At 38.8% G+C, this 556,696-nt stretch overlaps 9 protein-coding genes, 1 long non-coding RNA gene and 1 pseudogene across 13 annotated transcripts; 7 read left to right on the forward strand and 4 right to left on the reverse strand.

Annotated features, from left to right (window-relative positions):
* Positions 1-20,730: 20,730 nt before the first annotated feature.
* Positions 20,731-316,721, reverse strand: LOC117983160 (solute carrier family 22 member 3-like). Of its 2 annotated transcripts, XM_069499292.1 has the most exons (8): positions 316,705-316,721; positions 27,692-28,048; positions 25,619-25,721; positions 25,060-25,160; positions 24,744-24,895; positions 23,037-23,645; positions 22,103-22,284; positions 20,731-20,938 (listed from the first exon to the last, which is right to left on the reverse strand). In XM_069499292.1, exons 2-8 carry the CDS (start codon positions 27,865-27,867, stop codon positions 20,741-20,743), a joined length of 1,521 nt encoding a protein of 506 aa, XP_069355393.1. In that variant the 5' UTR covers positions 27,868-28,048; positions 316,705-316,721; the 3' UTR covers positions 20,731-20,740. The 2 variants fall into 2 exon arrangements, with proteins under 2 accessions (XP_069355393.1, XP_069355394.1); XM_069499293.1 differs by lacking the exons at positions 27,692-28,048; positions 316,705-316,721 and having other exon boundaries at positions 25,060-25,291; positions 25,619-25,715.
* LOC117983031 (organic cation transporter protein-like) lies at positions 42,837-53,576 on the forward strand. The gene is made up of 7 exons (XM_034969483.2): positions 42,837-43,407; positions 44,941-45,043; positions 45,357-45,457; positions 49,355-49,506; positions 50,925-51,533; positions 52,264-52,445; positions 53,213-53,576. Exons 1-7 carry the CDS (start codon positions 43,232-43,234, stop codon positions 53,408-53,410), a joined length of 1,521 nt encoding a protein of 506 aa, XP_034825374.1. The 5' UTR covers positions 42,837-43,231; the 3' UTR covers positions 53,411-53,576.
* LOC117983161 (solute carrier family 22 member 1-like) lies at positions 59,964-65,596 on the forward strand. The gene is made up of 7 exons (XM_034969640.2): positions 59,964-60,292; positions 61,620-61,719; positions 62,391-62,491; positions 62,738-62,889; positions 63,323-63,931; positions 64,689-64,870; positions 65,395-65,596. The coding sequence occupies exons 1-7, from the start codon at positions 60,117-60,119 to the stop codon at positions 65,587-65,589; spliced, it is 1,515 nt and encodes a 504-aa protein (XP_034825531.1). The 5' UTR covers positions 59,964-60,116; the 3' UTR covers positions 65,590-65,596.
* Positions 67,160-72,955, forward strand: LOC117983162 (organic cation transporter protein-like). Its single transcript, XM_034969641.2, has 7 exons — positions 67,160-67,335; positions 68,426-68,525; positions 68,903-69,003; positions 69,527-69,678; positions 69,760-70,368; positions 71,423-71,604; positions 72,758-72,955. The coding sequence occupies exons 1-7, from the start codon at positions 67,160-67,162 to the stop codon at positions 72,947-72,949; spliced, it is 1,512 nt and encodes a 503-aa protein (XP_034825532.1). The 3' UTR covers positions 72,950-72,955.
* On the forward strand, positions 109,764-118,535 carry LOC117983013 (organic cation transporter protein-like; annotated as a pseudogene).
* LOC138402478 (uncharacterized) lies at positions 139,108-143,761 on the forward strand. The gene is made up of 2 exons (XR_011236846.1): positions 139,108-139,255; positions 140,708-143,761. It is a non-coding gene; the product is annotated as an uncharacterized lncRNA (long non-coding RNA).
* LOC117982890 (forkhead box protein E1-like) lies at positions 169,200-182,668 on the forward strand. Its single transcript, XM_034969325.2, has 6 exons — positions 169,200-169,355; positions 169,893-170,056; positions 179,161-179,383; positions 181,218-181,293; positions 182,087-182,470; positions 182,536-182,668. The coding sequence occupies exons 1-5, from the start codon at positions 169,215-169,217 to the stop codon at positions 182,149-182,151; spliced, it is 669 nt and encodes a 222-aa protein (XP_034825216.2). The 5' UTR covers positions 169,200-169,214; the 3' UTR covers positions 182,152-182,470; positions 182,536-182,668.
* Positions 220,098-224,116, forward strand: LOC117983056 (organic cation transporter protein-like). The gene is made up of 4 exons (XM_034969512.2): positions 220,098-220,478; positions 221,301-221,425; positions 222,465-222,747; positions 223,378-224,116. The coding sequence occupies exons 1-4, from the start codon at positions 220,102-220,104 to the stop codon at positions 224,114-224,116; spliced, it is 1,524 nt and encodes a 507-aa protein (XP_034825403.1). The 5' UTR covers positions 220,098-220,101.
* LOC117982958 (protein O-mannosyl-transferase TMTC1-like) lies at positions 260,573-441,090 on the reverse strand. The gene is made up of 15 exons (XM_034969400.2): positions 440,883-441,090; positions 384,300-384,662; positions 287,819-287,996; positions 287,307-287,380; positions 283,873-284,010; positions 278,250-278,426; positions 275,819-276,008; positions 273,118-273,239; positions 271,972-272,136; positions 271,688-271,801; positions 268,060-268,200; positions 266,588-266,787; positions 266,246-266,411; positions 263,656-263,779; positions 260,573-262,892 (listed from the first exon to the last, which is right to left on the reverse strand). Exons 2-15 carry the CDS (start codon positions 384,635-384,637, stop codon positions 262,530-262,532), a joined length of 2,490 nt encoding a protein of 829 aa, XP_034825291.2. The 5' UTR covers positions 384,638-384,662; positions 440,883-441,090; the 3' UTR covers positions 260,573-262,529.
* LOC117983163 (protein unc-13 homolog C-like) lies at positions 342,426-347,335 on the reverse strand. The gene has a single exon (XM_069499325.1). The coding sequence runs from the start codon at positions 347,161-347,163 to the stop codon at positions 346,426-346,428; it is 738 nt and encodes a 245-aa protein (XP_069355426.1). The 5' UTR covers positions 347,164-347,335; the 3' UTR covers positions 342,426-346,425.
* A 103,748-nt stretch (positions 441,091-544,838) lies between the features above and the next one.
* LOC117983095 (insulin-related peptide 2-like) lies at positions 544,839-551,433 on the reverse strand. Of its 3 annotated transcripts, XM_069499037.1 has the most exons (4): positions 547,641-547,713; positions 546,518-546,612; positions 545,768-545,969; positions 544,839-545,183 (listed from the first exon to the last, which is right to left on the reverse strand). In XM_069499037.1, the coding sequence occupies exons 3-4, from the start codon at positions 545,967-545,969 to the stop codon at positions 545,011-545,013; spliced, it is 375 nt and encodes a 124-aa protein (XP_069355138.1). In that variant the 5' UTR covers positions 546,518-546,612; positions 547,641-547,713; the 3' UTR covers positions 544,839-545,010. The 3 variants fall into 3 exon arrangements, with proteins under 3 accessions (XP_069355138.1, XP_034825450.1, XP_069355139.1); XM_034969559.2 differs by lacking the exons at positions 546,518-546,612; positions 547,641-547,713 and adding an exon at positions 551,407-551,433; XM_069499038.1 differs by lacking the exons at positions 546,518-546,612; positions 547,641-547,713 and adding an exon at positions 546,185-546,243.
* Between the last annotated feature and the right edge of the window lie 5,263 nt (positions 551,434-556,696).

A 556,696-nucleotide genomic window follows, 5' to 3' on the forward strand; every position in this document is an offset into this window, starting at 1 on the left:
CCACGCTGGCCAAGTACGGACTTCACACACCTTTGAGAACATTATGGACAACTTTCAGGCATGCAGGTTTCCTCACAATGTTTTCCTTTACCGTTAAAGCAAGTGATATTTAATTGCTTAAAACGCACATAACTTCGAAAAGTTGGAGGTATGTGCCCGGCATCGAACCCCCGACCTCCCGAATAGGAGACCGCGCAACGTCTTAAGAACTACCTAGGCTATCACCGCGTGATATTCAAATCAAAGTCAAAGTCAAATAATTTATTCAAAACAGGTAATAAATTACACTTTATGTTGGTCGGTTGTTGGATTTGATTGATTTGATTGATTGCCATCCCGGAGAACTGTTCCGGGATGGCAATAGGAAAGAAAGAAAGAAAAAAAAAAACTTTTATTTTTGGAAACTGTGGTACTTTTTATGCTTTTTGTGTAATAGGCTACTTTTTGTCCCAGAAAATCAAAGAGTTCCTACTGGATTTTTGAAATTTCCATGTTTATCAAATTGTAGCCAAGGGCTCCCAAACTATCCTTATCAGTCTATATTAATATATTTACATATTTTGCGTCTCACTTCTGGTCCCTAAAGTTTTGCCGCAAATTCGATTATTGCAAAGATATCAGCTCCCACCAATAACAATTTTACTGATATTTTGTTTCTCCAGTTTCTTATTTCGTTTTCTTTGTATTCAATTCGTTTTTTGTTTATTCCTTTTTTATTAACTTTTCATTTAGGTGAACACCTATATTTTATTAGCGAAAGTCGCTTGCTTTTCTTTATTGAGTTCATAGAGAGCTAGGTTCTTTTGTAAATAAGCAATTGCCTCTTGATTAGCCATTTTCGTGTTATTTCTACCGTTTAGGTATTCTCACGTTTTTCTTCACCGTTAAATCAAGTGTTATTAGATACAATCAAAAGGGCTCTTGCCACCATAGATATTCCTGTGCTCATTGAGCCGGTAGGGATTAGTCGGGATGATGGCAAGAGACCTGATGGATTGTCGCTGGTTCCCTGTGAACGGGGATGGGTGCCAATGTGGGACGCAACTTGCGTTGACACATTGGCCCCGTGTCATATCAGGGAGACAGTATCACGACCGGGAGCCGCAGCAGAAATGGCTGAAAACGGCAAGCGGCGCAAGTAGGTATGCCTCTCTTATCGAGAGTTACATTTTTGTTCCGTGGAGACCTTGGGGCCATAGAGTCTTATAGCCTCATCTGGTGATAGTAGGGCTGGCTCATTTTGGTTGTCCAGCGCGGAAATGCAGCCAGTATTCTTAATTAGATAAGGCTAGCTTTAAGTATTATTGTTACATAAAACACCCGGGGTAGAGCCACGGGCCCCTCGAATATGAGGCCGTATTCTTAACCACTGTGCTATCTTTTTTATGCACAGTTAACGTTAACTTGAAACTAGGGTTTAAATAAAATTGGTACTCGTGAAAACCCCGTGAAGCTTCAGGCTGTTTATTCATTCATGATTTGCTCAGAAAATAAAATGTAAAACAGCAATCAAGACTATAAGTGTCTTGATTGCTGTTTTACATTTTATTTTCTGTAAAGTATTAAAATACTTCCGTTAAAAAAGATCTTGGCTAAGCTTTTTAGTAAGACGTAGAATCTTGAGTACTGGACTGTACGATTCGTTTCAAAGGCAAATCGGATCCAACGTTGGCAGGGGCTCAAACGAGCCCATGTGATTGAGGAGGGCCCGATTCATTTATAGGCGAAGAGCTACTAGTGAATGAATCAAAGCTTTTTATAAGATCTAGTAAAACATGGAATTTTACACAAACTCAACGACTTCAAAAATACTTGTAAAAGTTTATTAAAAAATAAAATTAAAAAATTAAAAAATATTCTGTAAATACCCATATTGCCCCTGCCGGGAATTGAACCTAGGGCCTCCTACTTATAAGACCACAGCATTCACCACTGCACCAAGGAACACGATATAAAGCTCATATTTCCATGCTTTACTGCAACTCGAGTTGGATTGGAGTGGGCGTCGAGTCTGTGTAATGTGCGTGTCTGAGACTACCTTTATAGTTTCGACAAAGCCTGGCAAGGGCTGGCATAGTTTATATGCCAGGCTTTTGATTTACAGTTTAAGAAATAATGACCGCCAAAGTTTGACATCAGTTTCGCGTAGTTTTGAAGTATCTATTGGTATTTTTGTCCTACGAATAAGTAGTTGATCAATACCCATATTATACGTGTTCTGACTTCTGATACACACTTGGCCAGCTTTTAGTTCAAGCTGTTGGTTATCTCTTAGCCTATTAGCTGGGCTCTCAAGTGTTGTCGTGTTGTGTCCTGGGACGATCCTTGGCACTTGGTAGCAGGCGGCGACGTCTACACGGAATATTATAGGTACTTACCATTGGTATTGGTAGCGCGTCCACAACTTTACTTCGCTTTGGAGTAGGTACCTATTGGGATTTTTGTCCTACGAATAGTTGATACGTAATAAATAATGGCCAATAGGGAATGAGATGTTCTTTAGATGTTCATCATCATCATCATGAGCCATCGCCAGCTCACTACAGAGAACGGGTGACTTCTCTAACAGTGATAAGGGTTTTGAGCATAGTCTACCACGCAGGCCAAGCTGATTCGAGCCGTGCGAGCGGGAGCGCGCACGATCGATGCTAGCCGTCCCGTTCGCTCACAGCCGCTTGCTTAGGGTGACCATGTTTTTACGGGACAACGACTCAATACAAAAAGCTTATAACTTCGTAAGTTTTCATTAAATATTTTTGAAATTTTGTATATTTATTCTTTATGTAAAAATACTCGATACGTTTTCGTTCGATTCGGTTTTTGCGTATACTAAAACTAACGATGTAGATAGGCCCTATCTCTGATGAAGTCTATTTCCCTTGAAGCCTTTAAAACCATCGGCCCAACAAAGCAAATAGCGACTAAATAATAAACAGGATCGATAAAGGGCAAACACGGATTGTTTGCATTCCATCCTCGCTTGTATTTACATGCTGGAGTGTCCCCTACAAAGCTTAGATAGCCTTTGTGGTTACATCCGACTTCTAATCGGAGGTCGGCGGTTCGATCCCGGGCTCGCATCATTAACTTTTCCGAGTTATGTGCGTTTTAATTAAATATCGCTTTAACGGTGAAGGAAAACATCGTGAGGAAACCTGCATGCCTGAGAGTTCTCAGGCTTCAGTAGTAGACAAGTCGAGATGGCAATCGAGGTGGGAAAGGCGCGCACACCTGCACAGCCCCCGCACTAGCCCGTTGCGGGCGAGCGCGGTGACTTGCAGGTGTGCAGGGCGTCCTCCCACCTCACACCTCGATTGCCATCTCGACCTGTCGAGAACCATATGTATTCTTTTATTTTTAAAGCATGTTTTAAGCACAGTCTCTTTTATTAACAATGCAATATTACATTGAAATGCCGTATGAGCATGGAGCATCTCTAGCCAATTAGCATGGTTTTCATTTGTGACTATATTCAGGTCACTCGCCTGCAAAGCCCTCCCTAGGCCGGTCTTCAATAGGCTACATTTCTTTGAGATGGCCCGCATATTCTCTCGGTCGCTGTTGTGTGGCATGTATAGTGCGCGACAGGTTGAGATGACAATCGGGGTATAAGGCGGGTTGACGCCTCACACCTCCGCACGTCATCCGCGCTATCCCGCACCAGGCTAGCTGGTGGGACTGTGCCAATGTGCGGGGTGTCCCCACCCCAATTGCCATCTTGACCTGTCGCTTACTATTGACGTCATTACATTAATTAGGTTCCACGACCACGAGGCATTTTGTTCTCATTTTGTGGAATATGTAACTTTTATATTAACATTATATTAGTCATACAACTAAAGTTTTCATTTTATACTATGATAGCTTATGCTCGTGACTTCGTCCGCGTGGACTACACAAATTTCAAACCCCTGTTTCACCCTCTTAGGGGTTGAAATTTCAAAAATCCTTTCTTAGCCGATACCTAGTCATAATAGCTATCTGCATGTCGAATTTCAGCCCGATCTGTCCAGTAGTTTGAGCTGTGTGTTGATAGATCAGTCAGTCTGTCAGAGTTCTTTTTTATATAATATTTAGATTCATTCATGTTATGAGTGGAGTGTCGTGCGGCGCCGCACAGCACGCGCAACGGATTTGGGACCAGAGAGACGGGGCGGGGAGGAGTTGTGCGTTGCAATTGTGGCACCCAATACTCAAATCCACAGCGGTGCGGCGCCGCAACGCACAGGAAACGCACCCTGTCGCCTCAGTCTGAGAGGTGTTTATTCGTAATGAGCTCCTAACAAACGTAGTGCGTAGTTTGGCTGCGTAGTTTCATTTTGGAATAAGTACTAACTAATTAAATTCAATGAATTTTTGTAGATAATGTTCTAGGGACAACCCTCCACCTCCCATGGCCCCACCAACCTCTCGGTTATATGGGCCGAATCGCGGGAGGGCGCCCGTTCGGTACTTGCCCTTGGCATTTTCCCGGGGCGCCTTCTTCACTCCCTACAAATTATTTTGTCTCTTCCTTGTCCCTTATGCTCACTCTCCCCCCTTGGGGGCTAGACGTCACTAATACAGCTGTGATCTCCGCTGCTGCTCCTCCGTGGTGCCGACCTGGCACCTGTACGCTCCGAGCTGCTTCGCCTCTTATGCCAATGGTGCGCGAATTCCCGTAGCCGGTTGTAGTTCCCCGCCGATGAGACGAGGTCCGTGTAGAAGACCGGCCCCGCTTCCCCGCGTACGATCCCATCCAACATCGTCACTCGCAAGTCCTCATAGAGGGGACACTCCCACAGCACATGGTGCCTATCCTCGTCGCCAAAGCCGCACTCGCACGCCGGGCTCTCGCACAACGTCATCGTATGCAGGCGCGCCCGGAAACAGCCTAGGGACATCATCATCATCAACCGATAGACGTCCACAGCTGGACATAGGTCTCTTGTAGGGACTTCCACACGCCACGGTTTTGCGCCGCCGCGCCGCCCTCCAGCGACTTCCTGCGACTGCGATGTCGTCCGTTTACCTACCTAGTGGGGGGGTCTTTGCGAGGTCGCCATCCAGTACCTTGAGACCCCAACGTCTATCGGGACATCATAGGGAGGGAGTAATAATCACTAAGTAGGACAACGTTTTTAGGGATCCGACCCCTAACCATTACAATCATAGTGATATCGACTCGAAATACGTTTTTCAATTTTAAACAGCCATAATACTTAACTCTCATTATGGTTCCGTATGAAATAAGTACGCTACGTGGAATTATTAATGCAAATCCTCCAATGATACCTACGGTGTGCGCAGTATTGTAGGTCAAAAGCCAATAGAAAATTTTGAGAAGGTGCTTTATAAAAGCTTAAAGTTAGTATAGTCACAGTATACAGAAAGACCCAGTATTCCGACGCCTTTGATGTCGTGGTGAATGACTCTTCAACATAAGGTCCTAACTAAGTACACTGCACTTACCGCACCATTGCTCTATCTAGACATAGCGTCGTCGAATCTCTTTATGCAAATAGGTATCATGTTATCATTATTTTGTGGTATAGTGGACCTTCTGCGTCACTTAAAAAATGGCCTTTGATCCGTGGCGTTCCATAGTTTTTGAATTTTATGTTTTAAGTATTTTTGGTCACCTGAACCTTGATTATAAGTATATTTCATGTCTGCCATAAAAAAGTTTAATTAAAATCATGTAGGTACTCGTAGGTTTTATTTTATTTTATTTATCGTTGACTAACATAAAAATTGTTACTTTCAAATATACACATAATTGACCTCTATTATTATTGACATGATTTAGAATTGTAGTAATTTGTTAATATTAATTTTAATAATAATAATCATTGTATCTGACTCGTAATTTGCGTAATTAACTAATATTAATTTATACTTTATGATTTAATGACAACTTTATGAAGGGAAAAAAGAATAAAATTATACTTAAAATATGAATTATTATTATTATTATTGGATTGCTAATTTGATTGCTAATGGACTAAGGGAAACGAAATGTAAGATTGTTTAAATTTTTTATTTTATTATTTGCAACGTATTAGAATAAAGGCTTTTTTATTTATTTATTTATTTATTTAGGTACTCGTACTTAAAAAACAATTTATAAATTACTAAAAAAAAAAATCATTTTCATTTTCAATCACACCTGCCTCCAAAACTCACGCATTGAAAAATGTGAGCTCGCCCGACACTTCTTAAACTTTTTTCTTCGACTTGTCTTGAAATTGATTTGAAATCACGTCTATCAAAAATAAATATAGGAATTGGTAAATGCTGTGAAATCACGCAGCGCATCATAGTTTTGAATTTAGATCACAGTCGAAACGCCTGCCACTGTTTTTATATTCACTAAGTATACACAATATTTAAAGGGTATGTATATTTTATCTCTACTTATCTTACTTTTTAATTTAATTTAAATTCCTAAAATCCCATAACTTGCCAATCTACCTTGGGCCGGCTGGTGGATTTTATTTACAGTTTTATAGTAAAAAATCTAGAAAAACACCTTACAAGATTTCATCTTTTTTCAAGCACCTCTTTAAAATTCCCTAAGAGCTCTCGGTCCGTTGGAAATTGTCGTCACCAAAAATATCGGTCCAACTCATATATCGGTCCAACTCATATATCGGTCCAACTCATTTCCATTAATATTCCAATGAATGGAAATATTGTTCCGGCCACTTCACCAGTCCACTGATATTTAAACTGAAAGGAACATCCGAAGAGCGCTGAAGTGATATCCATATATTTAAATACTTAATTACCCTTTTAAAATAAATGTGAGTAAGTATACTTGGCAATTCTTTATTAATTAAAAAGCGTCGTCATCATCATCATCATCATCATCATGATCGTGATCAATCCATCGCCGGCTCACTAGAGAGCACGGGTTTCCTCTCATAGTGAGAAGGGTTTTGGCCATAGTCCACGCCACTGGCCAAGTGCGGATTGGCAGACTTCACAAATCAAAACAAATGGCTTATTCAAAATAAGTAATAAATTACACTTTTTGGCAGTCGGTTGTTGCATTTGTAACATGATATTATAGTGGTGATAATTTTTAAACCAGGGTTCCAAACGCGCTCGTCTCACACCTATTATTTACTAGCTGATACCCGCGAGATCGTCCGCGTGGAATTAGGTTTTTATAAATTCCGTGGGAACTCTTTGATTATCCAGGATAAAAAGTAGCCGATGTCACTCTCCAGGTCTTTGTCACGATTGAAGGACAAACCAACAAACCAATACTCCAACAAACCAACAAACAAACACACTTTCACATTTATAATAATATGGGTAGGCTAGGTACTGTTTGTTTCAACGAAAAGTGAGCGGCGGATTCTTGATCAATTTTTCTGATTTCTTCTGATTCCTGCAGAAAACTTTATTGACAAGTAAAGTGTATGTAAATATAGCCTTTCACAATAAACACAGTGAGATTTTTGTCACGTTCGATTCGCGCTCGAGTCTCTGCCAAAATGGAAGCGGATCCGCTGCGATCACTTTGGCTTGTCTGAAATTGCTTTGCATTTTACAATACCTGCAGTGACGTGCATGCCATAGAGGCATAAACGCACTGCTTACCCTAGTTGAAACAGCTCAGTGCTCGGTTATCATTATGTCATGCCTGAAAGTAGTTACCCACCTAACAAATGCTTACCCTGATTTCTAAGCCTGTGTAAAACGGCAAGCGGCGCAAGTATGCCTCTCTTATAGAGAGTTACATTTTTGTGCCGTTTGCCGTGGAGACCCTGGGGCCATGGAGTCTTAGTGCTAAAAATTTTTTACGAGACATTTCACCGCGATTAATAGCCTCAACTGGTGACAGAAGGGCTGGCTCATTTTTTGCGCAGCGGATCAGCCTGGCTGTCCAGCGCGGAAATGCAGCCAGTATTCTTGGCACCATTCCACGCGGTCATGATTTATATAGTAATTAGATAAGGCTAGCTTTAAGTTTTATTGTATTAAAAAAAAAAAAAAAAAGCCTGTGTACGCCGCTGAATACCTGTACCTTATATTGCGACTAGCTTATACTCGCGACTTCGTCCGCGTGGACTACACATATTTCAAACCCCTATTTCATCCCCTTAGGGGTTGAATTTTCAAAAATCCTTTCTTAGCGAATGCCTACGTCATAATAGCTATCGGTATGGGTTTAAAATTTAGCATGCAGGTGGCTATTATGACGTAGGCATCCAATAGGAAAGGATATTTGAAAATTCAACCCCTAAGGGGATGAAATAGGGGTTTGAAATTTGTGTATTCCACGCGGACGAAGTCGCGAGCATAAGCTAGTTTCTGATAAAAATGATCATTGATTTGGTCTCGTTACGTAATCGCAAATGGAATGCAATTTCCCCCACGTAATAAATACGAATGCAACGCGATCCGCCACGCGTCCGCTAAAGATTCAATATTTGGAGAGCAGCTCGGTCGCGCAACAGACGTGAGCTGCATGCTTGTCGCCTGTGGCCAGCTAGCGCACACCATGTATAGAGGTGGTATTTTAACAGCTAATGTATCGTGCCATTTACTTATCGGATTAACGAATCAGACTATAATCGTTGGAATAAATCAGTAGATATAAAATGGAAGGGCTAAGTATTTAAAAAAGATCAATCTCACTTGGTGGTAAGTGATGATGCATGGAAGCGAGCTAACCTGGAAGGAGTATGGCAGTTTTTATTAAACCCTTACACACCTTACACCTTATACACCTTTGGTTTCTACACGGCATCGGACAGGAACGCCAAATCGCTTGGTGGCACAGCTTTGTCGGTAGGGTGGTGACTAGCCACGGCCGATGCCTCCCATGAGACCAGACTAGAAATTTAGAAATTACCCCTGCCGGGATCAAACTCGGGACCTCCCATTAATAAGACCACAGCGCTTACCACTGCGCCAGGGAGGTCGTCAAAAGCTTTTCACAGCCCGTATTTCAGAGTTTTTGATGGGTACAGAGAGATAGCTTGCATCCTAGGGAAGCACATAGGCACATAGGCACATAGGCTACATTTTGTCCTGGAAACCCAAAGAATTACCACGCCATTTTTAAAACACTTAAATCCACGCGAACAAAGTATCGGGTATCATCTAATTGGTACTGAAATAGTTTGCATCCTGAAGTCGGACATGGGTTCAGTAGTGACCCAGCGATGGGTTGATGTTGTTGATGATGATGATCGTATGATCTCGTACCTAATAATATTGTCCGTGATACCCAACAGGATACAGCAGTGCTTGGTATCAGCACACGAGTAGATATATAGACCAGAGGGGAAGCTTCATACTAGCGGCTGGCTGTAGGTTCACTCACTCTAGCGCGGCTCACGCACACCACGACGTGTCACGGACGCTCCGTTTGCCGCCAAACTGGGCGCACGGAGCGTCCGTGGTACGTCGTGGTGTGCGTGAGCTAGTGTGAAGCTTCCCCTCTGGTCTATAATATCTACTCGTGTGGTATCAGTGTATTAATCTCGGCTCAGCTGGCACGTAGCGTGGAGATGAGTTATTTGCTTCCTCACGTACAGCCAGCCTGCCGCTGCCGCTCCCCCGGGCACCCCGGGCACCCCGGGCACCCCGGGCCTCCAGCTAATAACTCTGTCTTTGTGTCTCCAATTTGGGAACGAGATGTTACTATCTTTATTTTTTCATGCCGAATAACTTATCAAGAAACAGCAGTCCAAGCAAAATTAGTGCGACAGTAAATTCTCGGCCTTTCGATATTGAATACAATATTATATAATACTAGTTGCCCCGGCGAACTTCGTACCGCCTAACAGTCGATTCTTTTTCAGGATTTTTTTAATTTTTTCACTCCGTTAGAACCATCCTCGTACCTACTTCAAGGAATATTCTGAAAAAAGAATTATCAAAATCGGTTCAGCTGTTCTCGAGATTTGCGATCAGCAACACATTCAGCGATTCATCTTTATTAAATATATAAAAGGAAAGGGTGACTGACTGACTGACTGACTGACTGACTGACTGATCTATCAACGCACGGCTCAAACTACTGGACGGGTCGGGCTGAAATTGGCATGCAGATTGCTATTATGACGTAGGCATCCGCTAAGAAAGGATTTTTAAAAATTCAATCCCTAAGGGGGTGAAATAGGGTTTCAAAATTTGTGTAGTCCACGCGGACGAAGTCGCGAGCATAAACTAGCTTATGCTCGCGACTTCGCAACTTATTACACAAATTTCAAACCCCTATTTCACCCCCTTAGAGGTTGAATTTTCAAATATCCTTTCTTAGCGGATGCCTACGTCATAATAGCTATCTGCATGCCAAATTTCCCTTTGAGCCTTTATAGTTAGAGATACAAAAATAAAGTAGTAATTTCTTAAGTATGTAATTTGATCGAGTTAATACATAAATTGATTTTCTTTAGAGCGATCGGTCTTGTAAAAAACGGGTCGTTCTCTATGGTACCCGCTCCGTGTTGTATACATACATATATTATGCATTTTTAACGAGAGAGCCTTCTTTGTCGTTAGAATAATGAATACGCAATCGATATGAGGTACTCGTAAATTGCATTTGAAATTTTAATCGAAATTAAAAAAAAAAACCTTACTTAATTACGAGATGATATGCTGCTGGGACGTTACGGCGAAGAACTTTATATGTACGTAGTATCCCTATTAATCTGTGTTTATATGCGACAACAGCCCCGAAAGGGAAACTTAGAATGTAGGTTCTTTCTAAGAAAAGATTTTATGACAATTCACACTTATCGGGGGTAAAATGGTGGTTGGCAGGTTATATGACAGTCTTACCTTGAAACTTTTACCCATTTAAAAATAGACCAACGCGCCAAAAGAAGTTTACTTCAAAAAAAAAAAAAAACTTTGGGTTCTTGTTCAATGCATAAAACATTGGTTTGCAAACGGCTTTTTTCGTGCAGTAAACTGTAATTGGTAATTATTTAAGACGAAAATTCAGCGGCCTTTTTTAATATCCCGTAGTAAATATAGAAATCCTAAAAAGCTAAAAAGAGATGGGTAGGTAAGAAGCTCACCGTTTAAATGGGCAATGAAAACATCAATTTCATTTCAAAGTTGCACTACAAATCGATCCACTGAATCACTCGGCGCTCTCACAGGCTTCAACAGACTCACTGTTTGCGTTGGGTGTCAAGAGTCGTTCACACTTGGAACTTTGCTCATAAACTCGCACACTTGGGGTACGCCTCCAGCCAATACACTTTTGTGGCTTATTTATGTAAGAAAGTTAGAGATCATGTGGTAGATATATGCGTCATGCCGTTAAATAAACCTTGAATCTGTGACATTGAGTAATTTATCGGTAAATTTGGCTGAGGTGAGATGGTAAAGGGTATCTGTGCTGCCACACATTGGTTCCCCTGTCACCTATTTACATTCTGTGCTGTCAATAAAAAAACACACAACAGTATATCCATATATTATCGTCAAAAGGAATTTTTACGTACAGTAAACTATAATTGGTAATTATTTATGAAGATAATTCAGCTGTTTTCCTTTTTTAATGTCTCGTGGTAAAGAGTTAAATGGAGAGAGAGGTAGATAAGAAGCTCACCGTTTAAATGGGCAAGGAAAACATCAATTTCATTTCAAAGTTGCACTACAAATCGATTCACTGAATCACTCGGCGCTCTCACAGGCTTCAACAGACTTTGCGTTGGGTGTCAAGAGTCGTTCACACTTGGAACTTTGCTCATAAATTCGCACACTTGGGGCACACTTATAGCCAATATACTTTTGAACGTACTGGTTGGATCAATGGTTCATTTATATAAGAAAGTTAGAGAATATAGTGGTTAGAGTACGGTAGGTATTTAAAAAAATTGCCATATTAGTCAAGGCCCATATTGCCATATTGCCCTTTCCTGTCCAACTAAGCGTCAAGTAGGTACGAAATAGTGCAACCAGGTGGGATTTGAAACGCCGACCTTTCGGAATACAATCCGGACTCCGGTCCTTTACCGTTGAGCTATTGAGACTCTCTATAATCTACGTCTCGTCAAATAAATCTGCTTCATTTCGTAATAATTTATGGATTTATTATATGGATATATTATATATTATTATTTATTGCGATAAGGGTATATAAAATCTTTAAAAATCCTACATTTTGTAAAAGTTCACGATATATTGCAAACATCTAACGGAAGGTCAACGAACGTTGCGTAAGTAGGCCAATCGGTGTCAATACCGCGTCGTAGGCGGGGCATTGGCCCGAGTTTTGCGCGCTATACATTGCGGGTATGAAAGATTAAACAGATTTTCATTGCATATTATGATTTGTTTTCCTGCTAAATTAAGTGAGAAAACCTAGGCTAGGATGTTAAACGTCTAAGTTTGATGCATTTCGAAATTTTTAGCTTTGCTTACATCAAGTGCTATTACCATAAATTATCATACCGAACAGAAGTTACTAACTTAATTAATAAGTTACTTACTGTTGAAAAATCAACTCGATTAAAAGAGCAAATATTTAAATCGGTCATACACTCCTACCCAATATAAAAACGTAATGTCGGATAATGGATCCTTCCATTAGCAATTATTTTCATTTCTCATTACTAAAGATTTGAGTCGTCCGCCGATTAATAACACTCACAAATCCGCAAATTGGATTGTCGATTTGGCGTCGCGTCGAGCTGAGCGTTTGTCCATGGACCACCCCACGACGGCACGACACGTTTTCACGCCCCGTACGCTAACCGCCGTACTCAGAGTCGCTAATCGTTTATTAAGATTGAGTTAAAACGAGACAAATTTATGTGAGAGATATAGCTCTGTCTCGTTTTAACGAAACTTAAGTTACGATTAAGCGACTCTGAGTACGGCTGTTAGTATTAGATTTTACTTCTCACCAACGTTGATAGTATTTGAGAGTCGATACACTTTTGCGTTAAAGTAAAGTGGCCCTTAACTACCTTGTTGTAATGCTCAAGTTTGTACATATATTTACAGCGAGCGCTCCAAGCGTAAACATTGCAAAATTAAAGTCAATGGTACTGAATTTTTGACTTTAAATCAAGAATCATTAGGTCCATTTTACTTTGGCGTTATTTTGTTTCGACTCTCGAATGCTAACAAAATTGGTGAGAAGTAAAATTTCATACTGGGCACACTGAGCTGCTTTGCTTCATGTGCACTGATTCCCGTAGCCGGTTGTGGTGTGGTGGTCTGTAGGAACACGACTCATCACTCAATGATCCCCTTATTGAAGATGCATGGGCCTCACTCAGATGAACTCACAGGAAAGGTCTTATTAGTGGGAGGTTCCGGGGTCGATTCCCGGCAGGGGTTTGGAATTTTATAATTACTAAATTTCTGGTCTGGTCTGATGGGAGGCCGTGGCTAGTTACCACCATACCGGCAAAGCCGTGCCGCCAGTCGATTTAGCGTTCCAGTACGATGCCGTGTAGAAACCAAAGGGGTATGGGTATAATAAAAAAAAAGGCCAAACCCTTTCCAGGTTAGCTGCATCCATTTTAGATTGCATCACCACTTACCACCAGGGTGAGATTGCACTCAAGGGCTAACTTGTATAGGTATTTGAATTTAAAAAAAAAAGAAGCTAGCAGACATGTTGTTGTGAGTCGTTCGCGCATTAAGTCGTGTCGTGCGTTGGTCTGTGGGAACGCGCCCTAATGATCCCCTAATTGAGGGATCATTGCGCCTCGCGGAGGCAATTATTGCTGCCTCGTTTCACATGCACGCCGCACGCTCTAATGCGAGACATGGACTACGTAATATCATTCTAATTAGACGCGTTTCACTAACCATTGTTTTTATACTGATTAAAAAATACGCGGCAGGAAATACTGTACATTGTCCTTTAGAAAGAGATAGTGATTTTGCAGCGCGGCTGCAGCTGGCCCCTAAAAGCTATGCCGTCTTTGTCCATTATCTACCCTATAGAAAGCCCACAGATAATTCAACCTCAAGAGTACGTATATACAAGGTTTTGAAACATGAAAACAAATTTGTAAAATGTTGGCGGGGGACAGGGAAAAGTTAGAGCAGGATCCAGGACCGAACATCCGCCCTCTTGAATAGGAGACGGCTCTAATGTAGTATGTAATAATAAAAATAAAATTAAGCTAGGGTGCGAAATAATTATGTGTATATGGAGGTAATTATGCAATGTACAGCACGCAAAAGGTAAGTCTCATATTTCCGCAGCGGGGAACTTTGCAGCTATAAAATGCGCCTAAGCATAACGTACGGTAACATCGGGGCATAGTTCCCGTACACATCGTTTCATGGAACTTTTTAGTTCCTGATTATTTATCTCTGTTTGAGGGAAGTGGAAAACAATATAAGTTGCTTTATTTTTTAAATTCTGGCTATTTCTGTTGATATCACTTCACTACCCATATTATCCATACTCCATACTAATATTATAAATGCGAAAGTGTGTATGTCTGTCTGCTAGCCTTGCACGGCCCAACCATTCAACCGATTTTGACGAAATTTGGTACAGAGATAGCTTGCATTTCGGGGAAGGACATAGGCTACTTTTATCCCGGAAAATCAAAGAGTTCCCACAAGATTTTCAAAAACCTAAATCCACGCGAACCACTACTCTATCACTGCTCTAGTGTGGTAGCAATAAAAATAAAATGAAGCGAGGGTCTGAAATAATTATGCTTGGAGGTAATTATGCAATGTTCAGCGCGCAAAAGGTAAGTCTCATATTTCCGCAGCGGGAAACTTCGCAGCTATAAAATGCGCCCTAAGCATAACATACGGTACATCGGGGCATAGTTCCCGTACACATCGTTCCGTGGAACTTTTTAGTTCGTGATTATTTATCTCTGTTTGAGGGAAATGGAAAACAATACAACAATACTTAACAGGTTTTTTGTGGTGCACATTAAAGCTGCTTTACCTTACCGGGCTCCGTACCTCAAAAGAAAAAAAATCCTTACAGGATCACTTTGTTGTCTGTCTGTCCATCAGAAGAAAACCTATAGGGTACTTCCTGTTGGCGTAGAATCATGAAATTTGGCAGGAGGTATAATCTTATAGCACAAGTAAAGGAAAAATCCGAAAACCGTGAATTTGTGGTTATGTCACAAAAAAAAACTGAATCACATAATAATAGATAGCGCAGTCCACCATTAACTTTGCAGTAATCTACATAAAATGTCACACAAAGTTTTTTAAATATTTTTGCTGGCCATTTCTGTTGACATCGCTTCACTACCCATATTATAGTTGCAAGAGTGTGTTTGTTTGTTGATTATTAGTTTGTTGGCTTATCCTTTAATCACGTTAAGACATATCATACTCATACCCCGATTCCCATCTTGCCCTGTCGCGTACTTTACCTAGGTACCTCGCCTCATTAGAATTGCACTAAAAACGAGACAACGAGCTACGTAAGACTAAGTATAAAAAATGTCTAAAGACAGTAACACGGAAGAGCTTGATTGCACCCGCGGGTGAAAGAGGGTTGGCTCGTTGTTAGCACAAACAATCAGCTTAGCATTAGCAATTCGACGAGGAAACGTGCCTGCATTCTTGGTGCCGCCCCGCGCGTCCGGGATTTGTGTGCTAATTATCTCATTACACGCTTTGATTTGATGTTGTAATAGAAATTTGTGTCATTAATGAAAAAATCGTAAGTAAATCTGGATGCCTGAAAGTTCGCCATAATGTTCTCAAATGTAAGTGAAGTCTGCCAATCCGCACTTGGCCAGCGTGGGGAACTATCTAAGCTATGCATGGCCCTTCTTAATTCTCATTCTAACTGGAGAATCGTGCTCAGAAACAGCCGGCAACTGGTTAAGATGTTGTTTTTGTTGTTGGACAGCTCAAATCATAATATCATTATTGTATAACCGAATAACGTTCCAGGAGTAATATTTCCGGGAACGCAAGCGTATTTTACATACTACAGTCGCATTACAAACAGAAATTGAATATTTCACGTGATCGTGTCCCGGGCCGGGTCCCGGGAATGCAATTCAATTAATGGATCCTTAGTTTCACCGTATTCCATTGTCGGCCGTCTAATTGCATTTACACTTCCTGATTAGTATTTACGTAGCTCCGACACTCGACGCGTCGCTGAGAAATACTGAATTAAAGAGACTATTAAATATTTTATACTTCCTTACTCTACTTTTGTACACAACGTGGAGTGATACAAGTAGGTACCTACTTATCAGTAGGTATCTACTAGTGATACTAGCAGTTATAGTGCTAGGTTATTGTACAGAATCCTGAAAGAAGCAGAAATTTTCTGACGTTCCTTACGCTTTTCTTCTTCTTCAAGGGAATACCACGTCTGTCATTTTTTCCAACTATAATAATAATAATAACTATGTGACCGGTTCATTGCCACTTCAGCTTCGCAACCCGTTTAGCTATGTGGGTTATTCTGGTTCTCCTAAGGATATCCTTATTTCTAATTTGATCACGTTGTGGAACTCCAACCATAGCTCTCTCCATCGCCCACTGAGTGACTCTGAGCTTTCTTATGAGGCTCATAGTAAGCGACCATGCCTTGGATTCATAATTATGTCATCACTGAGAGCGATCACGCACTCATCCGATTAGATTCCGTGAAAACACGTTCCGAAGTAGTCGTAGAACTCTTGTATGGTAGCTTACGCATTACATCCGATTTCTGTCATCCGTGATAATATCGATAAGTGCGTAAGCAATATCCGAGTTCGGTCCGAGTTTTTTTACATCCGTATTTTCACGGACTCGGATCGGATGAGTGCGTAACCACTCTATGTATACTTCATATTTTTCTTAACTGATTTTGGCGCTCGCGCTGGAAGAAAAACAGCTAAACGAAAGGCAGATTTTCTCGTATTGAAATTGCCTTTTCTTCTATTTGGAGTAATCTAAGAAAACTAAATAAGCCATGTCTATTCAGACTCAATCCGCCTCGCGGGGCACATCGGAAGGGCAAAAAGGCCGAGGCACGAAATGGGCCGTGGTCAAAAACCGACCGATTCAATTCCCGATACAAAACGTTTTATTCGACCGCCGAAATAAGACGGCTAGTTGTTAAGCGGCGCAATTTTGTGGATGGCGCGGGATCGAAAGAAGGTTTTTGTCTATACTGCCCTTACCATGGTCTCATTTTTATAGTCGACTTGAAAAGCATTCAGCTGCGCGATTGCGAGAAATGACAGATACAATGTCACGATCGCAATCATCTCTGATTGGTTAACGCTCGCTCACTATTGGCTACAATGCATTGTTGCAACAAGAATCGCACAAATTCAGCCAATCAGAACAATTGAGATTGTAATAATGCAGGTTTTAGACAATCGCCCTACTTAGTGATGGCGATTATTAAAATGCAATCGATAAAGCATAATGAGAAACCATAATAATTTAATTGGTTACATTGGTTTTGGTTGATTTACATTGGTGATTTAATAGAAATTGTTAATTTCATTGGTATGCTGGGCAAAAACATGAAATGAAGGGACCTCTATAACTAAACAAGATCACAAACACCCTTGAAGAATGATCGCTGTGACACGCAAAAGTTGGAATTTTTTATGATGTTCGAGTTTTAATAATTAGCCAAAAAATAGGCGAGATCGTAGTTCAATTGAGTAGTTCATTGGCACTCTGTATAAAGAAAAAAATATGTTCGAGTTTGTTGCGAGAACGGATAGTAAAGATTTTGGTAAGTTTACAGGAAATAGGGACCCGCTGGGGGCTCGATACTGCCGCAAAAAACATTTGACCTGATTGGCTCGCTAGGCTTAAACTACACTAGGAGCTTAGCTAGAATATTGGCATTTCTTTGGAGAAGGCAATGATTAGGACATTATTATAACTAGCTTATGCTCGCGACTTCATCCACGTGGACGACACAAATTTCAAACCCCTATTTCACGCCCTTAGGGGTAAAATTTTCAAAAATCCTTTCTTAACGGATGTCTACGTCATAATAGCTATCTGCATGCCAAATTTCAGCCCGATCCGTCCAGTAGTTTGAGCTGTGCGTTGATAGATCAGTCAGTCACCTTTTCCTTTTATATATATAGATTTAAGATGAAAATGAAAATACCTACCAGATTACTCATCATGATGATCAATCCTTCGCCGGTCCAATACTGAGCAACGGTCACCTCTCAGAATGAGAAGGGCAGACTTCACATACTTTTGAGAACTTTATGGAAAACTCTCAGGTATGCAGGTTTCTTCACCGTTGAAACAAGTGATATTTAATTTCTTAAAACGCACATAATTCCAAAAAGTTAGTACCTATTCAACGAGGTAGGTACCTATTTATATACCCAAAACTTTTTTCAACTCTCGCTTTTCATATTCAGGGGATATACCTAGTCTGAACTTTTTTATTTTGGCTGTGATACACAGACAGATAGATGGATTAGACGGAACTATGTTATATTGAGAATACGTGACAGCTATTTTGGGTTCTATGATTTATTACGGAACCCTAAAAAGCTGTCACATATTCTCAATATTGCCACGAGTTTTCGTTCATCCCTTAATGCCGGTAACAAATCTGCAGATTGGATTGGCGATCTGACTCGCGTCGAGCCTAATGATCCCCTAATTGGAGGATCATCGCACCCCGAGTGCGGGGCAATTATTTCTGCTTCATTTCAAATGCATGGCATGCTCTGATATTATCACGATAATTATCTTTCTTCTTCTTCTAATATTATAACTACAAATCAACCTGAGTTTTTAATAGACCAGAGAGTAACAGAAATCTTTTTATCCCGAGAAATCAAAGGGTTTCCACAGGATTTGTAAAAACCTAAATCCATGGGATGAAGTCATGAGTATCATTAAGTTGTAATATACTAGCTGATGCCCTCGACTTCGTACGCGTGGAGTTTTCAAAAATCTCGTGGGAATTCTTTAACTTTCCGGGATAAAAAGTAGCCTATGTCACTCTCCAGGTTTTTAACTATACCCATGCCGAAAATGACGTCGATCTGTTGCTCTATTGCGATGTGATTGATGGACATACCAAGAAACCAACAAACAAACACTTTCTAATTTATTATAAATGCGAAAGTGTTAGTGGGTAGTGATTTTAAAATCCGTACCTACTGTTCCTAATAACAGAGTAGATTGGGTTGTTGATTTGGCGTCGCGTCGAGCCTAATGATCCCCTAATCGAGGGATCATCGCGCCCCGACTGTGCCCCGAGTGCGGGGCAATTATTGCTGCTTCATTTCACATGCATGCCGCATTCTAATGAGCATGAGTGTAAATGAACAGAGTGGAGTTATGTACTTAATAGCATTAATTACCTACTTGCTTTGCTAGTAATGTTTGTAGTATACATAATAATTCAATAGTAGGAAACTTTTGGAACGTTTTAAAAGATGATGAAAATTTCTTTGGTTACTACCACAGGTTACTACCACAGGTTACTACCACAGGTTACTACCACAGAGAATTCTAGGTGGTGATCTCCGGTCACTACGAAAGATCTATTTCTTCTTTTGAGCACCTGAGCATCGTATTCTTCAGCAGCTTCGGCTTCCATTGCGCCGCTTCAAAGCTTTATTTATTTTCTAGCTTATGCTCGCGACTTCGTCCGCGTGGACTACACAAATTTCAAACCACTATTTCACCCACTTAGGGGTTGAATTTTCAAAAATCCTTTTTTAGCGGATGCCTACGTCATAATAGCTATCTGCATGCAATGAGTTTAGTAAAAAATCCCGTGAGAACTCTTTGATTTCCCGGGACAAAAGTGGTCTATGGTCGTCTCTAGGATGCAAGCTATATTTATACCAAGTAGGTACTATATCTTTAAATCTAGATAAATATAAAAGGAAAAGGTGACTGACTGACTGATCTATCAACGCACAGCTCAAACTACTGGACGGATCGGGCCGTTTGGCATGCAGATATCTATTATGACGTAGGCATCCGCTAAGAAAGGATTTTTAAAATTCAACTCCTAAGGAGGTGAAATAGGGGTTTGAAATTTGTGTAGTCCACGCGGACGAAGTCGCGAGCATAAGCTAGTTCATAACATTACCTTGGTATTAGGTATACGGATAACGGATCAGAGAGTTGCCCCACTCGCTGTCTCCGTTGTCGGTCCTAATTGAATTCGGCTTAGTTTCAATCTTTGGTCCCAACGTGATGTGAATGGGACATAGAATACTGGTGACGAGACCTCACCGGAACGAAATGGAATAGGACCTACCTACGGATTTTGGATATAATCAGACGTTATTATTGTATCCATGGTAACATGGCTAATAATTTATCTTCGGGGATATTGTTGGCTATGGCTAATAGCCTGGCTGGGGAGGTGGGAGTTTCCCTCTGACTAGGACACAGTGGAAGAAGGATGGGACGCGGGCGACGTGCGCGGGATCGCGTTGTCGTCCGTTGGGTACGCATCGTTGGTGCGCCTCGGACGTAGGGTGAGGGACCTCGTGAGTGGGTCCCCGGTAGAGGATCTGCCTCGGAGGACGTCGTTGGCTGGTTCGCAGTTGATTGCTTCGGTGTTCCCGTGACCCAGTCGCCAGGCGACGCGCAGGCGTGTCGCTGGGTTTTAGTGGGTATTCCGGTCACCTCTCGGCCGGCGAATCCCACATACCTTCCCTGGCTGGCTAGTTGGCTAGCTTGCGGACTGGCTGGCTGGCTTCCGGGGGATGCGTTAACGCATTTCCCAGCGATAAAAAAAAGGTTTTATTACAATCAACTTTAAATTAATGACTATTTTAAGTCTAAGTCAGCATAATATATTTATTCACATTTGAGTATCAAATCCCTCATTGTAAGCCCCGACTGCCTTGGAGCGTACCCTCGGTTTCCCCAGCGCCTCGGCCTGAAGCACTGTGTCGGGCAACGCGTCGTCGGCTATGTCCGGCACGAGGAACGTGGACAGACCCGCCACCAGCGCGGCCAGACCAAACACGAACGAGGGCAGACCCGGCCAGTACACCGTCTGAAAGTTTCCATTACGAAACATATCAGTAAGTACCTACGAATAAAAAAATCAGTTAAATGCGATTCGGACTCCCACATCCGTGCCATCATACAAGAAATAACAGTTTTTTATTTTATGAAATTTTTATGGTGGCCATTTTGAAATGTGTATTATATTTTGTTATTATAGCGGCAATATAAATAGACATTCTGTGAAAATTTCAACTCTCTCTCCCTACTATGGTTCACGAGATGTACAGCCCGCTGACAGACAGACGGACGGACAGAACGGACTGACCAACGGACAGCGGAGGCTTAGAAATAGGGTCCCCTAGATATTCATGAATAGAGTACTAAAATATTTTTTGAAAATGACAAAGTTTGCTTATTCAAAATTAATTTTTACTAGCTTATGCTCGCGACTTCGTCCGCGTGGACTACACAAATTTCAAACCCCTATTTCACCCCCTTAGGGGTTGAATTTTCAAAATTCCTTTCTTAGCGGATGCCTACGTCATAATAGCTATCTGCATGCCAAATTTCAGCCCGATCCGTCCAGTATTTTGAGCTGTGCGTTGATAGATCAGTCAGTCAGTCAGTCAGTCAGTCAGTCAGTCAGTCAGTCACCTTTTCCTTTTATATATATAGATTTACTAAAGAAGATAAAAAAACATTTTTTGATATTCAAAAAAAGAAGCGCAAAACCTAACTTTTGTGAAACAATGTCAATAGCACACAAAATATTTAGGGTGAAAGTATTTTCATATCAGTTTTTGTGAACAGCGGTACGCGGGTACCGGAGATAAAAGGTCATAAAGCGTGCATCGAATTCCATCCATTTCCAGCTAAAGGTAGAGTCATGCTACACCGTGCTCGAGCCGAGCTCTAGGGCCTAAACGAACGCGATCAAAGGTCTGTTGAAAAGTTTTATAGATAGATACTGGTAGTACCTAATATTGGCCCGAATCACGCATTCTAAGAGTTCAAAACACCACAACACAATAAAGAGACGCCCAAATAATAAAGATGTTGATTCCAAACGTGCTTTATTGAGACTGCTCTTATTCTATGGTGCGTAACATTATTTACACATTACGCACACTTTTCCATTGGTCGTCCTCTCCTCTTCTTCCCTTCCACATGCATATTTAATCATGCAATCAAGCAATAATACAAAAATTACCAGTAATGGTGTCTGTGGTGCGACGATGGATCCGATGCGGCCGAGTGAGGAGCACAGCGCGTGCATCGAGTTCCTGGTGGACGTCGGGAACAGCTCCAAGGTGTACAGGTACGTGATGGCAAAATAGAACGAGCACATCAGCTTCCCAGCCATATACACCGTCAAAGAGACCCATGGTAGATCTGAAATCAGGAAAATTTAAAGAAAACTCCCAAGGTGCTAGAATGATGACCACTCATTAAAGAGCGTAGCATTGGAAGAGCTCCCTAGTCCTTCCCCCCTAGTAAGGACTAGGGGGACATCATCATCATCATCATCGTCATCAACTGATAGTTGTCCACTGCTATATATAGGTCTCTTGTAGGGACTTCCACACGCCACGGTCTTGCGCCGCCTCAATCCAGCGGCTCCTTGCAACTCGTCTGATGTCGTCCGTCCACCTAGTGGGGGGGTCTTTCAACACTGCGTCTTCCTGTGCGAGGAGGTCCATTCAAGCACCTTGGGACCTCAACGTCTTAACTAGACTGACAGATGACATCAAACGAGTCGCAGGGAGCCGCAGGATTCAGGCAGCGCAAGACCCATGTGGGAGTTCCTACAGGGACCTATGTCTAGCTGTGGACGTCTATCGGTTGATTGATGATGATGATAGAAAACTAGTTTTCTCCACGGCATAGTCCAAAAACCTAGGTAGGTATATCTACCTGATTTTAGAATGTTTAATGCTTTGACTTTAAAATACTAATCCTGCTGATGTGCATAGCTAGATCGTATACTAATTTGCTGTGCTTAACATCTTCCTCATGAAATTTAGTCAAGGATAGTGAAAACCAACACCAAAAATCTAGTAAGACACGAGTTAGACGAACTTGATAGGTACTTACTATTTAACGAAGAGTTAAGTTATATGTTAATAATAATGAAAATAACTTACTCGATGGTAGAAAAGGTTGTGACATACATAAAACAGCGCCAGCAAAAAATGAAAGCATCAAAGGTGCTTTCCTCTTAAAATGAATCATTATGTAAGTAGTCACTATGGTTCCTGGTAAGTCAACCAGTATCGTCAACGCAAAGTTCACATACTTGTTCCCTTGTAAGGACACCGAATTGATCATCAGCCCATAGTTCACGAAGGTAGACGTAGTCCACCAGATCAAGCATACAACGAATCGCTTCCTCAGACTTTTTGACTTGAAAGTATCTTTCAATAACACCGAAAACTTCACATTTTCTCTCACTTCACATGTCAAGTTGTCTAAAGAGTTCTTGTCAATAGTTATCTTGTTCTTCTTTGCTGCATTCTGAAGTATTTTTACAGCTTCATCTTTCCTTCCCTTAGTAAGCAACCACCTTGGACTTTCATCTAGCAGATACTTGTAAAAGAAGAATAAGAGTGCTGGTGGGTAAATGGTTCTGAGGAACCATCTCCAATTTGGTGTCAGCCAAGCTATAAAAGCCGTAGTTATTCCTCCGAAGGTAAAGCCGAAACTGCATATCATGTAGTATACTAGCTTATTCTTTGTTGATACTATTTCTAATGCTGGAACAGACGAGAAATTTTGTAATTAGCAGATAATGCAATATAGTGAAATGACTCCTGACTAAATTATAGCAAAATTGGCAGGAGACATACACATTACACAGGCTTATTGGCAGACAATGGCCTTCGTAGGAGATAATATCTAAAAAAAGGAAAAGATGACTGACTGACGGACAAACACACAGATCAAACCACAGGACGGATCAAGCTGTTTGGCATACAGATAGCTATTATGACACAAGAATGTGTTATGGTTACACGGGATTTTAAGAACCTAATTCCACACGGATGAAGTCGCGGGTTAAAACAGTTAAGGATACCAATACAAGTGTATTCTCCATTCTCATAGATCAGAGAAAAATCAGAGGCAAAGCCAATGGCTTTACGTGGTCTCCGAGATACGGGGATATAACACCGCTAACTTCCAACTGGAACGCCTTTTGAGCAGCATTTTCCTCCTCTAATGGAGTTCCAATAGCAAGTGTCAATCAAAGGAGACCTAGTCGATCAACCACCATCTTGAGGAAATCCATTGAAGCAGACTTTAAAAGAATGGCGTTCTCGTGGAATCGTATCAAGGCAGTAGCCAAAGGCAGTGGGACATGGATAATAACTGCTGCAGCCCTAAGTTCCATGGAGGAATAAAAGGGAACTGCGAACTGCCAATTTCATTAATGATGGAGAAGAGATAGATAATACAGTGCGACAAGGCACTTTTGGCACTTGAATGATATTGACAGGGGCCCAGGGACAACCCTCCACCTTCCATGGCCCCACCAACCTCTCGGTTATATGGGCCGAATCGCGGAAAGGCGCCCGTTTTGTACTTGCTCTTGGCATTTTCCCGGGGCTCCTTCTTGGCTCCCTACTATCATGTCTCTACCTTGTCCCTTATGCTCACTCTCCCCCCCTTGGGGGCTAGACGTCAGTAGCACAGCTGAGATCCCTGATTGACAGGGGGAGTTGCTGTTGGAGAACAAAGGCTTAGAATAGAGCAAAGGGGACACTTGACGGCAACGTTAGTTCCGATTTTCGCCACGCGCCAAGATAGCCTTGTCGCACTGTAGATATATTTCGTAAAATAAGTAATGCACTCACTCCATACATACATCGGTGAGCAAATATCTCCTATGGCAGCTTCCAGGAACTCTATCGCGATGTAGAACCAGTACCATGTGGAGAAACTCTTCAATGTTCCAAGGACAGCTCCAGAGACTCCTGTTATTACGATTGCTGTTTTTCTTCCTAACCTAAAAAAGTAGAGTAGGGAAAATTAAGTCAGAGTTTCTTAACGCACTTTTAACGCATAAACCAATACGTTTGGCGAATTCTACTCACGGGCAAGCGTTCTTCTATACCTTTAAACAAAATAAATTAACTCACACAAATCATAATGTACTTGAGCGTGTCTTACCGATCGGACATGGGTCCCACAAGAAGCAAGCCGCACATGTATCCAAAATTGTTCACCGACCCCACTAGGGTTCTCTTCCAGTCATAGCAGGCCAACTCAAACTGCAAACAGTAGGTACTATGCTTTTCAACTAAGATGAACTCCGCCATATTTGAATTAAACTTCAATTTAAAATCGATTTTTTCAATTCTTCTATTTTTTGTAGGTACTTAATTCTTTATTTGTTGGTTTTCTTGAAAAATAATGACATTATAATTTTAAGACACAGATTTTTTTTCTTTTTGTATATATAAGTTTTACAGGTATGCGGACTGAGAGATTGATCAATGAATAAAAAAAATACGCCAGATATTAGAGGTCGGTAACAGGCATCGGGGCCGATTCTCTTGTACACAATCTCTAAACTAACCTAAATTAACAAGTCTAAATCTAGTGCCATCTTTTTTGCGCAAGCAACATTATGAAAGGGATAGCAATCGATTTAGACGTGACATTTTAGTTTAGTTTAGAGATTGTGTACAGCGGAATTAGCCACAATGAATATACAATAGTTCCTTACATACGCAACAAAACTGTTGGGCTCGTCATACACCCATTCGGAACAGTAATGCGTGGAGTTCAACGCGCTGCAGTATGACACCTCCTCCGTGTCGGTTTTGCATCTGAAACAACAGAAAACAAGTAATAGTTTGCATGGAATGTGGTCTTCTACTGAGAAAGGGTTTTCAGAAATTTCAATTGAGCGAATTTAAGAGGGGTCAATTTTAAAATAAGAAGAAATTAGGTATACCGCACTGTATCGGGAATCAGAATTTAGAATGATTCCAAAGGCCTGGATCACGCGTCACTTAGTAAGATAGTATATTTTGCTTACTTCCATAGCTTTATGTCTTATGGAATCTTAATATGGGGTAAAGCGGCAGATATTGGGAGAATTTTTGTATTACAAAAAAGGGCAATACGCGCAATTTATAACTTAAGACCACGCGATTCCGTTCGAGAGAAATTTAAAGAAATAGATATCCTTACTGTAGCCTCTCAATATATTTATAATAACATAATTTTTGTAAGACAAAATATTCTTAGTTACAAGAAAATTGGTGATCTACACAATAGGCTAACTAGAAACAAAGACAAGCTTGCAGCTCCTACCTTCCGCCTCAGGAAAGTCCAAAAGTCATTTGTGGGCATGGGTATTACCTTTTATAATAAAATCCCGCAAACTATTTTGGACTTACCTTTGCACAAGTTTAAAAAATCTATTAAAAATATGCTCCTGAAAAAAGCATATTACACAATTGAAGATTATCTAAATGATAAAAGAGCGTGGATTTGACCTGGAGCTCGTTCCAGCAACGCACAAGACTGCAAATACTATTTTATACATGGCATAATCTTGTACCTATATCAAATATTTGAAAAGAGCAACCGCCGAGTTTCTTGCTGGTTCTTCTCGGTAGTAAAGGCATTCCGAACCAGTGGTAGATGCATGCGACTATTCGTAAGTACTTGTAAAAGTTTATACGAATAAAAAAGATTTTTATTTATTTATATTTATTTACTTAAAGGTTAACCATTTCAATATTACAAGCTTGACCTCCATGAAGGCATAGAATTCTAAATAATACTAATTTCATCGTATGCAAAGATGTGTAGATAGTAAATTACTTAGGATTATGTTTTAGAAAACCGGTTACCATGATAAGGATAAGTTATTATTCTTATTGCCGACTCATGACGGTATTTTGCAATCACGGCTATAAAATAATGATTTGAGGTTTGTGTTGAGAGGTCGCAACAGAATTGTTAATCATCATTATCATCAACCCATCGCCGGCTCACTACTACGGGTCTCCTCTCAGAATGAGATAAATACATAAATAAAAATCATGATTTTTTTAAAAATTATTCTCTTTAATAATGAATTCTAGCCCCATAAACTACAGCTATACAAAAAAATCACTTCATCTTATTACTACAGTCCATGACCCTATTGTTAACAATTCCAAAAAAAATGAGTGGTATTTTGAGAGCGATCAAAACCCTGAAATTAGTGATAGAGAGTCTTTGTAGAGAACACAGTTAGAGACCATGGTCTCGATTTTGGAGAAAAGGAAAACAACATTTTCTAAACTGGGTTGAACGATAGTAGAACACCTTTGGACTCAAAGTCGTACATAAATTATATGAAACACAATGGAAATTATAAATTAGCCAGAAGATCATCTGCAATACTAAATAGTTCTTGAGTATCGATTTAATGGTAATAGCCGAGGAAATACAAAGTCCCTGGCGCAGTGGTGAGTGCTGTGGTCTTATTAGTGGCAGGACCCGGGTTCGATTCGAAATTTGGAATTCTACAATTTCTAAATTTTCTCTGGTCTGGTCTGGTGGTAGGTATCGGCCGTGGCTAGTTACCACCAAACCGGCAAAGCCGTGTTAAGTGATTTAGTGTTTCGGTACAATGGCGTGTAGAAACCAAAGGGGTATGGGTTTAATAAAAACTGCCATAGCTTTCCAGGTTAGCCCGCTTTCATCTTAGACTGCATCATCACTTACATGAGACTGCAGTCTAGGGCTAACTTGTATCTGAATAAAAAAAAGTAACTATAAATGTATTAAATGAAAATACCTGTAAGGCACTTCCTTTGCGGAAAATATGTAATTAGTGCTATACATAGTATTTGTAGCAAATGCAAGGAACGCCAGAACGATCTTCTCCGCATGGTATCGCTTGAAAATACCGTACTTATCCAATATCTCGTCCAAATCCACATTCTTATCACTTACAACTTCTGTAGCACTCATTTCTAGACGAATTTTATGATTCAAAACTTATTAAAAAAATAACACTTAATTTTCTCCATTTTGTTTACAATTTACACAACCTATACAACATTATTAAAAGTATGAACTGGCAAAAGTATTTAAATTAACATATTATTTTTAGTAATAATTTACATTAACACATTGTCCAAGGGCTGCAATACTTAAATATTTTTTATTTAACATTTTATCAGATATTTTTATTAAGTTTTTGAATACTGATGATACGTCTTAACTATAGGTATAATTCACTTTGAATGATCAAAACGGCAAACGACTAAACGAGTTTAACTCCTATCAGCTGAAGGTAACCAAGTTACAATGAGCGTGCAATGACACGTCAAGTCAGATTAAATAATAATACCTACTGGGCTAGTGTAGGTATAGTCTGCGACAGGTTGAGATGACAATCGGGGTATGAGGCAGAGGGACGCTCCGCACACCCGCACGTCACCCGCGCTCGCCCGCACCGGGGTTGTGCGGGAGTGCGGGGCGTTCCCTCCCCGATTGCCAATTCGACCTGTCAAGTCATGTACTTAGGTAAAAACTTTAGTAGAGAGTACTAGCTTAAGCCCGTGTCTTCGTCCACGTGGACTACACATTCGAAACCCTATTTTACCCCTGTAGGGGTTGAATTTTCAAATATCCTTCCCAAGCGAATGTCTACGTATACTATCTATCTGCATGAAAAAGGATTATGTCATTGGTCTTTAACATTTTCACTTTAATTTTCTGAAAATAACCAGGAGTTAGGGTCTTTCAGTCCTGAATTCAGCGGACTTTGCTTTAAGGTATGGTCAGACACAAAGCGTGGCGGTATTGACGCGCAGTAGCAACTGTACCTATTATGACCGGAAGTCACATAGGTAGTCACGCTAAAAGAGCGCGCACGCGTTTTCAATTTGCGATAATAGAGTCTACTGTGTGAACGTAACATAGTGTGGGCTAAAAAAATACCTTTGTATTTAATGAGCTTGACCTACATACCTATAGTTCGTGCGCGAGTTCCAAGCAATTGACCGCTAAGGGTCCTTGGTTTTATTTTGAAGTAGTTGTAACATTTTCATTAAAATTTGCTTCGAAATAACCACGTCTTGACTGGTGTCAGAAGCATTTTTAAGCGATTGAGTGATATTCTGAAGTAATATTTTTGAATCCTCCTTCTCTTTTGCAAAATAATTGTCTACTTTAATAATAATCTCACGGGCACTCCTACTCATATTTAACCCAAAAAGGAAACAACAACTAAAACAAATTAACAAAAAACTTAACAACAATAACAAACAAAAACGAAACAAAATGTGTGAATTTGCAATTATTCAAAACACGATACGCGTACTCTACCGACAGTTCTGTCAACGGCACTGGTTGCTCGACACTTCAGTCTAGTGCTGACATAACTAAAATGGCGGCCACGCGCATTAGCAATTTGAGGGACTTATACCAAATCATGACAAATATAAATAAATCATGACAATACCAGTGCGGGGATAAGCGACAACATTATACAGGAGCCTGACTGTAAAACTTCATACTCCTTGGACAACAACATCTATAAGCCGCGTTGTATTTGACCAAACCTCTAAAGTATCTTCGAGTCAAGGTAATGCAGTAGGAATGTCTTCACTAAAGCGAACTTTAGTTCAGACGAGATAGTTTCAGTGCAATCTGCGACACGAAATTGCACTGCAACGATCTTGTGTCGTATGTTTGTTGTATTTACACTTTGATACTTACAAGAGAAAATTTTCTTTTGTTAAATCGTTTTATTAAGTTTACTTTCGGCGTCTTATAACAATAACGCTAAGTTTTTGCTAGCGTTCTGGTTATACCCGGTATATCTATAAATATAAAATTCAAAGTCCTGACTGACTGACTGACTGACATATAATATATATCAACGAATGTTGAAATTTGGAGGGTGTCTTCTTTGTAAAGAGTAGGTATCCACTAAGAAAGGATTTTTTGAAATTCCACCCCTAAGTGGGTTAAATGGGGGATGAAAGTTCGTATGAAAGTCCGTCATTTTTGAAGTTATATCGATGAAAATTGGTATTTAAGCTTTCAGTGAAAACAAATTCTGCAGTATTTTAAATCACCTACAGCTTGAATTATAATAAACTAGTTGATGCCTGCGACTTCATCCACGTTGATTAAGGTTATCTATTAAGGTATATATAAAATTCAAAGTCCTGATTGACTGACTTATAAAATATCAACGCATAGCCTAAACCGCTAGTCCTAGAGACATGAAATTTTGAGGGTGTGTTCTTTGTAAAGAGTTGGTATCCACTAAGAAAGGATTTTTTGAAAATCCACCCCTGAGTGGGTTAAATGGGGGATGGAAGTTTGTATGAAAGTCCGTCATTTTTGAAGTTATATCGATGAAAATTGGTATTTAAGCTTTCAGTGAAAACAAATATACGTTTTTCAAGATTTTTGTAAATTCTACTACCAAGGGGATTAAATAGGGGATGAAAGTTTGTATGAAAGTCCGTCATTTTTCAAGTTATTTGCATGAAAATTGGTATTTGGGTTTTCGGCAACAAATGAAGAAATATGTATTTCAGGATTTTTGGAAATTCAACCCCCACCTCGATTTTCTAAATTCCACCCTTGCGAAGCCGGGGCGGGTCAGCTAGTCTTTGATAGGTGAACTTGCGACCTCTATCTTGCAAGTCCAGCTTTTCACTGCTGCGCCAGCGAGATCGTCAAGCCGTGATAGTCTCGATATGATCTAATAAAGGCCCTATATGTTCACCTTTACTTTTATTGCTTCTCTGGTCCTTGAACCGCTAGTCTAGGAGCTCGTCTTTCAAAACCAATTTGCATTTTACACCAAAAAAATGCATTTTTAGTATAGTCGCTAGGCGTCGTTCCTGGCAGAGATTTGAAATTTTATAATTTCTAAATTTCTAGTCTGGTTTGGTGGGAGGCTTCGGCCGTGGCTAGTTACCACCCTACCGGCAAAGCCGGCTCCAAGCGATTTAGCGTTCCGATACGATGTTGTGTAGAAACCAATAGGGCATAGTATTATAAAATACTTCTTTTTAGAATGATTTTTAAACCCCGCTAGTTCCTACGTTTCTATTTATGTCTTTAAAAATATTATTTGTAAAGTAATTTTTGACTCTGGGGCAATTTTGGGCCATCTCCTTTGGCCACTAGCTCTTAGCTTACCCGCCGATACCTGCCATAACGTTTTACGAGTAGAAACATAAAGTGAAACTCGAATGGAGAGTTATATCGCTTTCTTTTGTATATTTTAACGCGTCTATTCCGCTCAGATAGACATTTTACGGTTCATATTGCTGTTATGGGGTTTATATTTATGTATTCTGGGGCTCCAATTTGATTATAAACGCTTTATATATCCACTTATATATTATGTATAAAAAAAATGAATCGCCGCAATGACTTGTACGCACATAACTTCCGAACGACTGCACCAAATTGCAAAATTCTTTTTCTTTGTCTTTGTAATTATTGTCGGGACAAGGTTTGTAAAAATGACTTTTTTTTGGAAAATCCACGGGAAAAGACAGAAAAGTTTCCGCGGGACGAGGACAAAGTGGCGGGCAACAGCTAGTTTTTTTTAATATAAATTATACTTACTTTCTATCTTTTACAAACCTTTTTAATAAAAAAATATTTTAAAAACACTTAAAGAACGTTAAATTATTTTTAACTAGCTGATACCCGCGCCTTCTTCCGCGTGGATTTACATTTTTCAAAATCCCGCGGGAACTCTTTGATTTTCCGGGATAAACAGTAGCCTACGTGTTAATCCAGGGTATATTCTATCTCCGTTCCAAATTTCATCCAAATCCGTTCAGCCGTTTTTGCGTGATTGAGTGACAAACATCCAAACATCCACACTTTCACATTTATAATATTGGTAGGATTAGGATTAGGATGATAGCTGACCCGAATCCTATATTTTGTAAAAGTTCACGATATATTGCAATTATAAAACATCTGACTGACGCTAGAGGTTAACGAACGTTGCGTAAGTAGGCCAATCGGAGTCAATGCCGCGTCGTAGGCCCGACCCGACCAGACACGACCCGACCCGAATTGACCCGAGTTTCCGCGGGTTTGAAAAATACTAAATCACTAAAACTACAAAATGAGGCATATGATTATTGATATTGGATTGTGTATAAGTTTTTGCTAGTGCTATGTACCCGTAGTACAAGATTTTACGTCTCACCAAACCAAACCAAATTCGAGAGTCGAAATACTTCCGCGTTACAGTAAAATGGACCTAAACAGCCTTGAATTGAAGTCAAATATTCAATGCCACTGATTTTAATTTCGCAATGTTTCCGCTTGGAGCGCTGGCTGTAGAAGTGTAGACAAACTTGAGCTTTAAAACAAGGCACTTAAGATCCACTTGTACTACGGGTACTGGTTACACCCTGTAAAGGTACAGGATGTGTCGCATGTTTATTACAGGAAGAAGTAAAATTAAGTGTTGAGCGGCATCTGGTCTCCGAGCTCCAGGAACTTGGCACACTTGTTAGGAACAACCCCGAAGGGACGACGGACGTGAGGGCCAAATAACTCATCTCTTTGCTACGTGCCCTTACTTGGGACAAGATTAATAAACATATACCTATGTTTGACTATGTACACTTCATATTGCGAGGATATTATATTTTGTTATTTGTATGTACTTATTATAAGCTGTGATAGCCTAGTGGTTAGGACGTCCGCCTTCTAATCGGAGGTCGGGGGTTCGGGCACGCACCTCTAACTTTTCGGAGCTATATATATAGAAATAGATAGATAGAAATACTTTATTGCACACAAAAAATATTACATAACTATTACAAAAAAACTAAAACTAAAACATAATTGTATGCAAAGGCGGCCTTATTGCTCACAGCAATCTCTACCAGGCAACCTTTGGTGAAAGGAGAAACTAGGTGTGTTGGATAGTACTTACACGCAATACAGAAAAATGAAGTAGTATAATATTATATAATTAACTATTTCAGTAATACATACATAACTATCATACCTATACATAACTATTATAAATATCAATATATATACAATCCATAATAGAAATATATATATATATATATATATATATATAATTACATATATTATAAAAGACATACATATTATACCTATGATCGAATAAATTAACTATTATGGCATCGATAAGTATAGTTCTTTAAGACGATTTTTGAATATGGGCAAGGATTTCGAATCCCGGATATTTTTGGGCAGAGCATTCCACAGTTGTACAACATATACTGTAAAAGATTTCCCGTAGAATTTTGTGCAGTTACGTGGGGTTTGGAGTTTGTTATCTGTGGATGACCGCAACTTCCTGTCGCGATATATGACGGAGCTATGTGCGTCTTAAATAAATATCACTTGTTTTAACGGTGAAGGAAAATATCAGAGGTACAGTACGCGACAGGTCGAGATGACAATCGGGGAGGGAGTGCCCCGTACACCCGCAATAACCCGGTGCGGGCGAGCGCGGGAGACGTGCGGGTGTGCGGGGCGTCCCCTCGCCTCGTACCCCGATTGCCATCTCAACCTGTCACGGATTAGTATATTTTACTTTGATGATTGTTATACTTGAATAGGTCCGGCTAAAGGTAGAGCTGAAATCACGACCCATTTTGCATGCGCATGCAAAAACAAAAATTTGAATTTCAATATCTGGCGTGTTCGGCCGCCACACCGCCATCTGGCGGTTAGATACACGAAACGCGCATAAACTAGCGGGGAATAACATTATTTTATATACAGGAGTTTGTTTTTGTTGTTTTATATCCGAAAAAACATTCCGGGCTTACAACATATTTCAAAATGAAATAACATAGGGTATGGGAATTAATTGCATGGAATTTTTTTTGAACAAAAGGCATTTTTAAATAAAATATCTACTGGTAAGTATTTATAGTACACGGCAACTCGAGATGGCAATCGGGGTTTGAGGTGGGGGGACGCCCCGCACACCTGCTACAGCGCCCGCACTCGCCCGCACTGATTGGCTGTGCGGGGCGTTCCCACTCCGATTGCCATATTGACATGTCGCGAACTATAGGTGCTTAGGTTTGGTTAAGCTCCTTCTGCTCTAAAGTCTCTCTAAAATTAACGACTTTTCAAATGTCAGTCAATAACTTTGACTATTCAATCCCTTTGCAGCAAGGAATATACTATTTTTAAGGGTACTTAATAGCTCTCTATGCATACCTAAGAGGAAAAAGGAAAATAATGGTCTATAGCTCTTCATCATCATCATCATCGGCCTGTGGATGTCCACTGTTGGGGGTAGGCCTTCCCTAAAGAGCTCCACCACACCCAGTCCTCAGCCTTCCTCATCCAGCCACATCCCGCCAGCCTCTTTATACGCTTGCCACACTACGCTTGCTTTTATCTCTACATAGTATAAAATAAAGTCGCTTCCCGCTGTCTGTATGTATGAACGCGTAGATCTTTTAAACTACGCTACGGATTTTAATGCGGCTTTCACCAATAGATAGAGTGATTCAAGAGGAAGGTTTATAGGTTATAGTTTAATATTGGTTTGTGTTAATTTGTTGAAATATGACGATATTTATACAAAATGTCGTAAGAAATTAAGCTTCCACCGAAAATTAACAAAACGAGACGGAGGTGGCGGTGGTCGCATTTATAATATTAGTATGGAAGTGACACTACATAAGTATCTACATTGCCACCCATGCGAAGCCGGGGCGGGTCGCTAGTATATATTAAAATATAACTACATTTATAGCAATAATACCTACCTACTTATATATTTTTAAGTCACATGGGCAAACGATACTTTCTTCTCGGAAACTGGATAATTTATTTTCAACGCGGATGAAATCGCGGGAAATCGGTTAGTAAAATAATATAATTTAAAAACCAAGTTTGCGAGAATGCCAGCCTAACTCTGAACTATCAAAACATTCTTTATTATATTAGCACAAATATTTCAATAACGCCAAACAAGTTGGCAGCTTTATTAAATTCCTTTGAGCCGGCAAAAATGGTTCCCAAAACTTGAATCACCTCAATGTTTTAATTAAATAAAATTAATCCCTTTATGCCAAGTATGCCGGCGATTTATTGGGAAGCTCTAAAAAGTTGCTGTCGAATTAGTGCATACCTATTTCTGATTCACAGCGTTCCATTGAAATGATTTCGGCGTTTCTACTAGCGATGGCCGATTTTTCGAGAAGCATGAGAAAAAGTACTTACGTGAAAAGCATTTTCATTAATTACATTTTGCTACTTTACTTACAACTCAGAATACATGATAGTACAGCCCTAGTGAAGGTATATATTCAAAGTTAACGTTAATTTTGCGTAAATCGGCCAAAATTGTATGGAGATGCCATTTTTAGGGCACCGTACCTGAAGGGTGCCAACGGGACTCTTCGGTGTGGTGCAGTATGGTGCGGTACGCTGCGATACGGTGGGGTGCGGTGCGGTGCGCTACGATGCGGTGCGCTGCGGTGCGGTGCGGAGCGCTGCGGTGCGTTGCTGAGCGGTTCGGTGAGGTACGGTGAGGTGCGGTGCGGTGCTATGAGGTGCGGTGCCGTGAGTTGCGCTGCGGTGCGGCGAAGTGCGGTGTGGTGCGGTGGAGTGCGGTGCAGTGCGGTTCAGTGAGGTGCGCTGCGGTGTGCGCGTCACAGTGAGCCACAGCGCGTCACACGCGCGCGAGCGCGTCACAGTGGTGTGAAGCGCTGTGGCGGTGCGCTGTAGTGCGGTGCGATGTGGTGCGGTGCGGTGTAGTGGAGATGCAATTTTTAAGGTTTCGTACCCGAAGGGTGCCAATGGGACCCTTCGGTGCGGTGTGGTGAGCTCTAGTGCGGTGCGCTGTGGTGCGGTGCGGTGCGGTACGCTGCAAAGCGCTGCGATGTTGTTAGTTAAGTTGAGTTGAAAATCATTTTCCATGAGAAATCACCTGTAAAATAACTGTGAAAAAAACCCAATAATTTTAGGAAATAAAAATGATTTAAACGTTAGTAAGAATAATGCCCATCTCTAATTTATTGGGAAGCTGTAAGATGTTGTTGAATCTGACTTTTGCATATTTCTGATTCACAGCATTCCTCTGAAATGATTTCGGCGTTTCTGGACGACTTTAAGACAACGAATGCAAATTTTCTTTTATTATAATTTTCTCAACCGACTTCCAAAAAGGAGGTGCTTCTCATTTCGGTAATTTTAGGGTTCCGTTCCTCAAAAAGAAAAAAGGAACCCTTATAGGATCACTTCGTTGTTTGTCTGTCGTGTCTGTCTGTCGTGTCTATCAAGAAACCTATACGGTACTTCCTGTTGACCTAGAATCATGAAATATGGCACAGAATAATATAATAGCACAGAATAATATAATAGTACTATAACGTCTAATAGTACTTACACGTGAGGGAAAAAATCCTAAAACTGTGAATTTGTAAATTTGTGGCCATGCAGGCATACAATCCCTGAATTATTGTTAGCGAGGGACAACAGTTCGTCCTCCTATCACTACTACTTAAATGATCGTACTATTGGTCCAAAAGATCGTAAAAAAAGGGGTAGACAAAGAAAACGCTGGGTAGACGATATAAAGCAGGCAGCGGGATCACTATGGACAAGAGAAGCACAAAACAGACTATTATGGAAAAACCTGGAGGAGGCCTATGCGTCAGAAGACGCGCTGATCGGAAAGAACTAAAGTGCGAGATTTAAATTATGTAACTTTTAAATTTAAATTCAGTAATAAAGGCTTTATTTATTTATTTACTATTGGTCCATGAAGAATATTGGGATAGCTTTATTTACTTAAAAATACGGTTGAAATTGGCATAGGTACCCATTAAAACACGACTGGGCTGCGTTCTCTCTTATAGAATTTTTGGTGTTTCAAGATTTTTCATAAAACTACTAAAGTACACGAGACATACCCTCATGCAACTTAAAAAAGCTAACTAAGTATTACGTAGAAACTAGAACAGTAATTACGACATTATACTTATCTATATATATATATATATATATATAAGTATATAAAGGTGACTGACTGACTGAATGACTGACTGACCGACTGACTGATCTATCAACGCACAGCTCAAACTACTGGACGGATCGGGCTGAAATTTGGCATGCAGATAGCTATTATGACGTAGGCATCCGCTAAGAAAGGACTTTTGAAAATTCAACTCCTAAGGGGGTGAAATAGGGTTTTGAAATTTTGTAGTCCACGCGGACGAAGTCGCGAGCATAAGCTAGTTTCAAATAAGTAGAGCAGAGTCAGTCCAAGAATAAGATCTAGTTTTAATTAATTTTGTAATTTTTCCACGTAAAACTTTCTGGACTAACAAGTTGCTATTCAGTCTAACAAGACAATTAGTTCAAATTACGCAAAACTTAAAAAACAGTGTTACGAATGTTCCTTTCAACGGAATTAGTAAAACAGTTTCGGTCCAAGAATAAAGATAAGTAACACCCCGTTCACACACGACACATCCGATTTTTGCGGGGACTGTTTTTCAAATAAGCATAAGCATATTCGGCGCTTAGCCTGCCAAACGAACCGTGGCTTGGAGGTCAGAGCGTCGGGCGCGATCCCAGGAAACGCAGGTTCAAATTATGTCCTTTTGATATGTATTTAAAATTATTTGAAACTTCAACTATCTCCAACAATAATCTTTATTTTTTTACGTCTAATGTTAAAAGTTAACTATTACTATATTATAGTTAAAACTATCTTATGGGATACCGCGAGGCTTAGTTCGAGGCGAACCACTAGTTTATTTAGTATCCGGTTTTGCAGGTTCCAATAAAAAAAAGGTCCGACAAATCTTGCGCCGTGTGAACGGGTCATAAGCCAAACTTGCGAACACATTTCATGAGCGCGATAGTATAATTGAATCAAGGAGTCGCGCGAACTTTCGGAAGGTCTAGCCTGACGTAGCTTGCAAATTACATTTGTCGACTATCTACACTGCGTCAATTATGCTACATTGTGCCTTTGGCCTTTAACAAAGAGAATATTATTTAGACGGCGAGGAAGGTGACATACTGCGACAAACAAAGATCGGTTTTTAAACTAAAATCTTGGATGACTAAAATCAACCGAATATTTTGACTAACGCTATTCATAGATTTTTCAAATAAATAAAATAGTTTAAAAATAGTTAAGCATGACAGCAAATGTAGTTTCCCTACCGCTAAATAGATGGCATTAGTAAAAGTTTATCTCGCGCTATTCATTAAATTGAGAAAGTGGGTACCGCCTACTGAGAAAACTGAATCTGGAAGAGCGTTCCAAACGCGTTTATCTACGTGATGAAATCCATAGATAAGATGCTTTCAGTAATGAGGAGACAAGTAGATATCCAGTACAAATGTTAACAAACGTAACCTCGCAAGTGGAATTATGCAAAGAAGATGGCCGACAAATGTAATTTGCGAGCTACCCTCGCCGCCGAAAGTTCGCGCAAGTCCGTAATTGAATTACGGCCGTGCTTAGATGTGTTCAAAGTTTATCCCACTTATCTCGTTCTCAGCCTGAAAAAATTTAAATAAATGCCATACAACTTAACTTATAACGGAATTGTTTAAGCGAATCTATATCGGCGACGTTTGGATTGTATAACTTTATTTATTTATTTAGATACAAGTTAGCCCTTGACTGCAATCTCACCTGGTGGTAAAAATGAGGAGATCCGTAGGAGAACTAGAGTAACATAGCTCAACGAGTTGGGAAGCTAAAGTGGCATTGGGCAGGGCACATAGTTTGTACAACCGATAGACTTTGGGGTCCCAAGGTGCTGAAATGACGACCTCGCACCGGAAGACGCGGCGTTGGAAGAACCCCCACTAGGTAGACGGACGACATCAGACGAGTCGCAGGGAGCCGCTGGATTTGTGTGGAAGTCCCTACAAGAGACCTGGTCCAGCAGTGGACGTCTATTGGTTGATGATGATGATGAACGTGAAAAGTAATTCACATTATGTCTTACAATATTTTTGAATAGCAACGAAGCGAGGTCTTCAAACTGTAGGCAGGTATGTAATTATTATAAAAATAATTAGCCGTTTAATTCATTCAAGAGACGGTATTGTTTTATGACAGATATTTTCCGTAGAGTAGCAAAGCGTAAAATTTTAAGTTCCAGTCTCGAACACTAGCTGTTATTATAGTCTGAAAAATATTATATATAGTTTTTAAATTTTTAACAAATATGTATGTGAATAGTAATCAAGTGCACATACAGGGTGTAACCAGAACGCTAGCAAAAACTAAGCGTTATTGTTATACTACATAGACACAATCCAATACCAATAGTCATTTGTCTCATTTTGTAGATTTAGTATTTTTCAAACCCGCAATGTATAGCGTGCAAAACTCAGATCAACGCCCCAGCTACGACGTGGCAATGACTCCGAGTGACCTAATGAGGAAGTTTCAGGGACAGCTTCAATAACATTTTCATAGATGTCTCTTGAATATCTCGCATAGGTCGCCACGAAAGAGGAAAAATAATTCCTATAAATCTTTATGTTCTATGCTTTAATGTTTAGGTCGTGTCAATCAATGACATAGATGAAGAGTAAGACTAGCATGCACTGCAATTTTCCTTACGTTTCTTCGCCACAAAATCTGTGAACTACATAGACTGAGTGAACTATAATAGAAGTAATTAATTAATTTTGCATCCGATTTAAATTTAAAAATTTAAAGCATATATGATATAAATATAGGTATTATTTTTCGTCTTTAGTGGCGGTAATATATTCAGCGCCATCTATGAAATTTTTTTCGAACGTTGCCTGGAAACCTCCTCATTACGGAATGTGCATTGACCACTAGTGTCAGTCAGATGTTTTATTTGCATTATCGTGAACTTTTACAAAATATTTACGTCATCCTATTCCTATGTCATAATAGCTACCATACAAACAGTGGCGTGCAGGTCATAGAGGCATAAATGCACTGCTTACCCCAATTGTAATGGCTCAATGCATATTTTTCATTATGACCTGCCAGTAAATAGGTTCCTACCTAACTAAAGCCTACCCTGGCTTCAAACACTGTGCACGCCACTGCTTATACAAATGACTACTTCGGAACGTATTTTCACGGACTCGGATCGGATGATGCGCTAAGGAAGTTGACTTTATAATTATTGAGAGTTAAAGGAAGTAGCAGATTTGGAAATGAAGGAAACTAAAGTGCTGTCAAGGAAACTGACATGTCTGCCTCCATATCAACTTGATAGTCATCATCATTGACACGTCCTGGCAATAAATGACTTCCTGTTCCGGTAGTTTTTGGCTTCTGTGCCGCATTGTACATAATATTAATGTCTTTGACACACGTATAACAATCATCATCATCATCATCATCATGATCAACCCGTCGCCGGCTCACTGCAGAGCAGCGGTCTCCTCTCAGAATGAGAAGGGTTTTGGCCATAGTCTACGCTGGTCATGTGCGGATTGGTAGACTTCACACACCTTTAAGAAGATTATGGAGAAGTCTCAGGCATGCAGGTTTCCTCATGATGTTTCCTTAAAATGCTCATAACTCCGAAATGTTAGAGGTGCGTGCCCGGGATCGAACCCCCGACCTCCGATCAGAAGGCGAACGTCCTAACCACTAGCCTATCACAGCTTCATAGGTATAGTATGACATATAATATTACAATTATTGTAGCATATTTTTAATTGAATAGTACGTGGCAGAAAATAATATAAGTACATCGACCTTTAGAAGGAGATAGCGGATTTGTACAGCGTAATCACCTACTCGTGTGGCGTAATTGTCTCTGTCGTTGAGACTGACAAAACGTCATATAGGTATGAGTGACAGAGACAACGCTCTACACAGCCGAAATATCATTCTAAAGGCCGATGTACATTATTTTCTGCCGCGTATAAACTAAACTAAAGATAGAGGATAAAGACTCATCATTACCTATTATAAAGGCTCACTATCACTACTAAGCACACTCAGAATGAGAAGGGCTTAGATCATAGTCCGCCACGCTGGTCAATGTGAATTGGCAAATTTCACAACACACACACGAGAAATGGAGAACTCTCAGGCATGCAGGTTTCCTCACGATGTCTTCCTTCTCCGTTGAAACAAGTGATATTTTAATCGCTTAAAACGCACGTAACTCCGAAAAGTTAGAGGATCGAACCCCTCCTGAGTAGGTTTTATTTACATTACTTATGTCTAAATAATAAAAACCGGTCTGTGAGTTGCCTCCTTCTTTTAGGGTTCCGCGCATAATTATATTTCGGTCACAGATAAAAAATAAAAAAATATTCGTAATGTACTGTACAATGTTCTGGATGGACACCCCCACATGCTAGCGCAATAAAAAAAATTCGCTCTCTTTTTCATGTGTGGGACTGGGGGCCCCCTGCAATTAAGTAAGTTGAATTTCAAATTCAATATTTGCTTTAGGGTCAACGCCAAATACCAGGTTTATAGCTCACTAGATGATGCCGAACTTTGTTCGCGTGGATTTAGGTTTTTCTTTAATTCCGTGGGAACTCTTTGATATTCCGGGATTAGAAGTAGCCAAAGTCAAAGTCAAATGATTTATTCAGAATAGGTAATAAATTACTCTTTTTGATAGTCAGTTGTTGGATTTGTAAGATATAGTGGTGATAATTATTACGCAAACTTAAAACTAAAGCTACAAGGGTTCCAAACGCGCCCAAGTCTGAGAAGAGTCCACAACAAACTCAGCCAATGTCCTTCCCCGGGATGCAAGCTATCTCTGTACCAAATTTCATTGAAATCGGTTAAACCGATGGGCCGTGAAAATCTAGCAGACAGACTTTCGCATTTATAATATTAGTATGGATTTTGTCTACGGGCTAGAGACATGTGACACACGGACAATCGACAGACAGACAACAGATTGGCTCCTTTTAATCCTTTAGGTGCGGAACCCTAAAAACGAGCTTTTATTGAGTGTGAGTGGTCGGTGTGCCCACAACACCTGGTGAATGGTTGTCCTTGATTCATAATAGCTCATTGAATTCTAATCATAATTATAATAGATACTAATGATTGAGCAACATCTGACTAGAGCTAGACATAAAAATATATATTGGCATGCGATGTTGCCTAATTCATACTCATCAGTAGGTACCCATTTTATTATCCGACTCGGCAAAGCCAAAAGGAAGAGTTATGATTTTGGCAGTATCATCATCATCATGATCAACCCATCACCGGCTCACTACAGAGCGCGGGTCTCTCTCCTCTCAGATTGACGAGGGTTTTTGGCCATAGTCTACCATGCTGGCCATGTGCGGATTGGTAGACTTCACACACCTTTGAGAACATTATATGGAGAACTCTCAGGCATGCAGGCTTCCTCACGATGTTTTCTTTCACCGTTAAAGCAAATGATATTTAATTAATTAAAACGCACATAACTCCGGAAAGTTAGAGGTGCGTGCCCGGGATCGAACCCCCGACCTCCGATTAGAAGGCGGACGTCCTAACCACTAGGCTATCACAGCGTAGTTTAGCTTTGGCAGTATGTTCGTATATATTATCTATCTACGCACAGCTCAAACTACTGGACGGATCGGGCTGAAAATTGGCATGCAGATATAGCTATATGACGTAGGCATCCGCTAAGAAAGGATTTTTGAAATTTCAACCCCTAAGGGGGTGAAATAGGGGGTTGAAATTTGTGTAATCCACGTGGATGAAGTCGCGAGCATAAGCTAGTAAAATATAATTTTATATGTTAACATACCGTTTATATTAAAGCAATATAGAGCAATGAATAATATTAATATACTCCCAATTTTTTTTTAATTTAAATAAATTACACACCTAACTGAACAACATTATGTGGCTCTACAATCGACTAGTTTTTATATGAGTCCGTTTCATGCTTGAGCCGTCTCATTGTGGCTTGGTTACCTTCAACCAATATTGGAGCCGAATTCCTTTGTCGCTTTGAACATTCAAAGTGCATTATATATCTGGCTAAGACGTACCAATCAGTCAACGGAGACGAAAGAAATATTGATTAAAATAAAATTTAAATAAACGCTATTTCATAATTTGACATAATAAATAGTGTTAATTGGTAGTTTAGTACCTACACAATGTTTACTGTGTTAGTATAAATAAAAAGAAACAATATAATATTATTAATTATTTATTATTATTATATTATATAAATTATTAAATATTTGCCGTTAAAAATATTTAAATGGTGTGCTGTATAAATTATTGTAAATTACCTAAGTGATACCTAAATTAATTAATAATGTCAAAAATTTAACTAAGTGTTATTAGTGAACAGTTTTAAATTTATGATTCGTTATCAATATGAGTGCTGTAAAAGTTGTAAGTGATAAGAAAGTGGATTTGGACGAGGTATTGGATAAGTACGGTATTTTCAAGAGATACCATGTGGAAATGATCATTTTGGCGTTTCTTGCATTCGCTTCCAATGCATTATACTGTACTAATTACATATTTGCCGCAGAAGAAGTCTCTTACAGGTATTTTTATATGACACTAGCTTATAATCGCGAGTCGCGACTTCGTCCGCGTGGACTACACAAATTTCAAACCCCCTTTTCCCCCCTTCAAAAATCCTTTCTTAGCGGATGTTCAAACCCCTATTTCACCCTATTAGGGGTTGAGTTTACAAAAATATTTTCTTAGCGGATGCCTACGTCATAATAGCTGTCTGCATGCCAAATTTCAGCCAGAGCCGTCCAGTAGTTTGAGCTGTGCGTAGATAGATCAGTCAGTCACGCATTTTTTTTTATTTGTGTGGATTAACATACATAATTAACCGGTTTTAAACCATCAAAACTTTTTTTACGCGTATGATAATAAGGTGACCTTTCGAACGATTAAACATCTTTTAGTAACACGATAATATAAATAACCTCTGAAAATCCTTTTTGAATGCCAATTATTTAAAAAGATAGAGGCCTATAAGTCCCGCAAATTGCTATTGCGCTGGAACCATGTCTCATTAACATCGAAATGACGTCATTTTGACGTCATTTGACGTAGGTATATTTAAGTGAAAATTTACCTACCATCAGCTCAAAACTTCAGTCTAGTGCTGACGTCACTAAAATGGCGACCAGGCGCATTAGCAATTTGCAGGACTTATACCTATTCATGTATTTTTTAATCATATTGTTTCTGTTTTCCGATAGGTACGATACAATCAGTAAAATAAAAAGTAAAATTAAAGATTAATTGTCAGTCGAGTAGAAGACTAAATAGCTTAGTAATCAAAACTGCCAGCGCCTTTCAGATTTGCCCGCTTTCCATTATTAGACTGCATCATCACTTACCATCAAGTGCGTTGCAGTCAAGGTTCAACTTATACCTAAATGAAAAGTAGGTGTAAATAAAATCGTTAGAGATTACGAAAACTAGCAGATTTTTCTTGAAATCTTGAAATCTTTACCCCAACATTCCTTGGGTGGAATGTCTTTTACCGATAGACGTCCACTGCTGGCCATAGGTCTCTTGTAGGGACTTCCACACGCCACGGTTTTGCGCCCCCTGAATCCAGCGGCTCCCAGCGAATCGTCTGATGTCGTCCGTCCACCTAGTGGGGAGTCTTCCAACGCTGCGTCTTCTGATGCGAGGTCACCATTTCAGCACCTTAGGACCCCAACATCTATCGGTTTTATGAACTACTAGCTGATGCCCGTGACTTCGTCCGCGTGGAATTAGGTTTTTAAAAAATCCCGCGAGAACTCTTTCATTTTTTGGGATAAAAAGTAGCATATGTCACTCTCCAGGTCTTTATCTATACCTACCCATGCAAAAAATCACGTCAATACGTTGCACTGTTGCGACGTGATTAAAGGACAAATCAACAAACCGACAAACCAATAAACCAACAAACAAACACACTTTCGCATTATAATAAGGGTAGGTAAGGTACTGATGTGACCTGCGCATTGCCACTTCGGCTTTGCAGCCCGCAATACCTACTGTGACTACTACTACTAAAATGATTTGATTTGATTTGATATATTTTTCGTCTTCTGTTATTTCAGATGCAAAGACGACATGGAGGCCGTGTCATACTGCAGCGCGTCCAACTCCACGCATTACTGTTCCGAATGGATGTATGACGAGCCCAATAGTTTTGTTGCCTATGTGAGGAACTATTGATGTTTCATTGTCTATTGTAACGCCCATGCCAGGGTCATATAATTCATTGATCAATATGAGTCAGTTTGTTTAAAAGTGCCCTAGTCTAGAACAAATTCCAATAAAAGGTCCAGACCAAGTTTTGGCCATCTTAAATGCTGGATGACTTTTATTCAGTCCTAAATCTACCTTCAAGGCAAAAGTGAATAGACATCTTCTAAAGAAGCGCGCTCCAACTTTAGACATCATCATTGCTTTCCTTAGTTAGGGCTGTCGTCAAGCGCAAGCCTATCCTGCATTAAAAAAACCTTTTTTGCAGTTTGAGTTGGCGTGCCACGAATGGAAGAGAACCCTGGTCGGAACGGTGCACAGTTTTGGATACATGTGCGGCTTGTTGCTCGTGGGACCCATGTCGGACCGGTAAGACCCTAGCTATATAGTACGCGACAGGTCAAGACTCAAGATGGCAATCGGGATGGAGAAGCCCCGCGCAAGCAAACAGCCCCCGCGTTAGCCCCGTGCGGGTGATCCCATCCGGATCGCCTTCTCGACATTTTACGAGTTATTATTTACTAGCTTATGCTCGCGACTTCGTTCGCGTGGACTACAGAAATTTCAATCCCCTATTTCACCCCCTTAGGGGTTGAATTTACAAAAATCCTTTCTTAGCGGATGCCTACGTCATAATAGCTATCTGCATGCCACATTTCAGCCCGATACGTCCAGTAGTTTGAGCTGCGCGTTGATAGATCAGTCAGTCAGTCAGTCAGTCAGTCAGTCACCTTTTCTATTTATATATTTAGATTTATTTAGTTTTAAACAGATGCAAGATTGCTTGTCTGTGAATAAAATTCGCAAAAGATATCCCTACCCATAATTATTATAAATGCGAAAGTATGTTTGTTTGTTGGTTTGTTCTTCAATCACGTCGTAACGGAGCAACAAATTGACGTGATTTTTTGCATGGGTATAGTTGAAGTCCTGGAGAATGACGTAGACTTTTTATCCCGGAAAATTAAAAAATTCCTACGGGATTTTTAAAAAAGCTTTTTTAAGGTCGTCAGTCCAGCGGCTTGGAGGTCGTCCCACACTGCGCTTGCCGATATGCGTCAGACGCGGTGGCCTGCCTACTGCCACTCCCGCTGGCTAATTCGTTGAGCTATGTCAGTCACTTTGGTTCTCCGACGGATTTCCTCGTTACGGAGTTTGTGCCTCAGAGAGACACCCTACCTCGCCCGCTCCATAGCACGCTGAGCGACTTTGAACTAAATAATAAAGGAACTAAATTAATGAATATAACTACTTAATACTTACAAATATAACACTTGTATCTTAATCCGAAAACTATTATCACAAGAAATACATTTAAACATAACCTTCACAATAAAAAATAAATAACCTCAATTACAACGATTAAGAAGTGCCAACAATATAATATGTAATCTTACGCCCACCAAGGACTAATAATTATTATGGTAAACGAAATATTACTTTTGAAAGTGCTCAATCTAAATCTATATATATAAAAGGAAAAGGTGACTAACTGACTGACTGACTGAATGACTGACTGACTGATCTATCAACGCACAGCTCAATCTACTGGACGGATCGGGCTGAAATTTGGCATGCAGATAGCTATTATGACGTAGGCATCCGCTAAGAAAGGATTTTTGAAAATTCAACTCCTAAGAGGGTGAAATAGGGTTTTGAAATTTTGTAGTCCACGCGGACGAAGTCGCGAGCATAAGCTAGTATACCTATAAAAGGAAAAGGTGACTGACTGACTGACTGATCTATCAACGCACAGCTCAAACTACTGGACGGATCAGACTGTTTGGCATGCCGATAACTACTGTATTATGACCCAATTGAAATATGAAACAATTAGTCATCCTTTATCGTGATTTCACAGGCAAATTGTTCACGCAAAGTTTCAATTGTTGCACATACAATCATTTGCTACATTAATTTAACTAGGAATAAAATTATGATCATCATCAATAGCGCTGGCTGAGGTTTTCACGAAAAGTGAATTTTCGCACTTATTGTAAAGTGCAGCAGTGCATCGATTTAGTTGTCAAAATACAGAGTGTAACCAGAACGCTTGCAAAAACTTAGCGTTATTGTTATACTACATAAATACAATCCAATACAATAACCATTTGCCTCATTTTGTAGTTTTAGTGATTTAGTATTTTTCAAATCATCATCAATCATTGACTCCGAGTGGCCTACTTACGCATCGTTCGTTGACCTCTAGCGTCAGTCAAATGTTTTATTTGCAATATATCGTAAACTTATACCTACAGGCTACATAATTCTGCACAGTGCCAGTTGAGCCTCAATAGCTCAACCGGTATAGGAGTGGACTGAAAACCGAAAGGTCGACAGTTCAAACCCCGCCCGTTGCACTATTGTCGTACCTGCTCCTAGCACAAGCCTGACGCTTAATTGGAGAGGAAAGGGGAATATTTGACATTTAACATGGCTAATATTCTTTATTAAAAAAAAGAAAAAAAAAATTATAGGATTTCTTTATATATTTTTTCGCGTTTTTTTTTGTGGAAGGTATCATATCAGTAATCATCAGTACCACAGATCAGTACTATCACCTGTCTTCGTTTTTGCCAGCGTTCTAGTTACACCCTTTAGTATAAATATTAGGCAGTGGGCAGGCCATGTCTGTCGCAGACCCGCTGGCTGCTGGGGCAGACGCGTTCTGGATTGGAGACTGAGTACTTACCAGCAAGCGCAGTGTGAGACAACCTCCAACACGCTATACTGGCGACCTTAAGAAGGCAGCGGGAAGTGGGTGGATGAGAAAAGCGGAGGACCGTGTGTGGTGGCGTGCTCTTGGGAAGGTTTATGTCCAGCAGTGGACGCAAACAGGCTGGTTGATTGATTGAAATAATTATAAAATACTAGCTTCTGCTCCTGCTTCGCACGCGTGGGGGAGGGGGGGATTTTCTCATAGTCGTTTCTTAGCTGACACCTAACCTCAACAAAAAACCTACTTTACAAATTTCAAGTTAATAATATCAATAATCAAAACTGTCCCATACAAACTTTCATCCCCTATTTTACTACCCTTATGGGCCAATTTTCCAAAAATCCTGAAACACGTATTTCTTCATTTGTGACCGAAAACCCAAATACCAATTTCCATGCAAATAACTTGAAAAATGACGGACTTTCATACAAACTTCCATTCCCCATTTAACCCACTTAGTGGTGGAATTTCGAAAAATCCTTTCTTAGTGGATACCTACTCTTTAAAAATAATAGACCCTCCAAATTTCATGTCTTTAGGACCAGCGGTTTAGGCTGTGCGTTGATATATACTTCAGTCAGTCAGTCAGTCAGTCAGGACTTTGGATTTTATATATATTATAGAAGATGCCCAGTATGGATTATTCTAAAGAAAAATGTTAGACCATTAATATAAAACGTGATCTGTTCATAATATCAATCTTTATCTCCTACATTTTATTGATCCTTTATGTTCAAAACGTGTCTAACGTTGACTAAACAACGTTTGCAATATAAAGTAGGTACATACCCATGTTTTTTCTTCAGTTCAGATATCTAAAATCTCAATAGTTCAACCGGTAAAGGAGTGGACTGATGAAAACTAAAAGGTCGACGGTTCAAACCCCGCCCGTTGCACTAATGTCGTACCTACTCCTAGCACAAGCCTGACGCTTAGTTGAGAGGAAAGGGGAATATTAGTCATTTAACATGGCTTCTTTGTCTGTCTTTTTTAAAAAAAGTTCATGATAATCAGTGCCTATATACCTACTACAACTATAATGCTATTTAGTAGGAGGGTAGACCTGCTAATGGGCTTATTACACCATCCTAAATTAGGACGTCCTAGGTAGGATGTAGAAAAGTGTATTCGCATTTAGCAAATTAGGATCCTAGAAAGTATGCTAACTAGGAAATTCAAAGAAAAATAGGCATTTTCTTTGAATTCACGTCACCCATAGTCTTATCTATCTCGTGGGAACTCTTTGATTATCCGGGATAAAATTTGCCTATGTCCTTCCCCGGGATGCAAGCTATGTCTGTACCAAATTTCGTGAAAATCGGTTAAACGAATGGGCCTGGGATCTGGCCTGGCCTGGGGCTGGGATGATGAAAAGCTAACAGACAGACATACAGACAGAGACACTTTCGCATTTATAATATTAGCAATTTATAATTTATAATAACCGAGAGTTCCCTCACTCTAATTCACTCTGCTTTGATTGAATAAGGTTCCCCAACCTGCCTTAAGGGTTCCCTTCAATAATTTATTCGACTTTTTTTTTGTAGGCTGGGAAGAAAGACTGCGGTAGTCATAACAGGAGTGTTGGGAGCCGTCTTCGGAACACTGAGGAGTTTCTCCACGTGGTACTGGTTCTACATAGCAATGGAATTCTTGGAGGCTGCAATAGGAGATATTTGCTCGCCGATGTATGTATTGAGTGAGTGAACTAGTTATTTGTAAAATCTATCGAATTTCCACGGACACGTACGAAGTAACTTTTTTTTTTTTTTGTTTTTTTTTTGTTTTTTTTTTTGTTTTTTTTTTTTGTTTATACAGCAGGGGAAAATCCTCATGGACACCCGTAGGTAGAGCCGGACTCTTACCGGCTAAAAACCCCTGCTGTCTTCTTGTTGACAGTGTACCCGCCTTTCAGCCTACAACACAGCAACATTCTTGTCTTTTACACTTTTTCTCTTCTTTTCTCTTCTTCTTCCTTTTCCTTCATTATTTTTTCAGCAAAGTCTGTTATAGCTGTCCAGTTTTTCTCATTTTCTAGTATTTTTTCTATTAGATTTTCTACTGTTAAGTCTCCCATTACTGACAATCTCTCTTCTCTCTTTTTCCCAGTTTGCGCATGCAAATATTGTGTGCATCGCATCATCAACTTCGCTGCAGTAACTACGAAGTAACTTGCCTCCTCGTTTCTTATTCGAACCGCCAGGAAACGCTCTACCGGCATCAGATTTCCTCTCCTATTTATAACTAGAGGATGCCCGCGACTTCGTCCGCGTGGATTCACATTTTTCAAAATCCCGCGGGAACTCTTTGATTTTCCGGGATAAAAAGTAGCCTATGTCCTTCCCCGGGATGTAAGCTAACTCTGTACTAAATTTTATCAAAATCGGTTAAACTGTTGGGCCGTGAAAAGCTAGCAGACAGACAGACAGACAGACACACTTTCGCATATATAATATTAGTATGGATGGGTACCTTCAAGTCAAGACTGAATAGGCTTCTTCTAAGGCAAGCGCGCTCCATCTTAGGCTGGCGCAGTGGTAAGCGCTGTGGTCTTATTAGTTAGAGGTTCCGGGTTCAATTCCCGGTGGGGGTTTGGAATTTTGTAATTTCTAAATCTCCGGTCTGGTCTGGTGGGAGGTTTCGGCCGTGGCTAGTCACCACCCTACCGGCAAAGCCGTGCCGCCAAGCGATTTAGCTTTCCGGTACGATGCCGCGTAGAAACCAAAGGGGGGTTAATTCAAACTGCCATACCCGCAGGTTAGCCCGCTTCCATCTTAGACTGCATCATCACTTACCACCAGGTGAGATAGCAGTCAAGGGCTAACTTGTATCTGAATAAATAAATAAAAAGGCTGCATCATCACTTGCCAGCAGGTCTAAGGCTGAGATCTATAGAGCGCACTTTGACTTTGCTCAGACTTAAGTCACTGTTAAAACGAGACAGGGTTATACCGCTGGCACAAATCTGTCTCTTTTTAACTGAAACTTAAGTCTGAGCAAAAGCAAAGTGCGCTCTATAGGTTCCAACCTTATTGCAGCCAAGCACTAGTTAATTTTTATTTTAAAAAAACGCCATCATGCTTTGTGATTTTTTACAAATTTTCTCCTTTATTGCAGCTTTAGAAATAGTATCCGCAAGAAAGAAGTTGGTATACTTCATGATAAGCAGTTTCGGCTTTACCTTCGGAGGAGTTGCAGCAGCGTTTGTAGCTTTTTTGACACCTGATTGGAGATGGTTCCTCAGAGCCATTTACACACCAGCATTCTTATTCTTCTTTTACAAGTATCTGCTAGATGAGAGTCCAAGGTGGTTGCTGACTAAAGGAAGGAAAGATGAAGCTGTAAAAATACTTCAGAATGCAGCAAAGAAGAACAAGATAACTATTGACAAGAACTCTTTAGACAACTTGACATGTGAAGTGAGAGAAAATGTAAAGTTTTCAGCATTATTGAAAGATACTTTCAAGTCGAAGACGCTGAGAAAACGATTCTTTGTGTGCTTGATATGGTGGACGACGTCTACCTTCGTGAACTATGGGCTGATGATCAATTCGGTTTCCTTGCAAGGGAACAAGTATGTGAACTTTGCGTTGACGACGCTGGTGGACCTCCCAGCTACCGTGGCGACTACTTACATATTGATTCACTTTAAGAGGAAACTACCTTTGATGCTCTCGTTTTTCGCTGGCGCTATTTTATGCATGTCACAACCCTTCCTACCAACAAGTAAGTTCTTTTCATTAGTATAAGACGTACTAATTTCTCTAAGTAATATTATGTACCTTTGTTTGTGTATTCACTTATTTTATAGTAGGTGTTATACTCGATAGAGAAGAGATAACTTTTAAAAAACCGGCCAAGTGCGAGTCAGGCTCGCGCAATGAGGGTACTACAGTCGTATTTTTTCGACATTTTGCACGATAATTCAAAAACTATGATGCATAAAAAATAAATAAAAATCTGTTTTAGAATGTACAGGTGAAGACCTTTCATATGATACCCCACTTGATATAGTCACTCACTTTGAAAGTTGAAAATACTAATTATTAGTTCATGACCACAATTTAATTTTTTTTGTGTGATCTAACCCTAAATTCACGGTTTTCAGATTTTCCCCAAATGTCAGCTATAAGATCTACCTAACTGCCAAATTTCGTGATTCTAGGTCAACGGGAAGTACCCTGTAGGTTTCTTGACAGACAGACGGACAGACAGACAGACAGACAGACAACAAAGTGATCCTATAAGGGTTCCGTTTTTCCTTTTGAGGTACGGAACCCTAAAAACTGACTTACTTTAAACTTACACATTCTTCTCGGAAGAAATGGTACTCCGATCCCGTGGTAGATTCATTTTACGATTCAAAAGCACGTGTGAAAAATTATTTGAATTTATTAAAAATTTTATTTCATAGTCGAGAACCAAAACTAGTTTTCTTATTTTTTCCTGATTTCAGATTTGCCATGGCTCTCTTTGACGGTGTATATGGCGGGGAAGCTGATGAGCTCGTTCTATTTCGCCATCACGTACCTGTACACCTTGGAGCTGTTCCCGACGTACACCAGGAACTCGATGCACGCGCTGTGCTCCTCACTCGGCCGCGTCGGATCCATCGTCGCACCACAGACACCTTTACTGGTAATATTGACTTTATTATAGTTTTGCTCAGTTGATGAAAAAGCAAATAATTATTATTATAAGTCATCATCATCATCATCATCAACCGATAGACGTTCACTGCTAGTGCTGGACATAGGTCTCTTGTAGGGACTTCCACACGCCCCGGGTTTGCGCCGCCTGAATCCAGCGGCTCCCTGCGACTCGTCTGATGTCGTCCATCTACCTAGTGGGGGTCTTCTTCAAAGCTGAAGTGGCAATGGGCAGGGTACATAGTTTGAAAAACCGTTATAAGTTGGAGTCACAAGGTTCCGGAACGGCGATCTCACACCAGAACCTGAATTATATATGTACCTGTGTATATCTTTATCTATATATTATTATTAAGGCATTTCTGTGCCTATTAATATACATATTACTTATATTATAATTATTATCTTTATGTTCCCTAACAACTTACGTACACCTTAAACCCAGTTTCACTAGCCCTTAAATCCTCTTCAACCTAGTTGCCTGGTAGAGATCGCTTCACAGCGATGAGGCCGCTGATTGTATGTTCTTCTTTTACATGTTTCTTTTTGTGTCTTTTCTTTTTGGTGTACAATAAAGAATATTAAACTAAACTAAAACCGGAAAGTGTATTATTTTAAATTTCTGAACCTCCCACTAGGTGGACAGATGACATCAAACGCAATACCGTGGCGTGTGGAAATCCCTACAAGAGACCTATGTCCAGCATTGGATGTCTATCGGTTGGCATAGTGATGATTATTATTAATGACTTTCAGACGGTGTACTGGCCGGGTCTGCCCTCGTTCGTGTTTGGTCTGGCCGCGCTGGTGGCGGGTCTGTCCACGTTCCTCGTGCCCGACATAGCCGACGACGCGTTGCCCGACACCGTGCTTCAGGCCGAGGCGCTGGGGAAACCCAAGATACCTTCCAAGGCAGTCGGGACTTACAATGAGGGATTTGATAGTCAAATGTGAAAAAATGCTATAGACTAAGAAAATATTTTATTTACATAGGTAGTTTTTTTTAAGAATATTAGCCACTAGCTTATGCCCACAACTTAGTCCGCGTGGACTACTCAGATTTCAAACCCCCATTTTATGAATTTTCAAAAATAATAGCAAGCTGCATGCCAAATTTCAGCCCGATCCGTCCAGTAGTTTGAGTTGCGCGTTGATAGATCAGTCAGTCAGTCACCTTTTTGTTTTATATTATACTAGCTTATGCTCGCGACTTCGTCCGCGTGGACTACACAAAATTCAAACCCCTATTTTACCTCCTTAGGGGTTGAATTTTCAAAAATCCTTTCTTAGCGGATGTCTACGTCATAATAGCTATTTATTTAGCATGCCTTTCAGCCCGATCCGTCCAGTGGTTTGAGCTGTGCGTTGATAAATCAGTCAGTCACCTTTTCGTTTTATATAGTATTTAGATTTTAGCGTTTAAACTACCGTGAGTGATTTCCATTATAAATACGATCTGTCCCGGCTTACTCACGTGTGTAGTCGACGTTAGCCCGCGGCGTTGTGCGGCGGCGGATGGGTTCGAAACTAGTCGGGCTAACGTCGACTACACACGTGAGTAAGCCGAGACAGATCGTATTTATTTAGATTTTAATTAATATTCCCCTTCTCCCTCCAACTAAGCATCAAGCTTTTGCTAGGAGTAGGCTACGACAATAGTGCAACGGGCGGGGTTTAAACCACCAACCCTTTGGTTTTCAGTCCACTACTTGAGGCGTCTTATAGTTATAAGTTTTGATTGTGATAGGAGACGGATGTTGCTTAATTTGAGGCTACATTTTGGAAGATGAAAAAAAAAATTTGTTCCTTAATAAAGTTTAAGTGGCTACAAAATTATTATCCTTCCTTCCTAGACTTCCGTCCACTAAAAGAATGACCTAAGAAGGTACGATACGCTGAGTTTTCGCAACAGATTCAGGCTGATTGCATATGAAATAGTAGGTACCTATTTGCCATTCTAAAACTTAAGTAATAATTAAATCGAGAGCGTATTTTTCAAATCAGTATACACTTTTTGTTAAAATTACCTACCTAGTTACCTAGATTATTTTTCGTAGATGATTTTAGCGAATGCGTTGAACAGTATATTACAATAAACTTTATTGTTATTATTTATAGATAAATATAAAACAAGTTATGAATCAGTTGTGTTTTTCATTTATTTCTCATGAATTTATTTGAAATGAAAGCAACTCACAACGATCTCACTAGATGGCACCACAAGACATAATTCCAATCACTATGAAGCCTGAATCACGCTAACGAAAATTTAATACCAGAATACTATATAATTATTATACAAGTTCCAAGATGCAATGGTCGGAGCAAGTGGGTCCCAATCATGACACCCGCTCACAGGGAAATCTTGCTATTGTTACGGTCGAGCCTACAACACATCGCTCGACAGCAATTTTTCCAGGAATAGGAAGTACAGTACAGGTACGCGGCCGAAAGTAATGAACGTCGACCTTTAGAAGCAGATTTGTAGAGCGTAGTCTCTGTCGTTAAGACCGACAAAATTTCACATAGGTATGAGTGCCAGAGAGAACGCGCTACAAAGCCATTTCTGTACCTAATATTTCCTGCCGGCTATAGTGAATGTACAAACCGATAGACGTTGGGGTCCCAAGGTGCTGGAATGGCGACCTCGCGTCGGAAGACGCAGCGTTGGAAGACCACCCACTAGGTGGACGGACGACATCAGACGAGTCGCAGGGAGCCGCTGGATGGCGGCCGCGCAAGACCGTTGCGTGTGGAAGTCACTACAAGAAACCTATGTCCAGCAGTGGACGTTTATTGGTTGATGATGATGATGATGATGATGACAGTGATGTAAGTCCTTACCATAGAGATAGGTCCTTACACTATAATGCCCGAACACAAGTCGATATGTTGTTTGCCACAGTTGGCACATCTTCCCCACTCGCTGCGGATGTGTAATTGCGACATGGTTGCGCGCCAAACTCCATTCTTACCTCACGACACGGATACGACTAAAGGCTGTTTTACGCCAGAGCAACACAGTGGCAGGGAGGCAAGCTACTGGACTGCAAGTTATATTAATTGAAAATGTAGCAAGAGTCGTCGGCTATTTCGACAGCACGTTGTGTTAGAATATAAGTCTCTAGTGTTATTATAGTCTGTGAAGATGTCACATTTGACATCCTAGGTTTTTCTGTGTTCATTTGTCTACGCTTTTTGGTTATAAAATGGTAATAATATAAAGCCGTAATTTGAGAATAACGACAAGTGAGATAAAAGTAAGATGTGGTTTAATTTACTTAACGGTATCTTACATCATATTTTTTCAAAAAATGGAATGTGAGACGCGTGGGGGACTAACAGCTTAAAGTAAAGCCAAAATAACCGCGGACACAATGTAAACAAACAAACGAGAGGTCGTTCGTCTAATGAAGAGGTAAAACACTTTTGTCTTCTATATATAAAAAATAAATATAATCAATCGGCTCCTTGAACGCGAGCGCGTTCCGAAAATCCCTTACGTATAGTATAGTTATGCTTTTATTTACATCGTTTCCATGTCGCAAGGTCTGAACAAGATTTAGCTATCGTAAGCTATTTTCAATTTGGCCCCGTTTGCACCTGCGGGTCTGCTTGCAATATTAATCTGCGCCGCATCGCATCCACCGCACGGGGATTTGGGTTTAAATCCTTCCAAATTGTTACTACTACTACTAAAATAGGTTTTATACGAAAATTGAATAAGTAAAACGAGCATCACTACCCATATTATAAATTCAAAAGCGTGTTTGTTTGTTGCTTTGTCATTTAATTACGCCGCAACTGAGCAAAGACTTGAAGAGTGACATAATAGGCTCCTTTTATTATCATACTAGCTGACCCGCCCCGGCTTCGCTTGGATGGAATTTAGAAAATTGAGGTGAGGGTTGAATTTACAAAAATCCTGAAAATACACATTTGTTCATTTATTACCGAAAACCCAAATACCAATTTTCATTCAAATAACTTGAAAAATGACCAACTTTCATACAAACTTTCATCCCCTATTTAACCCCCTTAGTAGAAGAATTTCCAAAAATCGTGAAAGACTTATTTTTTTATTTTAACCGAAAGTTTAAATAAGAATTTCCATCGATGTAACTTCAAAAATGACGGACTTTCATACAAACTTCCATCCCCCATTTAACCCAATCAGGGGTGGAATTTCAAAAAAATTCTTTATTAGTAGATACCAACTCTTTACAAAGAACACACCCTCAAAATTTCATGTCTCTACGACCAGCGGTTTAGGCTATGCGTTGATATATAAGTCAGTCAGTCAGGACTTTGAATTTTATATATACCTTAATAGATAACCTTAATCAACGTGGATGAAGTCGCAGGCATCAACTAGTTTATTATAACTCAAGCTGTAGGTGATTTAAAATACTGCAGTATCTAAAAATATTGTGTGCACTTCAATTAGGTACTTTATACATTTACCGCTGCGACAGTAATTTACATTTTATTACCTTTCGTTGCATAAAAACAATTATCCTTATCGTTTAAATAAAGATTAAAGTTGTAAAGCTAAAGACTAGTTAGGTTCAATAAACACAAAAAAATACTATCTGCAGAATTTCAGATGATTAGTTAAGTTGCTAACAAAAATCTAAATACCAAATACTATATTTCCCGCAAATTGCTAATACGCGTGGCCGCCATTTTAGTGACGTAAGCACTAGACTGAAGTTTCGAGCTGATGGTATATTTTTATTTAGGCTGATGTCAAAATGACGTCATTTAGATGTTTATGTGACATGGTTCCAGCGCAATAGCAATTTGCGGGACTTATACCAAACAAAAATACCAAATAAAAAATACAATAATAATAGTCAAAAGAGACTGACACAGGTTAAACCAGCTGTACAATGAACCAAAAGCCTAATTTGCTATAATCCGCGGAAACAGGTTGAACCTGTATGGTGCAACATGCAGCATGCGAAATGCACCGCCCGCCCTCCCACTGCTAAACATGCAGGAAGAAGCAGCCACCAGGCAAGCAATACGCACCATCACCACGCAGCACCACACAAATCCCAAACACACTCGACGCACGTTTCGCCCCGAGACCCGCACCTCCGCAAAGTAGGTACCTACCTAACGCCTGCTTCTATACAACATTTAAACCAGCTGCTTGAGGGAGCAGTGGGCAGCTTAAGATTTTCGTAGAAAAAATGGCCGTTAGATATGAACACTTAGGTAAGTATAATCACGAAGAATGCAGCTACCACCATAAATTTAGATGATGGGATGGGATGGGATGGGATGCCCTCCAGCACATTGAAAACGGTAAAATAATAAGGAGGCGTCCATAAATTACGTGAGATGTTTAAGGGGGTGAGGGGGTCGAGTCAAATACTCAGCTAAGCAAGTCTCAGAAATGATAAACAAAATGACCAGGGGAAAATCACCTGGACACGACAGCCTCAGCATCGAACATCTGAAATACGCGGGCTTTCACTTACCAAGGGTGTTGTCGATGTTTTACTCGCTCTGTATTAGTCACACATATATCCCTTTGAGCATGATGAGAACTATAATAGTGGTCCCCATTGTTAAAAACAAGACGGGTGACATTTCTGACCGGTCTAATTATAGACCCATATCGCTTGCTACCATAGTTGCCAAGGTATTGGATAGTCTGATTGACAGAAAGCTCAGCGAGACGCTTCAATTTCATGACGCGCAGTTTGGATTTCGGCCTGGACTTTCTACGGAAACCGCGATATTAAGCCTGAAGCAGACTGTCCAATACTATACCAGTCGGAAAACGCCGGTGTACGCCTGTTTCCTTGATCTTTCCAAAGCTTTTGATTTAGTGTCATACGATGTGCTTTGGGAAAAGATGAAGCAAGCAGGCGTACAACCGGAGTTGCTTAGTATTATGCGATTTTGGTACGCAAACCAGTTAAACAGTGTTCGGTGGGGAAGGGAGCTCTCTGATCCGTACAGGTTGGAGTGCGGGGTGAGGCAGGGGGGGTTGACCTCGCCTAAGCTCTTCAACCTGTACGTGAACGAGCTGATCGTGGAACTCAGCAAAAAGCCAATCGGCTGCTGGATAGACAACGTCTGCGTAAATAATCTAAGCTATGCTGACGACATGGTGTTGTTGGGTCCCACGGCCGGCTCGATTAGAGAGCTGCTTCAATCCTGTGAGGAGTACGCTGCTAGACATGGGTTAGTATATAACGTGGCCAAAAGTGAATACCTGATCTTTAAGGCCCCCCGTAAGCAAGTGCAATACGAGCCTAGTATCGCGCTCAATGGTACTTTATTGAAACGTGTCACCAAGTTCAAATATCTAGGTCACTATGTTACGGAGGACCTTAAGGATCAGGCGGACATAGAACGAGAACGAAGAGCCTTAGCTGTAAGGTGTAATATGTTGGCCCGCAGGTTCGCCCGATGTAGTAAGGAAGCAAAAATTACGCTATTTAAAGCTTACTGTCAAACCTTCTACACGGGGGGCCTGTGGACTAACTACACTCAAAAGGCACTCGACACGCTGAGGGTGCAATACAACAATGGTTTCAGGATACTGTTGGGCTTGCCGCGGTTTTGTTCGGCGTCAGGCATGTTTGCAGAAGCACGAACGGATGATTTCTATGCCATAATAAGGAAAAGGACGTCATCCATCCTGGCAAGGCTGCGTTCGAGCTCCAACAGTATCCTGAATATGATGGCGGGAAAGCTGGATACGCCAATTCTCCAGCATTTCATTCAAGTTCTCGTCCGGTAAATACGCAGAGTATTGACCGGACGAGGGCTTGAAAGTGATCCCAAAGTCTAATTGTTTGCGCCCTATTATGATAGCTGTTGTAAAAATAAAATAATAATAAAATGTTTATACTAACATAGTTTTTTAAGCATTATATGTGTACTAACAAAATATGGGTCTTTGTTGCCTTATTAAATAAAGAATTAAATTAAATTAAATTAAATTAAATATCACGCAATTTTTGTTCAGATTGAAACAAAAAAAATATACTATTTTGGTCCATTTAATCCAGATTGTATTTATTTATTACACATACACATACACATAACTCCGAAAAGTTAGAGGTGCGTGCCCGGGATCAAACCCCCGACCTCCGATTAGAAGGCGGACGTCCTAACCACTAGGCTATCACATCTTCACATATAGGTAGGTATATCTTGATAAAAATGTAATGTAAATATGAAGAGCTAACAGATCAATAATACATTAATTCTAAATCTTATCTGTTTTATTGAAAACATGTTCCATTTTTATTGTATTTATTTAGTTCGAGTCTTCTTATGATTCAATCTAAACGTGCGAGATGAGTGCAATTCAACTTATAATCTGAGTTTCCAAGCTATCCTTTTAACCGGTTTATCTTGCAGATTAGATATTAACATACTGTTTAGGTTTGACTCAAGTGCAAACGTAAAGATACAAATATTTACTTGAGCTTTCTCCTCAAATTACCAAAAAATATTTTAAGACTGAACAACAAAATATTGTTTGAGTTGTTTCATTTCACAACTTGAGTTCATCAAACGTAGACAAAAACCGGATGAGTACTGCCAATTTCCTATTCAAGAGTTCCTATTGGAATAATTACTTATAAATATTATAAAAATTGAATGAATAAATGAAGAAATTCTTATTGAAATGGATGCTATGAATGTTGTAAGTGTGAAGAAAGTGGATTTGGACAGTGTTTTGGATCAGTTTAGCATTTTCAAACGATACCACATCAAATTGATAATTTTGATTTTTATATCATTGGTTTTTAATGGGATGTACTCTATGAACTATGTGTTTGTTGCAGAAGAAGTGTCTTACAGGTGCGTAACGTAAATCTTTTATATTATTTGTTTTTTTATTTAGGTAGGTATGTCATTTTTTCAAACTATCTGTGTCTGATTGGGGAGGGATAGGCTGCGGTCTTTCTCTATTTGTTTTATTTGTCTTTCTCTATGTGTTCTAGTTTATTAAATCTTTGGACTGCATTTCTTTCTCTTTATGCTTTTCTGACCGATTTTATTAATGCTTTTCAACATTGTAATGTTCATTAATGTATCCATCATCTAATTAATTAATGTTTTAAAATAAAATGCAGTAAGTATTATAAATAATATCTATCCCGGCTGTACTCACGTGTCTAGTCGACGTTAGCTCGACTAGTTTCGAACCCATCCGGGGTCCTTTTTCAAGGGAGTCAGTTCGCGCACGCGCCGCGGCTGTGACTCTAATTAATTAAGTATTATATTATGTTTTTTTAAGAAATGGTTAGTTTTAACTAAGATCAATGATGAGCTATGTATGTAGATGAGTCATCATCCAAACAAAAAAACGTGTTCTATGAACATTGACGTATTATAGTAGGTATGAAGCTGTCAAAATTAGTATGGAACTGGCCATCAATTTACCAGCAAAAGCGAGTTTGGTGTACAAACATTTTTGTTTGGAATAATCTGTCTAGAGCGTAGGTACTCGTAGTACAAGAAAATAACGGATAAAATATATTATTATTACCAAACCTAAAACCAAATGACTTACCTATGCCCGGTTTCTGAGCTCGTCAGTTATGTTCTCATTAGCTGTTAATTCAATAAAGTTATGTATAAGATAAACGTCGTTTAACTGTCCATGCGTTTCTGAACACAACAAAAACTATGAAACCGATAACCAGTTAATTATTGTGTCACTAGATGGATCTGTTACAGGAAACGAGTTTAAAATGCATATTATTACTTTATTTCGCCATCAACACTAGTTTTATTAATAATAGTATTTTTTCTATGCTAAATAAGTGGCTAAACACTGTTTTTGCAAAATAACGAACAACTTACTAATAAATTACTTTTAAATCTAAAAATACGCAAACCATGAACTACCTACAGACAGATGAAACGTCAAATAACTTATGGAATAGATAAACGGCGCACATTGGCCAGTTAAGTTTTATCTTGCATTGCGTTGTTCAGAAACGCACTGTCTCGAGTTATAGGGCTAATAGCGCTATTGAATAGATAAACCGTCGATAAAAGTACTCAGAAACCGGGCATTAGTTTGTCTAATCCGTGCTACAGATGATAATTTCACAACAAACAAAATATAATTCTGAAGTAAAAGATAGTGAGAAAATGATGACATTATGAATTTTTCCAGATGCAAAGTCGATGTTGAAGGTGATCTCTGTAGCCCAGCTAATTCTACACGCAAATGTTCAGAGTGGGATTATGATGATCCTGATAGTTTTGTTGCGTACGTAAGTAGATTCTCTTTTATATTCTATAACTGAATCTGACATGACGTATGTACTTACTAGCTTATGCTCACAACTTCGACTGCGTGGATTACACAAATCTCAAAACCCTATTCTACCCCCTTAGGGGTTGAATTTGCAAAAATCCTTTCTTAGCGGATGTCTACGTAATAATTGCTATCTGCATGCCATATTTCAGCCCGATCCGTCCAGTAGTTTGAGCTGTGCGTTGGTAGATCAGTCAATCAGTCACCTTTTCGTTTATATTTTCAGATTTGGTTATTGATTGCACTACGTAATTGCGTTTTTGAAAGCTTATTAAAGAACTTGTATTATGTATGGCTTTAGTGTAGTAACAGTTAAGAATCGCAATTTTATTGAAATAAATTAAAATAAAATTTCGAGAATTTTAGCGTTTAAACTACCGTGAGTGATTTCCATTTTAAATACTATCTGTCTCGGCTTACTCACGTGTGTAGTCGACGTTAGCCCGACTAGTTTCGAACCCATCCAGGGTGCAAAACCGCGGCGCGTGCACGGACGGACTCCCTTGAAAAAGGACCCCGGATGGGTTCGAAACTAGTCGGGCTAACGTCGACTACACACGTGAGTAAGCCGGGACAGATAGTATTTAAAATTTCGAGAATATTAGTTTTTAGCTATAATAATTACAGTTTCAACTAGCTTGCCAAGAATGGAAGAAGACACTTATTGGGACGGTGCACAATATTGGAAGTATGTGTGGATTGCTGCTTATTGGACCCTTGTCCGATTGGTGAGAAATATTTTTTTCTGATGGCTCTGAGGACTAACCTGAAAACCTTGATAAAAGTCCCGCAAATTGCTATTACGCTGGAAGCATGTCTCATTAACATCGAAATGACGTCATTTTGACGTCAGCCGAAATAAAAACATGTGCTGACGTCACTAAAATGGCGGCCACGCGCATTAGCAATTTGCGGGACTTATACCAGTTTTTTTACTTTATTTATAACTTGTTCTGATTTTAATTTTTCTTAAGGTTTGGAAGAAAACCTATTGCAGTGCTAACAGGTGTTTTAGGAGCAGTCTTTGGTACCTTCAGAAGTTTTTCTCCAGGGTACTGGTTCTACATAGCGATGGAATTTCTCGAAGGTGCAATAGGAGATAATTCTTCGCCATTATTCATATTGAGTGAGTGTTAAGTTTTACTAGCTTGAACGAGTTTTCAAGAAAGGAGAACGACAGATCCTGACCCACCAGTGTACACACAATATAAATTAATGATAATCATCCTAGTATTAAATAACCACTTAAAAATTAAAAATTATGATTTTAAACTTGTGGATTTTTTATTAGTTTCACAATTACTTATAGGTAAATTGCATAATAACCTAGAATTATTATGTGACTTAATCTTAGATTTAATGAAAAACCGCAAGTTTTAGAGGTGGTAAATCCTATATTTAATAAAATTATCAGTGATGAAACGGCAACAAAATGCTGCATAAAACATACGTGTAAACGACTTTCATATAATAAAATGGGTTACGGTTCTATAGAAATTCTGTCATTATCTTTGAAACAACGTCCATTTTATTAAACAATGTTTTTATTTTTGTTTCAGCATTAGAAGCAACATCAACAAGAAATAAGCTGTTAGTCTTTATGTTTAGCTGTATAGGTTTTGTCATTGGTGGAGTTGGTTTAGGGTTTTTGGCTTGGCTAACTCCTGACTGGAGATGGTTTTTACGAGCTCTTTATATACCCGGATTCATATTTCTTACATATCAGTGTTTCTTGAATGAAAGTCCAAGATGGCTCTTGACAAAAGGACGTAAAGAAAAAGCTATAACTATTCTCGATAATGCAGCAAAGAGCGATAAATTTAAAATTGATAAAAGTACTCTAGAAAACTTATCATATGAAGATGAAGGAAAGGTACCCCTTGCAGAATTGTTGAAAGAAACGTTGAAATCAAGAAAGTTAAGGAAAAGATTCTTCGTGTGTTGTATTTGGTGGACAACCTCCACTTTTGTGAACTACGGGTTAATGATTAACTCGGTTTCCTTACAAGGAAACAAATATGTGAACTATATGTTGGTTGCGTTGGTTGATTTACCAGGAACTTTAATTGTCACTTATATATTAATGCATTTTAAGAGAAAAGTACCATTGATGTTCTCATTTTTCGCTGGTGCCATTTTATGTATATCACAACCGTTTTTGCCTACAAGTGAGTATTTATTTGCATAATTAAATTAAAAATTTAAAAACCCCCGACACAAAAAACTCTGAAACGTTAAAAATAATATGTATTGGCCCTTTATAAGTTTAACTAGCTTATGCTCGCGACTTCATCCGCGTGGACTACACAAATTTCAAACCCCTATTTCACCCCCTTAGGAATGGAATTTTCAAAAATCCTTTCTTAGCGGATGCCTACGTCATAATAGCTATCTGCATGCGAAATTACAGCCCGATCCATCCAATAGTTTGAGCTGTCCGTTGATAGATCAGTCAGTCAGTCAGTCAGTCACCTTTTCCTTTTATAATATACTAGCGACTTCGTACGCGTGGATTTAGGTTTTTAAAAATCCTGTGTGAACTCTTCAATTTTCCGGGATGAAAAGTAGCCTATGTCCTTCCCCGGGATGCAAATTATCTCTGTACCAAATTTCGTCAAAATCGGTTGAATGGTTGAGCCGTGAAAAGCTAGCAGACAGGCAGACAGACAGACATACAGACAGACAGATAGACAGACAGACACACTTTCGCATTTATAATATTAGTATGGATTAGATATAGATATAAATAGTAAAATTATATCCAAGCGCTTGTGCCGTCCGGGGGGGACCGCTTATTTCTACAACAGATAACAAAGTACTTTATCATTTTTAGGGTTCCGTAACTCAAAAGGAAAAACGGAAACCTTGTAGGATCACTTTGTTGTCTGTCTGTCTGTTTTTTGTACATAAATTTTTATTTTTTAGATCTGCCATGGCTATCAGTGCTGTTTTACCTGGCGGGGAAACTTATGTGCTGGTTCTATTTCTACATCACCTACATTTACACTGCAGAGCTGTTCCCGACATACACCAGGAGCTCGATGCAGGCGTTGTGCTCGTCCATAGGTCGCGTGGGATCCGTGGTGGCGCCACAGACACCACTTCTGGTATGTATTTTTACACTAGATACGACTACACTACGCGACTACGTCCGCGTGGATTTAGGTTTTTCAAAATCCTGTGGGAACTCTTTGATTTTCCGGAATAAAAAGTAGCCTATGTCACTCTCCAAGTTATAACTATACACATGCAAAAAAACCACATCGGTCCGTTGCGACGTGATAAAAGGACAAACCAACCGACCAACAAACAAACACACTTTCGCATTTATAATAAGGGATTGTATCTTATGTTTTCGACTTAGAGATTGCAGTCAAGAGCTAACTTGTATCTGAATTAAACAAAAACCTTCGTCTGCGTGGACTACAAATATTTCTAACCCCTATTTTACCCCCTTAGGGGTTGAATTTTCAAAAATCATTTCTTAGCGGATGCCTTTCTGCATGAATACCTAATGTTTTTTTAGCGTATGGCTGCAATCAGACTGGTGGCAAATGATGATGCAGCCTAAGATGGAGCGCGCTTGCCTAGTAATACGGATATTGTAATTAATTATGAACGAATATTTCAGATGGTGTACTGGTCTGGTCTGCCTTCGTTCGTGTTCGGTCTGGCCGCGCTCGTGGGGGGTCTGTCCACGTTCTTCGTGCCCGACATACTATCTGACGACGTGCTGCCCGACACCGTGCACCAGGCCGAGGCGTTGGGGAAACCGAAGATACCCTCCCACGCAGTCGGGACCTGTAATGAGGGATTTGATACTTAAACTGCAAAAAAATTTATTTGTTTAAGTTAAGTTAATGAAATTACGTACCTATTGATTGTGATAAGCTTCGTACTGTATTTTGATGTTTTTAGTACTTAGGTATTGTTCATATAACATAAACAATATTGTGTAATGGTATCCCCAACACTTAAGTTATTAACACTGGCAGCGGCCATTTCCTTTTTCAATCACGTTTTGTGAGCAAGAAGGCATCTGTCAAAACTTCTCTGTAACCTAATTATTAAAATAGCTAATTTCAAATAGTTTTTGTGTTTATTTTGCAACAGGTAGGTATATTATTGTGTAGAAATACAATTTTCTAGTTTATTGCAATTAGTCGACATAACTTCTAACTTAACGTCGCACTTGGTCATCGTGGTAGACTATGGCCAAAACCCTTCTCACTCTGAGAGGAGACCCGTACTCTGTAGTGAGCCGGCGATGGGTTGATCATGATGATGATGAGGCGCCATAAAGAAAAGTTTATCCACACTTCAAAATTAACCACAGATATAAGAAGATACAGATATCCCTATCAGGTGAAAGAGGTCACGGTACGGTATTATACGGTATATATTTCAAGTATGATATAGACAGTTGATACAAAAAGGCTGGCATGAAGCTGCTTTAATATGAAGTTGGCCTAGGACTGGGTAGAGATGCACATTAGGGAATGCCTTTCTCAACAGTGGACGTTTATCGTATCAGCTGATAGTTAGCATCTAAACCGACTAGACATACCTATTACGTATTATCTCGACTAAACCAAGACTTACGCGATATCTACGTATACTATCTCGATAAATTATACAAACTTATTATGAAGAGCCAACAGGCCAACTATATATACCATTTTCGAGATCTTATCTGATTAAATAATAATATATAAGCATTATATTTAGCGTTATTCTTAATTTTTATATAGAGTCTGCTTATCATTCAACCTAGGCGAATGTTTTTACCAACTTTTCTTTTCGGTTACTCTTGCCAATTTGGTTTATTGAAAATGTGTACTCAAGGCGGACTTAAGTAGATAAAATTATTTGAATTACTCGAAATATACCTATAGCTATTGGTTATAATTTTAATTTATTCTACAAGTAGTAAAATTATAACACTTGATGTGTTTTTTCATTTTAATATTACGCCAGCATTTTGCTATAGGTAGGCTCTATACACTAACAAAACCAAGCAGTATCTGGAAAGAAAATTCGTTACGCATTTCAAATTATAAAAAAAATAATGGTTAAATATTTTTTTTTACTTATGCACCGAAATTTAATAAACTTAAATCCAAATTAAAAGTACTTAAAAAATATTAAAATAAAACATAAAAACTTTAATAAACCTTACTAACTTTAAATTAAACGTCGTCAAAAAGTCCGCCCCTGGTTGCCCCTGAGCCAAAGGTGCCTATTAAGCTGGCACCATTGCCACACTGAATGGCGATGGTCAACTTTTGGACCAGTTAGGCCCCGAGCGCGGATCGCAACCTCTTTCCCTTAGGCGACGGCTGATGTCGCGTACGAAACCCTTCGCTTCTTCAAATAAATAACTAATTTATATTGAAATGGATGCTACAAATATCGTTAATGCTAAGAAAATGGACTTGGACAATGTTTTGGACCAGTTCGGGCTTTTCCAACGATACCACGTTGAAAGGATACTTATGTTATCTGTGGGATTGTTCTTCAACGGAATGTACTCTATGAATTTTGTGTTTGCGACAGAAGAAGTGCCTTACAGGTAATTTTACTTTTTATTTTTATCTAGCTTTTGGTATCTGCAACTTGGTCCACATGAATTTAGGTTTTGAAAAATCCCGTCGGTAAACTATGATTTTCTAGGATAAATAGTATCTTATCTCCGGTTACACGTTACCAGCTATCTTTGGCGCTAGTCAAGAAAATTTCTGTATGTTTGAGCCACAAAAGGTCGTCACCTTTACACAGATAGACGAATTGGCGACGGATGGACTGACGGACAGATAGATAGCTAATTATTAATATTCTTATTTTTTTATAAAGGTCACTTAAATACCTAAACAAAATATTATGTCAGATTGTAATGCCTTTTAAAACTTATCATTTTTGATATTATCTCATATTGTTATCTAATCGACTTTCTAATGTACACGTAATATTATGCTGTGTGGTTGATACGCGAGATGATTAGGCCTTGACATAACCTTCCCATAGTATGCAAATTATTTTCATCACTGATTTTTAGGGTTCCGTACCTCAAAAAAAGGAAAAACGGAACCCTTATAGGATCACTTTGTTGTCTGTCTGTCAAGAAACCTACAGGGTACTTCCCGTTGACCTAGAATCATGAAATTTGGCAGGTAGGTAGATCTTATAGCTGACATTTGGGGAAAAATCTGAAAACCATGAATTTAGGGTTAGATCACAAAAAAAAATTAAATTGTGGTCATGAACTAATAATTAGCATTTTCAACTTTGGAAGTGAGTGACTATATCAAGTGGGGTATCATATGAAAGGTCTTTAACTGTACATTCTAAAACAGATTTTTATTTATTTTTATGTATCATAGTTTTTGAATTATCGTGCAAAATGTCGAAAAAATACGACTGTAGTACGGAACCCTCATTGCGCGAGCCTGACTCGCACTTGGCCGGTTTATTTTATTTTATTTTGGCGTCAACTTAGATAATATTACGGGCATTAAATTACTCCAGAATGGTAATCTACTATTTCCAGTGGCTAATTACTTTACAAATGCTAAGGGTTGGACATAAAAGACTATGCGGTGATCCGGCTACCGGAAGCATGTTTGACACTTCTATAAAAAAATTTACATGTTAAAATTTTTCAGATGCAAAGATGATTTTGAAGGTTATCATTGTAAACCGTCTAATTCTACACTCACGTGCTTGGAGTGGGTGTATGACAATTCGGATAGCTTTTTTGCATACGTAAGTGAATTCCTTTGTTTTTTTGAGTCGACTATACTTACACGGTTTTCATTAAACGACTTGGATTTGCACATGGCCAGTGCAGCTATGCGACTAATTTGAAACATTTTCATACAATGAATCATGTCAACCTATCACCAGCTACTGCTCAGTATGGATCTCCTCTCAATTAGTTTGGGCCGTAGTTTACCACGTCGATCAAGTGCAAATTGGCTGACTTCACACACCTTTGAAAACATTATGGATAACTCTCCAGCATGCAGGTTTCTTCATGATTTCCTTCCCCGTTAAAACAAATGTTCTATTTTTAACTTAATGCATTAAACTAAATATAGATACGTTAAGGAATATAATTGTTTTAAATCTATTTATTACAGTTTCAATTAGCATGTCAAGAATGGAAGAGAACGCTTGTAGGTACGATGCACAGTATTGGGTATATGTGTGGATTACTTCTTATAGGACCCATGTCTGATCGGTAAGAAATCCAATCATATTCAATCCAATCCATCAGCCTGTTTGCGTCCACTGCTGGATATAGGCCTTTCCAAGAGCGCGCCACCAAACACGGTCCTCCGCCTTCCTCATCCATCCGCTCCCTTCTTCAGGTCATCTTCCCGCACCTTCTTCAGGTCATCGGGCCGGCAAGCTGGGGTCATCCCACACTGCGCTTACCGGTACGCGGCCACGGTCTCCACTCCAGAACACGTCTGCCGTCGGTTCTGCGACAGACATGACCTGCCCATTGCCACTTCAGCTTGCTAATCCTTTGAGACATATCTCACTTTTGTTCTTCTGCGAATTTCCTCGTTCCGGATTTTATCCCTGAGAGTGATACCCAACATAGCTCACTCCATAGCGCGCTGAGCGACTTTTAGTTTGTGGACGAGACCAACTACGACGAGGTAAGAAATAAAATACTGTTTATTGTTAAAGTAACAAATCTTGATATTTATTATTTTTATATTACAGTTACTTCTGGTTTTTCGTAATATTTTCAGGTTTGGAAGAAAACCAATCGTGGTAATTACAGGTGTCTTAGGAGCAGTCTTTGGTATTTTGAGAAGTTTTTCTCCATGGTACTGGTTCTACATAGCGATGGAATTTCTTGAAGGTGCAATAGGAGATAATTGTTCGCCATTATTTGTATTGAGTAAGTATAAAATTTGCACTCCTACAATAACTATGCGTGTTATTTAAAATAACTTTTCACATAGTATTTAATTTGTTTTAGCATTAGAAATAACACCAACTAAAAAAAGGTTATTTGCCTTCATGTTTGGTAGCTTAGGTCTTTTCATAGGTGGAATTATTTTAGCTACTGCAGCTTGGTTAACTCCTGATTGGAGATGGTTTTTAAGAGCTATTTATATACCCGCATTCTCCTTTCTGACTTACAAGTATTTTCTGAATGAAAGTCCAAGATGGCTTCTGACAAAAGGAAGACGAGAAAAAGCTATAACTATTCTTAAAAATGCAGCAAATAAGAATAAATTGGATATTGATAAAAATTCTCTGGAAAACTTATCACACGAAGATGATAAAAAAGTTACTTATGCAGAAAGTCTGAAAGAAACGCTTAAGTCTAAAAAACTCAGAAGAAGATTCCTTGTATGTTTGATTTGGTGGACAACCTCTACTTTTGTTCACTTTGGGTTGTTGATTAACGCAGTGTCATTACAAGGAAATAAATATTTTAACTACATGTTGGTCGTGTTGGCCGATATACCAGGAACTTTCATTATTACTTACATATTAATTTATTTTAAGAGGAAGATACCTTTGATGCTCGCATTTTTCGCGGGTGCCGCTTTATGTATTTCGCAACCGTTTCTGCCTACAAGTAAGTATTTGCATAAAATAATAAAGTAATGTCTATGCGTTAGTAAGCCTTTATGTTATTGTGATTATTGGGTTCAGTTTCACAGATGGTTTTGCAGAAACCAATTTGATATTCATCATCATCAACCAATAGATGTCCACTGCTGGACATAGGTCTCTTTGTAGAAACTTCCACACGCCACGGTCTTGCGCCGCCTGGATCCAGCGGCTCCCAGCGACTCGTCTGATGTCGTCCGTCCACCTAGTGGGGGGCTTCCAACGCTGCGTCTTCCGGTGCGAGGTCGCCATTCTAGCACCTTGGGACCCCAACGTCTAGCGGTTGTACGAACTATGTGCCCTGCCCATTGCCACTTCAGCTTCGCAACCAGTTGAGCTATGTCGGTTACTCTAGTTCTCCTACGGATCTCCTCATTCCTGATTTGATCACGTAGAGAAACTCCAAGCATAGCTCTCTCCATCGCCCGCTGAGTGACTCTGAGCTTTCTTATGAGGCCCATAGTTAGCGACCATGTTTCGGATCCATATATTATGTCATCACTGGCAACACGCACTGTTCGAAGACTTTGGTCTTCAAGCACTGAGGAATTTTGGACAAGAAGACATCTCGAAGCTTCCTGAACGCTGCCCAACCGAGATTTGATATAAGATTAATTTATCATTTTGACATTGGCCCCGTATCATATTATCATTATAGGGAGACCTAGCCGATAGCTGAATCCGATCAGCGGCGCAAGTATGTCTCTCTTATCGAGACTCAGGCTTTTGGACAGACTTTTATCAGACTACTGGAGGCCCTAGAGCCATGGAGTCTAAGAGCAAATTTTTTTTACGAGACGTTTCACCAAAGTTAATTAATTGCCCCATTTTGATGACAGAAGAGCTGGCTCAGTTTTTGAGCCTGGCTGTTAATCACGGAACTGCATCCAATATTTTTGGTAATATTATTCCACATGAGAATGATTTGTATAGTAATTAGATCAAGCTAGCTTTAAGATTTATTGTAACATTTTCAATTTTCCTATAATTTTATCTAATACGTCAAAACGTTTTTTTAGATTTGCCATGGCTCTCTGTCTTCTTCTACATGGCCGGGAAACTAATGTGCTGGTTCTATTTCTACATCACTTATGTGTACACCGCAGAGTTGTTTCCGACATATACCAGGAACTCGATGCATGCGTTGTGCTCTTCTATTGGACGTGTGGGAGCCATAGTAGCCCCACAGACTCCTCTTCTGGTATTATAGTATTACCTTTATCAGCTAATCTACTTTCTTCTGTATAGTCGTATTCCTCATTACTGAGGTCATGAGTGCTTTCCAATGAATCACTTCAAGATCTCTTAGGGTGTTAATGCGATGATTTTCCAGATCCTTCCGCATTCAACTCCACTAAAAGAACAAGATTTCGACTCTTAGGTTTTACAATTATAATTAATCATTACCCTTGTTATAAACGTGAAAGTGTGTTTGTTTGTTGGTTTGTCGGTTTGTTGGTTTGTCCTTCAATCACGTCGCAACGGTGCTACGGATTGATGTGATTTGTATGGGTATAGATAAAGACCTGGAGAGTGACATAGGCTACTTTTTAACCCGGAAAATCAAAGAGTTCACACGGGATTTTTAAAAACCTAATTCCACGCGGACGAAGTCGCGGGCATCAGCTAGTGTTAGAGATAATAGTTACCGGGACCGACGCAGCGATGTCTTATTGTGCTTGTGAGACACGCAGGAAACAAAAACATTAATGGAAGAGATCGCTTTAGCGATAAGGCCGCCTTTGCATGCTACATCTATTAGAATAAGATCCTGTATTGTGTTTTTTAAATGTTTACTTTGTGTTGTGTGCAATAAAGTGTCAATAAATAAATAAAAAAAATAATTTTGGTCCTTCTCATTCTGAGGGGAGACGCATGCCATGTGAGAAGCTGGGTTGATCATGAATCATGATGAAGATGAAATTTGGATGTGTGTTTCCTGCCGGGTAATAGCTGTGACAGCCTATTGGTTAGGACGTCCACCTTCTAATCGGAGGTCGATGATACAATCCCGGGCACGCACCTCTAACTTTTCGGAGTTATGTGCGTTTTAAGTAATTAAATGTCACTTGCTTTAACGGTGAAGGAAAACATCGTGAGGAAACCTGCATGCCTGAGAGTTCTCTATGATGTTCTCAAAGGTATGTGAAGTCTACCAATCCGCACATGGCCAGCGTAGTAGACTATAGCCAAAAACCCTTCTCACTCTGAGAGGAGACCCGTGCTCTGTAGTGAGCCGACGGTGGGTTGATTATGATGACTGTAGGTAAATAAGCTAGCCAATACAACAAACAAGGCAGTGGATTATAAAATAAGAAACGCTTGTAACAAATTTTTCTGTACGAAAATTTCAGACGGTGTATTGGCCGGGTCTGCCCTCGTTCGTGTTTGGTCTGGCCGCGCTGGTGGCGGGTCTGTCCACGTTCCTCGTGCCCGACATAGCCGACGACGCGTTGCCCGACACCGTGCTTCAGGCCGAGGCGCTGGGGAAACCGATGGTACCCTCCGAGCCAGTCGGGGTCCATAACGAGGGAATTGATAATTAAATGCGAATAAAATTGATTTATCGCTTTCAAGAATATGTATTCTAATATGAATGTTTTTGTATGAAAGGTTACCTAACACCTAATAAGTAGGTACCTATCTTTTTTTTTTAAATACAGCAGGGGGAAAATCCTCATGGACACCCGTAGGTAGAGCCGGACTCTTACCGGCTAAAAACCCCTGCTGTCTTCTTGTTGACCGTGTACCCGCCTTTCAGCCTACAACACAGCAACATTCTTGTCTTTTACTCTTTTTCTCTCCTTTTCTCTTCTTCTTCCTTTTCCTTCATTATTATTTCAGCAAAGTCTGTTATAGCTGTCCAGTTTTCCTCGTTTTCTAGCATTTTTTTCTATTAGATTTTCTACTGTTAAGGGGACTCAGTTCGGTGCTTTCTTCATACAAACGTAGGAGGGAAATTACAACAATATTCGATATTGTACGCACAAAACTAAGAATTATATCAATTTATCTCGTCATTATCTAGGTTTATTGATATATAAAACATTGAAAAAAAATATTGATTTAAAAGTTACGAGGCTCAAAAGATTCCTATTTTAACACTAAGTTAATGACAACTTTGGGCGTAAATAAATAAGATTAGGGATATGAAAATTCTAAAACAATTATCATTAGACGTAGTTTTTTTATTTATTAGTTGAAATAACTTTACTTTGCAAACATAAATTCAGCAGTTTTTTCTCAAAAATACTTTTACTACTACTAAACCCTTTTCGCGCGCTTGATTTCGGTGAATAATCATCGCGCCTCTCAACTGTCTCATACAATGTCAAGTGAAAAGCAAACATGTTATCCACGTGCGCTGCCAATTTCGGTCGAGCGTCCTGCGTCACCTTAAGTCTCCCATTCTACTGACAATCTCTCTTCTCTCTTTTTCCCAGTTTGCACACGCAAATATTGTGTGCATCGCATCATCAACTTCGCTGCAGTAAAAACATCTAGCATCTTGTCTTTTACCAATGCGTACGAGGAAGTCCATGAATACCCCGTCCCCTGTTAGAAGCTGGAGCTGAAGGTACCTATCTAAAAATATATAAATTGTGTGAGGTCAATAATCTTTGTCGGCCCTAGCACAGACTACGGTCTATTTAGGCTGCAAATTGCAAACACCAGTCTCGGTTTTTATCTTATGCTTTTGTCTAAAAGTGTGGTGTAAAATGTTCACTTTAAAAAAAAAAGAGAAAAACGTTTTTTGCAGTCGCACATCTACTGGTGTCAGGTAAGGTAACTACTTACCTTACCAGAACTTGAAATACTACTATAGAGTGTAAATTCGTAAAGTTTATATTTTGTGAAATAAATTATTTGGTATTTGAATAATCCCATTGCTGCAACCTTAATAAATTCCGAGTTGGAATCTCCTCTTTCTGTAAATGTCACTTAAGCCGAGGTCGGTCCCACAAGAGACCCTCGGAGACCCGAGCAGGGGTGTGTTATTTGACCGTACGTTTAATTTAATTACGAAAAATAATCCAATTAGGAATTAGAATTGAACTACTAAATAACTTCCATTTTAATAAGCTCCCTCGCACTTTTTTTTTTTTTTTTTTTTTTTTTTCGGGGGAGGAAAAAATCCCTACGGACTTCTGCCTGCTGGCAGGGTGTGTCCGACTCGCACGGACTAAAATAACCTCCCCATGCCTACCAAGGTGAGCACGGAACTGCGTAAGCATTACTTCGTGCTGACCTCCTAAATTTCTATCTTCCTCTTTTCTTCTTTTTCCCTCTGCTCTCTTCTTATCATTATAGCCCTCAGCATTTTGCTATATCGTTGCCAGGCATCTTCGCTCGACAGCATCCGCTCCCTCGCACTGAAACTTTGGTTTACTTACTTTTTTATGTTACTAGCTTATGCAAAAGGTCTCACTTACCTACTCAACCCGCTGCAAAAGGTCTCACTTACCTACTCACTCGCAGTCTCACCTTAAGGCACGGAACCCAGAATACCTAAATGCCAATTTTCATATCTCTAACTTCAAAGACATAAGACTTTCATACAACCTTTTAATCCCCATTTCAGCCCCTTAGGGGGGGAATTTAGATAGATGCTTTCTTATCTGATACCTACCTCCTAGAAATAACCTATGTTTCAAAGTTCAAGTAAAAATAACAATAGTTAAAACTTTTCTATAAAAACTTTTCCTCCCCTATTTTACCACCCATAAAGGGGGAATTTCCCAAATTGACCTATAAAGATTTTCATTATTTAAAGATAATAACCTAAATGTCGATTTTCATGTCTCTAACTTCAAAAACATAGGACTTTCATACAACCTTCGACCCCCCCTTTCACACCCTTAGGGGGGAATATTTCAAAGCCGTTTCTTAGCTGACACCTACGTCTTTATAGTTCCTGAGATTTTGTGATTAGTCAGTCAGTCAGTCAGTGAGTGAGTGGTATTTCGCTTTTATATTTTATTTTATTTAGATTAAACAGCAGAAAAAATGCCGTAAAGGCGATACACACATCACGTGTTGCGGTGGTAGCTGATTGCCGCGACGTGGCGGGAATCAAAGTGTCTGATCATAACGCCTCGATGAACAACGTGAAATTTTCATCGTTCGTTCGTTCAAAATATTGCTTGGATATAATATTACTAGCCGACTCGCCCCGGTTTCATGATCAACCCATCGCCGGCTCGCTAAAACTTCACGCACCTTTGATAACATTATGGAGAACTCGCAGTCATGCAGGTTTCCTCGCGATGTTTCCCATAACTCCGAAAAGAATGACCAACCTCCCGAATAAAGGGATACACTTTTTTTCATATTAGAACAGGCAATACAAAATTTCAGCTAAATCAGTTCTTTCAATGCGGCGTGAAGGAGTAACAAACATCGGGACATGCAAACTTTCCCGTTTATATGAGGTAGCTTTTATACAGGATGTAACTAGAACGCTAGCAAAAACTTAACGTTACTGTTATAACTAAACACACAACTAAACACAATCCAATACCAATAACCATTTTTAGTTTTAGTGATTCAGTATTTTTCAAACCCTCAATGTATAGCGTGCAAAACTCGGGTCAATGCCCCACCTACGACGCGGCATTGATTCCGAGTGGCCTACTTACGTAACGTTCGTAGACCTCTAGCATCAGTCAGATGTTTTATTTGCAGCTAGCTTATGCTCGCGTCTTTCTCCGCGTGGACTACACAAATTTCAAACCCCTATTTCAGCCCCTTAAAAGTTGAATTTTTCAAAAATCCTTTCTTAGCGGATACTCACGTCATAATAGCTATCTGCATGTCAAATTTCAGCCCGATCCGTCCAGTAGGTTGAGCTGTGCGTTGATAGATCAGTCAGTCAGTCATACAGTCAGTCTTTTCCTTTTATATATTTAGATATTTTTAGATATTATCGTTAACTTATACAAAGTCATAGGATAAAAAAAATGCGTTTTTTGTGGTATATTTTTTAATATCAGTAGCTATCACTCAGTACTATCACTTGTCTTCGTTTATGCTAGCGTTCTGGTTACACCCTGTATAGAGACGAAACAACAGAAAAAATGCCATGTAGGCGATACAGACGTCACGTGTTGCGGAGGTAGCTGATTGCCGCGACGTGGCGGGAATCAAAGTGTCGGAGCTCTGATTATATTAACGCCTCAACGAACGATAATAATATGAACCATGTACAAAATATTGCTTCGACATAACCATGGCACCGCCTTGATGAAATTTCTTAAAATTCTTTCTTATTAAATACTAGCTGCCCCGGCGAAGTTCGTACCGCCTAACAGTCGGTGGCGTGCAACTCATAGAGGCATAAAAGCGCTGCTTACCCAAGAAATAGTTAACTCGGTTGAAATTGCTCAATGCTCATTATCTTTTGACTTGCTTACTTAGGTAACTACTGCTTACCTTGGCTTTAAACCCTATGCACGCCACTGCTAACAGTCCATTCTTTTTCAGGCAATTTAAAAAAAAAAATTCTCTCCGTAAGAACCATCCTCGTACCTTAAAAAAGAATAAAAAAGAATTAGCGAAATCGGTTCAGCTGTTTTCGAGATTTGTGATCAGCAACACATTTAGCGATTCATCTTCTAAATATATAAAAGGACAAGGTGACTGACTGACTGACTGACTGACTGACTGATCTATCAACGCACAGCTCAAATTACTGGACGGATCGGGCTGAAATTTTGCATGCAAATAGCTATTATGACGTAGGCATCCGCTAAGAAAGGATTTTTGAAAATTCAACCCCTAAGGGGGTGAAATAGGGATTTGAAATTTGTGTAGTCCACGCGGACGAAGTCGCGAGCATAAGCTAGTTTTTATATATAAAGATTATATTAGAAGTTTTCACGGGAAAATTTCATACGAAAATACAAATATCTAGCGCGTGAGTCGTATTGCAACGCATTGCGGAAAAGTTGCAGATTTATTGTGATCCACAGAAATTGCAGATTTTTCGAATGGTGACAGAACTAAGATAATCTAGTGAGCAAGTATTAAAATTTATAAGTTAAAACGTAGTTGAAAACAAATGAAGTTCGTGTTAAAATCGGTTCGGGTGGGGATATAGTGCTCCCTCCCATACGTGATGTGAATATCGTATGCGATATTGATCCCGATAATGATATTGCGTTGAGAAGTGGTTGAGAATACGACCTCTTATTACTTGAACTTTACCAAGAGGTTATGACAACGGTAGATTTTTTCTTGGAGGAAAACGAAAAGTCCTTTTTGGCAGGTAAGTTAAGCTAAGAAAATGTATCGAACGTATTAGAAAATTATGCATAGATGAAAGGGGGTGGCTCTTCCAATATCAATGGATGTATCCATAGAGCTATTGGTACGTTCTCAGACACATAGGTACTTGATAGAAAATAAACTACTGCACTCTTTCTGTTTCTTCCTGCGTTGTATTTCATTGCTGAAGACCGTCATCTTTTTCTATTAATCATTATAACTAGCTTATGCTCGCGACTTCGTTCGCGTAGACTACGCAAATTTTAAACCCCTATTTCACCCCCTTAGGGGATGAATTTTCAAAATCCTTTCTTAGCTGATGCCTACGTTATAATAGCTCTATCTGCATGCCAAACAGCCCGATCCGTCCAGTAGTTTGAGCTGTGCGTTGATAGATCAGTCAGTCAGTCAGTCACTTTTTCCTTTTAAATATTAATTAGATATTTAGATAACAGAAGTTTTCACGGGTAAATTTCACACGAAAATACAAATATCTAGCGCGTGAGTCGTATTGCAATGCATTGCGGATATTATGTCTAGTCGTTCATAAAAATTGTAGATTTTTCGAATGGCGACTGAACTAAGATAATCTAGTAAGTATTAAAATGTTTAAGTTAAAACGTAGTTGAAGTCAAATGAAGTTGGTGTTGAAATCGGTTCGGGAGGGGATATAGTGCTCCCTCGAGGAGTAATAACGCTAAGGAAGCGGCATCGGCACGGAATCACGGCTCTGATCTCTGCTCGATACGTGACGAGAATATCGTATGCGATATTGATCCCGGTAATGATACAGCGTTAAGAATACGACCCCTTGCTACTTGACTTGAACTTTGGAGGCAATCGGTAACAGTCGATATTTTTTTTCGGAGGAGGAAGAAATAAAGATTAGTTTTTGAAAAAATTCCATGGGAACTCTTCAATTTTCCTAAAAAAATTCTATGTCCTTTCCCTGGGATGTAAGCTAACTCTGTACCAAATTTCATCAAAATCGGTTAAACTGTTTAGCCGTGAAAAGCTAGCAGACAGAAATGCAGACAGATAGATAGACGCGCTTTCGCATTTATAATGTTAATTGTTAGTCACCGATAAAGGCTTAAAGCAAGTGATATTTAATTGCTTGAAAGGCAAAATATGAGTTTGCGAACTAAAAAACCAAAACGGCAAACCTCGAAATCAAAACTGAGGGTGGAGTTTGTGAGCGGGTGCGGTGCACCCGGGTGACGTCAGAGCGCAGATGTATCACGCTGTTTCCGGCTGGCCCTTCCGCCTCGGGTGTTCCTCGCCGTGTGTTCCAGCGAGATGGCGGGAAAATACGCTTTGGGTTAGTTTTGTTTTAATTGAAAAATATCAAATTAGAAAAACCTCGCGGGACATAACTGTCTCTCTCGCTCATGATATGGGTGTACGTGTTGCCGACCTAGTATGGTGTGTTTTTTTTTATTTTTATTAAGTATATAGGAAAACTTGACAGTCTTTGCGCTTGACCACAATCACACGTGATGGAAAGTGATGATGTCGCCAAAGATGGGTAACGTTTTGTTTAAATTAAAAAGGGGGAGCAAACTAGCAGGCGGTTGGTCAAACCAATCCAAGTTAACCTTGAGTGAAATTAACACATCCCCATTGATAGGGATTGTCAAAGGAGATTAGTAAGAAAGCAATGTTATCGTGTCAAAAAATCATCTGAAATCTCAATTGGAGACAGGAATTGGCACGTCTCTTAGCAAAGCGAGCGCTGGGAGGTGGTATAGTTAGCATATTACAAGAAATTGTAATAATTGCACGGAGTGGCCGCTTCTGGCCCCGACGTCAATTTGCATCGCTAACAAACGAGTCGGATCTCACTGTTTTTGTAAACACAATCTTGCAGACGCTGACTTAATTTTAATGTTCGTTAAAATTATACCTATTCATTATCCTAAAACAGTCGTTAAAAAGCAATCAACACAGTAAAAGATAGGTAGGTACCTAATTAATTTCTTGTCGGCGTCTTCAGTGGATACAGTAACAGCAGAGTGAATTAGAGTGAGTGAACTCTCGACTTGATCCTAAATCGACGATAATAATCCGTGCCCTTATAAATCCGTACCCTTATATAAATGCGAAAGTGTGTTTGTTTGTTGGTTTGTCCTTCAATCACGTCGCAACGGTGCAACGGATTGACGTGATTTTTTGCATGGGTATAGATACAGACCTGGAGAGTGACATAGGCTACTTCTTATCCCGGAAAATCAAAGAGTTTCCACGGGATTTTTAAAAACCTAATTCCACGCGGACGAAGTCGCGGGCATCACCTAGTGTCAAATATTAGGCTACTCGCTGATGCCTTCGTTCGCGTGGGTTTACGTTTTCGAAAATCTTTTTAATTTTTCGGGATAAATAATAGCCTATGTCACTCTGCAGGTCTTGGACTATACCCATGGAAAAAATCACGTCAATCCGTTGCACCGTTGCGACGTGATTGAAGGACAAACCAACAAACCAATAAACCAACAAACAAAACACGCACACTTTCGCATTTATAATAAAGGTACTGATAACAAGGGTACCTACTGATATAGGTAATAAGGGTACTGACGACTGGGAATCGACGATGATTTTCAAATATTAGGCTATGGGTGACGTGAAATCAAAGAAAAATAGAGCGTCAAATGTAGGAACATATTTTGACGCCTGCCAGTGACGTCAAAGCCTCGAGGTTTTGTTACAAGTTACCTAACTGTCGTAAACTGAGGCATGCCACAATATCGCACTATGGCGTAAATGAAGCTTAATTAATTAACCTACTCGTAGCTTACCTGCAGTATAAAGATCTTAGAAATTCCTACAAATGCTTTCCGTTGGAGTCGAGTTGAGTTGATAAAATCAAAGACCTGGAGCAAATTCTGATAAGCTGAGTGAGTTGAGGTTCTTTGAATTCTAATTACAGTGTGCTTAGTATGGGACGTTATATCTCACCCAACGATGATAGAATTCGAGATCGAAACAAAATAACGTCAAAGTAAAATGGATCTAAACTTCCTCAATTTAAAGTCAAAATTCAATATCACTGATTTTAAATTCGCAACGTATCCGCTTGTGTTTCAATTGTTGTTGTATGGACGAACTTGAGCTTTAAAACAAGGCGTTAGTCTAAATATATAAAAGGAAAAGGTGACTGACTGACTGACTGACTGACTGACTGACTGATCTATCAATGCACAGCTCAAACTACTGGACGGATCGTGCTGAAATTTGGCATGCAGATAGCTATTATGACTTAGGCATGCGCTAAGTAAGGATTTTTGAAAATTCAACTCTTGAGGGGGTGAAATAGGGGTTCGAAATTTTGTGTAGTCAACGCGGAGCATAAGCTATTTAAAGTATATTCTACTTTAACGCTGAAGTGCATGGAACTATGAATCAGCTGAGCTTATTAGTTTCGATGCTCGAATGCTATCACCGTTGATGAGATGTGAAAAATCTTATACTAAGCCTATTATTTTGTTTATTGCAATTAAGTCACTTTGTAAGTTAAAGAGACATTTAAACATTTCATATTATAATAGTTTCAAGTATTATAATATTATTTTACCTATTAAATTGGTAGCGCAAGAAACGTCCGATCTGATATTTCTGCGCTTTGATCAAATGAAATGAATAAAACGTATAATCAAGATGTTATTTCAAAATAATTTGGTTTTAGTATATAAAACGAAATGGAAACTGACTGACTGAAAGCCAAAGTAGCTATAGCTGAAACCATGTCATTTTTGCAGCTCCAAACCATGTCAGAGTTAAAATAGGTTCTATTTTTGAACTAAATTCCGCAATCAATTTTGGACTTGCCACTACACAAGTTTAAAAATCTATTAAAATTATACTCCTGAAAAAAGCATATTAGCTAAGTATACAATTGAAGATTATGTAAATGATAAAAGAGCGTGGAGTTGACCTGCAGCTCGCTCCAGCAATGCGCGGAACTGCATTTACTTTTACTCATGGCTTGATATTGTATATCAAATCTTTGAAAAGAGCAACAGCGGAGTTTCTTACTGGTTCTTCTCGTTAGGAAAGACATTCCGAATCAGTGGTGGCGCATTTGACGATTCAAAAGTACTTGTAAGAGTTTCAAATTTTTGATTTTAAAGCGTTCCACCAGCCTGCTGGCCAAGCGATAACCTCAGTAACAATGACATTTTGACGATCGCAATCACCTCTGATTTGCTGATACTCTCTCATTAGGTATTGGCTGTAATGCACAATTGCAGCAACAATTGCGTTTGTATACTAATGTTACAGTACCCGGCAGGAAATGTTGCACATCTAACTGACCACCCCCGACCGAAACGACCCTACCGATAAAAGGCGCCCTAAGCACGCCCTTAACGATCCCGACGATCAAATCATGACCGACAATACTGCCTATCTCGTACGGCTACACAATTCAACCTTATTACAGCGTCTTCGTCGGCGAAGACGAGGCCCCCAATTTCTAACGTCACCCGGACGTGGATTCACGCCACGGCCTCGGGGGCGTACGGACTAACCAATAGTCCAACAAATCCACCCATCCCAACGTCATCCAAACCTCACAGGAGGCGCCCTTAGGAGGACGTTGCCCCCCGAGCTCTCAAATTATTTCTTCGAAGCTTCGCGCTCGCTACCCCTCCCGGTGACACTTTAGTGGCCAGCAGAGCATACGCAGCATAGTCAATCCGAAATAACAAAACATCGAACTGTAGAAAGAGATAACGATTTCATAGAGGCCGGGTGCTGTATTCACATCTTTAATGCTAAGCGGGTTGATTCTGAGGTAAGTACAGATGATACTTAGTTCACAAGAAAAAGAGCTAACGTTCAATATTTTGGGCGGATTGAGTGTAAATATTTAGTGTGTGTAGTCACGTGCCGTGCGGCGGCAGGGCGGGCGGGCGGCACGTCGCGCGACGTCGCGCCAACTTTGCTGATTATCGTCGCGTGGTCGGAATAGCGAACTGTTGCTAATCATAACGCGCCTCTTCAGCTAGTTTGACGACATTGTCGCATAATAATAATACACGTCCTGGAGCGGCTCGGAAGACCCCACTAGGTGGACGGACGAGTGACGACATCAGGCGAGTCGCAAGGAACCACTGGATTCAGGCGGCGCAAGACCGTGGCGTGTGGAAGTCCCTAATAAATAAATAAATAAAAATCTGTTTTATAGAATGCACAGGTGAAGCCATTTCATATGAGACCCCACTTGATATAGTTATCATATTCCGAAATTTTAAAATTATTAGTTCATGACCACATTTTAATTATTTTTGTGTCACAAATCCACGGTTTTCAGATTCCCCTTGTCTCCTGATCCCCCCCGTCCTGACAGACAGACGGACAGACAACAAAGTGATCCTATAAGGGTTCCGTTTTTCCTTTTGAGGCACGGAACCCTAAAAATCAAGCCATATTTTCCATATCCGTGTCTCAGATAAGCCTGGAGTTTTCAGAACAGTTGTGGAACATTAAAAGCATACAAGTTTTATCCCTCGGCGTAAGATCGCTTAAACTTTTTGTCTATTAATGCAGCGAGCGTCGTCGACATAAACCTCGCTAAGTCGCCCCACTCCGAGCCCGAGGCCTGAGCCCTGCGCCCTGCGCCCTGCGCCCTGCGCCCTGGATGTAACTTTTCAAATTAACGTTAACTGTAGTCTCTCCGTCACTCGGTCCATACAACCGTATATTGGTTCTTTTTAAAGTCAAAGTCAAATGATTTATTCAAAATAGGTAATGAATTACTCTTTTTGATAGTCAGATGTTGGATTTGTAAGATATATTGATAATTATTACGCAAACTTAAAACTAAAGCTACGAGGGTTCCAAACACGCCCACGTCTGAGAAGAGCCCACAACAAACTCAGGGTTCCGTACCTCAAAAGGAAAAACGGAACCCTTATAGGATCACTTTGTTGTCTGTCTGTCTGTCGGTCTGTCAAGAAACCTACAGGATACCTACTTCCCGTTGACTTAGAGTCATGAAATTTGGCAGGTAGGTAGGTCTTAAATAGCCGACACAAGGGAATAAATTTAGATTAAAATTAGATCGTGAATTTGTTGTTACATCACATAAAAAAATTAAATTGTGGTCATGAGCTAATAGTTAGTATTTTCAAAGTAAGATAACTATATCAAGTGGTCTATCATAATATGAAAGGGCTTCACCTATGCATTCTTAAATAGATTTTTATTTATTTTTATACATCCCATTTATGTAGTACGGAACCCTCGTTGCTCAAGCCTGACGCGCACTTGGCCGGTTTTTTTATGGTTATTATGAAAAAAGAAACACCTGTCCGCTTGAGTGGGACCTTGTCGTAATAAAAATTAGTGTAGGATAAAAATCTGTTTTTAGACCAAATTACTCTAATCTACTTTTTTCATATAACCCGTGTACGAGACATACTTTTTTTGGGTTGAAAATAACAGCTTACGTTAGCAGATTTATGTTCGTACAGATAAAATCAGGGGTGGTGAAACCCTGCAATGACTAGCAGGGTTAGTATGAGATTTTACATCTCGCCAACGTTTGATAGAATTCGAACTTTGAAATTAACACCTATACATGTACTATACTTTATACCTTATCCACGGAAAGATATTAGTATAGGGCTCTCTCTGTTGCGTAATCAATAGGTACAGATGACAGAGACGAAAATAGGCTGCATCATCGCCTTCTGTAGTATATGTCACGCGCAAGCTATATCGTTCAAAGAAAATCAGTCATTTGCGAGTCAGACTCACACACAAAGGGGTACCATTCTAAAAGAAATAACACTTTTTTTAAATTTCATGGCAGCCATTTTGCATTTTTTATTATAATATGTTGTTATATCGGCAGTAGAAAACACACATTCTGTGAAAACTCTATTATTACGGTTCACAAGATACAGCCCTCTGAGAACCAAAGGGACGCAGAGCCGAGTCATAGTAATAGGGTCCGGTTTGGCACCATTCGGGTACAGAACCCTAAAAATGTGGGTAAAATGTTAAATGAGTTCTCTCGAATTCTATCTACGTTGGTGAGGTGTAAAATCTCATACTAACTTTAAAGCTGATATCATCAAGCTCCACGAACGAGGGGCTGAGTGCTGAGTTGGAATTTTATGTAGGATCGTGACCTTTACATTTTTGAATAAGTTGGACACCCCTTGAGTATTTTAGGGACTAGGGTACATGTAGATAAATTATAGCTGACTAGTCGATGCCCGCGACTTCGTACTCGTGGATTTAGGTTCTCGAAAATCCCGAAGTGAGTAACTCTTTGATTTTCCGGGATAAAAGAATTATGAGGAACTCTCAAGCATGCAGGTTCTCTCGCTATGTTATTAACAACTTTACCATTTAAAACAAGTGATATTTAACTGATTAAAACGGACATAACTCCGTATAAGTAGTTAGAAGTCCGTGCTGAGGATCGAACTCCAGAGTCCTCAAATAGAAAGACGAAGTTTAAGCCATAAGGCATCATAGGGGCGGTGATGGTGGTGGGCTGCTTTTTTTCTCATGATTTTTATGCAATCATGAGAAAAAGAGCAGCTTCAGTGATGAGCAGAATCCGAGGTAGTTCCAACGGTATTCTGAAAACCTGATCTGAAAAACTAGATAATCCATTTATGAGACACTGGGTTGGTTTGCACATGCACTCTCAGTGTCTCATGGGTGGTACATTCCTAGACAAATAAAATGGTTCATAACAGAGCCTACTTACTAAATATAGTCATTAACAATTAATTTTATTACTAACAAAATGGACGTTATAAAGATGAACTAAAACCCAACTACGATCGTCTTAAACTTGGATTACTGTCACTTGGTATATTTCAATATTATATATATATATATATATATATTTATTAACTCAGCATTTTCCTCTTTCATACTTTGACATCCAACTCGATAATAGCAAAAATAATTTTAAAGATCCCCACTTTTTTGAATGTAACTTCTGTGAGATTGACATTGTGGCTAATTCCGTTGTACACAATCTCTAAACTAAACTAAAATGACACGTCTAAGTATATTGCTATCCCTTTCATAATGTTGCTTGCGGAAAAGGATAGCACTAGATTTAGACTTGTTAATTTAGTTTAGTTTGGAGATTGTGTACAAGAGAATCGGCCCCATTGTACGTATAAAATGTAGCTTATGTCACCCGGATCATAACAACGAATCAATTGACTCCTCATTCATCAAAATCGGCCCAGTAGTTTAATAGATACAAACATATATTATATTACATAGACTGCCATAATCAATAACCCTTCCTTTTCGCTTTGCCGTAGTCGGGTAAAAATATGTTACTTACCCATTCAAAATGATATCGATGAGGTTAGATGAAGTCGGCCAAAGAGTCAGTTAAGGAGGAGTAGCGTCCCCCGCGCAGTAATAACGCTAAGAAGCGAGCGGCGGCGGGAGAGAATCACGCCGCGTGATCTCGACTGGCTACGTGACGCGAATGTCGCATGCGATATTGATCCCGATAATGTCGTGGCCTTTCAGAATGTGACCCTCGATATGTTTGGTGTACAGTCCGTAGGAAAAGTCAATTTCCGGTTTGCATAAATTTAACGCTTGGGAGGGACGCGTGGAGGGACGTGTGACAATGCATATCAATTGCGATTGTTAAGCAATGTTGACCCAAGTCGGTAACTGGATGGATGACGACACTCACTCACGAAAAAACTATAAAGCCTACAAACTTGAAATCTGGAAGGTAGATTTATTCTAGTAACCCCCCCCCCCCCCCCTTTCCTATTCTAGTTTCCTCTGACGGACACTGAGTCAGGCATTTTTTGTGTATAAAAAAGGGGGCAAAAGTAAGATAAAAAGGATCTTACGAAAATCCCCTCCTAAGGGGGTGAAAGGGGTGGTCGAAGATTGTAAGTCCTAGATGTTTTTGAAGTTAGAGACGTGAAAATCGACATTTAGGTTATTAGATTTTCATATTTATCAAACCAAAAAAATGTCATAGTTCACTACATTTTACTAGTTGAAAGTTGAAACAAGCAAGGCAAGAGATCGCGCAGTAATCCAATCAGTGGGAACTAATAATTGTCATTCTGCGGAGTTCAATCCTGGCTCAAACAATCTTCACAATTAGCCTAAGGACATATTTTATTGAAATCCGAGCTTATGCCTTCGACTTTGTCCGCGTGGACTACATAAATTTCAACCCCCTGTTTGCTGCTTTAGGGGTTGAATTTTCAAAAATCTTTTCTTAGCGGATGGCTACGTCTTAGTAGCCATCTATATTCTTTCAGCCCGACCAGTGCGTTAATAGATTAGTCAGTCAGTCACCTTTTCCTTTTGTATAATATTCAGATTTATCAGACAAAAAATGACATATACCTACTAGTTGAAAGTTGACACGTCAGCCAAAATAGTTGGGCAAGAGATCGCGCAGTAATCCAATCAGAAGTGGGAACTAATAATTGTTATTCTGCGGAGTTCAATCCTGGCTCAAACAATCTTCACAATTAGCCTAAGGACATATTTTATTGAAATACGAGCTTATGCTTTCGACTTTGTCCGCGTGGACTACATAAATTTCAACCCCTTGTTTGCCGCTTTAGGGGTTGAATTTTCAAAAATTTATTCTTAGCGGATGGCTATGTCATAATAGCCATCTACATTTTTCAGCCCGATCAGTGCGTTAATAGATCAGTCAGTCAGTCACCTTTTTTATATATTTAGATATATCATACATTTACCTACTAGTTGAAAGTGGACACGTCAGCTAAAATAGTTTGGCAAGAGATCGCGCAGTAATCCAATCAGAAGTGGGAACTAATAATTGTCATTCTGCGGAATTCAATCCTGGCTCAAACAATCTTCTCAATTAGCCTAATGACATTTATTGAAATACTTCACGGAGGCGGGCAAGTTCGGGAATAATATGAATGAGATTAAGCAATCAGGGAGTTCATCGATTTAATTAAATTCCCGAACTTTAATTATCAATCAAAATTCCCACTTGGTTATAATTATTATGTTACTACTTATGCCCGCGTGGACTTTGCAAATTCCCAACCCCTATTTACCCCCTAAGGGTTCAATTTTCAAAAATCTTTACTTAGTGGATGTCTACGTCCAGTAGTTTGAGCTGTACGTTGATAGAGAAGTTTGCGAATAATATGAATGAGATTAAACAATCAGGGATTTCATTGATATCGAAATCTGAGAATATGTGAGAAAATCTGTAATTGGCCATATTTCTGTAAATAGCATCTAAGTAATTATAATATTTCGCTGTTGATTTTCCTATAATAAATAAAATCAATGATCAACTCATCGCCGCCTCACTACAGAGCGGGGGGGGGGGGGGGGGGGGGCTCTTCTCAGAGTGAGAAGGGTTAGCAGACTTCACACACCTTTGAGAACATTAGACATGCAGGTTATGCAATTAAATTACTTAATACTTAAAACGCACATAACTCCGAAAAGTCAGATCTGCGTGCCCGCGCGGGATCGAACTCCCGACCTCCGGTTAGGAGGCGGACGTCTATCATAGATTATGGTTAGGTACCTAATCAGTCAAAATTTCCCCTTGGTTCCACTATAATATTATATTTTGTAACTAGCTTCGCGACTTCGTCCGCGTGGACTACACAAATTCCAAATTACGTACCAACTTGAAATTTTGAATTTGCAGAGAAAATTATCTAAAAACGTTTCATTATATTGAGAAAGCCGTGAACTTTTATAACAATTTAAGCTACAAATTAATATTAAAATATTAATATATTAATTTGTAGCTTAAATTGTTATAAAGTTCTTGAATATAACTAGGCACTGAAGTGAAATTAATTATTATTTTGTGCTCCAATAAACCGATTTCGTAGATTAAGTATTTTGATCCTAAAAGTAATTAGTAAAACTGAATAGGTACTTGAGTAAGAAATATTTTATAAGCCAACATAATAATTATTTAGATAAGTGTAGTACAATCTGCAGTACACCAAAAACATACCTATTCCATTCCATCCTATATCATTATAATAGTTCTGTTAACTACCTAACCAATCTGTATAAGTCAACTTGGGAAATTCCCCCCTTAAGGGTGGTAAAATAGGGGGGAAAAGTTTTTATAGAAAAGTTTAACTATTGTTATTTTTACTTGAAATTTGAAACGTAGGTTTTTTCAAGGGGGTAGGTATCAGATAAGAAAGGATCTTACTAAATTCTCCCCCTAAGGGGGTGAAATGGGGGTTGAAAAGTTATATGAAAATCCTATGTTTTTGAAGTTAGAGATATGAAAATTGGCATTTAGGTATTCTGGGTTTCCGTGCCTTAAGGTGAGACTGAGTGAGTAGGTAAGTGAAGTGACCTTTTGCAGCGGGAAAATTTCAGATCTCATGAGAAACCAGAAATTTTACGCGGACGAAGTCGCGGGCAACTGCTAGTATACTATATTAGGTATAGGCTTGACTTTGGAGTCACTCCAAAAAATAATTGATGACTGATGACTGATGGTCAGAAGACTCCTCGGTGCTGATGATGCAGCCTAAAATGGAGCGCGCCTACCTACAAGATGCCTATTCGCACACCTGTTTACTCTTTTTGTGAAGGTATCAATATTTTTGCATTATATTCTTCGTCATATAATAAGTAGGTATAGCTCGCGAGAGGTCGAGATGGCAATCGGGGTGTGAGGCGGGGGGACGCCCCGCACACCCACACGTCACCCACGCTATTCCGCACCAGGTTAGCGCGGGGGCTGTGCGGGTACGGGGCGTCTCCACCCCGATCGCTATCTTAACCTGTCGCGCACTATAGGTACACTAGGTACGTATCACCGTCCCGCTTCCGCCGCCTCTACCGCTCCGCTCACCGCTGCCACTGCCGCTCCGCCCACCGCTGCCGCTGTCATCGAGACCGCGGCCTGATTAACGCCGTGCATGAGGAATTTCCAGACAAAATAATAATAAAGGTGAGATTTCCAGTTACAGTCGACAGCATTTAATAGTTAATATTGATACACGAGGCTCCCCAGGCCCGTTCAGCCTTGATGACATTTATAGCAGAGTGCTGGCCCGGACGTAAATATGAATTATGAGCCCGCCATTTTAAATATAAAATATGGACGGCCGCGCAAAACTTATGCTAAGCTGGGCCTTAAAAACATTGCAGTATATTTTGTACTTCATGGTACCTACTGGAATTACGAAGTCTCCAACTAAATTCTCGATCGCGAAATCTAGATATCTAATCTGACTGACTGACTGACTGACTGATCTATCAACGCACAACTCAAACTACTGGGCTGATCAGACTGAAATTTGGCATACAGATAGCTATTATGACGTAGATATCCGCTAAGAAAGGATATTTGAAAGTTCAATCCCTAAAGGGTTTATCCCTGAAATTTGTGTAGTCCACGCGGATGAAGTCGCGGGAATAAGCTAAAATCTTTCTAAAGTTTTGAATGACAAGTTGAATGAAATATAAAGGCTTGGATGCCAAAGTTTTAGGGCAATCTATCTAATAACAATATTTTCTGAATTTTTCATGGTCAGATCACGTCAGACGTCATAATACAATTTCGTAATTAATGGTTAATATGATTAATTATGCGAAACCTCCAAGGATGAATTTTTGGTAAAGGGTTTTCATTAAATTCTCTACAAAGGGTAGGTTTATTTTAACATAGTTTATTTCTGGCTTTTAATGTAATTATTATAGAAATATAGTGCACGCGAAGTTCCGCCTGGATGAGCCGCCTGGATGGGCTTGAAGAAAAAATTGGGGAGATCCGCGGGATGATTACTAATGAATAAAAAATTTCAAACTCAAATAGGTTTGCCGAATTTAATTCTGTAAAGCCAGCCCAGGGTATTTTAATTACATTACGGGTCAGTGGTCTTAGGGCTTTTTATAATGCCCGTTTCACATCACTCCAGTCGCCAGATCAAGTAATTCTAGTTCAACGTTGGACTAAAATAGATATAGGGTAGGTGGTAGGAGTCATCAATAGGGTAATTCGTCATCAACCAGCGTTGTGGTTACATCGTGTAACCACAACCTTCAGCTGAGTTCGGGCCTTTTCGTTGGCACGACACATTGTAGACACTAGGTACCTATTTGTTAAATTAGATTTTAAGCAATGTTGTTTTTTGGTAAATATTTGTGTTTGTGTTTATCGTGTGTTGGATCAACCAATAAATGGATTTCTATTCTAATCTAATTTAACTAGGGTAAAAATAAAATATGAACAAAAAAAAATGAACCATGACCAAAGCCTCTGTCCAAAAAAGACAGCTGATTATATAGCGGAATTATTGTCTATACCTACGTGTCATTCTGTACAAAAAAATTGGGATTTTTTTGCAGTTTTGGCTTTCAACAGTGTCATTTTCACTAATTTTAGCAGCTTCATAAAACACGATTTTTGTTTAATATCACAGCCTTTCTGTAGGTATAGTCCTTGCATTTCACGAAGGCCACTGACTAATGCTTGTCGTATTTAAGTCGTATCGGTATACGGTACACTAAATGTGTGCGTTTGACAGTGCATGCTCGCGACTGATTGGTCCGACATGAACGCACACTTACGCAATGACCATGTAAACGACGTTTGCATAAGTAAAGTTCACTAGCCTTCGTAAATTGCAAGAACTGTACTAATTTACTGAACTAGATAGCTACTGGACTGATATAAAAGAGCTATAAGTGTTTTTTTCAAACATTGCTCTTATGTGTTTTTATTATAAAAGTGTTTATAAATTCATACCAAGAAAACTTGGACTCTATATCCTACAAGTTTAGAGAGAAGATTAGCGTAAAGTTGTATAAAAATAATTAATGGCACGGAGTTTAATGAGAGTGCAACTCTTATAGCACCTGCTAACCTTACTTCTTTTCATACGGAATGAGTTTTATTTTGTATGTTTTCTACTTTAGGGTTGCCGCGGTCTTATGGACCTACAGTTTTTCATGGGGCTAGGGTTAAACGATGAATAAGGGTTTAAAAAAGGGTTGTTTTAATTTCCTTGGTGGTTTAGCAACGCTCGTTAATTAATTGCATGTGGGTATATTTTGAGGGTTTCGTACCCATCTTCTATTCCGGGGGTCAAGGGTTCGATCTGAGGCACGCACCTCTAACTTTTGGGAGTTATGTGTGTTTTAAGGAATTAAATCTCTCTTGCTTTAACGGTGAAAGAAAACATCGTGAGGAAACCTGCTTGCCTAGAGTTTTCCATGGTGTTCTCAAATATGTGTGAAGTCTGCCAATCCGCACTTTACCAAGCGTGGTATACTATGGCCAAACCCTTTTCATTCTGAGACCCGTGCTCAGTAGAGGACCGGAGATGGGTTGATCATGACCGTACGGGCGAAGGCACGGGCAATATTTATGGTGTTTTGTATAGTGAGCGACATAAACACACCCTTACATTTTTAGGGAATGGTCACACCCACTAAACAATCACAATCATAGTGCGTCCTTTTCACTTCTACATAACGCTTTTATGTCTCACTAACTTTGATAGTATTCGAGTGTCGAAACACTTCCGCGTTAGAGTAAACTGGATCTTAACAGCCGTGTTTTAAAGCTCAAGTTTGTCTACACATCTACAACCAGCGCACCAAGCGGAAACGTTGCGAAATTAAAATCAGTGGCATTTCATTTTTGGCTTCAATTCAAGGCTCTTTAGGTCCATTTTACTTTAACGTTATTGTGTTTCGAATCTCGAATTCGAGCAACGTTGGTGAGACGTAAAATTTTATACTAAGCGTACTGGTGCAAGAAAGAGCGCCCTATATTAAGCTCGACTTCCTGAACAAGGTTAGGTAAAGTACGAAAATGCTTGTAAGTATGCTACTCGAACTCGCCTCATGAACTTCCAAGTTATTGTATTATGTAAAGTAGAATGAGAATACGAATATAAGGGTTATTTAAAGAAAACCGGCCAAGTGCAACTCAGACTTGCGCACCGAGGGTTCCGTACTACAGACGTATGTTTCGACATTTTGCACGATAAATTAAAAACTATTTTGCGTAAAAATAAAAAATAAATCTGTTTAAGAATCTACAGGTAACGCCCTTTCATTTGATACCTCATTTAGTATAGTAATCATACTTTGATAGTTGAAAGTACTTTATTTTTTCATGAACACATTTTAAATTTTTTTGTGATGTAATCACACGGTTTTCGGATTTTTCCCTTTACTTGTGCTTATAAGACCTACCTACCTGCCAAATTTCATGATTCTAGGTCAACGGGAACTACCCTTATAGGTTTTCTTGAACAACACGACATACAGACAGATAACAAAGTGATCCTATAAGGGCTGCTTTTTTCCTTTTGAGGTACGGAACCCTGAAGGAAGACTAGATAGAGAGTACAACAATAATATGCCAATTTTTATCCCACCGTTGCATCCGTGGAGGTGAGTGCGCTACATATATTTGCTCGCTGGAATATCAAAATACTGTTATAGAGAGAGAGCCAGCGCGTGCCAGGCCTTCGTTATTTTATAAAAGCCGAAAGTTTCTTTGCGTGTTGTCCACAACACAGGGAGGAACGATCAGCGACCATGGAATTTGGATCATAGTGGCTTTAGGAGATTACAGCTAATAAAGGTCTAAAATCTTACGTCAAAGTATATACTCATCGATATTAATGACAAGATATGGTCAAGCGAACAAAATTTTTTATGGTTTTGGAACCAAATAAATCAGCGCCACCTCTTAGATACTAATGAACGACCCGTTTGAAATCCAGACGTCACTGAGGTTGCATTGGTACTAAAGTACCACTGAGTCGGTGCCATTTTGTTTGTTCAATAGCCCTGTCCAGTGTCCATACGAAAAAGGAAAAGGATAATATATAAAAGGAAAAGGTGACTGACTGACTGACTGACTGACTGACTGATCTATCAACGCACAGCTCAAACTACTGGACGGATCGGGCTGAAATTTGGCATGCAGATAGTTGTTATGACGTAGGCGTCCGCTAAGAAAGGATTTTTCAAAATTCAACCCCTAAGGGAGTGAAATAGGGGTTTGAAATTTGTGTAGTCCACGCGGACGAAGTCGCGAGCATAAGCTAGTATTATATAAGTCCATGTATAGAGTCTAATTTTTTTCTTCGATAATATTAGAAATCATGTAATGCATTGCCAGACACTTAGTGTAGTGGCAACCCATGCCAGACGCCGTTAAAATTTAAAAGTTTAAGAATGTCTGGTAGAGGGTTGCCACTATATTAAGTGTCTGGCAATGCATGACGCGATTTATTATACTACTGCAAAGAAAATATAAAAAATTAGACTTTATAACATAACGTAGGATTTTGTACACCTTGTTTACCTGTTATCTCCCAAAGCCACCATGAACCAAACTTCATGGTCGCTGATTGTTCCTCCCTGTGTTGGAGATAATACGCAGATAAACTTTCAGCTTTTATAAAATAACGAAGGTCTAGCATGCGCTAGCTCTTAGTCCATTTTATAAAGAGCTTTTGTTCGTTTGTACATCAGTTTCATCTCAACTATCGTACAGTCGTAATAGTTTGTATATATTTTATTTTGTTTGTACGTGCAGCGCACAGGAACAAATTGAAATAAAAATATACAATAGTAAAAAAACAAAATTTAGTCAATATGTGGGCATACCGGTATCCCGAACATTTCAAGACTTTATCACTGGCTCAGAAAGTAAATCGTACTGAGAAGAGTCGACAAGGAACTTTGCAACTACTCTAAGGCAAATATTAGCAATTACAAAGGTTATCACTGGCTGTAACAGTAAAGTAAAACATCGTGAGGAAACCTGCATGCTTGAGAACAATTATTCTCCATAATGTTCTCAAAGGTATGTGAAGTCTGTCGTTCTACAAATATCCACTGTGACGTCATATGAATTGGATTGTATTTCACTAAGAAAACACCTTTGCTTACCAATCTGTGTGACGTCATGATGCACCAGTTGTTTAGATCAGTGTCAGTATTTTGCAACTAAGGTATTCCTAATACACTTCAAGCATTATAAAGATTTATACAACCTACAAGGGAGTGGTGTTTTAGTACAATTAAAACCATCCAAGTGCGAGTCAGGCTCGCGCAACGAGAGTTCCGTACTCCAGTCGTATTTTTTCGACATTCTGCATGATAATCCAAAAACTATGATGCATAAAAATAAATTAAAATCTGTTTTAGAATGCACACGATTGCATCTTTTATGTGATACCCCACTTGATATAGTTATCTTACTTCGAAAATTGAAAATACTAATTTTTAGATCATGACCACAATTTTTTTTTGTGCGATGTAACCACAAATTCACGGTTTTTAGATTTCTCCCCTTATGTCTGCTATAAGACCTACCTACCTGCCGAATTTCATGATTCTAGGACAACGGGAAGTACCCTGTAGGTTTCTTGACAGACCGACAGACAGACAGACAGACAACAACGTGATCGTATAAGGGTTCCGTTTTTCTTTTTGAGATACGAAACCCTAATAACAGACGGTTTCGGTCAACACAAACATTTACGTAGGACGGTTTTGCAAGCGTCGGATAATCCTTAAAATGCAAATTTGCACGGAACCAAATCAACACGACAGTATCTAGCTTAACGTTGCTTAAACGGACTTTTCTGGCTTCCGTTTCTATTTGTTCTACACTTGGAAAGAGTTTCTTTACACTCGTTGTAGTAATATTCTTTATTTTTGAAATCCGGCTGAAAATCAGCGCTGTATGCTCTTTTGTTATGAAATGAAACGAAATGAAATGAAATGAAACGAAATAATAAGTTTCAATAATTTTGTAAAGTGGTGATAATAAAAAGAATACCCGGCTGAGTTTGTTGTGGACTCTTCTCAGACCTGGGCGCGTTTGGAACCCTCGTAGCTTTAGTTTTAAGTTTGCGTAATAAATATCACCACTATATCTTACAAATCTAACACCATACCAGACCATCAATAAGAGTAATTTATTACCTATTTTGAATAAATCATTTGATTTTTGACTTTTGACTTTTGAAACGAAACGAAACGAAACGAAACGAAATGAAATGAAATGAATCGGATATCGATAGGCTGGGATCCTCGCCAGCCCAACCGATTGCATTAAATAATGTAGGAACTACATATTATGCGCTTATACCGTTGTAGTTATACATTTTTGGCTCTAAAAATCTCAGCTTCCTATTTGTTATAAGTGTTCGAGTATAAGTAGTAAGGAGACTTAAACTATAGCTATTTTTTTCCCACATATATTGATACTGCGAAGCTGAAGCAGCCGTGTTAATAAAACATGAGGCTGGGACCACGAGCGGCGGTGGTCACCTTAGAATAACGAATTTGAAACGTCGAGGCCACTGCAGTTGGTTTATTGAATTGCCCCAAAGTGACGTTTGCGAAATGTCACGAGCGGCGCTGACTGATCACCAATAAATGCAATTTTTACCTTTAGAGTTATACCTACTACGTTTTTCGTTAAAAGTCATCCAAGCTGTATATTTTCAGTATAGAGATTGATAAAATAAATTGAGATCGTTCGGAATTTTATTCTTACGGTACCTACTTACTGGTTATATTTTGTAAGATATATTAATATTAGGTATAAATGCGAAAGTGTGCTTGTCTGTCTGTCCACCTGTCTGTCTGTCTGCTAGCCTTTCACGGACCATTCTTTCAACCGATTTTTACGGGTACAGACATAACTTGCATCTGCACTTGCAACGCTGGAAGGACATAAGCAACTTTTTATCCCGGAAAATCAATGAGTTCCCACGGGATTTTGAAAAACCCAAATCCACGTGGACGAAGTCGCAGGCATCATCTAGTTTTCTATATAGGTAAAGTTACCAACTATATAGGTCGTATAGGTATACAACTATCATCAAGGTCGTCACCTGTAGGTACATTCTAAAACAGATTTTTATTTATTTTTATGCATCATAGTTTTGGAATTATCGTGCAAAATGTCGAAAAAATACGACAGTATTACGGAACCCTCGTTGCGCGAGCCTGACTCGCACTTGGCCGGTTTTTACTTTGTAGTGGTTTTGGAAGTCGGTTTTTTAATATGTTTTTTTAACCATATAGGTATTAGCTTTTATACCTACGTGTCTCACACCCGGCTTTCCGGTTAGACTCTCAACCGCGACGCGTGCGCGAACTGAGTCCCTGAGAAAAAGGACCCAGGAAGGGTTCAAAACTAGTCGGGCTAATGTTGTCGACTAAACTCGTGAGTAAAGCCGGATGTGAGACATGTATAATGGAAATCACTCACGATAGTTCAAACAATTTTTTTTTTAAAGAATATTAGCCATGTTAAATGACTAATATTCCCCTTTCCTCTCCAACTAAGCGTCAAGCTTGTGCTAGGAGTAGGTACGACAATAGTGCAACGGGTGAGGTTTGAACCGTCGACCTTTCGGTTTTCAGTCCACTCCTTTACCGGTTGAGCTATTGAGGCTTTTATATCCTATCTTCTCTCTATGTTAGTATAGTTACGTTAGTACTATTACTATATTCTTTGGTGTAGTAGTGAGTAGGTATAGTTAGTTTTTAGTTTTATTTTACGTCACGTACCTATCGCTCTACTAATAGTAACCGTCCAAGTGATTGCCATCAAAATAGAAGTAGCAATAAAGATCAATTTTACGCTCGCCCGCTCCGAGAGCGGAGTATTTTTCTGGGCTGCCTGCGACGGCCAAGCAATATCGTTTTAATTAACACTGGACAAACATTTGCTGGACTCTTGCGTCGTGATGAGCGAAACGAGATAAAACTATAAAGTACAGGACGCGGCAAAAAGTAATGTGCATTGACCTTTAGAAGAAGATTTGTAGAGCGTTGTCACTGTCATTGAGAGCAACGTCATAGGTATGACAGAGACAACGCTCTACAAAACCGAAATGTCCTTCTAAAGACCGATGTACATTACTTTCTGCCGCGTACTGTACCTACCTACTTTGTGGATAAAACCTATAGTGGTTCCACTGTGATGGTACGGTGATCGTCTCTGCTTCTTTCAATGATCGGCTATATAGAGAGGAAATTTAACAAAATAGCTAGGCTGAACTTAGGACACTGTTGGCATTTGGAATAACATGTTATCTCACGTGTGGCAAATTTAATCTGCCAGGCACATTGCGTTGGGCGGACACATGGACATCTTGACCTTCTACCAGGTTTCCGCGAGTTTGCTCAAGAAGCTTATTCCAATTAATTCTACTATTTTGAGTCATTTGACTTCTCAAAATGTCCCTTTGGGAGAGAGATCAGCTAGTTTAGAACGACCTGGTAGTGAGGAAAATCAGTTGGCATGTGTATTTAGCCAGATTGGGCCATCACTTTAAACCGACTGACGAGTCTTAAGGCAGGGGGAGTCCCTACGCTAGAAACTAGCCTTTATCCATTGTTATCGAGGCCTCGGCTGACTACCCTTTTCGCTACGAAGCGTTCAATTGCCTTGTATGGGAGCAAGGTTATTTTTATGAGCTCGGAAGCTAGCCTCAGTACCATGGCATTTGTATATATGTATATATTTGTTCAGTTATGTAATAGGTTGGCCAACCTATCGTTCGGGTAGTCCAGCCGGATAAGACATGGCATGTACGTGTTGCCCGTCCCGTCACCGCCGGGCGCCGCCAGAATCAACCGTGTGCCTTTAGTCTGGGGAACTATACGTCGGACGTATCAAATTAATTATTTCCAAAATAATGCCTCGTGTGTCACACAGTTCGTCAGCTACATTTTCCTTCCAATAGTTCCGAAGTTCGATGCAAAAAAAAAGAAAGGACACAAAAAAAGGTCTGTACCTGCTCTATTGTTCACCAACAGCCCCGTTACTCGGAAGATACTCGTTCCTTTCCAGCATACTGTTTATACGCCGTGGTGTCCTCAATGTTAAAACGCCTGCCATCTACTCGTAGTTCGATGGTTCGAACTCGTCAAATACCTTTAGCCTTTCGTAGCTTTAGGTATTCAAATTAATCAAATATCACTTGGTTCGTCGTAGAAAGAAAACATCGTGAGGTAAACCCGCAACCTGAGAGTTCTCTATGGAGCCCGCGCTCAGTAGTGAGCCGGCGAGGATTGCTCATGATGATGGTGATGGTATCGTGGTAGCTGATAGTTCAAAACACACCACATTATCCAACATATTTGTGTGATTTTGCTCAACAAGTCAATGTGTATTTTTGACAAGAGGCGTTCCATCTGACTGCGTTAGTCTGCCAACTTTATTCTATTTCTTATTTATTGCTAGGTAAGAGCTATTATTGTGAATTCGGTGTACTGCTGAAAAAAAACTAGCCTGAACTTTACTTAATAGTAAGAGTCGTGATATAGGTAATATGAGAGATTTAATATTGGAGTCCGACACATGGAACCATGTATCTACGGCATTTTTGAATACACACAGGTCGATCGTTTATTTGAGCTCCATTATTAAATGTCTAAAGAAAGTAAGATGTGACAAATAAAAGATGATATTTATACTCAAATGCTTTTATTTCTGGTAAATAAGTTGTTTATTTACTCTCACAGTTGAGTATTTTTAGAAAAAAAAGGAACTGGTATTGTGATTTAGACGGAATTTTAAATGTGTTTGTTACATTTAAAATCCGCCAAATGTGTAGCAGAGACAACTCATAGACAAGTGACCAATTATTGTCAATGTCGTACGTAGGTGTCACCTGTCATGTGTCAACGTCAATTGATAGACTTTGACTTGTAAGAGTTGGCCAGATCCGTGCACACTAAGCTCATTGTATTAATATTAATTACTAAGATAATCCAAGTGTAAATATTAAAATAAAGCCAGATAATTTAAAGAAACATTATTTTATTTAATACAACGTTACATGGCGCAGCCGTTTTCGAACAAAACATCAGATTAAAACGGATTACAAGTTTGGACTGAACAAAGACAATGGCTGACGGGGCAACGACTACGATGCAAGGCGACATGTGTGGTGTCGAATTTAAGATGCCGCGAGGAATAGATCTGGAAGATTTGGATACGTGCTGGCAGCAGTGGCAAAAATTCAAGGATTCGTTTAAGATATTTATGCTGGCGGCGGGTTTTGAGAAGTTGTCTGAACCAAGAAAAGCAGCATTATTATTAAATTGCATTGGATCTTCAGCCCTGGAACTATACCTCAACGTATTAAAAAAAGAAGATAAACCGAAATTAGAGGAAGTTATCAAGTTATTCGACGAATATTTCAAGCCGAAAAGTAATGAAGTAATGGCAAGTTACAATTTTAATAGAAGAGTACAACAAGACGGAGAAAATTTTGACACATTTTACTCAGACTTAAGAAAACTGGCAGACAGCTGTAACTTTGGTCAACAAAAGGACAGGATGTTACGGGACAGACTCGTCATCGGCGTGAAACAGACACGAGTGCAACAAAAATTATTAGAAATTAAGGACCTCACACTGGACAAGGCACTGGACATATGTCGATCAGCGGAGCTGTCCAGTCAGCAACTTATGGTGCTACACAGCTCGGAGGTGAAAGCGGTGGCAGCAGCAAGCACAACCCGGCCGCTGACTACCCCGGCGAGCAACAATAGCAAAGCTAAGTATAGTAGGCCCCATAATAATATTAATAATAAGAAAAATTGTCAAAATAATTATAAAAATAACTTGAATAAAAACAATTATCAGTGTAAAAAGTGTAATAAGGTGCATGGTCCTAGGCAGTGTCCAGCCTTTGGAAAAACTTGTTTAAAATGTGGAAAATTAAATCATTTTAGTGTAGGATGTATGTCTAAGAATCAAAAGCTGGATAATATTAATAACATTCATGATTTATGACTAGTATACTCAATAGATTTTACTAAAAATGAATGGAATACATTGTTGCAAGTTGAAAATAAGAGGGTCTGTTTTAAGTGTGACACGGGGGCCCAAATAAATGTTTTGAGTTTGCGGGACCTTAAAAAAATTGTCGATGATGAGACAAAAATAAAAATGTCTGAGACAAAAACCATAATAGAAGTCTTTGGTGGAGGAAAATTATTTCCTATAGGAAAGGTCACATTAAAAGTATATTCTAATAATAATATTAATAACAATGAGTGGTTCAACACTGAGTTTTTAATTATTAATGAACCGGTTAGACCGATCCTAGGGCTAGGCTCTTTGGTACAGCTTAGGCTCTTAAATACTAATAATAATATTAATACACTTACAAGTTGCACTAATACTAATATGAAAATGAGTAAAGACTCAATTGTTAATATGAATAACGAACTGTTTCAGGGAGTCGGGGAGTTTAAGAGCTCACTGCAGCTACGCATTCAACCTGGCGTGGAGCCTGTGGTGCGACCCCCACGGCGAGTGCCTAACGCACTGAAGGATCGCCTTGCGGACAAGTTGGAAGCTCTGGTGAAGCACAAAGTCATCGCGAAGGTCGATCACCCTAAAAGTTTTGTAAGCAACTTGGTTATTATAGAAAAGAAAGATGGTTCGCTTAGAATTTGTTTAGATCCTAAAGATCTTAATAAAGTATTAATAAGAGAACATCATTTGATTCCCACCATTGATGAAATTATAACTAAACTTTGTAATAAAAAGTATTTTTCAGTGCTAGATTTATCCGATGGTTTTTATAATATTAAACTTTCAGAAGATTCGAATGATTTATGTACATTTAATAGTCCATTTGGTTGTTATAAGTTCCTAAGATTGCCATTTGGTTTATCAGTAGCACCGGAAATTTTCCAAAAATATAGTGAAACAGCCTTTGGAGATATTCCAGGCGTGATAGTGTACTGTGACGATTTGTTAATATGTGGTGAAACTGAACAAGAGCATGATGCAATATTAAAAAAGGTTTTTGAACGGGCTAGAGAACATAATGTTCGCTTTAATAAGAATAAATTTCAATATAAATTAAAAGAGGTGAAGTATTTTGGCCATATTTTTTCTGAGAAAGGTATGCAAATAGACCCAGAGCGGGTAAGTGCAATTATTAATATGAAAAGTCCCAATAATAAAAAAGAGTTACAGATTTTCCTTGGCATGGTCAATTATTTAAGAAAATTTATACCTAACTTGGCTGATATTGCATCAACGCTTCAGTTATTATTAAAGAAAGATGTTGAGTGGTTATGGACGGAAGTTCATGAAAATGTTTATAATAATGTTAAAATTAAATTAAGCCAAGCACCCATTTTACAGAATTTTAACAGTAAATTGCCTATAACGATTCAGTGTGACGCATCAAAGAGTGGTCTCGGATGCTGTTTACTTCAAAATGGTAAACCAGTTTGCTTTGCTTCAAGAAGTTTAACACCTGCAGAATGTAATTTTTCCCAAATTGAAAAAGAATTGTTAAGTATAGTATGGGCAACTAAGAAATTTCATTATTATATCTATGGTCATAAGATTACCGTAGTTAATGATCATAAACCATTAGAAAGTTTATTAAAAAAGCATTTACATGAGGTACCGTCTCCTAGACTACAGAGATTAAAGTTAAAGTTGTTAAAATATAATTTTGAATTTAAATATTTACAAGGTAAACAAATGTACATAGCAGATTTGTTATCAAGGTCGTATCAGGAGTGTAATGATACAGACGATTCTTATATGTATGAAGTCATACACTGTATAGGGTTAGCACAGAAATTAGAATGCACAGAAGAACAAAAATTAGTATTAATCTCAGAAAGTTCTAAAGATGAAGAGTTATTAAAAATAATTGAATTTATACAGAATGGTTGGCCGGACAAAATTTCTCATATTCCAGATGTAATAAGAAGTTATCATAAATTAAGAGCTGAACTTAGTGTGGACGATAATTTAGTCTTCTATAATGATAGGTTAATAGTACCGAAGTGTTTAAGATTGAATGTCATTAAAACTTTACATGAAGGGCATGTAGGTATGTCAAAAATGAAGCAGACAGCTAGAAGGTTGTATTACTGGCCTTATATGGACTCTCACATTGAAGAGTATGTTAAGAAATGCTTTCCTTGTCAAACGCATCATAATAGTAATGTTAAAGAGCCGTTATTATCACATCAAGTTCCCAACCTTCCATTTTTAAAATTAGGTATAGATATCATGGACTTTAGAAGGAAAAGTTATTTAGTAGTATATGACTATTATTCTAAATGGTTAGAGATAAAATACATATCCAGTAAAACTGCTACAAGTGTAATAAATACATTAAAAGATATTTTTAGTACTCATGGAATACCTGCAGAAATAATATCTGACCATGTTCCATTTGATTCGAGGGAATGTAAAGAGTTTGCACATAATTGGGGATTTAAATTTACTTATACTAGTCCAAGATATGCCCAAGCGAATGGTATGGCTGAAAGAGGGGTACAAATTGCGAAGAAAATGCTAACAAAATGCCACGAAGATAGAACTGATGTAAGGCTAGCATTATTACAATATCGGGCTTCTCCCGTTTCTGGTACAAATTTTTCCCCCAGTCAGCTACTAATGAATAGAAATTTAAAAACTAAATTGATTGTTAGCTCACAATACCTAACACCTAAGTTAAATCAGAATGTAACTCAACAGTTTAATGATGTACAAACTAGAAATATAAAAAATTATAATAAGACAAGTCGATTTAAAAGTAAGTTTACTGTAGGGCAAAAAGTTTGGTTCAAAAAAGAGCCAAGTAAGAATATTTGGTCAGAAGGCGAAATTGTTAGATATAATGGATATAGAGCATATGTAATAATAGACAAAAATAATGTACAATATAGTAGAACCTCGTTTCATATTCGACCGGCGGCGTAGACTTTGTGTTTCAATCAGACAGGCTGTCCATCGCTGGTTGAATGGGTAGTTTAAGAGTCAATAATTGTAGTAAATTTAAGAAGTGTGGCACAATAATATTATAAAATTAATTAAGTAATAATTATGTAAATTGTAAAATTAAAAGGGGATGATATAGTTATGTAAAATTAAAAGGGGATGATATATGTAAGTAATTTTTCAAAATTGTAACTGGATGATTATGTAGATATTTTTTTTAAAAAATAAAAGGGGATGATGTAGCAGAGACAACTCATAGACAAGTGACCAATTATTGTCAATGTCGTACGTAGGTGTCACCTGTCATGTGTCAACGTCAATTGATAGACTTTGACTTGTAAGAGTTGGCCAGATCCGTGCACACTAAGCTCATTGTATTAATATTAATTACTAAGATAATCCAAGTGTAAATATTAAAATAAAGCCAGATAATTTAAAGAAACATTATTTTATTTAATACAACGTTACAAAATGTTCGCTTCTAGGCCAAACTAATTTACAAGGAAAAAAGCGAATCATTTAAAAAAAAAAAACCTTGTGGCCGCGCAGTTTGCTTACGATCTATTACACACATATGTCATAAAAATTAAAGAGAGTATCAATTTCTTAATTTTAGTTCTAAAACGAAATAAAGTTAAAGACACACTGTACACACGGTTATATACATATTCTAGCACAAGTACTTATTCTAAATACATCTGAACCTAGTTACACAACTTGTCCGGTTAAAACCACTTTCGGTATATTCTTTCTAATTTAAACCTACTCGCGAGGTTCACAATGCGCCCCCACTTCTCGCGACTATGCATACACAATGCGGTGATTAGGTATAATATGAAATTTTCACACGCTAAACCCGTGGTCCACTCCATCCAAGCCCAGGGTTGAGACCATTGTCTACGTCTAGCATGATATTAGTCTTCTAGATTATTTTCTAGATCTATTTCTTCTAGGTATACCGGTTAATCAATTTTATAAGCTTAAAAGTTGTGGAACTACTTTCAAAATTTACACTAAATACAATAATCTGGGTACTTCACCATTAAACCGCCGCTGGCTCGAACACACTGTCTCTATAACCTTATCTTATTTCTCAGGACAAATTTTAACAATACACTATACTATAATTTTAATCTACACTCCAATTTTGCGAAGGAAGCTCAAGATATCTCGAATGGACGAGATCGCGAGGTTCGCGCTGGGATTTGTACTTCCGGCCCGAGCCGAAATCCTGCCTTGACTGTCTCCCGTTCTTTTTCCAGTTCTGCTTAAAGGTCCCCGTGGTCGTGTGACGAGCACGCCCACAGTTCTCTGAAAACCAAAACACACCAGGGGAGTACGGTTCTCTGGTTGGTCTCCTCTTGCGCACAAAATTACCCTATTGGCCGAAAACAAAATTGCGTTCCAGGCCCCACCTCCAAAAATCTGTCCACATTAGTTCGCAGATACTTGTCGCCTGTTATTTGTCCCTAGACATATGGTTGCCATTTAGTATTAGTTTTTGCCGTGTTTAGCCAGAAATTTTAAAATAAATCACGCATTTCTTGACGGTTTTATTAACAAACGCACTCTCTAACTTTGATAATTTGTTTTTGCTGTATTTAAAATTTATGGTCGCCTTTTATTTTTTCTTTGTTTTAGATTTATTGCCTTAGTTTTGAGAACGCCATAGATTCGTGTATCACACGCTCATAAATTTGGTGCTATTATGAGTGACCATCTCACCACAGACCTTTAAATAAGGTAATAAAATGGTAGGTATATTATGTTTGTTTTCTACTGTTCATTAACACTGGAATTCATAGTCAAGATAGGGGCTTCTTTAGGGGACAAGCGGCGCAAGACTGTGGTGTGTGGAAGTCCCTACAAGAGACCTATGAGCAACAGTGTCTACAGTTGGGCTATTATGAACGTGCGAACGGGGCCATAAATCTTATTTATCAGAACTCTCGCTCGCACTTGCAGGCCTTATGGAACTGGAACATGATGCTCTGGTGTTGTGTGTAACAGTAAAAAGGATTTGTCTATAGTTAGTCGATAATAGGTTAAAAAAAACAAGAGGAAACAATACAAAATTAGCTACCAGGTACCTGCGTCTGAATGGCATCCCTTTATTGATAACGACATCTGCGGCATTCTCGCAGGCCTATGGTCGTAATGATTGACTCCGTTCGCACGTTCATAATGGTCCAACTATAGCAGTGGACGTCTGTCAGTTGATGATGACGATGAATCACGCAATAATAGCCTGTACTGTTTGGATACAGTGGTGTGGTTCATCTCAGCTCTAATAATGTCTAAGTTTCTAGTTTCAGATTTGATAGTGTGACACAGATACATTAAGAACATTGGATGTAGGTTTTAAAAGTCCTGTGGGAACTCTTCAATTTTCCGGGATAAAAGTAGCCTATGTCGCATTTATAATATTAGTATGGACTAGATGATGCCCGCAACTTCGTCCGCGTGGAAAATCTTGTGGGAACTCTTTAATTTTCCGGAAAAAATTAGTATATGTCCTTCTCCGGGATGCAAGCTATCTCTGTACCAAATTTCGTCAAAATCGGTTGAACGGTTGAGCCGTAAAAAGCTAGCAGACTGACAGACAGACAGACACACTTTCGCATTTATAATATTAGTATGGATATGGATGGATCACTAGCTGATTTAATAGATTTAGTTTTTTTAATCCCATGGGAATTCTTTGCTTTTCCGGGATAAAAAGTATCAGTCGTCAAGTAGTAGTCCTTCCCCGCGATGTAAGCTAACTCTGTATCAAATTTGATCAAAATCGGTTTAACTGTTGAACCGTGAAAAGCTGACAGGCAGACAGACTTATTTTCACATTTATTTGTTGAACGTCCAGTTGTTCGTTCGAGTTTTTAGATCATTCCGCATGTGTAGCTTAGTTGTGACAATAGAGATAAATAAGAGAAGGATTATTGTTTTGTGGAGTTTTTAGTTGTCTGTCTTGGGTGTCCGTGTGTATCAAATATTACTGAAGCGAGTGAGTAATTAGGTGAATCTAGACGTAGCCTCTATGGCTTTGATTAGTAGATTACTGAGTGCGGCTGTGTGCCCGCCCACCCAGTGGAGTGATGTGTGTTCTATTCGAGCTAGATTATTGCTTATAAGAGATAGTTGAGACTCGTCTACTCATCCAAGCTCATTTCAAAGGCCAAGTATACCACCCACATAGCCAAGGGTTTTCTGGAGCGATGCTAGAAATTCAAGGTAGAGACTACAGAGATATAAATAGAAGAACAATTAATTATTATTTGTTAATTTATTTATATATTTTTTTAGTTGTCTATCTTGGGTGTCCGTGTGTATCAAATATTACTGAAGCGAGTGAGTAATTAGGTGAATCTAGACATAGCCTCCGTGTAACAATGGCTTTGATTAGTAGATTACTAGGTGCGGTTGTGTGCACAGAACTGTCGCCTGCCTCAATGGAGTGATGTGTTCTATTCGAGCCTTCGAGCTAGATAGTGATGTTCCGGATATCCGTATCCGTATCCGTATCCGCGGGAGAAAATAGATCCGTATCCGTATCCGTTACTTTTTTGGCGGATCTTTTACGGATCTTTTACTTTATTAATTTTTAATACGTAGATTAAATTCTACTTGCAGGTGATTAAGTAGCAATAAAATACTATTAAAATTCAATCAAATTAATTTTTATTTCTAAAAATCAAATGTTTAACATTTTTATAATACTAGCTTATGCCCGCGACTTCGTCCGCGTGGACTAAACAAATTTTAAACCCCTATTTTACACCCTTAGGTTTGATTTTTAACTATGAGATTTTAACATAAGCTTAATAAAATATGGCATACTGCTAATTGCAAAAATATTAACTACAAAACTTCTTTATTGACACTTCAAAACTGACAGACTTTTATACAAACTTCAAACCCCTATTTTACCCCTTTAGGGGTTGAATTTTGAAAAATCCTTTCTTAGCGACGCCTACGTTACAATAGCTATCTGCATGCCGAATTTCAGCCTGATCCGTCCAGTAGTTTGAGCTGTGCGTTGATAGATCAGTCAGTCAGTCAGTCAGTCAGTCACCTTTTCCCTTTACATATATAGATTCCAAAGATTTATCGTAGTGACTCACCGTACTTACGAAAACGAAAATGCAAGACGCAAAGCGTCAAGTGGCGTCAACTATCGTTTCAAGGTCACGCGCACCGACATCGATTGAGTTAGTAAGTTAAGGTCCGTATCCGTATCGGTATCCGGATCCGGATCTTGGCGCCAATGATTCGTATCCGCGTATCTACATTTTCAATGATCCGGCACATCACTAGTCAGCTAGATTGGTGCAGGTTGAGACGGCATTGTCGCTTGCAATTTCAACCCTTGACACAAGCGTAGGGCGATACCGCATATCAAGTTTGTATTGTTTATCGTACTATCTAGTAATAGGGGTTTGGCTGAGATCTATGAATATTGAATAGTCACTAACTGTAGTTTACGGTAGTTTATGGAGCTAGAATTCATTTTTAGGGTTCCGTACCTCAAAAGGAAAAACGGAACCCTTATAGGATTACTTTGTTGTCTGTCTGTCTGTCTGTCCGTCTGTCTGTCCGTCTGTCTGTCTGTCAAGAAACCTACAGGGTACTTCCCGTTGACCTAGAATCATGAAATTTGGCAGGTAGGTAGGTCTTATACCTGACATTCGGGGAAAAATCTGAAAACCGTGAATTTGTGGTTACATCACACAAAAAAAATTAAATTGTGGTCATAAACTAATAATTAGTATTTTCAATTTTCGAAGTAAGATAACTATATCAAGTGAGGAAAATTGAAAATACTAATTATTAATTCATGACCACAATTTAATTTTTTTTGTGTGATGTAACCACAAATTCACGGTTTTCAAATTTTTCCCCGAATGTCAGGTAGGTATAAGACCTACCTACCAGCCAAATTTCATGATTCTAGGTCAACGGGAAGTACCCTGTAGGTTTCTTGACAGACCGACAGACAGACAGACAACAAAGTGATCCAATAAGGGTTCCGTTTTTCCTTTTGAGGTACGGAACCTTAAAAACACTTCATCTTATTACTACAGTCCTGTCTACACTACACTATTGTCTATATAAAAGGTTCCATAATCGGAGGATGCGAGTCATCATAGTGGTCACTTATCTTAATATTACCTAATGTCTCGAGTATTAACGGAAACAAACGATTTTAGTGTCAAGTGGTAACGTAGTGAATGCAAATTGACCGCTACATATTTCAGTACAAAACAGATGTTTTGGGAAAAACTATTGACAACCTCCCTGGTACAGTGGTAAGCGCTGTGGCCTTTTTAGTGGCAGGTCCCGGGTTCATTTCCCGACAGTTCCGCAACTTTTGATATAATGGCCCCGATTCTCTAGTCTCTCTCTAAACTAAATTTGGAGTGTCTGGATCCTTTTCTTTTTACTAATACTAAAAAAGGAACGGAACATGACTTTTACATTTAAAGACTCTAAATTGTAGTGCACAATACAAATTTAAACAGTAGGTTCGCGACTGCGTTCTAAAATCACGGGTTTTACCATCTAAAAATTAAATTTAGAAATGTCAAACTGCTTCTGTCTTTTTCATATTACAATAGTAAGAAGAGGGTGCGAATACTCTAAAATTAGGTTGTGCTTAGAATCGGTGCCAATTGTATTTAAAATTATTTAGAAATTTCCTTGAAGTGTAGGTAAAAATACCATCATAAAAATCACAACTTAAAAATGCGAAAGTGTGTTTGTTTGTTGGTATGTTGGTATATTGGTTTGTTGGTTTGTCCTTCGATCATGTCGCAACGGAACAACGGATCAGCGTGATTTTTTGCATGGGTATAGTCAAAGACCTGGAGAGTGACATAGGCCACTTTTTATCCCGGAAAGTCAAAGAGTTCCCACGGGATTTTCAAAAATGTGAATCCACGCGAACGAAGTCGCGTAGATCAGCTAGTTAAAAAATATAGGAAACTTAAGTCTGAGCAAAGTCAAAGCAAGGTACGCTCTATAAAGAATTCTTAGTGTTAGTTCTAACTCGTATAAGTCCCGCAAATTGCTATTGCGCTGGAACCATGTCTCATTAACATCGAAATGACGTCATTTTGACGAGACGAAACGACGTTTATCTAAGTAAAAATATACCATCAGCTCGAAACTTCAGTCTAGTGCTGACGTCACTAAAATGGCGGCATAAAAATTTGCGGGACTTAAAACAGATAAACACTTGAGGACTATCCTTGAAATATTTAAGTCATTATCACCCTACATTACCGGAGACACATAGATTATCTTGCAGAAGTAACAGTTCGCTTATATTGAACACTTGTTGTCGAGCTCTTTGACAAGACAACTTGAAAGTCACTGTTCAAAAATTACACCAAATGAATGTTGAAAATGTCTGTTGAGGGACGACCGTCGAAAGTTAAAGTTTTAAGTGATCTGTTGGTTATTTAATCAAATTGTTCCATGCTTTAAAAAATAGTGATTAAATAATTAATATTCATATTTTCACCCGTCTAAACTTTTAAGTGATCTTTTGGTTATTTAATCAAAGTGTTTCATGCTTGAAAAAAATAGTGATTAAGTAATAAATATTCATATTTTCACCCGTCTAAACTTTTAAGTGATCTTTTTGTTATTTAATCAAAGTGTTTCATGCTTGAAAAAAATAGTGATTAATTATTATTAACATTTTCATACACATTCACATACACTGTGAAGTGATTAAGAGTGGTTGACTTTCTTAACAAAAATTTTGATGTAATCCTTGTGAATGGAGTGGTTATCGAGTATAATTATATGTACCTACCTACTACTTCGCAATTACATTAATACTAGCTTATGCTCGCGACTTCGTCCGCGTGGACTACACAAATTTCAAACCCCTATTTCACCCCCTTAGTTTTTAAAAACCTAAATCCACGCGGACGAAGTCGCGGGCATTAGCTAGTCCCTACTATCTAAAAATGTAACGGAACAAGTTCTACTATGAGGATAAAGTAAAATATAGCCTTGTCATATTAAAATGGCTGTTACTTCAAATGAAAATAATATTCATTTGGACGATGTGCTGAAGACATTTGGTGCGTTCAGTCGATACAACCTTAAGGCTATTTTCCTAATTAGTTTTGTGATTTTCAACAATGGCATGCATTGTATTAACTACATTATCGTTGCTGAGGAGACGCCATACAGGTTTGGACTTTTTGGTTTTTTTTCTGGATTGGATTCTTAAAACTTTGGACTTTTTAAGGTTCCGTGCTTCAAAAGGAAAAAAGGAACCCTTATAGGATAACTTGGTTGTCTGTCTGTCCGTCGTGTCTATCAAGAAAACCTATAGAGTACTTCCCGTTGTCATAGAATCATGAAATTTGGTAGGTAGGTCGGTAGATCTTACAGCACAAGTAAAGGAATGAAACCGAAAACTGTGTGTGTGTTTTAGTCCCTCAGAACCGACCCAACATAGCCCGCTCCATAAGAGATCCGATCCGATCCGAATCCGAAAAAATACGGATGTAAAAAATATCTACGTCATATGTCATAGGTACCATACAAATAGTTCTATGACTACTTCAGAACGTATTTTTACGGACTCGGATCGAACGAGTGCGTAAGCACCCTAACTGACTGTACAGTATGACAAATAACTCAAAACTCAAACTCAAACTCAAACTATTTATTCAGAATAGGTAAAATTTTACGCTTCCTGATTGTCAAAATTTTAATTTGTAAGATGAATTATAGTGGTGATAATAAAACTAAAGCTACTTACGAGGGTTCCAAACGCGCCCAGGTCTGAGAAGATCCCTCTCTATTATCTCTATATATATTTTTTTTTAAATTTATTTAATGAAAATATTACAATAAAACTTAAAGCTAAATCTCTATATATAAAAAGGAATTGCTGAATGTGTTGCTAATCGCAAATCTCGAGAACAGCTGAACCAATTTTGATAATTCTTTTTTTATAATATTCCTTGAAGTATCTATTGATGATTCTTACGGAGAGAAAAAGTCTAAAAACAACACTTTTCTATACTCCCATACAAAAGATTCGTAATAAAACTTAAAAGTCAATTTGAACTTTAATACCATACCATAAAGTTTAAGTGTTAGTGGAGGGTTTCTGGGAAGGCAAAACAATTGAGTGACGCGTTAGGCGGTACGAAGTTCGCGTCAGCTAGTGACAAATAGTAAAATAACATTCGATTTACAGATGCAAAATAGACACTTGCGAGTCGCAAAGCAAAGTTTTCCCGCCGCCATGGTACAATTTCACAGTTCCCCAAGACTCCAGAGGCTGTACAGCTCGATGATTCGAGGATCGATACAGCTCAGTTAGCGAGGAGTGCTCAGAGCTCAGCTTCAATACCTCGCTTGTGGAAACTTGTGACGACTGGGTTTACGAGAGGGGTGACAGTTTTGTTGCTGAGGTGAGTGCTCCCTTTATATACAGTGAATTCATCACATTTTAATCGTCGATCGTCATCATATTTTAATGTACATAACGGGTACATACCCGTTATATACATGAAAATTTGTCGTTAAACCACGAAATAAGCTTAAAGTCATCGTCATCATCCTCAGCAACCAATAGACGTCCACTGCTGGCTATCACAGCTATACATATGCTACAAAGATTTTTTTAAAAGAATATTAGCAATGTTAAATGACTAATATTCCCCTTTCCTCTCCAACTAAGCGTCAGGCTTGTGCTAGGAGTAGGTACGACAATAGTGCAACGGGCGGGGTTTGAACCGTCGACCTTTCGGTTTTCAGTCCACTCCTTTACCGGTTGAGCTATTGAGGCTCTAGAGGATTAATGAATATAAATTGAATTTCCAGTTTAATTTGGCGTGTCAAGATTGGAAACGAACTTTTGTGGGAACGGTTCACAGCATTGGGATGATGAGTGGTCTCTTCTTCCAAGGACAACTGTCTGACAAGTACGTACGTGGGCAACCACCTTTATGTAGGTCACATCGACCATCAAACTGCTTTAGCGCTCTAAGATTAAAAATTTCGATAGTTTGTCGCCGGGATATAAGCGAGTGTGCAAGTGCGACGACGAGCGATTACTCGCGCCATTCGCCCGCGGTCGCTCAGTCCTGTGCAAACCTGCGCGCGCGTTACACGTGTTCAAGTGAGCGAGCATCGCTGAACGGATATCGCCGAGCGAGTTTATTTTTGAAAGCTCGCGCTCAGCGACAAAACTAGTAATCTCTTTCTTTCATTTACACTGAATGTATACCGTTATTGTGCGTTTCTTGAGAGAGAAAATCACCGATAGTTAGTCGTTTTCTCGCCGGTGGTTGGACTCTAATCTAAATCTAACTATATAAAAGGAAAAGGTGACTGACTGACTGACTGACTGACTGACTGACTGACTGATCTATCAACGCACAGCTCAAACTACTGGACGGATCGGGCTGAAATTTGGCATGCAGATAGCTATTATGACGTAGGCATCCGCTAAGAAAGGATTTTTGAAAATTCAACTCCTAAGGGGGTTAAATAGGGGTTTGAAATTTTTTAGTCCACGCGGACGAAGTCGCGAGCATAAGCTAGTATATTATAAAAAGAAAAGGTGACTGACTGACTGACTGACTGACTAATCGCACATAAACGCACAGCTCAAACCACTGGACGGATCGGGCTGACATTTGGCATGCAGATAGCTATTATGACGTAGGCATCCGAGATAAGAAAGAGTTTTTGAAAATTTAACCCCTAAGATGGTGAAATACGGGTTTGAAAGTTGTGTAGTCCACGCGGACGAAGTCGCGAGCATAAGCTAGTAAAGACTAAGATTATACTCCATATTTTTAGAATCGGTCGAAAAGCAGCGATTATAATAGCTGGCGTAGCGGCCTCGGTGTTCGGCGTAGGCAAGAGCTACGCCAATTCATATCCAGCCTTTGTAATACTAGAGTGGTTCGAAGCTACCTTCGGTGACAACTGTTTACCAGCTTTTATATTGGGTAAGACAACAGCTGGATTATTATAACTTTTTTTTGTTTGACCAATATTTGCATTTATAAATTCAAGAGAAATTGCTATTAATTTAATGTCTCTTTTAATTTAACAACAATTATAAAAGTTGTGATAGCCTAGTGGTTAGGACGTCCACCTTCTAACCGGAGGTCGGGGGTTCGATCCCGGGCACGCACCTCTAACTTTTCTGAGTTATGTGCGTTTCAATTAATTATATATCACTTAAAACATCGTGAGGAAACCTGCATGCCTGAGAGTTCTCTATAATGTTCTCAAAGATGTGTGAAGTCTACCAATCCGCACATGGCCAGCGTGGTAGACTATGGCCAAAACCCCTTCTCAGACAGTCAGACAGACAGACAGACACACCTTCGCATTTATAATATTATGTATTATTTGCATATATAATAATATTAGTATGGATATTTATTTATTAATTTCAGGAGTGGAACTGATGCATGGCGACTACAGACTTCATCAGCAAATGATTTTATGCGTCGTCGCCTCTTTGGGCGGTGTCTGGTTCGCCGTCGCAGCTTACTTGGTTCCCTACTGGAGACACTTCGTCCGCGTCATTTATGCACCATCCCTCCTTTTTATATTATACTACTTTATCTTAGACGAGAGCGTGCGATGGCTGCTGAGCAAAGGAAAAAGAGAAGACGCAACGAAGTTGTTATTAAAAATGGCTAAAGCAAACAAAGTTGCATTAGATGAAAAAGTGCTCGTCAATATAAAATGTGAAGAAAACGGGACCGAGAGTTCCGCCTTGAGGGAGACATTCCATTCCAAGATAGTCATTAAAAGATTTTTAATATGCTTAGTATGGTGGACTTCTTGCACGTTTATTGCCTTCGGTTTGGTTGTAAATGTTGGGTTTCTGGCTGGCAACAAGTATTTGAATATTGGAATCATGTCGTTGACTGATACACCGGCGAGTATAGCCATGGTATTCATTTTGAAGCGCTTTAAAAGGAAAAAGCCTTTATTTATATCCTTTTTATCGGCTGGGCTGTTGTGTCTTATTCAGCCGTTTGTACCCAAAGGTAAGCAAGATGGCGCGTATTGATAAAACAAAATCGGCAAGTGCGAGTCAGGCTCGTACAACGAGGGTTCCGTAATACAGTCGTATTTTTTCGACATTTTGCACGATAATTCAAAAACTATGATGCATGAAAATAAATAAATATCTGTTTTAGAATGCACATGTGAAGACCTTTCATATGATACCCCCACTTGATATAGTTATCTTTCTTCGAAAATTGAAAATACTAATTATTCGTTCATGACCACAATTAAATTTTTTTGTGTGATTTAAGCCTAAATTCACGGTTTTCAGATTTTTACTTTATGTCTGTTATAAGACCTACCTAGTACCTGTCTCCCAATTTTCATGATTCTAAGTCAACGGGAAGTAGGTACCATATAGGTTTCTTGACAGACCGACAGACAACAAAGTGATCCTATAAAATAAATAAATAAATAAATAAATAAAAGTTTATTCAGCTCACAAAACAAGAAAAGACAAAAACAAGCAAAACATACAAACCAAATGTTACAAATTAAAAAATTAAAACTAGGTAAGCTTAAAACTACGAGCTCGACAGTACTAAAAAGAAAAATGATGTCTTGTTTGAGCTGAAAAGGCTCCGTTCCGTTATAAGGGTTCCGTTTTTCCTTTTGAGGTACGGAACCCAAAAAAAGATAAATCTGTTTTTTTTTACAGAATACGTATGGCTGTCAACCGGAGTATACTTTCTTGGCAGATTCGTATCAACGTTCACCTTCGCCACAGTGTATATTTACACGTCTGAGCTATTTCCAACCTATTCCAGGAATTCTATGCACGCTTTATGCTCAGCTATTGGAAGGATCGGATCTATTTTAGCTCCGATGACGCCGTTATTGGTAATTATTTATTAATATTCGGAGTCCATATTATATACTTACATTAATTTCGATTTTGATCCAAGTCCATCATAACTATTTGATTCATTATCATCACGATCAACCACGGGTCTCCTCTCAGAGTGAGAAGGGTTTTGGCCATAGTCTACCACGTGCGTGCGTCTAGTTTTAACTTTGAGAACATTAACACAAAAACAAAACCTATATGACCGTCTCTAGAATGGAAGCCCACCAAATTTCCATAACATGTTTCCGTTTCTTTCATCTGATTGAGATGAAATTTGAAGAGTTATTGTTGAAACTTGCGGGAAGGTTTCTGCCTTAGTACCATCAACGTACAGGAGGTGGCGTACGAGTTGCATTGCAATATAATGTTACTAGCTGATGCCCGCGACTTCATACGCGTGGATTTAGGTTTTTAAAATACCGTGGGAACTCTTTGATTTTCCGGGCTAAAAAGTAGCCTATGTCACTTTCCAGATCTTACATTAAGTACGCATGCAAAAAATCACGTCGATCCGTTGCAACGTGATTGAAGGAGAAACCAACAAACCAACAAACAGACACACTTTCGCATTTATAATATGGGTAGTGATATCGGGCATGAGCTAAAAAAATATTATTTATATAAAGCTTAAAAAAGTTAAAATTCCTTTTTTATTGCAGACTCAGTATATGGAAAGTCTACCAACATTGCTATTCGGCACTATATCTATAGTAGCTGGTCTGACGACCATGCTGGTGCCAGATCTGGCCAGCGAACCACTGCCCGACAACGTGCGGCAAGCTGAGAACATCGGCACTTGTCACTTAAGGATTGTGACTGACAAACAAACTGAAGAGAGTAAAACATAGGGACTGGACTTTCAGAATGTTCTGGTGCGTCATGATACTTCTGCCACAAATGTTTTAATTTCAGATTAAATATATGGAAAGTCTACCAACATTGCTATTCGGTACAATATAGAGCCTCAATAGCTCAACGGTGAAGGCGCGGACTGAAATCCTAAAGGTCGGCAGTTCAAACCCCGCCCGTTGCACTATTGTCGTACCTACTGCTAGCACAAGCTTTACGCTTAGTTGGACGGGAAACGGGAATATTATCCATGATTAGAATGGCTAATATTCTTTAAAAAAAATATCTATAGTAGCTGGTCTAACGACCATGCTGGTGCCAGATCTGGCCAGCGAAACACTGCCCGACAACGCGCGGCAAGCTGAGAACATCGGCACTTGTCACTTAAGGATTGTGACTGACAAACAAACTGAAGAGAGTAAAACATAGGGACTGGACTTTCAGAATGTTCTAGTGGGTCATGATATTTCTGCCACAAATGTTATTCAAATGGGTTAATGTAAAGTATTTTTTCTAAGAACGTGTTATCATTACCCGTATTATTCACTACCCCTATTCACTACCCCTATTATAAATGCGAAAGTATGTTTGTTTGTTGGTTTAACGGGGCAACGGATCAAAGTGATTCTTTGCATGGGTATAGTTAAAGACCTGAGAGTGACATAGGCTACTTTTTATCTCGGAAAATCAAAGAGTTTCCACGGGATTTTTAAAAACATAATTCCACGCGGACGAAGTCGCGGGAATCTGATAGTACTTTTATAAGTAGGTATACTAGCTGCTGATGCCCGCGACTTCGTCCGCGTGGATTTACGTTTTTCAAAATCACGCGGGAACTCTTTGATTTTCCGAAATAAAAAGTAGCCTATGTGTTAATCCAGGATACAATCTATTTCCACTCCAAATTTCAGCTAAATCCATCCAGTAGTTTTTGCATGATTGAGTAACATACATTCAAATATCCAAACATGCACACTTTCACATTTATAATATTAGTAGGATTAGTATGGATATGGATTTTAAGATTTACTTATAATACTTTTATAAGTATAAATAAAAACTTATTATAAGATTTACTTCACTAATATTGAGTCTCTCTATTTATGGCTTCTTTTCCTACAAAATAAAGTCCTAAGAAGGCGAACTAATAAATCCATCGTCCCTGTCATTATCTTCAACGGTTCCTTTATTTAACAGCTTACTTTGATGAAAAGCAAGATGGCCGGCCGTTAATTTTAAACGACGATCTCTGTAAATAACTAATGAAACCCTTGAGATTACCGGCTGGGTGATATTTACTGATTAAAAGATTGAAAAGCTTCATTTTACTGATTACTGAAACGTACAATTTTCCAATAACGACCGTAATTAAGTAAGTTTATACTTTGACTGAGATTTTTACACCTTCTTTGTGTTATCTCCCAAAATCACCATAGTCCACCATGAACTTCATAGTCGCTGATCTTTCCTCCCGGAATTAGGGACAATACGCAGAGAGACTTTCAGCTTTCTATTCCGGCCTACATCGTTTGAAACCTAAACACAGAAACTTGATATTTTGCATATTATGTTCTCTTACAACGTAGACGCCCACTAAGAAATAATTTCCAATAATTTCACCCGAGCGAATCCGGGGCAAGTCCTAGTTAAGAAAATAAATCAAAAGAAAAACTTTATTGACTTGTCATTTTTCATGCCGCTAAGCAATCAATGGAGCTAATTTTTCGTCACTAATTAAGCAATTAGTCGGGAGTCGAAAAATAACGGCCCGTTCACACAGCGCGGCGTCAAATTTTGTCGGATCTACTTTTTATCGGATCCTGCAAAATCGGACAGTGTGTTCACACAGCAGTGTAGTTTTTTGGGACCCCACCTACGTTAGTCGCCCGTCCGACTCAACGGTTCTGGTTTTTTGCGGAATTCTTGAACCAAACTAGTGTGATCACTCCATATTATTGTATTGATATACTGTTAGCATTGAATCGGATTCTGCATTTTTACGATGTAATTGTACGATGGGACCGATTTGTAGTCGCCAAATTGGATAACTATAGGAGGATCAGTTTTTTTTTGCCGGAATCTGCAATGCGTATGCTTGTGTGAAATACTGTTGCCACCAAATCGGATCCTACCAAACACAGTTCCCGCAAATAATCGGATGTGAGTGTGAACGTACCGTAATATCGAATAGAAGTCGTTTGGTTCGGTTCTACTTAATGGCTCGTATAATTAACAGCACACAGCTCTTGACGTTTTCTATTAGCAGAAGTATTATTTTGGTACCTATCGGTCTTTTATAGGATACTTGGCTTATTCCCGCAACTTCATCCGCAAGGACTACAAATTTCAAACCCTTAGGGGTCGAATTTTCAAAAATCCTTTCTTAGCGGAAGTCTACGTCATAATAGCTACCTGCATGACAAATTTCAGCACCATCCGTCCAGTAGCTTGAGCTGTGAGTTGATAGATCAGTCAGTTTTTACTTTTATGTACAGGGTGTAACCAGAAAGATAGCAAAAACTTAGCGTTATTGTGATACTATCTAAACACAATCCAATACCAATAACCATTTGCCTCACTTCAGCGGGGAGGGGCAAACAACAGACGGAAACGTTTAAGTGCGGAAACCAGCCCAGAGCGAAGAAGAAGAAGAAGAACCATTTGCATCATTTTGTAGTTTTAGTGATTTAGTGTTTTTCAAACCCGCAATGTATAGCGTTCAAAACTGGGGTAAATGCCCCGCCTACGACTTACTACGGGATATTTGGAAACCTAAATGCACGCGGATGGAGTCGCGGGCATCAGGTATATCAGAATAATACCTAAGAGTACCTATATGATGTATCCTCAAATAATGTGACTTATGTATGGTTACCCTTATTAAACAAGAGTTCACCGAAGCTCTTAAACGGAATAGTTAGCGTAAACAAGGTTAACCGTTGCGCTAAATCATGTGTAGCCTGCAAAGTGCTTTGTCGTTGAAAATTACCGAACTACGATACGATAATAGTAGACTAAGGTGGCCAAAGAGCATTTAGTAAATTAATTCAATAACTTTCAAGCCCCGAATCGCTGTATAAAAAGCGTACAGTTGGATAAGACGCACAGCCATGTTGGCACCATGTTTTTTCTAATTTTATTGCACATCAAAAGTCTTCTACAAAAATGTTTCTACCTGGGTCCGTAATAGAATTTGAAACCATCCAACCGATAATTTTAAGCTTATGTTTTTGTTTAACGACGTCTGTGAGTTCCGTCGTGACCACGACCAGTGCAATTGGGTTGAAATTTGGACAAAATATAAAACCATAAAATTAATCGTGGCATAGTAGGTATCTACATTAAAATACATCAAACCGATGTGCCCCAAACCGGTTTCATTAGAAAGGCAATAATGAAAAGACGGTTTTAGAGTAGTCTTAAAAAATAGCATAATAGTACACGCTGTGTATCCGCTAGTAAACTATATTTCGTGATTTCGCTGTCTACCTCTGGACAGTCATAAAATCAATATTTCTATTTGAAAAAACAAACGTCTATTACATTTTTAGATTTTCACAGCTCATCCTTTTAACAGATTTTGAGGAATAGCTTGCTGCCAGATATAGGCTACTTTATATCCCAGAAAATTAAAATTCCCATGAAGTTTTAAATAAATCTGAATCCACGTGGAGGAAACCGCTGGCATGGTACTGATTCTGTGCACACCTAAATTTTATTATTATTATTATTAGTATTCGCATCCTCTTCTTACTAATGAATTTGGAAAAGGACAGATACAGTTATACAGTTTTAAATTTAATTTAGAGCTGTCAAACCTTGTGACTTTAGCTGCCAGTCGCGAGCCTATTGTTTAAATTTGTAGCGTGCACTAAAATTTAGAGTCTGTAAATGTTTCATGTTCCGTTCCTTTTTAGCAATAATAAAAAGAAAAAGATGCTTAATTCAGTTTAGAGAAACAAGAGAATCGGCGCCATTATCTAGTTATAATAAGATATTAATAATAGGTTTTTTGCCATTACCAAACTGTGTGATTGCTAAACTGTGACCCGAAGTCCTGACTCCAGGTGGTAGCGACGAAGTTCCTCCAACTGGCATTCATTACAGGGGATTTTGGGGCTTATTGTACGCGCAAATTAATAACAAAGTTCTCCTTTTTGTCACAGACTAGAGGGAAATAATAGACAGAACTTGGTTACGAAAAATGAAACACGTCTGGGAAAGGCAAACTGAAGTGCTCAGACAAGCCGCCAAGCGCTTACTAGCATGAACAATAATCATTGTAATCTTTGGTTTTTTCTGGAAAAATAAATAAATAAATAATAATTAAGTAAACAATGCTCTATGCATAACTCGCAAACCAATAGAAATCCATAAAAAACCTGTGAGATATACTCCAACGCTTTTGCATAAATTTTTGGCGGTTTGTCATGTCCCCTTACAGAACCTCCAGCTACACTAGCTAATAATAGTGCTTCTATAAACAACAAGAATTTGCATTGTTTATAGAAGCACTATTATTGTATGTATTAATAAGTAGACGGAATGACACACTTTTTAAACTTTCGTGGTTTTTTGTTGTGTCTAAATTGAATTTGTTAAACATTCTCTATGTTGGTAATTTAAAAAAAATCATGAATATTTTTGTTGCGGTTCGTTAACAAAAGTGATTTATTTCTTCTGTAGAAACCTTTTTTTTGTAGCTGGAAAATGCACTTGGCCGGTTTCTCTTTCTTTACATGGCATTGCAACGCATGCCGGGTACAGCTAGTAAGTAATAACATTGTAATGGTAATTGGTAAATTATTTTGACGCTACATCTTACAAATCCAACATCTGACTATCAAAAAGAGTAATTTATTACCTATTTTGAATAAATCATTTGACTTTGACTTTGACGATTCAAAAGCACTGTACATGTTTATTTGAATAAAAATTATATTATAGTATATTTTAACTAACTTATGCTTACTTCGTCCGCGTGGACTACACAAATTTCAAACCCCTATTTCACCCGCTGAGGGTTGAATTTTCAAAAATCCTTTCTTAGTGGATGCCTACGTCATGATAGCTATCTACATTAGATTAATTGTGTGTGTATGTGTGTATTTTAAACGTTTATTTACGAGAGCTCCGTCTACATTTTTGCTCTGTGCTTTGTGTTTGCATCTTATTAGGTCCAAAATTCAGATTTATGCGGCGGACTTATTACATGTAATTTACGGGTCTATTACTTTTATGACGTTTTGTGTAAATTGTTTGTTTCCGGGGGTATTTATTATTTACGCGTTTAATTGTGATTGATCTTGACAGTTTTCTGAATATACAGGGTGTAACCAAAACCAACAGTTAGCAAAAACGAAAACGGGTGATAGGACTGACAAGTACTGATATGATACCACAAAAAAGAACGCGAAAAAAATTATATAAAAATATTAGATTTTGTAAAAGTTCACGATATATTGCAAATAAAACCGCTGTCTAAAATTAGAGGTTGCGTTCTGGTTACAACCTGCATTTTGTAGAACAGTACATCATCACTATTATGATCAACACATAACCGGCACAGGTCTCCTCTCAGAGTGAGAAGGGTTTTGGCCATAGTCTACCACGCTGGTCATGTGTGGATTTGCAGAGTTTGACAGCTTTGAGAACATTTATTAAGAACTCTCAGGCATGATTTCCTCACGATGTTTTCCTTCACCGTTAAAGCAAGTGATATTAATTACTTAAAACGCACATACCTAACTCCGGAAAGTAAGAGGTGCGTGCCCGGGATGAAACCCCCGACCTCCGATTAGAAGGCGGACGTCCTAACCACTTACTAACTAGGCTATCAAAACGAGATGGACAAAATTTGCCCCAGACTGAACTACGCCTATCATGAACTTAATGCCACGACTGCAAAACAACATGCTACTTTTTTTTCTTAACTGAAAATAAAAAAATTTTACTATTAAATGGCAGATACATCTCTCTGTACATTTATTAAATGGCACATATATTATAATCTCTGTACATTCTGGGGCACGCCTCCATACAATTTTTGTCCATCTCCTTTCTTTAATGCTTTTTATCCTATTTATTTTCACAACAGAACACAGTTTAATTGCTATCAATTTTAGCAGAATAATAATATAAACAGATTACATCAATATAAGAGCCTACGGAAAGGTGGCAGTAAATAATTCCTTGTATTCATTAAGACAAATATCCTTCGGCGACAAAATCATTTCAGCGGCGAGACGAAATGAAGAGGAATTATTGCAAGCCGAGCTTTACTTATCAAATTAGATTACGGTGGTATTAATACAGGATAATATAAATATATAATCCATACTAAAATTATGAATGCGAAGTGTTTCTATCTGTTTGTTTAATCGATTTTGATGTTTGTTACAAAGATAGCTTGCATCCTGGACGCGGGCCGGGCATAGGCTACTTTTTATCCTGGAATATCAGAGTCCCAAAACTACTAAACTTTCGAAGAAAATACAGAAATTTTTCCTATAAATTTCGGAATAAAGATGTCTATAAAAATATTGTAATAGTTTATTCATATCACATAATAATTACTTGTAATATTCATACTTAAAATTAATAACTAAACATATCTTACTTCGTCCGCGTGGATTTACGTTTTTCAAAATCCCGCAGGAACTCTTTGATTTTCCGGGATAAAAAGTAGCCTATGGTAATCCAGGGTATCCAGGCTATCTTCATTGTCTGTCTGTCTGTCAAGAAACCTACAGGGTCCTTCCCGTTGACCTAGAATCATGAAATTTGGCAGGTAGGTAGATCTTATAGCTGACATTTGGGGAAAAATCTGAAAACCGTGAATTTAGGGTTAAATCACACAAAAAAAATTAAATTGTGGTCATGAACAGCTAATAATTAGTATTTTCTATTTTCGAAGTAAGTAACTATATCAAGTGGGGTATCATATAAAAGGTCTTCACCTGTACATTCTAAAACAGATTTTTATTTATTTTTATGCATCATAGTTTTTGAATTATCGTGCAAAATGTCGAAAAATACGACTGTAGTACGGAACCCTCATTGCGCGAGCCTGACTCGCTCTTGGCCGGTTTTTTAACAATTCTGATTTCTAGTTATGTTGGCAATTGGGATCTCAATTAGATTTTTTCTTTGTCCTAACATTGTTGAATAGGTTGATTGCTTTTTTTCAAATTGCGTAGCTCGAGTAATTTTTTATTTAAAAAAACCGGCCAAGTGTGAGTCAGCTCGCGCAACGAGGGCTCCGTACTACAATCGTATTTTTTCGACGTTATGCACGATAATTCAAAAAAAAATGATACTTTAAAATAAATAAAAATCTGTTTTAGAATGCACAGGTGAAGCCCTGTTATTATGATACCACACTTGATATCTTACTTCCAAAATTAAAAATACTTATTATTAGTTCATGACCACAATTTAGTTTTTTTATGTGATCTAATTACAAAAGAGATTGCCCATTTTCTTAGGAGCTTTGGGCCCCCCCTAATATAATTGTTATGTCACCATGGTTTTAATTTTATTGTGTAGACAAATAATTAACTCTTTATATTCTGCAAACGATTTCTATTTATTCACCCTGGTTATAAAGAAATCTTATTTTTTATATTGCTGATATTAAGGTTATATTTAATTAATACTTTTTCAAAATAAATGCATGTTTACGATTCTAACTGTAATTGTGGATATTTTCAATAATAGAGTGAAAAAAAGTCGTTATAAAACATAATCGTAAAAAAAAAACACATTAAAAAAAAAAAAAAGTTTTGACACGACGCCACAAAAGAGGGCCCGTTCACGGGCGATCTCCTTTCACGGTTTTCAGATTTTCCCCCTAATATTTGCTACAAGACCTACCTACCCGTCAAATTTCATGATTCTAGGTCAACGGGAAGTACCCTGTAGGTTTCTTGACAGACCGACAGACAGACAACAAAGTGATCCTATAAGGGTTACATTTTCCTTTTGAGGTACAGAACCCTAAAAATACATTATTCAAATCCTAGGTGCTAAGTTATTACATAATTCAAATTATACGCGGCTACAGCATGCAAATTTAGATAAGTCGTGCGTAAGACCTTAGAACTCAATTAGATTCTTTCTGTGTCCTCACATTGATGAATAGGTTGATTGCTTTTCTTTCAATTGCGTAGCTCGTACAGTAATTTTTTTATTTAAAAAAATCTATTATATTATAGACAAACAAACCGACGCTTTCACATCACTTCTCTCGCTAGAGTAATTATTTTAAAAGCATTTGCCGCATAACCTTACCATCAGTAACGCTTTGACGCTTTCAAAACTGACTCGAAAATTTAAACGAGGCACCAACTAAGCTCAGATTTAAAAATGGTTTCTTTCACGTTTCACCTTTTCATTCAAATAAAAATGCTCTGTGCATTAATGGTGAAACGTAAGTAGGTATAGTACGCGACAGGTCGAGATGGCAATCGGGGAGGGAACGCCCCGCACACCCGCAGCGCGGGTGACGTGCGGGTGTGCGGGGCGTCCCCCCCGCATCATACCTCGATTGCCATCTCAACCTGTCGCCGACAGACAGACAAACTTTCGCATTTATAATATTAGTATGGACTAGATGATGCCCGCGTGGATTTAGGTTTTTAAAAATCTTGTGGGAACTCTTGAATTTTCCGGAATAAAAAGTAGTATTATGTCCTTCTCCGGAATGCAAGCTATCTCTGTACCAAATTTCATCAAAGTCGGTTGAACGGTTGAGCCGTGAAAAACTAGCAGACAGACAGACACACTTTCACATTTACAATAGGAGTTTGGATATGGATTTTAAATTCTCGAAGTTAAAATTTCCGAATTGCTCCTGCCAAAAATCGAATCCGGGACTTGCCACTTATACCGCAGCACACACCACTGTGCCAGGGAGGTCAACAAACTAAGGTCATTAGAGTGATAGAAATACTTTTGGGAAGGATCTGCGTCTTATCGTCGCCTGTTATCTACTGCCACTCGTATCTTATAGTCGTCCACTAAAACTCTCTGAGTTTCGTTTATTACTATAGAGAGAGAGCCAGCAAGTGCCAGACCCTCGTTATTTTATAAAAGCTGAAAGTTTCTGTGCATATCGCCCCCAACACAGGGAGGAATGACAGCAACTGTGAAGTTTAGATGGTGGTGGTTAGGTAACAAAGGTGCAAAAAATCTAACGTCAAAGTATAAAGTATTTTTTTAATATATTTTCTTCGTAATGGACTATTTTAATTCGTATTTTTTTAATCCCCCTGCCAGACACCCTTAAACTTTAGAAAAGTCACCATGACCACAGAATAATATAATAGTACTAATGTACCATGACTAAAACTTCATAGTTGATGATCGTTCCTCCCTGCGTTGGGGACAATACGCAGATAAACTTTTAGCTTTTTATAAAATAAACGAAGATCTGGCACTCGCTGGCTCTTAGTCCTTTACGAACGTTCCCTACAAAAGACATTCTATTCAAAAAACTATTATGCATTAAAATAAATAAAAATCTGTTTTAGAATGTACAAGTACCCCCCACTTGGTATAGTTTGAACTTTGAAAATTGAAAATACTAATATTTACTAATACCTACTAAGAAGCTTAAAATAATAGGGGATGAAAGTTTGTATGAAAGTCCGTCATTTTTCAAGTTTTTTGCATTAAAATTAGTATGTGGGTTTTCAGTCACAAATGAAGAAATACGTTACAGGATTTTCGAAAATTCAACCCCCACCTCGATTTTCTAAATTCCACCCGAGCAAAGCCGGGGCGGGTCAGCTAGTTTTTACATAAATCAATCAATCAGCCTGTTTGCGTCCACTGCTGGACATAGGCCTTCCCAAGAGCACGCCACCACACACGATCCTCCGCCTTCCTCATCCACCCACTTCCCGCTATCTTCTTAAGGTCGCCAGTCCAGCGGGTTGGAGGTCGTCCCACACTGCGCTTACTGATACGCGGTCTCCACTCCAGAGCACGTCTGCCCCATCTGCCATCGGTTCTGCGGCAGACGTGGCCTGTCCACTGCCACTTCAGCTGGCTTATTCGTTGGGCTATGTCGGTCACTTTGGTTCTCCTACGGATTTCCTCGTTACGTATTTTGTCCCTCAGAGAGATACCTAACATAGCCCGCTCCATAGCACACTGAGCGACTTTGAACTTGTGGACAAGGCCAACTGTCAGTGTCCACGTTTCAGCGCCGTTTTTACATAAATAAATGAAACGTAAACAAAATATATTATCTTCATTATAATTTTTTCAGTCCGCTCGTTCCAGTGAAGTAATTATTTTAAAAGCATTCTCTTCATAACCTTTCACTACGCTTTGACGCTTTTAAAGCCGACTGAAGTAAATTTAAAAATGAATGCTGCGCCTGTCAGGCTTTAAAGGGTTTTATATCAACCAGATTAAAAGATTGTGGCAATGGGCAGGGCACATAGTTCGTACAACCGATAGACGTTGGGGTCCCAAGGTGCTGGAATGGCGACCTCGCACCGGAAGACGCAGCGTTGGAAGACCCCCCACTAGGTGGACGGACGACATCAGACGAGTAGCAGGGAGCCGCTGGATTCAGGCGGCGCAAGACCGTGGCGTGTGGAAGTCCCTACAAGAGACCTATGTCCAGCTGTGGACGTCTATCGGTTGATGATGATGATGAAAAGATTTTGTCTGGGCTGGTTATGTTTTGGAGTGGCATTTAAAAAAAAGAATATTAGCTACGTTAAATGACAAACATTTCCCTTTCATCTCCAACTAATCGTCAAGCTTGTGCTAGGAGTAGGTACGACAATAATGCAACGGGCGGGGTTTGAACCGTCGACCTTTCGGTTTTCAGTCCACTCCTTTACCCGTTGAGCTATTGAGGCTCTAACTAAATAGCTCCACTACACAATTAAATTATATAACAATATATAACATGCCCTTCCATACTCTTCACAAAGCCGTGTATATTTCTATGAGATGTGTGTTTAGGACGGCGGAGATGGAATGGTGATTTATTATTATAAGGCCTGATTCACACAAAACGTGACAAAGCCGCGCGGTGTGAGAAAAGTGCAGCAGCTCGAGCACAAAAAGTGTGACATAATATTTTTTCTAAAGAATATTAGCCAAGTTAATTGTTGACTAATATTCCCCTTTCCCCTCCAAATAAGCGTAAAGCTTGTGCTAGGAGTAGGTACGACAATAGTGCAACGGGTGGGATTTGAACCGGCGGTTTTCAGTCCACTCCTTTAACCGATGAGCTATCGAGGCTCTACACTAAACTCCCTTTGCGTGTTCAATCGACTTTATGACGGGAAGTGTTCTGATGAGTGGTTTGACCTTATTCCACCTTCCTTTTTCTACAATCGTACCTGGGTGCCTGGTGCACTTCGACCACCAATTGTGCTAGATCTTTTTTCGACGCACTGCTAACTGTAATAAATTACTCCCTTCAGCGGTTTTCCCACTAGATTCCAACATGGGGTTATTCAGGGGGATCAATAAAAGTGCTATTTTATTTACTTGAAAATGCACATAACTCCGAAAAGTTGGAGGTGCGTGCTCGGGATCGAACTCCCGTCCCCCGATTATTCCATGTGTATTCCATGTGACGAAGTCGAGCATTTTATATGCTGCTGACTGACTTATATCAACATTTGTATTAGGAGACGGACGTCCTAACTACTATCTATCCAAGCGATCATCGGCAGTGTTACCGTCTCTTTTCCGATGCGCGTTCTGTTTGTTGCAGCCTTTATTATTGTAACAGCGCGTACCCTTTCAGCTTTTATATTATTTTCCTTGGAGACCCCGACATGATACGTTCCCTTTTTTGGGTTTTTGTTCAGTTTAAGTGTTTTTTTTTGTTTCCATGTTTTACTTTTTACCCGAATACGTTTAGCTAAAAAGGATCAGGATTTTCGCCATCTGTGTATATCATCAATATACTTATAATAAAACTGTAACAGGTCAAATTCTGTACATACTTATAATAAAACTGTAACAGGTCAATTCTGTACATTGAAGATATTTTGAAAAATTTTTTTTGAGGGCACTCTATAATCGATACTGAACCCAAAACTGTAATTTTTTTCATTTTTGTCTGTCTGTCTGTCTGTCTGTCTGTCTGTCTGTCTGTATCACGGCCGTGCATCACGCTGAAACTACTGAATGGATTCCAATGAAACTTGGTACGATTTGAGGTCATACTATGAGGAAGAATATAGGATACTTTTTATCCCGAAATTCAGCATGGTTCCCGTAGGAGAGGTGACGGAAGTTAAAATGTATACTGAGTTGTAATTCATTAACGCGTAGTCCGATTTCATTCATTCTTTTTTTGTTAGAAAGGGGATATTTTAAAGATTGTAGGTACCAAGCAACGACAACAATCCCGAAAAATCAAAGAGTTCCCACGGGATTTTAAAAAACGTAAATCCACGCGGACGAAGTCGCAGGAATCAGCTATGATACAATATGTATGATGTTATAGTAAATACTATCTGTCCCGGCTTACTCACGTGTGTAGTCGACGTTAGCCCGACTAGTTTCGAACCCATCCGGGGTCCTTTTTCAAGGGGGTCAAAACCGCGGCGCGTGCGCGGACGGACTCCCTTGAAAAAGGACCCCGGATGGGTTCGAAACTAGTCGGGCTAACGTCGACTACACACGTGAGTAAGCCGGGACAGATAGTATTTATAATGGAAATCACTCACGGTAGTTTAAACGCTAAAATAGATGTTATAGTACTTGAAAGGTCGAGATGACAATCGGGGTATGAGGTGAGGGGACACCCGCACACCCGCACGTCACCCGCGCTATCCCCCACCGGGTTAGCGCGGGGGCTGTGCGGGTATGCGGGGCGTCCCCACCCCGATTGCCAACTCGATCTGTCGCGCACAATACCTACAATACAATCTATCGTGGAATCTATCAAAAGTCAAAGACGGCCTAAAATTGCCCCAGAGTCGTATGAAGTTTGTATAGTGAAACAGACCTACTTAACTATATAAATCCAATAAAATTACTTTAAAAGAATACACTAAATATATAAAAGGAAAAGGTGACTGATTGACTGACTGATCTATCAACGCACAGCCCAAACTACTGGACGGATCGGGTTGAAATTCGGCATGCAGATAGCTATTATGACGTATAGGCATCCGCTAAGCAAGGAGTTTTGAAAATTTAACCCCTAAGGGGTGAAATAGAGGTTTGAAATTTGTGTAGACCACGCGGACGAAGTCGCGAGCATAATTAGTTAATTTGTAAACGACAGTCACTAAATCCTACTATTTTTTGTGGTCAGGTCCAGTACAGCATCAGGATTCAGTAGTTGGAATCCAAATTTTTTATGTCGCAAAGTTTCTCTATGGATTAAAAAAAAATTACTCAGATCGGTTCAGAAATCACGGAGATTTCGGCGTATTTAGGTAGGAAAACACAACTCCTCCTTTTTTGAAAGTCGGTTATAAAAGTAGCCTATGTAACTCCCTGCTTAATCCTATACTTGCCTGTGAAAGTCCCGTCAAAATAGGTTCAGCCGTTCCGAAGATTAGCCCGTTCAAACAGACAGACAAATTTTTTAAAAACGTGTGATTCAGTTATAGTACAGTTCAAATTACCATCTGAGCTTAATTTGAGGTAGTTATTTCGAAATTATAGACACAGACAGACAGACACTTCAATTTTATTTATTAGTATAGAGTATAGAAGTATAGATAGGGCTACTTTTTTACTCTTTGGGTATGGAACCCTAATAATTAATTAAATATTTTGCTAATAAAGGTATGATTCCGAACCACGCTGCACGCAGCAGCCAGCCAGCTGTCACAGCCCTGTCGCGGAACTACTGGTCCCCATCGACCCCATCAGACGACGAGACACCCACCGGAATTGACACGGTCTCTGCACAAGACGGCACGCCTAGCGCCGTCGTGCAGAGACCTACCTCCTATCACGGACCTACAATATCCCACCACCACCCACCACCATCCACCCGCTGCGTGGCGAAATAATAACGGAAACACCTAACCACCAGGGCCCAAGCCAAGATGGCAGGCCCTAGCCGAGAAGGCTAAAGCAAAACACCTGGGCACAGAGATGCCCAGCGACCCGCCCGGGTAAGGAGGCAAAGCCTCAAGTTTGATTGAGAAGTGCTACTATTCAATTAAGGAGTATCTAAAACCTTATAAGTGACTTTTTTTAATTTTAAAGAGGCGGATAAAATGTTTATATTTAATAATTTCATCAGTCCGTGTTTGGTTTTCGTCGAAAACAACCGTGTCTTAATCGCAATACGCGCATCGCAGCGTAATCTGCTGACGCCGCGTCTCGGCCGCCGATGGTCGACCGCGTTCGACATAATGACCTAGTTTTGCGTTTTGTCGTGTCAGAATAAATTGTAAAATAATAAATCGCAGCTATACTACTATTATACTGCAACTATGGGTTCAGAAATAAAATTAATCACCGAAACAGAGCATATGCTTTTTAAAGCATTCTCTGAGAAAAAGGCGGAAAACGAGAAGCTTCAGCTCATAATTACATCTATGGAGAAGCAAATATTGGAGCTAAAAAATAAAATAAAATTTCTGTCGAAAGAAAATACAATGGATACTAGCCAGAATAATACCACCAAGGAAACTTCACCGCAACCAGCGGAATATCAAACGGATGAAGAAGAATTAGCCAGAGAGACAGAATGGATTAGAGCTAAAAGCAGGAAGAAAAGAAAATTGAACACCTCCCCCGAGCAGTCCACATCCACCAATCAGCATGATGATTCCTCGACCAGTCTTAGTAAGGAAAGGAAAAAGAAAATTCCACCACCCCCGCCAATAATAGTAGATGACGTAACAAATTATCAGTCATTCTATGACTTATTAACAGAAGGTCCTTCTGGAGATTCTTTTCGAATTAAAATGTTAAATGGCAACAATGTTAAAATAAATGCTAACAATGAAGATACATATCGGTCAATCACTAAAACATTGACTGCAGGGAAATTCCTGTGGCATTCTTTTGAAAACAAGCAAGATAGGCCCATTAAAGTCATGGCCAAAAAGCTGCATTTTACCTGTAAGCCAGAAAGAATAATCGAAGACCTTCAGAATAAAGGGTTTAAGGTTGAAAATGCCGTCAATAAGCTAAGGTGGAAAAACAAGGAACCACTAAACATGTTCCTGCTAAGTTTTACGAATGGGGAAGACATCGACAAAATTTATGGAATCACCTCGATTCTTGGATGCAAAGTGGAAATACATCCACTGAAATCATCGAAGCTCATACCACAGTGTAAAAAATGTCAAACGTATGGGCACACCCAGAAGTATTGCTCCAGAGAGCCAAGATGTGTCAAATGCACTGGAAAACATCTAAGTGTTGAATGCAAAAAACCAGCTGAGCAGAAACCTAAATGTGTACACTGTGGGGAAGCTCATCCAGCTAACTATAGAGGCTGCATAGTAGCCAAGGAAATGCAATCCATCAGGAACAGGAAATACAAAAAACCATCTTCTCAAAACACTCAAGCAACAAGTGGTATTACAAAACAAACTCCAGTTGCTAAAAATGTGCGACTTCCCGAAATTAACAAAGAAAATCCTAGTAAAAAGGTAACATATGCACAAGTAGCCTCAAACAAAATGTCCAACAGTAATAACACGAGCGATCCTACCTTAAATAAACTAGACGAGATCTTGAAATTTATGTCATCATTCGATGATCGCCTGCGAAAACTTGAAAATGGCACTAACAAAGCCCCTTTTAAAACCAAATAATGGAAAAAGAACTAAAACTATTGGCATGGAATTCTAATGGACTATTCCAACATCAACATGAGCTACAAGTAGTCCTAGATACTGAAAATATCGACATATGTTTGATCTCCGAAACACATTTCACAAAAGAATCCTACATCAAATTTAATGGATATAAAGTATATCACGCCCTACATCCTAATAATTCAGCCAGAGGAGGTAGTGCTGTTATAATAAAAGAGAGTATTTGTCACTACGAAGAAAGTAAATACGAAGAGTCTGAAATCCAAGCAGTGGCAGTAAATATTAAAACAGAACGATACCCAATTACAATTGTAGCCATATACTGCCCACCAAGGCATTCTCTAAAAAAATATGAATACGTGCGTTTCTTGAGACAATATGGACACAGATTTATAATTGGTGGAGATTTTAACGCCAAAAATATTTTCTGGGGCTCCAGACTAACAACAACAAAAGGTAAAGAATTGCTGAGTGCGATCAAAGACTTGGGATGCGACGCGATCAGTACAGGTATGCCGACCTATTGGCCTACTGATCCTCAAAAAACCCCAGATCTGATAGACTTCTTTATAACTAAGAACATCTCACCAAGGTACCTAAATATTGAAGGAAAATATGACATGAATTCGGACCATTCACCAATATTGTTAATATTGAATAAACATAACATTGCATTCAAAGAAACCAAGATAACTCTAGTGAATAACAATACAGACTGGGAAAGCTTTAAAATAGAGTTAGACAGTACTATAAACCTAAAGGTCCCCTTAAAATGCCAAGACCAGCTCAATATGGAAGTAGCTAAATTTATAACAGACATACAAAAATCAGCCTGGAATAATACGCCATCGATAAAAAAAAGGAGTAAGGGTACCACCTATCCTAAGGAAATTATACAGCTCATTAGAACAAAGAGAAAGCAGAGAAAAAAATGGCATGCCTCGAGATCGCCACAAGACAAAAGAATACTGAACAAACTCGCGAAAACAATCAAGAAAGCAATCAAAAGTCATAATGACACTAAGTTAAATGATTACCTACGAAGCTTGACCAATGACCGAGAAACTGACTATTCTCTTTGGAAAGTAACAGGTAATCTAAAAAGACCTATCACACATATACCACCTATTAAAGAATCAAACGGAAAATGGGCTATCAATAACATTCAAAAAGCTAATAGATTCGCTCAGCATCTGGAAGATATATTCCAACCAAATGAGGGCCATACAATTGATTTCAGTGAGAATGAAGAAAGACAAGATGACCTGCAAAATATCAGACTTGTGACACCAAAGGAAGTATCTGAAGAAATAAAGTTCAATTTAAGCAAAAAAAAATCTCCAGGATATGATCTCATTACCGGAGAAATTTTAAAAAACCTACCTCGGAAAGCTTTAGTGAAACTTACCAATCTCATAAATGCATCATTTAGACTAAGACATGTACCTGAGTTATGGAAAGTTGCTGAAGTTATTATGATCGCTAAACCGGGGAAACCACCCCATGAAACAACATCATACAGACCAATCTCTTTATTACCAGTTATTTCAAAATTATTTGAAAAACTGTTACTCAAAAGAATAAAACCTATACTAGAGGAGAGAAAATTAATACCAGATCACCAATTTGGATTCCGTGAAAAACACTCAACGATAGATCAAGTCCACAGAATTACTGACATAATAGAGAAATCATTAGAAAATAAAAAAGTGTGTTCTACAGTCTTTTTAGACGTAGCGCAAGCTTTCGATAAAGTGTGGCACGAAGGGCTTATCTATAAACTCAGAAATATGCTACCAAAGTCATTTGCAGATATTCTTGAATCATACATCTCAAATAGATGGTTTAGAGTTCGTCAAGAAGATGCGTATTCTGAACTCAAGGAAATTAAAGCTGGGGTACCACAAGGAAGTGTCTTAGGTCCGGTCCTGTACTTATTATACACCTGTGATATTCCAGCACTAGAAAATAACACTATTGCAACATTCGCTGATGATACTGCCATAATAGCAACTGGAGAAAGTCACGAAGAAGCAGTAGAAAAAGTTCAAGCTGCCATAAATAAAGTCAACGATTGGACTATAAAGTGGCGAATTAAGCTAAACGAGTCGAAATCTATGCATATAGATTTTACCAATAAGTTACCAAAATATCACCCAATTTATCTAAATCGGCAACTTATTCCCTACGTAAATACAGCGAAGTACTTGGGTATGACGCTTGACGCAAAGCTTCGGTGGAAAGCTCATGTTAAAAAGAAACGTGAGGAGTTAGAATTACGCTACAAAAAAATGTATTGGCTGCTTGGAAGGCATTCCACGCTCTCATTACATAATAAACTTATGCTATACAAGCAAGTTCTGATGCCTGTATGGACGTATGGTATACAACTCTGGGGGTGTACTAAACCGACCAATGTTCAAGTAATACAGAGATTCCAGAACAAAGTACTCAGGGAAATAACAAATGCACCCTGGTATGTAAGAAATCACGATCTCCACAGGGACCTTAAGATAGAGTTCGTAAACAAAATCATCCAAAAGTACGCAGAAGCCCACCAACATCGACTTCGCCATCATGTTAATTTGGAGGCTGTGAAGCTTCTAGATAACATGGATATCAAAAGGAGGCTCAAAAGAACCAAGCCGTTCGAATTAGTGTTAAAAAGTACATAAGTGCAGCGTTTGTGTAATAGTGCTTGTGGTACTTTATTTTTCTAGGTCACAAGAACATAGTGAACTGTAAGTACGTGTTAGAATAAACTAAGGACAGTTATTGGACTGTAAATTAGATTTAAAAATTAATTATAAGTAGAAGTTTAAGCTAGAATAATATTACTTATTAGCCCATAGGCTAGATGGTAGTAGTAATAAAGCTGCCATTTTATAATGGTGCTTTATGGTAGGAAAAAAAAAAAAAAATATTTAATAATTTATGATTGATATGACTGACTCATTGATATGGATATGACTATTGTGGTGTTATTCTAGGATTGTTATTTCTATTTTTTTAAACTGAAGAACATGTATTCTTCTTTTTTTTTTAATAATTATTATTGACATTGACATGGGTTTTTTATATTTGAATAAAATCATATTGTTAACATTAGGTACTTTCTAGATAGATACATTTAAATATAAACAAAGATAATATATTAAACTAGAAATAAGTTAAGTAGATTATTGATTGTTAATTTTCACACTTTATTATTCTATGATAATGTAGTTACTATAATAAGCTGCACACCAAATTATTGGTTGAATGTCAAGGGCTCAAAATAGATTTAAGACCAAATTGTACCACATTCTGGCAAATAAAAAACTATTTCTATTTCTATTTCTCAAGGCCCGTACCCCCGTCTGGTCGATCCGACTAAACGGAGATGACCCTGACTCTCTCTATAAGCTTATAATTATGATAGTACATTCCGAGCTACGAAGCAATGTTCCGCTACATTGCTGCCTAGCGTGATTCGGAATCATACAATATACATTATCAAAAGATACATAAACAAAACGTATCTTCTTTCAAAAATTAAATTGTTTATTTTAAACAAATAATTGGTGACCCCGAGGTTCTTCAGCTACGGCATACTTCCTTAGTAGGCTTTATCTGTTTGCGAATAATACGTTAAAAACGATATGTAAAGTACTACAACGCCATCTGTGAGTGATAACGAAAAAGTATTCACAATAATTAGTCGCGAGAAGATAGCCTCATGTGTTTGCAATAAAAACCGGTAAAGTGCGAGTCGGAATTGCACACAAAGGGTACTAAAAATAACACTTTTTAGGGTTCCGTACCTCAAAAGGAAAAACGGAACCCTTATAGGATCACTTTGTTGTCTGTTTGTCTGTCTGTCTGTCAAGAAACCTACAGGGCACTTCCCGTTGAACTAGAATCATGAAATTTGGCAGGTAGGTAGATCTTATAGCTGACATTTGGGGAAAAATCTGAAAACCGTGATTTAGGGTTAGATCACACAAAAAAAAAATGTGGTCATGAACTAATAATTAGTATTTTCAACTTTCGAAGTGAGTGACTATATCAAGTGGGGTATCATATGAAAGGTCTTCACCTGTACATTCTAAAACTGGGCACCCTGCCTCGTTGCGGTGGTTTAGATGATATATTCGATTTGTAATTTTTATGTTCTAGAATAAGTTTGGTATTTTTGTTTTTTATATAATAACTAGCTTATGCCCGCGACTTCGTCCGCGTGGACTACACAAATTTCAAACCCCTATTTCACCCCCTTAGGGGTCGAATTTTCAAAAATCCTTTCTTAGCGGATCCCTACGTCATAATAGCTATCTGCATGCCAAATTTCAGCCCGATCCGTCCAGTAGTTTGAGCTGTGCGTTGATAGATCAGTCAGTCAGTCAGTCAGTCAGTCAGTCAGTCAGTCAGTCAGTCAGTCACCCTTTCCTTTTATATATTTAGATATCAATAAAATAATTATATATTAAAAAAGATCATATATATAATATTATGTGTTTGTCTCCTTTTAGTTTAACGGTACCTACTAAAGAATCTAAATCTAAATCAGCCTGTGCTGTCCCACGTCTGGGCAAAGGCCTCCCTCCGATCCTTCCACAATTTTCTATTTTCTATTTCTACTAAAGAAGGTTTTACTAAAAACATAATGATCAACCCATCGCCGGCTCACTACAGCGCACGGGCTCCTCTCACACTGAGAACGGTTTTGCCCATAGTCTACCACGCTGGCCATGTGCGGATTGGTAGACTTCACACACCTTTGAGAACATTATGGAGAACTCTCAGGCATGCAGCAGGGCGATTGTCTAAAACCTGCATCAATCATTATTACAATCTCAATTGTTCTGATTGGCTGAATTTGTGCGATTCTTGTTGCAACAATGCATTGTAGCCAATAGTAAGCGAGCATTAACCAATCAGAGATGATTGCGATCGTGACATTGTAGCTGTCAAACAACCGCGGTAGGGCCACAGGTTTCCTCACGATGTTTTCCTTTACCATTAAAGCAAGTGATATTTAATTACTTAAAACATACATAACTCCGAAAAGTTAGAGGTGCGTGCCGGGGATCGAATTCCGACCTCCGATTAGAAGGCGGACGTCCTAACCACCAGGCTATCACAGCTTGCTTTACTAAAAACGTTTACGTATAATTCAAGTTACGTAAATAAGATAACCAAGTTGTCTAAATGTTTGGTAAGTAGGTACAAAACATCCTCGAAACAATTTACAAAGTACGCAAGAAAGCGCGTTTGGTGTTTGACCCTTGTCACTCCAGTGTCAATAAATATTGTTTCCCGGCTGTAAATATCAGCTCCTAAATACGTGCCCGATATGTTAACAGTTGGACTAGGTTAGCGGCATAGTTCGTTTTTTTAGGGTTCCGTACCTCAAAAGGAAAAAAATAATTAAAAAACCGACTTCCAAAACCACTACAAAGTCAAAAAAGCTTTTGTTTCTACACGTGTATATAATAAAGCCTCGATAGCTCAACGGTTAAAGGAGCGAACTGAAAACCGAAAGTCACCGGTTCAAATCCCACCCGTTACACTATTGTCGTACCTACTCCTAGCACAAGCTTTATAATTGGAGGGGTTCACTGTAAACTAAAATTACTATGAACAAAATACAACTAAATTCCAATATCTGCCACAACGTCAAGAAAGCTTATTTGCATAGCGACCTTATCGCTTGAAGCGATCCCTTCCAGAAATCTTATATGAGGTTTATGTTATTCAGAGTGAATTTACTGTGAATTTCATACTGTTTACAATGTTAATAATATTTGACTCGTCTGCAAGATCTCAGTGCCGCTAGACCTTCCTTATTTTCTGAGAAACAAAATGTCTGAGATAGAGTAGTGTTAGTGTGTACTAGTGATGTAACGAATATTCGCATTCCTACCTGTACCTACTATTAACGTAGGTACGCATATCTGCTAGTTTGTACCGTGGGTCAATTTATAGGTTTCAGCTACTAAAAATATCTATTTAAAAAATATTTACTCTTCCTAAAGTCGGACTGCTGATTTTCATGTATGTTTTACAGAATATCGTTAGTAATTAATATTCAATACTGCCACACTTCCTGTCAACACAAGTATAAATAACATGGTTTATCTTACTTATAGACTGAGTTGTAATTTTTAGATTATGATACACTGTGTATCGTGTATCATACATAGGAAATATACATAAAAATCTGCACTCAAACATTAAGAAAAGTAATTAATGTTTTTACGTGCACTACTCTATCTCACAAATTTTGTTTCTCAGATAATAAGGAACGTCTGGCGGCAGTTGGATATTGGACCATAAGCTAGGAATTTAATATTCACAATTAAATGCGTAGAGCTGTCATCATTTATCAAATGCACTTTGACCCGTGCCTCTGTTGGGTTTATACGACGGGCCCAAAGTGACGGTGACGATTTATGATCTTAATATTGGAGATTTAGTGACGTCATTGTATTTGACTGCGTATTATTACTGTGGTATATTTCAACTGCCTCATTCGTCTGGTGGTTAGTAGTTTCGACAGCGGATGACGTGGTCCTGGGTTCGATTTCCGGGTCGGGTGAAAAATAGTTAAGTAGGTGTATTGGCTTAAGTGCGGTAGGTACCAGGTATGTTATAAACAAAAATTCAAAGCCAACGTGAGCTGTAGTCTGTCATATAAAAGGAAAAGCTGACTGACTGACTGACTGACTGATCTAACAACGCACGAATTTTTGAAAATTCAACCCTAGTGGGGTGAAATAGGAGTTTTAAATTTGTGTAGTCAACGCGGGCGAAGTCGCGAGCATAAGCTAGTGCAAAATAAAACATTTCATGATTGTTTCTACTTGATCAAGTGCACTCTCCCAGCCGAGCTCTCAATAGATGCAAACTATCCCTAAATGTCGCAATAAAACATTATTGGAATGGTTTCATTCATGGGGACTGCGATTCAGTTATGTCGCCGCAAATGGTAAATAATTGCAATCGAATGCGAATAAATTGGAATTCAGTTAAATTGAACCTTTTAGGAATTATTTCCATTTGGGGTGAATCAATGGGATGCTCGTGATTGAATTAAAATTGGATTCTGTGATGTTTAGTAAATATAGTGCACAAATAGATGGTGTCGCTACGCTCGCACTTTTGGCTGGTCATTGAGTGCGAGCGGGTGTACCGTCGATTTGCTTACTGAATATTTGATTTTAATTTGAAATCCTAAAGCCTCAACAAGTGTATTTCACATTTGGCGACGAATACAAGCGCAGTAAGTAAATTTTATCACTCAAATTAGGTATGTACCGGCTTACAGAAATTGGTCAACAACAAAATATGAATTTCACAAACTGTTTTGGATAAGAAAAGAAATGGAGAAGTAGCTTAATAGAATTAGTACCTCAAATGCGGCCCGAAAATATCGGCCAAAAAGCTTATTTCTAATTATTTCATTTTGGACTTATTGTTTAGGTACAGCTATTAAGTTTTATATTAAAATAAATATTTTATTATTATTTGAGAATTCGAATATTTTAAATTTATTGTCAATGAAAATAGGTCTTATATATAAATATTTTGCAAACGTTATTAGACTTTATATATAAGTGTTAAGTTTATTATAAACTGAAGTCGTTGATATTATAAAACTTTTTCTACGTTTCGTAATAAGAAACATAGATGTGTATAATTATGTGTGCCGACACCCGAGCCACTTGAACGATTTGAACGATTCCGACTCGGTTGTGAGCCCTCGTCTATACCTACTATTATAAATCAATGCATTATCGAATAACACAAATTCCTACCTTTTGTGTTGATACATTACGGCATTTTATTTGGTGTCTGTCTAAATTTCGATAATAAGCAAATAGGATGAGTAAGGTAGGTGCTAAAAAGAAGTATTCAATTACGATTATAGTTTACGTATTGTTGACCAAATCTGTTCGCAAATTAATACCTATACCTATTATACTTACCTATCGAAATTTTCGATCAATCAGCCAAATGTACCAACGAAAATATTATCGTTAATTTACCTGTTTTAACCAAATACTTTTACCACTTCAATAACTTTGAAGTCATAACGAAATAAATGTGGTTAAAACGAAATACATACGTATGATTTTCGATCAATCAGCCAAATGTACCAACGAAAATATTATCGTTAATTTACTTGTTTTAACCAAGTACTTTTACCACTTCAATAACTTTGAAGTCATAACGAAATAAATGTGGTTAAAACGAAATACATATGTATGATTTTCGATCAATCAGCCAAATGTACCAACGAAAATATTATCGTTAATTTACCTGTTTTAACCAAGCACTGACCACTTCAATAACTTTGAAGTCATAACTATATAACTAAATGTAGTTAAAACGAAATACCTTCATGCGTATGAAGTGTCACAAAATCAAAATAAAACCTGTTAAGGCCAAGTAACTACCAAATGGAAGTGAAGTCAAATCGATTGCATTTTGCACTGTCTATCGTTATTAATGAAGTAATTCATCAGCCATCAACGAACTTTTCATGTGCCTACCTTAGCTATATAACAGAATCACATTCAAAGACAGTCTTGTGATTTTCTGTATTAATTGACCAACATTCTTAAACTAAAAGTTACAGTCAATTTAAATAAGGTATATGTATATTGTACATAGGTATATGCATATCTAAATAATTTAATTAGTAACGAGGTTCCTTCTCCCTTATTCACAGATCGTCCAACATGTCCCAATCACAAGTGACGACATTAGAACCATTTGATTGTGAAGGTGATCCCACTTCCATTAGCTCCCGTTGGGAAAGATGGAAACGTGCCTTTAGAAATATATTTCATAGCAGCAAGTACTAACGACCAAAACATAAAACGTGCAATGTTATTACATTCCGGAGGCATGCCACTACAAGACATATATTTCAATATACCCGGAGCTCATGTGACTGACCCTGATACGACTGACGTTTATGACATTGCGATTAAAAAATTGGACGAGTACTTTTCCCCTAAACAAAGCTATTTATTTGAAAGGCATATTTTTCGGTTGATGAAGCAGGAACCAGATGAAAAGTTTGAAAAATTTTTGGTTCGTCTAAGACGACAAAGTTCTAAATGCAATTTTGCAAATGAAAATGAAAGTCTTATTGACCAAATTACAGAAAAGTGTAGTTCGACTAAGTTGAGGAAGAATATTTTACTACTAGGTGATACAGCAACAATTGAAAAAATCATAACAGAGGCAAACACTTTAGAAACGGTCGAACGGCAGTTGAACGAGTTTCACGATAGACAGTGCACAAATGCAACAACTACCAGCCTTAATAAAATTGATATCAAAACAGCCAAGCGGTTTACTAGAACAGAGGCTGATATCTGTTGCCGATGTGGCAGCAAAAATCACAGTAGTGACAGCAGTTCCTGCCCTGCAATAAACGCTAATTGCGTGAAATGTGGTTTCAAAGGTCATTTTCAGAAACACTGTAGAACTAGGGCAAATAAAAGAAAAGGTTCTAACCTCACTGCAAACGACAAAATTAAAGCTAAAAAACCCAAAGTGGAAAACCCCAAAAATAAAGAGCCCCCAAAAAATAAAGAGTCTACATCTGTAGACTACATTTTCCACATGGACGACTTGATTCAGGCAGTAGATCCAATACTATAAATGATAAAACTTGGCAACTTATGAAACGGTCTGAAGTTCTAGTTTTCAATCAACAAAAGTCTTCAGACAAAACTTTTATGGCGTACGGTGCTAAACACCCACTAAAAGTATTAGGTTCATTTGATGCAGAAATAAAAGTAGGTTCTAAATCATTAACAACAAAATTTTATGTCATTGAAAATGATTCAAGAAACCTTTTAGGTAAAGAAACTGCCATTGCCCTTAACATACTAAAACTAGGTTTTGATGTAAATTTCGTTGAACAAAATCAATGTCCCAAATTCAAAGATGTCCAATTAGAGATAACTATTGACAAAACAGTTCCTCCAGTTTGTCAACCTTATAGACGAGTCCCAATTCCTTTGGAATCAAAGATAAACAAAAATAGAGGAACTAGTAAAAATGGACGTCATGGAAACTGTAAATAAACCATCTTCTTGGGTTTCTCCAATGGTACCGGTTCTAAAGCCTGACGATGATATTCGTATTTGTTTGGATATGCGTGCTGCTAACAAAGCCATCATTACAGAAAACCATCCACTGCCCACCATGGAACAGTTCATTCCCAAATTTGGCAAAGCAAAATTTTTCTCAAAATTAGATATTAAGAATGCTTTTCATCAGATTGAACTCACAGAAAATAGCAGAGAAATTACAACTTTTATGACAAGCAAAGGGCTTTACATATACAAACGATTAATGTTTGGAATATCGTGCGCACCTGAACATTTTCAAAAAATTATGGAGAGAATATTATTGCCATGCGAAGGAGTTGTAAACTTTATAGTTACATTGTTGTATGACATTGTTGTTTTTGGGCGAGATGAAAAAGAACATGATGCTAGGTTTCAACACGCATTAAAAGTACTCAGGGACAAAAGTTTTCTAGGATTATTCAAATTTGTTGGAAAATGGATCCCTAATTTGTCAACCCTAACGGAACCCATTCGGCAATTACTTTGCTGATGCGAGTCCTGTGGGTTTAGGAGCAGTACTCAAAGCCTTGCGCAAGAATCGAGCGCTGGGTCCCCCGTTTACAATCATATGATTATAAAGTCATATATAAACCTGGAAAATCTAATATAGCTGATCCACTATCCCGTCTATGTACGGGTACTAGTGCACAAAATAGCCCTATTGAAAATGAACATCATGTTAACCAGATTGTCCAATACGCGCGTCCAGTAGCATTATCCCTTAAATCGATTATTGAAGCATCTAATGATGATGATGATGAGTTCAAATTAGTGAAGAATGCTTTAATAAATAATGTGTGGGATACTTCAGTAAATAATTACAAGATGTTTCTCATAAAAGTCTGGTGGCCAAATATAGATAAAGATACTGAAAATACTGTAAAAATTGCAGAGGGTGTACTTTAGTCTCGGCACCCAATCCACCAGTACCCATGAAAAGACGAAAACTGATTGGAAAGATGATTTGCTAAAATATTTAATGGGGTATAACAGTACTCCTCATCCTTCCACAGGGAAATCCCCCTCAGAGTTGTTCCATGGAAGACAATTTAGAGACAAATTACCTTTTCTAACGGACCTTGAACATAATTATAATGATTCGGAAGTAAGAGATAGAGACAAAGAAAAAAAAAGAGAAAAACAAATTAATAGAAGATAGGAAAAGAAAGGCTGCAGATAGAGAATTGCTACAGATAGAGAATTGGAGATTGGGGAGAAATTGTATGTGAAGAATATGATTAAAGAAAATAAATTAGTTGTTCAATTTAATCCAATACCTCATACAGTAATAAGAGCTGACGGAAGCGACGTAAACGTAAAGAATGATGAAATTGGTCAAGAGTACAGGAGGAATATTGTTCACTTTAAGAAAGTAGAAGGTCACTGGAAAGTCATTGATCATGAAGAAACATCTGATAAAGAAGTTTAGGTTAATAAGTTGATTCAAGGATAAAATATTGTTTTGTTTGTTTCTAAATGCTAATCATATTGTAATTAAAATAATGAATTAATTTATAAAAAGGAAGAGATGTGATGTTTAGTAAATATAGTGCACAAATAGATGGTGTCGCTACGCTCGCACTTTTGGCTGGTCATTGAGTGCGAGCGGGTGTACCGTCGATTTGCTTACTGAATATTTGATTTTAATTTGAAATCCTAAAGCCTCAACAAGTGTATTTCACAGATTCCATTTGGAGTGTTTTGTTTTGTTGATCTGCAGCAGGTAGGGGCGGGTGGTTGCTTCTAAGGCTGCGGCCTCGGCGATAGCGGGGAGCGGGGCGGGAGCGGGGAGGTTTGAGGGTATGATCAATAAAATTCCACAAACAATTTAAGACTTGCCTTTACACAAAGCGGTGGTCTGCGGAGATTTGGGGTGACGAATTGCGACGCTTTTTCCCAGACGTATCCGGCAGGCTCGGGGCCACCTGGGTCGCGCCGGACTACGAGACCTCACAGATCCTCATCGGACACGGCTGTTTCCGGGCGCGCCTGCATAGGATGACGTTGTGCGAGAGCCCGGCGTGCGAGTGCGGCTTTGGCGACGAGGATAGGCACCATGTGCTGTGGGAGTGTCCCCTTTATGAGGACTTGCGAGTGACGATGTTGGATGGGATCGTACGCGGGGAAGCGGGGCCGGTCTTCTACACGGACCTCGTCTCATCGGCGGGGAACTACAACCGGCTACGGGAATTCGCGCACCATTGGCATAAGAGGCGAAGCAGCTCGGAGCGTACAGGTGCCACGGAGGAGCAGCAGCGGAGATCACAGCTGTATTAGTGACGTCTAGCCCCCAAGGGGGGAGAGTGAGCATAAGGGACAAGGAAGAGACAAAATAATTTGTAGGGAGTCAAGAAGGCGCCCCGGGAAAATGCCAAGAGCAAGTACCGAACGGGCGCCCTCCCGCGATTCGGCCCATATAACCGAGAGGTTGGTGGGGCCATGGGAGGTGGAGGGTTGCCTTTACACAAGTTTAAAAAATCTATTAAAAGTGTGCTCATAAAAAAAGCATAATATACAGTCGAAGACTATGTAAATGATAAGAAAGCTTGGATTTGACTCGCTCTAGCAATGCACGGGGCTGCAATTGCTTGTACAGTATGGTATAATAATATTGTAAATTGATCTCTTGAAAAGAGCAACCGCCGAGTTTCTTGCTGGTTCTTCTCGGTAGGAACGGCATTCCGAACCAGTGGTAAATTGAACTAGTTGACGATTCAGAAGCACTTGTAAAAGTTTACTTGAATAAAAATCTATTCTATTCTAGTCGTTCGGGTACCTATATCATAACACATAATGTTGGGAAAAGACAAATAGAGATTCTTTACTGTACTTCATCATCGTCATTATCAACCCATCGCTGGCTCACTACAGAGCACGGATCTCCTCTCAGAGTGAGGAGGATTTTGGCCATAGTCTACCACGCTGGCCATTTGCGGACTGGCAGACTTCACACACCTTTGAGAACATTATGGAGATATCTCAGGCATGCAGGTTTCCTCACGTTGTTTTCCTTCACCATTAAAGCAAGCGATATTTAATTAATTAAAACGCACATGACTGTGAACAGTTAGAGGTGCGTGCCGGGGATCGAACCCCCGACCTCCGATTAGAAGGCGAACGTCCTAACCACTAGGCTATCACAGCTTTTACTGGTTTTTAATAGTTTATTAATTCACGTACTTCGCTGTTCATCTCGGAACGAACTTGAGAGCTTCACTAAATTACCTGTCTGGATGCGTGTAAAACGCTTACTTAAAATTAATTTAAAATTTAGTTAATTAATTGTTAACTTAATACGTGTAAATCAACCATAAGAGTGGAGGCTCTAAAGGAAAGATGCATTGCATTCTATAGCCTCAGAGAGGGTCCTCCACAAAGTCAATAGACGGAGGACAGCGAGCGGCGAGGTATTCGATTAGAGCTGAGCGGCCATTACATACAGATACCACAGTTAATATCCAACTAGAGCCAAGATGATGCTCCATAATATAACTAATATCTAGTATGTCTTGTGAGGAAACCTGCGTGCCTGAGAGTTCTCCACAATGTTCTTAAAATTGTGTGATTGGGACTTACATCCTTGTCATTCTGAGAGTAGATCCGTGCTCGACATAATGATGATGATAATGATGACAGTTAAGTTTTTTTGGTACCCTGTTTGTCTGGTACCCTTTCACGGCCCAACCGTTTAACCGATTTTGACGAAATTTGGTACAGAGATAGCTTGCATCCCGGGGAAAGACATAGCCTACTTTTTATGCCGGAAAATCAAAGAGTTCTTATGGGATTTTTAAAAATCTAAATCCAAGCGGACAAAGTCGCGGGCCTCATCTAGTTTTTAATAAAAAAGTGAAAATTTTCAATAAAAATCTTTAAATTCACTGCAATTTAGTACATTGTCCAGGAACTTTCAGTAACAAATAGTGCAATACGTGAGTAGATAAATAGTTGTGCGTGAAACATGATTACTTTCAAACCCGCATTGTACAGCGTGCAAAACTCGGGTCAATGCTCCGTCTACGACGCGGCATTGACTTCGAGTGCCTTCCTTACGCAACGTTCGTTGACCTCTAGCGCCAGTAAGATGTTTGATTTGCAATATATCGTAAACATTTTTTCTACATATTTTTGTGGTATCATATTTTTATTTTATTTTATTTTTTATTTTTATTATAAAGGCACACAAAACAGGTTTCAGCTATAAATGGTCCAAATAAAAATAAAAAACAATAGATTAAAATCTAAGCGGTAACCCTAAATATGTGTACACAACAATTCTTAAATAAATATATGCACTAACTAACTGATAAGATACAATTTATAAAAACACAGAAAAAAGAAATACAAGAAAATTAACTATGAAAAATATACTTAAAGTGGAGAAGATGCAAAATGTTGATTAATATGTTTTTTAAATGTGTTCAAATTATTATTAAAAATGTCAATATTACGGTTAGCTGTGAAAAGATCATTATACAGGCGACACATACGGACAACGGGATTGTAAAAGGAAGTATTGTTCTTATATACACTAAGGGCAAAAGTTCTAGGGTTTCTAAATCGGACATTATAATTAATATTAATCAGTAATAGTCAGTACCCTGTCTAACCTGTCTTCATTTTTACCAGCGTTCTGGTTACAGCCTGTATAACTCTATCAAGCTTGTCCATGTGAGGAAACCTGCGTGCCTGCGAGTTCTCCATAATGTTCTTAAGCTTGTGTGTTTAGGATTAATACTTAAGTAGACAAGTAGTTGTGCGTGAAACATGATTACTTTACAAGGGTTGCCGCCGACGCGCTCCGGGAAGGTGCTGGACCCTTGTCACTCCGCCGCCAATCAATAGCACCCACCGCACCCACCGCTAATATTTACTTCAAATACTAAATATGCCTTACTAGTTCACCCATCCCCGCTCCTGGGTGGACTATGTCTGTATGTAACAAATTATACAGAATGTAACCAGAACGCTTGCAAAAACTTAGCGTTATTGTTATACTACCTAAACACAATCCAATACCAATACCCATTTGCCTCATTTTGTAGTTTTAGTGGTTTAGTATTTTTCAAACCCGCAATGTATAGCGCGCAAAACTCGGGTCAATGCCACGTCATAAGCGGGGCATTTGTTCGAGTGGTTTACTTACGCAACGCTCGTTGACTTCTAGCGTCAGTCAGATATTTTATTTGCAATATAATATTATCGTAAACTTTTACAAAATTATAGGATTCTTTAAATAATTTTTTCACGTTTTTTTGTGGTATCATATCAGCAATCGTAAGTACTATCACCTGTCTTCGTTTTTGCCAGCGTTCTGGTTACACCCTGTATAACTGTCCTGGTAAGGAAACCTGCGTGCCTGAGAGTTCTCCATAATGTTCTTAAAATTGTGTGTTTTGCGAATACTCTAAAATTTAGATGTGCTCAGAGTCAGTACCACTGGTAGTCTTATTTTTATTTTATTTTATTCAGATACAAGTTAGCCCTTGACTGCAATCTCACCTGATGGTAAGTGATGATGCAGTCTAAGATGATAGCGGGCAAACCTGGAAGGGATATGGCAGTTTTTTTATTAAACCCGTACCCCTTTGGTTTCTACACGGCATCGTACCGGAACGCTAAATCGTTTGACGGCACGGCTTTGCCGGTAGGGTGGTAACTAGCCACGGCCGAAGCCTCCCACCAGACCAGACCAGAAATTTAGAAATTATAAAATTCCAAACCCCTGCCAGGAATCGAACCCGGGACCTCCCACTAATAAGACCACAGCGCTCACCTCACGACTGCGCCAGGGAGGTCGTCAACGTCAGGTATTTACGCAAAATGTTCAAAATTTATAGCTTAAGTGCGCCATGACCAAGCCCATTCTCATTCTGAGGGAAGACCCGTGCTCAGTAGGTGTAGTGGGCCAGTAAGCTGATCATGATGACGATGATGACATTTCTGTTCCCCCATTTTGAGATATAGATACTTTTAAAAAATTATCTCGCGATCTCTTTTAAAATAAATGACAAGAAAACCTTTTAAAAGTTAAAATCCCTCTGCAGCGGGTTGGAATTCACTCTCGAGTCAGTGTAAGCGTCAAAGCGTAACAGCGAGAGGTTATGGAGAACGCTTTCATAAACTTGTTTGAAAGTAATTATTTCAGCGCGATGCGATATGTGAAAAGAACACTTAAGAATATTACGTTTTGAGAGCTCTGGTTTAAAATCTAAATAGAACCACAATAGCTCAACGGGTGAAGGAGTGGACTGAAAACCGAAAGGTCGCCGGTTCAAACCCCGCCCGTTGCACTATTGTCGTATCTACTCCTAGCACAACCTTAGTTGGAGACGAAAGGGGAATATTAGTCAATTGTCATGGCTAATATTCTTTAAAAAAAATACTTGATGAATTGAGGCTTGGTATCCATTTAAAGGTGGATTCAGAACATTTTTTTATTCTTTTACTAGCCGATGCCCGCAACTTCGTCCGTACGAACTCTTTCATGAACAAATAATTACTATTTTTAACTTTCAAAGTAAAATTATTCTACCAAATAGGGTATCATATGAAAGGGAATCTTTACCTGTACATTCTAAAACAGGTTTTAAATTATTTTTATGCTAAATAGTTTTAGATTTTTATCGTACGAAATGTCGAAAAAATAAGACTGTAATACGGAACCCTCGGCGCGCGAGTCAGATTCGCACTTGCCCGGTTTTTTGTACAGACTTTGACACGTCACCGCCTTGCGCCGCCCGCCTGAAATTCACAACTCACATGGGATATAAGAGACTGATAATATTACATACTTTTCCGGCAGTAGTGTAAAAAGTAGTTTTGACTGGCAGTCGTGTAAAAAGTAGTTTTGGCTGGCAGTCGTGTAAAAAGTAGTTTTGGCTGGCAATCGTGTAAAAAGTAGTTCTGGCTGGCAATGGTGTAAAAAGTAGTTTTGGCTGGCAGTCGTGTAAAAAGTAGTTTTGGCTGGCAGTCGTGTAAAAAGTACTTTTGGCTGGCAATCGTGTAAAAAGTAGTTTTGGCTGGCAATCGTGTAAAAAGTAGTTTTGGCTGGCAATCGTGTAAAAAGTAGTTCTGGCTGGCAATGGTGTAAAAAGTAGTTTTGGCTGGCAGTCGTGTAAAAAGTAGTTTTGGCTGGCAGTCGTGTAAAAAGTAGTTTTGGCTGGCAGTCGTGTAAAAAGTAGTTTTGGCTGGCAGTTGTGTAAAAAGTAGTTTTGGCTGGCAGTCGTGTTAAAAGTAGTTTTGGCTGGCAGTAGTGTAAAAAGTAGTTTTGAGAGTCGTGTAAAAAGTAATTTTGGTGTTAAAAGTAGTTTTGGCCCGACAAGAGTTACCGTAGATATACACGATGTAGAAATATTAAGTACAGTAGATATACATAGAATAGACAGACACACACTTAGCGAGCGTCCATTTGCATCTGCACTTACACTGCATTTAATTGAATCTCGCCGCATCAGGATTTCTAGTGCTCATACGGCGAACGGCGATACTATATCTGAGGGCTGCTCTATCGAATCTAATCGAATCACTCTCTTCAATCGAATCATTGAGAAATTTACTTACTCCTTTGATTTTATAGAGTTATGGAATACTTAGATGGTCAAAACATGTTGGTCAAATTCTAAACCTATCTATAAAACTAAGGTATCGAAACTTTGGGTAAGGTAAACTAAGGTATCTGTAGATATTAGTTGTAACAGTGCATATCAGCGGCTCGATTGTGGTAGAATGACTGTTTTAAGAAATTAAATATCACTTGCTTTCGGTGAAGGAAAACTGTGATCATGATGATGATGATGATTTGGCCTTTGCCTCGGATGGATGTTAAACTTTTGATCTGTCCTTTCTCTCTCGAGGTGTCAGATTGCTGTCCCATCAGACTATAAGGGCCTGCACAGATAAAGGACTGTTGCCTGCAGAGGACGAAAGTTGATGGACTATTAGTACGACAAAAAATCCTAGTAAAAGACGACGGACTTTTGTCCGTGAATAACAGTGCCTCTTCTGCGCAGGCTTTAAGAGTGAAGAGTAGAGAATGCTCCTGTGTTTATGCACACAGACACACTATACGGGATCTCTAGTAGTTAGCGAGCCTCCGTTGCCAGCCTTTCAGAAATTTGCACTTAAACATTGCATTTAAATTAATTAATTCGCATTTAAACTTGACGGTATATGGTGTTACAGTAAAATGGACCTAAACAGCCTTGAATTGAAGTCAAATATTCAATGCCACTGATTTTAATTTTACAATGTTTCCGTTTGGAGCGCTGGCTGTAGAAGTGTAGACAAACTTGAGCTTTAAAACACGGCATTTAAGATCCAGTTTACTGTAACGCGGAAGTATTTCGACTCTCGAATTTGGTTTGGTTTGGTGAGACGTAAAATCTTGTACTACGGGTACTGATCTGGCATCACATAGTGACCTCTAGCGGTGTATGGCTATTAGTTTACTACACGCCGCTTCAAGTCCCCTGAAAAATTAAAGGCAAACTTGACCGTGTATGGCCAGCGTAAGCTAAACAGATTCCTAGTTCCATAGCAGAACATTACATGCTAAATTGTACTCTTACAAAGGTACGATGTTTTCTGAGTTCCAAGAAAATGTTGAAGCAGGTAATATACAGAGGCTGAGTCAGGCTGAAAAGGGCTGACAGGGGCTGAGGGCCCGCATCATCCATCTTACAAAAAGGTGCTTAGTAATACATTTTCTTTGCACTCTCCAAAGTAGATTTCTGCTGCGTAGGGATAGGTTACCTCTTGATATTTATCGCACCTTATTTTAACCGACTGTGGTGTAGCTAGGGTAGTGTTGTAATTTTAAGTACAACCACTATGTATGGGAAGGCACTGGCCCCTAAGATACGGGAACTCCTAGTTTTTTTTTAAATTCAGATACAAGTTAGCCCTTGACTGCAATCTCACCTGATGGTAAGTGACGATGCAGTCTAAGGTGGGAGCGGGCTAACCTGGAAGGAGTATGGCAGTTTTTATTAAAACCATAGGTACACTTTTGGTTTCTACACGGCATCGTACCGGAACGCTAAATCGCTTGGCGGCACGGCTATGCCGGTAGGGTGGTAACTAGCCACGGCCGAGGCCTCCCACCAGACTAGACCAGAAATTTTGAAATTATAAAATTCCAAATCCCTGCCAGGAATCGAACCCGGGATCTCCCACTAATAAGACCACAGCACTTACCACTGCGCCAATGAGGCCATTTAAGACAAATGTAAAAATTCTGGTAATAAATAAATATTCATTCATATTCATTCATTATTCATTATTATTAAGTAGGTATATATTATACTTTTTTATCCATATCCATACTAATAAGAGCGAAAGTGTGTCTGTCTGTCTGTCTGCTAATATTTCACGGCCCATACGTTCAACCGATTTTAACGAAATTTGGTACAGCGATAGCTTGCTTCCCGGGGAAGGCTGTAACTAACCTGATGAGGTCCTAAGAACCTCTACCCAATTTTCCTTCGAATCTTTCCAAAGATTATGATATAAATTAATTCCCCTAAAGTGGCACGTGTATCGTATAGCAGTAAGACCGCTTGAAATGTTGTGTCCATAATAAACCAAGGTCTTTTAGAGCGTCAGAAATTATGAGTTCATCAGGCCCAACGACTTTGTGCGTTGACGGTTGTGGGGTTTGCGTATTCGAGTATAAATACTTATTAAGCATTTGGTCGGACAAGACGAATACCCGTCCCTGCTCAATTCAAAGTGGCTGTTCACTTATAGAAACGGTTTGAACATGGTAGGATCAAGAGACTGCTCTCACAAGACATATCACATTAATAGAGTCAAATACAATCTTTCGGAAAACCGAAGTTCGTAGGATACATTGAATAATATTGTAAGAGTGAGTTCTCTAACCTTGAGATGAGATCACGTTGTCAAGACGTGTAGTTCCAACCAACTATCCCTTCGGGATAGTTGCTTGGAAGGATGGCATCATTTACTTGGAGAATGAAAAGTAAATGATGGTACATAGCCCCACCGCGCCATGTACGGTGAGCTTCTGCCTTCCCTTAGTATCCTATGACACTAAGTACATAAAATACCAACGAACAGTACCCCCCCCCCCCCCCACAACGTCATCATTGGATAAACGGCGCAACGTATGCAAGCATACTTTAGAAAGAGGTGCGTGCCTCTTATGATCCCACGATGCAGCCATAGCTGATACAGCATTTTTAGAGTGGTGCTCTCCCACTACAGACCTGTTAATAGGTTTCAAGGAGAGTCAGACTCACTGCGGGAATATCCACAGGCCTTAACCCAACCTTCAATATTCATGTATTGGTATAATAATGTTGCAATTATATTGTGCGTGTATTCAGTAAACACCACAAGGTGGTTAAGTATTCCAACGCATGTCAGAGTACAAACAGAACAGCAGCATTACCTGCCCACTGTGATTGGTAGCTATTAAGGCATGCTAGAATCAACTCAGCAAAGGATTCACAAAGCCCGAGATACTAGGTTCTTCTTCATATAAGAATCACAAAGCATCAAAGGCACTGGGTCTCCTTCGCATAAGCGTCTTCCAACGCGCTCCAACGCATACCAGCAAATAATTCAAAAGTAAACACAGGATACCAGAACAAGACAAAACCAGAAATAGCCGTATGATCTGCCATCGCTAGCCAATCCTATTCTAGTTTCCAATGTAATTAAATCCTAAAGACGAGCCAGGCTCACTGCAGATTTAGTACATGGGCCTACAACTCAATTTAACATCCACTATACTTGAATGCAACCCCATTAACATACGTTCGCACTATGTGTGAACGCACGCCGATGTAATCACAAATTCAAACATAGCAAACTATTGTCAAGAATGAACAAGGCTCACCATGGCATCTACAGGCCTAATCCCTATCTAACATCTAACTGATAGTCAGACGCCAAACAGAGCCAGGCGCACTGCGATACAAACGCCGAAGCGAGGGAGACTATATCCACAGGCCTAATCCCATCTTCAGCATTTATGTACCTTGTAAGTGTTTGCAATCACCACGGAATGATAGAAGTCTTCAGAAGAATGTCAGATAGTTCACTAATAACACTGAAAGCCATCTCAAGCAAAGATTCACCAAACACATCCCGAGGGACGCGCGGTTTTCTCCGCCTAAGCAGCCAAATTGTCAGTTCAACCATAAATCGCTCTCAGACTTTAGAAAGTATCGCCCTATAATATAAGAAATGTATCCTTGTACTCAAAGTGGTCCCATTCTCAAATTAGTATTCTTTATTATAAACCTCATGTGTCGCCCCAGCACATAAGTTACAATAAGTAAATTATATTTTGTATCTCCACATCGCCGTTTGAATAGAGCACGCTATGAGCGCCACTACGCAACGACGAGCGCACACACTCACCGTCTCGACCGACGCGCGCGATGCCGCGCGCAACGCTAGTTCAGCAATGAACGCTCCGAGCGCTATTACGCTTTAACCAGCGCGGCGCGCACACAACGCCTCGACGCGGCCCCGCGCATCGCTGTCTGTCTTCGCTCCCAATAACCCGTGCGGCGTATATCCTCGATTCCCAATGTTTACCAACGTTATGCGTTATGAGTTAAAATTGAAACTCTTAAAAGTGAACCTTTATATTCTTATGTGAAATACTTTACTGCTGATATGTACTAACCTAATTTCGATAAATTTATAGCAAAAATTTTGTACTATTTTGCATATTAAAATTTTATAATATTTTAGTATGCCAGTTGAGTATCGTTACAAGGCTACCGGATTATTATAAGTAGATAAAAAGTTTAAAATAATTCAATTTTGTTTTCTCCAACTACCGTACGAATAAAGACAAAACAACGTATTGGTTTTCCATTACATGGTGTAATGACGTAGAAAAGGCGTCCCTTAGAAGCAATGCCGGCTTAGGGTCTATCCCTAACCTCAGCAACTTGCGGCCCTGATGTATACTAATACTATCCTTTCATGAGTTCCCGTAAGAATCACTACCCATATTATAAATCTTAATAGCTCAACCGGTATAGGAGTGGACTGAAAACCGAAAGGTCGACGGTTCAAACCCCGCCTGTTGCACTATTGTCGTACCTACTCCTAGCACAAGCTAGAGGAAAGGGGAATATTAGTCATTTAACATGGCTAATATTCTTTAAAAAAAAAAAAAATATGGCTTCCTGGTTTTTTGCTGTGTCTAAATTGGATTTTTTAATCATTCTCTATGTTGGTAATTAAAAAAAATGCGAAAGATGTGTTTGTTTGTTGGTTTATTGGTTTGTTGATTTATCCTTCAATCACGTCGCAACGGTGCAACGGATTGACGTGATTTTTGCATGGGTAAGATAAAGACCTGGAGAGTGACATGAGCTACTTTTTATCCCGTAAAATCAAAGATTTCCCACGGGGTTTTTAAAAAACCTAAGTCCACGCGGATAAAGTCGTCTTGTGAATGATAAAAATCTGTAGACTGTAGAATTGCAACTTGTACTTAATACTTAACACTTATAAAAATTAAATAGTGTACGTAAAGTGTCATCACTTGAAATAAAATGGATCTTTAAAAGTAGATCGTCAAGTATAATGTGTCGCTGGTACTATAGTAGGGACGCCACAGGTTGAGATGGCAATCGGAGTATGGGGCGGGGGGACACCCCGCATACCCGCACGTCACCCGCACTCGTCCGCACCGGATTAGCGAGGAAGCTGTGCGGGTGTGCGTTGCGCTCTTTCCCCGATTGCCATCTTGACCTGGCGCGTGCAATAGATGTATCTACCAGTCGCTTAGTCTATGAAAATACATAATATCGAAGATTTACTATCTATTTTTTTACATAAATCTATGCATAATAAAGAAAAAGATAAACTACCCTACTTGTAAAAATCTTTATATATAAAAGGAAAAGGTGACTGACTGACTGACTGACTGACTGAATGACTGACTGACTGACTGATCTATCAACGCACAGCTCAAACTACTGGACGGATCGGGCTGAAATTTGGCATGCAGATAGCTATTATGATGTAGGCATCCGCTAAGAAAGGATTTTTGAAAATTCAACTCCTAAGGGGGTGAAATAGGGTTTTGAAATTTTGTAGTCCACGCGGACGAAGTCGCGAGCATTAGCTAGTTTTAAATAATTTTATTATACTTTCCTCGTTGACGCCGATTCTGTTGTCTTTCTCTAAGCTAAATTTAGAATAGCTACATCCCCTTCCTTTTAATATTGCAAAAAAAGGATGGAACACGAATTTTACATTTAAGTGGGCTCAGTTCGATGCTTTCTTCATACAAACGTAGGAGGGTAATTACTCCATTATTTGATATTGTATGCTCAAAACTAAGTATTATATCGATTAATCTCGTCATTATCTAGGTTTATTGATATATGAAACACTGAAAAAAATATTGATTTTAAAGTTAATAGCCTCAAAAGATTCCTATTTTTACACTAAATTTATGACAACTTTGGGTGTAAATAAATAAGATTAGGGGTATGAAAATTCTAAAGAAATTTAACATTAGACATAGTTTATTTATTCATTAGTTGAAATAACTATACTTTGCAAACATAAACTCAGTAGTTTTTTCTCAAAAATACTTTTCCTAAACCCTTGATTTCAGTGAAAATCATCGTGCCTCTCACCTTTCTCATACAATGTCAAGTGAAAAGCAAACAGGTTCGGTCGAGTGTACTGCGTCACCTTAATAAAATATACCTACTCTAAAGTGCATCCTACAAATTTAAACAATAGGATCGGCAGCTAGAGTCACGAGAATTGACAGCTCTATATTAAATTTTTTTTTTTTTTTTTTTTTTTTTTTTTTTTTTCCGTTCGGGGAGGAGGAAAATCCTCATGGATGCCTCCGGCATGCCCGACTCCAACACAATGGCCTACGGACTAAAAACCTCCTCCCCCCCTCCGCTCTATCTTTCAGGTAAAACCTTTGCATTGCATCTGAAAGATGGCTGTCTTTACAGTTTAGGCTTTATCTTTTTTCTGCCTATCCCATTCATCCGAGATTCTTCTTTTAATAATAGCACGCAACATTTCAGTGCATGCATTCCACTGTGATTCGCTTGAGAGCATACGAGGGACCAGATTTGTAGGCGTTATTGATTCGCCTTCTCCCTGGGCTTCTTTTCTTTTGTGCTCGAACTCCACACACTGAAATATTGCGTGCTCTGGCGTGTCTTCTGCACCGCAATACGAGCATGAGTCACTGGGCGCTTTCCCAATAGCATGGAGGTAGGTATTAAACACACCATGGCCACAAAGTGCTTGAGTTATAAACTTATCCACTTCTCCGTGTTTCCTTCCTATCCAGAGCTTTACGTTGGGGATAAGTTTTCTCGTCCACTGTCCTTTTCCTCCCTTTTCCCACTCCGTCTGCCACTCTTCCATTGTACGGTTTCGCTCTTCTTCTGGTGTCCTTTGGTCTTCACTGTTGTACATTCTTGTACGTTCCCTCGCCAATCTTTCGATAGGTATCAGGCCAGCTATTACCAACACCGCGTCCAGCGATATAGTTCTGTACGCACCGCAGATTCGTATAGCCATCTGCCTTTGTACCTTGCACAGCATATGTTTGTATTTAGCGCAATTCAGTACTCTACCCCATACCGGGACTGCATATAGCATTACAGAGTGGGAAACTGAAGCTAATACTCTCCTTTTGCTAGCCCTGGGGCCTCCTTGTTTAGGCATTAAGTGGCTCAGTGCCATTGTAAGCCGATCTGCCTTCTCCGATACTTCCTCAGCATGCTTGCAGAAAGTTAGGCTTTTATCAAACCATACGCCAAGGTATTTTAATTTATCTTTAGGTTTTATCCTGACCCCTTCCAGCAAGAATGTAATGGGCTTAAATTGTCTGCGTCCACTCAGCATAATAGCTTCAGTTTTTTCTGGAGCTAAACGCAGCCGTTTTCGCGCCATCCATCCGCTTATATTTGCCAGTGCCTTGTTTGCCTTTGTCATGAGATCGTCCTCCTTGCGGGCAGCCACCACCAGCGCTAGGTCATCGGCAAAACCCACCAAGTGAACATCCTCCCCGAAGTCGGTTCGCAGTATGTCATCGTAGAGGATGTTCCATAGCGTTGGTCCGAGGATAGAGCCTTGTGGTACCCCGCTAGTCACTCGTATGTCCGTACTCTTACCTTCACTGTCGCGCACTATTATTTGTCTATCCTGTAAGTAGCTATTTATAATGTTGTATATGTAATTCGGAAAGCCTCTCTTGTTGATTTCTTCCAGTATTAACTCCCATGGGGCCGAATTAAAGGCATTCCGAACATCCAGTGCTACCAATGCGCAGAGTTTCTTTTTACGGCGAGTACCTTGCCTGGCCGCCTCAGCGATGGTTATCACTTTATCTATTGCACCGAGTGTAGACCTACCGCTTCTAAAGCCATACTGCGCCGCTGCTAAGTCGCCATGGTCTGGTAAGAGAGTTTCCATTCTGTTCAGTATGATTCTCTCTAACAGCTTCCCATAACAGTCGAGTAAACATAGCGGCCTATATCCCGTTGGGTCGTCCGCAGGTTTCTTTGCTTTGCGTAGCAATAGTAGTATTGCTACTTTCCAGATCTGTGGAAATTCCCCCGTTTGGAGAATCTCATTCACGACTTTTGTAATTTTATCGGGGATTGTGGAAACGGCCAATTTGACTATTTCAGGTGGTATACGGTCTGGTCCTGGCGCCTTTCTCAGCTTGATTCGATCACATGCCCGCTTTAGTTCGTCGCTAGTTACCAATGGTATTTCCTGGGTAGGATACTTGAAGCGTTCGAAGTGGTCATGTGATGGAAATAGTACATTGGCTATTTGGCCCATCTGTTCGATACCAATCTGTATTTGGGGCCCTTTTTTTAGTTTTTTCGTAACTATTTTATAGCCTAAGCCCCACACATCGTTATCTACAGCCTCACCCAGTTCCGTCCACTTATTACCTCTAGATTTTGTAATTAATAGCTGCAGATTAAGTTTTGCTAGTTTATATTCTTTTCTAGGTTCTTCGACGTCAATTTCTTGCTTCATTTTGTATTTCTTTGTCATTGCTCGTGTGTATGTTCTTCGGCGCTCAATACATTCCCTCCTTGCTTCAGCTATCTCCTCATTCCACCAGTATACTTGCTTCTTCCGGCCACGTTTTCTTCTGGGCATCGATTGATTGCATGCCTTAGTCGTGGCAGCTACCAAGTCTTTAGGAGTTTTGATTTGTTCACAACTGAGTGTTTTTTGAAATACTTCTTTGTTAATTTTATTCATATTCCACCCTGTTGCTGGTGGGAGGATCTTAATTTCTTCTTGCAGTACTTCAAATGAAATATATTTATGTCCACTCAGAGTTTCTTCCTCCATCACTTTCCAGTTAGCCATCTTTCCTGCCCAGTCAGAGCTAACAAGCGTCACGTCGGGTCTAGAAGACTTGTGTCCCCTTTCAAAGGTTGGTAAGTTCCCTGTATTTATGGTGACCAGATCCAGCTCAGCGAGGGTTTCCATTAGATACTTGCCTCTGTGGTTTGTAGTTTTGCTTCCCCACAGCTTTGAGGCAGCGTTGAAATCCCCAGCCACTAACATGTTTCCTTGTTGGTTTCTTATACTATCACTGAGTTCATCTATGTCTTGTTTATACTGGTCTATGCTGCAATTAGGTGAGAAATAGCAGCTGTATACCGTGAGGCCTGATAGCTTTAGTCCCAAATATCCATTTCCCTTTATTACCTTTTTGATTGTAATACCTTTGTTGTAGATAACTATAGCCGCGTCGCCCCTTTTGTCTCTCTCCCAGCCTGCTGCTGTGGATATCTTTTCGTTTGGCTCAGCGATTATGGCGAGGTCGATATTTAGATTTTTAGCTGTTGCTAGGAAGAGATCATGGGCAGCTCGCACTCTGTCTAAGTTTATTTGAAGGACTTTTAAATCCATTACGATGTTTTTAAATAAAGGTGCGAGCCTCTAATGGCATTCCTGAATTCCGGGCATCCTGTAGAAATGGCTTTATGGCCCGATTCTTCGCATATAGGGCAATACAGTCTGTTAGAGCAATTAGCTGCTTTATGGCCCTTTCTACCGCACTTCATGCATAGTTCAGATCTATCCGGCCCTTGGCATTTTGAGGCGATGTGCCCGATGCCCCAGCATTTGTAGCATTTCCCAATGTTGACTCTTTTCCTTATTCTACATCTTGTCCAACCTATATTCACCCACCCTAAGTTTGGTATTTTTTTAGCGTGAGTATTGTCTATAGATACTGTCGCGTTTTGGCTTCCATATTGGGTTGGTCTCAAGGATCGAACTTTCACAGGTACCTTAAGCTGAGTTTCTACGGCCTCTTTGACCTCCTCGCAGCCGCTTTCATCTTCTATCCCAGCTATATGGAATGTGGTTTCTCCACCCATGTTAACCTCAATTTTTTCGCCCTGGAATACATCTATAAGTTTCTCTTTAAAATTTTCTGCTTGATTTTTGTTTGCTAGGACCTTCATCATCATCTGTGATTCGCCTGCTTTCCCACCTACTTTTTTAACAGATTTTACTGTTATCCCTAGTTCTTTTATGTCTGTGGTGGTTACTCCAGTTTTTGCCTTTTTAAGCATATCCGCATAGGTACCTTCACCTCTTAGCGTAATAGTCTCCATAGTCCTTTTTTCTGTCTTGCTTTTTCCCATTTCCTTTGGGAGCTCATTTCCTTGTACTAGAATCTGAATTGTCTTGCAACTGCTGGCATATATCGATTCTATTATCTTTCTGACTTTGCATTTGTCAAATTCAGCTTCCATGACGAACGCGATATTTTTGTTCGTGGTTCGTTCTTCACTTAGTCTTTTTAACTCGACGAGTTGTTTATATAGTAGTTCCATGTCCTCCCGCCTCTCTAAAGTTGCAATGCAGGGCAGTACGTATATATATCTCTCTCCTTCTCCCACGCCACTCTTTGAGCTCTTATTGGTGCGAACCGTAAATTCTATCTTACCCGGTTCACCTTCGTCTAGCAGTTCTACTGCTTCGGGATACCCTCTTTTTAGTAACTTTCTCACTCCCTTTGGTTTTTCTTTTGTTCCTTCCTTCTGTGGTTCTGCTATCGCCGCAATGTCCCAGCTCCTGTCTAGCGATAACAGGTTAGCCTTCTGTAAATTGACGGCTTTATAAACTTCCTCTGGCCAGTCGTTTTCGATAATTTGTGCCAGTCCATTGAAGTCTAAGCCTTCGTCTAGCTTGTTCCGTATTTCGTCAACCGCGGTAAGCCGCGATATCTCTTCGTTTTCACCATTTGTCTGGGTTTTTCGGTCTCTAGTAGGCTTGGCTGTCTGGGTGCTCTGGTTTCTAGTAGACTTGACTGTCGTAGTGGTTGTCTCTAGCACTTCCCGATCTGCTTCTATGTTATCTTGATCTTTGTTCTCTTTTTCCGTCTGGGTGCTGGAGTCTTGGGTATTTTTACTAACTGTTCTCGCTCTTGTCTTTGGGTGGTTCTGGTTGGCATGATCACCCCAGTCCTTCATTTTGCGTTTTAGTCCGTCCATACGGTTCTTTAAGTGTTTCACTCCATTCTTAATTTCCACTTTAGTGTTTATGTTCTCTCCTACTAGTCTACATAGGTTGTTTGCTATCTGTGACAGTTCTGTGCATAGCGCTATCATGTCATCATACCTGTCGTCTTCGGTATCCTCTGTGTCTCTTTGTCGCTTGCCTCCTGTCGTTCCTACTTTCGTTTGGATACTCCTTAACTCCTCGATCTTGTGTATGACTGGAAGTGACCCACTTCTCTCTCGCCTAAAACGTGTTAAACCAGCTGGTTCAACAGCACTGATGTCTTTAACTGGTGATCTCTGTAACTTGCTTCTCCTAGCAAAGGGGTTTATGTCGACTTCCGTATCGAGTGATCTTTCGCTTGAAGTCATTTCGATTTCTCCAGTTTTTACTGTGCGTCTGCGGAAGTCATCTATCATGGTTTCTATACCGTCTTCAACTGCAGCATCTAGGTGACCGTAAACAGCTGCAGCAGTCGTATCCTGGTTGTATGAGGCTGCTGTTTATGATGTGGATATATGTGTGTGTGATTGTGTGCTTTCTGTTTGCATGTTTGGCGAACCTTTGCCCTCCCCAGAATACGAAGGGCGGCCTGAAGCTCTGATTATACTCGGTATCGAAGACATATTCAGAGCTTCAGTGAGGGATTCTCCAGTACCACTATCGGCGCTGGTACCCTCCTGGGGTAGTTTCTCTTTGGGATCCGCTTTTTCCATGGTTTACTCCTTCTCCAAACTCTCTTCTCCTCTACTCTAGTCCTTTTTTGGGGTTATTTAGACCCCAAGGCTCGCTGTAGCCTCATTCAGCCGGTTGCCCAGCTGAGTGTGTGGTTATCCCGCCACTGCTCGGTCGCCAGAGCCTCGTTCGTTGTCTAGCAGGGAGCACCACGGCAGCCCGGCGGTTGCCGCCGCCATTCGGCGCGTGCAGGTGAGGTTGACGTTTGGATCGGTTCAGATGTTAGTTACCGTTCCTCCCTTACTCCCCTCTATATTAAATTTAAAACTGTAAAACTGTCCGTCCTTCTCATATTACATTAGTAAAACAAAGATGCGAATACTCTAAAATTTAGTTAGTACCAATATCAACTAATTTTATAACTTTTAATTAAAGTAATAATTAATGAGTAGCCAACTAATTATCTTTTACGAAAAAATATCGCTAAAAACTAATTAATTTCAAAAAATGTCAACTGTGAATAAAGCTGAATTAATGGAGTTTTGTCATAAAATTAATTAATATACGCTCAGTTTTGAAGCTGGATATTACCGTTTTGGTCTTTTAAGTAATTAGTGAATAATTTTTAACACTCCATTTTAACTATAATGACATACTATTATATACAGATAATTAATTATGGTATCTAGCATCCGAAGTAAAAAAAAAACCGGCCAAGTGCGAGTCAGACTCGTGCACTGAGGGTTCCGTACTACAATCGTATCTATCGACATTTTACATGATAAATCAAAAACTATTACGCCTAAAAATAAATAAAAAATCTGTTTAAGAACGTGCAAGTAAATCCCTTTCATATTATGATACCCCCCTTGGTATAGTAATCTTACTCTGAAAGTTGAAAATAGCAATATTTGTTAATGAACACATTTTAATTTTTTTCTTGTGATATAACCACAAATTCATGGCTTTTAGATTTTTCCCCTCATGTCTGCTATAAGACCTACCTTCCTGCCAAATTTCATGATTCTAGGTCAACGGGAAGTACCCTATAGGTTTCTTGACAGACAGACAGACAGCCAGACAACAAAGTAATCCTATAAGGGTTCCGATTTTCCTTTTGAGGTACGGAACCCTAAAAAATCAACTGTAAAGCCGGAAACAAATTATCGGAAGCGGCTGACGGACGCAGCTGAACGCCGCGACTAATAGGTACCTATAGTTCTTACAATTGATGAAGAGGACTGAACTTTACTTGTGACTACGTCGTTTACATGGGCATTGCGTAAGTGTGCGTGCATGTCGGACCACGAGCAAGCTCTCGTAAACGAACACATTTAGTGTACCTTACTTATACCGATACGACTTAAACACAAGCACGAGCCACTTGTCTTTGTGAAATGCAAAATGTGCATTCTAGATAATATAATGTACACTGAACTGTGCAAAATATCGGACGTAAGTCGTGGACGTAACCTTAGGCCATTCTTGAACCCTCGAAACAAAATCCTCAATAATGTAGCCTACATTATTGAGGATTTAGGCTACATTATTAAACAAAATCCTCAATAATGTAGCCTACATTATTGAGGATTTTGTGTCCGGCCTTTCTACCCAAATGTCCGGCCAAACTGGCTAGTCTGTCCGGCTATTAGGTTTGGCGACCTGGCAACCCTAGCCGCGGCTTACGGATAGTACGTCCGATAGATTGTTTCCGCCTTAACACTGATCACTCTGAGGTTACGCAAAAGTCTGTTTCTACAATGACGTTGACGCGTATAGATAGTTCAATCCACGAAGACGCGCCCCACTATTTTTAGTGCGGGGAAATCACGGGTGCGGGGAGTGATCTCTACCGAAATTTATCTTCTCGTGCGTGTGCCCACATCGCAGATCGGTGCGTTACGACTTACGATAGAACTCACAGTCTCAGCACAGCATATTGTGCATTGTAACCGATTGAGACAAAGAGTGGGGCGCGTCTTCGTGGATTTAACTATCTATACCTACCAATACCTACTGAGTCTTCCCTAGCTATTCCTATGCACAATGACAAGTTCAGGCTCGTTGACACTTTACCTGTTCTGTGATAACTCTGTGATTCTTCTGCTTCTGCCCTGCTTTGATGCACAAACGTAGCGCCCACTTAGGGAGACATATCATTTATCCTGAGGATGTTACTTCAAATCCAGTTAAGGAGGTGCTGCTGTATTTGGCGGCCACAGGATTTGACAAGGAAGTGTGAAGTGGAGGCAAACACAATAGATCGGAGACGGTCGCAGTGATTCAGGGATATCAAGGACCTGTATAGCCCCAAAGAAGAAGAAGGAGAAGAAGAACTGTGATATAAACCTGATATATATATATATATATATATATATATATATATATATATATATATATATATATATATATATATATATATATATATAGAGAGAGAGAGATACCTAACCGAAAACTTTCAAAATGTACAGTCAAAAAATGAAATATCATATGCTCGAACATGGGTATTCTACATGACATCTTGTCACAGAATAGAAGCTCTTAAGATGAATAATAGGTACCAACATTCTCGCACTTCTTTCATCCGGGTTTCAGGACGGTTTTTGCAGCGTCAAACGCGGATGCTGTGAGATAAAGTATGACGCGACAAAAACTGGATTAATGAATGCAGATGACTGTTATATTATTAATTATCGTGGATGTTGACGTAGCAGACGCTTTTGTTTTACGAATTCTTAGCTGATTTCAAAAAGGAAGAGACTGTCATGTCTGCTTGAATATTTTTCGTATACCTACAGGTATATCCTCTATATCATATGTACAAAGCTATGCTTGGAGTTTCTCTACGTGATCAAATCAGAAATGAGGAAATCTGTTGGAGAACTAGAGTAACTGACATAGCTCAACGGGTTGCGAAGCTGAAATGACAGGACAGGGTGACAGGTGAGGATGAATTTTTGAATGACAAATTCTAAATAATGCTCCATGCATAATTAATATTTTTACATGATGACATATTATTTTATGACCCCATGTAAATAGTACCCATCCTTTAGTTACGCTCGGCTTGTCGGGGGCACGACCGTGCCGCCTATTACATGTACCATGAAAATGAAATGAAATGAAATGAAATGAAATGAAAATCTTTTTTATTCGTATAAACTTTTACAAGTGCTTACGAATAGTCGGATGCATCTACCACTGGTTCGGAATGCCTTTCCTGCCGAGAAGAACCAGCAAGAAACTCGGCGGTTGCTCTTTTCAAATATTTGATATAGGTACAAGATTATGTCATGTATAAAATAGTATTTGCAGTCTTGTGCGTTGCTGGAACGAGCTGCAGGTCAAATCCACGCTCTTTTATCATTTAGATAATCTTCAATTGAATGTTCATGTTCGATCAAAGTAAATGATTGTGATAATATGAAAAGCGGAAGATGTTGGGGTTCCACCCCTAGGTGCTGGAATGGCGACCTCGCAACATTGGAAAGCCGACAGACAAGCGACGGTAGAATCGTGCGATTGTCTCGCAACTATTTATCGCACTGCAGTAATTAAAGCGAACGAGGAGGAAAAAGATCTATTTCCATTATCCCAGAGGACAATATTGTGGAGATCACTTCGCTCGCTCCGCTTATCGTCCGGAAAGAGGTGATTCATATTCATAATGTCCGGGGCAATAATGAGCTTTCATTATTCAAGCTTCGCTCTCGACTAGGCGTTGTTTACACTGCCAGCAGTCTAATGTTCAGATTTCTGCGTTCACTTTTCAAACGAGTTGTAATTTTACCCTTAGGTTAGAGTTAGGCTTACAGCAAGGTTCTAAGGTCCTGTGTTAAGGGTCCTATACCAGAGTGAACTACTATTAAAACTAATCAACGAACCAGTGGTAAAGTCTTGACATCAGCACCCTTATTATAAATGTGAAAGTGTGTTTGTTTGTTGCTTGTTGGTTTGTTGGTTTGTCCTTCAATTACGTCGCAACGGTGCAACGGATTATCATGATTTTTGCATGTGTATAGATAAAGACCTGGAGAGTGACATAGGCTAATTTTTATCCCGGAAAATCAAAGATTTCCCACGGGATTTAAAAAAAACCTAACTCCACACGGACGAAGTCGCGGGCATCAGCTAGTAATTATTATAAGTGGCACATAATGCCCCATGTGAAATAAATAAATTCATTTCATTTCAAGTAAACCCCAATAATAATGAGTACGTCAATTCTATTGCGATTTTTAGAGTTTGTGTGTAAGTTTGTGGAATGTAATATATCCGGAAGCAATTATAAAAAAATTCTTTATATTTTGAACGGTAAATTATTCCAGATTGACACATTTCGTGACTGAGTATATGCTAAAAATTTGCCATCAGATACTCACTATATAAAAATGTGAACCGGCAGAACTCCGTACTGAAACTTTTAGACCAGAGGGTAGTGGAATCGTACCACGCCTAATCACTTTGTTGACCGTTGCGGTCAACTAATTTTATGTGTGTAGAGATCTAAACCCTAGCATATATATTATTGTTTAAACTCTGCATATACCTACCTCTGGCAGTAGTTAGTATCGATGCCTCAATAGTGGCCAACAGTCGGGGTTGCCTACGCAGAACTCTGATTTAGAACTCTGGACCGTTGGCTATGGGTTTAATGCCTAAGGCTGGCCATAGCAGTGTAGCTATGTATTGAGTAATAGACGCCAGTATTAATATTGTCACGCTGGCATTTCGAAAGTAATTTGTAATTTTGTGAAGGGAATTTTCCTTATGTAGCTACTTATTTACCTACTATAATATTATAAGGGATATTAAATGCTTCATTCATCTAATTTCTTGCTTGTTACAGGGGAACAGAATATATATATATATAGGTATATAGATCAACATAGATACTAGTACGTTAATTAATTTATAGAGAGATTAATATAGAAACTGGTCACAATAAAGTTACGTCTGCGTAAAGTACAGAAATTCCAGCAGTGGACATCTATCGGTTGATGATGATGATGATGATGATGATGGTGAGCTGGTGTATCCCTACTTAATATAAGGACAGTCAAATGTAGACTGTAAAACTTATTCGTGGGTAAAATGTCGCTTATCTGATATAAAATTGCTTAAGACGCACATATCTCTATATCTATATCATTTAGAGCCTCAATAGCTCAACCGGTATAGGAGTGGACTGAAAACCGAAAGTTCGACGGTTCAAACCCCGCCCGTTGCACTATTGTCGTACCTACTCCTAGCACAAGCCTGACGCTTAATTGGAGAGGAAAGGGGAATATTAGTCATTTAAAAAATGGCTAATATTCTTTAAAAAAAAAAAAAAATCTCAGAAAAATTAGAAGTACGTGCCCGGGATCGAATTCCTGACCTCTTGAATAGGACGCGGACTTACTCACTATGTTATTTACCTATCTTTATGAGCTGGTTTATCCCTACATATTTCACTTACGATAGTCAAACGTAGACTGTAAAACTTAGGGTAAAAACGTCGCTTATCTCGAGTGACGTATAAACAAGACAACCTGTGGACGCGCGAGTGCTGTACAAACACCTATGGGGGAAATAGAAACCGATTATTTAGGGAAACAACGTGATGGGGTACTGTTTGCTGACGTACGTCCTGTCTAGTATAGGAGCTAAATTTATATCTATATATATAAATATAAAAGGAAAGGGTGACTGACTGACTGACTGACTGACTGACTGACTGACTGACTGACTGACTGACTGACTGACTGACTGACTGACTGACTGATCTATCAACGCACAGCTCAAACTACTGGACGGATCTGGCTGAAATTTGGCATGCAGATAGCTATTATGACGTAGGCATCCGCTAAGAAAGGATTTTTGAAAATTCAACTCCTAAGGGGGTGAAATAGGGGTTTGAAATTTTGTAGTCCGCGCCGACGAAGTCGCGAGCATAAGCTAGTCTACAATAAAAATAAAAACATACATTTTATTATTGCATTAGGTACCATTCAAACAAACAAATAAATTATTGATTAAGTAAAGTAAAGTAAAGTAAAATATGCTTTATATTGTACACCAAAACAAAAACAATAGACATATAACAAATACAGCATGTACAATAGGCGGCCTTATCGCTAAAATAGCGATCTCTTCCAGGCAACCTTAGGGTAGAGGATATTATAAAAATTAAAGAAAGCGGAAGGGGTGTACTAGTTAAATAAAGTAAATACACATAATATACGTATGTATATATATATACATATATATATATATATATATGTATATATATTACATTTATACATATATATATATATGTATATATATATATGTATAAATGAAAATACAACAGTAAATAACAGAGGAATAGACGACAGATAAGTGAAATAAAAAGTAAAAATAAATAAACACATCAAATGGAGGATAAATAAAATAGCTTCAATTTTGTTAAGGTGTTTAATTTAATGGAGGAATCTTAACCTCTAATTAAAAATACGTAACAATACTCCAAGCATTTTCTGAGAGTTCTCCATAATCTTCTCAAAGGTGTGTGAAGTTTGTTAATCCACACTAGCGTGCGTGGCAGACTATAGTCTAGACTAAACCCTTCTCGTTCTGGTAGGAGACCCGTGCTCGGCAATGGGTTGATCATGGTAATGACGATTCGCTTCAAAGTATCTGACTGCCAGCTCTTAGACTATAGCAGTTGGCTCAGCCGATCACGCAGTGTTTGCTATGTGCTTTGATAGTACGCCGATCAGCAAGTTTTAAGTTTCCTTCACTAAAACGCTACAAATACGTAGAGCTTTTATTGTTTTTCTTTGATTTGTTTAAATTATAATTTATATTTTTAAATTGCTATTGCGCTGGAACCATGTCTCATTGACATTGAAATGACGTCATTTTGACGTCAGCCGAAATAAAAATATACTATCAGCTCGAAACTTCAGTCTAGTGCTGACAACACTAAAATGGCGGCCACGCGCATTAGCAATTTACAGGCCGTATACTGGGTTTGATCTGCTTTATTTATTTAGAAAGCTGTGATAACCTAGTGGTTAAATCATCCTCCTTCTTTTCGGGAAGTCGGGGGTTCGATCCCGGGCACGCACCTCTAACGTTTTGGAGTTATGGGCGTTTTTAAAACAATTAAATCTCACTTGCTTTAACGGTGAAGGACAACATCGTGAGGAAACCTGCATGCCTCACCGCCGCACTCAGAGTCGCTTAATCGTTACTTAAGGCATTCCTTATCCATACTAATTAAAGCCTTAAGTAACGATTAAGCGACTCTGAGTGCGGCTGTGAGAATTCTTCAACTGACCAATCTACGTTGGGCTAGCGTACTTCCCGTTGACCTAGAATCATGAAATTTGGCAGGTAGGTAGGTTAACAGACATTAGGGGAAAAATCTGAGAACCGTGAATTTGTGGTTACATGACAAAAAATAGTTAAAAAGTGTGCATGAAAAAATAATTAGCATTTTCAACTTTTTAAAGTAAGATTAATACCAAGTGGGATATCATATGACAGGGTTTTGCCTGTACATTCTAAAACAGATTTGTATATTTTATTTTTATGCATAATACTTAGTTTTTGATTTATCGTGCAAAATGTAGCTAAAATACGACTGTAGTACGGAACCCTCGGTGCGCGAGTCTGACTCGCACTTGGCTGTTTTTTTTGCGCATTACAAGTAGATGAAATAAATAAAAAAATCTATATTTTATCAAACCAAAGTTCCACCCCACAACACAATAAAAACTCATTTCGAAACCAAACTATTCAATGAACCATGGAGGTGGTATATGCAGTATCTACGTCGGAGATAGCGCTGCCTGGCACGTTGGGTTATTCGAAAAACAAACCCCAGTCGAGTTGGTTCAGTCTGTCAGTTCTGTCATGTCCGTCATGGCGACCAAGACGGTGAGCGAAAAAGCGAAATGGCGGAGAAGAAAGTGCTCGAAACTTGACGAGGATAACGACTGTGCTAGTCTCGCTTGGCTGCTAAACTTCAGACTTGACGAGTTCGTGAACGTAAAGGTGCGTGTAGTGTTCAATAGTCTGAAAATTCCACGAGGTTTCTGACGAGGATCCAAAGGGCTTCCGAGACAGTCAAGATCTACTCTTGTGGTCAAGCGTATTAATGCGTAGATTCTTGCTTGAGCCAAGCAAGTTGACCGTTTACAATGTTTGCTTGATGCTAGAGTCAGGGATTTACTTGTTTGATACGATTTTATATTTTTTTGCTTTACTCAACGTTAGGGCAAAATATTTAATTATGTCATTTCTCGTTCAAAGAGCTGCATTGTAATATGGGCCTTGATAGCTGCAAAGTGTCGCTACTAAATGGCATTAACAGTCGCTTCAGTAATGAGTGAACATACCTACATATTATCACAAATTTCGTCACTGGCAGTAAGCGTGTCGTCGGGGGCGATCCCAGGAGACACAGCTTCGATTCCTGCCGGTCCGCAATTTTTGATATGTATTTAAAATTATTTAGATTTGGCCATATTCTATGCCACGCCGCTGAAATGCGGATTGGCAGATTTTTTTGAATGTAATTTATATAAATAGGTCCCAGATGATGAACCTGTGGAAGAACAGCAGACAGTGGCTGTAGTGAGAGCCGAATCTCCGCCAGTGGCTAAGAAGCCTCCGTTCACGTATCCGGAACTGATCGAGAAGGCTTTGAGGGAGCGAGGGGAACTGACGGTGTCTGCTATTTACCAGTGGATTTCGTAAGTTATTTGGATACTAGCGACCCGCCCCGGCTTCGCATGGGTGCAATGTAGATTAATTCACATTATTTAAATTTCCCTAGGAATCTCTAATTTTTGAGAATAAAATGTAGCTCATGCTACTTGCTAATAATGTAGTTTTCTATAGGAAATTTTAAAATCAGTTGAGTAGTTTTGAGTTTATCGTACTTTTTCTAATAATATTTGTTAATTTTTGATGGAAGCTTGATTTCTTGATTCAGGCGTGTGTCAATAATAATTGTAAGGGCCCTTCTACAATACTTGCGGAACAACGTCGCATCGTAAGAACGACGTCGCACGTCAGTGTGATTCCCTGTTAATTCCCACGATGCGTTGTAAGTTATCCCAGATTCTTACGATGCGACGTTACACCGCAAGTATTGTGAAAGAGCCCTAATAGTTTCAAATGAATCGGATGAACGATACATCAATGTTAAGTAACGAATAGACATATTTTTATATGGGTAAGTACAAGAAGATAAACTATTTATAGATGAACGTCTCTTAAATTGTATTTTGTGCAAATAAAGTCGTATCAATTTGTGAAGTAGATCTAACGATGAATTTTTCTAGGATTTTTTTTTAATCAGCCTACTTATTGTAGACATAGTTTTTAAGCGTTATCTATACTAACAAAATATGGGTCTCTGTTGCCTTAATAAATAAAGAATTTAATTTATTTATTTATTGCACGGTATACTAGAGTTTAATTTTTAGTAAAATCCATGAGCCCGTGCGTTGTTATACGCAGTTGTAATTTGTCATCAACCCATTCGGCGGCCGGCCCACTACTGAGCACGGGTCTCCATGCAGAATGAGAACGGTTTTAGCCACAGTCCATCTGGGTGATATTTTGTTGCTTTAAGAAGCAAGCAGCTAATGACTGACTAATGACAATGACTAATGATGACTGACTGATCTATCAACGCACAGCTGGACGGATCGGGCTGAAATTTGGCAGGCAGATAGCTATTATGACTTAGACATCCGCTAAGAAAGGATTTTTGAAAATTCAACCTTTAAGGGGGTGAACTAGGGGTTTGAAATTTGTGTAGTCCACGCGGACGAAGTCGCGAGCATAAGCTAGTTCTTTCTAAACTTTTAAACATTTGAAGTCTGAACGCATCGCCCAGTTGTCTTACAAGCATCGATATAAATGACAAGATATGGTCAAGCGAACAAAAATTTTCACGGTTTTGGAACCAAATAAATCAGCGCCACCTCTTAGATACTAATGAACGACCCGTTTGAAATCCAGACGTCACTGAGGTTGCATTGGTCCTAAATAAACATTTTAGGACCAATGAGTCGGTGCCATTTTGCTTGTTTAATGGCCCTGTCCTTACGAAGTAATATGTAAGTCAACGCTTACACGATTTTTTATTATTATTCAAAGGATACTTATTAGCATATTTAATTCATTTTTATTCTTGAGTATCAGAACGTGCGTCATTATCAAGTTATATTTTCCCGATGCAGTTTAATATTTTAATATCATTCCCATATGTCGTTTCGTGTCGTTTCCACGTTGACACTTTCACGTTACCCCGGGGAAATGTGCGAGTAGGTACGGAATAACTTATCGACATAAAAATTTCCTACTTCTCTTTTCAACAACAACAACAATCTATAATGATTTTGATCATCGCTTGGATTTTTAATTTTTTTAGGGTTCCGTACCTCGAAAGGAAAAACGGAACCCTTATAGGAGCACTTTGTTGTCTGTCTGTCAAGAAACCTACATGGTTCCTGTTGGCCTAGAATCATTAAATTTGGCAAGTAGGTAGGTCTAATAGCAGACATAAGGGGAAAATCTGAAAACCGTGAATTTGTGGTTACATCACAAAAAAAAAATTAATTGTGGTGATGAACTAGTAATTAGTATTTTCAATTTTCAAAGTAAGATAACTAATCAAGTAGGGTATCTATGTAGGGTATATGAAAGGTGCATTCTATAACAGATTTTTATTTATTTTTATGCATCATAGTTTTTGAATTATCGTGCAAAATGTCGATAAAATACGACTGTAGTACGGAACCCTCGTTGCGCGAGCCTGACTCGCCCTTGGCCGGTTTTTTTATTCAGATACAAGTACAGTGCGGCGGAAAGTAATGTACGTCGGCCTTTAGAATGACATTTCGGCTTTGTAGAGCGTTTTGTAGAGCGACGTTTTTGTTGGTTTCAACGACAGAGACAACGCTCTACCAATCTGCTATCTCTTTCTAAAGGTCGATGCACATTACTTTCTGCTGCAATCTCTGATGATGATGAATCACGGTTCCTACTTACTACTATTAAATTTGTATAACGCGAACTCGCCATCCTCACATAAACTAACAGTTTCTAGAGGATGGCGAACTGTGTATTTTAAATGTACAGGAATTTTTTTTGGTTTTGCACGTTTGTTTTATGTTGTATAGAAACGAAATTTAATTAACACGTATTTTTTATTTTTTTATTTTACTTAAGAATACCAAAGTTATCGTTTACCAAAGATATCCACTTTTGAACAGATGATTAGGGTCACCCTACAAACGTTATCTTCAGCTGTTGATTAAAATACACGCACTCACTATACAGAACCACCAAAAAAAATTTGTGCAAAACCAAAAAAATCTTCCTGTATATTGAAATTTACGCGATCAATAAAATAAAATAAAAAAAACTTACATGTAATTCACAATCAGAGGTTATGTAAAGAGTGTAATAAAGATTATTTATTATTTGTACCTCGTTTTCATACGCCGAGATTTTGCGTACGCGATGACATTTTCACATCGCCCCGGGGAAATTACTTACCGGGGCTTAAACATTACCTGCTTATTTTATATTGCAAAAGCCTTTGAGAAGATACCATCATACATGTTGCTGGTTGATGACTCATTATTGTCTACTATATAACCGACTCAAATAAGGAATAGTTTCTCAATTCTGTACGGTTTTTAGGGTTCCGTAGTAAACAACGAAAATTATAGTTTCGCCAATTCCGTCTGTCCGTCCTCGCTTAATTTCAGAGAGTATTAGTGCTAGAAATTTGTAATTTAGCAGGAGTATAAATATTAATCACGCCGACAAAGTGGTGGAATAAAGTTGTGATAAATATTTTTTCTTAAATTATTGTGATAAATTCATCCTCTACATGTAAAGTGGGGATGAATTTTTTTTTTCTCGTCTACATCAAAGTGTGGGGTATCGTTGAAATAAGTGGGTCTTTTAAAAATACTGTGGGTGTGGGAACATCATTTTTCGATTTCTAGATCCGTTTGTAAAATGTGATGTTATAAAGAATTAGGAACTTATTATTAATCGTATGGCATTTGTTTTTAATATATCACTACAGACGCGCTGCCTCCGCACGACACTTTGCGGCGAAGGCGCCCTTAGAACCCATAAAAGTTAAAATTCCTAAAAGGCCGGCAACGCGTCGGCGCGTTCCTCCGATGCTGCAAATGTTCATGGGCGGCGGTAATCACTTAACATCAGGTGACCCGCCTGCCTTTATATCTATAAAAAAAAAATTACAGTTATGAAATTAATAATTTCACAATTGTGTTTTTTTTCTTAATAGATATAGCGAGCAAACGAGCAGGTTTCACAATTTTACGCTTTTAATACTGAGTAAATAAAACAACGAGTTGTCATACAAAAGGAAACAAAGCGCGGCGCACACAAACGACACTAATGTAATATTGTGATATCCTTTGTACACGTAATTAACATAATTTGATATAAGCAGTGACCCTGTAGAGTCATTGTTCGTTAACACATGTTTTGGTGTGAATAGCAGGTTTTTAAATAGGTATAATATATTATGTAACCAGTACCCGTAGTACAAGATTTTACGTCTCACCAAACGAAACCAAATTCGAGAGTCGAAATACTTCCGCGTTACAGTAAAATGGACCTAAACAGCCTTGAATTGAAGTCAAATATTCAATGCCACTGATTTTAATTTCGCGATGTTTCCGCTTGGAGCGCTGGCTGTAGAAGTGTAGACAAACTTGAGCTTTAAAACAAGGCTATTAAGATCCAGTTTACTGTAACGCAGAAGTATTTCGACTCTCGAATTTGGTTTCGTTTGGAGAGACGTAAAATCTTGTACTACAGGTACAGAACGCTGGCAAAAACGAAGACAGGTGATAGTACTGATGATTACTGATACGATATCACGAAAAAAAAAGCCGAAAAAACATATAAAAATCCTATAATTTTGTAATTAAGTATACGATTGCAAATAAAACATCTGACTGACGCTAGAGGGCAACGAACGGTCCTATCTAAATATATAAAAGGAAAAGGTGACTGACTGACTGACTGATCTATCAACGCATAGCTCAAACTACTGGACGGATTGGGCTGAAATTTGGCATGCAGATAGCTATTATGACGTGGGCATCCGCTAAAAAAGGATTTTTGAAAATTGAACCAATAAGGGGGTGAAATAGAGGTTTGAAATTTGTGTAGTCCACGCGGACGAAGTCGCGAGCATAAGCTTGTTTCATGATATGTAAGGACCTAATACTGGCCATGATTTTTTCTTATAAAACGCCAGCACTATTAACTGCGCTACAATAAAAGGAACAATCCTAAGCGTGGCCTAAGTAAGTAGTATTGTTTCTCAGTACCATTCTTCCTTCTTTGATGCAAAATAATCTCGCTGTGAAAAGAAAACAATGGGAATATCAACTTAGCTCTGGCGCAGAATGTGCCTTTTCTCGTTCCGCTATTATAAGTAATTGCGTATTTACTATTTATATTATTTATTCTGAGAAGCAGAAAATAATTTGAGTGGGAGTCGTTATATTATCTGCTGCACTTTTTGGTCTTATAACTGTGAGCTCCCGGGTTCGAATCCCGGCAAGAGCAATTACTTATTTGGCTATGGCCTGGTTTGGTGTGGTCGATTAAAAGCTTTCGGTACGATGCCATGTAGAAACCAAAAAAAGGTAGGGGCTTAATAAAAATACCCCTAGTAGGTTAACCTACCTTTGCATGGTTAACCCACTTACATTTAGGCACACTTATCACAGCCTATCCGCTTAACCGATTTTGACAAAATCACTCATCATCTAGTACAGTTATAAATTTTTTATGCTAGATAATGCTCTGGACCTCGTCCGGGTGGAATTAAGTTTTTCATAAATAGCGAGGGAACTCTTTGATTTTTCGGATTAAAAAGCATCCTATCTACGTCTCCAGGATGCAAGTTATTTCTGTGCGAAATTTTGTCAAGATCGATTCAACCATTGACTCGTAAAAAGGTATATAAAGGACTAGCTTATGCTCGCGACTTCGTCTGCGTGGACTACACAAAATTTCGAACCCCTATTTCACCCCCTCAAGAGTTGAATTTTCAAAAATCCTTTCTTAGCGGATGCCTACGTCATAATAGCTATCTGCATGCCAAATTTCAGCACGATCCGTCCAGTAGTTTGAGCTGTGCGTTGATAGATCAGTCAGTCAGTCAGTCACCTTTTCCTTTTATATATTATGTATTTAGATTATGTATAAAATAAATTTAATAAGTATAAACGATATGATAAAATTTTACACAAGATCTCAGCCTAAAATAGGGAAAGGGAATCCAATTTTACGATCGGTAGGACGATAAAGAATTAATAACATTGGCCACGCGCCGATAACCGGCAAATCCCCTAACAAGGGCGATAACGATTCCGATTATTATCAGTGATTACAACTAATCGCTACAAGTGGGATATTAATCGAATCGCTTCGGTAGGCGTTAGGGCGTGCATCCACTGCCTGGCGGCACGGCGCGGCAGGAGGTCTTTCGGCATCAGTAGGTACATGCTAGTTATCAACAGCCTGTGGAAGTCCACTGTTGGACATAGGCCTTCCCTAAAGAGCACCACCACACCCGGTCTTCAGTCTTCCTCATCCAGCCGCTTCCCAGCAGCCTTTTAATTAATTTTAATCGTTAATCACGATTAACTTTTTAATCGTTAACCAGATTAACTTTTTGCCACCATTGGTCCCGGATATCTTGGGTTTATGACCTGAGCCAGTGATTCGGGTGTATCGGCGCTGCGTCACACCATAGAGACACATTAAAACCTTGTAGGTAATCTGTAAAACCATAACAAATAACTTATTACACTCGTGGGCTTTTTACAATATTGTCGGCATATCGCGAATCTGTGTTAATGAAGCTGCAACCGGCCTACAAATTACAATGGGGTTTAAATAACATAGTTACTTCTTTTTAATGTAACCTGAAATAATTTACTAAAAACAACCAAAAATGACTTTATCCCCACGTTTGCGCTATTTAAAGTAAATCAAAAAGTTCAATTTTTTTTAAACCAACAAATAACATACAGTTACAGGCAGAAATAATTATATCTTTTCTTGAATATTCGGCCTAAAGGCCCTAAATAATGACATTTCGGCTTTGTAGAGCGTTGTCTCTATCGCTCATATCTACAATATGACGTTTTGTCGGTCTCAACGACGGAGACAATGCTCTACAAATCCGCGATCTCCTTCTAAAGGTCCATGTACATTATTTTCTGCCGCGTACTTTAAGTACCTAATCGTTTGTTAATTCTCAAAAAGCTTAAACACGACCTAGATTTTTTTTATTTATAATAAAAACAAAAGTGTTTCAGGATTTTTGAAAATTTCACCCCTCATTGATTTTGAAAAATTTCAGTTGAGCAAATGCGGTGCGGGTCAGCTAGTACGTGTGTAAATTAAGAGCCTCCTTTTTGGTGATCGTTTAAAACAGGCGGGGACAGGTAGCTCCCAAAACATGGCGATATTGATGCAGAGCTGTGGGGGGTGAACTGCGAAGAGCGATCGACCCGTGCCAGGTGGCGATCGCGCGGGCTATAACGTGGCGTGTTTCACATACAAACATTATTATACCACGGTTTGGTGACCATACAGTTAGACGTACGTAGGCGATTGAAACTGATCGCAATCGCGAATTTCAATAGAATAGAATAGAATGTTTTTTTATTCATGTAAACTTTTTAAAAGTGCTTATGAATCGTCAGGTAGTTTTAATTTACCACTGGTTCGGAATGCCGTTCCTACCGAGAAGAACCAGCAAGAAACTCGGCAGTTGCTCTTTTTAATTCTTAATTTTTCAATTTACAATGTTATTATACCGTACTATACAAGCCATTGTAGCCCCGTGCATTGCTGGAGCAAGTCAAATCCAAGCTTTTTTATCGTTTACATAGTCTGCGACTGTATAATATGCTTTTTTTAGGAGCATACTTTTAACACATTTTTTAAACTTGTGTAAAGGCAAGTCTAAAATTGCTTGTGGAATTTTATTATAAAATATTACACTCATTCCCACAAATGACTTTCCCACCTTCCAGAGGCGGAGCGCAGGAGTAGCTAGCTTATTTTTGTTTCTAGTTTGCCTATCATGGAGATCACTGATTTTTTTGTAACTGTGAATGTTTTGTCGTACAAAAATTATATTATTGTAAATATATTGGGAAGCTACTGTAAGAATACCTATTTCCTTAAATATCTCTCGTAGGGAATTGCGCGGTTAATATATAGGGAATAGCTAGTATAGTTCTTACATTTCACGAAGGCCACTGACTCATGCTTGTGTTTAAGTCGTATCGGTATACGTAAGGTACACTAAATGAGTGCGTTTGACAGCACTTGCTCGCGACTAATTGGTCCGACATGCACGCACACTTACACAATGTCCGTGTATCCGCCGTAACCACAAGAAAAGTTTACTCGCCTTCGTGAATTGCAAGAACTGTATCTGACTGATTGTCGTTTGACGCGTCGCTTCACGTTCGCGTTAAGATCGCTCACGGAGGATGCCGCGAACAAACGGCCAAGCCATACTTTTTTTACCACGACGTGGGTTTGTAGAATAGGGCTTATAAGTAGAGTTATTTGTTGTTTATTGTTATAAATAGTCTAGAGCACTCAAAAGCACTTTGGACTTGGGACAGGTCCCATGGGCAGCACAAATCGAAGCTCAGCAAGGAGCTTGGCTCTACTAGAGATCTCATGACTTTTTATTTTATTTTATTTTATTTATTTTTTGCAATCAACAGCGATATATACAATATAATTTTACATAATAACAGACTGAAAATAAGGCCAAATAGGATTACAATTTTTTACAGATTACTTAAATAGATATTAAATATAAATTTAACAAAGAAGGCATTATAAACTTGTGAATCTTGGCAACCAAATTAACATGAAATGTTTTTGGTGGGATATTATTGTCAAAATAGTTGTTCTATTACCTACTTACTCGTACAATATAATCTTAAACCTGCAGTATCCACTAATCCGTCGTTGCTCGACGCAAACTGTATGATTGCTAGGCTGTGATTAAGCAGTTGTTTTGTTCGTTAGGGGGTCAATATGTGCCCACTGAGTTATTGATAAGGTTGAATTTGCTTTAAAGCTCTGTTCCAATAATGGTTAATGATTTGTAATGGGGCGTTTTGTTGTGAACGGAAATGTAATAAAAGCGTTTAAAGGGGGGTTGCTAAATGTCAAAATATCAACAACATAATTTATACTAAAATCACTACCTACCCTTATTATAAATGCGAAAGTGTGTTTGTTTGTTGGTTCATTGGTTTGTTGGTTTGTCTTTCAATCACGTTGCAACGGAGTAACGGATCGACGTGATTTTTTTGCATGGGTATAGTTAGAGACCTGGAGAGTGACATAAGCTATAAAATATAATAATCAATAAAGAAATAGCACTGTACGGAAGCGGTGTGCAGGCTCGACCGTGCCAAAGGGAGATCTCCCATCGAGCGGTTGGTTGTGCTCGGTAGCGCCAGCTGGGCCGACGGTAATAGTGTCTTGAAACTTCTTTATATAGTCCAGATTGCAGAAAACTCTGTTAGTGCGAGTACTGTCGGCGGTACATTTGTTCGGGACTACGTCATGAAATGTTATCGATTGAATAGCGCCATCTAGTTGCATCTGTTTCAACCGCCACAGCACTAAAAACCGACTAAGTATATTTTAAAATTTCCAGGTCGGACAAGGGGAAAGAGTACCATAAATATCATCAACTTATTATAAATTCCTAACGTTTGCATAATTTCAGAGACCACTACCCGTACTACAAAGCGAACGACGAGCGCTGGAAGAACTCCGTGCGACACAATCTCTCCATCAACCCGCACTTCCGCAAGGGTGCCAGGGCTTCCCAGGGCGCTGGTCACCTGTGGTCCCTCGCTGCCAACGCTATCGACCTGCTGCCGGTGAGGCACCAGGCCTATGACAAGACTGAAGAGATTATTGAGGCGCACATTATTGACTGCCCTAAGGTTAGTCCTCTTTTCTTCTTCTTTTTTATATTTTATGGCATGATGGGGTCTAAGTTGCGGCGCACTTGCCTATATTATCTTGCCTTGAAGGTACATAAGTTATTCTTCTTCTCAATCGTTCACTCTTGACAGAGTGGTCGTGGTTATGAATTCTTCACTGCTGCTCGTGCGATCTCCCTCCTAACATAAGTTATATGTGTCAGGAAACACCGACGCTGGAAGGGTGTTCCAAACCTTAGCGGTCTCGCTGTTGTGTGGTAGAACAGTGAAGAAGGACCCTCCCATCGGCGGTGTTCCCACTAGAATACAACATGGGGTTATTCAAGAGGCGGACCAACAAATTCCTAAAAGGCCGGCAACGCATCGGCGGTTCCTCTGGTGCTGCAAATGTTCATGGGCGGCTGTAATCACTTAACATCAGGTGACCCGCCTGCTCGTTTGCTTGCTATCTCTATTAAAAAAAAGGAACAAAATAATGTAGTTCCTGAGCACCCTCTCCAAAATATATCCCATAGGAGATCGATAGGCAGATAATTATATTCCTGAGCTTAAACATACCTATTACGCGTATTTTTGTTAGCATATCTGCAATACCTGCACTAGAAGTAGAAAAATATCCTTTTCTCGAAACTCGAAACTGTTCTAAATGTAAAAAAATACGTTTTCGCTAATGTTTATGAAGACACGAAGATAGCGCAGAAAAATGCTTTTCCGTTCTCCTAAGAAAAACACTGAACCAAAACATTCTAGCGTTTAAAGTTGCTCGCTAATTTAGTATTCTAGCAACTAGAGTAAGCAACTTGTTCATTTCTGTGGCCCAATTTACGTTTTCTATATCTGGGTCAATTAAAAACTTTCTTCGGAAACTTGTGTATAATCAGTATTATTACTGTCCGTCCCAGTTTTGCCTTTGTCCGGATAAAAACTGGGGAATTAACGCTGTTTGAAAGTTGGCTGCACTGAACATTTTAGTTTTTCCTGAAGTTGCAATAAGCCTTTCCTACCTACTCGATTATAAATATAATAATTTCTCTCACCCGGCTATACTCACGTGTTTAGTCGACGTTAGCCCGACTAGTTTCAAACCCATCCGGGGTCCTTTTTCAAAGGAGTCAGTACGCGCACGCATCGCGCCCCGCCTGCATAGCCCGTTGTGAGGGTGGGAGAGGTGGGGAAGGGAGACAGATCCAGATCGTCTCCCGACAGTTCTTGCTGATCTTCATCGCTGGAGCCGTCACCGTACTCCAGTCAAGCGGAGCTAATAGTGTCCTGTCCCACGACTGATGGCATTGTCTTAGCGTCAAAATGCGGTTTCCACGCTGAGGATAGCATCCATCCATCGTCACGATTGAAATCACTTTTAAATCACGTCTACGTGGAATGATAATAAGAAAGCTTGGCTGCATTTTTAGCTCGGATGATTCTGCAAGCTAATTTTTCGTAAGCAAATATAAGTAATCGTTATCGAATGCGTTAATCAAAATGAAAGCACAGCGGCAAAATGATGGGAAAGTCCACTGAGTTACTCAAATGTGTGCAAAGGAGAAAGCTCGCGAATATCTGGGCCATATAATGTGCAACTCAAAATATGTCCTGCTACAGCTTATATTGTAGAGCAAGATAAAAGGCAAACGTGACGAACGTCCTGGCTTAAGAACCTTCGTCAGTGGTTCAACCTGAGTATAATGTCACTGTTTAGGGAAGCGGTGAACGAAATCCAGTTAATGATTCGCAATCTGCGATAGGTGATACATTAAGAAAAGAAGGATGGTTTCTAGTGGGTATCGTCAGTATGGTGCTAGTGTTATGCTAAAGAGCACTATAATTGTTTCAGGTTATAGTTTTGGATGAAGCTGCGATCGCTGCGGCCAGCATCATTCCAGATCAAGATATATTCACGGGTAGTACAAGTAAGTGTGCTAATTGCCCGACTTCTACCGAAAATTACAGAACTTCTACCGAAAATTACAGGACTTTTACCGAAAATTACAGGACTTCTACCGAAAATTACGGAGTTCTTGCGATCTTAGGATTGAATTATTATTATTATTTTAGGATTTGTTTCTCACAAGACATATTGTACAACCTCTAAATCCAGCAATGCACGGGGCTGCAATGGCTTGTATAGTACGGTATAATAACATTGTAAATTGAAAAGAGCAACCGCCGAGTTTCTGGCTGGTTCTTCTCGGTAGGAACGGCATTCCGAACCAGTGATAAATTAAAACTACCTGACTATTCATAAGTACTTGTAAAAAGTTTACATGAATAAAAAACATTAAAAAAAAATATTTAAAGACCTAATATCACTTTCGTCACTTGTAGCAAGCGTACCGTAGCTTAGTGATCAGAGCGTCGGGCGCGATCCCAGGAGACGCGGGTTCGATACCTGCCGGTCTGCAATTTTTGATATGTATTTCAAATTATTTAGAAATTTTCGTGAGGTGTAGGTACTTGATGTGTAGGTATTTTCTTGAAGGGAACTACAAAAAAATTGTAAAAATATTGTACAACCTCTTTTTAGGGTTTCGCAGTCAAGGAACCTTTATAATTTCACCATGTCCGTCTGTATGTCCATCTGCCGGGCAACGGAATTCTAAATCGGAAAGTCCATATTGCGACAGGCAATTACGGAACCACACACTGTGCGTGGCCCGACAGTCACTTAGCCAGTTTTTGAATATAGCATTTTTCCATTTTCAGTGTTTCTCAACCCGGTATCGGCAGAGCAGGTGGCGCGAGAGTGCGGCCTCATCACCGGCATGTGAACATTTCCTGCGACCTGACTAGTTTAATTATTAATATAGAAATTAAAAAAAAACCTTTTAGAAGTCGGTTAAAAAGAAAGAAATGAAAAAAGATTCCGACGAATTGAGAACCTCCTCCTTTTTTTGAAGTCGGTTAAAAATGTAAAGTTAAATGTAGACAAACAACAACATACAGTACGCGACAGAAAATAATGTACATCGGCCTTTAGAATGACTTTTCGGCTTTGTACAGCGTTACCTCTGTCACTCATACCTATAATAAAAAATAAAAAAACCAACGAATTGAGAAGCTCCTCCTTTTTTGAAGTCGGTTAAAAACGTCATCGTTTTGTCAGTCTCGACGACAGAGACAATGCTCTACAAATCCGCTTTCTTCTTCTAAAGGTTAATGTACATTATTTTCTGACGCGTATCTACTGTAGTTTAAGTTTTAGAATTAAATTTATTATCGTTGTAAGAAACCAAAACTTTGACAAATAAGGCGCAACGCAAACCGGCAGAGCTGAGGTGTGGCGTGTTTCTTGATAACCAGGGTTGACATTGTTTTAGACAAATGTAAACATTAGAAAGACAGTTTTAAACGTTTTTATAATCCCGTTTTAAACAAAAGTGTTTTGTTTTTCTTTAAAAAAATTGTTTTTTCCAACCTTGTTCATGAAGTTGTTCATAAATAAACATAAGACATTTAGCGTACCAAATTAAAAACAATGCGATTACTATATTATTTTACCTACTTAAAAATATGTATTATAACTAGATTATTCCCGTGACTTTGTCCGCGTAGACTACACAAATTTCAAACCCCTATTTTACCCCCTTGCGGCTGTTTCGCACTCATTCGATCCAAGGCCGTGAAAATACGTTCCATTTTGTTTTGTATGGGAGCTTTTGACATAATAATTATGTCCTAGATAATCGCTGGTATTCTCACGGATGACGGATAGAACTCGGATGACGGAAGTTAGCGGAGCCAAGTGCCCTGCACGTATTGTTGAGGGATTTCTCGGCGTCCAATAAAATAATGCACTGTATTACACGTTATAAGTATTTGATTAGTAAAGAGAACAACTATTAATTAATTAAGACACAGATTCGTCTGACGTGTTCACTTTTCGTTCTTTGTAAGTATAATATTATGAAAGTAAATGTGTGGTCCGCTCATAGAGCAGAAACAAAGAGGAGATGTTGTATTAAGATTTCCCTATGAAATATCGAGTGACATTTTGCGGGGTGAGGGGTTGTGGAACGCCGCCCACTTCTCAATTTTCCATCTGCGGGTTAGTAGCAAAACTACTCGCTTAGCGACCTAACATCGATATATTGATGTCACTACATAGTTCAGCTATCTCACACTAGATGTCAATAATCTAGAACTATTTTAATAATTACGTATAAAATTACTTACAAATGAAATGTGATACCATTCATAGCATCAGAACGTCTGTCTGAATAACTTTGACACGATAAAACACAACACTTCATCCTTTTGTTCTTAAAAACGCGAAAACACACCGATAATACGAGTCTCAATATATGTGAACCTGACGAACGCAGACAGCATACTAACTAAGGCCCCGCCCACAGTGATGACGTCAGGACCTAGTTGAAAATCACAGTGCACAGTTGCTTAGGCCAACTCCTCTTTGTTTCTGCTCTATGGGTCCGCTAGTCGTACGCGGTCGCGTAATACGCAAGCCGTTGCCGACGCGCGACCTTCTCAACGCGGCCGGATAACCGCTGCAAACCTGAACAGAAGTGCAGTGCGTAATCGCCGTTAGGGGGTGAATTTTCTAAAATTCTTTCCTAGCGGATGTCTAATCATAATAGCAATCTGCATGCCAAGCGCGTAGATAGAATAATAGGTAGATTTAAGTACTGTGTAACCGCGTATGAGATAGCGATAGCACGACGTAACGATGAATCAATTATTAATTACCTATATTATATATTAATTATATTATTAATATAATTGTTTAGTAGTCAATATTTGTATTAACCGATCAACAATATTTGTATTAAACGTTTTTTATGTGAAAACAAGTAAATAACTCATGAGAAATACAATTACGCCACGAATTCTCAAAGTTTGTTTTGCAACTTCTTGTATGTATTCTTGAAAAAAAACCAGTTACACGATAAGGGACAAAAAATAGGTTAGCTGCGTCTCTGTTTATCACATTAGTAACTTTATCTGTGCTCTCTTTTTACTGCGAATGAGAAAGCAAACGTTCCTGCATCTACCTTTATTACTCTATCTACGACCAAGCGTATATTGACTTGGTTCAGACTTAAGTTTCAGTTAAAACGAGACAGATTTATGCCAGCAATATAACGTGGTCTCGTTTTGATGGTGGCTTGAATTTGAGCTAAGTCAAAGTGCGCTCTATTGATCTGAGCCTTTAGTTATCTGCAAGACTCTTCAACTTTTCATGAAAATGTCAACATATTCAAGGACTGTAAGTAGAATTTTCTTAGCGATAGGGATTTAAATATTTGTATCTCAGTACCAATAAGTTTAGCGTATTATTATTACTAATAATAAAACTGTTAAAAACCAATTGTTTTTAATTTAGATTTGTTTTAGCTATGGCAGCTTACTATAAGTCCCGCAAATTTCTAATGCGCGTGGCTGCCATTTTAGTGACGTCAGAACGAGACTGAAGTTTCGAGCTGGTGGTATATTTTTACTTAAATTAATACGTCAAGTGACGTCAAAATGACGTCATTTAGATGTTAATGAGACATGGTTCCAGCGCAATAGCAATTTGCGGGACTTATAGCTTGATTCAGCTTAGTCTTAGTATCTCATAGCTGCAATAATATTATATTGAAATGCAGTTCATAAGATTACCTGAGGCATTACATAAACCAGAACACGCTCTGACAGAGGTGGGGTCTGCACTCGAGCCCGGTGACCGCAACACAGCAGGCGGCTGCGGTGACGTGTTGTTGTTGTGGAGGAACACGGCTCAGGGCGGTGTATCTCATAGCTGCAATAATATTATATTACAATGCAGTTGATAAGATTACCTGAGGCATGACCTAAACCAGAACACGCTTTGACAGAGGTGGGGTCTGCACTCGAGCCCGGTGACCGCAAGACAGCAGGCGGCTGCGGTGACGTGTTGTTGTTGTGGAGGAACACGGCTCAGGGCGGTGTATCTCATAGCTGCAATAATATTATATTACAATGCAGTTGACAAGATTACCTGAGGCATTACCTAAACCAGAACACGCTCTGACAGAGGTGGGGTCTGCACTCGAGCCCGGTGACTGCAAGACAGCAGGTGGCTGCGGTGACGTATTATTGTTGTGGAGGAACACGGCTCAGGGCGGTGTATCTCATAGCTGCAATAATATTATATTACAATGCAGTTGACAAGATTACCTGAGGCATTACCTAAACCAGAACACGCTCTGACAGAGGTGGGGTCTGCACTCGAGCCCGGTGACCGCAACACAGCAGGTGGCTGCGGTGACGTGTTGTTGTTGTGGAGGAACACGGCTCAGGGCGGTGTATCTCATAGCTGCAATAATATCGCACGCTACGATATTATGCAACCATAAACAAGAGCATGTCTGAGAGGAGAAATCATTTTTCAAATTTCTCAAAAGTCGTACGCCCATAATTAAGATTGAAGTAAAAAATAGTCTACAATAATTAACAAACCATGATAATATTATATGCCACCTGTTTTGCTTTTATCGATAGTCGAAGTTTAAATCGTTAACCGTAACTTAAAACGCTTGATAGTGAATAAAAGATTTACGGATAGGTAACGTTGACTTCAAAAGTAACACTCTGAGCCCCGAATTCTTTATCCCTCGTGTGTCCTCAAACAATAGAACGTCACAAATTTCACAGCAACACAAACTGAATGCAAAATTCACCCCAGATATACGAATAACTTCATTCAATATTCATGCGCTTGTATTCCATATGCAATTTCGTATTTGCGGATGAAATGTAAGCTTCTGGGGCGGCTGAATTCTGCTCCTATACTCTTTCCACAGAAAGAAGTTAGTGTAGGGCTGAGGGCTCTATCCATTACGTAATCCCACTCTCTTAAAAATCTCAGTGGGCGTCAACCATTTTGAGTCACCAACCAATCACAAACATGTTTTAAAAAACATTCAGAATTCAATTCAAAAATGTTTTCATAAAATTATAATATATATATATATAAAATTATTATAATATATAGTATTATCGTCTCTATATATAAAAATGAATCGCTGAATGTGTTGCTGATCGCAAATCTCGAGAACAGCTGAACCGATTTCGCTAAATCTTATAATATTCCTTGGAGTACGAGGATGGTTCTTACAGAGAGAATTTTTTTAAAAATTGTAAGTATTAAAAAAAATGAAAAATTGAAGAATCGACTGTTAGGCGATACGAAGTTCGCCGGGTCAGCTAGTTATTATAATATAATATTATGTGTGATAAAATGATATCACAACACGGTGGCTCATAAAGCACTGATTTAGCGGATCAGCATGCATGTCCTTTTATGTTCTGTCAATTTAGTTTTGGAATAGTGTACCTAAAACAGAATTAGCACTAATTTGTTATTAAATACTTAACACTTTGCAAAATGTCTATTGGAGATGTTAAACAAAACGTTTATCGCAGTTTTATCGCGAAATATTAACGCAGAACAAAGTTAATACAAAGGTTTAATCACAGATAAGTATTGCACAAGATAAAGACAATGGTACGGCATTACTACGGCACAAAACAAACAGACAAAAACCGAAACAAGGAACTCATTTGGTGCCACAAGGAGCGCAGTGGCGGGGCAAGAATATAACTTTGTACTTATCAGGCTCGTTTGGAATCGGTTTAGTACTTGAAAGTTTTTATTTTATTTTTTTATTCATTATAGGCAAATGCTTGACTACAATCACACCTGATGGAAAGTGATGATGCGGCCTAAGATGGGACGCGTTTACTGAGAAGATGCCTATTCACTCTTGTTTTAAAGATACCCGGGTTGTAATTGGTAGGAAACACATATCACGGAAGAGTATTCCAAACCTTAGCCATGCGCGTGAGGAATGATGACGCAAATGAATGATCTTTTCGGAGTTATACTTATGTGTTTTAAAGCAATTAAATAACATTTGCTTTAACGCTCTAAATTTATTTAGTAGGTAATTTAATTTAATTTAATTAGTAAGTAGGTAAGTAAGTAGTAGGTAAGTAGCTGTCATAAAAAAGGTAATTTACAATATTATTAAAATAAGTCGCATATACTCTCTCGTGTATGTAAACGCAGCACAAAGCTGCAAATGTTACGTTTACATATTATTATATTTTCCTTTTCCGGAGCAACATCGCGCCGTTGGAATTTTGTATAATATTCCGTTATTCCCACTCAAACACTATAACACCTGTTTATTTTAATATCGTGTGAAACAAACAACTGTGCGTCTCGCAGCATATTCCAGCAATAACATTTTGTACTAAGACACTTATAGATTGCAGAATGTTTTTGTATGCGCATAATAATATGCGCACGGCTTTTGTCACACACGCATTTCGTACCTACGAGGGGCCTATGGGACTCTCAAGAAAGTTCAGAGTCACTCAGCGGACGATGGAGAGAGCTATGCTTGGAGTTTCTCTACATGATCAAATCAGAAATGGGGAGATTCGTGGGAGAACCAGAGTAACCGACATAGCTCAGCGGGTTGCGAATCTGAAGCGGCATTGGGCAGGGCAGTGATATTATAGTTCGAAAAAAACCGGCCAAGTGCGAGTCAGACTCGCGCACCGAGGGTTCCGTGCTACAGTCGTATTTTTTCGTCATTTTGCACGATAAGTCAAAAACTATATTGCATACAAATCAATAAATCTGTTTTAGTTTGTACCTACAGGTAAGCCCTTTCATAATTTATACCCCACTTGCTATAGTTGCTACATATCTCACACCCGGCATTATTCACGTGTTTTAGTCGAAGTTAGTCCGACTAGTTTAGTAAGACTAGTAGTAGAATAGTATAGATACTTTGAAAATTGGAAATACTTATTATTTGTACATGAGCACATTTTTTTTTAGTGATGTAGTGTGATTTTTCCCCTTATATCTGCTATAAGACCTGACCTGCCAAATTTCATGATTATTTTTTTCCTTTTGAGGTGCGGAACCCTAAAAATGATAATATGAAGTATTATTTTCCATGTAAAATGGAGGTTTATTTGGGAATAGATCGCCTAAAATTCATTAAGAACTTCTTTACAACAGTGCATTTAAAAACTCACAAACGTGATTCATTATGAAAATGTATTCCACGATCCACGTTTTAACGACAGAGCACTCTAGGCGTAATTCCTGGAATAATTCCTGCTTTCACCGAAATGTCCTAAAGCGACCATTAGAAGGGCCCGCTGTCCTAGAAACATTTTTTGCTTTCACTTGGCCATATAACTATGCATTTTCGTTTCGTTAGCGTTGCATTTTCTTGGCGGAGATGAGTTTTGTGTTTTTTTTTCTATTTTCATTCGACAACATTGATTTAGCATCCAAAGATATACAGAACCACGACTGTAAGCCTTTATGTGAAAAAGTCATCGCAGAAGGTTAATCTATCAATTTTCAGAGAAGCTTTCAAAATCATAATAAACGTCTCTTTGTTCTTATAATAATAAATTAATTACGGTTCTTACTTTAATATTTTTAAATTTTAAATGTTTAAACATATTATTTTAGTCCTTTCAGTGGAGAATTTGAGTATTAATTTTTAGATACCTAAATAAAAACTGGCCAAATGCGAGTCAGACTCGCGCACCGCATAAAAATAAATAAAAGTCTGTTTTAGAATGTACAGGTGAAGACCTTTCATATAATACCCCACTTGATATAGTCACTCACTTCGAAAGTTGAAAATACTAATTAATAATTAGTTCATGACCACAATTTAATTTTGTGTGTGTGATCTAACCCTAAATTCACGGTTTTCAGATTTATCCCCAAATGTCAGCTATAAGATCTACCTACCTGCCAAATTTCATGATTCTAGGTCAACGGGAAGTACCCTGTAGGTTTCTTGACAGACAGACAGACAGACAGACAACAAAGTGATTGTAAGGGTGGTAAATTGGGCGGAATAGAAATATACCCGGATACGGAATAATCTACCACCTTACAAAGATTAGAGGAAAAAAAATAATTAATTTTACTTACTTGATCTATCTACCTAGTAAAGAATAGAAGCTAGCCGTCGACTCCCTTGTAATGTATATGAGGTGTTATAAATGAAATTTGCTAGATGTTAGGCAAAATTGTTTTTAATGTAACTTTTACCGGGGTCGCTTAATACATAGTGATGGCTAATAATGCTTAGTTATTCTAGCTTAATGCCAAGACTTAATTTAGATACATTAGAATGCCTTAGGTAGATAGTACATAAAATCTATGTTTTAAATTTAAGATGCCATTGGCATGGAATAGACAATGACACAGTAAAATTCATAAAATTGTTTCAAAATAAAAGCTCAGTAGTAAAGACAGGGTTCTTACTGTACACATACACTAAGAAGGTTCACTAAACTGTTCCAGGATACAAACATTTGCTTACTTGTAGGTGCGAAGACTGCAAGGTAGCTGGACGGCATCGGCCAAGATCCAAAACTCAATTTATTTGATTCTTCACAACCGAAATGTTTCATTACAAAGATTTTCACCAAGTCTTATCCATAGAAATTAAGTTGCCAACGTGAATGTGCAAAAGAAATAAATACGGAAAACGAAAACTAAAAAACGGAAACGCAAACGGAAACCCTGCAACAAAGAAAAAACAAGATTATAATTTGTGCTGTGTGAAAATTTCGACACGTGGAATTTTCCCGATCAAACACAACTCACCTATTGAACTCCTGGCCACCAATGGTTTTTCAGGAGTCCACCCACAACCCATTATCCTCATTTATTTGGGAAGGTAAAATAAACTGGAACTGAAAGGGAAATCATGAAATTAGGATTTTCTCTAACCAAACCGCCATTTTGTCGAATCCACATTACTTGATTTTTCACTCACCATAATTGATGAAACATTGAAATACGTTAGGATGACTAAATTTATAACAATTGTATTTTCCCAGGCGAAGCCATGGGCGAAAAAGAGTGAGATTTTCCTGGAACGAAAAAATTCGTCTTCACATGTTGACTCCAGAAAAATTCTAAATCTCACCAATCGGTGTTGCCAGACGCAACCCGAGTGTGGCCGCTCTCAGTTAGATTGATCATGAAGCCAATTCATTTTTGAATATTTGCGGAACCTAAGGATATATTATAAGAACCGTTTTGTTAATGACTTAACAATAAACAAATGATATTATGGTTTTATTTAATTATTTTTGTTTTATTTTTATGACAATTGACAACGAAGCAAACGCCATCTATTGTGGCTCGAATGAACTCTGAACATCGACCCACGCGTAGTTCTGCACCTTGATGCTAGGTGGCACCAACATACTTTGAACAAAATTGATTTTTATTAAAAGCGAAACGCTAGTTAGTAGTTCAAAATTTACAACGTCACAATACTTCCCCTCCTACGAAAAGGTTCAACAGGTTGAACCACGCTGCCCTCAGCGTCATCCAACAACTACTAACAATTTGCCTGAAACAAACAAACAAAAAAAAAAACACAGAAGTTACGCGTGAACGCACATCTACTACTAACAAGGAAAATTGTCTAACAAAATAAATATACTGAAAACAGTGTAAGGTTTTATACATTATACTTAACTACATAACCCTAACTTCTAAAAAGAATATATACAAAAAAACTTCATGGTGTCTAAGACACTTGAGTGGAAACATCTTGGCATCATTCTTCAGCTGACTGATAGAATGCGTCTAGGCCTACGGTGGTTCACTCTTTTAAACTACCATCTTAATATTTGTTACTCAACAAATACGGAAAAACTGGTTGTGAACGGGTCCATCTTATATGGCAACCGTTCTCTATCCCATTCGGAAAAATAAAACCGAATCAAAATCGGAATATGAGAAAAAAAAAACGAAATAACTCTCCTAGAAAATAGATCTCGGAACAGAATCGGAAAAATAACAGAAATGATCCATTATCTAGAAGAAAAACGAAAACAAAACACAAAACCCCCCCTTTTCGTTATCCCCAAAGTACGATATTTGCATTTTTACTTTCTCAACCGGTTGGTCTACGACAAGCATTCCCATCATCACATATTCATCCCTACATACATCCACTACATTCATCCTCAACTGAACCATGGTAATGTAACTGTTAACTCAGAACATCACTACACTCATTCAAATTCCTAATTGAATATTGATAACTTAAATATTCAAACAGTTTAGACCAAACTAAGTAATGGCAAATATCTACTTCTTAATATCCTTAATATGCCAAGTGCCTATTGGGTGGTTGTCAGCTACTCTAACTAGTTCATAAACCAAAGGTGACAAAACCTTGACAACCCTGCACTTTTCATACTTAGGTGCCAGCTTAGCTGCGAAAAAATTTGTAGCGTCGCTTTGTGGATAGGTCTTTTTCCACACTATATCCCCAACAGAATAGCTTGCAGACCTACGCCTTAAGTTGTAATGCGTTGCATACTCTGCATGAGCCTGAAACAAATTTCTCCTAACCTGACCAAATATGTCCTCCAAAGTTCCAAACTTTCCTGCGTATTCCTCCCTTGGAATTCCGGCCTCGTACTCCTTATCCGTGTCCTTATAGAAGGAACCATTTAAGACCGGTTCTCTAGCGTGGACAAGGAAGAACGGGGAGAATCCAGTGGATTCATTAACCGCACTGTTTATGGCGAACTGGACCTTGTACAGGTTTTCGTCCCAGGACCTGTGGTTATCTTTCACAAAAGCGGCTACAGCAGTCATAACAACCTTATTGTACCTCTCAACAAGGTTAACTTGCGGAGTGTACAGTGGTGTGTAGTGTAATTTCGGAATATTATAACGCTTAATGAGATTACGGAATTCAGATCCTGTAAATTGGGACCCATTGTCCACAATCACAGTCTCTGGAACACTATGGTTCAAAAATACAAAATTCTCTAGCGCTTTAACAACAGCGGCACCTGTGGCACGCCGTAACGGAAACAACATTGTATATTTCGAAAACAACACGTCACCACAAAAAGAAATGTAAATCCTGATTTAGACCTAGGCAAAGGTCCGACTAAATCAGCCGAAATGACCTGAAAAGGTCTCTCGCAGACTTTAGGCTTCCCAAGCAGACCTGGAGTGGCTGATGTCGTGTGTTTATACGCAGAGCAAGTATCACAATTCTTAACGTACTCAACCACGTCCTTATACATACCACGCCAAAAATATCTGAGGGATAATCTGCGATGAGTTTTGAACACACCAAAATGACCTGCAGTTGCGTCTGCATGGTTTTGTTGCATAATTCTAAGGATGTCGTTCTTGTGGACTACCTCTTTCCAGTCGAACTCACTGAGAAGCTGGTATTTACATTTACTGTAACGATATAGTTTATCGTTCAAAATACTAAAATTCGGAAAATTTGCTGGATTGATTTTACAGCCATTAAATGTTTTGTCATACCAGTCATCTACCAAAACTTGTTGACTAGAGTTATCATTACGATCACCAACTACATCTACGTGTATGAGTCTCGACAAGGTATCCGGAACTACATTATCACAACCCTTCCTATGTTCGATAACAAAATTATACTGTGATAATCTACAACCCCATCTGGCGAGTCGTCCTGAGGGATTTTCTAAATTTAAGAACCACTTTAGGGATGCATGGTCTGTGATAATTGTGACTGGCTTGGAACCAAAATAAGCCTGAAATTTCTCCACTGCAAAAATCACAGCTAGAGCCTCGCGTTCCGTCGCGCTGTAATTCCTTTCGTTTTTATTTAGGCTCCTACTGACATACGCAATGGGATGATCGCAACCATCGGTTTCTTGCGTTAGCATACCGCCAACACCATATGCAGAAGCATCACAATGTATTTTGAATGGTTTTTCAAAATTCGGTACCGCAAGAACAGGTGCGGTTACCAACGCATTCTTCAATGTATTAAATGCTACCTCTGCCTGTTCGCTCCACTCAAATTTAGGTGCGTTCTTTCCTTTACTCGTTAGTCTATTGAGTGGTGCAGCGATGGTTGAAAAATTCCTAATAAAGCGCCTGTACCAAGAACAAGTGCCTAGGAAAATCTTTACCTCCTGTGCAGTTTTTGGGGTCGGAAAGTTCAAAACTGCGGCAACTTTTCCAGGATCTGTGCGTAAACCAAATTCATCCACTATATACCCTAAATATTTCAAAGAGTTTCTAAAAAAATTACATTTATCAAAATTTATGGATAGTTGAGCCATTTTTAGTTTATCCAGAACTCTGTTTAATAAAATTAAATGGGTTTCAAAATCAGCAGAACAAATAACAATATCATCTATATAACAAAATACTATTCCATTTTCAATATCACTACAAAAATTTTTGATTAAATAACTGGTCCATTAACCTCTGCTGTCGTGCTGGTGCACCGCATAGGCCAAACGGCATGACTTTAAATTTGAATAACCCTCTACCAGGAACTGTAAAACTGGTTTTTTCCTGAGAGTCGTGAGCTAACGGAATTTGCCAGAAACTTGAACTTAAATCAATCGATGATAAAAACCTTGCCTCTTTCAAGCTATCTAGAATTTGTGGAATGTACGGTATTGAGTATGAATCCCCCTTTGTCACTGAATTTAATTTCCTGCAATCTAGGCAAAATCTCCAGTCTCCATTTGCCTTTTTCACTAAAATTGCTGGGTTATTCCAAGGGCTTTCACTCGGAGTAACTACGTCCATTTCCAGCATCCTATCTAACTCTTTACTTAAAGCTTCCTTCTTTTCGGGAGAAAGTGGATATTGTTTTATTTTTATTGGCAAGGCATCACCGGTGTCAATAACATGTTCAATTAATTTTGTTCTACCCAATCCTATTTTCTCTGAAGAAATATCTAAAAATTTATTTACTACAGACTGGGCTAATTCTTTCTGTTGAGATGATAAGTTTTCAAAAGAAGTGATGGTATGAATTTGTTTATTATCAATCGCACAAATATTGTAAAATTGAGAAGGTGCCTTAATTAATTCTAAATTATCAAAAATGCCAGGGGCTAACTGAAATGTTTTCCAAAAGTCACAGCCAAAAATAACATCCGCTATTATAGAGGGTACTACAAAAAAATTTTATTATGTGAGTTACGGAATTATAAGTAATCGGAATAAACATATAACCCATGCAATCAAGTTTGTCTCCATTTGCCACTGAAAATGTGGTATCAATACTGCTATGCAATTTATAACCGAATCTCAAAAAAACCTTGTGCGCCTGGTTACCCAAAATTGACGCGCAAGCACCGGAATCTAGTAAACCTGTAATCTCAAAACCGTCAACAAAAACCTTTAAATGTGGCCTAAAGTCTCGTTTATCCACTGAATACAGAACTGTGTCAGGTAAAAGGGATGTTTTGTTGTTAATGACCAAGTTCTTTACTTGTGTCTCTGCACAGTTCTTACTAATTAGTTTTTTGAATTTTTGTCCGGAGCGGGTTTACTAATCGCCTTTTTACTACAACTTGGACATGTCTTTACTGTAAAGTTCTGACGTCCACACGAAAAACATCTAATAAATTTCGGAACTGTCCTGCAAAATTTAAAGGAATGGTTACCCTTGCCGCACTTGTAACATAGTTGTTTATTTGTTTTCGAAAAATCAGTGCCTTTACTTGTATCAACCTTAGGTGCAGGTGTGACTGAAAGTGTGTTTATCTGTTTTGTCACTTGTTTGTAAGCAAACTCTGAACTTAAAGTTGCCTTACTGTTAGTAGGCTCAGAAAATAAGGCGGAACGCTGCCTCGCAGCCTCTAGTTTGCGACACTTTTCCTTCAACATTGCGACAGACTTAATGTCAACAAGAGCTAATTGTTCTGAGTAAAAAGGGCGAATATTATGTAATAAAATTTGTAACTTTTGTTCTTCGGAAAGTGGTGTTGACAACCTTGAAAACATGCAAAACATTATAGCGAAATAGATAGACACAGGTTCTTCAGAGCCTTGTGTTCTTGCTCGAATTTCACCTAGCAACCTGTAGTCATAATCTACTGCATCAAATTCCTCTAAAAATAAAGTTTTCAATTCTGACCAAGACGAAACTTGACATTTGTTGCCTCTGTACCATAACAATGCTCGGCCTGTAAAAAGATGAAATGCAGAAACAAATAATTTTTCCATCTGAAACGCCATAAGATCTTTTATATTCCTCAACGCGTTCGATGAAACTGCGCGGATCACCCTGTCCGTTGAAATTTAACTTCCACTTGGCCACATTTTTATCACCAGTGCAGTCAACGGCGGTACTCTCGGAATCCAGTGATTCGTCGTGAGACGACTCATTGTCAGCATCTAATCTGGAAATCAAACTCTGCAACTTTGTATGTAATTCACTCTTCCTACTTATTAAGCTGAGTTCGGAACACTGTATTCTCAAAATTCTAAAGTACAAATGTGAAGCTAAAGCTTTAGACCTACAGAGGGCATGTCTATCTTTAGTGTCAGAACACTTTTTTAATAAATCTTCTAAGTCTTGAAGTTTTTTAGTAATAACCCCTAACTCACTTTCAGAAGAGAAATCTGTCTCTAAAATTGATTCAGAAGGAATTTCCTGAATTAATTGTTTTAACTGTTTCTTTAAACCTAGCACTGTAGGTGCTGGAGTTTCGGAACGAATGGATACCTCATAACACAATTCGTCCTTCAAAAGTGAATGAAACTGGGCAAAAGTCTGTTCCATTGTGTTAAGTCAAAACACATTTAACAAAATATCGAGCTTGTGTAACTGTCTATGTTTAGCCTTATACAAATTGGTTAAACACAAACACAAAAGAAGTTATTTAAACTATTAAATATACACAAGCAAAATACACAACAAAAACAATATTCTTAAGTCTATCCTAACTATTTTATCAATTATGTTCCTATTCCAAAATATTGTTAATAATACAAGCACATATTATTACTATAGTAAACAAAATATAACAAAATAAACTTCCCAAAATTGAATAAATGATTGTAAGGTGCAGTATCACCTTTATGAGTACACAGTGTGTTACAACCTTTACAATTACAAAAGTAAACAGGCAGCAAAGTTGCAATGAACTCTGACTAGCATATTATCTTTCAAAAAAAAACAAAGAGATTGTGCAATGGTTTGATGACTGTTACTTTACACTTTTAACACATAACCTAAAATACAACAAAATCTGTTTGTAAATGTCACTTTAAACTACCAGCATTCAATTAAACTTAACATGTTTTGTGTGTGAAGTAGCTTTTATCATAACCTTAACACAGCTCTAAACAAAATTTCAACAAAATAATGAAGTATCAAGTCACTGACAAAAAAAATTGTTCATAACTTCATACTTGAACTTAATGTAATCTCTGAATATAGTTTATATATTTAGTTTCACAAGTTGTAACTCTTAGTATTTATAAATGTATGTGTGTAACTAGTTAACAGGACATAGCGTTTCAAAACTTTAATTATACTAGGTTACCGGAATTTTCAAACATAAGATGTACTTACTATTGAAAGCAATACCCAACAACAACTCAGTTAAGCAATGTTTATTACTAAACTGAAGGCAAACATTCACTTATACACCTCCAAGGTAAGTCAAATAACATAATTGAACGGCATAAGCACCATTTATAATGTGTTAATTAAATAAGAAAAAACCAATGTTGGACTATACTCAGAAAATTACTTAAACTATCAAACAAAATTTCTAACTATTAGTTATTATTTAGTTAGTTAACCATAAAAACAGCTTAGTGCTCTTTGCAATGTGTCACTACTTAGAAAATTGTACAATCAGCGGAGTACATTTCATAAAATTCACAAAATTTCTCAAAATATACTGAAATAACTATATAAAAAAACGTTCGGGCGCCATTTGTAAGGGTGGTAAATTGGGCGGAATAGAAATATACCCGGATACGGAATAATCTACCACCTTACAAAGATTAGAGGAAAAAAAATAATTAATTTTACTTACTTGATCTATCTACCTAGTAAAGAATAGAAGCTAGCCGTCGACTCCCTTGTAATGTATATGAGGTGTTATAAATGAAATTTGCTAGATGTTAGGCAAAATTGTTTTTAATGTAACTTTTACCGGGGTCGCTTAATACATAGTGATGGCTAATAATGCTTAGTTATTCTAGCTTAATGCCAAGACTTAATTTAGATACATTAGAATGCCTTAGGTAGATAGTACATAAAATCTATGTTTTAAATTTAAGATGCCATTGGCATGGAATAGACAATGACACAGTAAAATTCATAAAATTGTTTCAAAATAAAAGCTCAGTAGTAAAGACAGGGTTCTTACTGTACACATACACTAAGAAGGTTCACTAAACTGTTCCAGGATACAAACATTTGCTTACTTGTAGGTGCGAAGACTGCAAGGTAGCTGGACGGCATCGGCCAAGATCCAAAACTCAATTTATTTGATTCTTCACAACCGAAATGTTTCATTACAAAGATTTTCACCAAGTCTTATCCATAGAAATTAAGTTGCCAACGTGAATGTGCAAAAGAAATAAATACGGAAAACGAAAACTAAAAAACGGAAACGCAAACGGAAACCCTGCAACAAAGAAAAAACAAGATTATAATTTGTGCTGTGTGAAAATTTCGACACGTGGAATTTTCCCGATCAAACACAACTCACCTATTGAACTCCTGGCCACCAATGGTTTTCAGGAGTCCACCCACAACCCATTATCCTCATTTATTTGGGAAGGTAAAATAAACTGGAACTGAAAGGGAAATCATGAAATTAGGATTTTCTCTAACCAAACCGCCATTTTGTCGAATCCACATTACTTGATTTTTCACTCACCATAATTGATGAAACATTGAAATACGTTAGGATGACTAAATTTATAACAATTGTATTTTCCCAGGCGAAGCCATGGGCGAAAAAGAGTGAGATTTTCCTGGAACGAAAAAATTCGTCTTCACATGTTGACTCCAGAAAAATTCTAAATCTCACCAATCGGTGTTGCCAGACGCAACCCGAGTGTGGCCGCTCTCAGTTAGATTGATCATGAAGCCAATTCATTTTTGAATATTTGCGGAACCTAAGGATATATTATAAGAACCGTTTTGTTAATGACTTAACAATAAACAAATGATATTATGGTTTTATTTAATTATTTTTGTTTTATTTTTACGACAATTGACAACGAAGCAAACGCCATCTATTGTGGCTCGAATGAACTCTGAACATCGACCCACGCGTAGTTCTGCACCTTGATGCTAGGTGGCACCAACATACTTTGAACAAAATTGATTTTTATTAAAAGCGAAACGCTAGTTAGTAGTTCAAAATTTACAACGTCACATGATCCTATAAGGGTTCCGTTTTTCCTTTTGAGGTACGGAACCCTAAAAACTGGCCAAATGCGAGTCAGACTCGCGCACCGAAGGTTCCTTACTACAGTCATATTTTTTCGACATTTTGCACGATAAATCAAAAATTATTAAGTAAACGTAAAAATAAATAAATAACAATTAAATATTATGTTGTATACGTGCTGTGTTGTGTGTGAATTGCTTACCTATCTTATTTTTGGATTTTTTACGAAATCTGTTTCACACGTGACCTGTTTAATATGTATATCTACGTGCTCGTATATCAATGTTCGCCGGCGATACATTTTGTATTCAGAGGTTGACTTCCTGTGTCGGATTGGAAAGTGTTCGCGCGGTTTTGCGCGCTTAAAAATGGGTGAAAAAGTTTTGCAGCCTCCCGAAATATGTGAGGTGGAAACAAAACATTATTTTGTTGGTTTTTTTCGACTTTACGTGGGTTGGGTGTTTACGTAATCCATGTGAAGTCGAAATTAAATAAATAAACTGTCACTACGTACAAAAAATAAATTTTACGCCCCTAAGCTGTTGTGAAAAGATAATCCAGCTCTACTTTTAGCCCTATGTTAGTAAGTACAGCTTAACTAGCTAAAAAAGGCCGCCGATCAAAAAATCAGTTTGTAGAAAATTATTTTACCCATCTATTATTTTCAAAATTTCGAAAGAAATAATTTTTAGTGCTTTTTCTTAATTATTATGTTTTTGAAACAGTAGATGAATTTTTTGTTTAAATTTTTACAGGTGTTATTTTTGTATCAGTACTTACATGGATTAATATATTATGAATATCATCATCATCATCATCATCATGATCAACCCATCGCCGGCTCACTACAGAGCACGGGTCTCCTCTCAGAGTGAGAAGGGTTTATGAACATCAGATACACGTAAATACTAAAAATTTAATACAGGACTAAAAGTAGTAGCAATGGATCTATCCGGCCCGTTTTATATACAACTATTACAACAAAAATAATAATAAATATTTTTTATTCAAGTAAACTTTCACAAGTACTGTCGAATCGTCGGATGCATCTACCACTGGTTCGGAATGCCTTTCCTACCGAGAAGAACTAGCAAGAAACTCAGGGGTTGCTCTTTAGTACCTACATAACTAAGGAAAAATCTTAATTTCTTTCTAAATCACTCGCATTTCCCAATAGCCCGGAAAATTTCCTAAAGAAACACCACAAATTGTTTAAGGCAATCCATAAGAACTTGCACAACTTTTGACATATCGGATTACGGAACGAGCCAAAAAATTACATTTGAAACATTGTTTACGGCCTCCGCAATCCGGAGAAATTACGGAACAAGAATTACGGAAGAAACTTCCTTAATATCATCTTCGCACGGAATTAGGCCGCGTTTAGTTGCCACGATTTTTTTCGCACGCGTTTTGGCCACGCGGTGACCCGCAACGTGACTGTAAGACCGCTGGTACAGGAAAATAAATTCTATTTACTTAGCAGCTACGTTTTAAATTGAATGACTTTGATTATTTCGGAAGGTACGAGTAAATGGAATACTCGTGTGGAGGTGGACGTATTGCAGCAACCGCGTTGACAACGCACGGCGGCCGCACGGTTTGGTTATAGAGAGGAATTAGAATGTTTTTATTCGCCATTAATAACCAAAAGAGCAAGCGCGTCGTTTAATCATAGCATCATTTACTAACGTTGATAGAATTTGAGTATGGACACACTTTAGCATTAAAATATAATAAGCCAAAGCCTACCTGTTTCAAAGCCATAAGTAATATAGCCAAACGGAAACATTATAACTTTTCTTGAAGGTGTAGGTAAAAACACTGTCATAAATATCATTATAAACTGTGAAATTAAAATCGGTGGTACTGAATTTTTGCTTGAAATTAAAGATCTTTAGGTATAGTTTACTCTGACGTGATTATGTTTCGATGCTCGAATTCTATAAACGTTGGAGAATTGATGTAAAACCTCATACTAAACACATAAATTAGGTTCGCCATTTCGAAACGCACGGCAAACGAGCGGCTACCGTGCGGCGGCCGCACGAAGATTTCCGCGTCGTCTAAATGCAGCCTTACGAGGCCTGGCTATTCGAAACAAAAGCCACAAATTGCTAGCAACAAAAAGCGAAAAGAGAACGTAACTCGTTACAATAACAAGGCTGTTAAGTCGCGGCGGTGCAGAACAATAAAACCGGGTGACAGTTTAGCACTTACGGCACGGCCATCGAAACAGCGGGGTTTCACTTTAATTTCCACGCGCATACAATTTTACTGGTCTAACTCGCTGTCGCCCGCTGAGTGACTCTAAGCTTTCTTATGAGGCCTATAGTGAGCGACCATGTCTCGGATCCATATGTCATCACTGGCAACACGCACTGTTCGAAGACTTTGGTCTTCAAGCACTGAGGAATTTTGGACAAGAAGACATCTCGAAGCTTCCTGAACGCTGCCCAATCAAGTTGGATTCGGCGGTTGACCTCTTTCTCGAAATTGGACCTGCCCAACTGGATTGTGTGTCCAAGGTATATAAATACTGGTCTATAAAATTTGCTCCTCTCTCTCTCCTCTCTCTCCTCCATATGTTACCAACGATTACTCTCATATTTCGGCCACATCATACGGTGGGGGGACGACAGCTTAGAAAAGCTCATAGTGACGGGCAACACTGAGGGCAAAAGACCGAGAGGCCGCTCACCAACTAGGTGGTCCGACCAGCTAAAGGAGTCCAGCAGGTGTGGATTTCATCACATTGTAAAAATGGCCACCGACAGAAGCCGATGGAAACAGATAAGCCATTCGAGGGTAGTTTGCCAGGACCACGATCTTCAGCAATGAAGGAACGACCGGAGAGAGAGAGAGATAAAATTTGCGCACATAGTTCGTACAACCGATAGACACTGGGGTCCCAAGGTGCTGGAATGGCGACCTCGCGTCGGAAAACGCAGTGTTGGAAGACAAGGTAGACGGACGACACCAGACGAGTCGCAGGGAGCCGCTGGATTCAGGCGGCGCAAACTCGTGTGACAAGACCGTGGCGTGTGTAAGTTCCTACAAGAGACCTATGAACGGCAGTGGATGTCTATCAGTTGATCATGATGATGATGAACTCGCTTTCACCTTGCGTATCAGTATGCGCCGAGGGCCATCACCAATAAAATATATCAAAGTAAATAAAGCATAGAATTAGTTGTTATCCGCGCGCTGTCTCAAAACTGTCGGTGTGCGTTGCGTGAGCTTAAATTTCAGATTTAATAAACTAAATAAATGATATGGATATAATAATAAAATAATAATAACTAACCGTGATAGCCCAGTGGTTAAGACGTCGGCCTCTTCGTTCGGGACGTTCGGGAGGTCGAGGGTTCGATATTGTACAACACCGCTAACTTTCTGTAGTTATATTCTGCGTTTTAAGAAATTAAAAAAAATACATTGTGAGGAAATCTGCACCCTTGAGAGTTCTCCATTATGTTCTCAAGGGTGTGTGAAGTTTTAAGCCGTAAATAAGTAGCTATTAAATACGCGTTTCTCATAGCCACTCAAACATTGCGTAGGTAATGAAAAAAGTACAGTCGTTGTGAGTTCCAAACGGGCAGTTCCCTACTTATTTCACACTTTCCTGTTAAGCTTACACATGTTGTATGGCGGAAAGTTTGCAAGAGCAAGATAGTCTGGTCTACTAAGTAGGTAAAATCATCATCATCATCATCAACCGATAGACGTCCACTGTTGGACATAGGTCTCTTGTTCAGACTTCCACACGCCACGGTCTTTCGCCGCCTGAATCCAGTGGGTAAAATTGGGGTTTGGGAGATTTGTGTACTCCACGCAGACGAAGTCGCGGGCATAAGCTAGTCTTACAATACTTTTTGACGACCTCCCTGGCGCTGTGGTCTTATAAGTGGGTGTGAGCTAAGAAAAGGACGTGATTCCATTCTTACAGCCGCGACAGGTTGAGACGGCAATCGGGCTATGAGGCAGGGGGATGCTCCGCACACCCGCACGTCACCCGTGCTCGCCCGCATCGGGCTAGCGTGGGGGTTGTGCGGGTGTGAGGGGTGTTCCCTCCCCGTTCTCGACCTGTTGCATACTATATTTACTAGTTAATTGACTTTTATATTTTCATATTATTATCTTATTGTAAAGCTTGTTTAAATTATCAAACGCACTGTTATAAATTTATAATTAATATCTATTTAAGTAATCTGTAAAAAAATGTAATCCTGTTTGGCCTTATTTTCAGTCTGTTATTATGTAAAATTATATTGTATATATCGCTGTTGATTGCAAAAAACGAATAAAATAAAATAAAAATAAAATATATACCCGAACCTGCAACATTTTTTTTTTTTTTTTAAAGAATATTAGCCATGTTAAATGACTAATATTCCCCTTTCCTCTCCAACTAAGCGTCAAGCTTGTGCTAGGAGTAGGTACGACAATAGTGCAACGGGCGGGGTTTGAACCGTCGACCATTCGGTTTTCAGTCCACTCCTTTACCCGTTGAGCTATTGAGGCTCAAACAACATTATATGGCGTCTTCGCCGGCGAAGACGAGGTCCCCTATTTCTAACGTCACCCGGACGTGGACTCACGTCAAGGCCTCGGGGGCGTACGGACTAACCAGTACTCCAACATCTCCACCCATCCCAACGTCATCCTAAGCCGATGTCCGAGCCTTCAGGAGGCGCCCTTAGGTGGACGTTGCCTTGCCCCCCGACCTCTTAAATTATTCCTTCGAGCCTTCCTTCGCGCTCGCCTCCCAGGTGACGCTGTAGTGGCCAGTAAGGCCTACGCAGCATAGTCAATCCGAAACAACACACATTACATGGCAACCGTGACAGGCGTGCTACAAAGATGACCTGTCTGCTCGTTTGCTCGCTATTTTTATTAAAAAAAATATATATTAAAGAGCATAGGTAGATGGCATCAGTATAGTTATTAATAAATGAAAGACCGAGATGAAAAAGTCACCGTCCGGGGGAAACTAGGATAATTAATATATCCTCTATGAGCATTTAATCTGTCCCCGTGCAGTAAACTGTAATATCCCTATGATGAGGCCGGCACAATGGCCCTCAATCTCTCCTAGGATATTAAGTTTCCGCTATCACAATGAAATAGTGACGTGTGGTCACATTAAACTTAGAAAAGTTAAGTTAATCAGGTAACCTAAGTTCATCTATATGTCACTGACTGGTAAGCATCTCCTGGCTGGGCAGAGCTGGTAAGTTAATTAACTTTATTTAACAATAAATGAGGCAAGCCTAGTCAGGTGATGACTAACAAGTCAGGCCTAGTCCTAGTCCTAGACCTAGACTAGGCTACAGACTAAGTAGTCTACTTTAGTATGCGGTTTGCCATGGGGCTCGAAATTTTGACAATATAAGGCTCACTCACACGCAAACTGATTTAGTTAAATTTTGTAATGATATTACTTCTTGATGTCGTCCGTCCACCTATCCAGGCGGCGCAACACCGTGGCGTGTGAAAGTCCCTACAAGAGACCTATGTCCAGCAGTGGACGTCTATTGGTTGATGATGATGATGATGATGATGATGATCACTTCTTGACAAGTTTTTTTACCAAGCTATGGCTAAGATATGGCTAATATACCTACGTATAATCGTAGATGGCATGTTCAAATAGATTCATTGTAGAATAGATCTTCAACTTATTCGCAAACGCTTCGCTTATCACTATAATGTACAGCATAAGAGCATACATAAAGCTGTGGCGAAAATCGTCATTCAGCGCCGCCGATGCTTCTGACCGAGATAACAACAATCTGAGGCGATGTTATTTGTTGCGGAAACGATACTAAATAATTATGACGTCTTTATTGTGACGAGTTATTATTACCTACTCTTGTTTATATTCACCCATCGCTGGCTCACCGCGGAGCACGGGTCTCAGAACAAGAATGGTTAGGTAGTCCACCACGCTGGCAGATAAGCAGTCTTCATACACCTTTGAAAACATTATGGAGAATTCTTAGACATATAGGTTCCTTGACTATGTTTCCGTTATCTTTAAAGCAAGTATACCTACCTACACAATTGCTTAAAACATACATAATTCTGAAAAGTTAGAAGCCCGAACCAAGGACTGAACCCCAAACCTCCGATTAGGATGCGGATGTCTTAGCCACTAGGCTATCACCGAGGCAATACGCGTACCTACCTAATAATGGCGTCCCAACGAACTTTCGGACATAGTAGTAGGTACGCGGCAGAAAATAATGCGAAAATGATAGCGGTTTTGTAGAGCATTGTCTCTGGCGTTGCGACCTACAAAATGTCACATAGGTATAAGTGACAGAGACGACGCTCTACAAAGCCGAAATCTCATTGTAAAGGTCGATGTACATTATTTTCTGCCACATACTGTGCTTATTTCACGATCGTTGGTTCAATCCTCTAACTTTTTGGAGTTAACAGTGAAGGAAAACATCGTGAGTAAACCTGTTTGCTTGACAGTTCTCGATAAAGTTCTCAAGGTGTGTGAAGTCTACCAATCCGCACTGGGTCAGCATGGCAGACTATGGCCCTTCTTATTCTGAGAGCAGACCCGTGCCCGGCGATCGGTTGATCTGATGATGATGATGACTAGTCTAAGCAGCATAATCCATCTTGGTCTCAATATTAAGTGTTTGAGCAATATAACACTAACCGCCGTACTCAGAGTCGCTAATCGTTACTTAAGATTGAGTTAAAACGAGACAGATTTATGTGAGAGTTATAGCTCTGTCTTGTTTTAACTAAACTTAAGTAACGACTATGCGACTCTGAGTACGGCTGTTAATAACCCTAATCGCGTAGGTAACTAACAGCCGTACTCAAAGTCGCTAATCATTACTAATTCAGACTGAGTTAAAACGAGGCAGATTTATGAGAGAGATATAGCTCTGTCTCGTTTTGACTAAACTTAAGTAACGATTAAGCGACTCTGAGTACGGCAGTGAGGCACAAAATGGTTAAACCTTTTTGCTCAGTTTGGTTGCCACGTCGAGGCCTATCAGAGGCGATACGTGTAATAATGGCTTCCCCACCAAGCAACGCTCGGTATTTCACGTATAAAGGGATATCTGACTTCAGTGCAGTTGCAAAAGGAACGGCTTAAGTTATAAGAAAGAAGCGTCTATAATAGCAGTAACATAAAAATAAAGAACACAATTTTGACCTATTTTTATTATTTTATTTTATTTTAAGTACAAATAAATAATGATGCTACTAACCAGGACTTCCCTCGTTTGGGCTCGAACAGAAAACCAGCGTTGTGGTTACATCGTGTAACCACAACATTCAGCTGAGTTCGGGCCTTTTCGTTGGCACGACACATTTTAGATAATAGGTACCTATTAGATTTTAAGGAATGTTTTTTTTTGTAAATATTTGTGTTTGTGTTTATCATGTGTCGGATCAACTAATAAACTTCTATTCTATTCTATTCTATTCTATTCTAAAAGCCCAGGTACATGGGGTTATTCAAGCGGCGGACCAACAAATTCCAAAAAGGCCGGCAATATCGCATCGGCGGTTCCTCTGGTGCTGCAAAAGTTCATGGGCCGCGGTAATGACGTAACATCAGGTGACCCGCCTGCTCGTTTGCTCGCTATTTTTATTTAAAAAAAAAGGTACCTAATATTTTGAAGAGTGTGTCTAAAAACTATTGAGCTGGTAGATGCATCCGACTATTCGTAAGTACTTGTAAAAGTTTATTCGAATAATAAAGATTTTAATTTATTATATTATATTATATATTTAGGTACAGAAGTAAAATTCAATTAAAAAAAAACACAATTTATTAACACAAAACCAAATACTTTTACAATTATCAAACTTTTAATGATTGGAACAAAATTTAACACGAAAGACACAAAAAGTAAAAGTCAGTAATAAAGAAAAACATAATTCAAACCAGACCACGATGAATACAGCACAAAAATCAGTAGCGAAATGAGCCCAGTGCTCGCGCGCGCTCAGCTTTTATAGCTAAGCTCATTAAGAGAGGTGGCGTGACCTAAGACGGCCTCTCCTGACTATGCGGCGTCCTCGCCCGCCAAAATAGCCAGAAAAGGTCGTGAGATCTTCTCTGCGGAGACTTGCAGCTGGTGCCGCAACGCTGTCGGCGTGCGGTGCGCGAGGGGAGACCGGTGAGGAGCTCGCCGAATGGAGCGATGCCTCTGCCTCTACCGCGTAAGGTGCCGGGGCAGACTCAGGTGCGGAAGGGGGACCAGCACCTGGGCCAACTACTTCATAGTCATCACCTGAAATTAGCTTCGATATAGCACAACTCCATAGCTATAAATGGTAACACAATGGGTAAGCAATTCGAAATGCGACTTAGTATTAGCTAGACATGTAGGTGAATCATTTAGTTTTATGGGGTGTCCCTATCACCCAGAGGAGGTGACACCTAACAACCTATGAGACGTCTCAAACCTAGCGCGCGCTTCTTCTCATCATCTTCAGACCGCCAGACTCGGGGAACGGTCTCACACCGCCAGACTCGGGCAACGGTCTATGAAGCAGGAACTTGAGGTGACCATCATCAGACCACCAGACTCGGGCAACGGTCTCAGACCATATTATGAAGACTGATTTCTAATCTTGTTTGTTATCTCGTGGCAAAAATAATTGTTCAGCAAAAACTCATCTACCTACATTACGGTTACTCTTTTTACAAAAAGAACAAACTGCATCAAAACCGATGTTTTTGGTTTTCGATAAGTTTTAACTTTTTGTACAGTAGGTACACTCTGTGATCCTAATTTTCACTCAGAAAACAGCGTGAGTGGAAAGTACTATGACTAAGACTACGCTTTCTAGTCTTAAACTGCGAATTCAAATTGCGGGTATCTTGGTGAGATACTTCATGAAGTGACTAATGGACCGACATAGATGTTCTTAATCTCAATGTCTACCTCTCGTGGGCACAGTGGAATAAATTCCGTTTTAAAATTGATCTAAGACTGATCATAACAAAAACCTTTTGTACAAGTTCCACTTTACGAAACTACCTCCCGGCTATGCCATCGGTTGAGGTTACGAACATGATCAACTTTTTTACACCATGCATCAACATCATTAAAAATCGAGACCAAAAATAAAGACATCTACGTTCCACTAATTGTACGACACCGACTAGCACGCCTTTGTTCATTATTCAATTTACGTGAATTACTTTTATACTTAAATCGATTAGTAGATTTAGACGACGGCATTATTAATTCACAAAAACACGTAGGGTAGACGTGAAAACTTTTAGACAAAAATTCAATTTGGATAAACACACTTGAACTAGATACGTTCGCGTGGCCAATACGTGCTTAGCCATAAAGCCAAAGGTTTAGGTACTTGATTTTAAAGATTTAATTGCAGTGACTTCATCTTGTGCGGAACAAGGTGCGGAAACGGGAGTGTTGCATTCTGTTTGAACGGTCACAGTGTTACGGAGACGATAAATATTACACTCGCGTGTAGTTACTACCGAGGTTAAACTATTTTCGACAAGTCTCGACACGTTTTACTATCGCGGAGTATTGAGTGTAACGTTTGGATAAAAACACGACTAAGTGCGTGATCTCGCGACCTATATCTAGGCCCTGCTGTTTCACATCAACGTGGTCTGCTTCGAAAACTTCGAGTTTGATCACGGCACATCACGGCTACGATCGCGGTTACGATACCCGCGATCCGACATTGTACAAGAAAAACAACAAAAATTTAAAGGTTAGAATTTTGTTCCAATTTAAGCAAACTGATTGTCAGTGACTAGATTTTAACTATAGTGGGCTATTGAATAGGAATCCCAGTTCTGAATTTAGGTACAGAAGTAAAATTCAATTAAAAAAAACACAATTTATTAACACAAAACCAAATACTTTTACAAATATCAAACTTTTAATGATTGGAACAAAATTTAACACGAAAGACACAAAAAGTAAAAGTCAGTAATAAAGAAAAACATAATTCAAACCAGACCACGATGAATACAGCACAAAAATCAGTAGCGAAATGAGCCCAGTGCTCGCGCGCGCTCAGCTTTTATAGCTAAGCTCATTAAGAGAGGTGGCGTGACCTAAGAATATTATATTATATTATATTATATTATATTATATTATATTATATTATATTATATTATATTATATTATATTATATTATATTATATTATATTATATTATATTATATTATATTATATTATATTATATTATATTATATTATATTATATTATATTTTATTATATTTTATTTTATTTTATTTTATTGAGCTGGTTCTTCCCTGTCTGTACTGCAAATCATTGTCAAAGTAAGGAAATGGAACTGCACATTCTCGTAACTAAGTATGTGTTAATTGTAGAGAATATATTACAATAAGAATTTTCTTACCAAAAAAAACCACCAAGAAACTAGGTGGTTGCTCTCTTCAAAGATTAACAATATTTTGGCGTGTAAGTATAAAAGTAATTGCAGTCCCACGCATTTCTGGATATGCTTTTTTCTGGTTGAAACTTGTTTCTAGGCAAATCTAAAATTGATTGCGGAATTTTGTTGACTTTTGTACTACACCTAGGTACATTGCAGTATTAAAAAGATTGCTTTAGCAATAAGGCCGCCTTTGCACCCTCTTGTATAGTTTCTTCTGTAGCTTATATATAGTTTCTCTGTAAGTATGTATACTATATTTGTGTGTGCAATAAAGTATAAGTACCCTTATTATAAATGCGATAGTGTGTTTGTTTGTTGGTTTGTCCTTCAATCACGTCGCAACGGTGCGACGGATTGACGTGATTTTTTGCATGGGTATAGATAAAGACGAGAAAGTGGAGAGTAACATAGGCTACTTTTTATGCCGGAAAATCAAAGAGATTTTAAAAACCTAATTCCACGCGAACGGAGTCGCGGGCATCAGCTAGTCTATATATATAAAAGGAAAAGGTGACTGACTGACTGACTGACTGACTGACTGATCTATCAACGCACAGCTCAAACTACTGGACGGATCGGGCTGAAATTTGGCATGCAGATAGCTATTATGACGTAGGCATCCGCTAAGAAAGGATTTTAGAAAATTCAACTCCTAAGGGGGTGAAATAGGGGTTTGAAATTTTGTAGTCCACGCGGACGAAGTCGCGAGCATAAGCTAGTTCTAAATAAAATAAAAAAGTTACTGCAAATCGCCAAATTCTTTCAACTTGTAGCACTGGTATCTGTATTGAATAATGTCGGAAGTTGGCGCACAAAGCTTGGCCAAGTGCAGACAATGGTCGCTCCTGACCATTCCCACCACTCCCTTTATATCTACCATCAGTGACACGCGCTACTTCGACTTAGGATAGTCAAAAAGTTACATGGTAAAACCAAAGAGATACAATGGAATCAGAATCTTTAAAAATATGAATCGTAGGCGTGAGAAACTCAATTCAATCCAATCCAATCCATCAGCCTGTTTGCGTCCACAGCTGGTCATAAGCCTTTCCAAGAGCGCGCCACCAAACACGGTCCTCCATCTTCCTCATCCATCCGCTCCCCACCACCTTCTTCAGGTCATCGGTCCAGCGTGCTGGGGGTCGTCCTGTAGGACGTGGGAGACTGAAACATAATAATTAATGATACTTATTTAAGTTTAGTTTAGTTATTATAACTTATTAAAGACAGGGTAAAGTGGGTTTCTCTGGAGGAGGCCTTGACCTGAAAAGGGTTCTTCATAAAAATAAGCATAGCACTAAATTTAAATTATTATTTTATGTTAACGTTTAGTAATTTTAAGTTTTATTTAATTAATCCCATAATATTATTGTAAAGAGAAGAAATAAAAGGCTTTTTTATTTTTTATTTTTATTTTTATTTATTTATTATTTAAGTTTAAGGGTTTGTATTTTAAGGGTTTAGGTTTTTCAATAATCCAGTGGGGACAACTTAAATTTTCTGGGATAAAAAGTAGCCTGTGTCCTTCCCCGGGATGTAAGGCCCGATTAAGGTTTAACCGATTTATGTATATGAAATTTGATACAGAGGTAGAATGCATCCCGGAAACTGACATAGGCAACTTTTTATTCCGGAAAGTAAAGAGTGGATTTAAAAAAATCTAAATCCACGCGGACGAAGTCGCGGGCATCCTCTAGTTTTGAATAATACCTACTTAATAAAAAAAAGTAAAAAAAGTAAAAAAGTTTAGTAAATTATGTGAGATATTATGCTTGCTGCACTAAAGAAGTTGTTGATTGGCTCTTTAATAATAAATCTGATATTATAACCATAGACAGTAGAACATTATAAAAAAGAAGATTTAACCTGCAGTCTTCATTCACCTAGTACAAACCGAAAGAGTATTCCTTTAATAATTTTCATTAAATATTCTAACCGAGTCCGCCCGCCCCGCGAGCTGCCCGCAGGCGTTGTAAACTAGAATAACTTGTACGGAAAATGTAAACTGGTTTAATTTGCTACGGAATACTTTGTATAAGAAAATAATATTATGCAAGAAAACGTGCTGATGTTGTTATTGCATATTTTTAGAAGCCACATTTATTGTGGAAGTGCATTAATGTAAAACGAGTTTTTTGTTCACGTTAATTACGGATGACTTTATTCTCAACCAATTGAAGAAGTTTTCGTTTTTTTTTTTTTCGTTTCTCGGGTCAATGACCCACCTACGACACGGCATTGACTCCGAATGACCTATTTACGTTTTACGTAAATGTCGGTCCGATGTTTTATTTGCAGTATAATATAAACATACCAGAAGTGAAGCTAAATATTAATCACAGCGCGCAGAGGCTTATCGAGAGTTTTACTTTTTATAATAACCTATCTGCAATATTATCTTGATTAGGGCACATTATAATTGCTATTGCAAGTTGCAACCACTCAATAAAAATGACGACCTAAACACAAAAATCATTTAATAATCAGTCGAGTCTCGAGTATTGTAAGCTTTCAAAAAATCCAGGATTATAAAAAGATTTTTCGCGTTTTTGGCTGTGATATCTTATCACTATTATCAGCACTATCTATCACCTTGTCATAGTTTTTGCTAGCGTTCTGGCTACACCCTGTATTATAAGTGACTTAAATGTTACTAATTCGATAAACCTCCAATATTACGTAGGTAACATGAACTCAAAGACATTTAAACTTGTGAGACGTCGAAGAAAACCCCTTTTACAAAGCCGTTAACACTTTGAAGGTTTAACAACAATACATAAATCACTGTGAAAGCGCCTTTAGCACTCAATGTGATTACGTCGTGATTGCATAAGGGTGCGTTTCCACTGACGCGGAACAGTGAAAAGTGACAATTATTTCCATTGAAGCGGAGCGGGGTGGAGTGGAGCCGAGCTGAGCTGACTAGACTATGTTCCGATCAGTCAAAGTCTACCTTACGCACCGCGCCGCACTGTCCCGCTACCCTCCGCTTCTTGCCCTCCGCTCGGCACAACAGCATGCTCGACTCCGTTCTGTTCAGCTCGGGTCTGCGTGTTCATATACTGGCGGAGAGCGCGAAGCGGAGGGTAGCGAGATGGTGCGGCGCGGCGGTTAGCGTAGGTAGTTTTGTCTGATCGGGACATGCCTCAATGCAGCTCTAGACTACTCAATTCAGCTCAGCTCCACTCCGCTCTATTCCGCTTCAATAGAACCACTTGCCACTTTTCACTACTCTTCTCCACTCCACTCCGCCCAGTCAGTGGAAACGCTAATGCAGGTCTAGTCTGCTCAGCTTAGCTCAGCTTCACTCCGCCCCGCTCCGCTTCAACAGACACACTAACAACTTTTCACTGCTCTTCTCCGCTCCACTCCGCCCGGCTCCATGTCAGTAGAAACGCACCTTAAGGCGGGTGCATACTGGCATTATCGCTATTGCATAAGGCGGGAGCACACTAGCATTATCGCTATTGAAAGCGCGGCCGCTGCACACTCGACGCTACATAATTAATTGCTTGTCTCTTGACCCCCGCCTGAGTGCATAGAGTGTGTATGCTTTGGACAGTACATTAAAATAATAATATAATCATGTTAATATCATGAAAGCGTTAAAACGCTCAACAAAATTAAAATATGGTAATTTTCCAAACGCATTTGTGCTGCGCTGCGCAACGAAACGCGACGTGACAACACGTTTCTCTCCATACAAACTCATAACGTAAACTCAAATCTAAATCTACGAAGACGAAACATTGATCAGTTGTTGTCATGCGTGTTACTTCTTTTCGAAATAGATGTTTCTAGATAATTTTAAATATCAAAAATTGCGGAACCGGCAGTATTCGAACCTGCGTCTTCTGGGTTTCGCGCCCGACGCTTTTACCGCTAGGCATGAAGTGTAGGTAAAAACACTATCAATAAAAATTATAAAAATAAAGTACTTAATAGATGTTGGTCAGGACGTCCACGTGGAAATAGGTTTTTAATAACCCTCTTTTGGGCTTCGCCGTAGTCGGATAAAAATCTCAAAAAACCTCTTAGATTTTCCGGAACCAAAAATAGCGTACCTATGTCCTTTCTCGGGATGCAAGCTACCTCTGTTCCAAATTTCGTCAAAATCGGTTAAACGGATGAGCCGTAAAAAGTTAGCAGACAGACACACCCTCACATTTGTAATTTTAAGTACCTATGGATTTTAATATTAAACTGTAGTATTTATCATTGACTACCATAGAATATTTAATAGTTCCTTCTGGTTACTAAAGAGAGGTCATTAGGTTGTTAGGTACTACGGAGAGGTCTTTAGGTTCTTAAAATGATCTTGGCATGTCTGTAAGTTGATAGGTCTGCATGTGTTGTCTCTCTGCACGGCGGCTATCTTGATTTAGCCAGCAGCTGTCATCCCATTGTTGCTGTAAACGGATTGTGTAACATTTTACTTTCCAAATAAGGAAAACACCTTTGGAAAGTCTTTATGTTCACTTGTTTGAAATCTTTTATCAACTGATAGACGTCCACTGCAGGACATAGGTCTCTTGTAGGTCCACAACCCATGGTCTTGCGCCGCCTGCATCCAGCGGCTCCCTGCGACTTGTCTGATGTTGTCCGTCCACCAACGTCTACGTCTTCCGGTGTGAGGTCGCCATTCCAGCACCTTGGGACCCCAACGTCTATCGGTTTTACGAACTATGTGCCCTGCCCATTGCTACCTCAGCTTCGTAACCCGTTGAGCTATGTCGGCTAATCTAGTTCTCCTACGAATCATCATCGCTCTGTCCATCGCCCGCTGAGTGACTCTGAGCTTTCTTATGAGGCCCATAGTTAGCGACCTAGTCTCGGATCCATATGTCATCACTGGCAACACGCACTGCAAATCTTTTATAGCTTCTAAATAATAATATTATTAAGGGCTTAATATGTTATAGAAAAGTCACGGGATTTTTTGTCCTCGTCTGATGGAGCTTTAAGCGTTCCTGTATTTTATGGGCCACTAAAAGTAAATTTCCGCTGGTCGCGCCCAAAGCGACTGACGCGGGCTGAAGTATGAAATACGAAACACTATACTGTACTAGCTGATGCTTGCGACTTCGCTCGCGTGGTATTAGGTTTTAAAAAATCCTGTAGGAACTCTTTGATTTTCCGGAATAAAAACGGTTCTTAACTATAGGTAGGTTTCCTCACGACGTTTTCCTTCACCGTTAAGGCGAGTGATATTTAATCTCTTAAAACGCACAGTCATAACTCCAAAAAGTTAGAGGTGCGTGCCCGGTTTCGAACCCCCGACCTCGCGAATAGGAGTTGGATATTGTACTCGTAACCACTAGGCTATCACGGCTTTACGTCAGTCAGCTACAGAGTGATTATGTAGTCAAATCCCCCAAATGCCATGAACCAAAACATTTTACATCCACATTCACACACTGCAAGCATCAAAACCGCAGCGCGAGGTGTTTCATCGGTCAATTCCTCGCATAATATCCGGAACTACGGACATGGCTGACTGTGCACTGTGCTCACCGCAAACGCGATCAAACGCTTGTGCGAAGGTAAACATTAGCTATACTAGCTAAAGTGCCCTGGCTGCGCTGGGATGCAATTTCCGAAAATCATTAAGTCAAAATCAAAACCATCGAAATAGATACAATTGTACACGTTCTAGGCTTCCATACCATCCCCCTCCCATAGCCCTACCAACCTCTCGGTTATATGGGCCGACTCGCGGCAGAACACCCGTTCGGTGCTTTCTCTTGGCGTTTTCCTTCCTTACTTAATAGGTAGACAAATGATATTTTCACAGCATGTGTATTTTCTATTGCCGCGGCCGTTATAACAAAAAATATTAAGACTTTCAAAATGACCACCATGGTTATTTCTTTAGATGGTACGGAAGTACGGAACCCTCCATGTGCCAGCCTAACTGGCAATGGACCGATTTTTGTATGGCCCCACCAACCTCTTGGTTATATGAGCCGAATCGCGGGAGGGCGCCCGTTTGGTGCTTGCTCAAGTTCGAGTTCAAGTCTCAGGGAAGATTAATGAAGTTCTGAGCTTTTAACTCCACGCGGACGAAGTCGCGACTTTATTCAGTATGTTTACAGTTCCCAAATTCCAGTAGAATATTCGCAATAATATTATGAATATTATTCTAACCGCAAGCCGGCTGGAGCGAAGCGGTGACGTGCGCAATTTCAGACGCAATTTCAAAGTCATTTAAGGACTTGGAACCAGAGAAAGCGGAAACAATTTTTAGGAATTATTTATGAGTTTTAAGAAATCAAATATCACTTGCTTGAACGGGTAAGGAAAACATCGTGAGGAAACCTGCATGACAGTTCTCCATAACTTATTGGTTGACGCAGCATCGCAGTGCGAATCGAAAATAATGATAGAAATACTATACAATAATACATTATTGTACTTATTTTTGTTATTACTTTTATTGTAGATTTTAATTATTTTTATTGTACCTATTTATAATTTTATTGACTTTTGTAATAATATGGGTACATTTTGCTTGAAATAAAGAACATTATTATTATTATTATAACATGCTCTCCGAACTAGGTAAAGCCTTAACATGCCATAAGATAAGTGATACATGCTGTCCTACATGAGATTGTACAGGAGCCGTGTGTAGTCTCGACCGTACCAAAGCGAGACCTTCCACCGAGCGGTTGGTCCTGCTCGGTACCGCCAGCTGGGCAGACTGTTGTGTCTTGAAACTTCTATATATAGTGCAGATTGCAGAAAACTCCGGTAGTGCGATTCAGATTTGCGTGTTCTACTTTCACTTCCGAGGATGGTGCTCATGCTGCCATCTAGTGAGAGCAACGTGAGTAGTCAAGGCTTGGGGTCGTATCTAATGATTGCTGATCGGTTTCTTCGTACGAGTGAGAAGCGCCAACTGCTAATTGTGGTGACCGGCATAAAGGGCCCAGTACACAATGGCGTATGTTGGGCCAGCCTTCGCAATGCACAAATGTAGGCCACGATCACTTGGTGTTCACACATTGGCGCATGGCTCATTGCGGCCTGGCGAGGCACTTGCGATGGACGTGGAAGTAATTACGGCCGCGGCTATTTATTTATACATATACTGCTTAATGCAGTGAATTATTTGAGTCCCAAATTACGGACTCTGATTGATAAAAATCTAAAAACTGAAAAGTTTCTTCATTGCTCCAGGAAACCGACATTTTGGGCGATGAAAAATAGTTATATATAATAGGTAGTTACTAGCACGCAACAAAAAAGTGTACTATCCCGATCAGCGGTCGGAGGCGAACTAAGCAATGGGCGATTGTGTGAACACCATACGGCCATGCTACGTTACGATTCCTTTGAAGTGTGCCCAAAAAACCGACAACTTGCCGATTGCGCGCCAAGATTGACAAATGTCCGCCAACATGTACCATAACCAATGCCAAACCATGGCCAACATACGCCAATGTGTACTGGCTGCTTAAGATAAATAAATTCACACGGAACAGTCTGTTCCGTGTAAATCCATGTATTTCATAGGGGTACGGTTTACCTAGTAGTTACGACGCGACGTCCGCCTCTTATTCGGTAGGTTGGGGGTTCACTTGGCTAGCGTGGTGGATAGTGGCCTAAATCTTTTTCATTCTGAGAGGAATTACACAGTTGGACACTTTTATAAAAACTATCAAAATTTTGGAAATTCTTTTAGCGATATTATTATAATGTAAGTACTTTGGTGTAAGAGGGACCTTAGCCAAACCAATCTATTCATCTCAATCTAAAAGTGCCAGAACTTATATCTGTATCGCCGTATGCATGATGTTATACGAGCATGTTTATTACAAAATATAAAGGAGACTGCATAAACACCTTTCAACTGTGATATCATCATCATCATCATCAACATCAACCCATCGCCGGCTCACTACCGAGCACGGGTCTACTCTTAAAGTGAGAAGAGTTTTGGCCATAGTGTACCAGGCTGGCCAAGTGTGCCTAAGGGGGTGAAAATAGGGATTTGAAATTTGTGTAGTCCACGAGGACGAAGTCGCGAGCATAAGCTAGTTTCATATAAATCGGTAAAACAATTGAGCCTTTAAGAATCCCGTAGGAACTCTTTGATTTTTCGGGATAAAAAGTACCAAATTTCATCAAAATCGGTTGACCTGATTGGCCATGAAAAGCTAGCAGACAGACAGACACACTTTCACATTTATAATAATACTAGCTTATGCTCGTGACTTCGTCCGCGTGGACTATATAAATTTCAACCCACTATTTCACCCCCTTAGGGGCTGAATTTTCAAAAATCATAAAGTCATAATAGCTATCTGCATGCGAAATTTCAGTCCGATCCGTCCAGTAGTTTGATCTGTGCGTTGATAGATCAGTCAGTCAGTCACCTTTTCCTTTTATATATTTAGATTTAAGTATGGATTGGGTTCTGTACATTGTAAAAGGCCTCTAACGAGTCGTATAAGAAGTAAGAACACACGATTAATAACGTAGAACATGAGTGAATCGTCAGCCTCTAGTGATTTATGTTCGTTCCTAAACGATCAAGCTTTCTAACTCCACTTCAAGCTGAATAAGAATATTTTCAGCTAACTTTACCCTCTGACGTTGTCTGCATAGTTTCACAAATCATTATTTATTCATAAAATCGATGTGGGCAATGTACTTTGCCCGCCATGAAAATCGAACAAATTTTGGTTTTAATGTTGGGTAATTTATCAAAAAAAAAAATTACCAACATAGCGAATCTATATATATAAAATTCAAAGTCCTGACTGACTGACTGACTGACTGACTGATTGACTGACATATATATCAACGCACAGCCTAAACCGCTGGTCCTAAAGACGTGAAATTTGGAGGGTATATTCTTTGTAAAGAGTAGGTATCCACTAAGAAAGGATTTTTCGAAATTCCACCCCTAAGTGGGTTAAATGGGGGATGGAAGTTTGTATGAAAGTCCGTCATTTTTCAAGTTATTGCATGAAAATTGGTATTTGGGTTTTCGGTCACAAATGAAGAAATACGTGTTTCAGGATTTTTATAAAATTCGCCCATAAGGGTGGTAAATTAGGGGATGAAAGTTTGTATGGGAAAGTTTTAATTATTGATATTATTAACTTGAAATTTGGAAAGTAGGTTTTTTTTGAGGTTAGGTGTCAGCTAAGAAACGATTAGGTATGAGAAAATCCTGATGTTATAATGCTTGTTTCTAAAATAAAAATGCCATTTGTTTCCTGTAGGCCACGCGGGTGAAGCCGTGGGCAGAAGCTAGTTTGCTTATAAATTGCTTTTTGGCCAAAGTATCTGAGCAGCAAAGTTGGCTAGATTGACGGTTACTATACCATTTAGGACCTCTTATTATATTTAGGAAGGTGGAATAAGCCCTTTAGAGACAAAGATGGAATACTTGATATATCTAAGACTAGCTTATTCTCGCGACTTCCTAGGACCAGTGGGTTAAGCTGTGCGTCAATAGGTATATAAGTCAGTCAGGACTTTGAATTTTATATATACAGATTTTTATTCTATGTGTGTGGAGCTGCTAGTCTAATCCTGTAAATTGAGGGACCTTTGACCTTTTCCTATATTGTGAAGATTTTTGATACATACCACAAAATCTCACGGCTCAGATTGAATCTTCTTAATTCAAATGAAAAAGGTCGAGACCCTTTTAAAGATTATCCTTTTATCTAGATCCTATCAAAAGGCCTGAAAAGCCTAAACAAATTCTCGAATCTCAGCAATAGAAAATAAGACAAAGACAGACCCAATACAAAAAACCGGCCAAGTGCGAGTCAGGCTCGCACACCGAGGGTTCCCGTAGTACAGTCGTATTTTTTCGACATTTTGCACGTTAAATCATTAACTATGATTCATAAAAATAAATAAAAATCTGTTTCAGAATCCACAGGTGAAACCCTTTCATATGATACCACTTGATATACTTAGTTAATACTAAATAAATAAGTAAAGTACTTTATATAATTGATAATTGAAAAGACTATAAGTATTAGTTCATGACCACAATTTTTTTTGTGTGATGTAACCACCAATTCAAGGTTTTCAGATTTTTCCTCTAATGTCTGCTATAAGACCTACCTACCTGCCAAATTTCATGGTTCTAGATCAACGGGAAGTATCCTGTAGGTTCCTTGACAGACCGACAGACAGACTATAAGGGTTCCGTTTTTCCTTTTGAGGTTTGGAACCCTAAAAATGTTGAGGGAAAAACCAAATTGTGGTTGAATGATAAATGAATTAAAGCCGATTCTATCAAAAGCTATTTACCGAGCAAAGGGCCACGCCAAGTTTTAAAATCAAAGTTTATGTTGTTAGCAAAGTTTGATTTTATTTAAGAGGCTTTCACAAGAACTTCAAGTCGGAGTTTTTGTATTAGCGGTTAAGAGTAATGTAAGACAAAAACAAACGCTTAACACAATTTTCATAAGCTAAAGAGAAACTGACGTAGTTGAGAATTAAGATACGTAAAAGTTTTCAGGTGATAACTTCAAACTAGCTGACGCCCGCCCACTATCGGGATTCTATATAGACCTATAATATACATATATACATAGATATATACATAGACCTATAATACACGCAATATATAATATAATACAGGCTATATATACTCGTAGATGATTTTAGAATATTAGATAGATAGACTTTCCCGAGATGCATGCTATCTTTGTACCTTTCGTCAAAATTGGTTAAAGATATATTCACAGATGTGATCTTCTGTTATCTATGGTTATATTATTTCCCACTAAACACTACCCATATTATGTGTAAAGTGTGTTTGTTTGTTGGTTTGTGGGTTTGTTGGTTTGTCCTTCAATCACGTCGCAACGGAGCAACGAATTGATGTGATTTTTTGCATGGGTATAGTTAAAGACCTGGAGAGTGACATAAGCTACTTTTTTAAAAACCCAAATCCACGCGGACAAAGTCGCGGACATCAGCTAGTCAATCATAAAAAATCATAAGTATAACATTCATTTTACGTTCCGCAACCAACGCGATTCACCTAAATCATTATCACAAAACAAAATGCCGAAAGTAAAAAATCCAAAACTCCAAAATCCAATCGAGAAACAATTCAATAAAGTCACCAGATATCACTATTACTTCTATTTTTTAATATTTTCGAGTAAAATTCCAGTTTTCTGGCACGTTTTGAGTCTGATCTTTCTGGCTCCACCGATGGACTACCACTGTAATGTGACCGGTATAAAACATTATGTGAATTCGACAAAGAACGTGTGTCCATGTGATGAAGTATTATGGGATAGAAGCGTATTTACTGAAACTATGCAGACGAAATTCGGATTATACTGCGCGAACAATTGGTTGATTAGCTTTTCCCAAAGCATAATGTATGTGGGATTGCTAGTCGGAGCACTAGTGTTTGGATTCTTGTCTGATAGGTATATTTTTTATCGTCTACCACTATACTTTTTTTTTTTTTTTTTTTTTTTTTTAATTCACATACAAGTTAGCCCTTGACTGCAATCTCACCTGGTGGTAAGTGATGATGCAGTCTAAGATGATAGCGGGCTAACCTGGAAGGGGTATGGCAGTTTTTAGTAAACCCACACCCCTTTGGTTTCTACACGGCATCGTACCGGAACGCTAAATCGCTTGGCGGCACGGCTTTGCCGGTAAGGTGGTGACTAGCCACGGCCGAAGCCTCCCACCAGACCGCTTCTATGAGACTTCTACTATGAAGTAGAAACCTGGAGTTGATACCATGTAACAAATATAAAATATATAAATATACTATGCCCCGGCGAACTTCGTACCGCCTAACAGTCGATTCTTTTTCAGGAATTTTTTAAAAAAAATTCTCTTTATAAGAACCATCCTCATACTTCAAGGAATATTATACAAAAAAGAATTAGCGAAATCGGTTCAGCTGTTCTTGAGATTTGCGATCAGCAACACATTTAGCGATTCATTTTTATATTTGAGCCTCAATAGCTCAACCGGTATAGGAGTGGACTGAAAACCGAAAGGTCGACGGTTCAAACCCCGCCCGTTGCACTATTGTCGTACCTACTCCTAGCACAAGCTTGACGCTTAATTGGAGAGGAAAGGGGAATATTAGTCATTTAAAAAATGGCTAATATTCTTTAAATATATATATATATATATTATAGAGATTATTAATAATGTTATATCTTGTACAATGATACGGAATCCTTCGTGTGCTAGTCCGACCCGCACTTGACTGGTTTTCCATTTCTCAGATACGGAAGGTTATCTATGTTCTCACTAAGCTGTCTAATACTGGCCGTATCTGGATGTCTGGTCAGTGCCATGCCATCGGCTGCGGCGTACACGCTCATGCGTAACATTGAAGGAATCGGTACAGGTAAGTACCCTGCAGAAAGTAATGTACATGGACCCTTAGAAGGAGTTTGAGGATTTGTAGAGCATTGTCTCTATCGTTGAGATCCACAAAACGTCATGTATGAGTGACTGAGATAACGCACTAAAAAGCCGAAATGTCATTCTAAAGGCCGATATGCATTATTTTCTGCCGCGTACTGTACTTAGTATCCCGCTGTAAAACAGATAAGAGCCGTGATAGACTAGTGGTTAAGACGTCCGCCTCCTCTTCGAGAGATCGGGGGTTCAGTCCCGGGCACGCCTATAAATTTTTTGAAGTTATGTGCGTTTTAAGCAAATAAATATCACTTGGTGTAACGGTGAAGGGAAAACATCGTGAACACAGGCTAAAAAATTAACGCACAATTAACAAAAATTAGCCCAGCGCAAGTGAATTAAAAAAAATGGCGAGCAAACGAGCAGGTGGGTCACCTGATGTTAAGTGATTACCGCCGCCCATGAATCTTTGCAGTACCAGAGGAACCACCAATGCGTTGCCGGCCTTTCAGGAGTTTGTTAGTCCGCCCCTTAAATAACCCCATGTTGTAATCTAATGACCATTAATTAATTAATGGCATTTGGATTAATTAAGCTTGTTTGCACCTCGCACCGGAAGACGCAGCATTGGAAGACCCCCCCACTAGATGGCCAGACGACATCAGACGAGTCGCAGGGAGCCGCTGGATTCAGGCGGTGCAAGACCGTGGCGTGATGGAAGTCCCTATAAGAGACCTATGTCCAGCAGTGGACGTCTATCGGTTGATGATGATGATGAAGTTAAGTTTGTTTGAATAAAAAATCTTTTTTTTTTGCATTTTGCAACTAGCTGATCCGGCGAACTTCGTACTGCCTAACAGTCTATTCTTTTTCAGGCAATTTTTAAATTTTTCTCTCCGTAAGAACCATCCTCGTACTTCAAGGAATATTAAAAAAAAGAATTAGCGAAATCGGTTCAGCTGTTCTCGAGATTTGCGATCAGCAACACATTCAGCGATTCATTTTTATATATAGAGATTTTACAGGTGGTGCCATAATAACATCCTACGTACTCTGCATAGAGTACACTGGCGTGAGACATAGGGAAATCGTGACGGCTCTATTTCACATACCTCTCAACATAAGCCACTTGACTTTGCCTGGTATATCGTACTTGTTGCGGCATTGCGATGAGTTCCAGTTGGCCCTGTCTATTCCAGTGTTCTTTTATATTGGAATGCGATGGATGGTTATGGAATCTCCGAAGTGGCTGATGGATAGCGATCGTATTGATGAGACCGTGGTTGTCATGGAGAAGTTTGCTTCTTTGTAAGTATTTAAATTTTAATCAATGAAAAAAATTATAAGTTCTATATATATGTCTCACACTCTGCTTTACTCACGTGTTTAGTCGACGTTAGCCCGATTAGTTTCGAACCCATTCGGGGTTTTTTTTCACAGGGACTCAGTTCGCGTAGGTATGTACGCGTCGCGGCTGAGACGGTCGCGGCGTCAGTACTAATAATCCATACTAATGTCTGTCTTTCTGTCTGTCTGTGCATCTACTAGCCTTTAACGGCCCATCCGTTCAACCGTTTTGACGAAATTTGGTACAGATATAGCTTGCATCCCGGGGAAGGACATAGGCTACTTTTTATCCCGGAAAATTTAAAAGTTCCCACAGGATTTTTAGAAACCTAAATCCACGCGTACGAAGTCGCGGGCATCCTCTAGTAAAAAAATAAAATAAACTTTATTATAAAAAAAATCTAAAAATGTTTGTCAGTATTGAAAAAAAATGTTTTTTTTTAATTATTCACTTTACATTGATTAAAAGAAAGGACGGTCACAACTGCTTTGGTTAGAAACTGTTACAGTTGTTAACGCCCATCTCCAGATTGAGAAATTACCTAAAAAAAAGAACAATGTGCAAAATCATTCAGATTCATATCTTTTCAGCACTGGAACGCCACGTGAAAACATCAGAACCCAAATAGAAGAGTATCACGCGCACCATTCACCCAAAGCTCGGAGAAGATTAAAAATCTGGCATGTGTTCTGCCACAAAAAACTTGGCCTTAACTTTTTTTATATGTCCATGATATATTTTCTATGTGGCATGGGTTACTATGGTGTATCCCAATACATTGGTAAAATGAGTGGTAATATCCATGTCAATGTTGCTATATCTGGTGCTATGTTACTACCAGGTACAATAGCTTCAGTATTCTTAATCAAACTGTTGAACAGAAGAACATTTTTAATATCTACAGTTTTTCTTTCCGGTGTGTTTATGATCACAACTATATGCGTTCCGTTTCATTATAACTGGTTAAGGGTCTTCATTGCGTGTATCTGTAATTGCTTCTTTTTCATATCTTTCATCATTGTTTTTCTTTTCGGCGTTGAATTGTTTCCGACATCAATCAGGAATTCGGTTTTAGGAATACTTTCCGTTATATCGAGAGTCGGACAAATAACAGCTCCTTCGATAAATGCGTTATCAGAAAACGCCTCTGGGGCTGTATTCGGCGTGTTAGCGTTAATTGGTACCGTTTTTTGTTTTTTGCTACCAGAAACAAAAGATACTGAGCTTCCATCATCGCTGGATGATACAAAAATACTGAGCCGTGGTAAGATACACCTTGTGGAGGATGTGCCGATGACGCAAAATATTGCTACATCAAGCACGGAATGAAAAGTAAAAGTGGTATAGTTGATCAATGAATACAGACTCATATTAAGAAAGATCAAAGTCACTCAGCGGGCGATGGAGAGAGCTTAAGATCCGATATCAAGCCCTGCCGATTCCGCAATTTTTGGTACGCATTAAAGAATTATTTTGTTGATAACGATTTTTTAATTATTATTTTGTAACTTAAGATTAGTCAAAAATAAAACAATATACAGTATCAGTTACTTGTTTTCTTAGATCACTTCAAGTTTTACAGGGAATGTGCTCATGAGCTGTTCTATGTCCCCCCCCTTACCTGTCTACCACCGTACCGCAAGACGCCGCCGGATGATTTTCTACTCCTATGTTCCTTATACGCATGGCTAGGGTCTGGAATACTCTTTCGAGATCAGAGTATCCTGGCGATATAATCCGGGTCTCTTTAAAACAAGATTGAATAGGTACCTTCTAGGCAAATGCGTCCCATCTTAGGCCACATCATCACTTCCCATCAGGTGTGATCGTGGACAATGCGTACGCCTATAATGAATAATCTGTGATAGCCTAGTAGTTAGGACGTCCGCTTTCTAATCGGAGATCGGGGGTTCGATCCCAGGCACGCACCTCTAACTTTTCGGCGAAGGAAAACATCGTGATTAGACCTGCATGCCTGAGAGTTCTCCATAATGTTCTCAAAGGTGTGTGAAGTTTACCAATCCGTACATAGCAAGCGTGGTAGACTATGGCCAAAACTCTTCTCTCTGAGAGGAGACCCGTTCTCTGTAGTGAGCCGCCGATGGGTTGATGATGATGATGATGATGATAATGAATAAAAAAGTTACCTATAAAACATTGCTTATAAGAGTTTTTTCCTCGATCCGTTCAGCTCGTTCGATATAAGAGAAATGCCATAAAATATGCTCTCTTGTGACATTGTTATTTTCAATAAGCTCTAGTAATGAAAAAAGTTTTTATCACCACAATACTGGCTCGGCTTCGGCAAAGTTGGAGCAATAAGTGGCAAATAAGAAAATGCTTTGTTCAAAATTTTACTTTTGCAATGGCCGTATTGAGTCTGGCTGTAACGATTATTATAGAAGAAAAATATTTTATTGACTGCGAATCAAAGTTGTGCGTTTTTACTAATTAAATACCACTTGCTTTTATGGTAAAGGAAAACATCGTGAGGAATGCATGCTGTTCCTTCATACACAAAAAGTTTTTTTTATTGCATGACTAGATGATGCCCGCGACTTCGTCCGCGTGGATTTCGGTTTTTGAAAATCACGTGGGAACTCTTTGATTTTTCGGGATAAAGAGAAACCTATGTCCTTCCCCGGGATGCAAGCTATCTCTGTACCAAATTTCATTAAAATCGGTTGAACGGATGGGCAGTGAAAAGCTAGCAGACAGACACACTTTCGCATTTATAATACTAGTATGGATAAGTTTGCGCTTGACGAAAATCATGCTTTAAAGAAAGCAATGATGAGGTCTAAGTTGGAGCGCACTTGCCTAGAAAATGTCTATTTACTCTTGTCGTAAAGATACCTAAGTTATGCGTGGCAAGAAACACGGACGCTGCAAGAGCGTTGTAGACTTTAGCAGTTCGTATCAGAAAAGTTGAGAAAAAACTTCACGGTTCACGGTTTTCGGATTTTTCCTACCTACCTGTCAAAATTTCATAATTCTAGGTGAACGGGAAGTACCTTATGTATGTATGTATGTATATACTTTATTGCACCACAGAAACACAAATGACAGGTTACAAAAAGAATTCTTAATAAGTAGGTACAAAAAGGCGGTCTTATCGCTAAATAGCGATCTCTTCCAGACAACCTTAACGCTAGGGAAAAAACGAACAAATGGACAATGGGAGGTGGTGTAAAATAAACCTAAATACCAATAGCTAAATAAACTAAACCATATAATAAGAATATAAAATACATATTGTTAATACATACAAATAAATTATTAATAGACATACATAAGACTACATAGATATATATACACATACAGATTTAAATAATAAACTATGCCGTTACTGATGATAGCAAAGAGATAGGTAATGATCTTTGACGTCAATTGAGTTATAGGTTTCTTGACCAGCTGTCTAACAGTCTGTCTGTTAGCTGACTAACAGACAGACAACGAAGTGATCCTACAAGGGTTCCTTTTTTCCTTTTGAAGTCATCATCATCATCCTCAACCGATAGACGTCCACTGCTGGACATAGGTCTCTTGTAGGGACTTCCACACGCCACGGTCTTGCGCCGCCTGAATCTAGCGGCTCCCTGCGATTCGTCTGATCGCGTGCACCTAGTGGGGGGTCTTCCAACACTGCGTCTTCCGGTGCGAGGTCGCCATTCCAGCACCTTGGGACCCCAACATCTATTCGGAAAACCTTTTGAAGTACGGAACCCTAAAAAGTAAGCTTTTCAGAACGGTGTAGCTGTACGAGTCGGGAAAGCTTATTGGAGTGGAATGCTAACGCCAATATTTGCGTTCACTCTGACGTATGCAATCGCGGGCAAACAACGAGGCGGCTCGTCTATCGTCACCATCATCATGATCAACCCATTTACCGGCTCACTACAGAGCACGGGTCTCCCTCTCTGAGAGGGGTTTTGGCCATAGTCTACCACGCCGCCCATGTCGGCATTCCGAACCAGTGGTAAATTAAAACTACCTGACTATTCATAAGCACTTTTAAAAAGTTTACATGAATAAAAAAACATTCTATTCTATTCTATTCTATTCTATGTGCGGATTGGCAGACTTCACACACCTTTGAGAACATTATGGAGAACTCTCAGGCATGCAGGTTTCCTCACGATGTTTTCCTTCACCGTTAAAGCAAGTGATATTTAATTACTTAAAACCCACATAACTCCGAAAAGTTAGAGGTGCGTGCCCGGGATCGAACCCCCGATCTCCGATTAGAAGGCGGACGTCCTAACCACTAGGCTATTACAGCTTATAGCTCGTCTATACCTTCGAACAAAGCAGCCTATCACCGCGGCGATATCGAAAACAAACATGGCTACGAGTTTTTTCATGCGGGGGATTGATATGAAGTGACCGGGTTCCTTTTTTGTCCTTTTGAAGTACGGAACCCTAAAAAGTAAGCTTTTCAGAACGGTGTAGCTGTACTAGTCGGGAAAGCTTATTGGAGTGGAATGCTAACGCCAATATTTGCGTTCACTCCGACGTATGCAATGGCGGACAAACAACGAGGCGGCTTGTCTATACCTTCGAACAAAGCACCCTATCACAGCGGCGATATCGAAAATAAACACGACTACGAGTTTTTTCATGCGGCGGATTGATATGAAAATATTGGATTCCAAAGGTATATTTATTCGTGATTTTTTGCCGGAAATAAGCGCCGAATTATTGGGGCTCTCGGCTTTTATTATCGGATCAATTGTTAAGGTCTCAGAATAGAATAATATTATGTAAATGTTAATCTGCAGATTACCCAACATAAGTTCATTATAAGTCCCGCAAATTGCTATTGCGCTGGAACCATGTCTCATTAACATCGAAACTTCAGTCTGGTGCTGACGTCACTGAAATGGCCACGCGTATTAGCAATTTGCGGGACTTATAATGTGTTTAACACGTTTTAGTTGCCCAGCTAACTTAAGATTCCCTAGGTAATCTAATAACCACGCTTCTCCACATAGCTTCTTCATCATTATCAACCGATAGACGTCCATTTCTCGATATAGGTCTCTTGTAGGAACTTCGTAAAAGCTTGGGGTGCTCAACAGAGCAAAGCGGTTCTTCGCGCCCGAGCGCAGGCTCCTACTCTATAAAGCGCAAGTCCGCCCACACATGGAGTACTGCTCTCACCTTTGGGCCGGAGCACCCTAGTACCATCTCCTTACATTTGATCGGATCCAAAGGCGGGCTGTTCGACTTGTGGACGATCCCAAACTAACCGGCTCGTTGGAAAACTTGGAACACCGCAGAGACGTAAGCTTTCTTTGTATGTTCTATCGCCTCTATAATGGGTAGTGCTCTGAAGAGTTATTTGATCTCATTCCCCCCTCCTTTTTCTACAGCTGTTGGCTGTCAGCTAGTTGATTAAAAATGAACGCTACAAAAACAACATGATAAACATAACATGATACCCATATTAATATACGCTCTTTACTTTACAAAACAAACATAATTTAGTTATGAACGAAATTAATTGCAGTTCGTTCTAGTACGCACTCAAAGTTTACACAACCGTACCATTTGTTTAATGAGTAGGTAAACAGGGCATTGATGTTGGGCATCCGAAAATAATTATTTTCCACGATATTTATCTTCAACGGAAATACAAATACTTTCCAAATTAGGATGGGCATATCCATCTTGCCCTCCAAACTTTTAAATTAAAGCCCGTTTCGCAGGAATCCCCTAAGAATTACCTACACCGAATTTAAGTGAGAAAGATCTCAGCCAAATACCCGTGTCTTAACATGTCGCTGGTTGGAAAGAACATCGACATAACTCAAAAATATTCACAATTAAACTAAGTAGAGTAATAATTAAAGTAAGTACAATTCATACAAAATGAGAACTTACTCGCCATTTTAACTCTATACTTATGTGGATTGTCATGTCAAAATATGATTTTAGGATTTAGTCCTTATTTTAAAGTTGAACCGTACTTTTGACATGACATTTGACACATGGAGTTAAAATGGCGAGTGAGTTCTCATTATAAACGCAAATTAAATTATGCAGATTAAATAAAATTACATTTTTTTTTAACCGTCACCGTAGTGACAACCCCAATTTTGTACGAACTTTTGCCAAAAAGAGAAAGAAAGCGTCATTATATTTTATTTGAGACAATGTAAACTCATATGTGAATACAGGCTCATTTCGAAATTCGTCTATTTTCGCGATGAATGAAATCAGGTGCCGATTCATTCAAAAGCATTCGCACAAAAAATGGGTTAAGTTTTTAAAAAAAATTGAAAGTTTTAGTTTTATGATTCATTTATTTTAGATAGCCTTATGTTTTGCAATCTGTCGTGATAATTTTTTTGGGTCTTTATATCTGCAGAAATTTTATTTTTTCAAAATCCAAAATATTTTTACACGTTTTAATATTATTTTTAAATATCTTTTAATCTGTTGAGACGGATTATGAACTACATTTAGAGATATTATGAAATCTTTCTAAAAGATTGTCATAACTCGTTCGTTCTAAAAAATTGATGATTTTTAGTTGCGTCGTTGTTGTTGCGAACCAGCGATGTATTAACAACACTGGGTGTGGTTGGAACACCATCTATTATCGCAAGTTGGGTCAAGTACAGTAAATTTACGCTCACCCTTTGGGTAGGACCGCCCACCGCGGTGGATTACGTGGATTCTCGCACAATCCTAAAGCTTTGTTTATAATGGCTGTGGAAATTGATTTAGATGCGCTGGAGACTTAATTTTAAGAACTTTGCCCTGGGAATCCTTTGTACTCCCACTCGGATTACGTATATCAAGGGATTTCGGGAATTTCTCATTTATCGCTTAAGTAGGTGAGGTAGGAAACTTGTTTGTGGTTTCATCTGGATTATAATGAGATAGGCTGCTAGTGAAGTTATACGTGTTTGAACTTATTGCGTAGGCTGTTTCGTAGAATCTCTCATCGTCATTATCATGACCAACCCATCGCCGGTTCACTACAGAGCACGGATGGCACGCTGGCCATGTGCGGATAGGTAGGCTTCACACATCTGTTGAGAACATTATGGAGAACTCTCAGGCATGCAGGTTTCCTCACGATGTTTTCCTTCACCGTTAAAGCAAGTGATATTTTATTAATTAAAACACACAACTCCGAAAAGTTAGAGGTGCGTGCCCGGGATCGAACACCCGACTTCCGATTAGAAGGCGGACGTCCTAACCACTAGGCTATCACAGCTTAGTAGAATCTCTAGTTTTCTCTAGTTTAATTTGAAAGTACCTAATATGCTTGAGGGAAAGTTATAGATTTATGTAACGGATGAGCGAATAAATAATCCGAAGATACTACAAACAGTTCATAAATCTTTTAAAGCATTAAGCTTTTAAGCTTAAAAAGCATGCACAAAAGCAAGACTTCCCGTTTCCTTCCTTCAACGCAAAACGCACATAACTCCGAAAAGTTAGAGGTGCCCTGGATCGAACCCCCGACTTCCGATTAGAAGGCGGACGTCCTAACCACTAGGCTATTACAGCTTAGTCTATAAGTATATATAAAATTCAAAGTCCTGACTGACTGACTGACATATATATCAACGCACAGCCTAAACCGCTGGTCCTAGAGACATGAAATTTGGAGGGTGTGTTCTTTGTAATGAGTAGGTATCCACTAAGAAAGGATTTTTTGAAATTCCACCCCAAAAGTGGGTTAAATGGGGGATGGAAGTTTGTATGAAAGTCTGTCATTTTTGAAGTTACATCGATGAAAATTGGTATTTAAGCTTTCGGTTAAAAATAAAAAATACTTATTTCACGATTTTTGGAAATTCTACTACCGAGGGGGTTAAATAGGGGATGGAAGTTTGTGTGAAAGTCCGTCATTTTTCAAGTTATTTGCATGAAAATTGGTATTTGGGTTTGCGGCAACAAATGAAGAAATATGCATTTCAGAATTTTTGGAAATTCAACCCCCACCTCGATTTTCTAAATTCCACCCGAGCGAAGCCGGGGCGGGTCAGTTAGTAATGTATAAAAAGAAATTGAAGTTTACATTCCATCCGTGCCGAGATGGCTTGTAGAGGTCGCGGAATTGTCACGGAAATAATAGCGCTAGGAACTGTTTCGTAATGTCTTATTCTATTTTATTCCCATCAACATCCCTTTTTGCGACTACAATAAGGAAATGCAGCTCGCGACGTCTCTGAGACGCATTCCGGTGATAATGTTTTATAGAATTTTTAACGGCAGGTTTACATGGAGCCAGCAGTACCTATTTGTTTACAAAAATCCGATAACTGATCCAGATGTCTACATTAATTTCACGGAAACGGTAGTGATAAATGTTTCTGTAGCTAGCGGATTCCTACGTCATAATCTATCTGCATGCCAAATTTCAGCCTGATCAGTCACCTTTTCTTTTTATATAACTATTTAAAAATATTTTTTTTGATTAAATCCAAATCCATACTTATATTATAAATGCGAAAGTGTGTCTGTCTGTCTGTCTGTCTGCTAGTTTTTCACGGTTTAACGGTTTAACCGATTTTGATGAAATTTAGTGCAGAGATAGCTCTCGAGGAATGACATAGGCTACCTTTTATCCCGGAAAATCAAAGAGTTCCCACGGGATTTTTAAAAAAACCTAAATCCACGCGGAAGAAGTCGCGGGCATCATCTAGTATGTTTATATAGGTACGTATAAATATGATTATAATATGAATAAATATAAGTTCAGTTCTGATTTGAAATGTTTCTCCACGAATTACGACACCAGTACTTACCGTACAGTATTTTTGATTTATCGCTGATTTGTTTTGAACATGTGATCAATACTGACTCAATGTAAATCGGGCATAAATGTTTATTTAAAGAATTTTTTAGGTTGGTTGATTTCTATTGAAGTGTCCTGGATGGAACTTGTAACAAAGCGAAGATTTTAAAATGTCCATTATTATATTTTACTTCTCAGCACGGGTCTCCTCTCAGAGTGAGAAGGTAATAGTAATTTACGAAACAGATTGTCTCTCACAAAATTTTCCTTCTTCCGGTTTTTTTTTTCTAAAAAGTCAAGTCAAGTGCGAGTGGGACTCACACACGAAGGGTTCCGTAAGTCGTACAAGGTATATCTAACACTGCAAGTAAATGACGGACTGCGCACGCTATTGTGATTTAGTAAACTAATTTTTTCAGAACACATTTTTATTCCACAAATTCACGGTTTTCGGATTTTTCCTTCAGTTGTGCTATAAGACCTACTAAGATTTTAGTTTCAGATTTTTTTCCTTCAGTTGTGCTATAAGACCTACTTACTCATTAGGTCAACGGGAAGTACCTATTGTATGGGTTTTCTTAACGGACACGACAGACACACGATCAGACAAACAGACGGATAGACAGACAACAAAGTGACCCTATAAGGGTTCCTTTTTTTCCTTTTGAGGTACGGAACCCTAAAAATATATCTTTGTCAGTTTCTAACTAAATATATTTAAGTTAGAAATACATCCGGAACCGACCTCACGTTCCCTCAAGCGCTGATGAAGCAGTATGTACTAGCACTAGCAGGTTCCAGAACTGCGCACAAAGGGAGCTAAATTGAAAATGTGTATGCAATTTTCTTTAGAACATTTGTCTAAGTTAAATGCTATCAGATCCAGCGATATTTAAAGTTTATATTAGTGACAGATAGGGTAAACAAACAAAATGCTAAAAATAAGAAGACATTTGGCTACTTCAAGCTTTTATAATGTAGGCGAATCGAATCGATGTGAATGTATTCTATAAAAAAATAGAGCTTTTTATCTATGGTACCAACTACTTGATATTTAAAATTAAAACACCTCGTTAAAAGAGGCGGTTTCAAAACAGCAGTCCTGATTGGCGGCCATTTTCAATGGGAATAATGTTTGAACGTGAGTTCTTGAGTGTGTTGAGTTTCAATGGCATCTTTCGAAGTTTTGTTTAAAAAAAGTTGTGCATGCAACCCTTAGTAGCACTGCAATCCCGTCATGACCACGACCCGTGCAACTGGGTCTAAATATCGACAAATAAAATCATCAAATTAATCATGGTATGTACCTGTTATGTAGGGTCAGCAACAAAGCTAGGTTTGCACCCGCCAGTATATGCAACTATAGACATGTGCATATCTAGCTTTGTTGCTGACTGTACATTGTAATACTACCTATATTACCAATGGCAACGATTCCGTTGTCTTATCTTTTTAACAATGCTAAAAAGGGACAGAACATGAACTTTACATTTAAAGACTCTTTTTAGTGCACGCTACAAATTTAAAAAGTAGGCACGTGGCTGTGCGCTAAAATCACGGGTTTTACCATCTAAAAGCGTCTGTTCTTTTCATATTACATTAGTAAGAAGAGGATGCGAATACTCTAAAATTAGGTTGTGCTCAGAATCAGTACCAATGGTACTGATTCTGAGCACAACCTAATTTTAGAGTATTTGTCTACTCTAATCTTTAAGTGAATCTCTCGTACAAGACGTCTCACGTCGCTTACCTTTGCCTTACCGTAGCAGATAAATGTTAAACCATTTTTGAAAAAGGCAAACTAAATATCTCTCTCTTCTTAGGTTTGCCGTGGAATTGAATTTAAAGAAATCACAGAGTAAATTGTCATGTACAAAAGTGGGAAAACTTTTATTTCCTTAACTTTAAACTGTTGGAGAACTTGTTGGAAACAATAAATAAGTATTTCCCCTTTAGAGAAAAGAATTATTTAAATGATAGTTTCAAGTTAACAGAGTTTATGTTTGTAACAGCAGCACACTGAGGCTGAGATCTATGGAGCGTAATTTGACTTTGACTTTGACTTAAGAATATCTTTGATAATATGTCTGTCTTGTTTTATCTCTAAAATATAAAGTCTGATTAAATTCAATATTATATCCAAATCATTTTCCAAAATTCCTCAGTGCTTAAAGATCAAAATCTTCGAACAGTGCGTGTTACCAGTGATGACATAAATGGATCCGAAACATGGTCGCTAACTATGGGCCTCATAAGAAAGCTCAGAGTCACTCAGCGGGCGATGGAGAGAGCTATGTTTGGAGTTTCTCTACGTGATCAAATCAGAAATGAGGAGATCCGTAGGAGAGAACTGGAGTAACCGATACAGCTCAACGGGTTGCGAAGCTGAAGGGGCAATGGACAGGGCACATAGTTCAGAAAACTGATTGACGTTGGGGTCCCAAGGTGCTGGAATAGCGACGTCGCACCGGAAGGCGCAGCGTTGGAAGACCCCCACTAGGTGGACGGACGACATCAGACGAGTCGCAGGGAGCCGCTTGATTCAGGTGGCGTAAGTCCCTACTATGTCTACCAGTGAACATCTATCGGTTGATGATGATTCATTTACACATTAGCCTGCAAAGCTGGCTTGCTTTGAGCCAATGTGTGACGGAGCCTTTAAATTGAGATAATGCAGGATAGAAAGGGTAGGGTACCTAGGAGGGGTCATGTAAGTCGTCCATTGAAGGACGGAGGACCGAATCCATTATGCCGTTCGAGGTTTTTTACGAGCGCTGGTGAGTGGTGCAGCAATTTGACGGCCCTTACCTGCATTGTTTCCTCGTTAACGATGGTTTTCAGGGAACCCCGTAGGTGTAGCAGCACTGGATGCGTCATTGCAATTAAAACCAGTTCTAGGGTTCCGTACCTCAAAAGAGAAAAATGAACCCTATAATCAGTACCCTTATTATAAATGCGAAAGTGTGTTTGTTTGTTGGCTTAATGGTTTGTTGGTTTGTCCTTCAATCACGTCGCCAACGGTGTAACGGATTGACGTGATTTTTTGCATGGGTATATGGTTAAAGACCTGGAGAGTGACATAGGCTGCTTTTTGTCCCGGGAAATCACTTTCGCATTTATAATAAGGGTACTGATTCTTTTCTATTCTAATGACCAACAGTACTAAGTAAAATTAGTTATAAAAACTTGAAGATTATTAATTTTTAGGGTTCCGTACCTCAAAAGGAAAAACGGAACCTTATAGGATCACTTTGTTGTCTGTCTGTCTGTCTGTCGGTCTGTCAAGAAACCTACAGGGTAGGTACTTCCCGTTGATCTAGAATCATGAATGATGATGAATCATGATGATGATGAATCATGATGATGAATTTTGTGTGATGTAACCACAAATTCACGATTTTCAGATTTTTCCCCGAATGTATACTTTATAGTATAACCACAAACTTTGTGAATTTGTGGTTACATCACACAAAAAAAATTAAATTGTGGTCATGAACTAATAATTAGTATTTTCAATTTTCGAGGTAATATAACTATGTCAAGTGGGTTATCATAATATGAAAGGTCTTCACCTGTGCATTCTAAAACAGATTTTTATTTATTTTTATGCATCATAGTTTTTGAATGATCGTGCAAAATGTCGAAAAAATACGACTGTAGTACGGAACACTCAGTGCGCGAGTCTGACTCGCACTTGGCCGGTTTATAGTATTAAATCAATATCTATTCCAGGAAGTAATATGCATCCATGTATTCCCTTATACAAGTTATATATTAGCGAATAAAATCAGCCTCCCAAATCCCCAGAGAGGAGGCTCAGCGTCCAATTTATTATAAATTCATATGCTCTCGGTCCCTCTCGCCCTCACCCGTATTATCTTGACCGGATAATGACAGATTTGGCAGAAACCTTTTTCGGTCAATTGATGAGGGATATATTTTTATCCGGGCTTAAAAATAGTGAAAAAATGAATACAATCGCGGATGTTTATTTTGAAGTATTCTGATTTGATCGGGCTGGATCTGATGTGGTTTGATTGATAATGTCAATGTCCTACGTCGGTGGCTATACCCTATCAGCGGAAAGAAGTTAAAGAGTTAAAGTAAGTAAAAGTAAAAATTCTTTATTGTTCACCAAAAAAAAGCTGACTGACTGACTAACTGACTGACTGATCTATCAACACACAGCTCAAACTACTGAATGAATGGGGCTGAAATTTTGCATGCCGATAGCTATTATGGCTTAGACATCCGCTAAAAAAAGTATTTTTGAAAATTCGCCCCCCCCCCCCCCCCCCCCCCCCCTCCCCCATCACAAACCCCCGATTAACCCCGTAGTCCACGCGAACGGAGAAGACGGCAAAAGCTAGTCGTGATGTAGCTTTCCACGTGATTTTCCATCTGCTTCTTGTAAATTGGTGTATCTCTATTACAATCATCAAAGCACATTATCAAACGTAACATACCTAATCCAAACTGACTTCTCCCTATAACTTTGTTCTATAATCTCGCTAAATAGTAAATTCAGCGAAGAGATAAGATTTCGAACCACTTTCCCCCATATAATATACCACACGTTAACTTACAACACTTATCTATGTTAAATACATTTTCAAGTAGATCCTATCGCATAACGTGGTTTAATAAGAAATCTTATTACTATTCCGCACAAAGGTACGGAACTGTATTAAATTCCGCTCAAATTGTGCGGAGATCAAGAGGGTGTTAAGGAACAGTTATAAAACTTTGTAACTTGGGATACGTTTCCACAATGAGCGAATAAACGCACAGTAATTATAGCTTAAGTAAAAATATTAGAAAACCAGTGAATTGCGTGATAATCATCATCATCATCATCAGCCTGTGGACGTCCACTGTTGGACATAGGCCTTCCCAAAAGAGCGCCACCACACCCGCTCCTCAGCCTTGCTTTTCATCCCGGAAAATCAAATAGTTTCTGGGATAAAAAGAACAAATTTAAAAACCTAAATTCACGCGGATGGAGTAACGGGCTAGTATTATATTTTACAATATTATACTTAGTTGATTTCATTACACATATTTTCTTTTTGCCTACGAAAAATCTAAAGAGTTTCAGTTTCATGTTTCTATAGCTTATAATGAATAAGAAGCTTTATTCAGCTCAACTTTAAAAGCGGCTCGGCTTCCGCGCATAAAGCGGTTTTACAATTTTACACCCGGATTAATGTAATTTTTTTTAAATACACACTGGTTAAGCTACTTTAAACTTTCTGTACTCAGTATAATCCAGCTCAGTAGGTGTACTTGTAGTTAGCTGAAGTTTTTGTGTATTTTACAACAAAGTTTCTGCACGCAGCTGCCAGCTTTAGTTTCTCAGACATTCAGCTTGAAATTATTATTACAAAAGAGTTGAGTTAACTAACATAAAATATATTACTATACAAAGTAGAGGATATGAAATGAAAACTTATTATTTGAAAAATAAGTCGATTCACAAGTCTGCTCTCTTTAATTAACCTTTTTGTTAACTGTAAAAAAATATTTTGTTAGTTATATTTATTATACAGAACACGCAAAGAGAGCTTACGTCTCTGCGGTACTCCAAGCTTTCCAACGAGTGGGTTAGTTCTCAGTACCCGTAGTACAAGATTTTACGTCTCGCCAAACCAAACCAAATTCGAGAGTCGAAATACTTCCACGTTACAGCTGTAAACTGGATCTTAAATGTCTTGTTTTAAAGCTCAAGTTTGTCTACACTTCTACACCCAGCGCTCCAAGCGGAAACATTGCGAAATTAAAATCAGTGGCATTGAATATTTGACTTCAATTCAAGGCTGTTTAGGTCCATTTTACTGTAACGCGGAAGTATTTCGACTCTCGAATTTGGTTTGGTTTGGTGAGACGTAAAATCTTGTACTACGGGTACTGAATAAGCAGTCTCATAATCTTCCCTTGGCCAGCGTGGTGGACTATGGCTCAAACTCTTCTTATTCTGAGAGGAGACCCGTGCTCAGTATTGATCGGTGTTGGGTTGATAATCATGATGATGACCAGATTGGCATACTTCACACACCCTTGAGAACATTATGAAGAACCCTCAGGCATGCAGGTTTCCAGACAACGGGTCTATTATCGAGAGTATAATCGAAGCGACTGCTCGGTTGACCTGAAGAGCGCAGTTACCAAGTTTGGAGATTCAATTTCCGTGCGAGCATATTCCGCACGCTTAGTACGTCTCACCTCCACCATTGTATGTCTCACCAACGTTGATAGTATTCGAGTATCGAAACACTTCCGCGTTATAGTAAACTAGATCTTTTAACTACCTGATTTTAAAGCTCAAGTTTGTCTACACATCTACAGCCAGCGCTCCAAACGGAAACGTTTTGAAATTAAAATCAGTGGCATTGTATTTTTAACTTCAATTCAAGGCTCTTTAGGTCCATTTTACTTTGACGTTATGTGTTTCGAATCTCGAAGTCTAATTCAAATTGGTGAGACGTAAAATCTTAAACAGTACTGTTCCCGTAGTATAAGATTTTACGTCTCACCAAACGCTGCTAGAGTTCGAGAATCGAAACAAAATAACATCAAAGTAAAATGGACCTAAAGAGCCTTGAATTGAAGTCAAAAATTCAATGCCACTGATTTTAATTTCGCAACGTTTCCACTTGGAGCGCTGGCTGTAGATGTGTAGACAAACTTGAGCTTTAAAGCAAGACATTTGAGATCCTGTTTACTATAACGCGGAAGCGTTTCGACTCTCGAATTCTAGCAACGTTTGGTGAGACGTAAAATCTTATACTACGGGTACTGTATGCGCTAACTGTTTAACTTTGTCAAACTAAACGCTAAAAGGCTTCCCAGGTAGGCAGCTTCAGTTTACAACTATTGGCGTACAAAGACTCGATGCCGGTGGGAAGGTAAATTTCCTTTAGATAAAAATAGATAACCTTTTTCAGAAAACTTAAAATCTCTGCCCATCTGTCTAACTGTCTGTGCGTCATTCTTAAAATAAACCATAAGAGATCTAAGGTTGAAATATTATAGTAAAGTTATAGAAATGCTACTCAGAGACATATTTAAATTCATTCATATTTATTCATTAACTCATACAATAAATTTTCTAAACTGCCCCAAAATCCTTTAATCTGTGGAGCTAAGACCCAATGTGTTTCTTGAATAGCGACTTTGTTATACGATCAATAAGTTGTTGTAGCTATAAAATCATCAAGAAGAAATAAACTATTTGACCTCAGTGTTACTCTCACTAAATAACATTATTGTTGCTCGAAAACAAAAACTGCTGTAAACGTCGTCCCCGAAAACTTTGTGAAGCGACAAACATATAAATTGTTTCCAGACGGCCATCTTTAACGCGTTACAACTCGATAAGTAACTTTTTTCGTTACATTAGCGTACTTATTGAAGTAAAATTTATTTAGGTCCGTTGGGCGATTTTGGGATGAGAAAAACTTTAAAGTTGCGTTACCGACATGCCATTTTTATTATCTTTTAAAGAGCTTTGCCACTCAGCGGGCGATGGAGAGAGCTATGCTTGGAGTTTCTCTACGTGATCAAATCAGAAATGAGGAGATCCGTAGGAGAACTAGAGTGACCGACATAGCTCAACGGGTTGCGAAGCTGAAGTGGCAATGGGCAGGGCACATAGTTCGTAAAACCGATAGACGTTGGGGTCCCAAGGTGCTGGAATGATGACCTCGCACCGGAAGACGCAGTGTTGGAAGACCTAGGTGGACGGATGACAACAGACGTGTTGCAGGGAGCTCCAAAATGCAACCGAATCGTGATCAGTCCTTGTCCACAGTTTGCATGAGCACAACTAGTAGATATTTACTAGATATTTACTTATTTATATTTATTTATTTATTTATTTTCTAGATAGTAGATATTTAGTAGACTTTTTATACAGTCACCAGCCATATCCATATCATGTAATTTTTAGCTTAATACTTAATAGTATTATAGTAAATACTTATAGCAACCACTCAGCGCCAGCAGAGTGGCATATTTGACTTCAAAGAGTTGCCCTCTATCCTTTGAACCTAAATTTATTTATTTTATTCAATTCAATTAATATTAATTGAACTGAAATTAAAACACTTTTGTACAATTTGGTTAATTTTGGGAGTATTTTTTGCATTACGGGTTCTCAGCGTCATGCCGCCGTCAAAACAACCTGGAGGGTTGCCAGCAATTAGCTCTGCATGCCACATTGTGAAGCAAAAGGCAACACTTGGAGAAAATACTCGGAAAATTACACAATTGTGGGCGAAAACGTGAGGCTGGAAATTAAAGTTATCAGATGCTAACGATGAACGATGCTTCTATGTAGTAGATATTACTTACCACAGTTCACGACAGTAAGGGAAGTTCTAACAAAACATCGAGGCTTCGACTAAAATGGCACGCGTCAAATGTTAATTTTAATTTTAATTTAATTTAATTTAAAACAACTTTATTGTTACTAAAATTACAGAGAGTAAGAATACAGGATACACTTAAAAAACAAAGGGCGACCTTATCACTAAAGTGATCTCTTCCAGGCAACCCATACTTAAGAACTTATAGAACTGTAAGACGGGGAGTCGCAATGTAGTTATTATATATATATATATATATATATAAATAGATATATAGGCATACATAAACATACACTCTAATAGGTACATACATAAACATACACTCTAATAGGTACAAATGTTAATACATTTGACGCAGGTAACACTAAAGTAGCCCTATTTTTCTTTGATTTTACTTCACTATAGCCTTTTTCCCGCTAGTAAAAATGCTATTACGCATTCCGCACAAGGGGATGTGGGACTCACTGGCAATTTTTTTTAACCGCCTTCAGCATACCCACTAAAAAACCCAGCGGTACCGTCCGCGTCAAGTATAAGGCGTCTCAGGATCCCGGATATCGGATGAGCGTGCAGATAGCTATTATGACGCAGACATCCGCTAAGAAAGGATTTTTGAAAATTCAACCCCTAAGGGGATAAAATAGGGGTTCGAAATTTGTGTAGTCCACGTGGACGAAGTCGCAAGCATAAACTAGTCTTATATTAAGCGTACAGGCGATTTAGCGGAAGTCTGTACCACACAGTAATTAGTTTACATGAACCAATACGCTGCCTCCATGATTCGCCGACCGTTGCGCGTCGGTACTAGATCATCTAAATTGTGTACACGACGTGAACTGTCTATTGGTTCAGCCTGACGAACCAATTACTGAGTTAATTATGCTGCTTGCTAATTATTATCATCAAGCTGATTTGCTTGTGATTAACATTTGAGTACTAACTCGATTTATATTAAGTATTATGTCCGTTTACTCTGTTTGAATCAACTTTGTAGAGTCAAGCGTTAACAAGGTATACTTTTTTTTCTTTATTCATTCATGGGCTTTTTATACCTATGATGTATGTACAAAAGCCTCTAGGTATAGGTAGGGGGTTTTTTTAACGCTGGGAAATGCGTTTACGCATCCCCCCCTCCTGGAAGCCAGCCAGAAACTCAACCAACTGGAGGGAAGATATGTGGAACTCGCCGGCCGAGAGGCGACCGGAATACCCAGCCAGCGACATCCGCCGAGGCGGACCCTCCACCGGGGACCCCGCTCACGAGGTCCCCCACCACACGTCCGAGGCGCACCAACGATGTGCGCCTCGGACGCACCTCGGTGCACCAAAGACCCGGAGAGTGACATAGGCTACTTTTATCCCGGGAAATCAAAGAGTTCCCACGGGAGTCGCGGGCATCAGCTGGATTAAAATTTATCTAAATATATAAAAGGAAAAGGTGACTGACTGACTGACTGACTGACTGATCTATCAAAGTACAGCTTAAACTACTGGACGGATCGGGCTGAAATTTGGTATGCAGATAGCTATTATGACGTAGGCATCCGCTAAGAAAGGATTTTTTAAAATTCAACCCCTAAAGGGTTAAAATAGGGGTTTGAAGTTTGTATGAAAGTCTTACAGTTTTGAAGTTAGAATTGCGAAATTTTGCAATTTACACTAATCTATATATATAAAAAAAGGAAAAGGTGACTGACTGACTGACTGATCTATTAACGCACAGCTCAAACTACTGGACTGGTGATGGGTAACCCTAATGGTGTTAAATAGGGGTTTAAAATTTGTGTTGTCCACGCGGACGAAGTCGCGGGCATAAGCTAGTTATGCATAAATACTTAGAGAAATATATTATGTCTACTAATTTAACAACTTCTAAATTTTTAAAGAAGGAAAAGGAAATCGTATAATATCGGTGTACGATTAATGTCTTTAATCGCGTAAACCTGGACTAACGCCAGCAATTAGCTCTCGCTCCATACTGTTGTGGAACAAAAAGCATAAAGTTGCAAAAACCCGACCAAGTGCGAGTCGGGCCTCGCTCTTTTAGGGTTCTGTACATAAATTATGTCAAAAGATGTGGTAGCCTAGCAGTGGCGAAGGGTGAAAATCTGATAAAGGGAAGCCGGAAACGTACTTACCTACAAGAATATCAGCTGTTCGATTTTTGTTTTCAAAACTTAATTTAGAAAAATTACTATCGTTACGTAACAAGAAATCTGTTAAACAACAATCTATGTGAATTAAGGCCATATCTGATTTTGGCTTACCAAACTGAATCAAAATTACCGTGAACTTACACTTATAAGTTATTAATCACATCCCCAATTTATTATATCAAAATAAAACACCACTAACAACTTTAAAAACAAACAAGCATGGCCGCTTCACAAAAACAAAATATGTATCAATATCAAATAACCCTTCAAAATACAAAATACTCAAAATAGTAGCATGTACCTGTTAAAACAATACTATTAATATAATTTTTAATTTGGAGGTATTATAGGGTAACTCGGATCCAACCGAGTTATTTACGTCAAATTTGTCTGACCTGTCAGAGTTCCAAATTCGTATTCGCTACTGGGCCAGATTAAATTGGTGTGCTCTTTATTAGTCGACCGTAGAGCGAGACAGACCTAGTTCGCTCATTTCGCTTTCGCTAGGGAAATGAAAGAGATAAATACTAAGCAAAAATCTAACTAGGGAATCCGATATTTTACGGCTTGTAAGGTGTAGGACGTAGGTGTATGTTACTTACATTAGCTGTTATGTTTTTAACTTAAATTAGTACTTAATAACAAAAGAAAAATTAGCATTTGTGACGATCGAACCTTTGTATTTACGAACGTATTACGGAATTTATGTGAATAGTACCTACTTACGCTATATTATGCCAATTCTTAAAGGGAAGCCGATAGGAATCGTGTTATATTGACTCTTCGCCGCTGTAGCCTAGTGGTTAGGACGTCCGCCTTCCAATCGGAGGTCGGGGGTTTAATCCCGGGCACGCAACTCTAACTTTTCGGAGTTATGTGCGTTTTTAAGTACTTAAAATATCACTTGCTTTAACGGTGAAGGAAAAGATCGTGAGGAAACCTGCATGCCTGAGAGTTCTCCATAATGTTCTCAAAGGTGTGTGAAGTCTGCCAAGTATTTTTTTAATGTATTAGTGTAAGTAGCCGAAAGTTAACCTAATAAATAAAATAAAATAAAATAAAATTAATAAAGCTTCGTTTTACCATTTGAGCACGGAACCCTAAAAAGAACCCACGGAAACTTGAACCGAGTGCGCGATTGTACGGACGAGTTACGTGAGAGGATTGTATGATGCTTTCATTGCACTGGCAATAAACAATCTCATCTTGTTATCTTTTTAATTTTATATAGGCGAACTTCTTTTTGTGATAGCGCTCATTCTCTTCTATTTCATTGATTTGATTTGATTTGATTTTGATTTAATTTGATTCAATCAAGTTTAAGTTTAAGTTTATAATAAGTACTAGCTGCCCCGGCGAACTTCGTACCGCCTAACAGTCGATTCTTTTTCAGGATTTGTTTTAAATTTTTCTCTCTCTCCGTAAAAACCACTCCCGTACTTCAAGGAATATTATGAAAAAAGAATTAGCGAAATCGGTTCAGCTGTTCTCGAGATTTGCGATCAGTAACACATTCAGCGATTCATTTTTATATATAGAGATTTATACCTGGAACCATTTTTCATCCGAAATTACATACATTTCCTATTGCTATTTAGAATTTTTTATACCTTGCCTAAATGTTTTAGGTATTCTGTGGAATGTTTAGGTGATCAATACAACACCACAGTATATACAGATTGCCGGTAACATATATGTACCTAGATATATCTTCAAAAGGAGAGTGAATAGGCAGATGCAGTCCACTTTAAGTTGCATCATAACTTGTTATTTGTTGTGATTGCAGTCAAGCGCAAGCCTATATAGTTAAAAAAGACTCTACACTTGGTCCTGAAAAAATCTTGGACTAAGTTTTTAAATGTATTTTACCAATTGATTAACCTAATCATACATTAGAACATTTTATCAAAAGCATTCCCTTAACCTTTTTAATACATAGACATCTAAAAATGTAAAATTTTAAATTCATCTTAATTAAAGGAAAAATACGTGAAGTTTGCAAATAAGCCCAATAAAAAGCGACCTCGTCCCCAAGCCCCTTGGATTTCTCTTTAATTTACCCGTCACAAAGCTCTTTATATTCCTTCATTATGAAAAAGGATGCTAATTATTTCACTTGATCTTTGCAGATTTCGTATTTTCAGGGTTCCGTACTTCAAAAGGAAGGACTACACTTTGTTGTTTGTCTGTCTGTCTGTCAAGAAACCTACAGGGTACTTCCCGTTGACCTAGAATCATAAAATTTGGCAGGTAGGTAGGTCTTATAGCAGGCATTAGAGGAAAAATCTGAAAACCGTGAATTTGTGGTTACAACACAAAAAAAAAACTGTGGTCATGAACTAATAATTAGTGTTTTCAATTTTCAAAGTCAGATAACTATGTCAAGTGGGGTATCATATGACAGGGTTTTACTTGTGCATTCTAAAACAGAATTTTATTTATTTTTATGCATCATAGTTTTTGAATTATCGTGCAATATGTTGAAAAATATACGACTGTACTATGGAACCCTCGGTGCGCGAGCCTGACTCGCACTTGGCCGGTTTTTGTCCCTCTCTCTTTCAAGCGGTCGTATAAATCATCATTAAAACTTCCCTTTGTGTAATTTGCGTTACTATTGGGATTATCAAAACTTCTACACGGATTTCGTTAACTTATTTCAATTTTCGGAAAATTTCAAATGAGACGGAAGTTTCTGAATGCTTTTGCCATAATCTAACGCTGATTATGCCTTCAGTATTTCGATGAGGAAATATAAACGTGAAGATGTAATAATATGCTTTATTGTACACCATTATACCTACCTAAAAGAAATAAGTAAAAGTAAAAAGTAGATATTTTTTTTTATTTTTTTATTCAGATACAAGTTAGCCCTTGACTGCAATCTCACCTGATGGTAAGTGACGATGCAGTCTAAGGTGGGAGCGGGCTAACCTGGAAGGAGTATGGCAGTTTTTATTAAACCCATACACCTTTGGTTTCTACACGGCATCGTACCGGAACGCTAAATCGCTTGGCGGCACGGCTTTGCCGGTACCGGCTAGCCACGGCCGAGGCCTCCCACCAGACCAGACCAGAAATTAAGGAATTATAAAATTCCAAATCCCTGCCAGAAATCGAACCCGGGACCTCCCTCTAATAAGACCACAGCGCTTACCACTGCGCCAGGGAGGTTGTCAAAAAAATAAAATACAAAAAAGGAAGTGCTATTTGGAGGACATTATAATATTAATATTATAGTATTTTTAGGGTTCCGTACCTCAAAAGGAAAAACGGAACCCTTATGGGATCACTTTGTTGTCTGTCTGTCCCCGTTGTCTGTCTGTCGGTAACCTACAGGGTAGGTACTTCCAGTTGACCTAGAATCATAAAATTTGGCAGGTAGGTAGGTCTTATAGCAGATATTAGGGGAAAAATCTGAAAACCGTGAATTTGTGGTTACATCTTACAAAAAAAAAATTGTGGTCATGAACTAAAAATTAGTATTTTCAATTTTCGAAGTAAGATAACTATATCAAGTGGGGTATCATATGAAAGCTACCTGTGCATTATAAAACAGATTTTTATTTATTTTTATGCATCATAGTTTTTGAATTATCGTGCAAAATGTCGAAAAAATACGACTGTAGTACGGAACCCTCGTTGCGCGAGCCTGACTTGCACTTGGCCGGTTTTTTTTGCAACGTTTGCTATCTTTGTATTGTATTTACAAAAAGCAAACATCAATTTAAAAAAGCCTGCCTTTTTGAATTTTTTAGTTCATCAATCCAAAAGTTTATGAAAATGCATGCAGCTCGGCCGGTGTGGTCGGCGTTGCGGATTTGGTCGCGGTTGGAAAAAGTTCTGAACGTTTGTGATGCAGATGAAGGCAAGCTTTCTTTTTTATAGTAAATATTTTTAGGAAACAACGCTGAAAATTATAGTGAAGTGATCATGACAATTATAGTGAAACTTATCACAATTCGCGAACATAAGTGCGCGACTTCATCCGCGTGGACTACACAAATTTCAACCCCCTATTTCTCCCCCTTAGGGGTTGCATTTTCAAAAATCCTTTCTTAGCGGACGCCTACGTTATAATAGCTATGTGCATGCCAAACTTCAGCCCGATTCGTCCAGTAGTTTGAGCTGTGCGTTATGATAGATCAGTCAGTCAGTCTTTTCCTTTTATATATTTAAACTAGCTTATGCTCGCGACTTTTCTGCGTGGATTAAACCAAATCCCAATTTTACCCCCTAAGGGTTGAATTTGCAAAAATCTTTTTTTAGCGGACGTCTACGTCATAATAGCTATCTGCATGCCAAATTTCAGCCCGATCCGTCACAGCTTGAATAACCCCATGTTGTAATCTATTGGGAACACAATATTGTATAAATAGCAAATACCGCATATAAATAGAAAATGTCACAAAAAGATATGAATAAGTTGAGGTGACAAAACCGCTGACAGTATTTCCATATGAAGCAGATGAAAAAATGTGATTTCACATCGCCTTCCTAGCATTCTTGAATTACATAAAGACGCAAACGGAAAATATCGTATTTGTATGTAATGACATCAAACACAATATTGTGTATGGAATGGTTGCTGATTTGACTATGAATACGTATGAAACTATACAGGGTGTAACCAGAACGCTAGCAAAAACTTAGCGTTATTGTTATACTACCTAAACACAATCCAAGACCAATAACCATTTGCCTCATTTTGTAGTTTTAGTATTTTTCATGTAGGTATAGCGTGCAAAACTCGGGTCAATACCCGACCTACGACGCGGTTTTGACTCCGATTGGCCTACTTACGCAACTTTCTTTAACCTCTAGCGTCAGTCAGATGTCTACAAAATTATAGATTTTTTTTATTTTTTTTCGCGTTTTTTTTGAGGTATCATAATAATATGAGTAATCGCCTGTCTTCATTTTTGACAGTATTCTGGTTACACCCTGTATTTAGAGAAGATGAGCTATGAAGTTTTAAAACGTACTGAAATAAAAAAGTTGTACCTATATTAATATGAGTAGGTACCTAACCAACCGTATTTAAATAAGCAACCGTAGGTATTATTCTTAAAACTTTAACACGTAAAACAATTAAGATTATGGTTTTAAACAAAAGTTTTATAATTCTAAGCTGCGGGAAAAGTAAACTTTAATATTTTAGTTAAAAATATACAGGTACTTACTTAACTTTTTATAAAATAAAAATAACCACACAAAAGAACTCAAATGAGCAGCCGTACTCTTGAAATAGCTTGACTTCAACAAATGGTATTAAAAATTCTAACTATTATTTGCATTACGCAAAAATGTAAGTTTTAAAGACAAAAAAAATACCGAATAAAGAGTTCCACTAAATCTCTGGGGAATATCATTTTTAAAAATCTGCTGGCATCATGGAAAAGGCAACAAACTGTTGGGAATGAAAAATCGTCGACGAAAGAGCAGACTTGCAAATAAGTATAATTTTAACATTTGATTTGCATTTTTGATTACAAAACCCCTCGCCGGCGCCGAATTTTTAGGCAACTTTTGGTAAAATGTTGGAATCTGCGAATAGTCAGTTACATACCTATAACACGCGACAGGTTCAAATGGCAATCGGGGAGGGAACGCCCCGCACACCCGCACAGTCCCCGCGCGAACCCGGTGCGCACGAGCGCGGGTGACGTGCGGGAGTGCGGGGTGTCCCCCCGCCTCATACCCCGATTGTCATCTCAACCTGTCGAGGACATAATAGGTAATATATATATATATATACTTTTAATAAAGCCTACTCTATCAGCTCATCTTACATCTGTTTAGAAAGAATAGTTTATTAGTTAACTTGTAAACTTATTTATTACATGAAAATAATAATAACAGACAATTCTATTAAATAAACTTAAGTCTAAATTAAAAGTAATTAAAAAATATTAAATTAAAACATACAAACCTAAATAAATCTTACTAACTTAAAATTGTGATAGCCTAGTGGTGAGGACGTCCGCCTTCTAATCGGAGGTCGGGGGTTCGATTCCGGGCACGCACCTCTAACTTTTCGGAGTCGTTTCGTTTTAAATAATTAAATTTCACTTGCTTTAACGGTGAAGGAAAACATCGTGAGGAAACCTGCATGTCTGAGAGTTCTCCATAATGTTCTCAAAGGTGTGTGAAGTCTACCAATACGCACATGGCCAGCGTGGTAGACTAGTAGGTAGGCCCCAGAGCGCGGATCGCAACCTCTTTCCCTTAGGTTTTATTAGTAATCTAAACTTCGATTTTCTAGACAGAGTTATTTGGAAAATCGTAATATTGCATGACAACTGAATTTCTCTCTCCCATTAATTCAACCATTATAACACAGCCTTACACTCATACATTTTTAATTCGTCTGAGCTTCCGTCTAGTCAGTCAGTCCCTAAGAGCTCTACATAGTTAAACTACACATTCTCATACATTTAGTGCATTAAGATCACTGCGAGCGCTTCAAGTTTACCGTACATTAGCGAAATCTCACCTCAATGTGCACTTAGCTTTACATTATGCACCTATTTGGTTGTATTTAATTTTACGCGTTCATGCACATTAGTTTTTTCTTTCTTTCTTGTCGGGGTATTTTAAAGTACCTACTATCGACTCGGTTGGGCAGCGTTCAGGAAGCTTCGAGATGACTTCTTGTCCAAAATTCCTCAGTTCTTGAAGACCAAAGTCTTCGAACAGTGCGTGTTGCCAGTGATGACATATGGATCCGAGACATGGTCCCTAACTATGGGCCTCATAAGAAAGCTCAGAGTCACTCAGCGGGCGACGGAGAGAGCTATGCTTGGAGTTTCTCTACGTGATCAAATCAGAAATGAGGAGATCCGTAGGAGAACTAGAGTAACCGACATAGCTCAACGGGTTGCGAAGCTGAAGTGGCAATGGGCAGGGCACATAGTTCGTACAACCGATAGACGTTTGGGTCCCAAGGTGCTGGAATGGCGACCTGGCACCGGAAGACGCAGCGTTGGAAGACCCCCCATTAGGTGGATGGACGACATCAGACGAGTCGCAGGGAGCCGCTGGATTCAGGCGGCGCAAGACCGTGGCGTGTGGAAGTCCCTACAAGAGACCTATGTCCAGTAGTGGACGTCTATTGGTTGATAATGAGTACCGACTAGACCCATACCCCTTTCAACGCAGCATCGTACCACAAAGCTAAATCACTGCCAGACCCCTTTCAGGTTAGCCCGCTACCATCTTAGACTGCATCATCATTTACCACCAGGTGAGATTGCAGTCAAGGGCTAACTTGTATCTGAATAAAATAAAATAAAATCGCTTGGCAACATGGCTTTGAGTGGTAATTAGCCACGACCAATGAAGCCTCCACCAGTCCAGACCGTTTAGAAATTATAAATTCCCAATTGGCCCTGTCAGGAATCGAACCCGAAACGCTCCTGCTTATAAGAACACAGCGCTCATTATAAAGGGAAGTCGTGAAAATGACACTACAAGAGTTCCTCTTGATTTAACTGCGGAATTCTAAGGGAGAGCCGTGAAAATACGTTCCGAAGTAGCCATAGAACTATTTGTATTTCCGCTATCCGGTATCTCTCCGTCATCCGTGAGAATATCTTTGATGTGCCTCGGCTTCAAAAAGGACATGGTATGATATGTCAAATGTGTCCACTGAATAGCTTGGATTTGGATCCGAGATCGGATTAGTGCGTAAGCAATATCCGAAATCGGTCAGAGTTTTTATAGCCGTATTTTCAAGGCTCCAGATCGGATGAGTGCGTGATCGCTCTAAAAACTATAAAAACGTTATAAATAGTGAGGCAGAGTGTACGTATAGTAAACTATTCGCGTAAATCACGACAAGTTCGACTCTCGTTAAATGCACGCGCCACTCGACGTGCGTGCGAGCCCTTGTACCGACAATAGTTGTTAGTTTCACCCATTGGTTGCACCCTTTCATGAACAGATATTCAATGAAATATGTGACAAAACTGTTATTGCCTTTTGGTTACATTGGATCCTTACTTTATTGAATCACTAGCTTATGCTCGCGACTTCATCCGCGTGGACTACACAAATTTCAACCCCCTATTTCATCCCTTTAGGGGTTGAATTAAAAAAAAAAACTTTCTTAATGGATGTCTACGTCATGATAGCTATCTGCATGTAAAATTTCAGCCTGATCCGTCCAGTAATTTCAGCTGTGCGCTGATAGATCAGTTAGTCAGTCAGTCAGTCACCTTTTCCTTTTAAAAATTTAGAACATGTTGATGATAATAACCGGGACCGACGACTTTACTTGCTCAGCGAGGCACGGAAATCTGTGTGCATTTAAAACCGTCGCAATGATGTTAATGTCTGTACTCACAAATGCATTACAATTCGCAAAGCTCTAGGGGCGCGACATAATGGCTCAGAGTCCTGGGTATACGACCCCCCTGGCACAGTGGTGAGTGCTGTGGTCTTAGTGGGAGGTCCCGGGTTCGATTCCCGGCAGGTGCAATTTTGGAATCTATAATTTCTCGCTTAACTCTGGTCTGATCTGGTGGGAAGCTTCGGCTGTGGCTAGTTACCACCCTACCAGCAAAGCCATACCGCCAAGCGATTTAGTGTTTCGGGCCGGTCTCCACCTAAGTGGAGAGGAGAGGAAATGTGTTCAGTCTACCAATCAGATTCATAATAAATGATGTGAAAATATTATCACGTGATTTTTTTAAAATCTGATTGGCCGACCGCACACATCTCTCTGCTCCGCTTAGGGGGAGACCAGGCCTTCACTTTGATGCTGTGTAGAAACCGATAAGGGGTATGGATTAAGGATTAAAAAAAACTGGCACATCTCTTCCAAGCTAGCCCGCTTACAGCACGCGACAGGTCGAGATGACAATCGGGGTATGAGGCGGGGGGACTCCCCGCACTACCGCACTTCACCAGCGTTCGTCCGCACTGACTTAGCGCGGAGGCTGTACGGGTGTGCAAGGCGTCCCCTCCCCGATTTCCATCTTGACTTGACGTAGACTGCTATCTATATATAGACTGTATCATCACTTACCACCAGGTGAGTATGTAGTTAAGGGCTAACTTGTAATGGAATAAAAAAATACTGTAGGCTAAATGTATTAGAATTTGCAAAGCTCTAGGGATGGGAGACAATGGGTCGGAGTCAGACGGATTAAAAATGTACGAAGCGAAGAGTGTAAAGCCGCGTTCACACGACCCCTCAGTAATTATTGACTGACAGGTTGTGTTGCGATGTCACGCTGTATTAACGAATCTAAATAGGCCGTTTGTCACACCGTTCTGATTTCATAAAATCTGTACCTATACGTTAAAATTATGACAGACTAGCTGATACCCGCGGCTTCGCCCGCGTGGTTTTAGGTTTTTAAAGATTCCGTATAGCCTATGTCACTCAGGAATAATGTAGCTTTCTACTGGAAAAAGAATTTTTAAAATCGGTTCAGTAGTTCCAAAGATTACCCCCTACAAACAAACTTAACGCCATTACCTCTTTATAATATTAGTAAAGTCAAAGTCAAAGTCAAAGTCAAAGTCAAATGATTTATTCAAAATAGGTAATAAATTACTCTTATTGATTGTCTGGTATAGTGTTAGATTTGTAAGATAATATAGTGGTGATAATTATAACGCAAACTTAAAACTAAAGCTACGAGGGTTCCAAACGCGCTCAGGTCTGAGAAGAGCCCACAACAAACTCAGCCGGGTATTCTTTTTATTATCACCACTTTACAAAATTATTGAAACTTATTAGAACTATCACAAAGTCGTTAAGCAACTCATTCCCAAGCTTGCTTATCATTTAAATAATCCTTTACATTGTAATAGGATTTTTCAATTAGTTTACGTTTTATGAAAACTTTGAACTTGTTGAGAGACATCTCCAATATGTCTTCTGGAAGCTTATTATAGAAACGTATGGAATTACGAGCAAATGAATTGCTAACTTTACTGAGCCTTTACTGAGCTTAGCCAGCCTTTACTGAGTATAGATAGATATAACCAATATACCTACCTAAATATAAATAGATACCATTTTGAAAAGTTAATATACCATTGGGCGTGCACAGACGACGGATTATTGTCCACAGAGAACCATTTTTTTTACAAAAAAAAATCTGACTTCACGTAACCACAAACACTAAAAATTCAAAATCCCTTAATTTATTACTGAATATAGGTACTTTGTATGCAAGAGTTAATATAGCTTTATAATGATATTTTTGGAGCCGTTTTACTAAACTATTACACTGACCGCAAGCAATTTACTCTTATCCGTTGAGGAGTTCCATTATCTATCTTCAAAGATGTAGATCTTCACCTATATGGGACCACCTAGAAAGCCCTTTAAAAAAAAGAATTTTCCAAACCGGTCCCGGCGTCTTCGAGTAATCGCGGAACATACATAAAAAACACAAAGATTCCGATGAATTGAGAAGCTCCTCCTTTTTTGAAGTCTGTGGAAATTGGTTTATAATAGTTATATCGAATTAGGTGGCACAACGAGACTATCGCCGCGATTCTTTCGTCCGTTGAGATTGCACCTTAAGAAATATCAAATAGTCTCACCTTTTTCTGCAAGGAGTATTTTAAAAAGAATAGGAATATTGTTAGACCTCTGTCATTTTGGTCTAGTATATAGATTTTAAACAACAGATTAGTCACAATATCCTTTTGATAACTCATAATTCATTATTTTATCGGTAACTCAAAACTTTTAAAGTGTCTTACAATTTCATAAAGTTTTGGGTTAATATAAAAAGAGATCAGTCAAATAATAAATAAAATATTAACGAAAATAACCCACTACAAAAATTATTGTTTACAAAAAAATATAGGGAGGATACGGTAATAACTGCACAGCATCCATAATAAATGCCAAGTGTAAATTGGGGTGAAATGAATTATTTATATAAGCGCAGTACGGTGTGACAGTCACCCGCTGCGCGGTAATTTGATTACGTATGCATTAAGTGCATTTCCATTTCCCCGCGCGGCGCGTATCTGTGCTCTTTCAGATCGCACGCTGACTTAACGACGTTTCCTCCACGAGTTTCCTGCAACTACGTACATTCCTTCTAAATGCGTTTTTAGGGTTTCGTATCCAAAGGGTAAAACGAAGCCCTATCTTCTATATCAAAGTCAAAGTCAAATGATTTATTCAAAATAGGTTGTAAAGTACTCTTTTTTTCAATGCAAAACTCGGTTGACTCCGAGTGGCCTACTTATGCAACGTTCGTTGACCTCAGTCAGATGTTTTATTTTCAATACTTATATGTGTTTTACAAAGTATAGAATTTTATTTATCACCAGCACTATCACCTGTCTTTTTAATAAGTTGTGAATGTTGTTTTGTGAACAACTAAGAACTGCTATATTATTATTGTTTTACGTATGAAACATTTCTCTAAGGATTCCCAAGGTACACAAACATTTTAAACGGTTATTGTATTTGATAAATGCTTTCCGTTTACGAAGACAGACGCCGCGTTCCTTACATTATGGTCTGCGAACATGCAACGGTATCATTTTAGTTTGCTCTATCCTATTCTAAAAGTTTGTAGATAATTTATCGTATGGTTTTCGAGGCGATGCATTACATATTCTGAACATATTTTCTGTTGTAGCTACGTAACGGTGAAGTAAAATTACTTTCATAGTTTATTGACTGATAAAAGTTTTTGAGAGTTAACGCAGACGACCGCTTTCTGTCTGAGTTTGTTTTGTTCATGAACACTTTTTGATTTTTTGGTGATGTAACCACCAATTCATGGTTTTCGGTTTTTTACCCTTACGTGTGCTATAAGACCTACCTACTTGCCAAATTTCATGATTCTAGATCAACGGGAAGTACCATGGAAGTACCCTATAGGTTTCTTGACAGACACGACAGACAACGAAGTGACCCTATATTGGTTCCTTTTTTCCTTTTGAGATACGGAACCCTAAAAATCCACGGGGATGCACTCGCGGGACACAGCACACACTAAAACAGATTATATCCAGTAGACACAATAATTAACATCTAGTATTTTTGTATAGCTACCTACTACCTTGCTATCATACAATAATTATTGTAATTAGTTTTGTGAACTAAATAAGATAAAAAAAACTCAAAAGTATAGAATAGACTCTGAGAATAAGTACTACATTCTTATACAATGAAGCAACTATTATTTTGTTAATTTGTACAAAGTTATCTCGAATCTTAGCGTGACGCTCGCGATTTGCTCTAAAACGATACTTAAATTCCTCCTGCATTTTTATTCGTCTGCTTAATGGCCAAAATAAAAAAATAACCATGTTGTATTTGATGCTTCTTGCACGTGAAACGGCTGTACGGTACAATAAAATCGGTTTATGTCCGATATTTTACTTTGATGTGTTGTTCCAGAAATAATACTTGAATGTTATGGCTATACTAGTACACTACGCAGCCGAAAGTAATGTACATCGGCCTTTAGAATGACATTTCTGATGAATTCAAATGACATTTAGAGCGTTGTCTCTGTCACTCGTACCTATATGACGTTTTGTCGATCTCAACGACAGGGACAACGCCCTACAAATCTGCTATCTCCTTCTAAAAGGTCGATGTACATTACTTTCGGCCGCGTACTATGTACCTAGTAATATTGATTTCCTTCTTATATTCCTATTGGATAGTACTATGTACAATAATGTAGGAACAAAATGCCTCTTCTTAGACCTGGGCGCGTTCCAAACGCACCCAGGTCTGAAAAGCTTTAGTTTTAAGTTCGCGTAAAAATTATCACCACTATATCATAATATGACAAAATTTCAACAACCGACCATCAAAAAGTGTTATTTATTACCTACTAGACGATGCTCGCGACTTCGTCCGCGTGGATTTAGGTTTTTAAAAATCCCTTGGGAACTCTTTGATTTTCCGGGATAAACAATAGAATAGAATAGAATAGAATAGAATAATGTTTATTCGAGGTATATAGGTGGTACATGGTGTAGGCAATATCGTCCTGTACAGCAGTGCAACACCTCGAACAGGTAGGCCACTCAGCTTGTGTTGAGACGTCGGGCCCCTCAGACACAAACCTCTAGAGCAAATATCTGAGGTACCAGTTGCCCCAACGCTGATTTTCAGTGACCGCCTTTTAAATATTACCTAAACAGTAGGTAGCCTATGTCCTTCCCCGGGATGCAAGCTATATCTGTACCAAATTTCGTTAAAATCGGTTCAACGGCTGGGCCGTGAAAAGCTAGCAGACAGTGAGACAGACAGACAGACAAACACACTTTCGCATTTATAATATTAGTATGGATTTTGAATAAACCATTTGATTTTTGATTTTTGACTTTTTGAATGTAAAAAGCGGTAATAGCCTAGTGATTAAGACTTTTGCCTTCTATTCGGGAGTACGGGGGTTCGATCCCGGGCACGCACCTCTAACTTTATGGAGTTACGAGTAGGTGCATTTTCGGAGATATTAAGCAATTAAATGTCACTTGCTTTAATGGTGAAAGAAAACAACGTGAGTAAACCTGCATGCCTGAGCGTGCTCCATAATGTACTTACTCAAAGGTGTGGAAAGTCTGCTAATCCGCACTTGGGCAGCTTGGTGGACCCCCCCCCCGCGCTAACCCGGTGCGGGTGTGCAGGGCGGCCCCCCGCCTCATACCCCGATTGCCATCTCGACTTGTCGCGAACCTACTATCCATCCATACTATCCATCCATACTAATATTATAAATTCGAAAGTGTGTCTGTCTGTCTGCTAGCCTTTCACGGCCCATCCGTTCAACCGATTTTGACGAAATTTGGTACAGATATAGCTTGCATCCCGGAGAAGGACATAGGCTACTTTTCATCCCGGAAAATTGATGAGTTCCCACGGGATTTTTAAAAACCTAAATCCACGCGTATGAAGTCGCGGGCATCAGCTAGTAATATTATAAATGCGAAAGTGTGTCTGTCTGTCTGTATGTCTGCTAGCCTTTCACGGCCCATCCGTTCAACCGATTTTGACGAAATATTAATACTTTTTATCCCGGAAAATTAAAGAGTTCCCACGGATATTTTAAAAACCTAAATCCACGCGTACGAAGTCGCGGGCATCATCTAGTACATAATATATTATTCATAGAATTCATATCGATTGTGCGTTCCCTTAGCTTTTATCGAGCCGATATTACACGGGATTTACAAGAATATTTCTATTTCGCCACTTGTTGAACAATTTCTTTCTACTTACCAAGCAAACAAGTTTCAATCCACCGATATAAATATTTCACTAGATGGGGCGCATCATAGTTACAACATGTTCCAGCGAACATCGTTGTCTGCCAGTCGCAATCCGCTTTAGACGCAGTTAGATAGCGCTAGATTTAGACCTGTTAATTTAGTTTAGTTTAGAGATTGTGTACAAGAGAATCGGCCCTAATGTTAGTAATAGCTGTTAAATTTTTACAAACGGACTGCGTCTAAAGCGGATAACGACTGTCAGGAGTACGGACACTGATGTTCGTTGGAACAATAGTGGCACCGATTCTGTTTCTTTCTCTAAAACTAAATTTAGAGTATCTGCATCCTTTTCTTTTTAACAATGCTAAAAAGGGACCGAACATGAACTTTACATTTAAAGACTCTAAATTTTAGTGCACGCTACAAATTTAAACAGTAGGCTCGCGACTGTGCGCTAAAATCACGGGTTTTACCATCTAAAAAATAAAATGTTAAACTGTCAAACTGCGTCTGTCCTTTTCATATTACATTATTAAGAAGAGTATGCAAATACTCTAAAATTAGGTTGTGCTTAGAATCAGTACCATTATGTAGTTACTATGAAGCGCCCCATCTAGTGGAACATTATAATAGCGATGTTTCAATCTAATAGGTACCTATCTACCTACTATGTGAGGTATCCTTTGAGCTTCTTTCTCTAAGCTAAATTCATACCATATTGAACGGTAGCGGAGCGGAGCGTCCGATTCACTGAATCACAATATAGAACGTTGTCTGCATATCAAGATTGTTGACATCCTTTGTGTGCTCGCTGCTTAAGAGCCTGGGGTACTTTCAAAAAGGAAAAACAGGCGTTTTAAAGAAATCTAGAAATAGAACTTTACTTTGCATTGAGATGTAGGTAGTTAGTTCGATTTGTATAAAAACCTCTCTGACGTTTTAGACGGGTGAATTCAGTTAAATTAGTCCACACCATCGTAACTTTGAACAAATTCTTACTAAAGATCTGTGATTGGCTTTACTAGGTGTATTTATAGACAGGAAAAATTTACTAAAATCGGACAGTCAGAAGTGGGATATTTTCAAGATGGCCGCCGATAGCCTTGAAAATTGACAAAACTCCTGTGACTTTGTTTTTTATTTCAAAGTTACGGTTTTTATGTCAAGGAATCCATACTTTCAGCGTAAGTCAGAAAGCAGGTTAAATTTAACTAATTTTATAAGTTATTAAAATGTTCCCTCATATAAAGCTTGCACGTGGATATAGATCACAACGCGTAGAGGCTTATCGAGAGTTTTAATAACCTAACTGCAATATTGACTTGATTAGGGCACAACTGCTATTGCAACCACATAATCAAAATAGCGACCTAAACACAAAAAAGTACCTATTTAATAGTCGGTATTTATATACCGGTGTTTGAAGGACTCAAGACTCGACGACTATTAAATAGGTAGTTTTTGTGTTTAGGTCGCTATTTTGATTATGTGGGTATATCGATTTGTATAAACAAATCGATTCAAGATGGCTCCCCCGCCACAGATCGCGTGAAATCGGATGAGTCAAATATTGTCTAATTCATTAAACTAACTTCAATAAGCTAACAATACCAACCAGTTTGCCTGTTGTTCAACTGTTTTGCCTGCTATTTTGTATTTGCCTGTGACATCGATGGTTGATTTTTTACTTTTTATTTTATTTACTTCCTTTTAGTTATGACATCATGCCATCATGATCAACCCATCGCCGGCTCACTACTAAGAACGGGTGTTCTCAGAGTGAAAAGGGAGACTTCACACACCTTTGAGAACATTATGGAGAACTCTCAGCCATGCAGGTTTCCTCACGATGTTTTCCTTCGCCATTAAAGCGAATAATTTAATTAATATCTTAAAACGCACATAACTCCGAAAAGTTAGAGGTGCATACCCGGGATCGAACGCCCGACCTCCGACTAGAAGGACGTCCTAACCACTAGACTATCACAACTTGCTTATGCGTATGAGTTATGCTTATCACTTTTGAGTTTGACATACTTACTAGATATGATGCCCACGACTTTGTCCACGTGGATATATTTTTTTTAATCCCACGGGAACTAAGTAATTTTTATTATTATTATTATTTATTTATTATTTAATTAGAACGACCATAAAGCCAATTACACTAATTCAACTACGAGTAGAAACTAACATAAACATAACAAAAATTGTTAAAATTATAACTTTTAAAAAGCAAAATTATAAATTTTCACAAGAGTTCAAGATCTGACCCATGAGGTCAGCCCATTTGTCAGCAAATATGTCACAACAATTTATTATTATTAATTGTCATAGTGGCAAGAGAAATATACATTCTGTGAAAATTTCAACTCTACCTATTACGATTCACGAGATACAGCCCACTGACAGACGGACGGACGGACAGACGGACAGCGGAGTCTTAGCAATAGAGGTCCCGATGGCATCCTTCGGGTTCGGACCCCTAAAAAGTAGTCGTGTACACGTCATCTTTAGTCCCACGGCTCACCCTTATTCTGTGACCTAGCTCTGTCTAGATATTACCGTCGACAGACTGTATGAAATATCTTCTTTAGGCTGTGACTATGTAGTATGTACCTACAGTGAAATGGGGAAAAGAAACAACCACAAGTAATTCATTGGTTTATTCTCAGTACATCCAAAGCATTGCCAAGTGCTTAGCCTACCCTTAAAAATAATATGTACATTATTGAATGAGTCAAATAAAATAATCTGAGAGCTGGTGTATGATTAATTGTGCTCAGTACTTATACAGTTCAAAATTTTACGTAGCCTCGGAGTCTTTTGGTGTTTAAACTATCGTGTGGTATATTCATTATAAATATAGGTAACTAATACTGGCTACACTCAAGTGATTAGTCGAAGTAAGGCCGACTAGATCGAACCCATCCGGGATCTTTTTCAACAGGCCTCTGCTCTAACTAGTCGGGCTTACTTTGACTAATCACCGTTTACCTATTAGTTATAGTTACAAAGTACTAGATCGACTACAACGATTGATCAATGTTCTGAGAAAACAATTTTGATAAAATATCACATCTTTACCATTTTGATATTAGACATACGCGTAGATACAATAATTATATAGTGGTGAATTGTTGAACAACTTTTTCAATTTAAAATACAGCAATTTTTTTTAATTTCTCTGATTTCAGCATTGTTATTATGTTAATGGTAAATCCATTTCACATTGTCCAAAATAAATTTAGCCTCAAAATAAACAGTCAATATTTTCATTAAGTATATATGAGAGAGTATGATGAGATATTATTACATCATGAAACCTTCATAGGTTTCTACGGACATTTTTTATGAAATATTATGGACGTGTATAAAGCACTTGAGCAAATCATTCACCTGCTCTTAATCTAAATTTTCAATTAACAGATATTATATTGAAAATAAGTACTCAGTTTGCACACGGTGTAATTTTGCACACAGCGTGGGTAGACCCCATTGAAGTATTTTATATTTCGATGGGAGATCACCCACTTGGCGGACAGAAAAATATGACACAAACGAGTAGCGGGGAGCCGTTATGGGCAGATTACACCTACCGAGTAGTGAAGCGAGACAGTAAAATGTCACTCGGCCGAGACAGTGCTGTGGCTGAGAAATTGCGGCGAATTGTACTCGTTTAAGTGTTTATACCAACCGAGTACTTGGCCGAGGACACTGACTCGCCACTGTACTCGGTAGGTGTAATCTGCCCATTAGACACGCGCAGATTAAAACCATGATCTGTGAAGATTCTTACAAAATACCTATATGCAATGTAGGTATGTTGGACTGTAGTAATAAAATGAAGTGATTTTTTTATATAACGGTAGTTTATGGGGCTAGAATTCATTATTAAAGAGAATAATTATAAAAACATGATTTTTATTTATAATGAAATTAAAATAAAATTATGTAATATAATATTACCTATACATACGCTTCAACTGCGTATAAAACAACATCGTATGCAAAAGATGTAAAGGCCAAGACACACACTACTTTTAGAATCGGTGATTAGCTTATTTGAAATTTAAACCTTGCAATATTGCGGTTCAGCGTGCCTTTGGAGGTGGTATCAGATATGTTGCATGACTTATTAAATCTCTGCAATTTGCGTTGAATTATATTAATACATAATTTATTCACTATAGTTATTGTAAAATTATTTTTTCTTGACGTTGAAAAAATGTATAATTAAGGTAGGTAGGTACCTAAAAAATGTATAATTAAGGTAGGTAGGTACCTACCTTAATTATACATTTATTACACATAGTTTGATTTTATTTTATATTTGTGTGCGAAGTTAAGTTGCTGCATAGTTTCCAATACTATCAATAAAAATAGGTACAAAATTTAGTCGCGGCATCTCATTTCGAAAAAGCGATCTAATCGCCAATAAAATTGTCGATGCAAAAATATCGTGTGTGCTTTGGCCCTAAATATAAACATTAAAGTATATCAATATGGCGAGTATTATGGGGTTATGGACAGTGTTTTTGTTTATATGAGATTGTGCCTAATAGAAATATAAGGCCAAAGCAATATTATAAGATTATGTCGGCTTATTTAGTACTTGTGAATTGCAACTGTTTCTGTTACATAATATATATGTCTATTGTTTGAAAATAAGTTTTAGGCATCGACTTTTCAGACTATTTAAATGAAAATTTTCGTCAAAAAACGGAAATCCAAAAAAACATTTTAAAGCTATTACTCAAAACGTGTGAATTTTGGAATAATGATGTTTTCAAAAAAAGTATTATACTTACAGCAAAACTAAAAATCTTGATTCGACGTAGCACACTTTTAAAGCATCAGTTTTTTGGCGATAACTCACACACTACGTTTTTGGCGTTAACGACTTTTTTTAATAAAAATATTGCAAAACGATAAGTAAATTGAATATAATACTTATAATAGTTTAAGAGGAAATGTTCATAAGTCAGAACGAAGAACTAAATTATAACAGAGACGGTTGCATTAACAAATTAATTAATTACAATACCTAATATTACAGTCTAGCGTAAAAACTTTCGGTGCGTTACCACCCTAACACAGTCAATCATTATTCTTTGACAAAAATATAACTTCTTTTTCTACAAAATTGTCTTTTAGAATTAGTTACCTATCTAACTTTTTAACGTGAGAAATTTTAAAAGTTGCAGTTAGCAGAATCAGTTACCACAATCTTAACATAACGGAAGTATGAAAGTGAGGGAATAGATAGTGCTCACTCTGAGGTTGTCTCAAAATATATGGCACACTGCTGGCCAGAACATACGGCAATAAGCAGTAAAGGTGAAGGTGCTATGTGAGTGAGGGAATAGTGCTTTCCACCGTGGCGGTGATGGCGACGGTGATGGTGATGGTGACGCTGATGGCGACGGTGATGGTGACGAAGAGGTGGTGACTCGGTGACGATTTAAATCAGTAACCGAAATGAATATTGAATTTTAAGAAATGTATTAGGCACATCAGTGACGAAAATTGCGTGAAAGAGGATATGCGTGTAAAAGGGGTAATAACTTGACGGATGACAGAAGTGAGTGGAAGAAAAAGACATGTTGTGCCGACCCCACGTAGCGTGGGATAAGGTAAGGAAAAAGAAGAAGTGATGGCCTAGTGGCAAAGACGTCCGCTTTATTTTCGGGATGTTGGGGGTACGTAGGTGCCTCTTACTTTTCGGAGATGTCTGTCATTTTTGGGGAGGTCGGGGGATTGATCCGGGCACGCACCTCTTAACTTTTCGGAGTTATGTGCGTAAGGAAATTAAATATCACTTGTTTTAACGTTAAAGAAAAACATCGTGAGGAAACCTGCATGCTTGAGAGGTCTCTAAATGTTCTCAAAGGTGTGTGAAATCTGCTATTTCGCTCTGGGCCTGTGTGGGTAAATTATAGACAAACCCTTCTCATTCTGAGAGGAAAACCATGCTTAGGAGAGAGTTGGGGATGTGTTGATGATAATGATGACGTTAAATTTTGTATTAATTTTGTTTTAATTTAGTAAACCAATCTTGACAACATTTAAAATTTCTCACTTTGAAAAGACTTAACTAACTGTTTAACCTTGCGATATTGTCAGCCCAACTTTACACCTAACCTCACTGCGTTTTCAACATCAAAAATAAATGCAATTAATTCAAATCCTTCGCAAGCACACATTAGTTCACTCGTGATTTCTAGTAAAGCATTTTTAATTTAGAATGTCTTCATGAGGATGTGTTCAGTCAATGGCGGCACTATGTTCGGTATGTCGTTGTTTTTTACATTTTTCTCTTTCCTATGCATTGTGCACTTTTTCTTGTGTCCTATTTCGGATTTATTATGCGTTGTCTTTATTTGTGTTGAAATGGAAAGATTGCGTTTTTTAACCACACACGATTTTTGTTCGCACGAACTTTTGTCAACGATCACAGTTTTGTCACTTTCACTGCTTTGTTTATCACTATGAATAGTTTCTTCAATTTTGATTTTTTCTTCTACTTTCGCAGTTTTGTCTTCGTTTGTAGACGTTGTTGCTCCGGCTGCCAGCTGAGAGTGATCGAAGCATGTTGTTGATTTCTGTACACCAAAATATAATGTTAGAACAAAATCACCAGTTTTCTATACACCAAAAAAAATTATCACCAATTATTATGAGATTCGAAAATTCGAATATTAGAAAATTCGAATATAAGAAAATCGGTTGCATCCACGTTGGTAACAAATTTTTCGTAACCAGCTACGAAATAAGATTTGTACTTCGGCTTTTCGTAACGTAATTTTAATCTTATTTCGTTACAAATCTGAATTAAAATATTCTTGATGAATAACCAGTTGTGAAAAGCCGAAATATCAATCTTATTTCGTAGCTGTTTACGCAACCAAAAATTTCCACCATTAAGTATGCGAATCATGTAAAGGGGTAAAACAATGACAATACAAACATTCCACACAATCTAACACTAAAAAGGTCGGCATTGGTGAATACATGGAGAAAATCATTTTGTATTTACGAAGAATTAATATTTGCTCAGTACGCTTAGTAGAAGATTTTACGTCTCACCAACGTTGATAGTATTCGAGTGTCGAAACACTTCCGCGTTATAGTAAACTGGATCGAACGTTTCCGTTTGGCGCGCTGGCTGTACACATCTAACAGCCAGCGCTCCAAGCGGAAACGTTGCGAAATTAAAATCAGTGGCATTGAATTTTTGACTTAAATTCACTAGGCTTTTTAGGTCCATTTTACTTTGACGTTATTGTGTTTCGACTCTCGAATTCTAGCAACGTTTCGTGAGACATAAAATCTCGTACTGAGCGTACAGAAGTGCGGTAGGCTTACGGTAGGATTCACAGCCCTGGAGTATATTTGCACACGTCCCTCTAGCTCCATCCTCAGCCGCCAATCTCGCAGATACATGTGTGCCGCCGCCGCACTCGGCCACCCACGTCTCCAAGTATGCCATCTGTGTAAAAAATAATCTTATTAATATCATTGTTCATTTTTTGTCAATTCATATTATTTTGTCAGTACCTGAAGAACAAACTTTACGAACAGCCTCACAAAAACCTCAGAGTCACTTAAGGGGCGATGGAGAATTTAAATTATTGCAAGATATTATGAGTGTCACTCAGAAAAAATTGGTATTATTAAAATTTTAAATATTTTAACGAATTTTTGGAATGTCCTCCCAAACCCTACGCAAATAACACAGGTTCAACGCGTAGAGGTTGTGAGAGAGTTTCAATCTAAAAAATACTAATGGTAAAATAAATTATCCAATCAGACCGCAATTGCTATCGCAACATCTAATTATTGTCCAGTTCCGTGATCTAAACACCAACAGTATTCAATAATAATGGACCCGAATCTCAGAAAGAGACTTAAAATAAAAACCTTAAAAATACCCGTATTTATACAAATTAACTCCAGTAAGCCTGCTAGCAACAGATTTTGTGACATTGCATGAGTGAAATATCAATTTTATTAAAATACCTTCATTAGATAAATTAATAATTTAATATAATTTCTGACAATTCAAATCAATTTTTAAAAATAACCTTACATAATATAATATTATAAATTGAGTCTTTGATTAATAAAGCATTCATGTAAAATTATTAATTTGAACGAAGGATTCGTAGTGAATAACTTTTCACATAAGCCCGTTATGTATTTTGTAAATCGATAGTGATATTATATTGTGATAACATAATTATGTATTCGGTAACATATTATTTGAGGTAAATGCGAAAATTGTATTTGGTTAAAATTAAATCATAATTATATCAGATCACGCTGGAAACCACACCGTGTTGAATATTGTAAATTTGATTTTGATTGAACCTTAATACGTAATTATTTTATACTTACTAACATTATCATCATCATCAACCGATAGACGTCCACTGCTGGAAATAGGTCTCTTGTAGGAACTTCCACACGCCACGGTCTTGCGCCGCCTGAATCCAGCGGCTCCGTGCGACTCGTCTGATGTCGTCCGTCCACCTAGTGGGGGTTCTTCCAACACTGCGTCTTCCGGTGCGAGGTCGCTATTCCTACACCTTTGGACCCCAACGTCTATCGGTTGTACGAACTATGTGCCCTGCCCATTGCCACTTCAGCTTCGCAACTAATTGAGTTATGTTGGTTACTTTAGTTTTACTACGGATCTAATCATTTCTGATTTGATCACGTAGAGAAACTCACAAAACAAAAAAAAAAATAACAAACTAACATAATGTCAGTAAAATAGTCTGTCAAATAATCACTGACCTATATGTCCTTTATACTACAGTTAATACATATATTAAGATAAAAAAACCGGCCAAGTGCGAGTCAGGCTCGCGCAATGTGGGTTCCGTGCTACAGTCGTATTTTTTCGACATTTTGCACGATAATTCAAAAGCTAGGATGCATAAAAATAAACAGAAATCTGTTTTAGAATGTACAGGTGAAGACCTTTCATATGATACCCCACTTGATATAGTTATCTCACTTCGAAAGTTGAAAATACTAATTATTAGTTCATGACCACAATTTAATATTTGTTGTGTGATCTAACCCTAAATTCACGGTTTTCAGATTTTTTCCCAAATGTCAGCTATAAGATCTACCTACCTGCCAAATTTCATGATTCTAGGTCAACGGGAAGTACCCTGTAGGTTTCTCGGACGTACGGTCGGAGGGACGGACGGCGGAGGCTTAGTAATAGGGGTACCTTTTGGGTACGGAACCCTAAAAACTCATTAACTATTACATTACGTGATTATCTTTTGATCTTCTATTACGTTGGTCACAAAAATATCTTAGACAGATAAGCTTTTGAAATCTAGACTTCAAAGGTGTATATCTCATTTCATGGAAAATTGAAGCGCAACATTTACTTTCGTTTGATTAAAATATATAAAACTAGCTTTTGCTCGCGACTTTGTCCGCGTGTACTACACAAATTTCAAACCCCTATTTCACCCCCTTAGGGGTTGAATTTTCAAAAATCCTTTTTTAGCGGATGCCTTCATCATAATAGCTATCTGCATGCCAAATGGCAGCCCGATCCGTCTAGTAGTTTGAGCTGTGCGTGGATAGATCAGTCAGTCAGTCAGTCCTTTTATATATTTAGACTACGCAAAAATTTTAAACTTATATCTTTCGGAGATGTTTTATGACATAGGTACGTAATGTTTAAGCTAACTTATGCATGCGGTTTCAATTGCGTAAAATTCGGGTCAGGTACCTAATTATTCGCAAAATTTACTGTTTACCTATGTTTTTTTGAACTGCGAAAATATTATTCCAATCGGTCCAGTTGTTTTTATTTGAAACACAGTGAAAGGGGACACTTTTACAATTTCATATTGGTAGAGAGTAAAAAAATGTTTTGTAAAAGTCTGGAAACATCGAAAACTTACATAATTATAATATATCTTACCTTGTTAGGAGTTGGAGTGTTCTTGACTTTTGTCCCAAGCTCCTGTATATGAGTGCTGTTGATCTGATAGAAATTAAATCTCCTCTGATTGGTTTCTCAAAATTTCGATTTCGAAAACTCAGTCTCGTCGCTTCCAAGAAGTATTTGGCTGCTACGACCGGTAATCCTGAAAAATCATATCTATGACTTTTCCCTCATCACATCTGTTAGCGTGCACTAAAATTTAAAGTCTTTAAATGTAAAGTTCATGTTCTGTCCCTTTTTAGCATTGTTAAAAAGAAAAGGATGCAGATATTCAAAATTTAGTTTAGAGAAAGAGAACGGAATCGGTGCCATTCATACCTTTAGTTCTCAGCCAATTCCCATACAATACATAATGCTCCCAGTTATTCGGCTCCAGTTCCACGAGCCTGGACAATATTCTTCGCTTCTCAGCCTCAGGTTTCAGGGTCAACAGTTCCATGTGAGCTTGCACGAAGCGTGGTTGTAGTGCTATGCAACGTTCTAGCATCGATATGGCTGGGTTTGTTCGACCAGTTTTCCTGTACAAGAAAAATACCTTTTTTTTTCTTTGCTATGAATTTATTCATTTGAAATGTGAATGCTAGGTCAATGGGAAGTGCCCTATGGGTTTTGATTTATTTGCGAGTGTCCAAATATGCAGATTTTTTTATTGCATCCACTAAGATAAAAATTTCATGAAGCTTGATATTTTTACAGCTCAACCTAGTGGTTCAATTTGCCAGCCAGTATTTGACAATATTCATTTCAACTTGGCACTTCTATAGGTTGCTGAGAATAGCCTGAGAAAAAGGGTCTTGATATACAGACAGATCGATGGACAACGAATTAGTGATCTTTCCTTTTTTCCTTTTGTAGAACGAAACCAACTATAAGAACCGCAAATAGCTATTGCGCGAGAACCATGTCTCATTAACATCGAAATGACGTCATTTTGTCGTCAGCCGAAATAAAAATATACCATCAGCTCGAAACTTCAGTCTAGTGCAGACGTCACTAAAATGGCGGCTACACGCATGAGCAATTTAAAAAGCGTTCACACTGAGAAGCATGCGCAAAAAATGATATCAGGAACGATTTATTCTCTGGTCAGAAATGCAAAGAAAACTTGTTATTATAATAATTATTATGTAGTTTTATAATAATATTACTAAAATTGTACAGCAGTTGTTTTAATTAAGAATTCAATTATAATAATAATTATTATCGCACGGTTTAATAAATAGCTACCCAGAAATAATAATTTTCAATTCCGCAGGTTGTTAATTGTACGTAATTGTAGGGGGGTTTTATTCGGTTTTAATTGAACACGGAGTATGAATAGTGGATGAATTAAATAAAATTTTCATTATGATTTATGTTTTAAATCTATGTCGAACAATAAATCGTGATTAAAATGAAGGTGGAAATATTTTTGTTGTTTTGAGGAGCGCTTTTGTGTTGTGCTCTTTGATGATGGCTTATTTGAAAATTATAGCAGTCGATTCAATCATTGATTTCACAACTCGAACCCGGGTTCAAAGGACAGAAATCCTTTGTGGTGCTGAGTATTTGCTTTTATAATATTGTGGTTCTAAAAGAATTTTTAGATTTGCCATTTCACAAGGAACCCCTTGCCTAAAGTATGAAAAATGTGCTGCACTTTAGCCGCCAATCGCGAGCCTATTGTGGCGTGCACTAAAGAGTATTTAAATGCAAAATTCATGTTCTGTCCTTTTTTAGCACTATGAAAAAGAAAAAGATGTAGATACTATAGTTTAGAGAAAGACAACAGAACCGGCGCCAGTACTTACTTGTAAAGCTTGCCAAGGTTGTAATGCGCGTTCACATGATGCCGGTTGTACTTGATCGCTTGTAGGAAGTGGTGCTCAGCGTTTTCCGCGCTCGCCAATGTGCCAATATTGTTGTGCGCGCTGGCGTATGTTGGCCAAAGCCTGGATAAATGAATAATCTATCTATATATATAAAAGGAAAAGGTGACTGACTGACTGACTGACTGACTGACTGACTGACTGACTGATTGACTGATCTATCAACGCACAGCTCAAACTACTGGACGGATCGGGCTGAAATTTGGCATGCAGATAGCTATTATGACGTAGGCATCCGCTAAGAAAGGATTTTTGAAAATTCAACTCCTAAGGGGGTGAAATAGGGGTTTGAAATTTTGTAGTCCACGCGGACGAAGTCGCTAGCATAAGCTAGTCCTCTATATATATAAAAGGAAAGAGTGACTGACTGACTTACTGACTGACTGATCTATCAACGCACAGCTCAAACTACTAGACGGATCGCGTTGAAATTCGGCATGCAGATAGCTATTATGACGTAGGCATCCGCTAAGAAAGGATTTTTCAAAAGTCCCCCTACCTATTAAACCCCTAAAGGGGTAAAATAGAGGTTTAAGTTTGTACGAAAGTCTGTCAGTTTTGAAGTGTCTATAAAGAAGTTTTTTAATTTAGCAGTATGACATATTTTATTAAGCTCATAATATGTTAAAATCTCATTGTTAAAGATCAACCCTAAGGGTGTAAAATAGGGGTTTAAAACTTGTTTAGTCCACGCGGACGAAGTCGCGGGCATAAGCTAGTCACTTAATAATATTAGACACCCTAATAACATGATCAGCGTGTTTGTTTGTCGGTTCGTCCTTTAGTACGCCGCAAGAGAGCAACGAACCGAAGTGATTTGCATGGATATAGCGAAAGACCTGGAGAGTGACATAGGCTGTTTTTTATCCCGGAAAATCAAATAGTTTCCACGGGATTTTTGAAAACCTAATTCCAACAGGACGAAGTCGCGGGCATCAGCTAGTTTAGTATATTGAAAGAATCTGTTGTTTCTTGCATATCACGAAATACCGCAAAGCAACGCCTTTTATAAATCATATTTCGCTAACACTTCAAGAAACTTTAGAAGCGGTGAAGTTGCAAGACTCTTTACCATAAACCCTGAGTTATATCAAGTAGTTGACGCGAAGCTCCGACTACCAACTATACCTAACGATATGTACTTAACTTTGCGCGATGTCTTATTGCGAAAACCAAATCTCAACTGTCACAGAATATTCAGAAGTGACAGATCCAGAACATTTTTAAGTATTTTTTAGCATAAGTACAAAAATCATTAGTATCTAGTGTCCAAATAATTTCAGTATTACTTAGATACAGGAACCAGAGGAGGAATTCCAGAACGCTAGCAAAAACTTAGCGTTATTGTTGTACTACCTAAACACAATCCAATACCAATAACCATTTGCCTCTTATTGTAGTTTTAGTGATTTTGTATTTTTCAAACCCGCAATGTATAGCGAATAAAACTCGGGTAATGCCCCACCTACGACGCGGCATTAACTTTTTAGAGATGTTTTATTTGCAATAAGTATATCGTGAACTTTTACAAAATAAAGGAATTTTTTTTTGGCATACTTATGGCTCAAGCAACCCAATTTATGTCTCTCATGACATCATGAAAAGACTAGCCTATACCCGCGACTTCATCCGGGTGGACTAAACAAATATTACCGCCTTGGGAGTTGAATTTTCAAAAATCTTTCATTAGCGGATATGTATATCATAATATCTACTACGCTAAACGCTCAAACTACGGGTTACTGGACGGATTGGGTTGCATGCCAAACAATCCGATCCGTCCAATAGTTCGAGCGTTGTTAGATCAGTCGGTCAGTCAACTTTTCCTTTTACTTATATATAGATTTTTCCACTGATTCAGAAAGCAGGTTTTACCTACTGTTGGCAACAATAACAAGATACAAATAACATCAAGCACATAATATTAGTATAAATAAACAACCCTTGCAGAAATGACAATGTTTGGACAAATCGCGAGGTTCACAAGTAGTAGTGGGGCGGTATAGCAGTTTGTCTCAATCCGAGTCGACACGACACAAACAATCCCACACGACAAACAAGTTCGCAATTAGTGTGACAAAAGCTCCTTCCACTGCCCGATACGATATCGTGTGGGGTATGGAGCTCACATAATATTATTGTGTGGAGCTTACTAAAAAAATAGCCTTTTCTGATATGGTAATGTTTGGAGAAATCGCGAGGTTAACAAGTAGCAGTGGGGCGATATGGTTGTTTCTTTGAAACAATCTCATTTCGTTTCTCATTCGACGACCTCCCTGGCGCAGTGGTGAGCGCTGTGGTCTTAATAGTGGGAGGTCCCGGGTTCGATTCCTGGCAGGGGTTTGGAATTTTATAATTTCTAAATTTCTGGTCTGGTCTGGTGGGAGGCTTCGGCCGTGGCTAGTTACCACCCTACCGGCAAAGCCGCGCCGCCAAGCGATTTAGCGTTCCGGTACGATGCCGTGTAGAAACCAAAGGGGTATGGGTTTAATAAAAACTGCCATACCCCTTCCAGGTTAGCCCGCTATCATCTTAGACTGCGTCATCACTTACCACCAGGTGAGATTGCAGTCAAGGGCTAACTTGTATCTGAATTTAAAAAAAAAATCTCATACGTCAAACAAGTTCGCAATTACTGTGACCGGTACGACACGATACGGTATCTCGTGGGGTATGGAGCTCACATATTGTATGTCTCATCCAGAGTTTACTATAGAAATGACCCTATGAAATACCAAATTCTATTATGAAACCTGTCAAACAACCGATAAATAAATAATTTATTAATTTTCTAGTTAGTTTGGCTTATGTAGAGGAAAATGGGACACAATTTACGCAAATGCCCCACACACAAATCGGCTCAAAAAATTGGAGTCAGCATAGCCAGCTTTCGCTGGTTCGATCTTATTTTTGATGTGGAGAATTGAGTATAATAATATTATGAGTGAACACGTGCATAATAATTATTGCAAGCAATTAGTGTGCATGGAGCCTGCGTAAAATCGGATAGGATCTTGATGTTTAGTGATAGAAGGTAACATGCGATTACCTGTCTGTGATAGGTCTATATTACCCGTTAGTGGGAGGACGGCTGATATCCGATATCGATATCGTATCGGATACTGTAAAATTGTGGAATACTCATGACAAATATTAAGTACTAGCTTCTAAAGCTACCATTGCTAAATTATTGTACTCCAGTTAATTTTAGTCATCGTCGTACGAAGAGCGACGCGATCGTTCTATGGAATAGGGAAGCCAATGCTGCCGGACAAATTGACCGAGTGGTCAATTCGTTCATGCGAATAATATATCGATGTATAGGTACGTTTTGATATTTTCTGATGATAATAATTCAAGAGGGCCAAATCTCAAATGTTGTCATTGGCTGAATTTGTGCGATTCTTGTTGCAACAATGCACTGTAGCTAATAGTGAGCGAGCGTCAACTAATCAGAGATGATTGCGATCGTGACATTGTAGCTGTTATTCTACCGCAATCGGAAAACAGTTGGGTTGAGCCGTCATATTGGTACTCAAAGTGTTCATACCTCAAAGCTTCTTTGTAATGTTTGATGGCGTTGTCTTGCTGTTCGCTCTCGCGAAGGTAGTTCCCGAAGTTGTAGTGCAGCTTGGCATTCTGCGGCAGAGTCACTAAGTCCGCTCTGGAACAAACACAACACATTTTGGTGCTTGCCGAGTTTCTTGCTGATTCTTCTCGGTAGGAAAGGCATTCTGAACCAGTGGTAGATGCGTCTGACGATTCAAAAATACTTGTAAAAGTTTCATTGATTAAAAAATATTTTTTTTTAGCTGAACGCCATATAACAGTTACCTGAGTAAAGTAGCGCGATCCCGCCAGTCAGCGTTTCTCCTATGCGTCCTCGCGACTCCACTCACAGCCAGCACCGCGAGTCCCACCACCAGGAACACCTTGGAGCCAGGCCTCGAGTACCACATCAGCTGAACGCCGTATGCCGTTATTATGACGCTGCCTACACTGTTGAAACAAAAACAAACGCTTCACATTCAGTAGGCTTAGTACAAGTGTACTCATCTCGATAACTTAGTTAGATTTCGAGAGTGAAACTTCTCTTTTTAACTTCTTCTTACATAATATACAGATTGAAATAGCATGCTCTCAAGCACAACTAGGAGTTACACAACTAAAACCAGAGTCATAAATTACGTATTTTTCTTCGGTAAACGGTTTCCAAATTTCTTCATTTTTTTATTTTATTGTATCTACAAGTTAGTCCTTGACTGCAATCGCACCTGGTGGTAATTGTGACGATGCAGTCTAAGATGGTAGCGGGCTAACCTGGAAGGGGTATGGAATTTTTAATAAATCCATGCCCCTTTTGGTTTCTACACGGCATCGTACCGGAACGCTAAAATCGCTTGGCGGCACGGCTTTGCCGGTAGGGTGGTAACTAGCCACGTTAGGTTAGGTTAGGTATTTATTATTCTGAGACTTAGGTACTTTTTTTAATGACTCAATCTAGATAAACATAGTGTACCTTTCAAAATAGGTAGGTACATTACAAAATAATATATTAGATGTGCTGAATTAAAAATAGCTAAAAATTTATGAAGTCCAATCCAACAAGGTTATTGAGTTTTTTTTTTAATTGGGAATTTTGAATTTTTTTATTTCTTTCTGCTAAACTGTGATAGCCTAGTGGTTAAGACGTCCGCCTTCTAATCGAAGGTCCATGGTTCGATCCCGGGCACGCACCTCTAACTTTTCGGAGTTATGTGCGTAACGTTGAAGGAAAACATCATGAGGAAACCTGCATGCGTGAGAGTTCTCCATAATGTTATCAAAGGCGTGGAAAGTGTACCAATCCGCACATGGCCAGCGTGGTAGACTATGGCCAAACCCTTCTCACTCTGAGAGGAGACTCGTGTTCTGCAGTGAGCCGGCGATGGGTTGATCATGATGATGATGTACTTCTTTCAATTTAAAGTACTTATTTACCTCGGTATGTACAACACTCTTTCTGCGATCACAAATCCAACGGTAACCAATAGGTTGCTAGCAGGCACGAACGGTACCACCAGCAGAAGGAGGCCGATCACAGCTGGAGTATGTCTTTGTACCTACAACAAAGTGAAAAAATAAGTAAATCCTAAAAGTAGGTCTTTAAAAAATTCTCCGTTGGATTGCTGGATATGCCCCACGTTGGGCGCCAGATTGTAATAGAGGGTGGTTTCACGTGGGTTGACGTGGTCCGGACGGCACAAGAAAAAGAACGTCACCAACGTCACGTAACAGCACCACGTTTATTTCGGGAAGGACATAAATATGCTACTTTTTGTGCTGAAAATCAAATATTTTTCATGGGATTTTGATATCAATAAATCCACGCCAACGAAGTCATGGACATTGATTATCTGTTTGGTACATAGGTACATAGCTTGCATCCCGGAGACGGATATAGACTACTTTTTATCCCGGAAAATTAATGAGTTCTCACGAGATAAATAAATCGTTAAAATTTTAATTTTAAATTAAGATCTAAAAATAAATTTAAATTTAAATATCATAGATTAAGATCTTTATAAATCTTTATAAATATATAATACTAGCTTATGCTCGCGACTTCGTCCGCGTGGACTACAAAATTTCAAACCCCTATTTAACCCCCTTAGGAGTTGAATTTTCAAAAACCCTTTCTTAGCGGATGCCTACGTCATAATAGCTATCTGCATGCCAAATTTCAGCCCGATCCGTCCAGTAGTTTGAGCTGTGCGTTGATAGATCAGTCAGTCAGTCAGTCAGTCAGTCAGTCAGTCAGTCACCTTCTCCTTTTATATATATAGATATATAATATATTGATCGTTTACGGGGACGAAGTCGCGGGCATCATCCGCTAGATTTTTTATAATTTTTTAGTGTTTACCTACACTTAAAGGAAATTACTAAATAATTTTAATTATACATATCAAAAATGTCGCTACTAGATGGCATTAAACAGTCGCTTCAGTACTGAGTTAACATACATGGCATCAGACGCGAACCCAGAAGATGCAGGTTCGATTCCTGCCGGTTACGCAATTTTTAATATGTATTTAAAATTATTTACTATCATCCACTAGGTACTAAGTACTAGGTACGTAAATATTACAATTAATCCCTACAGCATTTACTAAATGTAATATTTACGCATGAAGTAAATAATATTATGAAGTAAATAAATAATTGGGCCTGTGCTATTCGATTCGAAACGATTCATATTGCCAATATTATCTCTCGGTGGTAAATATTTGTAGGACATACAAGTTTTACATACATTTCCGATTCGTTACATTCCCCTTTTGATATTTTTGGGAGTGTTTACGCAAAAAATGATATACAGTTTCATGACGTATTTGTTCTTCTCTGAAAAACTAAACGTTATAATTTATGTACCTACCTAAATCATATTTACCTTGGTACATTGATCTGTTATTCCTTTTAGGACCAATAACTACGTACAGTACGAGGCAGAAAGTAATGTACATCGGCCTTTAGAATGACAATTCAGCTTTGTAGAGCTTCGTCTCTATCACTCACACCTATATGATGATTTGTCGATCTCAACTACAGAGACAATGCTCTACAAATCTGCTATCTCCTTCTAAAGGTTGATGTACATTACTTTCTGGCGCGTACCGTACATGAAAAATAAAAAAATACCAATAAGGCATTGAAGGTATTTACGGCCAGGTTATGTCGGTGTAAACCCGACTAGCCGTGAGTCGTGATAGCCTATAGAATTTTCAGAATTATTTGCGTTTTAAGCAATTAATTAAATAACGCGCACGGTGAAGGAAAATATTGTGAGGAAATCGGCATACCTGAGAGTTCTCCATAATGTTTTAAAAGGTGATTGAGGTCTATCAATCCGCACTTGACTATGGTCTTAAACCCTTCTCATTCTGAGGCGTGTGCTCAGTAGTGGACCGCCAATGGGTTGATCATGATGATGATGAAGCCTGACTAGTAACCCTATTCTTGCAGGGTTCTTAATGATCATCGTCGCGTAATGTGGTGCGAAGCGAACCAAATTAATGACACAATTATATCGAACTGAAAAAAATAAGTAAAATAAAAAGTAGCTGTCCTGAGCGATAATAATATGTCTGCACAATAAATATCCTAGCATCAGTGATCTAGTATAATAAGTCTATGAAGTCTAAGAAAAATCCGTTTTAAATATCAAGAACGTCACTGACCTCTAAATCAGTTATATATAAAGAGGAACAGAACAGGGTGACAAGGACACAATGTCGTCCAGTATTATTGAATACCACGATTAACATGGGTCCAAATTAAACTGTTCTGTTCCTCACAAACAGTCGCGAATTTCGAAAAATTTTATAAAAATACTAAAAAAAGTCTCTGACATTATGTCAGAGGTAGAAGCCGCCTAAATAGAATTCTAACCTAAAATTAAGCAAAGAAGAAATCATTGTTAATTAAAAATAACTTTGTTTAATAATTAAATAATAAAAAAAAAATCAGTTATACAACTGTAGCACAGCAGGGTACCAAAAGCTGCGCAGGTGATGAAGTTCCTAGGATCCCAGCCACTGGTGATGAGTGGTACGGAACCCATCTGCCAGTCGTGGCTCAGAGACCAGGGGCATAAAAGTAACTACCAGTTGAACGCCGTCAGCAGAACATCAATAAATACCTCCAAATCAGCGATACATCTGTAGCAGAGCAGAAACAGGGCACCAAAGGCTGCGCAGGTGACGAAGTTCCTAGGATCCCAGCCACTGGTGATGAGTGGCACGGAACCCATCTGCCAGTCGTGGCTCAGCGACCAGGGGCACAGAAGTAACCACCAGTTGAATGCAGCCAGGTAGCAGAATGTCATTAACCTAAAAAAAAAATAGTTTTAAAGTAACACCACAGTAACACGCTAGTAGAAAGTGGCCACCAAGCGTTTTTAGCGTTCCGACACGAAACCGATAAAGGGTGTAATAAAAACTCCATCCCGTCCTAGTTAACCCGCTATCATTTTAGACTGCATCATCTCTTACCACTAGGTGAGATCGCAGTCAAGGGGTAATTTCTAATGGAATTAAAAAACCTATTCTGATAAGTGACGACTAAGCCTGATATAATTATGGCTAGCTAGATGATGCCCGCGAATTCGTTTGCGTGGATTTAGGTTTTCAAAAATCCCATGGGAACTGTTTCCACGGGACGCAAGCTGTCTCTGTACCAAATTTCTCCAGAATCGGTTGAACGGATGGGCCGTCAAAATCTGACAGACAGACAGAAACACTTTCGCATCAGTACCCTTATTATAAATGCGATTATTGTAAAAGCTTATAAAAACTTATTAAAACAAAAACTTGCTGCACTAAAATAGTGGTTGGTTGAAGTTCGCGTATCGCTGAAATAATTTCATACTCGCGTTCAACCATTGGCAGAATGGCAGGCGAGTTAAAGTTTACCCCGCAGCTTACAATAGAAAACAAATTAGACTGGGAGTTAGAAGTTGGCAACGATACAATAGGACGTAAATTAATGTCAAGTGAAGTAGGGGAACTTTACAATGGCGCATAAATTATTAATAGAGGTGCGCAAAACGGCTTACTGAAAGAAAAGAGGGATGCATATCTTTTGGTTCAGAGTCGTATCATTCATTCTTTAGTTGATTAAATCAAATAATTTATTCAAAATCCTACAAATATTATAAATGTGAAAGTGTGGATGTTCGGATGTTTGTTACTCGATTACGCAAAAACGACGGATTTGTATGAAATTTGGAATGGAGATAGATTATACCCTGGATTAACACATAGGCTACATTTTAACCCGGAAAATCAAAGGATTCTCGCGGGATTTTTAAACGAAAGAGATGCATATATCAAAATTTGCTCTCTGACTGTTCACACTGCCAGCGAGGACTCGCTTTACTAGTTTTGTCGCTGAGCAAAAAATAAACTCGCTCAGCTATATTTGTTTAGCGATGCTCGCTCGCTTGAACACGTGTAACGCGCGCGCAGATTTGCACTGGACTGAGCGACCGCGGGCGAATGGCCCGAGTAATCGCTCGTTGCACTTGCACACTCGCTTATAGCCCGGCGACAAAACTATCGAAACTACACACTCGCTTCCCGCTGATCGCCAACTCGTTTACAGTTTCTAGTTCTACTCGTTTCTCCTTCATCGTCGGCGTTCGGACCACTGCCTTAGATAGGTTTAAGACAAGCGATTAGTTCATTTTAATCTTTCCATCGCGAGCAACCCAAAAGTATTTACAGTGGTGTATAAATTATGAAGTATTTTGGGGCTCGGGATATTAGAACTTTGGAGACTTTTTACGGCTAAATGCTATTTGCGTTCCGCGTAATTGTATTTAAATTTTTAATTAGAAAATTTTCCCAATTAGAATTTGTGAGCGATTGAGGCAATTTTACGAACGAATTTCAAATTTAAGCCTGAATTAAAATTGTTGACTGTGAATCTTTAATTTTATATTAACTTTGTAAAGTAGGTATTTTGACGATTAACGTAAATGTTTCCAAAACTGATATTTTTTAACAAGTGTTACATTTTTTCTTAATTCATCTAACGTGACCGGTAGTATGCCGGTAGTTTAATAATTTGCCATTATACTTGCAGGCTTATTACCCGGCTGAGTTTGTCAGACGTGGGCGCGTTTGGAACCTTCGTAGCTTTAGTTTTAAGTTCGCGTAGTAATTATCAGCACTATATCCTACAAATCCAACAACCGACCATCAAAAAGTGTAATTTATTACGTATTAGATGATGCCCGCGACTTCCGCGTGGATTTAGGTGTTTAAAAATCCTGTGGGAACTCTTCAATTTTCCGGTATGAAAAGTAGGTTATGTCCTTCCCCGGAATGCAAGCTATCTCAGTACCAAATTTCGTCAAAATCGGCTGAAAGGTTGAGCCGTGAAAAGCTAGCAGACAGACAGACAGACACACTTTCGCATTTATAATATTAAGTATGGATTTCGAATAAATACCTTGAATTGAATTGAACAGGTGATGCAGAATAGACGCGTTTCTTCATAATGTTTTCGAAGGTGTGTAAAGTCAAAGCCTTCTTATAATTTATTGAATGACTTGTATAACAGCTTACCTTACAAAAAAACTATGGTGGAAGGCTGCAGGGTTGTCCTGAGGGGAGAAAGTTGGCCAGGTGCCTTGAAGCAGTGCTAGTCGGAGACATATCAGCAGAGACAGGGACACCAGCACTTTGGTAGTCCTGATCGACAGCCCTGTGCATTTCTTCTCGATCTTCAAGGAGCATATTGATCTAGAAACAAGAGAAATAATTTAAATGGCTCTTGCAATAACTAGTCGTACGTACCTACGCAGAAATGTAATATCTTTGCCGCTAGTTAAATCGATGCAAAATGAAAGTATACAGGGTGTAACCAGAGCGCTAGCAAAAATTAAGCGTTATTGTTATACTACCTAAACACAATACCAATAACCATTTGCCTCATTTTGTAGTTTTAGTGATTTAATGCTTTTGAAACCCGCAATGTATAGCGTGTAAAACTCGGATCAATGCCCCACCTGCGACGTGGCATTGACTCCGAGTGGCCTACTTACGCAACGTTCGTAGACCTCTAGCGTCAGTCAGAGGTCACTTTTAACTATAATTTATAGGATTTTTTTCGCGTTTTTTTTGTGGTATCATGTCAGTACCTACTCAGTAATAATCAGTACTTTTATTTTTTTTATTGTTTATTATCCAATCAAAATACATACAAATCAAAAGCTTAAACAAGAAACATTGAAAAAACCACAGAGGTTTGTCCTCAGTGCCTATAGCTGCAACGATTAGGTGCCTATTAACTGATTACATATAGAATTAATCTACAGTAGGTATAGAACGCGAAGAATCAAGTAAGTATGTAACATAATATAATCGTGAGTAGGTTTATTAAATTTATAGGTTTATTAGGTGGATAGGATTAGCACTAATATAAATAATTATATAATCTACATAGACACAAAAGACTCAGCCATCTAAGTTTGCTAAAAAATATTCTTTTAATTTATACTTAATGTTTTTAATATCTATTTTTTTAATCAGCGTTTTTAATATCTATTTTATGAATCGCGGAACCAAGTACGCGCTGGTTCGCTCGCCGTAAGTATTGTTAGCGCGCGTAGTGTTAGCCGTCATCACTCGCATCTGTATAGGGTGTTCTTTTTTCCGGAGTATTTTCTCGTTGAAGAACTCCTCCTTTAGTAATGAGCATTTAAACTGTTACTTACTATCACCTGTCTTCGTTTTTGCCAACGTTCTGGTTACACCCTGTTTGTTGCTTTCTAGGACTAAAAGTCTCTGAGCGTAGCCGTGGACGGAGGGACAGACGGACAGACATGGCGAAACTTTAAGAGCTTCTTATTTACTACGGAACCTTAAAAAAATGTCAGAATAGGTATCGTTTATATAATGTAATTCAAAATCATTAATCAGAACGCTCAGAACATACAAAATTACGATCGTATATTTTACATAAGCATCAAATTACACAAAGCGCTACAGGATGTCACTCCCAATAAATAATTTCCAACTTAATGAGACAATCCGATCTCAAGCACTCTCGTACTGTAATTTAGTACTCCGCTATCAATGACGAGGCAAATTTTATTAAGTTTAAATTTAAAACCAATTAAGCCCCTCTAAAAATAGAGCACAATTAATGGGAACTCATATAAAATCGTACAGCGGAAAATTTTGAAACAGCCAAGGGCTATTAATGAATATCTAATAAAAAAGTCCGCAATAGCATATATCTATCTTTTACGGTAGGCTCACAATAACAACTTTAATGGTTTTTAAATGTGGTCTAAAACAAAGCTTTACTTTCATAGGTGTTTTTACTATCATAGTAAATCCTTATCAAAATAAAATTGTTCGTCATCTCAAGTGTTTAATTTAGACCAAAATTGCTTTTTGTATCATTTCTTTTAGAATAATATCTTAGGAGAAATCACGAATTTAAAATAATGGAGACGGCCGCGACAGTCCGTGTATGCAACGCGATTATGTCGCAGTACGAAGTACGATGATATTGGAGGTAGGCAATAGCTGTAGTTAGGACCCAAATCCTCAGCTTTGATGATGTAAGAAATTGCATTCTTAAATCGTGGTGATACCATGGGGATTATAAAGAATCATGCGTTTAAATGTTTTTACGAAATTTGGTACTGAAATATCTTGCATCACGGGGACGGGCTACTATAGGTTACTTTTTATCCTGGAAAATCAAAAGTTCCCACGGGATGTTTAAAAACCTAAATCCACGCGGGCGAAGCCGCGGGGATCAGCTAGTCCAAAATAAAATAGAACTCCGATTAGATGGAACGGTTGTTATCTTTCACCAACGATCTCTACGTACCTACTAAGCACTGTTTTTAGGGTTCCGTACCTCAAAAGGAAAAACGGAACCCTTATAGGATCACTTCGTTGTCTGTCTGTAAAGAAACCTAGAGGGTACTTTCCGTTGACTTAGAATCACGAAATTTGGCAGGTAGGTAGGTCTTGAACGAAAGCGCGTTAACGCGGTTTGTTGGTTTGTCCTTCAATCACATCGCAACACAGCAAGGCATCGGCGTGATTTTTTGCATGGGTATAGTCAAAGACCTGGAGAATGAGATAGGCTACTAATTGTTATCCCGGAAAATTAAAGAGTTCCAATTGGATTTTCAAAAACTTAAATCCAGGCAAACGAAGTCCCGGGTATCAGCTAGTAATAAATATACCTACTGATTTTTCAATCAAATTATCTAGTAACTAGTACTGAAATAAATTAACAACAAATTAATCTTGTTTCAAAAGCACTTGAATTATCTGATAACTAAGTCTATGGATAACTCGAATGTATTTACGAATTTAACATTTGAATACGGCAAACAGAAATGGAAATATTCATCACTGATACCTATCGAATATGGTGAAATCAAACGTGAAAATCCATTTATACGTAATATTGATTAATATTCGGATTTCAGGGCATTCAGGAACTATATTCCTATATCGACGACGAGCTAGTCGGTCTGGCAGAAATCTGTGTAATAGAAATTGAAGGATTTTTCATTCAAGGATAATATAAAGTTTTACAAGTAGGTACTGGTTCGGAATACCTTCCTATCGAGAAGAAACCGCAAGAAACTCAGCGGTTGATCTTTTCAAATATTCAATTTACAGTATATTATGCCATAAGCAATTGTAATCCCGAGCAATGCTAGAGCGAGTCAAATTTACCTAATATTAATCATTTTTAGGGTTCCGTATTTCAAAAGAAAAAACGGAACCCTTATAGAATCACTTTGTTGGCTGTCTATCTGTCAAGAAACCTACAGGGTACTTCCCGTTGACCTAGAATCATGAAATTTGGCAGGTAGAAAAGAAAAAGGTGAGGTTGAGCAGCAGGATCGTCACTTCAGTCTCCTTGGCCAGCATGCTCAGCGCTCCTAGACAGATGCTCAGTCAGATGCACTTCTTGTTGCTTATAATAAAGAAACAAAATAGATACCTTTTCACTAGCGGCCAACATCTGTAGAAGTCAATAGTGAGGTTGAGCAGCAGGATCGTCACTCCGGTCTCCTTGGCCAGCATGCTCAGCGCTCCTAGACAGATGCTCAGCCAGATGCACTTCTTGTTACTTGTTGGTCTACAGAAACTAAATAGATACCTTTTCACTAGCGGCCAACATCTGTAGAAGTCAATAGTGAGGTTGAGCAGCAGGATCGTCACTCCGGTCTCCTTGGCCAGCATGCTCAGCGCTCCTAGACCGATGCTCAGCCAGATGCACTTCTTGTTGCTTGTTGGTATAAAGAAACAAAATAGATACCTTTTCACTAGCGGCCAACATCTGTAGAAGTCAATAGTGAGGTTGAGCAGCAGGATCGTCACTCCGGTCTCCTTGGCCAGCATGCTCAGCGCTCCTAGACAGATGCTCAGCCAGATGCACTTCTTGTTACTTGTTGGTCTACAGAAACTAAATAGATACCTTTTCACTAGCGGCCAACATCTGTAGAAGTCAATAGTGAGGTTGAGCAGCAGGATCGTCACTCCGGTCTCCTTGACCAGCATGCTCAGCGCTCCTAGACCGATGCTCAGCCAGATGCACTTCTTGTTGCTTGTTGGTATAAAGAAACAAAATAGATACCTTTTCACTAGCGGCCAACATCTGTAGAAGTCAATAGTGAGGTTGAGCAGCAGGATCGTCACTCCGGTCTCCTTGGCCAGCATGCTCAGCGCTCCTAGACAGATGCTCAGCCAGATGCACTTCTTGTTGCTTATAATAAAGAAACAAAATAGATACCTTTTCACTAGCGGCCAACATCTGTAGAAGTCAATAGTGAGGTTGAGCAGCAGGATCGTCACTCCGGTCTCCTTGGCCAGCATGCTCAGCGCTCCTAGACCGATGCTCAGCCAGATGCACTTCTTGTTGCTTGTTGGTATAAAGAAACAAAATAGATACCTTTTCACTAGCGGCCAACATCTGTAGAAGTCAATAGTGAGGTTGAGCAGCAGGATCGTCACTCCGGTCTCCTTGGCCAGCATGCTCAGCGCTCCTAGACAGATGCTCAGCCAGATGCACTTCTTGTTGCTTATAATAAAGAAACAAAATAGATACCTTTTCACTAGCGGCCAACATCTGTAGAAGTCAATAGTGAGGTTGAGCAGCAGGATCGTCACTCCGGTCTCCTTGGCCAGCATGCTCAGCGCTCCTAGACAGATGCTCAGCCAGATGCACTTCTTGTTGCTTATAATAAAGAAACAAAATAGATACCTTTTCACTAGCGGCCAACATCTGTAGAAGTCAATAGTGAGGTTGAGCAGCAGGATCGTCACTCCGGTCTCCTTGGCCAGCATGCTCAGCGCTCCTAGACAGATGCTCAGCCAGATGCACTTCTTGTTGCTTATAATAAAGAAACAAAATAGATACCTTTTCACTAGCGGCCAACATCTGTAGAAGTCAATAGTGAGGTTGAGCAGCAGGATCGTCACTCCGGTCTCCTTGGCCAGCATGCTCAGCGCTCCTAGACAGATGCTCAGCCAGATGCACTTCTTGTTACTTGTTGGTCTACAGAAACTAAATAGATACCTTTTCACTAGCGGCCAACATCTGTAGAAGTCAATAGTGAGGTTGAGCAGCAGGATCGTCACTCCGGTCTCCTTGGCCAGCATGCTCAGCGCTCCTAGACAGATGCTCAGCCAGATGCACTTCTTGTTGCTTATAATAAAGAAACAAAATAGATACCTTTTCACTAGCGGCCAACATCTGTAGAAGTCAATAGTGAGGTTGAGCAGCAGGATCGTCACTCCGGTCTCCTTGGCCAGCATGCTCAGCGCTCCTAGACCGATGCTCAGCCAGATGCACTTCTTGTTGCTTGTTGGTATAAAGAAACAAAATAGATACCTTTTCACTAGCGGCCAACATCTGTAGAAGTCAATAGTGAGGTTGAGCAGCAGGATCGTCACTCCGGTCTCCTTGGCCAGCATGCTCAGCGCTCCTAGACAGATGCTCAGCCAGATGCACTTCTTGTTGCTTATAATAAAGAAACAAAATAGATACCTTTTCACTAGCGGCCAACATCTGTAGAAGTCAATAGTGAGGTTGAGCAGCAGGATCGTCACTCCGGTCTCCTTGGCCAGCATGCTCAGCGCTCCTAGACAGATGCTCAGCCAGATGCACTTCTTGTTGCTTATAATAAAGAAACAAAATAGATACCTTTTCACTAGCGGCCAACATCTGTAGAAGTCAATAGTGAGGTTGAGCAGCAGGATCGTCACTCCGGTCTCCTTGGCCAGCATGCTCAGCGCTCCTAGACAGATGCTCAGCCAGATGCACTTCTTGTTACTTGTTGGTCTACAGAAACTAAATAGATACCTTTTCACTAGCGGCCAACATCTGTAGAAGTCAATAGTGAGGTTGAGCAGCAGGATCGTCACTCCGGTCTCCTTGGCCAGCATGCTCAGCGCTCCTAGACCGATGCTCAGCCAGATGCACTTCTTGTTGCTTGTTGGTATAAAGAAACAAAATAGATACCTTTTCACTAGCGGCCAACATCTGTAGAAGTCAATAGTGAGGTTGAGCAGCAGGATCGTCACTCCGGTCTCCTTGGCCAGCATGCTCAGCGCTCCTAGACCGATGCTCAGCCAGATGCACTTCTTGTTGCTTGTTGGCCTAAGAAAATAACAAGTACATTAAAATCAAAACTACACATTCTTTTAACTTTTTATTTACCTACAGTGAACAATGAAGGAATTACTTTAACGGCGAAGGAAAACATCTAGTAGGGTATTAGTATAAACACTACGTTTCAGTTAAAACGATCCCACGTTACGCCCTTCACCGTTTTACAAAATGACCACAAAATGAGAGGCTAGCGATGCCCAGAACACGTTACATTCCCGATATTTAGGCTGATCGAGTGAAATGTAATGTGCCAATTTTAGCGGCCATTTGCTGAATGACTCAGCTTTATTATTAAGAGCCCTATACATTATCTGATAATACGCTTATTTCTTTCTGTTATTCCATTCTTATGTCGTAATTACATTTTGTCGCTACCCCGCTTAAATTAGTTAAACTTTACCAAATTTCATTGTTTAAGTATCTAATTTCAGATAAGGAACTGACTTTTTATTGACCCTGACAGTACAACTATATCATATTATTGTTATGTCACAGTTCACGACAGTACGCCCCGTTCCCACTTTGTCGGTTGTCGTTAGTCGCTTATTGTTTCAGAGTTACTTGTATTCAAATTGTAAGAGGCACTTCCTGGATCTAGGTGCCTCTTTGGATGCCTAGTCTAGGTCTAGGAAGTGTTTCATGTAACGATATTTATATGTACATTATATTATATATGCATTAATTAACAGCTTTTATTTATATAACAGTTTTTCACCTATATTTTATTAAATTTGTATAACGCGAACTCGCCATCTTCATATAAACTTCAACAGTTTCTAGAGGATAGCGAACTGTTTATTTTAAAATGTATATTTTATTGAAATTTACGTGATCAATAAAATAAAATAAAAACTTAATTTTTAAGCAGAGTCTTCACCATCATTATCACAATCCACCCGGGCCCACTGATAAGCACAAGTCTCCTCTCAGAATGATAAGGATCTAGCTGGCCATGTGCGAATCGGCAGACTTTATACACTTACTTTTGAAAACATTATGGAGAACCCTCAGGCATGTAGTGTAAACACACTTCATCCATAAAGCAAGTGATATATTTGAATTGTTTTTTGCACCCACCCCGGCACGACTTTATCCGAAAGACAAAATTCATGGACATAAATTGAAAATTTTTACTTAGATTCTGGAATTTATAAAAATCCAGAAACACATAATATGTACACTGAACTAAGCAGGTAGATTAATTAATAGATATCTATGTGGCTAGTTTTAGATAGATCTAAATTTTTTTTTACAAACATGGTTAAGGTTTGGAATACTCTTCCACGATATTATATTGTGTTTCCTACCAATTACAAGCCTACCCGGGTTGTAAAACAAGAGTGAATAGGCATCTTCTAGGTAAACGCGTCCCATCTTAGGCCGCATCATCACTTCCTATAAAGTGTGATTGTGGTCAAGCGTTTGCCTATAATGAATTAAAAAAAAACTTTTATTTGTAAAATAAAAATAATATGCACAAGGTTTTATTGAAATGGTTTGTGAAATAGAGCGCCAGTTGCGGCCTGCGGGGTGGGTGACAGTTGATGTAAAAATCAAGGGATTCACCCTCCCGCAACCTGCACTCTACCTTACGAGCCGTCTCAGTCAAACGGTACACCTATTTCTAAATAATTTTAAATACATATTAAAAAATACGGACCGGCAGGAATCGAACCCGCGTCTCCTGGGATCGCGCCCGATGCTCTGACCACTAAGCTACGGCACGCTTGCTGCCAGTGACGAAATTTGTGATAATAATATGTTCACTCAGTACTGAAGCGACAGTCAGAGCGTCGGGCATGATCCCAGGAGCAAAATTTGTTGTAGACGAGAAATCAGTATCAATTCTACCTCTTACGGAAGTCCAAAAAGAACTAGCACAGTACGGTTTGGACAACAACGCACACTACGTGGCGAGTGAGAATGCGTAAAAATGCCTCGTGGAACAAGACCGGATATGGTACACCTGGTAAAATATGGTACACCTATTGTGACCTTAATATAAACAAACATAACATAAGTATAGATGTACCACCCCCTTTACATATTTTACGCCATTAAGTAGGGGTTGTCTCTGCAAAGCGGCAGAACAGCTGCCGCCAAGAAAATCCATTCGTAGCATTTAGTATATTATACAAGTGACAATTTAGGTTTCATGTAATTTCTATCTCGGAGTTGTTTTTATTGTTATATTCCATATCAGTAAAGTGAATTCTCTTGAAATTTGTTTTATTCCATTTGTGTATTTCCATGAGTTTTTAGTAAATAGTTTATTCAATAAAACTTTTTGTAATAGGTAGAAGCGAGTTTTTAGGGTTCCGTACCTCAAAAGGAAAAACGGAGCCCTTATAGAATCACTTTGTTGTCTGTCTATCTGTCTGTCGGTTCGTCGGTCTGTCAAGAAACCTACAGGGTACTTTCCGTTGACCTAGAATCATGAAATTTGGCAGGTAGGTAGCTCTTATAGTAGACATTCTGGGAAAAATCTGAAAACCGTGAATTTGTGATTACATCACACAAAGAAATTAAATTGTTGTTATGAACTAATAATAAGTATTTGCAATTTTCGAAGTAAGATAACTATATCAAGTGGGGCATCATATGAAAGGGCTTCACCTGTGCATTTCAAAATAGATTTTTATTTATTTTTATGCATCATAGTTTTTGAATTATCGTGCAAAATGTCGAAAAAATACGACTGTAGTACGGAACCCTCATTGCGCGAGCCTGACTCGCACTTGGCCGGTTTTTTTACAGTGAAGGAAGATATTGTGAGGAATCCTGCATGCCTGAGAGCTCTCCATAATGTTCTCAAAGGTATATCAAGTCTGCCAATCTGCACTCGGCCAGCGTTGTAGACTATGACCAAAACCATCTCATTCTAAGAAGAGAACCATGCTATAGTGAGCCGGCGATGGCTGGATTATAATGTGGCAAATTTTAATTATAAGCAATTTTTTTCTTACCTATGATATACTAGTAGAGAAGATAGAAAAAAAATACACGCGAGCACATCAGCTCGGCCCACCACTCCGGTTACCTGCGAAAGAAAAAAATATCTACTCAGAATTGTCCTTTTTAGACGACGTTCTTTTTTTTCTTTTTTTTTTCTTTTATTAAGAATATTAGCCAAGTTAATTGCTGACTAATATTCCCCTTTCCCCTCCAGTTAAGCGTAAAGCTTGTGCTAGGAGTAGGTAGGACAATAGTGCAACGGGTAGGATTTGAACCAGCGACCTTTCGGTTTACAGTCCGCTCCTTTAACCGTTAGCTATCGAGGCTCTACTGGCACTGTGCAGAAAAAAGGATTGTATGTATGTGAGTTTCTTTATTCCATATAGGATAGACAGCAAACAGGAACGTGGCGAGCGCCGCAAACGGGCGTTGCAAACGCACGATCGTGACGCACGTGCAGGCGACCAGCGCACAACACGCCGCGTGTAGAAACACGTTACAAGAAAACAGTAAACCAACTAACCGCTTCAGTGTGTATAGGATGGACAGCAAACAGCAACGCGGCGAGCGCTGCAAACGGGCGTTGCAAACGCGCGATTGTGACGCACGTGCGGGCGACCAGCGCGCAACACGCCGCGTGTAGAAACACGTTGCAAGTGTGCCACCACCACGGCCTCAGCCCAGCTAGAGCGTAGTTTAACCTGTAACAATAAAATATTACCTTAGTTCATTTAAATCATCATCATCATCATCATCATGATCAATCCATGCGGGCTTACAACTGAGCCTGGTAGGTCGATTTCGTTAAACCTGCATCAATCATTATTACAATCTCAATATAGTGTTGTGATTGGCTGAATTTGTGCGATTCTTCTTGCAACAATGCATTGTAGCCAATAGGGAGCGAGCGTCAACCAATCAGAGGTGATTGCGATCGTGACATTGTAGCTGTCATTCTACTACAATCGAGCAGCTGGCCTCTTTTCAGAATGAGAAGAGGTTTTTTTTTGTATGTTTCGCTGGCTAACCTCCGACATGGTTATCGGAGACTTTGTTTAGCTTAACACGGCATTTTTTTTTCATTTTTCTTTTTAGATTGTCATGAAATAGGTTCTTTTTTATACTATGATCATGATTTAAAAATCATGACATCTATTTCATGACAAACGGTTAGCTTAAAAGCTAATGCCTTACGTTCTTTGACTTATTTTATTTACACTAATATAAATTATATGTATATGTAACATATTATTCCATTAATCCATACTTCCATACTAATATTATAAATGCGACAGTGTGTCTGTCTGTGTGTCTGCTAGCCTTTCACGGCCCATCCGTCCAACCGATTTTGACGAAATTTGGTAAAGCGATAGCTTGCATCCCGGGAAGGACATAGGCTATTTTTTATCCCGGAAAATCAAAGAGTTCCCACGGGATTTTCAAAAACCTAAATCGTCGAAGTCGTGGGCATCAGTTAGTATATTATATACATAATTTCTTACATTTTCTATTTATTTTAAATGAATGAGAAGGGTTAGGCCGTAGTTAACTACGTTGGTCAAGTACCTATATAGATTGGCTGACTTCACACACCTCTGAGTGTTTATGGAGAACTCTCCGTCCCAGCCAAGTTTCCTCACAATGCTTTCCTTCACCGTTTTCAAAAGTAAAACATTGCAATAGAATAAAACCATTTGTTCAAAAGCTACTAGAATTTAATAAACCCTTGATGTGCGCTGTATTTCAAAACCATTTCCTAGTCAGTGAAAATAGTGTCGCTTCTAAATTGTAGCAGCACTATGTCACCCCGACGCTCCCAGGGACATGCATATTTAAGAAACTGCAGTTGTTTCAGGAAATTATAGTACTCGCACTATTTTGCAGTGCTGCTGGCAAAGCAACATACTTTACAACTTGAAACACTCAGATTGCAGAGATTGGAATTTCTAAGGCAAGAATTCTAAGTACAATCTGAGAAAGAAATATCATAATCCATACTTCCATACTAATATTATAAATGCGAAAGTGTGTCTGTCTGTCTGTCTGTCTGCTAGCTTTTCACGGCTCAACCGTTCAACCGATTTTGACGAAATTTGGTACAGAGATAGCTTGCATCCCTGGGAAGGGGACATACTGGAAAAGTGAAGAGTTCCCACAGGATTTTTAAAAACCTAAATCCACGCGTACGAAGTCGCGGGTATCAGCTAGTATTTTATAGTTTTTATATAGTAATTTTTACCTACACTTCAAGGAAATTTCATTTACATATAAAAATTGCGGACCGGCAGGAATCGAACCCGCGTCTCAAATTTCGTCACTAGCAACAAGCGAGCCGTAGCTTAGTAGTCAGAGCGTCGGGCGCGATCCCAGGAGACGCGGGTTCGATTCCTGCCGGTCCGCAATTTTCGATATGTATTTAAAATTATTTAGAAAGACTATCATGTCAAAATTACCTTTTAGAGCGAGCGCGTACCACGGTACGGTGAGTTGCGGTGCGTTTTAAAATCGTATATTTGAATTTTAATCTATCAAAATCCGGTGCGTAGTTGATTTTTTCCGCAGATACTTTTACAAGTATCTGCAGAAAAAAAAAAATTATTCAAGATACATCACTGTTTTTTTTAAGTTGGATTGTATCTTAACTAGAAAAACCGTAAAAAACCAAAGTTCTGCCATTTGATTCGATAAGAAATGCGGAGAGAGACAATCCGAAAATTCATGAATTCACAAAGCCATTTCGAAATAATTTACTACAAGAAAGCAAGTATAAGTTTAAACAAACTTCATCTCTCCGCTTGTCATAGTAAAGTTTGTAGTTCGTAAAGATGGCCCAACTAAGTGGCCCTTAGCATTCCCGTGCACACTTCAACTATTCGCAACTCTTGGCTCTTGTTGCTTGTTTCTTCACAAAAACTGATTTTGATTAACTACAAACGGGTTTCGGGTTCCAACCGCACTCCAACTTCATCGTCATCATGATCAACCCATGATCGGCTCACTACAGAGCACGGCTCTCCTCTCAGAGGGCCATGTGCCGTTGGTAGACTTCACACACCTTTGAGAACATTATGGCAAACTCTCAGGCATGTGGGTTTCCTCACGATGTTTTCCTTCACCGTTAAAGCAAGTGATATTTAATTAATTAAAACGCACATAACTCCGAAAAGTTAGAGGTGCGTGCCCGGGATCGAACCCCCGACCTCCGATTAGAAGGCGGACGTCCTAACCATTAGGCTACCACAGCTTGCGCACTCCAACTTAGACCTTGTCATTTGTTTGCTCCCGCTTACGTGAGCCCGCGGTGCGGCCAGCGCGGCATCGTATCGGAACACTATGTATATCACTATGTATATCACTATGTATATCACTATGTATACAAACACTATGTAAAGCCGTGCTATGGCAGCACGGCTTTGCTGGTAACTAGCCCACATCCCACAATACAGTGCGACAAGGCTCTATTGGCGCGTGATGAAAATCGAAACTATCGTTGCCGTCAAGTGTCCCCTTTGTTCTTGTTCGAATAGTCTAAGTTTCTACAACTACGCCCCCCTGTCAATATCATTAAAGTGCACAAAAGAGCCTTGTCGTACTGTAGTACACAGCTATAAGACCACAGCATCACCACTGCACCAGGGAGGTCGTCAAAATCTCGTATCATAAAAAGAGCCATCTAACCCCAGATAGGTCGAGCTAATTTACATTCTGAAGTGGGTACCTCACAACTCCCTCGCTGTCAGTTAGATTTATTCCCGCTTACGTGAGCTCGCGGTACGATAAGGGCTGGATGAAAAGTCTGCGAGGGCTTCAAGAGGGATGTACTCTCTGCTGTACTTTGGGTATGGTAGTTTCATTAAACCCATACCCTTAATCGGTTTCTAGACATCGTACCGGAATGTTAAATCGCTAGGCGGCACGGCTTTCCCAGTATGGTGGTAACTATAACCATGGCTTTAGCCTGCCACCGAATCAGATCAGAGACAATTTAAAAATCATAATTTCCAAATTGTCCCTGCCGGGTATAGAACCCGGGATCTCCCACTTAAAAGACCACAGCGCTCGGAGCTCGTGTTATGGAAGTCGCCAAAATTTCGTATCATAAATAGAGCCATCAAACCCCAGGTAGGTCGAGCTAATTTACATTCCGAAGTGGGTACCTCACAGCTGTCAGTTAGATTTATTCCCGCTTACGTGAGCCCGCGGTACGATAAGGGCTGGATGAAAAGTCTGTGAGGGCTTCAAGAGGGATGTACTCTTTGCCGCGGAAATTGCTCTTATATATCATGTACCGTGCTTTTGCTGACTCGCAATTTGATTGGGTCGCACGGGTGGGGTTTAGGTCGGATGATTGAGGTATCCTAAGTGAGATTTTACTCTATTTTCAGTCGTAGTTAATTTCAGTCACTTTTGCATGACCACAGAAAAACCACTGAACTTGTTGAAACTCAGTTCTTATCTATGAATTCTCACAATCATTGCGATTATTATAAATGCGAAAGTGTGTTAGTTTGTTGGTTTATTGGTTTGTCCTTCAATCACGTCGCAATGTAGCAATGTAATGTAATGTGTAAAAATCCCGCGAGGACTCTTTGATTTCCCGGGATCAAAAGTAGCCTATGTCACTCTCCAGGTCTTCAACTATACCCATGCAAAAAATCACGTCGATCCGTTGCTCCGTTGCGACGTGATTGAAGGACAAACCAAAAAAACAACAAACAAACACACTTTCGCATTTATAATAAGGGTAGATATACTGATAATAAGGGTAGATACTGATTATTTGTCCTTCAAAGAAGCGTCACAGAAAGTATAGATTTGTAAATAAAACCCTGAGGATTCTGTATGCGAGTGAAATATTTCTGGATTCAAAGCAAATTGATACGCGGCTGTATAAACTGAATCGTAAATAATCTTGATACTTTAGTTTCAATCGAGCTAGTATATGTTCAGTAATGCACTTCCAGTTTCCAATATTGAGGGGATAACATCGCGTCTTCTCAATCACTAGACACGCGTCAGTGAAAGATTGCCCGATCTCAAACCAATCGAGGAGGATCAGTCGCAACCTCGGATGCTTTGTTAGACTTCACGACCGTCAGTGTTCTTCGTATGAGATTTTACATCCCACCAACGTCGATAGAATCGCATAGATTCGATACATCGAAGAGTAAAGTGGATCTATCTTGTTTCAGGGTTAAAACCAGTCAAGTACGAGTCGGACTTGCAAACGAAGGGTTCCATACCATCGTAGAAGACATGACACTTTTAATTTTTTTAATTTTCATGGTGGCCACTTTTAATTTTTTTATTATTTCTTTTAAACCAGTACGCCTGAAAGTTCTCTTATAATGTTCTGAAAAATGTGTCAAGTCTGCCGATCCGCACTTATCCAGCGTGGCAGACTATGGCCTTTACCCTTCTTATTCGTAAGTAAGTAGTGGGCCGGCGATGAGTTGATCATGCTGAGGATGATGATGATGATGCGATACGATATATTCTGTCTTGTGCCACCTTATCTCTTCTCTAATATATAAAAGTAAAAGGTGACTGACTGATTAACTGACTGAATGACTGACTGACAGACTGATCTATCAACGCACAGCTCCAACTACTGGTCGGATCGGGCTGCCATTTGGCATGCAAATAGCTGATATGACGTAGGCAAAATAGGGGTTTGAAATTTATGTAGTTCACGCGGACGAAGTTGCGAGCATAAGCTAGTGTAAGTATAAAAGTTAAACTAAAAGGATAACGTCGTATTGTAAGGATAGGATTCAATGATGAGTCAGTGAAAGATTGCCCGATCTCGAACCAATCGGGGAGGATTTGAGTCCAACCCTCCGAACCAAAGCCGCGACGCTTCGTTACGAGGCGTGACACGTAGAGCATTTCGTTAAAACAGTCCGGCTGCACCATTGATATGGAAAGCCCAAGATATTATAATTAACAAGCTGATGTCCGCAATTTCTTCCGAGTAGATTTAGGTTTGTAAGAAAAATATCGTGGGAACTCTTTGATTTTGCGAGACAAAAAGTGGCTTATGTCACTCTCCAGGTCTATAGATAGGTATGCAAAAAATAACGTCTATCCGTTGCTCCATTGCGACGTGACTGAAAGACAAACAAATAAACAAACACACAAACACACTTTCGCATTTATAATATGCGTAGTGATTTACCAAAATACACGATCATCTTATTGCCAGCCAGATGAAATCAGAATAAAAAGGGTTTACACCTTAGTCTGCCACGCTTGTACAGTGCAAACTGGCAGATTTTCTGACGATATTTTCCTTCACCGCAAGTGAAGCAAGTGATGTTAATTTATTTATTAAAACGCACATAATTCTGAAAAGTTAGAGGTGCATGTCCGGGATCGAACCCCCAACATCCCGAATAGGAGGCCGAATTTTTAGCCACTAGGATATCTGCTTTTTATATAAATGCAACTTAATATTATAAATGTGAAAGTGTATCTGTCTGCTAGCTTTTCGCCACCCAACAGTTTAACATTCTAAGAGTTTAACCAATTTTGATGAATTTTTTTAAAGAATTTTATCCCGGGAAATCGAAGAGTTTCCACGGGATATTTAAAAACCTAAATACACGCGCCTGAAGTCGCGGGCATCAGCTAGTGCTAAATAAATGAATCCGAATCTTTGTATCTTTGGCATTGACTTATATATTACTTCGTATGGATCGTAGGGTTATTGAACAAACAACATGGCACCGATTTATTGGTGCTAAAGCACGAATGTAACCTCAGTGACGTCTGGATTTCAAACGGGTCGTTCATTCTAGACTGGTTTTTTAATGCTCGCTGTGACTGTCCGTAAATTGAGTTACACGAGACCTATAAAACTCAAAAAAAATTATGTAATTTTAAGTGTGTAATTCTGTGAGCGGTTCTTTGACAAATAAAATAAATAAAATTAGTATCTAAGAGGTGGCGCTGATTTATTTGGTTCCTAAACCGTGAAAATTTTTTTTCGGTTTAAAGAATTTATTCTCAAAAAGAACATACTGTTCACTTACATTAAGATTAATTATATATACATTTTAGTAACTACTAACACAGACGCATGCATTACAAATTCAATTTTTAAATTTTACTATAATAATACTTAACTATGTCTATACCTAATTATAATATTTTTATCTAACTTATTAACTATTTCAATTTTATGCAAATTACAAGTTCTAGTTAAACAATATTGTCCGCAACATATTTCTTTAGCCTATTCTTAAATTGAACAATGGTTTTAGTCTGTTTTATCACTTCAGGTAAGCTATTAAACATATGTACACCCTCACACATTATATTTTTAGTTCCGTAGGTTTTTGTTCGTGGTTGCCAAGTGTGTAATTTACTTTTATTCTAAGATTATAGTTGATAGTTTTTTGTTTAAATGTTATATTGGTATGTACAGTTTTACTAGTAATTTTTTTAATGAGAAGACATGTGTTGTATGTGTATAATTGTTTTATGTTAAGGAGTCTAGTCTTTCTATATAGGTCTTTAGTTGGTGTTAGGTAATTATAATGAAATAGTGTCTTTATTAGTTTATTCTGGGTTCTTTGTAATCTGTTGATGTGTGTTTGTGCAGCTGATCCCCAGATTTCTATGAGGTACTCCAAATGTGACTTAGCAAGGGCGTTATAAATGATTGTTCGGATTTTAGGTGGAATGCAATTTGCGACTTTTCGTAATGCTCCTGTGAGTGATGCTAATTTGGAAGTTATTTGGTCAATTTGAGAGTCCCATATAAGCTTGTCATCTAATATTAGGCCTAGATACTTTTCTTTTTTAGATCTGTTTAGAATACTATTATTTATCTGAAGTGGTGTGTAGTTAGGTATTTTTTTGTTTTTGGCACTGAAAATCATGTAAGATGTTTTAGTTGTATTAATTGTAAGTAGATTATGTAGAAACCATTCATTTAATATATCTAGATCCTTTTGTGCTTGTGTTATAACTTCGTGAATAGAATGTGCAAAATAGAAGAGACAAGTGTCATCGGCGTAGAGTGATAAGTGCCCTGATAAATTTAAATTTACTATATTATTTACGTATATTAGAAAGAGCAATGGTCCTAATATCGAGCCCTGTGGAATACACACACACACACACGTCACCAGTTGGGAGTCACTCTTATAATTGGAGATTTGTACGATCTGCTGGCGGTTGGTAAGGTAAGAGCCGAACATATTCAGTGCTGTTCCTGCGATTCCCATGTTGCTTAGCTTTTGTAATAGCTTTTTATGACTGACAGTATCGAATGCTTTTTTTAAGTCTATGAATATGCCTAGACACACATGTTTTCTATCTATGTTAGTTTTTATTTTAGTAACTACGTCAATTGCTGCAGAAAGAGTGTTTGACTTGTTGTTTTCGCTTGACCATTGTCTTGTCATTTATATCGACGATCTTTGGATTTTTATATCAATGGTGCGTGGGCTTAAATCGAATTCCAGCTGCATTCCGCTGCAGCGACTTGCCCAAATTTGTTACTTTTTCAATGCACGCCCTGTCTGCGCTGTGGACTGAAAAAGTTAGCTTAAAAATTGTCGCACCATTTTACTGAGTGCCGGCTTTACGTGGAAAAAGTTCCCTTCAAAATTAACGGAGTTTCGTGTAATAATGGCATTATGAAACTACACTTTGATTAAGCATTTTTAAATCTAAAAAAACTGGGTGGCGAAGCTGACGTGGCAATGAAAAAACCGATGATGGGGCACAGTTGGGGTCCCAAGGCAACTTTGCACCAGAAAGTGTAGCGTTGGAAGAACCCCCACAACTCACAAGGACGGTTAACATCACGCGAGTCGCAGGAAGCCGCTGGATTTAGGCGGCACAAAACCGTGCGTGTGGATGTCCCTATAAGAGACCTATGTCCAAGCAGTGGACGTCTATCGGTTGCTCATGATGATGATGATGATGATGAAATCTAAAATAGGTACCTACTGAAAATATTTCTCCTCAGAACTTAGGTACCTACTGCAAATTTTATTGAGCCTACCAAAGCCATAATTTTGATCTAAGTAGGTACTAAAAATGGCCAAATTTTTTTTGAGAGAAGAAATGGACCATAATTTAGAATTCACATTTTTGTTTGGGATAGTAAACTACAGTATTAATTTTAATCTCATATCTACAAAACCAGAACACTGAAATATGAAACGCATGCTTTAATCTACCGTAAATTTAATTAATCCTTAAAATATTCATACAAAAATCATTCCAAACAATGGCCAAAAGCCGACTCTATCCCATTGTTTGATTTACACCGACAATATTCACTTCTGAATAGGAGAATAGCTTGAAACGCGCCCAAAAAGACCGACTTTAATATATCATTTGGACTCGTTAGGCGACGTCAGTTGAACGAAATAATGAAAGGGCAGGAATGAATAGTCTGATAGGGAAATTCTTGGGGAAATTCTTTTATTTTTGGCCCTCTACATTTTTATTGTAGTATTTCGATTTACGCTCGCTTTGAAATATTTGAAGTGTCGCTTAATTTTATTGAGTTAGTTGCTTCCATACCTATATTTATTTTACTGTCACTGATACAGAATTGCTAGCTATAGTTGCTAGAAGTTTTAACAAATAACTTTTTATTTGTTAAAACTTCTAGCAACTATACAACTTACAGAATATCGTTGTATGCCAATTAAAAATATCTGTTACTTTTAACAAATATTTTTAATTGGCATACATCGATATTCTGTAAGTTGTCATAATAATAATTGGAGGTTCTTTATTAGACTTCTGATTACAGAAATAGGTCAAAAGTGCCAAAAAAAACCGACATTAACACATCATTTGGGCTCGTTAGGCGACGTCAGTTGAACGAAATAATGAAAAGGCAGAATTCAGTGGTTTGATAGGGGAATTCTTTTATTTTTGGCCCTCAACAGTTTTACTGTCGTAGTATTTCGATTTACGCTCTCTTTGAAATATTTTAAGTGTCGCTTAATTTTATACAGTTATGTTGCTTCCATATATTTATTTTACTTTCACTGATACAGAATAGCTAGCTGTAGTTGCTAGAGGGTTTAATAACGCTCTTGGGAAGGCCTATGTCCAGCAGTGGACGCAAACAGGCAGATTGATTGATTGATCGATATTTTTTATGATGCCATAACTTCTCAATACAATGATAGGTTGAAAAGTGCCAAAAATAGATTGACTTTAATATATCAACTCGTTAGGCCACATCAGTTAAATCCTTGAATGAAAGAATGAAAAGGCTGAAATGAGTGCTTTGATAGAGTTTTTTTATTATTTTACTGTCGAAATATTTCGATTTACGCTCTCTTTGAAATATTTTAAGTGTATGTCGTTCAGTTGCTTTCATATTTTATTTTTCATCGTTAAATTGGTCTTTAGGGTATTTTACCTATAATACGTATATTTGAATTATCACTTTTTAATCGATGCGGGATAAAAGTAGAGTATATCCGTTTTCGGGAAGCAAACTCTATTTTGTAAAAAATTGTAAAAATATTGCAATTGATAAGGTAACGGAAAAAAAGATTCCATTGCGCATTTATATAAGAACTAGCTTATGCTTGCGACTTCATTCGCGTGGACTACACAAATTTCAAACCTTTATTTCACCCCCTTAGGTTTGAATATTCAAAAATCCTTTCTTAGCGGATGCCTGCGTCATAATAGCTATCTGCATGCCAAATTTAAGCCCAATCTTTCGAGTAGTTTGAGCTGTGCGTTGATAGATCAGCCAGTCAGTCAGTCACCTTTTTCTTTTACATATTTAAGAAGACTAGCTTATGCTCGCGACTTCGTCCACGTGGACTACACAAATTTCAAACTATTATTTTACACCCTTAGGTGCTGAATTTTCAAAAATCCTTTCTTAGCGGATGCCTACGTCATAATAGCTATTTGCATGCCAAATTTCAGCCCAATTCGTCGAGTAGTTTGAGCTGTGCGTTGATAGATCAATGACAGTCAATTAGTCACATTTTCTTTGAATATCATATTCAGATTTTATCTCACAAACTTTTTGATTAATTAACTTAACTAATATGAAGTGAGTCACTGACACTCTGGCTGACATGAAATAAAACCACGAATAAAACACAAATTAATGTTATTTAACCAGCGAGAAACCGAAATGTATAAATAGTGAACCGCAATAGGCGCGAAATAACTATTATTAAAATAATATAGCGAAGTTGTAGCCCAGTTGCTGACCGCAGTCGGAATACCGGCTGGTTGACCGCAAATGGACTCTCAAATTGTACGGACCCTCAAATGGGCAGCTGTTCCGACATTTTACTTCAGTTTATAACTTACTAACAGCCATCCATACTAGCTACAATACTTAGATACTAACTATCCATAATAAAATGCGGTGATAACGTTTTTTGTCTAGCGTAATCAGATTTGCTGGCACGTGATGATGCAGCCTAAGATGGAACGCGCTTGTCTAAAAGATGCCTACTCACTTTTAACTTGAAGGTGCCTATATTAAAAATGAAGAAGAAAACTGATGCCGGATTGGGTGTTCCATATTATATCGGTTCAAATTAGAAACGAGGAGGCAAAGGCCTATTTGAGACTTTTGAATTGTGTTCACGCATCTCACATTTCAGAGATCACTTGTTTCAACGGCGAAGTAAATTTCCACCTACTTTTCACGACCCATCTTTAGCGACTTTTGTTGATTTATACGAAACTAGCTTATGCTTGCGACTTCATCCGCGTGGACTACACAAATTTCAAACCTTTATTTCACCCCCTTAGGGGTTGAATTTTCAAAAATCCTTTCTTAGCGGATGCCTACGTCATAATAGCTATCTGCATGCCAAATTTCACCCCGACCCGACCAGTAGTTTGAGCTGTGCGTTGATAGATCAGTCAGTCAGTCAGTCAGTCACCTTTTCCTTTTATATTTATAGATTTATTGCAGAGATAAATGGATTCTCTGATTACTTTGACTTGCTTGATGTTATTTTTTAAAACTTCAAGGGATCGTAGACTTGTTTATTTTATTTTATTTTGTTTATTTGAAAGTAATCAACAGCGCAAATACATAATTATTATTTAAATTTAAATCTAGGTATAACAGAAGGCCAAAAGAGATTACTTAAAATTATAATTAAACTATTTTAACAGAATAGAGTTAGAATAAATGTAGGTATATACAATAATAAAATAAAATTACAACAGTGTGTGTATGATTGTATGTGTGTGTGTATGCGTGTGTGAGTGTGTGCTTATGAGTATGTGTGAGCGTGTGTGCATGTGTGTGTGTGTGTAAATGGGAGTGTATGATTGCATGCATATTTAGATGTTAGCTACTTTTTTTTTTGTTTTACGATGATAGTTTCTTAATTCCTTTTAAATTTATTGTTTGATAGGTAAAATAAGTCAAACTCAGCGAACTGATTGTTATAAGTACGTACCAAGCGTGGAATTATAGAATTTCGCGCATAATTTGAGTTAGATTTGGGAACATTTAGAAGGCGCGTGTGACGCGTTCTTAAAGGTTGAGCATTAAATGAAAAGGCTGAGAGTAAGCTAGGACAATCGATTGAGCCGGTTAAAATTGCTTGCAGTAACAACATATCACATTGTTCCCTTCTATGTTCCAGTGAGCCGATACCGTAGTGAGTACACGCTTCCTCATAACTATTAAATTTTTTAAAGTCTTTAAAAGCTAAGTATTTAAGAAACTGCCTCTGTATGGTTTCAAGCCTATGGGCATATATTATGTATTGAGGCGACCAGATATTACACGCATATTCTAGAATACTCCGGACATACGCGAAGTAAAGTGTTTTTATGCATTCCACATTACTAAAAGAACGGGTTACCCGTTTGATGAAACCCAATTGTTTGTAAGCTCTATTTACTACCATATCAATATGGACATCCATTGAAAGTTTAGTATCAACTTGGATACCCAGATCTCTAACGGTAGTCACTCTGGGTAAGTTTGTGCCATTGATTATGTAGTCAAATTCAATTATATTTATTTTACGAGTCAAAGTTATATGGTGGCACTTTTTAACATTAACTGAGATCCTGTTCCTTGCGTAGTATTCTGTCAAGGCATTGAGGTCTTTTTGTAATTTATAACAATCTTCAATGGAACGTATTTTGGCGAAAACTTTTTTGTCATCCGCAAACATTAAGTATTGCGCATGGTGGAAGCAGCTTCCAATGTCAAATATATAGGCGTTATATAAAAGGCGTTATTGTGTATTTGATATCAATTTCAACTTGTACCTCCACGCGTTGACAGAGAAATGACCCTATAAGGGTTTCTTTTTTCTTTTGAGATACGGTACCCTAAGTTGTGATAGCCTAGTGGTTAGGATGTCCGCCTCCTAATCGGAGTTCAGGGGTTTGATCCCGTGCACGCACTCTAACTTTCCGGAGTTATATGCGTTTTAAGAAATTAAATATCACTTGCTTTAACGGTGAAGGAAAAAATCGTGAGGAAACCTGCATGCCTGAGAGTTATCCATAATGTTCTCAAAGGTGTGTGAAGTCTGGCAATCCGCACTTGGTCACCATGATAGACCCGTGTTTTGGCGTGAGTTGATCATGATGATGATAACGGAACCCTAAAAATGACATAAAATATTAGTTATAAGTAGTTCTTGCATTTCACGAAGGCCACTGACTCATAATTATATTTAAGTCGTATCGGTATACGTAAGGTAGGTACACTAAATGTGTGCGTTTGACAGCGCTTGCTCGCGACTGATTGGTCCGACATGCACGCACACTTACGCAATGACCATGTAAACGACGTTACCACAAGTAATGTTCACTAGGCTTCGTGAATTGCAAAAACTGTAACTACATACGTTGCTCACGCGTCGAAAAATAGAGCGTGTTCTGATAAAGTGGCAACATTTCCCGCAGTGAATGGGGCACATCGCTCGCGAACTCGCCGATAACTTTTCATCTCGCCCTTGTCGATGCTAGTGAGCTCACGATGGGTGGGAATTACTTTACCACAGTCTATACAAGCTAATCACTACGGTTTCAACTGATATGAAGTTAAATTTTTTCAACCCTGCAAGAATGACAAAAAAAGTCTGTTGATAAAGATGGTCAAGGGATGGCCTTGCCCATATAGTTAAGTCATTAAGAGTAAAAACAAACGCCAAAGAAGAAATCCAGTGCAAAAATTCACCTAAAACCACAAAATTCACCCACTAAAATCTTTTACAGCTCAGCATCGCTTTCTGCGAGCTCGATAAAATCACACTTCCTAATTTCCCCGCAATTGCGAGCACATTGCATTACAGCACCTCTCACAGCTAACTTTTGTGCTTTCTTTTTAATAATAGTTAAGTAAAGGCATGTTTACATGGACTTTTTTTTTGTACCAAAAACATTTACAATAGAGATAAAAAGAGAGTAAAAGTGGACAGGGAAACACTTATCTCTATGAGAGCCTTTATTTGATTTTGCAACGTTTTTGTCTGTTGATTTTGATTTCAAGCATTGAGTAGGTTAGATACCTACTTACTTATATTACTACTAGTTTATGCACGCGGACGAAGCCGCGTGGAATACACAAATTTCAAACCCGTATTTTACCCCCTTAAGGTTCGTACGCACCTGAGCGGCGCGGCGCGGCGCTTCAGCGAGCTGCACAACGCGGCACAGAGCGTCAAAATATCATTTCTATCATTTTGTATGGCGCATATCGCACTAGAGCGGCGCTGCACAGCGCTTCACCGCGCGTTGCCGCGCGGCACGGCTGGAGAGAATATTTTGAAGCGCAGCGAAGCGACGCGCAGTGCAGTGACGCTAGTGCGACATACCCAGCGGCGCGGCACGGCGCTTCGCGCTCGTACGCGAACGGGTATAAAAGTGACGCGCAAGTGACGCGAGGTGCCGCGTACTGAAGTTGTAGTGCGGTAGGCACCGTCGAGCGGCCTGAGGTGACGCGTTCTGCAGTCGGACTGAAGCGCCGCGCCGCGCCGCTCAGGTGCGTACGAATCTTTAGGGTTGAATTTTTAAAATTCCTTTCTTAGCGGATGTCTACGTCATATTAGCTATCTGCATGCCTTTCAGCTTGTTCCGTCCTGTAGTTTGAGTTGTGCGTTGATAGATCAGTCAGTCAGTCGGTCAGCCAGTCACCTTTTTCTTTTATACATTTAGAGTACTATCTACTAGTTAAAGAATTAAAGTAAGTATAAAAAAGTGATTGACCGTGGCGTTTAAATATCTATCGTGTAAAAACTGATCACACCACTTTATACTCTCACCCACAAGAGTGAGTGAGTGAGAGTGTTTTAGCGGTATGATCAGGTATGATCACAAGAGTGAGTGAGTGAGAGTGTTTTAGCGGTATGATCAGGTATGATCACAAGAGTGAGTGCGTGAGAGTGTTTTAGCGGTATGATCAGGTATGATCACAAGAGTGAGTGAGTGAGAGTGTTTTAGCGGTATGATCAGGTATGATCACAAGAGTGAGTGAGTGAGAGTGTTTTAGCGGTATGATCAGGTATGATCACAAGAGTGAGTGAGTGAGAGTGTTTTAGCGGTATGATCAGGTATGATCACAAGAGTGAGTGAGTGAGAGTGTTTTAGCGGTATGATCAGGTATGATCACAAGAGTGAGTGAGTGAGAGTGTTTTAGCGGTATGATCAGGTATGATCACAAGAGTGAGTGAGTGAGAGTGTTTTAGCGGTATGATCAGGTATGATCACAAGAGTGAGTGAGTGAGGGTGTTTTAGCGGTATGATCAGGTATGATCACAAGAGTGAGTGAGTGAGAGTGTTTTAGCGGTATGATCAGGTATGATCACAAGAGTGAGTGAGTGAGAGTGTTTTAGCGGTATGATCAGGTATGATCACAAGAGTGAGTGAGTGAGAGTGTTTTAGCGGTATGATCAGGTATGATCACAAGAGTGAGTGAGTGAGAGTGTTTTAGCGGTATGATCAGGTATGATCACAAGAGTGAGTGCGTGAGAGTGTTTTAGCGGTATGATCAGGTATGATCACAAGAGTGAGTGAGTGAGAGTGTTTTAGCGGTATGATCAGGTATGATCACAAGAGTGAGTGCGTGAGAGTGTTTTAGCGGTATGATCAGGTATGATCACAAGAGCGAGTGCGTGAGAGTGTTTTAGCGGTATGATCAAGTATGATCACAAGAGTGAGTGCGTGAGAGTGTTTTAGCGGTATGATCAGGTATGATCACAAGAGTGAGTGAGTGAGAGTGTTTTAGCGGTATGATCAGGTATGATCACAAGAGTGAGTGCGTGAGAGTGTTTTAGCGGTATGATCAGGTATGATCACAAGAGTGAGTGAGTGAGAGTGTTTTAGCGGTATGATCAGGTATGATCACAAGAGTGAGTGCGTGAGAGTGTTTTAGCGGTATGATCAGGTATGATCACAAGAGTGAGTGCGTGAGAGTGTTTTAGCGGTATGATCAGGTATGATCACAAGAGCGAGTGCGTGAGAGTGTTTTAGCGGTATGATCAGGTATGATCACAAGAGTGAGTGCGTGAGAGTGTTTTAGCGGTATGATCAGGTATGATCACAAGAGTGAGTGCGTGAGAGTGTTTTAGCGGTATGATCAGGTATGATCACAAGAGTGAGTGAGTGAGAGTGTTTTAGCGGTATGATCAGGTATGATCACAAGAGTGAGTGAGTGAGAGTGTTTTAGCGGTATGATCAGGTATGATCACAAGAGTGAGTGAGTGAGAGTGTTTTAGCGGTATGATCAGGTATGATCACAAGAGTGAGTGAGTGAGGGTGTTTTAGCGGTATGATCAGGTATGATCACAAGAGTGAGTGCGTGAGAGTGTTTTAGCGGTATGATCAGGTATGATCACAAGAGTGAGTGAGTGAGAGTGTTTTAGCGGTATGATCAGGTATGATCACAAGAGTGAGTGAGTGAGAGTGTTTTAGCGGTATGATCAGGTATGATCACAAGAGTGAGTGAGTGAGAGTGTTTTAGCGGTATGATCAGGTATGATCACAAGAGTGAGTGAGTGAGAGTGTTTTAGCGGTATGATCAGGTATGATCACAAGAGTGAGTGAGTGAGGGTGTTTTAGCGGTATGATCAGGTATGATCACAAGAGTGAGTGAGTGAGAGTGTTTTAGCGGTATGATCAGGTATGATCACAAGAGTGAGTGAGTGAGAGTGTTTTAGCGGTATGATCAGGTATGATCACAAGAGTGAGTGAGTGAGAGTGTTTTAGCGGTATGATCAGGTATGATCACAAGAGTGAGTGAGTGAGAGTGTTTTAGCGGTATGATCAGGTATGATCACAAGAGTGAGTGCGTGAGAGTGTTTTAGCGGTATGATCAGGTATGATCACAAGAGTGAGTGAGTGAGAGTGTTTTAGCGGTATGATCAGGTATGATCACAAGAGTGAGTGCGTGAGAGTGTTTTAGCGGTATGATCAAGTATGATCACAAGAGTGAGTGCGTGAGAGTGTTTTAGCGGTATGATCAGGTATGATCACAAGAGTGAGTGCGTGAGAGTGTTTTAGCGGTATGATCAGGTATGATCACAAGAGTGAGTGCGTGAGAGTGTTTTAGCGGTATGATCAGGTATGATCACAAGAGTGAGTGCGTGAGAGTGTTTTAGCGGTATGATCAGGTATGATCACAAGAGTGAGTGCGTGAGAGTGTTTTAGCGGTATGATCAGGTATGATCACAAGAGTGAGTGCGTGAGAGTGTTTTAGCGGTATGGTCAGGTATGATCACAAGAGCGAGTGCGTGAGAGTGTTTTAGCGGTATGATCAGGTATGATCACAAGAGTGAGTGAGTGAGAGTGTTTTAGCGGTATGATCAGGTATGATCACAAGAGTGAGTGCGTGAGAGTGTTTTAGCGGTATGATCAGGTATGATCACAAGAGTGAGTGCGTGAGAGTGTTTTAGCGGTATGATCAGGTATGATCACAAGAGTGAGTGCGTGAGAGTGTTTTAGCGGTATGATCAGGTATGATCACAAGAGTGAGTGAGTGAGAGTGTTTTAGCGGTATGATCAGGTATGATCACAAGAGTGAGTGCGTGAGAGTGTTTTAGCGGTATGATCAGGTATGATCACAAGAGTGAGTGAGTGAGAGTGTTTTAGCGGTATGATCAGGTATGATCACAAGAGTGAGTGCGTGAGAGTGTTTTAGCGGTATGATCAGGTATGATCACAAGAGTGAGTGCGTGAGAGTGTTTTAGCGGTATGATCAGGTATGATCACAAGAGTGAGTGCGTGAGAGTGTTTTAGCGGTATGATCAGGTATGATCACAAGAGTGAGTGCGTGAGAGTGTTTTAGCGGTATGATCAGGTATGATCACAAGAGTGAGTGCGTGAGAGTGTTTTAGCGGTATGATCAGGTATGATCACAAGAGCGAGTGCGCGAGAGTGTTTTAGCGGTATGATCAGGTATGATCACAAGAGTGAGTGCGTGAGAGTGTTTTAGCGGTATGATCAGGTATGATCACAAGAGTGAGTGCGTGAGAGTGTTTTAGCGGTATGATCAGGTATGATCACAAGAGTGAGTGAGTGAGAGTGTTTTAGCGGTATGATCAGGTATGATCACAAGAGTGAGTGCGTGAGAGTGTTTTAGCGGTATGATCAGGTATGATCACAAGAGTGAGTGAGTGAGAGTGTTTTAGCGGTATGATCAGGTATGATCACAAGAGTGAGTGAGTGAGAGTGTTTTAGCGGTATGATCAGGTATGATCACAAGAGTGAGTGAGTGAGAGTGTTTTAGCGGTATGATCAGGTATGATCACAAGAGTGAGTGAGTGAGAGTGTTTTAGCGGTATGATCAGGTATGATCACAAGAGTGAGTGAGTGAGGGTGTTTTAGCGGTATGATCAGGTATGATCACAAGAGTGAGTGAGTGAGAGTGTTTTAGCGGTATGATCAGGTATGATCACAAGAGTGAGTGCGTGAGAGTGTTTTAGCGGTATGATCAGGTATGATCACAAGAGTGAGTGAGTGAGAGTGTTTTAGCGGTATGATCAGGTATGATCACAAGAGTGAGTGCGTGAGAGTGTTTTAGCGGTATGATCAGGTATGATCACAAGAGTGAGTGCGTGAGAGTGTTTTAGCGGTATGATCAGGTATGATCACAAGAGTGAGTGCGTGAGAGTGTTTTAGCGGTATGATCAGGTATGATCACAAGAGTGAGTGAGTGAGAGTGTTTTAGCGGTATGATCAGGTATGATCACAAGAGTGAGTGAGTGAGAGTGTTTTAGCGGTATGATCAGGTATGATCACAAGAGTGAGTGCGTGAGAGTGTTTTAGCGGTATGATCAGGTATGATCACAAGAGTGAGTGCGTGAGAGTGTTTTAGCGGTATGATCAGGTATGATCACAAGAGTGAGTGCGTGAGAGTGTTTTAGCGGTATGATCAGGTATGATCACAAGAGTGAGTGCGTGAGAGTGTTTTAGCGGTATGATCAGGTATGATCACAAGAGTGAGTGCGTGAGAGTGTTTTAGCGGTATGATCAGGTATGATCACAAGAGTGAGTGAGTGAGAGTGTTTTAGCGGTATGATCAGGTATGATCACAAGAGTGAGTGAGTGAGAGTGTTTTAGCGGTATGATCAGGTATGATCACAAGAGTGAGTGAGTGAGAGTGTTTTAGCGGTATGATCAGGTATGATCACAAGAGTGAGTGAGTGAGAGTGTTTTAGCGGTATGATCAGGTATGATCACAAGAGTGAGTGCGTGAGAGTGTTTTAGCGGTATGATCAGGTATGATCACAAGAGTGAGTGAGTGAGGGTGTTTTAGCGGTATGATCAGGTATGATCACAAGAGTGAGTGAGTGAGAGTGTTTTAGCGGTATGATCAGGTATGATCACAAGAGTGAGTGAGTGAGAGTGTTTTAGCGGTATGATCAGGTATGATCACAAGAGTGAGTGAGTGAGAGTGTTTTAGCGGTATGATCAGGTATGATCACAAGAGTGAGTGAGTGAGAGTGTTTTAGCGGTATGATCAGGTATGATCACAAGAGTGAGTGAGTGAGAGTGTTTTAGCGGTATGATCAGGTATGATCACAAGAGTGAGTGAGTGAGGGTGTTTTAGCGGTATGATCAGGTATGATCACAAGAGTGAGTGAGTGAGAGTGTTTTAGCGGTATGATCAGGTATGATCACAAGAGTGAGTGAGTGAGAGTGTTTTAGCGGTATGATCAGGTATGATCACAAGAGTGAGTGAGTGAGAGTGTTTTAGCGGTATGATCAGGTATGATCACAAGAGTGAGTGAGTGAGAGTGTTTTAGCGGTATGATCAGGTATGATCACAAGAGTGAGTGCGTGAGAGTGTTTTAGCGGTATGATCAGGTATGATCACAAGAGTGAGTGAGTGAGAGTGTTTTAGCGGTATGATCAGGTATGATCACAAGAGTGAGTGCGTGAGAGTGTTTTAGCGGTATGATCAGGTATGATCACAAGAGTGAGTGCGTGAGAGTGTTTTAGCGGTATGATCAGGTATGATCACAAGAGTGAGTGCGTGAGAGTGTTTTAGCGGTATGATCAGGTATGATCACAAGAGTGAGTGAGTGAGAGTGTTTTAGCGGTATGATCAGGTATGATCACAAGAGTGAGTGCGTGAGAGTGTTTTAGCGGTATGATCAGGTATGATCACAAGAGTGAGTGAGTGAGAGTGTTTTAGCGGTATGATCAGGTATGATCACAAGAGTGAGTGCGTGAGAGTGTTTTAGCGGTATGATCAGGTATGATCACAAGAGTGAGTGCGTGAGAGTGTTTTAGCGGTATGATCAGGTATGATCACAAGAGTGAGTGCGTGAGAGTGTTTTAGCGGTATGATCAGGTATGATCACAAGAGTGAGTGCGTGAGAGTGTTTTAGCGGTATGATCAGGTATGATCACAAGAGTGAGTGCGTGAGAGTGTTTTAGCGGTATGATCAGGTATGATCACAAGAGTGAGTGAGTGAGAGTGTTTTAGCGGTATGATCAGGTATGATCACAAGAGTGAGTGAGTGAGAGTGTTTTAGCGGTATGATCAGGTATGATCACAAGAGTGAGTGCGTGAGAGTGTTTTAGCGGTATGATCAGGTATGATCACAAGAGTGAGTGAGTGAGAGTGTTTTAGCGGTATGATCAGGTATGATCACAAGAGTGAGTGCGTGAGAGTGTTTTAGCGGTATGATCAAGTATGATCACAAGAGTGAGTGCGTGAGAGTGTTTTAGCGGTATGATCAGGTATGATCACAAGAGTGAGTGCGTGAGAGTGTTTTAGCGGTATGATCAGGTATGATCACAAGAGTGAGTGAGTGAGAGTGTTTTAGCGGTATGATCAGGTATGATCACAAGAGTGAGTGCGTGAGAGTGTTTTAGCGGTATGATCAGGTATGATCACAAGAGTGAGTGAGTGAGAGTGTTTTAGCGGTATGATCAGGTATGATCACAAGAGTGAGTGCGTGAGAGTGTTTTAGCGGTATGATCAGGTATGATCACAAGAGTGAGTGCGTGAGAGTGTTTTAGCGGTATGATCAGGTATGATCACAAGAGTGAGTGCGTGAGAGTGTTTTAGCGGTATGATCAGGTATGATCACAAGAGTGAGTGCGTGAGAGTGTTTTAGCGGTATGATCAGGTATGATCACAAGAGTGAGTGCGTGAGAGTGTTTTAGCGGTATGATCAGGTATGATCACAAGAGTGAGTGAGTGAGAGTGTTTTAGCGGTATGATCAGGTATGATCACAGGAGTGAGTGAGTGAGAGTGTTTTAGCGGTATGATCAGGTATGATCACAAGAGTGAGTGAGTGAGAGTGTTTTAGCGGTATGATCAGGTATGATCACAAGAGTGAGTGAGTGAGAGTGTTTTAGCGGTATGATCAGGTATGATCACAAGAGTGAGTGCGTGAGAGTGTTTTAGCGGTATGATCAGGTATGATCACAAGAGTGAGTGAGTGAGAGTGTTTTAGCGGTATGATCAGGTATGATCACAAGAGTGAGTGCGTGAGAGTGTTTTAGCGGTATGATCAGGTATGATCACAAGAGTGAGTGCGTGAGAGTGTTTTAGCGGTATGATCAGGTATGATCACAAGAGTGAGTGCGTGAGAGTGTTTTAGCGGTATGATCAGGTATGATCACAAGAGTGAGTGCGTGAGAGTGTTTTAGCGGTATGATCAGGTATGATCACAAGAGTGAGTGCGTGAGAGTGTTTTAGCGGTATGATCAGGTATGATCACAAGAGTGAGTGAGTGAGTGAGTGAGAGTATTATAGCAGTGTGATCAGTTCTGACAACTAGACATCTGCGATAGGCCTTTTAGATCCACTGCTGGACATATGCCTTTTCAAAAAAACGGTCCGTCGCCTTTCTCACCCTCCCTCTTCTCGCTTCCTTCTTCAGATCATCGGTCCTGCTATAATCGTAAGTCTATATGTATAAAAGGAGAAGCTGACTGACTGACTGACTGATCTATCAACGCACAGCTCTAACTACTGGACGAATCAGGCTGGAATTTGGCACGCAGATAGCTATTAGAACGTGAACAATATCCGCTAAGAAAGAATTTTTTGAAAATAAATCGCCTAAGGGGGTAAAATAGGGGTTTGAAATTTGTGTTGTCTACGCGGATGAAGTCGCGGGAATAAACTAGTTATAAATAAAGGGTGTATTAAAAGATCAACGCGTAACAGAAAATAACATTTTCTTTAGTCTCGCAACTAAAATTTGAGCTTCCGCTTTAATCATCCGCACCTTCCGCACCCTCCGCACCCTCCGCACCCTCCGCATACTTTCTTCTTCCCCGGGTTATTCAGAACGCAACAAAAAGCCTCATCCAGGACCTTTGTCTCAACACGACATAATATAAAAAAGCCTGGGAAATTAAAGCTTGAAACACACAAAAGGCGCGACGTGACTCCTTCAACCTTGTATATGAATTACTAGCTTATCCACGCGATTTCATCCGCGTGTACTACACAAATTTCAAACCCCTATTTCACCCCCTTAGGGGTTGAATTTTCAAAATTCCTTTTTATCTACGTAATAGGAAAAGGTGACTGACAGACTAACTGACTGATCTATCAACGCACAGCTTAAACTAATGAGCGGGTCGGGCTAAAATTTGGCATGCAGATAGCTATTATGTAGGCATCCGCTAATAAAGCTAATAAAGGATTTCTGAAAATTCAATCCCCAGGGGGGTTAAAATAGGGGGTTGAAATTTGTGTAGTCCACGCGGACGAAGACGTGAGATTAAGCTAGTTTGATATATTTAGATTTGAATTAAACATTGAATAATTGTGTAGATACTAATCTTACCTTATGTCTAACGTATAATTATTCCTCAAAGGTTTATTGGAAGTTTTCATCAAACCTACATCGCTAGTCGGTTTCGTACCTACATCGTACTGGAACGCTAAATTAGTTGACAGGTCTTTACCGGTAAGGTGGTAACTAGCGCTTTAAGCTTCTCGTCAGACCAAACATTAAAGCCAATTTTTTTAAAAATGGTAATGAATGATTTTTTATGGGGACTACCGAAAGAAATTTAAAACTATGAAAGCATACTTGACTGAATCCCAATGGGTAGCGCTAAAATTAGCATGTTGGTGATGCGACTTTCAAGTTTTTACCGATCTCAAAATCACATCAAACGCACTTTAGGAAGTTTTCTCTTCAAATATTAAAATCTTAAATTGCCTCTGCTTGGAGTCGAACCAAGGTCCTTCTTCTAATACCGTAACGCTCGCCACTGCGTCAGAGATGTCGGCACTGTCACGCCGCGGTTTTGTTGCCAGTTGTGTGTGTAGAGGGCTTAAGACGACGCCATTGCCGGCTGCCCTCGGGGCAAGAAGATAATATTTCACCATCTGACCGCCTTGTCCCGTTGACAGGGGCGCTTTGAAACAACGGGGGTCATAAATTACAATGCTTTTTTAATAAAAGGGCTTTTTAAATGAAAAGAGAGTAGGACAAAATTATTACAATCGTTTAAAATTTTGTTTTTTACATGACATAATCCATACTTAATGTTATAAATTCGAAAGAGTGTATGTCTGTCTGCTAGTTTTTCATGCTGTGATCTTCAACATTTAACTCATCCCAAAATCACCCAACGTGCCTTAGGAAGTTTTAAAATTTCTTAATTTCCTCTACTTGGAGTCAAACCAGAGATCTGCCACTTCTAATATCGCAGCGCTCGTCACTGCGTCAGAGGTCGTCACTGTCACGCCGTGGTTCTGTTGTCAGTTGTGTGTGTAGAGGGCTTAAGGCGACGCCATTGCCGGCTGCCCTCGGGGCAAGAAGATAATATTTCACCATCTGACCGCCTTGTCCCGTTGACAGGGGCGCTTTGAAACAACGGGGGTCATAAATTACAATGCTTTTTTAATAAAAGGGCTTTTTAAATGAAAAGAGAGTAGGACAAAATTATTACAATCGTTTAAAATTTTGTTTTTTACATGACATAATCCATACTTAATGTTATAAATTCGAAAGAGTGTATGTCTGTCTGCTAGTTTTTCATGCTGTGATCTTCAACATTTAACTCATCCCAAAATCACCCAACGTGCCTTAGGAAGTTTTAAAATTTCTTAATTTCCTCTACTTGGAGTCAAACCAGAGATCTGCCACTTCTAATATCGCAGCGCTCGTCACTGCGTCAGAGGTCGTCACTGTCACGCCGTGGTTCTGTTGTCAGTTGTGTGTGTAGAGGGCTTAAGGCGACGCCATTGCCGGCTGCCCTCGGGGCAAGAAGATAATATTTCACCATCTGACCGCCTTGTCCCGTTGACAGGGGCGCTTTGAAACAACGGGGGCCATATTACAATGCTTTTTTATAAAAGGGCGTTTTAAATGAAAAGGGAGTAGGACAAAATTATTACTTATCGTTTAAAATTTATTTTTTATTCCATACATAATGTTACAAATTCTAAAAAGTGTCTGTCTGTCTGCTAGTTTTATAATACTATACCGTATTATATAATATATACTGCGTCCAAAATACTAAAACACATTATTCCATTGTATCTTAACAAATTAAGTGAGTGATGGAAAGGGGTCACGACTTTCAGAAATGAGATAATGACGAAAGAAAGAGAAACACAAATCACACGCACACAAACACACACACACATACACGCACAGCATATTCGTTACACACATTTACGTTATCACAACTCTTCGAAAGTATGCAGACTTCACAAGTAAGTATCTACCTAGTTTTGTGAAACATACACTTCTGCGAAACATAGATTGATTTTCAATCTACGGATGGCATAATGCATGAGGTAACTAAGCCAGCGCGTCAGCCGTCAGTGCACGGATCATTTGTCAAACGGCACCGCAAAGTTTCTAACCACCACCACCACTAACACACACACACACACACACACACACACACACACACACACAAAACACGCACACCATATTCGTTACACACATTTACGTTATCATAACCCTTCGAAAGTATGCAGACTTCACAAGTAAGTATCTACCTAGTTTTGTGAAACATACACTCCTGCGAAACATAGATTGATTTACAATCTACGGATAGCATAATGCATTAGGTAACTAAGCCAGCGCGGCAGTCGTCAGTGCACGGGTCGTTTGTCAAACGGCACCGCAAAGATTCGAACACACTCCTGCTCCACCGCTTACAAAAATATGCGGCCGTTAACAACTAAATAGCAACTACTAGACGCACACATGCGCAAATACACACTATAACACACTAATGCCCTACAGTAACAGAAACGTAGACAGAAACTCGTCAAGATCTTATGCACACTTCACAAGTAGTTTTACGAAACCATACACTCCCTTAGATTGAAAATCAATTTATGGATGGCATAATGCATGAGGTAACTAAGCCAGCGCGTCAGCCGTCAGTGCACGGATCATTTGTCAAACGGCACCGCAAAGTTTCCAACACATTCCCGCTTCACCGCTTATATTTGCGGCCGCTTACTTTGCTTTGAAAAATTGTTGTGACGGTAAATACCTGTGCCCTGTTTATCAAACGTTACAAGTCTTGTATTACAAGCGTTTCTCTTGTAAATTTTTGCATTTTTACAAGAATGCGTTTATCAAAACTACACTTGTAAACTACAAGCTACGAGTAATATCACTTGTAATACAAGTGTTTTTCACACTTGTATTAGTGGTTTTGTTCATCAAAAATGCCTTTGTAACTTGTAGCTTGTAACTTGTAACGAAAAAGTTGGAGAGCGTCTGTCGACTCTTAATTTATTTACAAGTTGTAGATAAACGTTAGATTTTTGTTTGTTTTCATATTTTTCGGGAATATCTTAGTGAAAAATGTGGTCAAGTGATTCCAGTGAGGATGAAGAAGTCAGAATCGTTCAACCCAGGACATATAGGCAGAGAATAGATTATAACCCTATGGAAATGACGTATGAGTTCAATGAAAGATTTAGACTTTCCGCTTACAAAATGGAACTTTTAATTAATATGTTGGGAGGTCATTTACAAAGAAATACGAACAGAAATAAAGCGCTGTCAACAAAATTGCAATTGCAAATTGCTTTACACTGGATGGGGACAGGATCACAGTACCATGCTGTTTCTGATATGCACGGCGTTACTAAAGGCAGTGTGTGTAATGCTATCCACGGTGTTGTTGCAGCTGTGAATGATGTAATGTTTAAGGAATATGTTAAGTGGCCAGAAAATATGCAGGATGTGGTACAGAAATTCTTTGCTATAAAAGGAATGCCACTGGTTTGCGGGTGTCTAGATGGAACTTTGATTAAAATAGATGCTCCTCATCAATATGAAGAAGCTTTCGTGGATCGCCACGGAAATCATTCTATTAATTGTTTAGTCGTATGCGGCCCAGATAGAAGATTTTACTATTCTTACGCTAATTGGCCCGGGAGTACCCATGATAGTAGAGTCTTAAGAAATAGCCATTTATATGCTCAATTTGAAAATGGCTCGAGACCTTTTCCTAATGGTATCCTTCTTGGGGACTCTGCATACCCCCTGAAGGATTGGCTCATAACTCCTCTAGTAAGAAACGATGATGAAGCCAATGTCCGTTTTCTTCAGGCTCATAAATCAACTCGACGACTGATTGAAAATGCTATTGGCATATTGAAGGAAAAATTTCCATGTTTAAATTATTTGCGGTTACAACCACGATTTGCATGTGAAGTTTTTAACTGCTGTGTTACTATCTGTAATTTTGCAAGAGACGAAGGAGATGAAAGTGTTGAAGATATAAACAGTGAAAACGAATGTGATTGCCAAAATGAATCAGAAGAACATACAGACGACATTGAAGCAAGAAACAGTCTTGAAAGAATAATTAATTATTTTAGGACTTAAGTTTATTTATTACATTTTTTTGTAACAATCAATTTACAGCTAAATTACTTAAATTATAACAAAACATTTAAATTTAAATTTAGAAAAAGTGAAATTGAATTAAAATAGACAGCCTTCACTTCCGTCTTCATTCAATACTATGTTATCTTTTGTAATTAATAAAATTTGATTCATAGCATTCTGACTTTCTGTTTCATAAACTGGATTCCGTAAATTTATTTCTGCAGTATATTGTGAGGGCGGAATTTTTAGTTTTCGTTCTAGTTCCAATGCTTCAAGTTTTAATTTATATTTTTTTAACTCCAAATATTCTATCTGTAGGTCTAGTTTTCTTCTCTTTTTTGACTCCTCATCAGAGACTTGGGTATGTGTGCTTGATCCTTTGCGGACTATTTTCACCTTTTTATCGTTTTCCATAACATTAGTAGAGATGCTCTGATTTGTTTTTGGTGCCGGGCCTGCTGGGGATATATCAGTAACTGTCGCATTTGCACTTTGATCACTGTTATCATTTTTATCGATTTCTTCCAAATTCGTCGGTTCTTTTACACCTATTCCACTAGTTATAGGAGAATTTTTGCCTATGATTTCCAATACAAGATCATCTATCGGGGTAAATTTACTATTTTTTCCGCCACCAGTACCAGTTTTATGTGCATTATCTTTTTTAGCCTGTTGAGAATAGACAAACAAAATAAGTTAATATAACCGTTCTTTATATCATAATAAACTAGATACATCCGCAACTTCGTACTTCGTACATGACTATGTATTATTTTTAACTAGATGATGCCCACGACTTCGTTCGCGTGGATTTAGGTTTTTAAAAATCCCGTGGGAACTCTTTGATTTTCGGGGATGAAAAGTAGCCTGTGTCCTTCCCCGGGATGCAAGCTATCTCTGTACCAAATTTCATCAGAATCGGTTGAACGGATGGGCCGTGAAAAGCTAGCAGACAGACAGACAGACAGACAGACGGACAGACAGACATACTTTCGCATTTATAATATTAGTATGGATTGGATTTAAGCTCTTTGTGTACTTGTTGTTGATGTACCGAAAAACAATATAACTAAGTATAGTTTGAGCTAATGAGTTAATAAATAATTATTGTAAAGCATCATGCCATTGTATTATGATATTGTATTAGTAAATAGGTAAAATAACTATCAAATAATTAAAAGGTGTAATTTTACTAAACTTACCAATGTTGTTCTTTTTAAATTGGACCAAAATGTATCTCGTATGTATGAGTAATCTTTATCTGCAGATACGAGTCCAAGCGACTGACATTTCAATAGTACGTCTTTCCACTCAGCAATTTTTTGGTCTCGAGACAGTTTATCCGAAAATGCACCAAACAAAACATCTTTTTTGTCACGAATTAATTGAAGAATTGTGAGTTTGGAATCAAATTTAGACATTTTTCGCTGTGTAGTTCTAAAAGTGACAGAATCAATGAATCCAAACATGGCGGGAATAATTTCCCGCCAATAATTTCCTGCCATGCTATTTTTCTTCAAGAAAGCTTTTAAAGTCAATTGACTATCTATTTTTTCCTAATTTTATGTCGTGCATAAAAGATGGCTAAATTTCTAACCTTAATTCATATTATTATACGACTTAATTCATATTATTATTATTATATGACGTAAACTGTAAAAACTAATTAAATCGATCAAATAACAAAAAAGTTATAAGCATTTAAATATTTCTGATTAGACGGAGATAGCGATATAATAGTATCTTCGTGCGGTTTCATACAAATTTTCGTGTTGCGAGAAAGGGATAGAAGACCCTCCCATTCCAAAATTAAAATGCCTGTAACTTTGTAAATCTTTGTTGAATTTTAATATCTTATTCAGCGCACGTCATTATTTTTATCCTAATTTGTAATTAAGTAATAATATTTATCAAATTAAATAGTAGGAAAATACCCAATTTAAGCTCTTTGTATATTTGCTGTTGGTGTACCCAAATAGAATAAATAATAGTAGGTAGGCAAGTAAGTAAATAAAATAAGAAGCAATAGGTTTTACAAATACATAGGTTATTTAACACAAAATTAAATTATTTGAAAAAAAGTTTTATTTTTAACAATAACTTGACTAGTTATGGTACAGTAATTTCTATTTTATCGACATTTATTACGGTTGAAAAATTATTTTGCAATTTAGCAAAAATAAAGTGTTATAAATTAAAAATGCAAGTTCTACAAGTCTACAAGTCTTGTAAAATCCTACAAGTCTTGTGAAATTATTTGATAAACATAATTTACAAGAGTCCGTAAAAAAGTTCTTGTAACTTGTAACTTGTGAGCTTGTAGACTTGTAATGTTTGATAAACAGGGCACTGGTGTTTACATTTTCATGAGGGCGTGATCTACGCGGTGCCGCCATTGAATACTCAAGTATTTCTGTCGTTTACGTTACAAAAGTCTTCAAGGCTCTTTTTGCACAACTACCGAAGGGTTATGATTTTAGTTTGCTGTAGGCTAGCGGAATGTTTTCGGAGCGATCTCCATACAAACAGTTTAAAATTTTATTTCAATACTAGCTGATGCCCACGACTTCGTTCGCGTGGATTTAGGTTTTTAAAAATCCCGTTGGAACTCTTTGATTTTCCGGGATAAAAGTAGCATTATGTTACTCTCCAGGTCTTTGACTATATCTATACCCATGCAAAAATCACGTCGAGTCGTCGTTCCGTTGCGACGTGATTGAAGGACAAACCAACAAACACACTTTCGCATTAACAATATAAGTAATAATCAAACATAATAAGAGGGGACAGTTTTGCAGAATGTATCCACAAAATTTCATTGAATTTTATTGGTTAATTTAGGCAATAGAGATATTGAATTCCGTTTGTATGGAGAGTGCTTCAAACACACTCTTTTTAAAGAGTATTACACGTAAATAGAAAATTTTGATTTTTTAAGTCTTGTCCAACAAAATAACAATACTATGTCCTCGAATGAAATGACTCTATGATTGACTTTGATTACTGAATAATATATTATGGGAAAGACCTTGCTATGGAACAGAATTTGAAGGTCGCTTGAAAACGTTATTCAGTAATTGTACGAGTCACAAGTCATTATTTAAGTTAGGTTTGAAACCATTTTGTGGCTAGTAGTTAGTGTTATTAGGACATTCTGAACTAACAATGGTACATAAATACTAAACCGACTTCTTTGACGATTAAAAAAAGATTTCTATTTCTATTTCTAGGTGAAAGTTTTGTTCAGATTCTCGTCGTTCAAGAACTTTTGCGAAGTTTGCAAGTTATTCAAAGATTGAAGACTAACTTGTCCTACCAGCAACGTTGTGTGAAGCGATATAGGGTTCCGGCTCAATGCCGCTCAGAAACCTGTAAGGATAAGGGTTTACTTGCAGGCATGCAGATTACCTCACGATGTTTTCCTTAACATGTTTTCTTTCAGTACATGCAAAGCCCTTTCATATTATGATACCCCACTTGGTATGTATCTTACTAAATTTGATGTAATAAGGTGTAAGGTAAGGGTATTACCCTAGGTGTCATTTGGATCCTGGGAATGGATAAGTGCAGAAACATACTTTTGTATAATAAGTAGGTACCCACCTAGTTAAAACAGCAAAACTGGAGTACATAATATAATAACCCATTAAAAAGTCGCTAAGGTGTGTTTTCCGCTGTTACCCTTGTCGCTATTCGTGATGTAGCTGACTCGGCCAGTTTACACACATTTTATAATACATATTTTAAGCTAATATTTATATTTATATCGTATTTCATAATATGCACAAATATTTATAATATATTATACTAGTACGTATATATAAACATTATAAGATAATAAATATTATACCCAGCAGTTTATCGATAGTCGACTATCGACTTTCGAACTCCCTAGCTGGCAGAGGTACATAACGCATTATATAGCGATGCGCCGATGCGCGGACGCAATTGCAAGGTTAAACAGTCAAAACCTGCCGCTTCCTGCGACGGATATATTTCTGAAGACTACAAGTACGTACCTATTGATTTACATATAACAAATATCACCTCTGATATATTACATAAACATTGGCGGTGAATACCTACCACATACCGCCATATTGGTGACCTCCATATACTATCGAACATGAATAAGGACGTACGAGGCACGTCGGCAACATTGCCGCCCGACGATAGTGAGGGGAACGAGTCGATAAATCACAACGATGTTTTTAAAGTTGGAGTACGGGTCCCACCGTTCTGGCCTGAGGAGCCAGAGATTTGGTTCGCGCAGGTTGAGGGTCAATTCGCCATATCAGGAATAACCAGCGATGCCACAAAGTTTAATTACGTCATAGGTCATCTTGATAATCAACATTCCAAAGAAGTTAAGGATATTATAATTAACCCTCCCGCTAGCAACAAATACGACAAACTCAAAGGCGAGCTGATAAGGAGACTGACTGCGTCGAACGAGAAAAAAATAAAACAGTTGTTGATGCACGAAGAGCTCGGCGATCGCAAACCTTCCGCTTTTCTGCGCCACCTTACAGGTTTAGCAGGTGCTGACGTCCCAGATGACTTTCTGAAGACGATTTGGATCAGCCGACTCCCGCATGGTATCCAGACGGTGCTCGCCGGTCAGCCTGCAGGAACTGCGCTTGAGGACTTAGCCGACTTGGCGGATAGAGTGAACGACCTGGCTTCTTCAACACCCAAGGTAGCTTCCCTAGCTAACGAGGTCCCTAGCTCACTCATCAGCGACCTCACTAAGGAAGTAGCTGAGCTACGGAAGCAGGTTCAACAAATGGCAACGCAGAGGAACAGCAGATCACGTACTCGCACACCTCAAGGCAAGCGTAATTCCTCAAGGCAACGAACACCATCCAACTACAGGAAGTTTCCGCTGTGTTGGTATCATAGCAAGTATGGAGGTAAAGCCCGCACATGCGTTCGCCCCTGTGACTTCAAGTCGGAAAACTCGATGGGCGGTCGGTAATGGCGACGAACGATTGCCCATCAACATCTACTGGTCGCCTGTTCGTCACTGATCGGTCTTCGAAGACGCAATTTCTGGTCGACACCGGTAGCGACCTGTGTGTTTTTCCTCGATCAGCGTTACGTGAACGTCGTACTCGGACTGAATATACGTTGTGTGCAGCTAACGGTTCTGTAATAGCCACTTACGGTTTTGTGAACTTAGATTTAGATTTCGGACTGCGTAGGACTTTTGTGTGGCGTTTCGTTGTAGCAGATGTTACAAAACCAATAATAGGCGTAGATTTTCTAAATTATTACAATCTTGTAGTAGATTGTCGCAATAAGCGTTTGATAGATAATCTTACTTCTGTAACGACTACGGCTACATTGGCTAATTGTAAGAATGTGTCTTCTGTAAAGATTGTAACCGGCGAAACACGATATCACAAGATCCTTGACGAGTTTCCCGAGATAACACGACCAGCTGGTAGACATCACACAACACCACATAACACAGTCCATCACATACGCACCACTCCAGGCCCGCCAGTATCATCACCTCCTCGTCGACTAGCTCCGGACAAACTTAAGATTGCGCAGAAGGAATTTCAGTCTATGCTGGCCAGTGGCACAGCTAGACCATCCGAAAGCCCATGGTCGTCGCCCTTACATCTAGCGCCAAAGAAAGATAACGGCTGGCGTCCATGCGGCGATTATCGCAAACTTAACGCCCGAACGATTCCGGATAGGTATCCGATTAAGCATATTCAAGATTTTACGCACAGCATTTCAGGTTGTAAAATTTTCAGCACCTTAGATCTTGAAAAAGCTTACAATCAGATACCTATAAATCCTGAGGATATTGCTAAAACTGCAATCACCACACCGTTTGGAATGTTTGAGTTTCCGTATATGACTTTCGGTCTAAGGAATGCGGGACAAACATTCCAGCGGTTTGTGGATGAGATGACAAGAGGGTTGGACTTTGTGTATTCGTACTTGGACGACTTTCTGATTTACTCAAAGAGTGAAGCAGAACACGAGGAGCACCTACGTCAAGTCTTTGGCCGACTAAAACAATATGGCATGTTGCTTAACACGTCGAAGTGCGTCCTCGGTGTCAGCGAGGTAACTTTCTTAGGTTACTCAATATCGGAAAGCGGTACGAAGCCATTGGATTCGAAGGTGAAGGCGGTACAACAATTTCCTGTCCCCACCAACGTGCGACAGCTCAGAGGATTCCTGGGTATGCTCAATTTTTATAGAAGATTTCTACCCCAAGCAGCCCAGGTTCAAGCCCCTCTACACGCTTTGTTGACAGGTTCGGTAAAAGGATCGCAACCAATTCAGCTCACCGGCGAATCCTTAGCTGCATTCCAGGAATGTAAGGTAAGCTTAGCTAACGCTGCCTTATTAGCTCATCCTGATTGTGCAGCCAAGCTTGCTGTTGTAACTGATGCTTCTGACAAAGCCATTGGCGCAGTTTTGCAACAGTACAAGGACGGTGCATGGGAACCACTAGCTTTCTTTTCCCGCAAGCTCAGCCCATCTCAAGTTAAGTATTCGCCTTACGATAGGGAATTACTAGCTATTTATGAGGCTATTAAATATTTTCGGCATATGTTGGAGGCCAGACATTTTATTATATATACTGACCATAAGCCGATCAGTTTTGCATTCCATGAAAGGAAGAACAACTGCTCGCCTAGGCAGTACAGGCACCTTGACTTTATTGCCCAGTTCACCACGGATATCCGCCATATATCCGGTAAGGATAACGTCGTGGCAGATACTTTGTCGCGCATCGAAGAACTGGTAGCACCCGTGAGTCTTGAGACGTTAGCACAAAGTCAAGCTTCTGACTCCGAGCTCAATGAACTCCTGAAGGAAGGTTCATCATTGCAGCTTCAGAAGTTACATGTCCCGGGAAGTCAATTACTGCTGTACTGCGACACAAGTAGCTCAACTGCCAGACCTTTTGTCCCGAAAAACTGCCGGAAACAGGTCTTTGACAGCCTGCACTCTCTAAGCCACCCTGGTGCAAACGCCTCGGCCAAGTTAGTAGCCGAGCGATTTGTTTGGCCAGGTGTGAGGAAGGACTGCAGGAAGTGGTCACGCACTTGTATCGCGTGCCAGCGGGCGAAAGTCAACCGTCACGTGACCGCACCGCTTGGCACCTACAACTTACCACGCTGCCGTTTTCAGCAGATACATATTGACTTGGTAGGTCCACTTCCTACGTCGCAAGGCTTCCGTTACTGCTTGACGGCTGTAGACCGCTACACTCGATGGCCTGAGGCAACGCCCATACAGGACATAACAGCGGAAACCGTCGCGAAAGCCCTGCTGTCAACGTGGATAGCCCGCTACGGGTCGCCTTCTGTTATTACAACTGACAGAGGCCGTCAATTCGAAAGCGCCTTATTCCAACACCTATCGGAGTTGGCCGGTTTCGAACACAAACGGACGACAGCTTACCACCCTGCATGTAACGGGTTAGTTGAACGATTTCATCGTCAACTAAAAGCAGCCATAGCATGCCATGCCAATGATCAGTGGACAGAGTCGTTGCCATGGGTCCTGTTGGGCATAAGAACTTCGTTTAAGGAAGAACTGCAAGCCTCCTCCGCAGAATTAGTTTACGGAGAGCCGCTAAGACTACCCGGCGAGTTCCTAGAGCCTACTGCCACTGGTACTTCAGACATAACGGAATTCTCCGCTAGACTCCGAAACTTCGCCGAAAAATTGCGACCTACACCAACCTCGAGGCACGGTAAACCCAGGGTATTTGTGTACAAGGAGCTTGAGACCTGCGAGCACGTGTTCCTTCGTGAAGACGCGACGCGGGGCTCGCTCCAACCTGCCTACTCTGGGCCACACAAAGTTCTGAGTAGAGGAGAGAAGGTATTCAAAATCCTCTTCAAAAATAAGGAAATGACGGTGTCCATCGACCGCGTGAAACCGGCCTTCATACTATCGGTCCAGAACGAAGAACCCCCACCGGCAGTCCTCAAGACCTACACAACGCGTTCGGGCCGACAGGTTAAATTTTGTAATTTTTATCGACCTTAACGGTCTGGAAGGGGGTGGTGTAGCTGACTCGGCCAGTTTACACACATTTTATAATACATATTTTAAGCTAATATTTATATTTATATCGTATTTCATAATATGCACAAATATTTATAATATATTATACTAGTACGTATATATAAACATTATAAGATAATAAATATTATACCCAGCAGTTTATCGATAGTCGACTATCGACTTTCGAACTCCCTAGCTGGCAGAGGTACATAACGCATTATATAGCGATGCGCCGATGCGCGGACGCAATTGCAAGGTTAAACAGTCAAATCCCAGCTTTGACGCGGAACGCATGTCTCTCGTGCTCTCGTTCATAATACGCGCTTATGTATATCTGCTTACATCTTGTGATTTCGCTTTCCCGCTACGCTTGGCTTACGCTTAATTCCTGTGTAGTGCTTTTAGTGCCTTATAGAATATGCTAAACCATGTCTGTGCACCTTCTACCATGTTTGGGTGATGTATATGCAATATTGGAATAGCAAGAAATAAACAACGTTACTGGAGTCCGATCTTTCATTCCTCGCCTGCACAGTAGGTACCTGCCGCTTCCTGCGACGGATATATTTCTGAAGACTACAAGTACGTACCTATTGATTTACATATAACAAATATCACCTCTGATATATTACATAAACATTGGCGGTGAATACCTACCACATACCGCCATAGTGAAAGTACCATTAATCAAAAACGTCTCCTATAGGGTACGTAGTCACTGTTGCCCGATAGCTTGACGTTAATGGGTGCGACGTTCCATTCAATGAACATAAGATACTTTCCGGGTAATGAACAAGCATTCAGTTGGTATCTTTTAAAGGAACAAAAATTTTAAATATTATTTGTGTTCGGTGTTACATAACGCTGTCTTCCACATCGGTAGACTTTTTTTCAAATTTTACAACAATTGATACAAAAACAGAAATTCAGCAATGCTACTACATTAAAAATAGAATACTACTGTATGCAAAAAATATAATATGTACGTAACTGTCATAATCAAATCTAGCCCTGAAAGGTGTGTTTTGTCATAATCAAATCTAGCCCTGAAAGGTGTGTTTTGTCATAATCAAATCTAGTCCTGAAAGGTGTGTTTTGTCATAATCAAATCTAGCCCTGAAAGGTGTGTTTTGGCTGTTATTGTGGAAGTACCATTCTCCTATTCGGCGGTTCCTCTGGTGCTGCAAATGTTCATGGGCGGCAGTAATCACTTAACATCAGCTGACCCACCTGCTCGTTTGCTCGCTACCTCTATTTAAAAAAGAGTCTGTCTGTCTGCTAGCTTTACACGGCTCATCCGTTCAACCGATTTTGACGAAAGGTACAGAGATATCTTGCATCCCGGAGAAGGACATAGGCTAATTTTTTACTCCCGGAAAATCAAAGAGTGACCATGGGATTTTTAAAAACCTAAATCCACGCGGACGAAGTCGTGGGCATCATCTAGTAATTATTAAAAAAAATATTAACTTTCGTTGATTACAGACCTGCCAACCCCAGTTAAATTAGTTATGGCTCTTAGATGAATTCCAGCGAATGTACGTGACCTCGAATGAGCACGGGACAGAATACATAAAATCTTTAGTTTAATCGTAATCGCATGCCAAACCTCAAGTAAGAATTTATTTTAAAATAAACTACATATATAAATATTCTAAAATGCTTCCATTAATCAGATACGTCTGTAAAAAGGCCAAGTCACTGTCGCACGGCTCTGCGGTAATGGACGTGATGTTCCGTTTCATGAATATAATACACTTTTAGTGTATTATATTCATGAATTGGAACCTATTGGTTTGGCACGTAGCGATGGCAAGAGACCTGATGGTATGACGCTCGTACCGTGGAAGATGGGCAGGTCGCTTGTTTGGGATGCAACTTGTGTAGACACTTTAGCTGCATCCCACATTCAGGCGACCTCCTCTATGGCGGGTGCAGCGGCCATCAGCGCCGAACAGGCCAAGAGGCGCAAATATGAAAACCTCGATGGGAGCTTCGTATTCGTGCCTTTTGGTGTGGAGACCTTGGGGCCGTGGGACCTGGGGGCTCGAGCTATTTTTGAAGAAATTGCGAAAAGAGTTATCGAGTCAACCGGGGACCCGAGAGCTGGCAGCTACCTTGGTCAAAGAATTAGTTTGGCCATCCAAAGGGGTAATGCTGCCAGCATCTTGGGTACAATGCCTCGCTGCGGTGGTCTCGACGAGGTTTTAGATTTAATTTAATTTATTTTAATTTTAATTTAATGTTGTTTTTTTTTTAGATTTAAGTTTATTAATAGTTTAATTACTTCTTTGATAAAAATAAATAAAACCTTAATATTAACCCTTTTAGTGTTAATAAATAATATTGCCTTGAGATGTGAAAAATGGGCGTCATACCTGAATCGCTTACATGCAACAGTTTATCCATTAACTATGTGATTGGGCATTCACTACATTGACTCTTCTTCATCAGACCATCTTCTTGTTACCTATAAGTAGGTATATATAAAAAGAGGCCAAGTGCGAGTCGGACTCGCGCACGGAGGGCCCATACAACAAACGTGATTTTTTTGCTATAATAACGGCAAAAATCACGTTTGTTGTATGGGAGCCCCCTTAAATATTTATTTTATTTTGTTTTTAGTATTACGTTGTTATAGCGGCAATAGAAATACATCACCTGTAAAAATTTCAACTGTCTGACAATAACGGTTCATGAGATACCGCCTAGTGACAGAGGGACTGACAGACGGATAGACAGACGGACGGACAGCGGAGCCCGTTTTACCCTTTGGGTACGGAACCTTAAATAAGATTCTAACTGCCTGATCTACTAAGCCACTTGGGTTAGAAACTTGCACTTATTAAGAAAGTATATTTTGGAAAAAGGAAATTTTAAAAATTTAACTCGAACGAAGTCGGGAGCTAGTAAGTAATATAAATAATATTAAGTCGGGATACTATAGATTGCTACTAAAATATACCTACTTTCGCTTCTTGCAATCTGTGTAAAGAAATAAAAGGAGTCCATAGCAAATAGCACGAAGGAAAAGATAAATATAAGACAGTAAAATACTTGTGATATAAATTCACCCACTCACGATGCAACGAGCCCCATCCACTCCGCCATTAAAGTGGAAAGAGTAAGAACTGATGCAAGTCGAGTGCCACATAAAGCTGCTAACGTTGTTTTGGAACCACTAAATGTCTCGGATTGAGGTATTGCCTACGTGGTATACAAGTTTAAGACACTTTCTTCTGAAACAGTACACTACTTGAAAGTTCTAAAAGCTCTCAGGTCTTGGTTAGACAATACACGAGACAGAATTTTGATGGCATACCTATTTTGCTAATAGAAGGAACAGTTTGAAAAACGTCACAAAATGGAACTCAATGGCAACAGTAAGGCTCCTACGCATACTTTTCTCTATTCATAATGTAAATAGTAGCTTTATTCCCTAGCTATTAAGTGGAAAGAGTAAGAACTGATGCAAGTCGAGTGCCACATAAAGCTGCTAACGTTGTTTTGGAACCACTAAATGTCTCGGATTGAGGTATTGCCTACGTGGTATACAAGTTTAAGACACTTTCTTCTGAAACAGTACACTACTTGAAAGTTTTAAAAGCTCTCAGGCCTTGGCTAGACAACACGCGAGATACAACAATATGACAAAATATAATTCGTATAGAAGGAACAGGTAAAAGTACGTCACAAAATGGAACGCAATGACAACAGTACGACGTCTTCGCAAGTTTATGTTACTCATGATGCAACTAGTAGCTTAAGTTTAGATCACCGTGCAAAGCTGGCCAAGTGTGAATCAGCAGACCTCACACACTTTGGAGAATATTATGTAGAACTCTTAGACAAAGGTTTTCTCACGAAATTTCCTTCACCGTTAAAATAAGTAATTTTTTATAATTTACATAAAACATCGATTGTATGATATGCTTTTTTGAATTGACTTTTAAGCGTGTGTAAAGGCAAGTCTAAAATTATGGACTGTGGAATTTCATTGTAAAATATTACACTCGTATCCACAAACGACAAGATAATTATCTAAAGGTAGGTATTGGAATTCAAAAACAAGTCATCGCAGTAGATAAAGTGAGAAAACGAAGTAAAAGAGTGGTATCGGTTGTCGGCAGTGCCTCGATAGCTATTAAAACGTAATCAAGCGGACGCTCCGATACGTCGGACGAACTTCCCTTCTAGGGTTAGTTTGTGGAGGTTTTTGTTGCGCTTGTTGTTTAAGAGTTTTCAATTTACTACTATATGTTCCTTTTTGTTCAACATGCTTTACTTTACATTCTTTTTGTTCAACATGCTTTACTTTACATTCTTTTTGTTCAACATGCTTTACTTTACATTCTTTTTCTTTTTCTGCCATCTACACACACGAAACGTTTTGCGTCATCATTCCTCACACGCAAGGTTTGGAATGCTCTTGCACGATATGTGTTTCCTACCAATTACAACCCGGGTATCTTTATAACAAGAGTGAATAGGCATCTTCTAGGTAAACGCGTCCCATCTTAAGCCACATCATCACTTTCCATCAGGTGTGATTGTGGATTGCGTTTACCTATAATGAACAAGAAATAAATAAAAGTATTTTTGATACTCCACTTTAGTAATTTTGACATTTAAATTGTAATCGGCATCATCCTTATTTCAAACCATCGCCGTAACACTACTGAACACGGGTCTCCTCTCAGAAGGGTTTAAGCCATTGCAAATCACCCTGTAAGCCTGTGTTTGTGGAAGTTTTTGTTGCACTTGTTGATTTAAGGGTTTTCAATTTACTACGATATATTTACGATATATATTTATTTTAATGTTATTGTATATTTTTTTAGGTTAAGACTTTTGTTGTTCATTAATGTCCTTAGATTATAATAAGCCTGACATGTACATTTTACATAGATATAAAAGCCCTTAATAAATAAAGAAAAAAAATAGTAGTGTTCAACTGTAAACTATAATATAGAAAAAACTTGTTTCAAAAACAAGCCATCAAAGCACGATAACGTGGTAAAAACATCGATGGGTAAAACAAGGTAAAAGTGTGGGATCGGTTTGCGTCGGTATCTCGGTGGCTATTAAAAAGCAATCACGGGAACGCTCCACGATAGTGTCAAAGTTCTGATACCTAGGGTTATGTTATGTGCTATATTTTCAATCAGTTTGTGTGAAGCTTTGCAGTTGTTTACTTTCGTCGCTATATCCTTCGTTCAAGGTATACTGTGATCATTTTCTGTGGGGATATATTGTGTAAAATACAATATATGCAAAATAGACTCCAGCCGCTTGGGATTAGGTTTTCATCATGATCAACCCATCGCCGGCTCACTACAGAGCACAGGTCTCCTCTGAGAAGAGTTTTGGTCATAGTCTACCACGCTGGCCATGTGCGGATTGTTACACTTCACACACCTTTGAGAACATTATGGAGAACTCTCAGGCATGCAGGTTTCCTTACGATGTTTTCATTCACCATTAACGCAAATGATATTTTGTTACTTAAAACGCACGTAACTCTGAAATGTTAGAGGTGCGTGCCCGGGATCGAACCTCCAGCCTCCGATTAGAAGGCAGACGTCCTAACCACTGGGCTATTACAGCTTTTTTACGATATTAGTATGGATTAAACTATGGGTTCTAAAAAGAAAATAAAAATGGTGAACATAAAACGTACTGCCACATTCTATAAAACAATTTCTATCAAAACTGACTGGAGGCAACCGCAACTTCCTTAATGAACTCACCGTTTGACTTGGAAAGTTTAATCGCCTTCGCGTGAGGGAAGGTATTATTGTCAGTCGCTGACAACCGCTGGTAGACATTTATTACCCTTCAGGCAACGGTCCCGCGCCGGCGAGAAAACGACTAACTATCGGCGATTTTCTCTCTCAAGAAACGCACAATAAATGTACATTCCGTGTAAACGAAAGAGATGCATATATCAAAAGTTGCTCTCGGCTATTCACACTGGCGGCGACGACTCGCTTTACTAGTTTTGTCGCTACAGGATTTTGTCGCTACGCAGATGAAGTCGCGAGACTAAGCTAGTTATGATATATTATGCCTATGACATGGGTGTAAGTAGGTACAACATATTTTAGGCATCAGTGGCTTAACCTAATTTTGGCTGTTTTGGTGAAACAACAAAAAAATTATTCATTATGATTTATTATTCACTACGAAACAATATCAAGTAGAAAATAAATGCTTAAATATACTAATCTATTTTAATAATCGCTCAACTTTATAAAAATGGGCCAGAAAAAGTGTTCCATAGAATTTGCCGCTGCTCTAACTCGATTATTCGCTCATAAAAGTCTAAACTGGCATAAACGAGTTACTAGTCGGTACGTTCAAGTAGTGAGGCACTTTGCGAAGTCAACCGTTATAGTTAATTTATGCTAACTACTATTTTTAGGGTTCCCTACGTCAACAGGAAAAAAGGAACCCCTATAGGATCACTCCGTTGTCTGTCTGTTTGTCAAGACCCGTCCAGATAATCAATATAAATAACCTAGAATCATGAAATTTGCCACATAGATAGGTCTTATAGCACAAGTAAAGGGAAAAATCCGAAAATCGTGAATTTGTGGTTACATAAAAAAATACGAACAAATAGTTAAACTAGCGGCACGCTATGATGGCCGGTTTGACGTTTGTCCGCTCATGAAGTTCCGTATTAATTGATAACGACTTTGAAGGAAATAATTGTATTACTTTATTGACGATAGTGATGTGCAGAGATTCATAAATTTTATCGAATGTAGTTTTAGGTTTAGGACTCAAAATTTATTTATTAAATTGATTTCTTAAATGTATACAAGTGTAGAAAAATCAGTTTGCACCATTTAAGGGGTGAATGTACTTGTGAATATGAACAATTTTCACTATGTGGACAAACCTCTGAAATCGCAAAAAAATATCAATAAATTTTTAAAAATGGAATCTAATACGATCGTCACATAGGATCGCTGGCTAGCACAACTACTACCTCCGGCAAACTCGCGTCAATGCTCAATGCAAAACAAAGCAGTTTCGAATTGACGTTGCTTCGAAAAGTATAAACTGTCAGTGCAATGCGATTGTGATATAGTTTTGACCTGGCTTTGGATTTCAAATATTGATACTGCATTACTGTTGACCCTTGCTCGTTAATTTGGACTCTGTTCAAGCCCTTTGTTGTGGATTTCGTCGATATGACCGAACGTACGCAGAGAACTGTTCTAAATAGTCAGACACGTGAGTTCCTAATACGCCTTCGTAACTATTTCGATCGTGAAGCTCAAAATGGAGGGCCAATTTTACCTATAACGTCAGTGGTTGAACGCGTAGCTGATGCGCTTAATATTGGACAACGAACTGTTAGACGGATAACTAAAAAAAAATATGGCGAGACTGGCACAGAAGAAAATAAACTTCACACACCAAAAAAGAGAAAACGAGCAAAACCAGTCGTAGGCATCGATAGCTTTGATGCCGATGCTATCCGAAGACATGTTTACGGCTACTATTTACAGAAGGAGTATCCAACAAGAAAAAAGTTGGTGCATTCACTGAAGGAAGCTGGATTATTCTTCGGTGGGGAAAGTTCTTTAACGAAGATTTTGAAGACCATTGGATTTCGATACAAAAAATGTAACAAACGCAAAATATTGATGGAAAGATTTGATATAGCGATGGCAAGGTATACTTTTTTACGGCAAGTGAAAGAAATCAAAAATTGGCAAAATGTTGTGTTCTTGGATGAAACATGGCTTAATGCTAACCATACTGTAGGCCGTTCTTGGAACGATGACACAGCAGCATCTACTTCCAAAGTTCCTGTAGGAAAAGGATCGCGACTTATAATTTGTCACGCCGGAACCATCAACGGGTTTGTCGAAGGTTCTCTCATGGCTTTTGCGTCAAAAACCACTGGAGACTATCATGAAGACATGAATGGAGAAAAGTTTACTGAATGGTTTACCTCAATGTTGTGTAGCCTCCCTGAACCATCTATTATAATTATGGACAACGCCCCATACCACTCGATGCAAATTGACAAGCCACCTGCCCAATCCCAAAAGAAAGCTGATATCGTCGCATGGCTTCGTAAAAATGGCGTAGATGCAAACATGAATATGTTAAAAGCGGAATTAGTACGTCTTTTAAAAGAAAACAAACCAACCAAGATCCGATACGTCATTGACGAAATAGCATTAGAACATGGGCACAGAGTTATACGGTTACCGCCTTACCATTGTGAGTATAATGCGATTGAGTTGGTGTGGGCTCAAATTAAGGGATATGCTGCAAGACACAATACAGAACCCCCATTTACCACAAAAAAAATGCTAAAATTATTAGAAGAAGCTTGTGAACATGTGACTAAAGGAGACTGGGAAAAGGTTGTGAATAGAACTGTTAAATTAATAAGGGAAGATTATGAAAGAGATGTGAAAATAGATAATATTATAGAAAACGAACATATAATTATTAATGTATGTGATGATAGCAGTGACGACAGTGAAAATAGTAGTATGGACGAATCTGATTAATTATGGCCTTTTGTGGCACCTTTTTCGGTATCTTTTGTATTCATATGTTTCTTGTGTGCATATAAAGTATGTATATTCATTTTCGTTCAAATATTCAGTTCGTTCAAATAAATTAAATAAACATATACATTTTTGTTTTATTAAACCTATTTAATCAGGTACAAAAACAAAACTTAATTGTTTTTTGTTCGAGAATAAATTGACATTCCACATCACTATTGTAATGTGTCAAACCGGCCATCATAGCGTGCCGCTAGTGTAGTAAGTATTTATTACTTTCAAAGTAAGATAACTATACCAAGTGGAGTATCATACGAAAGGGCTTTACCTGCGAAATCCAAGTTTTTGATTTATCGTGCAAAATGTCTAAAAAATACGACTGTAGTACGGAACCCTCGGTGCGCGAGTCTGATTCACACTTGGCCGGTTTTTAGCTAAGTTTTGCGTTCACTTCAGCTCTATTTTACAAAATATTATTTATTATTTAATAACCAACTGTTAAATAGTAGATTATTAACCAAGGAGATAAAGCAGTGTCGTCTGTCGCGGGTGGCGATTTAAATCGCGAGCGTAACGAAGGACTCGAGGTTTACTCCCGAGCGTAGCGAGGGTGTTAAAAACTTAAAACACGAGCGAAACGAGTCCTGTACCCGTAGTACAAGATTTTACGTCTCACGAAACGAAACCAAATTCGAGAGTCGAAATACTTCCGCGTTACAGTAAAATGGACCTAAACAGCCTTGAATTGAAGTCAAATATTCAATGCCACTGATTTTAATTTCGCAATGTTTCCGCTTGGAGCGCTGGCTGTAGAAGTAGACAAACTTGAGCTTTAAAACAAGGCATTTAAGATCCAGTTTACTGTAACGCGGAAGTATTTCGACTCTCGAATTTGGTTTGGTTTGGTGAGACGTAAAATCTTGTACTACGGGTACTGAGTGTGGCGAGGGATTTAAGTTCACCCAAGACTGTCTAGCTTTATCATCGAGGAAAATACTCCACTTTTCGTACCATTTACGAAAAAGTTTTTTATATCGACTCCGACACTACGCTTACTTGTTTGCCGTCCCCACTCTAGAAGTTTGTGGCTCCAGCATAACCTGTCTGTCTGTCACTTCAACTTCCTTGTTAAAAAAAAACCTCGTAAGAGATTGATGTTTAAAATTATAACGCAACAAAATCCACCAATAATCGACCGAGTTATTGCGAAACTTTTCCGCAATAAATACCTTTAACAGCCAATAGCGTAGCGTGGAAATCGGAAAAATAAAACACAGAACGCGCGTGGTCACGCCAATTTCAAGCACCCGTAGTGGGCTGTCATCGCTGATTGCTTTTTCAATTAAATTTCTGAGCTGTTCCGTGAACAACGAGTTTAATTGTTAGCAATATCGGCTTTTATAGATGACCGTGGTTGTTAAAAATCCTTGAAAATCCATGTCGGTTTACAAAATGATTAAAAAAATGTCCTGGACGCTTAAATTGTCGCATGCCTACTTGTCCGAATGAACAAGGAACCCTTACAGAATCACTTGTGTACTCCGTCTGTCCGTCCGTCTGTCACGGACAAATGTAGAGCATAATATACCGGAGCATGTTCAGGAAATGTAGACTACAATGCGTTAAAGGCTTTGCTTGCTTTCCCTGCTTCTTTAGTAGTGGGAAGCCGGGCGGTGTATATCACATGCTGCACTTTGTACCATACATAATATATTGATTTGTCTTTTTTGGCGGGCTTTTTTTTCAATCTATAGCCTAGCGCTTAGCTGCAATCAGATCCGCTGACAAGTGATGTGAAGCTAAATTAAGCTTATTTTTTTTACATATTTTTTTTAATTAGGAAAACCATCAGCTTAAATTGATCTTAATAATCTTAAAATTAAGTAACTAGAAGCTAATAATAGGTTTTCACAGTTAAGTACAAATTTAAAAGTTAAGTTGTTGTTTTTATGTATCATGGACTTCCGCAAAGTAGCACCTGCTTCTATCCAAATATTACTTTATTCGCCTTTAACATTAAGTCAAAATCTAAGTTATATTAAAAGACTAGCTGATGCTCGCGACTTTGTCGGCGTGGAATTAGGTTTTCAAAAATCCCGTGGGAAGTCTTTGATGTTCCGGGATAAAAAGTAGCCTATGTCACTTTCCAGGTCTTTATCTATGCAAAAAATCACGTTAATCCGTTGCACCGTTTCGACGTGATTGAAGGACAAACCAACAAACGAACAAACAAACACACTTTCGCATTTATATAGGGGTACTGATTTATGTTTTTGTATGGGATAGGCGCTTGCATATTTCCTTCCGGTCTTAGCCCTGTGTCATCACATACAACGGAAGTTTGTCTAAAGTTAATCTAAGCTGCATTGTTGAGAAACATGTTAAGTACTACTTAAGTTAACTCTAGTTACGCTAAGCTCCGAGAGTTGTAAATAGTTAGGCATCAAAGATAAGGGGCATTCTGTATGTAACTGTACAGTTTACCTGAAGCTTGTCAGAGACAGTGCAACCGCTCTTGCGAACTAAATTTATAGTATAACTAGCTTATGCTCGCGACTTTGTCCGCGTGGACTACACAAACTTCAAACCCATATTTTAACCCCTTGGGGGTTGAATTTTCAAAAATATTTTCTTAGCGGATGCCTACGTCATAATAGCTATCTGCATGCCAAATTTCAGCCCGATCCGTCCAGTAGTTTAAGCTGTGCGTTGATAGATCAGTCAGTCAGTCAGTCACCTTTTCCTTTTATCTATATATTTAGATAAATAAAACTAAATTTGTACAAATGTACTACAGTTAAATGTTTTACAATTTGTAGAACTAAATTTGTGTTAATATTGGGGCTAATTCTGAGCACAACCTAATTTTAGAGTATTCGCATGCTCTTCTTACTAATGTAATATGAAAAGGACAGACACAGTTTGACAGTTTTAAATTTAATTTTTAGATCGTAAAATCCGTGATTTTAGCACGCACTCGCGAACCTACTGTTTAAATTTGTATTGTGCACTAAAATTTAGAGTCTTTAAATGTGAAAGTCATGTTCCGTTCCTTTTTTAGCATTAGTAAAAAGAAAAGGATGCAGATACTCTAAATTTAGTTTAGAGAGAGACTAGAGAATCGGGGCTATTATTTGTACAAAAAATGCACTTTCAACTTTAAAATATCGAGTCTGAATCGTAAAAGAGCCGCACAGGAAGTTGTTCAGCTCTATTTTGGCAAGCCAAGCCTAAACCGAAGGCTGACACGTAGGCAATACCTCACATAGCGACATTTAGTGGCTCAGAAACTACGTTAGCAATTTTATGTGCCTCGACTCTTGCTACTGCTCTATTCCTTTCTTGTTCCGGCTTAATGGCCCCGGGATATATAAGATGTGCTCGTTGAATTATAAAGATAGAGTTAACTCACTATAGTGTATTAGTTTTGTGCAAAAAAAAATAAAAAATCTAAAAAAAATGTTTGTTACACAACATTATGTTATTATCACTACCCCTATTTTAAATGCGAAAGTGTGTTTGTTTGTTAGTTTGTTAGTTCAATGATTTGTTGGTTTGTCCTTCAATCACGTTGCAACGTAGCAACTGATCGACGTGATTTCAAAAACCTAAATCCACGTGGACGCAGTAAGTCGCGGGCATCAGCCAGTGTAAGGTAAAAATATTGCATTGCCATCCAAGTCAAAACTATAATTCTGCTCTCTCGGGATATCTATAGATTCAAATTGATCGCAAAAATTGTAGCGAACAGACAAACAAACAAGAAACCTTAAAAAATTTACAGGCAAGAAAGCAAGTTAAAATTGGATTGCCATCCAATTCCGATCTATAGTTAAAATTTGAATAGATTTCAGTAAAAAATCCAAAAATGAAAATATAAAAAATTTTACATCATACTTTGACATAAGATTTTTTACACCTTTGTTAGGTACCTACCAGTTATCTCCCAATGCCACCATGATCTAAACTTCACAGTCGCTGATCGTTTCTCCTAGTGTTGGGGACAATGTGCAGAGAAACTTTTAGCTTTTATAAAATAGTGAAGGTCTGGCACGCGTTGGCTCTCCCTCTCTCTATTAGCTTCAAATGGATTACAATATTTGTACCGAACAGACAAATAGAACGACAAGAAAGCGAGTTAATAAAGAAAGAAAGAAGAAAAAAAGAAAACTTTTATTTGATCACTACATTACAATGAATACTACTTAAAACTAATTTTAATTAATCTACATAGTTATACTAATAGGTAAAAATGTATTTAATACAGTGTATCGTGTGACCAAATAGGTCTCCCCACTCAGCATAAAAACGTTGACTTAGTAAAAACTGTCGAGTACGACAAGGCTGTATGAAACCATATCCCATCTCCTTTGACGCAATTTATATTTTCATGAGAGCACGTAAAATGCTTGACATGGGAACATTTAGCAGGGCGTCAAATACCTAACTCAAATAGCTGCACTCGAGCGAGCCCGCAGTGATTTATAATTCCCTAGCTCGACGCTGCAATCCTATTAAAATATATGCATGCATGCCAGAGCGTCTGTTTGACAAAGTGCTAAGACAATTTAGAACAGCAAAACATAATTCAAAAGAGTGTATGAAATAAATTTTGAATGTATTTACCTACCGCTCTAGAGTATGTTTGTTTTTGTGGGCGATGGAGAGGGCTATGCTTGGAGATTGTGTATGTGATCAAATCAGAAATGAGGAGATCCGTAGGAGAACCAGAGTAACCGACATATCAGGTGGCGAAGTTGAATGAGTGGCAATGGGCGGGCAGGGCACACAACTCAAACCGATAGACTTTGAGGTGCTGGAATGGCGATATCGCGCCGGACAGCGCAGCGTTGAAAGGCCTTCCACTAGGTGAACAGAATATGATAACAAACGAGTCGCAGGGAGCCGCTGGATTCTGGAGGCGCGGCGGCACAAAAGCCGTGGCCTGTGAAAGTCCCTACAAGACTTATGTCCAGCAGTAGACATATATCAATTGACGACGATGACGACGATCATAATATGTCATAGAGTCTGACGAAATGTATCAAGGTCACTTGAGCGATTTATAATAATACTAGCTGATGCCCACGACTTCGTTCGCGTGGATTTAGGTCTTAAAAATGCCTCAGGAACTCTTTCGTTTTCCGGGATAAAAAGTAACCTATGTCATACTCCAGTTCTTTAACTATACCCATGCAAAAAATGACGTCAATCCATTGCACCGTTGCGACGTGATTGAAGGACAAACCAACAAACCAATAAACCAACCAACCAACAAACGAACACACTTTCGCATTTATAATAATTTATAAGACTGATTAATTGTTAAGATGTGTACCTATCTAACTGGCATTACCTAACCCGTAGGTAGTTATAACTTTCAAAAATTTTTTTTTTTCTTTTCTTTCTGATGGCTGTATAAAATTTTAAAAACGTTAAATAATCTCACGGTCCATTTGGCAAGCCATAATAGTTATATTATTCTTTAGCACCACAATAAATCCTGCAAATGTGCTGCATAAGTACACGCTATTTTACAAGTGCATTGAATATTGTGGTTACAAGTAGATGCAGTTTAACCACTTAAATTAGGTTTAAAGTAGTGTTTCAATGGCACCGATTCCGTTGTCTTTCTAAACTAAATTTAGAGTATCTGCATCCTTTTCTTTTTAACAATGCTAAAAAGGGACAGAACATGAACTTTACATTTAAATACTCTAAATTTTAGTGCACGCTACAAATTTAAACAGTAGGCTCGCGATTGTGCGCTAAAATCAGGGGTTTACCATCTAAAAATAAAATTTTAAAGTGTCAAACTGCGTCTGTCCTTTTCATATTATATTAGTAAGAAGAGTATGCGAATACTCTACGTATGCGAATATATTACGTTGTGCTCAGAATCAGTACCAATCTGTTCTTAATCTTACTCAGAAACAGACAAAGATTAAAAATATTAGAGGCTAAAAAAAGAAGAAAGTTGGATGATACCAACTTAACCAGATATCTTTAACCAGATATCCGAGAGTTCGGATTTAAAAAAAATCCATCGGCTTTCTTAAAAACCGACCAAGTGTAAATCGAACTCGCACATGTAGGGTTTAGTAGCGTCGTACAAGGTATAACAATATGTACTTTTTAATTTGCATGGCGACTTTTGTCATCCTTCAACGCAATATTATCCACCCCTTTTACACGCATATCCTCCTTCGTTCACGCAATCCATCCACCTTTTATTTGGTCTTTCCTGTTTTCTCCTTCCCCATATATTATCTTCTTCTAAATATGCAAAAGGAAAAGCTGGCTGAATGACTGACTGACGGACTGACTGACTGATTTATCAACGCACAGCTCAAACTATTGGACGGAGTTTATGACGTAGACATCTGCTAAGAAAGGATTTTTGGAAACTCAATTCTTACGGGGGTAAAGTTGGTGTTTGAAATTTGTGTAGTCGCGGGCATTAGGTAGTTTTTTTATATATTATTTGGTTTGAATTCCTATCTCAAATTAATTAAACGGGATCCCTGTATTAAAATGAGTCTAAAAACCGCAGCCGTCCAAATGTTATCGCTAACAAAATGCTCATTAACCCGACTCCGTTGACCCGCGAACTATTTGAGGCCACAATTTGAGTGGGATTTAGTCGTAAACTAAACTGGAATGCCCATTGTTGGAATGACGGGCCGGCCGCCGCGGGTTCCGTACCTACGTACAATTTTGCGGTCCATTTGCGACCGCACAAAATGGTATTTCGCTAGCGGGCGGTCAGATATTGTATTGTGGGCTCACATTAACTTTACCACCTCTGATAACGCCCGGTGGAAATTGTTTTTTGAAATACAATTTTCGATTTATAATATTACTAGCTGATGCCCGTGACTTAGTTTGCGTAGACCACGCGGACCAACCCCTATTCTTATCCTTTAGGGGTTGCATTTTCAAAAATCCTTAGCGGATGTTTACATCATAATTAGCTATCTGCTTGCCAAATTTTAGCCTGATCCGTCCATTAGTTTGAGTTTTACGTTGATATATCAGTCAGTCAGGTTGTCCTTTTATATATAAACAAGCTTATGCTCGCGACTTCGTCCGCGTGGACCACACAAATTTCAAACCCCTACTTCACCCCCTTAGGGGTTGAATATTCAAAAATCCTTTCTTAGCGAATGTTTACGTCATAATTAGCTATCTGCATGCCTAATTTTAGCCTGATCCGTCCAGTAGTTTGAGCTGTCCGTTGATCAGTCAGTCAGTCAGGTTTTCCTTTTATATATATATAATAAAAACCGCTGAAGTGGGTGTTGGACTACGCGCAGTGTAGGGTTCCGTAATTGCTCGTCACAATACACTAGCGGTTTTACACAACTAACAACTTCATCTATCTTGTAGGATTGTACGGAACCCTTCGCGTGCTACTCCGACTCGCACTTGACTAGTTTTTTAAATCTATTAAAAGTCTAGTATAATTAGACTCGTATTTCAAGTGGATGAAGCCAAGTGGCAAAGCTAGCGATACATTAAGGCCCTTAAACTAACTCTAAACAAACTAACAAACTAACAATGCCTAGACAAGTCCTTTACAAACTAGACAAACTCAGCGAAACTATGCAGCGCCCAACTCAGCGGTAGTTTCCAACTAAGTACAATATTTTTGAAGACTCCTCTAGTCTCCAGTTTTGAAGAGGTTATCGAATTTTTGAGCGACGAAAAGTTTTAAAATGATCAAACTATAAACACACCAGAAGTGAAATTAAATATGAATCACAACGCGCCGAGAGTTAATTTACTAGTTTAATAATTGTTATTATGATGAACATGAGCATGAAAAGTGAAAAATATTTTTAGATTTTATATAAAAAGTTCAAAATATTTTATGTAGGTCGTGGTATGCTTAAGGTCGAAGCTGTGGTGCCCCGAGCCAAACATTTCTTCACTTGCTATTCTTAAAGATTGTTTGATGTCTTCAGACTTGGTTTTCATTGTGCTCTCGGAAAATTCGCTGCTCCACAATTTTTTGCTGCTATTCATATTATTTGAAGCGAGAAATCTTCCGATCCTAACGTTAATGAAAGGCCTATTTAGAATATGAGGCGAAGAGCTCTAATATTCAAATATTTATTCATGAACTAAAGTGTCTTAATAAGCCTTAGTAGTCAAGACGTCGCTCGCCTCCTATTCGGGAGGTATGGGGTTTTTGGATAATATTATGTATTTTAAGCAAATAAATATTACTTGCAGTGAATAACAACATTGTGCCAGCCTGAATGTCTGAAAATTCTTCATAATATTCCCTAGGCGGACGGACTACAGTTTACTAGACTACTAGTTAGACTACTAGCTCCCTCCCCTAGGATAGTCGTTAGTTAGTTTTTGCTCATTTTTCTACATATCTTTCGGCACCTCCATATTTTTATATTTTATTTTTATACGTAATTTAAAAGTTTTTGGTTTTATTGTTTCATTGTTAATTTGGTTTTGATTGTATGTTTTTGTTCGTGGCACTTATCCAGTTAGTTGGTTGCCTCAGCTTGCTGGATCTAATTTTTAACATCTTTTCTCTTGTTCCTATTTTCTTTTTCGGTTTTCTCCTACTATCTAGTTTTCTCATCGCAAGCTGTGGCAATCACTAAGTGGGTCTACACTCTACATAATACCAATTATATGTATCTATTTATTGTTATGTAGTTGTGTTGTAAGTTTTCTTTGTGTAACCTGTTGATTTTCCTTTAAATAAAAATTAAATTAAAAATTAGAGAAAAAAAGAAAAAAAAACCTCTTTCAGTAAGCTTGGTCATCTATATTCATTATGTAGATAATAATAACATAGGCGGGCAAAATGCCACAATGAGCATTAGTGACACGCTACGAATGCGATTAGGCGATATGATTTTTCCCTTTTTTCCCTTTTTTTTGAAAATTAATGACAGCAGCGACAGTTCTGTACTGACAGTCACGCAACGAGGGTAGGCAAATGTTAAATTGAACTATAGGATTGCATGAATTTATTTACACAGACTTAAATCTCAATAGAGGATATTTTATTTTATTTAACTGAGAAACACTTTTGACATTTTTGCACAATTTGTAAAGTTATTTCAGGATGGAGGAAAAGAAAATGAATAATTTATTGGGTTGCATTTTTACTTTCGCATCCTTGAATTTCAGAATACAATCTCGGGAAATAAATTCTCCTTTAAGTGAAAAATGCTTTGGTAATCCTAGAACTTGTTTTGTTTTGAAGCCTCTTTAGCATTATCCTGCATGCAGCAAAATTTGTTGTTATATTTTCAACTTAGAAAAATATTCCTTCTTAGCTTTGTCTTTGAAAAAGATGAAAATATTATATGAAATATATTATGATATTATATGAATATTATATGATTTTATATGAAAGAAAATATTTATTCGTTTTTTATTGGTTTCAGGGATGATTTTAGGATGTTAACTGGAAGGGAAAATTGTGCATTTGATTTTGCATATACCTACCCATCTAAATAGGCATATAAAAGACAATTTACTTATACCATACCTACAGATTTGTCTGTTTTGGCGGATTAAGTATAGCGAATTAAATTTAAAGTTCTATATCATGTACTTTCGCAAAATAAAGCCTGCTTCTATCCAACTTATTAATAGCAGAGTTTAGGCCCTTATCTGATTAGTCGGTATACCAGGCAGCGGCGCGACATCAGCACGCTCGGTATACGCGGTACGGTACCGAAAGCTTACCGAATGCTTACATTTCTATATTGGTGTGGTAATCGCGGCAGAGCGGTGTGGTATATTATAGATAAGTATTTGGTTTACCGCGTCTCTGCATGCATGTCTAAGTAGCCGTTGTATTTTGCTTCGTTATTGTCGAGGCAATAGTATTCCAAAAAAAATGCCGCGCGGCTACCTAACATGCATTCAAAGATGCAGTAAACCAAATCTGTACCCCCAATGGATACCAATCAGGAATGCTCTATTGAAACATAAGCGCTCGGTAAGCTTTCGGTACAGCGTATAACGAGCGTACTGATGTCACACCGCTGCCGTATCGACTAATCGGAAAAAGGCTTTAGATATACAACTCAATAGGTACAAGTGCATATACAACGTCAAAATTCATTCGCAATGGAATGTATCGATTGTGTGGAAGCGACGTTCGAAACAAGTTTAATCGTGAACCACTCACATTCCTCAATGCAAGAGCGATTCGTAAGTAATCGAAATCATGATTTTAATTGCGATTCTTTCATGAGTCCGAGTGATTGAATTAGATGCATTTGATACAATGTTGGCATCATCGAGGTATATTTCGCATTGATTTCATTTTAGTTTGACTTTTGAATTCCACCGCTATACCAAGTTTCTAAAACTCACTTGAGTGAAGCCAAGATCGGTCTGCATATTTTATTTTATTTTTAAATATTATAAATGGGAAAGTGTGTTTGTTTGTTGGTTTATTGATTTGTTGGTTTGTCCTTCAATCACGTTGCAACGTAGCAACGGATAGACGTGATTTTTTGCATGGGTATAGTTAAAGACCTGGAGAGTGACATGGGCTACCTTTTATCCCGGGAATTCAAAGAGTTCCCACGGGATTTTTTAAAAACCTAAATTCACGCGTACGAAGTCGCGGGCGTCAGCTAGTATTTCATATGTAGATAGAAGAAGGTAGCCGCACAATTAAATAAAACAACTAACAAAAAATTTCACAATTTTACAATACTTGAAGTAGAGATACTTAAATAACTTTATTTTAACGACACTAAGTAGGTACTTACCTTCGTTTCTAAAGTACAGTCCAGCAAAGTTTCCCTCTCACCGCTTGTCATAGTTCCAGCGAACCGAAAACAACTTAGCGACCCCCAACTTTACCCCAACTAACACTTTAACAATCTAAAGCTCTCCGACTTTAAAAAATGACAAACTGATTCAGTAAACTAGGGCATTGTATAAAGTACTAGTACTAATTCCCGCGATTTCGTACGCGTGGTTTTAGGTTTGTAAAAATCCCGTGAGAACTCTTTGATTTCCCGGGATCAAAAGTAGCCTTTGTCACGCCGATGACCATTGCGACGTGATTGAAGAACAAACCAATAAACCAACAAAGAAACACACTTTCGCATTTATAATAAGGGTTCTGATAGAAGAAGAAGGTAGCTGCACAAATAAATAAAATAACTAACAAAAAAAAAACATAATTTTACAATACTTGAAGTAGAGTATTTTACGACACTAAGTAGGTACTTATTTTATTTATTTTATTTTTATTATTCATGTACCAAAAATTGTAGTTACAAAGTAATAATAAATTAAGTTACATCGGAAATGCTTATCTCTAAACAGAGATTTCTTCCAGCTTCCCATTCAAGGTTGTGAGTAAGGCGTATCAAGAAGTGGAATAGGTCTACGGTACTAGAATCTAATAAACTACATAAATATCTTATAATAAATACCCAAATCAACTTATATACAATAATTATACTTATCATAAATAATTATATACATAATATATGAAAAATATAAATACATATAATATATAAAATACTCTATATTAATGATAGGTAATACTGCTTCACTCTGTATTTGAATGAGTGTACTGAGTGGCAGTTCTCTCTGACATTTTCAGGAAGTGAGTTCCAAAGTTGGGTAGCTAGTACGGTGAAAGATTTGTTATAGAAGACTGTGTTACAACGGGGAGTGACGAGAGGATTTTTTGAGACACACGACCGCATAGGTCTAGTAGGAGGGCGGGATAGTTGAAATCGCTCTCGTAGATAACCAGGGGAAGAGGTATTAAGAACATTGTAGAGAACAGTCAGAATATGCAAATTGCGGCGAAAGCGTATTGGGAGCCACTTTAACCGACGACGGTAATCGGAAATATGGTCGAATTTGCGCAGGCCGTATATAAACCGTATGCACAAATTTTGAAGTCGATCGAGTTTGTCAAGTAGCTCTTCGGTAGCATCCAAGTAGCAGACGTCCGCATAGTCGAGAATCGGAAGCAACAGAGAATGTGATAGCATAATTTTGGTACGCAGCGGAAGGAAGTTCTGCAGTCTCCTCAAGGAATGAATCGAATAATGCATACGTTTACTGATCTGATTTATATGTGCTGCCCAAGCGAGGTTGCCATCCATAGTCAATCCTAGGTTTTTCGCTGTGGATGTGTAAGCAACGGGTGTGCCATCATAAGAAACCAAAGGCAGATCACTGAAGGCAATACGATTTCTTAGCGGCCTGCTTCCAATGACCATAACCTGTGATTTATTAGGGTTAACTAATAAACCAAAAGAGTCCGCCCAATTTTTAATAGCAACTAGGTCTGTGTTCATTGCTGTTATCTCTGCATCCAAGTCTGACAGTGTTGCATGCCTATAGAGCTGCAGATCGTCTGCATATAGGTGGTAGTTAGAACTAATAATTTTGGTGATTTCATTGATGAAAATTGAAAAAAGAAGAGGGGATAGTACACCGCCTTGAGGTACACCAGCAGAGAGGTAAGCCCAGTCAGAGTTAGCCTCTTCAGTGCGCACCCTCTGTAGGCGACCGTGAAGATAAGAGTGAAACCAGTCAATCGCAGGGGAGGATATGTTAAGAGATCGAAGGATACCAAGCAGGATATCAAAGTCAACTGAATTAAAGGCGTTACTAAAATCCAACAAGGCGATAATAGTTACTTTTTTGTTATCCATTGCGTAACGAATATCATCAGTGACTTTGATTAACGCTGTAATGGTGCTGTGAGAGGGCCGAAAACCTGATTGAAAGGGACTCATAAGATTGTTCTTAAAAAGAAACGTGGATAATTGTTTGAAAACAGCATTTTCTATAATTTTTGAAAGAATAGGTAAAATCGAAATGGGACGAAACTGTGAGAAAGAATTAGGATTAGCAATTTTCGGTAGGGGAATGACATGGGCCATTTTCCAGTCTGTAGGGAAGATCTTATGAGCCAAGGAGAAGTTTAATATGTGTGTAATAATAGGCACCATAAGATCTAAAACGAGTAATAACATGTCACGGCTCAGGCCATCACTACCAACAGCTTTTGTTGAAATGGAAAGGATGTACTTTTTTACATCGTCCTCCGCAACTTCTTGGAAATTGAAAGGTTCGCACAATGGTGGGGTGATGTTTGTTAATTTTTGAAGTGTTAGAGATTTTTTAGAATCCGAAATTGTAACAGGCGGAGTGGAAAAATGAGTGTTTAGTGCATTTATATCAATAGAGATAGTAGAAGTACTTAGAAATTTGCCCACACCCAGGGATTTAAGAAATCTCCATTTTTCGGGAGTAGAAGCTTTATCAATCGAGGAATAAATATAGCGGCGCTTGGCATCCCTACACATCCTATTGCAGAGATTACGAAGTTTCTTATAGGCTGCCACATTTTCGTCAGTCGGGGATTTCTTACATTTAGTCTTGGCCCTGTTACGTTTACTCATTAGCTTCTTAATTGTGTCAGTCAGCCAAGGTGCAGGTAAATGCCTAATCCTGACAGGTCTCACTGGAGCATGAGTATCATATAAGTTGATGAGAAGAGTTGTGAAAAGTTTTACTTTTATATCAATATCCGTTGCATTATACACGCAGGCCCAGTCAATTTCAGATGCATCTTTCCTTAAACACTCTATATTAATATTTTTGAAATTACGTTGCAGAATAACCTTATGCTTACGTTTTGGGGAGCGCACTTCATAGCGAAGATATAAAAGGTCGTGGTAGGAGAAGGGTGCAGTGAGCTGACCATGCAAAAGAACGTTGTGAGGATTCGAGGTTATTATCAAGTCTAGAAGAGACGGAGCAAAACTTGGAGCGAAGTGGGTTTCTGAGAGAGGAAGGATAGTCATGTTAATAGAAGACACTAATGATTTTAATTTTTGCGATCTACTATCGTTTCTCAGTAGGCACGTGTTAAAATCTCCCATTATAATAACGTCGGAGTAGGAAGGAGTAAGGTCCTCAAGAAGTTTTTCAAAAGCGTCAAAGTAGTTGATAGAGGACGAAGGGCTATATACAACACCAATAAGAAATTTAGAGTGGTGAGTACAGATTTCAAGGAAAAGATGTTCCAGACTACCAGAGTATGCAGAAGGTGACTGACTAATAATTTTGAACGTTAAGTGGTTCCGAATATAGATACACACACCGCCTCCTCCTTTATCTGTCCGATCATTACGGATAAGAGTAAAATCTGGTAGTCTATAAAGTTCCGAAGAGAGAGAAGGTTTGAGCCAGGACTCGGAAACGAGAATACAATCGACTTGGACGTTACTAAAAGATGCCATAAGATCATCATAATGTGCCGGAATGCTCTGTGCATTAATATGCACAAAATTAAGGTAGCGAGAGTCATCAGAAAATATAGAATTGAGTTTGTGTTCTAGAGAGAAGCTGCCGTCAAAGGATAAATTACTACATACACTTTGGAACTCATCAGAGGAAGAGCATGAAAAAAATTCATCATCACAATAATATATTGGTAATTCATCAGACATAATAGAGTACTAAATATAAAATGATATACAATAATATTTATAAATGAATATATATAAATATATAAAAGTATGCAATATATTAAATAAACAATATTTTTATAAATAAATATGTACTAAGACTTTCAATACAAACTTACCCACACTCACTGGCAAAATGAATAAAGAAATCATTAAATTACAAACAAGCTATGAAGTTAACAATTAGAAAAACTAAAATTAAATAGCTACACTACAGTCATTTCAAATTCTTTTGAAGTTATATAATTTAATTTAATTTTTAATTACAGACAAGCTATGAAGTTAATAATATTAAGTTAAGGAAAACCAAAATTAAATAGCTACCCTACAGTCATACGAAATTCTCTTGAAGTCATAATATAACTTCAAAAGAATTCCAAAAGAATTAGGTAACAAAACTATTACAAGATTTCCAAGAATCAACAAAAATCAAACTTACAATAGAATATACTCAGTTAATAGACGCAGCTTATCAAGATTAGCACTCTGTATTTAGTCTGTATGTTGTTTATTGAAATGTCAAAATTTACACTGACAAGTTATCTACTTAATTTATGTAGGTACCGTCTATTCACCATAAATATTTTTACATTGAGTTACATTATTACGTGTTCAACTGAGTAGGTACCTATTTAAGCTATCGACAACACACCAGCTTGATTTAATATAATAATAGGACAGCGACGCGTGTAATGCTACCAAATAAAAAAGTCCCACCATGCGTTATCGTGTCACGTTTACTTGGCCGTATATTTGTTCACACGGCGAGTTCTCGAAGATTTTTGATCATGGGAGGCGCCCGCGGCGGCCTGTGGATGCTTGGCGATTAATTTATGAAGTTCAGAAAGCGAAACAATCTTGGTACGGGTTTTATCCGGAAGTGCAATGACTATAACACCGTCTGACGACCAGCAGCTCTTAATTCCAAAATGTTTTCTGGCCGCGACAAACGTCTCTTGTCGCGGCTTGGTGAGGAATTCAGACATTGTCATTCCAGTACCTTTGAAGGCTGTCTTCGCCTTCCATGCCGCATTCTTCACTTTTAAATTAGAAAAACGAACTAGGATCGGTCGTGGTTTGTCCCTTTTCAAGCCAAGACGGTGACAGACTTCGATGCTTGCCTCTTCAAAGTTGGGCAACTTTAATCGATTACAGACCAGATCACAGATTTTACCTTCCACATTTTCACTATCCTCCTCCGGCAGGCCATGGAACAATAAAATTGTTCTCCGTGAATGCATTTCATGTTTGTCATAGCCCTCAGTGAGCAGCTGCAGTTGTTGTTGCAGCATAGTGAGTGTCTTCCACATAACCTCTTTGAACGCGTAATAGTCAGCAGCCAGAGTGCTAAGATCACAAGCCTTGTTTGAAGAGGATTGTGATTGTTTGAGGACCTCATCGAAGTTATCCATTCGAGACTTAAATTGTGACACAATTTCTTCCATATTTTTACTCAGCTGATTGTGTAGATCCATTTTGAAGCTGTAGCTTGTTGAAGTGCAGTTAGTTATATTTGCCAGGTAGTGTAGAAACTTATAGAACAATTAATTATAACATGTACTACTTTTACAAATAAATAAATAGTAAAATTTAAATAAATACAGAACAGTAAAACTTTTTAATGTTTGTTCACTCCTACCCACATTCGTATCTCCCTTACCTTCGTTTCTAAAGTAAAGTCCAGCAAAGTTTCCCTCTCACCGCTTGTCATAGTTCCAGCGAACCGAAAACAACTTAGCGACCCTGAACTATAACACTTTAACAATCTAAAGCTCTCCGACTTTACCAAATTACAAACTGATTCAGTCAACTAGGGCATTGTATAAAGTACCTACTAGCCGATGCTCGCGACTTCATGCGCGTGGTTTTAGGTTTGTAAAAATCCCGCGAGAACTCTTTGATTTTCCGGGATAAAAACTAGCCTATGTCTCTTTATAGGTCTTAAACTATACCCATGCAAAAAATCACGTCAATCCGTTGCACAGTTGTGACGTGATTAAAGAACAAACCAACCAAAAAACACACTTTCGCATTTATAATAAGGGTACTGATGGGTAGTGATGTGTAAAACGTAACAACAGTGTAAATATAATAAAAAGTGTTTCCAATATCCTGAAGCGTTATAAAATAGAATCCCGATATGGAAACACTGATATACACTTCCGCTTCGCCCGATATATTCGACGCTACAAGCTTTTTTACTTTCAAAACATAGAGCTTCAATAAAATAAGTAAAAACGTCGGTCAAGTGCGAGTCGGAATCACACACGAAGGGTTCCTTACCTCGTGGGTGTACTTACCCTAAAGGGGTGTGGGTTTAATAAAAAAACTGCCCTATCCCGTCCAGGTTAGCCCGTTTCCATCGAAGACTGCATCATCACTTACTACCAGGTGAGATTGTAGTCAAGGGCTAACTTGTAACTGCCTTCCAGGTGGAAGGGGTATGGCAGTTTTATTAAACCCATACCCCTTTGGTTTCTACCACCCACTAATAGTCAAAGTCAAAGTCAAAGTCAAATGATTTATTCAAAATAGGTAATAAATTACTCGTATTGATGGTCTGGTATGGTGTTAGATTTGTAAGATATAGTGGTGATAATTATTACGCAAACTTAAAACTAAAGCTACGAGGGTTCCAAACGCGCCCAGGTCTGAGAAGAGCCAATAATATGACCAAAGTGTTTACCACTGCGCCAGGGAAGTCGTCATTAAAAAACTTAGCGTGCTAATTAAAACCCCGGTTTTATTACAGAACCGAGTATTATTATAAGCCAGTTTTATAATAACACCCCGTTCTAGTACCCGATATTATTATAACATTTGAACTAGCCGTGGCAATCACAGAGCAATCTGGCTAGTTGGAAACCCATCTCAAGTTTTTAATTGTAAGCGCGTCATACTCCGTAACGAGTGTTTTAATAGTCTGCTGGCAATCGTGCTACTATATCTATACTGTAAAGCCAGTTGTGAAAGTATGTCTGCTGTAAGTACGGGTAAAAACTATTACCTAAAAGCTTTTTATAAGTTTGACTTGTTCGTAACAGACGAACAAGTTTTTGTAAAGTTTTTATAGGTTCAAACATAGATCCAGAAAATGATTCTTAGAGTTATATCATACTATATCTCTCGGTAGAAAGTAATTCCGTGAGCTAAGTATAGCCTGTATTTTAACGCCATCATAATTTTACTTCGTAGAATTTCGTAGCGTGGCTCTACAGACATTTTGCTACGACGTCTTTCTACGAATCGCTACAGCGCTACGAAATAAACTTCTTCGCTTCACCTCACAGGTAGTTATAGAATAGAATAGAATATAATAGAATAAATTTTATTGCATCAGTTAATTATTAGAACTTTACGAATACTAAGGTATGATAAAAAGTGCATTTTTTTTTAAACTCAAAAGACATTATTTTTACTAACTTTTCAATGTTTATGTACCAATCGTTATCATTATCACATTCAACCTATTGTCGGCCCAAGTTGAGGTTTTACATTGATTAGTTCTCTTTGTAACTAGATTAACCTTCACTAAAAAAAGGTTGGAGAAATGATTTGAGACGAAGATGAATGTACGAAAAAAATAAAAACATTAAAAGTTCATCTATATATTTTCGCTTATTTGAATCAATAACTTTATTAATTTTTCCCATCAGAATAAGATGGCAACGGGCCTGACTCGTTCAATAGAACGATCGAATCAGTTTACGGTTCCAAAACTAACTTAAAAATTAAAGAAAATCCTTAACAGTTTTTCACCGTTTTTAGCTCTCTTTGCGTGTTCTATCGCTTCTTTAATGGAGAGTGTTTCGAAGAGTTGTTTGACCTTATTCCACCCTCCTTTTTCTACAACCACACCGCACGCCACCGCAATCAATTCCACCCTCACCACCTGGGTTTCTGGAGCACTTCGACCACCCGTTGTGCCAGATTCTTTTTTTACACACACATGCAAACTGTGGAATCCCTTCGGCGGTGTTCCCTTTAGATTACAACATGGGGTTATTCAAGGGACGGACCAACAAATTCGTAAAAGGCCGGCAACGCATCAGCAGTTCCTCTGGTGCTGCCAATGTTCATGGGCGGTAATCACTTAACATCAGGTGACCCGCCTCCTCGTTTGCTCACTATCCCTGTTAAAAAAAAGTTTTCTTCCTACAAAGTAATACATTCATGGTCATTAATTAACATTCATTTATAATGTAACGACGAAGCGATAAATAAATTATAGGCTACATTTTATTGCTATAAGTGCCAATTTAGTTTAGACCCTCGGCCAGAGGCAATAAGCCGCTTAATACTTTGACAAACAAAGGCTTTGTCGGGAGCCCAGTTTACCAACTTATGCCATTTATTATGTAACCTCCGGACCATTGGCCGGTAAATAAATATTTTGGGACCTTTCTATTTAGCTTTTAGAGGAAGCTTGGTGGTTTGTTATTGTGGAAATAAACTACCCACAAAACCATTTTAAAATTTAAATTCCAGGATGATCCGTTTTGCAAAATATGTTTTATCTTTAGTTCAATTTACATACAATATTACTAGATTTGTTAAGAAATACATCTTTCTTTATCTTAGACTAGATTATGCCCGCGACTTCGTCCGCGTGGACTACACAAATTTCCAACCTCTATTTTACCCCTTTAGGGGTTGAATTTTGAAAAATCCTTTCTTAGCCGATGCCTACGTCATAATAGCTATTTGCATGCCAAATTTCAGCCCGATCCGTCCAGTAGTTTGAGCAGTGCGTTGATAGATCAGTCAGTCAGTCACCTTTTATTTTTATATATTTAGATTTAGATATAGATTATTTATTTTATGCCGTTGAAGGTTAGATATGAGAAAAACTGCCAAATCTCTTTCGGGAAAGTGTCGTTTTCATCAGAAAGTATAAGTTAGTTAAGAAGGTAAGTGAAGTATTTTCCTTTGCCCATCAAAGATTTCAACTTGTTATAAGGATACTTTGCAAGTTACGACTAATCTACGGCCCAGCTGGAGGCGGGTGTGTCCTGCGGGGCGGGCAGCGGATTACGACGTCTTCCTTCCAATTTCTTGTAAATATTAAGAGTTTGTTCTACACGCTGGCCGCACCGCAGAACGCAACCGCTACCACCTGAGCCGCAGACTAATTGTTCAATGGATGAGTAAGGACATTTGGCCTTCTACTTTAATTGTGGAGCTATAGACAGAATGTGTTCATAATTATAAAGTGGTATACCTACCACTTTTGTACCTGAATATTTTAGAAAATTTAACCTGATAAGTAAGAACATAGACGAAACAAGTTTATTGAAAATAATACATTGATAAGGCCACCATTGCACCCTAGCGCAATAATTGTTTTAATTCTTGTTTTTGTGTTTAAGTATTTACTGTTTTTTTATGCAATAAAGCTTTACGCTACAACTATCACTATGTATAATTACGGTCTAAGGAAGTTCATAAAACAAAATAATTAAGGTTTTTAGGTCAAGTGGGTGACCCAACAAAAGGATTACGTAATAAATGAACAGACAGACAAAAGAATACAAAAAATGAGCAAATGGCAAGATAAATGGAGGGTCTGACAGGTGACAGAGCCGGAGCAGGGCTTTTTTATGTTTTTCACCATTTTAACACGAAATGGGGCCTCAATCAATCATGAAACTGTGTTAAGGTGAAAAAGCTTTTTGTCTTCATAATTTCGGGACTTCTTTAATTTTAAATAATTTTCATTAAAATTCATTCGTATTTTTTGTCGACATTTTTATAGCAAACCTTTCTAATGGGATCAAGATCTTAATGGAGCTTACTTCACTCCCCATATTATAAATGAACTAGTTATTCCCGCGAGTTCGTCCGCGTGGACTACACAAATTTTAAACCCCTATTTTACCCCCTTAGGGGTTGAATTTGCAAAAATCCTTTCTTAGCAGATGTCTACGTCATAATAGCGATCTGCATGCTAAATTTCAGCCCGATCCGTCCAGTAGTTTGAGCTCAGTCAGTTAATCAGTCAGTCAGTCCGGCACCTTTTCTTTTTATATATTTAGATTATGTAACAGAGAAACCCCTATAATAACTTCTCTCCGTGGATAGAGATTAGGGGTAGATTGCCGCGTTCATTCGTTAAAACTTTCTTCGTAAATTAATAACCTTGCAATTCACGAAGGCGAGTGGACTTTACTTGTGGTTACGTCGGATACATGGGTATTGCGTAAGTGTGCGTGCATGTCGGACCAATCAGTCGCGAGCAAGCGCTCGCCAACGCACACATTCAGTGTACCAACCTTATACCGATACGACTTAAACACAAGCATGAGCCACTCGCCTTCGTGAATTGCAAGAACTGTAACAAAAACTGACAGCCACAGAACAAATTACTTAACGTTCGGAAATCAAAACAAAATGGTTCCCTAATTCAAATAATGTATAATCCAAGTAATTAGTAAGTCGCGGGAAGTGAGGCAAGTATAATTATCATACAATCAGGAAGTTATTGATAGAGTGAAGTTTAGACGTCTTGGCGTTGCGTGATTGTTGCCAGTTACGGCTGCTCGCTGAAATGTATGAATTATGAGCCAGCGCAGACTTTAGACTAGACAGATGAAATTTAATATGATTAATTATTAATTGTATAAATTATTTGATTTTCCGGTAGCAATCTCTGTACAAAATAGACATACTAATGCTCGACGTCATCCACGTGAATTCAGGTTATTTAGAAATCCCGTGTGAACTCTTTGGTTTTCTGTGACACAAGTTGCCTGCACCCTGTGATGTAAGCTATACCTGTACCACATTTCATTAAAACCGGTCAAATAGATGGGTTTTGAAAAGCTAACAATCAGACACAATTTCGCACTTATAATATTAGTATGGATTAATTACGTTATGATAATTAATTATTCATGTTAGACCTTACGCACTACTGCCCTTTCCGTGCACAATCCTATACTCGTACTCGGCGTGAGATAAATCATGCCTAAATAATTTTAAATACAAATCAAAAATTGCGAACCGGCAGGAATCGAACCCGCGTCTCCTGGGATCGCGCCCACATACAATCACAAATTTCGTCACTGGCAGTAAACGGGCTGTAGCTTAGTGGTCAGAGCGTCAGGCGCGATCCCAGGAGACGCGGGTTCGATTCCTGCCGCTTCGCAATTTTTGATATGTATTTAAAATTATTTAGAAATTTCCTTGAAGTGTAGGTAGAACACTATAAAAAATATGAAATCATGCCTAATTCGTTAGACTGAATTATGTCTGCTGCGGCCCCGAATTTTGGCTGGTACGGGCGGCACTTTAGTACGAATGATAAACTAAACTGTCTATCGGAATATATTTGGCAATAACACGTTGCCGAATTTTATTTACGAGCCGCCATTGCTTCGATTGCGACTGAATCGCTTTTTGACAAATGGCCCCCACAATTTAGGCACTCTGTTGCAAATTATTTGAACTTGTTTGTGCATATTTCTGTACAAAATGTCAACTTTTTTAAACACACTTGTACCAACTTTTTTCCGATCCGTGCTTTGTTTTAAAGACCTAACGTTCAAAATAAAAAAATAGTTTTATCTTCTAGGGTTATCATCATCATCATCATCAACCGATAGACTTCCACTGCTGGAAATAGGTCTCTTGTAGCGACTTCCACACGGTCTTGCGCCGCCTGAATCCAGCGGCTCCCTCGTCTCGTCTGATGTCGTCCATCCACCTAGTGGGGGGGGGGGGGGGGGTCTTCCAACACTGCGTCTTCCGGTGCGAGGTCGCCATTCCAGCACCTTGGGACCCCAACGTCTATCGGTTTACGAGCTTGTCTAGGAACAATATGAACGTATTTTTATTTAATGTTTCACATCCGTAATTTTTCCGGAAAATCGTATAAAAATATATTTAATTGGAATGCGTATCTCATTCCGGATGTTAGCGTTTCCGTAAATCCTCTTTCTCTTAAAATAAATAACTGTATTTTATTGTTATTTGTAAAAGACTACCTACTACAATACAACGTAAAATACGACTACGACAGGTCGAGATAGCAATTGGGGTATGAGGCGGGGGACGCCCCGCACGTCACCCGCGCTCTCCTGCACCGGGTTAGCGCGGGGGCTTTGCGGTTGTGCAGGGAGTCCCCACCCCGATTGCCATCTCGACTTGTCGCGCACTATAGTTACTACATACCTACATAATATTATAAAACAGTAGGTACCGTGACTGACTGACTGACAAGCTATGCACAACCTAAACCAAATTTGGAATCTGGAGAAAATATTTCCTGAGTAACCTAGGGGTGCACGAAGCATGTAAAGATTTTGAAAATAATCAACTAACGGGATATTAGTGGGAACCACCTCCTTTTTGGAAGTCGGTTAAAAAAGAGAAATCTACACCCAAGTTTCCAAAAGTGGATGTATATCGCTTGACGATGATTTTTGATATAGGTAATCAACTTTTCAGGAAATATTCTGGAACGTTTATTCGAATGTTGATAATTACAAACTTGCCTACAGTATTAAAATCAAATCAAATCAAATGGTTTATTCAAATTAGGTAATAAATTACAGTTTCTGAATGTCCGTTGTTGAATTTGTAAGATGATATACCTAGTGGTGATAATTTGTACGCGAACTTAAAAACTAAAGCTACGAGGGTTCCAAACGCGTCCAGATCTGAAAACCTACCTACCCTTCTATTTGCAGCATGATTAAAATTTTACTGCTAAATCCGCAAACAAAAGCTAAATAGTGGAAATTTAGCATCGTACACAGTTTGTGTGCTTTAACATTAACGGAAATAATTGATAAATATTCAGTAGATATGCATGTCAGCGTATTTAATTGCGGATATCACCAATTAACCATATTAAATGCAAATTAATATTACACATGATACGTTTTAGGGTAAATTACATGGAGTTGCAGAACGTAGAGATACAAACCTCATAGATGTATAATCCGTACAAGATGAGTTTTCACGCGCCATTTTAACTCAATGGGTCAACTGCCATGTTAAAAGTCGGTTCACCTTTAAAATAAGGGGCAAAAATCGTACTTTTGATGTGTCAATTGACACATAAAGTTAAAATGGTGCGTGTAAACTCATTTTATTTTATTTTTTACATACAAAATATTTTACATTTACTACATCACTTATACTGACTGATTAAACACACTGATATATGTATCGATAATAAGTGAACACAACATTTGCAATTATCGTGTCGTATTATAATTATCGTATCGTAAGTAAAAAAAGAACTAATATTTTGTATGCATTGTAACCTTACACAATAGGTGTCAACAAAATTCCCGCACTTAGTACGTAATGGAACTAATTAACACCTACTTATCGCTATCCCACTTAGACTAATAAATTAGAGCGAGAAGTCGGACACATGCGGGGTGATTCGCCAACTCAGTGTCTAATACTGAATGATGATGGCCACTGTGCTCATTTCACATTGGTTGGTTCTACATTGCTGCATCATTGAATGAAAGTAAAATATTGTTTCAGAGAAAATCTTCAATGGATTAAAAATAAATGTCAAATGAGTTTGGTGGCTATCAATCAGTGCTAGACACTGAGTTAGCGGATCAGTAGGCAGATGGCTTTTTTACCAGATCTTCTTGTGCCAGACCGGCTGGTCCACGTCTCAACTTTTATCTGTCACTTTGAAAGGACCCCGGATGGGTTCAAAACTAGTCGGCCTAACATCGACTAAAACCGGTGTGTCATATGTATAATTGATACTACCTCTATTATATTATTTCACCTCTCTGTTAAATCGGATAAATATAGTTTCACAAATATTCAGACTTATTATACAAAGTTTATTATAAGTATTGATATAATTATTTTATAATCCTGTATTTGTTAAATTTGTTAATCATCATCATCATCATCATGATCAACCCATCGCCGGCTCACTACAGAGCACGGGTCTCCTCTCAGAGTGAGAAATGTTTTGGCCATAGTCTACCACGCTGGCCATGTGCGGATTGGTAGACTTCACAACACCTTTGAGAACATTATGGAGAACTATCACGCATGCAGGTTTCCTCACGATGTTTTCCTTCACTGTTAAAGCAAGTGACATTTAATTACCTATTTAAAACGCACATAACTCCGAAAAGTTAGAGGTGCGTGCTCGGGATCGAACCCCCGACCTCCGATTAGAAGGCGGACGTCCTAACCGCTAGGCTATGACAGCTTCGCAGCCCTAACGGATAATGTTATGTAAATTTGCTTTGTTAAATAGTCTCCCAACAAAATACGGCACACTATTATTATCAGACGCGGTTAGGGTTGTCATCTTTGAATTAACGTTAATGACTAAGTAACATAAGTACGCTGTAAAAGGAAATGTAAATAGATTACTGTGTGAATAAAGGAACGGTAATAATTCTATACTGCAGAGTTAGAAAATAAGTTCGAAAATCCTTTCGATGCGATCAACCAGTACCTACCTATCACTACCCATATTATAAATGCGAAAGTGTGTTTGTTTATTGGTTTATTGGTTTGTTGGTTTGTCCCTCAATCACATCGCAACAGGTATAGTTTAAGACCTGGAGAACATAGGCTACTTTTTATCCCGGAAAATCAAAGAGTTCCCACGGGATTTTTAAAAACCTAAACCCATACGTACGAAGTTGCGGGGCATCAGCTAGTCTAAATATATAAAACGGAAAGGTGACTTACTGACTGACTGATCTATGGAAAAAATTAAAGGAATAGAAAAGGAATGGATTTTTTTTAGAAAAGAATATTAGCCATGTTAAATGACTAATATTCCCCTTTCCTCTCCAACTAAGCGTAAAGCTTGTGCTAGGAGTAGGTACGACAAATAGTGCAACGGGCGGGGTTTGAACCGTCGACCTTTCGGTTTTCAGTCCACTCCTTTACCAGTTGAGCTATTGAGGCTCTATTAGATGTGTGGCAACCCTAACAGAACTGTATTATGTTGTCCAGCATCCGCGGGTGTATTATACGACTTTGAAGCAGCCATTAGGGTTGTTAACAAGCAGACATCATTACGACTATACTCTCTCTAGGTATTTTGTATGCAACGGACATTGGCTGGCTCGGAAACTTTGTGACTTTTGTGAATTTAGCCAAGTGCAGATTGGCAGACTTCACACATTTTTGAGAATATTATGGAGAACTCTCCGGTATGCAGTGCTTATGGTACGATTACACCTACCGAGTAGTGAAGCGAGACAGTAAAATGTCACTCGGCCGAGACAGTGCTGTGGCTGAGAAATTGCGGCGAAATTGCACTCGTTAAAGTGTTTATACCAACCGAGTACTCGGCTGAGGACACTGACTCGCCACTGTACTCGGTAGGTGTAATCTGCCCATACCGAGTAGTGAAGCGAGACAGTAAAATGTCACTCGGCCGAGACAGTGCTGTGGCTGAGAAATTGCGGCGAAATTGCACTCGTTAAAGTGTTTATACCAACCGAGTACTCAGCCGAGGACATTGACTCGCCACTGTACTCGGTAGGTGTAATCTGCCCATTAAAGCAAGTGATATTTAATATACATGTCTCACACCCGGCTTTACTCACGTATTTAGTCGACGTTAGCTCAACTAGTTTCGAACCCATTCGGGGTCCTTTGTCACAGGGACTCAGTTCGCGCACGCGTCGCGGTTCAGACTGCGCGATGCGCATATAATGTTTTATAGCTTAAAACGCACATTATCTAGAAAAATTAGAGGTCCCAAGCACCCATAATTACCCATATCATAAATGCAAAAGTGTGTTTGTTTGCTGGTTTATTGGTTTCCTGGTTTGTTCTTCAATCAAGTGGCAACGGAGCAACCGATCAACCTGACTTTTGCATGAGCAAAGACCTGGAACGTGACATAGGCTACTTTTATCCCGGAAAATCAAAGAGTTCCCACGGGATTTTTAAAATCCTAAATCTACGTAAACAAAGTCGCGGGCATCAGCTAGTTAATGATATGCGTTGTAAGCAATCGAACCACGGACCACCAATAGGAAGCTGATGTCTTAACCACTAAGCTATCACTGCTTTCGAAAAGTTAGTGGTTTTGTGTTCAGAACCATTCTGTATAGTCTGTAGGTAGCACACAGAAAAAAATTGTATATGAAACTCTTTCATATATTCCTCATAAAATACCCATTAGTGATGAAAGAACTATTTAAAATTAAAAAAAAACACTTGGATGCACGTATTAAATAAACTGTCCTCTACAAAATGTTTCGCTACTCAAAACAAAAGCGAACCGAGAAGTCACTCGAATAAAATTTTTAATTATAAAGAAAGATGGTGCCTTGCAACGACTGAGATTGTACGGAGTATAAAAACAGACAAGCAACGGCAATTACCTGAGCTCTAATTAAAGGCTTACTTGCCAGACGTATTATACAAACGATATTCCGCCGAGTAGCGACTGTCACAGAACGGCACGGCTTCCAGCAAGCATGACAAAATCAGATCCTTAAAGAGGCGGTCGCAAGTTATAAGCTTTCGTGGCGCACGATTTTGACAGACACGAGGTCTGTTATTCAAAACCGTTGATGTTGTAATAGCTAGGTATATTGGTTGGTCTGTGATCGGTATGGGGATAGAGGAGCCGATCTAGGCAGGGACTTAAGTAGGGTTAGCTAGTGTTGTCTATCTCATTGGAGACGTTGTTGTCATGACTCATAAATGAGGGTTGCTATAGTCATAGTTGAGGGTAGTTTGTGTTGTCTCTCGTAGTGCGGGAATTTTGTTAGTGCACCCACGAATAATCTAATAGGTTGTAATCCTGACTTATCCGTTTAATCATCATAATCATCATCAGCATCATGAAAGCAGCTTTGCCGACAAACATACTATATAGGCACGGATATTACCTGAGCTCTAATTAAAGGCTTAGGTACTTGCCAGACGTATTATACGAGTACAAACGATATTCCGCCGACTAGTGACTGTCACAGAATGGCACGGCCTCCAGCAAGCATGACAAAATCAGATCCTTAAAGAAGCGGTCGCAAGTTGTAAGCTTTCGCGAGTACTCTTTTGTTTAATTTTTACTGTAAAATACTCGTATACTACGATGTTTTTTGTTAAAAGCATTGTTAAAGTAGCAAATTCTATGAAGCAGTTGATCATTATCACCATCACTAACCCATTGCCAGCTCACTACTGATCACGGGTCTTCTCTCAGAATAAGAAGGCTTGGGCTATGCGGATTGGCAGACTTCACACACCTCTGAGAACATTATGGGAAATTCTTGGGTATGCAGGTTTCCTCACGATGTAAATATAATTTATTTTAGTCAAGTTTCAATAGGCAGTTATAGTTTTTGCATTTCACGAGGGCGAGTGGCTCATGCTTGTGTTTAAGTCGTATCGGTATAAGTAAGGTACACTAAATGTGTGCGTTTGCGTGCGCTTGCTCGCGACTGATTGGTCTGACATGCACGCACACTTACGCGATGCCCATGTATACGACGTAACTACAAGTAAAGTTCACTCGTGTTTGTGAATTGCAAGAACTGTAATAGAAATTGCAAACTAAAACGTCTCCGCTTTCAACTTGTGCCACGAAATATTAAAATAAAAAAGTTTGCGTGAGCCCCGCCATTAATTTACTGCGTGAAAAGAACGCGGAGAGCGGAGCGACGAGTTCACGGAACGAGTCGCCTTGAATGATAGTAATGGATAGGCTTAGTACGGGAATTATGGACCGTACTTCAATAGCTCCCTTTTACATAACTTCCGAGGCCGCACGCACTTTTAAGGCTTACACAGACATTACGCGCGACGGAAACATGTCTAAGATCTGTATGAAGGCGTTTCATATCCGAAAGGGCGTTCCATGTGGAACGCCTAGGATATCCTAGCGGCTTGAATAATAAAAGAGGAGGCAAATCGCTTCTTGAGTGCTATGTTGTGTGACGCATTTTCATCTTTTATGTTTCTGGTACTAAAAATACCGCTACAATATGGCAATCTACCTCTACTATTGACGACCTCCCTGGCGCAGTCGTGAGCGCTGTGGTCTTATTAGTGGGAGGTCCCGGGTTCGATTCCTGGCAGGGGTTTGGAATTTTATAATTTCTAAATTTCTGATCTGGTCTGGTGGAAGGCTTCGGCCGTGGCTAGTTACCACCCTACCGGCAAAGCCGTGCCGCCAAGCGATTTAGCGTTCCGGTACGATGCCGTGTAGAAACCAAAGGGGTACGGGTTTAATAAAAACTGCCATATCCCTTCCAGGTTAGCCCGCTATCATCTTAGACTGCATCATCACTTACCATCAGGTGAGATTGCAGTCAAGGGCTAACTTGTATCTGAATAAATAAAATAAAAAAAATCTCCAATTCACTGACACTCTCTTCCCTGATCAAAACTCACATCATCAACAACCGATAGACGTCCACCGCTGGACATAGATCTCTTGTAGGGGCGCCTGATGAGGGGTCGTCCAACACTGCGCTTTCCGGTACGAGGTCGGTTTTACGAAATATGTGTCCTGCCCATTGCCACTTGAGCTTCAGGTTAAAACACACAGTTGCAACTAAAAAAAGAGTAAATTGAGCCAATCACAGCAATTATTGCTTTTGTAGCGATAGTATAAAGAGTAGAGACCGCCACCGCCCACGGTTGGGAATTTCAAAAATTCAACAGTGGGGCTGATTCTCTAGTACACAATCTCTAAACTAAACTAAATTAACAGGTCTAAATCTAGTGCTTTCCTTTTCCGCAAGCAACATTATGAAAGGGATAGCAATAGATTTAGACGTGATATTTTAGTTTAGTTTAGAGGTTGTGTACAAAGGAATTAGCCACATTTATAGGTGCTCGGTGCAAAATTTCAGTTTTCCAAGTTTCAGTTTTTAGGTCCATGGGTCCATGGACTGGGCATGAATGACTCAGCTTTTTATACATTCAGAATATGATTATCACAACTTTTCTGACTATTCCTGAAATAACTTGTTTTGGGTCGCGATTTTGAATATCATAGTCACTTTCTACGACGAAACTCACGCATCGTTATACGAAAACCGCATCGGATCCGGTAGCGTTTCTAAAGTGTGTTTCGGCCCTAACGTTATGAACTTATGAAGCAACTTGGCCCAGAAACTTGCTACATAATATTTATTTTTATCGTACCAGGTGATCATAAAACTTTGTGACGTTATTCGAGTTCGGTATTTGATGCCTTTACATAAGTAATATACCTGGAAGATACTATTAATAAATTCTGTGGTAAAAGACGCATATTCTTATTTTGTGATTTCTTTTCGATGTAAATGTTTGGCACCGATTTCTGATTTTGTGTGCCGCACCTATTACATTCTCGTATTTCACATATTTGAATAATTATGTTATACTTAAAGCACCCGCACGTCACCCGCGCTAGCCCGCACCGGGCGGGAGCGGGCACTGTCCGATTGCCATGTCGACCTTATGCTAACTTTGATTGTGATTGGTTTAGTATCTTACGTGGAACTTATAAGACGTCATTAAGTTTAACAGTTATTTCGGAAAGAATGCGTAGTAAAATTTTATAATTTTTCTTTACATGCATTAATTTTACGTTACGTGCTATAAATACTCTATCTTGATTTTATAAATACTCGTCACATTTCATGAGAAATGCAATAGTCCTGCAGATGGGATGTGTGTAAAACACAGAAAAACTATGATAACTTTTCTCATAATTTAACATAGTAGTTAAAAAGAAAAACCTTTTTAACTAGGATATTAGAAGTGCCTACATCTAAAGGTCACCATAGTGAGGTCATGTGAGGTTCTATATTAAAGAACGTGCCAAAAAATAATGTAACCAAAAACATGCAAATTTGAGTAGAGTTCAGCCATTAACCTTGGCCGTAAATAATGTTTATGGTGCAGTACCGGGGTACGACAACATCATTAATTAAATCATCCACGCGCTCTGTTACAGACTTGGCTAGGACCCAAATACGAACTCAAAAATTTTTATCATTAAGGCAAAATGCGTCCGAAAAAAAGACACATATTTTGGGATGTTCAAAGAATCAAGTTTTGGCCTCAAAAACTACTGTACTAATTTCGTTTTTTTTTTAAAAAAAACCTCTGGATTACAGTATTTTTACTGGAAGCTTGCCGGTATTCCTCTCCCAGTAACGAGAGCCGCGTTAAATGCAGAGAAGTCTTGTCATTATTTTAATGAAACCGCGGGGGCTCTTAACCTGTTACGAATGTCGGATTTAGAGTTTAACGGGCTCATTTCTCTCTGACGCTAGACGTCAACAAACGTTGCGTAGATAGGTACCATGAGGTCAATACCATGACGTAGACCCCAAGTTTAAGCTATACATTGCGGGTTTGAAAAATACTAAATCACTAAAACTGCAAGCACCTATGAGGCAAATGGTAATTGATATTTTGATTGTGTTTAGGTAGTATAACAATAGCGCAAAGTTTTGCTAGCATTTTAATTACACCCTACTGTCAGCAACACTGACTAAATCACTGTTCATATTTAACTGTTGTTTAAGATGTCAATGATATTAAGTATGGATAAGGATGATAATAAAAATGTGAATAGAAATATATTAATAAGAATAATTTAATAATATAATTAGTTATTGTTAAATTAGTACTTGATTTGTCACAACTGGCCGGAGCGGGGCGACTCTCTCGACCAATTAGAAACGTTTACGACGAAAGGGTATTTGAAGAGTGGGAGAATCCTACGCGAGAGTCTAGCCGGTACACTCCGGCAGTTCATTTCTGGACATAAAACGTGAAAGTCAATACTGAAGTGTAAAGTGGAATTGTGGTCTCATTATAATATTCATTACGAGTAGATTATGTATTATTTCCATTCCATTAACAATTATAAAATAGTCTGATATCTCCTGACATTACAAAATGTAGGATGCTGTCGCGATAATCTGAAATGGTGCTGACACTATAATATACCTAGATACGCTAAAACAATCTTTATCACACAAAACCATACTAAATAATAAAATAAACTGCGTAAAGACGGCTCTATTCATTAATTTATTATTTATTTAACGTTGATGAACCCACAGCGGTACATTTATTGTTTCAACTACGAAACTAAATTCAAACTCCTTAATATGACAGTAAATAATTACAGAAACGAGTAATCTTCATTTGTTTGAATAATAAACAACGCTCTTTCCAAAGACAACATTAAACCAAAAGTAGAATAATAATTATGAATATTTTAGAGGCTTAAATGCTCCAAGCGGTCTGAAGCAAATAACAATTGCCTTCGACTAACGACTCTAACTTTGATGGTCATAAAATTTGTGTGAAATGTTAGAAATTAATCAAAGAGTAGTATCATTTAATTAATATTCACTGAAGACAGTTAGGCAAGCTATTACAATTATTTTGACATTAATTAATTATTGATTTACCTACCTAAGAAATAATATTGTTAAGTTTTTAAAGTTATTGTACTTCGGACAGAAGGTAAAGCACTTATTTGTATTCACAGAGGTTATAAATAAGATATTTAATTGCTTAAAACACATAACTCAGAAAAATTAAAAATACTTTTAACACTACTGCCCTGCCAAAAACGAACTAAAAAATTACAGCCGCCATTTTGAATATTTACCAAAACTTTATAGATAGTGTCACTTGAGTGATGTACAAGGATTCTAATGAATAATAATATATCTGCAATAACCTAACTGCAATATTAACTTGATTAGAGCAAAAGAATTGATATTGCGACCACTCAATCAAAATGGCGACCTAAACACCAAAAGTCATTGAGTCTCGAGTCGGAACGAGACTAGCTTAAAAACTATCAACTACCCGCATTTATACAATCGACTCAAGATGTCTTGCAACAGAACGTGACTTTCGTTTTAAAATAAGACAATTACAAGTGCGATAACATAGTGGAATTCAGAAACTCACATACACGAATGCTGAATATATCACATTCTTTTTTTTTCGGTAAAAAGAATCTCCCTTCCTTTCATAAGTTACTAGATACAGTGACCCCAGAGTATGTGAGAGTGATCGTTCTTACGCAGCATTATATTACCGGGTAATCGATCACTTCTATCTGTGCCTTACAGAGAACGTTCCAGGCTATAATTCACAGCTCTTACCTTGATGTCAAATGGCAATCGCTTATCGTAAGGACAAGAACACATCATAACGTGGCGGCGTCGTCACATGGTGCAATCAAATGCAGAGAAAGAGAGAAACCGTTATTTCTAGATAAGGATGCACCAAGATACCAACATGTGGTGATGTGTTATGATATGACCCTATCACGTGTAGGTACGTAGATACAGTGACCCCAGAGTATGTGAATCTCATCATTCTTACGCAGTATTAAATTACCGGGTAATCGATCACTTCTATCTGTGTCTTACAGAGAATGTTCCTGGCTATAATGGCTGGCTGGCATGATCAACCCATCGCCGGCTCACTACAGAGCACGGGTCTCCTCTCAGAGTGAGAAGGATTTGGCCATAGTCTACCACGCTGGTCATGTGCGGATTGGTAGACTTCACACACCTTTGAGAACATTATGGAATACTCTCAGGCATGCAGGTTTCCTCACGATCATTTCCTTCACCGTTAAAGCAAGTGATATTTAATTACTTAAAACGCACGTAACTCCGAAAATTGAAAAGTGCGTGCCCGGGATCAAACCCCCGACCTCCGATTAGAAAGCAGTAAGTAGATGTCCTAACCACTAGGCTATCACAGCTTTAAGGCGTCATATGGAGCGACGTAATGTAGAGAACAAGAAAGACATGAAATAGTATATTCTGAAGTATAAAGGACGCACCAAGACGCCAAGTCGTGGTGATGTGTTCCGGCCCTAAGTTTGGAGATGCTTCTACGCTGAGGCAACAATTAGCAAATTATTGACACGTGAAATTCAAATAATCAAAGAGTCAAAGGTGTTTCTGTTTCACAGCTAAACCAGAGTCGATGTTGACGAAATTTTCCCTCTCATCATCATGATAGCTGGCGTACTTCGACCACCTCTGATGTACCAGATCTTTTTCCACGCACATGTAAATTGTGGAACTAACGCTATGGTAGTGTTCTCACTAAATTTTAACATGGGCTTAATCCAGGAGCAGATCAACAAACTCCCGAAAAGCCGGCAACGCATTGGTGGTTCCTCTGGTAAATGTTCATGAGCGGCAGCAGTTTAAATGGTTTCTGACAAATTCCGTGTTTGATGTCATTTAAATTCCATTAGGAGTAGAATATTTGGGTATATAAACATCACTAATAACATAGTATGAAGCTAATGATCGTTTGGTATGATCAGACAGTTCACATTATATAGCTAATTATTTGGAAACGTGATACGGTACCATGTGGTACCATTTAGTGATAATATTCTAACACAGATGTAGGGATACTAATCGTGAATATTTACATTAAAGATCGCCTTAGTTGTCGTTGTCAACTGACAGGTGTTCACTGCTCCACCTGTGACCTATGTCCAACAGGATATAGGTCACTTGTAGGGATCTCGCGTCAATTGAATCCAGCGGCTTTTTGTACGGCGATTGTAACAAATGAGCGACTTGAGCTAACGTTGCATGCTTGGTCACAACTAGACCGCAAATTACACAGTTGCGAAATCACTGTCCTTCTTAAATTGCCATTTTTGAACTTGGCTGGAACCACCAGCCGTGTATCTTAACTAGCGCAACAAAAGTGCTCAGTAAATTCATGCTTCGTTGCACAACGTGCAATTTTATAATCTACCCTCGCGACTAAGTGGCTAACAAGCTTGCAATGGCGGTTGCATCGTATGAGCAACTTGGGTTTACGTTGCATGCACTGTCACAACCAGACCACAAATTGCACTGTAGCGAAATCACTGTTCGTATATTAAATCGCTATTCTTGAACTTGGCTGGACATACTAGCCGGTTCTTGATTAGCGCAATAAAAGTGTTCAGTAATTTCATGCTTCGTTGCACAAAGTGCAATTTTTAAATCTACCCTCATAGCTAAGTGGCTAATAAACTTGTAACGATGATTGCATCAAATGAATGACTTGAGTCAACTTTGCATGCAATGTCACAACTAGACCACAAATTACACTGTTGAGAAATCACTGTCCTTATTAAGTCGCCATTCTTGAACTTGGCTGGACCCACTAGCAATTTGTTTTGATTAGCGCAATAAAAGTGCTCAGTAATTTCATGCGTCGTAGCACAACGTGCATTTTTATAATCTACCCTCGCTCGGCTAAGTGGCTAATAAGCTTGTAACGTTGATTGCATCGAATGAGCGATTGCAATTCCGACTTAATCAATTGCTGTACCCTGGTCCCGCCTACTAGTTGGCCGCCTTGGCTCGTTTGTCATATTAAATGCATGCGATATTAATCTTAATTTACCAGTTAAAAATGATTTATTATGCTACTAAGTAGCAGATGCTTTCGAATTCTTCCGCGTGGATTTAAGTTTTTAAAAATTCCGTTGGAGTTTATACCTTTTTCTGTGGGAGACCGGAGATGTGTGCGTTATAAAGGGGACCTACATCCCTACACGAAATCTGGTAGGTACTATTGAAGCTATCGAAATAAATTTTGGAATAGTTGTATATAATAGTGGGCCAACATCATAAGAATAAAAAAAAATGGAAATTAAAAATGGAATTATTTTAGCTCAATTAAAAAGAGGCGAAAATTGGAGGTTTCTAATTTCAAAGCAAGAGAACTATACCGAGTGGAGTATTATAAATGAAAGGGCTTTATCTGTACATTCTAAAACAGATTTTTTTTATTTTTACGCCTAATAGTTTATGATTTATCGTGCAAAATATCAAAGAAAATCCCCGATTTTGATGAAATTTGATAGAGAGTTAGCTTACATCCCGAGGAAGGACATAGGCTACTTTTTGTCCTGGAAAATTAAAAAGTTCCCACGGGGTTCTTAAAGGCCCATCCGTTTAACCGATTTACATGAAATTTGGTACAGAGGTAGCTTGCATCCCGGAAATTGACATAGGCAACTTTTTATCCCGGAAAATCAAAGAGTTCCCACGGGATTTTTAAAAACCTGAATCCACACTGAAGAAGTCGTGGGCATTATCTAGTATCTTAGAAGTAATACAGTACAGTCTTCTAGTAGAACAAAAAACTAAAGGTCATAGTGTAAAAGAATATGTAGAACTTGTTATTAAAAGTAAATGTCGCTTCTAGCAAACGCACAAGGTCTTTGTATTGTCTGCCGAAAATTCGGTACAGTATGAAATCTAATTGTACTCTAACATGCGATCGTAGCGGACGCCAGGTTGCCTAAATAGTCCAATAAAATACTAGTAATTAGCCCCCAAAAGCTTATGAAATTGTAACCTATATTAAATGCCCTACAACTGCTATACCTGATTACTAAAACCTTGGCGACTTAGATACAGTACATGGCAGAAAGTAAATACATCGACCATTTAGAAGGAGATAGCAGATTTGTAGAGCATTGTCTCTGTCGTTGAGACCGACAAAACGTCATATAGGTATGAGTGACAGAGACAACGCTCTACAAAACCGAAATGTCATTCTTAAGGCCGATATACATTACTTTCTACCACAAAAAAACGCAAAAAAAAATATAAAACCTATAATTTACGATATATTGCAAATAAAACATCTGACTGACGCTAGAGGTCAACGAACGTTGCGTAAGTAGGCCACTAGGAGTCAATGCCGCGTCGTAGGTGGGGCATTGACCCGAGTTTTGTACGATATAGATTGCGGGTTTAAAAATATTAAGTCACTGATACTAAAAATAAAAAATAAAAGGCAAATGGTTATTGGTATTGGATTGTGTTTAGGTAGTATAACAATAACGCTAAGTTTTTGCTAGCGTTCTGGTTACACCCTGTATACACTTTAAAATAACTTGTATGGACATTTTGCAAACTTTTACAGTTTAATTTCTAGTAGCTAAACGCAAGGATTTTTATGCCACCTTTTACACCCCATTTAACCCCTGCGAGTTGAGATTGTAAGTGTTCACTAAAATGTGAATGTCAAGTGCTTATCTTCAAAAGTTGATGTTGTTATATTTCAGTTAAAGTTGATGTAGTTATATTTCAGTTAAAGTTGATGTAGTTATATTTTAGTGAAAATGTATTCGTTTGATGACAAAGTTTTATGTGCATGCGACCGAACCATTGTACATTGTTAGGGGCGATACAAACATGCGGAGTGGAGTAGATTCGAGCTTTTAACTACCTAAACTCAGTTGTATGTACTTTAACATACGACTAAAATTGGTATACTAAAAACACTTGTACGGAACCCTCCGTGTGTCTGACTTGCGCTTGACCTGTTTTCTGATTTTGCGAGATGTAAGCAAACTCCAAAATGAGAGAGAGCATAGCTGTTTTAATAGAGAGAGAGCCAGCGCGTGTCAGACCTTCGTTATTTTATAAAAGCTGAAATTTTATCTGCGTATTGTCCCCAACACTGGGAGGAACGTTTGTTTGGATGTTTGTTTGGATCATGGTGGCTTTGGGAGATAACAGGTAATAAAGGTCTAAAAAAAATACGTCAAAGTATAAAGTCCAATTTTTATATTTTCTTCATAATAGTATTAGAAATGCATTGCCAGACACTTAGTATTGTGGCAACTCCCTGCCAGACACCCTCAAAACTATAAACACCAACCTTTTTAAACTTTAAGGGCAGTCTGACAGGGGGTTGCCACCAGTGGCGTGCACAGGGTTTGAAGCCAGGGTAGGCACTAGTTAAGTAGGAACCTGTTGACGTGCAGGTCATTATGAAAAATATGCATTGAGCTATTCAACTGGGGTAAGCAGTGCATTTATGCCTCTATTACCTGCACGCCACTGGTTGCCACCTTTATTACCTGTTATCTCTCAAAGCCACCACGATTCAAACAAACATTCTTCCCAGTGTTAGGGACAATACGGAAAAAACTTTCAGCTTTTATAAAATAACGAAGGTCTGGCACGCGCGTGCTCTTAGTCCATAAAGCTATGACTTTTCTCATACTTCACTTCTAGAGGTAAAACGAGATAGATTTATGTGAGGGACATAAATCCGTCTCGTTTTAACTGTGTATTAATTCTGAGCCAAGTCAAAGTAGGTACTTCATCTCTGTAGATCTGACAGGCTAGTCCTAGTCGTAAAATTTATATCCCCCTTCCATTAATATGTACAAGGCAATAACTTGCAAACGCTCAGATGTATTTAATATAAAAATAATATTACTTATACTGGGTTCCGTACGTGTACCTCTTACGATAAAACCGGGTGAAGTTAAACTACGGATTCCGAGCACAACGGATAAAGGCACGCCGGCCATCCAGTGTTCAAGATGGTGTGGTATAAGACACGAGAGGAAGATAGTTACACTAAATTTTATACACAACGAACAACAAGCTCATCTATACTAATAAATACTGTAAATGCGAAAGTATGTTTGTTTGCCTTTCCTTCACGACAAATCAGACAGAAAATCAGGGCATTATAAGTTATTTTTGGATTGGTTATTTGAATGTCCTCTCTTGTTAAACTTGCGCGCAGACAATGATCACACGCGTAGAGGTTCATCGAGAGGTTTACTCTTTATACTAACCTAACTACAACATTAACCTGATCAGGCACAAAATTACTATTACAACCAACCAATAATTAAAATGGCGACCTAAACACAAAAGCATTTAGTAGTCGAATGAGTCTGCGTCTGAATGCAGACTGGCTTTAAAACCATCAACCACCCGTATTTATACAATAGACACAAGATGTTGACGCAACAAATCATGTGATCTCTGTCAGAGATACTGAATTATAGCCAACAATCGATTTGGTTTTTGGCATAGAGGTAGTTGAGAGGACTAAGGGTCACTTACTACAACTACTTTTATCCCGGAAAATAAAAGAGTTCCCACGGGATTTTTAAAAACCTAAGTCGACGCGGACGAAGTCGTGAGTATAGTTATAATCCACGAAACTACAAGGCCTACAGCCATAGTTTAGATATCTATGTTGCATTGTGAGAGTACAATCTTACCTCTGATTCTATTTTTGTTGTATTATTTTTTCATTTCATGTACTTAGTAGGTATTAGATAGGTAGGTAGTAGCTATGTAGGTGTTGGTATACAATAAAGCATATTTAATTCCAATTCCTTCAAAAATTTTACTTAATTAAGTTAGTTAAAAGTACGTAGGCATACCGTATACCTAATCATCATCATCATGATTAACCCATCACCGGCTCACTACAGAGCGCGGGTCTTCTCTCGGAGTGAGAAGGGTTTTTGGCCATAGTCTACCACGCTGGCCATGTGCGGATGGGTAGACTTGTATACCTAATATTAGCATATGGAAATACAGAAAACACAATATATTATTTAAAAGGAAAATGCGCTTACAAAGATGTTCACATAAACTATGAAAAGAAAATGGCCCGCTGTGACTCGTAGCTTGTACCGAGTCTCAGAGCAGGACCGCAAGGCACTTAGGTATATAATATTTTTATTGCAGTCCCCAAACCCAGCAAAGGCGACCCACTAAATAAAATATTCTCCCGGAACGTCTGTATTATTGCCGGGTTTATGTTAGAGGGCGCACAATACAGCCCTTTGGTTAGCTGAAATGTTTTCATGACTAACCGTTGATATACGAAGCCTACTTACTTATAATTCCAAAGATACTCAGTAATTAAAATAAGTGCTACATTTTTTCACAATATAAAATCCAACTGCTCTATTAAAAAATAAATAATTATAAAATCAAGCTCAACGGTTAGAGGAGCGGACTGAAATCCGAAAGGTCGCCGATTTAAATCCACACCCATTGCACTATTGTCGTACCTACTCCTAGCACAAGCTTAACGCTTAGTTGGAGGGGAAAGGGGAATATTAGTCATCATTGTCTAATATTCTTTCTAAAAAAATTGTTGAAACTGGTATCTGATTTTTAGGTAGGTACCTAATTCCACGTGTTCGACTAAGTTGAAATTTTGTAAACACGTATAATTTGAATGACAATAGATGATATGATATGGAGGTAGACATTGGAACTCTTAGATGGCATATGGTATGTTTTCAAGAATACAATGAAAAGAAATACAGCTTCATCATTCCTTAAATATGACTATTTATATGTTACTAGCTGATGCCCGCGACTTCGTACGCGTGGATTTAGGTTTTTAAAAATCCTGTGGGAACTCTTCAATTTTCCGGGATAAAAAGTAGCCTATGTCCTTCCCCGGGATGCAAGCTATCTCTGTACCAAATTTCGTCAAAATCGCTTGAACGGTTGAGCCGTGAAAAGCTAGCAGACAGACAGACACACTTTCGCATTTATAATATTAGTATGGATTTTGAATAAATCATTTGAATTTGAATATACCGTAGAAGTTATATTCATAGTAAGTGTGCATCTTTAGTGTTTTGATATCAATGTCAGCTAACTTGATGTTTGGGCTCGCGTCGTTCGTACGTAACGCAAACTCACAATACAAAATAAATAAAATAGAGGCAATATTTTCGCATTCTCTAACAGTCCATTGAATTGCTAATGCTTTAGTACTCAGGTTATGAAACGGTTTATATGAAATACGTGATTGTTTATTTAATAAATAGCCAACCCGCTCAGCCTTTACTCGGATAGAATATCTAAAATCCCCTTTTAATCCACCTTACAAAGGGGACCTCCATGCAATATCTTAAGTTTTAGGATCCAGCGGTGGTTTAGGTAAGTAGGAATATTATAAAAAACAACTAATACAGTTTAAAAATCACCAAAAACTCTAGTAGTAGTACTTCTTAAGACTTAATTTCGAGATTTCATTAATTATAACTTATTATAGAAAAATTTTGACAAGTTGTTAAATAAGATATTTTTTAGGTTCACTTTGACTTCAATTTTTTTTAAGTATATTTTTCTATGCAAATTGTAAGTAAATGTGTAACACTTTTGAAAAAATGTATCAACTACCTACTTATTGTAAAATTGCGCGCCATTGCATGGCTGAGTGTAATTGGACTTTTATAATACTAAAACCCTATTGTACATACAATTTTTCATTTAATAAATAATCTAATCTAATCTAATCTAATCTAGTATTAAGTTTATCTTAAAGAAGTGCTAAGTATAAAAAATTGCTCATTGTAAATTTTGAAGCGGTCAATGGTGTAAGTATCTAAATATATAAAACGAAAAGGTGACTGACTGACTGAATGACTGACTGACTGACTGATCTATCAACGCACAGCTCAAACTACTGGACGGATTGGGCTGAAATTTGGCATGTAGATAGCTATTATGATGTAGGCGTCCGCTAAGAAAGGATTTTTGAAAATTCAACCCCTAAGGGATGAAATAGGGGTTTAAAATTTGTGTAGTCCACGCGGACGAAGTCGCAAGCATAAGCTAGTTTAAGTATAATATCTTTATTCCTTTAATGAGATTTGATCAAAGTAATCGATTTAGTATTCAATGAGTCGTGATATTCATCTTTTACAAGTTTGGAAGGCCTCAGGGTACATTTGCTATTAATATAAAAGGTCTTTGAGACCAGTATTCAGAGCCAGTGCGTTAATGTGTGCGTTGATGTACACTTGCTTTACTTTGACCTTAATTTTGAACAAAGACAGACCCCGATGTCGGACCTCTTTCTCTTTATTTGTGTCGTATTTCTGAAGGTCATAGCCCCTTTGCATGAAAAAGGGTTTATTTATAGCGGTAAGTACTTACAGGGTTTTGATTCTTAGGCTAAACGACTAAAAGAGTCAGAAAAACAGGTAAATTATTGGCATATTTTTGGATAAGTTAAAACATCGTCTCATATTAAACTTGCGCACGGACATGGATCACAACGCGTAGAGGCTTATCGAGAGTTTTTAGTCTATAAAATAACCTAACTGTAATATTAACTTGATTAAGTCACAATTGCTATTGCAACCTAAACACAAAAATAATTTAATAGTTGTCGAGTCTCGAGTTGGAATGAGACTACCTTAAAAACGGTGTGTGTGAATTGTTTCGGATTGACTATGGCCCTACTGGCCGCTACAGCATCACCGGGGAGGGTGGCAAGTGCAAAGCTCCGCCTGGGACTGAGCCCTAGGGCTCGAAAAAATAATTTGAAAGGTCGGGGGGCAACGTTCTCCTAAGAGCGCCTCCTGAGTCCTCTGAGGCTCGGACCACGGCTTAGGATGACGTTGGGATGGGTGGATTTGTTACACCCCCGAGGAAGTGGTGTGAGTCCAGGTCCGGGTGACGTTAGGAATCGGGCACTTTGAATTGCGTTGATCATGGGTTGATCATGATGATGATGATGATGATGATGACGCGGTTTTAGTCATGAGCATCACCATGTGGAATAATATAAAACGTGACGTAATGGTACGGAACCCTCCTAGAGGGAGTCTTATTCGCAATTGACCGTCTTATTTTTACTCAACATACTTCATGCTTCAAAAAGTCGCATTGTGTATTAAAAAACCGGCGAAGTGCGAGTCAGGCTCGCGCAATGAGGGTTCTGTACTACATTCGTATTTTTTCGACATTTTGCACGATAATTCAAAAACTATGAAGCATAAAAATAAATAAAAATCTGTTTTAGAATGTACAGGTGAAGACCTTTCATATGATACCCCACTTGATATAGTCACTCACTTCGAAAGTTGAAAATACTAATTATTAGTTCATGACCACAATTTAATTTTTTTTGTGTTTAATTTAATCTAACCCTAAATTCGCGGTTTTCAGATTTTTCCCCAAATGTCAGCTATAAGATCTACCTACCTGCCAAATTTCATGATTCTAGGTCAACGGGAAGTACCCTGTAGGTTTCTTGACAGACAGACAGACAGACAGACAGACAACAAAGTGATCCTATAAGGGTTCCGTTTTTCCTTTTGAGGTACGGAACCCTAAAAATATGCTACTGCCTTTACTCTTTCTGTTATTCCACTACACTACAAATAGCTTTAAATAAAACATGCGCAGCAGTAAAATATTCACCAAAAATCATAAAAGCTGAATAAATAAAATTTGCAAGCTCTGAATATTCATTAATTTGAACTATGTACATAACTCTAATAATTTAGATTGATACCGGCGATATTAACAGCAGAATATCGTAGAGCTATTATAAACTAGAGGTATACAGGGAATCAGGGAATCATTATGCTTAGCACCAAGCGTCTTCTCCTCACGTCGGTTCCTCAGCTTTGAGGATCGTAACTCCCTCGAGATAATAATGTTTGTGTGATATTTTGAGTTTTGACAAGACTTTCTAATTAAAAAAAATCACACATCATTCGCGATGTAGTGCTAATTCTATTTTGTTGGAAGCCGCACCCTACGAAAGACATCGCAAAATAAGCGCGCGTTTTGACGTTGAATAAAAAGTTTTTGACTAGTAGACTCCTGTACCACCTATAAAACGTATATTTGCAATAATAAATTACGATTATGATTATGATTAGTTGTCAAATACCGTATTTAAATATGAAAAGCGTAACAAAAATTAGGTAGGGGTATTTTTTGACGAGTGAGTATGAAATCTGTGCCTCTATAGTCTAAAACTCAATGTACAATATCAAAACAGTACTGTACCCGTAGTACAAGATTTTACGTCTCACCAAACGAAACCAAATTCGAGAGTCGAAATACTTCCGCGTTACAGTAAAATGGACCTAAACAGCCTTGAATTGAAGTCAAATATTCAATGCCACTGATTTTAATTTCGCAATGTTTCCGCTTGGAGCGCTGGCTGTAGAAGTGTAGACAAACTTGAGCTTTAAAACAAGGGATTTAAGATCCAGTTTACTGTAACGCAGAAGTATTTTGACTCTCGAATTTGGTTTCGTTTGGTGAGACGTAAAATCTTGTACTACGGGTACCGTTCCCTTTTGTTCAGGGCAACAATCCGTCACAGCCGAAGTTTATAGGGTAATAAATGACAGAGATTAAATACAATCAATTTATATAGACTTTATTATCGTTTAAAATCGATTTATCTGTGTACCTGAGTATTTGACCTTTGAAAGGATATAAATTGTTTGACATTATTGATGGCATCTTCTAATGATTGTTGTCTGACCGCAATAATTATCCCTCTCTCTATCTGTATCGTATTCCTCATTTCTGTGGGTTTCTACCCCTTCACCCATTCTCAAAAATTTCTTCTATAAAATACTAGTTGTAGGCAGCGTACGCGTGGATTTAGGTTTTAAAAATCCCGTGAGAACTCTTTGATTTTCTGGGATAAAAAGTAGCCTATGTTCCTCTTCAGGTCTTAAACTATGCCCATGCAAAAAATCACGTCGATCCGTTGCTCAGTTGTGACGTGATTGAAGGACAAACCAACAAATGTATAACGAACGCTTGAGCTTAAAAACTGAAACAACATTTCTCTAACCCATGGTTACATGGAACTTTACATTAAATAAATAGGTACCTACCTAATGAATCGTGAACTACAAAATTCGAATTTCGAACTAAATAATAGTTTTCTAATTGAAACTTTTATCGTGTAACTACCCCCAATTCCCGGTTCAGTCAAATAAAGTTCCGAACACATCTAATAAATATCCAGCGTTTGCAATATGCAAGGAAACTCGGCGGGCCTTAGTTTAAACCAGTCGGGAATGTTTGTTGTGTAACTGCACAGTTGGAATCGGCCCAGAAGTTTATTGAGGATATTTTCACACGAACTCATGCCACAGAGTAATAGGGATATAGGGACATACAGAGGTTCGGCAGAGCCGTCTAGATTAAGCAATATAGGGTCTTGGACTGTAATAATAAAATGACCTTTTTTTTTATAACGGTAGTTTATGGGACTAGAATTAGTTATTACCTAAAGAGTAAAAAAAAGTAAATTTTAAATATTTAAAAATCATGATTTTTATTCATTTTTAAAATAATCGCACGGAAAGCGATGAATGACATAATATGGCGTACACGACAAATATTTTTCAATTTTTAACATAAAAATATTTTCCCGCAGAAATTACTCTATTTTTATGTTAAAAAATTGAAGAAGATTGTCGTTTACGGATTTTGACGTCATTATTCACCTTCCGTACAGCGTGACGTTCATGTTAAGAATAAATAAAAATCATGTTTTTTTTAATCAGTTATTCTCTTTAATAATGAATTCTAGCCCCATAAACTACCGCTATACAAAAAATCACTTCATTTTATTACTTCAGTCCAAGACCCTATTGTGCGCTAAGTGTGGGACTAAGGAGCGACCCGAATTGGCTCGTAGTAAGGGCCCTGTGTTGAAGGGACATTGTGGTCGTCATTTACCACGAGATTAGAAGCGTTGGACTACTGTATCTCACGTTATACTGTGACTGCGCTGCGCCGCATCCGCGTCGGTCGCTTTCAAGCTTTTTTGTGCCATTCAGAAAACTGAGTTCGCAGTTGGGTCCATTTGAGAAAAGAAGTGCATTTTCACTTTAAAAAAATATTGTTTGTAATTAATAAATTGTAATAAAAATACGGAACCCTTATATTTCGTGTGTCTGTATATCTGTCTCTCTGCCATAGCCAGAGCACTCGCCGTGTCACAGCTGAGAACACTCGCGTCGCTTCGTATTGGAGTTTAGAAAGGGAAAAACGTCTGATTTTTAATGTAAGTAGCAAACGATTGCAAGTGCAGAAATTCACTATCCGTAAAAATACGCCTTGGAAATCACTGTGAAGAAAAAAAATTCAGGTGTTTTTTTTTTCTCGATTTAAAAAGTAGCAGTATTGGCCCTCTCTCATACAAAACATCCAAAGTTGGTGAGAATGAAATTGCTTACGGTGACTACATTTCCGAAAATACTTACGTCATGATTAAGGGTATTTGTGCACTTAGGGCGTTTGTGCACTCGTCCGTGATTTTATGGATCCGTGAAAAAAATACGAATCGAATGTAAGTTTTGTATGACGGCCATTTCGAAGAATCACGGAAACGGACCGAATCCTTACCGAATACGGGCCTTTGTGCACTCCGTATTTAGTTCGTATCCGTGATTCTTCGAAGTAGCCGTCACACAAATACGTACCTATACTCATTTTTACAGAATCCGTATTTCACGGATGAGTGCACAAACGCCTTTATCCGTATTCGGTTCAGCCGTCATACAAATACATACTCATACATATTTTTACGGAGTCCGTGATTTCACGTATGAGTGCACAAACGCCCTAAAATATGTAAAAGTATGGTAAAAGCAATCAAAAGTTGTACGAGAATATTATTAGAACTAGGAGTAGTTTGGTGTTATCTAATACCGCGATTAATCTAAGAGTGTCAAGCCGTTGGCAGTAATTAGGAAAGTTTAAGCGTAGATAGTTAATTGAATTAGGGATCGATCATCGTGAGTAGAGCGCAAATATTGGATGTTATTACTTCGTACCTACCTTACTGAAATAGGTATTAGGAGGAGTACCGTTATATTATACCTACGCATCTCTTACTTTTCTGTGACCGATCAAGTGCGTGTCAGGCCTCGAAAATAGGTGATATATGTGTCAATAATTTAGTAAACAAAATGTTACAAATACAACATGAAGACACATGGATGCTTGTTGCAAGCTTTATGGAAAAAATAATAAGCTCTAAAGAGGAAGAAGAAAGGCGACGAGAAAAACAAGTTAAATAGGAATTATATTATAGACAATAATGTTACTGTGTTTAGGCTGAAAGGCGGGCACACGGCAAACAGGGCGACAGAAGGGGTTTTCAGCCGGTAAGAGTCCGGCTCTACCTTCGGGTGTCCATGAGGATTTTCCCCTTCTGTATTAAAAAAAAAGTGCGTGTCAGGCCACGCACAGTGTAGGGTTCCGTAGAATTTAAAATACTATTTTATCTTAGGCCACCTTATGGTCGCGACTTCATCTCCGTGGACTATACCAATTTCAAACCCCTATTTCACTCCTTTAGGGGTTGAATTTTCAAAAATCCTTTCTGAGCGGATGGCTACGTCTTAATAGCTATCTGCATGCCAAATTTCAGCCCGATCCGTTTAATAGTTTGAGCTGTGTGTTGATAGATCAGTCAGTTAGACAGTCAGCTTTTCCTTTTATAAATATAAGATTAAGGATTGGTCTCCGCTACACCCCGAGAGCAGCTGAGACCAACTGGTGGGAGGGGAGGGGGGAGGGGATGGAGACAGACGACGACGGCACTAATGCGAAATTACAGCTTTCTAGTACTAAGAGTTTCTGATCAAGCTCTGATCTAAGCCATGGACAGACAGACCGACGGACGTGGCGAAACTAATAAGGCTTCGTAAAACTAGTAAGGGTCCGTTGTTGAAAAATCTCCTTTTCCCGTCTTATTGGATATGTCACGACATCACCTATAGCCTAACCAGCCATAATATGCAATCATCATCATGATCAACCCATCACCGGCTCACTACAGAGCACAGGTCTCCTCTCAGAGTGAGAAGGGTTTTGGCCATAGTCTACCACGCTGGCCAAGTGCGGATTGGCAGACTTCACACACCTTTGAGAACATTATAGAGAACTCTCAGGCATGCAGGTTTCCTCACGATGTTTTCCTTCACCGTTAAAGCAAGTGATATTTTAATTACTTAAAAACGCACATAACTCCGAAAAGTTAGAGGTGCGTGCCCGGGATCGAACCCCCGACCTCCGATTGGAAGGCGGACGTCCTAACCACTAGACTACCACAGCTATGCATACATACAAAGAAATTCTTTCGAACACAAAACTAAAACCCGTCCTATGATTCGTCTACAAAATCGCAAATAAAAATTACACGTAAGTACGTGTAATTTTTATTTGCGATTTTGTACGTCGTACTAGGTCGTATCATGATGTTTATTTTGTACGTCGTACTAGGTCGTATCATGATGTTTATTTTGTACGTCGTACTAGGTCGTATCATGATGTTTATTTTGTACGTCGTACTAGGTCGTATCATGATGTTTATTTTGTACGTCGTACTAGGTCGTATCATGATGTTTATTTTGTACGTCGTACTAGGTCGTATCATGATGTTTATTTTGTACGTCGTACTAGGTCGTATCATGATGTTTATTTTGCACGTTGTACTAGGTCGTATCATGATGTTTATTTTGCACGTCGTACTAGGTCGTATCATGATGTTTATTTTGTACGTCGTACTAGGTCGTATCATGATGTTTATTTTGTACGTCGTACTAGGTCGTATCATGATGTTTATTTTGTACGTCGTACTAGGTCGTATCATGATGTTTATTTTGTACGTCGTACTAGGTCGTATCATGATGTTTATTTTGTACGTCGTACTAGGTCGTATCATGATGTTTATTTTGTACGTCGTACTAGGTCGTATCATGATGTTTATTTTGCACGTCGTACTAGGTCGTATCATGATGTTTATTTTGTACGTCGTACTAGGTCGTATCATGATGTTTATTTTGTACGTCGTACTAGGTCGTATCATGATGTTTATTCACGACTCGTGCACATATTTGTTTCCAAAGCTGTTGTCCAAGCATCCGCGATCCCCCTTCAACCCAATAAGATTACAGACCCGCACAAGCCTCAAGTTTTTGAGAAAACCGACCCGTGTAATCCGATTTCCGTACGTCCCCTTGTTCATATTCTCAACACAAGTCCTAGTTTACTTTGTATAGTTTTAACGGTCACATAGTAATGTGAAGTTTGTGTTTTATGACTCGCAAACAGGTTGTTCAGCTTAAGTGCGACTTTAAAGCTTTTGGTTTGAACGTAAACAAGTTAACTTTAGGGCGTTTGTGCACTCATCCGTATTTGGTTCGTATACGTGTTTTTTCTAAGTGGCCGTCATACAAATACGTAAATTCTATTCGTATTTTTTTCTCGGATCCGTAAAATCACAGATGAGTGCACAAACGGGTATCTACTCAAACTTTTGGAAGCCAAAAGTGTAGTGTTTTCGAATCTCATACAAAACCAGGTAAAAATATCATTATTGCTAAATCTAAATAATATATGAAAGGAAAAAGTGACTGACTGACTATCGTAACCCGGCGTCGTATATGCTTAAGCCGGTTCTGCCTTCGAGGGTGGATTGCTGCTCAAGTGATTAGAACTATCCTGGAAGAGATCGCTTTAACTATAAGGCCGCCTTTGCATGCTACAGCTATTAGATTAAGATCCTGTATTGTGTTTTTTCAATGTTTACTTTGTGTTGTGTGCAATAAAGTGTAAATAAATTAAATTAAAAATAAAAACTATGTCATCGTAGGAACATGTAAGTAACACACATGAAATGTTACAAAATATTTATTTACCTATAAGCCACACACAAAATCAATAGCTAATACCAAACTCGATACCGATTATGCAGTAGTGACATTGTTTCACACATATCATTTAGATGTTATTATTTGAAAGCCGATTCAACCATTGTTCGCGGCACAAAGCCTTTATAATTACCCGCTACAATTGATAGGCTTGGCGCTATTATATCCTACCTATTATTATGATACGATCTTAGTATATAATTGTTACTATACGTTCCAGGTATACATATACAGGGATTTAGGTAATACGTGTCAATCCAAATCATGGCTGAGTGATATTGAATGCCACGCCCAAGTCCAACGCCCGCGACTTCGTCCGCGTGGAATTAGGTTTTTAAAAATCCTATGGGAACTCTTTAATTTTCCGGGATAAAAAGTAACCTATGCCACTCTCCAGGTCTTAATCTATACCCATGCAAAAAAATACGTCAATCCGTTGCACCGTTGCGACGTGATTGAAGGACAAACCAACAAACCAACAAACAAACACACTTTCGCATTTATAATAAGGGTACTGATGTCACACAGTAAGAAGGAGTTTGAAACACTTTCTTTTTAATATTGCCCCCAAAAGTGACCACAGTATATTCAAATTTTTTTTTACGTTACACATCCATGTTTGAGTCACAAAAATTCATATAGAAATCAGTCCAATAGACTAGGAGCAAGTTGGCTGTGACAGAACCAAGTGATCAAACCTGTAGAGGTTCTGGTATTTCATTTGAACGCACGGACCCCTAAAAACAGAATTTATCACGTATGTGCTAAAAATGAATATTAGATGTAAATATAAACACAAATGCATATTCCCAACACATATTTTCTTTTAAATTTGCATTCATAGCATTCCGGAACATTCATCTAAATATAATAATATGTATACTTACTCGTAATATGGTATAATATAATATAAAAGGTGACTGACTGACTGACTGATCTATTAATGCACAGCTCAAACTACTGGACGGATTGGGCTGAAATTTGGCATGCAGATAGCTATTATGACGCAGGCATCCGCTAAGAAAGGATTTTTGAAAATTCAACCCCAAAGGGGGTGAAATAGGGGTTTGAAGTTTGTGTAGTCCTCGCGGACGAAGTCGCCAGCATATGCTAGTTAGATGTAAATATAAACACAAATACAACCAACAATTTACACCCAATACATATTTTCTTTTAAATTTGCATTCATAGCAGGCCGGAACATTCATCTCGTGATAAGCCCGTTGCGCTGAAATGTTATTTATTTTAGTTTCCTGCTGCCCCGTGATGTGTAACGAACGAGATTAAAATGACAATTCGTTACAATTTAGTGTCGCGAATCGCTATAAATACTCTCATGATGTGCGAATTCGCGCGATAAGGGCGATTCTTGCTTGCGTGGACGCCGCGCGCTATCATAATTTATTATGCAAGCCCATAGGTGTTCCCTTTTCATCCCGTTTTTTTGTTTTAAATTTAGCATGATGCTCGATGGTTATTAGAATTTGCCATGTTTAAGCTTTAAATGTGCGTGGCATTTTTCCACTAATACTACGCATATTGACAATTTTCACCAGGTTTTTGTGAAGAGTCTAGTAATTTTAGTGTCACGTATCGCTATAAATACTCTCATGATGTGCGAATTCGCGCGATAAGGGCGCGATTCTTGCTTGCGTGGACGCCGCACGCTATCATAATTTATTATGCAGGCCCATAGGTGTTCCCTTTTCATCCCGTTTTTTTTGTTTTAAAGTTTAATAGCATGATGCTCGACGGTTATTAGGATTTGACTATGTTTAAGCTTCAAAATGTACGTGGTATTTTTCCGCTAATTGTACGCATATTGACAATTTTCACCAGGTTTTTGTAAAGAGTGTAGTAATTTTAGTGTCACGGGTCGCTATAAATACTCTCATGATGTGCGAATTCGTGCGATAAAGGCGATTCTTGCCTGTGTGGACGCCGCGCGCTATCATAATTTATTATCCAGACCCATAGGTGTTGGCGTCCAGTTTTTTGTTTAAATGATACGTTTAAAAGCACGCTCGATGCTTTAGCTTAGAAATGTGCTTGAAATTTTTCACTAGCTCTATACGCATTAAGACAATTTCCAGAATATTTAAGTGAAAAGTAAAATTTAGTGTCGTTCATCGCTCTATAAATACATTCTAGATGTGCGAATTTGTGCAAACCATCTGTCGTGGGTTAGCGGCCAAATAAATTACATAGTAAACTCATATCTGTCATGTAATTTAAAAATGGGACGAATTTTACTTACGTATGAGTGTCACGCCACATTTACACGTTCGTCCATCAATGCCATCAATGCCTCTTTTTCTGGCCTTGGGATCCTTGTCTCATTAACATCGAAATGAGGTCCATTTTGACGTCATTTGACGTATATTAATTAAGTAAAATCAGCTCGAAACTTCAGTCTAGTGCTGACGTCACTAAAATGGCGGCCACGCACATTAGCGTACTTATAAAATATGTCTATTTCAGGTGATTCAACCCGAGATACAACAGATTATACACGCCGATAACAGAGTGAACTGCCGATAACTTCGCAAGCAACTAATGTACGAGTATATAATATAAGCGTAGTTCTCAAGCAGTTGCAAAACTTAGATACACGCAAACCTGCAGATTCAAATGTGGAGCAAAATCAACTTGCCAACTGCGGATTTCCGTGTGTCGAACCGCAGGCTACATTCTAACTTAGTGCAATATCTTGGGAAAGTTTTATAACACATCAAATATAGTGGGTTTGTGTTGACTACCTAGGGTTGCAATTTTATTGATGTCGAACTTAGCCGTAGTATGAAATATTGAAGATAGACATATAAAAATATATTTCAAGTTACAGGAAATATTTAAGCAAAGCCTTATACATGGAAATGTAGAATAATTCCATTTTTGGGGTTCCGTACCTCAAAAGGAAAAACGGAACCCTTATAGGATCACTTTGTTGTCTGTCTGTCTGTATGTCTGTCTGTCTGACAGTCGGTCAAGAAATCTGCAGGGTACTTCCCGTCGTCCTAGAATCATGAAATTTGGCAGGTAGGTAGGTCTTATAGTAGACATTCGGAGAAAAATCTCAAAACCGTGAATTTGTGGTAACATCACACAAAAAAAAATTAAATCGTGGTCATGATCTAATAATTAGTATTTTCAATTTTCAAAGTAAGAAAACTAAGTACATCAAGTGGGGTATCATGTGAAAGGTCTTCACCTGTGCATTCTAATACAGATTTTTATTTATTTTTATGCATCATAGTTTTTAAATTATCGTGCAAAAAGTCGAAAAAATACGGCTGTAGTACGGAACCCTCGTTACGCGAGCCTGACTCGCACTTGGCCGGTTTTTTTTTACTTTAACAATTTTTGTTTTCGTTTTTCTCGTACCTACCTACGTAGCCGGTGTCTAATGCCATAGATCTTGTAATAAGATGAATAATATTTTCATGATGATATATTAAGTTTGGAGTCCAACCCGGATGATAAATAGAGGCTCCGAGAGCGGAATTTATGGCTGACTTCTAGACGTTGAGAAAGAATGGTGGATATACGACATTACGGGCATTTATTCGAGGAAGTATAACCCTTTTTTCACCCCTTGTTTTATATTTATGTCTGTCCTTTCCGTTCGTAGACGATAACGACGTGTCATCGTGTCAAATGTTAATCTGAGAGCTCCCTGGCTTAAGGCGGTTTCAGACTGGTGGTTTTTTTTGCCGTTCGTTCGCGTTCGCGAATTATGTCGGTATAAATAAAAATGGAATCTCCTAATAATAATAGAAATGGTAAATATTGTTTATAAACATTTTAATCTTTAATTGTTATCAACATGTTTCTATATGGGTCCCAGACCTGAAATAAAATATTTTTATTTATTTATTTTATTTTTATTTATAAATGAAAATCTATACTTATAATAATACATAATATATCTATCTCAAACTTCGGCACTTGTCAGTAAGTGAGCCGTGGCCTACTGGTCAAAATCACATGATCATCATCATCATCAACCAATAGACGTCCACTGCTGGACATAGGTCTCTTGTAGGGACTTCCACACGCCACGGTCTTGCGCCGCCTGGATCCAGCGGCTCCCTCCGACTCGTCTGATGTCGTCCGTCCACCTAGTGGGGGGTCTTCCAACGCTGCGTCTTCCGGTGCGAGGTCGCTATTCCAGCACCTTGGGACCCCAACGTCTATCGGTTGTACGAACTATGTGCCCTGTCCATTGCCATTGGTCAAAATCACACCGGGCGCAAAACCCAGAGGGACGCAGGTTCGAATCCTGCTGGTTCCGCAATTTCTGATATATTGTATTAAATAAAATTTTAAAGAAAATAGCCTATCACTTACCTAAAAGACAGCGTCGTGAGCGGCCGATACGACTTATGACTGTTCGGATCAGCCATCGGCGTCCCCCAGAAGTCATCCAAAAACAACTGCTTCAACGAGTTGGTGCCCACAACGTCGCCATTGGTCACTATTGCTGGTATATCATCATGTACGAAATCACCATTGAAACTGTTCACATAACTAATCACAGCGGTGGACACCACCATGGCGTATATTGCCATGTCACTGTTGCATATGGTTTTTGGGGACCTGGGCTCCTCCCGCACGGTTGGCAAGCGGCGTTTCATCTTGGGGCTGGTTCGAGGGGACTTGAGTGTCACATTCCTACATCTGCACATTTGTGGTGATCGCTAGTTATAGTAGCTGGAACAAAAGAGAATATCCTTTATTTACTTAGCATTAGAACTGAACACAAATATTATACTTTTAGTAGTTACTTCATCCGTTTGGATTTAGAGTTTAAAAATCCCATGGGAACTTTTTGATTTTCCGACTAAGTAAGCTATGTCACTCTCCACGTCTTAAACTGCCATGCGAAAAATCAAGTCAAACCATGAAACCGTTGCAACGTAATGAAGGACCAATCAACATTTATTTTGACAACCTCCCTGGCGCAGTGGTAAGCGCTGTGGTCTTATTAGTGGGAGGTCCCGGGTTCGATTCCTGGCAGGGATTAGGAATTTTATAATTTCTAAATTTCTGGTCCGGTCTGGTGGGAGGCTTCGGCCGTGGCTAGTTGCCACCCTACCGGCAAAGCCGTGCCGCCAAGCGATTTAGCGTTCCGGTACGATGCCGTGTAGAAACCAAAGGGGCATGGGTTTACTAAAAACTGCCATACCCCTTCCAGATTAGCCCGCTTTGATCTTAGACTGCATCTTCACTTACCACCAGGTGAGATTGCCGTCGAGGGCAAACTTGTATCTGAATAATAAAAAAAAAAAATTATTAATAAAGATAGTGATATCACGTTACAACTTCAAAAGTAACAATTACTACTTCTACTATACTAATACTAAGTACTAATACTATTCAACTATTACTTCTCAAAAGCGCTGTAAAAAAAAATATCTGACTAGCTTATGCTCGCGACTTCGTCCGCGTGGACTACACAAATTTCAAACCCCCATTTCACCCACTTAGGGGTTGAATTTTCAAAAATCCTTTCTTAGCGGATCCCTACGTCATAATAGCTATCTGCATGCCAAATTTCAGCCCGATCTGTCTAGTAGTTTGAGCTGTGGGTTGATAGATCAGTCAATCAGTCAGTCAGTCAGTCAGTCAGTCAGTCACCTTTTCCTTTTATATATTTAGATAATAATCGAGCTGAGTGGGCTGAGTGCTTACAAAGTCGTTACAACGCGAAAAACAACTAAATTTTATTAATTCGCTATTCTCTTGTAGGCGATAGAGGCGATATTTTATTCCTCCCGTTCATAAAATAGAGTGTCGGCATTATTTTTATTCTGTTTTCGCGGAACATGACGAGGCCCGATGCCGTGCTGCTGCCATTAATCTTGCATGCCCGATGCACGCCCCGCCCGCCCACCGCCGCGCCGCCCAAAAACCGAGCTGAGAGACTCTTCATACTATATTATAATGTTTCAGTGTTACCTATATGATACTTGTACTAGTCTACGCCCAAGAATTCGTCCGCATGGACTACACAAACTTTCAATCCCTATTTGAGTTGAATTTTCAAAAAACCTTTGATGTGTACCTACGTTGTATAGCTATCTGCATGGCAAATATTAGCCCGATCTGTACTAGAATAACTTGAACTCTCTTTGCGCCGTATTTCTCATTAGTGAGGGTCATTACCCCTCTCCATAAATCCGTACGTCTAAATAATATAATATAAAAGGAAAAGGACTGACTGACGGACTGACTGATCTATCAACGCACAGCTCAAACTACTCGATGAATCGCGCTGAAAGGCATGCGGATAGCTATTAAGACGTAGGCATTCGCTGAGAAAGGATTTTTGAAAATTCAACCCTATAAAAATAAAAATAGGGATTCGAAGTTTGTGTAGTCCACGCGGACGAAGTCGCGAGCGTAAGGATATAATCCTTTATTAGCGGATGTCTACGTCATACCTAATAGTTAACTGCATGCTAAATTGCAGCCCGATCCATCCAGTAGTTTGAGCTTTGCGTTGATAGATTCAGTCAGTCAGTCAGTCAGTCCTTTTCCTTTTATATATTTAGACGTATGGATTTATGGAGAGGGGTAATGACCCTCAGTAATGAGAAATACGGCGCAAAGAGAGTTCTAGTTATTCAAAGTTTAATTCAAAACATTTCAAACATAGCTCTTATCAGCGAACACGGCTCCCATTGTGAGAAGTTTCCGAGCCTCCATATCACACGGACCTCCATAAATAGCTCCGTAAATTCAAGTTATTTATATTTAGTGAGGGGCCCGCATTTCTTTGCCGAAAATATTGTATTTGAGGCACGTTTTCCGAGTAGACGAAAAATTCATAACGGCCGATATTTGCGGGTATATTGAAAAATAGTTATTTAGATTAGAGTACCAGTATGAATCAGATTATTATTGACTAGCTGATACCCGCGACTTCAATTGCGGATTTTGGTTTATAAACCATATATATACCAGAAGTGAAGTTAAATATTAATCACGACGCGAATAGGCTTATCGAGAGTTTTACCTTTTATAATAACCTAGCTGCAATATTAACTTGATCAGGGCGCAATTTTTATTGCAGCCACTCAATCAAAATGGCGACCTAAACACAAAAAGCATTTTTAATAGACGATCGAGTCTCGCGTCGGACGAGACTAGTTCAAAAACCACCACCCACCCGTACTTATACAATCGACTCAACATGGCCGCCTCGCAACGCGACTTCCACTCCAAAAGGCGCCAAATACAAAATGCGATAACAGGTTTTTAGAAATCCCGTGGGAACTCTTGGATTTGGGATAAAAGTAGCCTATGTCACTCTTCAGATGCAGTCGGTGAAAATACGTTCCGAAATAGTCATCTTAGAACTATTTGTATGGTAGCTTACGCAATATATCCGATTTCCGTCATCCTATTTCTCTTCGTCATCCGTGAGAATACCTCGGATGTACCTCGGATGTAGATATGTCAAAGATGTCTACTGAATAGCTTGGATTTGGATAGGAAACCGGGTTAGTGCGTAAGCAATATCCGAATTCAGTCCGAGTTTTTTAAATCCATATTTTCACGGATTCGGATCGGATGAGTGCGTAACCACTCTTAAATAAACATCACTAATGCACAAAGTGATGTTTATTTAAGAGTGGTTACTGGCTACGCACTTGCGCTAAGGCAGACGTGTTTTGGAGTGGAGACCGTATATCGGCAAGCGCAGTGTGGGACGACCTCCAACCCTCTGGACTGACGACCTTAAGGAGGTAGCGGGAAGTGGGTGGATGAGGAAGGTAGAGGATCGTGTGTGGTGGCGCGCTCTTGGGAAGGCCTTTGTCCAGCAGTGGACGCAAACAGGGTGATAGTTTGATACGCACCTAACTATACCATGCACAGTCATAGTATAAAAGCCGATTTTGTGGAATATACTATTGGAAAATAGTTATTTAGATTTAAGCGCTATGAATAGATTAATCGGCAATATTTTATGGCCAAATGTGCTTCCATGGCGCCGTCGGTGAAATATTAACGGTTTATTGCAATGCGTTTAATGACTAAGCAGCGCATTGTTAAAATTTAATTTGAATTTGGTAATATATTGGTCTAGCGATAAAATCCGGTACGAGGTAATTCGCAGAAGGACAAAAGCAACCTAGCAAGAATTAGCAAGCTGAAGGGGCAATGGGCAGGTCATGTCTGTCGCAGAACCGACAGCTGATGAGGCAGGCGAGTTCTGGAGTGGAGACCGCGTACAAGTAAGCGCTGTGTAGGACCACCTTTTGCCCATTGGAACGGTGAACTGAAGATGGTGGCTGAGGGAGGCGGAGGACCGTGTTTGGTGGCGCGCTCTTGAAAAGACCTATGTGACGCATACAGGCTGATGGAATGAAATGGAATATATTGGTCTGATAATCTTAAAAGCACAGTGGATGGAGTTCTATTAATGGTTCAGACCATTCTACTGAGAACTCTCAGTTCACTACCGAGAATGAGAAGGGCTTAGGCTAAAGCCCACTACCGCTGCTTAAGTTCGGATCGTTGGGTAACTCTCAGAGATGCAGGTGTCCTCATAATATTTTTTTCATATTTAAAGGTTTAAAAATGTTTTTTAGGTTTTCAAAAAGCCCTTTGGAACTATATCATTTTCCGGGTAGAATAGTGTCTGTAGAGTGACATAGTGCTAATTTACTCTCCAGATCTTTAACTAGGTATACCGATGCAAAAAATCATGTCGATCCGATTCTCGGTTGTTGTGTGATTGAAGGGCAAGCACTTTCGCATGTATAATCCATACTTCCATACTAATATTATAAATACGAAAGTGTGTCTGTCTGTCTGTTCGTGTCTGTCTGCTAGCTTTTCACGGCCCATCCGTTTAACCGATTTAGATGAAATTTGGCACAAAGATAGTTTGAATCCCGGGGAAGCACATAGGCTACTTTTGAGCCCGGAAAATCAGAGTTCCAACAGGATTTTTAAAAACCTAGATCCACGCGAACGAGTCGCGGGCGTCATCTAGTAATATATAAATGGTGTTTTTCTGGTGTGGCTTCGGAGGTTGCCTTCGAGGTTAGCCCGTTTCCATCTTAGATTGCATCATCACTTACCACCAGCTGAGATGTTCAAGGGCTAACTTGTATCTGAATAAAAAAATATATAAAAATATTTTATTTAAAAAAAGTTACAGCATAATAAAGTGTATAAATATTGAGTGGTACTGAATATTACAGGTGAGTTCAATGATATAGTTACATGATTAAACAGTATTTTCCCGAGTTTATTATCGTCATAAAATTAATCAGCAGCCCGCCTGATGATGTACCTACATAATATTGTACCTGATATATCAAATATTCAGAGTACAGAATTTCATGCTGATTATTATTATTGTTTGTTTAATATTAAAGCAGTGCAGGGCTTTATAATAAACTAGCAGATGCAGCCCGCGACTTCGTCCGCGTACTGGTTTCACATGAGATCTGAAATTTTCCCGCTGCAAAAGGGCTCACTTAGGTACTCACTCAGTCTCACCTTAAGCCACGGAACCCAGAATACCTAAATGCCAATTTTCATATCTCTAACTTCAAAAACGTAGGATTTTCATAGAACTCTTCCACCCCCATTTTACTCCCTTAGGGGGGGAATTTAGTTAGATCCTTTTTTATCTGATACCTACCCCCTAGAAATAGCCTACATTTCAAATTTCAAGTAAAAATAACAACTGTTAAAACTTTTCTATTAAAAACATTGCCCCCTATTTTACCACCCTTAAGGGGGGAATTTCCCAATTTGAATTATACAGATTTTTATTATTTAAAGCTAATAACCTAAATGTCGACTTTCATACAACCTTTGACCCCCCCTTTCGCACCCTTAGGGGGGGAATTTTTCAAAACCGTTTCTTAGCTGATACCTACGTCCTAGAAAGAACCTACCTTCCAAATTTCAAGTTTGTAGGCTTTATAGTTTTTGAGATTTCATGATTAGTCAGTCAGTCAGTCAGTCAGTCAGTGAGTGAGTGGTATTTCTCTTTTATATGTTTAGAAGATTATATGGACGGATTTTGTTACTGTTTTAATTTGAACAGATATTATGGGTATCAATTCGGTTGCACCAGTTGGACCTAAGCGGACATCTCCTGAGGATGCTCCGGTGTCGGGGCGACACGTGCGTCGAGTGTGTTTTGGCATTTGTGTGGTGCTGCGTGCTGGTGGTGCGTATTGCTTGCCCGGTGGCTGCTTTTTCCTGCATGTTTAGCAGTGGGCGGTGCATGTCACATCATACAGATTCGACCTGTTTCAGCAGATTATAGCAAATTAAACTTTGGTTCATTGTATAACTACATCCGATATCGTCCGCGTGGATTTAGGTTCCAGAAAACCCTGTGGGAACTCTTTGATTGTTCGGGATAAAAAGTAGCCTACGTCCTATGGGAAGCAAGCAGTGGCGTGCACAGGGTTCAAAGCCAGGGTAAGCGGTAGTTAAGAAGGTACCTACTTACATTGAGCATTAAGCTATTTCAACTAGGGTAAATATTTAGGGTAAGCAGTGCTTTTATGCCTCTATGAGCTGCACGTCACTGGATGCAAGCTATCTCTGCGCCAAATTTCATCAAAATCGGTTGAATGGGCCGTAAATAACCTAGCAGATAGACAGACACACTTTCGCATTTATAATATTAGTAGGTATGTTTTAAAGACTTGGTTTATTAAAAAGCCAACTGTACAATAAAGACAGAATGTTGATTGAATAGTCGGCATGAAAATAGAAACAGAATATTTTAGAAATTTAATCTCGTCGCTATATTAAATATCAGGGAATTCGATATTTAATTTCGTCTTTTTCTTAATATACATAAGTAGGTATTTGAGAAGAAGCTTATTTACATTCATGTCGGCCAGACCCAATGGCCACCAACCAAATTCACAGACAGACTACGAAATAATTTTAATTATGTAACAACTTTAAGAAAGTTCTTTAAGTTTAAGTAACTTTAAGTTTCTAGAAGAAAATAATAGCCAACGTCCAACAGCATATAAACTTGTTCAAACTATTAACTAACTACAAACCGCGCGGGCCGACCTAGGTATGTTTGGACGTCTATCGGTTGACGAAGATGACGACGACGAGATAATGAGCCTCGATAGCTCAATGGTTAAAGGAGCGGATTGAAGTCCGAAAGGTCGCCGGTTCAAACTCCAGCCGTTGTACAATTGTCATACCCACCCTAGCACAAGCTTTACGCTTACTTGGACGGGAAAGAGATATATTACTCAGCATAATAAACTTGGCTAATACTATTTAAAAAACCGGCCAAGTGCGAGTCAGACTCGCGCATTGAGGGTTCCGTACTACAATCGTATTTTATCAACATTTTGCACGATAAATCAAAAACGATTATGCCTAAAAATAAATAAAAATCTGTTTTAGAATGTACAAGTAAAGCCCTTCCATATGATACCCTAATTGGTATGGTAATTTTACTTTGAAAGTTGAACATAGCAAAACTTGTTTATGAACACATTTTAATTTTTTTCTTGTGATTTTTCCCCTAATGTCAGCTATAAGACCTACCTACCTGCCAAATTTCATGATTCGAAGTCAACGGGAGGTACCCTGTAGGTTTCTCGACAGACCAACAGACAGACAGACAGACAGACAACAAAGTGATCCTATAAGGGTTCCGTTTTTCCTTTTGATGTACGGAACGCTAAAAAAGAAAGATCGTTAACTTATATTACAAGCCACCAATGTACTAGGCCAACATAAAGCGGGTAATAATAAAATTGATACTGATCATAATATTGACTATTCGGATTAAAAAGGGGTCCAGTGCAACTAATATATTAAGCAAACATTATTATCATCAGGGCGAGCGTCGCGTTCGCGAATATTTTCCACATAAAATTATGAACGACATCAAGCGGGTCGTTCATTAATTTTATGACGCTAATAAACTCTGCAAAATACACTGCGAGCGGTGAATTAACCAAACTTGCGATTAAAATTATCGCTACATACGATTTATTTTACGGAACTCGAATTTTACTTTTTGGTAAAACTCGTGAGCTGACTTTTTTAGGGTTCCGTACCTCAAAAGGAAAAACAGAACCCTTATAGGATTACTTTGTTGTCTGTCAAGAATATATAGAGTACTTCCCGTTGATCTAGAACCATGAAATTTGGCAGGAAGGTAGGTCTTATAGCAGACATAAGGGGTAAAATCAAAAAACGGTGAATTTGTGGTTACATCACAAAAAAAAATTAAACTGTGTTTAAAAACAAATTTTGCTATTTTCAACTTTCAAAGTAAGATTACTATACCAAGTGGGGTATAATATGAAAGGGCTTTACTTGTACATTCTAAAATAGATTTTATTTATTTTTAGGCATAATAGTTTTTGATTTATAGTGCAAACTATAGATAAAAGACGATTGTAGTACGGAACCCACAGTGCGTGAGTCTGACTCGCACTTGGCCGGTTTTTTTAGGGTTCCGTACCTATAGAGGAAATAAGAAACCCTTAGGTATAGGATCACTTCGTTGTCTGTCTGTATGTCGTGTCTGCTCATGAAACCTATAGGGTACTTCCCATTGACCTAGAATCATGAAACTAAGTGAGAGAATGAAAAGTGATATTAGTAGGGCTCCGATTAAATATGACTTCGTAACCCTACACTACGGGTGGCCCGCCACGCACTTGGCCGGTTTTTTTTACCCTTTTTTTTTAAAGTAGATATAGCGAGCAAACGAGCAGGCGGGTCACCTGATGTTAAGTGATTACCGCCGCCCATGAACATTTGCAGCACCAGAGGAGCCGCCGATGCGTTGCCGGCCTTTTAGGAATTTGTTGGTCCGCCCCTTGAATAACCCCATCTTATAATCTAGTGGGAACACTGCCGATGGGAGTTGGTTCCACAGTTTGCATGTGCGTGGAAAGAAGGTTGAAGTGCACCAGACACCCAGATGGTGAAGGTGAAAAGAGTACCCTTTAGGTACGGAACCCTTGAAAGACGAACAAGCTAAACTATATTATTAGGTACCTTCATAGTGATGTGTCTGAAAATTCCATAAATATACCGGTGCCTACTTACTTAATAAATAACAAACAAACAATAAATTTTAACAGAACGACTCGCTAATTACGCAGAAGCTTAAGATTATAGATAAACTTGTTAAATAACAAGTATGAACTTAAATCACTTAATAGCCGTAATTTGTTATTCAAACAAATACTTAAGTGGTTACTCCTTAACGTTGGGGCTTGGGTTGCGTGGCAATAACTAATTTACGAACTGTAAACTGTAAAGAACTATAATCAAAAGCACTTCAACGTGATTTTTAGGGTTCCGTACCTCAAAAGGAAAAACGGAACCCTTATAGATTCATCATGTCTGTCTGTCTGTCCGTCCGTATGTCACAGCCACTTTTTTCCGTAACTATAAGAGATATTCTGTTGAAACTTGGTAAATAGATGTATTCTGTGAACCGCATTAAGATTTTCTTTATACCGCATTAAGATTAGAAACCTACAGGGTACTTCCCGTTGACCTAGAATCATTCAATTTGGCAGGTAGGTAGTTCTTATAACTGACATTCGGGGAAAAATCTGAAAACCGGTTACATCACACAAAAAAAAAATTGTGGTCATAAACTAATAATTAGTATTTTCAATTTTAGAAGTAAGATAACTGTATCAAGTGCGGTATCGTATGAAAGGTCTTCACCTATACATACTAAAACAGATTTTTATTTATTTTTATGGATCATAGTTTTTAAATTATTGTGCAAAATGTCGGAGAAATTCGACTGCAGTACGGAACCTTCGTTGCGCGAGCCTGACTCGCACTTGGCCGGTTTTTTGTACCTGAAAGGTATTCTGTAGTACAACGCTTTATCGATGAAAAAACCGCAAGAAAGCGTTGAAAGATTGTGCTTGAGCTGCAGAAATGGGTAATTGAAATCTCCAGACATTCTGCGATTGGTGCTTCAGACACTATTGAAGAGACGTACAATGGTTCATTGATTTTATATTTTTTCCAATAGCTGTCAACGACATAAGCGATTTCTATGGTAAAGATAGAAATGAGGCAATGTCATCTTTTATATCAAGAATCTCAATAGTTTTAGTTCTTTTACTAAAACTTTGCAGCTTAATAATAGCAGGTGCAGAACGGAATTCATACAAAAGTGAAGTTTTATTAAAAACGGCTGAAACAATTATTTAGTCGCGTCTTACACAATATCCAAGCGCTAATTTTTCTAAATCTTTGTAATATTTAATGCAGTTTTTAGGGTTCCGTACCTCAAAAGGAAAAACGGAACCCTTATAAGATCACTTTGTTGTCTGTCTGTCTATCTGTCGGTCTGTCAAGAAATCTACAGGGTACTTCCCGTTGAGCTAGAATCATGAAATTTAGCTCGTAGGTAGGTCTTATAGCGGACATTAGGGAAAAAATCTGAGCGGCCATTTTCTTATTTTCATAGTTTAGTTATTTTCATAGTATCATGTCTTAAGGTGACGCAGGACGCTCGACCGAAATTGGCAGCGCACGTGGGTAACATGTTTGCTTTTCACTTGACATTGTATGAAAAAGTTGAGAGGCACGATGATTTTCACTGAAATCAAGCGCGCGAAAAGGGTTTAGGAAAAGTATTTTTGAGAAAAACTGCTGAATTTATGTTGGCAAAGTAAAGTTATTTCAACTAATGAATAAATAAACTACGTCTAATGATAAATTGTTTTAGAATTTTCATATCCCTAATCTTATTTATTTACGCCCAAAGTTGTCATTAATTTAGTGTTAAAATAGGAATCTTTTGAGCCTCGTAACTTTTAAATCAATATTTTTTTCAATGTTTTATATATCAATAAACCTAGATAATGACGAGATAAATCGATATAATTCTTAGTTTTGTGCGTGCAATATCGAATATTGTTGTAATTTCCCTCCTACGTTTGTATGGAGAAAGCACTGAACTGAGTCCCCTTAAGGAATCTTGATATAGGGTAAAGCAGCACATGTGGGAAAAAAACAGTTTTTCAAAAAGAGCAATACGCGCAAACCACGTGATTCCCTTAGAGACAAATTTAAGGAAATATGTATACTTACGATAGCATCTCAATATATTTACAACAACATAATTTTTGTTAGATTAAAAATATATATTATTCTTAATTACAAAAAAATTATATCTACGTGATAGGATAATTATTAGAAACCGTAAAAAGCTTGCGACTCTAACGCCCCGCCTCAGGAAAGTCCAAAAGTTATATTTTGTGGGAATGGGTAGGTAGGTATAACCTTTTATAACAAAATTCCGCAATCTATTTTGGACTTGCCTTTACATAAGTTTAAAAAAAAACTTTTAAAAGTATGCTCCTGAAAAAAGGATATTACACAATCGAAGATTATGTAAATGATAAAAGAGGGTAGATTTGACTGACGCTTGTTCCGGCAATCCGAGTTTCTTGCTGGTTCTTCTCGGTAGGAAAGGCAGACAGACAAGTGGACGAAGAGCGGAGGCTTAGTAATATAGGGTCCCATTAGCACGCTTCGGGTACGGAACTCTAAAAATATTGTATTTTCTGTATTTTCATCATTTTGTCTGTCTATAAATCTTGGCCCACTTTTTTATCAATTCGCAAGGCGCCCTAAGAGTATGAATAAATTCCTCTCAGCAGATGTTATTTGTGATGACAATTTCATTTCTATCTGATTGCTTTGGAAGTTGGTTCGGAATATTAACGAGCCACTTTTGCGCTGTTCCTAAAATATCATTATATATTCAGAGAGCTTTTTTTGAAAAATTAACACAGTATTAGAAACCTGGAAGTACCTACTTATCAATTATTTTGAAGAAAAAATCTTGAAAATAGTATAATTATATATTCATTTTGTCAGAGCTTCTGTAATAGTGGTAGATTTATATTAAGCGTATTAATTATAAGCGATTGTAAAATCATCATCATCATCATGGTCAACCTTTCAGAATAAGAAGGGCCATAGTCTGCCTAACTGGCCCATTGCAGATTAGCAGACCTCACACAGCTTTGAGATTATTATGGAGAACTATCACGTATGCAGGTTTCCTCACGATGTTTTTCTTAAAGATAGTGATATCTAGGTAATTATTTAAAACGCACATAACACCGAAAAGTTAGAGATGCGTGCCAAGATCGAACCCCCGACCTTGCAAATAGAAGTCCGACTTCTTAGCCGCCACAATAAAATCATAGAAAAACCTAAGCCTAGAGACTAGAGCCACTGAATAGAAAGGGCAGCTACTTACTTAGTATTTTTTTTTTGTTTTTTTTTTTCAAACTAGCTGATGCCCGCGACTTCGTCCGCGTGGAATTAGGTTTTTGAAAATCCCGTGGGAACTCTTTTATTTTCCGGGATAAAAAGTAGCCTATGTCACTCTCCAGGTCACATCTATACATATGCAAAAAATCACGTTAATCCGTTGCACCATTGTGACGTGATTGAAGGACAAACCAACAAACAAACACACTTTCGCATTTATAATAAGGGTACTGATTATTCCATGTTTATTCTTCCCTAAATAAGATGCTATTCTATTGGAAATCAGGGAACCTAAGTCAAGCTTCTACACCATAAATGCCCTGGAGCATTCCATTACGCATTTCGCGTTCGGACTGAGTGCGGACGTAATCCCAGCCTCCCAGCGTCCATTTCCTTCGACGTTTAGTCGCAAATTGCCGCATGGTGCGAATGGCCGGCTTAAAAGCCGCCTCTAATAGTTGTTTCGAAACCGTAATGGCGCGATTAGACGCCTTTTTCTCCCCCGTGAAATATTGCCGGAATGTATGCAGGTTACGGAGATCTGTTTAAAGGGTAGAGCGGCCAATTGAAATTTACATGGCACATTTTAAATAATTATTATCTTCTATGATATGATATAATTTAAACATTGTCTTGTATATTACTTCGTATGGACAGGGCTATTGTACAAACAAAATGACACCAACTCAGTGATGCTTTAGCTCCAATAAAACCTCAGTGACGTCTGGATTTCAAACGGGTCGTTCATTAGTATCTAAGAGGTGGCGCTGATTTATTTGGTTCCAAAACCGTGAAAATTTTTGTTCGCTTGACCATATCTTGTCTTTTATATCGATGAATTTAAATGATATACAAGAAAAAATAATTTTGTGACGTCGAAATAGACAGGCGTCATATAATAGAAAGAGAGCCAGCGCGTGCCAGACCTTCGTTATTTTATAAAAGCTGAAAGTTTATCTGAGTATTGTAACACAGGGAGAAACTATTTTCTATATTATCATATTATTTGTGCCTCTTGGTCCTTTCCACCTTAGTAGCCGCCGCTCCTCGGAGGCCACCTGTACGTGTTACAGCGTCTGTGTATCTACACACGTGGCAACAATTAATTAATATTCTAATTGGCTACCATTGTTCACTTTTTGATGGTCAGTTGTTGAATTTGTAAGATGTAGTGGTGATCATTTATTACGTAAACTGCGTTCTGAATTAGTTCACACTACAAAAAGTAGACAAATGGTATTTTATATCTTAGCTTCCATCTTTTGTCGCTTTGCCCTATCTGTCTCAAATGTAAACCTTTAAGATGTCTTCAATGCAACCGGATTCATGTATCCGGAATTCGGGCCTTTGTTTTTGTTATGTAACTTTTGTTTTATTGAAATGCTCGGTTTTAGACTTGGCTCTATATACAGTTTTTTACGGTTTTTATGTCGCCACAAATGTCACCGTTGGGCCATTCTTTGTTTTGTTACATTTCTTTATTATTTTATTTATAACGAGCTGACCCGCTCTGGCTTCGCTCGGATAAAATACTCGTATCTTCTTCTTCAAAATGCTTTCTTTCTGGAGTTTGTAGTAAAGAAATATTTCAAGATTTTGGACGCAATGGTATGAGGTGCTTGTGTCGCTGTGTGTGCGTCCACGCGCACGTATGTGTGTGTGTGTGTGAGTGCACGTGAGTGGCGTTGTGTAGTCGATATTTCAGTCATTCAGTTTACTATTTTTTTTTTATTTTTTTTTTATTTAGATACAAGTTAGCCCTTGACTGCAATCTCACCTGGTGGTGAGTGACTGTACAGTTTACAAAACATATACCTACGTTATACGTACATTATCATAGCATTGTAACCCTGAATAGAGCCGTGATAGCCTAATGGTAAGGACGTCTGCCACCTATACGAGAGGTCGGGGGTTCGATTCCGGGCACGCATCTCTAACTTTTCGGAGTTATACTATAGAGCACGGGTCTCCTATCAGAGTGAGCCTTGTGCAGATTTGTAGACTTCACTTGAAGAACATTATGGAGAACTCTCAGGCATGCAGGTTTCCTCATGATGTTTCCCTTCACCGTTAAAGCAAGTGATATTTAATTAATTAAAATGCACATAACTCCAAAAAGTTAGAGGTGCGTGCCCGGGATCAAACCCCCGACCTCCGATTAGAAGGCGGACGTCCTAACTACTAGACTATCACAGCTTTTCAGGGGCTTACAGGCTTCAAGCTATCACAGCTTATCATTTTATCACTATGCAAAAAAATAACGAGGAACCGACATAGCTCAACGGGTTGCGAAGCTGAAGTGGCAATGGGCAGGGCACATAGTTCGTACAACCGATAGACGTTGGGGTCCCAAGGTGCTGGAATGGTGACCTCACACCGGAAGACGCAGCGTTGGAAGACCCCCCACTAGGTGGACGGACGAAATCAGACGAGTCGCAGGGAGCCGCTGGATCCAGGCGGCGCAAGACCGTGGCGTGTGGAAGTCCCTACAAGAGACCTATGTCCAGCAGTGGACGTCTGTTGGTTGATGATGATGATGATGATGATGATGATGATGATGATGATGATCCACAAAATAGGTACAACACTTATCCCTACAAAGGTACAACCCTATTAGAACCAACACCTAACAAAAATGCGTAAAAGCGCGCAATCATTGCACGTACGCCCTCGCAATGACGCCGGCTTATTCTGCCTTCATAAGTGACTACATTAGTGTTAGTATGAGGCGTTGTCCCAACACAACGCGATAACGTGATCATCGCAAGTTCGCACGAATTTTACTCGTACGAACGCGTCGTCAAACATACCAATTTTTATTTTATTTTTATGGTTCCGTACCTCAAAAGGAAAAACGGAACCCTTATAGGATCACTTTGCTGTCTGTCTGTCTGTCTGTGAAGAAACCTACAGGGTACTTCCCGTTGACCTATAATCATGAAATTTGGCAGGTAGGTAGGTCTTATAGCAGACATGAGGGGAAAATCTGAAAACCGTGAATTTGTGGTTACATCACACAAAAAAATTTAAATTGTGGTCATGAACTAAAAATTAGTATTTTCGATTTTCGAAGTAAAAAAACTATATCCAGTGGGGTACCATATGAAAGGGCTTCACCTGTACATTCTTAAATAAATTTATTTACTTTTATGCATCATAGTTTTTGAATTATCGTGCAAAATGTTGAACAAATACGTCTGTAGTACGCAACCCTCGTTGCGCGAGCCTAACTCGCACTTGGCCAGTTTTTTATTCAGAAACAAGTTAGCCCTTGATTGCGATCTCACCTGATGGTAAGTGATGATGCGGTCTAAGATGGAAGCGGGCTACCTTGGAAGGGGTATGAAATGTCGATGCCTGTAAATTAAAAACCTTTAGGTTCATTTTACTCTGTGTTTCGTCATTCGAACTCTTACTTTGAAATCATTTGAACTCTATTCTCTGCGTTAAAATCTCATACTAACCCTACAGGCCTAAAAGGCCCCAACGTTTTCACGTACAGCACTTATCTCTAACAGAACAAAAAACTCGAGCATGACTTTCATTTTCATTTCCCCCAGTATTTCCCCACTCAGGAAACCATCACGGTCGTCCGTGGCCGGGTAAAGCGGGCCGAGTCATTTATCGACACCCATAAAAAAGCGATAGTTGGGTCCTTTACACCCCATAACGGACGTAGGGTCGAGATAGGAGCTTGTGGGAGATTAACTAATAAACTACACGGGGGCGGTTGTTAAACATTTTATCCCTTACTAGCTGACACCCGCGACTTCGTCCGCGTGGAATTAGGTTTTTAAAATCCCTCGGGTACTCTTTGATTTTCTGGGATAAGAAATAGCTTACGTCACTCTCCAGCCCCCAATTGTGTAAGAATAACCATTTCATAGCTATCGCAATCGTCAAGAATTCTGCCCTTTGATTGGCTGTGAAAAAATGTAAACAGCGAATCAACCAATCAAAGGGCAGAATTTCTTGACGATTGCGATAGCCATGAAATGGTTATTCTTACACAATTGGGGGGCAGGTCTTTAATTATATCCATGCAAAAAAATCACGTCCATACGTCGCCCCGTTGCGACGTGATTGAAGGACAAACCAACAAACAAACACACTCGCATTTATAATAATACTAGCTTATACTAGCTTACTAGCTTATGCCCGTGACTTCGTCCGCGTGGACTGGATAAATTTCGATCCCCTATTTTACCACCTTAGGGGTTGAATTTTCATAAATTCTTAGCGGATGTCTAAGTCATAATATCTATCTGCATGCCAAATTACAGCCCGATCCGTCCATTAGTTTGAGCTGTGCGTTGATAGATCAGTCAGTCAGTCAGTCAGTCACATTTTCTTTTTATATATTTAGATATGGGTACTGAGGGTTACTGATATTAGTAGGTACGGATTATGTCAGCTAAATAGGTTAAAAAGTGCGATAGTTGGGTTCTATACATCCAGTAAGGACGATAATAAACTACAAAGGGACAGTTGTTAAACATTTTATCCCTCATTTATTCCGAGCACGTTGTTTACTTAGCATTCAGGATCAACAGATGATCCTTTTTACGTTAGAACAGACAGCGTGATCTACATCTCATACAAATGTTACGTGCAAAGATTTTTTTGTCTAATGTGATAACCTAGCTGTGATAGCCTAGTGGTTAGGACGTCAGCTTCCTAATCGGAGGTTGGGGGTTCGTCCCCATAATAATCACATAAAGATGGTGCACGGACGAATAGCGCCATCTTTATGTGATTTAGTAAACTAATTATGTTGATGAACACTTTTTTTGTAATGTAACCAAAAATTCACGGTTTTCGGATTTTTTCATTTACTTGTGCTATGAGACCTACCTATCTGCAAAATTTGATGATTCTAGGTCAACGAGAAGTAGATACCCTATAAGACATATAAGATTTTCTTGACGGACACGACAGACAGATACAAACAAAGTAAGGATTCCTTTTTTCCCTTGAGGCACGGAACCCTAAATCTGGAAAATGATTCAAGGACCACTTCATTACAATAAAATAAATACCACTGTTCGATTTATAGGGTTTTCTTGTTGTATTATCTGTGTCTAGCTCATAGATAGTCTGCGGTTTACTCATCATTACTTTTGCACCCTGCGTTTGCGCCCTTCACATTGTCAAGGCTCAAAAGAGCTAGAACCCAGAGCCGCAAAACCAGTAAAAAACACATTGTCAATTTTATGTTAACTAATTTGTCAAAATTGTACTAGTCTTTTTCTACCACGTTGTTAGAATGTTCCTTTTAAACTTTTATCTAAAGCAAACTATCTTTAAATCATTATAAAAACCAATATAAACCAACAACCACTAAGTACACCACAAAGTAAAACGAAAACATTGACCGATGTTAAACTATCAGTCTGAACGCTTGTGATGTTTTACCAATTTAAAGAACTCTTCACTTGATAGGAATGGTATTTATCAAGATATACGATAGAGCTGTCTAGACACGTTATTTTATGTTAGTGTGGGTAGGTACAATATTTCAGAATAAGTGGCTGAACCAACAAACTCTCAACTTTTCAATATAAAGTAGGTTTTAATAATTTTGCTTGTGAGATGACTCTCAAGAAAATGTGTGGTCTTTAAATGACTCGGTTTTCCGAATAATTCTTTGATGTCAGGCGGTCCGTCAGTCAGCTTTTTTTTATATATTACCTACCAGAATATGATACCCGCGACTTTATGTTTTAGGTTTTTAAAAATCCCGTGGGAACTCTTCAATTTTCCGGTATAAAAAGTAGCCTATGTCCTTCCCCGGAATGGAAGCTAACTCTGTACCACATTTCATCAAAATCGGTTGAACTCCGTCGGCCGTGAACAGCCAGCAGACAGACAGACACACTTTCGCATTTATAATATTAGTATGGATGGATATAGTTTTAAATTAGATTAATAGTATTATTATACCTACTGTTTTTAAATATATGTACATAAAATTATTATTTCACAGCATCAAAGCTCCGAATTCATCCTTAGAATCTGAAATGCAAATATGCATAGCTCGTTCGATTTCCTTATATCTCCAATATCTTGGCAACTGCTGAAGGGACAAAAACAGTCGCGAGACTATCTCGCAAATGCGTTCTCGCCCAACTATGATTTATCGCACGGGTCGGACAACGTAATAACTCCCGGACTACCATAAATCAGGCGGCGGCTATCTTGATATCTTCTCCGTGTGCGATAATCGAGTAACTTTTATGTGGTTTTCGGTAAGTGCATTTCGCGCCCGAGGCATATTGGCGCAGTCGGTAGAAAGCAATGCATCTTTTCTAAGGTTTTCAAAAGTATAATAGTACCTAGTATACCTATCTACTGAATTGTACCTCCACTATATTACACAGAATGAAGCAAAATGAACAAATCGCGAGAAAAATTGTTTCTTTGGCTGGTTTTTCTTGTTTTGTGTGAAATAATGATTTTATATCTATCTCCACGTTCCACATAAAGTCAGCTGACACAGCTTTCCTCCATTTAAAGTTAGCCGTATTTATTATTTCAGATGAAGATCTTTCCAGCTATTTATAAAACACCATTAAGTACTCGATTTAAATATAAAATAATCCCTTGAATTTAATATAACAGACTTCAAAGGGTGGAAATGTAATTTATTTATCCGGGATCGCAAGCTGTTATCCAGGCGCGCTCTTTGATTACGTTAGGTACCTACGTAATTTTCACCCGATTCCTTTTCCCTGGGAATCATTCTATGCAGCACTCTCAAACTACCAAAGACATAAAATCCTTATCTCTCGGTAGTAATACCTTATTAATTACTAGCTGATACCCGCGACTTTATCCGCGTGGAATTAGGCTTTTTTTAAATCCCGTGGGAACTCCTTGATTTTCCAGGATAAAAAGTAGCCTATGTCACTCTCCAGATCTTTATCTATACCCATGCAAAAATCACGTCAATCCGTTGCACCGTTGCGATGTGATTGAAGGACAAACCAAAAAACAAACACACTTTCGCATTTATAATAAGGGTACTGATTTGACATATTATTATCGTCGATTCAGGATTAAACCGCGAGTTCCCGCACTCTATTTCACTCTGCCTATACTCTTCTATAGCTATACAAAATTCGTGTAGCAACATCATACAGCTAATCGCTTAAGAAGCCCTCATTCCTCCCCTCCTAATTTACGGGCACATAACGTCCGCAATCTCCTCCGACACACTATTATCCCGCGCTCAAATTAAGCAGGGAACTGTTTTATCAACCCGTAAATGACTTCGGCTGGAAGAGGCTCGGATCCCGTTGTATTCATGTTGCGTCGAAAATACCTTGAGGAAATGAACACAGAATTAGGTTACATTGGATCTGCGACTAAATTAGTGAGTGTTTTTTTTATATTAAACTAGCTTATGCTCGCGACTTCGTCCGCGTGGACCACACAAATTTCAAACCCCTATTTAACCCCCTTAGGTGTTGAATTTTTAAAAATCCTTTCTTAGCGGATGCCTACGTCATAACACCTATCTACTTGCCAAATTTCATTCCGATCCGTCCAGTAGTTTGAGCTGTGTGTTGATAGATCAGTCAATCAGTCAGGCAGTCAGTCAGTTCAGAAAATGAAACCTACAAGTACAAGAAAAATTGGAAGTAATAAGAGTCTAGTAATGGTATCAAAACAAATAACTTTCTAGACATTTCAGTAAGGCCAACAATATCTAAAGGCAGACGGATTACCTGAACTAAAGTTAGCCAGACTGTACCCCCACAGAATTCTAATATCACAGAATTCTATTCCCAGACAATAAAAACCCGGCCAAGTGCGAGTCAGACTCGCGCACTAAGGGTTCCGTACTATAATCGTATGTTTTCGACATTTTGCATGATAAATCAAAAACTAATATGATTAAAAATAAATAAAAATCTGTTTTATAATGTACAAGTAAAGCCCTTTCATATGATACCCCATTTGATATAGTAGTCTTACTTTGAAAGTTGAAAATAGCAATATTTGTTCATGAACACATTTTAATTATTTTCTTATTGTAACCACAAATTCACGGTTTCTAGATTTTTCCCCGCATGTCTGCTACCTACCTTCCTGACAAATTTCATGATTCTAGGTCAACGGGAAGTACCTACCCTCTAGGTTTCTTGTCAGACAGACAGACGACAAAGTGATCCTATAAGGGTTCCGTTTTTCCTTATGAGGTAGGGGATCCTAAAAACAAGACAATAAGCGAAAGAAAATAAGAGAAGAGGGAACGATCTGAATTTATAAATAAAGCAATAATAATTTCAGACTTTGCAAGCGCGAATTTTGTGAATTTCATGAAACGCTAATAAAGCTTTTAAATCCCGGAAGAGGGAAAATCGTATTATCTATTAAAACAATATTTAGATGCCGTCCCCATTTCCAACAATTGGCGTGAAGTTAGCAAATTTCCGTGCTGACAACCGAAGATTAAACAGATTTCCTGTAAGACGGCTTCAAGAATCAGTTGCTTTCAAAGACAAAAAGATGGCAAAGCTTACCTACCTATAGTACAAGATAGGTCGAGATGACAATCGGGGCATCTCGCACTCTTCTTCTTCTTCTTCGCTCTGGGCTGATTTCCGCACTTAAACGTTTCCGTCTGTTGTGCGTGCCCCTACGCTGAGCCCCAGTGCGGGACAGCGCGGGTGACGTGGGGCTGTGCGGGGCGTCCTCCCGCCTCTTACCCTGATTGCCATCTTCAGCTGTTGCGTGAATGTGTAGGTAGGTAAGCTTTGCCATCTTTTTGTCTTTGCTGGCATGAAATATTATACATCGACCTTTAGAATGAGATTTCGGCTTTGTAGAGCGCTGTCTCTGTCACTCATACCTATGACATGTGACGTTTTGTCGGTCTCAAAGACAATGCTCTACAAAACCGCTATCTCTTATACTTCTTGCATTTCACGAAGGCGAGTGACTCATGCTTGTGTTTAAGTCGTATCGGTATAAGTAAGGTACACTAAATGTGTGCGTTTGACAGCGCTTGCTCGCGACTGATTGGTCCGACATGCACGCACACTTACGCAATGACCATGTAAACGACGTTACCACAAGTAAAGTTCACTAGCCTTCGTGAATTGCAAGATGTACTAAAGGTCGATGCACAATATTTTCTGCCGGGTACAGATTCGCGTCATGGACGCTCCCGCATCCCGCGTTCATGACGCGTAGGTGTGGCTGTAGCTTTAATTGAGTTTTACGCTCAACGGCGACCTTCTGAAAAGTAAAGACCCCTCACCCTCACCCCCTCAGTTTGACGGTTAATAAAAGACCGTACGCTTAGTATAAGATTTTACGAGTCGCCAACGTTGATAGTATTTGAGAGTCGAAACATATTAACGTCAAAATAAAATGGGTCGTAAGATCCTTGAATTGAAGTCAAAAATTTAACACCACTGATTTTAATTTTGCAACGTTTTCGCTTGGAGCGCTGGCGCTGGCTGGATAGAATAGAATAGAATAAGTATGTTTTATTCAAGTTAACTTTTAACAAGTGCTTATGAATCGCCCGGTAGTTTTAATTTACCACTGGTTCGGAATGCCGTTCCTACCGAGAAGAACCAGCAAGAAACTCGGCGGTTGATCTTTTTAATTTAATTTAATGACGAACTTGAGCTTTAAAACAGGGCAGGTTAGCATCCAGTTTACTATAACGCTGAAGTGTTTCGATACTCGAATACTATTGACGTTACTGAGACATAAAATCTCGTACTAAGCATACTGATAGAGGCGTAATCTGAATTGCTAATGTTATTTTTCTTTAAATTACGCCTCCGCCTTCCCTTGGATTAAGAGGCCATTATATTCAAAGACTGTTTACTTATCGACGCCGGGGTCTTTTTTATCGGCATTGTAACCGATACAGGGTTTGTTTGGGTTTTTCTTTCGCAAAGTTATGTTTCTTTGGCTTCGCTTTGGAGATATTAAATTTAATCCGAATCTCAACTTTCAACCTTTATTTTGTTAAACTTTATCTTGTTTGTTTGTTTGAAAAAAACGGATAATAATTTATTGAGCTTTATTATGAGCTACATGGTGCCCGCGACTTCGTCTGCGTGGATTTAGGGTTTTAAAAATCCCGTGGGAACTCTTCGATTTTCCGGGATAAAAAGTAGCCTATGTCACTCTCCAGGTCTTCATCTATACCCATGCAAAAAATCACGTCAATTCGTTGCACCGTTGCGACGTGATTGAAGGACAAACCAACAAACCAATAAACAAACACACTTTCGCATTTATAATAAGGGTACTGATGTAACAATAACTTCGTTTTTACGTTCTTTGAACATACTAATTTCTCGAGACCTTATTTATAAAGAAAATAGTTCGTCGTATTGTATTTAAAATTATTACAAGTTAGTATCTATCTATCTATCTATTTCTATATTTTTCTTTACTTTTTGTACTGTCATCACACGAGTGTCATTGACCTTCGCTAAAAAAAAAAAAAAGGGAAAATGAAAGACTTCACACCCTTCCATTATGGAAATATGGATAAGTATTCATCACTGTAGTATGTACCACAGAATTTTATACATCGTCAATAGAAATGAAAGCTGTGATGGCCTAGTGGTTAGGATGTCCGCCTTCTAATTGGAGGTCGGGGGTTCGACCCCGGGCACGCACCTCTAACTTTTCGGAGTTATTTTATTTGTTTATTTATTTATTTATTATTTAATTAGAACGGCCATAAAGCCAATTACACTAATTAAACTACGAGTACAAACTAACATAAACATACTTACAAAAATTGTTAAAATTATAAATTTTAAAAAGCAAAATTATAATTATGTGCGTTTTAAGTAATTAAAATATATCACTTGCTTTAACGGTGAAGGAAAACACGTGAAGAAACCTGCAAGGTGTGTGAAGTCCGCCCATATACCTATGTACCAATCCGCACATGGCCAGCGTGGTAGGTTATGGCCAAAATCCTTCTCACTCTGAGAGGAGACCCGTGCTCTGTAGTGAGCCAGCGATGGGTTGCTCATGAGGAAATAGAAACTATGTCTATTGTCTTCAATACTGGGAACGCTTGACGCTGATTTTTAGTAACTCGCATTTACAAACATAATTATTATTCGAATGACCATAAATTTTTGTCCTAATGTCATAATGAGTGTGTCCTACCTGTGATGACGTATGGCGCTGAGACGTGGACACTGACAGTTGGCCTTGTCCACAAGTTCAAAGTCGCTCAGCGGGCTATGGAGCGGGCTATGTTGGGTATCTCTCTGAGGGACAAAATCCGTAACGAGGAAATCCGTAGAAGAACCAGAGTGACCGACATAGCCCAACGAATTAGCCAGCTGAAGTGGCAGTGGGCAGGCCACGTCTGCCGCAGAACCGATGGCCGATGGGGCAGACGTGTTCTGGAGTGGAGACCGCGTATCAGCAAGCGCAGTGTGGGACGACCTCCAACCCGCTGGACTGACGACCTTAAGAAGATAGCGGGAAGTGGGTAGATGAGGAAGGCGGAGGATCGTGTGTGGTGGCGTGCTCTTGGGAAGGCCTATGTCCAGCAGTGGACGTAAATAGGCTGATTGATTGATTGAACATAAATTTTTATTACATCTAGCAGTCAAACCAACGTAAATTGAACTGGAATAGAAGGCCGATTTTTTATAGGTACCTACTATTTCTATCACCTATTCTGAATTCTGCGGTAGGTACCTATAACGTTATCTAGCTAATGGCGTATAGTATTTATTAAAGGTATGACATTAGTAAAGTAATATTGGATCGGAGTGTAGTATTATTTCCTGAATTAATAATGCGCGTACGCGTTTCGAAGTAATTATAAACGAGGAAGGACGCTCCGTGTGTTTTAGGCAGATTACACCTACCGAGTACAGTGGCGAGTCAGTGTCCTCGGCCGAGAAGGTACTCGGTTGGTTTAAACACTTTAACGAGTGCAATTTCGCCGCAATTTCTCAGCCACAGCACTGTCTCGGCCGAGTGACATTTTACTGTCTCGCTTCACTACTCGGTAGGTGTAATCTGCCCATAAGCACGGTAATGTTATCTATACAGTATTGTAACTCGGCCGTATCTTTAAAATAAATACCTACAGCAGCGCAGGTATAGATAACATTACCGTGCTATAAGTGTGAGTTAACAATAGTAGAGTCATAAAGCGATATGTACTTATCTACGTTAGTGGCAAGTTAGAGGAGGTAAATACTTCGTCTATAAAGAGCTTCTAAATCATCTTCTAAATATATAAAAGGAAAAGGTGACTGACTGACTGATCTATCAACTCAGCTCAAACTCAAACTACTGGACGGATCGGTCTGAAATTTCCATGCAGATAGCTATTATGACGTAGGCATCCGCTAAGAAAGGATTTTTGAAAATTCAACCTTTAAGGGGGTGAAATAGGAGTTTGAAATTTGTGTAGTCCACGCCGACGAAGTCGCGAGCATTAGGTAGTTGACTTATATATTACTTCGTATGGACAGGGATGGACTATTGAACAAACAAAATCGCACCGATTCAGTGGTGCTTTAGCACCAATGCAACCTCAGTGACGTCTGGATTTGGAAAAGTTAGAGGTGCGTGCCCGGGATCGAACCCCCGACCTCCGATTAGAAGGCGGACGTCCTAACCACTAGGCTATCACAGCTTAGTACATCACTTAGTGCAATATCAAGAAACACAAGTCCGAGTGAAGTCTAAGTAAACAGCTTACTCCGGCTAAGTTGGACTAAATTTCGAACTAGACTGGAACTCGGTTTGAGTCTAGTGTTCATTTGATTGCTTAGCCGCTGCCTATTTGACTAAAGGCTGCTTAGTCGACGCCCGATTGAGTACCTAGGTATTCGACTTCATTTGCAAGATTTAGGACTTAACTTGAAGGAAAGTTACATTTTAACAAGAGTAACATTGCATTGTATTCATCATCATCATCATCAGCAGCAGCAGCAATCGACAGAGGTCCACCGCTGGACATAAGTCTCTTGTCTCAGGGACACTGGTACTCATGATTTAGTAAATGTGATATAAAATGTGAAATTCATGTCAAATTCAACACTTTTATCGGTTGTTATTAATAACTAGCTGCCCTGGCGAACTTCGTTCCGCCTAACAGTCGATTCAAATTTTTTAATTTTTTCTCTCCGTAATCCTCGTACTTAAAAGAATATTATAAAAAAAGAATTAGCGAAATCGGTTCAGCTGTTCTAGAGATTTGCGATGAGCAACACATTTAGTGATTCATTGTTATAGAGATAGAGATTCACTATTTTCTTTGGTAAAATTAATAAGAAAAACAAACCAGAAAGGGATCTCTTTGCTCAATTGTTTATTGGAATCTAATCACTCCTCACAGTCCCCTCTGACCGCCATTTTTTTTTTTTGAAAAGTTGGTTCATGGAAAAGTAATAAAAAAGCTTACTGCAGTTTGACGATATCAGAAACATTAAAAATTAATATTGGTGCTCCACTATATAAATTGCCACTACGAAACATTGCATTCATTAATCACAACAAATAATAATTGAAAAACCGGTATTAAAAAAAACATAGACAATGAAAATATCCATAATTGCGCGCATCGAATTCTGCCATATATTAAAAATCATTTAAAAGCCATTATGGTTGGGAATGTACCAACATGTACTGCTATCTCTCCCCGGAGGGAGAGGTGATATATTATTATGTGCAACGTTCCTAAGTACACGACCACTGGGTCCAAAAATGCAGTGTCTTCAATGTGACTGTATTTGAACTGTTGTATGAATATTTGGTATGTGTTTGATTACATCATTATTAATGGATTTTATTATTTCATACCTCGTGACTAAGGGTGTCAGTCGTGAGTCTATTGTTTAAATTTGTAGACACTAAGTCTTTCATCTGAAATTTGCAATATCATCCTCTTTTTGCAATATTTAAAAAAAAATGCAAATACCCTAAAAGATTATTATTAGTTTAGAAAAAAATCTTAGAAGCGACGCCAATAACGTCAGAAATTCAGTACTTAATTTTTGTACCACCGATTTCAATTTCGCTAGGTTTAACTGTACGCTTAGCAAGAGATTTTATGTCTCTTCAACGTTGATCGTATTCGAGTGTCGAAATACTTTCGAGTTATAGTAAACTGGATCTTAACTGCCTTGTTTTAATACTCAACTTTGTCTACACATCCTCAGCCAGCGCTTGAAGCGGAAACGTTGCGAAATTAAAATTAGTGGCATTGAATTTTTGACTTTAATTCAAGGCTCCAATTTACTTTGACGTCATTGTGTTTCGACTCTAGAATTCTAGCAACGTTGGTGAGACCTAAATTCTTATAAAGCGTACAGACTTACATAGTTAACGAAAAGTATCTACTTAAAGCCTCAGGTGAGAGTTTCATGTCCTCTCTTTGGTTTGTCGCTCGGTTGTATTGTACAGAATCGCGTGCACTGGCTCTGAATAAATAAACGTTTGCGGTAAGGGCGCGCGCACACGTGCGACTGAGACATAAGCGCGGACGTGAGCGGTAATTGCGATCGCGTGATTGTCCGACCCCCGCCACGTTACACGTATGACTGCAATTGATTTCGCCGGCCTTCTGCTAATTGGGGACACAATTTCTACTTAAATGGTGTAATTGCAAAGGGGCTTTCTCTAGTGCTTTTGGCTTTGAAATATGATTCGTAGTTGAAAAAAATTAATAATAATAATAATTAATTTTACTTTAATTTTTGTTGTTCTTGTTATTTTAATTTCTGTTGTTTCTGTTATTCTATCGTTTGTTGTTTCTGTTACTTTAAATTCTGTTGTTTATTTTATTTTATTTTATTTTTTGTTGTTCCTGTTATTTGATTTTCTGTTACTTTACTTTAATTTTTTTTGTTGCTTCTGTTATTTTATTGTTTGTTGTTTTTTTTTAAATATGATAAAAATGAGAAAAATAAATAAATGAGAGAGAAAAAAAATAATTCATCATCATCATGATCAACCCATCGCCGACTCAGTAATGAACATAAGTCTTCTTGTGAAATAAGTCGTAGTCTACCATGACCAAGTGTGGACTAGCAGACTTCATACATTTTTGAGAACATTATGGAGAACTGTTTCCTCGCGACGTTTTTGTTCATCGCCAAAGCAACATTAGACGTGCGAGCCCGGGAGTGAACCTCCGACGTCCTGAATAGGGGGCAGACGTCTTAACCACTAAACTATCACGACTCTCTACGTTACACGTATGACTGCAATTGATCTCGCCGGCCTTCTGCTAATTGGGACACAATTTCTACTTAAATGGTGTAATTGCAAAGGGGTTTTCTCTAGTGCTTTTGGCTTTGAAATATGGTTCGTAATTGAAGAAAATAAAAATTATAATTCATCATTATCATGATCAACCCATCGCCGCGCCGGCTTACTAATGAGCACAGATCTTCTCGCGTTAACGTTTACATTCAAACTCAATACCAGCTTGATATCTGGTTCCCAAACAGAGGCATAAAAACCGGCCAAGTGCAAATCAGACTCGCGCATCGAGGATTTCGTACTACAATCGTATGTTATCAACATTTTGCACGATAAATCAAAAACTAGGTACTTACTAGATCTCGTTCAAACCAATTCATGGTGGAAGTTTGCATGGTAATGTACATCATATATTTTTTTAGTTTTATCATTCTCTTATTTTAGAATTTACGGGGGGGGGACACATATTTTACTACTTTGGAAGTGTCTCTCGCGCAAACTATTCAGTTTAGAAAAAAATAATGTAAAAAAACCTCCATATCATTTTTGAAGACCTATTCCATAGATACCCTACACGTATTGGTTCGATGAAAAAAAATTTTTTGAGTTTCAGTTCTAAGTATGGGGAACCCCAAAATGTATTGTTTTTTTTTTCTATTTTGTACGAAAATCTTAATGCGGTTCACAGACAGACATGACGAATCTATAAGGGTTCCGTTTTTTGCCATTTGGCTACGGAACCCTAAAAATTAGCTTTGCACCATAGACCTCTCTGCACATCCAAAAGTATCAAAGAGAACCTTTTAACACAAGCGATAGGTATAACAATTTGTGTGGTATAGAGTGTCACTCAATGGAATCCGTCGGTCAATATGTTTGTCCATCGATTACCGGAATCCGCCGCGCCTCTGTCAACACACTCGATACACACTCATTTGACTAATGGTGTCATATAAATATTACAAATATCGATTCCATCCCTTACTATTCACAGTATTTGACGATACACATTATTTTCAAAAAAGGATTCCAATTTTAAGTCTACGTTTTCGTAGAGCGTATACCGTCATTTATAGGTTGAGTGTGGGTTTTTACGCGGCCTCGTACTGGAACGCTAAATCGCTCAGTGGCAAGGCTTTGACGATAGGGTGGTAACAGATACCATCCCGAGGTAACTAGCCACGGCTGTAGCCTCCCAGCAGATCGAACCAGAGACAATTTAAAAATAATAAATTCCCAAATTGCCCTTGCCGGGAATAAAACCATAGTCCTCTCATTTATAAGACCACAGCAGCATTCACAACTCACCAGCGAGGTCATCAACATAGAATAGAATAGAATGGAATAGAATAGAATGGAATGGAATGGAATGGAATAGAATAGAATAAAATATATATTTATTCAAGTAAACTTTTATAGTACTTTTGAATCGTCAAACAGTTTAATTTACTATACGTTAGGTACATCATGTAAAATGTAAAACAACCAAAAGTTTTTTTTAATCCTCATTTTTTCCCAAAATTCGCTATAAAGTGTCACTCAATGGAATCGTCCAGTCAATATTTGTCGTCGATTACATGAATCTACCGCACCCGTGTCAACATACACTCGATAGTCGATACAGCTCGTTTACCTAATGGCACGGTATAGAAAATGTACGAATATCGAATTAATGAATGTCCATGATGATAATTAATGGCACATGCGGGTCCGTTGTTGAACGTGCGGAATATTTTAATATCAATAACAAATAAATTGCCTACAAAAATTGTAATTTTGACCGGGTCTTTTCTGATATTTTAGCCAATTACTTACCCAGAATAGGAGAAATCATCCGGTCCCAATCACAATAATTTGTGACCAGCTGATGCCCGCGACTTCGGATCCCGTATCCTGAAGAACCCATATATTTTTCGAAATAAAAACTATCCTACATGTTAACCCTGAGTATTATCCATAAGTATATCAAGTAACGTTTTGCTCTGCATCAATGTGCTTTTAGCCTAGGTCCACATAATACGAGCGGCAAACGTCAACGAACAGACGCATAAACGCGAATAACATTATGACAAAACGCGTTAATTTCCAATATCCGCGGGTAATGCGAGATTCATACAATCCGGATGACGCGCCGGCTTGCTGCGACAGGGGAAATATTCCCGAACTCCGTTGCGAAGTAATAAAACTCATAAATTTGTTCTGTGCGAACGAAAAACTCATGTACGTAATGTTGTGATTTACATGTAAATACGTGTAGAGTGACTTCACGACAAAAGTTACGCAGTGCCTGAAGACTAAAATCTTCGAAAAATACGTGTTACTCGTGATGACAATCAGATTCAAGATATTATAATCGTTAACTATACGTTGGCCACATAAGAAAGCTATTATGACGTAGCCACGGCTGCTAAAAAAGAAATTTTGAAAAAAAAAATTTTTTTTAAAGTGGTAAAATAGGGGATTGAAATTTGTGTATATAGTCAATGCGGACGAAGTCGCAGACATAAGCTAGTTAGCTATAGATAAGTATGTCAACTAACGTTTTACTCTGCGTCAATATGCTATAGGTCCACATAATACGAGCGGCAAACGTCTACGAACATAAGCATTTTTTTAAAGAAGATTAGGCATGTTAAATGACTAATATTCCCCTTTCCTCTCCAACTAAGCGTCAGGCTTCTGCTAGGAGTAGGTACGACAATAGTGCAACGGGCGGGGTTTGAACCGTCGACCTTTCGGTTTTCAGTCCACTCCTTTACCGGTTGAGCTATTGAGGCTTATTCATCATCATCATGATTGAGCTAACTATGGGCCTCATTGAAAGCTCAGAGTCACTCACCGGGCGTTGAAGAGAGCTATGCTTGGAGTTTCTCTTCGTGATCAACCGTGGGCTTTACTTGTACATTCTAAAACAGATTTTTAATTATTTTTATGCGTAATAGTTTTTGATCCATCGTGTAAAATGACGAAAAAAATACACGAGTAGGTACGGAACCCTCGGTGCACGAGTTTGATTCGCACTCGAAAAGTAGTATAGGTACAAATATTTAACGCTACACCTTGGAAATGTGACTTTATGGTACTTTAGGATTTTCCCATGGGATGGTAATCTCGTGCACCCTCCGGAGGGCGAGGGTCAACGACACGAGGGGAGGGTAGGCACTAACTTCATTTACGAGTATCTCACTGGTACATAAAAATGTAATGAAATGCTTTAACTTACTTATCACCCTAACAAAATACAATTTTACATTTATATATTTATGCCCCATTTCACTCTTTATGGGTTTTGAATATATTATCTTTTAAACTTTTTTTTTCAGTCATGATGTATAGTCAAAGATGTGATGCTTTCTTAGGTATATAGTACTTATACTAGCTTATGCTCGCGACTTCGTCCGCATGGACTACACAAATTTCAAACCTCAATTTCACCCCTTCAGGGGTTGAATTTTCAAAATTCCGGTCTTAGCGGATGTCTACGTCAAATTTCAGCCCGATCCGTCCAGTCGTTTGAGCTCTGCGTTGATAGATCAGTCAGTCACCTTTTCCTTTTATGTATTTAGACTAGCTGGTGCCCGTAGCTTCGGCCGCGTGGATTTAGGTTTTAAAAAATCCTGTGATTTTCCGGGATAAAAAGTAGCCGATGTCAATCTCCGGGTCTGAGGATTCAAGTCATTTTAGTTATAGTTATATACCGGCAAAGCTGTGCCGCCAAGCGATTTAGCGTTCCGGTACGATGCCGTGTAGAAACCAAAGGGGTATGGGTTTAATAAAAACTGCCATACCCCTTCCAGGTTAGCCCGCTATCATCTTAGACTGCATCATCACCTACCACCAGGTGAGATTGCAGTGAAGGGCTAACTTGTATCTGAATAAAAAAATTAAAAAAAAAAAAAAAGTTATAGATAGTTCAATCCATTATGACGCGCCCCACTCTTTGTCCCAATCGCTTACAATGCAAGTGTGCTATGCACTGTTAGAATGTAAGTTCTATCATAACGCACTATCAGCGATGTGGGCACACACACAAGAAGATAATTATTAGGTAAAGATTACTCCCCGTACCCGCTGTTTCTCCACACGAAAAATAGTGGGGCGCGTCTTCATGGATTGAACTATCTAATACTCCTCTAAACCGACGTGTTTGACGCACATGAAAAGTTGCTCCAACTTAGTTAAAAATTTGTAAGATGATTTGTCCCTCCAAAACATGATCAATGGACCCAATACGTTAGCCGTAAGTATAAACTCGGAGGCAAGTTGGCAGGCTGCCAGTTGGAACGGCGACATTATCCGGAGTGCCACTTTCGTGTCTTATTTCACTTATCTCATCAAGATATTATGCAAGCTCTTCAGCGGGGAAAATCTAGGCGTAGCGGAGAGCAGATTTTGAAAGATTTATAAGATACTAAGTGCCCGCGACTCCGTTAGCGTGGAATTTCTTTTTCCCGTGGGTTTAACATTTGCTGCGGTAAAAGGAGTCTTCATCTCGAAAATACAAGAACCTATCTCTTTTTTTTAGAAACGTTTTTACATTACTGCCCAAAAAAAGGAGTCCGTTAGCGTGGAATTTCTTTTTTCCGACATTTCTCTTGGGAAAAGTCATAATCTCGAAAATACAAGAACCTCTTTTTTGTGTATTGGATAGATCATAATATCAAAAGTATAGAAGAAGACAATATGAACATATGCCAAGAACAAAACTACATTTAATAACCACATATAAATGCATACAATACGTTACAATTCCTTTCCCTCCATAATTAATCCCAAACACATTTCGCCTTCACCTGCATTAATGCCATTATAAACAAGGTCCATTAGAATCTTTTGAATACAAAACATTAAGGACAAAACGAGCTGTCCCCCTAACAAAAGGGCATATGAAAGTCTTTCATCAAACCATAATGACCTCTGACACCGCGTGAAAAAGTCCACATTTCCTTCCGCAATCACTGAAAGAAGTCCATTTTGAGCCCAACGATGAGTTATTAACGATAACGATGCCATTGTTATTCCAGCTTTTTGTCGCTTTGTCAGGGCTATTAGTCGAAATTTGTGTACGCTATTTGCGTACTAAAATGCAGGGCAATAAAGATTAGTATCGCGTACATGCATGTTTAGTGATAGGTGCAATTAGTGCATTGGACAATCAAAACGGTTTAAATAGTCCGTTTTTGACACGCAACGTAAAATTGCGCCTGTTTCACGTGTTTTATTAATCTACTAGCTGATGCCCGCGAATTCGTTCGCGTGGATATAGTTCTTGGAATTCCCGTGGGAACTCTGATTTTCCGGGATTAACACTCTCCAGATCTCTAAATATACCTATATTTAGAGATCTGGAGAGTGACATAGGCTACTGCAAAAAATCACATCGATCCGTTGCTCAGTTGCGACGTGATTGAAGGACAAATAAATAAATAAAAAATGTTTTTATGCAATTAAACTTTTACAAGTATTTCTGAATCGTCAGCTGCATCTACCACAAGTTCGGAATGCCTTTCCTACCGAGAAGAACCAGCAAGAAACTCGACAAACCAACAAACCAATAAACCAACAAACAAACACACTTTATTATAATATGGGCACTGAGGGTACTGATGCATGGGCTATGACAATTAATGTTTTTTACATGACTAGCTGGGTCCACCACTTACCACGACAGTCTATCGAGGCTTCGGTTTGTCACGTCATCGTCAGCACGAAGAAATGTCAGTACCCGTAGTAGGTACAAGATTTTACGTCTCACCAAACCAAACCAAATTCGAGAGTCGAAATACTTCCGCGTTACAGTAAAATGGACCTAAACAGCCTTGAATTGAAGTCAAATATTCAATGCCACTGATTTTAATTTCGCAATGTTTCCGCTTGGAGCGCTGGCTGTAGAAGTGTAGACAAACTTGAGCTTTAAAACAAGGCGTTTAAGATCCAGTTTAGACACACACTACACACACAGGCTGTACATCACACACATGGCACAGGGCACAGGCTGGATTCACTTGGTCACGTGACCAGAGAAATATACCTACGGCGGCTCTGACGTAACTCAGTTCTCTTATAAGAGAGAAATAAGAGCTTACGCGATAGAAAGAGAAATATTTAAGCTGCAGTGTCATGTGAGCTGAATTGTACTTTATAGCGTCGTAACTAGAGTCGCTATTTATGTAGTCTTTAAAACCGGGGTTTCAAATTTGTGTAGTCCACGCGGACGGACGAAGTCGCGGGCGTAATAAGCTAGTACATAAAATATTAAAAGGACCCATTCCAATACAGTTAATGTGTCAACAATAAAATTCAAGGGTACGGAATTAATCATACTTCTACTTTATCGATAAGATCGGGGGGGTGATTACGTATCTCGCGACAGGCTTGCGACAGGGGTAAATCTCGCGATCATTGCTGTCAACCGTCACACGTAACAGCGGCTAGAGAGAGACTGGAATAGCCACAAAGCAAAATAAGAAGAAGAAGAAGAGAGACAGCAAATGAACTGTTACATTGCTACTGCTGTCGCGTTGCTGTCGCTACTGCAACGTTTTACGTAATCATCCCCCGGGCCGTTGCGCCGCATAGTCTTTAATGTCTGAATTACGCTAATACCGTTTGAGGCGAAACAATCATCTTAAGGCAGAGTAAACAAGCAAACAACTAATTCGTATACAGTTAATGTGTTAACAACAAGTTTAATGTTATAGATTTAAACACGCAGGCTTCAAGCTATATTATAATGTCTAGGATGCTATAAACGTGTTATAAACGAATCTTGTCATTTCTATCGTCGTCCTCCAATACCTATCAAAGTCGTAAATGTTCTACTTGCTTATATCTAGCTACAGGAAGTATTACAATGAAATCCGTATTTAAATATTATAAATTCGAAAGTGTCTGTTTGTCTGCCTGTCCGTCACCTTTACCTCAAAAACTAAGTCAAAGTGACGATGTTTACTATAAAAATTTTAAAGTCTGGCTAACAAAAGAAAAGACTCGAAAAGCGTGGCATATTTAAAACAATATCAGTATGGCAGCCCCAAAATTAGTAATGACAGACCGGGAATAACCTAATTTAATATTTTTAGATTTACTTATTTTTATTTCTGTTATATCAAATTAGGTTATTCAAGGTCTGTCATACTAATTTCAGAGCTGCCATACTGATATTTTATAAATTTGCCACGCTTTTCCAGTCTCTTCTTTCATTAGCCAGACTAGCGTTCCGATAATACACAAAAGGTACATATATATATATATATATATATACAGCTAGTATATATATATACTAGCTGATGCCCGCGACGGTTGAGCGCGTTGAACGGTTGGGTCGTGAAAAGCTAGCAGACAGACAGACAGAGCACTTTCGCATTTATAATATTAGTATGGATATCTGTGTCCTTTTAACGCCTTTGCTTGTCTCAAAGAGATCGCTAGGAAGCGATAGGGCTGCCAAGTGGTACCATATACCTTTCTAGTAGATATCATTCATTCATAGAGGTCATTCATATTCGCAATAAAAGATTTCAGCTATTTGGACTAATCTAATCTACGCTCGGGTGATATTTTTGAAAATCCATCTTTTAAAGTTTCTAGTTTAGGTCTACGTCAAAAAGAAAGCGGATTTCCATACTGTAGCAAAGAGATTGCACTTTGCAATTGTGCATTGTGCAGTCTACATCGGAGTTCTAGAAGATTTGTGTAATGTTGTGACAGCGTTCAGGAAGATTCGAGATGTCTTCCTGTCAAAATTCCTCAGTGCTTGAAAACCAAATTCTTCGAACAGTGCGTGTTGCCAGTGATGACATAATATGGTGGAGTTACTCAGTGGGGAAGGAGAGAACAATGCTAGGAATTCCTCGACGTGATCAAATCAGAAATGAGGAGATCCGTAGGAGAACTAGAGTAACCGACATAGCTCAACGCATTGCGAAGCTGAAGTTTCAATGGGCAGGGCATATATAGGACATAATACAGGGAATATAGTTCGGAAAACCGATACCTAGAGGTTAGGTTGCCAAGGTGCTGGAATGGCTACCTCGCGCCGAAAGACGCAGCGTTAGAAGATCCACCACTAGGTGAACGGATGGGCGGACGAACAAAAAATTTACAGCAGTAATATATAAATCAATTTTAAAGGAAAACTATCATGGCTAAGTAGGGTTCACAGGTTAAGGAGTATGACTACGGATCCCTACACTGCGCGTGGCCCACCACCCACTTGGCCGGTTTTTATTTATTTAGATTATGGAAGTTTGGATCATGATACCTCTATGATAATATCTGTCGTATCTGTCGTCTGTCGACTTTATGTAACTGGCGATAGGTAAAGCAAAGGTCCATTATACATTCCGTTTAATACGAGATCAAAGAGCGACGTGATTAATGACGTCATCCGAGTGCTCCCGGGAAAGCCCGGGATTAAGTCAGCCCTGTAACTGCGGGGTTAGGGGCCACTGAGTTTGTGTAATGGAGCCTCATTCTGTTTGTCTTGTTTCAATGACTTCTTTAGAACCTTAATTCTTTTTCGATCGCGCCCAGAGTCTGTGTCTTAATACTCATTGATAAGGTCGTGACCCCTTTCATTAATAATTAGCTGTATAAATCTAAATATATAAAAGCAAAAGGTGACTGACTGACTGACTGACTGATCTATCAACGTACAGCTCAAACTACTGGACGGATCGGGCTGAAATTCGGCATGCAAATAGCTATTATGACGTAGGCATCGGCTAAGAAAGGATTTCTGAAAATTAAAGTCCTAAGGGGGTGAAATAGGGACTTGAAATTTGTATAGTCTACGCGGACGAAGTCGCGAGCATAAGCTAGTAAAAAATAAAAATACAATGTAATTATCAAGCCTTAAAATAATTCATTTATATCAGTTATAAAAACCATTCATGGAAATTAAAGAGCACATTATCATTGTTAATAATAGGTACTATAATAATAATAATAATAATGTTCTTTATTTCAGGCAAAATGTACCCATATTATTACAGAAGTTATTAAAAATTATAAATAAAATAATATTAAAATATTAAAATCTAAAATAAAATAATAACAAAAATAAGTACAATAATGTATATTGTATAGTATTTCTATCATTATTATATACTATAGTGCTCCTCCAGACGAACCTAATACCTAACATTAAACCACTAATTCGCGGTTTGCGAGTAGCGCTCTAATTAACCGCTAAGATCTGACAGCTAAGACTGGGGGCACACGATGCGTTGCGGCGCCGCACCGCAAATATTTCACCATATCAGCGGGCACACGAGCGGTGCGACGCAGCAACGTTGTTATGTCGCAGCGGCGCCGTAGCAGCGTTGGACAGTATGTTAATAAAAACAACTGACCGGGGCCGCCCCGACGTCGCAACGCATTCAGCCCTCCCCGCCTCGTCTCGGTGGTTGCAAGTCCGGTGCGGCGCCGGAGCGCATCGTGTGACATGCCACAGATATTTCTATGTAAGACGACGCAGCGACGCCGCTCCGGCGCCGCACCACCGCCGCAACGCATCGTGTGCCCCGCACTAAGGCTTCGCATGGATGTACGCTTGCGGCGAACAGTGCACATTGTGTATTATGTAAAGCTGCCTCCACACGCTGACACATGCTCGACGATCAAGCTTCACGAATAGAGCATTTTTATTCCAAAAAAAATATTTATGAAACTTTGTACATTTGGTGCTGGGATTTGCGGAAAGGTTTCTAGCACAGTAACATCAACGTACAAAACGTGAGTCATTCATACAAATTATAATGACTCTTTCTGGGCTAAGTATGTAATGTAAGTAAGTATGTAAATTTCATATTTGTGAATGTGTGCGCAAACACAGGTGCACTCTCTCACAATCAAACGGCCAATCCATACTAATATTATAAATGAGAAAGTGTGTCTGCCTGTCTGTCTATCTGTCTGTGTGTCTGTTTGTCTGTCTGCTAGCTTTTCACGGCCCAGCAGTTCAACCGATTTCGATGAAATTTTGTACCGAGTTAGCTAACATTCCGGGGAATATAGCCCTTTACCTTTTACTTTTCATCCCGGAAAATTTAAGAGTTCATACGGGATTTTTTAAAAACCTAAATCCACGCGGATGAAATCGCGGGCATCAGCTAGTCTGAAATAACTGGAGAGAGATCTAAAGAGAATTTACTGACAGAAAACTTTAATAATATTTTTTTGCCTGACCCGAGATTCGAACCCACACCTCATGATCCGCAGTTGAATGAGCTATCCATTAGAGTTTAGAACAGTGAAACAGTTACATCGACCTTTAGAATTACATTTCGGCTTTGTAGAGCATTGTCTCTGTCACTCATAACGTCTCTATATGACGTTATGTCGGTCTGTACGACAGAGACAGTGCTCTACAAATTTGCTATCTCCTTCTAAAGGTGGATGTTCATTACTGTACATGAATTTAATAATACATGCACAATATCATAGCATCTCAATTCGTCGAGCATATTCCCACGTGTAGACGTAGCATAAAGCTTTATACTTATTATAACTTATTATAAGTATGTACCTACACATTGAAACTGGCTTACAAAATAATCTTTGAAGATGTTTTACTGAAAATTAATTTATACAGTCTGCTAAGTTTTATAAGCTTCAAGGTAAGCCGTAAAAGTAGAAGCAAAGTTAATATAGAACGCCAACTTTTAATGAATAATTACTAGAAGAATGTTCGTGTAATTCATAGTTAGAAGAAAAGAACCGATAGACGTTGAGTTTTGCGATCTCGCACCGGAAAGCGTAGCATTGGCCAAAACCCCCCCCCCCCCCATAGATTAATTATTGGTCTCGCTATGCACCCCCCTGTCAAACGAGTTGCAGGGGGCCTCTGAATTCAAGCGGCGCAAAACCGGGGCGTGTGGAAGTCCCTACAAGACACCTATATCTAAGACGACAGATGTCTATCGATTGATGACGAAGGATTCCTACTTTAACTTGCTCATAATTGCTTTCGTAGACAAGAATGCTAAATCAATCAACCAGCCTGTAGGTATGGATCCTACATAGGCCTTCCTGAGAGCGCCTAAGTGGACCTAAATCCACACGTATGAAGTCGCGGGCATCAGCTAGTAACTAATATTATCTCTCTTTTAATTTTAACTCTTTTAATCTTCTAATTAATCGAAGCTTAAATCGTACGTGTAAATCCTCAGTCACCATTAAGGTTCGTACGCACCTGAGCGGCGCGGCGCGGCGCTTCAGTCCGACTGCAGAACGCGTCACCTCAGGCCGCTCGACGGTGCCTACCGCACTACAACTTCAGTACGCGGCACCTCGCGTCACTTTTATACCCGTTCGCGTACGAGCGCGAAGCGCCGTGCCGCGCCGCTGGGTATGTCGCACTAGCGTCACTGCACTGCGCGTCGCTTCGCTGCGCTTCAAAATATTCTCTCCAGCCGTGCCGCGCGGCAACGCGCGGTGAAGCGCTGTGCAGCGCCGCTCTAGTGCGATATGCGCCATACAAAATGATAGAAATGATATTTTGAAGCTCTGTGCCGCGACGTGCAGCTCGCTGAAGCGCCGCGCCGCGCCGCTCAGGTGCGTACGAACCTTTAAACTAAATCCTGGCCAAATAATATAGTAAAAAATAATATGAATACAGTCGCTACGAATAGGTTTTAAGCCCCCACGACAATACTACTTTAGCCCTATATCCCGAGGTTGTATTATGGTGATAAAAGTAGCTCGAACAGAGCTAAACCCCGCAAGTCGAGTAATCCGACACGTCTTTATACCAAGGTCGTCCTTTTATGACGGGGGGAAAGAATACATAATACAGTATCATGAAACCCCGCGTGAAATTCATAAAAGTTACTTGAGTTATTAGGAAAATATTTCACGGAGTTTGACTACGTAAAAATCTTTGATAGGGTTATCAAAGATAAATTTTGTTTGTTTAATTTTAAGTTAATTTGAACTCTGTAATATTGATCGTCTTTATATCAAGGTCGTCCGTTTATGGCGGGGGGAAAGAATACATAATAAAACACCATGAAACCCCTTGTGAAATTCATAAAAGTTACTTGAGTTATTAGGAAAGTTCACTACGTAAAAATCTTTGATAGGGTTGGCAAAGATATTTATTTGATTAAGTTAGAAAATACGGACTTATCATCATCATCATCGTCATTATCATCTACCCATTGCGAACTCATTACAGCACCGGTCTCCGGTTAGGAGCCTCAATAGCTCAACCGGTAAAGGTGTGGACTGAAAACCGAAAGGTCAACGATTCAAACACCGCCCGTTGCACTAATTGTCGTACCTACTCCTAGCACAAGCCTGATGCTTAGTTGGAGAGGAAAGGGGAATATTAGTCATTTTAATATGACTAATATTCTTTTAAATAATAATAAAAAACGGGTGGCCCATAGTCCACCATGATGGCCGTGCAGATTGGCAGACTTCACACAACACTAAGAACATTATGGAGAAACTCGTCACCGTTAAAGCAAGTGATATTTACCTATCTGCTTAAAACGCAAATAACTCCGATAAGTGGTGAGTGGTGATAGCTTGGTGGTTAAGACGTCGGCTTTCTATACGGGAGGTCGGAATTCGATACCAGGCACGCATCTTTAGCTTTTAAAAATACACCTATAGACAGACTACGAAGTGATCTTATAAGGGTTCCTTTTTCTTTTTGAGGAACGGAACCCTAAAAATATACCTGTAGCTTGTAGGTCTCGAAGTAAACCAAAAATTTTCCGTTAATTTTCTTCAGACATAAGTAATCCACGCGTACAAATCTCCCGTACAATGTAATCGTACTTAATAATATCATTATTCTCAACATGACATCCGCAGTAATTTAATACAATGCCTGTCTGGAGGCGCGGGTCGGTAATCATTAGTGACGTAATAAAGTACAGTAATATTATTAAGAGAAAGACGACGAAATCTGGGAAAGGCGTTCGAGTGATTATACGGTATCGATGGCGCAAGCTGTAAGCGACTAGCGTTCGATTTTATTGGAATACTAGATGAAACATGTAAGTCATTCGAGTGGCTATAGGTTTTTGAATCCCGCGGAAATCCTTTAATTTTCCGGAATAAAAAGTAGGTTACGTAATATTTCTGGGTATAAGCTATCTTTACTTTAAATTTCAACCAAATTGGCTCAGTCATTGTAGCATTAAAGGTGTAATAAACATACAAAATTTCACATTTTATAACATTGTCATTATTCTCATGATTCATTAACATGACATCCAAAGACATGACAACCTCCCTGGCGCAGTGGTAAGCACTGTGGTCTTATTAGAGGGAGGTCCCGGGTTCGATTCCTGGCAGGGATTTGGAATTTTATAATTTCTAAATTTCTGGTCTGGTCTGGTGGGAGGCCTCGGCCGTGGCTAGTTACCACCCTACCGGCAAAGCCGTGCCGCCAAGTGATTTAGCGTTCCGGTACGATGCCGTGTAGAAAGCAAAGGTGTATGGGTTTAATAAAAACTGCCATACTCCTTCCAGATTAGCCCGCTCCCACATTAGACTGCATCGTCACTTACCATCAGGTGAGATTGCAGTCAAGGGCTAACTTGTATCTTAATAAAAAAAAAAAAAAAAAAAAGTCTGTCTGAAGGCGCGGGTCGGTAATCATTAGTGACACAACGAAATCTGGCAAAGGCGTTCGAATGATTATACGGTATCAATGGTGCAAGCTACAAGCGACTAGCATTCAATTTTATTTGGATACTAGAATGGATAATCGAATCCGTAGGTGTAACTGGTAATGTAATGTGTAGCACGGCACGGCACATCTTTGAAAAATAAAAGTTATTTCTTTTTCTTTTTTCGTTAAACATAAACACTTCATTTGGTCGGTAATCTTATCCTTGGGCCACACATCCAAGCGTAGGGTTGTCAAAGCCGAGAATTACACGTTTACACGCCAACACATCGGGGTTTATCTTGTTTAGTCAGACAACCCTCCCCGCGACATATTTGATTATCTTTGAAATGCGGAAGGGCGCGATCTTTGCATACACTACGTTGTCTTGAGTTGAATAGCACAATTTTGGATGGTATAAGTCCCGCAAATTGCTATTGCGCTGGAACCATGTCTCATTAACATCGAAATGACGTCATTTTGTCGTTAGCCGAAATAAAAATATACCATCAGCTCGAAACTTCAGTCTAGTGCTGACGTCACTAAAATGGCGGCCACACGCATAAGCAATTTGCGGGACTTCTAGCAGAGTGAACTAGAGTGAGGGAACTTTCGGTTTGATCCTGAATCTACGATCTGTTCATACTCTTTACCCTACCTAGGGTCAAATGTAGGCACAGTAACCGGCAAGAAATATTGTACATCGACCTTTAGAATGAGATTTTGGCTTTGTAGAACGTTGTCTCTGTCGCTTATACCTATGTGACGTTTTGTCGGTCTCAACGACAGAGATAACGCTCTACGAAACCGTTATCTCCTTCTAAAGGTCGATGTGCAATATTTTCTGCCACGTACTGTAAGATTTGACCCCGCCAGTGACGTCGAATCCTCATCATCATGATCAACCCATCACCGACATACTAATAAGCACGGGCCTCTTCTTAGAATTAAGAAAGTGTAGGCTATAGTCCGCCACGCTGGCAGACTTCACACACCTTTAAGAACATTATAGAGCTCTCAGACATGCGGGTTTCCCCACAAAGTTTTCATTCACCGTCAAAACTAGTAATTACTAGATAGTAATGCCAATGTAAACAATTCAATACGGGGCTTGTCTAGCCTAATAGGTTTAAGTTTTAAAAAGGCTTTTAAAAGCTCCACATTTAAATAGCTTTTAAAAGATTAACGTTGGACGCAGTGCAGCTTAGATCGAAGTAGATAATGTAAATAGAATTTGGTCCAAAGAAAAATTCATTGCCACAGGGTAATTTATTCAAGAAAGCCGGCACTTATTGGATATAGAGAGGATTAGAGGCGGAAAAACGAAAATAACTTCGGTAAATAATCCGAGAGCTAGTGAGTGATTTGTTCAAGTGAAATACCAACCCGCTTAACTTAAGAGAAGTAACCCTAGCGCTCCCCAGCACTTTCCATACGAATATAGTCTTTATAATCTTTTTATGATAGTGGGTTACCTACACACAGTTCAAGGAAATTTCTACATAATTCTTAAATACTTACATACAAAAATTGCGGAACCGGCAGGATTCGAACCTGCATCGAAATAAAATATCGTGAGAAAATCTGCATGCGTGAGAGATCTCCAGAATGTTCTCAAAGGTGTGTGAAGTTTGCCAATCTGAATTCAATCCAAACCAGTGTGTTAGACTATGACCAAAGTCCTTCACACTCTGACAGAAGACCCGTGCTCTGTAGTGAGCTGGCGATGGGTTACTTATGATGATGATTAAAATCTTAACATAACACTAGAAACTCTTATTAAAATATGTATATATAAAAATTTTATACGAGTTTTTCGCAAAATAAAAAATTATTTTTTTATTGACACTTTATTGCACACAACACAAAGTAAACATTGAAAAAACACAATACAGGATCTTATTCTAATAGATGTAGCATGCAAAGGCGGCCTTATCGCTAAAGCGATCTCTTCCAGGCAACCTTTGACGAAAGGAATCACGAAAGCACGGGTTGGTGCGGCAGCCGAAAATGGCCCTAGTTATTATTATTAATTAGACTACATACACAGTACATTCAAATAATACACAAATAAATATAATTATATATACCCATGTACATATCTCTATAATATACTACATAATTCTGTTTACATAGATAAATAATAGTTCTTCAAACGATTTTTGAAGGTGTTTAAGGATTTCGCCTGACGTATTTCAGCTGGGAGAGAATTCCAGAGCTTGACACTGTTAGTGGTGAAAGAGTTACCATAGTATACCGTGCGGCTGTGTGGAGTCATAAGCTTATTGTCGGTGCTGGAGCGGAGGGAGAACTGATGGTTCTCACCAAGATAGGAAAACCGTTCTTTTAAGTATGATGGTGTTTGAGGGTAGTACAGAATACGATATAGGAGCGACAAAGCGTGCATCTCCCTCCGCCGAGATACTGGCAGCCACTTTAGTTTAGCACGGAACTCTGATACATGATCATATTTTCGTAGGCCGAAGATGAAGCGAATACACATGTTTTGTAGTCTTTCCAGCTTGTTTAAAAGTTCTTGTGTCAGGTCCGGATAACAAGAGTCACCGTAGTCTAATATTGGCAACAAAAGTGTGTTAGCTAACGTAATCTTAGTTTTTATTGGCAGAAGATTTTTCAACCGTCTTAGGTATCCAATAGTGGCGAAGATTCTCCGCCCCACCTCCCCCACTTGTGGACCCCAAGAGAGAGAATTGTCCAAGATTAGGCCAAGGTTCTTGACTTTATTGCTGTATGGCAATGCTATACCATCGAAGCGGACTGCAGGTAGATTATGTAGCTTAGAGAGCATTCTGGGATTACCAATAATGATTACTTGCGATTTGATCGGATTTACCGCAAGTCCATAGCACTTACACCACTCGCAAACCTTGGCCAAATCTGAATTTAGTGTGTTAATTGCAGCTGGAATGCGCTCAACGGTTTCTGAAGTGTAAATTTGTAAATCATCAGCGTAAAAATGAAAGGAAGATGAAATAACCGAGGAGATTGTATTAATAAAAATAGAGAAGAGAAGAGGAGACAGGACCCCACCCTGTGGGACACCTGCAGAGAGCGGTGAGAGCGTGGAACACTTGCCATCGATTTTGATACATTGTTGACGTCCGCTTAGGTACGATCTGAACCAATTAATTACGTCAGAGGATACATTCAGGGAACTTAATATCGCAAGAAGTAGGTCGAAGTCGACATTATTAAAAGCGTTGCTGAAATCGAGGAGAATGAGAACAGTGACTAACTTGTTATCCATACCTTTCCGTATATCATCGCAGACTTTAATTAGCGCAGTGACTGTGCTATGGCCGGGTCTAAAGCCAGATTGAAATGAAGATAGGATGTTATTTTTAGTAAGGAAGAGACTCAGTTGTTTGTTAACAATGCGCTCAAGGACTTTGGACAGAAAAGGAAGAATGGAGATTGGTCGAAAGTGTGTGGGGGATGTCGGATTGGAGGTTTTAGGTATTGGGATAACAAAGGCTTTCCCCCACTCAGAAGGAAAAGTACACGAGGACAGAGAAAAGTTAAAAATGTGACATAGGATAGGAGCGATGCTATCAAGGAGCAGTAGGATCATCCTCCGACTGATTCCGTCATACCCCATTGCATCCGACTTTATGGCCACAACGTGTTTCTTCATTTCATCCAGAGTTACGTCGCTGAATTGGAAAGGAGGGTAATTAGGTATAGGTATGGACCTCAAATTATTGAGCGTCGCTTGTTTTATTTGACCATCCAGTGTCCCAGCAGTCGTGAAATGCTGGTTAAGTGTGTCAAGGTCCGGGATGCGATGAGTCTTTTTTTGTTGGCGTCCAATGCCCAACGTATTCAGAAACCTCCAAGTTTTGGAGGTATTGGAGTCTTTAAGGGAATTGCAAATGAAATTACGCTGGGCATCGCGACAAACTTTACTACACCGATTGCGAAGCTTTTTATATTTTTCACGGTTAGTAACTGTAGGACATAGTTTATATTTGCTTTTTGCTCTATTACGTTTGTTCATGAGGGCTTTTATCTCTGGTGTTAACCACGGAGCAGGGAGGTGTTTTAATTTGACGGGTCTCAGGGGAGCGTGCACATCAAAAAGTCCTGTCAGTAAAGAATTAAAGATATCCAGCTTATTATCTATTGTATTAGCGCTAAATACGGCAGCCCAGTCAATATTGTTTAGGTCAGACATAAATAACGAATTGTTAAAATTTTTAAAACTGCGGCGCATTACTACTGTTGGTTTAGCTTTTGGAGGCCTAATTTTGTAGGAAGTGAATATCAGATCATGGTATGAAAACGCTTCCGCGGGAAATTGCCCATGATTATCCACGTGTTGAGGGGAAGAGACTATCATTAGATCTAATAGAGATGGTGTGCAGTTAGGGGAATAATGGGTTGCATTCGTGGGTAGTATGTGGAGATTGCTGCTATTGATTATATCCCTAAGTTTTCTCGCTCGATGATCATCTTTAATAAGGCATGTGTTAAAGTCTCCCATTATTATCGTGTGATCAGCAGATGTGGAGAATTGTTCAAGTAGGTTTTCAAAATGATGGAAATAGTCAATATGAAGGGAAGGGCTATAGACTACACCCAGCAGCAGCTTTAGGTGTCCGAACAGCACCTGTATGAAAAGGTGTTCTGATGATTCTGAATACAAAGAAGGAGATTGATCAAGAATAGTAAAAGGAATATGGCTACGGAGATAAATAGCTACTCCTCCGCCTCCCTTGCCCGTACGATCATTCCGGATAAGATGGAAGCCGGGCAGACAATATGAGGTTGAAGGTAAGCATGGTTTTAAAAATGTTTCGGACACAAGAACTGCGTGGATATTTTTACTATCGAAAGAGGATAGGAGATCAGGGAAATGGGAAGGGATACTTTGCGCATTAATGTGGATAACGTTAAAATTTTTAGGAAATATAGAAAATGTGGAATCTAAGAGGGAGCTAAGCGGCTGCGAAATACTATAGTAACTATCATCCGAAACTGAAGAGTCGGACAGATTGATGGCATTGTCTGGTTCACTTCCATAAGACGTGTCGTTTGAAGTCATAAATTATGTATAAAATAAATAGTATTTAATATAATAATATCCTTATAAAAATATATAATATATAATATATATGTATGTATATATAGTTATAATAATACAATTTGGTATACGGGTCTTTCTACAATTAATGTTTCCTTTCACCCGCCAGCAGTAGATGTGATCGCTTTATAGCACATTAATTAAAACATATTATATCTTTATATTAAATATACCATTGAAGCGTGATACCAGGCTACATCCTGCTACATCATATTACAATAAGCACTAAGCTGACTATGCTACTTCTACTAAGTTAAAACACTGAGCTAACTAAAATACCTATTTCGATTTAAATGCATCATATCTAATTAAATACAGAACTATAGCATGCTAGCGGTAATAATATCACACATATTTTCTTAAAATTACTATTTACAAAGCAAAAGTCACATTTAGGTATTCTGCGTAATTATTTAGTGTACTATTAATACAAAGTGCGCACAGTCCGTACGGGTAACTTTAGTAGACCACGGGCGTTGAGAGTTACCATAGACTAAAACGAAGTAAGACAAAACCACGCTGTCACGGCTGTCAGGATGTTAATGATTTACGCTGTCAGTGTATTGTCATTGTCAGTCTTGTGACATTGTCATTTGATGTTTGTTTTTGTTTATTTTGTAAACTCACAATATTTGACAATGTTTTGTGATTATTAAAGAGATTTTAAGTTGTTTTTAGTAGGTACCTTAAAGCAGCGAATCGAAAAGAAAATTGGTGACCTGCTTGTATTAATTATTATGAGTATAACTACGAGTAATATCTACTATACAAATGAGTACATAGAAATTTTGTACTAATATGAAACTAAATACAAAATATGCAGTAGCTGTACTTAATAATTGCAAGCAACCAAGTTAAAAGTCTACAACCAAGCCACAACAAACACTACCAGATTAGCAAAAGGAGACTTAGCCTTACTTCCTGGCATTTCTTTTCGTCCTGGCGGCCTCGTTCACCACTGGTTTAATGACTTTCGGAGCTTGAGATGCAGATTGGACAGGGACACTGGAAGTGGCTGCTGTGGGTGTCGGTTCCAGGCCATCACTGTTCGTATGGATGGAGTTAACCTCCACCTTGGAGGTCACCCGATGTCGCTTACCATCTTGGCCGATAACTATGATGAGTCCTTCCCTCGTCCAGCATTTTGAAACTCCGAACTTCTGCCTGGCTGCCATGAAGGCATCATGACGGTCTTTTGTTAGGAATTCGGACAGAGTTATGCCTGTGTTCTTAAGTGCCGTTTTAGCGAACCAGACTTGGTTCTTTATTGGCAGGTCCCGGAATTTTAGAAGTATAGCCCGGGACCTATCTTCCTTGGGCTGACCCAGGCGCCGGCAATGGCTCAAGCAGTCTTCCTTCAAGTCAGGCAGCTTTAAGTGTTTCGACAGAGATGCAGTCACTGTGGCCGTCAGGTTGTTGTCGGTGCCCTCAGGGATGCCGTGGACCAGCAACATCTTCCGCCGACTCCGCATCTCCATCTGATCAGTTTGTTTGGCGAGTATTTCGACTTGCTGTTGAAGACCAGCAAGTGCGGACAAAACAAATGCACGGAAAGCGTTGAACTGACCAGTGATATTAGATGTAGGGCTCGTTGCTGGAATCGCTCCTTGGAGACTCTTCTGGAATTCCGCCATTTGCTTGTTGAAATGTTCCGTCATTGTTTGGATTGAAACTTGTAAGGCCTCCATTGTGATGTTGTTTATGGTGACTGTGCTTTTGTGATATATGTATTATCTAATTAATCTTTCACTTCTGGTGCCAAGTGTGGATTTTCTGATTGGAGTTAGGGCTGGCAGGTAAGAGAAAACTAATACATGTTTGTAATTCAATAAATAACTTCACTAATATTAAATAAACACGAGAGCCGACAAAAACGCGTGCACACTTTTCAGTTCAAATTACCAGAAATACAAACTTTATCTCTTTTATATTTTGGTTTCCGATCCCAAAATCTATCATGCTTATAATGTTTGTAACATGGAGTAAATTTTTGCACTAGCTCTCTTTATAAATGCATACGTAACACTGAATGGGTAATGAGAAAATGGGTAGACTAGGGAAATAATGTTTTAACTTGAAGGCGACTTTGCAATCTGTCTCTGCAAGAAAGAAGGGATTTGATAAAATTAAACAATTCGTAATAAGAATTGTAATCCATACTAATCCATACTTAATATTATAAATGCGAAAGTGTGTCTGTCTATCTGTCTGCTAGCTTTTCACGGACCAACAGCCATTGACTGCAATCTTATCCTGATGGTAAGTCATCATGCAATCTAAGATGGAAGCGGGCTAACCTGAAAGGGGTATAGCAGTTTTTTGTAACCCATCGACCGACTAAAATCACATGGTATTGTACCGGAACGCTAAATCGTTTGGCGGCAAGATAATATTTTGTGGCGGCGGTGTGTGCAGTCTGCCGATCCGCACTTGGCCAGCGTGGTGAACTGTGGCCTGAAACCTTCTAATTCTGAACGGAGACTCGTATTCGAGTAGTGGGCCGGGCGGCAATGAGTTGATCGTGATGATGATGAGTATTCTTTAGTACTAGACGTCAAAAAAGGTTCTCAAACGTTTTTCGGCAGTACAACAAAGCATATATTTTTATCAAGCGTCCACACGAGTGAAGCTCATAAATGCATTAGCGTATCATCCAAAGAGATCCCATTATGATGGGCAAACAAGTCTTTTGTTGAAACTTTCATCCCATCCAAGAATACTCGGCCATTTGTACCGCGTGTAAGTTCTATAGCACGGATGATGCATGGAAGCTGCTTTGTAGTCCGTTTCAAAAGGACTGTTAATTTGTGTTTTAACTGAGGAAACTTTGAAAAGGGTACTGAAAATGTAGGACGTGATATTCTTACGAAAAAAACACCGGTCAAGTGCGAGTCAGGCTCGCGCAACGAGGGTTCCGTACTACAGTCGTATTTTAATTTTTTTTAAGTGGCTGTGACATACGGACGGACAGACATGACGAATCTATAAGAATTCCATTTTTTGCCATTTGGCTACGGACTTTTAAAAAGGTTCTCAAACGTTTTTCGGCAGTACAACAAAGCATACTTTATCAAGCGTCCACACGAGTGAAGCTCATAAATGCATTAGCGTATCATCCAAAGAGATCCCATTATGATGGGCAAACAAGTCTTTTGTTGAAACTTTCATCCCATCCAAGAATACTCGGCCCTTTGTAGCGCGTCTAAGTTCTATAGCACGGATGATGCATGGAAGCTGCTTTGTAGTCCGTTTCAAAAGGACTGTTAATTTGTGTTTTAACTGAGGAAACTTTGAAAGGGTTATTGAAAATGTAAGATGTGATATTATTCTTACGAAAAAAAACATGGATTATATGACGAACTCCCTGCCGCAGTGGTAAGCGCTGTTGCACCGTAGCGACATGATTGACGGACAAACCAACAAATCAACAAAACAACAAATCAACAAACAAACAAACACACTTTCGCATTCATAATAAGGGCGTGGGAACTCCTTGATTTTCCGGGATAAAAAGTAGCCTAATGTCACTCTCCAGGCCTTTATTTATACCCATGCAAAATATTACGTCGATCCATTGCACCGTTGCGACGTGATTGAAGGACAAACCAATAAACCAACAAACCAACGAACCAACAAAAAAACACACTTTCGCATTTATAATAAGGGTACTGATGTTCTGGATACCTTCGTGCGCGAGTCCGACTCGAACTTGGCTGGTTTTTTTTATTATAGGTTGATCAAAATCATTTTTTCTTTCGCCTGCTGGTGCCCTTATTTAACTAGTGTACCTTTTTCAGTTCAATATAAAAAATACAAAAAATAAAATAAATACCAAAATGAATAGAAAACCAGGTATGTTATTATAATGAAGATTGATGCCCGACCAAATCAGGCCTAATTTGAAGCACAACACAATACAATCGCGATTCGCACAAAGCCTCCGATATCTGCTATTGTCCCTACAATAATTGCCAATTTATTTTAATCACGTATATTGTTACGAGAAATAAAATATACGAAAATATGATTGAATATATCGAGCTTGTTTAGGTTGATTCTGGTATCTAATAATGTGTCATCCTGATTCCTGTATAATGGACGTATTGTAAGAAGACAGACGTTATCGTCTAACTTATGTTCAAATAAAATAAAATTTTAAAATTTTAAAATCCCTGACACAAAGCCCCTCTAAAGCGTAAAAATGTATTATCCTTTTTAGGGTTCCGTACCTCAAAAGGAAAAACGAAACGCTTATGGATCACTTTGTTGTCTGTCTGTCTGTCAAGAAACCTACAGGATACTTCCAGTTGACCTAGAATCACGAAATTTGGTAGGTAGGTAGGGAAGGGAAAAAATCTGAAAACCGTAAATTTGTGGTTACATCACGCAAAAAAATTAAATTGTAGTCATGAACTAATAATTCGTATTTTCAATTTTTAAAAGTAAGATAACTACCTATATCAAGTGGGGTATCATAATTATTATGAAAGGGTTTTACCTGTACCTACATTCCAAAACAGATTTTTATTTATTTTTATGCATAATAGTTTTTGACTTATGCAAAATGACATAAAATTCGACTGCAGTACGGAACTTTCGATGCGCGAGCCTAATTCGCACTTGGCCGGTGTTTTATAAGGTTTTTGTGTCGGGGTTTTTTTTAGTTTTATACTTTGTGACCATGTGAACAAATTAAATAGCAATAATGTCCAACCTGAATAGATCGATCGGGAGCCAATTCGGAACGCAATAACGACGCCGGCACACAAAGCCTGCTTTATCAGTATTGTAATGTCAATTGTCATTGCGTTTTAATTGCGTTTCGCTGCGAAATGAACAATTTACAATAATAAGCATACTATGTGGTCTTAAAGGCTAAAGTTGAGCCATTACAAACTTGCGAACTGAGTTATAAATCATTACGATCACAGGCTTGTGAGAATAGCGCCAGTGGTAGAAAAGATGAGGGGTAATAGGCTGGCATGGTATGTGCATATAATGCGGAGGGAAGAAAGCCATGTCACTACAAGAATGTTAAGTATGCATGTGGAAGGAAAAAAGATGAGAGGACGACCAAAGAAAAGGTGGATGGATTGCGTGAATGAGGATATGCGTGAAAAATGCGATAATAAGTTGACGAATGACAGAATTGAGTGGAAGAAGAAGACAATATGTTGTGCCGACCCCACGTAGCGTGGGTGGGATAAGGTAAGGAAGAAGAAGACAGGGTTGTGAGAATGCTGCAGAAGTCGTTATCGATAAAGGAATGCCGTACAGATGCAATGAGTCTTTGTAATAGGGTCCCGTTTTACACTTTGGGTACGGAACCCGAAAAACTAAAGTGCCTAAATCTTATAAACCAATAGATTCTTCTCCAAAGTGGCCGCAAAGACGTTCACAAACTTTACAAATCCATTAAAACAATCCTGTGTAAGAAATAGTTAATTAAACAAATCGCGCGTGGTCCCGGATCCTAACCGGGGATTATCGGGCTCTCAGCTCCGGCCCGGATTCTTGCGCTAACAGCTTTTAAATGCCTCCCCACCATTACCCACCACTAAAGGGATTATTGTAGATAGTAAAATAATTCGTAGGGCGACTCTGGCTACGTCTTAGGCTATTAAGGTTGGAATCTCAACACTAGCCATATTATAATTGCGAAAGTGTGTTTGTTTTTGATTTATTAGTTTGTCCTTCAATCACGTCGCAATGGAGCAACGGATCAACGTGATTTTTTGCATGGATATAGTTAAAGAAAGTGTGTTTGTTTGTTGGTTTGTCCTGGAGAGTGCCATAGGCTACTTTTTATCCCGGAAAATCAAAGTTCCCACGGGCTTTTTGAAAAACTAAATGCACGCGTACGAAGTTGCGGGCATCAGCTTGTAGTTAATTAAACAAATCGCGCGTGGTCCCGGATCCGGACCGGGGTTTATCGGGCTCTCAGCTCCGGCCCGGATTCTTGCGCTAACAGCTTTTAAATGCCTCCCCACCATTACCCACCACTAAAGGGATTATTGTAACTAGTAAAATAATTCGTAGGTCGACTCTGGCTACGTCTTAGGCTATAAAGGTTGGAATCTTACTGTTTACTCTTGTAAGTAGATTAGCTTATGTCCGCGACTTCGTCCGCGTGGACTTCGAACCCAAATTTTACCCCCTTAGGGGTTGAATTTTCTAAAATCCTTTCTTAGCGGATGTCTACGTCATAATAGCTATCTGCATACCAAATTTCAGCCCGATACGTCCAGTAGCTTGAGCTGTGCGTTGATAGATCGGTCAGAAAATCATTCAGTCAGTCAGTCAATCACCTTTTCCTTTTATATTATATAGACTAGCTTATGCTCGCGACTTCGTCCGCGTGGACTACACAAATTTTAAACCCCTATCTCACCCCCTTAGGGGTTGAATTTTCAAAAATCCTTTCTTAGCGGACGCCTACGTCATAATAGCTATCTACATGCCAAATTTCAGCCCGATCCGTCCAGTAGTTTGAGCTGTACGTTGATAGATCAGTCAGTCAGTCAGTCACATTTTCCTTTTATATATTTAGATAGACTAGCTTATGCCCGCGACTTCGTCCGCGTGGTCTACAAAAATTTCGAACCCCTATTTTACCCCTTTAGTGCTTGCATTTTCAAAAATCCTTTCTTAACGGATGTCTACGTCATAATAGCTATCTGCATACCAAATTTCAGCCCGATCCGTCCAGTAGTTTGAGCTGTGTGTTGATAGATCAGTTATTCTGAATTCTGAAAAGTTAGTGATGCCTACCCGAGCTCGAACTGCAAAGGCCCTGAATAGCAAGCCAAACCAGTAGGCTAATAACTATCATAATATATTTTTATGTGGTGTGTAATTATTTTCATCGCCACTGTTCAGTGATCGATTACCAACCGCTGCGGTTTGGTATGAAATGGTTTTAGTGTTAAATTATTTATATTAAATGACAAATTTCTATTCCATTTCAAACCGCAGTGCTATGATAAATTATATTAATTACAGACGCACGTATAGTAACCAGCACAATAAGTTTTATTAATAGATTTTAAAATAATGTTTTGTACCCAATAATCAAAAATTTGTAAAATATACCTTGACTAGCTGATGCCCGTGACTTAGTCCGCGTGGATTTAGGTTTTTAAAATCCCGTGGGAACTCCGATTTTCCGGAATAAAAAGTAACCTATGTGTTAATCCAAGGTATAATCGATCTCCATTCCAAATCCGTTCAGCCGTTTTTGCGTGATTGAGTAACAAACATCCAAACATCGCGACGCGGACGAAGTCGCGAGCATAAGCTAGTTTATACTATGGGCAGTATGGGTAGTGGTACTGATAGTGCTGGTCTGAAATTACTACCCTAACACTCCTTGAAAACTTGCACAGTGAGTAAAGGGTCTGTTTATTTATGTGTTCTTTTAATTCATAAACAAAAAATACACGAGCTTTTTGCATGAAAACCACCCTAATACGACAATAGGAAAACACGAATCAAAAACCACTTGACGTCGAGCGCTTTACAACTTCAACTCTTAATGGGGTTTCCTCGTTCCACTGTTTTGTAAACAGAGGGGATTTAGAAATGCTACGCAAAGCGACAAATTGAATTATTATTAGGACTATTATATTTTACTAGCCGATGCCTGCGACTTCGTCCGCGTGGAGTTAGGTTTTTAAAAGTCCCGTGGTAACTCTTTGATTTTCCGGGATAAAAACTCTCCAGGTCTCTATCTATATCCATGCATAAAATCACGTCAATCCGTTGCACCGTTGCGACGTGATTGAAGGACAAACCAACACACTTTTGCATTTATATAAGGGTACTGATGCTCGTGCCTATAATGCAAGCTTTTTTTGATTCTTTCATCAAATGTTATTATACACTAGCGGATACCCAGCGTGTGCTAATACGATAAAAAAATCTCTGAGCCTATTTTCGCATTATTGCCTTTCTAATGAAATTAGTTTGGGGCACATCGGTTGGATGGTTTCAAAGTCTATAATGGCCATAGGCGGAAACATTTTTTGTGTTTTATGTATAGAGATTTCCATTTAATTTCAGAAGAGACCTTTGAGAACATTATGGAAAACCCTCAGGCACACGGGTTTTCTCATGAGATTTTCCGTCACCTCTAATAAAGTGATATTTTTGACGACCTCCCTGGCGCAGTGGTGAGCGCTGTGGTCTTATTAGTGGGAGGTCCCGGGTTCGATTCCTGGCAGGGGTTTGGAATTTTATAATTGCTAAATTTCTGGTCTGGTCTGGTGGGAGGCTTCGGCCGTGGCTAGTTACCACCCTACCGGCAAAGCCGTGCCGCCAAGCGATTTAGCGTTCCGGTACGATGCCGTGTAGAAACCAAAGGGGTATGGGTTTACTAAAAACTGCCATACCTCTTCCAGGTTAGCCCGCTATCATCTTAGACTGCATCATCACTTACCACCAGGTGAGATTGCAGTCAAGGGCTAACTTGTATGTGAATAAAAAAAAAAAATTAGAACTCTGAGAAGTTAGAGGTGCATGCCATGGATCGAACCCCGAACTCTCCCGACCTCTTAAATACTAGGCGGTCACCACTAGCTAAGCTAGTATTTAAAAAAGACCGGCCAAGTGCGATATTTTTCGACATTTTGTACGATAAATCAAAAACTATTATGCATAAAAATAAAAAATCTGTTTTAGAATATACAGGTAAAAGCCCTTTCATATGATATCCCACTATGTATAGTTATCTAATTTTAAAAATTGCAAATCCATACTAATATTATAAATGCGAAAGGGTGTATATCTGTCTGTCTGTCTGTCCGTCTGTCTGTCTGTCTGTCTGCTAGCTTTTCACGGCCCATCCGTTTAACCGATTTTGATGAAATTTGGTATAGAGATAGCTTGCATCCCGGGGAAGGACATAGGGTACTTTTGATCTCGGAAAATCAAAGAGTTCCCGCGGGATTTTCAAAAATCTAAATCCACGCGGACGAAGTCGCGGGCATGGCATATGTTGCTGAAAACATTTAATTTTTTTCTGCGATGTTCACGGTTTTAAAACTTTTTCCCTTTACTTGTGCTATAAGACCTACCTACCTACCAAATTTCATGATTCTTGGTCAACGGGAAGTATCCTATAGGTTTTCTTGGTTTTGTTGACTGACACGACGGATAGACGGACAGACAGACAGACAACAAAGTGAGGTACGGAATCCTAAAAATGTACCTAAAGAACGTAAACCTTATAATATCAAACTTGCATAATGAAGAACCTATTTTATTCTACCGTTACCCGTTACCCGAAGCGGTAGAAAAGTTCGTCTAACTAACTTACAGGGGCACCCTGCGTTGAAACAACGAGGACTTAACAAGAACTTACCGGTAAGTGTACATCAGCGCAACTTAACTTGGCTTTTTATTTAAAAATAATATAAAATAAGCTCTATGACTTCCATTCAGCGTGCCGGTACGATGCTATGTAGAAACCAAAAGGGGTATGGGCTTAATAAAAACTACCCGTTCCAGGTTAGCCCGCTACCGTCTTAGACTGCATCATAACTTACCACCAGATGAGATTGCAGTCAAGGGCTAACTTGTATCAGAATAAATAATTAAAAATACACCTATCAAACTTTTCGATTTTCTCGTGGGATACAAAAATGCATTAGCATATTTTGTATTCATTTTATTTTTACACCACACTAGTATCTACCTACTGATAATTTTTTTGATAGAAAAGCCTATTAGGTACCTATTTTTGACCCAACATGGTAGCCGAACAACCTGTGATATAATGATAATGTATTACTCTGATTTAATTATATCAGAGCTCAGAGGCATCAGAACGAAGGAATGAGGATAACTAAATAATCAATCACGGTTTTCACCAAGAAAATAATGATCACGATCATTAATAATTGATGATTGATTATGATCAATTATCAATAAATGATATAATTGATCGATTAAACATCTTTTTTTCGTGTCATTTAATTATTGTCATAACTTATTTATCAGTATAATTTTCTGATCATTAAAATTACGTTCCACGAGTTTGGAATGTAGATTCTATTGAGAACAAACAAATTCATACAAGCGATGTCTTTAAAGTAGTAAGTTATGCATACAACTCGCACACAAACTGGCCCACCAGTTTGGCGGGATAGAAATGTAAGAAACCTGTACAATTAATAAGAAGAAAAAAATAAAAAAAAATAGATAATTTGATTTTTGAAATCACCGCCGAAGCCGATAAATCAGTGATTTGATTTAATAACAAAGTAAACAATACCTTAGTCGATGTATCCTACCGCTAATCGATTTAATTTCACAAAACGAGATCAAGTGATTAGAGGAAAATTGGAAAAATAAAACATTTGAGCGTAAAGCTCTCATAACATTTTCTCCCAGCAGCTTTGCCTTTGCCTGTTACACTTTGATAGATTATAAATAAACGACTAAAGATGAAGGAAATAACGATACCCACAATCCCGAATTCCGTATTTTCTGTCAGACTTAAAAACCGTAGAGCTTCCGTAGAGGTGCTACGCCAAAATAACGAAATGTAACTTTCCTTACAAAAAATATGTATAGCATTAGCTCAATGCCTCGAACATTTTATTTACAAATTGCCCCAAGCATATTTTCCAACACAATTACGTTTTTCCTGAAATGATTAAGCGATGTCACTTACCGTTTTCCAGGTTTCAAAAAAGCTCCCACCTTTTTTCAAAACATTGTTCAAAACACATTTAAGTACTAGCAATTAGTATTAGTTAAAATTTAGACAGATTTTTTTTTGACTATTCACACATTACGAGTATCAGTTCGTCGATTCCCACGATCGGTCGTATGCAATACGATTTGTAGGGGTGAAACCGAACCGACCACCCCCTACGACGGTCGCCTATCGACTGACAGGAGTGAAGATCCAAAACACGTTTCAGAACCAAGCTGCAGTGACCAGGGCGCATGCTCCGTGCAACCGGCCTTCCTCTCATAACATCTTAAAACAGGACCACTTTAAATTGAGTCGCAATTAAGCAATTTACGCTGCTATTACATGATTGTTAAGGGCTATTTAAACTTCCCTGATATGTCTGGGCGTCATGGTTATTACGTTTCAGTATGGAGTGTCGTAAAGAAAGTTCGGAGCACATGTCGGCCGGAACTGACTGAGTTTGTATGTTTTGACCCTTGTTTTAGCGAATTAAGTGAAGTGTTCCCATCTGGGCTTTATTTTCGTTCGTCTTTTGGATTTGGTTCCGAAATTAAACCTATGTTTCTGTATGCATGTCGGAATGTGATTTTCTAAATACCACGGAATAAAATATATTTTTTGTGCAAGTAAGCATTTATTTTAGGAAAAAAGAAAATGCTTGACGTTATTTTACTAAAATATTTTATATTAGTTCGTTACCGTAGTTTAACCGCAATTCTGTTTCCATTGGAATCTAAATATATAAAACGAAAAGATGACTGACTGACTGACTGACTGACGCACAGCGCAACGCACAGCTCAAACTACTGGACGGATCGGGCTGTAATTTGGCATGCAGATAGCTATTATGACGTAAGCATCCGCTAAGAAAGGATTTTTCCTTCAAAATTCAACTTCTAAGGGGCTATAGGGGTTTGGTGTGGTCCACGTGGACAAAGTCGCGAGCATAAGCTAGTCATTACATAAAATGATACTCCTATGATGAAGGTATATGCGTTAAATTCATCAAAGTCTAGATAGGTACGATATAAATAATAATTATGCAGCATTCATTAAGTCCCCAGCACACATAAGAAGATTATAGAGTGGGCACAAGTAGATATTTAATAAAATTAATAGAATTACATTTATAACAAGAAATAATACAATAAGTGAAATCTTATTAACTAATTGAGTTATAAAAGTCCGATTATAAAATTCTAAATATATAAAAGGACAAGCTAACTGACTATCAACGCACGGCTCAAACCACTGAACGGATTAGACTGAAAGTTGGCATGCAGATAGCTTTTATGACATAGACATCCGCTAAGAGGATTTTTCTAAATTCAACCCCTAAGGGGGTAAAATGAGTGGTGTAAGGGTGAAAACTAACCACGACCGAAGCTTCTCAAGAGCCCAGCCCTACTGATTAGCTAACTCAGTGACAGAGCTCATTTGACATTTATTTTTAGTCCATTGAAGGTTTTGTATGAAAAATTATTTTAATATTACGCACTGAAGCAGTGATGTTGAACTAAGCAATGTCAAATGAGCTTGATGGCTACCATTAAGCCTAGTCAGCGAATCAACCCGCAGACCTGAGACAATTTAGAAATTATAAATTCCCAAATTGTCCCTGCCGGTAATCGAACATGGGACCTCCCACTTATCAAACCACAGCGCTTACCACTACACCAGGAAGGTCGTCAAAAAATCAACGTTACTTGCATTGAATAAATTGCAACGATATTCATCTATCGCCCCTCTCTCTAAGCCCCTCCAATACCCATGATTAAAATACCACACGGTGGATTCCCTTCATAAAGTTCTCAATGTTGTGGGAAATCTGCCAAACTGCACTAGGCCAGTGCGGTGGACTATCCTGAAAGGAGAGCCATTTTCAGTAGTGGCCGGTGATGGGTTGATCATGATGATGATAATTTGCGTACAATAAATTGCAATATTCATCTATCGCCCCTTTCTCTAAGTCTCTCCAATACCCATGATTAAAATACCTCACGGTGGATACCATTCAGACTCCCTTCATAAAGTTCTCAATGTTTTGGGAAGTCTGCCACACCACACTTTTCCAGCGCGGTGGACTATGGCTTAAACCTTGAAACCTTTTCAGCATTGGCCGGTGATGGGTTGATCATGATGATGATAATTTGCGTGCAATAAATTGCAATATTCATCTATCACCCCTCTCTCTAAGTCCCTCCAATACCCACGATTAAAATACCTCACGGTGGATACCATTCAGACTCCCTTCATAAAGTTCTCAATGTTTTGGGAAGTCTGCCACACCACACTTTTCCAGCGCGGTGGACTATGGCTTAAACCTTGAAACCTTTTCAGCATTGGCCGGTGATGGGTTGATCATGATGATAATTTGCGTGCAATAAATTGCAATATTCATCTATCGCCCCTCTCTCTAAGCCCCTCCAATACCCATGATAAAATACCTCACGGTGGATACCATTCGAACCCCTCCCTTCATAAAGTTCGGTCGGAAATGGGCGATTTGCATTTTTTAATTGTGTTAACTGCTAAACGACGCTTATACCGTCGACTTGGAGATTGTTTTTTTGCCTTTCAATTCATTTAACTGCCCATAACTTAATGGAAATGCTAATTCAAGGATTTTATTTCTGAAACTTTATTCCTTTCAATTTAAACCTCGATCGGAATTCGTTTTAAATGGAATTTTTGTTTCGCAGACGAAAGATTGACAATTATTTTGCGTATATAAAAGAGCATTAAAAGGACGAATATAAAGTTTTTATTCGAGGTGTATACCTACTCTTTGGTATTTTATCTGTTTTTTTACGGTTCCGTACCCGAAGGTTGCCGACGGGATCCTATTACTAAATCTTCGCTGTCCGTCAATCAGTCTGTCTGTCAGCAGGTTGTGGCGGCGCGGGGGTCGAAGCCGTGTCCCTTTTGGTACAGGCTTCGCGACAATGCGACAGGGGGCTTGTGGACTGTAGTTTTGATTGCGTAAAGGACTTGGGAATTAGAAAAAAAGGAAATCGGCGTACCTTTATATTAGCCTTGTTCTTGATGTTACAGCTGCGGCATAATTATTTAGATTTGGGCACACGCGTATTTCACGGTAATTTTGGTCTATTGTAGCGGTTTGGACAAAAAATTTCGATAATAATTTTTAAACTAGCGGTGCACACACTATGTCAACTTGATGTCTCCGATCGCCATCTTCGATCTTCCATCTTGCGGGTTGCGCGGGGCGCGGGCGATCTTCTTCCATATGCAATAATCCTGTATTTGAGACGCGTAGTGCCATCTCGCGGTAGATTGCAAAGTTGCCGATATAGGTAAAGGATTATAAAAAGGTGAATAGGAAAGGATTTTTGGAAAGAGCAGTTTTAATAAGAATTTCTTGAATTAAGCCATTATGGCGCAACCAGGTTGTACCTCGTGAACCGTAATAGATATAGAGTTGTCACAGACTGTGTATTTTTATTTTCGATGTTACAAAAATTAATAAAAATTTCAATATGGCAGCCCTCCACTCAACCTTGTACCACGAGCTGTTCGATGGTACCGCTCTTACTTGTAATATGCCCAAAGAACTTAAGGATTCGCAATTGTACTAGTGACGAAAGCCTTTGATTTATTTTCAGTTCTTTCAGAATAGAGACGTTTGTACGATGTGCGGTCCATTTTATTCTTAAGAGGCGTCGCCAGCACCACTCACACCACATTCCACACGTGGTAGCAATACTTCTAAGTGATACCCGCGCAACCACTAAGCTGTCGAGGGAGGAACACAGGTTTTAGTGGGTGTAAACCCCACATAACCCCTCTGTTTCCCCTGACGGAGGGGTATGCGTCAGGCATTTCCTATGTATAAAAAAACCGGCCAAGTGCGAGTCAGGCTCGCGCAACGAGGGTTCCGTACTACAGTTGTATTTTTTCGACATTTTGCACGATAACTCAAAAACTATGATGCATAAAAATAAATAAAAATCTGTTTTAGAATGTACAGATAAAGACCTTTCATATGTTACCCCACTTGATATAGTCACTCACTTCGAAAGTTGAAAATACTAATTATTAGTTCATGACCACAATTTAATTTTTTTTGTGTGATCTAGCCCTAAATTCACGGTTTTCAGATTTTTCCCCAAATGTCAGCTATAAGATACCTGCCAAATTTCATGATTCTAGGTCAACGGGAAGTACCCTGTAGGTTTCTTGACAGACAGACGGACAGACAGTCAGACAGACAGACAACAAAGTGATCCTAAAAGGGTTCCGTTTTTCCTTTGGAGGTACGGAACCCTAAAAAAGGGTCCACATCTCAGCCGCGTATAGAAAGATTGGAAGACATTTCATTAGGCGAACTTTGGTACTTTTTGTAATTCTTTAGCATCTAAGTAGACTACGAGTATTACACAACATAAGATGTTACGAGCATTATAATTGTTACACATAAACATAAAACTAAGTTTAAAACGACAAACAAAACTGCGCCACTTCCACGGTCCTGGTCGGTCCATGCATTACGTATTCAAACTAAGAGGATTTGCTCAGCGTATGTAGCTGGGCGTATGAAATATTAAAGAGATAGGCACCATATCTTACCGGAGGCCCAATGCGCCCTCCGGGAGGGGTCTGCCCGCTCTCCCGGCTCGTATGCACTCGTTTTTAAATAATAAATCCAGTTATGTCGGATAGGCTTTTTAATTGAATGCATAATAAATTGATGCATTATTATATTTTATGCTATAATTTATTTTATAGTGTACAATTCTATTAATTTTATAACTACCTAGCGTAAACCAGAAATAAGTAGTAGTAACCAGGTAGCGTTAAAAACTGACAGATATATTTTTTATATTTATACGAAAATCTTTTGTAGAGATATTAGATAGCTGTGTGTGTACCTACATATAGTCTTTGTAACGTTGCTAAGTAACTCTTCGACTGATCACAGAGATATTAAATATTTAATTTATATTAATAACTAGCTTATGCTCGTGATTTCGTCCGCGTAGATTACCTACACAAATTTCAAACCCCTATTTCACCCTCTTAGGGGTTGAATTTTCATAAATCCTTTCTTAGCGGATGCCTACGTCATAATAGCTATCTGCATGCCAAATTTCAGCCCGATCCGTCAGTTTGAGCAGTGCGTTGATAGATCAGTTAGTCAGTCAGTCAGTCACCTTTTCCTTTTATATTATTTGGATTTCAGACGTTACAAGATCTTAAAAAATTCTAAATAGGCCCAGAGTTTGAGGCTTCGTTGATAATAATGAGACAGTTGTGAGTCTGTCAGTTTATCCTTGTCTTATCTAAATAGTCGGCTCTACACCGACAAAATCTAAATCGCCGACAGCCGTTTCATATTCATAATAATTTATGAATATCACTTTAAATGCAGAGTGGTTCATGTTTTCTAAATTCTGTAACTGCTATGGTACGTGGTTATTCTGAATTTTTCATACTTGCGTATATAACATTTTATCGTTGGTGCTTTTAAAAAATGAATTATCTACCTAAGAGCAACCTTTTTATTTTCAATAGATATCTATAGTAATATTATAAATACGAATGATGTCTGTCTATCGGCTAGCTTTTCAATACGTTTGGTACAGAGCTTACATTCCAGAGATGTACACGGTCCCGGAAATTCAAAGAGGTCAAAATTAATTCGTGGAATTCAGACGTTTCTTAATGAAGAAGACATAAAATATTTTCCACAAAAAAAATAACAAATTCGAATAAAATAGACCCCGGATTCTAAGAATTAAATTTTTTAAGGCGTAAGTTTGTCTTAAATTGTTACTTTTTGTGTTGGAAAATTGAAGAGTTCCTTTAGATTTTCTTTAAAACATCTACGCGGACGAAGTCGCGAGCATCATCTAGTTTTACCTATATACCTATATAAAATTCGAAGTCCTGACTGACTGACTGACTTATATATCAACGCACAGCCTAAACCACTGGTCCTGGAGGGTTTGTTCTTTGTAAAGAGTAGGTATCCAATAAGAACGGATTTTTCGAAATTCCACCACTAAGTGGGTTAAATGGCGGATGGAAGTTTGAATGAAAGTCCGTCATTTTTGAAGTTACATCGATGAAGGCTTTCGATTAGAAATAAAAAAATAGGTGTTTCACGATTTTTGAAAATTCTACTACCGAAGGGGTTAAATAGGGGATAAAAGTTTGTATGAAAATACGTCATTTTTCAAGTTATTTTTGGTTTTTAGGTTTTCGGCCACAAATGAAGAATACGTGTTTCAGGATTTTCGGAAATTCAACCCCCACCTCGATTTTATAAATTCCACCCAAGCGAAGCCGGAGCGGGTCAAATAGTAATATAATAAAACTCGTCATCGACTAAAGTTGCTTACATATTGTGCACAAGTATATACAGAAAACACTTAAAAATAATATTACATTAACCCAACCTCCATGCCACTTTATCCTTTATTGTATGGGTTATAAAAGCTAGTATGGCTTCTATTGTTATATCACTTATGTTAACAATTGGAAGAGCGAAATATAGCTTCTAAGAAGATCTTCATATTCATGAAGTCAACACCGTAGAGTGTCTCGAGTATGGCTGATGCAGCGTTTATTTTGTCTGTCTATTTTCCTAGAAACACTCCACTAGCCTATTGGTTCTGTAATGGAATGGTTATTCCAGAATTCTAATATTGTATTCGTTTTAGGGTTCCGTACCTCATAATCCATACTAATATTATAAATGCGAAAGTGTGTCAGTCTGTATTTTCTAATTAGTAGAATACGGTCCCTTGTTTATCGCAAGACTAATAAAATAAAATAAAAATCTTTTTTATTCAAATAAACTTTTACAAGGTTCGGAATGCCTTTCCTACCGAGAAGAACCAGCAAGAAACTCGGCTAATGTGATACTACCTCCCCAAAACAAGATAACTAATAACTATGGTATAGTAACCTTGGCCGCAATCAATTCTCGTACTATATAGGTAGGTACTTCAGAGCTTCGCTCAGGCGATTTCTATCAAGTTTCCACGCCATAACGGTCCCCGGGGGGACATTGATTGCGTTGATTCGTCGGAATTTGCATTTTATAATTAAAGAATTAGAGCCGACCTTTACGGAGGGGTGTTTTATTTACTTCGTCGTCTTACATTCAAATGGACGAGTTTCGTCGTGTTCACGTAATAGTGGCTACGCTTTGTGATGCTAATTTAGAATTATTCACTTGGGTTGCCTTTAACTTTGACAAAAACTTTGCGAATGTCTTAGGCCCCGTTTCGACCTAAGCGGGAAGGAGAGATGTGTTCAATGACCAATCAGATTTTGAAAAGATGACGTGATAATTTTTTCACATCATCTATTAAGAATCTGATTGGTCGTCTGAACACATCTCCTCTCCTCTCCGCTCCGCTTAGGTGGATACCGGGCCTTATGAAAGTGTTCGTCTGAAAAAGTAAAAAGTTCCTACGAGATTAATTTTATAACCTTAAATCCCTACGAATGAAGTTGCTGGCATCGTGCAGTCAATCAATACCCTTATTATAAATGCGAAAGTGTGTTTATTTGTTGGTTTGTTGGTTTATTGGTTTGTTGGTTTGTTGGTTTATTGATTTGTTGGTTTGTCGGTTTGTTGGTTTGTCCTTCAATCACGTCGCAACGGTGCAACGGATTGACGTGATTTTTTGCATGGGTATAGATAAAGACCTGGAGAGTGACATAGACTCTTTTATCCCGGAAAATCAAAGAGTTTTTACGGGATTTTTAAAAACCTAATTCCACGCGGATGAAGTCGCGGGCATCAGCTAGTATTTTATAATTAGTAGAATACAGTCCCCTGTTAGTCTCAAGACTAATGTGCTACTATCTCCCCAAAACAAGATAACCATGGTACAGTAACTTTGGCCGCAATCAATTCTCGTACTATAGGTACTTCAGAGCTCCGTTCAGACGATTTCTATCAAGTTTCCACGCCATAACCGTCCCCGGGGCGACATTGATTGCGCTGATTCGTCGGAATTTGCATTTTATAATTAAAGAATTAGAGCCGACCTTTACGGAGGGGTGTTTTATTTACTCGTCGTCTTACATTCAAATGGGCAAGTTTCGTCGTGTTCACGTAATAGTGGCTACGCTTTGTGATGCTAATTTAGAATTATTCACTTGGGTTGCCTTTAACTTTGACATTTTACTAATAAAACTTTGCGAATGTCTTATGAAAGTGTTCGTCTCGAAAAGTAAAAAGTGCCTACAGTATTTTTATAATCTAAAACCTTACGAACGTAGTCGCTGCCTGCTGACCTTACTAAAACTTTATGAAAGTGTCTCTCTATCTTTTCTTACCTCTTCTCTTGAAATGTCAATGTTAACTTTTTAAATTGGTTAACTGGTTTTTCGTCTAATTTACATGATTGTTTTAAGAAAACTGAGATTTTTTAAACATGACTATAAGAACGAATAAGTTTAAAAAAACATTTAAAAAGAAATACACCTTATTTTGTGGTTTAACGACATAGTATAAAATAAAGTCGCTTCCCGCTGTCTGTATGTATATATGTATATATGAACGCGTAGATCTTTTAAACTACGCCATGGATTTTAATGCATTTTCCACCAACAGATAGAGTGATTCAAAAAGAAGGTTTATAGCTATAGTTTATATATATATTCTCAAAAATTAGAGATCCCTAGAGAAATTGAAATAATGTGAATTAGGTCGGAGAAAAATCCTCTCATTTGAGAGTTTCCGAGGCAATGACACCTCAATGAAACCACATTAGCACCTTACCTACATTGCACCCATGCGAAGCTGGGACGGGTTGCTAGTATTATTATAATTATTACTTATACGAGTAGTTGGCAAGATGAACCGACAACAAGTATAGAGAACTGCAATAGCTCGACGGTTAAGGTGCGGACTGAAATCCGAAAGGTCGGCGGTTCAAATCCCACCCGTTGCACTATTAGTGGGTACGACACCCGCTCCTAGCAGAAGCATTACGCTCAGTTGGAGGGGAAATGGGGATATTAGACTCATGACTAATATGCTTAATATTCATTTTAAAAAAAGAGTGCGGGAAGTGGCTGGATGTGGATAGATGGAACTTCAAAGACTCCTACTTCGATAATTTTCAGCCTGTCGACAAGAATCCACAACAAAACATTTTCTTGTTTCTTGCTGGTTCTTCTCGGTAGGAACGGCATTCCGAACCAGTGGTAAATTAAACTAGTTAACGATTCGAAAGCACTTGTAATAAGTCTACTTGAAAAAAAATATTCTATTCTATTTTTACTTGAAGGCTACTTACAGAATATTACACAACTTAAGCTATATTGGTTGTTCCGCAAAGATATACTATGATAACCTTTAAGCAGTGCCGGATTAAGCCAGCGCGGGGCCTGTAGCAAATTCTATCAAAGGGCCCTTGGATTGCTTTAGATTATCAAGTTTATAGTCTAAATATATAAAAGGAAAAGGTGACTGATTGACTGACTGATCTATCAACGCACAGCTCAAACTACTGGACGGATCGGGCTGAAATTTAGCATATAGATAGCTATTATGACGCAGGCATCCGCTAAGAAAGGATTTTTGAAAATTCAACCCCTAAGGAGGGGAAATAGGGGTTTGAAATTTGTGTAGTCCACGCGGACAAAGTCGCGAGCATAAGCTTGTATTAAATAAAACAAAACTATAACAAACAAACATTTATGGATTTAGTTTGGACAAAATAAATAATACTTTTCATTCATTAAAATGAGGTGATTAAGACGTTTTTGGTTCATCGTGTTCCTCAACAAATTTTTAACAAGTTTGAATGTTATAAAAGAAGTTCATTGATTTGAAAAATGCTTATTATTTTCACGCATCGATCTAAATACATACTTTATTACGGTCAGAAAAAGTTGACGCGCGGGGCCCCCAAATGTGCGGGGCCTGTAGCATTTGCTACTTATGCTACGTGGCTAATCCGCCACTGCCTTTAAGAAGAAAAGCTCTTCCTATAATTTAATGAGCTAAGAGACCCTTCACAAATGATCCTCGGATTTAAATTATTTACGAGCCCCAGAGACTGGCGGTTTATTTTTGGGAATGTGTATTGCTTTTGGGCCTATTGCTTCGGTCGCATGGGAATACAGAATAGTTGGAAGAAAGCCCTTGATACATAGTTTTAGCTATGATAGCCTTGTGGTTTGGACGTCCGCCTTCTAATCGGAGGTCGGGGGTTTAATCCAGGGCACGCACCTCTAGCTTTACCGAGTTTCCGAGTTATGTGCTTTTTTAACCGACTTCAAAAAAAGGAGGAGGTTCTCAATTCGTCGGAATCTTTTTTTTTTTTTTTTTATTTTTTTTATTTTTTATGTATGTTCCCCGATTACTCAAAAACGCCTGGACCGATTTTGAAAATTCTTTTTTTGTTTGAAAGGGTATACTTCAAAGTTGGTCCCATTTCAATTTGGTGAAGATCTGATGAACATCTTCGAAGATAGATACTGGAACTCCTCAACGGATAAGAGTAAATTGCTCGCGATCAGTGTAATAGCTTAGTAAACAGTAGATTTTTAACCAGTCATAGCATAATTCCATGGGGCCACTAAAAATTGTGAAATAAAAAATTTTTACAAAAAAAATAAAAACCGACTTCGTTACATAAACACTAAAAATTGAAAAATAATTTAATTGATTACCGAATATATTATGTATACAAGAGTTAATCTAGTTCCATAATAATATTTTTTGGGGTCGGTGCCAATGAGGTGCCATTGTGGAGTCCCATAAAAATATGAAGTCTAGACGATTCGCGCAGCTAAAGCTAATTGGCACCGGCACCAAAAAGTATTATTATGGAACTATATTAACTCTTGTATACATAATATATTCGGTAATCAATTAAATTATTTTTCAATTTTTAGTGTTTATGTAACGAAGTCGGTTTTTATTTTTTTTGTAAAAATTTTTTTAGTGTTTATGTAACGAAGTCGGTTTTTATTTTTTTTGTAAAAATTTTTTATTTGTTCGGCAAAATATATTTGCATGGCTGCCGTGTGCCGGGCAGCGCTAGCATGTTACTATGACACGGGTTGTTATCGTGAGAGACAGCTAAAACAAACACTGTCTAAGTACTGTAGGTAGACGAACTTACATCTACCTTGACTGTATTTCTACGGCTAGCTATTAATAATAATCTTTTAAAGTATTGACGTTGGTTGTTTTTTATTATTCCGATACAAGTTAGCCATTGTCTTCAATCTCATCAGGTGGTAAGTAGTGATAAGATGGAAGCAGACTAACTTTTCTATGGAATAAAGCCACTTTCAAACTCTTTTTAGACGGGCTGCAATTTATAATTAGAAAAGAAACCCGCTCATTTTATTTGTTCGGCAAATATTTATATGTGCCGGGTAGCGCTAGCATGTTACTATGACACGGGTTGTTATCTATTTATTATTTACTAAAGAGTAGTCATAGCCTAGTAGTTAAGACGTTGGTAGTGAATTTGAGAGATCATGAGTTCGATCCCAGACAAGTACCTCTAACTTTCCGGAGTTAGAATCGTTTGAAACAATTAAGTATCAGATATTTTAACGGTGGAGGAACACATCGCGAAGTAGCCTGCATGCCTGAAAGTTCTCAAAGGTGTGTGTATGGGGTAAAGCGGCAGATATTGGGAGAATTTTTGTATTACAAAAAAGGGCAATACGCGCAATTTATAACTTAAGACCACGCGATTCCCTTCGAGAGAAATTTAAGGAAATAGATATCCTTACTGTAGCCTCTCAATATATTTATAATAACATAATTTTTGTAAGACAAAATATTCTTAGTTACAAGAAAATTGGTGATCTACACAATAGGCTAACTAGAAACAGAGACAAACTTGCAGCTCCTGCCTTCCGCCTCAGGAAAGTCCAAAAGTCATTTGTGGGTATGGGTATTACCTTTTATAATAAAATCCCGCAAACTATTTTGGACTTACCTTTGCACAAGTTTAAAAAATCTATTAAAAATATGCTCCTGAAAAAAGCATATTACACAATTGAAGATTATCTAAATGGTAAAAGAGCGTGGATTTGACCTGCAGCTCGTTCCAGCAACGCACAAGACTGCAAATACTATTTTATACATGACATAATCTTGTACCTATATCAAATATTTGAAAAGAGCAACCGCCGAGTTTCTTGCTGGTTCTTCTCGGCAGGAAAGGTATTCCGAACCAGTGGTAGATGCATCCGACTATTCGTAAGCACTTGTAAAAGTTTATACGAATAAAAAAGATTTTCATTTTTCATTATTAAGTTACTTGACCAATTGAAAACTCTCTTTAAACGGGCTACAATTTATAATTAGAAAGAAACCCGGGTATTTTATTTGTTCGGCAAATATTTGCATGGCTGCCGTGTACCGAGCCGCGCTAGCATGTTACTACGGCACGGGCTGTTATCGTGAGAGACAGCTAAAACAAACACTGCCTAAGCATTGTAGGTAGACGAACTTACATCTACCTTGACTGTATTTCTACAGCTAGGTAACTATCGATTTCGATAGACGTCCTTTAAATTATTTACTATAAAGAGCAGTAATATACCTTATCTGATAGATAGGTGATAGTCAGTCAAGCGCATGCTTATTTTAGTTTAAAACCGGCTAAGTGCTGTAGTCACTTCTGTACCATCGTGCAAGAAATAACAATTTTTTAGTTTACTTTTAATTTTTATGGCAGCCATTTTGAAATTTTGATTGTTTGTTGTTATAGCGGCAATAGAAATACAACATTCTGTGAAAACTTACGTTTCACGAGATACAGCCTGCTGACAGACAGGCGAACGGACAGACGGACAGCGGAGCCTTAGTAATAGGGTCCGTTGGTATCCTTCAGCATTTGCTCGCCCATACTAAAATAACAGCGCAGCGCTCACTAAACACACGTTAACTTAAACACGAGGGCCTCTTTACGTATATCACCAACCCCTTTTAATAATGAACCGGAAACCGCTAAAGCGCCCCCATGGTCCACCTGTCCTTATCTCCCCCGAACAACACGAACAATTAACGCGGCGTGTCTTATCACGGCCATGTTTAAACGTGTTAGCTTTAACCGGATCGCGAACAAATACAGCGGTCGTTACATGTATCAAGGCCGTTGGGCACAATTCATACAAATTGGTTACAAGATCCCCAACGCAGCAATGTCCTTTCACAACTTTCACATAACGATACGGCATTATACCTATGCGACACGATATTATACTCTGGGACTCACAGCAACCGCCGCACGGCAGAAATGCGTCCACTACGGCTCCTAGGAATTTTAATACAAGGGTAAATGAATACTATGAAAAGTAACACTAGGGCCTCTTTACGTGAATGACTAATCCCTTCTAATAATGAACTGGAATCCGCTAAAGCGACACTGCCATGTTTGAACTTGTTTGCTTTAACCGGATCGCGAACAAATACAGCGGTCGTTACGTATATCAAGGCCGTTGGGCACAATTCATACAAATTGGTTACAAGATCCCCGACGCAGCGATGTCCTTCCCCTGTTTATACTGTACGACCTCGTCACAACACGGTATTTAACCTGTGCCGTCAATTTTTTTATACAATCAATATTGACATTATCATTAATGCGAAATGCTTTTCAAGCTGTGGACAAACTGAAAAACCGAGCGGCAACTATAATAATAACGATACAGAATTAGGTACATAGTGCGAGTATTAACGGCTACATCAATAAATAGTAATTGATTCGTCAAGTAAATATTTTTTTATTTCATACTAGGCACCTACGTAGGTTTCTTCGTAGCATTTCAAAGTGCTACAAAAAGCTACGAAGAAACTACGAGTAAACTTTTGAGTGTTTGTACAAGTCTGAATGAGCGCCACTAAAGGTCGACTTAGTTTTTGGATAAGCAATGTTAACTAAAGTTGGATATCCAACGCTGAAGTCTTGCATTGGCTAGTGCGGCAGTCAGCTGAAAGTACGAGAATACACAACTTTTTTTATAAGCTTGCCTTTGCGAGCATAATAATATTTTCTTGTAAGTAATGATGCAGACTAACATGGAAGAGGTAAAACAAGAAAGGAGTATGGTGTTTTATTGAATTTTTACCCCTGATCAGTTTCCATGCAGCATCGTACCAGAACCTAAATCGCTTGGCAGCTTGTCATCAAGTAGCAAACAGCTATTTCCATTGCCTCCCTTTCATTTGCGAGATACTACATTTCATGATCAACCCATCACCGGCTCACTACAGAGTACAGGTCTCCTCTCAGAGTGAGAAGGGTTTTGGCCATAGTCTACCACGCTTGCCAACTGCGGATTGGCAGACTTCACACACCTTTGAGAACATTATGGAACTCTCAGGCATGCAGGTTTCCTTACGATGTTTTTCTTCACCGTTAAAGCAAGTGATATTTAATTTCTTAAACTCCGAAAAGTTAGAGGTGCGTGCCCGGGATCGAACCCCTGACCTCCGATAATAAGGCGGACGTCCTAACCACTAGGCTATCACAGCTTCGATACCACATTTAGTCTCCAAAAATGCACATAATATTAAATATCAAAATATCGCACACTGTAAATATCTTTACGCATGCAAAGTACACACCTATAATAGCGAGTGCCTTTTAATATTTTAAAGTTCATTTTATTTTATGGGCGCAAATAAAACCCGGTCAAGTACGAAACGGACTTACCAGCCGAGGCTCCATTAACCTATTTCCTCAGTTTTTTACGCTACAGGAACTATTGTGCACATTTTCTTTTTATATTTATATTTTCAAACTAGTGAGCCGGGAAAAACATTCCATTTCTCGATTTAAGCTTTCACTTTAGATTTTCATAAAAATTAAGTAGGTATATATAACTGTTTTTTTAATTTTATAATTTTTGTTGTACAGACTTGGGTGGCATCTTGACCGAAAGAAACTTGTACGAATTGCCGAGTTGCCACTTTGATATTTGTTCAATGTTATGGATGGTCAGCTCGACCGCAAAGTACGTTCGTACAAACCATCTTCTTTTGAATCTTAATCTAAATATATAAAATGAAAAGGTGACTGACTGACTGACTGACTGATCTATAAACATCATCATCATCATCATGATCAACCCATCGCCGGCTCAATATAGAGCACGGGTCTCCTTTCAGAGTGAGAAGGGTTTTGGCCATAGTCTACCACGCTGGCCAAGTGCGGATTGGCAGACTTTACACACCTTTGAGAACATTATGGAGAACTCTCAGGCATGCAGGTTTCCTCACGATGTTTTCCTTCTCCGTTAAAGCAGCACATAACTCTGAAAAGTTAGAGGTGCGTGCCCGGGATCGAACCCCCGATCGATCGGGCTGAAAGGCATGCCTATATCTATTATAACGTAGACATCCACTAAGAAAGGATTTTTGAAAATTCAACCCCTAAAGGGGTAAAATTGGGGTTTGAAATGTGTGTAGTCCAAGCGGACGAAGTCGCGGGAATAGCTAGTAATATACATATAAGACACGAAAATGTTTCTACCGTTGTCCGTTATAGACTTTGAACCCATTCGACCATAATATGCCCCAAACTGGTTTCATTAGAGAGGCAATAATGCGAAGATGGTACTAGAGTTGTTTTTTTAGTTTTTTTAGCGTAGTAGCACACGCCAGGTATCCGGTAGTTATCTCTATAGATAAAAAATAATCGCTAAATGTGTTGCTGATCGTAAATCTCGAGAACAGCTAAACCGATTTTGCTAATTCTTTTTATAATATTCCTTGAAGTACGAGGATGGTTCTTACGAATAGAAAAAATTATAAAATTGCCTGAAAAAGAATCGACTGTTAGGCGGTACGAAGTTCGCCGGGGCAGCTAGTATAAGTATAATATAATATAAGAGTGACACACGATTTTGGTAGGTTTCAGATAAGGGATGATAAAGGTTTAGGCGTAGGATAGATCAAGAAGGTAGTGTAGTTAAAATGTTATCGCCAAGTTTATGTGCCATATAAATAAATAAATTTTGAAACTACACCCCTAAACCCCGTGAAGATTGCGTTATTTACCCGCCTGGTCGGATCCAATTATAAACGGGGTTTAAAGGATGAACTATTAAAGCCTGCCATCCGAAACTTTTTATAGGCACATTAAATTAGATATCATTTTAGTGGCGCAATAGGTTGGACGGGGGTTTACACCCTTTTTATTACCACCAGATTATTGAGGGTGCACTATAATATAAGCTACTCGCTGATGCCCGCGGCTTCACCCGCGTGGATTTAGGTTTTTTTTTTAAATCCCTTGGAAACTCTTTGATTTTCCGGGATAAAAAGTACCCTATGTCACTCTGCAGGTCTTTATCTAAACCGATGCAAAAAATCACGTCAATCCGTTGCACCGATGCGACGTGATTGAAGGACAAACCAACTTACGAACAAACAAAGACACTTTCACATTTTTATAATAGGGTACTGATTTTATTATTGCTACCTTTTGCCCGGAATATTGTTGATATTCTTGTCCTAGCATGAAAACAGAATATCGAGGGTGAAACTATTCGCAACGGAACCCTAAGAGCCCTCGCCCACGGCGACTTTTTGTAGCGATACAGTAGCGATGCTGTCGCGCGTCCGCATCGATACAGTCGCGAAGCGGTCGCTAGCTGTGTGCCCTCGCCCACGGTCTCAGATTCAGTCGCGATGCAAACGCGATATTGTCGCGCTTCTGTGTCGATGCAAACGAGAAAAAATGTTGCACTGATGCTCGGTTCTCTATTCACGCGCCACCCTCCCTCCGTTCTTCCCCCGATGTCATCCGACAAAGTCGCGCGTTTGCATCGATACAGTCGCGATGCAGTAGCACGTTGCAAATGCGACAGCATCGCTACTGTATCGCTACAAAAAGTCGCCGTGGGCGAGGGCTCTAAACCATAATATTATGGACCTTTACACAAATAGAATTTTAAAATAACCAGAACACATTTATATACACGTAATGGGAGCGGTTAGTGTTACTATTTTATTTTGGGTCTCCTTCCTCCCATTAAAGTTTAAATAAATGGAGATAGAAAGACAACTTTACAAAATTATCCGAACAAACAAAGGAAAATTCATTTTAAAGTACCTTTACGACGAGGTTGTGGTGCATTTTTAACCCCTGGGTCAGGGGGGGGGGGGGGGGTACAGTAGCGTGCAGGTCATAGAGGCAAAAATGCACTGCTTACCCCAGTTGTAATAGCTCAATGCAAATTTTACATTATGACCTGCCAGTAAACAGGTTCCCCTAACTAATGCCTACCCTGGCTTCAAACCCTGTGCACGCCACTGGGTGTGTACACTGTACAGCAAAACTAAAGGGGGGTTTCATGAGCCTCAATAGCTCAACCGGTATAGGAGTGGACTGAAAACCGAAAGGTCGACGGTTCAAAGCCCGCCCGTTGCACTATTGTCGTACCTACTCCTAGCACAAGCCTGATGACGCTTAATTGGAGAGGAAAGGGGAATATTAGTCATTTAACATGGCTAACATTCTTATTAAAAAAAAAAAAAAAAAAAAAAAAAAAAAAAAAAAAAAAAAAAAAAAAAAAAAAAAAAAAAAAAAAAAAAAAACTGCCATACTCCTTCCAGGTTAGCCCGCTTCCATTTTACACTGCATCATCACTTACCAAAAGGTGATATTGCTCAGGCTTTTAGAAGTTATGGTGGAATAAACTCACATACATACACCCTTACAACATAACACTCCTTTTTTAGGCAGTTGTGTAAAAGGAAGGTACAAATGATTCAATTTCACGATAACAAGAGAAAAAGCGCAATATAATTCTGACGAAGTCTGTAAGAGGATTGTCGTAATAGCAGCGCAAAGTTCTTCAAGGTAATGTTGTGTAAACAAGTTTTATATGTAAGCACCTCTGTGGAGGTATGAAACGATTTTTGCGAACGAGTTGCTCAGAGAGTTGTTCTGTTACTAGAGCATCAATTTTAACAAAATGAACTCATCCAAGTGCTATACGCCAGTAACACTTCGGACTTTTCGAAATGAAATGGGCGGTGTTCCCACTAGATAACAACATGGGGTTATTCAAGGAGCGGACCAACAAATTCCTAAAAGGCCGGCAACGCATCGGCGGTTCCTCTGGTGCTGCAAATGTTCATGGGCGGCGGTAATCACTTAACATCTGATGACCCGCCTGCTCGTTTGCTCGCTATCTCTATTTAAAAAAAAAAAAAATTTATGTAGGACAGTTTGTGCCACTTCAACAAGAAACTCATATCTGTTCTGTAACATATACAGGGTGTTACCAGAATGCTAGCAAAAACTTAGCGTAATTGTTAAACTACCTAAACACAATCCACTACCAATACCTACCTTTTGCCTAATTTTGTAGATTTACTGATTTAGTATTTTTCAAACCCGCAATGTATAGCGTGCAAAACTCCGGTCAATGCCCCGCTCAACACAAGGTGCAACCAAAACGCTTGCAAAAATGAAGACAGATGACAGTACCTACTGATGATTACTGGTATGATACCACAAAAAAACGCGAAAAAAAAATAAAAAACCTGGATTTTATAAAAATTCCCGATATATTGCAAATAAAACATCTGACTGATGCCATAGGTCAACTAACGTTACGCAAGTAGGCCACTCAAAGTCAATGCCGTGTCGTAGTTAGCGATTTTTACACGCTATACATTACAGGTTTGCAAAATACTAAACCACTAAAACTACAAAATGAGGCAAATGGTTATTGGTATTGGATTGTATTTAGGTAGTATAACAATAACGCTAAGTTTTTGCTAGCGTCCTGGTTACACCCTGTATAAAGTTACACTCAAGGGTTTGATGTACAAATCCTGCTGCTCCAAGGCCCAACTCAATGGAGTAGCTAATATTATTAAATTGAGTTTATTTGCATGCAGCGACGTAAGGTACCTTCCCGCGCTGAGCTCGGAATAGGTGATAAAATGTCAGTGCTTTCATGAAACGCGCGATGTTTCCACTAAACAAAAACTTACCTGGTATTAATTTTACCGAAAACTAACTTGATTTTACGGAAAAACAGTCTTTTACACACAATGAAACCTCTCTAGCTCTTAAGTTATTCCAATTACAGATACTCTTGTTTTTTAACACGAACACCTCTGAAAATTACATTATTCTATTTACTGGAAAATAATACGTTGCAAAAGTGCCAATAATCTGTCATACCCTTTCCAGGTTAGCCCGCTTCCATCTTAGACGGCATCGTCACTTACCACCAGGTGAGATTGCAGTTAAAGGGTAACTTGTATCTGAATAAAATGAATTTTTAACTTATTTCGGAACTCACTTTATTTTTTATGAACACATAATATAGTGCTCAATGTGAATTTCGAAGAAATATAAATGAACTCTTAAAATATAAAAAGAATAATTTAGAAACTAGATGGTTTTAGAAAAGTAAGTAAGTATACTTCCAAAAACATTCCGCCAAAGGAAATCATAAGCAGCATAAGTTAGCGAATTATTTAAGAACCTTTGTAAATATAAAACATGAACGTGGAGCAACGCAACCGCTAGAACTTGAAACTTTTAGTTTGCTTATACCTAGGACTACGCTAAAGGCTTTTTGCTTCACGACTTCTTGTCGTGTCGTCACTGCGCTTATGCAACGGAGACAGATGATAGATCTACTCAAGATCAACCGTCACTATTCTAGTATCACAGTTTTACGATTACAAAGTCTATTCAATCTAGTCTAGATAAACAGAAACAGATATCACAAATAATTATTTGTCATCCATATCGGATTAGTTTCGTGCCAATAGATATTACTTATTGCGTTTACTTCAGCAGTTTAAGCAAAACCAAAGCAACACTTTCTCGCGGCTCTATTGTGATATTTGCATCGATAAAGCATTACAAAAAGCAGCGAGAACCTGTTATTTGGTATTTGTTGAGGTAAAGCTAAAAACATATATACCCTATATGTTTTCCGAAATGCAAGCTATCTACTTGCTACATTTCATCAAGATCGGTTCAGTGGTTGAGCCATAAACTCTTTGATTTTCGGGATGAAAAGTAGTCTTTGTGTGCGAAATTTAGTCGCATCTCTTTGTCTCCAGCGATTTGTCGCTCGTGTGACGTGAGTCTGCAGCTCACTTGAAAGTAGTAGTTTCCGCAAGTCGTAAAGTAAATGTATTGTGAAGGATGTCTGTACTCTGCAGTGGGCTCATTGCGAGCTCCGACTAACCTATTTAGTGCCCCGCGACCCGTGCGAGGGGCGTGGGAAACTTTCGTCCCATTGTACGCTACGTATATTTCTGAATGAAAAGCTTTTTAGTGCTTCGTACTTAGAAGTAAACGGTATACTGTTACTTCATCATCATCATTTAATCAAAATCAACCAATAGACATCCACTGCTGGACATAGGTCTCTTGTAGGGATTTCCACACAGCACGGTCTTGCGCCGCCTGAATCCAGCACGTAGCCTGTGACTCGTCTGATGTCGTCCGTCCACCTCACTAGGGGGTCTTCCAACACTGCGCCTTCCGGTGCGAGCTTGGGACCCCAACGTCTATCGGTTTTCTGAACTATGTGCCTACCTATTGCCACTTCAGCTTCGCAACCCGTTGAGCTATGTCGGTAACTCTGGTTCTCCTACGGATCTCCTATACTTACTGACTATACGCAGTGGCGTGCCGGTCATAGAGGCATAAATGCACTGCTTACCCCAGTTGTAATAGCTCAATGCAAATTTTACATTATGACCTGCCAGTAAACAGGTTCCCCTAACTAATGCCTACCCAGGCTTCAAACCCTGTGCACGCCACTGACTATACGGATACTGTACTTACACTTATTAATTTCATCTCGGTGTCTGTCTGTCACAGGTGTTCATTTAAAAACTATTAAAACTGAAATTTTGAGGAGGGTAGTCAAGGAAAACTTTCAGTTTGCACTTCGGTTTTATCTACACTAATATTATCTACACTTATCTACATCTACACTAATATTATAAAGAGGAAAACTTTGTTTGTTTGTTTGTACTGAATAGGCTCAAAAACTACTGGACCGATTTTAAAAATTCTTTCACCATTCGAAAGCTACATTATCCACGAGTAACATAGGCTATATTTTTTTTTGGAAAAAAATAGGTTTCCGTAAGATATTTGGGTTTTTCGGACACAAGGTGTAAAAAATCAACCAGAAAAGTTACTTATTTTGCGTACGCTGCCTAAACTATAAAAGATAGAACCATAAAATGTTCTAATTAATTGTAGATCTTATAAATATCTACAAAAAAGTCCGCGACACACTATACCCATCTATGTCGAGTGAGGCACAGCAACCATTTTTTTATTTAAAAATCTTGAATTTTTTTTGGACTACATTTAAACGCGTTTATTTTACTCATGCTATTAATCCTTATCAAAATAAATGATTTCATCACTAAGAACAGTTTATGGAGATAATATTTGGTCTTTGAATGATTAAAATTGGACGTTTGGTTTTGAAGTTATGGCGAAATTAAAATATTACGATTTCTGCTGCACGGCCCGTTGTATTATCTACACTAATATTATAAAGAGGAAAACTTTGTTTGTTTGTTTGTTTGTTTGTACTGAATAGGCTCAAAAACTACTGGACCGATTTTAATCTACACTAATATTATAAAGAGGAAAACTTTGTTTGTTTGTTTGTTTGTTTGTTTGTTTGTTTGTTTGTTTGTTTGTTTGTACTGAATAGGCTCAAAAACTACTGGACCGATTTTAAAAATTCTTTCACCATACGAAAGCTACATTATCCACGAGTAACATAGGCTATATTTTATTTTGGAAAAAATAGGGTTCCGTAAGATATTTGGGTTTTTCGGACACAAGGTGTAAAAAATCAACCAGAAAAGTTACTTATTTTGCGTACGCTGCCTAAACTATAAAAGATAGAACCATAAAATGTTCTAATTAATTGTAGATCTTATAAATATCTACAAAAAAGTCCGCGACACACTATACCCATCTATGTCGAGTGAGGCACAGCAACCATTTTTTTATTTAAAAATCTTGATTTTTTTTGGACTACATTTAAACGCGTTTATTTTACTCATGCTATTAATCCTTATCAAAATAAATGATTTCATCACTAAGAACAGTTTATGGAGATAATATTTGGTCTTTGAATGATTAAAATTGGACGTTTGGTTTTGAAGTTATGGCGAAATTAAAATATTACGATTTCTGCTGCACGGCCCGTTGTATTATATAAAGAGGTAATGTCGTTAAGTTTGTTTGTAGGGGGTAATCTTTAGAACTACTGAACCGATTTTAAAAATTCTTTCACCAGTAGAAAGCTACATTATTCCTGAGTGACATAGGCTATACGGGATCTTTAAAAACCTAAATCTACGCGGGCGAAGCCGCGGGGATCAGCTAGTATTATATAAAGAGGTAATGTCGTTAAGTTTGTTTGTAGGGGGTAATCTTTAGAACTACTGAACCGATTTTAAAAATTCTTTCACCAGTAGAAAGCTACATTATTCCTGAGTGACATAGGCTATACGGGATCTTTAAAAACCTAAATCTACGCGGGCGAAGCCGCGGGGATCAGCTAGTTACAGATATAACGCATAACTGAGTAGGTTCCTGCAGTAGTGGGGAGGTGCGGGAGGGGTGTGATGTCGTGACGCGAGAGTTCAGTGATTCGTCAACTTGTGACGACTGTTACCCCTCCCGCACCGCTCTATTGCCACAAGAGCCTAATGTACGCGGCCGAAAGTTATGTACATTGACCTTTAGAAGGAGATTTTAGACTGTCTCTGTCGTCGAGACCGACAAAACGTCATATAGGTATGAGTGACAGAGACAACGCTCTACAAAGCCGAAATGTCATTCTACAGGCCGATGTACCTCTCAGTTATACGCTATACCTATAGCATATTCATAAACACGTGAAAACAAATTGACGATTTTTGGATTTTTTCCTTTACTTGTGCTATAAGATCTACCTACTTGCCAAATTTCATGATTCTAGGTCAACGGGAAGTAGGTACCTATAGGTTTTCTTGGCAGACAGACAGAAAGACAACGAAGTGATCTTCTAAGGGTTTCTTTTTCCCCTTTGAGGTACGGAACTCTAAAAAGTTAAAACACCACAGCAAGCCACTAGTTTCGTTAAGAATTTGCCAGAGCTGAATTCGATTAAAGGCTAAAACTATTCACAAATTCATTAATGCCGCGGCAAATAAAGCAAAAACAAATATAATTAACTCTTAGTTCGTAGACGAGCGCTTTTAAATCGAAGGCGATGAGATAAAGTTACAGAATGGTACACCTCCGCGCAACTAATTATCTTTTAGCGATAAATATAACGTACCTTTTTTTTTTTTTTTTTTCGAGGGGCAAATCTTCTTAAGATACCCAATCGGGTTATGTGGGATTTCTACCCACTAAAACCCCCTCGGTGGCCCTCCTCAGCGCGTTATTGAGAGGCTCCGGGAACTCTAAAGAACGTACGCCGTACGCCGGTGCCTCTCTCGCGCGACGCCCGTTGGACACATCCTGGAGAAAGTGCAGCCACTCGCAACTTCGATGTCCTAGCGCCAGGGACTATGGGTTTAAATATAACGTACCTACCGATTAACTTAAAGGAAAAATAAAAACTTTTGTAAAGTCAAATAATTCTTTTAGTTCAATGTTCTCATCATAACATCGCCGGCCCAGTACGGGTGTCCTCTCAGAGTGAGAAGAGCGTTTGGCCATAGTCTACCACGGCTGGCCAAGTGTGGATTGACAGACTTCACACACCTTTGAGAACATTATGGAGATCTCTCGATGTTTTCCTTCACCGTTAAAACAAGTGATATTTAATTTCTTGAAACGCAGATAACACTGAAAAGTTAAGAGGTGCGTGCTCGGGATCGAACCTCCGACCTCCGATCAGCAGGCGGACGTCCTTAACACTAGGCTGTCACAGCTTTACCAGTATAATATTCTATTTTCAGCCAAACCTGTCCTGACCTTGAGGGTCTGCAAATTTTCAATTTAATCAGTTAATCGGAGAGCCAAAATATCATTTACCAATTTCAACTTAATGACAACAGATAAACAAGGCAAAAAAAGCTTTTAAAAATAACTCCTGTAGACACTCGACAGGATACTTGAAAGTGGTCGAAAAATCAATTACTTATTTTGTACCAGAGGACGACATTATGAATAATTGAACAAAGCCAATTTAAAAATAAAAGCTTTTAAAAATACTTAGAGGCCCTTCTTAATAATCCGCACTTGGCAAAAAAATATGACTGTAGTACGGAACCCTCGAGCGCGAGTCTGACTTGCACTTGGCCAGTTTTATAAGCTTGAATAAATTCTACTACATAGATCAGTCAATAATTCAGTCAGTCAGTCATCTTTTACTTTTATTACCAGCTTATGCTAGCGACTTCGTCCGCGTGGACTACACAAATTTCAAACCCTAAGGGGTTGAATTTTCAAAAATCCTTTCTTAGAGTATCTCCGTCAGATAATCCGTCCAGTAGTTTGAGCTGTGCGTTGATAGATCAGTCAGTCAGTCAGTCAGTTACATTTTCCTTTTATATATTTAGATTAGTAAGTATAAAAAATAAAAATTGTTTTGGTTTATTTTTAAATCCACAAAGGTACCTGTGGTGAACCCAAGCTACAAATAGATAGCGGGTAAAAGGTTGAAACGAATTAATTGATTTACTTATCACAAAGGTCAAAATAAGGTTAAACCGAGACGGTAATTAACTCAGTACATCAAACGCTTTATATCACAACCGATGAGATAAAGTAACATTGAAAGGCGAGACCCGGTTTAATTAAATAACTTTGAGTTAAACTCAAACAAACGTGCGGTTGACGCTATTACTGACTACTAGTTCAAACGAAAAACCGATAGAGAGACATGTTTGGTGATTTTATAAACTTTAATAACGTCTACTTTTATATTATAGTTATTATCTTGTATATTCCCGCGCCTCTTTGCGTAAATTTCAGTTTTCTAAGAAAGGGTTTTTGAAAATTCAACTCCTAAGGGCGTGAACTAAGGGTTTGAAATTTGTGTAGTCCATGTGGACGAAGCTTGAAGGCGAGCATAAGCTAGTTTACATCTAATCACAAATTAATTACATCTAACTACTACGTCCTCACCTATGCTGCTGAAACGTGGACACTGACAAACGGCCTTGTTCACAAATTCAAAGTCGCTCAGCGAGCTATGGAGAGGGCTATGTTAGGAGTTTCCCTGAGGGATAAGATCTGAAATGAGGAGATCCGCAGGAGAACCAAGGTCACTGACATAGCCCAAACTATTAGCAAGCTGAAGTGGCAGTGGGCAGGTCATGCCTGTCGTAGAGGCGATGGCCGTTGGAGCCGGAAAGTCCTTGAGTGGAGACCGCGTTTAAGCAAGCGTAGTGTGGGACGCTCTCCAGCACGATGGACCGACGATATAAAGAGGCTGGCGGGAAGTGGCTGGATGAGGAAGGCTGAGGACCGGGTGTGGTGGTGCTCTTTAGGGAAGGCCTTTGTTCAACAGTACAGTTGTAAATTGAAAAATTAAAAAGAGCAACCGCCGAGTTTCAGCTGGTTCTTCTCGGTAGGAACGGTATTCCGAACCAGTGGTAAATTAAAACTACTTGACTATTCATAAGCACTTTTAAAAAGTTTACATGAAAAAAAAACATTCTATTCTATTCTATTCTACAGTGGACGTCCACAGGCTGATGATGATGATGATGACTACGTCCAAATGCCCAAGAAAAATTATAAAGATTTATTTGACTGGAAAGCCATCATTGGCAAATTATGATAAACGCACACAGAAGCAGGATACGGCTCGGGAATTATAAGGAGCAGAGGCGACGGGCAGCGATCCAGAATTCCCGATTTACGACCGACAATCTGGATGAACATTCCACATTCTATATTGCAATGCATGCTCCAACTGCAAAGTTTTAGACATACGGAGTTACGAGAGTGGAATATTTTGTTCATTTACACTTTCGTCTTCTTTTCTAATCTACTCTTAATTAACCTGTAGTATGCCAAATAAAAGAAGACTCCCCAAAAACATTACTATCAGCGTGGCAGGCCCCTGTACTTCTCTACGACTGGGCAAAGGCAATCCTCCGATTTTTCCATCACTACCTATTCTGTGTCTCTTCAGGCCCTAATTCATCACGCCATCGGCGATTGTCACCTCAGCCTGCCATATTGGCGGTAACGCTTCTGGAGAGTCTTCTGTTACCTGGCATATTTTTGATGTTTTTAGAAGTATAAATCCCGTAGGATCTCATTGATTTTCCAGCGTAAAAAGTAACCAGTGTCCGTCTCCGAAATCCAAGCTATCTCTGTTTTGTCAAAATCAGTTGAAACTGTGGGTCTTCAAAAGGTGACAAATAAACAGACACACTGACAATTTCATATTCTTAGGACTGTAATATCTGACAGAGACAAGCAATAGGGTCTTGGACTGTAGTAATAAAATTATGTGATTTTTTGTACAGTGGTAGTTTATGGGCCTAGAATTCATTATTAAAGAAAATAATTAAAAAAGTCGTGATTTTTATTTATTGTTAACATAATTAATTATTAACGTCACGATGTACGGAAAGCGAATATTATACAAAAACCGGCCAAGTGCGAGTCAGGCTCGCGCAATGAGGGTTCCGTACTACAGTCGTATTTTTTCGACATTTTGCACGATAATTCAAAAACTATGATGCATAAAAATAAATAAAAATCTGTTTTAGAATGTACAGGTGAAGACCTTTCATATGATATCCCACTTGATATAGTCACTCACTTGGAAAGTTGAAAATACTAATTATTAGTTCATGACCACAATTTAATTTTTTTTGTGTGATCTAACCCTAAATTCGCGGTTTTCAGATTTTTTCCACCAAATGTCAGCTATAAGATCTACCTACCTGCCAAATTTCATGATTCTAGGTCAACGGGAAGTACCCTGAAGGTTTCTAGACAGACAGACGGACAGACAGACAGACAGACAGACAGACAACAAAGTGATCCTATAAGGGTTCCGTTTTTCCTTTTGCGGTACGGAACCCTAAAAATCACATCATTTCATTACTAAAGTCCAAGGCCCTATTTATTTCACTGTATTCCCGACCAAGGTATCTGATACAACAACACTAAACAACAGAACAACAATCACAACTACCACAATAATTAATAAGAACAACATTTAATTACGGCAAAAGTTAGTTTGTCCGTATATCTGTTCGACATTAAAAATCCATTTGTTATGGGAAAGAACCGCTCCCGTTATCTTTATGGCGGAACTTGGGCTCCCTATCGACCTGACTTAGAGCATTCTGCATGCTACAATACTGCCACGTTAGACATGGACAAAGGATTTTGAAACTTAGGACTTGTAACATACAGTCTAATTCGCTATACAATTTTAAACGTAGCGATATGGTACTCGATATACAAAATTACGAATATGTTTAACATGCAATACAGTTTTCTAATAGTGCATATCTACACTCGTATTCCTTGCCATTTTATCTCATACGCTTTTTAGGGTTCCGTACCTCAAATGGAAAAACGGAACCCTTATAGGATCACTTTGTTGTCTGTCTGTCTGTCTGTCAAGAAACCTACAGGGTACTTCTCGTTGACCTAGAATCATTAAATTTGGCAGGTAGGTAGATCTTATAGCTGACATTTGAGGAAAAATCTGAAAACCGTGAATTTAGGCTTACATCACACAAAAAAAATTGTGGCATGAACTAATAATTAGTTTTTTCAATTTTCGAAGTAAGATAACTATATCAAGTGGGGTATCATATGAAAGGTCTTTACCTGTACATTCTAAAACAGATTTTTATTTATTTTTATGTATCATATTTTTTGAATTATCCTGCAAAATGTCGAAAAAATACAACTGTAGTACGGAACCCTCATTGCGATCAACCCTCAACCCTCAGAGCCTGACTCGCACTTGGCCGGTTTTTTATGTAATAACCAGCGATTCGCCCTGACTACGCTCGGGTAGCTTATTACAATTTCTCTCTAATTTTTTGAAATAAAATATAGTGTATGTCACTCTGGAATAATATAGCTTTCTACTGGTGAAAGAATTTTCAAAATCAGTTCTGTAGTTCCAGAGATTCCCTGCGACGAACAAACTTACAAAATTTACCTCTTTATAATATTAGTATCTATACTATAAAGAGGTAAGACTACTTTATATCTTATAAAGAGGTAAATTTTGTAAGTTTGTTCGTCGCAGGTAATCTCTGGAACTACAGAACCGATTTTGAAAATTCTTTCACCAGTAGAAAGCTACATTATTACCGATATATAGCTATTCCCTATAGCTTATGTTCGCGGACTACACAAATTTCAAACCCCTATTTCACCCCCTTAGGGATAAAATTTTCAAAAATCAATCAATTTTTAAAAATACCCTAACGTAATGTAGATAGTAGACACTGCACGTTTACAAACCCGACACGATCGTTTTGAACTTTATTTTCAAGAAATAACAAACTACAAAATTCGCTTATTACGTCAGTCCACTAACAACTCTCGGGACATACGTGATGCGAACAAATAAAACTTGGCCAACTTTGATGGCGTGAGATTGTTTAAAGTAACGTAAAGATTTAGCTCCCGTTGCTGGACTTTCGCGAACTTTTTTCAGTTAGTCGTTTGGGGATTCGAGCCAGACATGAAGTTTAGTTTCTCTTTGATTTGTAGGTGTAAAGTTAGTCTGTAGAAAATTATGTTGTAAGCTTTTGTTTCTTGCTTTACCGGTTTCCATTCCTTAGGGTCCTTTCAGACGGGCCACAAGAATTACCACACCACACGGTTAAATGTCACTGGATACAAAATTTTACTTACTAAATCTCGTTCAAACCAATTTTCGGTGGAAGTTTGCAGGGTAATATACATCATATATTTTTTTTTATTTATCATTCTCTTATTTTAGAAGTTACAGGGGAGACAAATTTAACCACTTTGGAAGTGTCTCTCACGCAAACTATTCAGTTTAGAAAGAAATGATATTGGAAAGGCCTATGTCCAGCATTGGACGCAAACAGGCTGATGGATTGGATTGGATTGGATATTAGAAACCTCAATATCATTTTTGAAGACCTATCCCTAGATACCCCACACGTATGGGTTTGATTAAAAAAAAATTTTTTGAGTTTCAGTTCTAAGTATGGGGAACCCCAAAATTTATTGATTTTTTTTTCTATTTTTGTATGAAAATCTTAATGCGGTTTACAGAATACATCTACTTACCAAGTTTCAACCGTATACCTAGCTCTTATAGTTTCGGAAAAAAGTGGCTGTGATATACGGACGGACAGACAGACAGACATGACGAATCTATAAGGGTTCTGTTTTTTGCTATTTGACTACAGAACCCTAAAAAGAGTTACGAACGTAGACGGAACCAGAAAGACCGGCAAAAAACTCAGCAATTGCTTTTTTTTTAATGTTACAATATTTATGTAATATGATTAAAAATATTAAAAATATCATAGAATTTTCAGTCAATTTTTACTAACATCTAAAAACGTAAAAGTCCTTATTTACCCAGCTAACCGTTACGCAGTAGGTAAAAGGGGCGAATAAATATTTTTTTTTTGCCTTTATTTCAATAAATTCGAATAGGAATAGAAGCTTTGTCCGGCATTCGATTTAGAGCGAAGCAGAAGTTGTGCTGCGGACCGTACCGACTATGTACCGACCGAACGAACGGTTTGCGTGAGCTATATTCGTCAAAGTATTCGATATGCGCTTGAATCCGAAGTTTAAATTGATTCCTTTTTTCCATTTTTTTTCAGCCGTCACAATATATTATTATATCTAAAAACTAGTACCTATATAACCTGTGTTTTATCCACCTGGATAAAGGTAAGTTTTTTAACAAGTCAAGTAAAAACCTGAATAGAATAGAATATAATATCTGTCCCGGCTTTACTCACGTGTTTAGTCGACGTTAGCCCGACTAGTCAGTCAAAACCGCGGCACGTGCGCGAACGGACTCCCTTGAAAAAGGACCCCGTATGGGTTCGAAACTAGTCGGGCTAACGTCGACTAAACACGTGAGTAAAGCCGGGGCAGATATTATTTAGAATGGAAATCACTCACGGTAGTTATAACGCTAGAATAGAATATAATAGAATAAAATGTTTTTTTATTCATGTTAACTTTTTAAAAGTACTTATGAATAGTCAGGTAGTTTTATTTTACCTCTGGTTCGGAATGCCTGATGCGGTTAGCACTACAGATCAGTACCCGTAGTACAAGATTTTACGTCTCACCAAACCAAACCAAATTCGAGAGTCGAAATACTTCCGCGTTACAGTAAACTGGATCTTACAAGCCTTGTTTTAAAGCTCAAGTTTGTCTACACTTCTACAGCCAGCGCTCCAAGCGGAAACATTGCGAAATTAAAATCAGTGGCATTGAATATTTGACTTCAATTCAAGGCTGTTTAGGTCCATTTTACTGTAACGCGGAAATATTTCGACTCTCGAATTTGGTTTCGTTTGGTGAGACGTAAAATCTTGTACTACGGGTACTGGTGATTATTATGTGCAAAAAATGTTTTCAATAGCAATGATTTACGAATTCTTACGACCACACATCCAAATCTATTCAGTAGGTACGAGATTTTATGGCTCACCAACGTTGAAAGTATTCAAGTGTCGAAACACTTCCGCGTTACAGTAAACTGGATCTTAAATGCCTTGTTTTAAAGCTCAAGTTTGTCTACACATCTATAGCCAGCGCTCCAAGCGGAAACGTTGTGAAATTAAAATCAGTGACATTGAATTTTTTACTTTAATTCAAGGATGTTTAAGCCCATTTTACTTTGACGTTATTGTGTTTTGACTCTCAAATTCTAGCAACGTTGGTAAGACGTAAAATCTTATACTAAGCGTACAGACATTTAGAAGTTATCTATTTTTATATATAAAATTCAAAGTCCTGACTGACTGACTGACATATATATCAACGCACAGCCTATACCGCTGGTCCTAGAGACATCAAATTTTGAGTGTGTTGTTTGTAAAGTGTAGGTATCCACTAAGAAAGGATTTTTCGAAATTCCACCCCTAAGTGGGTTAAATGGGGGATGAAAGTTTGTATGTAAGTCCGTCATTTTTGAAGTTACATCGATGAAAATTGGTATTTGGGTTTTCGGTCACAAATGAAGAAATACGTGTTTCAGGATTTTTGGAAATTCAACACCCACCTCGATTTTCTAAATTCCACCCGAGCGAAGCCGGGGCGGGTCAGCTAGTTGTGAAATAAAGAAACTCGCATACATATAAGAATCCTGAAAACATTATGGTTGGATAATGCGTTGACAGATGACAGCAGCGAGTGGAAGAAGATGATGATATTATGTTGTGCCTACAAAGCGTGGGATAAGGACAGGAAGAAGATGATTAGGTACTCCTTTATATATAATATCTGTCCCGGCTTTACTCACGTGTTTAGTCGACGTTAGCCCGACTAGTTTTGAACCCATCCGGGGTCCTTTTTCAAGGGAGTCAGTTCGCGCAGCGCTGCGGTTGTGACTGCTACTCCTTTACTTATATTATTGTCAGTTTAGCACATTAAGGCGACCGCCCTTATCGCTCTTTGTCCGTAGCTACACTATACACAGGCGCTGGAGCCTGGAGATTGTATCTGCCGTCGTGTCGTAGTCGCGACCGAGTTCTTAGCGCTGATAAGTTAAATTGAAATAGCGATCATCCCCCTCCCTGGGAAATAGTGAACTTTTATCAGCAATCTTTATTTTACAGCAAAATGGTATCCCAATACCTAGGTTTCTACCTTTACTTAAAAGACTTCTAGTTTCTAGTGCATCGAGATAAGTACTCGTCCTCGAATCAACGGATTCTCGGTTGGTTTCCTTTGAAAACTGGTTTCTAAATTGACTCAGATTTCATTTCAACTAGCAACTATTCTAGAAAATAGAAACTAAAATCTGAAATCAGAATCGAAATTTATCTTTCGTATTTTTAGTTGTATTGTTCTGTGAGTTAAATTAACCTTTATTTATTTATTTTTAACTAGCTGCCCTGGCGAACTTCGTTCCGCCTAACAGTCGATTAAATTTTTTTAAATTTTTCTCTCCGTAAGAACCATCATCGTACTACTCAAGGAATATTATGAAAAAAGTATTAGCGAAATCGGTTCAGCTGTTCTCGAGATTTGCGATGACCAATACATTTAGTGATTCATTTTTATATCATAGAATTTATATTTTGTAGGACACGTACCTAGTGTCTCAACCCTCAAGTGACCGACCGGTACGTTGCGTTTCGGCGCTTATCAACGACAGCAGCGCTTGATCTAATCCGTTCCCGTTCCGGCAAGCCGGCAAAAGCCGGCGAGAAACTCGGCAGTTGCTCTGCGTTCTCAATTAATATTAGTAACTTTTTTTAAGAATTTTTAAGGTACTAATATTAATTGAGAACGCAGAACAACTGCTGAGTTTCTTGCCGGCTTTTCTCAGTAGAATCTTGATTCTGAACCGGTGGTGGTCCCTTATATTTCACAGTCGTACTAAAAGGGATTAGTTAAAAGTTTTAACTAACTTCGGATGTCTGTTTTACGTAGTTTTAACTTAAAACAGGCGCCCAAAGTGCGTGTACGCTGCGTTTCGAGCGCTTACAAACTTGTATGAATTTCTATGAATAGAATAGAATAGAATAGAATAGAATGTTTTTTATTCATGTAAACTTTTTAAAAGTGCTTATGAATAGTCAGGTAGTTTTAATTTACCACTATATGGAACGGGAACGGATTAGATCGACGATTGACGACCTTCCTGGCGCAGTGGTATACGCTGTGGTCTTATTAGTGGGAGGTCCCGGGTTCGATTCCTGGCAGGGATTTGGAATTTTATAATTTCTAAATTTCCGGTCTGGTCTGGTGGGAGGCCTCGGCCGTGGCTAGTTACCAACCTACCGGCAAAGCCGTGTCGCCAAGCAATTTAGCGTTCCGGTACGATGCAGTGTAGAAACCAAAGGTGTATGGATTTAATAAAAACTGCCATACTCCTTCCAGGTTAGTCCGCTCCCACCTTAGACTGCATCGTCACTTACCATCAGATGAGAATGCAGTCAAGGGCTAACTTGTATCTGAATAAAAAAAATACAATATTAGTAACTACTACCCACTAATTTTAACTTAAAAAACTTTTACTGAATGATATTCGTCCACTAGTAGATAATGAGTCCCCATTTGAGAAAGCTTGTTTTTATAAAATAATGTTAATTTACAGTAAATTGTGACAAAATCCCATTAGCAAACCGAATTAACAGCGTAGTCCACGATATTTACATCTTAAATGAAAGTATCTCGCGCTTATAGTCTAAGAGCCAACAACTAGGACATGTTTGGCGAAATCTAATCAATAGAGAATATGAAAAAACATTATTCTATTCTATTCTATTCTATTCTATTCTATTCTAAAAAGAAAGTCCTGTTGTACTTATTGACTGACTCATCAACGCCCATTCCAAACTTTTGAATCTTGGATCTAGAAAACTGAAATTTTTCTTTATAATAGACAAGGATTTTTTAAATTCAGTTTTACCAAGAACTCCAAAGGAAGGTGAATAATGACCTCACAATCCGTAAACGACAATATTTTCATTTTTTTAAAAATAAAAATAGAGTAATTTTCTGCGGGAAAATATTTTTTATTTTAAAAAATTGAAAAATATTTGTCGTTTAAACGCCATGTGACGTCATTAATCGCTTTCCGTAGCGTTAATAACGAGTTATTTTAAAAATAAATAAAAGTCATGGTTTTTTAAATTATTCTTTTTATTTTAATGAATTCTAGCCTCGTAAACTACCGCTATACAAAAAATCACGTCATTTTATTACAGTCCAAGACACTATCAACCAATTTGGTGCAGCAGTCTTCGGAATATATGCACGTACATACATTTAGGCGATTTTTTTTTTTCATATAGATTTAAAACTCTTTGTCACACTGCCACGATCGCGACGGCCCACGTCACATAGCCTACATTTGACAGACGAAGCCTCAAGGTTTTGTTCCAAGTTTCATAACTACTGTCATGAAATGTGGCCATACAGAGTACAGTGACTGCTCTCACACTATGAAGCGACATCTCGTTACGGATTCACGCGAAATACTTAAGTTTAATTTGATCAAGAGTCAAGCAAAGTTTAAAACAGGCGTTGCTTTGAATATGCAAAGACGCTTCGACGTCGGGCGACGACGTTCCGCCGACGTCACTGTGCAGATTTTCAAGTGAACGCTGCTTTACTGTTTTATTAGGTTTCATTACGGGTTTGCTGCTCAAGTTTTCATCGTCTTGGCGGATTCGCTACACGTGGCTTATTAAGTATTACCGTTATTATATTTATTGTTCATTCATTGTAAATAATTGAGGCGCGAGTATTGGCACCATTGCTTTGTATCTTTATTCTTTAGATTTAGAAGTTAGGGTTTATTATTGTGTGATTTGCAATAGTGCCAACATAATATTATTACACACGCGTCAAGTTACGATGAACGGACTATATACATTAGAAGTTGTGTGACTAGGGTGAAGGCGTGAGTGTGTGTATGTGTGTATGTATGTGTGTGCTTGTGGATGTGTTTAATAGGTTTCATTACAGGGTAGATAGATACATTCGGTTTGCTGCTCATGTTTTCATAATCCTGACGGATTCACTGCGTGGCTTGTTGCGGGTGTTGACGTGTTAGGCAGTTGTGTGTGTGTGTGTGTGTGTGTGTGTGAGAGAGAGAGAGAGAGAGAGAGAGAAAGAGAGAGAGAGAGTGTGTGGATGTATTGTCAAAGTCAAAGTCAAAGTCAAATGATTTATTCAAAATGGGTAATATATTACTCTTATTGATGGTCTGGTATGGTCTGGATTTGTAAGATATAGTGGTGATAATTATTACGCAAACTTAAAACTAAAGCTACGAGCTAATTGTATATGAGAGTGTGTGTGTCTGTGGGTGGGTGTGTAGTTTCGAACCCATCCGGGGTCCTTTTTCACAGTGACTCAGCTCACAACGTGGCGTGGTTGAGACTGCGTGCTGCGTGTGCGTGCGTGGGCTTACGTCGACTAACCCCGTGAGTACAGCTAAGATTATAATGGAAATCACTGGCGATAGTTTAAACGCTATAGAAGAAGATTCGTGAAATACGTTTATCGAATTAAACGTCAAACCGAATCTGCATACGGACAGACAATACATTCATACGCTTTCAGCCGTCACACGTGAAAATCCAATTTCCTTGTAGAACGTGAACATTTTCCGATCGGCTGCATGGCGGGAGTATCAATATTGTTGTAGGTATGTTAAGCGACTTGAATTCCATATCTGATGTGCATAATAAGATTTTATGTTTATATTAGACTAGCTTATGCTCGCGACTTCGTCCGCGTTGACTACACAAATTTCAAACCCCTATTTCACACCCTTACGAGTTGAATTTTCAAAAATCCTTTCTTAGCGGATGCCTACGTCATAACTATCTGCATGCCAAATTTCAAGCCGATCCGTCCAGTAGTTTGAGCTGTGCGTTGATAGATCAGTCAGTCAGTCAGTCACCTTTTCCTTTTATATATTTAGACGATGTAAGAGTACAGTTACTTTGAACTTTTTATTTTATTTTATTATAAAGGGACACAAAATAGGTTTCAACTATAAATGGACCAAATACAAAAACAATAGATTAAGATCTAAGCGCATGTGTACGCAACAATACTTAAATACATATATGCACTAAGCAAGATAACATACAATTTGTAAAATACAGAATAAAGAAATCGACAATTATTATAAAATATATTATAGAGTGTAGTGTTTTGTATACAGGTAATAGCCTCATCTGGTGACAAAAGGGCTGGCTCATTTTTTGCACAACGGATCAGTCTGGCTGTCCAGCACGGAAATGCAGCCAGTATTCTTGGCATCATTCCACGCTGGCAAAATGCGAAAGTGTGCCTGCTTGCCTGTCTGCTAGCTTTTCACGGTCCATCCATTAAACCGATTTTGATGAAATTTGGTACAGCTGATATAGATTGAATCCTAGAGACAGATATAGGCTACTTTTTATCCCGGAAAATCAAAGAGTTTACACAGGATTTTTAAAAACCCGAAACTTAGAAGTCATGATCTAGTCTTTATATAAAAATGAATCGCTGAATGTATTGCTAATGGCAAATCTCGAGAACAGCTGAACCGATTTCGCTAATTCTTTTTTTATAATATTCCTAGAGAAAAATTTATTGTTCTTACCTAGAGAAAAATTTTAAAAATTGCCTGAATAAGAATCGGTGGTACGAAGTTCGCCGGCGCAGCTAGTTTAATATAAAAACAAATCAATAAAGTATGATAACTAACCGTAATGGAATCATCCCATCCATCTTTAAAAAAACACGCGATAAAGTAGCGAAAATACATTATGGTCACAAAAGAAAATAAATACCATAAAGAAAGAAATTCCCTACATTAATGTCTACGAAAAATTATGCCGTAGTCTGTATAGACCAAGGACTTGGAGTAGCTAGATACCGCAAGCTGTATGTAACTACTCCAGCGCGGTCTTTTAACGATTCAGAAGCACGTAAAAAGAAATTGAATTGAAAAACTTTCTATTTCTATTTTAAATACCAAAAATTGATCCTCCTGACGAAATTGACATCTCCTGACGAAATCGTATTGTGATGATTACTAAACGACTCAAGCAACGTGAGCAAAGGTAGAAAAAATAAATAGGCTCAGTTGGTTTCCATACTATTTATTAACTTCGTCCTTCACGTAAACTTAATACGATCGTGCCAAGCTCTAAACTAAAAATACACAGTACCTACGGGTCCCAACTCGATGTGTTCGAAAATTTATAATATAATTCCAGACCATATCAAAAAAATTGGGAATAATATAGCGTTTTTCGATTGCATTAAAATAATTCCTAATCGAAGTAGCCTACTACAAAATTAATGACTATCTACTTGACGATTAATAAGCGCCGTCTCCCTGCTAAAATTGCTGTGCCCCAACGGGGTTTCAATATTGTCATTATAAAAATAATTTATATAATCAATATTGGAATGCATGAATAATAAATGAAATGAATATGCGATATCTAGACGTATTCTTCATCCATGGTATAGTCCCATTTTCGCGGTATAAACAATGTATTATTTTCAAAAGAAACAATCCCTATATTTGAATATTATAGCGAATAAAGAAGCTGGTAATAAAATAGTTTATTGGAAAAGGAATCTGTGTCTGAAGGCGGAAGGACTAATCAAGCTCCGAATATTCTCTAACAAAAGAAGATATTTTTTACGAAACAAATAAAAATTGTCGGTACATTTGTATTCTAATGGCAGAATTTTACTTCGCCGAAGATGCTAGCCTGAATTTAGATATTTCCTTTAATATTATGGGCACTATCATTAAGCCGTTAAGCCTCAATAGCTCAACGATTAAAGGAACGGGCTGAAATCCGAAAGGTCGGCTGTTCAAACCCCACTCATTGCAATGTAATAATTGTCGTACCTACTCCTTTTATAAGATTCACGTTTAATTGAAGGGGAAAAGAGAAACAAGAGAAAAACCGGCCAAGTCCGAGTCAGACTCGCGCACCGAGGGTTCCATACTACAGTCGTAATTTTTCGACATTTCGTACCTTAAATCAAAAAGTATTGTGGATAAAAATAAATAAAAATCTGTTCAAGAATATGCAGGTAAAGCTCTTTTATATGATACCCCATTTGGAATTTTAAAATTTAAAACAGTAATTATTATTTTTTAATTTTGTAGGGTTCCGTTCCTCAAAAGGAAAAAGAACCCCTTATAGGATCACTTTGTTGTATGTCTGTCTGGCTGTCCGTCTGTCTGTCGTGTCTGTCTAGAAAACCTATAGGGCACTGCCCGTTGACCTAGAATCATGAAATTTGGCAGGTAGGTAGGTCCTATAGCCCAAGTAAAGGAAAAAATTCGGAAAGCGTGAATTTGTGGGTATTAACTCACAACTCTTATTTAATACCCCCCATTATGCAACCGTTTCATAAACTACTATAACATCAACCTGATAAAGAAAATTTTTCGATTGAAATGATCAATTTTCTCAAATACTTTTGTGTCATTTTTCACAAACTGATCGAAAATTTGATGCAGTTTTATGGAAAAAGTAATAGCACATATAGCATATATGGAAAATACAGGCACGTAGCCGTCCATCACTTTTGAATAGGTACCTCCTAGTTTTTAGGGTTCCGTACCCGAAAGCCTCTAAGGTACTAAGCCTCCGCTGTCAGTCCGTCTGTCTGTCAGCGGGCTGTACAACATCAACCGGAACATCCCCCCACCTTCCATGTGAATAGAATAGAATAGAATAGAATGTTTTTCATTCATGTAAAGTTTTTAAAAGTGCTTATGAATAGTCAGGTAGTTTTAATTTACCACTGGTTCGGAATGCCGTTCCAACCGAGAAGAACCAGCAAGAAACTCGGCGGTTGCTCTTTTTAATTTTTCAATTTACCATGTTATTACACTACGGTATATACTACTACCGTACCGTACTATACAAGCCATTGCAGCCCCGTGCATTGCTGGAGCGAGTCAAATCCAAGCTTTTTTATCGTTTACATAGTCTGCGACTGTATAATATGCTTTTTTTAGGAGAATACTTTTAACACATTTTTTAAACTTTTGTAAAGGCAAGTCTAAAATTGCTTGTGGAATTTTATTATAAAATATTACACTCATTCCCACAAATGACTTTCCCACCTTCCACAGGCGGAGCATGTCTCCACTAACCTCCCATAAATATGACAACTCCCTTCCAAATCACATCACAATATCCTATATGTTCACTCTCCCCCCTTGGGGGCTAGACGTTACAGCACATATTAGATCTCCTCTGCTGCTACTCTGTGGTTCCGGCTTGGCACCTGTAAGCTCCGAGATGCTTGCCTATTCCCGCAGCCAGTTGTAGTTCACGCCGATGAGATGAGGTCCAATAGAAATATACTGGTATAAGTCCTCGTATAAGGGATACTCCCACAGCACAAATGGTTCCTATCCTCATCGCTAACTGTATCTCATGAACCAGGGACCTCCACCTCCCGTAGCCCCCACCAACCTCCAGTTACAAGGACCAAATCACGGGAGGGTGCTGTTCAGTAAGTACTTGCCTGTATCTCATGAACTGTTAAAGGTGGAGAATTGATTTTTTTACAGAATGTGAACAGTACGCGGCCAAAAGTGATGTACATCGGCCTTTAGAATGACATTTCGGCTTTGTAGAACGTTGTCTCTGTCACTCATACCTATATGACTTTTTGTCGGGGAGAATGCTCTACAAATCTCCTATCTCCTTCTAAATGTCGATGTACATTACTTTCGGCCGTGTACTGTATTTATATTGCCGCTTTAAAAAGAAATAATACGTACAAATTTCAAAATGGCCATCGCTAATCAAAAAATGTTAAAGTACATCGTACGATGGTCCGGAACACTTCGTGTGCCAGTCCGTCTCGCACTTGGCCGGTTTTTTTAGTTTTGCGCCGCTATTGCTTTTTTCGCCTATATCCGATTGTTATTGATTGTGTTGGACGAGGTTCCGAGCGCGATGTTAGTTAGATTTTCAATTTTAACCCGAGCTTTATATAAAAGCGATAGAACCGTGTGGGCTGCGATTGAAATTGTTTCGTTTACTTTGTTAAATGCACATGTGGTTGAAATGAATACCAGATATTTTAAATAGCAAAATATTAATAGATCTATGGAATGCAACTATTGTCATAAAATCAGCAATTAGCAAGTTGGTAAAACCTTTGCTGAAAAATTATGGAATGAGCTTTCGGACGTACAAAAGTGTCCGCGAAAAAATCCGCTAAACCACTATTCAGTATTAATTGTCATTTATGTCTTGGCCACGACACCACTGGTGACTAGACTTTTGTACTGATGACTCCACCAGTAGGTATCTATATCTCTCAATATATTTATAATAACATAATTTTTGTAAGACAAAATATTCTTAGTTACAAGAAAATTGGTGATCTACACAATAGGATAACTAGAAACAGAGACAAACTTGCAGCTCCTACCTTCCGCCTCAGGAAAGTCCAAAAGTCATTTGTGGGTATGGGTATTACCTTTTATAATAAAATCCCGCAAACTATTTTGGACTTACCTTTGCACAAGTTTAAAAAATCTATTAAAAATATGCTCCTGAAAAAAGCATATTTATTACACAATTGAAGATTATCTAAATGATAAAAGAGCGTGGATTTGACCTGCAGCGCGTTCCGGCGACGCACAAGACTGCAAATACTATTTTATACATGGCATAATCTTGTACCTATATCAAATTTTTGAAAAGAGCAACCGCTGAACCGCCGTTCTTGCTGGTTCTTCTCGGTAGGAAAGGCATTCCGAACCAGTGGTAGATGCATCCGACTATTCGAAAGTACTTTTAAAAGTTTATTCGAATAAAAAAGATTTTTTTTTTTACTGATGACTCCACCAGTAGGTAACTTTGATAGCTTACTTGTATACTTGTATCTCGGAAACGTGAAGCTTTGGAAGGTTGTGTCTCATACAATGTTTGTTTGTATTGTATATATGTATACATTTAAAAAAAAATTTTTTATTACTACATAATATAAATAATATATATGCCCCGGCTGTACTCACGTGTTAGTCGACGCTAGCCCGACTAGTTTCTTTTTTTTTTTTAGGGTTCCGTACCTCAAAAGGAAAAACGGAACCCTTATAGGATTACTTTGTTGTCTGTCTGTCTGTCTGTCTGTCGGTCTGTCAAGAAATCTACAGGGTAGTTTCCGAAATACGGAAATAGGGACAAGAGAAGAGAAGAAAATTAGATCCAGCAAGCTGAGGCAATCAACTGACCGGATCAGTGCCACGAACAAAAACATACAATCAACACCAAAGCCATACTAATATTATAAATGCCAATGTCTGTCTGCTAGCCTTTCACGGCCCAACAGTTTAACCGATTTTGATGAAATTTGGTACAGAGTTAGCTTATCCGTCCGTATCCGTATCCGCGGATCTAAATTTAAATGATCCGGCACATCACTAGTATCTACTAAGCAAAACTTTACAATGTTTTCAAAAAACATCGTAACAAATCCTCCCTGCCCTCGCCAAGAAACTCCGATGTACTTAAAAACAAAACGGTTCGTTTTAACAAACAACGCATTTAATTGTATTGTCTTAAACAAGTCGTGTATTTATTTCTTGTCGAATAACACAGAAGTCCGCAAACTTTGTGGGGTTTATTTCACAAACGGAAAGTACAAACAAAAAGGAAAATCTTTTCAAAACCAATTCAATAAGATTTCGTTATTTAAAACTAGATATCTGAGACTGTTTTGTAAATGGAGAATTTTCCGTTCCCAATACAAATATTATGAACTCTAGAGTTAAAATAGAAGACATAATGACATTAAGTACCTACCAAGGTATACTTTATTTTTCCTTACTTTGCTAAAAGATAAACTCAAACTCAAACTCAAAACAATTACCTATTCTAAATGGTTACCTACCATTATACAGGGTGTAACCAGAACGCTATCCAAAATGAAGACAAGTGATAATACTGATGATTACTGATATGATACAACAACAAAAAAACAAAATAAAATTTTGTATATTCACGATATATGGCAAATAGAACATCTGACTGACGCTAGAGGTCAACAAACGTTGCGTAAGTAGGCCACTCAATGGCCAAGTCAATGCCATGTTGTAGGTGGGGCATTGACCCCAGTTTTGCACGTTGTACAATGCGAGTTTCAAAAATACTATAAACCACTAAAACTACAGAATGAGGCAAATGGTTATGTGTATTAGAATAGAATAGAATAGAATAGAATAATTCTTTATTTGCATAATGTGGTACATAAGATGTTAAATCTAAGAAACAGTCCAGCACATTAGCCATGGCGGCGTACAAATATAGTTAACAGTTGTGATTATTGAGTGTGACTAAATATTTGTTTATAAAATACAGGCAAATCATAAAATTAAACTTAAACCAAAATGTCAAAACCAAGCGAATATAGGCACTGTAATAAGCTTTTTTTTTTTTTTTTTTTAAATAATGTCCAACAATAGAATGTCAAAAACGCTTTTTATCATGTTGGAAAAATTCTTCTAAGGAGTAAAAATTTTTCCCTTGCAACCATTTTTTAAGGCTAAATGAAAAATGTCTAGCTGTGAGTGTTTTTATGTCAGATGGTAATTTATTAAAAAAATTTATTGCCATGGCGTGACAGTTTTTGTTGAAGAGTGTTGTTTTTGGTAGTGTTGTAAAAACTAGTTTATCTGGATTTCTCATTGAACGCAGTTTCTTTGTGTCCCGCATGGCTGTGAAATTGTGCATATTCATTTTTACGAATTTCGAGATTTCCAAAATGTACAGGCATGGGAGCGGCAATATTTTAAGCTTTATGAAAGCCGGCTTACATGACTCATATGGTGCCATACTTAGGATGGCTCTAAGGCATTTTTTTTGAACTATAAATGCCCTGTTTGTTGTCCTTGTTGAATTTCCCCAGATTAGAAGACCATAGCGTAGTACTGAGGAAACATATCCATGATATGCTGTAAGAGCAGTGTGAGTACTAGCTGTTCTAGTAAGTCTGCGTAGAACAAAGACAAATCTATTTAACCTACTACACACAGTGTCTACATGGTATTTCCAGGAACAGTGTTCGTCTATTTGTAAGCCTAGAAATTTACATTTCTCTACTTGATTGATTTTTTCTCCTTTGTAATTAATATTTAGTTTAAGTGGTTTTTTATTATAATTTCTAAATTGGATAAAATTTGTTTTATTTATATTAATGTGTAAATTATTATATTCTAGCCATTCTATTATTGATTCAATAGTATAATTAATGTCAGATTAGAAATTAGTAAAATCATCATTATTGCAAGTCAATGTGATCGCAATGTCATCTGCGAATAGTGTCATTTTATGATTAGTTATGTCAGGTATATCATTAATATAAAAAAGAAATAACAGAGGCCCTAATATAGTTCCTTGTGGTACTCCATATCCATTTATTTCATACGTAGATCTAACATTAATTATCTCATTATTTTCATTGAGGCTTTCTATTTCGACACATTGCGTTCTACATGACAAAAATGATCTTATCCATTTCAATGCCGGCCCTCTTATTCCAGAATTTTCCAGTTTATTGAGTAAAACTTTATGTGAGACGAAATCAAAAGCTTTCGTCATGTCAATGAAAATAGTAACCGTTGCTTTCTTGGCATTCATATTTTTTAAGATTTGATCCACTAGTTTATAACAAGCTTGAGTCGTCGATTTCTTACTTATTGGATTAGTAAAGATTGATAAAGGCTACATGCAGTAATGTTATTTCTACACGAAATGGGCTCTGGATTCTGGAATCAATGTGTTTAAAGTAAACACGGGAAGTTTTAAATTCGCTCACGGCGTCCGTAGCTGCTAACAACTCGAGGGAGCTACGTGACGGGAACAAATAGAGTTGCTGCAGCTTTGATAGCGAAATTGTACTGCATTTCAAGTAACGTGTGTGAAAGATTTTCTATCTACGTCATCTGTCTCACGATGCGTGGTGTATAAGTAGGCACTAAAATGGACTCCACCCAGCATAATATTTTACTGTGTCTGTGGCGGGAATGCAGGCGCAGCACTAGATAGGGCTTCAATCGTAATATCTGCCACGACATCAAAAAATGTTTATACCTCAACCGCGCGTAAAGGCTACATGTTTTTTTCTGTACGAGATGGGCTCTGGATTCTGGAATCAATGTGTTTAAAGTAAACACGGGAAGTTTTAAATTCGCTCACGGCGTCCATAGCTGCTAACACCTCGAGGGAGCTACGTGACGGGAACAAATAGAGTTGCTGCAGCTTTGATAGCGAAACGCTGCATTTCAAGTAACGCGAGCAAAATTGATGTTGATTAATGATGAGAAGCTGTGATAGCGTACTAGTTAAGACGTCGGCCTTCTATTTGGGGGGACCAGAGTTCGATCCTGCGCACGCACCTCTAACTTCTCGGAGTTATGTGCGTTTTAAGCTATTAAATAAAGGAAAACATCGTGAGTAAAACTGCATGCCTGAGAGTCCAAAATGTTCTCATAAATGTGTGAAGGCTCTTAATCCGCATTTGGCTAGCGTGATGGACCTTTCAGACTCTTCTCATTCTTAGAGGAGACCCGTGCTCAGTAGCAAGCCAGCGATGGGTTGATGAAGTGCATCGGTGCATTAAAAGTGAAGCAATTCACGAACATGAAATTGGCTTGTGGAAAAATTGTTTTCATTTTATTTGATAAACTTTTCTTCTTCTTCTTCTTATTATTTTATCAAAATTTAATTAAAAATTTAATTTTGATGAAAAAAAATTGACGTGGTTTTTGCATGGGTATAGATAAAGACCCGGAGAATGACAGGCTACTTTTTATCCCAGAAAATCAAAGAGTTCCCACGGGATTTTTAGAAATCCTAATTCCACGCGGGCGAAGTCGCGGGCATCAGCTAGTGTTTTAATAATTACTATGTTAAAAAACTCTATAGCTTTCTATAGTGTAAGCCTATAGGTATAGTTTGTTTGTTATAGCTGTGACAAACAAACAGACGGACGGATAGAGGCACTGCACAAAACTACAAGGGTTTACAACCCTTATCCTATATGTTCACTCTGCCCCTTTGGGGCTAGATGTCACAGCACAGCTGAGATCCCCGCTGCTGCTCTTCTGTAGTTCCGGCTTAGCAACTGTAAGCTCAGAGATGCTTGCCTATTCCCGCAGCCAGTTGTAGTTCACGCCGATGAAATGAGGTCCAGTAGAAATACACTGGTATAAGTCCTCGTATAAGGGATACTCCCACAGCATAAATGGTTCCTATCCTCATCGCTAACTGTATCTCATGAACCAGGGACCTCCACCTCCCGTAGCCCCCACCAACCTCCAATTACAAGGATCAAATCACGGGAGGGTGCTGTTCAGTAAGTACTTGCCTGTATCTCATGAACTGTTAAAGGTAGAGAATTGATTTTTTTACAGAATGTGAACAGTACGCGGCCAAAAGTGATGTACATCGGCCTTTAGAATGACATTTCGGCTTTGTAGAACGTTGTCTCTGTCACTCATACCTATATGACTTTTTGTCGGGGAGAATGCTCTACAAATCTCCTATCTCCTTCTAAATGACGATGTACATTACTTTCGGCCGTGTACTGTATTTATATTGCCGCTTTAAAAAGAAATAATACGTACAAATTTCAAAATGGCCATCGCTAATCAAAAAATGTTAAAGTACATCGTACGATGGTCCGGAACACTTCGTGTGCCAGTCCGTCTCGCACTTGGCCGGTTTTTTTTAGTTTTGCGCCGCTATTGCTTTTTTCGCCTATATCCGATTGTTATTGATTGTGTTGGACAAGGTTCCGAGCGCGATGTTAGTTAGATTTTCAATTTTAACCCGAGCTTTATATAAAAGCGATAGAACCGTGTGGGCTCCGATTGAAATTGTTTCGTGCACTTTGTTAAATGCACATGTGGTTGAAATGAATAACAGATATTTTAAATAGCAAAATATTAATAGATCTATGCAATGCAACTATTGTCACAAAATCAGCAATTAGCAAGTTGGTAAAACCTTTGCTGAAAAATTATGGAATGAGCTTTCGGACGTACAAAAGTGTCGGCGAAAAAATCCGCTAAACCACTATTCAGTATTAATTGTCATTCATGTCTTGGCCACGACACCACTGGTGACTAGACTTTTGTACTGATGACTCCACCAGTAGGTATCTATATCTCTCAATATATTTATAATAACATAATTTTTGTAAGACAAAATATTCTTAGTTACAAGAAAATTGGTGATCTACACAATAGGATAACTAGAAACAGAGACAAACTTGCAGCTCCTACCTTCCGCCTCAGGAAAGTCCAAAAGTCATTTGTGGGTATGGGTATTACCTTTTATAATAAAATCCCGCAAACTATTTTGGACTTACCTTTGCACAAGTTTAAAAAATCTATTAAAAATATGCTCCTGAAAAAAGCATATTTATTACACAATTGAAGATTATCTAAATGATAAAAGAGCGTGGATTTGACCTGCAGCGCGTTCCGGCGACGCACAAGACTGCAAATACTATTTTATACATGGCATAATCTTGTACCTATATCAAATTTTTGAAAAGAGCAACCGCTGAACCGCCGTTCTTGCTGGTTCTTCTCGGTAGGAAAGGCATTCCGAACCAGTGGTAGATGCATCCGACTATTCGAAAGTACTTTTAAAAGTTTATTCGAATAAAAAAGATTTTTTTTTTTTACTGATGACTCCACCAGTAGGTAACTTTGATAGCTTACTTGTATACTTGTATCTCGGAAACGTGAAGCTTTGGAAGGTTGTGTCTCATACAATGTTTGTTTGTATTGTATATATGTATACATTTAAAAAAAAATTTTTTATTACTACATAATATAAATAATATATATGCCCCGGCTGTACTCACGTGTTAGTCGACGCTAGCCCGACTAGTTTCTTTTTTTTTTTTAGGGTTCCGTACCTCAAAAGGAAAAACGGAACCCTTATAGGATTACTTTGTTGTCTGTCTGTCTGTCTGTCTGTCGGTCTGTCAAGAAATCTACAGGGTAGTTTCCGAAATACGGAAATAGGGACAAGAGAAGAGAAGAAAATTAGATCCAGCAAGCTGAGGCAATCAACTGACCGGATCAGTGCCACGAACAAAAACATACAATCAACACCAAAGCCATACTAATATTATAAATGCCAATGTCTGTCTGCTAGCCTTTCACGGCCCAACAGTTTAACCGATTTTGATGAAATTTGGTACAGAGTTAGCTTATCCGTCCGTATCCGTATCCGCGGATCTAAATTTAAATGATCCGGCACATCACTAGTATCTACTAAGCAAAACTTTACAATGTTTTCAAAAAACATCGTAACAAATCCTCCCTGCCCTCGCCAAGAAACTCCGATGTACTTAAAAACAAAACGGTTCGTTTTAACAAACAACGCATTTAATTGTATTGTCTTAAACAAGTCGTGTATTTATTTCTTGTCGAATAACACAGAAGTCCGCAAACTTTGTGGGGTTTATTTCACAAACGGAAAGTACAAACAAAAAGGAAAATCTTTTCAAAACCAATTCAATAAGATTTCGTTATTTAAAACTAGATATCTGAGACTGTTTTGTAAATGGAGAATTTTCCGTTCCTAATACAAATATTATGAACTCTAGAGTTAAAATAGAAGACATAATGACATTAAGTACCTACCAAGGTATACTTTATTTTTCCTTACTTTGCTAAAAGATAAACTCAAACTCAAACTCAAAACAATTACCTATTCTAAATGGTTACCTACCATTATACAGGGTGTAACCAGAACGCTATCCAAAATGAAGACAAGTGATAATACTGATGATTACTGATATGATACAACAACAAAAAAACAAAATAAAATTTTGTAGGTTCACGATATATGGCTAATAGAACATCTGACTGACGCTAGAGGTTAACAAATGTTGCGTAAGTAGGCCACTCAATGGCCACGTCAATGCCATGTTGTAGGTGGGGCATTGACCCCAGTTTTGCACGTTGTACAATGCGAGTTTCAAAAATACTATAAACAAACACTAAAACTACAGAATGAGGCAAATGGTTATGTGTATTGGATTAGTAAAGATTGATAAAGGCTACATTCAGGAATTTTTTTTTCGACACGAAATGGGCTCTGGATTCTGGAACTCGAGGGAGCTACGTGACGGGAACAAATAGAGTTGCTGCAGCTTTGATATTGAAACGCTGCATTTCAAGTAACGCGAGCAAAATTGATGTTGATTAATGATGAGAAGCTGTGATAGCGTACTAGTTAAGACGTCGGCCTTCTATTTGGGGGGACCAGAGTTCGATCCTGCGCACGCACCTCTAACTTCTCGGAGTTATGTGCGTTTTAAGCTATTAAATAAAGGAAAACATCGTGAGTAAAACTGCATGCCTGAGAGTCCAAAATGTTCTCATAAATGTGTGAAGGCTCTTAATCCGCATTTGGCTAGCGTGGTGGACCTTTCAAACTCTTCTCATTCTTAGAGGAGACCCGTGCTCAGTAGCGAGCCAGCGATGGGTTGATGAAGTGCATCGGTGCATTAAAAGTGAAGCAATTCACGAACATGAAATTGGCTTGTGGAAAAGTTGTTTTAATTTTATTTGATAAACTTTTCTTCTTCTTCTTCTTATTATTTTATCAAAATTTAATTAAAAATTTAATTTTGATGAAAAAAAATTGACGTGGTTTTTGCATGGGTATAGATAAAGACCCGGAGAATGACAGGCTACTTTTTATCCCAGAAAATCAAAGAGTTCCCACGGGATTTTTAGAAATCCTAATTCCACGCGGGCGAAGTCGCGGGCATCAGCTAGTGTTTTAATAATTACTATGTTAAAAAACTCTATAGCTTTCTATAGTGTAAGCCTATAGGTATAGTTTGTTTGTTATAGCTGTGACAAACAAACAGACGGACGGATAGAGGCACTGCACAAAACTACAAGGGTTCCTTAGGGCGATGCCGCAACACTGCGGTGCGACATCGCATCGTAAAAACGATGCCGTTGACGCAACGCTAAAATTTCTTCGCTTGCGTGTTACGGCATCGTACAATGAGAAAACTCTGACGATCAATTTCTAGTGAGCCATGGACCACACTTCTTGTATCCTACTTCTACTTGCGTTAAGACGCATAAAGAAAAACACGCACAGCACAGATTAATGGCACACAGAGAGGTGTGGACAACGACTGAACGGGAATACGTCGCATTGCAAGTTTGTACGGTGCGGCACCGCATAGGAAAGCACTAGTGCATTGTGCGACGTCGTAGATTTTTACGATCCGACGTCGCATCGCAATGTTGTGGTCTCAACCTTATCAGTGAGATAACCTAGTGACGCGGACGGAACCCTAAAAAATTATAAAAGCTAAATAAATTGTAGCCACCACACCGCTCAGGTAAGTTGGTAATCTAGATACCTAGGTCTTTGTCCGGCTTAAGCTCCAAGGCTAACACTTTCCGGATCTTATCTCCCGTTGTCGCCGCAGCCGCGTTCTTAGCGCGGATAAGTTAAATTGAAAACGCTATCATCTTTCTCCCTGGCTTAGATTATACCTGAAAGAAAACTAAAGGTATTTTTATCCCTTTGTCTAACAAAAGATGATGATGATATTGCGGTTTTATTTATCTGAAAGACTAGCCTGCGACTTTGTTTGGTCTACACAAATTTCAAACCGCTATCTTACCTAGTTAGGAGGTGAATTTTCAAAAAATCCTTTTTTAGCGAATGCCTACGTCATAATAGCTATCTGCATGCCACAGCCGATCCATCCAGTAGTTTGAGCTGTGCGTTGATAGATCAATCAGTCACCTTTTCGTTTTAAATCTGGAAGATAAACAACATTAGCAACATTAGCAACATTAGTGTGCAAGCGAGGTGTAGTGCATTAGCAATTTATCGGTGTGTCTTAGCTCCTCTATCTGTTATTCTGCTGCACAGGTGCATGAACAGACAGAAAGACAGACTACAAAGTGATCCTTTAAGGGTTTTTTTACGTTTTGAGGTACGAGACCTTAAAAAACCTAAAATTGTTGATTTAATTGTTCAGTTGATGCTAAGACAAATTCATATTCAGGGTCACATCACACTACTTCAAAATCAAGTTATATGAAACAATTTTTGATCGATAAATACAACAAACGGTACGTAACCAAAATAATAATAAAAAAAGCCACTCGTTTAGTAAACAATAAGCCTGTAGTTGCAACAGGAGCTTGAAATAGAATAAGCGTCGTAAGCAAACAAGCGGCGTACAAAGTGCGCTAACAAATGTACGCTGCAAATAGCGCTGAGTGCCCTTGATACTCTCCGCTTGAGGGCAGGACACACACGCAATGAGCGGGATATTATATTGTACTCCAGTTTTTCTTCACTGACTTAAAAGATAAACAAATTACAGAGACCTCAGAGAAACGTGTAAGAAAGGAGATTTGCCTGGCGCTTTTGACCCTCCGGAGTTAGGTATTTCACTCATTGTAAGTTCGCGGTAATAACACTTGCTATGAGCTGCGTATTGGTACGCCTCTTCCACATTTCAGCGAGAAGCTACTTGTTTATCTTTTATGGCAGTTAACGCAAAATTATTACAGTTGGTACAAGAGCTTGAAATAGAATAAGCGTCGTAAGCAAACAAGCGGCGTACAAAGTGCGGCCGCCGCGCTAACAAATGTACGCTGCAAATAGCGCTGAGTGCACTTGATACTCTCCGCTTGAGGGCAGGACACACACGCAATGAGCGGGATATTATATTATACTCCAGTTTTTCTTAACTGACTTAAAAGATAAACAAATTACAGAGACCTCAGAGAAACGTGTAAGAAAGGCGATTTGCCTGGCGCTTTTGACCCTCCGGAGTTAGGTATTTCACTCATTGAAAGTTCGCGGTAATAACACTTGCTATGAGCTGCGTATTGGTACGCCTCTTCCACATTTCAGCGAGAAGCTACTTGTTTATCTTTTATGGCAGTTAAGGCAAAATTATTCCAGTTGGTACCAGAGCTTGAAATAGAATAAGCGTCGTCGTAAGCAAACAAGCGGCGTACAAAGTGCGGCCGCCGCGCTAACAAATGTACGCTGCAAATAGCGCTGAGTGCACTTGATACTCTCCGCTCGAGGGGAGGACACACACGCGACCAGCGAGATATTACACCTTCTTGATGCTACACAAATACCTACTTGCGAACATGAGTGTGTTTTCATAAAACAGTATTGAGAAAACTAAATCTAGATAATATATAAAAGGAAATGGTGACTGACTGACTGAATGACTGATTTATCAACGCACAGCTCAAACTACTGGACGGATCGGGCTGAACTTTGGCATGCAGATAGCTATTATGACGTAGACCTCCGCTAAGAAAGGATTTTTGAAAATTCAACCCCTAAGGGGTAAAATAGGGGTTCAAAGTTTGCGAAGTCCACGCGGACGAAGTCGCGAGCATAAGCTAGTATGTATAATATATGTATTATGTCTTCTGATAAGGAATGGAATGCCTTTCCATACCTTAGTGGAGGCCAGCAGGGTTATTCTGTATATCAGTGGTTGGCCACGCATTCGATACGGAATACTAAATCACATGACCTAAATTCAATGAATTTCTAACTGGATATTGAATCACGAAAAATGACAAAGATATAGAATAGCCCTGCAGGGCCTAATTTTTGAACAGTAACATTGTGTCTTTCATTCTTCAATCGACATCTTATACTGGAATTCGTAGTCAAAATAGGGGCTTCTTTAGGGGACTATTCAGATGACATGTGTCGTACTCAACCCTTATGCAATACATTAACTTGCCTATGAATTCCAGTGTTAAAGTCTACAGAAGAAAAATTTGACACCGATTCCGTTGTCTTTCTCTAAACTAAATTTAGAGTATCTGCATCCTTTTCTTTTTAACAATGCTTAACAGGGACAGAACATGAACTTTACATTCAAAGACTCTAAATTGTAGTGCACGCTACAAATTTAAACAGTGGGCTCGCGACTGTGCGCTAAAATCACGGGTTTTACCATCTAAAAATTAAATTTAAAACTGTCAAACTGCGTCTGTCCTTTTCATATTACATTAGTAAGTAGAGGATGCGAATACTCTAAAATTAGGTTGTGCTCAGAGTCAGTTTAAAACCCTGTTAGTAAGTATGTCCTGCCCTTAACATTAGCTTTGTAAAAGTACACCTACTTGATGCACCTCATCTTCGCTTCCTCATGTCTCGTGTAATGGGGAGAAGACTCGACCATTTATTCTTATTTGTAGCTTTACCCTTATAGGTACCTACCGTGGCGATCACTCTAGTAACGCGGATACCTACTTTAAATACCGTTTTCTAAAATACCTGAGGTAAGAATTCTTAGCAACTTAGCAATATCACTAACACTTAACAAAAGGTGTATGGGTTTAATAAAAACTGCCATACTCCTTCTAGATTAGCCCGTTCCCACCGTAGACTGCATCGTCACTTACCATCAGGTGAGATTGCAGTCAAGGGCTAACTTGTATCTGAATTTAAAAAAAACTCAAGTACCAAATGTCAAAGTAAAATGTACTTAATCCTCAATTACAGTTGTTAGAATAACTCTTATATCCAAAATCTTTATAGATACGAGTACTTATGAAAAATATACAAAATTGAAAGTTTAGCACTTTACCTACTTGATTGAAATCGGATAATATTGGCCTCGTATAGAAGCAATATTCCCATACACTATTTTTTAGGGTACCCAAAGGGTAAAACGGGACCCTATTACTAAGACTGCGCTGTCTGTCCGTCTGTCACCAGGCAGTATCTCATGAATCGTGATAGTTAGACAGTTGAAATTTTCTCGATATAGATAACGGGAACAGGTAAACGCTTGAAATATTCACAGATATCTAGTTGTATATTCTCGTCTCTTTTAGTCCCCCGCCAACATTTTACGATTTTGTTTTCATGCAAAATCTTGTTGTTCGGTTTAAAATTGCATTTATTATTCGTGCATGTAAAATAGTAAGTCAGTGGCCAATAAACAATGAACTAAAGTAGACGTGTTTTCTTTCTCCTGAAGGCCAACTCAAGTGAACCTTATTGCAATAACCACTTGTACAAAGGTTGAATTCTCTGTGTACGGAGCCCTAAAAACGATCCAGCATCCACACCCGTGAGTAGTGGGTAGTGCAGAATTAATACAATTCGAGACACTTGTGTGTACGCCGCCTTACACCGCCGCCGCTCACCCACCACCGCAGTGCTAGATCAAGGCAGGTGCACACTTGCGGCTGATGGAGACGAAGCTGCTGAGAAATTGAAGTTTGCGCAGATCTTTACAACAAACGGCTACCCCGGTAACAGTTACAAACGATTCACTCGGTATGTGTTCTTAGTTTCAAAATTTGTATGCAATTTTGCGCTTGACTTGAACTAATCTACACTAATATTATAAAGAGGAAAACTTTGTTTGTTTGTTTGTTTGTTTGTTTGTTTGTTTGTTTGTTTGTTTGTTTGTTTGTTTGTTTGTACTGAATAGGCTCAAAAACTACTGGACCGATTTTAAAAATTCTTTCACCATTCGAAAGCTACATTATCCACGAGTAACATAGGCTATATTTTATTTTGGAAAAAATAGGGTTCCGTAAGATATTTGGGTTTTTCGGACACAAGGTGTAAAAAATCAACCAGAAAAGTTACTTATTTTGCGTACGCTGCCTAAACTATAAAAGATAGAACCATAAAATGTTCTAATTAATTGTAGACCTTATAAATATCTACAAAAAAGTCCGCGACACACTATACCCATCTATGTCGAGTGAGGCACAGCAACCATTTTTTTATTTAAAAATCTTGAATTTTTTTTGGACTACATTTAAACGCGTTTATTTTACTCATGCTATTAATCCTTATCAAAATAAATGATTTCATCACTAAGAACAGTTTATGGAGATAATATTTGGTCTTTGAATGATTAAAATTGGACGTTTGGTTTTGAAGTTATGGCGAAATTAAAATATTACGATTTCTGCTGCACGGCCCGTTGTATTATATAAAGAGGTAATGTCGTTAAGTTTGTTTGTAGGGGGTAATCTTTAGAACTACTGAACCGATTTTAAAAATTCTTTCACCAGTAGAAAGCTACATTATTCCTGAGTGACATAGGCTATACGGGATCTTTAAAAACCTAAATCTACGCGGGCGAAGCCGCGGGGATCAGCTAGTAATTTAATAATTTGACTAATAATTTAATAATAGAAATGGTAAAACACCACTTTAACTTACCTAAATTTTTCGCTATATAATTTTGTCACTTAATTTAATAATTTAATTTAATTTCATAATGAATTACTTACTTTAATTACTCACTATGCTTTAATTTAATTTAAAATTGTTATCAAGGACGACCCGTCTGAATTAAAATATTTTTATTTATTTTATTTTTATTGATTTCAGTCGCTTGTTATACCAAGTAAAGTCCGTGACAGATCTAGATAGCAATCGGGGTGGGGCCGCCCCGCACACCCGTGCAGCCCCCGCGCTAACCCAGTGCAGGATAGCGGGTGTGTGGCGGCTCCCTACCTCATACTCTGATTGCCATCTCGACCTGTCGCATACTATAGGTAGGTTAGGTACGCATCGTATCGGGCGCTTATAAAAATTGTATGAATTTCTATGGACGTTCAACATTACCGTTATTATAAATGCGAAAGTGTGTATATTTGTTGGTTTATTGGTTTGTTGGTTTGTCCTTCAATCACGTCCCAACGATTGACGTGATTGTGTGCATAGGTGTAGTCAAAGACCTGGAAAGTGGCATATGCTACTTTTTATCTCGGAAAACCAAAGAGTTCCCACGGGATTGTTAAAACCTAAATCCACGCAGACGAAGTCACGGGCGTCAGCTAGTTATTAATAATGATGCAGTCTTAAATAGCCTAATCGTTATCATAATATTATTACCATTTTTCTCATGAGAGGAGCAAATCGTCATTGAAGCGTTAAGCGTGCCCAAATAGACTAAAAACCTCCTTTTCTGCACTCAATCTATACTAATATTATAAAGAGGTAATGTCTTTAAGTTTGTTTGTAATCTCTGGAACTACTGAACCGATTTTGAAAATTCTTTCACCAATAGAAAGCTACATTATTCCTGAGTGACATAGGCTATATAATATACACGCAAAGCTGCGGGGATCAGCTAGTCTTTTATACTAGCAGTTGGATTTACTCTACTAAATATTAGTGTAGCTCGCTCACTTATCGTAACCCAATAAACTCAACGTAGCTATCTACTTTGTTAGGTACCTAACTGAATGAGTCTGTAGTAGTCGAAGATGGAACCTCCACTTATATTATGTTACCTTCGTCAATCCACTTTATACAATGACCCAAAAGCTCAACTTGCACCGCTGCTGAAACAGGTCGAATCTGTATGGCGCAACATGCCTGGTGGGAGTTTGAAGCCAGGGTAAGCATTAGTAAGATAGGCCTTAGATACACCTTGTAGACCTGCTGAATGGCAGGTCATAAAGAAAAATGAGCACTGGTCATTTCAACTAGGGTAAGCAGTACTTTTATGTCTCTATGAATTGCACGCCACTGCCTGGTGGCTGCTTTTTCCTGCATGTTTAGCAGTGGGAGGGCGGGCGGTGCATGTCGTATGTTGCATCTTGCGCCATACAGATTCGACCTGTTTCAGCGGATTATAGCAAATTAAGCTTTTGGTTCATTGTATATCATGGATTTCCGCAAAGTAACGTAACTTCTATACAACATTCAATCCACTTTGGCAAGTGGTCTTAGTCAAAAACCAAATCTTTAAACTTTGCCTATAGGTTTTTGGGTCAATTCTAAGGAAGAGATTTATAGGGCGTGCTTGACTTTGCTCAGACTTAAATTTCGGTTAAAACAAGACAGATTTATAACAGCGCTAGTTTTTAGGGTTCCGTACCTCAAAAACGAAAAAAGGAGCCCTTATAGGAGATCATTTCGTTGTCTGTCTACTCGTAGAAGCTTACTATAAATTATATCATTAGGTACAGATAAAAAACCATAGTTTTTTCCAATTTCCCTCAATCCCTGTATTCTCGTAGGCCATGATGACGTGGAATAAGACAGGTAATTGGGTATGTGTCACATTGACTGCGAGCGTCGCGTTCCGCCCTATCAGAGCGACGCGACCGCCCTACAGTGTTATTTTTTTTTTTAATTTATTTATTCATAATAATAATTTTACAAAGTTTCCTACATATCTATCTCGCCAAACTGGTGGACCAGTTTGTTGTTGTTTGTTGTTTAAATAAGACACTTCACGTAGTATATATCTTTTTATTTTCTATCCTAATATAAATATTTCACAGTAATGTGTATGTAATTTCCCTCAATCCCTGCATCCTCGTAGGCTGTGATGTGGAATAAGACAGGTAATCGCGTATCATGTCACATCGACTGCGAGTATCGCGTTCCGCCGTATCAGAGCGACGAACGCCCTACAGTGTTATTTAAATAAACTTCACGTAGTATATATCTTTTTATTTTCTATCCTAATATAAATATTTCACAGTAATGTGTATGTAATTTCCCTCAATCCCTGCATCCTCGTAGGCTGTGATGTGGAATAAGACAGGTAATCGCGTATCATGTCACATCGACTGCGAGCGCCGCGTTCCGCCCTATCAGAGCGACGCGACCGCCCTACAGTGTTATTTAAATAAACTTCACGTAGTATATATCTTTTTATTTTCTATCCTAATATAAATATTTCACAGTAATGTGTATGTAATTTCCCTCAATCCCTGCATCCTCGTAGGCTGTGATGTGGAATAAGACAGGTAATCGCGTATCATGTCACATCGACTGCGAGCGTCGCGTTCCGCCCTATCAGAGCGACGCGACCGCCCTACAGTGTTATTTAAATAAACTTCACGTAGTATATATCTTTTTATTTTCTATCCTAATATAAATATTTCACAGTAATGTGTATGTAATTTCCCTCAATCCCTGCATCCTCGTAGGCTGTGATGTGGAATAAGACAGGTAATCGCGTATCTGTCACATCGACTGCGAGCATCGCGTTCCGCCCTATCAGGTCGACCACTCGAATGGAACTGTCTGTTTAAATACAGACCAGTTTGCGTATATTCTGTTTACATAACAGGAAAATTGCTTAACTGAAATCATCATCATCATCATCATGATCAACCCATTACCGGCCCACTACTAATTACGAGTCTTCTCTCAGAGTGAAAAGGCCTGAGAGTTCTCCATGATAACATGGAGAACTCTCAGGCATGCAGGTTTCCTCTCGATGTTTTCCTTCTCCGTTAAAGCAAGTTTGATTTGAGTTGGGGCGATGGATTGATCATTATGACCATGAAAATAAAGCTTTTTTTTCAGAAAACAAATACCTAAGAATTTGAAAAAATAAGCCAACTTATTCTAAAACTTACGTCCTCTAAAATATATAAGTAGAAAAAGGTTATTGCTTCATTGTAGAAATTTATTTTCTCAAAGCTTTTCTTAATGTCTATTCAAACGGACCACACCAGGCAGTGATCGTGTACGAATGATCTCGTTGCAGCTGCTTGAAGTTGTGTTGTCGTAGCCACAAATTACTAAGAATACAGTATGAGCAGTCGCGATAATAATTGGTCCTCCGCTTGCGTACGTTGCCGAGAAAGTTTGCATTTTTTAATGATTTATTCAAAAAAGTGCAGGTACAATAGGTTGAAACAACGGCTGATGAGCCTTCTATTTTACCATTTACCATTGTTTAATAAACTTACAAAAACATAACAGACATAATATATACCAGCGATCCTGTCGAAACTATGTACTTTTTTATGAGCATGGCGAGTTCATATTGTTAACTATAAACTAATGGACTAATAAATGATATAATTATGTCTGCGATATCGTAGATATGGACCACATGTTCGTCACAGCTGTTCAAGGCCACTGCAAGTTGCTACTTTTTATTATTGGCATAAAAAAAGGTTTAACAAGTCTGTTTTGTGACACAGTGAAAAACCACAAATATTTACAATGTTTGTCCGTCTAAATACTATCATTATCAGCTTATCATTAAATCGTGTGAATATCATGCGTTTTCAATTATTAAAATGTTTTTATTTTATTTTAAACTAGCTTATGCTCGCGACTTCTTTCGCGTGGACTACACAAATTTCAAACCCCCTATTTTACCCCTTAGGGGTTGAATTTTCAAAAATCCTTTCTTAGCGGATGCCTACGTCATAATAGCTATCTGCATGCCAAATTTCAGCCCGATCCGTCCAGTAGTTTGCGCTGTGCGTTGATAGATCAGTCAGTCAGTCAGTCAGTCAGTCACCTTTTCCTTTTATATATTTAGACTAGCTTATGCTCGCGACTTCATCCGTGTGGACTACACAAACTTCAAACCCTTATTTCACCTCCTTAGGGATTAAATTTTCAAAAATCCTTTCTTAGCGGATGCCTACGTCATAATATCTATCTGCATGCAATTTTAGCCCAATCCGTCCAGTAGTTTGAGCTGTGCGTTGATAAATCAGTCAGTCAGTCAGTCAACTTTTAATTTTATATATTTAGATGGTTTATTGTGGCACGTCTGAAAGGAAAGCTTTAGACATCATAAAATTTGTTTTGCGTCGAGTCTTCAATATATTCATGAACACGTCTGTTAAGCGTCTCGTCTCGTTTAAACGACGTCAAAATATAGACACACTTCGAATACAAAACGGTTATTTTATAATACCTCTTGATAGTTCTATTAAAAGCGAATAAAATTAGGTATTTATTGGCCGCCAGAATAACTAAGTTAATCATACCTTTTTTTGTTTACTTGCAAACATCTTTGTTATATTTCTATTGTTTTGGTTTTGGTGTACAATACAGAATATTTTACTTTACTTTACTTTTTTGTATAATATTCAACATTTGGTTCATACAATTGAGTTGGTAGTAAATGCCTAGAAATTAATTTGCTCTTACTACACTTACCGCCGTACTCAGAGTCGCTAATCGTTACTTAAGATTGAGTTAAAACGAGACAGATTTATGTGAGAGATATAGCTATGTCCCGTTTTAACTAAACTTAAGTAACGATTAAGCGACTCCGAGTACGGCTGTTACACTAACATTATAAAGAGGTAAAGTCCAGTTTACATTAGATTTTAAACCATTGGCGTCGATTCTAATGTTTTGCACACTAAATTTAGAGTATCTGTCATCTTTTTCTTTTTAATATTGCTAATAAAGGGCAGAAAATTAAATTAGTGCCAGTATACAAATTAGTACACAGAATTATTAAAGAATTGTGGCAGATTGTAGCAAAATGTGTGTCATAATTCTCATTATTCAAGCCAAACGATAAATCTTCAAGCAAGTAGTCGTATATTAAGCAACTAGTGACGCGTACATTTAATTTTAAGTGCCGTTTCAGCCGTTACCCTGAAGAAGCATTCATTAGCTGACGCCACGCTGCGTTGCCAAACAAATTGCATTTATCTTAGTTGCACTCCAGTAGCTTCTTTTAATATAGAAGCAAACTGATGGCCATGGCTTCATCCGCGTGGATTCAAGTTTTTTTTAATCCCGTGGTTTTTTTTAGCATAGATACCTATACTTAGAACGAGTGTTTCCTGGCACGTATGACGTATAAACCTCGATATCTTCAAGGCAAGAGTGAATACGCATCTTCTAGGCAAGTGCGCTCCGACCTAGACCTTTTAGCTTTTTATTAAGCACTAGACTTCGCCCACGACTTCGTCCGCGTGTATTTAGGTTGTGAAAATCCCGCGGGAACTTTTGATTTTCCGGGATCAAAAGTAGTTTATGTCCTAACCGGGATGCAAGCTGTTTCTTTATCAAATTTCATTGAAATCGGTTAAACGGATGGGCCGTGAAAAGCTAGCAGACAGACAGACACACTTTTGCAGTTCTAATATTGAATGTGGACAACTGTCTGAGTGATTTAAACCTAGCTAGATCATTGATAGAAGGTACATAATAATTCAATGAACTAGATATTCTTTTCCTGAAAGGTACCTACTAAATATTAAGTTTTCTGTGTTTCTATCCAAAATCGCATTCCCATTAACAAATCATGGATTCTAATGTAATAAATGGCACTCTCTTAGTTTATAGCAATCATTGTTGCCAGTAATCGTATTTTTACGTGCCACTTTATCTTTCTATACACACGAGTAATCATTCTAAGTGCTTAATGTGATGTCAAGTGGTGTTCGGATATAAACATTTTATGGATATTTCGGACAAATAAAACATTTTATCCCCCAATATTGGAACAATAAAATATGTGGTATTGTCTACTCAATTAGGCAAGTACATTAGTTGTTATCCATTCTAATATTATAAATGCGAAAGTGTGTCTATCTGTCTGTCCGTCTGTCTGTCTCTCTGTCTGTCTGCTAGCTTTTCACGGCCCAACAGTAAACTGTTTTTGTTGACCGATTTTAATAAAATTTGGCACAGAGTTAACTTACATCCCGGGGAAGGACATAGGCTATTTTTTATCCTGGAAAATCAAAGAGTTCCCACGGGATTTTCAAAAACCTAAATCCACCCGGACGAAGTCGCGGGCATCACCTAGTGTTCTATAAAGGAAACAAACCAGACTTCTTCATTAAAATCAATTACTGACCCCACAAGTTTTATTTGGTCTCCACTCTCCATCAGACGTAATTCTGTGATCAGAGGGTCAAAAATAACCGGTCAAGTGTGAGAGTTCGGACTCGCACACGAAAGGTTCCGTATCATCGTACAAGAAACAACACTTTTTAATTTTAATTAATTTTCATGGCAGCATTAATTTTAGTTAATTTTCAAATATGGAACACTATCGCAATATTTCGAAAAAGAAACGCGCCAAGTTTTTTGACATTTAGAACGATAAATCAAAAACTGTTATGCATAATAATAAATAAAAATCTGTTTTAGAATGCACAGGTAATGCCCTTTCATATGATACCCCACTTGGCCTAGTTATTTTACTTTGAAAATTGAAATTAGATACTAATTATTTGTTGATGAACACTATTTTTTTTGGGATGTAACCACGAATTCACAATTTTCTGGGATTTATTCCTTTACTTGTGCTATAAGACCTATCTACCTGCCAAATTTCATAATTCTAGGTGAACGGGAAGTACTCTATTGGTTTTTTTGACAGACACGACAGGCGGACCGACAGACATACAGATAGACAACGAAGTTATCCTATAAGGGTTCGTAAGGAACCCTAAAACCCATATTATTATGTAAACAAATCGCAATTAGCTCGGTTCAATCAACAACGGCGACATGGCAGCGCCGCCATTTGTCATCGACCGCGATGACAGACGGACAGACAATATTACTGATTTATTATACACATCTACGGACGTATTGCATCCTACAACTGATTTATTTGACGTAAAAGCTTGTAAAAGATATTGTGGTCGGTATGTGAAGGTGATTAGGTATTATTTATCCATATCCATACCTACTCATCATCATCAACAACAACTGATAGACGTCCACTGCTGGACATAGGTCTCTTGTAGGGAATTCCACACGCCATGTAATGGTCATACGCCGCGCCGCCTAAATCCAGCGGCTCCCTGCGCCTCGCCTGATGTCATCCGTCCTCCTTTTGGGGGGTCTTAAAACGCTGCGCTTTTCGTTGCGAGGTCGCCATTCCAGCCCCTTGAGACCCCAACGTCTATCGGTTTTTCGATATCCATATTATAATGTTATAAATGCGAGAGTGTCTGTCTGTCTGTCTATCTATCTGTCTGCTGGCTTTTCACGGCTCATCCGTTTAACCAATTTTGACGAAAATTAAAAATTTCCAACGGGATTTTTACAAACTTAAATCCACGACGAAGTCGCGGGCATCAGCTAGTGCTTAATAATGTCCTAATTCATACAGTTATAATAGCAAAGGCAAACATATCAACAGTATAAAGAAAGAAAGAAAGAAAGAAAGAAGGAAGGAAATAAAGAAAGAAAGAAAGAAAATGCATTTGTTGTTGGTGTCACAGATAAAAACAAAGTACAAAATTAATGTAACATTTTCATCTGTGACACCACCCCAAATGGGTGTACACTGTACAGCTCAGCATAATGTCTTGCATCATATGCGTTAACACACATAAGATGCAGGACGCTGATTTTCATCTGTGACCCGGGTGGGGGTGACGCCACAGTTACAACCGTAAATTATAAATATAACACATAGTATGTGAAATTAGCACAAATTACTACGCATTAGTTTGCTTTGGTCCACGGCACTCCACCTCACTGATTTGCCTCATTGAACCATATACCTACTGAAACAATATGAAATTGCAGATTATATCAATGACTGCTATACTTAATAGTTTACATACGAGCAGTGGCGTGCACAGGGTTTGAAGCCAGGGTAGGCATTAGTTAGGTGAAAACCTGTTTACTGGCAGGTCATAATGAAAAATATGCATTGAGCCATTACAACTGGGGTAAGCACTGCATTTATGCCTTTATGACCTGCAAGCCACTGCATACGAGTACAAACACAATCTTAGTTAAATGAACTCTTCCTTAGGGACCCCCTTACTGTTTAAACTGTTATCATTTTTTGAAAAAAAAAAAAAATTTTATTTTATTTTATATCTCAGATTGAGGGATGATATTCTCTGAAGCGCTCAATACTGAATCTTACATACTTATTACAAGACTAAATATACCTATAGGTACTTAAAGTAATAAACATCTATAAATATATATATTACTTTTTTTTTTTTTTTTTTTAATTTTTTTTTTTTTAATACAATAAAACTTAAAGCTAGCCTTATCTAATTACTATATAAATCATGACCGCGTGGAATGGTGCCAAGAATACTGGCTGCATTTCCGCGCTGGACAGCCAGGCTGATCCGCTGCGCAAAAAATGAGCCAGCCCTTCTGTCACCAGTTGAGGCTATTAATCGCGGTGAAATGTCTCGTAAAAAATTTTTAGCACTAAGACTCCATGGCCCCAGGGTCTCCACGGCAAACGGCACAAAAATGTAACTCTCTATAAGAGAGGCATACTTGCGCCGCTTGCCGTTTTCAGCTGTTTCTGCTGCGGCTCCCGGTCTTGATGCTGTCTTCCTGATATGACACGGGGCCAATGTGTCAACGCAAGTTGCGTCCCACATTAGCGCCCGTCCCCGTTCCCAGGGAACCAGCGTCAATCCATCAGGTCTCTTGCCATCATCCCGACTAATCCCTGCCGGCTCAATGAGCGCAGGAATATTTATGGTGGCAAGAGCTCTTTTAATTGTATCGTTAAGAGAGCCATGCCTAAACAGCCTACCGGAGCTCCTTTGGCAAGAGAGTCCGTGGATTCCAAATTTATCAACCTCTTTTCCACACGGACATCTGTGCTGATGGCACAGTGGTGTTCCCAATCTGAGACCTAGAGCCACACGAAAACTTTCGTTATCTAAAAGTGTGCCGAGATTTTTTGATGGCAAGGCATGCAGCCAATACCCAGATTCCTTTTCGGATAATGCTAGAAGCCTGGCACGATCTCTGTCACTTGTAAGATTTTGAACCAAATTCGTATGTGTCAGTTGAACCAATGGCAAATCCCAAAGTTTTTGTGTAGTACGTTCCTTCGGGATGTCGACATTGGGACATCTGACCTTCCAACTCTCTAGGGCCTCTGTGGCATAGGTCAATGATGAATTGGATTTGAGAATTTGAGAGCTAAGCTCTTTTATACTATGCACAGAGGACAGAAAAGCCGGAAGAGCTACACTGGAAATTTTCCTCACGCCGATGCCACCGTACTTGACCGGTAAAGTTGCTTGGTTCCAGGAGTGCTCATCAAAAGTTAAATTTAGAATTTGTTCTAGTGTACTTTAAGGGTGGCATCCATGTTATCGAGTAGTCCATGAAATTTCCAAATTGGGCTCGCGCGGAGAATGTAAATTAATTTAGGTACAAAAAGGCAATATTTTAGGATCGAAAATGCAATGTGAGAATTTAGAGTGCCCAATTTGTCGGTATTAGCCGAAAATGTTCTGACTTTTTGATCCAAGAGTGGTTGTATGGATTCATTATAAAGAGGAGCACCGAGAAGGCAAAGTGAACGTTTATCAAGTATTTTAATATTAGGTGAAATTTCATTGAATAATTCAGAGGCCAATAGAATTCTTTCTTGCGACAGTTTTTCTGTAAAAAACAATTCGCATTTCGAAAAATTAAGTTCTAAACCAATTTTCCCAAACTGTTGCTTAATATGATTAAGATCTTTTAGAACGTCATCCACGTTGCCCTCAATGGTTCCATCATCAAGATACCATATGTTAAATTTAGATGTTAAATTTGAGATATGGTTATGGATCCCTAAGCTGAACAGGGCCGGACCTAAAGGATCCCCCTGCTGAACGCCTACAGAAGACTTAATATCGCTATCTCCAAAGAATAATTTAGAAGCAGAGCTGTAACATTGCCAAACATATGGGTAAATTTCAGGAAGTTGCGTTGAGACTTCTGTCAGCAAAGTTGCCCTGTCCAAAGAATTAAAAGCATTCTTTACATCTACTTTCAGCAGTACCTCAACCTCGCCATTCGTTAAGAAAGTACGAGCCGAATGAACTGCTGCTTCACAACCTCCTTTACTGCCGAATCCAACTTGAATAGGTTGGAATTTATCCTTTAGGGTAGAGACTATGTGACTACACGCTAATTTTGACGCCAAACGGCGAAAAGTACAGCCAACAGCGATGGGACGGATGCCACCATCTTTCTTATTGAAAGCACAAAGCCTCGCGCCATAAAGGAATGGTAGAAAGGATGAATTTACCTCGCCAGATAACATGAAATTACATAGTCTGGTAATGTCGCTCAGTAGCGCCTTGCCGGCGTCCCCAGCAGTAACTCCCACAAGATCCTTTAGATGTTGTGGCGTTATGCCGTCCATGCCACCAGCAGAGCCACTAGAAAACGACATTATCGCAGCGTAAGTTTCTTCATCCTTTATCTGTAAATAAGAAGTGTTAGAAGGTGGATCTGGCAGCACAGAATCGGTATTTGGTAAGGGATGCTTGTTTATTACTTATTTGCATATTAATATATAAAAACAATATGCTAAGACAGAGACGATTATATTCTTTTCATGAGTATTTCTATCTTCTTTTTGTACCTATTCTACTCCCTTTACAACCTCTCGCACTGCCAAGGGTCACTGGTAGAGATCTCTCATAGAGATAAGTGCTCTGTCCACTTTTACTCTCTTTTTCTCTTTACTGTAAATATTTTGGTAGGTACAAAAAAAAATATTTTTACGATGCAACACTACAATTTTCCATACAAAGTAGCGTGCTTTTGGCCTAATTTCGAAAAATATCTAGAAGCGTGTCACGGGAACGTTTTGCAAAGGTAAAGTTAAACACTCAAACAACAAAAGGAAAGAACAAGCATCGCTTAGTCGAGACAGGGGAACGCCATCAAAAACACAAATGTACGGAACAAACCCCTGAATAAAATATACTCTACGAGTTCCCAACGAAAAGAATACTGCCTTTACGAAAACAGACCGATTTTTAGGGTTCCGTACCTCCGTAGGGTTTTGTACTACAGTCGTATTTTTTCGACATTTTGCACGATAAATCAAAAACTATGATGCATAAAAATAAAAATAAATCTGTTTTAGAATGCACAGGTGAAGCCCTTTCATATGACCCCACTTGATATAGTTATTATTCTTACTTTTATAATCTGAGTCTATCTGAGTTTTATATATTTAGATTAATTTATTTATGACACAACTGTTTGAGTCACAGAAATTCATAAGTGTACCAAATTTCAACTTAATCGGTCCAGTAGAATTGGAGCAAACAGGCTGTGAGAGACAGACAGACAGACACACGAGTGATCCTATACCTATAACGGTTCCGTTTTTCAATCGAATGTGTGGAAATTAGAAAATCATTATTACACAGTGAAACTCAGTATAAATACAATACTTATTTTTAACCGTATTACCGTCATCATCATCATCATGATCAACCCATCACCGGCTCACTACAAAGCACGGGTCTCCTCTCAGAGTGAGAAGTGTTTTGGCCATAGTCTACCACGCTGCGCTGGCCATGTGCGGATTGGTAGACTTCACACACCTTTGAGAACATTATGGAGAACTCTCAGGCATGCAGGTTTCTTCACGATGTTTTCCTTCATAAAGCAAGTGATATTTAATGAAATAAAACGCACATTAACTCCGAAAAGTTAGAGGTGCGTGCCCGGGATCGAACCCCCGACCTCCGATTAGAAGGCGGACGTCCTAACCACTTGGCTATCACTGCCGTATTACCGTAATATTATTAAAATATTTCTTCCACAATAATTTTCAAAGAAAATGGATGTCTACAGAAAAAACAGTTTTTCGCTTTATTTGCTGAAAACGTGGAAAATTTTCGGTATTTCTCTTCGCAACATATTGTGTATCGTGGAAGCTATATAAAAACCAAATGAAAGGCTTTTATGACTTCTGAATAAAATATGGGGGTCCAAAGTAAGGAATAATGCGCACGCTGCACGGGTCATCCAGTGTGTGTTCCAGTGTACCTAGTACGCGACAGGTCGAGATGGCAATCGGGGTGGGAACGCCCCGCACACCCGCACAACCCCCGCGCTAACCCGGTGCCGGCGAGCGCGGGTGACGTACCGATATGCGGGGCGTCCCCCTGCCTCATACCCCGACTGCCATCTCGACCTGTCGCATACTATACTTAGTATGAGATTTTACATCAACGTTGATAGAATTCGAGAAACACATAATAGAGTCAAAGTAAACTGGAAAAAAATACGAGACATTTCACCGCGGTTAATAGCCTCATCTGTTGACAGAAGAGCTGGCTCATTTCTTGCGCGCAAAGGATCAGTTTGGCTGTACAGCGCGGAAATGCAGCCAGTATCTTGGGCACCTTTCCACGCGTGTACGATTAGTATTTTGTACAGTGACTAGGTAAGGCTCGTAACATTTTCAATTATAAAAGAACTGGACCTAAAGATCCTTGACTTTTTTTTTTATTCGTTTTTTGCAATCAACAGCGATATATACAATATAATTTTACATAATAACAGACTGAAAATAAGGCCAAATAGGATTACAATTTTTTTCAGATTACTTAAATAGATATTAATTATAAATTTATAACAGTACGTTTGATAATTTAAACAAGCTTTACAATAATATAATAATATGAAAATATAAAAGTCAATTAACTAGTAAAAATACCTAGTAGGTGATTCACAACATATGTATGTGTGTGTGTATGTGTGAGTGTATGTGTGTGTGTGGGTGTGTGTTGACTTGGAGTCAAAAATTCAACACCACTTATTTTAACTTTGAATCGCTTGGAGCGCTGGCTGCATGTGGACGTATAGGCAAACTTGAGCTTTAAAAACTTATAACACCCCTCTTATAGGGCTTGGGGTTAATAAGGCTGTTAAGATCCTGTTTCCTTTAACTTCAGCGTTAAAAAAGCGACGCTCGAATACTATCAAGCCCATACTGATGAAATGGGCTTACCATAAAAAGCTTTACTTAATAATATGAAACTGCAAAATAGACACCAAGTATAGGTACAGTACCCGTAGTACAAGATTTTACGTCTCACCAAACCAAACCAAATTCGAGAGTCGAAATACTTCCGCGTTACAGTAAACTGGATCTTAAAGGCCTTGTTTTAAAGCTCAAGTTTGTCTACACTTCTACAGCCAGCGCTCCAAGCCGAAACATTGCGAAATTAAAATCAGTGGCATTGAATATTTGACTTCAATTCAAGGCTGTTTAGGTCCATTTTACTGTAACGCGGAAGTATTTCGACTCTCGAATTTGGTTTGGTTTGGTGAGACGTAAAATCTTGTACTACGGGTACGGCTGTCATAGTTCTAATAAGTTTATGTGATATACTAAGTGATTACTACTATGTGATTTAGGAATACCCGGCTGAGTTTGCTGTGGGCTCTTCTCAGACCTGGGCGCGTTTTGTACTCTCTTAGCTTTCGTTTTAAGTTTAGGTAAAATATTGTTATATTTTTTGTTGAAAAAAAAAAAGATTTGCATTTTGTAATCATCATTCCGAGTAGTTAGTCATCAATCATCATTATTTTGTGGACAAATGAATAGCAGTGGGAGGGCGGGTGGTGCATTCGCATGCCGCATGTTGCACCATACAGATTCGACCTGTTTCAGTGGATTAAAGCAAATTAAGCTTTTGTTTCATTGTATGTCATGGACTTCCGCAAAGTAGCGCCTGCTTCTATACAAAATGAATTAATGTTTATCTATTTATATCTATCACCACAGAAAATAACTAAAAAGAAACCGAAGTAACGGGGAAGTAGCGAATCCCTGAATAAAATATAGGGGCCCTCAGCAAATAAACAACCTAAATGGATTTCAGGTAATATCAGGCCTACATTGTATGTATTTTTCATGGGGTCGTAACTGTAGACATGTGACAAAACATAAGGCTTTTCGCAGCACCATAATACTATAGGTTATCGATTCGAGTTTCGAACGGCATTCCGAACCAGTGGTAAATTAAACTAGTTGACGGTTCAAAAGCACTTGTAAAAATTTACTTGAATTAAAAAAAAAATTCTATTTATAAAACTTACACAGACAGACAGACGGACGAATAAACAGATGGACGGACGAACGGAAGGGTAGAGTAACAGAGAGACAGACAAAAATTATAAAAATTGTGTTTTAGGCTCTATATCGATAATAATGCATCCTCCATTTAAAATTTTCAAAATATATTTCAATGTAATAGTTTCGTAACAGTTTTATTATTATGAAGGTATAACTAGATATAGATTTCCAAGCAAAATGGTCTAAATTCAGTCCAAAGTTAGGGATTTTAATCAAAACCGTACATTACAGTAAAGTTTTAGCAGCTTTTTTAGGTTTCTGCACCTCAAAAGGATAATAAATAAATAAATAAATAAGTTCTTTATTTATTTATTTTTATTTTTTATTTTGTTTATTTGAAAGTAATCAACAGCGTAAATACATAATTATTATTTAAATTTAAATCTAGGTATAACAGAAGGCCAAAAGAGATTACTTAAAATTATAATTAAACTATTTTAACAGAATAGAGTTAGAATAAATGTAGGTATATACAATAATAAAATAAAATTACAACAGTGTGTGTATGATTGTATGTGTGTGTGTATGCGTGTGTGAGTGTGTGCTTATGAGTATGTGTATTTATTTTGCCAAATTGTGAAAAAAAGGAACCCTTTTAGAATCGTTGTCTGTCTGTCCGTTGTGTCTGTCAAGAAACCAATAGGGTGCCTCCCGTTGACCTAGAATCATAAAGTTTGGCAGGCAGGTAGTAGGTCGTTTAGCACAAGTAAAAGAAAAAATCCGACAACCGTGAATCTGTGGTTACATCACAAAAAAAATGTGTTCATGAACAACTAATTAGTATTTTCAACTTTCAAAGTAAGATTAATATGCCAAGTGGGGTATCATAATGAAAGGTCTTTACCTGCACATTCTAGGACAGATTATTTTAAATGCGTAATAGTTTTTGATTTATCGTTCAAAATGTCGAAGAAATACGACAGTAATACGGAACCCTCGGTGCGTGAGTCTGACTCGCACTTGGCCGGTTTTTTTCTTATTAGTAAAGTCTGATGTAACCTTAATAAACTACATAGGTAGATAGACACAAGTTCGTACCAAAATTTTCATAAGCCCGAACTATCATCATGAAACACCTAACAATAATATCTAATGGCTAATCAGGTAAGTGCACTCATTAATGGCAAGTACCTACCGTACACGTAATGAACCAAAAATAATAAATGAGTATACCCAGGCCTACGCATTAGTGTCTAGCATTGTTTGCGTAACCATACGATCTTTTGGAGTATTAGAACAATTAGTAGGTATTTCTAAGACAATAAACATTGTATTATATGCTACGAGGAATTCATCTGGAATATTATTTGGACATTTTCATGAACTACATGTAATTAATATCTTTGGATTTTAGTTTTTTTACAAATTCTATCTAGATTCTAGTTCCACTTTGATTTATTTTTTTGAAGTTATTCTTAGACTTTACGGTGTTTCTAAATGTTTAATAATTTTGAGTTTCAAAATAAATTCTTAAATAAGGGCTTCATAAATATTAAAAACTTCTCTAATCACGTGCAGTGGTCTACTGCCGTCTTAAAAGTTAAAATTGTGTGCCTATGTATGTGAAAAGTCCTAGATATCTCCTCAACGAGTATAAAAGCAAACAAAAAAGGCGAAAGTGGGCGGAACGGAAACACAATTAATTGTACATTTCCTTTGACTAATAAAGCTTTTTCAAAAGTCCGTCTTTTAACGGCGTCGCTAAGTTCGTTATGTTTCATATAACCTGATTAAGGCGAGGCCGCGCCGAGAGCTGAGACGCAATTAAACTTAATTACAAAACTCCTGGTGACCCAGTGGTTGAATATGTGGACAAAACGGTCGCGGGTTTGAATTTAAGTGCGATGAAAAATAAGTCCACGTTTCAGCACCATTCGCGAGGACGGGAAAGAAAAGTGCTCAGAACTGGACAACAGAAGCGTGTAGTGCTCAGGATGGAAAGGATAGACATTAGTTAAAGACTTCTTTAAGCATTGAGCAATTGACGATGAAAAGAATTGACGCAATTTCCCAAAAGCTCTCCAACCTAGCTGAATTCTTCTGTTGGCATCCTTATTATACCTAATTGCCCAAGGCATAGTATTCCGTGCCCAAGGTACCTAATTGTAATGAAACATTTTCAACGTTCGTATGATAGACGTATGGCCAGTGAAAATCGGCCTCATCCACAAATCCAAAGACGTTCAACGAAGGGTGGAGATTGCTGTGTTAATAGTTTTCTTGAGGGAAAAGATGTAAAATGAGGAGATTATCTGCAGATCTCCTCATTTTAGGTTCATCAGCACCTTCTAGGAACAGCACGTAATAATAAAATAGGTGCAATAAGCAATAGTGAAATTCACCAGCAACACAATATCGGAGCAATCAACGCGGCTGACACGGCAGACGGGGACGCAATCTGTCATCCGACCGATGACAGACGGACGGCATTCCTGATTTATTATTGCATGCGGTGACAGAAACAGTGTTAGGATGCAATATTATTGCATCCTAACACTGTTTCTGGGTTATTGCGATTGCCGTTATTGGTTATGGAATATTGAATAGGCTATCTGACTCACCGCTGTTTCGTACTTGTATAAATTAAACTGACCCTTAGGCCAATATCTCACTAGGACACCATGGTGGCGCAACCAGTCGCGCCACTGTGGTGCTACCAAACCTAAGCTACCAAACGAGAAACACCAGACCATACGCCATGATGGTTAGTTCTTCTTCTTTTGCTTCAACTTCGTTGCCTGTCTGTCTGTCGGTCCCCGAGCTAACCCATAGCGTGGGTGATGTGCGAGGTGTCCTCCCGCCTCATACCCCAATTGCCATCTCGACCTGTCGCATACAGGTATATAGATAGGTATTCTTTTTTGGCACAATTTTAAAAAGACCTTTTAAATCAAATAAATCATTTCATTTCATTTTATTTCATTTTTTTATTGTTACTAAGTACCTACTTAATATTTACGTACAATAGGTACGTCAAAATACCTTATTTAAAGTAGTGTGAACGCAATAATAATGTCCCAGCATTTGGAGTCCCATTAATTTGGATCCAACTTTGATCGGGCGCGATCGGCCAAATTTATAGGCGCTCGAATCATTAGCACAATTTACTCGTTACGCATTAGTTCGGTTCACGGCATGAACCGTTTTGCTTCATTGAATTGTCTATGCTAATCGCTTCAGTTGCTCTATAAACAGCTACATTTGGGCGCATGAACAGGTCACTTGTGCATAAATTATTATTGGAATATAGAATAAAGAATATTATATATAACATTGGCGCTACAGTCAAACGTGGAATCCGGGTCGGAATTTTCGTTTAGGTGGAGTAATTCCCTGCGCTATAATTGCATGGATATTATTGTAGTGCAGTTGCTGTGACTTTTCTGTTTTATAGTGAGATGTTTTTTAAGATTTAAAGTCCAAGTATCTTAATAGTAGTTTATTTTTAAAGAATATTAGCCATGTTAAATGACTAATATTCCCCTTTCCTCTCCAACTAAGCGTGAAGCTTGTGCTAGGAGTAGGTACGACAATAGTGCAACGGGCGGGGTTTGAACCGTCGACCTTTCGGTTTTCAGTCCACTCCTTTACCAGTTGAGTTATTGACATTGAGGCTCTATTGTATTGACCAAGTGATCTTATATTAAACCTTTAGTATTTAACACAGAGTCGCTTAATCGTTACTTAAGTTTAGTTAAAACGAGACAGAGCTATATCTCTCACACAAATCTGTCTTGTTTTAACTCAATCTGAGTGCGGCTGTAAGGCATTTTTGTGTTGCTTTTCGGTTGCGGTTAACTTTTAATTGCATTTTCCGGTCAAAGCACACTACTCCTCGCACCCGGGGACTCATGCATCGCATCACTTTAGAGCACGTAATATACAAACTAATATGAAATAAATAAACCGACATAATATTATACTGTAGACTAGATGATGCCCGCGATTTTGTCCGCATGGACTACACAAATTTCAAATCCCTATTTTTTGAAAAATCATTTCTTAGCGGATGCATACGTCATGATAGCTATCTGCATGCCTTTCAGCCCGAACCGTCCAGTAATTTGAGCTGTGCGTTGATAGATCAATCAGTCAGTCAGTGAGTCACCTTTTCGTTTTATATATTTAGATACATAAATGCGAAAGTGTGTTTGTTTGTTGGTTTGTTGGTTTATATTTAGTATTTAATGATACTGTAAAGAAATAAAAATAAATCATGAACTTTGCTTATCTAAGTACTTTCTTTGCCTATTTATACCAAGAAAATAGTAGGTACCTAGTCTGTCAAGATCATATAAGGGCCCCATTATCCTAATGTGCCCAGGGCCTCCAATAGGTTAAAGACGGCCCTGGGGGCCTGGGTGGAGGGCAAACTGATGCCAACTGATGAATTATATTAATATAGTTTATCCGTAAAGTTTATCATTTGAACGAACCATAAACGTTTTGTTTGTCGACACAACGTACAAAGAAGCAAAAAAAAACCCGGCCCAGTGCGAATCAGACTCGCGCACTGAGAGTTCCGTACTACAATCGTATTTCATCGACATTTTGCACGATAAATCAAAAACTACTTACTAGATCTCGTTCAAACCAATTTTCGGTAGAAGTTTGCATGGTAATGTACATCATAATTTATATTTATTTTAGTTTTATCATTCTCTTATTTTAGAAGTTAAAGGGGGGGGGGGGGGGGGGGGACACACACATTTTACCACTTTGGAAGTGTCTCTCGCGCAAACTATTCAGTTTAGAAAAAAATGATATTAGAAACCTCAATATCATTTTTGAAGACCTATCCATAGATATCTCCTACATATGGGTTTGATGAAAAAAAAAATTTGAGTTTCAGTTCTAAGTATGGGGAACCCCAAAATTTATTGTTTTTTTTCTATTTTTGTGTAAAAATCCTAATGCGGTTCACAGAATACATCTACTTACCAAGTTTCAATAGTATAGCTCTTATAGTTTCGGAGAAAAGTGGCTGTGACATACGAACGGACAGACAGACAGACAGACAGACAGACAGACAAATCTATAAGGGTTCCATTTTTTGCCATTCGGCTACGGAACCCTAAAAAGTAATCTCGAAAACGGCAAATAAAAACAGACGGCGCCCGAGGCACCAGGACATCATACGTTTCAAGCACGTTTAACAATTCATGCGCCGTCCTCTACGCCTTTGTTACGCCAGAGGCTGTTTGCTTTCAATTAGACACTACGTTTGTGCTGCGGGGCGCCTATGCTGCCCTGGTAGGTACCTACATGCAAATGTAAGGATTATGTATGTATTTGAAATTCAGATCCAGTGATTATTAAGCCCCAGGTTAAGCTGATGCTAGATCTATTCGCATGATTAACACCTAATACGCACAGAATCCATAAAAGCAGGTACATAAGCCCAAAGTACTTGTCTTGCTGACTGTGTGAGTTTTGGGTCGAAATAGCACATCAACAACGATCGATAGACGCCCACTGCTGGGGCTGGGCAAAGGCCTCTTGCAGAGACTTCCAAAAGCCACGAACCCAGCGGCTCCCTGCGATTGTGTGATGTCGCCTGTCCACCTAGTGGAGGGGTCTTGTAACGCTGCACTTTCTGTTGCGAGGTCGCCATTCCGGCACCTTAGGACCGGAACGGTAAGTGACGGTTGCATTCGTAACTTCCTGGCCTTAAATATATTATGTATCTACGCAACATATGCCAATGGTACAATTTCCTGTGCAAGGTCCCAGCACCTTGGATGCATCGTCATCATAATCATGATCACACCATAGCCGGCTCACTTCAAAGCACGGGTCTCCTCTCTATTAGCAGGAATCTATTAGCAGATCCGTTCGATCAATGGCAAACCGCTTAAGGGACTAACGAGAAACGTTTTCGCAATAAAATTGCAATCACTAAGTGGTTAATAAAGTGTCGGGAAAAAAGTAGTTTCTATTCTAAAAAGCTCGTTTCATTGGTCGATGGAAAATGCATTCAGCGTGCGGGCAATTTCTAATACGCTTGGATATGGGAAGCAGTTTTGATTAGTCGACTGATCACGCGTGAGATGTAATTTTTTTTTTAATTTTTTTTTATTCTTATTAATTGTATACAGGTCTCTTACATTTCTATCTCGCCAAACTGGTGGGCCAGTACCCGTAGTATAAGATTTTACGTCTCACCAAACGTTGCTAGAATTCGAGAGTCGAAACACAATAACATCAAAGTAAAATGGATCTAAAGAGCCTTGAATTGAAGTCAAATATTCAATGCCACTGATTTAAATTTCGCAATGTTTCCGCTTGGAGCGCTGACTGTAGAATTGTAGACAAACTTGAGCTTTAAAACAAGGCATTTAAGATCCAGTTTACTGTAACGCGGAAGTATTTTGGCTCTCGAATTTGGTTTGTTTTGGTGAGACGTAAAATCTTGTACTACGGGTACAGTTTGTTGGCGAGGTGGCGCTCTTAATAATATGTACATAACTTAATACTATATTTTCCTTAACATATAAAACGGTCATTTCTGGCATCGCGCTTTATTAAAACTAGCTTAAAATCACGACTTCGTCCGCGTGGACTACACAAATTTGAAACCGCTATTTCACCCCTTTAGGGGTTGAATTTTCAAAAACCCTTTCTTACTGGATGCCTACGTCATAATAACTACCTGCATGCCAAATTTCAGCCCGGTCCGTCCAGTAGTTTGAGCTGTTCGTTGATACGAGTAGATCGGCCAGTCAGTCAGTCAGTCAGTCACTTTTTCCTTTTATATATTTAAGATAACTTTGTGGGTGGTTCGAATAATAGCCGATAGGTGTTGGGGTCCCAATGTACTGCTACTAATAATCATAACCGACATCTTAAAATACTCTCCAATGGCCTAAGAGCCAGCGCGTGCCAGACCTTCCTTATTTTATAAAAGCTGAAAATTTATCTGCGTATTGTCCCTAACACTGGGAGGAACGTTTGTTTGGATGTTTGTTTGAATCATTGGTCAACCACCTAATTACCGACCGAGATCAACGTTGCATAACCGACATGATCATTTGACATGCGCTGTCAAAAGTAGGACACGTGTCTCTCAAACCTGAAACCAACCTCGAATATCTAATCCAACATTAGGTTTTGGATAGTATAATGAGAGATCATCATCATCATCATAATCAACCAATAGACGTCCACAGCTGGACATAGGTCTCTTGTAGGGATTTCCACACGCCACGGTCTTGCGCCGCCTGAATCCAGCGGCTCCCTGCGACTCGTCTGATGTCGTCCGTCCACCTAGTGGGGGGTCTTCCAACGCTGCGTCTTCCGGTGCGAGGTCACCATTCCAGCACCTTGGGACCCCAACGTCTATCGGTCATAGCTATATTATAATATGTATTCACAGCCTGCATAACCGGCATTCCGAACCAGTGGTAAATTAAAACTACCAGACTATTCATAAGCACTTTTAAAAAGTTTACATGAATAAAAAAACATTCTATTCTATTCTATTCTATTCTATACAACAGTCAGTTAATTAGATAGCGAGTGGCACACAGAGCAACTCCCCGCGGAGACGTAACGACGTCCGGCGTCACGGCGTTAATTCACGAACACATCAAACCGCGCCGAACTAATGATCGTCCCCAGGCGCACCGGCTCCTAGCCTAGTTAGCGCTGAACCACATGAGTAACACCACTGCAAATTGAACAAGGCGCAATTAGGAATTAATTTCGATATTCTCTATATGGATTACAAGGAAGATAAAATTGTTGGCTAATTCGTCAAACTATGTATATATAAAAGGAAAAGGTGCCTGACTGACTGACTAACTGATCTAACGCACAGCTCAAACTACTGGACGGATCGGGCTGAAATTTGGCATCCATATAGCTATTGTGACGTAGGGATCCGCTAAGAAAGGATTTATGAAAATTCATCCCCTAAGGGGGTGAAATAAAGGTTTGAAATTTGTGTAGCACACGCGGAGGAAGTCGCGAGCATAAGCTAGTAGTCTATATAACGTAGAACCTCCACTATAGGCAGAGAAAAGTATAAATACCTATTTACTTATAGTGTATGGTTGTGACTCAAAATGGTTATCGCCCACTTTTTAGGGTTCCGTACCTCAAAAGGAAAAACGGAACCCTTATAGGATCACTTTGTTGTCTGTCTGTCTGTCTGTCTGTCTGTCTGTCCGTCTGTCTGTCAAGAAACCTACAGGGTACTTCCCGTTGACCTAGAATCATGAAATTTGGCAGATAGGTAGATCTTATAGCTGACATTTGGGGAGAAATCTGAAAACCGTGAATTTAGGGTTAGATCACACAAAAAAAACTAAATTGTGGTCATGAACTAATAATTAGTATTTTCAACTTTCGAAGTGAGTGACTATATCAAGTGGGGTATCATATGAAAGGTCTTCACCTGTACATTCTAAAACAGATTTTTATTTATTTTTATGCATCATAGTTTTTGAATTATCGTGCAAAATGTCGAACAAATACGACTGTAGTATGGAACCCTCATTGCGCGAGCCTGACTCGCACTTGGCCGGTTTTTTATATCTGTCATTATTTTGTAAGGGATTACATAACGAAGGAGCACTAAACTAACTTCTTTCCTCGGATAGAGTGAAGACCCTATGAAGCCATCCACAGTCGGGTAATGAGGCGATTATTTAGCTGCGCCACACAAGTTCAGGTCATTCATCGGCTTGATCCTATCATGTGTCTCGAGCTGCGAGGCGATATGGGTCATTGGATGTGAATTGTCTCAACTGCAGGGTTAGTATAAGATGTTACATCTCACTAACGTTCACAGATTTCGAGCATTGTGACACATGACATGACATGATCAACCCATCACCGGCTTACTACAGAGCACGGGTCTCCTCTCATAGTGAGAAGGGTTTTGGCCGAAGTCTACCACGCTGGCCAATTGGCGGATTGGCAGACTTCACACACCTTTGAGCACCAACATTATGAAGAACACTCAGGCATGCTATGAGTGATATTTTAATTACTTAAAACGCACATAAATCCGAAAAGTTAGAGGTGCGTGCCGGGATCGAACCCCCGACTTTCGATTAGGAGGCGGATGTCCTAACCACTAGGCTATCACAGCTATTGTGACACATTAGTGTTAAAATAAAATGGATCTTAATGGCCTTGTTTTAAATCTCAAATTCTATTGTCACAGTGTTCAAATATATAATCAAGGTCTTCACCTGTACATTCTAAAACAGATTTTTATTTATTTTTATGCATCATAGTTTTTGAATTATCGTGCAAAATGTCGAAAAAATACGACTGTAGTACGGAACCCTAATTGCGCGAGCTTGACTCGCACTTGGCCGGTTTTTTTTCCAGGCACTATATTAAGAGCACCGTAACAAAAACACCGTAGATATAAAGTAGACGCAAAATGATCCCCTACAAAACTGCTGCAAAATGCTACTCCCTAGAGGTTGTCGTACATCCGACAACAGCCGATGCTTCCACACGGTTTTACCGGGATGAAAATTTTTCCAACTCGCTCAACTTTACTGCACGTGTTCGCACATCAAATTGAATATCACCCGAGGGCACATTTGAGGGACCGACACGAAAGGGGCGTGGCATGGGACAGTCCAGGTAAGGAAGCGTGTACGTGCTTTGATAGGATTCCTACTAGTTTACTGGATAGATGAGTTAGCAGATAACTTGAAGTAGGGTTACACAAATAAACCCTTTTAGTAGTAATTTAAAAGTTTAAAAAAGCTTCCTACTGCGGTTTTCACGGCGTTTTTTCAGCACATTAACCACCACCAAAATAACACATTATATAACAATACTAGCGACCCGCCCCGGCTTCGCATGGGTGCAATGTAGATACTAATGTGGTGTCATTGAGGTGTATTTGCCTCGGAAACTCTCAAATGAGAGGATTTTTTCCGACCTAATTCCCATTATTTCAATTTCTCTAGGGATCTCTATTTTTTTGAGAACTAAACTATAGCTATATACCTTCTTCTTGAATCACTCTATCTATTGGTGAAAACCGCATTAAAATCTGTTGCGTAGTTTAAAAGATCTACGTGTTCATACATACAGATTACAGACCAGCGGAAAGCGACTTTATTTTATACTATGTAGAGATAATTACAGCACGTTAAGTTGTGAAAGTGACCTTATCACCATTATCACTTCAAGTGATCTCCTTCAGACAATTTATGTGGTAGGAGATAATAGTATGGCATGAAAATTAACAAAGGTTGGCAAATCAGCCAGTGATTAAAATATAATCAAAATATTATGAACTAGCTGATGCCCGCGACTTCGTACGCGTGGATTTAGGTTTTTAAAAATCCTGTGGGAACTCTTAAATTTTCCGAGATAAAAAGTAGCCTATGTCCTTCCCCGGGTTGCAAGCTACCTCTGTACCAAATTTCGTCAAAATTGGTTGAACGGTTGAGCCGTGAAAAGCTAGCAGACAGACAGACAGACACACTTTCGCATTTATAATATTAGTATGAATTATCCTAAACACATGCACCGAACACATTTGGCGAATGTGTACAGGAGACTTGTAAAAAGAGAAATGTATAACTTACTCTGAGCATAAAAAATAGTGTACAGCATAGTAGCGAGCGCAAAACTTTTGAGTTTTGACCAATTTATGGAATAGGCGGTTAAATGTATAGCCTATTCCTAGAACATAAAAACTAGTGGCGCGAGTTTGAAACTTCTGGTAATTTTTACAGCAGTTGGAAGCACCTAATAATAGAACATTAGCGTGAGCGTTGCGAACGCAGAAAGTTTTATTTTATGCATAGGCAGCGAGAGCTAGCGAGAACCTAACTAATGTAGCTAACCTCTGGTTCCGCCAACAAAGCCCTACCTAGTTTCAAAATTCAAATGCACCTCGCAATCAGTGGCGTGCAGGTCATAAAGGCATAAATGCACTGCTTACCCCAGTTGTAATAGCGTATATATTTTTCTTATTTCATTTTCATCTTTTTCATATTACCTGCCAGTCAACAGGTTCCTACCTACAGGGTATTGCATACCCTGGCTTCTAACCTTGTGCACGCCACTGCTCGCAATACAAGAAACTATAAGCAGCAATTAAACACTACCCCTATAATAAATGTGAAAGTGTGTTTGTTTGTTGGTTTGTTGGTTTGTTGGTTTATTGGTTTGTTGGTTTGTTGGTCTGTTGGTTTGTCCTTCAATCACGTCGCAACGGAGCAACGGATTGACGTGATTTTTTGCATGGGTATAGTCAAAGACCTGGAGAGTGACATAAGCTACGTTTTATCCCGGAAAATCAAAGAGTTCCCACGAGATTTTTGAAAATCTAAATCCACGCGTACGAAGTTGCGGGCATCAGCTAGTTTGCTATAATGCACTGAAACCGACAAATCTGTATGGTACAACATGCAGGATACGATATGCAGCGTCCGCCCTCCCGCTGCTAAAAATGCAGGAAAGGAAAATCCCCCAAAACACACTCAACATACGCTTCATTACACTAGAGCATACTCAGGATATACAATGCCAAATTGCAAAATTGCAGCTTGCAAGTTGCAAAGCGTCTATCAATCCATCTTGATGCTTTTTTTTATTCCGATACAAGTTAGACCTTGACTGAAATCTCACCTAGTATAGTACATTCAGGTTGCATGCTCTGCTCTGCATAGATGGCTGTCGGTGATACCTAGATATTGCTTATATAAAAGCTGTATAAATGGAGCATTAAACACAAACAATGACTGTCCAAGCTCCGACACTAGGTAGTCTGCAATCGCAGATACCGTATCCCGCGAGTCCACCAATCTTGACGGCGTAGACTACTTGATTAATTCATGGCTCTACAGTGCGATACTAGGCTATGACAATAACACTGCCTATATAAAATATGTATGGAGCATTAAACACAAACGGTGAGCGGCCATGTTCTAGCAGCGTCCGACAGTAGGTATTCTGCAGTTGCAAATACCGTATCCCGCGAGCCCATCAATCTTGACGGCGTAGACTACTTGATTAATTCATGGCTCTACAGTGCGATACTAGGCTATGACAATAACACTGGCTATATAAAATCTGTATGGAGCATTAAACACAAACGGTGAGCGACCAAGCTCTAGCCAGCGTCCGACACTAGGTAGTCTGCAGTTGCAGATACCGTATCCCGCGAGCCCATAAATCTTGATGGCGTAGACTACTTGATTAATTCATAGCTCTACAGTTGCGATACTAGACTATGACAATAACACTGCCTATATAAAATGTGTATGGAGCATTAAACACAAACGCTGAGCGGCCATGCTCTAGCAGCGTCCGACAGTAGGTAGTCTGCAGTTGCAGATGCCGTATCCCGCGAGCCCATAAATCTTGATGGCGTAGACTACTTGATTAATTCATAGCTCTACAGTTGCGATACTAGACTATGACAATAACACTGCCTATATAAAATGTGTATGGAGCATTAAACACAAACGCTGAGCGGCCATGCTCTAGCAGCGTCCGACAGTAGGTAGTCTGCAGTTGCAGATGCCGTATCCCGCGAGCCCATCAATCTTGACGGCGTAGGGACAGGGACAACCCTTGCTAGGCGAAATAGTTTTCCGAAGAAATAGTTCTCCGGAGAAGTTCAGAAAACTAAGTGATCTTTACAATTGGAGAGGAACACGAAAAAGAGAAGTTAATTTACAGCTTATCTCGTCGCTTCCACTGGCGAACACGATTTAGCAAATTTAACCGCCTTATTGTGTCCCCCAAATTTGATTTATATCATTTCGTTTGTTGACAGGACTATAGGAGACCGTTTGATCCCCGGAATTATTAACTATTCCGGGATAATCCCATTTGGAAATACACGGATCGTTAACGAAGCCAAAACGTCCGTTCCACCGAAAATTCATTCGTCAAATCTTGTGCCTCTTGGTTCCTGATAGTCACTAACAAACAAATTAAGATCAAATCCACTTCTTGTTGTTTTTCAATTGTTACCAATGTGGATGGAAGGCTATTTAATTCGTAATTTGATTTTGTAAAAATCTCTGTAAAAAAACTTTATTTTAGTCTACTCTGTAAAAAACCTCGTCATCATTATGAAACTGTCCAGCAATTTTCATTACAGTCCTCTTGGAAATTGGTGGCGTGCGGCCAGTAAAGACCCAATAACGGACCTCTATAACGAAAAACTTTCTCCAGTGAAGTCCGATTCCGAGCAAGTGGGAGAAAAGGTAGGTAAACAGTTTGGTCGTACTTACGTATTTAAATTTATTTTTAAATGTTTACTTACCCAGTTTTTTTTAATACCTTTATACCGTACCAAACTACATACCCGCACTATAAGAATAAATACCTGTATACGTAAGTATTATTTATTCTTTGTAGATAATATAATACTTGTTACAAAGTAATATCGAAATTAAGTGCACAAATCTTTATCATATCATCTCTACTTAATAGAAATTTCTTCCAGCTTTCCTCGAAAGTAAGCTAATGTATGTGAGTAAATACGGATTGATTCCTTTTTCCATCAATCTACTCGTATCTCAAGGTTTATGCGCAAACTGAATTGCTTCTAATCCCTCATCGACAAATTCCATTCGGATCAAGATCATAATAGCAACGGCGTCCCTCCTCCAGCCTCCTCTGGGAGGTCGTTAATCATTGTCAGGGCTCAGTTGCAGTGCTGTCCGTCTGCTCTAACGGCTAACCCTTTTGTTGGACGAGGTAACTTAATTAATTTGTTTGGCAGTAAGATACCATGTAGCGGTTAAGGCAAACAAAAAGTTTTTTTTTTCGCTCATCAATTTAGATGCTGCCAAAAATGTTTCTGGTGAAAACTTTAAAACACTTCTCCATGATACGAATCATTTACTTTTTCAAAAAAAAAAATCTTGAGTGACACCATACCAAATTTTTTTTTGCAAAAAATTGAATATGGTAGAGCAGTTGTGTTTTGATTTTTTAAATTAGGTACTTACACGTTTTAGGATTCCGAGTGTACTTTTGAGGTAAAAAGGAAAAAGGAACCCTTAGACTTTAGAGGATCACTTGGTTGTCTATCTGTCTCTCTGTCGTGTGTGTCAAGAAGCTACTTCCCGTTGACCTAGAATCATGAAATTTGGCAGGTAGGTAGGTCTTACTTATAGCACAAATTAAATGAAAATTTCGTTTGAGAGTCCGACTTGCACTTGACAATTTCTTGACTTCTACAATTTTCCTAAGCTTTTCTCTATAACATAATATTATATTCTATTTAACCTAAGTAAAAGCCTACTTGCAACTTTTGATCATCAACAAAATAGGTTGCTGTAGAGTGTATAATGTCTATAGACATTAATAAAATAAAAATAATAGCGCCTCAAGCTGTTGCGAGGAAAATGAAATTAAATTCACAAAGCGTGCGCTTAATTAATTAATTACCAGTGATTTACATACGTAGAAGATTCCTCCTCGTTATTATTAAGACATCTACGCGTCCCAGGTATAACTCAGCACACAGTAGTATAATGTAAAAGGAATTATTTATGAAACTGTAGGATTATTTAATGTCAGACTTATGGATTGTCTAATCAAACTCAACATTACCTTTATTAGGCAGTGGTCCGACCGCCGACGATGAACGAGAAACGAGTAGAACTAGAAACTTAAACGAGTTGGCAATCAAAGGGAAGCGAGTGTGTAGTTTCGATAGTTTTGTCGCCGGGCTATAAGCAAGTGTGCAAGTGCGACCAGCGATTACTCGCGCCATTCGCCCGCGATCGCTCATGGGCAGATTACACCTACCGAGTACAGTGGCGAGTCAGTGTCCCCGGCCGAATACTTGGTTGGTATAAACACTTTAACGAGTGCAATTTCGCCAATTTCTCAGCCACAGCACTGTCTCGGCCGAGTGACATTTTACTATCTCGCTTCACTATACTCGGTAGGTGTAATCTGCCCATAAGTCCTGTGCAAACCTGCGCGCGCGTTTTACGTGTTCAAGCGAGCGAGCACCGTGTAACGAATATCGCTGAGCGAGTTTATTTTTGAAAGGTTATCGCTCAGCGACAAAACTAGTAAATCGAGTCGTCGCCGGCCGGCAATGTGAACAGTCAGAGAGCAACTATTGATATATGCATCTCTTTCCTTTACACGGAATGTACATTTATTGTGCGTTTCTTGAGAGATAAAATCGCCGATAGTTAGTTGTTATCTCGCCGGCGGCGGTCGGACCACTGCCTTAATATAGACTTCTACCATACAAAGTTTTGCTTTTTGCGTTCGGCTTTGCTTTTGAAGTCTTTTGAAGAGAATAAAATATGGTTTTGATGTTTTACATGTATTTGCGAGTAAAATTATTTTAAAAGAATCTTATTTTGTTATACCTATTGTTCTATATTGAGATCAGACAGAGATGACTAAAATATTTTGTAAGCGTAAGTAAGCGATTGTGTGTGTGTACTGTGGTGTTGTGGCTGTGGTAGCCTAGTGGTTAGGACGTCCGCCTTCTAATCGGAGGTCGGGTTCGGGTGATGATCCAGTCTAAGATGGAAGCGGGTATGATCTGGAAGGGGTATGGCCGTTTTTATTAAACCCATACCTCTATCTATGGTTTCTACACGGCATCGTACCGCAACGCTAAGTCGCATGGCTTTGCCGGTAGGGTAGGTAGCTTGTGAAAACAAAGCTTCGGGAGTTTTACCTTAAGTGATTTTCCTTCTAAGCGATTAAAAACCATCTCCAACACTTTAAAAGGCCAGAACACTTTAAAAAGCCAGCAATCACTTAAAAGGTAGCCCACAGCCGACAGCTGTGTATCAGCATTATTCAAATGTATGCAGTCCTCGATACCCTATCTAATCCAACCTGTAAAACTCGGCCGAAATTCAATATTCCCCAAAACAATATCGCAACACCTGCGTGGCTGATTTCCATTTCATCCCCTCGCTGGATTCCTGTATAAATTTTCAATTTAGACACCTTACAATGGACCCTCGTCCATTACTCCCACTATCATATAAAATTTAGCTCTTGATGGATAGGGGATCCACGTGCAGGCTTACCTACTTACGGTTACCTTTTAGTTCGGGTGAATTATTTCCATGCCTAAAAGCCAAACTCTGAAACCTTTCGAAAAAACCGGGCAAGTGCGAGTCTGACTCGCGCACTGAGGTTTCCGTACTACAGTCGTATTTTTCATAATTTTGCACAATACATTTTATTTATTTATTTATTTATTTATTTATTTCCACACAAAAAGAAAAACGCTTACAATATTGGTTTCTTCATGCTCGTAAGCGCTTGGCGGCTTGTCTGAGCACTGCACATTCCTCTGTAGTTAATACTTAGTCTAATATTCTAGGTAGGTATGTGTACATCAAAAACTATTGTGCATAAAAATAAATAAAAATCTGTTTTAGAATGTACAGGTAAAGCCCTTTCATAATATGATATCCCACTTGGTATATTAATCTTACTATGTTCATGATCTTATTATTTTCATGAACCTACAAGGTACTTCCCGTTGAGCTAGAATCATGAAATTTGGCAGGTAGGTAAGGTCTTATAGTAGAAATTAAGGGAAAAATCCGAAAACCGTGAATTTGTGGTGAAAAAAAATTAAAATGTGACCATGAACAAATACTTATAAAGTAGATTACCATACCAAGTGGGGTATCATAATATGTAGGTATGTAGTGGGGTATAGGGTAATACGGAACCCTCGGTGCGCGAATCTGACTAGCACTTGGCTGGTTTTTTTAAACTCACAACTCGTGTTTTAATACCACCCATTATGCAACCGTTTCATAAACTACTACCTATTATGTTAATTGGACCTTAAATCTTAAAAAACATCCTAATATATAAAAGAGAAATGTGACTGACTGACTGACTGACTGATCTATCAACGCACAGCTCAAACTACTGTACGGATCGGGCTGAAATTCGGCATGCAGATAGCTATTATACGTAGGCATCCGCTAAGAAAGGATTTTTGAACATTCAGTCAATAAGCTAGTCTCACTATAAAACAGAAAAGTCACAGCAACTGCGCTACAATAATATCCATGCAATTATAGCGCAGGGAATTACTCCAACTAAACGAAAATTCCGACTCAACACGTAGAGGATTCCACGTTTGACTCTAGCAGCAATGTTTATACACTCCCATATAATAATCCGGCGCTGCATCCCTCCCCTGGGCGAGACCATGCTCTGAGATTACTTTTGCTATACCATTCAAATATTTTGAAAGTAGTTTATAAATGTGGGATTTTGCACAGTTAACTGTAAAAATCGCTAGCGAACCTTTTTAATAAAATAAAAAAAAACTTCAGTAGGTACCTTCAAGGCAAAAGTGAATAGGCATCTTCTAAGAACGCGCTCCAACTTAGACCAATGTTTATACACTCCCATATAATAATCCGGCGCTGCATCCCTCCCCTGGGCGAGACCATGCTCTGAGATTACTTTTGCTATACCATTCAAATAATTTGAAGGTAGTTTACAAATGTGGAATTTTGCGCAGTTAATTGTACCAATCGCTAGCGAACCTTATTCATCATCATCATCAACTGATAGACGTCCATAGCTGTACATAGGTCTCTCTTGTAGGGACTTCCACACGCCACAGTCTTGCGCCGCCTGAATCCAGCGGCTCCCTGCGACTCGCCTGATGTCGTCCGTCCACCTAGTGGGAGGTCTTCCAATACTGCGCCTTCCGGTGCGAGCTCGAACCTTATTAATATAAAAAAAACCTTAAGTAGGTAGGTACCTTCAAGGCAAAAGTGAATTAGCATCTTCTAAGCGCGCGCTCCAACTTAGACCTAATCATTGTTTTTCATATGGCATGATTAAGCTCATTGATCATTTAAAAACTAAAAGAACTTCCGAATATTTCGGAATTTTAGCGTGTGCTAGAATTCCGAAATATTCCAAATGTTTTAGTCCGCTTTTTCTTCTTCTTTTCGAGTTCGCTGTTTTTATTCTAGTTAAATACGTGAAAACACTATGAAAGTGATGGAGTTGCGAGAAAGCAGGAAGAGGAGCAGGTTCGCAAGCAGTAGGTATTCAAAGACAGAATGGTATGAAAACTTCTTCTACTCTATATTCTACGGTGAAATAGAACTTCATCAAGAGCTAACTCCCACGCTTTTTATATAAAATTAACTCATAATTAAAGCGAAAAAAGGAACAAAAGGTCCTACCCACGATTTGTTCATTCTCTGAATTTGCTTTTTTTTAAGTTATTTTAACCGAGCATAACACACAGGCCGCAATAAAATCGCGCGCGCTGTGGCCGCGGGACTACAAAGAAAACTTTCCACTCCCGTCCGTCGGTTGCGGTCAACCGGCGGAACTTTCGAATATTTCGGAATTCTAGCGTGCGCTTTCGGTCGGCGGTTTTTGTTCAAGTTAAATAAGTGCGAATTTCCCCTGGGCGCCGTGTGTATTCACGTTACCTTCGGAGTTCCGCGGCGCGCGTTAACACTCTGCGGTGGACGGAATAATACGGTATTTATTTGAGTTCTGGATTATTTCCAGTCGAAACTCGGAGAGTTTCAAATTCTATGTTTAACTGGATAACTATTACGACCGTTTGCCTCGGGGCTGTCCGAAATATATCTCACATATTAATTACTACTACACAAATTTCAAACCTCTGATCTATCCCTTTAGGAATTTAATTTTCGTTGTCTGTCTGTCTGTCTGTCAAGAAACCTAGAGGGTACTTCCCGTTGACTTACATCACGAAAAAAAATTAAAATGTGTTCATGAACAAATAATTAGTATTTTCAGCTTTGAGAGGTAGCTGGCAAGAGGAAAAGGGTTGCCTCCATGTTGCCACTATAATATATTATATACAGACAGATAGAGCTGCAACTGAACTCCTGTGATGTGAATGATTTATGGCTTCAAAGGCAGCCATTGCTCTGCGATCATGAGAAACGAATGGAATTCTTAGATGAGCCATTAGACGTAAAGCTATTTATTTAAACAATTTTTAAAGCTATTTATTAGCATTCTATAAACCGCCTTAGAAAAACGGATAATATTGAAATAATTTCAAAAGTCAAAAGTAAAAAAAAAAACTTTCTGATTTTTTCCTTTACTAAGACATAGTTACCTACCTGCCAAACATGATTCTAGGTCCACGGGAAGTATCCTATAGGTTTTCTTGACAGACACGATAGACAGACGATGAAGTGATCCTTTTTTCCTTTTGAGGTACGGAACCCTAAAAATACCCACAGTATGTTGTCATTCCATTAAAATTGGTAACTGTTATTTCGGCTAATTTCAATGGCAATAATCCAATTAAGTTTTGAAAAAAATACAAGTTTGGATCTTCAAAGCGGTCATCCATCCACTTACCGACTCCTGTCAACGATTACGAAGCATCTTATAAATCATCTCTACATAGTATAAAATAAAGTCGCTTCCCGCTCTGTATGTATGTATGAACGCGTAGATCTTTTAAACTACGAAACGGATTTTAATGCGGTTTTCACCAATAGATAGAGTGATTCAAGAGGAAGGATTATATGTATGGTATAATCACCTTGCACCCATCCGAAGCCGGGGCGGGTCGCTAGTAACATAATAATAATATCCTTCGTAGTCCGTAGTCTCGAGTAAGTACACTAACCGGCAAATGTAATTAAAAGTTACCCCAAACCGTATCCTTAAGTGAACGAGCAAGTTTTATTTATGTGGGAGGTGGACAAAGTGGCAAAATACTTGGGGGCTTATTACATACAACTTTACGATATTTCGACAACTTTCATAGAAATTCAACGGCGAACACAAAAAAGTTGGAGTAAAATGTATTTAAAGAAGATTGTTTTAAGGTTGTTACCTAACTGTGGCGAAGCCCAAAAGGAAGGGTATATGTGAGATCTGTATGTATGTAATGTCCGCTCGTAACTACTCAATGGCTCAACCGATTTTGATAAATGATGCGTCATTAAACTCGTTTTGATGGCGGGTGTGTCACTTAAAATTCCAAAAAAATCAAAATGGCGGATTTTGTGCGCTTAATAAAAGGCTGAAAAAGATGCAATGCAAACTGCGGCGGGTTTTTTTGAAAACTTTTAAATTACTTTTTATTCAGGCCTTCCGGCATTAGTTTTCCCATTTTTCCTGTCCAGGTTTAATATACGTGAATAGAAATCTTCTAGGCAAGCGCACTTGACTGTAGTATTCAAACCTTAAAAGAATTGCATCATCAGCAGCAGTGCATCTACTTAACTTTGACATCATCTAGTGATTTGATACTCGAAAGAATCGAAATCTATCAACGCTGTCGACTTGTGGATACTTGTACTAAACTTGCTTTGAACATGTTTACGGAAAGTATTGGTGTAATATTTACTAAGAAAATTACACTTTGCCCTTTGGCTAGTGTTGATATGATCAGCAAAACCATGAACGATAATATTTATTTTACACTCTTTGATGATCACGAAATTGGTAACAAAAATGTTTTCTCTACAATTGGGTATTTGACTCCAATTTTTTTATTATAAACTAGGATAAACTTTAACTTTATTATAAACTAGGATAAAAAAATGACGTAAACTGAAAAAAACCGGCCAAGTGCGAGTCAGGCTCGCGCAATGAGGGTTCCGCACACATTTTGCACGATAGTTCAAAAACTATGATGCATAAAAATAAAAATAAATCTGTTTTAGAATGTACAGGTGAAGACCTTCCATACTTGATATAGTCACTCACTTCGAAAGTTGAAAATTCTAATTATTAGTTCATGACCACAATTTAATTTTTTTTGTGTGATCTAACCACGGTTCACGGTTTTCAGATTTTTCCCCAAATATCAGCTATAAGATCTACCTACCTGCCAAACTTCATGATTCTAGGTCAACGGGAAGTACCCTGTAGGTTTCTTGACAGACAGACGGACAGACAGACAGACAGACAACAAAGTGATCCTATAAGGGTTCCGTTTTTCCTTTTGAGGTACGGAACCCTAAAAACGAATTAAAACGATCAAATAACAAAAAAGTTATAAGCATTTAAATATTTCTGATTAGACAGAGATAGCGATATAGCATTATGACGTCATTTTGCCTAATGCCATAGTAGCTTCGTGCGGTTTCATACAAATTTTCGTTTTGCGAGAAAGGGGTAGAAGACCCTCCCACTCCAAAATTAAAATGCCTGTAACTTTGCAAATCTTTATTGGATTTTAATATTTTTTTCAGCGTAGGTACGTCATTATTTTTATCCTAGTTTATAATAATGAAATAATATTTATCAAATTCAAAAGTAGTAAAATACCCAATCATAAATGTGTTTCTGTTTGTATGTATGTGAGCTCATCGCATAAGAACACTACCTTAATTCTTGTCTACAAAGACATTTAATATTACAGTTTGTCTACATTATAAACAAAATCTCTGGACAAAATTACAGCTTTCTAGCTCCAAGGAAAAATTGGCTGAAAAAGCGGCTGGGCGTTGAAGAGTCAATCAGTGCGTCAAGCATCGACTTATACATTTATTACTTCGTATGGACATGGCCATTGGACAAGCAAAATGGCACCGACTCATTGGTGCTTTAGCACAAATGCAACCTCAGTGACGTCTGGATTTCAAACGGGTCGTTCATACCGTGTTCGCTTGGGCATATCTTGTCATTTATATCTATGGCGTCAAGGCTTATCTTTTTATATGACAGGTATATTTTATTTAAAGGATCACCTTTCCTTATCATTTGAGTCAGTCTTAGCATATCCGCTTGTATATAGCAGATCTGCATAAGCCTGTCGGAGCACCAATACAAAGTCTAATTGAAAGCAAACAGTCGGTAGTGTATTCTATAATAAAGGCATAGAGGACGGTGCATGAATTCCTAAACCCGCTTGAAACTTATGATGTCCTGGTAGGTATTTCAACGTAAAAAAAACTACTTCGAACTTGCCTAATATTTTTGGTCTCTATTAAAAAATTATTTTCCATGTATAAAAGGGAAAACAAACGCCATTTTCTTGTATATACACCAAATAATTATGCAAACCCTTTTTTTTTAAATAAATCTATTTATAATACAATGCTCACGACTTCGTCCGCGTAAGTTTCAGTTTATTAGAAATCCCATAAAACTGATTTTCCAGGATATAAAGAAGATGCCAAGCTATCTCTGTACTTCGTTTCGTCAAAATCGGTTTAACAGCTAAGTCGCCAGCATAAGCTGTCTGTCTGCTAGTTTTAAAGCTAGCAGACAGACAGACACCCTTTTGGATTTAAGATAATAATAATCTATGTATGGGTTTGTACAGAAAACTGTTTATTAAGCTCGTTAAAACTAGTCCATTAAGAAACCAACGCGATAGAGGAAATAAATCGCTAACTAACAAGAAACATGAGCGCAATAAAAATGCAATTACTAAGTGCTGGTAACAAAGTGTCTTGGAAAAACAAAGCAGCTCGACTTTTTATATTCACACCTTTTTAATGAACTTCTAATTAAGCCTTGGATGGATAAAAAGCTCTAAAGTAGCAGAAGAACAACATAAAATATATGTTCCGCTGACCAAAGGAGACGGCCACTCCCCAATACATTGTTTGCCCTAGAAAAAAAAAGTTTATACGTCACGATGAAACTTTTACCTTTGGGTTGGTTTTCCTGTGTAAATTAATAATTTTTTTTTTGTAGAGACAAAGAGTTACAATTAGATAAATAGATAGTATATATATAAAAACACTTAAACCTAAGCAGTCTCCAATGAGAAATTAACACTTATAATAAAAATTATGTCCACAACACAATGGGCATAGTACGCGTATGAAAACTAGGCAAAGAGTATAATATAATCGCTAACTAGGTAGAAGTTACCAACCTTGTTAACGATTATATACTCTTGCAACACGGCACAAACCAAATTCGACTAAAGTATAAATAAACTATAACTAGGCAGAATTTGAAATTACATCCTTAATTGCTAATCTATACCTTACCTATGGAGAGAGAGATGAAAAATATCTTTTTTCGCGAATAAATGATTAACTTGGTAGCAACTTCTTATAAATGTGTTATCAGCATGTTTTGTCTTGCTTGGTGCAATATGGAACAGTTTCCGAAAAGTATAAAATAATAAAAAAGTGGCCAGAACGACAAAACGCCAATTTTATATGTAAGGACCTAATATTTTACGTAGACGGCATAGTGGCGTTACCAGTTTCTGAATATAGATATCTCAGAACAGCTACTTTACTTAATGTAGGCTGAGACATTAATGCTATCTAAAAGCACTTAGAAGACATCACAGTCTAAATGGCACATTCCGCTCTGGTTTCTAGAAACGTTCCGGGTCTCAGATGAATCTGTATAGAAATACGTCTGTCAATAGAGACACTAAATATAGGTGCATTAGCAGATTAGGTCTCCCGTGCAGAGGATCCAACAATGTAACACGTCATGTTCCTCTCGTACCTCCTGCCTACCTCAGATAAATTAGTTTTATTTCAGGCTAGACGGTAATATCGAGCAGGATTTAAAAAAAAACTGTTAAGTGCCAGTTGACCTCGCACACGAAAGGTACAAGAAATTAACAAAACTTTTAAATTTTTTTGGGTTCCGTACCTCAAAAGGAAGAATGGAACCCTTATAGGATCACTTTGTCTGTCCGTCTGTCTGTCAAGAAACCTACAGGGTACTTCCCGTTGACCTAGAATCATGAAATTTGGCAGGTAGGTAGAACTTATAGCAGACATTAGGTAAAAAATCTGAAAACCATGAATTTCACCCAAAAAAAATCAAATTGTGGTCATGAACTAATAATTAGTATTTCCAATTTTCGAAGTAAGATAACTATATCAAGTGGGGTTTCATATGAAAGGTATTTAGTTACCTGTGCATTCAAAAGCAGATTTTTATTTATGCATCATAGTTTTGAATTATCGTGCAAAATGTCGAAAAAATACGACTGTAGTACGGAACCCTCGGTGCGCGAGCCTGACTCGCACTTGGCCGGGTTTTTTCTAGCGAGGTAGGTCCCATCTCAAAAATTCATTGAGAATTTAAGAAGATTCGCTTCAAAAGTGAATACTCTAGCTAATCGTAAACTAAGTCTTTACAGCTTGGTCGACTCTGATCTATTCTCTGGAAAACGCTCTAATGGATTCGGAACCTAGTCCGAAATACGGCAGTCGATAGCAGCTAAATATGGGTGCATTAGCAAATTACTCCCTCAGTGCTTCAAGGAATGCATACACCCTTTCACACAGGATGTAGACATGCTAGAAATGCCAATAGGGTCTTGGGTAGTAATAAAATGATTTTTTGTACAGCGGTAGTTTATGAATAGTATAGAATAATTTTAAAAAAATTGAGATTTTTATTTATTTTTAACATAATTAATTATTAACGTCACGCTGTGCGGAAAGCGAATAATGACGTCACAATGCGTACACGACCAATATTGTTAAATTTTTTAACATAAAAAGGGAGTGTATATACTGCTAGAAAATATTTTTTAATGGCTCCTTTCAGAATAAGATGGAATTAGACAATCTACCACGCCACGCCTGGCCAGGTGCGGTTCGGCAGACTTCACACATCTTTGAGAACATTATGGAGAGCCTTGGAGAACCTTGTCTTCCCATATTCATACAAATAAACTATTTCATTTCATTTCAAACTCTCAGGCATGCAGCTTTCCTCACGATGTTTTCCTTCACCGTTGAAGCAAGTGATATGTAAGTACTTAATTATTTAAAACGCACATATCTTCAAAGATTTATTAGAGGTGCGTGCCCGGGATCGAGCGCCAGACCTCCCAACTAAGAGACCGATCATTGCTTTCAATTTCTCGGAAGGGGAGACCGGTGCTCAGTAGTGAGCCGGCGATAGGTTGATGATGATAATGAACAAATTTTTGACTGGTGGGAGACTTCGGCCGTGGCTAGTTACCACCCTACCGACAAAGCCGTAGGTACCGCCAAGTGATTTAGCGTTTCGGTATGATGCCTGGGTTTAATAAAAACTGCCATAACCCTTCCAGGTTAACCCGCATCCATCTTAGATTGCATCATCACTTACCACCAGGTGAGATTGCAGTGAAGGAGTAAATTGTATCTGAATAAAAAAAAAGTGAGTTCTAGTGGCATTTAAGTCTGTGTGTAAATTCCCTCACTTACAAATGGGGCATCGAGTGGCGCGCGGAACGTGTTACATTTGCATTTTAGATGTAATGTCGTTGGCGAGAATTAATTTATTGTTATCAGCAACTTTGCCACTTTAACAGTTTACAATAATAAAGTATTATTCGACATATTTTAAAGATTTGATTTGATTTAAAACAAATTTTTAACAAATTTTTAGTTCTACGTTCTTTTATTACAGTATAGGTACCTATTGTTTAATAGTGAGTCCGTTACTAACTTCGTACACGTCCATTACTAATAACTGCATTTGTACACACTTTTTTTTTGGAGAGTGACTAGTTTTATTCATGACTTGTATTACTTTATCAATTACTGTCATAATCTGTTTTGTGTGTCCAATAAATAAATAAAAAAAAAAAAAAAAAAAACAAAACAAGTGGTAGATAATTATTTACATTAAAATGAAAAAACCATGACCTATTAACTATTCTACCTAAGTAAATAGCCCTTTATGAAAAACTAAGTATTTAGAGTTTCCATTTTATGTTAGCTTAGACCGCTTACATTTGAAAAAAACATCGATCGTCACGTTGCGAGTCATCATTATGATCAAGCCTTCGCCGCCGGCTCATTGCAGAGCACGGATCTCCTCTCGAACTTCAGAGAATATGTCCGAATAGTGCACAGAGTAGCTATGGAGTATGTTCTGGCGTGAAATTGTCTATAGCCCGAGGGTACACTTGCTGGCTCGACACGGAACGGGCGTGGCGCAGGTGATGTGGCCGTGTGCGCTGCTTTACACACAATTACCGGCCGCGGACACGGACACGGCAGATGTGTTCCTGAGAACGGACACGGGGCGTCTTGTTCACGTTTCACGATATGGACTGTTACATATAACATACCTAACAGCTGCAGAGCTGTAGTGGTGTAATGAAAATTTATAGTCTTTGATAGAAGAAATAGTTTTTGGCGACCTCCCTGGTACAGTACTGGTGAGTGATGTAGGTATACGTCCCGCAAATTGCTATTGCGCTGGAACCATGTCTCATTAACCTCGAAATGACGTCATTTTGACGTATATTTAAGTAAAAATATACCATCAGCTCGAAACTTCAGTCTGGTGCTGACGTCACAAAAATGGCGGCCACGCGCATTGGCAATTTGCGGGACTTATACCGGGGAGGTCGCAAAAAATATTGGAAGGAGTTGGTACTGGGTTACTCCGGCCCAAAGGTGAGAGCAGTAATCCATATGTTTTTAGTATCTAGATATTCCAAAAAGTGTGAAAACTAAAAAAATATAGAGCCTTTGCCACATTAAGTAAATACGTGCCAAGTCTTAGGTCGCGTAAAAGGTCGAAGAAACTGGGATTATATTGATCCTATCCACCCTGACGATGCGAAGATAAGACTAGACTCTGTCTAGAATTTCAAATTTATTAGACTTAAAAAATCTAGCTCGACACTTAAATCCAGGGAGTTGTTATAATACTAGAGTAGCTATATCTCGCAAAATTTACTCAACCTGTACAAGCAAGCTATTAGCAAGCTGAAGTGGCAGTGGGCAGGTCATGCCTGTCATAGAGGCGATGGCCGTTGGAGCCGGAAAGTCCTTGAGTGGAGACCGCGTTTAAGCAAGCGTAGTGTGGGACGCCCTCCAGCACGATGGACCGACGATATAAAGAGGCTGGCGGGAAGTGGCTGGATGAGGAAGGCTGAGGACCGGGTGTGGTGGCGCTCTTTAGGGAAGGCCTATGTCCAACAGTGGACATCCACAGACTGATGATGATAATGAACTGTACGTGTATCTATAATTTTTATGATAATATTTTACCTACACTTCACTGAAATTTTCAAATAATTTTAGATACAATTACAGAATTTGCATATTAGTACTGAATAAAAATACATCGGCGATGGGTTGATCATGATGATGATGGTGAGGTACTTACGTAGCTTACTATCTGAATAATACATAGTACCTACACTGTACCCGTAGTACAAGATTTTACGTCTCACCAAACCAAACCAAATTCGAGAGTCGAAATACTTCCGCATTACAGTAAAACGGACCTAAACAGCCTTGAATTGAAGTCAAATATTCAATGCCACTGATTTTAATTTCGCAATGTTTCCGCTTGGAGCGCTGGCTGTAGAAGTGTAGACAAACTTGAGCTTTAAAACAAGGCTTGTAAGATCCAGTTTACTGTAACGCGGAAGTATTTCGACTCTCGAATTTGGTTTGGTTTGGTGAGACGTAAAATCTTGTACTACGGGTACTGTAATGTGCAAACTGTAGGACGTAAGTCGCGGACGTAACCTTGAGCGTTCGGACGTCCGAGAGATTTTTTTTAAATTAAAGACTAGCGCTTGGCTGCAATCAGACCTGGTGGCAAGTGATGATGTAGCCTAAGACGGAGCGCGCTTGCCTAGAAGATGCCTACTCAGATATCTTGCAAGACGACTGTGCACACCTATCAATCGCGGCTTATGGACGCGTCCCATAGTTTGTTTCACGTTTTACGTACTACCATATTTTTACCAAATTATGCCCACATAGATTTAGATTTCTTTAATCCTTTGGGATTATGAGATTTGTTGCTCCATAGCCTAACTCAATGCTTGGGTCACATTTAGCCAATACGTGAGACCTAAGTAGCAAAAAGAAGAAAAAACTCAAAGGCACTATAGAGATACTGATCCTTCAGTAAATTACACAATATAAGGGTCATTATACAAACTGCGAAGGACCATGTCCTCAGGGCAATAATTAAATGCCCTCAAATACTGAGAAACATTGAAGGAAAACCCACAAACAATTCTTAATTGGTAACTTAGGCCGCGTCTAAAATGCGTAACCGTAACGTAAGTTTAACCGTTGGTCATGCAATTGGATCTATGAGTCTATGAATTGAGACTGATATACATTGAAAAATGGCAAATGATTGCTGTTGGATATGGGGATCTTTCACACACTTTCAAACAAACATACTATAATACATACATACTAAAATTCACATACACAAACTACAAACAAACACACCTTTCATATATAGACCGCAGGTCGCGTGCAGAGCTAGTATGCGCGCCGCCGCCGCTCTGTATGAAATTAACTACATAAACCGGTTCGTGTGACGTCCCGCCTGCACCCGCCTGCGCCCGCGCATCGAATATCGATGCCGACCTAATAAATTGCAACCCGCCAGTCTGTTCCAACGCGCCACGCGACACCGTGTCCACGCATGTTCAGTGGCCGCACGCCAGACACGCGTTATAATAATTTAATTCTGTTTTTATCGAACCGCGGGCCTTTTGCTATTCTTCAAGTTTATTGTATATATAGTTACGTTGTAAATAGTAGAATATCTTTGTGTGTATATACAAATTCGCAAGAAATACAGATCGGTGGTTAGAAGAAGAATACGGGATTTCATTTACCCACACCTCACGCACCACCATATTGGACACGACGTGCGCTTATAATTTTCACACCAAGTCATCTCGGCCGAACGACGAATTTGCTGCCACCAGGAAAAAAATTAAATACTTAGAGCGAGGGCACACATAAAAATTACATAAAAATATCTGTGGCATGTCACACGATGCGCTCCGGCGCCGCACCGGACTTGCAACCAGTGTTTCCATGTACACGGTAATTACCGTAGATGCACCGTAATTCAGCCCTAATCTACCGTCAAGGTAATATGGCCATTACCTTGACCGTGTCACCGTAATACAAAATCACGTTAAAAATTCATAATATACTGCGTAATAGTAGTATTTCGTCCTTATTCAAGCAATTAGGAAGGAGTAAAATGTAAAACTAATGAGATTTAACAAAATATTAATATGAATAAATCCGTATATGAAAAAGATATTGGTATGCTAGGAGAGTCAGATTCAGAATAATATTAATAGCTGATTAAAAAGCTAATTCGTGACGTTTTTTCTTTTAAAAATGACACGGTAATTTACACGGTATTCTTTTAGCTAATCCACCGTAATTTAATCTAGAAACACCGTAATTTTAACCCTTGAACACGGTAATTCTCAATTTACATATGGAAACACTGCTTGCAACCACCGAGACGAGGCGGGGAGGGGTGAAAGCGTTGCGACGTCGCGTCGGAGCGACACGGGACACCGCTCAGTTGTTTATGCGTCACAAGCAAAGACACTGTCAACGCTGCTACGGCGCCGCTGCGACATAGCAACGTTGCGGCGCCACACCGATCGTGTGCCCGCTGATACAGTGAAATCTTTGCGGTGCGGCGCCGCAACGCATCGTGCGCTTCCAGTCTACGCTCCACTGTTGCGACGTAATTGAAAGACAAACCAACAAACAAACACACTTTCGCATTTATAATAAGGGTACTGATCATCATAATTTAAGCCGGCGTTATGGACTGTGACCCTTCTTATTCTGAGATGAGGATACTCAAGGAGGTTGAGAATTGAGATGATAAAGGTACGTCATTAAATAAAAAGTGCCTAGTGTGCATTAGACTTTATGAGGGCTAGCTTTTTATTGGCACAGTTTGTAAATAAGTTTAATTGCGTTTGAGCCGTCTCGGTCCGCCTCGCTGTAATCATGTTACGAAACATAATAAACTTAGCTGGAACGCTTTAAAGACGGACTTTATTCGCTATTGACCTTTATTTTAGGAAATGACAACTTTTTTAGTTACCTAGTTATATTTACAGACGAGATATATTAAAAAGTGAATTTTGACCACTGTAGAAGAATAAATGAAAAATATGTTTTATTGTATAACATCACAAAAAAGAAAACATAAAATAAAACTATAAACAACAAAGTCAAATCATTTATTTTTAAAAATAAAAAAAACATATTTTATATTCAATTAAACTTTTACAAGTATTTTTGAATCGTCAACAGCATCTACTACTGGTTCGGAATGCCTTTCCTACCGAGAAGAACCTGCAAGAAACTCGGCGGTTGCTCTTTTCAAAGATTTGATATACAATATTATGCCATGTAGGTATAAGAAAAGTATTTGCAGTCCTGCGCGTTGATGGAACGAGCTGCAGGTCAAATCCACGCAATTCAAAATTTATTCACTTTTTGACTGTCAAATGTTGCATTTGTAAGATAATAATGTAATGGTGATAATTTCACCCTCACCACCTGGATGTCTGGTGCACTTCGACCACCCGTTGTGCCAGATCCTTTTTTCCACGCACATGCAAACTGTGGAATCAACTCCCTTCGGCGGTGTTCCCATTGGATTGCAACCCGGGGTTATTCAAGGGGCGGACCAACAAAGTCCTAAAAGGCCAGCAACGCATTGGTGGTTCCTCTGGTACTGCAAATGTTCATAGGCAGCGGTAATCACTTATTATCAGGTGACCCGCCTGCTCACAACCAGCCACAACGTGCGCTTCCTACTTGGTTGTCCGTAAACGACAATGGGAGGTCCAACGTATCGCAACGAACGTGTCCAGGAGATCTAGAGAGGTCCGAATAGTTTGCTAAATATTTATAAGGGCTTGGAGAACCAAATCACGATGGCAGTGCACAAGTTAGTTACATAAGGAACTTTTGGGAACGTTATATTGCGTAGCAGTGGCGTAGCACTACCGTAGCAGCGCCATATTCCATATTCAACTTTTTGTTCATACCAACATACGCTATGCCTAGTCACTCACAGTCGATGGCTGATCCCTGAACATATCAGTAGCCCTATTATAAAAGTGTGTTTGTTGGTTTGTCCTTCAGTACGTCTCAACGGAGCAATGGATCGACGTGATTTTTTGCATGGGTATAGTCAAAGACCAGGAGAGTGACATAGGCTACTTTTTATTCCCACGGGATTTTCAAAAACCTAAATCTAGGCGGATGAAGTCGCGGGCATCAGCTAGTATTCAATATCTATTCCTTATATTCTATCTATTTTTGTGTCTATCTAACCCTTATAATATTCTCCCGTTGTTCAGTTGGTATTTCAATCACAATTTTTTGTTGAAAACTGACTTTTTATGCAAAAGTTTGAAATATTCGCTTCAAGAAAAGGGCAAACCTTTTTCCTTGAAAGCAATTTTTTTCCAACTGCAATTGGTTTGCGCAAAGAGTCTAGTGTCACAGCTTAGCTAGCATACAGTTCAGTGATCTGATCCACTATGATATTTAAATCTTATTTTGGTCACAGTTCACTACTGTTACCTTGTAGTTTGTAACAAAACGTCGTCCAATGTTCCTACATATTTTGACGCTAGGTAGCCTCTACTTTGATTACACCATTATATTTAACTATTTCGTCGGATTTCAGCAAATTCTAGCAAATTCTACGTCATAATAGCTCAGCATGCCAAATTTCTGCCCGGTCCGTCCAGTAGTTTAAGCTGTGCGTTGAATGATCAGTCAGTCAGTCACCTTTTCTTTTTATATATTTATAACTTCATGATCAAACCGAGAGTTCCCTCACTCTAGTTTTCTCTCTCTTAGACTTGGTTATGTGACGCGAATTTGTATTGATTTGACAATTGCGCATATGACGCAGAACATGCATAACATAGAGTTCCGATACGGTTCTTTGACTTTATCTACTAATTTTTAACCTTACATTCATAGTTTATTTTTAAAATATCTGTTACGAGTATACAGACGGATAGACAGAGTGGACGAAATTATAAGGATTCCTTACTTACAAATACGCAAAAGTGTCCTTTTCATGCGAAGTTTTTGAACTGTACGATTGCTAAACTGCATCAATATGTACCAGGCGTATAGAAGCGAGTGAGAGCAGTAAATAAAACAATCCAATAAGGGAGCTAGTGCCAATAAACCACTGGAGCAAGTTCGAGGACGGACGCCGCGCAGAACAACTTATATTACTGTTATGAACAAAGTTGAAGATCGACGAGACCAATTTATAACTCTCTGATTGATTTAGACCAATGATTTGTTATAAAACTATAGATATGGCAACGCCATGAGTGGCCATGATATAGATAAGTCGCTAGAAGTCGCAAGTCATAAATGTTTCAAGTCGCAATGATAAGAAGCGCTATTTCAAACAAGAATCGTGTCGTGTTATATGAAGCTGTCAAAATTAGTTTGATACTATCCTAGTTGTACAATACGCGGCAGAAAGTAATGTACATCGACCTTTAGAAGGAGACTTGTAGACTGTTTGTCTGTCGTTGAGACCGACAAAACGTCATATAGGTATTGACAGAGACAACGCTCTACAAAGTCGAAATGTCATTTTTTAGACCAATGTACATTACTTTCTGCCACGTACTGTATGCAAAAACGCGTTGCAGTGCAATACAAATTTTTTTAAGCATTTTTGTTCGGACTGACCTGTTTTGTGCATACATTTGTCAACTGACATTATTGTCAACTGAAGTGCTAAATCAGTAGGTACCCTTAGTATAAATGCGAAAGTGTGTTTGTTTGTTGGTTTGTTGGGTTGTTGATTTGTCCTTCAATCACGTCGCAGCGGTGCAACAGATTGACGTTATTTTTTGCATGGGTATAGATAAAGACCTGGAGAGTGACATTTGGCTACTTTTTATCCCGGAAAATCAAAGATTTCCTACGGGATTTTTAAAAACCTAATTCCACGCGGACGAAGTCGCGGGCATCAGCTAGTAAAAAATATGTCACATCCACCTGTGTCCATGATCGTGGGAAGACCTTGTTCAAGGGTTACCCTACATAGGTACCTACTACTCTGTTTCGAAGAGCTTCGTGCCCTATCTCGTCGTAATTAGCTTACCTAGGTCACCTGAATTGTACTTGTGATACTCTAGATTAGATACAGTTTTTAGAGTAGACCATGCAGATTTCAACTTTTTATAATGGCTTAGCTTTTTTGCTCTCCGGTTTCATATTACCTATATAAACTCCATAATAATTAGTAGATAGGTAGGTAGCGCTTAAGAAAAAATTGTAGGTAAGTTTTCTCGTAGGCATCTACAAAATAAACTTATGACCGTAATTATTTTTAATATAGATTAGTGTATTTTTTTAACTTCCAAACAATGTAGGTAGACGTAGGAAATTATTATTATGGTGATTAATAAATAACTTACTTAATCCTTCCATTTTAAAAACCGAAAATAGAGTTTATATTTTTGCAAAAGTAGGTAAGCTTTATTGATCTAATTTAGTAAGTAGGTACAGGAAACCACAAGCTTTTTCACTACCTATGATTTATTTGTTTGTTGTTTTGTCTGCATGCCAAATTTCAGCCCGATCCGTCCAGTAGTTTGAGCTGTGCGTTGATAGATCAGTCAGTCACCTTTTCCTTTTATATATTTAGATTTATAAATTCTTTCAATCTCGATTAAAATACATTGGATTTACATCCAGACATCTAAAATTCGATCTAAATGCACTCAAATCTTCAGTTATTTTCATAGATCTATTGAGTTGGTCCCTAATCTGAGATCTAGATTACCTACATTATTCGAGAAGACAATAGATTCCAGATAGTTTAAAGAAGCTCAATGGTTCAGACACGTAACAGGGCACAAATCATTCTAAATCTATTCACAAGGGTCAGTGGCCGTCTGAAGAATCCACTTTGCCCGGATTTTAAGCCCCTAAGAGAAATAAAAAACAATGAAAAAAAAAATTAGCAAAACAGTTTTGTCAATTTATAAAGGTTGAAGATAAAGTGGTTAAGACTTCGATCTACTACTCGGGGGATACGTGTTAAGATCCCGGGTGCTCAAACTCCTGTCATCGGTGTTCAACTTGTGACCAAGTTCGATACCGACTCCACTCCAACTCGACTCACGGTGAAACATGGAAATGTGAGCTTCGTGTTGTAACGGTGGAATTTTTTGAATATTTAATTTTTTGAATATTTAATTTGTCTGGTGGGAGGCTTCGGCCGTGGCTAGTTACCACCCTACCGGCAAAACCATGCCGCCAAGCGATTTAGCGTTCCGGTACGGTGCCGTGTAGAAACCAAAGGGTTTAATAAAAACTGCTATACCCCATTCGTTAGCCCGCTACCAATTACCATCTTAGACTGCATCATCACTTACCATCAGGTGAGATTGCAGACAAGGGCTAACTTGTATCTGAATGAAAAAAAAAAATTAAAAAAAGTACGATGCGTGGATCACTGTCAACGCGTCGTACACTTCAAAGTTGAAAATCACACTGCATGGAACACGATGTAAGGCCTTAAAATTCCATTACATTCCCATGTTTCACTGTGAGTCGAGTCGGAGTGGAGTCGGCGTAGAATCTGTGTAATGTCATATTGGTGTGGTGGCCATCTTAGATTTGCAGAATAATATTAGATTCATTCTTAGCCACCCTCAGAACCTTGAAAACGACATCCATAATTTGAAAATGTTATATTGATGCAGCGGCCATCTTGGATTCCAAGAATAATGCCATAAGTATTTGTTCTCAATCACCCCTATAACACATGAGTAGGTAGATATTATAGGCCAGAGGGGAAGCTTCACACTAGCTCACGCACACCACGACGTGCCACGGACGCTCCGTGCGCCCAGTTTGGCGGCAAAACGGAGCGTCCGTGACACGTCGTGGTGTGCGTGAGCTGCGCTAGAGTGAGTGAACCTACAGCCAGCCGCTAGTATGAAGCTTCCCCTCTGGTCTATATATTATCTACTCGTGCCTATAACCTTGAAAATGACACCTATAATGCGAAAATGACATATTCTGACATATTGGTGCGGCGGCCATCTTGGATTTCAAGAATAATATCTATCAAATATAATGTGTAATGTGCCAAGAACTGTAACTGGACCTTAGTCTATTTTAATAACCTTCGCGGAGTCAATTAAAAATAGAATATAAATTAGACTCAGCGATGAAGACGAATTTGTTTAGGGATCTTCAAAGGACGATGCTACGGACGTTTAATTTCATCGTAATTGCGCGCTTAAAGTATTTAAAGGCTGTTATCGGCTTTCTGTGGAAATATATTATCGCGTTTATAACGAGACTGTACAAGTTACTGAGTCACCCGACGAAAGACTCAGCTAATAGGAACTTAAGGAGGGTAATAAGTCAATAATATAGAGTGATTGAGGGTATCAAGTGTTTTAACCCGCCCTTTAGGCAGTGGACCGATCGCCGACGATGAACGAGAAACGAGTAGAACTAGAAACTTAAACGAGTTGGCGATCAGCGGGAAGCGAGTGTGCAAGTGCGACGAGCGATTACTCGCGCCATTCGCCCCCGGTCGCTCAGTCCTGTGCAAACCTGCGCGCGCGTTATACGTATTCAAGCGAGCGAGCATCGCTGAACGAATATCGCTGAGCGAGTTTATTTTTAAAAGCTCGTCGCTCAGCGACAAAACACAGGTAGGTTGGAGCACGCTTGCCTAGAAGATTGGAAAACTCAATCAGAAGAAGGATGGATGAGGCAGAGAAAATTTGCCAACCACCGAAAGCTAGCTAGTAAAGCTTATCTATGTCTGAAGCTAAGCTCTTGCGTAGTAAGTGAGTGAATAGATGCAATAAAAAAATTTGATTTCCAACAATTTTAATTTATAGACAAAATCTCATCAATAAAAATATAACAACAACCACAACAATAAAATAATAGTTTCAAAACTTAAGCGTATCTGTACTTATCTACATTTAAAACATTAACAAAGACTTTCAAGTTTAAACGAGAATAATCTAGAGGTAAGAGAACGTGAGTCGTATTTTGAGACGCGTTTTGGTTCCATTGCCGCGTGGGGAACTAGCTGCAGTAGGATAGCAGCTCTTCGATGCTGCAAGCTTTATCGCAGCACTCGCTGACGACGAAGCGCTTGCCACGAGGTGGAAGGCCCAGACCTCTCGCTTTGTGTACCGGGATCCACGGCCAGCCGATGTGGTTCTCCTGCTCTTTATAGTATGGGGAGAGGATCGAATCTGGAAGGATGACAACATTCAATCCGTCATTCAGTCAAAGTTGAGAGGATGACAAGCACAGACGCTTCTAAGTTCCACTACAAATTAATTGTTATCATCCTACTAAAATTGTGTAAAAGGAAAAAAGGAACCCTTATAGGATCACTTTGGCTCGGAATGGCATTCCGAACAAGTGGTAGATGCATTTGACGATTTAAAAGTAAGTACTTGTGAAAGTTTAATTGAATAAAAATATATTATGTTTTTGTCTGTCTGTCTTTCTGCCTGTCTGTCCGTCTGTCCGTCGTGTCTGTCAAGAAAACCAATAGGGTACTTTCCGTTAACCTAGAATTATGAAATTTGATAGATAGATAGGTCTTATAGTAGGTATATTTTAACTTATCAAATCACATATAGATGGTGCTGTTGTCATTATCTTGCAGTGTTGCATATAAAAATATCAAAATATCTTGTACGATAGTACGGAACCCTTCGTGTGCGAGTCCGACTCGCACTTGGCCGGTTTTTTTGGCGGGATTAAACGGAAAGACAGTGATAGCCTAGTGGTTAAGACGTCGAAGTAAGATATTAGTATGAATACGTACTATACATAGTCCCAGCTTCAGACCTCTTTTCGCTTGAGAGGTCATCGAAGCAGATTAGCGCGATGACCCTGGCAAGGCTTCTGCCACAGTAGTAGTGTGGCCTGACGTCCTGGTACATGAGCGGGTTGCCGCCGATGTGCGCGCAGCTTAATGCAACCAACATCATCAGAGAAAACACCGTGAGGGAGGGTTGGTTAGACATCTAGAAGAAGAAGAGGAATTTTATCCAGAACAGAACGGACACGTACGAAGCGATTGGCCTCCTCGTTTCTGATTCGAAATTATGAAAAAAATATGGATTATGAAAACAGGAAAGCCCTTCCGGCATCTAACTCTAATCTAATACTTAGTATTTTCAATTTTCAAAGTAAGATACTATACCAAGTGGGACATCATATTTTATGAATGGGATTTTACCTGTACATTCTAAAACAGATTTTTATTTATTTTTAAACATAATAGTTTTTGATTTATCGTGCAAAATGTCAAAAAACCACGACTGTAGTAATCAACCGTCGGTCGGTGCGCGAGTCTGACTCTCACTTGGTCGGTTGTTTTTAAAAATCTGATAAACTGTAGATAGATAATATTAGTTTCTAAAACATGTCTACAATATTTTCAACTAGTTTGATTGGTTAATATTCAAATGACAACCACAATACGTTTGTATGAAGCACGCTAGGGAATATTCTCTTAACTATAGGTACATTTTCTATCGAGCAACAATAAAATGTAATTTAGGTTAATTACCTTTCTTTGCTCCTCTCGTACTATCGCTATCGAGTCGATGGGTGATTATGAAGAGATTCCCGAACAACATCCCATTTTATATGCTTCCCGAAGAGCTGGATATTTAATATTCAATAACATGTCGTGATTATGTATAATTGCTTAATCAGAACTGAAAGCTTCTGGTAACTTAACAGGTAAGGTATGTGAGATATGGGAATTGAGAGGTGTTTTCCAAGAACAAAATATTATGAGGTATATCATATTTTGATGAACATGCGATACATCTTGTAAGACCTTTCCGATTCTGTTGCCCTATTATGCGTATCTCAGTAGATACTTAGTAATAGTTATTTGTTATGCAAGGCTGCAAAGTTATTTTGTCGCGAGAGTTTATATTGAATTCCGAGCCAGCGAGGGATTCTAAGGTTTCGAATTTCAACTCGTACTTTGCACGGAAGCGAGCAAAATTACTACTTTCCACGCAGATTTCAAAGGGCAAATGAATTCTTTCCGAGCGAGTAAGATGAAAAATATATTTTATTTCGTAAATTGGGTAGGTGTAATCTCCTAAGACTAGGTAAAGTGAGGTACTTACATTCAATAGGATCTATCAACGCACAGCTCAAACTACTGGACGGATCGGGCTGAAATTTGGCATGCAGATAGCTATTATGACGTAGGCATCCACTAAGAAAGGATTTTTGAAAAGTCAACCCCTACGGGGTGAAAAAGGGGCTTAAAATTTGTGTAGTCTACGCGGACGAAGTCGCGAGCATAAGCTAGATTCTTATTTATATTATCTAACTGTCTCAACTTGTTAAGGCAACTCTATAAAGTATAAACTCTACGACTCCCTACTATCAACTATATTAATATTAAAATAGAACGCCTTTCTCCCTTACCCAACTCTAGCAAAACAATACTTTCCACTCAAAAAATCCATTAGTACTTACTTCAGAATAAAGAAAGTCCCTAACAAAGTTAGCATAAATATGTTCTAGACCGCTCGGCACCTTCCAGTTCTTTCTTCGCGAAAACTAACTGAAAATTTGTCGCAAACTAGCAACTTACTGTTTCTTTTTAAAGCAGGTTATACACGGTACGAGCTTTCTCGTACGAGTGTACCTACTCCCTAGAGAACCGGATTATTGACACGAGGCTGTGTTGCTATCCAATACTATTTTCGTGTCTATTTACTTGTTTTTCAAGATGTTGATAATAATAAATAGTAACTTCGGCTATAATATTTTGTTGCTGAAGCTTTGCACTGTTTGTAAAACAAAGAACACTCATAGAAAGTCAATTTCTGCAAGTTTTGTATAATATACAGGGTGTAACCAGATGGCTAGCAAAAACTTAGCGTTATTATTGCCGCGCTTACGACGCGGCATTAACTCCGAGTAACCTACTAACGTAACGTTCGTTGACCTCTGGCGTCAGTCAGATGTTTTATTTGCAATATATCGTAAACTTTTACGAAATAATAGACTTTATTTATTTATTTATTTTTTTGCGGTTTTTGTATGGTATCATATGAGTAATCATCAGTAATATCACCTGTCTTCTTTTTCCAGCGTTCTGGTTACACCTTGTATAACTTGTGGGCGTTGACATGACAATTGCAGCGACTTCTGCAAGAAAACTTGTTACTGGAAACTTGGCCTAAGATTTCCTATATTTACCAAATTATTTGGCCATAGATATTTGAGTACAAAATATAGGTACTATTCGAAAAACTGTCCACAGCCACCGGAACTCGCGGAACGAGTAATCAAATCAATTGATTCAATTACTAACTTAGTCCGGGAGTACTTGAACCGTGTCTACGCGGCCTAAAAGAAAAGTCGAGCATTGGGAAAGGAGACTTGGCGAGTTGAACAAAGACAAAACTTGTACTAAATTAAGCCATCTAAAGTTGTAAAGATAAACTTGAACAAACGTACACAAATGTAACAAGCAGTTGGTCAAGCTCACAGAAATAAAAATAAGTATAGAAATGCTAAAGAAGCGTAAGTTGTTACCGTGCAGATGTGTAGAAAAACACCAGTGCACTTTATTGTAAAAAATCCATACTAATATTATAAATGCGAAAGTGTGTCGGTCTGTCTGCTAGCTTTTCACGACCCAATTGTTCAACCGATTTTGACAAAATTTGGTAAAGAGTTAGCTTATATCCTGGGGAAGGACATAGGCTACTTTTTATCCCAGAAAATTAAAGAGTTCCTACGGAATTTTAAAAAACCTAAATCCACGCAAACGAAGTCGCGGGCATCATCTAGTATAGGTAAATAGCTTGCAGTTTATTTATTACTAAAGCATGCGACTTCGACTGCGTTAATTTAGGTTTTTAATAATCCAAGGGAACTATTTTATTTTCCGGGAAAAAAGTAGACTTATTCAAGGTGGGGTTATTCAAGGGGCGAACCAACAAATTCCTGAAAGGCCGGCAACACATGGGCAGTTCCTTTGGTGCTGCAAATGTTCATGGGTGGTGGTAATCACTTAACATCAGGTGATCCGCCTGCTCGTTTGCTCGCTATCTCTATCATCTATGTACCAAATAAATAATGCCCGCGACTTCATCCACTTGGATTCAGGTTTCCTAAAAATCCCGTGAGAGCTCTTTGATATACTTATTCAACGGGCTCGGGTTCGATCCCGGGAACGCACATCTAACTTTTCGGATTTAAGAAAACATAGTAAGAAAACTTGCATGCCTAAGAGTTCTCCATAATGTTCTCAAAGTCGTGTGGATTGGCATAGTGGCCCGGCGATGCATGGGATGAGACAACATTAATACTTACCATTTCTATTCCCTTATTAGAATTCAGTGGCCAGGCTGTAGTGGAGGAAAACCATGTTTAAAAGTTGGATCCCTTTTGATCGAGGGAGTTTGCCAAACATTGGGGCATACGTCGCATCATAATTAGAGACAAACTGGCCAAGCCCCTTTGGGATTAACGGATGACATGGTATCCGTGTTGAAAAATAAGTTAGTTAGTAATACGGGTGGACGTTATTCGTTTTCCGCAAAATATAAGTTTTTTTTTAAATTCATATTTGTATATTCATGTTAGCCCTTGACTGCAAGCTCACTATAGGTAGGTAACTTACCTATATCAAAATGTCTCAATTTATCAGTGACAAAAATCCTGGATAACATGATCTGGATCTGAATTACGATTTATATTAACACGGATTTCAGGGAATCCCTTCACATAAATCCATCACCGTAAAATCGTTGTAGGTACGGCCGGTTTACACAGTGTTTATTAGTTTAGGAACTTAATTTGGAGCAAAATGGTGACTTCTCGTCAAATGGAAAGTTTAAAATGAGTTTACCGTACCAACCTGGGCTTCAACCAAAATATTTTTATCTTGTTTAATTTATCCAAATCCTTGTTTAATTTAGATCACTGGTAGATACCTAATCAGGAACTAAACCACCTAATCAAAGTGCTGCCCGAGACGCCTAAAAATAAAATGCATACTTGACCTCACTTCCTAATAGGCATTAAAGACAACTACCTCCTAAAGAGGAGCAGCCTTTGCAAAACAGTGATATTCAACTAATTTCCACCCTTCCAGCATCAGTTTTCCCTCCAATTATAATATGGGTACCTTCAAGTCAAGAGTGAATAGGCATCTTCTAGGCAAGCGCGCTCCATCTTGGGCTGCATCATCACTTGCCACCAGGTCTGATTGCAGCCAAGCGGTAGTCTATAAATTGCTAAAAGTCCTCAGACTAATCGCAAATGACACTGAGAAAAAAAACTAATCAAGGTGTAAACCGGTCTTTAGACTTTCAAATTACCTAACTAAATCCATCAGGTGTCTCGTTTATTAAAAATCCCCCATTTAAAAGCGTCAGGGCGTCGCGAGTTCCATCGGATTCCATCGTTTCATCGAACTTCCAATCTCGGGCGCACTTAAGCCGTCAAACAGTGTGAAACGGCTCGGAACATTGGAACTGACACGGTGACACTTGGGCACCCGCAGACTAAGGGAAGAAAATATAGCCAGCAACTAGGTAGGTGCCTATTAATAATAATAATAATTCATTTATTTACTTAGGCGCAATGGAACCATTCAGTGTTAGTAAATAGGTAGGTACTTAATAACTAATTTAACTATGTTAGCATAACCACTATGTTAGTATGTACTTAATAGTTAACTAAAAGGGATTTATAGTCCTCTGCATGAGTTTCCCTATATAGAGGACCATCCATCTTATCCGCTATCATGCGCAGAATCCTGTTGCTGCTTCCACGGACTCTGCACAATAGTGAGGCTGTTTTCTTGCGCCAGATGGCATCAAAGACATCTCTCCGCGCCTCGGTAGCCGATGCACTACAGATCCGAGGTTGCCGCAACAAAATCGTGAACGCATTATTATATTGGACTCGCAGCGCATTATAAGCCCTTTGCGTGTACTGAAACCACAGGCTTGCCGAGTAAGTACGGATACACAGTAAGAAGGATTTACAGTATGATTTGAAATTATTGCTAGTAAATGAAACGGGGGTGTGGAAAAGGAAAAGCCGATGTAAAAATGAAATTTTTGCAGTTATTGTTGACACTTGCGTGAAGGTTTTTAACATATTAGTATGGATTTTATTCATCCGACCAATCGGGTTGAAAGGCGTAAAACGCCGCGCTGCGTCATTGGAGTGACCTTCATATTTTCAGGGTAGTTTTTCTTTTAGTCTGCGGTGGAAGCTGCATAGTTACACTTTATTTAAAACCCCATTCCACATCGCTGAGCATTCTGAGATAGTAGCCACGACGTGTTTGTGCGGTGAAAAAGAAAATATTTAAATGAGGCGCTAGCCAGCCTTGTCAGTTCGGGTTTATGTAGATGTTCGCTTCCTGAAATTACATATTTTGCCTACCTACCTTATACTTACAATAACAAAGAACGTCTCCCACTGAGAAACCGTGTGACGCTGGATGCACGTCCGAACTGCTCGGCCCACGTGGGTAACCTGTATGCTATTTCACCTAACATTGTGATAGAAAGAGATAGACTCAGTGATGAGCAGTGTAGCGAGTGCATGCGCTCACACTAGCGTCCGGATATATTGATGATGGCACACAGATAGTTGGACAGATGTCACCGATGAATTTTTGTAAATATATGATTTATGAAGGAACTACTTATTTCAATTATTATTGTATAAGATTTTATGGAAGAGCGGGGTCGCCTGCCACGAGTACTCGTAGCAATACTAAAACACTTACTGGGATGGTCCCAATTACTACGCACTATGTGAAATTGTTTTACCTACTGAAATAGATATTTTTAATTTTTTTTTGAATGATAATGATTACCTACTTATCTTTTGATGAATACTATAAAATCTCACTTACATACATACCTATTAGGTAACTACTACCTCAGCGTGTATAAACAACTCGTACTTATATTATATTATAGAAATCCATACTTCTATGAAGTGTCTGTCTGTAATTTCGAAATAACTACCGCAAGCTCATAATATTGTTATTTGAACTGTACCATAACAGCTGAATCAAATGTTTTTAAAAACTGTCTGTCTGTCTGTCTGTTTGAAGTTTGAACGGGCTAATCTTCGGAACGGCAGAACCTATTTTGACGGGACTTTTACAGACAAGTAGAGAATTAACAAAGGATACTTTTTTAACCGACTTTTAAAAAGGAGTTGTGTTTTTCTACCTATGTACACAGAAATCTCCGAGATTTCTGAACCGATTTGCGTATTTTTTTTAATTGATAAAGAAACTTTGCAACATTGTCCTATATAAAATGTGGATTTCAACTCCTCAATCCTGATGCTGCAGGGGACATGACCACCAAAACTTATGGGATTTTGAAACTGTCGGTTATAAATTGATATTGAGAGGTAGGTACCTATATCTACCAAGTAAAGACTTTATCATTGAACTCGAAGACCCACTTCTCGACCCTGATGCTGTACCTAAGGAATTGCATTGCTAAATCGTGGTGATCCCACGGAATTTTAAATGAATCATCGCCCACGCCCATTCGGTACCCTCATTCCGCACATTGTTTTTATTAGTCAGTCCACCAATCACAACAAAGCATTCTCCCCTGTCCCCCGCCAACATTTTACGATTTTGTTTTCATGTAAATCCTTGTATATGCGTACTCTAGGAGTTGAATTCTCTGTGCTGGCGGATTACCTATTAGGAACACATGATTACACATTCGTTTGTCTGTGAAAATAAATTTTGTTGCCTACACTTATCTATTAGTAGCGACTAAAAACTATATATACCATCTACTTGTGTATAAAAAAGTCTAAATAAATTCCACTTTGATCTCAAAAATGAAAATTTTATTTTTATAAGTAGGAAGTAGGTACAATTCAATTTCCCTCTAAAAGCCCACTACACACATAAACACAATATGTATCATTTTCTGTTTCAACAGTCACATTAGATGTATCATTCGACGCAGAACTATTGAAGCTCTCCGTTTCATTTCTGGAATTAATAAACATACAATCAACGTAAATATATTGTGAGTATTATCTATATAGAATGTATGCAAAAAACATAGCATAACAACTTACAAGTATGGTATGGGTAGACCTTTCAATATTTAGTACGGAATTGAATGTTGCAGCATCATGTTGGATTTCAGTGGTACGTATATTGGGCACATTCATTTTATTTTCCTTGTTTTCTTCTAAAAGGAATGTCTTGAGTCACTAAAATACAACATAATTCAGCATTGACAAATCTGACAACAAATAGTAAATCTCTATATTATTATATAAAAATGAATTGTTGAATGTGTTGCTGATCGCAAATCTCGAGAACAGCTGCACCGATTTCGCTAATTCTTTTTGATAATATTCCTTGAAGTACGGGGATGGTTCTTATGGAGAGAAAAATTTAAAAAATGTCCTGAAAAAGAATCGACTGTAGGCGGTGCGAAGTTCGTCGGGGCAGCTAGTAACATAATAATTATATTATCCTAATCCTAATTCCTAATCTAAATATATAAAAGAAAAAGGTGTGACTGACTGACTGACTGACTGACTGACTGACTGACTGACTGACTGACTGATCTATCAACGCACAGCTCAAACTACTGGACGGATCGTGCTGAAATTTGGCATGCAGATAGCTATTATGACGCAGGCATCCACTAAGAAGAGATTTTTGAAAATTCAACTCTGGAGGGGGTGAAATAGGGGTTCGAAATTTTGTGTAGCCCACGCGGACGAAGTCGTGGGCATTTGCTAGTATCTAAATAATATCAACTTACAAACACAGTGTCAAACTTTCAGAAGCTGGCTCTAAATGGTACGGTGTGATAGCATCATAATCTAATTCAATTCGATTTTTTGCTTTGTCGTTTCCTTGCCAAAGAAAATCCCGTGATCCACTAAAATAGAAGTATAATATATAAGTATTTATTAAAAATAAATAAATGTCATCATCAAATTCACCATCCTGGAGAACCTTGAAAACGACACTCGCGTCTATTTTTTATAAAAAGTGCTGGCCCGCCATCTTAGATTAAAAAATTAATGTCATTATCAAAACCAGCATCCTGGAAACCCTGAAAACGACACCCATTTCTATTTTTTAACCGACTTCAAAAAAAGGAGGAGGTTCTCAATTCGTCGGAATCTTTTTTTTTTTTTTTTTTTTTTTTTTTTTTTTTTTTTTTTTTTTTTTTTTTTTTTTTATGTATGTTCCCCGATTACTCGAAAACGCCTGGACCGATTTTGAAAATTCTTTTTTTGTTTGAAAGGGTATACTTCAAAGTTGGTCCCATTTCAATTTGGTGAAGATCTGATGAACATCTTCGAAGATAGATACTGGAACTCCTCAACGGATAAGAGTAAATTGCTCGCGATCAGTGTAATAGCTTAGTAAACAGTAGATTTTTAACCAGTCATAGCATAATTCCATGGGGCCACTAAAAATTGTGAAATAAAAAATTTTTACAAAAAAAATAAAAACCGACTTCGTTACACAAACACTAAAAATTGAAAAATAATTTAATTTATTACCGATTATATTATGTATACAAGAGTTAATATAGTTCCATAATAATATTTTTTGGGGTCGGTGCCAATGAGGTGCCATTGTGGAGTCCCATAAAAATATGAAGTCTAGACGATTCGCGCAGCTAAAGCTAATTGGCACCGGCAAAATTAATGTCATTATCAAAACCAGCATCCTGGAAACCCTGAAAACGACACCCATTTCTATTTTTTGTGAAAAGTGCATGTCTGCTATTTTGGATTTGAAAATAAATGTCATTATCAAATTCAGCATCCCGGAAAAGTACATATTCAGTCAAATAAAATTCCCGTCGAGTCACATTGTTACTCACGTCGGGTGTGACGCACGGGAATAACCCCGAAAAAGTAATGGCATTATCATCACAAGATAATATTATGGTTTGGAAAGATTCTGATGAATTTTAATAGATCTCCTCTTTGCAAGGGATTTGCTTTTGCGAGAAGCTTTTGCGAGTCTAAACCGTTTCTTTTTCCTCTTCCGCCAATCCATTTTTGTTTCTGTTACACGAAAACTCAAGTATATAATTAAATTGTCTAAGCACACAATATGACCTACATACTTATATTTGTAACTAGATGATATACGCGACTTCGTCCGCGAGGATATAGTGGTTTTTAATCCCGCGAGAACTCTTTCAAAAGCGATCACTATTTCAAATTTCAGCCAAATCCGTCTTGTACTTTTTGCGTGAAAGGGTAACAAACCTATACACACACATACGCAGATACAAAATTTCGCCTTTATAATGTAAAGTGTGATTTGACAACCCTGACTTTCGGAATTCGGATAAGTCCAAATTATATTTTATTACTAGTTGATGCCCGCAACTTCGTCCGCGTGGAATTAGGTTTTTAAAAATCCCGTGGGAACTCTTTGATTTTCCGGTATAAAAAGTAGCCTATGTGTTAATTTAGGGTATACCCTAAATTAACACTTTTATCTATCTCCATTCCCAATTTCATCCAAAACCGTTCAGCCGTTTTTGTGTGATTGAGTAACAAACATCCAAACATCCACACACACACATCACTACACCTATTATAAATGTGAAAGTGTGTTTGTTTGTTGGTTCGTTGGTTTGTCCTTCAATCACGTCGCAACAGAGCAACGGATCGAAGTGATTTTTTGCATGGGTATGGTTGACCTGGAGAGTGACATAGGCTACTTTTTATCCCGGAAAATCAAAGAGTTTCCACGGGATTTTTAAAAATCTAATTCCACGCGTACGAAGTCGCGGGCATCACCTCATCATCATCATGATCAACCCATCGCCGGCTCACTACAGAGCAGGGGTCTCCTCTCAGAGTGAGAAGGGTTTTGGCCATAGTCTACCACGCTGGCCATGTGCGGATTGGTAGAATTCACACACCTTTGAGAACATTATGGAGAACTCGGCATGCAGGTTTCCTCACGATGTTTTCCTTTACCGTTAAAGCAAGTGATATTTAATTAATTAAAACGCGTATAACTCCGAAAAGTTAGAGGTGCGTGCCCGGGATCGAACCCCCCGACCTCCGTTTAGAAGGCGGACGTCCTAACCACTAGGCTATCATAGCTTCACCTAGTTTATAATATTAGTAGGATATATGTAAACTACTACCACCAGCTGTCGATACGATGCATTCTAAAATAAATCGACCGACCGACCGACAGACCGACCGGCCAAGTACGAGTCAGACTCGCGCCCCGAGGTTTCCGTACTACAATAGTAAAATGTTTATCTCTAAATCTCTGTTTAGAGATAAGCATTTACAATGTAACTTAATGTATTACTACTATGTAACTAGAATTTCGGTACATATAAAAATGAATCGCTAAATGTGTTGCTGATCGCAAATCTCGAGAACAGCTGAACCGATTTCGCTAATTCTTTTTTTATAATATTCCTTGAAGTACGAATATGGTTCTTACGGAGAGAAATTTTTTAAAAAATTCCTGAAAAAGAATCGACTGTTAGGCGGTACGAAGTTCGCCGGGGCAGCTAGTGAAAAATAAAAATAAATAAATAGGTAAATAGTATTTTTTGACATTTTGCATGATAAATCAAAAACTATTTAGTATGCACTAGATGATGCCCGCAACTTCGTCCGCGTGGATTTAGGTTTTTTAAAAATCCCGTGGGAACTTTGATTTTCCGGGATCAAAAGTCAA

Source organism: Maniola hyperantus, chromosome 6, assembly GCF_902806685.2.
Source record: "Maniola hyperantus chromosome 6, iAphHyp1.2, whole genome shotgun sequence".
NCBI classification, from domain to species: domain Eukaryota; kingdom Metazoa; phylum Arthropoda; class Insecta; order Lepidoptera; family Nymphalidae; genus Maniola; species Maniola hyperantus.

Coding starts and splice junctions, on each gene's coding strand:
- LOC117983162 (XM_034969641.2), top strand. CDS start 67,160: ATGGATGCTACAAATATCGTTAATGCTAAGAAAATGGACTTGGACAAT. Junction 68,526..68,902: donor CGGATAGCTTTTTTGCATAC/GTAAGTGAATTC, acceptor TATTTATTACAG/TTTCAATTAGCATGTCAAGA. Junction 69,679..69,759: donor TTCGCCATTATTTGTATTGA/GTAAGTATAAAA, acceptor AATTTGTTTTAG/CATTAGAAATAACACCAACT.
- LOC117982958 (XM_034969400.2), bottom strand. CDS start 384,637: ATGTGCAGATGTAGGAATGTGACACTCAAGTCCCCTCGAACCAGCCCC. Junction 287,381..287,818: donor ATCCTATACACACTGAAGCG/GTTAGTTGGTTT, acceptor TTTCTTTCGCAG/GTAACCGGAGTGGTGGGCCG. Junction 272,137..273,117: donor AGAGTGTTGTACATACCGAG/GTAAATAAGTAC, acceptor TTGTTTCAACAG/TGTAGGCAGCGTCATAATAA.
- LOC117983031 (XM_034969483.2), top strand. CDS start 43,232: ATGAGTGCTGTAAAAGTTGTAAGTGATAAGAAAGTGGATTTGGACGAG. Junction 49,507..50,924: donor CTCGCCGATGTATGTATTGA/GTGAGTGAACTA, acceptor CCTTTATTGCAG/CTTTAGAAATAGTATCCGCA. Junction 52,446..53,212: donor CACCACAGACACCTTTACTG/GTAATATTGACT, acceptor AATGACTTTCAG/ACGGTGTACTGGCCGGGTCT.
- LOC117983163 (XM_069499325.1), bottom strand. CDS start 347,163: ATGGATCTACACAATCAGCTGAGTAAAAATATGGAAGAAATTGTGTCA.
- LOC117983056 (XM_034969512.2), top strand. CDS start 220,102: ATGCCGAAAGTAAAAAATCCAAAACTCCAAAATCCAATCGAGAAACAA. Junction 220,479..221,300: donor TTTGGATTCTTGTCTGATAG/GTATATTTTTTA, acceptor TCCATTTCTCAG/ATACGGAAGGTTATCTATGT. Junction 221,426..222,464: donor CATTGAAGGAATCGGTACAG/GTAAGTACCCTG, acceptor GAGATTTTACAG/GTGGTGCCATAATAACATCC.
- LOC117983161 (XM_034969640.2), top strand. CDS start 60,117: ATGGATGCTATGAATGTTGTAAGTGTGAAGAAAGTGGATTTGGACAGT. Junction 62,492..62,737: donor ATTGGACCCTTGTCCGATTG/GTGAGAAATATT, acceptor ATTTTTCTTAAG/GTTTGGAAGAAAACCTATTG. Junction 62,890..63,322: donor TTCGCCATTATTCATATTGA/GTGAGTGTTAAG, acceptor TTTTTGTTTCAG/CATTAGAAGCAACATCAACA.
- LOC117982890 (XM_034969325.2), top strand. CDS start 169,215: ATGTCCGTCATGGCGACCAAGACGGTGAGCGAAAAAGCGAAATGGCGG. Junction 169,356..169,892: donor ACGAGTTCGTGAACGTAAAG/GTGCGTGTAGTG, acceptor TTATATAAATAG/GTCCCAGATGATGAACCTGT. Junction 179,384..181,217: donor ACATTATTGACTGCCCTAAG/GTTAGTCCTCTT, acceptor TAATTGTTTCAG/GTTATAGTTTTGGATGAAGC.
- LOC117983160 (XM_069499292.1), bottom strand. CDS start 27,867: ATGAGTGCTACAGAAGTTGTAAGTGATAAGAATGTGGATTTGGACGAG. Junction 25,722..27,691: donor GCAAAGGAAGTGCCTTACAG/GTATTTTCATTT, acceptor CTGTTGTTTCAG/ATGCAAAACCGACACGGAGG. Junction 25,161..25,618: donor CCAACAGTTTTGTTGCGTAT/GTAAGGAACTAT, acceptor TACTGTTTGCAG/TTTGAGTTGGCCTGCTATGA.
- LOC117983095 (XM_034969559.2), bottom strand. CDS start 545,969: ATGTCTAACCAACCCTCCCTCACGGTGTTTTCTCTGATGATGTTGGTT. Junction 545,184..545,767: donor TGAAGCTGGGACTATGTATA/GTACGTATTCAT, acceptor TCATCCTTCCAG/ATTCGATCCTCTCCCCATAC.